Genomic DNA, 567,451 nt, shown 5'->3' with positions numbered 1-567,451 from the left:
ACTGCGGGAGGCAGTGGAAGACAGGAGGGCCTGGCATGCACTGGTCCAGGGGGTCACAAAGAGTCTGACACGACTAAACGACTAAACAACAACATTCTTATTCTACCCCTAAGCCCATTTATTACTTCCAGGAATTGTCTATTTCTCTTATATCACAATATTTAGCTAAATATTCTTTAAATTCCTTGCAATCCTCTTGTATCTTCTCTTCTTCCTGGCCGTGGATTCTTCCAGTCAGGTCGGCCAGCTCCAAAAACTCCAACATCTTCATCTGCCATTCTTCTGTTGTTGGTATTTCTTGTGATTTCCAGTTTTTTTGCCTAACCTCCGCAGGAAATTACTGCCCTTTATTCCACTTTGGCCACCTCATGAGAAGAGAAGACCCCCTGGAAAAGACCCTGATGTTGGGAAAGATGGAGGGCGCAAGGAGAAGGGGACGATAGAGGACGAGATGGTGGGACAGTGTTCTCGAAGCGACCAGCAGGAGTTTGACTAAACATCAACAACAAATTCCACGTAGAAGATCTTGCTCTGGGGTAAAGGTGTCTGGTTATCATCTGCCTTTTGTTCCTGCCAGCCAGCCGGGTTCCCCCTCCCTCCCGTGGCTTCAGACATTGATCTGCTAACTCTCTGGCATTCGTCTCCCGACAGCCATCAGCTAATAAACTTTGGTCCGCAGAGTCCAAGGCCGGCCAACACTTCACTTTGGGTAATTTCTCCGAACGGGTCGCCCGGGTGAAGAGCTCTCGCCTCGGCTGCAGCTGGAGAAGGTAAGGGGGAAACTGCCCCGGTATGCCCAGGTGTGCCCACCTCGCCTCTTCCTGCCCCGCACCCTGAGACAGAGGGTGTGACAGGCAGAAATCCAACCGGTGCTGTTTTGCAAAAGCGCAGGCCTGTTGAGTGCCTGTCAGGAATAGGATTGTAAAAGCCGAGGAACCTTAGAGGGCGCTTACTAAGGGGGTTGGTTTGGATGACCCATGGAGCCCTTTGCTATTCTATGAAATATCAGAGCAAGCTTTCTGTTATAAGTGCATCTGACTTGGGAGTTTCCTTCGCGGCGAAGTCTTCCAGAGCTCGTGGAAAGGGATCTGGGATCCCTGTTAGACAACTGCAGTGGAGAGTCTGTTTTTTAAGGATGCAGGTTCGCTTCCATGCTCGCCTGCCCTGCTCCCTTTTGATTTGTAGAGCTGAGCTGCGGCAGCAAAATGTTTCATTTTGCAGAGGCGTTGATGTGGCATCTTGGACGCGCTTAGGCTTTCTGATGGTGGAGTCGAAATGGATTCTGCTTGCGCTTTTGATGTGTGATCTATGGAGCGATTGGATCAAATCTCATCCTGTTTCTTTCCAAAGGTGGTTGCGGGGGGGGGGGATACTGAGGCAGAAGGGGGAAGGGGGGCAAATAATGGGTGAGTGAATGGAAAGATTTGGACAATATAATTGGTGTTCTCTGTCGTCATACCCTCCCCACCGTCTGAAGTTTGGGATCAATATTTTCATCCGGTGTGATATTGATTATGTCGCCCCCTGCTGCCGTCGTTCAAATGAATGCCGCCACGATCATGAAAAGAATTGCATTGGTAAATTTGGCCACGGCAAACGGCAACGCAGAATAATGTTGGTGTTTTTGCAGAACCCAAACTGCAGCAGAATGGAAACACTGCTGTACACAGCAGATTCCGAGAGGAATGGGTGGAAATGAGCCCTTTCACATCCCTAAGGTAAAGGTAAAGGGACCCCTGACCATTAGGTCCAGTCGTGGCCGACTCTGGGGTTGCGGCGCTCATCTCGCTTTACTGGCCGAGGGAGCCGGCATACAGCTTCCAGGTCATGTGGCCAGCATGACAAAACCGCTTCTGGTGAACCAGAGCAGCGCACGGAAACGCCGTTTACCTTCCCACCAGAGCAGTACCTATTTATCTACTTGCACTTTGACGTGCTTTCAAACTGTTAGGTTGGCAAGAGCAGGGACTGAGCAACGGGAGCTCAGCCCGTTGCGGGGATTCGAACCGCTGACCTTCTGATTGGCAAGTCCTAGGCTCTGTGGTTTAACCCACAGCGCCACCCGCGTCCCTTTCACATCAGTAGTAGCGTTCAAAATTCTCCAGGTACCAGGCGTGTTTTGCAACTGGTGGCGGGTCCAGTTGCAACTATGTGGAGATTTGTGTTGGCGGCCAGAGTTGGTGACCACAGTTGAAAAAAACCTCTGTCTTGGTCCATAGTTAATTTGCATTTCCAATGTGTGTGCTTCTCCTTATTGGATTCTGGGACAAGCAAATTGTTCTAAGAGCAAGCTGCATTCAAGCAATGCAGCTGAGATCATAGAACTGCAACGTTGGAAGGGACCTTGAGGGGGAATAGACTTCCGTTATGGCAAGCAAGACCTAGGTTTAAGTGGTGGCGCTGTGGTCTAAACCACTGAGCCTCTTGGGCTTGCCGATTTGAAGGTCGGCGGTTCGAATCCCCGCAATGACGGCTTGAGCTCCCGTTGCTCAGTCCCAGCTCCTGCCAACCTAGCAGTTTGAAAGCATGCCGGCACAAGTAGATAAATAGGTACCACTGCGGCAGGAAGGTAAACGGTGTTTCAGTGCGCTCTGGTTTCCGTCATGGTGTCCCGTTGCACCAGAAGCAGTTTAGTCCTGCTGGCCACATGACCCAGAAAGCCGTCTGCAGACAAACGCCGGCTCCCTCAGTCTGAAAGCGAGATGAGCGCCACAACCCCAGAGTCGCCTTTGACTGGACTTAACTATCCAGGGGTCCTTTACCTTTACCTTTTTTATATATACCTGAGTTTCTGACCTGGCAACAACCCTATTTGAGGACTGCTTAAAAGTCGTGTGAGTCTCACGATCCTAAACAAAACTCAAGGCAACACATTAGGTATGTTCCCCCCCCCCCCACTTAGGCAAGTTTAAAAAATTGAACTCTGTCCTAGGACTAGGGCCAGGGCCTTTTCAGTACTGGCCCCAACTTGGTGGAACTCTGTGTTGTGTCACAAGAGAATAGAGCCCTGCGGGACTTGACATCTTTCTGCAGGGCCTGAAAGACGGAGCTATTCTGCCTGGTCTTTGGTTTGGACTCAGTCTGACCCTTATGTTTCCCGTGGCACTGTGGGTTAAACCACAGAGTCTAAGGCTTGCTGATCAGAAGGTCAGTGGTTCGAATCCCCGCAATGATGGGGTGAGCTCCCGTTGCTCGGTCCCTGCTCCTGCCAACCCAGCAGTTCGAGAGCACGTCAAAGTGCAAGTAGATAAATAGGTACCGCTCTGGCGGGAAGGTAAACGGCGTTTCCGTGCGCTGCTCTGGTTCACCACAGAAGCAGTTTAGTCCTGCTGGCCACATGACCCGGAAGATGTACGCCGGCTCCCTTGGCCAGTAAAGCGAGATGAGCACCGCAACCCCAGAGTCGGTCACGACTGGACCTAATGGTCAGGGGTCCCTTTACCTTTACCTTATTAAAATGAGGTTGCTTTTTAAATTGCATTTTTACCTGTATTTTACCGTAAATTGGGGTTTTGTTTTGTTTTCCCCCTATTATGTTTCTATTGTAATTTTACTGGTTGGGGAGGGTGGGTTATAAATAATAATTATTATTATTCACAAGGCAGGCTTGGCGTTTCGTAACGAGTGTGGCTGGAGAGTTGGAAAACATTCCAAGATTCCGAACTGTTTCGACTGCCCCCGTTTCCCGGGAGAAGCCCGTTTCTCTGCTGCCTCTCTGAGATAGAACAATGGCCTTATTATGTCATGCCTCTTTGGGCCTTTTGACCGATGCTGCAGAAGCAGTTTTGAAATGCACAGGACCACAAATGCTGCCGTCTGCCTCGCCTGGGTTTCTAGATGTGAGATATCTGAGAGGCAAGAGGGTGCGACCTTATGCGGACCATATTTTCGTCTGGCGCAGTGTCGGGTCGTTGTTTTTTGTAGTCAGTTTTTTTGTTTATTAAGCTTTAAAACATTTGCATACGGTATATATTCCATATTCTAACTTCATTATACATTTCTCTTTCACCTTTCTCAATCCCATTTTACTATTATTTTTTAAATTTGCATACCGCCCTATAAAAAACACCAGACACGTCTTTGACATCTGGAGGGAGGGTGCCACCACCAAGAAGGCCCTCTGCCTGGTTCCCTGTAACCTCACTTCTCACAGGGAGGGAAACGCCAAAAGGCCCTCAGAGCTGGACCTCAGTGTCCAGATAGAACGATGGGGGTGGAGACGCTCGTTCAGGTATACTGGACCGAGGCCATTTAGGGCTTTCAAGGTCAGCACCAACACTTTGAATGGTGCTCAGAAACGTACTGGGAGCCAATGTACGGTAGGTCTTTCAAGACCGGTGTTATGTGGTCTCAGCGGCCGCTCCCAGTCCCCAGTCTAGCTGCCGCATTCTGGATTAGTTGTAGTTTCTGGGTCAACTTCAAAAGTAGCCCCACATAGAGCGCATTGCAGTAGTCCAAGCCGGAGATAACCAGAGCATGCACCACTCTGGCGAGACAGTCTGTGGGCAGGGAGGGTCTCATCCTGTGTACCAGATGGAGCAGGTAAACAGCTGCCCTGGACACAGAACTGACCTGTGCCTCCATGGACAGCTGTGAGTCCAAAATATCTCCCAGACTGCGCACCTGGTCCTTCAGGGGCACAGTTGCCCCATTCAGGACCAGGGAGTCCTCCACACCTGCCCATCTCCTGTCCCCCAAAACAGTCTTTCTGTCTTGTCAGGATTCAGCCTCAATCTGTTAGGCGTCATCCATCCTCCAATTTGGAGAGAGTTGGTTCTTGAGGTACCTAAGAAATATTCTTCTGTTTCATATATTATGGTTTCATATATCGCGGTCTCATCTGATTGCGATATTTTTTTCAGATATTCCGAAAAGGGCTTCTGTTCTTCCGTGCGGATCCCTTCGTGTTGTTCTCTTACTTTTGCTGTTCATTCCGCCAGTTCCTCACAGTCCATTTGCTTTAAAATCCATTATTCTACTGTTGGTGTATATCCTCTTCCTTCCAGTTCTGTGCATATAAGATTCTGCTGCTGTTGTTGCATGTGTAAATAAATTAATCATATATTTTTTTGGTGGGGGGGGTGTCTGTCCAGAGCAGTGTTGAATGCCCTAGCCTGCAACAGCCTTCCGGGCATTGGTGTAGCAAGATCAGGTGGTACCCAGGGCGGAAAATTTCCTGTAACCCCCCCCCCCCATAGCTGTCAACTTTTCCCTTTTCCTATTTGGAATAAGGGAATTTCCCTTAAAAAAAGAGGGAAAGTTGACAGCTATGAACCCATAGTAAAAGCTATGGTTTTCCCAGTAGTGATGTATGGAAGTGAAAGCAGGACCATAAAGAAGGCTGATTGCTGGAGAATGGATGCTTTTGAATTCTGGTGCTGGAGGAGACTCTGGAGAGTCCCATGGAGTGCAAGAAGATCCAACCTCTCCATTCTGAAGGAAATCAGCCCTGAGTGCTCACTGGAAGGACAGGTCCTGAAGCTGAGGCTCCAAGACTTTGGCCACCTCATGAGAAGAGAAGACTCCCTGGAAAAGACCCTGATGTTGGGAAAGATGGAGGGCACAAGGAGAAGGGGACGACGGAGGACGAGATGGTTGGACAGTGTTCTCGAAGCTGCCAGCATGAGTTTGACCAAACTGCGGGAGGCAGTGGAAGACAGGAGTGCCTGGCGTGCTCTGGTCCAGGGGGTCACGAAGAGGCGGACACGACTGAACGACTCAACAACAACATGAACCCATCCCCCTGAAATTATTTAAAGAAGGAAAAATAAGATATTTAAAGAGGAGGGGGTCTAAGCCAGTTGTTCCAGGAGATTCTGGGGACTGAACCTGGAACCTGCAAAGCTTGTTGTCTACCACCAAGCTAAAAACAAATCAAGATTCCAGTCCTCATTGTTCTGGGTGGAGGGTTTAATAGGGACCTAGGAAGCTGCCTCGCAGCCCAGTTTGACTCTCCAGGGACTCAAGCAGAGAAGCAGCTTTCCCGGCCGCTCCTGCAGGTTCCTTTTAAGCAGAAATGGAAACGGATTGAACTTGGAACCCTCCCTGTGAAAAACACGTGCTTTGCTGGGCTCAGATCGCAGTGACTTTATAACCAGATCGTTGCTGAGATTAAATGCCCCAGCGACTAGTTCTAAACTGGTAGTGGTTGCTTTTTTTCTCTCCAAAGGTTGACGGTTACAACCCAGACTGATGCAGAAACCCGTTTAGGCAGGGGTAGGCAACCTAAATGGGACGCGGGTGGCGCTGTGGGTCAAACCACAGAGCCTAGGACTTGCCGATCAGAAGGTCGGTGGTTCGAATCCCCGCGATGACAGGGTGAGCTCCTGTCGCTCGGTCCCAGCTCCTGCCCACCTAGCAGTTCGAAAGCACATCAAAGTGCAAGTAGATAAATAGGCACCGCTCCGGCGGGAAGGCAAACGGCATTTCCATGCGCTGCTCTGGTTCGCCAGAAGCGGCTTAGTCATGCTGGCCACATGACACCGGCTCCCTTGGCCAATAAAGCAAGATGAGCGCTGCAACCCCAGAGTCGGCCACAACTGGACCTAATGGTCATGGGTCCCTTTACCTTTAGGCAGCCTAAAGCCCAGGGGCCGGAGGCAGCCCAATCACCTTCTCAGTTCCAGGAATCAGCGTGTTTTTACATGAGTAGAATGTGTCCTCTTATTTAAACTGCATCTCTGGGTTATTTGTGGGGCCTGCCTGTTGCTTTCACATGAGTAGAATGTGTGCTTTTATTTAAAAATGCATCTCTGGGTTATTTGTGGGGCCTAGGAATTCGTTCATTTCTTTCCCCAAAATATAGTCATGGCCACCACATGGTCTGAGGGACGGTGGCCCAGCCCATGGCTGAAAAGCTTTGCTGACACCTGCGTTTAGGAGCAAAGGAGGTTCTCATACCCTCCGACATTTCTCCGATGAAGCTAGGGATGTCTTATTCCATCATCATAATAGTAATAATAATATATATAATTTTTTTAATACCCTGTCCATGTGACTGGTTTGGGTTGCCCCAGCCACTCTGGGAGGCTTTGACCATACAGTGGTACGTCGGGCTACATACACTTCAGGTTACATATGCTTCAGGTTACAGATGAAGCTAACCCAGAAATATTACCTCACGTTAAGAACTTTGCTTCAGGATGAGAACAGAAATCGTGCTCTGGCGGCGCAGCAGCAGCAGGAGACCCCATTACCTAAAGTGGTGCTTCAGGTTAAGAATAGTTTCAGGTTAAGAACAGACCTCTGGAACGAATTAAGTACTTAACCTGAGGTACCACTGTATATATAAACAGAATAAAATATTTTTTAAAAAAAAAAAACCCTTCCCCGTACAGGGTTGCCAGCGGGGGCAGAGGAAGTGGTGTCTTAATGGAATAAATAAATAACTCTGTTGTAGCAGAAGCAACAGGAAGTCCTGTGGTAAAGGTTTATTTTTTTGCTGACCAGTTGCAAAGGCATTATTTATTGAGTCTTTGTCCATCTGTTTGTCTTTCTGAATCACTGCGCATGTCTGGGATGTGGTTAAGAGGGGAACAAACGAGGTCAGAGGCAACTGTCATGCAGAAAATGAAACCGGGCAATGATTTTATGTTATCAGCATTGGCCATTCACAAAGCAGTTGCTGATAAGACAGGGATCCTGGCCTCTGTACGCTTGTAAGCTGAGACAGGCATGCAGAGAGTCCTGGGTTCGATTCCTGCCAGCAGCCCAGCAGCTGCCTGAAACTCCGGAGAGCGGATGCCAGTTTGTGTAGAGCTCAATGAATAATGATAATAAGGTAAAGGGGCCCCTGACCGTTAAGTCCAGTCATGGCCGACTCTGGTGTTGCGGCGCTCATTTTGCTTTACTGGCCGAGGGAGCCAGTGTACAGCTTCCGGGTCATGTGGCCAGCAGGACTAAGCCGCTTCTGGAGAACCAGAACAGCGCACGGAAACGCCGTTTACCTTCCCGCCGGAGTGGTACCTATTTATCTACTTGCACTTTGACGTGCTTTCTGTTGTGTACTGAAGTTCTCACCCTGGGACAGCAGGGGGATACTGTAGATAGTTATGCAAATGAAGGCTCGAAAGTGACATTCTGTGATTGGATAGTTTTAGAAAGTTGCAACAGTTACAATTGTTCTGGAGCTCTATATAAGCAGGCTGACTGAGCTCCTCAGTTAGTTCTGTTCTGGCATCTGTATAAAGAAGAGCTGTTTGAAGAATTGCTGTGTCGTCTGATATGTTCTCCCAAACCTTCGAACTGCTAGGTTGGCAGGAGCAGGGACCGAGCAATGGGAGCTCACCCCGTCATTGTGGGGATTCGAACCGCCGACCTTTTGATCGGCAAGTCCTAAGCTCAATGGTTTAGACCACGGCGCCACCCGCGTCCCATCTGAATAATGAAACTCCTACAATATTCCTACAATTCCTTCATTGCAGGGGATTGCTTGGGGGTACAGCAATTCTATGCTGTTGATGATATATTTATTTATCCCCGTTCTTTCCCCTGACTGGGACTCAAGGCAGCTTTCAGATAAAATAAGAAATTTGTATGCCACCCTATGGCGTTTCCGTTCACTGCTCTGGGTCGGCTTAGTCCTGCTGGCCACATGACCTGGAAGCTGTACGCCGGCTCCCTCGGCCAATAAAGCGAGATGAGCGCTGCAACCCCAGAGTCGGCCATGACTGGACCTAATGGTCAGGGGTGCCTTTACCTTTATGCCACCCTATATCCACAGGTCTCAGCATAAAATCACAAGATAAAAACACGAAATAATGAAAACGAGAACGAGACTGACCCAATAACACCCCCCCCACACACACACACACTTCACATGAACATGTTTAAAAGAAGTATGAGGTGTGAATCGACAAAGGCCTGGTTAAAGAGGAATGTTTTTGCCTGGCCCATAAGGTGTATAATGAAGGCACCAGGTGAACCTCCCTGGGAAGAGCATACCAGAAATGGGGAGCCACTGCAGAGAAGGCCCTGTTCTTGCGTTGCCACCCTCTGGACCTCTCAAGGAGGAGGCACACGAAGAAAGGCCTCGGAAGATGATCTCAGGGTCCGGGTAGGTTCATATGGAGAACCAGGTCCTTGTTGCTGCTTTGGTGGAAAAAAGCAAACCTGCCTTGACTGTTCAATGCTCGGAGGACAAGCAATGGCGGAAGAGGTGTCTGCACCCTGCCGCTGCAGAGGAACGGCGTTTTTGGGAATGTGGCCTGACGTGGCCGAGCAAAGTTTGCGCAGGGATCCGTCCCTTGGCGTGGGCGTCTGAGTTTTGCAATGGCAAGCTGCTGGGGGGGGCACCCAGTGTGCCGTTTGCGAGGTGCGCTCGTCCCATGCGCCGTGGGCACCCAGCCACACGGGGTACAATCCTTGTTTTTAAAGGCCTTGCCAATAGGCCGGGGCTGCGATAAGGGGCTATAAATAACTTGCGTCATGAGAGAGCTTCATGCTCACGGATTCCTGTAGAAGCAACACAGATGGGTTTGCATTCTGTGTCTCTCCGGAAATGAGAGAGGGAGACGTTGGCGGGGGGGGGGGTGCATGGGAGCCAAGAAGCCTTCAGGTGCCAGCGGCCAATGCCAGGGGAGTCAACCTCTACCTCTGCCCCATGGGATCCACTCGCTTTGGTGGCAAAAACCCTGCAGCTTTGGAGAGCCAAAAGACGAACAGTTCTGGCCCTTGTTGTTGTTTAGTCGTTTAGTCATGTCCAACTCTTCGTGATCCCCTGGACCAGAGCACGCCAGGCCCTCCTGTCTTCCACTGCCTCCCGCAGTTTGGTCAAACTCATGCTGGTAGCTTCAAGAACACTGTCCCACCATCTCGTCCTCTGTCGTTCCCTTCTCCTTGCGCCCTCCATCTTTCCCAACATCAGGGTCTTTTCCAGGTAGTCTTCTCTTCTCATGAGGTGGCCAAAGTACTGGAGCCTCAGCTTCAGGATCTGTCCTTCCAGTGAGCACTCAGGGCTGATTTCCTTCAGAATGGAGTGGTGTGATCTTCTTGCAGTCCATGGGACTCTCAAGAGTCTCCTCTAGCACCATAATTCAAAAGCTTCCATTCTTCGGCGATCAGCCTTCATTATGGTCCAGCTCTCACTTCCATACATCACTACTGGGGAAACCAGAGCTTTTACTATACGGACCTTTGTTGGCAAGGTGATGTCTCTGCTTTTTAAGATGCTGTCTAGGTTTGTCATTGCTTTTCTCCAAAGAAGCAGGCATCTTTTAATTTCGTGACTGCTGTCACCATCTGCAGTGAGTTCTGGCCCTAGCGTTGGGCAAAGGGAGACGGCAGCTTCAGTGGACAGATCTTGAAAGGCCCAGAGGGCTGGGTGGGATATTGGTATGAATCAGAGCTGAGGGCCTTGACTCACAAGGTTAATTATAGCTGGAAGAGATTACTGTAATCGGAAATTGAAGCTCTTTGCAGGAAGTCTGACATCTTTTAGCTTGGCTTGCCCGAAAAGAAATAGCCAAACGACCTGAAACCATTCTTAATAAAAGCATAGCAAAGCTGTTGGTCTGAGCTCTGTGACACACTGGGCAATAGATATAGGTCACAATATAGATTCTAACCTCTGGGGAAAACTCTGGAAAAGTGACTTGAAGTTCACAGCATGTTATTCTTTCAAGGAGAACTACTTGAAAATGATTCACAGATGGACTTTAACTCCGAGTAGGCTTGCAAAGGGGGGATGTGGGTGGCGCCGTGGGTTAAACCACAGAGCCTAGGGCTTGCTGATCAGAAGGTCGGTGGTTCAAATCCCCGCAACGGGGTGAGCTCCCATTGTTCGGTCCCAACTCCTGCCAACCTAGCAGTTCAAAAGCACGTCCAAGTGCAAGTAGATAAATAGGTACCACTCTGGTGGGAAGGTAAACGGCGTTTCCATGCGCTGCTCTGGTTCGCCAGAAGTGGCTTAGTCCTGCTGGCCACATGACCCGGAAGCTGTACGCCGGCTCCCTCGGCCAGTAAAGCGAGATGAGCGCCGCAACCCCAGAGTCGGTCACAATTGGACTTAATGGTCAGGGGTCCCTTTACCTTTACCTTTACCTTTAGGCTTGCAAAATGCATAAGACTGAATGAGATAAGCGCTGGAGATGCAAAGACCAAGAAGGAATGTTCTTTCACATGTCATGGACTTTTAAAAGGGTAAAAGAGTATTGGGAAATAATTTATAATGAATTGGGGGGGAAATGTTTTAAAGTACTCCCCCTCCCCCCCCAAAAACACACCACCAGAGTCCTTTCTGTTGGGGATAATTCAGGCTGAAATTCCCAGGTGTCAAAAAAATAATAATGTTTATTTATGTATGCCATTACTGCAGCCCTGGTTTTGTTAGCCCAAAAATGGAAAACGAGTGAGGTCCCAACCAAAGTATTCTGGCAACTTAAGTTGACAGAATATGTGCAGCTTGCAGACTTAACAAATAGAAGAAGAGAACAAGAAGAGAATAAGAGAACATTTAGAGAAGATTAGAAAACATTTATTGAGTATATGGTGGGGGTTGTATACACCTGAAAACATTGGCAGCCTTAAGATAAATTCAACAGTGTAAATAAGTTTTGTAATAATGGAAAACTGAATGGTATAGTTCTTGTAAAATATGCAGAAGTTTATGGTATGAACCATGGAAAGAGAAGAAGTCATTGATACCTTAAGGATGTAAAAATGAGCGTGTTAAGTTGTAGAACAAAATTTAATAAAAAAAATTATATGCATGGGTTTGAGCAGGATGCCGCCAAACCATGGTTTAATAATGAGCAAACCATGGTTTGGTGTCACAAGCGAGCCAGGCCTGTATGTGAAGATTTGACCTTTTTTAAACTGTAAGGTCTTCAGGGCAGAGAGCCCTCCAAACTACCAGGCACATGTAGGGAACATATTTACTGAATGTTCTAAGAATGAGCATAGTTGTGCCCGAACCACTTAAAGGTAAAGGTAAAGGTACCCCTGCCCGTACGGGCCAGTCTTGACAGACTCTAGGGTTGTGCGCTCATCTCACTCTAGAGGCCAGGGGCCAGCGCTGTCCACAGACACTTCCAGGTCACGTGGCCAGCGTGACGAAGCTGCTCTGGCGAACCGGCACCAGAGCAGCACACGGAAACGCCGTTTACCTTCCCACTATAAAGCGGTACCTATTTATCTACTTGCACTTAGCGGTGCTTTCGAACTGCTAGGTGGGCAGGAGCTGGGACCGAACGATGGGAGCTCACCCCGCCGCGGGGATTCGAACCGCCGACCATGCGGTTGGCAAGTCCAAGGTGCTGAGGTTTTACCCACAGCGCCACCTGTGTCCCATACTTATCGCAACCCCTGAGATAAGGGGATTAGAGGATAAAGACCTTCTGTGTTGTTTTTCTGGGAGAGATTCAGTCTGCTTGGACTCCCAAGACGGGAGATTTGGTGAAAAGGAAAAAAGCGTGTGCACACACACACACACACACACACATGGCACACACACTAGTTCCCATCCGGGCAGAAACAAGGCCCTGGTTGTTTCCCAGAGACAATTCCCAGCCTCGCAGCCCTCCCCGCAGCCATGTCCTTTCCAAGAAATCCGGAGATCTGGTGTCAGTACAATCCAGCCCTCTCGCTGAACAGACATTGCCCCGTCCGGATCGTCAGGAGAGACGTGAGCGCAATCGCTCTCCGGTGACATATCAGCAGCTCTTGGTGCAAGATTAGGCGAATGAGGGATCTGGGTTTGTTGTTTTTTTGCTGATTTGCTGTCCAAAGATCAACTCGTGTCCAGGATCAGATAGGGTGGGAGGGGGAAAAGAGGAGCGTTTGGAGTCAAAGGGTGAGGTCTGCCTGGGGAATCCCTGGCTAGCCAAACGAGGTTGCCTCGCTCGAGGACTGCTGACTGGGGAGGGCAGAGGAAATTTATGCGCCACCGTTTGAAGGGACAAGAGGAAGCCCACCAGATCTTTCTTTCTCTCTCTCTCTCTCTCTCTCTCTCTCTCTCTCTCTCTCTCTCTCTCTCTCCAACAAGACCAGGCCCAGAGCCAAAAATGTGTCTGTGTGGAAGGCAGAGAAGCATCCGAAACTGATTGCAAAACGACCAGCAGGAAACAGTGTTCTCGACACTGCGGGAAACCATTCAAGTCCCGTTCACAATCTGCATTTATAACACTACAATACAGCTGTAAATAGCCATCGTGTCTTCCCCCAAAGGATTCTGGGAACTGTGGTGAAATATTCTCGGAGCATAGCTGTCAACGTTTCCCTTTTTTTTAAGGGAAATATCCATATTCCAAATAGGATTCCTCGCGGGAAAAGTTGACAGCTATGGCTTGGAGTCCTGTAGTGATTTCATGCTCTTAATTGCAGCTTGTAAAACAGTGATTTTGTTGCCCCCACAAACCTCAGGCTTTTATATACATTACAGTGGTACCTCAGGTTAAGTACTTAATTCGTTCCGGAGGTCCGTTCTTAACCTGAAACTGTTCTTAACCTGAAGCACCACTTTAGCTAATGGGGCCTCCTGCTGCTGCTGCCGCGCCGTCGGAGCACAATGTTCTCATCCTGAAGCAAAATTCTTAACCTGAAGCACTATTTCTGGGTTAGCAGAGTCTGTAACCTGAAGCGTCTGTAACTTGAGGTACCACTGTATTTACACAATGAGTCCCGTCTGATTGGCTGATTCTGCTTCCCTCCTGGAGCCTGATTGGTCTTCTCCTGCAAGCCAATCAGTTGTTCCATTCTAGGCTCCTACTTGCCTATTGATCTAGAATCCAAGGTTAGTACATAACATGTGGTCTGTTAAAGGGGATGAGAGTTGGCTAGGACTGTCCTATTCCATACCCTCTGAACATTTCTCCGATGAAAATATAGGGACGTCCCATTCCATCATAATGATTTTGCTATTTATACCCCGCCCATCCTACTGGGTTTCCCCAGTCACTCTGGGCAGCTTCCAACATATATAAAAGGTAAAGGGACACCTGACCATTAGGTCCAGTCATGGCCAACTCTGGGGTTGCGGCGCTCATCTCGCTTTATTGGCCGAGGGAGCCGGCGTACAGCTTCTGGGTCATGTGGCCAGCATGACTAAGCTGCTTCTGGTGAACCAGAGCAGCGCACGGAAACGCTGTTTACCTTCCCACCGGAGTGGTACCTATTTATCTACTTGCACTTTGACGTGCTTTTGAACTGCTAGGTTGGCAGGAGCAGGGACCGAGCAACGGGAGCTCACCCCGTCATTGCGGGGATTCGAACCGCCGACCTTCTGTTCAGCAAGTCCTAGGCTCAGTGGTTTAACTCACAGCGCCACCAGCGTCAGAAAGGAGCAAATCAGGAATATTTTAGGGAGCAGGCTAGCAGGCGGGGCCCATGACTTACATCACAGGAGCCTACACACCACAAAATACTGTTGTTGTATGTAGGCTTTATTTTATTTGTTTTTTATCTTATATTTTGGAAATGTACATCCAAGTTTTCTTCCCTTTAAATTTTTGGGGGAAGAGAGTGGGGCCCTAAGATATAGCTTGTTTAGCTTATACGTAAATCCGGTACTGCCCTGAACTCTGCAGTTTGACTGCGGAACCGTCACCCTTGGGAAAATGGTGAACTATCCTTTCTTGCAGGTTTTTAAGCAGAAGTCGGGTGGCCGTCTGGCATGGATGCTTTAGGTGAGATTCCTGCATCTCAAGGGGTTGGAATAGAGGACCTCTGGGGGTCCCATCCAAGTCTACGATTCTTCGATTCCTTTGCCAGCAGGGATAAAGTACTCATGGCGCCGTCAGGGACTGTGAATGCCCCACTAGATTTCTAACAGGGTTCTCAGCTCCTCAATCGGCTACAGTTCCCAGGACTCGCATGGCCAAGAAGCCACGATAAATTAGGCAGCTTTGAAACAAAAACCCATCATACGCTTGTCATGTGAATGCGCTTGCAATCTCACCAGCTGGGGCCGGTTTATGGGGGGGGGAGATAATCTTTATCAGGGACCCTCACATCTTCCTACCATCTGGCTGATAAGTAGGGGATAGGTCTTGGGTTATGATAGGAATTTTATGGTCTTAGATATATGGTAATGTTCGTAAGCGTACCAACCAAGCACGTACATAGATCAGCACAGGAAGACCGACCTGGAACCATTTTGATTCCTAAACTGAGCCAATGTTTTCTCTGCAAGGTCAAAGTGTCTCTTTCCTCACAAATCCTGTCTTAAGGGCACATTTAAGATATGACTAGGGTGTGAGCCTGTGACCTGGCCCAGGAACTAAGTATTTATCATTACAAAAGACTGGCCAGGCTCCCCAGGCAATCCGATCAAGTAACCTGCCAGAAAGGAGATAAACAAGGACAGGAGAAAAACAACATTCAAATTTCTGTTGTAGACCGCCTTTTCTGTGATGTAGGTGTGATGTATCTGGGGGTGGTCTTAGATTACACCCCTTCTGTGATGTATGCATGATGTTTCTGGGGGTGGTCTTGATCTACAGGGTGGCAATTTCAAAAGCCTTTATAAGGCCTTGTGTTCCATTTTTCTGGGTCCTTCCTCTCTCCTGCAAGTGAGGGGAGCACCCTGTTGCAACAGATCAATAAAGGCCAAGCCTACAGGCTGCTGTTTTGCTCCAAGTAATCCTGGTTGGTGTCTTTGTTTTTCGTCCAAGGGAGCCCTCGGATTTTTCCGTTAACAGGGGGGAAAGATAATCTTTATCGGGGACCCTCACGTCTTCCTACCGTCTGGCTGATTAGCAGGAGATAGTTCTTGGGCCATGTAAGATTAAGCAGGGGAGAAAGAGCAGCCCAAGGATATAGATAAGTGCACATTTCTCAACGGAAAGGGGGGGGGGGGAGAGTACGTTTCTTGGAGACTCTGCATCCTGACCGGAGAATGTGCAGATTGCCTGGAGCATGCAGGAAATGCAAGGACAGAGATGAGTTGGCGGAGAGACCCTTTAAGTCTCCCTCTTTTCCAGGGACAGTCCCGGATTCACAGAAGCCATCCCGGTTTCCGATTTGAAAGTCCCTCTTTTCCTTAAAAAGGTAAAGGTAAAGGGACCCCTGACCATTAGGTCCAGTCATGGCCGACTCTGGGGCTGCAGCGCTCATCTCGCTTTATTGGCTGAGGGAGCCGGCGTACAGCTTCCGGGTCATGTGGCCAGCAGGACTAAGCCGCTCCTGGCGAACCAGAGCAGCGCACGGAAACACCGTTTACCTTCCCGCCGGAGTGGTACCTATTTATCTACTTGCGCTTTGACGTGATTTCGAACTGCTAGGTTGGCAGGAGCAGGGACCGAGTAACGGGAGCTCACCCCGTCACTGGGATTCGAACCGCCGACCTTCTGATCGGCAAGTCCTAGGCTCTGTGGTTTAACCCACAGCGTCAACCCCTGGAATAGGACGTCCCTATTTTCCTCGGAGAAATCTCAGGTGGGCTCATGTTTCAGTTGCCTCCCTTTCCCTCTTCCCTGCCCAGAGTGACCACATGGCCCCGCGGCCTTTAGCTAGAAGGAAATATGGGCCTCATTCTGCTAAAGGTTCCCACACCTGCTTTAGGGAGACTTGAGGCTGGATGCGTGCCTTCCCACCTTTACGCCACACCTGTCTGCAGGGCTAACAACCTGCCTGCTAGACTTGGGCAGGCAAGCCTGCAGCTGTTTGTTCGAGGTTGTGGGTTGTTGTGTGCTTTTTGCATTTTGCTGTGTCAAGCGCGAGATGCCGCTCTGAGATTGTGTGCAGTCGCGACGTCAGAACTGCCCAGGGGTGCCAGCAGCGAGCTGGCCTTGCCAACTTGGCACGGGGAGGGTTTGTACAGTATGCTCTTCCAGAATTGGATTACAAAGGAGCTTGTCGGCTAAGTGATCGGCACAGCTGTTCAAAGAATATTAGTTACTGTAAAGGCTTTTTTCTCGATGGCCTAAGAGAACATGGAGAGGGAGCCTTCGCTAGGTGGAAACACAAAGTTGATCGCTAGGCAGCCTCTTGTCCCCCGTGGGATAGAGATCCTTCCAGGGGGGAGAGGCGGAATGAATGCCTTTTGGCCTCTGCTGTTTATTTAAAACTTTGCACTGGTCAAGACGGCCTATTCAAGGCTGATCGCGCAGGACAGTACCAGGGAGCGGGAGCTGGCAGACCGAGGGCGGGGAAATGAAGAGGGAGGGAAGAGCAGGATTTGATCTGGGATCGGACTTCGGGAAAGGCCAGTCCTCTGCAGCTAGGCCTCAGTTATCCCCCTGTGAAATGGGAGCACACCCGGAGAATGACCTGAAAATATTCACAGATGGTATTTAACTCCAAGTAGACTTGCTAAGGGGATGCAGGTGGCGCTGTGCATTAAACCACAGAGCCTAGGACTTGCCGATCAGAAGGTTGGCGGTTCGAATACCCACAATGGGGTGAGCTCCTGTTGCTCGGTCCCTGCTCCTGCCAACCTAGCAGTTCAAAAGCTCGTCAAAGTGCAAGTAGATATGCAGGAAGGTAAATGGTGTTTCCGTGCGCTGCTCTGGTTTGCCAGAAGCGGCTTAGTCCTGCTGGCCACATGACCCGGAAGCTGTGCGCCAGCTCCCTTGGCCAATAAAGTGAGATGAGCGCCGCAACCCCAGAGTCGGCCATGACTGGACCTAACATCAGGGGTCCCTTTACCTTTACCTAGGCTCGCGAAGAACAGGGGTCAGCAAACTTTTTCAGCAGGGCGCCAGTCCACTGTCCCTCAGATCTTGTGGGGGGCCGGACTATATTTTGAAAGAAAAAAATGAACGAATTCCTATGCCCCACATTTTGGACTCACAGCTCTCCATGGAGGTGCAGGTCAATTCTGTGTCCAGGGCAGTTGTCTACCAGCTCCATCTGATACGCAGGATGAGACCGTCCCTGCCCACAGACTGCCTCACCAGAGTGGTGCATGCTGTAGTTATCTCCCGCTTGGACTACTGCAATGCACTCTATGTGGGGCTACCTTTGAAGGTGACCCGGAAACTGCAACTAATCCAGAATGCAGCAGCTAGACTGGGGACTGGGAGTGGAGACCATATAACACGGGTCCTGAAAAACCTCCATTGGCTCCCAGTACGTTTACGAGCACAATTCAAAGTGAGGTCCAGCTCTGAGGGCCTCCTGGCAGTTCCCTCCCTGCGAGAAGCGAGGTTACAGGGGACCAGGCAGAGGGCCTTCTCAGTGGTGGCACCCTCCCATCAGACGTCAAGGAAATAAACAACTATCTGACTTTTAGAAGACATCTGAAGACAGCCCTGTTTAGGGAAGTTTTAATGCTTGATGTTTTAACACTTTATTAGTATTAATAATAATATTCTGTTGGGAGCCACCCAGAGTGGCTTGGGAAACCCAGCCAGATGGGTGTGGGGTATAAATATATTATTATTATTATTATTATTATTATTATTATTATTATTATTATTACTATTATTATTATTTGTCAGCTCCCCACAACCGCCCAACGGGCCACTGTAACTTGGTCAGAGATCCATGCTCAGTCTGCCAAGCATCCATTAACCAGAGAACCACCTACATCAGCATTTCCCAAATTCCTCTCCCACATGGGACTGATTGAAAATTGCTTTGGGCCTTAGGGGACCACTTAGCAAATTCTCTCTGCCTGGTACTGCACGGTGCTGAGTGCTATATGGTTTTTAATTGCATTTCAATTGCTTCTCCTTTCCTCTTCGCCACCTCTGGTCTGTGCAGCTCACCTCGCAGGTGGCTGCAGAGATCTTAGAACAGCCTGCCGTTCCGTCGCAAGACGCAAAAGAAAGAAAAATTAATATAGAAATAATAAGCGATGATGTTTAAGTGGACGGACAAGGGGATGGCATAAACCTCTTTCGTTCTTTAAGGGAAGATGTTGCTGTTATGTAAGGAGCAGGAATCGATAAAATGATAGCTGGTGGATAATGGGAATAGGAAACAAAAGTAAAAAAATCAAAAAGTTCATAATTGAATATAAGGAATGGGATGTGAATTAGAAATGAATATGGTATGTCGAAAGACGCCTGCTTCTTGGGAGAAAAGCAATGACAAACATAGACAGCTTCTTAAAAAGTAGAGACATCACCTTGCCAACAAAGGTCCGTATAGTAAAAGCCTGGCCTGGCGTGCTCTGGTCCAGGGGGTCACCAAGAGTCAGACACGACTAAATGACTCAAACTCAAAAAAGCGCCACCCCTGTTGGTTAGAGCATAATACTGCTGGTAACATCAAGGTTGCAGGTTCGATTCCCATTCTGTGATTCGAAACTCGGTCTCCTCTGTTTTGCAGCACCTTTCTCACGACCAAATCACTTCTGTGACCGAATAACACATAAAAAGGGTGTTTACAGTGTATCTAGTGCAATGCTCTATTTCAAGATAGTTGTCGTATCTCAAGGTATATACACAAAGTATCAAATGGGGTGACAGTAATAATAATGCAACAAAACGACAGCACCACAAACTGGCTTTTAAGTATAAAACCAAATTTACTAGAGTAGTAGCTAGAATAGAGATAGACTTGTAACCATTCAAGCAACAAAGGTGTCACGTGCAAAACAAAGCCTGGAGATACTGTAAACATGGAGTGGATAACATGTACAATTGTATCTTAACTAGGTACATTTGCAATAAATGTTATGCAGACTGGATAAATGAACCGTTCAACAAGTAGCGTAAGTCCAATCACAGAACGGCAACCCCAGCAATGGAAACGGTAGCAGACTGGAGAATGTGAAAAAGTTTCTTTAAGCTGATGAGATGTTATTCAACGGGTCTTGAGTTGGAAACACGAAACCGTATGCATGGATCAATCACAGGAAGGCAAATCAAAGCCACCACCCTGGTGAGAATAACGTGAGTGGGCAAAAGGAGACCTGTTCGAGTGGCGCTGTGGGTTAAACCACAGAGCCTAGGACTTGCCAATCAAAGGTCAGCGGTTCGAATCCCCGCAATGACGGGGTGAGCTCCTGTTGCTCGGTCCCTGCTCCTGCCAACCTAACAGTTTGAAAGCACGTCAAAGTGCAAGTAGATAAATAGGTACTGCTCCGGCGGGAAGGTAAATGGCATTTCCGTGCGCTGCTCTGGTTCGCCAGAAGCGGCTTAGTCCTGCTGGCCACATGACCCGGAAGCTGTACGCCGGCTCCCTCGGCCAATAAAGTGAGATGAGCGCCGCAACCCCAGAGTCGTCCGCAACTGGACCTAATGGTCAGGGGTCCTTCTACCTTTACCATTTACCTCTCCAGATATATTACAAGTTTCGCTACACGCTTCATCAGTCAATGGATTACTGAATAGTATGAAAAGAGAAGACTCCCTGGAAAAGACCCTGATGTTGGGAAAGATGGAGGGCGCAAGGAGAAGGGGACGACAGAGGACGAGATGGTGGGACAGTGTTCTTGAAGCTACCAGCATGAGTTTGACCAAACTGTGGGAGGCAGTGGAAGAGAGGAGTGCCTGGCGCGCTCTGGTCCAGGGGGTCACGAAGAGGCGGACACGACTAAACGACTAAACAACAACAACAGTTCATGTAAAATATTCAGAGATGGGTGGTATGCAGAATGAACCATGGGAGGAGGAGAAGGGAAGTCAATTGATTTAAGGTTGCTTGGATGAATATTTTGAAATGTAAATTAGAAAATAATAATAATAAATATTTAAAAAGAAAGAAAGTTAGGAACACAGAAAGCTGCCTTTTTTAATATTTTGGCAGTGTCACTTCCTGGGCCTGTCTACAGCAGTATTGCCCACACTGACTGTGTCTCTCCCAGACCTACCGGACAATTGTGGAGACTGGATCTGAGACCATTCAGTGATGGCCGTTTGTGTGCGTGTTTTAGATGCCGGACAGGAGAGTCTTAATGTGTCCATAAGCCGTAGATCTTGGCAACAGATTGCTGGGGAGGGTTTAGAATTCCCTCCTGCGGTGCACCAGATTGCCTCTTTGGCCCCTGCCGAAGCCATCCCTCTTCTAAGCAAGCTTCTGCAAAAAATCTTCATCCTATTTGACGGATCTCTCGGATTTGAATTGATTCGATGTACGTGCCATCTTAAAAAGCAGAGACATCACCTTGCCAATAAAGGTCCGTATAGTAAAAGCTCTGGTTATCCCAGTAGTGATGTAGGGAAGTGAGAGCTGGACCATCAAGAAGGCTGGTCACCGAAGAATGGATGCTTTTGAATTCTGGTGCTGGAGGAGACTCTTGAGAGTCCCATGGACTGCAAGAAGATCAAACCTCTCAATTATGAAGGAAATCAGCCCTGGGTGCTCACTGGAAGGACAGATCCTGAAGCTGAGGCTCCAAGACTTTGGCCACCTCATGAGAAGAGAAGACTCCCTGGAAAAGACCCTGATGTTGGGAAAGATGGAGGGCACAAGGAGAAGGGGACGACAGAGGACGAGATGGTGGGACAGTGTTCTCGAAGCTACCAGCATGAGTTTGACCAAACTGCGGGAGGCAGTGGAAGACAGGAGTGCCTGGCATGCTCTGGTCCAGGGGGTCACAAAGAGTCGGACACAACTAAACGACTAAACAACAACATCAACGTGCCGCTGTTGTTGTCAAAACACCGGACCTTCCAGGGTCCAGTTTTGAGACTCGCGTATAAATCCCGAGATTACTGAGCCTCTTAAAAAATATATTAAAAAGGCCACCTGTGTTTTATCCATTGGGATTGTGCAAAAGGAACTCTGCAGATACTCAGATACTATAAGGTTACCAGACGTCCCTGTTTCCCGGGAACAGTCCCCAGATTTACAAATCAGTCCCCATACAAAATCCATTGAAGTTGAAAAGTGTCCCCGGATTCATTGAAAAAAATCTGGTCACCTATGTGATTCTTATTATTCCAGCAACGTTCAGGGCCCAGCCTCAAGTGCCAAGAAGAAATCCTAGGCAACGGAGCTCCCTTAAAAACCCCACTTGCTCTCTAGGTTTCCAGTTACCGTCTGAGAGCCAGTGTGGTGTAGTGGTTAAGAGCGGTGGACTCGTAATCTGGTGAACCGGGTTCGATTCCTCACTCCTCCACATGCAGCTGCTGGGTGACCTTGGGCCAGTCACACTTCTCTGAAGTCTCTCAGCCCCACTCACCTCACCTCAGTGTTTGTTGTGGGGGAGGAAGGGAAAGGAGAATGTTAGACGCTTTGAGACTCCTGAAGGGGAGTGATAAAGTGGGGTATCAAATCCAAACTCTTCTTCTTCTCTTCTCTCTCTGCCTGATCGACCTCACAGGGTTGTTGTGAGGCCGAAATGGGAGACCAACAGATGAAGTGCGGCCTATAAATTTAACATAAATAAAAAAAATTAAAAAGGAACGCCACCTTGAGCTCCTCTGGGGGAACCTGGGATGTGAATAATTAAAACTAAAAATTCTTAATTCCACACCTTCTGGCCTTAAGGTGTCAAGAAAAATCTGTTCTACCATTTCTACTTCTAGTTAAGCATTTTTATTTATTTACTTGACGAGACAGCAGCTGTCCCCACTGGCTACTCCCATGCTTGAGCCTCTCTTAAACAGCCCTACCAAACCCTCTTTTTTATCCATTGGGGAGGGTGAAAGGCACTCTGCACAGGCTCAGAGGCCCTGTTTCATTCCCCACACCTTCCAGGGCCCCAAACTGAGTGCCCAGAATAAATCCCAGGAAACCCTTTAAAAATAAGCAAGCAAACAAACAACAGCAACGCGCACCATCATCTTCGCCATTAGGGCCGGGAGCTCTCTGCACGCGCTCAGAGGCTAGGTCAGCCAGGCGCCCTCCCCCTCGCGGGGACAATCCGACCACATTTTTTATTTTTAATTCATAACAAGCGAGCAAACCAACCAACAACAACAGGGCGCGCGCGCGTTTTTGCACTTGGGGCTGGCCGCGCTCTGCGTGCGCTCAGAGGCACGGCCAGCCAGGCGCCCTCCCCCTCGCGGGGAGAATCCGACCATATTTTTTATTTTTATTTTTATTTAATCACAAGCAAGCAAACCAACCAACAACAAGGCGCGCGCGCGCGTTTTTGCGCATGGGGCTGGCCGCGCTCTGCGTGCGCTCAGAGGCACGGCCAGCCAGGCGCCCTCCCCCTCGCGGGGAGAATCCGACCATATTTTTTATTTTTATTTTTATTTAATCACAAGCAAGCAAACCAACCAACAACAACAAGGGGCGCGCGCGCGTTTTTGCGCATGGGGCTGGCCGCGCTCTGCGCGCGCTCAGAGGCACGGCTGCTCCTGCGCCTTTCCCCGTCGCTCTCGATGATCCACAGGCTCCGCTCCTCCCTCTCGGCGCCGGAGGAGGGGGAAGCGCAGGCGGGAGGGAGGGAAGGAGGGAAAGCGAAGCGAGAGCGCCTCTGCCCGCCTCCTCCGGACTCCTCCTTCCCGGGGCCGCCCCGTCTCCCTCCACCCTGACCCGGAGCTCCGGCGAACTCCGGAGCCGACGGAAGGCGTCTCGGAGAAGCGGCGGAGACGCGCGCGCCGGAGCAGCAGGTCTGGATGCGGGCAGGGAGGGGGCTGGCGGGGGGAGTGGGCTGGGGGGGGGGGAGAGACGGAGGGTCCCCCCTCCCTGGGGAAAAGGGGCAGTGCCCAAGCAGCGCGCTCTGGAAGCGACAGCGCCCCAGGGCTGGGCATCAGCCGGCGTCGGGCGCTCCCTCCCCAAACGCCAGCTGGGCATCAGCGTTGGCACAGCCCACAATGCTGGAAGCAAGGATTCGTGGGGGGGGGGGGTTGGGGGGTTGCGCCGCCGCCGCCTCCCATCTCTCCTCCATGGGCACATCTGGGTAGCGGCGGGAGAAGGGGGCACGGCGATGGGCGCAGCAGACCCGGGCGGGGAAGATTGTCAGAAGTGAGTCAGGAAAAGAAGGAGGGTGGTTTTGGGGGGAGGGCGCCCGGGGGCATGTGAGCCAACCTCAAGGCGCCGAGGTCCCTTGACTCCCCCGGTAAAATATTTGAGGGTGTGGGCTCTACAAAGTTGATGGGCATTGCCATTCAAATAGTGGGCAGGCGCCATGTCTTGTGATTATGCGGGGCACGGCTTACCTGGGCAAACATACACCCCCCCCCCGATATTTTATTCAAGTTGGCACCCCTGCCAGGGGGTGTCTCTTGGCTGGTGGGCAACGCCGGCTCAGTGCCAAAGCTGAACTAGGACGAAGAAGGGACGCTTGTTTTGGTAGAAATTGGGTACCACCCGGTAAGGGGCACCCAGAGGGCATCCAGACAGAGCGGGCAGAAAGCTGGAAGAGACCCCCTCCCACACACAAAGGGCACCAGTGGCATCAGGTGGGCGCTGGTATCTTTGAGGCAAGAGGGAGGGTGTTGGTAGCGAATAGGCCTTATTGTAGGGCGGGCACAGTTTAGGGCGCACTCAGAGAGAGAAAAGGCCCCAATCGAGACTGGGAAGGGGCACCTAGAGGCCATCAGGACCGCCCTACATCCTGGGACATAACGGCTTGTTCTCTGTGTGGGGAAGTTGGCAGTGCCAGAGCCGTGCGCGGAGAGGGAGGGAGGAAGAAGGCAGGCTGGATTTTGCTGTTCCAAGAGACACGGCCTTGTGAGTAGTTGGCAGCTAGTCGGTTCGACAGTGCCCAGTTGGCAGGGTATCTTTTGGGGAGGGCAGGGGCCTGAAGCAGCCCGGCTCAGCCCTGGGGGCGAGGCCAGTGGGCGAAGAGGAGCAGGAGCCCCTAAGCGTGGGGCAGGCTCTCCCCGTTATTCGGCCACGTGGAAGTTGCCAGACAACCGAGGCAGAAGGGATAATAGATGGGCCCAGGATTCGCCTGGCAGTGCGCGGTTTTGGGGGCAAGCTGCAGCAAGGCCAGGGCATGCCCAGCCGTGCCAAAGATACTGCTCTGGGGAAAGGGACACGTGGGTGGTGTTTGTGGGGGCGGGGAGAGCCTCCTCCCCCCCCCAGTTGGCAGGGCTGATTCGCCGGCAGCAACCACAGTCGCCAACTTTCCCTTGCAGCTGGCCTTGCGGTGCCTGGAAAAAGAACTGGTCAAACTGCCAACCGAATAGGCTGCTGCCTGCCTAAGCTGGGCTCTCTTCTCTCTGCCTCATCCCAGTTGGGGGTGTTGCCAACTCTTTTTTGGTGCCTCTTCGGCCCTCCCCCTACGCCTTTAAGAGCTGCCTGTGCTGCAAAAGGAGGGGAAGTGTGTGTGTGTGTGTGTGTGTGTGTGTGTGTCCTTGTTTCCTTTGTAACACATGTGCCACAAAAGGCACAGGAGCAGGGCCAGGAAATGAAGTTGGCAACCCTGTAACGGGGGTTGCCAAACTGTTGAGCTCCGGCGCGCTGTTTCAGTTTTGATTTGTGTTTGTTTGAAAGGTTCTGTTACGGCTTTCAGAAATCGCTGGGTCTCAATTCCTCGCGTTATTGATTATCTTATGTTACTGATTGCATTGGACAATTAGAGCCTATTGGATTATGTGGCTTTCTGACTGTGTTGCCGTACACTTTTAGAAAAGGGGGGCATCATTAGTAGTAAAGGTAAAGGGACCCCTGACCATTAGGTCCAGTCATGGCCGACTCTAGGGTTGCGGCGCTCATCTCGCTTTACTGGCCGAGGGAGCCAGTGTACAGCTTCCGGGTCATGTGGCCAGCAGGACTAAGCCGCTTCTGGCGAACCAGAGCAGCGCACGGAAACGCCGTTTACCTTCCCGCTGGAGTGGTACCTATTTATCTACTTGCACTTTGACGTGCTTTCGAACTGCTAGGTGGGCAGGAGCAGGGATGGAGCAATGGGAGCTCACCCCGTCGCGGGGATTCGAACCGCCGACCTTCTGATCGGCAAGTCCTAGGCTCTGTGGTTTAACCCACAGCACCACTCACATAACTGGCCTTTTCGGCAGGTTGTCTTCGTCCCCCCCCCTTCCTTGCAAGGACTTCGGAGTAGTTTTAAGTTCCTCCCTCGGAACCTGACCTGGATCACAACAGCCCTTTGAGGTAGGCTGAGCACAGATATATAACAAGGGGCCACCAACAAGAAGGCTTGGGGGATTTTTGGCAGGGAAGTGGTGACAGTACAGATGCTTTTAAAATCATGTTGTTGTTTTTTGGAGAGGCCTTTCTCTCTCGTAACACTAGAAGTGAAGCTCAGTGTTGCAAAGATTCAGGACGGACAAACAAAAAAATCCTCCATCATGCAGAGTTAGACTATGGAACTCCCTGCCACAGTAGCCATCAACTGGGGTGGCTTTGAAAGAGGATTGGGCAATTTCAAGGATTGGGCTATTGATGGCTGCTAGCCAGGGCGGCCCTGCTCTGCTTCCAAGGCTGGAGACAGATTTGGAAGGGTCCACAGGGTGTCATCTAGTCCAACCCCCTGCAATGCAGGAATCTTTCACCCAACTCAGAACTCGAACCGAGGACCTTGAGATTGCGAGTCTCGTGCTCTGCCCAGTGAGCTATGGTTCTGAATGCTGGTTGATGGTGGGGATCTTGCACTCAGATCCCGCTTGCCCGCTGCCCATCTTGATTGCCTCTGAGCATCCGCAGAGTGCCTTTTGTCGTCTGCACCGCCACACACCTGGGATTATGAGGAAATCGTGCAGGACATCAGGTAACCTTTCCAGGCAGCCTTGAACCCTCACCTCTCTTCTTTGAGGGGGTGTACGAGGGGTAAGACTAAAACACCTGTCAGTCCCAGAACCACGCTGAATTCTTGGCTTGATTCCTCCACAAGAGATTTAGCTGCTAGAGAGTTTGGCCACTCTCCCTCTGCCCTATACATAGAAATATGGGGAAGATTCACTGATTCCCTTCTGCCGTTTTAAAAAACGACCGCCTCTTCCCATATGAACCTACCCGGACCCTGAGATCATCTTCTGAGGCTCTCCTTCATGTGCCCCCTCCTCGAGAGGTCTGGAGGGTGGCAACATGAGAACGGGGCCTTCTCTGCAGTGGCTCCCTGTTTGTGGGATGCTCTCCCCAGGGAAGTTCGCCTGGCGCCTTCATTACACACCTTTAAGCACCAGGCAAAAGCGTTCCTTTTTAACCAGGCCTTTGGTTGATCTGTTTGACACCCTATACCCTTTTAAAATGTGGCTTTTTTTGGTGTGTGTGTGTTATTGGATTGTTGTCTTTATTCAGATTACCGTATTTTTTGCTCCATAAGACTCACTTTTTCCCTCTTAAAAATTAAGGGGAAATGTGTGTGCGTCTTATAGAGCGAATGCAGGCTGCGCAGCTATCCCAGAAGCCAGAACAGCAAGAGGGATCGCTGCTTTCACTGCGCAGCGATCCCTCTTGCTGTTCTGGCTTCTGAGATTCAGAATATTTTTTTTCTTGTTTTCCTCCTCCAAAAACAAGTGCGTCTTGTGGTCTGGTGCGTCTTATAGAGCAAAAAATACGGTATATATATATATATATATATATATATATATATATATATATATTGTGATCTTTTCTGTGAACTGACCTGAGACCTCCGGGCATAGGCTGGTATATAAACTCTAATAATAATAATAATAATAATAATAATAATAATGCTGCCATTAATTTTTGTTAGGACAGAAGTCAAAGTCCATCCATTAGGACAGCCTTTCTCGACCTGTGGGTCCCCAGATGTTGTTGGACTACAACTCCCATCACCCCTAGCTAGCAAGGCCAGAGCTCAGGGATGATGGGAGTTGTAGTCCGACAACACCTCCCACAGGTTGAGAACCACTGTGTTAGGCTGTATCTGACTAAAACATACGCAGAGCAGACCTTTGATTAACGTGCCGTAGGCTGGGCACATCTAAAGCATGCAAGGACCTCCTGGGAACTGTAGTTTGACCGCCACAGTGCTACAATTCCCAGCACCAAACTTCAGTTACCAGTATTCTTTTTTTTTTTTTAAGGGAAGGGGGCAGAAATGTGCTTTATAGTGTCCGTGCAGCGGTTTGTCAAATACAAACCAGTGTCTGACTGGCAGAACTCATAAGGGTTTCAGCAAAGAGAGTTCCCCTTGTCATCTGCTTATGCCTTATGAGGAACGGTCGAAGGAGCTGGGTACTTTTAGCCCAGAGAGGAGCTAGAATCAAAAAGTGTAGAGAGGGGTCCCCAGCGGTCATCTAGTCCAACCCTCTGCAATGTGAGAATCTCTGCTCAAGCATCCCTGACAGCTGACCACCCAGCTTAAAAACCTCCAAGGAAGGAGAGCCCTTTTAATTTTTTTCCTTTTCCTTTTCCCAAATTTTTTATTAGTTTTCACAATATTATAAACAAACAAGCACAAGGATGGGCACAATGAAGGCTCATCAGAATGCAGATTTGGCAAGAGGTTGTTGTTGTTTAGTCGTTTAGTCGTGTCCGCCTCTTCATGACCCCCTGGACCAGAGCACGCCAGGCACTCCTGTCTTCCACTGCCTCCCGCAGTTTGGTCAAACTCATGCTGGTCGCTTCGAGAACACTGTCCAACCATCTCGTCCTCCGTCGTCCCCTTCTCCTTGTGCCCTCCATCTTCCCCAGCATCAGGGTCTTTTCCAGGGAGTCTTCTCTTCTCATGAGGTGGCCAAAGTCTTGGAGCCTCAGCTTCAGGATCTGTCCTTCCATTGAGCTCTCAGGGCTGAGTTCCTTCCGAATGGAGAGATTGGATCTTCTTGCAGTCCATGGGACTCTCAAGAGTCTCCTCCAGCACCAGAATTCAAAAGCATCCATTCTTCGGCGATCAGCCTTCTTTGTGGTCCAGCTTTCACTTCCATACATCACTACTGGGAAAACCATAGCTTTAACTATACGGACCTTTGTTGGCAAGCTGATGTCTCTGCTTTTTAAGATGCTGTCTAGGTTTGTCATTGCTTTTCTCCCAAGAAGCAGGTGTCTTTTAATTTTGTGGCTGGGTCTTGGATTCGAGTCCCACTCTGGGCAAGAGATTCCTGCATAGAAGCGGGTTAGACTAGATGACTCTAGAGGGCCCTTCCAACTCTACAGTTCTATGATATTGGAACCAGAAAAATGAGAAACGTGGACAGCCCCAAAGTGAGAGATGGGCTGTCAAAGTGCTGCAAAGTGCCAAAGATTTCAGACCTTCCAAATGTCCATATTTTCCAGTGACAGTCCCGGATTTATAGATAATAATAACATTTATTTTCCCCGCACATCAGGCTGGGTTTCCCCAGCCACTGTGGGTGGCTCCCAACAGAATATTAAAAACACGATAAAACGTCAAACATTAAAAGCTTCCCCAAACAGGGCTGCCTTCAGATGTCTTCTAAAAGTCAGATAGTGGTTTATTTCCTTGGCATCTGATGGGAGGGTGTTCTGCAGGGAGGGAGCCACCACCGAGAAGGCCCTCTGCCTGGTTCCCTGTAGCCTCACTTCTCGCAGGGAGGGAACTGCCAGAAGGCCCTCGGAGCTGGACTTCTGTGTCTGGGATGGACAATGGGGGTAGGGAGGCTCCTTCAGGTATACTGGGCTGAGGCCGTTAAGGGCTTTCAATTCCTGTGGTGTCCCCCTTTCCCTTGTGCTTATTTTCCTTAATGGTTCATCCAGCCGTGCCTTCATGTCTAGCAGCCATTGACGGAGTGTGTACTCAGCTCCTTTGCAGGCTTCTCACTGGTGAATCTGGCAGCCCACTACCAGGAGAAGATTCTGGACCTCGTAGATTTTCGTGCTGACCCAGCAGGGTCTTGGGTTCTTATGATCAGTGAATGCTCTGACTCAGAAGAAGAAACTTCCCTATATTCCAGAATCGCAGTCAGTGCATTCTCCCCAGATGACTCACTCTGATTGCACATTTCATATCCTAAACCCCTTCTCGGATTAAAATAGGGATGTCCTATTCCATAACAGATGTGGGTGGCGCTGTGGGTTAAACCACAGAGCCTAGGGCTTGCCAATCAGAAGGTAGGCGGTTCGAATCCCCACAATGACCGGGTGAGCTCCCGATGCTCGGTCCTTGCTCCTGCCCAGCTAGCAGTTCGAAAGCATGCTGGTGCAAGTAGATAAATAGGTCCCGCTCTGGCGGGAAGGTAAACGGCGTTTCCATGCGCTGCTCTGGTTCGCCAGAAGCGGCTTCGTCATGCAGGCCACATGACCCAGAAGCTGTATGCCGGCTCCCTTTACCTTTACCTTTATTCAATAATAATAATAATAATAATAATAATAATAATATTTATACACCCCCTCATCTGACTGAGTTGCCCCAGGCACCCTGAGCAGCTTCCAACCTATATAAAAACTTAAAGGTAAAGGGACCCCTGACCATTAGGTCCAGTCGTGGCCGACTCTGGGGTTGCGGCGCTCATCTCGCTTTATGGCCGAGGGAGCCGGCGTACAGCTTCTGGGTCATGTGGCCAGCAGGACTAAGCCGCATCTGGCGAACCAGAGCAGTGCACGGAAATGCCGTTTACCTTCCCGCCAGAGTGGTGCCTATTTATCTACTTGCACTTTGACGTGCTTTCGAACTGCTAGGTTGGCAGGAGAAGGGACTGAGCAACAGGCGCTCACCCCGTCATTGCGGGGATTCGAACCACCGACCTTCTGATCGGCAAGTCCTAGGCTCTGTGGTTTAACCCACAGGACCACCCGCATCCCTTCCTTTATCTTTATTCTATAATAATAATAATAATAACAACAACAATAATTATACTCCCCTCATCTGACTGGGTTGCCCCAGGTACCCTGGGCAGCTTCCAACATATATAAAAACATAATAAAACATTTATTTATTTTCTTTAAAAACTTCCCCGTACAGGGCTGCCTTCAGGTGTCTTCTAAAGGTTGTATAGTTACATCTCAGGGCTCACCTAACTCCGTACCCTCCCAACATTTCTCTGAGGAAAATAGCGAAAGCAAGACGCTCCTGGATCAAATTAGAAAGTGGGACGGCTTCTGTTAACCCAGGGCTGCCCCTGGAAAATAGGGACCCTTGGAGGATCTGTGGGACTTGATTTGAACTCGCGCCTTCCGGCTTCTTGAACCTTGCAAAGGTGTGGGAGTGTCCACCGTGGTCCCTCGGTAATGCGCGAAGCGCGTGCCCTCTGCGCATGCCCTGAGGCTCCCTCCTCTACACTCCCTCTCTGTGATGTTGCAGGAAGCAGTGGGACTCGTGCCGAAATATAATCCGAGCACTCCCTCTGTCATTACTTCTGCATCTTCTTCCCCGGAACACGTTCCAGCTTGTTGCCCTATTTTCTTTCTAAAAAATGTTTTATTCAGAGGTCCTTTAGATGCGAGAGAACACCGTGTGGTGATGTGCAGATAAACCCACTCCTTCTGTGCCGCTTGCTTCATGTGCTTAAAGCTACAATTTCCCACTGATCTCCGTGGAGCTTATTTCTATGCGCACAAACGACACAGTGTGAAACGCTTCCGCTCCACCCACTAGGCCTCACTGCAGTGCTCGCATGGGGAAATTTCTATTAGCCCGAGGGCTGCTCTTCCTCCTAGGCCTCTTTCCAGCGGCCACATGCTAGCAGCAGGCGGATCAAAAGTGCGAGGAACAACGAACGAAACATTTGTCCTAAAAAAAGGATCCTGGGTTTATCAAGTTCTTTCAGGAGCTCACAACACCTCCGCTGTTTTGAGATGTGTTTCTGCGTTGAGCAAGGCAGTTTTGCATGCTGAGAACAACAACACGAAGAAACTGAGGAGGAGGGTGAATTATAAACGCCAACTCCTCGAAAGATTCCATCAACGGCGTCTCCCAAAAATTTCACGCAGGCGGACAGGCGAACGAATGCCGGAAGAAGCAAAGATCGCTAGTGTGGAAGCGACGCTTCTTCAACATCAACTTCATTGGACCGGTCATGTTGTGCAGATGCCTGACTATTGTCTTCCGAAGCAACTCCTCTATTCCCAATTTAGGAACGGAAAGCGTAATGCTGGTGGCCAACAAAAGAGGTTCAAAGACTCTCTCAAAGCAAGTCTTTAAAAATGAAGTATAAACACCAATAACTGGGAAACACTGGCCTGCGAGCGCTCCAATTGGAGAACAGCCTTTTCCAAAGGTGTCATGGACTTTGAAGATACTCGAACTCAGGACGAGAGGGAGAAATGTGCTAAGAGGAAGGCATGCTTGGCAAACCCTCACCGGGATCAACTCCCTCCCGGAAACCAATGTCCCCACTGTGGAAGGACCTGAGGATCCAGAATCGGCCTCCACAGTCACTTATGGACTCACTGTTAAAACCGTGTTTATGAATGACAATCTTACTCAGCGACGAGGGATTGCCAAAGAGAAGAGATATTTATCCCTTGCCTCATGCTTCTGGGTTGTAGCAATTAAAAATCCACCATTAAAAGCTGATTGCCATCACAGCGACTGGGCACATCTTGTATATCATCGGTGTCGCAAGCCAGAGTTAAGACGCGAAAGAAACCATCTGATTCAGTTTCCCCAGCCACTCTGTCTGGGTGGCTACCAACAGAGATATAAACACAAGGAAACATTAAGCATTACATAAACTATACAGGGCTGCCTTCAGATGTCTTCTAAAGGTTCTGTTTCTATACTGTATAAAATAAAATGAGACCAAATGGAATCAAATCCCCACCTCGCCTTCAAGGGCAGCCCCACATAAATTTCATTGCAGTAGCACAGTTTGGAAGTTGCCTGAGAATGAGTCCTAAAGTGTCTGGAGGTAGTTGGAGGATGGATGGCGGCTAACAGATTGAGGTTGAATCCTGACAAGACAAAAGCACTGTTCTGGGGGGACAGGGGGCGGGCAGGTATGGGGGACTCCCTGGTCCTGAATGGGGTAACCGTATCCCCAAAGGACCAGGTGCGCAGCCTGGGAGTCATTTTGGACTCACAGCTGTCCATGGAGGCGCAGGTCAATTCTGTGTCCAGGGCAGCTCCATCTGGTACACAGGCTGAGACCCTACCTGCCCCCAGACTGTCTGGCCAGAGTGGTGCATGCTGTGGTTATCTCCTGCTTGGACTACTTCAACGCGCTCTCTGTGGGGCTACCTTTGAAGGTGACCCAGAAACTACAACAACCTAGACTGGTCACTGGGAGCGGCCGCCAAGACCTGAAAGACCTACATTGGCTCCCAGGACGTTTCCGAGCACAGTTCAAAGTCTTGGTGCTGACCTTGAAAGCCGTAAACGGTCTCTGCAAAGTATCTCTGAAGGAGCGTCTCCATCCCCATTGTCCAGCCCGGACACTGAGGTCCAGCTCCGAGGACCTTCTGGCGGTTCCCTCCCTGAGAGAAGTGAGGTTACCGGAAGGAGGCAAAGGGCCTTCTCGGTGGTGGTGCCCACCCTGTGTTGATGTCAAGGAAATAAACAACAACCTGACTTTAAAAAAGACATCTGGAGGCAGCCCTGTTTAGGGAAGTTTTTAACATTTAATTTTTTGTTGTGTTTTAATATCTTGTTGGAAACTGCCCAGAGTAGCTGGGGAGACCCAGCCAGATGGGCAGAGTATAAGTAATAACATTATTATTATAATTATTATTAGGGCCGTAGATGGAAGTAAGGACTCCTAAAGCCACACACAGAGGCCACTTAAGCCTCGAGGCCCTGCTCCAACTCCTATTATTCCTTAAAAACAAAGGAACAGCATGGCCAGAGTACCAGACAAAGGACCAGCCGCTGATCTAATATTTAGACAGCGGCGAAAATGTACACAGGATTCCCGGTGCTGTGAGCTGGCCGCTATCAAGCCAGGGGAGTTGCGTACAGAGACGCCACTAGGAAAGGAGAAGGTTTTGTTGTTTATTTCAGTATTATTTCCCACTGGGCAAGATGAGAGGCTGCTTCTCAGTTCCACTTGCTGATAAGGAAACACTTTGGATTCCGGAGAGCTTAGGAGAGGCAAGGGGAGAGGGAAAGGGGGAAAGATAAACAGTGTGCCTTGACATAAACCTCGAGAAATGCATGCCCTCCATCATTTCTCCGTTGAAAATAGGGACATCCTATTTAATAATAGGGACACGGGTGGCGCTGTGGGTTAAACCACAGAGCCTAGGACTTCCCGATCAGAAGATCGGCGGTTCGAATCCCCGCCACGGGGTGAGCTCCCGTTGCTCAGTCCCAGCTCCTGCCAACCTAGCAGTTCGAAAGCACGTCAAAGTGCAAGTAGATATATAGGTACCACTCTGGCGGGAAGGTAAACAGATTTCCGTGCGCTGCTCTGGTTCGCCAGAAGCGGCTTAGTCCTGCTGGCCACATGACCCGGAAGCTGTACGCCGGCTCCCTCGGCCAGTAAAGCGAGATGAGCGCCGCAACCCCAGAGTCGGTCACGACTGGACCTAATGGTCAGGGGTCCCTTTACCTTTTACTATTTAATAATCACAGTCATAATCATAATACCCATATGAGTTCGTTGCCCCTGCCACTCTGGGAAGCATCCAGCATAAATTAAAACATAATAGACCTTTAAAAGCTTCCCTGCGCAGGGCGGCTCTCAGATGTCTTCTAAAGGCTGTAGAGTTCCTTATCTCCTTGGCTCAGGGCTTGCATAACTTCATCCCCTCCAACATTCCTCTGATGAAAATAGAGACGTCCTAAGGAAAAGCAGGACATTCCAGGAGCAAATCAGAAACCGGGACAGCTTTTGTAAACCCGGAACTGTCCCAGGAAAAAAAGCTCACTTGGAGGGTTTGGGTGTGGAGACGCTCCTTCAGGTCTACTGGGCCTAGGCCATTTAGGGCTTTCAAGGTCAGCACCAATGCTTTGAATTGTGCTCGGAAACATACTGGGAGCCAGTGTAGGTCTTTCAAGACCGGTGTTATATGGTCTCGGCGGCCGCTCCCAGTCGCCAGTCTAGCTGCCGCGTTCTGGATTAGTTGTAGTTTCCGGGTCACCTTCAAAGGTAGCCCCACGGAGAGTGCATGGCAGTAGTCCAAGCGGGAGATAACCAGGGCATGGACCACTCTGGCCAGACAGTCTGCGGTCAGGGAGGGTCTCAGCTGAGTTTGGTTGTCCACAATGTCTCTTCCTGGCCTTCCGTGGCCCAACGACGAACGACGTCTTTCACACTAGTAACCCTTCTCTCTCGTGCGTTGCCCTGCAAAGGGATTAGATTCCAGTGTTGTCTTTGGCAAAGGGTTGTCTTTCCTGTCGCTTTCGGCCGCCCAGCTCAAGCCCTGCATCAGCATTCATGCACCCGTCTCCATTTCCATTCCAGAGTTTGGCTCTGCAGGATGTGTGCATGCCCGGGTATGTGCTGTCCTTTCCTGTCGAGGAAGGGAAACCGGGAAAAGAACGCCAATCATGTCTCTCTCTCTCTCTCTCTCTCTCTCTCTCTCTCTCTCTCTCTCTCTCTCTCTCTCTTTCTCCAGCTCCATTCCTTCTCCTCTTCCTCCCACAAGGATGCGAGGATAGGATAGGCCGAGAGGGGGTGGGTCTTGTGTTCTGGGCAGCCCAGGACCTCCAGGCACACTGCCCCGGCTTGTACCCTGGAGACAAGGCACGTTCCACCATCTCTCGAGACAGATGGACAGGGCCCATAGCTGTCAACTGGCCCTTATTTGGCGGGACAGTCCCTTATCCCAGCGCCGTGTCCCGCTGCTGCCCCTTATTGATGATGTCCCTTAAATTTCCCGGGTTTCAAAGGAAGCAGCTCCTCTCCCTCCCTCCCTGCCGGCCAGGGAGGAGGGAGGCTCCAACTGTGTTGCTTGGCTGCGTTGCTCACCCAATAAGGAGTCTGAGAACGACTGGGGGGGTGGAGCTTGCATGCCTTGTGCCGATCAAATCGGCCGCGTTGCCTGGGGACTCGCCTTTGCTCAGCGCTTCCCAGCGGAGAGGTGACGGTGGTTTTCCTTGCTGCATCCCCTTTGCTGGGTTGCTGTGCTGTGGGAACCACCGCTTGAGGCTTCGTTTGGCTGCTGGCTGGGCTTTCTGCCTTTGGCTCAGAGGGGCTCAGAGGTTAAACATACCTGTGCTTGGAAAATCCCTTATTTTGGCTGCTGATCCCTTAGTTTCGAGGCTGCTGGTCCCTTATTTTCAAATCTGTAAATTGACAGCTATGACAGCACCGTCTTAAGCATATACGGCGCCGTGGTGGAAAGATCCCTTTGGCAACTCTTTCCCAGAGTTGTCAACCTTTTTTTTTAGGGCTGGAGGAGGCGGGCAGCGGCTGGAGGGCGGCTCCTCCAGCGGGGAAGAGGTGGAGGTTGGACACGGCACCTCCTGGCTCAGCTGGCCTCTTAGTACCACGGTGGGCATGGCAGGCAGCATGTTGAGCGAGCGAGAACATGTTTGCAACTACCACCAAGCGTTGGCTCGGTTTTTCCCCTTTTAGCCTCCCGCAGAATTTGGCTCCTGCAGGCTAAAAGGGGAAAAACTGAGCCGACGCTCAGAGGGAACGGCGCACGTACCCTCGCTCACTCAGCACGCTCGTTTCGTGTTCCCCGGAGTCTCGCCTGGCGCCCTCCAGAACTTGGCGCCCTGGCACCCCATGCCACTAGCCTCTATGGGTAAGACAGGTGTGCAGATGGATTGCAACAACAAAAACAACTTCTGCCCCGTCGGGAGGTCAACTCTGGTGCTGCTAACACAGCAGTTTGACTTTGCCCTTGGCAGCAAAAAGATGCCAACGGCAACTTCTTGTTGTTGTTTAGTCGTTTAGTCGTGTCCGCCTCTTTGTGACCCCCTGGACCAGAGCACGCCAGGCACTCCTGTCTTCCACTGCCTCCCGCAGTTTGGTCAAACTCATGCTGGTAGCTCCGAGAACACTGTCCCACCATCTCATCCTCTTTCGTCCCCTTCTCCTTCTTTCCCAACATCAGGGTCTTTTCCGGGGAGTCTTCTCTTCTCCTGAGGTGGCCAAAGTATTGGAGCCTCAGCTTCAGGATCTGTCCTTCCAGTGAGCACTCAGGGCTGATTTCCTTCCGAATAGAGAGGTTTGATCTCCTTGCAGTCCATGGGACTCTCAAGAGTCTCCTCCAGCACCAGAATTCAAAAGCATCCATTCTTCGGCGATCAGCCTTCTTTATGGTCCAGCTCTCACTTCCATACATCACTACTGGGGAAACCATAGCTTTAACTATCTGGACCTTTGTTGGCAAGGTGATGTCTGTTTTTAATCTTGCGAACTGGCCCCCTTAGCTCAGCTGGTAGAACTCAAGACTCTTAATCTCTGGCTCGTGGGTTCAAACCCCACGATGGGCAAAAGATTCCTGCATCTCAGGGGTTTGGGCTTGGCGCTTCCAGCTCTAGGATAAATAAAAGAACCTGCGTGAATGAAATCAAACGATGCTCCCTAACATGGAATTTGCCATTCTCACAGCTTCTGCGCATGGCGTCGGGATCTTTCCCCCGAGCAAAAGAATAGGATCCACCTGCAAATTAGAGTTTCCGCACACACATCAATTCTGTTTATGGAGATCCCTTTGATCACACATAAACACAGTGCCCAGACCTTTGCGATGACTGGTTCATATTTTTGCCTTGCTTCCCTTAGGTGCTGGGAGCGTGGTTTCAAAATTCCGTCTGGCCTGGTTGGGCAGCGAAATTAAATATTAAGCATTAAATGGTGATCTTTAAAAGGCTGGTTTCTCTCTGCGTCTCTCGTTCCCCATTAGCAGATCAGGACAATGAGGCCCCCGCAAAGTTAAATTCTAAACTCCTGGCTCAAAATGTTCTTGCCCAGATTTTGCTTGCTTCCCCTTGCAACCTTTTTTTAAAAAAAGAAATGTTCTCATTACTTTGATCCTCAAACTATACAAATTGTTCTCTGAGGGTTATGATAAGGTTAAATCTTAGGACACAGCCTGTAATGGATGGCAGTGAAAACTTTATCCCCAAGTTTCATATCTGTTGAGAGAGAGAGAGAGAGAGGTACATATACCGTATATAGTTTTATATTCCTTATTGGATTATTATTTTTCTAAAAACCACGTAAATACAAGTGCGCGATGTAAGATAAGGGACAAAAAAGAAGAAGAAAAGAAGCAGGACAGTGTAAGAAAACAAAACAGCACAACAGAAAAACTGTATGCATTACCAAAAATAATATTATTGTAGTTCACCAAACCTTAACCTAATAGGGTATTTATAAAAAGGAATTCCAAATACTGTTGACTTTGTGCATGGCAAGTCTGTGATTGCACGCAACTTGTTCGTGTCTAGCGAGTTTGTACGTCTCTTCCGTCGTTAAAGAAAGCCTTATTATTATTAGGTAAAGGTAAAGGGACCCCTGACTATTAGGTCCAGCCGTGGCCGACTCTGGGGTTGCGGCGCTCATCTCGCTTTATTGGCCGAGGGAGCCGGTGTACAGCTTCCGGGTCATGTGGCCAGCATGACTAAGCCGCTTCTGGCGAACCAGAGCAGCGTGCGGAAACGTCGTTTACCTTCCTGCCGGAGCGGTACCTATTTATCTACTTGCACTTTGACGTGCTTTTGAACTGCTAGGTTGGCAGGAGCAGGGACCGAGCAACGGGAGCTCACCCCGTCGTGGGGATTCGAACCACCGACCTTCTGATCGGCAAGCCCTAGGCTCTGTGGTTTAACCCACAGCGTCGTAAGGGCTCAGAGAGTCCCTTCATATTGTCCCTTTGTTAGATTCCATGTCTTGGGCCCGTAGAATTCAAAAGGATTGTTTCCCCCCACAAATTTCAGATGATTCCGTACAGTCTAGTGAATTATTATTATTCTTCCTAACCGCTTGTCGGCGAAACTTTCTGCACAGGAAATCCCCTTTCACACTTAACAGAGACCCGCTTCCGAGCTTCGCTTTTGAGCAGACAGATCTCGTTCTGCAAAAACATCTGTGCCAAGAATGCAAAGTTACATAACTTTTAGAGGAGCTGGAGAAAATGAAGTGGAATGGAGGGTTGGCAGAGTATCAGGGGACAGACAACCAGTGGTCTAAGGGAACAGGATTGGGCCTGGACTGGGGTCTCCTCTGGGTGCAATATGAATGAGCTTTTCTCAGTGAGAAAGTCGCCAAATAAGCCAAGCAGAGGGAGGAAGAGAAGGACGTTGGCAATGCCTGGTTAAGAGGTTTTAAACTGCCCCTTTCGTAGGACCCTAGAATGGTTGAATTGAAACAGGGACCCTCCCAAAGTCATCTGTTTTTTTCAAGTGGTTACATAGAATCACAGAATCATAGAATCATAGAGTTGGAAGAGACCACGAGGGCCATTGAGTCCAACCCCCTGCCAAGCAGGAAAATATCTTTAATATCTTTAATATTACAGTATTTATTAAAATAGTCTTTGAATTTCTTCCAGTCTTCTTGATGTTCCACTTCTTTCTGGTCGCCGATTCTCCCGGTGAGATCAGCCAGCTCCATAAACTCTTATCATCTTCATCTGCCATTCTTCAATTGTTGGTAGTTCTTGTGTTTTCCATTTTTTGGCTAGTAAAACCCGTGCAGCGGTTGTGGCATACAAAAAATACATTTACATCTTTTTTGGGCAATTCAACACCTGTTATTCCAAGGAGAAAGGCCTCTGGTTTCTTCATTGTAAGAATCTTTTGTTGCCCAGTGTGGGACTTGAACCCACGGAGATTTCATAGATGATCCAATTTTAGAGTTGGAACAGACCACAAGGGACATCTGGACCGCTTTGGTTAGAGCGTGGTGCTGATGACGCCAAGGTTGCAGGTTTGATCTCCGTCTGGGGCATTGCTGCACATTCCTGCCTTCCGGGGGGGTTGGACTAGATGATGTCTAGGGTCCCTTCCAACTCCACCGTTCTGTGATTCTACGATTCTCCTTCCAAGCCTTCATTGCAACAATTCTCCCGAGATTCTCGCCGGTCGCCTCAGAGCCAAGCGCTCCCGATTCTCCGTTTGCGATCTGCGTCCGAAATGTTGTTTCTTCCTTTATTGTGTTGCGAAAACGTTTGCCGGCGTCCGAAAGCCAGCTTGCAATTATAATTGTGTTCAATATACGACAGGAGGGGCCGAGAGAGAAAAAAGTCTCTGCCTTCGTTTTGTTTTTCAAAGGGATGGCAATTCTAGGATTCTATAAAAGAAGGTCTCGTTTTTTACATCGTCGTAACTCGGTCCTTGATCTTATAGTGAAACATAGCTATGAGATAGAGCAAACTTTTTCAGCAGGGGGCCGGTCCACTGTCCCTCAGAGCTTGTGGGGGGCCACACTATCTTTTTTTGGGGGGGAAATGAATGAATTCCTATGCCCCACAAATAACCCAGAGATGCAGTTTAAATAAAAGGACACGCTGAAGCATTGATGCTTTTCAATTATGGTGGGGGAGGAGTCTATTGAGAGTCCCATGGACTGCAAGAAGATCAAACCTCTCCATTCTGAAGGAAATCAGCCCTGAGTGCTCACTGGAAGGACAGATCCTGAAGCTGAGGCTCCAAGACTTTGGCCACCTCATGAGAAGAGAAGACTCCCTGGAAAAGACCCTGATGTTGGGAAAGATGGAGGGCCCAAGGAGAAGGAGACGACAGAGGACCAGATGGTGGGACAGTGTTCTGGAAGCTACCAGCATGAGTTTGACCCAACTGCGGGAGGCAGTGGGAGAGAGGAGTGCCTGGCTGCTCTGGTCCAGGGGGTCACAAAGAGGCGGACACGACTAAACGACTCAACAACAACAACAAAAACACGCTGATTCCCAGAGCATCCGTGAGTTGGATTTAGAAGCCGATTGGGCCGGATCCGGCCTTAGTTTGCCTACCCATGAGACAGAGGGACTGAAATTGGCCGGCACCCCCATTATTTCCAATGGATTTACTCCGAGTAGGATTTAGTTGCAGGCAACCACCGCTGTCTTCCATAGGTAGAGGTTTCCTGAGATGCAGATGTAGATTCTGGTTCCGACAGCTTCCTATTCCACCCTTTTGTCGCCACCCTTTTGTCGTTTCCTTCTCCTTGGAAACGTTGTCCGTCTGCCCCGGGTAGGATTAAGCTGTGGCTATTCTTGCACAGCATCTGAAATCCCTCAGAGCTCTTTATCCCCGTTCGCACAGAGAGAGAGAGAGCCTCGGGGACTTAAAGTGCAAGCGGATTGTGTGGCAAAAATAGATTGGGGGGCGGAGGAAAAGCCTCGTCATGCATTTCCGAGGACACCTTCGACTCTGGCGTGCGACAGCATTGCACAGGCGACGCACGGCCTTGTTCACGAGACAAGCCGGGCCGCGTTTATTTTTAAAACGGGAAAGTCAAAAGAGCAGCGGCTGCGTTTCTGAGTTTGCTGCTTGGGCAGCAGGGTTAGAAAATAAATCCCCATCTCCCCCCCCCCTCTTTTAAAGAGAATGCTTTTGGTTCCTCTTTAGATGTGCAAATGTGGTTTGCATTTCCGTCCCCTCCAACATTTCTCTGATGAAAACGGAGATGTCCTATTCCATACCCTCCAGCGTGTCTCAGATGGAAAGAGGGGCGTCCAGTGGGGCATTCTGGGATCAAGTCAGAAACCGGGACCGTCCCTGGAAAATAGAGACAGTTGGAGGGTCTGAATGTTCTTCTTTTATAGGTCGAAAACAGTACTTTGAATTGGGCCCAGAAGATAATCGCTAGCCAGTGAAGTGCTCTCTGCTGGGTTCCCAGTAACCTCGCTTCTCGCAGGGAGGGAAACGCCAGAAGGCCCTCGGAGCTGGACCTCAGTGTCCGGGCTGGAAGATGGGGGTGGAGACGCTCCTTCAGGTACAGTGGTACCTTGGTTTATGAACTCAATCCGTTCCAGAAATCCGTTCTTAAACCAAAGCTTTCTTAAACTAAGGCATGCTTTCCCATAGCAGCGGGGGACACAGTTTACAAATGGAACACACTCAACAGGAAGCGAAACATGTTCTTATTCCAAGGCAAAGCTCACAAACCAAAACACCTGCTTCCAGGTTTGCAGCATTCTTAATCAAGTTTTTCAAAAACTAAGCTGTCCTTAAACCAAGGTATAATAATAATAATAATAATAATAATAATAATAATAATAATATAATAATAATAATAATAATAATTTATTTATACCCTGCCCATCTGGCTGGGTTTCCCCAGCCACTCTGGGCAGCTTCCAACAGAACGCTAAAATACAATAACTTATTAAACATTAAAATTTCCCTAAACAGGGCTGCCTTCAGATGTCTTCTAAAAGTTTGGTAGTTATTTTTCTCTTTGACATCTTGTGGAGGGCGTTCCACAGGGTGGGCGCCACCACTGAGAAGGCCCTCTGCCTGGTTCCCTGTAACTCGGCGAGGGAACTGCCAGAAGGCCCTTGGAGCTGGACCTCAGTGTCCGGGCTGAATGATGGGGGTGGAGACGCTCCTTCAGGTATACTGGACCGAGGCCATTTAGGGCTTCAAAGGTCAGCACCAACACTTTGAATTGTGCTTGGAAACGTACTGGGAGCCAATGTAGGTCTTTCAAGACCGGTGTTATATGGTCTCGGCAGCCGCTCCCAGTCACCAGTCTAGCTGCCGCATTCTGGATTAGTTGTAGTTTCCGGGTCACCTTCAAAGGTAGCCCCGCGTAGAGCGCATTGCAGTAGTCCAAGCAAGAGATAACTAGAGCATGCACCACTCTGGCAAGACAGTCTGCGGTCAGGGAGGGTCTCATCCTGTGTACCAGATGGAGCTGATAAACAGCTGCCACTGTATATTCCAACATTTCCCCGATGAAAATAGGGACGTCCTAAGGAGAAGTGGGCCATTCCGGGATCAAATCAGAAACCAAATGGCTTCTGTAAATCCAGGACTGTCTCTGGAAAATAGGGACACTTAGAAGGTCACTGGCAGCCAGTGCAGTAGGGTCAGGATCCTTGCAAAATGCTCAAACTGTCTTGTCCCAGTGAGCAACTTGGTTTCCGAATTCTACACTGGTTGAAGTTTCTGAACTGTCTTTAGAGACAGTTCTGGGTTGCACTAATCTAACCTTGAGGCTACTAGAGTTCGGGTACAATTGGGCAATAAAACTCCTTGCCAAGTGTGCAAGGGCCCTTCTGTCCGGCCAGCTTGCTGTTTTTGGCACCCCAGAGATATGCAAACATCTTGTGTTCTCTCATGAAAGGAGTGTCTCCACCCCCACTGAGATCCAGCGCCGAGGGCCTTCTGGCAGTTCCCTCCCTGCGAGAAGTGACACTACAGGGAACCAGGCAGAGGGCCTTCTCGGTGGTGGCGCCCTCCCTGTGGAATGCCCTCCCATCAGATGCCAAGGAAATAAACAACTATCTGACTTTTAGAAGACATCTGAAGGCAGCCCTGTTTAGGGAAGTTTTTAATGTTTGATGTTCTATCGTGCTTTTGATATTCTGTTGGGAGCCGCCCAGAGTGGCTGGGGAAACCCAGCCAGATGGGCGAGGTATAAATAATATTTTTTTATTATCATCATCAAAAAGCAAGTGAGAATGGGGATGGGGTGGGGACGGAAGGAGAGAGAAATAGATAAAGGTAAAGGAACCCCTGACCATTAGGTCCAGTCGTGACCGACTCTGGATTTGCGGCGCTCATCTCGCTTTACTGGCCGAGGGAGCCGGCGTACAGCTTCCGGGTCATGTGGCCAGCAGGACTAAGCCGCTTCTGGCGAACCACAGCAGCGCACAGAAACACCGTTTACCTTCCCACCAGAGTGGTACCTATTTATCTACTTGCACTTGGACGTGCTTTCGAACTGCTAGGTTGGCAGGAGCAGGGACTGAGCAACGGGAGCTCGCCCCATCGCGGGGATTCGAACCGCCGACCTTCTGATCAGCAAGCCCTAGGCTCTGTGGTTTAACCCACAGCGCCACCCTGGGGGTGATCACAAGCAGGGTGTCCGAAAGAGGGAGCTAAAACTGGCACAGCAATAAAACCGCCTGCACATCTGCAAAGCTAAGCAGGGTCCGATACGGTTTCAAATTGGATGGGGGCGGGGAGCTGTGCGTTGAGATTCCTGCATTGCAGGGGGTTGGACCAGATGACCACCAGGTGTCCCTTGCGACTCTGCCATGCTGTGATCCTGCAGAAATAGAGAGGGAGGGAGGTAACATGAGAGAAAGGAGAGGAGGAGATGAAAAGGAGAGGTAGATAGAACGTTTGTGCTACCCAACTCTGGCAAATGAACACAGAGGGAATTTGGCCCTTGAAAGAAAATGTGTTGTGGAGCCTGAGATAGGAGTTTATATCCCTAGGGCACACCTGTGGACTTGGAACAGGTCTCCGCAAAAATGTTCCTATACGTACCACCTTGTCCTCATTGTGGTATCTCTCGCCTGCAGGTTTCAGGTGTGCAGCAGCAGACTTAAGATGCTCCCAGGTAACCCTGATTCTGACAAACGGCTTATTAGAAGAAAACACATGAACTTGCATGTTTGGCTGGCGACCCTGTTTGCAGCCGAGCAGAATGCTTTTTGGCATGAGGGGATTTGTTTTCCCCATAGCGGCATTCGCTCAGAGGCAACTGAGCTCCAAGGATGCTCTACCGCTGCTGTGTTATGCAGACAGTTGTTGTTGTTTAGTCGCTTAGTCCTGTCCGCCTCTTTGTGACCCCCTGGACCAGAGCACGCCAGGCACTCCTGTCTTCCACTGCCTCCCGCAGTGCTCACTGGAAGGACAGATCCTGAAGCTGAGGTTCCAAGGCTTTGGCCACCTCATGAGAAGAGAAGACTCCCTGGAAAAGACCCTGATGCTGGGAAAGATGGAGGGCACAAGGAGAAGGAGACGACAGAGGACGAGATGGTGGGACAGTGTTCTCGAAGCTACAAACATGAGTCTGACCAAACTGCGGGAGGCAGTGGAAGACAGAAGTGCCTGGCGTGCTCTGGTCCAGGGGGGTCACGAAGAGTCGGACACGACTAAACGACTCAACAACATCCAATTCATTAATCTGTTGGTTGTTAGCAGGGAGTGGCAATCAGATGGACATAGGTCATCCTTCGTTGTGGTCATGCACGATGGAGATAGCAGCCCGGTGTCTGAACCACGCAACGAGGACTTGCTAATATTCAAGTCTGCAGATTTTGCAAAGCGGTTTTATGGCGCCAGACCCTGCTGGAATCCTGCCTATGTTGCCAACAGAGGCTCAAGAATTTGAGAGCTTGAGATCTGCAGGTTATTGGTGGGTCGTGCTCATCTCAAGAAAAAACACCACCTGCAGGGGACAGGATGCTCTACCGAAACCTTCCTTGCATCTGATCTAGCAAAGCTATTGTCTTACTGTCTAATGAATGATAGCAAAACAGGAGGTCTTGTCTGCGGGCATCTGAGACCAATGGCTGTGCCATTGTGGGAACTGGATGCTGGCCAAAATGGGACCACTGGGCGTCTCCGAGACAGCTCTGAAGTTCTTGCGCGTCACAGTGGGAGAGGAGCTCTTGCCCTCCTGCCTGTGGGGTGTTTTTTCCTGGAGGGACCAGAAAAAACAGGATCCTGGGCTTTTGATGCAGGAGACAGAGCCTCAGGGATCTCCTGAAGTTCCCACCGTCCTGCCAAGAAGACTCAGATGAAACGCTTCTTCTCATTCCACCCAGCATGCCAGGCGACCTCTGCAGAAAGCTGGCAGGCCATCAGAGGAGCATCACGATCTGTATCCCTACCTCCTGGAAGAAGCAGAGGAAGGTGCAAATTATTCGGGACAATCCGAGGCATGTTTTGGAGTCCCAGGAGGAATGCACTAACATTCTTGCAGGCAGGGGGTGTTGCCACAAGGATGTCCGAGGGGCAAACAGCCCCCGCCTGAGAAGTAGAAATAGTCTCTCCCTGCCTCTTACAGTAAAAGGTAAAGGTACCCCTGACCACTGGGACATGGGTGGCGCTGTGGGTTAAACCGCAGAGCCTAGGGCTTGCCGATCAGAAGGTTGGCGGTTCGAGTCCCCGCGACGAGGTGAGCTCCCGTTGCTCGGTCCCTGCTCCTGCCAACCTAGCAGTTCGAAAGCACGTCCAAGTGCAAGTAGATAAATAGGTACCACTCCGGCAGGAAGGTAAACGGCATTTCCGCGCGCTGCTCTGGTTCGCCAGAAGCGGCTTAGTCATGCTGGCCACATGACCCGAAAGCTGTAAGCCGGCTCCCTTGGCCAATAAAGCGAGATGAGTGCCGCAACCCCAGAGTTAGCCACGACTGGACCTAATGGTTAGGGGTAAAGGTAAAGGGACCCCTGACCATTAGGTCCAGTCACGGACGACTCTGGGGTTGCGGCGCTCATCTCGCTTTATTGGCCGAGGGAGCCAGCGTTTGTCTGCAGACAGTTTTTCCAGGTCATGTGGCCAGCAGGACTAAGCCGCTTCTGGAGGACCAGAGCAGCGCACGGAAACGCTGTTCACCTTCCCGCCGGAGCGGTACCTATTTATCTACTTGCACTTTGACGTGCTTTCGAACTGCTAGGTGGGCAGGAGCAGGGACCGAGCAATGGGAGCTCACCCTGTCGCAGGGATTCGAACCGCTGACCTTCTGATTGGCAAGTCCTAGGCCTTGTGGTTTAACCAACAGCGCCACCCACGTCAATAATAATAATAATAATAATAATAATAATAATAATAATAGTTTATTTATACCCCACCCATCTGGTTGGGTTTCCCCAGCCACTCTGGGCAGCTCTCAACAGAATACAGTGGTACCTCAGGTTACATACGCTTCAGGTTACATACACTTCAGGTTACATACGCTTCAGGTTACATACACTTCAGGTTACAGACTCCACTAACCCAGAAATAGTGCTTCAGGTTAAGAACGTTACTTCAGGATAAGAACAGAAATCGTGCTCCGGCGGCGCGGCAGTAGCAGGAGGCCCCATTAGCTAAAGTGGTGCTTCAGGTTAAGAACAGTTTCAGGTTAAGAACGGACCTCCAGAACGAATTAAGTACTTAACCCGAGGTACCACTTTATAAGCTAAACAAGCTATAGCTTAGGGCCCCACTCTCTTGGGGGCCCCAAAAAAAATTAAAGGAAAACCCCCCGGATATATATATCCAAAATGTAAGATAAAAAACAAACACAATAAAACCTAAATACAGCAACAGTGTTCTGTGTTGTGTAGGCTCCTGAGATGTAAGTCATGGGCCCCGCCTGCTAGCTTGCTCCCTAAAATATCACTGGTTTGCTCCTTTCTATATATAGGGTGCCTATATTCTGCATGGACTGGTTATTTGGTTATGTGCAAATGGCTTTAGATACCTATTAAGGGTAAAGGTAAAGGGACCCCTGACCATTAGGTCCAGTCGTGGCCGACTCTGGGGTTGCGGCGCTCATCTCGCTTTACTGGCCGAGGGAGCCGGCCAGTACTTAACCCGAGGTACCACTGTATTAAAAACGATGATGATGATGAAATAGGACAGGCTTTCTCAACCTCAGTCCTCCAGATGTTTTGAGACTGCAATTCCCATCATCCCTGACCCCTGGTCCTTCTAGCTAGGGATCATGGGAATTGTAGGCCAAAAACATCTGGAGGGCCAAGGCTGAGGAAGCCTGGAACAGGACACCAGAGAAATGCAAGAGTCGGCAGATTGCGGGAATAACCCTTCCGTGCCCCCGAAACAGCTGCTGCCAGCCAGTGCTGCGCACACTAGGCGACATGGGCAAAAGCGAGGGGTTGATTTGAGCTGCCTTCCTGCAGAAGCAGCTCCGGTTTGCACGTGGGCTGCCGGGCAGGAAACATCTGCAGGGTGCGAGTGCGAGTTTCGGAACACCAAGGTCTCCTCTCCTTTGAGGTAAGAGACTGGCAGCTGCAATGATCTGTGGCCTTGCAGCAAATTAAAGGAGAGAGAGAATGCAAACCGTGGGTGGAGGCAGCCAAGTTAATCTGATAAAAAGGGATCCTTAAAGGGAAACATCAGCTTAATCTCATTTGTTGCTTTTCCTGCCCTGAGCAGAGGCTGGAAGCTGCATCGGAGGCGTCAGAGGGAGCCGCTTTGGACCTCAAAAGCGGCTTTTGTGCAAGGTCAGAGCTTGGGGGCGGGCTTTGCGGGGGTGGAGGCTCGGCTTGCTTCGTTTCGGAGCAGGACCTCCCTGCCTGAGAGCCAGGGGGCCAGGCGTGCGGCCCTCGCGAAGGTAGCTCATCGAGTGCTTCACCTGCGCGGAGGGTGTCATTCGATTTCAATGGTGCTGTTGGGTTACCTGGGTGAAAGATGGAGAAATTTGAGCAGCAGGTGTGTGTGTGTGTGTGTTTGTGTGTGTGAGAGAGAGAGAGAGGGAGAGAGGGAGAGAGAGAGAGAGAGAGAGAGAGAGAAGGAGAATGTATACACCAGCCAGGTTGGTGTGGCCCCCAGAAAGTTATCCCAAAACAGAACGCGGCCCTCGATGTCCCATTCCTGTTTTTATTATTTTTTAAATTTGTATTATTACTGCTACTGCTACTACAATATGGGACGCAGGTGGCGCTGTGGGTTAAACCACAGAGCCTAGGGCTTGCCGATCAGAAGGTTGGCGGTTCGATCCTCGCAACAGGGTGAGCTCCCGTTGCTCGGTCCCTGCTCCTGCCAACCTAGCAGTTCGAAAGCACATCAAAGTGCAAGTAGATAAATAGGTACCACTCCGGCGGGAAGGTAAACGGTGTTTCCGTGCACTGCTCTGTTTCGCCAGAAGCGGCTTCATCCTGCTGGCCACACGACCCGGAAGCTGTACGCCAGCTCCCTCGGCCAATAAAGCGAGATGAGCGCCACAACCCCAGAGTCGGCCACAACTGGACCTAATGGTCAGGGGTCCCTTTACCTTTACTGCTACTATTTCAAATTAATTAATTTTATAATGAATGATTTTAGAGTGTTGTTTGTGTTGTACTTTTGTACTGTTTTATTGTTGTTAGCCTCCCTAAGCCGGGCTTCAGCTGGGGAGGGTGGGATATAAATAATTTTATTATTATTATTATTATTATTATTATTATTATTATTATTATTATTATTATCATTATTATTTTATTTATTGGCTTTTAACAAACACAATAGAGAAAAACTTCACAAATGTTAACATAAATAAATGACTTTATCCATTGACTTCCCAACCTCTCCTCTCGTGCTTTGCATATTTACCCTTCTCATGTATATTTTAAGCTATTTATCTTAACAACTAACTCCGTTGCTCATATTTCAAGTCCTGCTCACATTTTCGCATCCCGGTAGTAGTTCTTTAAATACCCAGTGACAGGTCTCCAGTCATCAATTATTATTTTGGGGGGCATTTTGGTCTCTAATGTTTGCTGTTAATCTTCCTAGTTCCGTTTACTCCATTGCTCTCAAAAGCCATTTGTTTTAAACCTCTCCTTCTTTTAGCATACAGTGTGTGTGTGTGTTTTAACTCTTTTGGTACGGTGATGATGATGATTATTACCTTGCAGCGAGTCTCAGTTTTGAACCGTTTACTTGTGGATAGAAATGTATCTCACTCTGCGCACGTGATCCCAGCAGTATCGTAGGCAGCGTTGTTCAGTGGTTAGAATAAGCAGGCTTTTGAAAGGTCCTGCCCGCCATCTTGATTCAAAATGGCACCCGAGGGTTGGCTGCTCGCCCTCAGGTGCAGTTGTACAAATCTTGATATCATTATCCAAAATGCACCGCAAGCAAACAACTTTCTAAAATATAGAGTTAGGTACACATGTAGCTTTCGCTCTTTTGTTTTTAATTACCAGTGTTTACTTGCTTTTTTTGTTGTTGTTGAGTCGTTTAGTCATGTCCGACTCTTCGTGACCCCCTGGACCAGAACATGCCAGGCCCTCCTGTCTTCCACTGCCTCCCGCAGTTTGGTCAAACTCATGCTGGTCGCTTCAAGAACACTGTCCCACCATCTCATCCTCCGTCGTCCCCTTCTCCTTGCGCCCTCCATCTTTCCCAACATCAGGGTCTTTTCCAGGGAGTCTTCTCTTCTCATGATGTGGCCAAAGTCTTGGAGCCTCAGCTTCAGGATCTGTCCTTCCAGTGAGTACTCAGGGCTGATTTCCTTTAGAATGGAGAGGTTTGATCTTCTTGCAGTCCATGGGACTCTCAAGAGTCTCCTCCAGCACCAGAATTCAAAAGCATCCATTCTTCAGCGATCAACCTTCTTTATGGTCCAGCTTTCACTTCCATACATCACTACTGGGAAAACCATAGCTTTAACTATACGGACCTTTGTTGGCAAGGTGATGTCTCTGCTTTTTAAGATGCTGTCTAGGTTTGTCATTGCTTTTTTCCCAAGAAGCAGGAGTCTTTTAATTTTGTGGCTGCTGTCACCATCTGCAGTGATCGTGGAACCCAAGAAAGTCAAATCTCTCACGGCCTCCGTTTCTTCCCCTTCTATTTGCTAAGAGGTGATGGGATCAGTGGCTATGATCTTCTATAGATATCTGTTACTAATAAGTGAGTTTGATATGCAGACTCTAAGAAACCACTGGAATGAAGAATTGGACTTTTCAATATTACCAAGACCAGAGTTTCCCAAAACTTGGGTCTCCAGCTTTTTTCGGACTACAACTCCCACCATCCCTTGGGATTGTAGTCCAGGTGGAGGCCCAAGTTTGGGAAACCCTGAGCTACAAAGTGGGAAAGTGTTTTACTAATGGCATCGACGGCTCTTAAACCACAACTTACACAACAGAACATAATATTCAGAATCGATTGGATTCCACTTTGTTTGTAAGAAAAGGACTATCTAATTTAGCTCTTTGCTGGAGATTTAATGAGAATAATGTCATGTTTTGAACATATCTTCTTACAGTGCCCTATTCTCACTAAGCTTTGTGAAAAAGCGCCGGACTATATAAGTACAATTACGCACAAAAAAAGTTAAAATTTTCAGAGGAACAAATACTTTTGAATTATATACCCATGGTATGGACGTTGACAACTAGACAACAGAAATGGATTCTACAAACAGATTGCATGTGGACGCAGAATTTGTCCATGGGGTCACGAAGAGTCAGACATGACAAAACGACAAAACAACAACATTAGGACAATAATATGCCTCATACAGTACGTCTAGATAATAACATATGGAAATGCAACTGGTTATAACTTCTGTATCCTACAAGATCTTTCTTTCGCATTGTATTTTTTGCAAGTTTCCTCTCGATATTCCCCCCATTTCATCACTTTATTTTCTAGAACTGAAATTATTTTAACAAAACAGTGGTAAGGATAAAAATAAGGATGGCTCAATATCACCTTACGGACAAGCCCATCAGTGGTAAAATTGTTCTCTTCAGAATTCTCCTGATTCGCTTGAAAATAAATACCGTATTTTTTGCTCTATAAGACGCACCAGACCACAAGACACACCCAGTTTTTGGAGGAGGAAAACAAGAAAAAAATATATTCCTAATCTCAGAAGCCATAACAGCAAGCAGGATCGCTGCGCAGTGAAAACAGCGATCCCTCTTGCTGTTCTGGCTTCTGGGATAGCTGCGCAGCCTGCATTCGCTCCATAAGATGCACACACACATTTCCCCTTCTTTTTAGGAGGGAAAAAGTGAGTCTTATAGAGCAAAAAATATGGTAAATCCGAGCTGGCCGATGGGCCCAAGCGCCTCTCTGGCGTTTCCCGGGAAATCCTGGGGACCCGGTTGCTATAGAAACGAAACTGTTAGACGACACACATGCACACAAGGCCCTTTGCCTGAAGTTATGGTGGACTCGGGCGCTCTTGGCTCCTGCAAAAGGTCATCTTGCCGTTTGATGAATGCAAAGAGCTATTTAATGCTTCCGAGCGGTTGGGGGGGGCACAGAAAAGGGGATTTTGTTTCAGCCCAGAGGCCTTTTCTCTCACTGGGCTTAGATTTTGGGAACAGGGGTAACTTTCTGCCAGAAATCGAGTACCGGAGATGGATGCCCTAGCCAGGCAGTTCCGGCACTGGAAAGCTCCATGCAAACCACTTCCAAATTGTAGGCAACCCTGTTTAGGGAAGATTTATGATGTTTTATTGTGTCTTTAAAATAGTGGTACCTTGGTTCTCAAACGCCTTGGTACTCAAAACAACTTGGAACCCAAACACTGAAAACCCGAAAGTAAGTGTTCCGGTTTGCGGACTTTTTTCGGAATCCGAAAGTGCTCCATTTTGAGCGCTACGCTTCCGATTTGAGTGTTACGCTGAGGTCTGTCTGTTTTTGCTATTAATTTTGCGTTTTGGTTTTCGTGGCTCTTTCTTGTTTTGTTTTTGTGACTGCGTTGAAACCCAGTTCAGTTACTGACTGATGGATTGATTGTGTGACTGCAGTACATTGTTTATTGCTTTCGTTTTATGGATGAATGGCCTCGTTAGATAGTACAATTTCATGTTCAATTGCTGCTTTAAGGGCTGTTTTGAAAAGTCTGGAACAGATCAATCCGTTTTGCATGACCTTCTATGGGAAAGCGCACCTTGGTTTTGGAACGCTTTGGTTTTGGAATGGATTAAGTTTGAGAACCAAGGTGCCACTGTAGTCTGTCAGAAGCCACCCAGAGTGGCTGGGGAAACTCAGCCAGATGGGCGGGGTATAAATTTATAATAATAATACCCCACCCATCTGGCTGGGTTTCCCCAGCCACTCTGGGCAGCTTCTAACAAAACACTAAAATACAACAACCCATTAAACATTAAAAGCTTCCCTAATCAGGGCTGCCTTCGGATGTCTTCAAAAAGTTTGGTATTTATTATTATTATTATTATTATTATTATTATTACTGCAGTCAGAGAGAAACGGCTTTGGACAAGCTGAATACCTGGGAGCTCCAGGCAGGAATGGGGGAAAATCCAGATAACAATGTACAAATTCTAGAATTTTAGAGTTAGAAGGGACCCCCTAAGGTCCTCTATCCCAACCCCTTGAGATGCAGGAATCTCAACTAAAGCATCCATAACAGATGGCCGTACAACCTCTACTTAAAAACCTCCAAGGAAGGAGAGACCACCACCTCTCGTGGGAGACTGTTCCACGGCTGGACGTCTCTCACTGTCAGAAAGTTCTTCCTGATATGTAGTTGGAATCTCCGCTCTTGCGACTTGAAGCCATGGGTTTGAGTCCTGCCCTCCCAAGCGGGAGAAAAGAAGCTTGCTCCCTCCTCCATGGGACAGCGCTTGAGATATTTGAAGATGGTTCTCATATCGCCTCTCGGTCTCCTCTTTTCCAGGCTAAACATACCGTATTTTCTGCTCTATATGACTCACTTTTCCCCTCCTAAAAAGTAAGGGGAAATGTGTGTGCGTCTTATGGAGCGAATGCAGGCTGCGCAGCTATCCCAGAAGCCAGAACAGCAAGAGTGATCGCTGCTTTCACTGCACAGCGATCCCTCTTGCTGTTCTGGCTTCTGAGATTCAGAATATTTTTTTTCTTGTTTTCCTCCTCCAAAAACTAGGTGCGTCTTGTGGTCTGGTGCATCTTATAGAGCGAAAAATACGGTACTCAGATCCTTCAACTGTTCCTCATCAGGCTATGAACCTTGCTCATCCTGGTCTCCCTCCTCTGCACACCTTCTAGCTTACCAACATCTTTCTTAAATTGTGGTGCACAGAATTGCACCTAAGAACCAACAGCCAGGCCAAGAAGGCAAATGAGCAAATTTATGAGGCCTTCTGGAGCCTGTAGTTATTCTGTTAAGTATTACTTTAAATATTGTTAATACACCACCCTCAGCCCCAGGGCGGTTCACACAATAAACACACAATAACCTTCTGGGGCTTCTAGGGCCAATTTTCTGCTTCATCTAGAGATTTTGGCGTCCTCTGATTTAATTTGTTTTGTTTTTTTAATAATATTTATTAAGAATTTTTCAATACATTATAAAAAAACAAACAAAATAACATATACTTTTACAATGACCATATTTTCTTCACTTCTTTGGACTTCCTCACATCTCTCGTTCCTGCGTTCCAAGTTTTTCGAGCTTTACCCAGCAATTTATTACCTTGTATCAATTCTTAAATTAAAGTTTCCCAATATTATGTTCCTAATTTCAGATATTTTTACCCAAACCTTAAAAACTTAAACTTTGACTTCATGTTTATCCAAAATTTATCTTATCCAATTTTTCCATTTATCTTCATATTCCCTTTAACTAGTTTAATGGAACCATATTGTTATTAATCTTGCATCTTTCTTAACATTCATACAATTTACAATACTTTTGTAAATAGTCCTTAAATTTCTTCCAGTCCTCCTCCACGGCCTCTTCTCCCAGGTCTCGGATTCTGCCGGTCATTTCTGCCAGTTCCATATAGTCTATCAGTTGCATCTGCCATTCTTCCAGTGTGGGCAAATCTTGAGTTTTCCAGTGCTTGGCGACAAGTATCCTTGCTGCTGTTGTTGCATACATGAAAAATATTCGGTCCTTCTTTAACACCCTCGTCCTCTGATTTAATTTGCGGTCGTTTTATCCTTTGGTGGAGAGTTGCTGCAGGAGCTGCTGCTGTAGCCGGCGTATAAGGCGACCCCCGACTTTTGAGAAGATTTTCCTGAGTTAAAAAGTAGTCTTATATGCCAGAAAATACAGTATATATCTTTTAAAATCATTTGTTGTTGTTTAGTCGTTTAATCGTGTCCGACTCTTCGTGACCCCCTGGACCAGAGCACGCCAGGCACTCCTATCTTCCCGCAGTTTGGTCAAACTCATGCTGGTAGCTTCGAGAAGACTGTCCCACCATCTTGTCCTCCGTCGTCCCCTTCTCCTTGTGCCCTCCATCTTTCCCAGCATCAGGGTCTTTTACAGGGAGTCTTCTCTTCTCATGAGGTGGCCAAAGTCTTGGAGCCTCAGCTTCTGGATCTGTCCTTCCAGTGAGCACTCAGGGCTGATTTCCTTCAGAATGGAGAGGTTTGTTCTTCTTGCAGTCCATGGGACTCTCAAGAGTCTCCTCCAGGACCAGAATTCAAAAGCATCCATTCTTCGGCGATCAGCCTTCTTTATGGTCCAGCTTTCACTTCCATACATCACTACTGGGAAAACCATAGCTTTTACTATACGGACCTTAAAATCATAGAAAAGCCCAAAAACATTTTGGGGGGGTGGGGGAAAGAGATGTTCCTCAAAAAAAAAAAAAAAAAAAAAACCTCAACAACTTTGACAACAACAAAAAAGTGACAGCAACTTTGTCCAGGTTTTCACTAAAGGTGAGAAAGAAATCTGGCTTGCTTTAAGCGAAGATGCACACCAGGAACTTCTGTGATTCATAGCTCAGTCTTGTAGTGAGTAGCCTTTGCCGAGAAGTGGAAACAGATTATAGGAAATATTTGACACATGCCGGTATAAAAACAAGCCTAAAGCTGGCTTGTCTACATGTAGTTAGCTGCGAGTTGCACCCTTTCCCTAGCTAATCGCTGAAGCTTTTGCGAAAGCGTGGAATGTGCAGAAACATTCTAACTACTCAGTGGGGAGTGCTGTTGACGGAGAATTGTTGTTGTTGATTTATCGATTAAGAAATTTAGGTGCTTCCCTTTGGCACCGTAAACAATACAGCGTGAGTGTGTGTATTGTTGAAACCAAGATAAGTGCAGGATTAGCTGTTGACTGCAATGAGTAAGTGGATCCGCCAGTTCTGGAGAGATTATCGCGGAGCTGGTTGCGTATGTGTGGGTTTTTTGGGGGTGGGAAGAGATCAGAGCCTCTGGGCCTTGCTGGTGAATCAGAGATATTCAAGGAGGAACTAATCCTGACGACTGTGCTCTCTGCCCAGTGCTGGATTTACGTTTAATATAAACAGGCTATAACTTAGTGCCCCACTCTCTTGGGGGCCCCCAAAAAAATTAAAGGGGAAAAACCACTGGGTGTACATTTCCAAAACATAAGATAAAAGTACGTTTCTGAGCACAATTCAAAGTGTTGGTGCTGACCTTTCAAGCCCTAAACGGCCTCGGTCCAGTATATCTGAAGGAGCGTCTCCACCCCCATCGTTCTGCTCGGACACTCAGGTCCAGCACCGAGGGCCTTCTGGCAGTTCCCTCGCTGCGAGAGGCCAAGTTACAGGGAACCAGGCAGAGGGCCTTCTCGGTAGTGGCACCCGCCCTGTGGAACGCCCTCCCATCAGATGTCAAAGAGAAGAACAACTACCTGACATTCAGAAGACATCTTAAGGCAGCCCTGTTCAGGGAAGCTTTTAATGTTTGATGTATTACAGTATTTTAATATTTTTCTGGAAGCCGCCCAGAGTGGCTGGGGAAGCCCAGCCAAATGGGCAGGGTATAAATAATAAATTATTATTATTATTATTATTATTATTATTAAAAACAAATAAAACAAAACCCACATACAGCAACAGTGTTTGGTGTTGTGTAGGCTCCTAGGACGCGGGTGGCGCTGTGGGTTAAAGCCTCAGCGCCTAGGGCTTGCCGATCGAAAGGTCGGCGGTTCGAATCCCTGCTGCGGGGTGCGCTCCCGTTGTTCGGTCCCAGCGCCTGCCAACCTAGCAGTTCGAAAGCACCCTCGGGTGCAAGTAGATAAATAGGGACCGCTTTCTAGCGGGAAGGTAAACGGCGTTTCCGTGTGCAGCTCTGGCTCGACAGAGCAGCGATGTTACGCTGGCCACGTGACCCGGAAGTGTCTTCAGACAGCGCTGGCCCCTGGCCTCTTGAGTGAGATGGGTGCACAACCCCAGAGTCTGGCAAGACTGGCCCGTACGGGCAGGGGTACCTTTACCTTTACCTTTAGGCTCCTATGATGTAAGTCATGGGCCCCGCCTGCTCCCTAAAATATCACTGGTTTGCTCCTTTCTATATATAGGGTTCCTGCATTCTGCATGGACTGGTTGCATGGAAACATGAGCCAATGGCTTTAGATACCTATTGTTGTTGAGTCATTTAGTCGTGTCCGACTCTTCGTGAACCCCTGGACCAGAGCACGCCAGGCACTCCTGTCTTCCACTGCCTCCCACAGTTTCGTCAAACTCATGCTGGTAGCTTTGACAACACTGTCCCACCATCTCGTCCTCCGTCGTCCCCTTCTCCTTGCGCCCTCCATCTTTCCCAGCATCAGGGTCTTTTCCAGGGAGTCTTCTCTTCTCATGAGGTGGCCAAAGTCTTGGAGCCTCAGCTTCAGGATCTGTCCTTCCAGTGAGCACTCAGGGCTGATTTCCTTTCAGAATGGATAGGATTCTAACCTTTCCCAAGGGATGCGGGTGGCGCTGTGGGTTAAACCAGAGAGCCTAGGACTTGCCGATCAGAAGGTCGGCGGTTCGAATCCCCGCAATGACGGGGTGAGCTCCCGTTGCTTGGTCCTAGATCCTGCCAACCTAGCAGTTCGAAAGCACCTCAAAGCGCAAGTAGATAAATAGGTACCACTCCGGCGGGAAGGTAAACAGCATTTCCGTGTGCTGCTCTGTTTCACCAGAAGCGGCTTAGTCCTGCTGGCCACATGACCCAGAAGCTGTACGCCGGCTCCCTTGGCCAATAAAGCGAGGTGAGTGCTGCAACCCCAGAGTCAGCCACGACTGGACCTAATGGTCAGGGATCCCTTTACCTTTACCTAACCTTTCCCAGGATTCCAACTGAATATTATATCCAAAATCTAACTCGATGATTCTATGGCAACCTTCTACAGAAGCATATTTTGCTCCTGGCCCCACCCTGGGCATGGGAGAGGTCCCCGATCTAAACGACCCCAACTGGGAAAAGGTTGTTGAAGGAGATGGATTTGGGGGCAGAATTTCTCTCCTGACTCTCCGTCCTTTAGGTTTGCAAACCTCTCCTCCTTCCCAGACAGCGAGTGCGGGCGGCCTTTGCCACCCGCAGGCCTGGAGGACGAGGCTAGAATTTATAGTGGCGAGGGAGCAAAGAGGGAATCTGGCTGGCTGCCCCATGACTCGCTCTCGTTTTCTCGGTGACAAAGGGAAGCTGAAGGGAAGGGAGGGCCAGGCCCACATCTTTGCTGCAAACAGTTTCTAGCACAGAGATCTGTTTCCATGCAAACGGCAAAGGTTCGGGGCAGGTTTCCCAGCCAAACATGTTTGTAAAAGAAAAATCTTTTATTTATTTATTTATTTATAGATAGATGATAGATGATAGATAGATAGATAGATAGATAGATAGATAGATAGATAGATAGATAGATGATAGATGATATATAGATAGATAGATAGATGATAGATAGATAGATAGATAGATAGATGATAGATAGATAGATAGATGATAGATAGATAGATAGATAGATAGATAGATAGATAGATAGATAGATAGATGATAGATAGATGATAGATAGATAGATGATAGATAGATGATAGATAGATGATAGATAGATAGATAGATAGATAGATAGATAGATAGATAGATGATAGATAGATAGATGATAGATAGATGATAGATAGATGATAGATAGATAGATAGATAGATGATAGATAGATAGATAGATAGATAGATAGATAGATAGATAGATAGATAGAGATAGATAGAAAGATAGATGATAGATAGATAGATAGATAGATAGATAGATAGATAGATAGATAGATAGATAGATAGATGATAGATAGATAGATGATAGATAGATGATAGATAGATAGATAGATAGATAGATAGATAGATAGATAGATGATAGATAGATAGATAGATAGATAGATAGATAGATAGATGATAGATAGATAGATGATAGATAGATAGATTGATAGATAGATAGATAGATAGATAGATAGACAGACAGACAGACAGATGATAGATAGATGATAGATAGATGATAGATGATAGATAGATAGATAGATGATAGATAGATAGATAGATAGATAGATAGATAGATAGATAGATGATAGATAGATAGATGATAGATAGATAGATAGATAGATGATAGATAGATAGGATAGATAGATAGATAGATAGATAGATAGATAGATAGATGATAGATAGATGATAGATAGAGATATATTATAGATATATGTGTGTGTGGTCCATACATAAAGATAACAAAGAGGAAAAAGTTGACAATAATAAAGGAAAAAGAATGAAACAGAAAAAAAGAAAAAAGAATATAAAACATACAATACAACAAATCATCACCTGACTAACAATTAATTAATTAAGATCCATCTTCGTAAACATATTGTTTGACTTCCTCAAAGCTCTTCCATCTGAATTTCTTAGTAATTATATATATAGCAGTTTCCTATATCATTGTTTCATAAACCATATCACAGTCATCATCATATTTCCTAACTTTTCTTTTCGTACATTTCCGTATTTATATATTTAATCCCAATTTTAATCCTAGGCCCAATTGATTCTTTCAAGTGATTATAGTGGTACCTCGGGTTACATATGCTTCAGGTTACAAACACTTCAGGTTACAGACTCCGCTAACCCAGAAATAGTGCTTCAGGTTAAGAACTTTGCTTCGGGATGAGAACAGAAATCGTGCTCCGGTGGTGCGGTGGCAGCGGGAGGCCCCATTAGCTAAAGTGGTGCTTCAGGTTAAGAATGGTTTCAGGTTAAGTACGGGCCTCTGGAACGAATTAAGTACTTAACCCGAGGTACCACTGTACATATCTTTAATATTACAATATTTATTCAAATAGTCTTTGAATTTCTTCTGGTCTTCTTGGTGTTCCTCTTCTTTCTGGTCGCAGATTCTCCCAGTGAAAATCCAATTTCTCTCCTCCGGCCTGATTCATTAGATGTGTGCAATGGAACTTTAGCAAGCAGGTGGTTGAGAAATGAAATTATGGGGTGCTCGTGAAATGCAAAGATTATTGTCTGTGATAAATGGAGTTAAATGTATTTCACACAGGCACATACCTCTGGCAATTTAATGGGCTGTTCCCTAACTCATTGTGCATCACACATTTGTATCTCATAGGCCGATCAGGGTAGCCGAACCTCAAGCAGGTTGGGTTGCATTCTCTGAGTCAGCACCTCCTGGTTTGACCCAATATCGTCCTCAAGGATGGGTATCAATGAAGGCTCATCAGAATGGAGCCTTGGCAAGGGGTACGCAAGCACAAACACACAAACATTTATATCAGGGTCTTGGGTTCGAGTCCCGCTCTGGGCAAGAGATTCGGTCCCTTCCAACACTACAGTTCTATGATATTGGAGCCAGAAAAATCGGGAACGTGGACAGCCCCAAAGTGAGAGATGGGCTGTCAAAGTGCTGCAAAGTGCCAAATATTTCAGACCTTCCAAGTGCCCTTATTTTCCACGGACAGTCCTGGATTTACAGATAATAATAATATTTATTTGCCCTGCTCATCTGCCTGGGTTTCCCCAGCCACTGTGGGTGGCTCCCAACAGAATATTAAAAACACGATAAAACGTCAAACGTTAAAAACGTCCCTCAACAGGGCTGCCTTCAGATGTCTTCTAAAAGTCAGGTAATTGTTTATTTCCTTGACATCTGATGGGAGGGCTTTCCACAGGGAGGGAGCCACCACCGAGAAGGCCCTCTGCCTGGTTCCCTGTAACCTTGCTTCTTGCAGGGAGGGAACCGCCAGAAGGCCCTCGGAGCTGGACCTTCATGTCCGGGATGGACGATGGGGGTGGAGATGCTCCTTCAGGTATACTGGGCTCTTTAGGGCTTTCAAGGTCAGCACCGGCACTTTGAATTGTGCTTGGAAACATACTGGGAGCCAATGGAAGTCTTTCAGGACCAGTGTTATATGGTCTTGGCGGCCGCTCCCAGTCTCCAGTCTAGCTGCTGCCCCGGTTTCTGATTTTATCTCAGAATGTCCCGCTTTTCCTTAGGACGTCCTTATTTGCATTGGAGAATTGTTTGGAGCATGTGGAATAAAGGTAAAGGGACCCCTGACCATTAGGTCCAGTCGTGACTGACTCTGGGGTTGCGGTGCACATCTCGCTTTATTGGCCGAGGGAGCCGGCGTAGAGCTTCTGGGTCATGTGGCCAGCAGGACTAAGCCGCTTCTGGTGAACCAGAGCAGCGCACAGAAACGACGTTTACCTTCCCGCTGGAGCAGTACCTATTTATCTACTTGCACTTTGAGGTGCTTTTGAACTGCTAGGTTGGCAGGAGCAGGGACTGAGCAACGGGAGCTCACCCCGTCATTGCGGGGATTCGAACCGCCGACCTTCTGATCGGCAAGTCCTAGGCTCTGTGGTTTAACCTTGCATGTGGAATAGGATGTCCCTATTTTCACCAGGGAAGTGTTGGCAGGAATGTCTCTGCTTTTATCAGGGAACTGTTGGAGGGGATGAAATAGGATGTCCTTATTTTCATCGGAGAAACGTCGGAGGGTGTTTTGATGGCAAGCGGGGAGAAAGGGAAGCAAGTCCTGTCCGCCCATGGCCTTGCGTCAAGCGATGCTCTCTGTCGTGTTCCAAAATAACGCTGGAAATTTGGAGCGAGGCCAGATGCGATGACTCAAGGCTCGGAAATCCAACTCAAAAGGGAGACATGCTGGAAACTTGATCCCTCCCCCATTCATGGAGATCAACCTTCGCTGCGCTTTCGTGGCCCTTCCACCCACCCACTCACCCTTGCTGGCTGAATCACAACCGCAGGGAAAATGTCAGGAGGTTGTGACGAGAAAAACTTTGCTCTCCTGTGGGTGTAATTCCCAAAGAACGGCGCTGCTTAAGAGGAGCCCCACGGACTGTTCTGCATTTTTGCATTTTGTCACTGGGCTGGGCGTTCCCTCTGAATGGAAGCCAAACAGGCTACTGTTGCCTTACATCCTTCTTCTTCTTCAGCGATCCCTTGCAGCCAAGTAAGATTGTCTCCCATAAACACGGTTTTAACAATGAGTCCGTAAGTGACTGTGGAGGCCAATTCTGGATCCACACGTCCTTCCGCAGCGGGGACATAGGTTTCCAGGTGGGAGTTGATCCCGGTGAGGGTTTGCCAGGCGTGCCTTCCTCTTAGCGCGTTTCTCCCTTGCGTCCTGAGTTTGAGCATCTTCAAAGCCCATGACACCTTTGGGAAAGGCTATTCTCCAACTGGAGCGCTCGCAGGCCAGTGTTCCCCAGTTGTCGGTGTTTATACAGTCATACCTCATGTTACGTTTGCTTCAGGTTGCGTCCCGCGGCGACCTGGAAGTACCAGAATGGGTTACTTCTGGGTTTTGCAGACGCTTAAAGTGACGTCACGTGCATGCGCAGAAACGGCAAATCGTGACCCGCACATTCGCCGACGCGGGTTGTGTTCTTCTCATGTTGCGAACGGGCCTCCAGAACAGATCCCGTTCGCAACCAAAGGTACCACTGTACTACATTTTTTTAAGATTTGCCTTGAGAGAGTCTTTAAGCCTCTTTTGTTGACCACCACCATTGCGCTTTCCATTTTTAAGTTCAGAATAGAGTAGCTGCTTTGGAAGACAATAATCAGGCATCTGGACCACATGACCAGTCCAACGAAGTTGATGTTGAAGAATCATCGCTTCGACACTGGTGATCTTTGCTTCTTCCCGTACACTGGCATTAGTTCGCCTGTCTTCCCAAGTGATGTGTTAAAATTTTCGGAGACACCATTGATGGAATCTTTCGACGAGTTGGAGATGGCATTTATAACTGGTCCATGTTTCACAAGCGTGCAGTAAAGTTGGTGGTGCAATAGCTTTGTAACCAAGCATTTTGGTTTCCCTGCGAATGTGCGGCCAACCTCCTTTGTAGAAGCATATGGCTGTCTCCTCATTGCTGGGCTGAGAGGGATGGATCCAAATGTACCTGCTGACAAAACAAAGCAGAATTATCCACTCCACCCATTAGGGCTGGATATTGATATATCTAGCGCTTTTTTTCAGCCGGATCTCACCGGAACTCAGTTCCAGCACAGTTGCCATTCTCAAAGAACAAGGGAAGCGATCATGGTGAGTTCTGGCACCTCTTTTCCCCGAAAAAGATGTCGTCCAAACTGGTTTGAGGTCTGTATCATGACATTGAGTCCATCTCTGCAAATTGTCTGTCTTTTGCAGCTCAGGAAAGCAAACTACAGCCGTACCTTGGTTCGCGAACGTAATCCGTTCCCAGAAGTCCGTTTGACTTCTGAAAATGTTCGAAATCAAGGTTCGGCTTCCGATGGGCTGCAGGAAGTTCTGCCTCCCAAAAACGTTCAGAAACTGGAACACTTTCGGTGTTCGGGAGCCAAAACGTATGAGTAACAAGGCATTCAGGGACGCGGGTGGCGCTCCCGTTGCTCGGTCCCTGCTCCTGCCAACCTAGCAGTTCGAAAGCACGTCAAAGTGCAAGTAGATAAATAGGTACCACTCCGGCGGGAAGGTAAACGGCGTTTCCGTGCGCTGCTCTTGTTCGCCAGAAGCGGCTTAGTCCTGCTGGCCACATGAGCCGGAAGCTGTACGCCGGCTCCCTTGGCCGATAAAGCAAGATGAGCGCCGCAACCCCAGAGTCGGCCACGACTGGACCTAGTGATCAGGGGTCCCTTTACCTTTACCAAGAAGGCATTCAAGAGCCAAGGTTACTGTGTGTGCTGAATTTTTTATTTTTGGTGTGGGGAGTGAAGAGATATTCAGGAGTCTTCCGGGAGCGGAAGTGAATGCAGCCGCCAATCATCCTTTTTACCACCCCATTGATGATAAACAGAAATTTTTACCACCTCGAGGATGATAAACTGAAACAACACGATCTCCGTGTGGGACAGCTGCATATTGCAGGAGGTTGGGTTAAATGATCGCCAGGGTCCCTTTCAATTCTATAATTCTGGGATTCCATGATTCTTTCCCCAAACCTTAATAGCAACCATTCTCCCGAGTGCCTCGTGAGTTGCTGCAGAGCCAAGTTCTCCCGATTCTCTGTTGCAGTCTCCGTATGAAATGTTGTTTGTGGTTTGTTCCTTTGCATTCATTGCGACGTGCATTGCGAACACGTCCTCCGTTGTCTGGACGCCGGCTTGCAATTGTAATTGCATTTAATACCAACAGGTGGGGCCTACAGAAAAGGTTCTCTGCCTTAGTTTTGTTTTCAAAGGAACGGCATTCGAATTTTTAAATGTCCTGTTACAGGAGCTGGGCTTGTATACAAACAGCCTGCGGTTAAGTAACGAACCAAGCTGATTTTGCTATTTCAAATTATCAAGTATGGTTTGGTGTGGAGGAGGTGAAGATAAGGAATACAGTAGCCTTTCCACAAGGCGTTGGAAAGAGAGAGAAAGATGAACGTCTAGACAGAACCAGTTTATCATCCATTGAAGCTGGACTGAGGGATACTTCTCTGAACACAAACCTGAATTTTGCAGTTCTGGATTTCCTGATCTTGTTCCGATGCTGTTAAAAATCTCCATCGTTCCTCACCTTCTCCCGAGGGAGACCGTTCCACTAGTGAATGGCTCTTACCGCCATTCTTAAATCACCAGAAAGTCCCCCCCCCCAACGTTTAGTCGGCTTCTCCTTTCTCGTAACTCGAAGCCCTTGGTTTCGAGAGCAGGAGCAGGAGGAGATGAGCTTGCTCCATCTTCCCAAAATTTGGAACCCTCTCCTGTTGTTGTTGTTTAGTCGCATAGTCCTGTCCGACTCTTCATGACCCCCTGGACCAGAGCACGCCAGGCACTCCTGTCCTCCCGCAGTTTGGTCAAACTCATGCTGGTCTCTTCGAGAACACTGTCCCACCACTCGTCCTCTGTTGTCCCCTTCTCCTTGTGCCCTCCATCTTTCCCAGCATCAGGGTCTTTTCCAGGGAATCTTCTCTTTTCATGAGGTGGCCAAAGTCTTGGAGCCTCAGCTTCAGGATCTGTCCTTCCAGTGAGCACTCAGGGCTGATTTCCTTCCGAATGGAGAGGTTTGATCTTCTTGCAGTCCATGGGACTCTCAAGAGTCTCCTCCAGCACCTGAATTCAAAAGCATCCATTCTTCGGCGATCAGCCTTCTTGATGGTCCAGCTCTCACTTCCATACATCACTACTGGGAAAGTCATAGCTTCAACTATATGGACCTTTGTCTCTACTTTTCAAGATGCTGTCCAGGTTTGTCATTGCTTTTCTCCCAAGGAGCAGGCGTCTTTTAATTTCGTGGCTCCTGTCACCATCTGCAGTGATCATGGAGCCCAAGAAAGTAAAATCTTTCACTGCCTCCATTTCTTCCCCTTCTATTTGCCAGGAGGTGATGGGACCAGTGGCCATGAGCCTCGTTTTTTTGGTGTTGAGCTTCAGACCATATTTTGCACTCTCCTCTTTCGCCCTCATTAAAAGGTTCTTTAATTCCTCCTCACTTTCTGCCATCAAGGTTGTGTCATCTGCATATCTGAGGTTGTTGATATTTCTTCCGGCAATCTTAAGTCCGGCTAGGGATTCATCCAGCCCAGCCTTTCGCATGATGATTTCTGCATATAAGTTAAATAAGCAGGGAGACAATATACAGCCTTGAAACCCTCTCCTAACGTGCCAAACTGTTGTGGTTGTTGTGCATCACCCGACCAAGTTAGCGATTGGAACTCAAGCCTCATAGCTACCACCCCAAATCCCAACCTGGTCCTATTCGCTCCAAAACAGGGTGTGGCAACAGTTTTACAGATATACAGTGGTATCTTGGTTCTCAAATGCCTTGGTTCCTGGAACTAAGTGTTCCGGTTTTCAAACGTTTTTCGGAAACTGAAGGTCCGATGCAGCTGTCAGGTATTGTTTCCGGGGCGCCTGCACCAATCAGAAGCCACGCCTTGGTTTCCGAACATTTCGGAAGTCAAACGGACTTCCGGAACGGATTAAGTTTGGCACTTTTGTTTTTGCTATTTGCTCTGCGTTTTTGAGGGTTTTTCGGTTCTTTTTTTTTTGTGACTGTGTGGAACCCAGTTCAGCTACTGAGTGAGTGAGTGAGTGAGTGAGTGAGTGATTGTGGAAATGGATAAAAGCCCCCTATCCAAACAACGACTATCATCAGTGCAGATAAGAAAAAATAATAACTTTTATTTTCATCATCTACAATACTGTGTTACTTATTTTATAGTACAGTACGTTGTTTACTGCTTTCATTTTATGGATCAATGGCCTCGTTAGATAGTAAAATGCATGTTCAATTGCTGTTTTAGGGCTTGTTTTTAAAAGTCTGGAACGGATTAATCCATTTTGCATTACTTTCTATGGGAAAGCGCGTCTTGGTTTTGGAACGTTTTTGGTTTTGGAACAGATTAAGTTTGAGAACCAAGGTACCACTGTATGTGAAAGTATTGACTTTCAAGTTTCCCAAAGGGGTGGAGATATGCCTTGAAGGCGTTCAGGAAATATAGCTGTATTGTTTTTAACACTCGATTGGAAGCCACCCAGAGTGGCTGGGGAAACTCAGCCAGATGGGCGGGGTATAAATAATAAATTATTATTATAAATTATTATTATATCGGGCTCCTTCTCCCTCTGTAAAGATAAGGAATGACCTTCGTGTCCAAATGGGGAGTTGAACCCTGCTCTCCCAGATCTGACACTCTAACCACTACACCACGCTACCTCGCCACATATTTTCACCATTGTCTCCCTCTCACCTCGTTCTCTCTTTCTTCTCCTGTCGCCAGGATGGTGCTACCAGTGACCGAATGGATTTGGCGCCACGAATATTGGCTCCCTCCGGGGATCACCTGGGAGGACATGAAGGAGACAGAAGAGATCAGCTACCCTCAGCCCCGCCACCTCTTACTGAGCCTTCCCTTGGCCCTTCTGCTTGTGGTGATCCGCTTCTTCTTCGAAAGGTACGTTAAATCGATGCAATCTCTGACCAGCCTCCATGTTCAGGGGTAAAGGTAAAGGGACCCCTGACCATTAGGTCCAGTCGTGGACGACTCTGGGGTTACGGCGCTCATCTCGCTTTATTGGCCGAGGGAGCCGGCGTACAGCTTCTGGGTCATGTGGCCAGCAGGACTAAACCGCTTCTGGCGAACCAGAGCAGCACACAGAAACGCTGTTTACCTTCCCACCGGAGTGGTACCTATTTATCTACTTGCACTTTGACGTGCTTTCGAACTGCTAGGTTGGCAGGAGCTGGGACCGAGCAACGGGAGCTCGTCCCGTCGCGGGGATTCGAACCACCGACCTTCTGATCGGCAAGCCCTAGGCTCTGTGGTTTAACCCACAGCGGCACCTGCGTCCCTTATGTAAAGGGACCTCTGACCATTAGGTCCGGTCGTGGCCGACTCTGGGGTTGCGGCGCTCATCTCGCTTTATTGGCCGAGGGAGCCGGCGTACAGCTTCTGGGTCATGTGGCCAGCAGGACTAAGCTGCTTCTGGCGAACCAGAGCAGCACACGGAAATGCTGTCTGCCTTCCCGCCGGAGCAGTACCTATTTATCTACTTGCACTTTGACGTGCTTTCGAACTGCTAGGTTAGCAGGAGCAGGGACCGAGCAACGGGAGCTCACCCTGTCATTGCGGGGATTCAAACCGCGGACCTTCTGATCAGCAAGTCCGAGGCTGTGTGGTTTAACCCACAGCGGCACCCGCGTCCTGGAACATGGCTGCCTTCAAATATCTATGAAAAATTATATAGTTGTGGAACTCTTTGACGTCTGCAGGGTGGGTGCCACTTCGGAAAATGCCTTCTAGCCTTGCCCCCTGTGGTTTCACCGTATCGTCTACTCCCAAACGACTGCGATGGACTCCCAGTATTAAAAAATACTGACAGCTATCTACCCATTGTCGTTGCCAAGAGTTGTCAAACTTTTTCCGGAGGGAGAGACCAAAGTTGCTCAACATTTTTTTTTGGGGGGGGACCTGTGATTGGCCACAGAAACCCCCGCAATCGACCTGTAGGACATGCCTGGTCTACACGGACTCGCAGCCCCTCTTTCAGAGCATTTGTCGTTTTACTTCTGACGGCCAGCATCAATAATAATAATAAATAATAATAATAATAATAATAATAATAATAATAATAATAATAATAAAAAATTTGAACCTTCCGGGTTCAAAAATCGGGCTCAGGGCAGCTAACAACAAATTTAAAACACTTAATTATAAAAACAGCATAAAATACAGTATAAAAAATAACAATAAAAATCAAAAATCAGTTTAGGGGAAATAAGCATTAGATAATCCCCAGGGCTAGCTGGCTGAATTGGTCCTACTTGGGCCAGTGAGGAGGCCGGGGGAGAATTAGTTGTGGGGTCTCAGAGCGGGTGATCTTCATAAAAGGGGAGGGGGAGGGATGAGAAGGGAAATAAAAGATCAGGCTGAATTCAAATTAAAGGCCAGGCGGAATAGCTCTGTCCTACAGGCCCGACAGAAGGAGGTTAAATCCTGCAGGGCCCTAGTCTCGTGGGACAGAGCATTCCACCAGGTCGGAGCCATCACTGAGAAGGCCCTGGCCCTGGTGGACGATAGTCTGCCTATCAAGGCCTCTGACAGAGCTCCAAAACAGTCCTGCAGGAGTCCCTGTGACGAGCCCTGTTCTGCACGACCCGGTTTTATCTTAAGAAGTTTACAAAAGGTGAAATTCTGGCTTCTGTGGGCATCCGGATTCAAAAGTGAAGTTTCCAGGGACTGAAGAACCTTTGGAGCTGAATTTTGGTTAAGCGCCAGCATTCCTAAACATTCCTGGTCTATGAGGAGTCGTGCCACAACTTGCTGTCAGTGACTTCCACAAAGCACAGATAGCCAAGCATTCCCGAACTGTTTATCTAAAGCGATCCCTTGGAAGCCTGGAGAATTGGGGTACACATTGTTCTGCACCCCAATGAAGCTTACCCAGTCACCCACGCTTGGCACCCAAGGTGATGACTTTCCATGGCGTGTTTAAACCCCAGTTGCAGAGCTGTCTCAGCCAAACTAAGCCTGAAAGCAAAATACAGTGGTACCTCAGGTTACAGACGCTTCAGGTTACAGACGCTTCAGGTTACAGACTCCACTAACCCAGAAATATTACCTCGGGTTAAGAACTTTGCTTCAGGATGAGAACAGAAATCGTGCGGCGGCAGTGGGAGGCCCCATTAGCCAAAGTGGTGCTTCAGGTTAAGAACAGTTTCAGGTTAAGAACAGACCTCCGGAATGAATTAAGTACTTAACCTGAGGTAGAGCAGAGGCATCACCTTGCCAACAAAGGTCCGTATAGTTAAAACTATGGTTTTCCCAGTAGCGATGTATGGAAGTGAGAGCTGGACCATAAAGAAGGATGATCACCGAAGAATGGATGCTTTTGAATTCTGGTGCTGGAGGAGACTCTTGAGAGTCCCATGGACTGCAAGAAGATCAAACCTCTCCATTCTGAAGGAAATAAGCCCTGAGTGCTCACTGGAAGGACAGATCCTGAAGCTGAGACTCCAAGACTTTGGCCACCTCATGAGACGAGAAGACTCCCTAGAAAAGACCCTGATGTTGGGAAAGATGGAGGGCACAAGGAGAAGGGGACGACAGAGGACAAGATGGTGGGACAGTGTTCTCGAAGCTACCAGCATGAGTTTGACCAAACTGCGGGAGGCAGTGGAAGACAGGAGGGCCTGGCGTGATCTGGTCCAGGGGGTCACAAAGAGCAGGAAACAGCTAAACAACAACACCACTGTACTACTAGTAGTAGTAATAATAATAATGGGACGCGGGTGGCGCTGTGGGTAAAACCTCAGTGCCTACGACTTGCTGATCGGAAGGTCGGCGGTTCGAATCCCCGCAGCGGGGTGAGCTCCCGTCGTTCGGTCCCAGCTCCTGCCCACCTAGCAGTTCGAAAGCACTCTTAAGTGCAAGTAGGTAAATAGGGACTGCTTTATGGTGGGAAGGTAAACGGCGTTTCCGTGTGCTGCGCTGGCTCGCCAGCTGCAGCTTCGTCACTCTGGCCACATGACCCGGAGGTGTCTTCGGACAGCGCCGGCTCATGGCCTCTAGAGCAAGCTGAGCACGCAACCCTAGAGTCGGACACGACCGGCCTGTACGGGCAGGGGTACCTTTACCTAGTAATAATAATAATAATAATTTTTATTTATACCCCGCCCTCCCCTGCCAGAGTGGGGCTCAGGGCGGCTAACACCAGTAAAATTACAGTAAAAACATAATGGGGGGGCAATTTAAAATACAGGTTAAAATGCAGTTTAAAATGCAGCCTCATTTTAAAAGTAGCCCATAGATCAAAACCATAACATAAGGGAAACATAAGGGTCAGACTGAGTCCAAACCAAAGGCCAGGCAGAACAGCTCTGTCTTGCAGGCCCTTCGGAAAGATGTCAAGTCCCGCAGGGCCCTGGTCTCTTGTGACAGAGCGTTCCACCAAGTCGGGGCCAGTACTGAAAAGGCCCTGGCCCTAGTTGAGACCAATCTAACCACCAAGGTGTTGTCATTTGTGGACCTTGAGGTCCTCCGCGGGGCATACTAGGAGAGGCAGTCCTGTAGGTAATAATTTTATTATTTATACCCCGCCCATCTGCCCCAGCCGCTCTCAGCAGCTTCCAACACATTTGTTGTTTAGTCGTTTAGTTGTGTCCGACTCTTCGTGACCCCCTGGACCAGAGCACGCCAGGCACTCCTGTCTTCCACTGCCTCCCGCAGTTTGGTCAAACTCATGCTGGTAGCTTCAAGAACACTATCCCACCATCTCCTCCTCCGTCATCCCCTTCTCCTTGCGCCCTCCATCTTTCCCAACATCAGGGTCTTTTCCAGGGAGTCTTCTCTTCTCATGAGGTGGCCAAAGTCTTGGAGCCTCAGCTTCAGGATCTGTCCTCCCAGTGAGCACTCAGGGCTGATTTCCTTCAGAATGGAGAGGTTGGATCTTCTTGCAGTTCATGGGACTCTCAAGAGTCTCCTCCAGCACCAGAATTCAAAAGCATCCAACACATATAAAGCTATCCTAGAAGGTCTAGTTTGGTCAGAATCACGTATACCTTGGTTGATGAACGCCTTAGCAGTTGAACTTTTGGCGCAAACCCGGAAGTGAGTGTTCCGGTTCAGCCAATTAGAAACTGCAATTTGGTTTTCGAATGTTTTGGAAGTCGAATGGACTCCCAGAACGGATTCCATTCGGCTTCCAAGGTATGACTGTACATGACTTCTGCTAAACGAGCCACCATAGCCGCTAGAGGGCCGTGAAAATTTGTGTCCCGGGCTTTTTAGACTCGTTTACCTATTGGTCAAAATAATGAGTTTGACCAAGCTGCGGGAGGCAGTGGAAGACAGGAGTGCCTGGCGTGCTCTGGTCCAGGGGGTCACGAAGAGTCGGACACGGCTGAACAGCTAAACAACAACAACCTATGTATTATCTGATACAAAGGGGCACATAGGTTGCCAGATGTGAAATATGTTGGCATTAAGTTGGCTCTCCTACCCAAATATTCTGCATTAGTTGTCATTTCTGAGTCACCTTCAAAGGTAGCCCCACGTAGAGCGCATTGCAATAGTCCAAGCAGGAGATAACCAGAGCATGTACCACTCTGGCAAGACAGTCTGCGGGCAGGGAGGATCTCATCCTGCGTACCAGATGGAGCTGGTAGACAGCTGCCCTGGATGAGGAATGGACCTGCGCCTCCATGGACAGCTGTGAGTCCAAAATGACTCCCAGGCTGCGCACCTGGTCCTTCAGGGGCACAGTGACCGCATTCAAGACCAGGGAGTCCTCCACGCCCGCCCGCCCCCTGTCCCCCAGAAACAGCACTTTTGTCTTGTCAGGATTCAACCTCAATCTGTTAGCCGCCATCCATCCTCCAGCCGCCTCCAGGCACTCACACAGGACCTTCACCGCCTTCACTGGTTCCGATTTAAAGGAGAGGTAGAGCTGGGTATCATCCGCATACTGATGAACACCCAGCCCAAACCCCCACAGTCCTTACGCATAGATACTAATTAAACACCACAAATCCCTATCGAGGTCACATCAAGGCAGTCTTCTCTCCCAGTTAGAACATACGAGTCCTAATTAAATCCCAATATTACTAAACATTTAATGCCATAGATCAGGCACGTCCAGCTCTCAAGATACTGCGATATACTCCCAGTATATTAAAAAAGGCAGTGTCTACCCAGGGACAGAGAAGGAGCGTGTGTGGGGTGGTGGGTGGAAAGAGTTGTTGATCTTTTTATTGGGGGGGGGGGGGTTTGCAAAACTCCGCTCACCCTAAACTCCAGCGCTGTCAAATTGCACACACGTCTGCCGCCAGCTGCCAGGAAAGAAATCATAGAATCATAGAATCATAGAGTTGGAAGAGACCACAAGAGCCATCGAGTCCAACCCCCTGCCAAGCAGGAAACACCATCAGAGCACTCCTGACATATGGTTGTCAAGCCTCTGCTTAAAGACCTCCAAAGAAGGAGACTCCACCACACTCCTTGGCAGCAAATTCCACTGGCAAACAGCTCTTACTGTCAGGAAGTTCTTCCTAATGTTGAGGTGGAATCTTCTTTCTTGTAGTTTGGATCCATTGCTCCGTGTCCGCTTCTCTGGAGCAGCAGAAAACAACCTTTCTCCCTCCTCTATGTGACATCCTTTTATATATTTGAACATGGCTATCATATCACCCCTTAACCTCCTCTTCTCCAGGTTAAACATGCCCAGCTCCCTTAGCCGTTCCTCATAAGGCATCGTTTCCAGGCCTTTGACCATTTGGGTTTCCCTCCTCTGGACACGTTCAAATGATTGACAACATGCCACGCACCCAAATATAGGTCCCACGATCAACAGCAATCACCCCGGGATCTGCCTGTTGATTGCGGTTGACCGCCTGGACATGTCTGCCAGAGATCTATTACACCTGGGGTCAGCAAATGTTTTCAGCACGGGGCAGTCCACTGTCCCTCAGACCTTGTGGGGGGCCGGACTATACTTTGAAAAGAAAATGAACGAATTCCTATGCCCCACAAATAACCCAGAGATGCATTTTAAATAAAAGGACACATCAGTGGCGTAGCGTGGGTTGTCAGCACTCGGGGCAAGGCAAGTAATTTGCGCCCCCTAACCCGTGGATTTGCGCCCCCTAACCCCCAGATGTTGCGCCCGGTGCGGCCGGTCCCCCCCCTGCACCCCCCACGCTATGCGACTGGGACACATTCTACTCATGTAAAAACACCAGGCAGGCCCCACAAATAACCCAGAGATGCATTTTAAATAAAGGACACATTCTACTCATGTAAAAACATGCTGATTCCTGGACCGTCCGCGGGCCGGATTTAGAAGGCGATTGGGCCGGATCCGGCACCTGGGCCTTAGTTTGCCTAGCCATGTACAGTGGTACCTCAGGTTACAGACACTTCAGGTTACAGACTCCGCTAACCCAGAAATAGTACCTCGGGTTAAGAACTTTGCTTCAGGATGAGAACACAAATCGTGCGGCGGCAGCAGGAGGCCCCATTAGCTAAAGTGGTACCTCAGGTTAAGAACAGTTTCAGGTTAAGAACGGACCTCCAGAACGAATTAAGTTCTTAACCCGAGGTACCACTGCATTACACCGTCTTTTTAAACAGGGAAGATCAGATCACGGGCGGGGCAAGAGTATATTTGTCTCGGGCGTCCATCTTTGCAGAATTTCATTTCTCGGCGCATGAGCTCCTGGCATCTTTGTTTCCCGGAGCAAATCCGCCCTCCTCCCCCAGAAAACCCTTTGCGAGTCCTCGGTGTGACGCATTCTTTCCGTAAAACCCGACAGGCAATAAAAAGATCGGCCTAAAGCCCTATGAAAACCACCTCCAGCAAAAGCCCATAAAATGATTCATTCCCAGCTCCTCCTGGGAAGCAAATGCAACTCGCAACAGAATGGCAGCTTCTGAAAAGGTGCCTCTTTGTGCCACAGCAGTTCTGATTTCTCAGTAAAGCCCCTTTCCATGTAGCATAGAATCATGGAATCGTTGGAAATGTAAAGAAAGGGAAGGTATCTTCTACCGCATGTGGTGGACTTGTAAAGAGGTAAAGGCTTTCTGGGAAATGGTATTCTTGTTGTTGAGTCGTTTAGTCGTGTCCTCCTCTTCGTGACCCCCTGGACCAGAGCACGCCAGGCCCTCCTGTCTTCCACTGCCTCCCACAGTTTGGTCAAACTCATGCTGGTAGCTTCAAGAACAGTGTCCCACCATCTCGTCCTCTGTCGTCCCCTTCTCCTTGTGCCCTCCATCTTCCCCAACATCAGGGTCTTTCCCAGGGAGTCTTCTCTTCTCCTGAGGTGGCCAAAGTCTTGGAGCCTCCGCTTCACGACTTGTCCTTCCAATGAGCACTCAGGGCTGATTTCCTTCAGAATGGAGAGGTTTGATCTTCTTGCAGTCCATGGGACTCTCAAGAGTCTCCTCCAGCACCAGAATTCAAAAGCATCAATTCTTCGGCAATCAGCCTTCTTGATGGAAATGGTATATAATGAGCTAAAGAAAATGTTTAGAGATACTTTTGTTTTGTTTTTTTTAAAAAAAGAGAAGCTTTTTTATTGGGGATGGTGGGTGAGGAGATACAGAGGGAAGATAAAAGACTGTTTTTGTATGTAATAATAATAATAATAATAATAATAATAATTTTTATTTATACCCCACCCTCCCCGGCCAGAGCCGGGCTCAGGGCGGCTAACACCAGTAAAATTACAGTAAAAACATAATAGGGGGGCAATTTAAAACACAGGTTAAAATGCAATTTAAAATGCAGCCTCATTTTAAAAGTAGCCCATAGATCGAAACATAAGGGTCAGACTGAGTCCAAACCAAAGGCCTGGTGGAACAGCTCTGTCTTGCAGGCCCTGCGGAAAGATGTCAAGTCCCGCAAGGCCCTAGTCTCCTGTGACAGAGCCTTCCACCCTGTCGGGGCCAGTACTGAAAAGGCCCTGGCCCTAGTTGAGACCAATCTAACCTCCTTGTGACCTGGGACTTCCAAAATGTTGTCATTTGTGGGCCTTAAGGTCCTCCGCGGGGCATACCAGGAGAGGCGGTCCCGTAGGTACGTGGGTATGCAACAACCGCGGCAAGAATTCTCTTGGCCCAAAAATGCAAACATCAAGAAATAACAGCAAAAGAAGAGGAGCAGATGAGAATGATGGACTTTGCAGAACTGGCAGAGCTGAAGGGGGAAATCCGGAACCAGCACGATCAAGTATTCCAAAAGGACTGGAGCAAATTTACACGATATTAGAAAGGTTGTTGCAAGCAATTAACACCACTAGCGTCTGAAGACTTGTAATTAGAAATTGTCCACCTTTCTATGTTTATTTAAATTTTGAGCCATTTTGTAATGAGTGTGGTTAAAATTGGATAACGTACAAAATGCACCTTTCCAACAAAGGTCCGTATAGTTAAAGCTATGGTTTTCCCAGTAGTGATGTATGGAAGTGAGAGCTGGACCATAAAGAAGGCTGATCGCCGAAGAATGGATGCTTTTGAATTCTGGTGCTGAATTCTGAGAGTCCCATGGACTGCAAGAAGATCCAACCTCTCCATTCTGAAGGAAATCAGCCCTGAGTGCTCACTGGAAGGACAGATCCTGAAGTTGAGGCTCCAATACTTTGGCCACCTCAGGAGAAGAGAAGACAGTGTTCTCGAAGCGACCAGTGGGACAGTGTTCTTGAAGCGACCAGCATGAGTTTGCCCAAACTGCGGGAGGCAGTGGAAGACAGGAGGGCCTGGTGTGCTCTGGTCCAGGGGGTCATGAAGAGGTGGACATGACTAAACAACTAAACAACAACAACAACAATTTATACAAATATGGTGCCAGGGAATCAAACTGAGAAGGGGGGGGGAGGCATACCAAGGACAGAGTTTCTTTATAATGGCCAGATTGTTTTTTTTGCTCTAAGTCCTTCAGACGCTGTCCAATTAGTTTTTTTGCTTTAATAAACCCCATAGTGAGAAGCTGATGTAGGTGGAGTCCGCAGGAGGGGAATTTTTGGCTGCTCGAATTCTTATAGCCAAGAAATGGAAAACACAAGAATTACCAACTGTGGAAGAATGGCAGATGAAAACGATGGAATATATGGAGCTGGCTGACCTTACTGGAAGAATCCGCGACCAATAAGAAGAGGAATACCAAGAAGAGTGGAAGAAATTTAAGGACTATTTGAATGAATACTGTGATATCAAAAATTGGAAATTACTTGAAAGTACCAGATTAGGCCTAGGATTAAATTAAGAGTTAATTAAATACCGTATTTTTTGCTCTATTAGACTCACTTTTTCCCCCCTAAAAAAGTAAGGGGAAATGTGTGTGCGTCTTATGGAGTGAATGCAGGCTGCACAGCTATCCCAGAAGCCAGAACAGCAAGAGGGATTGCTGCTTTCACTGCGCAGCGATCCCTCTTGCTGTTCTGGCTTCTGAGATTCAGAATATTTGTTTTCTTGTTTTCCTCCTCCAAAAACTAGATGCGTCTTTTGGTCTGGTGCGTCTTATAGAGCGAAAAATACGGTAAATAAGATTTAGAACCTAAAGGAAAGTTAAGAAATTTTATTTTAATTGGAATACTGTGTTTTTAAAAAATGATACCAGAAAACTGCTACATTTTAATTACAAGGAAATTCAGATGGGAGGGCTGAGAGGAAGCCCAAAATATGTTTATAAGGTTAGAAGTCCAAATAATTAATTAGTTTGTGTTGTTTCGCTTGTTTAGGTATTTAGGTACCTTGTTTTTATTTTATTTTATTTTTGTTTATATTTGTGATTTGTCTTTTTTCTTTTTCTCTGTTTTTCTTTCGTTGTGATATGTGTTATATCTATAAGAAACTTAATAAAAATTATTATTGTTTAAAAAGGAGAGGAATTTTTGGTGCACAGTTTTAGACTACGCACTTTTATGGGGGTCTTGTGTCACTGAGGGCAGTAGGCCGGGTGGATTTAGATTTAGATGGAACCAATAATTAAGAGTTTTTTTGCCAGGACTGAGCTTCTACAGAGCGAAGACTTGCCCCCAGTCGTAATGTTGCATTTTGGACACAAGGTGGTCACGGGAATAGGATGCTGGACTTACGTTCCTATAGGTAGTTGGGATTGGAACCCAGTTCTCTGCAACCCACGTCTTTCATAGAATCATAGAATCATAGAGTTGGAAGAGACCCTAAGGGCCATCGAGTCCAACCCCCTGCCAAGCAGGAAACACCATCAGAGCACTCCTGACATATGGTTGTCAAGCCTCTGCTTCAAGACCTCCAAAGAAGGAGACTCCACCACACTCCTTGGCAGCAAATTCCACTGTCAAACAGCTCTTACTGTCAGGAAGTTCTTCCTAATGTTTAGGTGGAATCTTCTTTCTTGTAGTTTGGATCCATTGCTCCGTGTCCGCTTCTCTGGAGCAGCAGAAAACAACCTTTCTCCCTCCTCTAGGTGACATCCTTTTATATATTGGAACATGGCTATCATATCACCCCTTAACCTCCTCTTCTCCAGGCTAAACATGCCCAGCTCCCTTAGCCGTTCCTCATAAGGCATCGTTTCCAGGCCTTTGACCATTTTGTCAGTGTCCTTCTTGAACTGTGGTGCCCAGAACTGGACACAGTACTCCAGGTGAGGTCTGACCAGAGCAGAATACAGTGGCACTATTACTTCCCTTGATCTAGATGCTATACTCCTATTGATGCAGCCCAGAATTGCATTGGCTTTTTTAGCTGCCGCGTCACACTGTTGGCTCATGTCAAGTTTGTGGTCAACCAAGACTCCTAGATCCTTTTCACATGTACTGCTCTCATTGCCTCCGAGAATCTGCAGAGTGCCTTTTCTCTTTTGCAACTTGTGGGTGCTGGACTGGATCCAGCCTCCAGCTCACATTTTCATCTTGTAAGCTGCAACAGCCTGCCTTTAGGCATTGCTAAATTGCTTCTCTGTAAGCGCAGCCAGTCCCTCGGGCGGCGGGGTTTAAAGGAAGAGCCAGATGAGTATTTATTGATGAGCTATCTCTATAAAGGCCGGAGAGCATCGCTCTGAGAGATAATTGCTCCATTACAGAGCGGCTGCTTTATAGGCAAAAAGGGTTTCGGGAGCGAGGGATATTGAGAGTTTTCTGGAAACTGCTTTGGGCGTGTGAAAGGGGACAGAATCACAGAGTTGGTAAAAGGTAAAGGGACCCCTGACCATTAGGTCCAGTCATGGCCGACTCTGGGGTTGCAGCGCTCATCTCGCTTTACTGGCCGAGGGAGCCGGCATACAGCTTCCGGGTCATGTGGCCAGCAGGACTAAGCCGCTTCTGGCGAACCAGAGCAGCGCACGGAAACACCGTTTACCTTCCCGCCGGAGTGGTACCTATTTATCTACTTGCACTTTGACGTGCTTTCGAACTGCTAGGTTGGCAGGAGCAGGGATCCAAAGGTCGGCGGTTCGAGTCCCCGCGAAGGGGTGAGCTCCTGTTGCTCTGTCCCAGCTCCTGCCAACCTAGCAGTTTGGAAGCACGTCAAAGCACAAGTAGATAAAACCACTCCGGCGGGAAGGTAAACGGTGTTTCCGTGCGCTCTGGTTTCCATCACGGTGTCCCGTTGCACCAGAAGCAGTTTAGTCCTGCTGGCCACACAACCCGGAAAACAATCTGTTTTTTGTTTTGTTTTTTAAAATAATATTTATTAAGAGTTTAAAGATTACAAAAAGAAGGGAAAAAGTTAAACAAAGCAAAACAATACAATACAATACATGAAAAACAAAAACACTACTAATCTTGACAAAACAGAAACAAAAAACAGAAACAATTAAAAACACATCCAATATTTCCATATCCTATCTTTCATTTACTTGTTTCAACGACCTCCTCACACCTCCCTTTTTTGTGTTCTAGTTCAGTTAGCTATTTCAGCAAATCCTTTCCATCTTTCTCAATTTTTGTCCTATAATTTATCTTAACACAATCTAACCTTACTTTTTTCCCCTTTGGCCCATTAACAATCTATTTTTTACTTAATTCTTTATAACATTTCTGCTAAAGCCATATAACTTCATTCCAGCATCCTTCTAACATTCATTAATTTTACAGTGTTTCTGTTGATAGTCTTTAAATTTTTTCCAATCTTCTTCCACCGACTCTTCTCCCTGGTCTCAGATTCTGCCAGTCATTTCCGCCAGTTCCATGTAGTCCATCAACTTCATCTGCCATTCTTCCCAGGTCGGTAGTTCTTGTGTCTTCCAATGCTTTGCGATAAATATTCTTGCTGCTGTTGTAGCATACATAAAGAAAGTTCTATCCTTCTTTGGCACCAATTGGCTGACCATGCCCAGGAGAAAGGCCTCTAGTTTCTTCAGGAAAGTATATTTAAATACCTTTTTCATTTCATTATAAATCATCTCCCAGAATGTCTTAATCCTTGGGCATGTCCACCAAAGGTGAAAGAATGTACCTTCAGTCTCATTACATTTCCAACATTTATTATCGGGCAAATGGTAAATTTTTGCAAGCTTGACTGGTGTCATGTACCACCTGTAGATCATTATCATTAGATTCTCTCTTAAGGCATTACGTGCCGTAAACTTCATACCTGTGGTCCATAACTGTTCCCAGTCAGCCATCATAATGTTATGTCCAACATCTTGTGCCCATTTAATCATAGCAGATTTCACCGTTTCATCCTGAGTGTTCCATTTCAACAGCAAGTTATACATTCTTGACAAATTTTTAACTTTGGGATCTAACAATTCTGTTTCCAATTTTGATTTTTCCACCTGGAAGCCAAGTTTTTTGTCCAAATTACATGCCTCCATTATTTGGTAGTAATGGAGCTAGTCTCGCACTCTATTTTTTAATTTTTCAAAACTCTGCAGTTTTAATCTGTCTCCCTCTTGTTCCAGAATTTCCCAATATTTCGGCCATTTGGCCTCCATAATGAGTTTTTTCTGAGCCTTCGTTTCCATTGGTGACAACCATCTTGGGGTTTTATTTTCTAACAAGTCCTTATATCTTATCCAGACATTAAACAGTGCTTTTCTGACAATATGGTTTTTAAACGCTTTATGTGCTTTGACCTTATCATACCACAGATATGCATGCCAACCAAATACATTGTTGAAACCTTCTAAGTCCAAGACGATCAGTATTTTCAAGAAGCAGCCATTCTCTCAGCCAGCAAAAAGCAGCTGATTCATAATAAAGTTTAAGGTCTGGCAGGGCAAATCCACCTCTTTCTTTAGCATCAGTTAATATCTTAAATTTTATTCGAGGCTTCTTGCCCTGCCAGACAAATCTGGAGATATCTCTCTGCCACTTCTTGAAACAGTCCATTTTGTCCAAGATTTGCAATGTTTGAAACAAAAATAGCATCCTTGGCAATACGTTCATTTTTATCACAGCAATTCGGCCTAACAGTGATAACTTCAGATTTGTCCATATTTCTAAGTCCTTTTTTACTTCAATCCAACATTTTTAATAGTTATCCTTAAATAGATTCACATTCTTAGCAGTCATGCTAACCCCTAAATATTTCACTTTCTTAACCAGTGTTAATCTTGTCTCCTACCCGGAAAACAATCTGCGGACAAACGCCGGCTCCCTCGGCCTGAAAGCGAGATGAGCGCCACAAACCCCTAGTCGCCTTTGACTGGACTTAACCGTCCAGGGGTCCTTTACCTTTACTTGTGACGACAGCGAGGAAGCCTCGTTCTACCTGTAGTGACTCCAGTAATGTAAAGGGACCCCTGACCACTAGGTCCAGTCATGGCCGACTCCGGGGTTGCAGCGCTCATCTTGCTTTATTGGCCGAGGGAGCCGGTGTACAGCTTCTGGGTCATGTGGCCAGCAGGACTAAGCTACTTCTGGCAAACCAGAGCAGCGCACGGAAATGCCGTTTACCTTCCCGCCAGAGCAGTACCTATTTATCTACTTGCACTTTGACGTGCTTTCGAACTGCTAGGTTGGCAGGAGCAGGGACCGAGCAACGGGAGCTCACCCTGTCATTGTGGGGATTCGAACCGCCGGCCTTCTGATTGGCAAGTCCTAGGCTCTACGGTTTAACCCACAGCGCCACCCGCGTCCCAAGTTAACAAGCAGTGTTTGACCCCAAGTTGCCTTCTGTTCCTTTTCCTGGCATCTTGTGACCAAACCCAGGCAGAGAACAACGCCTGCTAACCTGACTTATTCTCCTCCGTAGGATCGTCGCTGTGCCGCTGAGCAGAAAAATGGGACTGAGGGAGAAAGTACGAAGGAAAGCTCCTCCGAACCCCGTCCTGGAAGCTTTTTACACCACGCAAAGGAAAAGCCCCAAAGAGGTAAGTGGCTGCAGAGGTCTTTGCAACCAGATTCTACTGGTTCCTAGAAGGAGGGCTGTTTTTCTCCTGCCAGATTTGCTATTCTTCAGCCACCAAACAAAGTGGAATGTGAATGTACAACATCAGCACCTCCCCTCCGAAATAGAGAAACAACAATAATAATATTATATTATTTATACCCCGCTCATCTAGCTGGGTTTCCCCTGCCACTCTGGGCAGCTCCCAAGAGAATACTGAAAACACAATAAAACGTCACACATTAAAAACTTCCCTAAACAGGGCTGCCTTCAGATGTCTTCTAAGAGTCAGATAGTTGTTTATTTCCTTGACATCTGAAGGAAGGGCATTCCACAGGGCGGGTGCCACTACCGAGAAGGCCCTCTGCCTGGTTCCCTGTAACCTCACTACTCGCAGGGAGGGAACCGCCAGAAGGCCCTCGGAGCTGGACCTCAGTGTCCGGGCAGAACGATGGAGGTGGAGACGCTCCTTCAGGTCTACTGGGCTGAGGCTGTTTAGGGCTTTCAAGGTCAGCACCAACACTTTGAATGGTGCTCAGAAACATACTGGGAGCCAATGGAGGTCTTTCATGAATGGTGTTATATGATTCTGGCGGCTGCTCCCAGTCCCCAGTCTAGCTGCCGCATTCTGGATTAGTTGTAGTTTCTGGTCCAGTCGTGGCCGACTCTGGGGTTGCGACGCTCATCTCGCTTTACTGGCCGAGGGAGCTGGCGTCCAGCTTCCGGGTCATGTGGCCAGCATGACTAAGTCGCTTCTGGTGATACCAGAGCAGTGCATGGAAATGCCGTTTACCTTCCCGCCGGAGCGGTACCTATTTATCTACTTGCACTGGTGTGCTTTCAAACTGCTAGATTGGCAGGAGCAGGGACGGAACAACGGGCGCTCACCCCATCATTGCGGGGATTCAAACTGCCAATCTTCTGATCGGCAAGTCCTAGGCTCTGTGGTTTAACCCACAGCGCCACCCGCGTCCTTCTATATTAGCCACGTTAGCCATCGGTAATAAACCATAGCTAAAACGTAAAGCAGAGGTGTTGTACCTTTTTGGCCGGGTGGGCCAGATCGCTGTCTGTATCCCCGCTTCCCTCCAGGGGCCGACCTTGATAGGTGGGTGGGATAACACACCTGTCAATCACCTGACCGACAGTCCGCCAAGCCACGCCCACCTGCCAATCACCTGACATCCAACTTTCAAGAGACTTAGATATAACAAAACTGGCGATGATCTGCCAGAGCTGTTGAGCTTTTTTTAGGAAGCAGAAGACGTAGAGTTTTTTAGATTGGGGGGGAGGTGTTTCCTGTGATCTACTGCAATCTACCTGTTCCCCGGCCTCTTTTTCAGGGCGAGCTCGCCGGTCTGGCCAAACAGTGCGACTTACAGCCCAGGCAGGTGGAGCGATGGTTCCGATATCGCCGTAACCAGGACCGGCCTAGCTTGACCAAGAAGTTCTGCGAAGCCAGGTAAGAAACATCAAAACATGCACACGGTTTAAGATATTTCTTTTATAAATATATATATAATTTTATTAGTTTTTTAACATATCATTTTCAACAGTAATTAAGCATAATTTTGCATCTTATACAAAAAATTTTTTTAAAATTTTCCAATCTATTAATATACATTTCTTAATATACAGTGGTACCTCAGGTTACATACGCTTCAGGTTACATACGCTTCAGGTTACAGACTTCGCTAACCCAGAAATAGTGCTTCAGGTTAAGAACTTTGCTTCAGGATGAGAACAGAAATCGTGCTCCGGCGGCGCGGCAGCAGCAGGAGGCCCCATTAGCTAAAGTGGTGCTTCAGGTTAAGAATAGTTTCAGGTTAAGAACGGACCTCTGGAACGAATTAAGTACTTAACCCGAGGTACCACTGTACATACTTCCCCTATTACATTTAAATCTCATAACTAAGATCTCTTATCCTTTTTCTACTTCGTAACGTTTCATATTTTTCTCCTTACAAAACTTCTTGCAGTCCTACTAACGTAATTTGTGGGTGACAATTGCTCTTCAAATCCTTCGTATACTTCTTCCGATCTTCCGCAAATCTCTGGTCCCGGAGGTTTCGAATCCTTCCTGTCATTTTATCCAATTCTGAATAGCCCATTAATTTTATTTGCCATTCTTCTTCCGTCCGGATTTCTTCTTGCTTCCATTTGTGGGCTGGTTTAAGATATTTCACCCAGAAATTGCAATGTTTAAGCTTAAAAGTCTTGGAGACTCTAAAACAGGGTTTCCCAAACTCCAGCTGTTTGGGGGACTACAACTCCCATCATTCCCAGTTAGCAGGACCAGTGCTCAGGGATGGTGGGAATTGTAGTCCAGAAACCCTAGACCCTTGGGTTCACAATTCTAGTTTCTTTGTCTGCATTGGTCAGAGTTGTCAGTTCTGAACCATAATTTCCTTAAAGCAACAACTTCTTAAGTGAAGCTGGAATAAGTGCCATACCTATTTTCCTAGCAATGTCCAAGTGCTTTTTTTACTTCTTCTTATTCTTATTATTATTATTATTTGCTTCTTTCGACCTGATCCTATTATTATAGAACCCTGTTAAGGGCACCCAATAAATAGAGTGTTGTTGCCTTTAGCAAAATCAAGTAGAGCTACATATTTTGACTCCGGTAGGTAACCGTGTTGGTCTGACACAGTCAAAATGTATTTTAATTTTTTTTAAAAAATTGTCCAGTAGCACCTTAGAGACCAACTAAGTTTGTTCTTAAGGGATGCGGGTGTCGCTGTGGGTTAAACCACAGAGCCTAGGACTTGCCAATCAGAAGGTTGGCGGTTCGAATCCCCGCAACGGGGTGAGCTCCCATTGCTCAGTCCCTGCTCCTGCCAACCTAGCAGTTCAAAAGCACGTCAAAGTCCAAGTAGATAAATAGGTACTGCTCTGGCGGGAAGGTAAACGGCGTTTCCGTGCGCTGCTCTGGTTCGCCAGAAGTGGCTTAGTCATGCTGGCCACATGACCCGGAAGCTGTACGCCGGCTCCCTTGGCCAATAAAGGGAGATGAGCGCTGCAACCCCAGAGTTGGCCACGACTGGACCTAATGGTCAGGGGTCCCTTTACCTTTAAGTTTGTTCATGGTATAAGCTTTTGTGTGCATGCACACTTCTTCAGATACATATTTTGACTAAATGTTCTCCTGAACAGTTTGTGCTGCTGCTGCTGCTGCCTCTGTGTGACCCAAGATGCCGGAACATTTTAATTATGGTTTATCTCATCCTTACCAAAAGTAAAATTGCTAACACTGACCTAGAACAGTCTATTACCAATACCCTTTCCTTAAGTGGCATAAACATTTGTCGCTTAAGCAATCGCTTTCAAGTGGACGGCCAAATGCAAGATTAGGAAAAATTCCACTCCCCTCCCTTTAATGTGGGTTTACTTCTAAAGCGGATAATTTTACTTTTGGAGTTTTGATTTCCCATAGACATGATAACAGGGATGTGGGTGGTGCTGTGGTCTAAACCACTGAGCCTCTTGGGCTTGCTGATCAGAAGGTAGGCAGTTCGAATCCCCGCGATGGGGTTAAGAAGAATAATATTATAATAATTTATTATTTATACCCCGCCCATCTGGCTGTGTTTTCCCAGCTACTCTGGGCGGCTTCCAACAAAATATTAAAATGGTGGTGCTGTGGGTTAAACTACAGAGCCTAGGGCTTGCCGATCGGAAGGTTGGCGGTTCGAATCCCCGCAATGAGGTGAGCTCCCATTGCTCAGTCCCTGCTCCTGCCCACCTAGCAGTTTGAAAGCACGTCAAAGTACAAGTAGATAAACAGGTACCGCTCCGGCGGGAAGGTAAACGGCGTTTCCGTGCGCTTCTCTGGTTTCGTCAAAAGCGCTTAGTCCTGCTGGCCACATGACCCAGAAACTGTACGCCAGCTCCCTTGGCCAGTAAAGCGAGATGAGCACCGCAACCCCAGAGTCGGCCACGACTGGACCTAATGGTCAGGGGTCCCTTTACCTTTACCTTTTAAGACATTTTTAGAGCTGATCAGGATGTTAGTGCCAGAGGACTTAAACAGAAATGGAAACAGGAGCATAAGCCCCAAATTTTTCCCTTACTCATCTCAGGTGTAGGACAGATATCAGCCCGGTGAATATGATCAGTATTCACTTTTCGAATCATACAACTGTAGAGTGGAAGGGACCCCAAGGGCCATCTAGTCCAACCCCCTGGAATTCCCCCGATCACAGCTCAAGAGTCCATGACAGATGGACATCCAACCTCTGCTTAAAAACCTCTGAGGAAGGAGAGTCCACCACCTCCCAAGGGAGAACGTTCCCACTGTCAAACTGTTCTTGCTGCCAGAAAGCTCTTCCTGATGTTGAGTCAGAATCTCCCCTCTTGCAACTGGAAGCCATGGGTTCGAGTCCTGCCCTCCGGAGCAGGAGAAAACAAATTGCTCCACTTCACAGCTCTTGAGATCATTTGAAGATGGGTATGTGGGACGCGGGTGGCGCTGTGGGTTAAACCACAGAGCCTAGGACTTCCCGATCAGAAGGTCGGTGGTTTGAATCCCCGCAATGAGAGGGTGAGCTCCCGTTATGCTGGCCACATGACCTGGAAAAACTGTATGTGGACAAACGCCGGCTCCCTCGGCCAGTAAAGTGAGATGAGCGCCGCAACCCCAGAGTCATACACGACTGGACTTAACTGTCAAAGGGACTTTACCTTTATCATATACCGTATTTTTCGCCCTATAGGATGCACTTTTTCCCCTCCAAAAATGAAGGGGAAATCTGGGTGCGTCCTATGGGGTGAATGCAGGCTTTCGCTGAAGCATGGAGAGCAAGAGGGGTCAGTGCGCACCGACCCCTCTCGCTCTCCAGGCTTCAAGAAGCTATCCGCAAGGCTTGGGAGCCCTGAGGAGTTCCCCCAGGGCTGTCTAGGCTGCGGATAGCAGCCTGCCACCTGGCACGCAAAGCGCCCTGAAGCAGAGCGCCCCGCTCGCCGGACAGACATCCGCAGCATGGGGAGCCCTGCAGGAGTTCCCCGCAGGGCTCCCCACACTGCGGATAGCAGCCTGCCACCCGGCGCGCAGGGCGCCCTGAAGTAGAGCGCCCCACGCACCGGGCAGGCATCGGCCAGCCCCACAAGCTCGGCGGACAGCAGGGAGGCACAGCGCTGCCATCCCGCTGTTCCTCGACCTGGTTCGGTTTCTCTGACCTGGTTTTGGGGGGGAAATAAAGGGGGGAAATTCCCTTTATTTCCCCCCCAAAAAACTAGGTGCGTCCTATGGGACGGAGCGTCCTATGGGACGAAAAATACGGTAATCTAGACTCAGCCCTGTGTGTTGTTTTGCTTAGTCCCCGGTGGTTCAATCTAAATTCGCTAAATCAGTTGGCTGTTACAGGGAGCTCAGATAAAAGTTATCCTTCCTGGTTCTTACTCAGGATGGAGATTTGATGGAGACAGCAGCCAGGTTTTTGCAACACGAGGGTTTGCGAACATTATGCAACGTTAACAAAAGTATTAGATGCAAATTTTGCGGAGCGGTTTTATTGCACTCAGCTCTGCTGCAATCTTGTCCGTATGCCAATAGAGGTTTGAGCATAGTACACAAAAGCAGAACTTTATTATCCTTCATATTTCTTCATCTGAATAGAGCACCAAAATGCAGAAGCAACTGAATTATCTAGCAACATCCTAAAGCCTTAAACATCTTTTTGTGTCATCTGCTGTCGACGAAAGCACATGCAACTGATGGCGTATCAAATTTGTTTAATAATTAAATTCATTCAATCTATTAATTGTGTGTTTAATTGTACATATTTGATTACATTTAAATATATTAATTGTGCCTATTCAGTCTCAGTCAATAGCCAAAGGCTGCCGCAGTGTGCACAATAATTGTGCCTATTAAATAATAATAAATATATTGCCAACACTTTAATGTGAGATATGGGCATTTAATTCAGTGTACGGTCTCTGGGTTCTGTGTCAAAGCACCTCTTGCAACCCACTCGGTATAAAAAGTTGAACCGCCCTCATCTAGCATAATAATAATAATATAATAATAATAATAATAATAATAATAATAATAATAAAATAATAATAATAATAATAATAATAATAATAATAATAATAATAATAATAATAATAATTATTATTATTATTATTTATACCCCGCCCAATTGAATGGGTTTCCCCAGCCACTCTGGGCGGCTCCCAACAGAATATTAAAAACACCATGAAACATCAAACATTAAAAACGTCTCTAAGCATGATACGCACTTAGAAATCTGTACAATTAGACCAGGGCGGGATTTATGTTTGATGAGGCCCTGAGCTACTGAAGGTAATGGGGCCAGCTGTCCTTTGTCAACAACAAATTGCCGCTGTTTTTTGTGTCGATTATATGCTATATGGTAATTGATGGACCTAATCGGTATCTCAAGCCATTTGCCATTGTTGCTGTATGTAGGTTTTATTTGTTTTTTATCTTATATTTTGGAAATCTACATCCAGGCTGGTTTTTTCCTTTAATTTTTTTTTGGGGGCCCCCAAGAGAGTGGGGCCCTAAGCTATAGCTTGTTTAGCTTATACCGTATTTTTCGCTCTATAAGACGCACCGGACCACAAGACGCACCTAGTTTTTGGAGGAAGAAAACAAGAAAAAAAATATTCTGAATCTCAGAAGCCAGAACAGCAAGAGGGATCGCTGCACAGTGAAAGCAGCAATCCCTCTTGCTGTTCTGGCTTCTGGGATAGCTGCGCAGCCTGCATTCACTCCATAAGATGCACACACATTTCCCCTTACTTTTTAGGAAGTCTTATAGAGCAAAAAATACGGTACGTAAATCCGGCACTGAATGAGACAAAACGTGTATCTGAATTAGGAATGTGGGTGAAACTCAATTCAATGCACATTCTAAGCCAAACCTTTTTTAATATGCACAATATATGGGCTTGAAACCCTGCCGTCTTACCAAAATTCACGCTTCCCAGAATTTTTGCAGCGCAGATCTCCAGGCAAGTAACCTGCACAAAAGTAATTCTACTAGGAAGAAGTGTGCATAACAACAACGACAACAAAAACCCACAGATTAGCGAAGTTAGCTTATAAAAAATGTGCCCTGTTAGACAAAACCGCTTTGCGGAATATTGGGAGAACTCAAGTTGTATTGTTGTAAACAAAAATTGCCCTTTTCCCTTATGGGGTATCCAAGAGCCCATATAGAGTCCTTACATAGGTTCCCTATTGGTAGGAAAGAATAACAGAGGCCAACCAGAGAATACTGAGAAGCAAAGCAGCTAGTAAGTTTGATCTTTATTGATCTGTTGCAACAGGGTGCTCCCCTCACCCGCAGGAGAGAGGAGGGACCCAGAAAAATGGCGTGCAAGGCCTTATAAAGACTTTTGAAATTGCCACCTTGTAGATCAAGACCACCCCCAGAAACATCATGCATACATCACAGAAGGGGTGTAACCTAAGACCACCCCTCAGATACATCACACCTACATCACAGAAAAGGCAGTCTAAAACAGAAATTTGAATATTGTTTTTCTCCTGTCGTTGTTTATCTCCTGTCTGGCAGGTTACTTGATTGGATTGCCTGGGGAGCCTGGCCAGTCTTTTGTAGTGATAAAGACTTAGTTCCTGGGCCAGGTCACAGGCTCACACCCTGTTCAAACACAGACATACCCTTAAGACAGGATTTGTGAAGGAAAAGACAATGGGGAGGTTTCCCACTTTGACCTTGCAGAGAAAACATTTGATCAGTTTAGGAATCAAAATGGTTCCAGGTTGGTCTTCCTGTGCTGATCTATGTACGTGCTGGGTTGGTACACTTACGAACATTACCATATATCTAAGACCATAAAATTCCTATCACGGTATCCAGTGAAGGGAATCAGTTACCCACTAGGGCAGTGTTTTTCAACCACTGTTCTGCGGCACACTAGTGTGCCGTGAGATGTTGACTGGTGTGCCGTGGGAAAAATTGAAAAATTTGAAAGATTTTTTTAAAAAAAAAAAAATGTCAACTTTTCGCCCACTAGGCGGGCACCAGACTGTGTCCACCCTATTTTCCATCCGTCCTGGGTGGGGATCAGATTGGATGGGATCGGATGAGAGCGGACAGGCGATCCACTCTCATCTGATTCCCCATAGAGAGCAGCGGGGCTCTGACATCTCCCTCTCTGCACACAGTGCGGGGGCGGAGCTGTCATCCGCCGGCTCAGCGGGGATCAGCGGATCGATCCCCGCTGAGCAGAGAACAGTCCGCAACGTTTTTGTTTGCCATTAAAGAAAAAAATATTGAACATTTTCTAATGGTGGTGTGCCTCGTGATTTTTTTCATGAAACAAGTGTGCCTTTGCCCAAAAAAGGTTGAAAAACACTGCACTAGGGGAGAATGGTTATGTAAGCTTTCAGAATATTTAGAATTAGCCAAATTGACAGATATAAGAAGACGAAAACCAAAAAGTGAAGTGAAAAAGGAATGGGAGTGCCTAAATGAATACCTTAAAAGCCAAGGTTCGAGGACAGAAATCTGGCCGAGTCTGGAATAACCTTGTGAAGCGAAAGGAGAAGAAAGAGGGGTTTATATCTAGATGTTAGGATAGAGATGATAAGGAAATCAGGAAGACACAATGAGAGGTAAAGGAGGTGCTGTGGGATTGGTGGAAGTCAATTTTGGTTTTTCTTTTTAGTGTTTATATTATTAACTTGTAAGATAATGGATTTGTTTTGCTGGTTTTTGTGTTTTGTGTATTGTTATTTTTTTTATATTTTCCGTGTCTTTGTTGTGTGGAAAATGCTAATAAAATTTATTATTTATTAAAGCAAACAAACAAGTTGTATCCATTGGACTCTTGTTTGGTGTTCGTCTGACTTAGTCCTTCTCCAAAGTCATAAATTCACAGATCTGCCCTGATTTTTCTTATTCTCTTCCAGCTGGAGGTGCACGTTTTACTACACGTCCTTTTGCACCGGTATGGCAGTCCTTCACGACGTGAGTTGCAACAACAACACTTAATAATAATAATAATAATAATAATAATAATAATAATAATAATTTATTATTTATACCCCGCCTATCTGGCTGAGTTTCCCCAGCCACTCTGGGCGGCTCCCAGTCAAGTGTTAAAAACAAAACAGCACTAAATATTAAAAACTTCTCTAAACAGGGCTGCCTCCAGATGTCTTTGAAAGATGATAGATAGATAGATAGATAGATAGATAGATAGATAGATAGATAGATATAGATAATACTTTATTCGGCTATAAGCCCACAAGGTAAAACCAATCAATAAATAAAATAGCATTTTGCATTCTAAAATATCAACTAAAATATTTCAACGCATAATCTCTTTCACATTACATGCAATCTCTAGATGTACCGTATTGTGGCCTTGAATATAAAGATGGTGCATAGAGTTTACTAGATTTTTAATAGTCATGCAGCATTCCATGAAGTCTTTTATATGAAAGAACTGAATTCAGGAATCTGGCAACCTGTAATGTTCTATAAGAGTCAATGTCCTGGAGTAGATAGGCTAGATGTAATTCAGGTGGTTTAGCAACAGTTTCCAAAATGATTGAACTCAGGATCCTTGATCGGGGAACAATATATAAAGGACAATTAAACAAGATATGATAAAGGGATTCTATTGATTTGTTGTCACATGCGCATAAAACAGAGGTTTTACCGTTAGAAAATCTATTGCTCAGCACATTTGAGGGGAACACATTAAATCTGGCTCTAACAAATGCGAATCTATGCGACGCAACCGATAAGGTAGACAGATATCGAGGTATCTGGGACATAGATGTAATGCCCTGATTTATCGGGGAACATGTACCTCCACCTGTAGTAAGATTTTGTTGCAAATCAACCTCCTGTTTGAAAGATTAGATAGCTACTTATTTCCTTCACATCTGAAGGGAACCTTTTCAGCTTCTCAGCTCCTTATCCAGAAGGGAGGCTGAGGCCCGATGACAAAACTGCAGTCGGACTGCGGTGACCCGCAGACTACACAGAGGCGCTGTGAATGGGCGGCTTTTAAGAAAGAACCGAGGAAAATTTGCGGAATACGTGAAGGAAATTTTGTAAACATCTTAAAACGCCAGCAGATTATTAGAATAATCAGAGCACAGAAAGATTAATAAAATGAAATAAGACAGAAGGCAGAAATCAAAGGCTAAAGGGATATTTCGGATATGCAGTTGAATAGGGGAAATTTTAACGAACCGCGGAAGGCAGGGGAAGGGAAGTCGCGGATAACAAAGTTTTATTAATAATGATGTATTTGCTGTAAAGGGGTGGGGTGGTGCTGTGGGTTAAACCACAGAGCCTAGGACTTGCCGATCAGAAGGTTGCGGTTCGAATCCCCGCGACGGGGTGAGCTCCCGTTGCTCGGTCCCTGCTCCTGCCAACCTAGCAGTTCGAAAGCATGCCAGTGCAAGTAGATAAATAGGTACCACTCCAGCGGGAAAGTAAACGGTGTTTCTGTGCGCTGCTCTGGTTCGCCGGAAGCAGCTTAGTCCTGCTGGCCACATGACCCGGAAGCTGTACGCCGGCTCCCTCGGCCAGTAAAGTGAGATGAGCGCCGCAACCCCAGAGTCAGCCACGACTGGACCTAATGGTCAGGGGTCCCTTTACCTATTTGTTGTAAAATTGAAAACTATAAATGGAATGTGTTGTTTTTTGAAAAATAAATCTACCCCATATGGGGTAGATCCACATTTACGTATTTGTTACTAAGTCAGACTTCGGGAATCCAACTGTGAACTGATGTGAGTCAACTTCTTTTATTGACTTTGAATAAGATTGTGGCGTCTTTGTTCTGTTAAGAGGGGTTCAAGGTAATTTACCAGGAACGTACAATTCAATCTGGGACAGACTGAATTGTATAATAGCGAGAGGCTCACACGAGCCTGCAACCAGCCATCCGCTGAGCATGTAAAAAGGGGAATGTAAACTCTGCTAAGTAAAGGAACTTGCTAGCACAAGTTAGGACGGATAGTAATAAACAATATATCCTTCTCCTGCCACCCTGAACGTTCCCACATCAAGGAACCACTCTAAAGCAATTTACAGTCACAGGGGCAGGCTGCGTCCGGAAAATGCCTATATATATATATATATATATATATATATATATGCTTTCGTAGATTTTCACGGGTACAGGAATGCAGGTTTTGGTGTCCTTGGGTGTCTTCCCGTGTAAAAGTTGGGGTGTCTAGGCGACGTTTCGACGAGGTCTCACTCGTCATCTTCAGGCTGGTGCTTTCGGCTTCTTGTTACTGGAACAGAGCAGGATCTCAGTGTTTGAGTTCCTATAAATACTGTTGAGGGGGTGTGGTGTATAGCCTCCAATGTTCTGGGCAGAGAGGAAGTTCCCAGGCTAGTGTGCCTTTTCTTCTTTTGTTCCTTAATTACTTGAGGGATATCTTGAGTGATTTCTTGAGTGATATCCTGAGTACCACTTAGGTGGGTCATTAGGTGTGGATTAGTTGCTAAAGTCTTTGTGTCTTGACCTCTTGAACTTTGTGAAGAGTTTTTCTGAGAAGATGGCTGTACTGCACTTAGTTGTGCTCTGGCTTGGCTTCGTGTATAGGGGCGAGCTGTGGTTTTGTGGCCTGTGTCAGCCAGATCTGTGTAGGGATTGCAGGGGGGTGCAGCATCCGGAGGTGCCACCATGGTTTGGCTACTGGATGGTGTCTGTAATTTATCTGTGGAGAGGGTCTGGGTTTGGGTCTGGTGTGGTTGATTGGTGATGGCGTTCTGTGTGCCTCTGGATCTGGTGTCAGTTTTTGTGGGGAGGGCTAATTTCCAGATGTCTGGCAAGCGGGATGTGTCGTCACGCTTGTTCATGTTGTGAGGGTGTTTCTCTATCTCGATGGCTTCCATGATTATTCTCTTGTGGTGATGTTCCATGTTAAAGAGCAATTTGGAATCTGCAAAATTAATTTCGTGTCCTGTTTCTTTCATGTGTTGGAAAAGAGAGGAAGTTTTTTCTTCTTTTTTGACGGCATTCTTGTGTTCTGCGATACGTGCATTTATTCGTCTGTTTGTTTGTCCAATGTACGTGGCTGGGCAGACTTTGCAGGGTATTTCATAGACCCCTTGGTTTTCCAACTGGATTTTATCCTTGGGGTTTCTGAGGATATTGGCTATTTTTTGGTTGGTGCAAAAGGCTGTTTTGATATTGTGTTTATGGAGGATTTTGCTAATTTTATCTGTAGTGCCCTTGATATAAGGAAGGAGGGCCATGCCATTGTTTTCTTCTGTGTCTTGGTTTTTGGGGGGTGTTTCTTTTTGGATTAGCTTCGTAACCCTGTTTTGCTGGTATCCATTGGCAATTAGCACATTTGAGAGATTCTGTAACTCAGTTGTCAAGTGGTCTTTGTCAGCCAGGCGTTTGGTTCTGGAGATGAGAGTCTTGGCTACGGAGTTTATTTGTGCAGGGTGGTGGTGTGATTGTGCATGTAAGTAGCGGTTGGTGTGTGTTTTTTTCCGGTAGATAGTGTGTCCTAGGGAGCCATCAGGTTTTTTGTAGATTAGGACGTCAAGGAAGGGAAGTTGGTTGTTGGCTTCTATTTCCATAGTGAATTGTATTTTGGGGTGTAGGCTGTTGAGATGTGTGAGGAAGCTATCCAGTTTTTCCTTCCCGTGTGGCCAAATTACAAAGGTGTCGTCAACATATCTGAGCCAAAGTTTGGGTTTGTGTTCTGACTTGTCTAAAGCATTGGTTTCAAAGTGTTCCATGTACAGGTTTGCGATGACCGGTGAGAGGGGTGATCCCATAGGTGCTCCTTCTATCTGTTTGTATCTTTGTCCATTGTGGATGAAGTACGTGTTGGTTAGGCAGTGGTTGGTCAGGTCCAAGATGTATTCGGGGGGATTGTATTTGTTTTGAATGGCTGTCAAGGCTTCATTAATGGGCACTTGTGTGAAGAGAGATACAACATCGAAGCTCACAAGTAGGTCATTAGGATGTAGGTTTTGCTTCTTTATTGTTTCTATGAACTGGAAGGAGTTTGGAACGTGTGAAGAGATGGATTCTGCATAGGGCTGAAGTTGCTTGGCGAGAAATTTAGCGAGATTTTGTAGAGGTGAGCCTATGGAGCTGACTATTGGTCTGAGTGGTGTTCCTTCTTTGTGTATCTTGGGGAGGCCGTAGAGTTTGGGGCATCTGGATGATTTTTCTCTGGGGATGATTCTTAGCTGGATTTCTTCACTGATAGGAGAGGCTTTTATTTTGGATTTGGTGGTTTTTTCCAGATAGGTGGTGGGATCTGTTTTTATAGGTTGGTAGGTAGGATCTTGGAGTAGATTTGATAGTTTTGCTTGGTAGTCCGATGTGTTCATCACCACAGTGGCATTACCTTTGTCTGCTGGGAGAATGATTATGTTGTTGTCTTTCCTCAGGTTGGTGAGTGCTTTCTGTTCTTCTTTGTGTAAATTGCTTCTGGGTGGTTTGCTGGAGCAGAGGATGTTGGTGACCTGTACCCGTGAAAATCTACGAAAGCAAATATCTCACCTCTACGGGGAGGAAACCTTCCAGCTGACAAGAACCTACGAGAAACTAGAAGTCCGAAGAGCCACCATCTTATGTGATCTCTTGTTCCTACGCAACTGCCGAGACAACAACTTAATTCCCACATGCTTCCAACTTAAATTCCATTCTAAAACCCCAGCTACCGAAAGGATCCTGAAACGAACTGAACTATCCCTAATCAGAAACGAACTACACAAGAAAAGATACCTACTAAACCAAACCAACAAAGATCTGCTCACTCTTCACCTCAAACTCTGTAACAAAATCCACCCTGCACTCTGGGACAAATGCAAACAACTAGCCGTCTGGAGAGCTGAAACGGAGACCTCACATAAGACAGACACACACACCAACAAACTCCACAAACTAGAGAAACGCCAGAAGCCCAGCCACCCTCCACAACAACCCATGAAACAAACAGTACATAACATATCAGACAGGATCCTCACCACAACTGAAACCAAAGTACTCTCCAAAGGTTTCAACTTTGCAGTCGCCCCGAGACGCATCCCCACGGAAAACATCATATGCGGAGTCGAAGCTAGCCTAACCAGAATCAACCCAGATGAAGCCAATAAAATCAGACTTGAAGTCACCAACATCCTCTGCTCCAGCAAACCACCCAGAAGCAATTTACACAAAGAAGAACAGAGAGCACTCACCAACCTGAGGAAAGACAACAACATAATCATTCTCCCAGCAGACAAAGGTAATGCCACTGTGGTGATGAACACATCGGACTACCAAGCAAAACTATCAAATCTACTCCAAGATCCTACCTACCAACCTATAAAAACAGATCCCACCACCTATCTGGAAAAAACCACCAAATCCAAAATAAAAGCCTCTCCTATCAGTGAAGAAATCCAGCTAAGAATCATCCCCAGAGAAAAATCATCCAGATGCCCCAAACTCTACGGCCTCCCCAAGATACACAAAGAAGGAACACCACTCAGACCAATAGTCAGCTCCATAGGCTCACCTCTACAAAATCTCGCTAAATTTCTCGCCAAGCAACTTCAGCCCTATGCAGAATCCATCTCTTCACACGTTCCAAACTCCTTCCAGTTCATAGAAACAATAAAGAAGCAAAACCTACATCCTAATGACCTACTTGTGAGCTTCGATGTTGTATCTCTCTTCACACAAGTGCCCATTAATGAAGCCTTGACAGCCATTCAAAACAAATACAATCCCCCCGAATACATCTTGGACCTGACCAACCACTGCCTAACCAACACGTACTTCATCCACAATGGACAAAGATACAAACAGATAGAAGGAGCACCTATGGGATCACCCCTCTCACCGGTCATCGCAAACCTGTACATGGAACACTTTGAAACCAATGCTTTAGACAAGTCAGAACACAAACCCAAACTTTGGCTCAGATATGTTGACGACACCTTTGTAATTTGGCCACACGGGAAGGAAAAACTGGATAGCTTCCTCACACATCTCAACAGCCTACACCCCAAAATACAATTCACTATGGAAATAGAAGCCAACAACCAACTTCCCTTCCTTGACGTCCTAATCTACAAAAAACCTGATGGCTCCCTAGGACACACTATCTACCGGAAAAAAACACACACCAACCGCTACTTACATGCACAATCACACCACCACCCTGCACAAATAAACTCCGTAGCCAAGACTCTCATCTCCAGAACCAAACGCCTGGCTGACAAAGACCACTTGACAACTGAGTTACAGAATCTCTCAAATGTGCTAATTGCCAATGGATACCAGCAAAACAGGGTTACGAAGCTAATCCAAAAAGAAACACCCCCCAAAAACCAAGACACAGAAGAAAACAATGGCATGGCCCTCCTTCCTTATATCAAGGGCACTACAGATAAAATTAGCAAAATCCTCCATAAACACAATATCAAAACAGCCTTTTGCACCAACCAAAAAATAGCCAATATCCTCAGAAACCCCAAGGATAAAATCCAGTTGGAAAACCAAGGGGTCTATGAAATACCCTGCAAAGTCTGCCCAGCCACGTACATTGGACAAACAAACAGACGAATAAATGCACGTATCGCAGAACACAAGAATGCCGTCAAAAAAGAAGAAAAAACTTCCTCTCTTTTCCAACACATGAAAGAAACAGGACACGAAATTAATTTTGCAGATTCCAAATTGCTCTTTAACATGGAACATCACCACAAGAGAATAATCATGGAAGCCATCGAGATAGAGAAACACCCTCACAACATGAACAAGCGTGACGACACATCCCGCTTGCCAGACATCTGGAAATTAGCCCTCCCCACAAAAACTGACACCAGATCCAGAGGCACACAGAACGCCATCACCAATCAACCACACCAGACCCAAACCCAGACCCTCTCCACAGATAAATTACAGACACCATCCAGTAGCCAAACCATGGTGGCACCTCCGGATGCTGCACCCCCCTGCAATCCCTACACAGATCTGGCTGACACAGGCCACAAAACCACAGCTCGCCCCTATACACGAAGCCAAGCCAGAGCACAACTAAGTGCAGTACAGCCATCTTCTCAGAAAAACTCTTCACAAAGTTCAAGAGGTCAAGACACAAAGACTTTAGCAACTAATCCACACCTAATGACCCACCTAAGTGGTACTCAGGATATCACTCAAGAAATCACTCAAGATATCCCTCAAGTAATTAAGGAACAAAAGAAGAAAAGGCACACTAGCCTGGGAACTTCCTCTCTGCCCAGAACATTGGAGGCTATACACCACACCCCCTCAACAGTATTTACAGGAACTCAAACACTGAGATCCTGCTCTGTTCCAGTAACAAGAAGCCGAAAGCACCAGCCTGAAGATGACGAGTGAGACCTCGTCGAAACGTCGCCTAGACACCCCAACTTTTACACGGGAAGACACCCGAGGACACCAAAACCTGCATATATATATATATATATATATATATACAGTTTAGAGACTACAAAAGAAAGCAAAGGAATTAAACAAAACAATACAAAAACAAAGACACTACATAACACTAACTCTAAAACTAACTCAAAAACAAAGACACTACATAACACTAACTCTAAAACATTGAATTAACAAAACAAAACAAAAACAATTTAAAACACATCCAATAATTTCAATATCTTATCTTTCATTCACTTCTTTCAGCGACCTCCTCACACCTCCCTTTTTGTGTTCCACTTCAATTAACTGTTTCAGCAATTCCTTTCCATCTTCCTCTGTTTTCTGTCCTGTAATTTATCTTAACATGTTCTAACCTTATTTTTTCCCTTTAATACATTAATAATCTATTTGTACTTAGTTCCTTATAACATTTCTACTAAAGCCATATAACTTCATTCCAACATTTTTCTAACATTCATTGATTTTACAGTATTTCTGCAAATAGTATTTAAACTTTTTCCAGTCTTCTTCCACCGATTCTTCTCCCTGGTCTCGGATTCTGCCAGTCATTTCCGCCAGTTCCATATAGTCCATCAACTTCATCTGCCACAGAAAATGCCTTAAGCGGAAGGAGATGTTGTTAAATGACAACTCTCAGAGCTCCTCACACCCCTTGCTCCCCACACCCAGTATCCCAACATCTGGCCCTAAGGTTGTATGTTGCCACCCCTTTTTCTATGGGGCATATGGGACAATAGAGAAATGTGCAATTATTCTTACAGATTTTTGTCTCCTTGCAGAAACCCTGGTTCTGGGACCACCGCGAGTGTTGGGTCAGGTATCCACAGCAGGTAAGCTGCCGAGAAGCTTCCGATAACCTTCTCGAATTAATCGGGATGGAAAAGATCTCTACACATCAGATGAATACTTTCTGCACTAAGAATCTGCTACAAGATTGTCGCAAGAGCGCCTGGGCTAAAGTTGTCTATCGGACACTTCACTCTTGTGGTTTTATCCCCACAACAGCTACTCACTTTGGGTTTTAGTAAAGCAAACAGTCCAATTTGTCAGCGCCTAAATGATAATCATGGACGCGGGTGGCGCTGTGGGTTAAACCACAGAGCCTAGGACTGGCCGATCAGAAGGTCGGCGGTTCGAATCCCCGCGACGGGGTGAGCTCCTGTAGCTCGGTCCCTGCTCCTGCCAACCTAGCAATTCGAAAGCACAGCAAAGTGCAAGTAGATAAATAGGTACCGCTCCGGCGGGAAGGTAAACGGCGTTTCCGCGTACTGCTCTGGTTCCCCAGAAGCGGCTTAGTCATGCTGGCCACATGACCCGGAAGCTGTACGCCAGCTCCCTCGGCCAGTAAAGTGAGATGAGCGCCGCAACCCCAGAGTCGGTCACAACTGGACCTAATGGTCAGGGGTCCCTTTACCTTTACCTTAAATGATAATTGAGCGTCAGAACAACTGGGCCACAATAAGGAATTTTTGCCCATGGCATGACTATTTTCCACCTTCCCATTTCGACTCTCCGGCACCCTATCTGCATAACCTAGCAATTCTAAAACATAGACGGGATTTTACTCTCGCGAGATTGAATGTACTGCCCTCAGCTGGACTTGAGGGGCGATTCCAACAGATTCCACACAAAAAACGCTTCTGTCCCTGTGGAGATGGCAGTACCGAATCGGTGGCGCATGCCCTTCTGGCTTGCCCTCTTTTTAAAGACTTGAGGAATGAGATTATCACCCCTCTTTTATCGTCCATTCCGGGTCGCCAAACCACTGCCACAATGTCCTTTCTCTTGGCAGATCAAGATGAGCAGGTGACAGCAAAGGTGGCAAGGTTTTTAGCTGGGGCAATCAGAATAAGATCCACTATTTGACTATCGATTCAAAACCCTAAAATGCGTTTTATATAATTGACTTTTTATTTCTATTCTTTGTTTATCGTCGTGTTGCTTTACAGGGGTGCCCAAACTTTTTTCAAAGAAGGCCGGATTTGATGAAGTGAACATGTGTGAGGGCCAACCAAAGTTGCTGAAGTTTCAGGATTGAAGTTGTTGAGTTTTTTAGGGTTGAAGGCTGAATTAGGCCCCCAAAACAGACTTTGGACATGCCTGCTTTATTGCACTACTATTTTAATGCTGCATTTTAATCTTGTTTTTAAGTTGTAATAATAATAATAATAATAAATTTTATTTATATCCCGCCCTCCCCAGCCGAAGCCGGGCTCAGAGCGGCTAACAACAGTAAAACGATAAAACATTCTAAAATCATTTCATTATAAAATTAATTCCAATCAAATTAATGGCAACCATTGGGCTAGAGGTTCTGTGACGATTGCCAAAGGAGGGAGTCAGGCTGTGCCCTGGCCAAAGGCCTGGTGGAACAGCTTTTCTAAAGATTTTTTTTAATTTTGTACGTTTTTTTAAAGCTTTTAAAAAGTTTTTTAAAGTTTTTTTAAGTTGTATTCATTCAACTTGTTTTTATTATTGCTTGTGAGCCGCCCTGAGCCCGGCCTTGGCTGGGGAGGGCGGGGTATAAATAAAAATTATTATTATTATTATTATTATTATTATTACTATTACTATTACTAAGAAATGCAAATGGACTGAGATTCCAGACCGGGGCCCTAGGGCAGCCCCACGCAAAGCCCACGGCGGTAATCTAGTCTTGAGATGCGTTTTCAGATTTTCTGGAATAACGTTCCTTCTCTCTCTCCTTCCTACGCCTCTCGTTTTTGGCTCCTCAGCCTCTCCTCCCCTCCATCTTCAGCTACTACATGCTGGAGTTGTCGTTCTATTGCTCGCTGGTCTTCACGCTGCCTTTCGACATCAAGCGAAAAGTGAGTAGAAGCATTGGGGGGGGGCAGTCAATCAAGACCCAAACCAGATAAGAAGTGCCTCTGTCCCTATAAACCGTCCCAGACTCTACATTCATCCTCTGAGTCCCTTCTTTATGGGCCTCGTCCATGAGAGGTCCTGAGGGCGGCAACACGAGAACGGGGCCTTTTCTGCGGTGGCCCCCCGTCTGCAGAACGCTCTCCCCGGGGAAACTCGCCGGGCGCCTTCCTTGCCTGGCTGTAGGCGCCAGGTGAAAACCTTAAGGACTCAAGGGCATCCTGATCAAATTTGCAGATGACACCAAACTGGGAGGGGTGGCTAACACCCCAGAGGACAGGATCACACTTCAAAACGACCTTGACAGATTAGAAAACTGGGCCAAAACAAACAAGATGAATTTTAACAGGGAGAAATGTAAAGTATTGCACTTGGGCAAAAAAAATGAGAGGCACAAATACAAGATGGGTGACACCTGGCTTGAGAGCAGTACATGTGAAAAGGATCTAGGAGTCTTGGTTGACCACAAACTTGACATGAGCCAACAGTGTGACGCGGCAGCTAAAAAAGCCAATGCAATTCTGGGCTGCATCAATAGGAGTATAGCATCTAGATCAAGGGAAGTAATAGTGCCACTGTATTCTGCTCTGGTCAGACCTCACCTGGAGTACTGTGTCCAGTTCTGGGCAGCACAGTTCAAGAAGGACACTGACAAACTGGAAGGTGTCCAGAGGAGGGCAACCAAAATGGTCAAACGCCTGGAAACGATGCCTCATGAGGAACGGCTAAGGGAGCTGGGCATGTTTAGCCTGGAGAAGAGGAGGTTAAGGGGTGATATGATAGCCATGTTCCAATATATAAAAGGATGTCACCTAGAGGAGGGAGAAAGGTTGCTTTCTGCTGCTCCAGAGAAGCGGACACGGAGCAATGGATCCAAACTACAAGAAAGAAGATTCCACCTAAACATTAGGAAGAACTTCCTGACAGTAAGAGCTGTTCGAGAGTGGAATTTGCTGCCAAGGAGTGAGGTGGAGTCTCCTTCTTTGGAGGTCTTGAAGCAGAGGCTTGACAACCATATGTCAGGAGTGCTCTGATGGTGTTTCCTGCTTGGCAGGGGGTTGGACTCGATGGCCCTTGTGGTCTCTTCCAACTCTATGATTCTATTTTATTCTATGATTCCCCCGATGAATACCACATTTACTTGAACACTCGCTTTTTTCTACCTAATTGCCGTATTTTTCGCTCTATAAGACGTACCAGACCACAAGAAGCACCTAGTTTTTGGAGGAGGAAAACAAGAAAAAAAATATTCTGAATCTCAGAAGCCAGAACAGCCAGAGGGATCGCTGCGCAGCGAAAGCAGCAATCCCTCTTGCTGTTCTGGCTTCTGGGATAGCTGCGCAGCCTGCATTCGCTCCATAAGACGCACACACATTTCCCCTTACTTTTTAGGAGGGGAAAAGTGAGTCTTATAGAGCAAAGAATACGGTATGTTTGCGGAAATTAAGGCACGCATTGGCACATTTAAATTCGCCAGCAAATACCTCTGGGTGGGTTTCAAGGTTCTGGAAATTAAGATGCACATTAGATTTGATGGCGCATTAGACTTGAGTCAATAGGGCAGGCATGGCCAAACTTCACCCGCCAGCTGTTTTGGGACTACAATTCCCATCATCCCTGACCACTGGTCCTGTTAGCTAGGGATGATGGGAGTTGTAGTCCCAAAACAGCTGGAGGGCCGAGTTTGGCCATGCCTGAAATAGGGTACAGTGGTGCCCCGCAAGACGAACACCTCGCAAGACGAAAAACCCGCTAGACGAAAGGGTTTTCCATTTTGGAGGCGCTTCGCAAAACGAATTTCCCTATGGGCTTCCTTCGCAAGACGAAAGCCCATAGGGAAATCTCCAGGGACAGCGGGGAAGTGCAGCGCGTCTTCCCCACTGTCCTCAGACCTCCTCCGAAGCCTGGCGATGGGGCGGAGAGCCCTCCTCCCCCAGCCAGGCTTCGGAGGGCTCCTCTGAAGGCTGGCGATGGGGCGGAGAGCCCTCCTCCCCCCGCCAGGCTTCGGAGAAGCCCTCCGAAGCCTGGCGGGGGGAGGAGGGCTCTCCGCCCCATCGCCAGCCTCCTCCGAAGGCTTGCGGTGGGAGGAGGGCTTTCCTCCCCACCGCCAACATTCAGAATGCTGTTCTGAATGTTGGCGGTGGGGAGGAAAAACCCTCCTCCCACCGCAAGCCCCGGAAACAGAGGAGAAGCGCTGCGCGCCTTCCCCTCTGTTCCCGTACCTGTGCTGAAGGCTTGCGGTGGGGAGAAAAGCCCTTCTCCGCACCGCCAGCCTGGCAAGCGGTCTCCATAGGAACGCATTAATTGATTTTTAATGCATTCCTATGGGAAACCGTGCTTCGCAAGACGAAAAACTCGCAAGACGAAAAAACTTGCGGAACGAATTAATTTCGTCTTGCGAGGCACCGCTGTAATATGAGGAGATGAATGAATGAGCAAATTAATTTAATTTGGGTATGCAGAAGATATTGAAAATACATTTAAGGAACCGCAGAAAGAGGGGGAAGGATGTCAACTTTTGAAATGTCAAACTGATGAAATGGATAAACTTATTTTTACTATTCTTATCTTCCGCATTCCCTAATTCATTTAATATGCTCCTTTAAATTAACCGCTTTAAATATATACTCTTGTGAAACTGCAGGTTATTACAACGATTCTGCTAATGTTTTTATCCGTTTGCAATTTATCTGCAAATGCTCAGTAAACCATTTCCATTCATTTATAAAAAGATTTCTTATCTTGATTTCTTATTCTGCCGGTACGTTTCGCCATTTCTGCATATTCAACAAGTTTTTTTATCCATTCTCCCTTTACTGGAAGTTCTTTCCACTTTGGGGCAGGTGTCATTCTTGCCGCTGTAGTAGCATACATGAATAAATTTCTATACAATATAGGTAGTTCTGTCCCTATAATTCTCAAAAGAAAAGCTTTTGTATACGTATATGATGTACATGTACATGTATATATATTTATATATCTATATAGATAAATATAAAGATATATAGATATCTTATATCGGGTTAAGTACTTAATTCGTTCCAGAGGTCCGTTCTTAACCTGAAACTGTTCTTAACCTGAAGCACCACTTTAGCTAATGGGGCCTCCTGCTGCTGTCGCGCCGCTGTTCTCATCCTGAGGCAAAGTTCTTAACCTGAAGCATTATTTCTGGGTTAGCGGAGTCTGTAACCTGAAGCGTATGTAACCTGAAGCGTATGTAACCTGAGGTACCACTGGATACGTTTTTGCCAGTTAGATACCAACGATATATCCATCTCACATCCTCAGCCGTTCTGTTATGTACTGAAGTTCTCACCCTGGGCCAGCAGGGGGATACTGTAGATAGTTATGCAAATAAGGGATCGAAAGTGACGTTCAGTGATTGGATAGCTTTAGAAAGTTGCTACAGTAGCGTTGTACTGGAGCTCTATATAAGCAGGCTGACTGAGCCCTTCAGTTCAGTTCTGTTCTGGCCTGTGAATAAACAAGAGCTGTTTGAAGAATCGCTGTGTCGTCTGATATGTTCACCCACAACTTAACACGATCCATTGCTGTTTCCTCTTCCCCCTCCACTACAGGACTTCAGCGAGCAAATTGTCCACCATGCGGCCACGATTTTCCTCATCAGCTTCTCCTACTGTGCCAACTACATCCGCATTGGGACCCTCGTCATGGTCATTCACGATGCGTCCGACTGCTTCCTGGAGGTAAGCGACGCCGCAGCCCCAAAAGGAGGGAAACCCGGAGGGGCTGGCCTACCCTGGTGGTTTGATGCATCCAGGGCTGTCTTTATCCCCGTGAGAGAGTGAGCTCCCGTTGCTCTGTCCCAGCTCCTGCCAACCTAACAGTTCGAAAGCACACCAGTGCAGGTAGATAAATAGGTACCACTGCGGCAGGAAGGTAAACGGCATTTCTGTGCGCTCTGGTTTCCGTCACAGTGTGCCATTGCATCAGAAGCGGTTTAGTCCTGCTGGCCACATGACCTGGAAAGCTGCCTGTGGACAAATACAGTGGTGCCTCGCAAGACGAAATTAATTCGTTCCGCAAGTTTTTTCTTCTTGCGAGTTTTCGTCTTGCGAAGCACGGTTTCCCATAGGAATGCATTGAAAATCAATTAATGCGTTCCTATGGAGACCGCCTTCAGACCAGGTCCGGGGACAGACTATCCGCAGCTTGGAGGGCCCTGCGGGGAACTCCTGCAGGGCTCCCCAAGCTACAAATGTCTGCCCCGCGCGAGGCAGCCCTGCGGGGAACTCTTCTGAAGGCTGGCGGGGGAGAAGGGCTTTCCTCCCCACCGCCAACATTCAGAATGCTGTTCTGAATGTTGGCGGTGGGGAGGAAAAACCCTCCTCCCACCGCTGCGCGCCTTCTCCTCTATTCCCGGACCTGCCACCGCAAGCCTTCAGGACAGGTCCGGGAACAGAGGAGAAGGCGCGCTGCGCTTCCCCGCTGTCCCCGGAGATTTCCCTATGGGCTTTCGTCTTGCAAAGCAAGCCCATAGGCAAATTCGTCTTGCGAAGCCGCTAAAAATCGGAAAACCCTTTCGTCTTGCGGGTTTTTCGTTTAGCGAGGCATTCGTCTTGCGGGGCACCACTGTACCGGCTCTTTCGGCCTGAAAGTGAGATGAGCGCCGCAACCCCATAGTCGCCTTTGGCTGGACTTAACCATCCAGGGGTCCTTTACCTTTATTTTTACCTTTACCTCTGGGGCTCCCTGGTTTCCACCCACCCCAAAGGACATAAGCCACCATTGCAGTTCACTGTGATCTTTGGAGTTTGCACTGAAAACTCAGAGAAACTTTGCAGTCCGGTCACAAGCTGACCTGTAGTTGCAAAGGAAACCTCACCTGAGCGTTCATTTGTGTCCCTCTGTTGTTTTCCTCCCCCCTCCCATCTCTCCCCGCACCCTTCTCCAGCCCACGAAGATATTCAACTATCTGAAATGGCGTCGTGTGTGTGACATCCTTTTCCTCACTTTCTCTGCTGTTTTCCTTTTCACCCGCCTGGTTATTTTCCCCTACAAGTAAGTAAGACACCTTCAAATATCTCAAGGACTGGAAAATGGTTTTCCCCCTGCTCTGGTGGGTGGGACATGTCTGTTGTTGCTTGGTTATTGTTGTTTTGCACACCGCTTAGAGAGATATATTAAGCAGTATAGAAAGGGACGCGGGTGGCGCTGTGGGTTAAATCACAGAGCCTGGGACTTGCCGATCAGAAGGTCGGCGGTTCGAATCCCCGCAATGACGGGGTGAGCTCCCGTTGCTCGGTCCCTGCTCCCGCCAACCTAGCAGTTTGAAAGCACGTAGATAAATAGGTACCGAACTGGTGGGAAGGTAAACGGCATTTCTGTGCGCTGCTCTGGTTTCACCAGAAACGGCTTAGTCATGACCCAGAAGCTGTACGCTGGCTCCCTTGGCCAGTAAAGCGAGATGAGCGCCGCAACCCCAGAGTCGGTCACGACTGGACCTAATGGTCAGGGGTCCCTTTACCTTTAATCAGTATAGAAATCAACAAATCAGTCGAATAATCTCTATTGACAAGCTGGAATGTGTGCCGAGCACAACCAGGCCTCTAGAAACTAAGCCTTATGAGGAATGATTGAGAAAGTTGCGTACGTTTAGCTCAAGGAAGACGCGATTGAGATATTATATGTGATAGGGATCTGAAGGGCTGTTCTATGGGAGATGGAGCAGTTTCGTTTTCTCCGAAGGGTGGGACCCGAACCAATTTATTTATGTTATACAGTGGTACCTTGGTTCTCAAACTTAATCCGTTCCGGAAGTCCGTTCCAAAACCAAACCTGAAACTGTTCTTAACCTGAAGCACCACTTTAGCTCATGGGGCTTCCCACTGCCGCCAGAGCATGATTTCTGTTCTCATCTTGAAGCAAAGTTCTTAACCTGAAGCACTATGTCTGGGTTAGTGGAGTCTGTAACCTGAAGCGTATGCAACCTGAAGCGTATGTAACCTGAGGTACCGCTGTATTTAAAATGCATCTCTGGGTTATTTGTGGGGCATAGGAATTCGTTCATTATTTTTCTGTCAAAATATAGTCCGGCCCCCCACAGGGTCTGAGGGACAGTGGACCGGCCCCCTGCTGAAAAAGTTTGCTGACCCCTGACTTAGACAATCGATGTGCACATTTTTACGACTCGCTTGTGGTGGAAATTTCTTTTAAACTGTATTGTTGTTCTTTAACTGATGGCAGACTAAAGGAAGGGCTGCTGAATCCTATTGTTGTTATTAATCCCTTCCTCACAGGGTCATCTACAACACGTATTACTACTCAATGGAACTGTACCAGCCTTTCTTTGGCTATTACTTCATGAATGCCCTTCTGATGATTCTCCAACTTCTCCACATCTTCTGGTCTTTCTTAATCATCCACATGGTCTACAAGTTTGTCAAAAGTGGCACGGTAGGGACCGAAATTGGGCGAGGGTCAGTGGGTGGGTGCGACCGTTTGCCTAAGTTAAATTATACAAGTTTCAATGGAATTGTTTATTAATTGTTTTTCATTATCGATGTTCTGCTGTGGGATGTAGCCGACCAAGTTCTACTCAAGAGTAGAAATTCACGGGCCTAAGCTAGCCCGCTATTTTCTATGTGCCTACTCTGAGCAACAGAGGCTGCAACCCTTTATAGCTTAATTACAAGTATAGAATGCGGCAGCTAGACTGGGGACTTGGGAGCGGCTGCCGAGACCACATAACATCGGTCTTGAAAGACCTACATTGGCTCCCAGTACTTTTCCGAGCACAATTCAAAGTGTTGGTGCTGACCTTTAAAGTCCTAAACGGCCTTGGTCCAGTATATCTGAAGGAGTGTCTCCACCCCCATCGTTCTACCCAGACACTGAGGTCCAGCGCCGAGGGCCTTCTGGCGGTTCTCTCCCTGCGAGAAGCCAAGTTACAGGGAACCAGGCAGAGGGCCTTCTCGGTGGTGGCGCCCGCCCTGTGGAACGCCCTCCCACCAGATGTCAAAGAGAAAAACAACTACCAAACTTTTAGAAGACATCTGAAGTCAGCCCTGTTTAGGGAAGCTTTTAATGTTTAATAAGTTATTGTATTTTAATATTCTGTTGAAATATTAAATTTTTTAGATGTCTTCTAAAAGTCTGGTAGTTGTTTTACTCTTTGACATCTGGTGGGAGGGCGTTCCATGGGGCAGGTGCCACCACCAAGAAGGCCCTCTGCCTGGTTCCCTCTAACTTGGCTTCTCACAGCCAGAAGGCCCTCGGAGCTGGACCTAACTGTCCGGGTAGAATGATGGGGGTGGAGACGTTCCTTCAGGGATACAGGACCGAGGCCGTTTAGGGGTTAAAAGTCAGTACCAACACTTTGAATTGTGCTCAGAAACGTACTGGGAGCCAATGTAGGTCTTGCAAGACTGCTGTTATGTGGTCTCGGCGGCCGCTCCCAGTCCCCAGTCAAGCTGCCGCATTCTGGATTAGTTGTAGTTTCTGGGTCACCTTCAATGGTAGCCCCACATAGAGTGCATTGCAGTAGTCCAAGCGAGAGATAACCAGAGCCTATCTCTTTGACATCTGGTGGGAGGGCGTTCCACAGGGAGGGCGCCACCACCGAGAAGGCCCTCTGCCTGGTTCCCTGTAACCTGGCTTCTCGCAGTGAGGGAACCGCCAGAAGGCCCTCGGAGCTGGACCTCAGCGTCCGGGTAGAACGATGGGGTGGAGACACTCCTGACAATGGGAGATTTCTGTGGTGTCCTTGCTGCTTAAAGCATGGGCTGATTTTGTTCAATGGTTCATCCATCCCTGGTCAAGGAGTACCCCTTGCCAGTGCTCCAAATCGAACCGCACGATGGGGGAGAAGGAAAGGGGGAGCCGCCGCCGTTGACCAAAGCTGTTTCTCTCCCGGCAGATGGAGAAGGATCTCCGGAGCGACTCGGACGAAAGCGAGAAGGGCGACGACGAGGCAGCGCAGGTGAAGGAAGCCAAGAGGAATGGCGCCATCCACTCAGAGCCCAGCGGCAGCTGCATCAGCAAGGAGGCCCCGCTGCAACTGAACGGCCGGAGCCCCGCCGCCAACGGGGACGCCAAGACCAGATAACTCGAGCGAGGCGCCATCGACTGCCCAGCCCCTTAACCAACCCTGCCCCTGTGTCCATACCAGCTTGTTTTTCCTCATTGTAGGCCCGCGAGGGCGTGAACATAGCCTTCTAGCTGAATCCTCTGCTCCCTGCAGGAACAAGAAAACAAAAACAAAGGACTGTGCTTCTTTTCGCAATATTATCCTGTGGGCGGCGTCACTCGCCGCGAGGTCTGGCGGGGAGGGGTGACGTTGGGTGGAATGTAAAAGCAGCCTTCCCCCGTTCTATTCAGCCGGTCCTGAGTACAGCTTGGCAAGGCTGCTGGGTGGGCGAGGGACCTATTCGAATCCCACCCAATCGGTTGTTTTCGTTTCCGCCAGCTGGAAAAGCGGGCGGGTTCCACAACAAGGGACCCCAGCTCCTCAATCAAAAGGGGTGGGAGTGGGAGGCGATGACGTCTTCGCGGAAGCTGGGCCGAGCCTCCGTCCCGAGGGCACGCGGAGATGCGTCCTAAGGCGACGCGGGTACCGAGTCCTCGGTCTGCCTGGGGTTTTTTTTTTGCGGTGGGTTGTGGGGTTAGCCAAGAAGGAGGAGGCAAGTCGTTGGTGGGTCTCCGTTGGACAAAGGATGCTGTTGAAGGCCTGTGTTTTGAAGCCGCGCTCCAGGAGAGGGAGCGAGAAGGACACTGCTGTCTCTTTGGGGAGAAGAAACGAGAGGATGAAGGGATTTTGTTGTTGTCGCTGCTGCTGCTGCCGCTGTTGCTTCTTGTGAGCGTATTACGTCTGTGTTGAGCGGACCACTGGCTAATCCCGAGGAAAATGAGCCAGGATTGGACCTCTTCCTGAGCACGGGTTGCGGGGGGGGGAGCACAGGGGAGAGGTGGGGTCCCCATTCCAGTGACCTAGACAGGGAGAAGGTGCACTAAACTGCTGGAACCAATAAACTCATTGCAGATAAGAAAAGCAAAACAAAAAGCAGAAAACTATTTGCCTCCATTTTAATCCACTCGCTCTTGGCGCACCCCCGTCGGAAACACGAATAATAATAATACATTTTTATTTATATCCTGCCCTCCCCAGCTGAAGCCGGGCTCAGGGCGGCTAAAAACAATAAAATAATGCAACCTTCTAAAATCATTTCATTAAAAAATGACTCCAAATCAAATGGATGGCAACCATTGGGCTGGAGTTCTGGGAAGATTGCCAAAGGAGGGAGTCAGGCTGCGCCCTGACCAAAGGCCTGGTGGAACAGCTCTGTCTTGCAGGCCCTGCGGAAAGATGTCAAGTCCCGCAGGGCCCTGGTCTCTTGTGACAGAGCGTTCCACCAGATCGGCGCCACAGCCGAAAAAGCCCTGGCTCTGGTTGAGGCCAGCCTAACCTCACTGTGGCCCGGGATGTTTTTGTTTGAAGACCGTAAGGTCCTCCGTGGGACATACCAGGAGAAGAATCATCTTCCCCTCCGCCCCCTCCTTCCACCATCACCACCACAGTTTCGGCTTGTGCGCTATGAGAAACGCACCCTGCGTGCGCTCAGAGGCGCTCTCGCCGTTCTTAAATGTACCCAGATTGAATCCCAATGGGATCTTTAAAAAGCTGGTTTGGAGAGCTGCCAGAGGATGAGGCGTGTGAGTCTGGCCTGACGACACAGCCCGGCGCAAGGGGTTGGGTTGGGGGTCTTTGCTGCACAATTTCCATGGAAGGTAAGACCGTGAGAAAAGGGGTGGCTGGATTTGGCCAAGAGAAGAGATCCATCTGAGTTTAGGGATGAGGAAGGTGAGATGTTCTTGAGATCCTATTCGGCCCCATCGTCTCTGACCAGTGCTGGCTGATGTTGAAGGTCACAACCATATCTGAAAAGCACCGGGTTCCCCAGCGTACAGTTTCCAAAAGAGGACAACCAAAATAGGAAGCCCTACAGATAGACTGAGATGAAAACAAACAGCCCTTGTCTGTCCCCTACAACTTCATTCATGGGGTAGGAGAACTGAAATATTTATTTTTTCACATCTGGCAATCCATTCAGCCCTTTGGTTTCAGATAGAGTACATGGGTAGATGAGTCTAAAAAACATGAGACACAAATTTTCATGGCTATGGTGTCTTGTTGACCAGAAGTAATGTATTTAGCGTCAACTCTGGAAATATATGCTCGATGCTGACCAAATTGTAAGCTTCCTAGAGGAAAATATACGTCAGGAGGCTTAATGTGGTCAGAATTAAGTACAGTGGTACCTCGGTTCTCAAACTTAATCCTTTCCAGAAGTCCGTTCCAAAACCAAAGCGTTCCAAAACCAAGGCGCGCTTTCCCATTGAAAGTAATGCAAAACGGTTTAATCCATTCCAGACTTTTAAAAACAACCCCTAAAACAGCAATTGAACATGAATTTTACTATCTAATGAGACCATTGATCCATAAAAAGAAAGCAATAATCAGTCAGTCAGTAGATGAACTGGGTTCCACACAGTCACAAAAAGAAAAAGAGCCATAATACATAGCAAAAACAGACAGACCTCAGCATGGCACTCAAACTGGGAGCGTAACATTCAAAACAAAAGCGTAAGACTCAAAACGGAGCACGTTTGGCTTCCAAAAAAAGTTCACAAACCGGAACACTTAACTTCCGGGTTTGCAGTGTTTGGGTTCCAAGTTGTTTGAGTACCAAGGCGTTTGAGAACCAAGGCACCAACTGTAGTCACTTCCAGAGTTAATTCTAAATACATGACTTCTGGTCAGTGTGCTGCCATAACCACAAAAGGGCTGGGAAAATTGAGCCCCAGGTTTCTGAGACTCGTCTACCTATGTACTATCTGAAACCCAGGGTTTGCCAGATGTTAAATACGTTGGCATTGTTTTCAGCTGTCCTTGCCGCTTCATAGATCTCTTTTTTTAAAAAAAACAGCACCGAGGTTCTCTTTACCTTTGGTCAGTAATTGGCATTTCCATAAGCAAAGTTCTGCTGGAATCGGAGTGTCAGGCCAGGATCAACCCCTTCCGTTCATTTCAGTGGGCCTTTTATAGGAGAATGCCCTGGTGGATTGGGCCCCGAAGGAGAGCTGCTCTTGGGATCCTATTCCACTTCCGGGACCAACATATATTGGTGGGGGTTGGGGAGAGACCAGAACAGATTCCAGTAACGAATCTAGGGGCATTCACACACACAAAAGTGCAAGCATCTCATTGCGAGCCGTCAAATTCCACCCGCTCCTGCATGCCAGCAACCCAATATGCTGCGAAGTACTAACTGCTGCTGCATGTTGGCTGTCGGACACCGCTCCATGTCAGGGAGGAGCTACCTGTTAACTCTTGGCGAATGCACGTGTAACCAAACAATGCAAAATATACTGTAACCGGGGACCTGGTCTGGGAGGTTGATTCTAGAATGGGATATAGATGCCATCATGACCTGTCTAGCTGCTTCTGAACAGACTAATATGTGTCTTTCCTCAAAATTACCACTGGGGGGAGCCGCCGATTTTCCATCAAGGCAAGATTAAAGGACTTTTCCCCCCTTCCACCAACAGGACTGTGATGTCGATCTTATTAAAAGTGCATTGATTTAAGAGTCAGCAATGCTTTTTGGGGTTCCCGTTGTGGCATGTGGTGGCTGCTGTGAGAACAGGATTCTGGACAAGATGGGCAGAGTTCTTTCTTTGTTCTCATATTCTGCTTTTATAGATCGGGAGAGAGGCCACGGCCCCAGACACAGAATTATAATTTGCACTTGGGATGCAAGAAGTACAGTTCAAGGTGTGTCTTCCAATGGGCAGTTTCCATTCCAGCTGGTCATTCTTTTTTAAAAAAAAAAAAACTATTATTTAACCTCTAAGCACTATTCACATATATATTTTAAAACATTCTAGGCATGATTAATAATAATAACAATAATTTATTATTTATACCCCACCCATCTGGCTGAGTTTGCCCAGCCACTCTGGGCGGCTTCCGATCAAGTATTAAAAACAATACAGCGTTAAATATTAAAAACTGCCTTCAGATGTCTTTTAAAGAGAAGATAGCTGCTTATTTCCTTCTCATCTGAAGGGAGGGCGTTCCACAGGGCGGGCGCCACCACCGAGAAGGCCCTCTGTCTGGTTCCCTGTAACATCACTTCTTGCAGGGAGGGAACCGCCAGAAGGCCCTCGGCGCTGGATCTCAGTGTCTGGGCTAAACGATGGGGGTGGAGACGCTCCTTCAGGTATACAGGACCAAGGCCATTTAGGGCTTTCAAAGTCAGCACCAACACTTTGAATTGTGCTCGGAAACGTCCTGGGAGCCAATGCAGATCTCTCAGGACTGGTGTTATGTGGTCCCGGCGGCCAGTCCCAGTCACCAGTCTAGCTGCTGCATTCTGGATTAGTTGCAGTTTCCGGATTACCTTCAAAGGTAGCCCCACGTAGAGCGCATGTAGATGATTAAAGCTAGAAACTTTCTTCGATCCGGTGAACCAGACCATCTCCCTTTATTGGCCTTTATTCAACTTGAAACTGGTCCAGAATTTGCACCAACTCTGCTTCTTCAAATCATAAAAGGTTAAAAGGTAAACGACCCCTGGACAGTTAAGTCCAGTCAAAGGCGACTATGGGGTTGCAGCGCTCATCTCGCTTTCAGGCCAAGGGAGCTGGCATTTGTTCGCAGACAGCTTTCTGGGTCATGTGGCCAGCAGGACTAAAACGCTTCTGGTGCAACGGGATACCGTGACGGACACCAGAGCGCACGGAAACGCCGTTTACCTTCCCGCTGCAGTGGTACCTATTTATCTACTTGCACTGGTGTGCTTTCAAACTGCTAGGTTGGCAGGAGCTGGGACAGAGCAACAGGAGCTCACCCCGTCGCGGGGATTCGAACCGCCGACCTTCCGATCGGCAAGCCCAAGAGGCTCAGGTGTTTAGACCACAGCGCCACCCGTGTCTCGTTATGGGATACAGACGCCCATGTCCCATTATTCAAATCATTTGGTGGAATAGATGTGTGCAATCAGCAATACGAATGGCATTGTGCTCCAGAACCCCTTGCAGTGGCTTCATATATATGTTAAACAGACTTGCAAGTTGTGATGGCCCTACGGCAGATGCCAAACTACCTGAGCAGATGAAACCACAGATACAGACTTTGAAGTGAGCTTGGGCAAATTTCTGGAGGAGGCACAGAAGTCTGGACAGATATGAACCATCATTGCAGTGGAACCTCCAGGTTTGAAAGCAAAAATCATAGACAAAGGTTCTGAAATTGCATCCACAAGGTCCTTTAGTATGCATGGATGCAGCTCATAAGGCCCTAGTAAAAAGTAAAGGGACCCCTGACCATTAGGTCCAGTCGTGGCCGACTCTGGGGTTGCGGTGCTCATCTCGCTTTACTGGCCGAGGGAGCCGGCGTACAGCTTCCGGGTCATGTGGCCAGCAGGACTAAGCCGCTTCTGGCGAACCAGAGCAGCGCATGGAAACACCGTTTACCTTCCCGCCGGAGCGGTACCTATTTATCTACTTGCACTTTGACATGCTTTCGAACTGCTAGGTGGGCAGGAGCAGGGACCGAGCAATGGGAGCTCACCCCGTCCGGGGATTCGAACCACCGACCTTCCGATCGGCAAGTCGTAGGCTCCGTGGTTTAACCCACAGCACCACCCGTGTCTCTAAGAGCCCTGGAGATTTGAATAAGCCTGAGACAAAGTTGCTGTTGAGCAGTTCCACTTTTTCTCTGTCACCCAATAACATTTCTCTGTGTTTCCCACAAAGGTAAGATTGTTTGATTTGATTTCCCCACCTTGTTCCAAATCACTCACCCCTTCTTCCTTGGCGGTGGGTGGAACGGTGTCATTTTGTGGCCAAAGCAACTTAGGCCAGCCCTGCTCTAACCACTACACCACCCTGCCCCCAGCCAACCAATGCTTCCTAGTGCTGCAGCCCCCAGCAAATTTACATGAGCCCCCAACTCCCTCCGAAAGGAGCCCCTTCCTCCCGAGCCAAGGAGGATGCTGGGAGCCACTGAAGCGAAGACGCATATCCCCACCACACAGCCAAATTTAAGCCCCATTAAGAATAATTAGAGCCAGGTGTGCCAACTTGAATAAAATATGGGGGGGGCGGAGAGAGAAGGTAAGCCTCGCCCCACAATATTGGATCACATGATGCGGTGCACGCAGACCATTCGAATGGCAGTTCCCATCAACTTTGTTGTTGTTTAGTCGTTTAGTTGTGCCCGCCTCTTCGTGACCCCCTGGACCAGAGCACACCAGGCACTCCTGTCTTCCACTGCCTCCCACAGTTTGGTCAAACTCACGCTGGTAGCTTCAAGAACACTGTCCCACCATCTCATCCTCCGTCGTCCCCTTCTCCTTGTGCCCTCCATCTTTCCCAACATCAGGGTCTTTCCCAGGGAGTCTTCTCTCCTCATGAGGTGGCCAAAGTCTTGGAGCCTCAGCTTCAGGATCTGTCTTTCCAGTGAGCACTCAGGGCTTATTTCCTTCAGAATGGAGAGGTTGGATCTTCTTGCAGTCCATGGGACTCTCAAGAGTCTCCTCCAGCACCAGAATTCAAAAGCATCCATTCTTCGGTGATCATCCTTCTTTATGGTCCAGCTCTCACTTCCATACATCACTACTGGGAAAACCAGAGCTTTTACTATACGGACCTTTGTCGGCAAGGTGATGTCTCTGCTTTTTAAGATGCTGTCTAGGTTTGTCATCGCTTTTCTCCCAAGAAGCAGGCGTCTTTTAATTTCGTGGCTGCTGTCACCATCTGCAGTGATCATGGAGCCCAAGAAAGTCAAACCTCTCACTGCCTCCATTTCTTCCCCTTCTATTTGCCAGGAGGTGATGGGACCAGTGGCCATGATCTTAGGTTTATTTTATGTTGAGCTTCAGACCATATTATCCTTCGTGTTGAAGGGTCTTGAATAACTCAGAGAAGCTATGAGCCATGAGCCATAGAGGGACAGATCATAGTGGAGAGTTTTGACCAAACGTGATCCACCTGGAGCAGGAACCGGCAAGCCAGTCCAGTATCCCTGCCAAGAAAACTCCATGGACAAAGACAACAGGCCATCCACTTTGCCCCCCTAAAAATATTTTATTGGGGGTGTTGAAGGGATGCTTGCCCTAGGAGTTGGCTCCTATAATTAGCGCCCCCTCCCCGCAGCAGAGACATCCTTAAAGGAGCCTTCTAGATTCGCAGAAAGGGATCCGAGACCAGGGAGAAGAGTCGGTGGAGGAAGATTGGAAGAAATTTAAAGATTATTTACAGAAGTATGGTAAGATTAATGAATGTTAGAATGATGTTGGAATGAATTTATGTGATTTTAGCAGAAATGCAACAAAGATTTAAGAAAAATAGACTGTTAATTGCTGAAAGGAGGGAAAGCAAACTTATATTAATACCAAGATAAATTTTCAGGACAAAAACTTGAAAAGAGGGAAAGGATTTGCTGAAATGGATAATTGACTTAGAATACAAAAAAGGGAGGTGTGAGGAGGTCAGGGAAATAAGCCAATGAAAGGACAGTTATGGAAAGATTTGCTGTATCTTTTTTTTATTATTATTATTTTAACGGATTTCAATTCTTTGTTTTTTCCCTTTGATTGTTCTTTTTTGCATTTTATCCTTTCTTGTTTAAAAGGATGTTTTTCTTGATTTCCCTTTTTGTATTCCTAGAAATTTTAATAAATATCTTATATTAAAAAAAATAGATTCGCAGAAAGGGAAGGAACACCCCCAGATTGTAATTTAACCCTTGCAAGCCTCCCAGGCTCTTGCGCTCAGACCCCACCCTCACCCCAGGACCCTCTCTTTGTGTTAACACCCCATGAATGAAGTTAGCTCCCGGGCTCCCAGCCAGAGGGGGAAGGGGCTTTGGAATGCGTTGATAAAGGGCCCCCCCCGCCGCCACTTGGCGTTTGAGAGCAGCGATTGGCTGGTGGGAGAGGGAGGGGCGGAGCCTCTAGGAACAGATGTGCGGGGGGGGGGAGTACGAATCAGTGAAAGTTTGTAGCAGGTTTTTTTAATACAATTTTTTTTCTAGCGGAACCCGGAGAAGCGCGCGCAGACGGGTAAAGAAAATTGGGGAGGGGGCGCCCGTAAAATAGGAGGTAGCGATTTTTTGGAGGGGGGCAGCATGGTGAGGGAAGAGATCTCAAATAATAGGGGATAATCTGGGGGGGGGGAGAGAGATCTGGGGTGCCAGGAGAAGCGGTGCTGGAAAGGAATTCAGGATGGAAACGCAGAGAGCTGCGGGGACTGATTTTTTTTTTGGCTGGGGGGTGTTGCACGGGGGGAGGTGAAGCTCAATAAAGAGGGTGGTGTTTGGTTGCTGAATTCGGGGAGGGCTGTTTGTGGAAGTAAAAACTGGGGTGGGGGTAACATTGTTCTGGAGTGGGGGGGGGCGAAAGTTGGAGAAGGAATTTAATTTGTTTTCTTATGGCTTAAGAGGCCGAGATTTGAGGGGTGGTATGATGGAGACAGGCTGATTGGGGGGGGTGGAGATTTTTTTTGGGGGGGTGCACGCAGAAAAGAGCTGGGCTGGGAAGAGAATAGTGTTGGGGGTCCTTTGAGGTTTGGGGGTTCACCGCTTGAGTCTTGGGGTGTTGGCGTGGGGTTGATTTGGACAGGGGGTGTGAGGGGCAGGCTGGATCTGGGGGTGGCAGAAAATGTGGGTGCTGTTTAGCCCAGATGGGGGCCCAACATGGCTGGGGCGCTGGGGGGGGTTAAAAGCAACGAATCAAACATGGTAGGGTTGTTCTTGGAATGGGGAGTCGGTGACAGATTTGGGGTGGGGTGGGGTTGCAACCCCACTCCCCACTTTTGCTGTACTTTTAAGGCATCAAACAACAAACCCTATTCAACAGGACTTTTTGCCGCTTTTTGGGGGGGGAGTGGCAGAGGCATTTATGCCATAGGTAAAGGTAAAGGGACCCCTGACCGTTAGGTCCAGTCGTGGCCGACTCTGGGGTTGCGGCGCTCATCTCGCTTTATTGGCCGAGGGAGCCGGCATACAGCTTCCAGGTTATGTGGCCAGCAGGAATAAGCCGCTTCTGGCAAACCAGAGCAGTGCACGGAAACGCCGTTTACCTTCCCACCAGAGCGGTATCTATTTATCTACTTGCACTGGTGTGCTTTCGATCTGCTAGGTTGGCAGGAGAAGGGACCGAGCAACAGGTTAGAAATCGATGACGTATGAAATCCCCTTTCAGCGATGTGATTGTTTATAGTGCCTTTGAGCATATACAAAGTGTTGCTGTTCCCTCCCCACTCCCATATCGAAAACTGGAAGCCCAAGGAAAGCTCCCAAGTCAAGGGTGAACCCAGAGGCTTTTTCCGTTTTCAGAAATGGACCATCAAAGCAATGACTTGAGGAATACCAGAAGCCTTGGCCTGCAGCAGGCAGGGATAGCAGTAAAAGAAATGTCACCGAGCATGTGCAGAGCGCAGTTCCCTTTGGTTTCACTACAGGTATGCTCTGGCACGAACGCTCGAGATAAAAGCAATAATAAACAACCCACGAAACTTAAAGACGCAAGGTAAAGGTAAAGGGACCCCTGACCATTAGGTCCAGTGGTGGCTGACTCTGGGGTTGCAGCGCTCATCTCGCTTTACTGGCCGAGGGAGCCGGCGTCCAGCTTCCGGGTCATGTGGCCAGCAGGACTAAGCCGCTTCTGGCGAACCAGAGCTGCGCACGGAAACGGCGATTACCTTGCCGCCGGAGAGGTACCTATTTATCTACTTGCACTTTGACGTGCTTTCGAACTGCTAGGTTGGCAGGAGCAGGGACCAAGCAGCAGGAGCTCACCCTGTCGCGGGGATTCGAACCACTGACCTTCTGATCGGCAAGTCCTAGGCTCTGTGGTTTAACCCACAGCGCCACCCACGTCCCCCATACGAATTCAATAAGTAAAAATAAATAAATAGATTCTGGGGGCGGGGGGGGGTTGAAATGTCAGGAAGCAGTAGCATTGGGGAAGGGGCCAGGCAATTATTCAAGGATGCCAGGTCATGCCTCTGTTGTCTTCTTTCCAGACACCCTCGCCCATTGTTCGCACTCTCTCCCTACCATGGCGACCACAAGGAGCCCTGCCAGCCCCTGTCAGCTGAAGGAGTTTGACAGCGTCCGAGATTCCCTTGCCAATATCATCGGCCAGCTCCGAGACATCGACCCGAGCCACCTCTCTTTCTCGCCATTTCTGGACCTTGACACCCAGATTTCAATGGCGCCCGTCTCGGACAGCCCTGAATCGTCTCTGGAGGAGCTGCATTCTACTGAAACAGAGGAGGAAGGAGGAGAAGAAGAAGAGGAGGAAAAAGAGGAAGAAGGAATGACCTCTCCCAGGCCTCTCCCTGGCCAAGCCTTTCCAGACCCTCTGGGTCAACCCAGGCTCCCTCCTCCACAGGCCCCAGAAGAGAGCGACGTGGGGCAGCCCCCCATGCCTGTGCCTGACACTGTGGCCCCCCGCTTGCCCAAGGAGACGTCCTTTTTGGACTCTGTCCACGTCGTGCCATGCTGCCCCCTTCCTGATCCCGAGCAAAGGTCAGAAGGTGGCCAAACTGGGACCCTCGCACTGACCGGTCGGCCTCCCCATGAACACCAGCCCTGCCTGGAAGCGGGAGACGGCGCCTGCCCGGTTTTGCACCACGGCTCCTCGGGGGAGCTGACCGCCCGCTCGGGGGGCAGCGGGCGTCGCCAGGCCTGCTCCGGCGAGCGCATGAAAGCCGTGGCCTCGGCCTTCGTCGCCCTCCTCCTGGCTCCGTGGTTCCTGTATGGAAGCTACTACTTCCTTCCGCTGCCGGCCCCTGACTGCCCTGATCTTGCCAGCCGGGTCGCCTTGGCTCTTCGCTGCCTGCCGGTTGCTGGGCTGCCTATTCTCCTCGGTAAAAGATGTGTGTTTTGGGGGGTTGGGGGAGCAGCAAACAGAAGGTGCAGGCTCTCCAGCCTCAGTCCAGTATATCTGAAGGAGCGTCTCCACCCCCATCATTCTGCCCGGACACTGAGGTCCAGCACCGAGGGCCTTCTGGCGGTTCCCTCACTGCGAGAAGCCAAGTTACAGGGAACCAGGCAGAGGGCCTTCTCGGTGGTGGCACCCACCCTGTGGAAAACCCTCCCATCAGATATCAAAGAGAACAACAACTGCCAGACTTTTAGAAGACATCTGAAGGCAGCCCTGTTTAGGGAAGCTTTTAATGTTTGATGTATTACAGTATTTTACTATTTTATTGGAAGCCGCCCAGAGTGGCTGGGGAAGCCCTGCCAGATGGGTGAGGTATAAATTATTATTAATATTATTAATATCTCCTAATGTCGCTATTTTGCAGGGACAGTCCCAAGTTTACAGAAGCCGCCACGGTTTCTGATTTGATCCCGGGGACATCCCTATTTTCATCGGGGAAATGTTGGAGGGGAAACTTCCCTAAACAGGGCTGCCTTCAGATGTCTTCTAAAAGTCAGAAAGCTGTTTATCTCCTTGACACCATAATGAGGACAAGGTGGTACTTTTTGCGGAGACCTGTTCCAAGTCCACAGGTGTGCCCTAGAGACATAAGCTCTCATCTCAGGCTCCACAACACGTTGTCTCTCAAGGGCCTAATTCCCTCCGGGTTCATTTGCCAGAGTTGGGTGGCACAACCTTTCTTTCCGCTTCTCCCTTTCATCTCCTCCTCTCCTTTTGCCACCCTTTCTCTCGCGTTACATCCCTCCCTCTCTCTTTTTGCAGGATCTCAGCACGGCAGAGTCCAACCCCCTGCAATGCAGGAATCTCAGCACATGGCTCACACACACACACACACCCTACATCGAATTTGACCCTGCTTAGCTTTACAGATGTGCGAGCGGTTTTATTGCTGTGCCAACTTTAGCTCCCTCTTTTGGACACCCTGCTTTTGATCACCCCCATTTCTCTCTCCTTCCATTACCCCCCCACCCGCATTCTCACTTGCCTTTTGATAATAATAATAGTTTATTATTTATACCCCACCCATCTGGCTGGGTCTCTCCAGCCACTCTGGGCGGCTCCCAACAGAATATGAAAAGCACGATAGAACATCAAACATTAAAAGCTTCCCTAAACAGGGCTGCCTTCAGATGTCTTCTAAAAGTCAGAGAGCTGTTTATTTCCTTGACATCTGGTGGGAGGGTGTTCCACAGGGCGGGAGCCACCACCCAGAAGGCCCTCTGCCTGGTTCCCTGTAACGTGACTTCTTGCAGGGAGGGAACTGCCCTAAACAGGGCTGCCTTCAGATGTCTACTAAAAGTCAGAGAGCTGTTTATTTCCTTGACATCTGATGGGAGGGCGTTCCACAGGGCAGGTGCCACCAGCGAGAAGGCCCTCTGACTGGTTCCCTGTAACCTCGCTTCTCGCAGGGAGGGAACTGCCAGAAGGCCCTCGGCGCTGGACCTCAGTGTCCGGGCTGGACAATGGGGGTGGAGATGCTCCTTCAGTGATACAGGGCCATTTAGGGCTTTCAAGGTCAGTACCAACACTTTGAATTGTGCCCAGAAATGTACACCAGTAATTCTCTAACCCAATGGGTCCCAGTGTGGAGCCAGCGTCGTGTAGTGGTTAAGAGCAGTGGAGTCGTAATCTGGTGAACCGGGTTCGCATCTCCGCTCCTCCACATGCAGCTGCTGGGTGACCTTGGGCTAGTCACACTTCTCTGAAGTCTCTCAGCCCCACTCACCTCACACAGTGGCGTAGCGTGGTGGGTGCAGGGAGGGCCGGCCGCACTGGGTGCAACATCTGGGGGTTAGGGTTAGGGGGCGCAAATCCACGGGTTAGGGGGTGCAAATTACTTGCCGTGCCCCGGGTGCTGACAACCCACGCTACGCCACTGACCTCACAGGGTGTTTGTTGTGGGGGAGGAAGGGAAAGGAGAATGTTAGCCGCTTTGAGACTCCTTCGGGTAGTGATAAAGTGGGAGATCAAATCCAAACTCTTCTTCAATGCATTTGGGGCGGCCGAGATTCTTGTCCACCCCATCACCTTTCTCATCTCTGTTTCCATTAAGGCAGAAAGAGAAAAACCTATTGCAGCCACCTGCTGTTATTTCTGCAAACAGAGGATGTTGTGTGAGTTGCGGGGGCCCAAACGCAGAGATTTCCCCCCCCCCAAGCCGAGCATTCCTGACTTAATGGGACGTTTGGAGGAGCGGACAGAACAATTTGCAAAGTGGGCAGCTTTCAAGCCGCGATTCCTCCGAACGTTGCAAAAAGCAACGTGGGTTATTTATCTTGGAGGCTGAAAGTCCTAGGTTGCAGGCAGCTCTGGCCCTACTCAGAGTAGACCCACTGAAATGAATGGGCGAGGCTGGTTTGTCAAAGCTGCTGGGAGCTGTCCCCTCCGCTATGGAGATGTACCGGTAATTCTCAGAGTGGTTTAACAATCGGACCCTCTCTTTTCCCAGGCAAATTTGGGCATTATAGCTCTGAAGGGGGAATAGAGGTGTCTGGAAACTCTCAGCAGTGTCACCAAATCTTCTATTAAATTAGTAGTAGTAGTAGGGAGCCAGTGTGGTGTAGTGGTTAAGAGCGTTCGACTCGTAATCTGGTGAACCGGGTTCGCTTCCCTGCTCCTCCACCTGCAGCTGCAGGGTGACCTTGGGCCAGTCACACTTCTCTGAAGTCTCTCAGCCCCACTCACCTCACAGAGTGTTTGTTGTGGGGCAGGAAGGGAAAAGGAGAATGTTAGCCACGTTGAGACTCCTGAAGGGGAGTGAAAGGCAGGATATCAAATCCAAACTCTTCTTCTTCTTCTAGTACAGTGGTACCTTGGGTTAAGTACTTAATTCGTTCCAGAGGTCCCTTCTTAACCTGAAACTGTTCTTAACCTGAAGCACCACTTTAGCTAATGGGGCCTCCTGCTGCTGCCACGCTGCCGGAGCACGATTTCTGTTCTCCTCCTGAAGCAAAATTCTTAACCCGAGGTACTATTTCTGGGTTAGCGGAGTCTGTAATTTGAAGCGTATGTAACCTGAAGCATATGTAACCCGAGGTACTACTGTAATAATAATAATAATAATAATAATAGTAGTAGTAGTAGTAGTAGTAGTATTTTGAATTGATATACCGCCCTATACCTGTAGGTCTCAAGGCGAATGCAACATAAAATCACAATATAAAAAGACAAAACGTTTTCATATCTTACATCTATATGCCATCTCGAGGTGTTTCCGTGCACTGCTCTGGTTTCGCCAGAAGCGGCTTAGTCCTGCTGGCCACATGACCTGGAAAAACTGTCTGCGGACAAATGCCGGCTCCCTCAGCCAGTAAAGCGAGATGAGCACCGCAAACCCAGAGTTGTCCGTGACTGGACCTAACGAACAGGGGTCCCTTTACCACCTGTATTTGGGATGCGGGTGGCGCTGTGGGTTAAACCACAGAGCCTAGGACTTGCCGATCAGAAGGTCGGCGGTTCGAATCCCCACCATGGGGTGAGCTCCCATTGCTCAGTCCCTGCTCCTGCCAACCTAGCAGTTCGAAAACACGTCAAAGTGTATGTAACCCGAGGTACCACTGTATAACACGCCATGAACTTTAAATCCCGTTTTCATAACTTCTCCCAAGCTGTAAGTTGTATATTGTACCCAAAGTCTCTCACCCAGTGTATCATTATAGTCTGATATACAGTGGTACCTCAGGTTACAGACGCTTCAGGTTACATACGCTTCAGGTTACAGACTCCGCTAACCCAGAAATAGTGCTTCAGGTTAAGAACTTTGCTTCAGGGTGAGAACAGAAATCGTGCTCTGGTGGCAGCAGGAGGCCCCATTAGCTAAAATGGTGCTTCAGGTTAAGAACAGTTTTAGGTTAAGAACAGACCCCCAGAACGAATTGAGTACTTAACCCAAGGTACCACTGTATTCCCATTGCACTCCGATGCTGCTGAACTGGAAACGGTCTCCAAAAAAAACTGCCCTCCTTTCTCTCCTGGCTGCAGGCATTGTTCTGAAGGCCTTTTCTGCCTTGTGCCTGGACAACGTCGGCCCCCTGGGCACTCGCTCTCGGCCCGTCCTCCTCCACCAGCTTTTTGTCATGGGCTCCGTGGACCAGCTCTCCGTCTTTGCCCTCAACGTGGTGGTGACAGCGACTTTCCTCCCCCAGGAGCACTTGGGTCTCATCCCGATCCTTGTGGGGCTCTTTGCTGTTGGAAGGTGAGGTGCAGGGTCGGGGAATGCGGCCCCTAGGCATCTCTGCCTGGCCCTTGGGACCTTTCTCAAATCTCCAGGCTAGGCAACCTCCGAAAATCCTGCTCTACACTTTTCGTCGAGGGGTTTTGCCCGACAGGAACGTACCTCTCAAACAGATAGCAGCCTGCCCTCTAAAAACAGACCTCATTGTTCCAGAAGCAGTCCTGCCTTCAACACCGGAATAATAATAATGATAATAATAGTAATTTGTTATTTATACCCCACCCATCTGGCTGGGTTTCCCCAGCCACTCTGGGCGGCTTCCAACAAAACACTTCTCGGTGGTGGCGCCCACCCAGTGGAACGCCCTCCCACCAGATGTCAAAGAGAAAAATAACTACCAAATTTTTAGAAGACATCTGAAGGCAGCCCTGTTTAGGGAAGCTTTTAATGTTTAATATGTTATTGTATTTTAGTGTTTTGTTGGAAGCCGCCCAGAGTGGCTGGGGAAACCCAGCCACATTGGCAGGGTATAAATAATATAGTAGTAGTAGTAGTAGTAGTAGTAGTAGTAGTAGTAGTAGTATTAACAACTGGAAGCCGTGCTGGACGTTCGGCTTCCGAAAATCATTTGAAAACCGGAACAATCACTTCCGATTTTCGATCGTTCTGGAGTTGAAACGTTCGAGTTCAGAGGCATTCGGCTTCCATGGTTCCACTGTAAGCAGCTTTGTTTGATTTTGCTAATGGCAACGTGCTGCATTTAACGAATGCCACTAAAGGTAAAGGTAAAGGTAAAGGGACCCCTGACCATTAGGTCCAGTCGTGGCCGACTCTGGGGTTGCGGGGCTCATCTCGCTTTACTGGCCGAGGGAGCCGGCGTCCAGCTTCCGGGTCATGTGGCCAGCAGGACTAAGCCGCTTCTGGCGAGCCAGAGCAGCGCACGGAAATGCCGTTTACCTTCCCACTGGAGCGGTACTTATTTATCTACTTTGTGCTTTCGAACTGCTAGGTTGGCAGGAGCCGGGACTGAGCAACGGGAGCTCACCCCGTCGCAGGGATTCGAACCGCCAACCTTCTAATCGGCAAGTCCTACGCTCTGTGGTTTAACCCACAGCGCCACCTGCGTCCCTAACGAATGCCACTAATTCAGTGCTATTTTTCTAGAAAAAGAGGTGCTGGAACTCACCACGAACGCCTCTGTTGTTCTCTTAGAATAGAGTTCTAGCTGGGGGGGGGGGAGCCCTAAATAGGAACAAACCGGTTCAGTTTATCGAAGTTTGCTGATCTGGTTCAGAAATCTCCGAACTTCTCCTGAAAGGTTCTAAGTGAATTGAACGTGAACAACGTTTGTTTGGGGTTAGGAACCTTAATGACTTCTAGTTATGTTCAAGTTCGTTCTCTTTCTGTCCCTTTGGAGCAAAGTTTCCCAAACTTGGGTCTCCAGATGTTTGGGGACTACAAGGCCCATCATCCCTAGCTAGCAAGACCGGCGGCCGTGGATGATGGGAATTGTAGTCCCCAAGCAACTGGAGAACCAGATTTGGGAAACGCTGATTGAGAATTTCTTCTTTGCTGTGCTTTGCTCCACAGGTGCTGCTACTGGGCATGCCTGCACCTCTGTAGCACATACCGTGGGTTCGGGTTCGGCCTCTCCTTCTTCCCAACAGTCGCCATGAGTATCTACAACCTCTTCTGCCTCTACCACCTGGGCTTGGGGTTCCTGTTCGCAGCCTTGCCCGACGTCCGCAACACATCCGCTCCGACGCTCGAATTGACTATGCCCAAGAGATGAGGGACGAGGCGCCTACAAAACTGTCTCTGCTCCCCCGCCCCCTTCTCAAGCTCCCCATCCCTGCAAAAAAACAGCAACTCTGCAACATGCCTCTAAAATTTCTGGGTCAACTCCAGGAGGACTTAAAAGAGACCAGCCATCTGCTTCGAAACACAGGGTTTGTTTGCAAAATCCCAGTGGCTTTGCAAGAAAGGACTAAATTTGCAGGCAGGGTCAAATGCTCCTCCCTTAAAAAGGCAAATGTTAGCATTTCAGAAGGAAGCTAGGCTGGAGCTCCGCCCCCCCCCGAAATACTGAATTTCCACATGCAGGGGATTTTTTGACGCTTCCTGGTAGTCATACCTCATGTTATGTCCGCTTCATGTTACATTCTTTCAGGTTACGTCCCGTGGTGACCAGAAAAGGTTACTTCCGGGTTTCGCCGCTTGTGCATGCGCAGAAGTGCAAAATGACTTCTTGTGCATGTGCAGATGTGGCGAATCGCAACCCGTGCATGCGCCGCCGCGCTGCCGCTGCAGGTTGCGCTCTTTTCATCTTGCGAACGGGCCTCCGGAACGGATCCCGTTCGCAGCCAGAGGTACCACTGTATACACAACGCACAGGGGTGTCTGCCAACTGAGCGTGGAAAGCTCAGTTGGTGAGAGCGTGGTGGTGATGACGCCAAGGTCACAGGTTCGATTCCCGGGTGGGGCAGCTGTGTATTCCTGCATTGCAAAGGGGTTGGACTAGATTTTCTTCAGGGTCCCTTCCAACTCTACTGTTCTGTGAAATTTCTCTATGCAAAAAGGTTTCTGTGTTGCAAAGGGATTGAATCAGATAAACTTTGGAGGGCACTTTAAAATCTACACTTCTGTGATCCTACCGAACATCTGATGTCGTAAGGGGAAAATGTCTTCCATAAATAAGAACGGATTTAAATCGAGCCTCTGGGGAACGTGCAGAGAGAAGTACTATATTTTTTGCTCTATAAGACTCACTTTTCCCCTCCTAAAAAGTAAGGGGAAATGTGTGTGCGTCTTATGGAGCAAATGCAGGCTGCGCAACTATCCCAGAAGCCAGAACAGCAAGAGGGATTGCTGCTTTCGCTGCGCAGCGATCCTTCTTGCTGTTCTGGCTTCTGAGATTCAGAATATTTTTTTTTTCTTGTTTTCCTCCTCCAAAAACTAAGTGCGTCTTGTGGTCTGGTGCGTCTTATAAAGCGAAAAATACGGTATTTAATTTTCTGCACTCGAATGTCCTGTATTTGTAACGGGTTGGAAATTGGTGACGTATGAAGTCCCCTTTCAGTGATGTGATTGTTCATTGTGCCTTTGAGCATATGCAAAGTGTTGCTGTTCCCTCCCCACTCCCATATCGAAAACTGGAAGCCCAACGGAAGCTCCAAAGTCAAGGGGGAACCCAGAGGCTTTTTCCATTTTCAGAAATGGACTATCAAAGCAAGGACTCAAGGAATACCAGAAGCCTTGGCCTGCAGCAAGCAGGGATAGCAGTAAAAGAAATGTCACCGAGCATGTGCAGAGCGCAGTTCCCTTTGGTAAGCGCTACGAGGTGTGTTCTGGCACAAACCCTCGAGATACAAGCAATAATAAACAACCCGCAAAACTTAAAGACGCAAGGTAAAGGTAAAGGGACCCCTGACCATTAGGTCCAGTCGTGGACGACTCTGGGGTTGCGGCGCTCATCTCGCTTTACTGGCCGAGGGAGCCGGCGTACAGCCTCCGGGTCATGTGGCCAGCAGGACTAAGCCGCTTCTGGCGAACCAGAGCAGCGCATGGAAATGCCGTTTACCTTCCCGCCGGAGTGGTACCTATTTATCTACTTGCACTGGTGTGCTTTCGAACTGCTAGGTTGGCTGGAGCAGGGACCGAGCAACGGGAGCTCACCCCGTTGCGGGGATTCAAACCGCTGACCTTCTGATCGGCAAGTCCTAGGCTCTGTGGTTTAAACCACAGCACCACCCGCGTCCCATTTAAAAACGCAAACTGCAGCCCTAAATCACAAACACACGATACACAGGCTGAGATTGTATTGCATTCAAGAAAAAACAGGGTTTGGTGTTTTTTGGAGTGAGAGTAAAAAAACAAAACAAGGCATCAATGCAGAGCCGGGTTCGAGTCCCCCAGCTTTCGTTTTCACGGGAAAGGTTTCCGCAGCGGCTCCTTTAAATATTCCTCCGTCTGATTCGGGCACAGCGGTTCCGAGCCGGATTCGCCCCGGGCCCCTGCCCCCTTCTGCCCCTTGCCCCTTCGGGATGCCAGGCGGTAAGCCCCGTAGAGGAGGGAGAAGACGACGGGCCCCACAAACATCAGGGCCACTGCAAGTAGGAGCGGAAGGTGCCTGTGCCCCCGGGCGACCTCCCCTCCCCGGGACGTGTAGTACGGGTGCTGGAGACAGCGGTGGGTGGCCTCTTCGAAGCTACTGAAAGGCGGGCAAGCGGTGCAGTTGCTTTCCGCGCCTCCGAGACAGGTGTAGCAGGACGGGTGGCAAGTGGCGCAGGACCGGGCGTTGTGGGGCGTCCCGTCGGGAGCCAGCGAGGGCCGGGAGAGGGCGTAGTATCTGGGGGGGCAGTAGGAGACGCATCGGTGCTGGAGTGCGTAGAAGGGGCCTTGGCATTCTGAGAAGAGAAAGAGAGGGTGAGCAACACAGGAAAGACGCCGGAGGCGGAGAACAACGGTTCCCAAATTTTGTTGGAACGGCTGCAGGGTTCCATAAACTCATTCCCAGGAACACACACCCCCTACCCTGTAAAAACAGCATTGCAGTCGTACCTCGAAAGCCGGACACCTTGCAAGTCGAACATCTCGGCTCCCGAACGCTGCAAACCTGGAAGCGAGCGTTCCGGTTTGCGAACGTTCTTTGGAACCCGGATGTTCCGACGCGGCTTCCGATTGGCTGCAGGAGCTTCCTGCAGCCAATCGGAAGCCGCGCCTTGGTTTCTGAATGTTTTGGAAGTTGGGCTACTGCAATGTGCTCTATGTGGGGCTACCTTTGAAGGTGACCCGGAAACTACAACTAATCCAGAATGCGGCAGCCAGACTGGTGACAGGGAGCGGCGGCCGGGACCATATAACACCGGTCTTGAAAGAACTACATTGACTCCCAGTACGTTTCCGAGCACAATTCAAAGTGTTGGCGCTGACCTTTAAAGCCCTAAACGGCCTCGGTCCAGTATATCTGAAGGAGCGTCTCCTCCCCCATCGTTCTGCCCGGACACTGAGCTCCAGCTCCGAGGGCCTTCTGGCGGTTCCCTCGCTGCGAGAAGCCAAGTTACAGGGAACCAAGCAGAGGGCCTTCTCGGTGGTGGCGCCCCCCCGTGGAACGCCCTCCCACCAGATGTCAAAGAGAAAAGTAACTACCAAACTTTTAGAAGATATCTGAAGGCAGCTCTGTTTAGGGAAGGTTTTAATGTTTAATAGGTTATTGTATTTTAGTGTTTTGTTGGAAGCCGCCCAGAGTGGGCAGGGTATAAATAATAAATTATTATTATTATTATTGTTATTGTTATTGTTATTCTGAAGCACGGCCGCATTCAGAATTGTTGGCATCTGCCCGTCTCGAGAGACAACGGCATGAAAAGCAGCGGGGATTTCACGGCTTGGATTTTACTGTATTATTCATTGCGCATTTGTTCCAAACCCAGGACTCTCGTGGCAAATTTGATGTACCGTATTTTTCGCTCTATAAGACATACTTTTCCCCCTCCTAAAAAGTAAGGGGAAATGTGTGTGCGTCTTATGGAGCGAATGCAGGCGGGAGGCTCTGCTCAGCGCTCCCTTTAAAGAGCTGCCCTTCTCCCTACTTGGAGAAAAGCCCCCAAGAGCCGCACGCATGCTCCGCAAGCTCTTTAAAGGGTGTGTGGCTCTTGGGGGAGCCTTCATCCCGCTGCCCTGAAGAGGCTTCGCGTCGCTATCCCAGAAGGCAGAACAGCAAGAGGCTATCCCAGAAGCCAGATCCCTCTGGTTGTTCTGGCTTCTGGGATTCAGAATATTTCTTTTCTTGTTTTCCTCCTCCAAAAACGAGGTGCGTCTTATGGTCTGGTGCGTCTTATAGAAAAATACGGTACTTGATCCGGCGGCGCCAGCATTCCAAAGTCTGATCGGCGCCTGCACCTACTCGCGCTGCATTTCCCAGCGGGAAAGACATCAACGCACATGACTAGATGGTTCGGACTCCCCCACCTGTCAATCACCTACCAAAATCGGCCTGGGGTGGGGGAGATTAATGGTCCCTCCCACCAAACCAAAAGAGCCCTACCCCCTCCATTTCCCAACAGCCCATTTATTTTGATACTGGGATCCAGTGGCAAGGAGTTCCGCAGGCTCCGCGGCCCACCAGCTGGGGTAAGGAGGGATGGACGCAACTTACCCAGGCATTCTCCATCAGCGCTACGCATAGCACAGCTGCCCACCATCGAGGCTGCGACCGGTCTCGCCCTCATATCTTCCTCTGTGCCGTACAGTTTTAACACAAAGCTGTCGAGGGACCCCGTGTTGTATGCATCACCTTTGTTCTCCAGCAGAAGGGACCAGACGCCCCGCGGATTTTCGTCCCAATAGTGTGTGGACATGAAAGACCAGTCCTTGTACCCCTCGCGGCTGGTGTCGTGAGGCCTGGCGGGCAAAATAGAGAAATCGTGCACGAGCTTAACATGAGCCGACGGTGTGATGCTGCAGCAAAAAAATCTAACGCTCTTCTGGGCTGCATCCACAGAATTACATAGTGTCTAAAACAAGGGTGATAATATTCACTTTATTGGCCGAGGGAGCCGGCGTACAGCTTCCGGGTCATGTGGCCAGCAGGACTAAGCCGCTTCTGGCGAACCAGAGTAACGGAAACACCGTTACACAGGTTGTACAATGACAATAAAGGTATTATTATTAATCCAAGTTGTTCATAAACTAAGCTGTTCTTAAACCAAGATACCACTGCATTGGGAAATGCTTGACTAACTATCTTCTATTTATTTGGGGGAAACTTAAAATGATTAATATCACAACACAGGCTTGAAACTGGTTTCAGGGCAAAATACAGTGGTACCTCGGGTTACATACGCTTCAGGTTACATACGCTTCAGGTTACAGACTCCGCTAACCCAGAAATAGTGCTTCAGGTTAAGAACTTTGCTTCAGGATGAGAACAGAAATCGTGCTTCGGCGGCGCGGCGGCAGCAGGAGGCCCCATTAGCAAAAGTGGTGCTTCAGGTTAAGAACAGTTTCAGGTTAAGAACGGACCTCCGGAACGAATTAAGTACTTAACCCGAGGTACCACTGTACAGCCCATCATGATTTGCGAAATTAGGGCCGGTCAGAAACAGTGAAGCCGACATCACAATATGGACTTCGGGTTGGGATGATGTATCAATATATCGCCCGGCCTTACCTGACAGCCACCAGAATAGATTTGGTCCCCATAGGGCTGGTCAGAGAGATGGCTAGATCTCCTCGGCGGCTGTAGCGGAGGGAGAGCTGGACCTGGACGTGCTCCAGGGATCGGATGCTCTGGTCCTTCCTCTGGCAGGAGGAGGAGGTAACGTTTTTGGCGATGGTGAGTCTTGAACCGAATGGCCTGCCAAAAAGCCAAAGGGGAGGGAGAGGAAGAAGAGGCAGAGTTATTTGCAGTAGGGTTCGAACATGCTCAGCCCCTTTCAAGAGGAGCTATCCTGCGACGGGGTGAGCTCCCGTTGCTCAGTCCCTGCTCCTGCCAACCTAGCAGTTCCAAAGCACGTCAAAGTGCGAGTAGATAAATAGGTACCACTCCGGCGGGAAGGTAAACAGCGTTTCCATGCACTGCTCTGGTTCACCAGAAGCAGCTTAGTCCTGCTGGCCACATGACCCGGAAGCTGTACGCCGGATCCCTCGGCCAATAAAGCGAGATGAGCGCTGCAACCCCAGAGTCGGTCACGACTGGACCTAACGGTCAGGGGTCCCTTTACCTTTTACCTTTGGATTTCGGCCTTACCAAAGCAAACAGTCTAATTTGTCAACGTCTAAAAGATATCGAAGGGAGGCGGGTGGCGCTGTGCTCTAAACCGCAGAGCCTAGGGCTTGCCGATCAGAAGGTCGGCGGTTCGAATCCCCGCAATGATGGGGTGAGCTCCCGTTGCTCAGTCCCTGCTCCTGCCAACCTAGCAGTTCGAAAGCACGTCAAAGTGCAAGTAGATAAATAGGTACCGCTCTGGCGGGAAGCTAAACAGCGTTTCTGTGCACTGCTCTGGTTCGCCAGAAGCAGCTTAGTAGTGCTGGCCACATTACCCAGAAAGTGCCTTTTTTAGCTAGCACATTAGTTGCCAAGCTGCTTGGAGGGTATGTAATAATAATAATAATATAGTGGATGCTCAGGTTGCAAACGTGATCCGTGCGGAAGGCACGTTCGCAACCCGCAGCGCCGTGTCTGCGCACGCGTGGGTCACAATTCGGCACTCCTGTGCATGTGCAAAGTGCGATTTATCGCTTCTGTGCATACGTGAGCAGAGAAACCCAGAAGTAACCCATTCCGGTACTTCTGGGTTCAGCATGGTGTGCAACCGAAGCGTCTGTAACCTGATGTATGACTGTAATAATAATGATAATAATTAATAAGAATAATAATTTATTATTTAAACAGTACAGCATTACATATTAAAAACTTTGCCTTCAGATGTCTTTTAAAGAGAAGATAGCTGCTTATTTCCTTCACATCTGAAGGGAGGGCGTTCCACAGGGCGGGTGCCAACACCGAGAAGGCCCTCTGCCTGGTTCCCTGTAACCTCACTTCTCGCAATGAGGGAACCGCCAGAAGGCCCTCGGAGCTGGACCTCAGTGTCCGGGCTGAACGATGGGGGTGGAGACGCTACTTCAGGGATACCGGGCCGTTTAGGGCTTTCAAGGTCAGCACCAACACTTTGAATTGTGCTTGGAAACGTACTGGGAGCCAATGCAGATCTCTCAGGACTGGTGTTATGTGGTCCCGGCGGCCGCCCCAGTCCCCAGTCTAGCTGCCGCATTCTGGATTAACTGCAGTTTCCGGGTCACCGGAAGGAAAATGACCCTACCAATATCAGAATTATAGTGTTCTACCTTTAAAACCCCACAAGAAAATATTAAAACCACAAAAGAACATCAAACATTAAAAACCTCCCTAAGCAGGGCTGCCTTCAGATGCCTCCTAAAAGTCAGATAGTTGTTTATTTCTTTGACATCTAATGGGAGGGCGTTCCACAGGGCGGGTGCCACCACCAAGAAGGCCCTCTGCCTATTGAGAGCCCGTCTCTTACAATGGTTTGTAGACGATTCTGATGGAGCATTTCCTCTGGGGCCCAGTCGTGTTCCACCTCTTGGCCAGATCCACCAGGCGTCCGGCGTCTAAGAGCCCGTATCCGTAATAGTGACTCACTGAGGGGGGGAGAGAAACAGTGGTGAGATCCTGCTCCCTTGGAGGAATTACAGCAGCGTTTCCCCAATCTTGGACTACAAATCCCATCGTCCCTGACCACTGGCCCTGCTAGCTAGGGAGGATGGGAGTTGTGGTCCCCAAACAGCTGGAGACCTAAGTTTGGGAAATGCTGATTTGGAGATGTATGGAAGTATGGAAGTGAGATCTGGACCACCAAGAAGGCTGATCGCCGAAGAATGGATGCTTCTGAATTCTGGTGCTGGAGGAGACTCTTGAGAGTCCCATGGACTGCAAGAAGATCAAATCTCTCCATCCTTAAGGAAATCAGCCCTGAGTGCTCACTGGAAGGACAGATCCTGAAGCTGAGGCTCCAAGACTTTGGCCACCTCCTGAGAAGAGAAGACTCCCTGGTGTTGGGAAAGATGGAGGGCACAAGGATAAGGGGACGACAGAGGACGAGGTGGTTGGACAGTGTTCTCGAAGCTACAAACATGAGTTTGACCAAACTGCGGGAGGCAGTGGAAGACAGGAGGGCCTGGCGTGCTCTGGTCCAGGGGGTCACGAAGAGGCGGACACGACTAAACAACAAGAGCAACAAAGACAGACCTGCAGCACTCCAGATATGGCAGCCTTCCAGATGTTGCCTCGACCCCAGCTCTCCCCAGCCTCACCTTTGCGCCCTACGCCATTCACAGCCCAATCGTCTGCCTGGAGGTGGGCTGGCCTGGAAGCCCTCACGACGATGTGCTGCATGTCACGCCAGGTCAGGGCTGGGCTACAAAGATGGAGAAGGGAGTGAGAATCATAAGAGTTGCAATGCAGGAATATGCAGGTGGCCTGTATGGAGATCGAGCCCCTGACTTTGGTGTTATCAGCACCAGGCTCTAATCAATAATTGAAAATGAAAATGAAAATAATGAAAATGAAAATGAAAATAATTTATTTATACCCCGCCCATCTGGCTGGGTTTCCCCAGCCACTCTGGGCGGCTTTCCAACAAAACACTAAAATACAATCATCTATTAAACATTAAAAGCTTCCCTAAACAGGGCTGCCTTTAGATGTAGTCTTGTAGTTATTTTTCTCTTTGACATCTGGTGGGAGGGTGTTCCACAGGGTGGGCGCCACCACCGAGAAGGCCCTCTGCCTGGTTCCCTGTAACTTGGCTTCTTGCAGCGAGGGGACTGCCAGAAGGACCTTGGCGCTGGACCTCAGTGTCGAGGCAGAACTATGAAGGTGGAGACGCTCCTTCAGGGATACAGGACCGATGCCGTTTAGGGCTTTAAAGGTCAGCACCAACACTTTGAATTGTGCTCGAAAACATACTGGGAGCCAGTGTAGGTCTTTCAGGACCGGTGTTATATGGTCTCGGCAGCCACTCCCAGTCACCACACTAGCTGCCGCATTCTGGATTAGTTGTAGTTTCCGGGTCACCTTCAAAGGTAGCCCCACATAGAGCGCATGGCAGTAGTCCAAGTGGGAGATAACTAGAGCATGCACCACTCTGGCAAGACAGTCCGCAGGCAGGTAGGGTCTCAGCCTGCGTACCAGAAAGAGCTGGTGGACAGCCAACCTGGTCACAGAATTGACCTGCGCCTCCATGGACAGCTGCGAGTCCAGAATGACTCCCAGGCTGCACACCTGGTCCCTCAGGGGCACAGTTACCCCATTCAGGACCAGGGAGTCCCCCACACCTGCCCGCCTCCTGTTCCCCAGAAACAGTACTACTGTCTTGTCAGGATTCAACCTCAATCTGTTAGCCGCCATCCATCCTCCAACCGCCTCCAGACACTCACGCAGGACCTTCACCGCCTTCACTGGTTCCGATTTGAAAGAGATCAAATCAACTGAGCTGAGAAGTCAGATTTGTGCCCCAGCCCCTCCGGAAGATTTGTGGTGGGGCCCTTGGACCCCAAAGAGGTTAGCCGACTCTCCTCCCTTCTTACTTGGCTTCCAAAGCGAGCGAAATCATGCCGGCCGCGAGAGGGGCGGAAGCAGACGTTCCTGTGTGGCCGCTGGTGCAGGTGTGGCGCAGGTCTGTGGTCACCTGCGAGGGGAAAGAGAATCACCAAAAATAAGATAAGACGTACAGGTTGCACGGATTCCTCAACCAGCCTCCAATCTTCTCCCATTATTATAATAGTTCTAAGGTGCCCAGTGGCGTAGCGTGGGGGGGCGGGGGGGGGGCGGCTGCACCGGGCGCAACATCTGGGGGTTAGGGTTAGGGGGCGCAAATCCATGGGTTAGGGAGCGCAAATCCACAGGTTAGGGGGTGCAAATTACTTGCCTTGCCCCGGGTGCTGACAACCCACGCTACGCCACTGAAGGTGCCGTCAATAAAACAAATGTTTATGGGCAAGGTACATAGACCACAGCTCCGAAATAGTACAGGAGAGCTATTCTGCAATTCTTAATGACCCTCCCCCCATATTTCCTCTACAGAATGAAATATCTTGGGGAAATAATAATAATAATAATAATAATAATAATAATAATAATAATAATAAATTTTATTTATATCCCGCCCTCCCCAGCCGAAGCTGGGCTCAGGGCGGCTAACAACAGTCAAAATAGTTCAACATTGTAAAAACATTCATTATAAAATTAATTAAAATCAAATTAATGGCAACCATCAAGCAAAATCCTGTGCAGGTTGCCAGAGGAGGGGGTCAGGCTGCGCCCTGACCAAAGGCCTGGTGGAACAGGCCTCTCCCAATCGTTCTTTTCATTCCCAAAGGCTTCAAATCCAATCAAAAGGGCATGTTTTGTGTGTGAATAGGGGAGGCCAGAGAACTGGGTTTGAGAACTAAGGTATTTGCCACCTCAATATAACGGCCCAGACTGGCCGGGTTAAGGCAATCGGCAAACATTATCAGGTATCTCGACAAAACAGGAGACAAAAGCCACACTCTCTCACATTTCTGTTGCAGAACGCCTTTTTCTGTGACGCTTGCATGAAGCTTTCAGGTGGTGTTAGAGGAATTCTAAGGTCTCATAGACAGCATCTTCAAAAGCAGAGACATCACCTTGCCGACAAAGGTCCGTATAGTTAAAGCTATGGTTTCCCCAGTAGTGATGTATGGAAGTGAGAGCTGGACCATAAAGAAGGCTGATTGCCGAAGAATTGATGCTTTTGAATTCTGGTGCTGGAGGAGACTCTTGAGAGTCCCATGGACTGCAAGAAGATCAAACCTCTCCATTCTGAAGGAAATCAGCCCTGAGTGCTCACTGGAAGGACAGATCCTGAAGCTGAGGCTCCAAGACTTTGGCCACCTCATGAGAAGAGAAGACTGGAAAAGACCCTGATGTTGGGGAAGATGGAGGGCGCAAGGAGAAGGGGACGACAGAGGACGAGATGGTGGGACAGTGTTCTTGAAGCTACCAGCATGAGTTTGACCAAACTGTGGGAGGCAGTGGAAGACAGGAGGGCCTGACATGCTCTGGTCCAGGAGGTCACGAAGAGGCGGACACGACTAAATGACTCAACAACAACAACAAACGTCTCATATATATAAATCCTCTAACTGTGGTCTTTGGGGTTGGGCCATTTCTCAAGTCCTTATTGTTGTTGTTGTTGTTTTGTTGTTCTTGTGGTTTAATATACTGTGTGTGAGTATGTGTATATCAAATTAAATTTCCACAAATTGCACATAAAATTCCAAGACGTAAGTTTTTCTTTTATATTATTGACTTCCCTCCCCCCCATTTTCTGTGATATTTTCCCTTTCCACTCTTTGCTGTAGACCTTATCTTCCTCCTTTCCTATCCTAACTCTAATACAGCAATCTCTAACTCTCTCTGCTACTCATAGCTCGCATCCTAGAATCATAGAATCATAGAGTTGGAAGAGACCCCAAGGGCCATCGAGTCCAACCCCCTGCCAAGCAGGAAACACCATCAGAGCACTCCTGACATATGGTTGTCAAGCCTCTGCTTAAAGACCTCCAAAGAAGGAGACTCCACCACACTCCTTGGCAGCAAATTCCACCGTCGAACACTGGTCACGAGTTCATCCAATTGGAGAATAGCCTTTACCAAAGGTGTTGTGGGCTTCGAAGACGCTCAAACTCAGGACGTGCTAAGCGGACGGCACACTTGGCAAACCCTCACCGGGATCAACTCCTGCCCGGAAACCTATGTCCCCACTGTAGAAGGACGTGGGGATCCAGAATTGGCCTCCACAGTCACTTACGGACTCATTGTTAAAACCGTGTTCATGGAAGACAATCTTACTCGTGATACGGAAGGTGGGGGCATGTCTTCTTCACCTTCTTCTTCGCTACAATATATCCATTTATTTCCAATTGTCAATGTCAAAAGGGACTAAAATCTATAAAATTCATAGAAAATCAACATGCCAATTTGCTCAATTTCTCTAGGACTCCATGACACCTCCCCTGTCCTCCATAATCCCTCAAGCAAGGTGTCAAGACCCTAATCCTGTCAAATCACTCTGCCAAGCCTTTCCTTCGGGCAATGCCAGTACATGGACCATTGTCTTCTCATCACTCAGGATGTGCTTATCTGCGCATATATCCAGCTCTGCATATTCCCCCCTCCCTCCTCCATATGTTAATCCTGTGTAACCCAACCTCTTCTTAATATATTCATGATGTAACTGGGATGTGTTTTGCACTGTATTCTGGGGCATGGAGGGAAGTTTCAAAAGTTCATGTCACCCCTTTCTCACTGTTCAATCTCGCCTTGAACCTGTTGCGCAATAAACTCGGATCTTCTGCAGCTTGCTCCTGTCTCCGGCTGAGCTCATTTTCCTCCGCAGGGACCCGCGAACTTAGCCCGACGAGCTGGGTGGCAGAGCAGCCTCGCACCCAGATTTTACCGTAACACTCGACTACAAGGGATCGCCAAAGAAGAAGATGTATGTATTCTGAAAACAGCCTTTTTGCCAAACTGCGTGTGTGTGAGATTGGCTGCATGCCCTGCCCGCCCTCCAATTGCCCCCTGTCCCCGTCAAGAGAACCGCGAGCAAAAAGGCATCTCACAATCTGCTTTTCGCCTTTCGCCCCGCTGCTGTAAGTGGTGGTGAGGGTCGAGGCGCAGGCCTCGTTGTACCAGGGCACCCTGCCCCTCTCGGTCGTGCTGCCCACCGACAAGGTGTAGATGCTGTTGGTGTAGCCGTCGCAGTTGCAGTTGTCGCTGCGGAGGCCGCCATTCCCCGAGGCCCAGACGAAGAGAGAGCCCAGCCCCTGGCGGCCCTGAAAACAGAAGGAGAAAATCTGTTGGGGGGATATAATTCCATAAAGCTGCATCATTCTGATGGATCCATTTCCTGCATGTAGATATGCATAGATCAAGGGTTGTCAACCTGGTTCCTACAGCCCAATAGTGGGTGTTTCAGGATTCTAGGGGGGGCGGTAGGGGAACAAGCTGAATCCTCCTTCCATCGAGCACTGGTGGGAGGTAAGGAAATTTTACCATCAAGAAAGATGCATTTGTGGGTGGGTTAAACCACAGAGCCCAGGGCTTGCCAATCAGAAGGTCGGCGGTTCGAATCCCCGTGACAACAGGGTGAGCTCCCGTTGCTCAGTCCCAGCTCCTGCCAACCCAGCAGTTCAAAAGCACATCAAAGTGCAAGTAGATAAATAGGTACCACTCCGGCGGGAAGGTAAACGGCGTTTCCGTGTGCTGCTCTGGTTCGCCAGAAGCGGCTTAGTCATGCTGGCCACATGACCCGGAAGCTGTACACCTGCTCCCTCGGCCAGTAAAGCGAGATGAGCGCCGCAACCCCAGAGTCGGCCACGACTGGACCTAATGGTCAGGGGTCCCTTTACCTTTAAAAGATAAAGGACCCCGGACGGTTAAGTCCAGTCAAAAGCGACTATGGGGTTGTGGTGCTCATCTCGCTTTCAGGCCAAAAGAGCCGGTATTTGTCCACAGACAGCTTTCCGGGTCATGTGGCCAAGCAGGACTAAACTGCTTCTGGCGCAAAGGGACACCGTGACTGAAACCAGAGCACATGGAAACACCGTTTACCTTCCCGCCGGAGCAGTACATATTTATCTACTTGCGCTGGTGTGCTCTTGAAGTGCTAGGTCAACAGGAGCTGGGACAAAGCAACGGGAGCTCACCCCATTGTGGGGATTCGAACCACAGACCTTCTGATCAGCAAGCCCAAGAGGCTATACTTCAGCCCAGCAGCTTGCAGTATTGCAAATGCTGGAAACAATTTGCTGGGGACCGTTTGGGCGGATGCGAAATCTTACATTAATTATGCCCTTGCGGAAGGCTTCCGTGGCCAGAATGCCGGGACCGTCCACTGTTTTCCCATCATCCTCTGGGCCCCAACTAGCACTGTAGATATCAATGTGCTGAGGGTGGAAACTCAAGGACTGAGCCTCGACAATGTCCGTCACGGTGCCATCCAGCATCCTCACCCCTGAGAGGAAGAGGGAAAAAGGATGAGATGCTCTGTCAGTTTTCCCAGGCCGCAGTCTCCATTATTTTATTTATACCCATATGTTTAGTTATTTTCCATACAGTTCAGCATCTTAAAAAACACCGTATTTTTTGCTCTATAAGACGCACCAGAGCATGAGACGCACCTAGTTTTTGGAGGAGGAAAACAAGGGGGGAAAAAATATTCTGAATCTCAGAAGCCAGAACAGCAAGAGGGATCGCTGCGCAGCAAAAGCAGCAATCCCTCTTGCTGTTCTGGCTTCTGGGATAGCTGCGCAGCCTGCATTCGCTCCATAAGACGCACACACATTTCCCCTTACTTTTTAGAAGGGAAAGGGTGAGTCTTATAGAGCAAAAAATACGGTATATCTTAAACCTGAAGCCACAAGAGACAAATTAAACAGAAATATATCCCAAAAAAATTCACGGCTGCTTGTACAAGGAGGTACATTAATACCAAGTTGCTGACACCTATAAATCAATTATGAATTCATTTCCCTCCCTCTCAGCCTCCAGGTTCTCACTCAGCAAACTCTCAGCTCACGCACAAAAGTCTCACAAGAGTGAGTTCCTAGAAACAGCAGGCATCATTCTAGTCCAGGCATCGCCAAACTTGGCCCTCCAGCTGTTTTGGGATTACAGTTCCCATCATCCCTGACCACTGGGTCCTGTTAGCTAGGGATGATGGGAGTTGTAGTCCCAAAACAGCTGGAGGGCCAAGTTTGGCCATGCCTGTTCATCTCTGTCTTTGGGCTTTTTATTTATGGGTGCCAAGGTAGATGGTAGCTCCTCAGGCTGCCCACAGCCGGTCCTGTTCAGCTGGCCTCAACCACACCCAGTTCCTAGGGCAGCAGGTTTGCTGACACAACACAAAAGGAAAATGCGGTGCAGAGGGAGGAGGAAAGCAAGCAGCTTGCTCCTTCTCTGGCCTATGGGCAAGCCCAGGTTGGTCTCCCCTTTCCCATGATGTTCTTCCTACAAGATACTAAATGCAGTCTCCTTGTGTTCCTGGGGCCACCTGGCTTCCTTTTAAGCTCTATAAACCCAGGTAACAGGCCACAAGATCAGAATATCCCCTTTTTGCTCTCAGGTGTCTTTAAATGCTGGCGAATAGGTAACCCGTGTAAGCAGAGTCCAAACATGCAATCTGATGCTGTTTGCAGCACGGGCTACATACAACCCGTACCGTTAAACTGCATTTCACCACACCACAAAAAATAGGGAACTATAATAACAATAATAATAAATTTTATTTATACCCTGCCTTCCTGGTTCAAAAACCGGGCTCAGGGCGGCTAACAACAAATTTAAAAAGGTAAAGGTAAAGGGACCCCTGACCTTTAGGTCCAGTCGTGACCGACTCTGGGGTTGCAGAGCTCATCTTGCTTTACTGGCCGAGGGAGCCGGCGTACAGCTTCCGGGTCATGTGGCCAGCAGGACTAAGCCGCTTCTGGTAAACCAGAGCAGCGCACGGAAACGCCGTTTACCTTCCCGCCGGAGTGGTACCTATTTATCTACTTGCACTTTGACATCCTTTTGAACTGCTAGGTTGGCAGGAGCTGGGACAGAGCAACGGGAGCTCACCCCGTCACAGGGATTCGAACCGCCAACCTTCTGATCAGCAAGTCCTAGGCTCTGTGGTTTAACCCACAGCGCCACCCACGTCCCCAACAACAAATTTAAAACACTTTAAAACACTTAATTATAAAAGCAGCATAAAATACAGTATAAAAACACGAATAACCATAAAATTCAAAAATCAATTAGATAATCCCCAGGGCTAGCTGGCTGAATTGGTCCTACTTGGGCCAGCGAGGAGACCAGGGGAGAATTAGCTGTGGGATCTCAGAGCGGGTGATCTTCATAAAAAGGGAGGGGGAGGGAAGAGAAGGGAAATAAAAGATCAGGCTGAATTCAAATTAAAGGCCAGGCGGAATAGCTCTGTCTTACAGGCCAGATGGAAGGACGTTAAATCCTGCAGGGCCCTGGTCTCATGGGACAGAGCATTCCACCAGGTCAGAGCCATCACTGAGAAGGCCCTGGCCCTGGTGGAGGATAGTCTGACTTCCTTAGGGCCCGGGACCTCTAAACCTGTAGTTTAAGGATGCTGAGAATTGTAGCTGAGAGAGGATTCTTGGAGGTGTGTGGGCTTTGGGTGTACTTTAAAGGTATGGGGTGCATGAAACAAAAAAAAAACCAGTCATATAATCTGGAGTCTTTTGTCCCCTTTCTTGTAGCAGCCTCCTGGGAAGGGAACCTGGGCTGTTTCCTCTTGCAATTCACTCCAAACCCCAAACCCCATTCCTTTCCCCAAATCATCCCCAAAACAAGGGCTCACTCGCCCCCGATCTTTGCCCGGTAAGCGATGCCGGCTCCGCAAACGTCGTTGTTGGCTGTGGCGGCGACCTCCCCAGCGCAGCGAGTCCCGTGCCTGCGATTAAAAGACGCAAACAGCAGTTAAGGACAAGGGAGCAGTCCAGTTCTGTTCCACGTTTAAAGGCGAACCTACCAAAAAACAAAGCAATTAGCAAACCTAAACGCTGCTGTGTTTTAAAATTCGTGCTTCTCTGATTTCTGCAGTATAGTAAAAGTTCTGGTTTTCCCGGTAGTGATGTACGGAAGTGAGAGCTGGACCATGAAGAAGGCTGATCGCCGAAGAATGGATACTTTTGAATTATGGTGCTGGAGGAGACTCTTGAGAGTCCCATGGACTGCAAGAAGATCAAACCTCTCCATTCGGAAGGAAATCAGCCCTGAGTGCTCACTGGAAGGCCAGATCCTGAAGCTGAGGCTCCAGTACTTTGGCCACCTCATGAGAAGAGAAGACTCCCTGGAAAAGACCCGGATGTTGGGAAAGATGGAGGGCAGAAGGAGAAGGGGATGACAGAGGACGAGATGGTGGGACAGTGTTCTCGAAGCTACCAGCATGAGTTTGACCAAACTGCGGGAGGCAGTGGAAGACAGGAGGGCCTGGCGTGCTTTGGTCCAGGGGGTCACGAAGAGTCAGACACAACTAAACGACTAAACAACAACAAGAGTTCTGCAGTGCGTTTCTCCAGACAACGGATGGATCAGAAATACGCACCTATTAGGAGCTGCGCCTGGAAATATTGTGCATAATTTTAAGGGAAATAGCTGCGGAAAACTCATGGGCAGGAGGCGAAATGGCATGCAAACATGTACACTTAGGGAAATTCACACTAAAACGCTGGTGAATTTTCATGGTGACTTTTTAAAAAAAATTAATAAATTGCAAATTGATGGGGAAATGTAGAGTACAGTGGTACCTTGGTTCTCAAATGCCTTGGTTCCCAAATGCCGCAAACCCGGAAGTGTTCCAGTTTTCGAACATTTTTGGGAAGCCAAACGTCCGATGCGGCTGTCGGCTACTGTTTCCGGGGCGCCTGCGCCAATCAGAAGCTGCACCTTGGTTTTCGAACAGTTCAGAAGTCAAACGGACTTCCAGAAATTTGGCGCTTTTGTTTTTTATATTTATCTTGCATTTTTTGTTTCTGAGGTTTTTCCGGTTCATTTGTTTTTGTGACCGTGTGGAAACCAGCTCAGCTACTGATGGATTGATTGTGTGGCTGCAGTACATTGTTTATTGCTTTCATTTTGTGGATCAATGGTCTCATTTGATAGTAAAATTCATGTTCATTTGCTGTTTTAGGGGTTGTTTTTAAAAGTCTGGAACGGATTAATCCGTTTTGCATTACTTTCAATGGGAAAGCGCGCCTTGGTTTTGGAACGCTTTGGTTTTAGAACGGACTTCCGGAACGGATTAAGTTTGAGAACCAAGGTACCACTGTATAACATAAATAGATTGGTTCGGGTCCTACCCTTCGGAGAAAACGAAACTGCTCCATCTCCCATAGAACAGCCCTTCAGATCCCGATCACATATAATATCTCAATCGCGTCTTCCTTGAGCTAAACGTACGCAACTTTCTCAACCATTCCGCATAAGGCTTAGTTTCTAGAGGCCTGGTTGCTCTCGGCACACTTTCCAGCTTGTCAATAGAGATTATTCGACTGATTTGTTGATTTCTATACTGATTAAAGGTAAAGGGACCCCTGACCATTAGGTTTGGCGCTTCTGTTTCTGCTATTAATTTTATGCTTTCGTTTTTGAGGCTTTTGCAGTTCATTGGTTTTTGTGACTGTGTGGAACCCAGTGATTGATTGATTGATTGATTGATTGACTGATTGTGTGACTGCGGACATGGATAAAAGGTCCCCCATCCAAACAATGACAATCATCAGTGCAGGTAAGAAAACAGTAATAATTTTAATTTTTATCATCTACAATACTGTCTTATTTTACAGTACATTACATTGATTATTGCTTTCATTTTATGGATCAATGGTCTCGTCAGATAGTAAAATTCATGCTAAATTGCTGTTTTAGGAGTTGTTTTTAAAAATCTGGAATGGCACGGATTAATCCATTTTGCATTACTTTCTATGGGAAAGCGCGCCTTGGTTTTGGAACGCTTTGGTTTTGGAACGGACTTCCGGAACGGATGAAGTTGGAGAACCAAGGTACCACTGTACTGAATTTAGGATTTCGGAAGAATGTTTGTCAAATAATTCCTCCGTGTTCCTCGGTCCGGTTGCGGCCAGTCCAAGATGGATCGCGCTTGCCAAAACAGATCTGACCATAGTTGTCAACTTACAGTTTTGAAAATAAGGGGCCAGCAGCCTTGAAAATAAGGGATCAGCAGCCAAAATAAGGGATTTTCCGGACACAGGTATGTTCATCTTCTGAGCCCCTCCGAGCCAAAGGCAGAAAGCCCAGCCAGCAGCCAAACGAAGCCTCAAGCAGTGGTTCCCACAGCTCAGCAACCCGGTAAAGGGGATGCAGCCAGGAAAACCACCGTCACCTCTCCGCTGGGAAGCGCTGAGCAAAGGCGAGTCCCCAGGCAACGCGGCCGATTTGATTGGCACAAGGCATGCAACCTCCACCCCCCAGTCGTTCTTAGACTCCTGATTGGGTGAGCAACGCAGCCAAGCAACACGGTTGGAGCCTCCCTCCTCCCTGGCCGGCAGGGAGGGAGGGAGAGGAGCTGCTTCCTTTGAAACCCGGGAAATTTAAGGGACATCATCAATAAGGGACAGCATCAGGACACAGCACTGGGATAAGGGACTTTCCCGCCAAATAAGGAACGGTTGACAGCTATGGATCTGACTCCATGCCACAAGACTCTGGCAGAAGAATAAACTCACCGATTCTCATCCCATGCATTGTATCGAGGTTGCGGGTCAGGGTCGTCGTCATTGAAGTCGTAACTGGCCTCGGGGTCCTAAAAGAAAAAGCCAAGATCAATGAAGCTCCAGTTCCCAAGAAACAAGAAAAAAAAAACAGTTACTAGCAGTCCGGTGAGAGTGGAATATGGATATAAAATTTACAGCATGTTGTGGTTTAAGAGAAAATGATATGAAAATATACATTCTTGGTATCTAACACCGAGTAAATTGGCAAAAATGTATAAATCTAAATACAGTAGTGGTACCTCGGGTTACATACGCTTCAGGTTACATACGCTTCAGGTTACAGACTCCACTAAACCAGAAATAGTGCTTCAGGTTAAGAACTTTGCTTTAGGATAAGAACAGAAATTGTGCTCTGGTGGCGCAGCAGCAGCAGGAGGCCCCATTAGCTAAAGTGGTGCTTCAGGTTAAGAACAGTTTCAGGTTAAGAACAGACCTCCAGAACGAATTAAGTACTTAACCTGAGGTACCACTGTAGAACAAATGTTGGAAATGTAAAAAGAAGGAAGGTTCTTTTTATCACATGTGGTGGCCTTGTAGTAAGGTTAAAGCTGAATGGGGAATGATATACGATGAATTGAAAAGGATGTTCAAAAAAAGTCAGAAGCTTTTCTTTTGCGAATTATAGGGACAGATTGGGGTATAAATTTACTTATGAATGCTGCTACAGCAGCAAGTGTGAATGTCAAAGGATTTTGTTAAATTTGTATCCTACCCTTCGTCCGCAGCTTTCGGGGAGGTTCACAACGAAAAATGCAATATAAAAACAGGAAGCACACGATAAAAATAAGAACAACCCCCCCCCCCCACAAACCAGTAACCCAAACCCACAAAAACATTTAAAAGGGTGTTAATCAGCTCCAAGCCTGGTTGCAAAGCAATGTTTTCGCTTGGCGTATACGGTGTATAATGAAGGCGCCAGGCGAGTCTCCCTGGGGAGAGCATTCCATCATCATCATCATCATCATCATAAATAATTTATTATTTATATCCCACCCATCTGGCTGGCTTTCCCCAGCCACTCTGGGTGGCTTCCAACAGAATATTAAAATACAATAGTCTATTGAATATTAAAAACTTCCCTGAACAGGGCTGCCTTCAGATGCCTTCTAAAAGTGTGGTGGTTGTTTTCCTCTTTGACATCTAGTGGGAGGGCGTTCCACAGGGCGGGCGCCACCACCGAGAAGGCCCTCTGCCTGGTTCCCTGTAACCTCACTTCTCGCAATGAGGGAACCGCCAGAAGGCCCTCGGCGCTGGACCTCAGTGTCCGGGCTGGATGATAGGGGTGGAGACACTCCTTTAGGTCTACAGGGCTGAGGCCGTTTAGGGCTTTAAAGGTCAGCACCAACACTTTGAATTGTGCTCGGAAATGTACAGTGTAGTGGGAGGCAAATGGGGAGCCACCGCAGAGAAGACCCTGTTCTTGTGTTGCTACCCTCTCGTGAAGGAGACACATGAAGAAGAAAGGCCGTTTGTTTATCATTTCAGAAAACATGAATTTAATAATAATAATAATAATAATAATAATAATTTTTATTTATACCCCACCCTCCCCAGCCAAGGCCGGGCTCAGAGCAGCTAACAAGCAATAATAAAAACAAGTTGAATGAATACAACTTAAAAACAAGATTAAAATACAACAATTAAAATACTGAAACATTAAAATATTAAAATGCAGCCTCATCACAGGAGCAGAAAGGAAAAAGAAAAAAGAAAGAGGGGGAGGGAATCAAATTGGCTCCAAGCCAAAGGCCAGGCGGAACAACTCTGTCTTACAGGCTCTGCGGAAAGAAATCAGATCCTGCAGGGCCCTGGTCTCATGAGACAGAGCGTTCCACCAGGCCGGGGCCAGTGTTGAAAAGGCCCTGGCTCTGGTTGAAGCTAATCTAACTTCCTTAGGGCCTGGGACCACTAGGGTGTTGCTATTTATGGACCCTGAGGCTCTCCGTGGGCATACCGGAAGAGGCGGTCCCGTAGGTACCAGGGCCCTAGGCCGTGAAGGGTTTTAAAGGTCAAAACCAGCACCTTAAATCTGGCCCTGTACTCCACCGGGAGCCAGTGCAGCTGGAAAAGCACTGGGTGAATATGCTCCCATGGCAGAGACCCTCTGATGAGCCTCGCTGCAGTATTCTGCACCCGCTGGAGTTTCTGGGAGAGCTTCAAGGGCAGCCCCGCGTAGAGCGAATTACAGTAGTCAAGCCTGGAGGTGACCGTCGCATGGATCACTGTGAGCTGAACTGTGTTTCTCCCCCTCCCTAGACAAGAGACCCCGATTCTACCTACGTAGTTTGCCACGAGGTCAGGGTGGTCTTTCTCAATACCGTCATCCAAGATGCTCACCACAACCCCAGAGCCCGTATAGCCCTGGCTCCAGGCTGAGAGGACGTTAAGGTCCGGAAACACATCGCTGTTCTGAAATGGAAAAGCACAAAAGTCGGCAGGAAACAAGGTTGGCTTTGCTGTTCTGTACAAGAAAGATTTGACTTTCTTGGGCTCCATGATCACTGCAGATGGTGACAGCAGCCACAAAATTAAGAGACGCCTGCTTCTTGGGAGAAAAGCAATGACAAACCTAGACAGCATCTTAAAAAGCAGAGACATCACCTTGCCAACAAAGATATGTATAGTTAAGGTCCATATAGTACGGAAGTGAGAGCTGGACCATCAAGAAGGCTGATCGCCAGAGAATGGATGCTTTTGAATTCTGGTGCTGGAGGAGACTCTTGAGAGTCCCATGGACTGCAAGAAGATCAAATCTCTCCATTCTGAAGGAAATCAGCCCTGAGTCCTCCCTGGAAGGACAGATCCTGAAGCTGAGGCTCCAAGGCTTTGGCCACCTCATGAGAAGAGAAGACTCCCTGGAAAAGACCCTGATGTTGGGAAAGATGGAGGGCACAAGGAGAAGGGGACGACAGAGGACGAGATGGTTGGATAGTGTTCTCGAAGCTACCAGCATGAGTTTGACCAAACTGCAGGAGGCAGTGGAAGATAGAAGTGCCTGGCGTGCTCTGGTCCATGGGGTCACGAAGAGTCGGACACGACTAAACGACTAAGCAACAACAATTGCTCTCTCAACCCATCTTTTCAAAGGAGCAAGGTGGATAAAAATCAATGATTTTTTTAAAAAATCAAAACAATCGGATATTTTTTTAAAATTGAATTTTCTTTATTTAAATCAGATTTTTTAACTTAAATCAGATCTTTAAAATAAAATGCTTTGGGGGGGGGGAATCTTTCCAATGATAGTTTTCTATTTAAGCTACATTATAGTCTAAAGGCTGTAAGTTACATTATACAAGTTACATTACATTAAGTTACATTGTAGTCCAAAGTTAATCAGGAAATAAGGATTTGTTTTAAGTTTTTCCATGTGTGCTAAAACTCAGACTAAGTTTCTTTTTTCAATTTAAACAATTGAAAAAATCATTTCCTTAATAACAATTTGAACAATTTATTTAACGAAAACAGTAACATTATAGCCTATGTATCCATGTTTGTTAACTGATGTGGTTAAACAACATGGATACATATGCTATAATGTTTCTGTTTTCGTTAAATAAATTGTTCAAATTGTTATTAAGGAAACGGTTGCTTTTCTCCTTCCAATAAAGTACAGCAGAAAAGTTGTCCAAACAGTTAACTTATTAAACCTCACAATAATTTCATAATTATCGGTCAATGTATTTCTAACAGTATAACCAAACCAGTCATTTCTAATATAACAGTAAAAACCACTCTGAAAATTTATTATTCCAAAAATGAAACCTTCATCTGGTTGCAAAGAAGGAGTCTTTCTGTAAAACTAAAATGATTTAAATCAAGTCCTTTACTTATTTATATTTTATTTTATTGATTGATTTTATATTCTGCCCTATACCCAGAAGTCTTGGAGCGATTCACAGAAAGGATCACAGTATATAAAATCAAAATCGAAACAATAATAAAAACATTTGCCCCATTTCTCCCAGCAACCTCTCGGGCCAACCCCTGAGCCCGGGGGCAGCAACCTTTTTCAGCAGGGGGACGGTCCACCGTCCCGCAGACCATGTGGTGGGCCGGACTATATTTTTGGAGGGGAAAATGAATGAATTCCTATGCCCGACAAATAACCCAGAGATGCATTTTAAATAAAAGCACACATTCTGCTCATGTAAAAACACCAGGCAGGCCCCACAAACAACCCAGAGATGCATTTTAAATAAAAGCACACATTCTGCTCATGTAAAAACACCAGGCAGGCCCCACAAATAACCCAGAGATAAATTTTAAATAAAAGGACACATTCTACTCATGTAAAAACACCAGGCAGGCCCAGAGGTGCATTTTAAATAAAAGGACACATTCTACTCATGTAAAAACACCAGGCAGGCCCCACAAATAACCCAGAGACGCATTTTAAATAAAAGGACACATTCGACTCATGTAAAAACACGCTGATTCCCGGACCGTCCATGGGCCAGATTGAGAAGGCGACTGGGCCGCATCTGGCCCAGGTTGCCTACCCCTGTCAGAACCTCTCTGAACTCCTTGCATACCCTCCTCCGAATCCTTGCCTGTGCCCCAGGCTGTTTCTGATGACACTCACTATGTACCACTGCTTGTAAAACCACGGATCGGTGGGGACGACTGTGACGGCTCTCTTCGCTCTCCTCTTCACTGTCTGCTGTTCAAACCAGGGGACCTAAAGGCAAAATGACGGGCATTTTAAAAATTGTTTCCCTCCTCGCTCGCCACCCCAGTGATGCCAGTATGATCTTATGGGCTGCCTGTCAAGATTGCATGCAGTGTAGAGTCTATATGAAATTTACTGTTGGCTATACATTAAAAGAGGGACGCGGGTGGCACTGTGGGTTAAACCATAGAGCCTAGGACTTGCCGATCAGAAGGTCGGCGGTTCAAATCCCCGCAATGGGGTGAGCTCCCGTTGTTCGGTCCCTGCTCCTGCCCATCTAGCAGTTCGAAAGCACCTCAAAGTGCAAGTAGATAAATAGGTACCGCTCCGGTGGGAAGGTAAACGGTGTTTCCGTGCGCTGCTCTGGTTCACCAGAAGTGGCTTAGTCATGCTGGCCACATGACCCGGAAGCTGTACGCCGGCTCCCTCGGCCAATAAAGCAAGATGAGCGCCGCACCCCCAGAGACGGCCACAACTGGACCTAATGGTCAGGGGTCCCTTTACCTTTATACATTTAAAGAAAATGATATACAGGTGGTAAAGGAAACCCCTTTTGGACTGTTTGAAGGAAGTATGATAGCAGGATTCGAAATTTAAGCAGCGGAAGGGAAATGGCAACAATTGTAATAGAGGAAATAAGTACGAGATATAAATACAGGCTTAGTTTTTTTTCCCTGCTCTGGAGGGCAGGACTCGAACCCATGGCTTCCAGTTGCAAGAAAGGAGATTCCGACAAAACGTTCGGGAAAATCTTTCTGGCAGTAAGAGCTGTTCGGCAGTGGAAAGGTCTCCCTCGGAAGGTGGTGGGCTCTCCTCCCTTGGAGGTTTTTAAGCAGCGGTTGGATGGCCATCTGGCATGGGTGTTTGGCCAAGATTCCTGCATTGCAGAGGGTTGGCCTAGATGACCTCCAGAGGGTCCCTTCCAACTCTGCAATTCCCTGATTCTACATAATACAGTAGGGGGAAAGGGTGGGAATGAAAACATCACGAAGATAAGGGTGGGAAGTCAAACCATTAAGGGAAATGTGTATTAAAGTTGAAGTTAGTTTGTTAAAATTTCTGAAATTTGCACACACTGCATGCATTGGGAGGCAGTAGTGGATAGAGCCAAGGTAAAAGGAGTTGAGTCTCTCTCTTCCTGCAGCTCAGCTTACCAGAGGCTCTCTCTTCAGACGGATATGCCAGCCCCAGTGTCGAGTCAGTGACCTCTGTGCGATGCCTCTGTGCTTCAGGTGGTAATAAGGCTCCCCCTCAATCACCTGCCAGAACAAAAGGAAGAATCGGGGAGTCTTAGGCTGAGCTTTCCCCTCCTCCTTGGCCAACAGGACTGAAAAAGGCAAGGGGGAAACTTCAGCTCGGAGGAAAAGGAGCATTTTTAAGTTACAGATAGGTAGCCGTGTTGGTCTGCCATAGTCAAAACAAAAAAAATTCCTTCCAGTAGCACCTTAAAGACCAACTAAGTTAGTTCTTGGTATGAGCTTTCGTGTGCATGCACACTTCTTCAGATACACTGAAACAGAAGTCACCAGACCCTTCTATATAGTGAGAAGGTGGGGAGAGGTATTACTCAGAAGGGTGGTGGGAATGGGTGATTGGCAGATAGCTGTGATGAGCCTGTTGACGACTCTTAACGACTGCAATAGGTCTTACAGGAAAAAGCAAGGGGTGAGAAGGTGAAAAATGGCTTTGTCATGTATAATGAGATAAGAATCCAAGGTCTTTGTTCAGACCAGGTCTCTCCATGGTTTTAAGTTTGGTGATAAGTTGCAATTCGGCAGCTTCTCTTTCCAGTCTATTTCTGAAATTCCTTTGTAGTAAAACACAGAAGTTAAGACACAGAAGGAGGGCAGTGGCAAAAGGAAAGACCTATCCCAGGGGTAGGGATGTGGGTGGTGCTGTGAGTTAAACCACAGAGCCTAGGACTTGCTGATCAGAAGGTCGGCGGTTCAAATCCCTGTGACCACGGGGTGAGCTCCCGTTGCTCGGTCCCTGCTCCTGCCAACCTAGCAGTTCAAAAGCACGTCAAAGTGCAAGTAGATAAAAAGGTACTGCTCCGGTGGGAAGGTAAACGGCATTTCCGTGCGCTGCTCTGGTTCACCAGAAGCGGCTTAGTCCTGCTGGCCACATGACCCGGAAGCTGTACGCCGGCTCCCTCGGCCAATAAAGCGAAATGAGCGCTGCAACCCCAGAGTCAGTCACGACTGGACCTAATGGTCAGGGATCCCTTTACCCTTATTATCCCATGGCTAGGCAAATTAAGGCCCAGGGGCCGGATCCAGCCCAATCGCCTTCTCAATCCAGCCCGCAGACGGTCCGGGGATCAGCATGTTTCTACATGTGTGTCCTTTTATTTAAAATGCATCTCTGGGTTATTTGTGGGGCCTGCTTGGTTTTTTTTACATGAGTAGAATGTCCGCTTTTATTTAAAATGCATCTCTGGGTTATTTGTGGGACACAGGAATTTGTTCATTTCGCGCCCAAAAAAATAGTCCGGCCCCCCATAAGGTCTGAGGGACAGTGGACTGGCCCCCTGCTGAAAAAGTTTGCTGACCCCTGGGTTTGAGTGTCAGATTAATACCTGGGGTGCAAGTCCCCACTCAGTCATGAAACTCACTGGGTGGCCTGTCCTTCCTTTCCGGCCTAGGATTGTTGAGAAGATACAATGGGGAGGAAATTTGTGATTTAGACGGAATGAATAAATAAACCTATTTTTGCATGCAAAGACAGGCTCCTGGAGATGTTGTTGGTGCGAGGAAGAATGGGTCGAACAGTCAAGAAGGTGGGTTTTTGTACGAGCTCTGACCCGAAACCCTGACTATTTTGCGGGGACATCTTTGCGGAAAGAAAAAGCACGAGGAAATCCGACACAGATTTAGAGACAGTGGGATGGCGCCTTGTACACCTCTTTCCGGCAATTTCTGCAGCCAAGCTGGTGCCAAACATCTCGCTCTGCTTTCATAGAATCATAGAATCCTAGAGTTGGAAGAGACCCCAAGGGCCATCAAGTCCAACCCCCTGCCAAGCAGGAAACACCATCAGAGCACTCCTGACATATGGTTGTCAAGCCTCTGCTTAAAGACCTCCAAAGAAGGAGACTCCACCACACTCCTGGGCAGCAAATTCCACTGTCAAACAGCTCTTACTGTCAGGAAGTTCTTCCTAATGTTGAGGTGGAATCTTCTTTCTTGTAGTTTGGATCCATTGCTCCGTGTCCGCTTCTCTGGAGCAGCAGAAAACAACCTTTCTCCCTCCTCTATGTGACATCCTTTTATATATTTGAACATGGCTATCATATCACCCCTTAACCTCCTCTTCTCCAGGCTAAACATGCCCAGCTCCCTTAGCCGTTCCTTTGGACCCATCTTTGAGGTCAAAGACGGGGGTCTTGTCGTCTGGGCTGCCCGGGACCTCCAGTCACACAGCCCAAGCTTGCACCCTGGGAAAGTCACTTCGGTGCTGCCAATGCAGCGGTGCTTCACCACCGGAGGCACACTCCATTGTCTCTCAAGACGGACGGACGCCAACAACGGTGCTATGGATTGGTTTTGGGGCACGATTTGGGGGGCGGGATGAAAGACTACCATTTATAACGAAACCTCAAAAATGGAAGGGTATGCCGACTCTTCCGGTATGCCGGAAGAAATATCAACAACCTCAGATATGCAGACGACACAACCTTGATGGTAGAAAGTGAGGAGGAATTAAAGAACCTTTTAATGAGGGTGAAAGAGGAGAGTGCAAAATATGGTCTGAAGCTCAACATCAAAAAAACGAAGATCATGGCCACTCGTCCCATCACCTCCTGGCAAATAGAAGGGGAAGAAATTGAGGCAGAGAGATTTTACTTTCTTGGGCTCCATGATCACTGCAGATGGTGACAGCAGCCACGAAATTAAAAGACGCCTGCTTCTTGGGAGAAAAGCAATGACAAACCTAGACAGCATCTTAAAAAGCAGAGACATCACCTTGCCAACAAAGGTCCGTATAGTTAAAGCTCTGGTTTTCCCAGTAGTGATGTATGGAAGTGAAAGCTGGACCATAAAGAAGGTTGATCGCCAAAGAATGGATGCTTTTGAATTCTGGTGCTGGAGGAGACTCTTGGGAGTCCCATGGACTGCAAGGAGATCAAACCTCTCCATTCTGAAGGAAATCAGCCCTGAGTCCTCACTGGAAGGACAGATCGTGAAGCTGAGGCTCCAAGACTTTGGCCACCTCAGGAGAAGAGAAGACTCCCCGGAAAAGACCCTGATGTTGGGAAAGATGGAGGGCGCAAGGAGAAGGGGACGACAGAGGGCGAGATGGTGGAACAGTGTTTTTGAAACTACCAGCATGAGTCTGACCAAACCGCGGGAGGCAGTGGAAGACGGGAGTGCCTGGCGTGCTCTGGTCCAGGGGGTCACGAAGAGGAGGACACGACTAAACGACTCAACAACAACAACATGACGACTCTGGCAGATGCAGCCCATATTTCTTAGCATTCTCAATAGCCACCCTGTGTTGAATTTTCAACTGGAAGCTCCCTTGGGCATGAACCTATTTCGTTTTGCTCGCATGGCTGAGTCCAGCAATATCTACACACTGATGCTTTAGCTAAGATTCCTGCATTGCAGCGGGTTGGACTAGATGAGCTCTGGGGTGCCTTCAAATTCTACACTTCTGATTCTGTGTGTGTGTGTGTGTTATCACAGAAGAGATGTTAGCTGTTATTATTATGGCATTCCACATAGGTCCAGAGACACTTTGCCCACAACCCTATTCTAAACAAAACACAAAAAGGAATGCATAGCTTTTTTGTTGCTTAAAGGCAACTACACTACCGCAAGACACAACAGCGGCAACTATAATAATAATAATTTATTATTTGTACCCTGCCCATCTGGCTGGGTTTCCCCAGCCACTCTGGGCGGCTTCCACAAAGACCAAAAATACACTAAGATGCCACACATGAAAAACTTCCCTGAACAAATGTATTGAGATGCCGCACCCGGGAGCTATCAGCCGCCAAGACTAAGTGGAAACCCCATACTCAGAAGCAGTCTATCTGTAAGGACCAGACCTAGGTGTGCAGAGCTTTAAGACTGTTCGGTCCGGGTGTGCCAAGTCTTTTGGTGCAGAAGGCACTCCAGATATGCTCAGAGGCCACGCTCAACCCGACCTAGGACAGCAGAGCTTTGGGACGGCTTGTGGGTTGCCGCGATCATGTCAATCAAACCTCCATGTTTGAAAGCAGCCTATCACAAAACCTGGACGCTGCTCCGGGTGGGCATTGGGTCCGGGTGCGCCAAGCCTTTCGGTGCAAAAGCACTCCAGATATGCTCAGAGGACACACTCGACCCAAGCTAGGAGGGCAGATCCTTGGGACTGCCCGTGGGTCGCCCCGATCCCATCAATCCGGCTCAATCAAATCTCCATATTGGGGCAACCAGCAACGGCTGGCACCAAGTCTTCCAGTGCAGAATGCACTCCGCGCGTGCTCAGAGGCCACACTCGACCCGACTCCTTCCAGGGAAAGAAATTGGCCCCATCTTTCCGATCCCTTCTCATCCCTGGAGAAGGGCAGTCAGATGGGTGGGGGACACATTATTATTATCATTATTATTATCATTATTATTATTATTATTATTATTATTATTATTATTATTATTCCCCCCATCCTATTTCACTGGGGAGAAGGATGGCTGCTGCTCTCCTTGCCCAGGTAGATGCAAGCCACCCTCACCTGTCCCAGGTAAAGCATCCCATGCCTGCGCGCCAGGCGCTGGGCCACCTGGGCGCCCGCGGGGACGCGCACCGCCCAGCTGCTCAGGTAGACGCGCGGCCCCGCGACCCCTCGAGAGAACCGGCCCCAGAGGAGCAAGAGGCAGAGCACCAGCCCCGCAGCCACCGCCCGCTTCATGGCTCCCAGGGAAAGGAAGACCTGCCCTCCCAGGTGGCTTTTATAGCGGGGTGCGGCCTAGCACGCCCCGCCGAAGCCTGGGCCTCGATTTTCACTCCACGCCCGCCGCCAGGAGACCAAAGGCGGGCTCGTCAAGCGCCACGTGTTCGGAGGCGCGCGGTCGCCATGGCGACGGGAAGCCGGAACGGGAGGGCGCGGGAACTACGAGTCCCGTGATGCCTTGCGCTCGTTTGCCAAGCGAAAGGAAAGGGGCGGGGGGCGCAGGTTCTGCTGGGAGTTGAAGTTTTTTTTATTTTCTTAAAGCAAGGCGTCCGCCCTATTGTGAATAAGTTGCTTGTTTGCGTTTGTAAACGGTGCAGGTGTGCTTAAAACAGCACACCCACAATCTACTTGGTTTTATCTACGTGCAGTATTTATTGCTTTTTTACATAGATGGCATCAGAATCAGATGCAGCCCAAATATTCATAATAAAACTATAAAGTACCACATTTCCATATTTTTTTAAATGCAAAAAGTGGTTTACAGTCATAAATAGGAGAGAGAAAGCGTGCCTCTGCCCATCTGCAGAGTACCTGGACACTCATCAATGGAGAGAATCACAGAATTATAGAATCTTAAGAGTTGGGAGCCAAGGGTCATCTAGTCTAACCCCCTGCAATGCAGGAATCTCAGCTAATGCATCCATGACTGGGCACCATCTGACCTCTGCTGAAAAACTTTGAAAGAAGGAGAGTCCAGCACCTAGACAAATGGAGACTGGTGCTGGGGGAGGAAGTCTAGCTCCAATATGGTAAAGGGACCCCTGACCATTAGATCCAGTCGTGACCGACTCCTGGGTTGCGGCGCTCATCTCGCTTTATTGGCCGAGGGAGCCGGCGTACAGCTTCCGGGTCATGTGGCCAGCATGACTAAGCCGCTTCTGGTGAACCAGAGCAGCGCACGGAAATGCCGTTTACCTTCCCGCCGGAGTGGTACCTATTGATCTACTTGCACTTTGACGTGCTTTCGAACTGCTAGGCTGGCAGGAGCAGGGACCGAGCAACGGGAGCTCACCCCGTCATTGCGGGGATTCGAACCGCCGACCTTCCGATCGGCAAGTCCTAGGCTCTGTGCTTTAACCCACAGCACCACCTGGAACTACTCCCATATATAAATGTTTTGTTTTTGGCCTTGCCACCCAGAGAAGTGGGTTCATCAACTCCTCCATGGTTGGGTGGGATCCAGGTCAAAACTGGCCTTTTGGTCCTCTTCTCGCCTCCATCAATGATGACGATGGATTTCTGGAATGGAAAGAATGTCCATGGAGGAGCGGCAGCAGGATGGAACTTCTCTTTGAGTTTGACTTTTGCCTGGAAAGCACCCTTGATGAATTCTTCCAACGCTTTTTGGGCATCTCGCTGATACCTCCCAGGCTGATTTCACTGCTCTTTTAGTAAAGGTAAAGGGAGCCCTGACCATTAGGTCCAGTCGTGACCGAATCTGGGGTTGCGGCGCTCATCTCGCTTTATTGGCAGAGGGAGCCGGCGTACAGCTTCCGGGTCATGTGGCCAGCAGGACCAAGCCGCTTCTGGTGAACCAGAGCAGCGCACAGAAACGCCATTTACCTTCCCGCTTGAGTGGTACCTATTTATCTACTTGCACTTTGTGCTTTTGAACTGCTGAAATGACATGCTTTCTTTTTGGGAAGGCTGCAATCTCCGGGAATAGCATCCGCTTTGCACAACTAACGTCTCAGAAACTTCAATTCTCCAGGAACGGCTGAGAGAAACCAAGTCAGATTCCCCCCTCTAAATCAATTGCCTGAACAGAGGTCATTAAAAAATACGAAACATTATTTGGGGACCTGGGCCATGCCCTGTGAGGCCCCGCTCCCCCCAAACCAGCCCCCCAGTGTCCCATAAAGCTAATCCCCTCCCTAGAAGGAACAGCCCTCTGGTCTCATAGAGCCGAAACATTCGCAAACAGCTCCAAAGCCATGCTTTCAGCGAAGGTTTCCCAACAGAATTGGCTCGCGGCTTCTCAAATATGGTGAGGAATTTGTTCCTAGTCCCGGAGGGGAGGTTGTGAAATGATTGTGAGAGTCTTGTTTCCCTCCAGGGAAGGGTTTTTGGGTTGCAGGTTCCCTGGTGATGGGCGAAGGGGGGACGTATGGGATGTAGCAGCAATGACGCCCTCGTGAATCAACATTCCTCGCGACTCCAATGTTTGGACGGGTTCATTCCACACGGATCACCCGGGCCTGTTTTATGGCTTCCGCTGCCTTGTAAATCGCCCGGCCGGCATTTTCAGAACGAAGACTCTGCGGCTTCACGAAAGTTCACCACCGACTGACCCAATAATGGAAGGCGCCGAATCACCGCAAAAATATTTGGATGGGAAAAGGAGGCCCAGATTCCCCAAAAAACACTTGACGTTCCAGCCACTTTGGAGAGGGTGCGATCTGGTTTGCGCCGGGGGTTCTGAAAGGAAGCCTCGCATCAAAGGAAGGGAACATCAGAATCATGCGATTGCAGAGTTGGAAGGGACCCAGGGGTCATCTAGTCCAACCCCCCGCAGTATAATGTTGGTAGGCTCTCCTATCATTCCTGATCATTCTTGACCAATTCAGCCGAGTTTGGTGGGATTTCGGAGGCCAAACACATATGGAGGGGGCCACAGGTGACCCCCTGCCCCCCATCCTGGTCCTAGTTGGACATACAAAATGGCCATGTTTGGAGGCTGATTGGAACCTGCCTCTGGCTGATGTTTTGTGTTCAGACCAGTTGCCAAAAAAGCAAAAGCCAAAGGCTCGTTTGGAGAAGGAGCGAACTCACAAAGAGAGCCTTCCTGGATCAGGCTGAAAGCCCAATTTGAACTCTAGAGGTCCAGCGGCGAGGGCCTTTTGGCGGTTCCCTCACTGCGAGAAGCCAAGTTCCAGGGAACCAGGCAGAGGGCCTTCTCGGTGGTGGCGCCCGCCCTGTGGAACGCCCTCCCACCAGATGTCAAAGAGAACATCAACTACCAGACTTTTAGAAGACATCTGAAGGCAGCCCTGTTTAGGGAAGCTTTTAATGTTTGATGAATTACAGTATTTTGGGAAGCCGCCCACAGTGGCTGGGAAAATTATTATTATTATTATTATTATTATTATTATTATTATTATTACAGTGGTACCTCGGGTTACATACGCTTCAGGTTATATACGCTTCAGGTTACAGACTCCGCTAACCCAGATATAGTGCTTCAGGTTAAGAACTTTGCTTCAGGATGAGAACAGAAATCGTGCGTTGGCGGTGCGGCAGCAGCAGGAGGCCCCATTAGCTAAAGTGGTGCTTCAGGTTAAGAACAGTTTCAGGTTAAGAAGGAACCTCCGGAACGAATTAAGTACTTAACCCGAGGTACCACTGTATTGACCCGTCACTTTGCAAGCCTGAGCTCTGGAGGGTAGGACTCGAACCCACGGCTTCAAGTTACAAGAAAGGAGGTTCCAGCTAAATATGAAGAAGAACTTTCTGGTGGTAAGAGCTGTTTGACAGTGGAACGGTCTCCCTTGGAGGTTTTCCAGCAGAGGTTGGACGGTCATCTGTCCTGGATCCTTGAGCCGAGAGTACGCCTCTGAGACCCAGTAGCTGGAAACCACAGATGGAAATCATAGAACTAGAGTTGCGTGGGACACCCAAGGGTCATTCAGCCCAACCCACGGCAATGCAGGAATCTCGGCTCAAGCACCCACAACAGATGACCATCCGACCTCTGCTGAAAAACCCGCAAGGAAGTCCACAACCTCCCTAGGGAAATGCAACCGTTGCTGCTGTTGCGCTCTGTTCCCGCTATGCAGCTTCCCCAAAATCGGTGTCCAGTTGGGCACTGCCACAGAGGGCAGCAGACCTGGCCTTTGGCCCAACCCCAAGCATCTTTGAGTTATTATAAACCTGTCTGCTCCAAGGAAGAAAAAAAAAGGAAGAAAAACACACACAGCCGACTGTCAAAACCTTTTTCTTTTTTCTTTTTTTGCTTTTCTCTGTTTACAGTACTTCCACGTCATTGGTGACTTAACTTCGCCTCGGGTATAAAGCCAAAGGTCTGGGCCAGCCAAGCACAGCTCGCTGGAGAAATTTGCCACCTCCGAAGTCTCTGACTTCCAACCACGATGCCCGGAGCCTCTCGCCTTGCCACCAGCCTCTGGGTGCTGTTCCTGCAGTCTCTCCTGCCCGGCGTGGTCGACCCGCGACCCCACGGCCCCCAAGACACCCACCCGCAACTGGAGGCTGTCAAACAAAGCATCCTAGAACAGCTTGGGATGGAGAAACCTCCCAGCGTCCGAGGGGCTTTGGGTCAAGGCGGGCTGCAAGAGGCTCACCTGGTCTACCGGCAGATGCTGGCACAACTCAGAGCGAACCAGACCTTGCCAACGGCAGCGAAAACTGTTCATACCCTGAGGGTGAAAGGTAAGCCTTCATTTCATTCATAAAGCTTTTTACACAAAATTTGACATCGTTCAGTTCACTTTCAATCTCATAATTCCTTACGTTTCGATTTCCCAGCTGTGTGTCCCTGTTGTATGACTTTAAAAGCTGCCGTAACTGCCATTTATTTTATACTGCATTATGACTTATATTACTGTCATTTATTTATTCTCCTTCCATTCCCTGCTATTCGAATCCTGATCGTGGTTTCATTTGACTGTCACTTTCTCTCTTTCTCTCTCTCTTTATTTTTAATAATATTTTTATTAAATTTTGAAAAATTTACACAGAAAATTCCAGATGCATTTTAAAAAGAGATTTCTTTTCTATTTTCCGCTTCCGAGACGTTTTCCTTATCCCTTTCCAATTTTGCTGCATCTTCACTCTCTTTTAAAAATCATAACGCGATCGCCTCTCATTCTTTTTGCTGCTCATAGCTCAAAACCCGGTTGCGGATTCTTCCTGTTGTAATTTTTCTTCAAATAATCCGAAAAGGGCTTCCGTTCTTCAAAAAAAATAGATTTTCTGTTAGATTTTCTGTGCAGACTGTGTTCTTGCTAGTCAAATCAAAAGTTAAGATTGCAATGGAAATGCTTTGAAGATTCTATAAACACTGTTCACAAAATAATATGTTGATATGTATAGATTAAGACTATAGAATGTATAAGAAGAATGGTGTGGAAATGAGATATGAAAGAAAATCAGATAAGAAATGCAAGGCAATGATTTAACATAAGAGAAAACAGAAATCAGGGTGAAGGGGAGCCAAGGTTGGGTGATGGGAATGTAACTTTATCTATATTATTTTTTGTGTTTTTCTTTTGTCATGTGTTTCCTTTATATCTTTGTGTTTTGTATCTTTGTGTATTATTGTATTGTGTGTATCAGAAATGCGTAAGAACAAAAAGATTGTGTTCTTGCCAACAAAGAGTTAACATGGCCTACGCTGTGTGATTTATTGCTGGCTCGCTCCTGACGTCTTCCTCTCTTCATTCTCTCCACAGTTAAGCTTCTGGGTCATGGCTTGGCTGCAGGTCCAGGGGTCACCAGCGACCCACTCAGGCCCCTATACGGTCTGGAAGTCTCCAGGACAGCAGCACTCAGCCGAGACCTCCACGTCTTTCGAGCCGAGCTGTCTCTGCCCCAAAAGTTCCCAGACTTCCCCGGCATCTCCCAGCACAACTCAACCAGGTTGGCTCGCGTCAACATCTACAGACTGACCGGTGGGGATGGAGAAACCTCCACGCTCCTGGCCTCCCAGGTGGTCTCAAGGACCACATCCGTCCTCAGCCTCGGAGACGCCGTGGGGCAGTGGCTAGCCGGGCCCGACCCGAGGCTCCATTTGGGTCTGGAGTTTCCCATGGATGTGGCTTCCTCCGTCCTGGAAGGGAGAGAGTGGCTCCCCCTGGACATCGAGACGCAGGGGCGCAGGCAGGTCCGGAAGCGGAGGCAGCTGGACGAGGAGTGCGGCAAAGGTGACACCAAATGCTGCCTCCGTTCGCTCAAGGTTTCATTCGCCGACATCGGGTGGTCCGACTGGGTGCTGGCGCCCAGCAGCTACTCCATGAGGTTCTGCGAGGGCTCGTGCCCCCACAACTACAAGCCGGCCAGCATGCACGCTCAGATCAAGGCCAGGCTCCATAGCCTGTCCGGGGAAACGCCGGCTCCCTGCTGCGTCCCCGCTGCCTACGAACCCATGGTCCTCATGCACTACGCCAGCGACGGGAAGGTGGTGACGCAGCTCTTCGATGACATGATCGTCACACGTTGCCATTGTGCGTAGCAGCCCAGGGAGGGTGGAGAGAGGGGTTCTGCGGGAAGCGGCGTCCTGTCTGTCCGGAGCAAGAGGACAATAGGAACAGCCCAGGCTCAGTGCCAACTCTGGTGCAAAACAGCACTTTTCGGGAGAATATGTGTGTGCTGAACATCGCCTCTTCTTGCCAGTGCATTGCCCAATTGGCAGCTCCTTTTTACTACTAGGTCATTTTTCCTCAAAAGTCTGTCTTAACCCACCAGGGACCTCTTTTATCAAAAGCCCGTCCCAACCCATCAGGGACCTCATTTCCTAAAACACCATCCCAACCAGTCAGGGACCTATTTTCCCGAAAGCCCTTCCCAACCAATCAGGGATCAAGGACCTATCTTATCTAGGTCATCTTTTCTCGAAGGTCTGTCCTAACCAACCAGGGACCTCTTTTATCAAAAGCTCGTCCCAACCCATCAGGGACTTCATTTCCTAAAACACCATCCCAACCAGTCAGGGACCTGTTTTCCCAAAAGCCCTTCCCAACCAATCAGGGATCAAGGACCTATCTTATCTAGGTCATCTTTTCTCGAAAGTCTGCCTAGCCAACCAGGGACTTCTTTTATCAAAAGCCCGCCCCAACCCATCAGGGACCTCATTTCCTAAAAGACCATCGCAACCAGTCAGGGACCTATTTTCCCGAAAGCCCTTCCCAACCAATCAGGGATCAGGGACCTATCTTATCTAGGTCATCTTTTCTCGAAAGTCTGTCCTAGCCAACCAGGGACCACTTTTATCAAAAGCCCATCCCAACCGGGGTCTCTTTTCACAAACCCTGTCCCAACCAAATACCGTATTTTTTGCTCTATAAGACTCACTTTTTCCCTCCTAAGTAAGGGGAAATGTGTGTGCGTCTTATGGAGCGAATGCAGGCTGCGCAGCTATCCCAGAAGCCAGAGCAGCAAGAGGGATTGCTGCTTTCGCTGCGCAGCGATCCCTCTTGCTGTTCTGGCTTCTGAGATTCAGAATCTTTTTTTTCTTGTTTTCCTCCTCCAAAACTAGGTGCGTCTTGTGGTCTGGTGCGTCTTATAGAGCGAAAAATATGGTACCTCTTATCTCAAAAGTCCGTCCCAACCAATCAGGGCTGGTCCACTAAAAACCCAACCAATGGGGGAGCGCAGTGTCAGCGAAACACCATTACAGGTTACAAGCACTTTAATGTAGCAAACAAAGAGCTTTATTTATAAGTGGGTGGTATTAAATGTAGAGGATAACTAGTAATTCTGGGGTTCTTTGAGGGCGTATGTGTCAAAAGCAGGGTCTTGCGGGGTGTGTGAGTGAGAGACGAGTTTTATCATGTCCCCCTGTTCTCTGAACACCTGTCAAAAAACCCCAACCTGTTTTGTGGTTCTAAATGTGTGTGTGTGTGTTTGTTTTTAAAACCCAGTCCTCTTATTTATTGTTAACTTATTCTCGTTTGTGTTGCCAGTGTTTTCGATGTGTAGTTGGTTTGTATTATTTATATAAGATTTATCTGGGTGGGGAGTAATGAAAAGAGCAATAAAAAATTATCCAAATAGGTCTTGTCTATGTTCTTCATTCCAAAGGTAAAGATTAGGGGCTGCAAACAGCCTCTCCACTATCTTGTACCCAACACAAAGAACACCCAACCCAAATCTGTCCCCGAATCCATTGGAGATTTCATCCATGCTTCATCCAGCTGTTCTGAATTCCTTCTCTAAAATCCTGGGGAATCTTGGAAGTTTCATAGAATTGTGGTCCCACCTCTGCAATGTAGGAGCCTTTTGCCCAATGCGGGAATCGAACTCGCAACCTGGAGATTAATAGTCTCACCGTGTACCGACTGAGCTATCTCAGTCAGGAGGACTTACGACCGCCCACACCAGAACGGTTTATTTATTGCGAATCTCTCCCCACTGCAATATCTCAAAGGACTTTCGCGGTGAAAACATCCGGAATAAGGAAACAGTTGGAAACGATTAGTGTTAACGTAAAAGCAATTCCATATACAGTGGTACCTCAGGTCACATACGCTTCAGGTTACATATGCTTCAGGTTACACACTCCGCTAACCCAGAAATAGTGCTTTAGGTTAATAACTTTGCTTCAGGATGAGAACAGAAATCGTGCTCCGGCGGCGCGGCAGCAGCGGGAGGCCCCGTTAGCTAAAGTGGTGCTTCAGGTTAAGAACAGTTTCAGGTTAAGAACGGACCTCCAGAACGAATTAAGTACTTAACCCGAGGTACCACTGTATAAATATATGCATACACTTACGAAGGGAGGGAGGGAGAAACTGGAGTTGACAGATTGGTATACACGAACCAGAAAGCAGTCTGTGGACGAACGCCGGCTCCCTCGGCCTGAAAGCGAGATGAGCGCCGCAACCCCTGAGTCGCCTTGGTCTGGACTTAACCGTCCAGGAGTCCTTTACCTTTACCTTTACCCCGAGTAAGACCATTGATCCATCCAGCCAGGTTTTTTGCTCCTCTGGATAGCAGTGGTTCTGTTTTCCTACACATATTTTCATTTTGGAGGCCATGACTTCGAACCCTGGGACATTCTGCTTTCAAAGCTTTCCCCAATAATTGCCTGTTGCCTTAAGGGTCCCTCATCATGGTAATTACTGGGTCTGGTTTGAAGAGGGGCGTGGGAAGCCGCATTAAACCAACTCAGCCCATTGGTCCATCTCACTTAGTAAAGGTAAAGGGACCCCTGACCATTAGGTCCAGTCGTGGCCGACTCTGGGGTTGCAGCGCTCATCTCGCTTTATTGGCCGAGGGAGCCGGCATACAGCTTCCGGGTCATGTGGCCAGCAGGACTAAGCCACTTCTGCAGCACACAGAAACGCCGTTTACCTTCCCGCCGGAGTGGTACCTATTTATCTACTTGCACTTTGACATGCTTTCGAACTGCTAGGTGGGCAGGAGCAGGGACCGAGCAACGGGAGCTCACCCCATCGCCGGGATTCGAACCGCTGACCTTCTGATCGGCAAGTCCTAGGCTCTGTGGTTTAACCCACAGCACCACCCGCGTCCCTCCATCTCACTTAGTATACTACTACTACTACTACCAATAATACCGTATATTATTATTATTTATACCCCGCCCATCTGGCTGGGTTTCCCCAGCCACTCTGGACGTCTTCCAACCGAATATTAAAAACAATACAGCGTCAGACATTAAAAACTTCCCTAAACAGGGGTTGCCTTCAGATGTCTTCTGAAAGTCAGGTAGTTGTTTATTTCCTTGACATCTGATGGGAGGGCGTTCCACAGGGCGGGTGCCACCACCGAGAAGACCCTCTGCCTGGTTCCCTGTAGCTTCACTTCTCGCAGTGAGGGAACCGCCAGAAGGCCCTCAGCGCTGGACCTCAGTGTCTGGGCTGGACGATGGGGGTGGAGGCGCTCCTTCAGGTATACTGAGCTGAGCTGGCGGCTCTCTGAGGTTTCAATGGCAAGGATTGAACTTGCTGCTGAGCTACTCACCTTCCTCTGCAATATACGGTGTTAGACCTCAAGGTGATGAATAAAGGGAGCGTATTGCCAAGGGAAATGTGCTGGTTGGGTTTCCATGCCTTGCCCTTTCTTATAATAAATAATAATAATAATAATTTATACCCTCCCTCCCCTTTTGCAGCCTTGAGACTCTTTCGCAGAATAGTTTCCAGGCACCTTTGACCATATGTTGTGGACATGAAAGGTAATTATTATTATTATTATTATTATTATTATTATTATTATTATTTATACCCCGCCCTCCCCGGCCAGAGCTGTTCTCAGGGAGGCTAACACCAGTAAAATTACAGTAAAAACATAATGGGGGGGGGGAGTAACCAATTTAAAATACAGGCTAAAATGCAATTTAAAATGCAGCCTCATTTTAAAAGTAGCCCATAGATCAAAACCGTAAGGGGAGGGAAACATAAGGGTCAGACCGAGTCCAAACCAAAGGCCAGGCGGAACAGCTCTGTCTTGCGGGCCCTACGGAAAGATGTCAAGTCCCGCAGGGCCCTGGTCTCTTGTGACAGAGCGTTCCACCAAGTCGGGGCCAGTACTGAAAAGGCCCTGGCCCTAGCGGAGACCCTCTACACCCCTCTGCCCCTAGTTCATGCTTGCCCAAACGCTTCTCCCGGCCCGACCTCTGGAAATCTGGGTGCCTTTTCCCCCTGGGCCAACCTCCCTCTGCTGGCCGGGAGGAATAGCAGCGTCAACATTGCAGCGGGGAGGGGTTGGTCTAGATGACCCTTGGGTTCCCTTCCAGCAATACGGTTCCAAGTTCATTTGCTCATCCTCTGCAGAGGGTTCTCCGAAGCGTTTGCCTCGTTGACGGCCTTGGAATAAGCTCTCTGTGTCTCTCCCCGGCCTTGAAGCTATCAGCGATGGGCATAAAATCTGGGCTCCCAGCCAACCTAGCAAAGAAGCTGCAGTCTGCCGGAATGCCAGCCCTGAAGGCAAGGCAAACGGCCTCATCCTGCACCTTTCCCCCTCCGTTTTCCTTTCTGGAGCTGAGTTGCCAGGCTGTTACGAGGAACCAGGGATCGCTCAATTTCTCCCCATCTCACTTAGCAATTGCACACACAAAAATTCTCATTTTAGTTTATCTCTTATTTGTTGCGTTGTACACCCCACTTTCCCCACACACACTCCGAAGTAGCTTGAATTTGCTGTACGTGGTTCTTCCCCATTTAATCCGTCCGACACAACGACCTTGCAAGGTAGGCCGACGAAACAAAAAGGGAAACGAAATGAGCAGCGCCCTGTGTTGGAGAGATGGAGGGATGGCGTCTGATTCCTCCTGGAGCAGCTAAGGGGCGAAGATTAATGTGGGTTCGAGACCCACATTGGGTGAAAGATCTGTGCGTTGGAGGGGGTCCCTTTGAACTCTGCAATTCTAGCTAGACTGGAGACTGGGTGTGGTCACCAAGACCATATAACACCAGTCCTGAAAGAACTACATTGGCTCCCAGTGCGTTTCCGAGCACAATTCAAAGTGTTGGTGATGACCTTGAAAGCCCTAAACGGCCCGGTATCCCTGAAGTAGCGTCTCCACCCCCATCGTTCAGCCCGGACACTGAGGTCCAGCTCCGAGGGCCTTCTGGCGGTTCCCTCCCTGCGAGAAGTGAGGTTACAGGGAACCAGGCAGACGGCCATCTCGGTGGTGGCGCCCGCCCTGTGGAACGCCCTCCCATCAGATGTCAAGGCAATAAACAACTACTGTATTTTTTGCTCTATAAGACTCACTTTTCCCCTCCTAAAAAGTATGGGGAAATGTGTGTGCGTCTTATGGAGCGAATGCAGGCTGCACAGCTATCCCAGAAGCCAGAACAGCAAGAGGGATTGCTGCTTTCACTGCGCAGTGATCCCTCTTGCTGTTCTGGCTTCTGAGATTCAGAATATTTTTTTTCTTGTTTTCCTCCTCCAAAAACTAAGTGCGCCTTGTGGTCTGGTGCGTCTTATAGAGCGAAAAATATGGTATTTTACTTTTAAAAGACAACTGAAGGCGGCCCTGTTTAGGGAAGTTTTTAATGTCTGACGCTGTATTGTTTTTAATATTCAGTTGGAAGCCGCCCAAAGTGGCTGGGGAAACCCAGCCAGATGGGCGGGGTATAAATAATAAATTATTATTATAGTATATGGTTCTAAGTCTGTGGTTATAGCACATGGCTATTCCCCAAGGAGCTTGAGATGGCATACATAGTTCTTCCTCCTTCTCATCCCTCTCTCTCTCACTCTCTCTCTCTCTCTCTCTCTCTCTCTCTCTCTCTCTCATTTTATCTTCTTTTTTTGTTAACTGTTTTCAGGGTGTTGTGTTTGTGTCTTTTTTGCACACTCAAGCAGTGTATACATTTGCGAAATAAATAAATATCCGCATCTCTGTTGCCCAACCTCATCTCTGAGACCCCCTCAGATACCAGAACTGGCTCCCTCTGGCCCAGGATTTATGGTCTGTGCTGTTTTCTCCGAATCTGGATTGTTGGAATCGTAGAACAGAATAGTAGAACCACAAGAGTTAAAAGGGACCCACTCGGTCATCTAGTCCAACCCCGGCAATGAAGGTTCGCAGGACAGATCATGGCACATTTTGTGACTTGTCGCTTTGACCCACCCGCTATCCTTTCTTTCTCTCTCTTTTTTTTAAATTAATTTTTATTCAAATTTCCAATAACCATTCCATTTATAATTAAACATCCAATTTAACTTATACATCCTTTTAGACTTCCATCAGCGTATCTGACAATTTTCATATTTATCACAACTTCTCACATTTCCTAAATTTATGTTGCACTTTAACGATCCTTATTTTATCTTCTCTTTTGAGCGACATTCCTATCTATTCTTTTCACAGAGCTTCTTGAAATCCAACAAGCGTTATTTCCTGATCACACACAGTTTTAATATACTCTGTAAATGTATTCCAGTCCTCGGTGAATCTCTGATCGTGTTGGTTTCGAATTTTCCCCGTTAATTTGCCCATTTCTGCATATTCCATCAGTTTCGTTCTCCATTCTTCCCTCGTTGGCATTTCTTCCTGTTTCCATTTTTGGGCCAACAAAATTCTGGCTGCTGTTACTGCATATCTAAATAACTTCACATCTTTCTTTTCAACATCGTTCCCTAATATGCCTAGTAACAATGCTTCTGGTTTCTTAACAAAGGTATATCCCAACATTTTTTTCATCTCATTATAAATCATTTCCCAAAAGCATTTCACTTTTTTACATTCCCACCACCGCTATCCTTTCTTTCTTGACAGAGCTCCACAGCCGCACCCAATCCTGTGATGGCAAATGTGATCCCCGGGGATGGGATGGCGCCCAGTCTGATGATGTCTGGCTTTTTCCAGATAACGCTTGCGGGGTCTCGGATCTGAGCCAGCAAGGCTTTGCTCTGTGTGTGTTTTTAATATAACATCAAACAGATAAATCATGAAATATTCAACCCTATCCCAAAAGCCAGTACAGTGGTACCTCGGGTTACATACGCCTCAGGTTACATACGCTTCAGGTTCCAGACTCCGCTAACCCAGAAATAGTACCTTGGGTTAAGAACTTTGCTTCAGTAACCGGGAAAATTAGATACACTAAAGACCAAAAGTTCATCGAGGACTGGGGAAAATTGGTTGATTATCTGAAGAATATCTGGGAGATGAACACAACGTTAGTGGGTTTCCAAGAGGCACTGTAAAAAGACAAACAAGTATTGTTTAAGGAAAATAAGGGGACTAAGGAGCAACAATGACAATATTAAAAAGAGGGAATGCGTTACAAAGATAGAAAAATGGATGACTTGCAAAGACGCTGAGGGAAGTCCAAAACAGACACAATTTGTTGAATTTGGGTTTAAATGTATAATTGCTGGAAAATTAATAAAAATTTATTTTTTTAAAAAAAAGAACTTTGCTTCAGGATGAGAACAGAAATCGTGCTCTGGCGGCACGGCAGCAGCAGGAGACCCCATTAGCGAAAGTGGTGCTTCAGGTTAAGAACAGTTTCAGGTTAAGAACGGACCTCCGGAATGAATTAAGTACTCAACCCGAGGTACCACTGTATTTGGGCAATACAGTGGACACTCGGGTTGTGAACGTGATTCTTGCAGGATGCAAGTTCGCAACCCGCAGCGTTCGCAACCCACAGCGGCGCATCTGTGCACACATGAGTTGCGATTCGGTGCTTCTGCGCATGAGCAAAGCGCGATTTAGCACTTCTGCGCATGCGCGGCCGCCGAAACCTGGAAGTAACCTGTTCCGGTACTTCTGGGTTTCGGTGGTCCCTAACCCGAAAAAACGCAACCTGAACCGTCTGTAACCCGAGGTATGACTGTACAAACAAATTAGCAACCGAATATTGCAAGGTTTTGGTCTTTTTTTTAAAAAAAAAGATATTTATTAAAGTTTCACAAATTATATAAAAACAAAACAATAATACAAACAAAACATAAACAAAGAACAAGTATAATTTCAATCCCTTATTTTCTTAAACTTACTTCCCCGACCTCCTCATACCTCCCCTTTCTGTATTCCAATTTCTAATTATTGATTCAGCAAATCCTCTCCCTTAGTTTTCAATTAATTTTAACCTTTCTTTTCTTTTTACATAAACATTTCAGCTGAAAACCGCTTAATTTCTAAACCAACGTCATTCTAACATTCATTAATTTTGCAATGTTTCCTAAAATAGTCCTTGAATTTCTTCCAATCTTCTTCCGCCGTCTCTCTTCCCTGGTCTCGGATTCTGCCAGTCATTTCTGCCAGTCCCATATAGTCTATCACCTTCATCTGCCATTCTTCCCGGGTGGGTAGATCTTGTGTCTTCCAATACTTTGCGATGAGAATTCTTGCTGCTGTTGTAGCATACATAAAGAATGTTCTATCCTTCTTTGGCACCAATTGGCCGACCATGCCCAGGAGAAAGGCCTCTGGTTTCTTCAGGAAGGTATATTTAAATACCTTTTTCATTTCATTATATATCATTTCCCAGAAAGCCTTAATCCTTGGGCACGTCCACCAAAGGTGAAAGAATGTACCTTCATTTTCTTTACATTTCCAACATTTATTGTCAGACAAGTAGTAAATTTGTGCAAGCTTGACTGGGGTCATGTACCACCTATAAATCATTTTCATAATATTCTCTCTTAGGGCATTACATGCTGTAAATTTGATACCGGTGGTCCACAACTGTTCCCAGTCAGCAAACATTATGTTATGACCAATATCTTGAGCCCACTTGATCATAGCTGATTTTACTGTTTCATCCTGCGTATTCCATTTCAACAGCAAGTTATACATTCTTGATAATATTTTAGCATTGGGTTCTAACAGTTCAGTTTCCAATTTTTATTTTTCCACCTGGAAGCCAATTTTCCTGTCCAATTTGTACACCTCCATTATTTGATAATAATGGAGCCAGTCTCGCACTTTGTCTTTTAATTTCTCAAAACTCTGCAAATTCAGTTTATCCCCTTCTTGTTCCAGGTTTTGGTCTTATATATGACCTTGGCAACTCAAGTAGGAATTGCCACTCAGCGGAAAACAGACCAGAATCCGACGCTGGGCACTTGGTATATGAATATGAAGGAATATGAAGGAATATGAAGAAAATGACATATAATTTGAGATTTGGCTGAGGACTAGAATCTTCAGACGCGCTTTATTTCGTACACAACACAGCAGAGGCATCATTCTCAAGGCCACCTATGCCTGGCAAATCTGGAATTGAACTTGATAATCAGATAACGGCGATAGTCTTGGACTTTGTTATTTTAACCTCGGTGCAATGGGGACTCCCACAGTGTTTTATAGTTTTGTTTTCCACCTTCTATTGTCCATCTGTTGTCGCAACGGTTCCTCTCTGCAAAATGAATTTTAAAAACAAAACAAAACACCTTTGCCAAAAAAACAGAACTCCTATTTATATAAAATCGCTAGACAGTGAGCCGGAAAGTTTCACAATGTGAGGGGAGACCTCCTCTCGTTTTCATTTTTACCCATGGATGTAATAAAAACTGCCCATCAGTTGAGAAAATGTCTGGTTTCGATGACACCTTTGACCGGACCGTGGCTTGGCTCAGCACAACAATGGCAAGAGGAGAACCAAAATACAGTGGTTCCTCAGGTTACATACGCTTCAGGTTACAGCCTCTGCTAACCCAGAAATAGTACCTCGGGTTAAGAACTTTGCTTCAGGATGAGAAGAGAAATCATGTTCCGGCATAGCGGGGGCAGCAGGAGGCCCCATTAGCTAAAGTGGTGCTTCAGGTCAAGAACAGTTTCAGGTTAGGAATGGACCTCCGGAACGAATTAAGTACTTAACCCGAGGTACCACTGTATCCCATATCTCCCCTCTTACAACAATACAAACACAACATGCAGGCTAATAGTTAGTAGAGAATATATAATAGGATAATGATATCATTCAAATTACCTTTATCATTCAAATTGTAGGAATAAGCCAATCTCCCCTGGTTTCCTATCTCCCCTAGACACCTGACCATTAGGTCCAGTCGTGACAGACTCTGGGGTTGCGGCGCTCATCTTGCTTTATTGGCTGAGGGAGCCAGCGTACAGCTTCCAGGTCATGTGGCCAGCAGGACTAAGCCGCTTCTGGCGAACCAGAGCAGCGCATGGAAACGCCGTTTACCTTCCCGCCAGAGTGGTACCTATTTATCTACTTGCACTTTGACGTGCTCTCAAACTGCTAGGTTGGCAGGAGCAGGGACCGAGCAACGGGAGCTCACCCCGTTGCTGCGGGGATTCGAACCACCAACCTTCTGATCGGCAAGTCCTAGGCGCTGTGGTTTAACCCACAGTGCCACCCATGTCCCCTACTGCAGCCCAATTGTTTGCCTGTGTGTTTTGTGTGTGCATATATCACGCAATGTACAGTGGTACCTCGGGTTACATACGCTTCAGGTTACATACGCTTCAGGTTACACACTCCGCTATCCCAGAAATAGTGCTTCAGGTTAAGAACTTTGCCTCAGGATGAGAACAGAAATCGTGTTCCTAAGTGGTGCTTCAGGTTAAGAACAGTTTCAGGTTAAGAACAGACCTCCAGAAAGAATTAAGTTCTTAACCCAAGGTACCACTGAAATTCAAAACTCAACTTGTTTAAAGGAGGGAAGGTGTTTTTTTCAGGTATGGTAATAAAGGCATCTTTTAAGTCAGGCTTTATCAACCAGTGAAATGGAAATTTCCAGTTGCTTAACCAGTTTTCTGGCTTCCTCAAAGTGCAACTGAGGAGGTTTCTGGTCTTCGAAGAACCTCTCCAAGGTTATCAGTCGCTTGACGTTGAAAAATTCCTCAGGTAAATGTTTCTGCTTTGGCTGTTGAGGTAGAAGCTGCCACAGTTCCCTAACACAGAGGTTCAAGCCAGGTTCAAACGCTTTGTGTTTTATGTTGCAAAACAGCACCGTGGTCTTGGGACCAAAAGTGGCGTACAAATTTAATTCGCAAACAAACAATCGCTGGCTCCGACGAGCAGCTCCTCTAGACCAGCACCTTGTTCTCGCAATAGCCAGCTGAGGGGAAACTTTGGCCACCTGCCTCCATATGGACTGGGAACTTGAGTGCACCAAAACACTGCCAGTCACCAGGGCTCGGCGTGGGATGATCTCCAGAGGTGATCCCTGATCCCTTCCAGCTAAACATCCCAGCTGGCTGTTTCACTGAGTCAGAGATCAAGGAGCATCTTCAGAAATGCCACCTTTGGCCTTGTCCTACTGAGCCCCACTCAGCTTCCGGGCACAATTTTCTTGCTTGCTGAGCTCAAGGGGTCAGGAAACCTGAGGTTAGGAGGAAGGTTCAGGGAAAGGAAAGGTGTTTTTGCAAGAGTGAACCTGGGGAAGGATGGAGACGCGTGGGAACTGTTTATGATAAGGCGACTAGCAAGGGCAGCAGTCAGCAAACTTACGGCGCCTCGGGCCAGTGTTTCCAGTGCCGATCGCGCGGTGGGCCAGAGGGCGGGGGAGCGCGTGCCCATACGCGTGCACACACACTATTCCGGCACACTTCTGGGTTGGAGGAGCACTGGAAATAGCTTGTGAGCATGTGCGCGGGCCTGCTCCGACCCAGATGTGCACCGGAAATAAGCTTTTGTTATTGCTTAGTCCAGTGGCGTAGCTTGGGTTGTCAGCATCCGGGGCAAGGCAAGTAATTTGCGCCCCCTAACCCGTGGATTTGAGCCCCCTAACCCCCAGATGTTGCGCCCGGTGCGGCCAGCCCCCCTGCACCCCCCACGCTACGCCACTGGTTTAGTTGTTTAGTCATGTCCGACTCCATAGACCAGAGCACGCCAGGCCCTCCTGTCTTCCACTGCCTCCCACAGTTTGGTCAAACTCATGCTGGTAGCTTCGAGAACACTGTCCCACCATCTCATCCTCTGTCGTCCCCTTCTCCTTGTGCCCTCCATCTTTCCCAGCATCAGGGTCTTTTCCAGGGAGTCTTCTCTTCTCATGAGGTGGCCAAGCTTCAGGATCTGTCCTTCCAGTGAGCACTCAGGGCTCATTTCCTTCAGAATGGAGAGGTTTGATCTTCTTGCAGTCCATGGGACTCTCAAGAGTCTCCTCCAGCACCAGAATTCAGAAGCATCAATTCTTCGGGTTAAACCACAGAGCTTAGGACTTGCCAATCAGAAGGTCGGCGGTTTGAATCCCCGCGACGGGTTGAGCTCCCGTTGCTCAGTCCCTGCTCCTGCCCACCTAGCAGTTCAAAAGCACGTCCAAGTGCAAGTAGATAAACAGGTACCACTCCGGCAGGGAGGTAAACGGCGTTTCCGTGCGCTGCTCTGGTTCGCCAGAAGCGGCTTAGTCCTGCTGGCCACATGACCCAGAAGCTGTATGCCGGCTCCCTCGGCCAGTAAAGCGAGATGAGCGCCACAACCCCAGAGTCGTCCACAACTGGACCTAATGGTCAGGGGTCCCTTTACCTTTACCTTTAACACTCCAAAATTGCAATTTTCGGGTTTACTTCCTAAGATCCAGAACAAATAACTGCCACCAGAGTTCACCCCCAGAAGCACACTCCGTTGTCTCTCAAGACAAACAGATGTCAAGAAAATATACTATGAGCTGGACTAATGTAATACTCAAGCCCATACGTTGCAAGTAGTTGATAAATTAAACTTCCGAACAACAAGGTCTGTATCCCATGTTAGAGCAGACATGTGGAACTGGATTAAAATTAAATCTCTTTAGCTGAAATTTCTGCATGGCAGGGGTTGGCTAGATGAACCCTGGGGTCCCTTCGAACTCTACAGTTTTTGTTTTTTTAATTCCTGGAAATGGCTCGCCTGGATCTATTTAGTTCAACAGTTTTTCTAGGGAGAATTATTTCTGAAACCCTGAGCGGCAGGTCGACACCTCCACCAAAATGGGCCGGCTCACGTGCTTCGAATTGACTCTGGCTGACCAACTGCAGCTTAGGCGACGCAAGTGTCGCAGGAGACCCCCCCCCAATCATTCAGTTTGTACAAACTTCACACACACTACATACGCTACGCTTCTGTTATAAATGGTGACAGAGTGGTGCAGAGCTAACAACTTGCTCATAAATACAAGGAAGACAAAGGAGCTTGTGGTGGACTTCAGGAGACAGAAGAGCAATGTCCAGCCACTTTTGATTGATGGGGTCTGTGTGGAAAGGGTAACAACGTTCAGATTTTTGGGTATTGAATTACAAGAGGATCTGTCCTGGAGTGTCAACACAAGGGGGCTTGTGAAGAAGGCACAGCAGAGACTGTACTTTTTGAGAATCCTAAGGAAAGACCATCTTCCGCAGAAACTGCTGCTTGCCTTCTATCACTGTGCCATTGAGAGCATGCTCACTTATGGCTTATGTGTGTGGTACGGAAGCTGTACTACCCAGGACAGGATGGGGTTGTGCAGAGTTGTTAAGGCAGCAGAGAGCATTGTTGGCTGCCCACTCTCCACCTTAGAGCAGATTTATGCCACAAGTTGCCATAGGAAGGCACTGGACAGAGTAAAAGATCCATCGCATCCTGGTCACTGTCTCTTCGAGCTCCTGCCGTCGGGACGGAGATACAGGACGATGAAGGCAAGAACAAGCCGACTTAAGAACAGCTTCTTCTCCAGAGCGATCTCGGCCCTGAATGGGAAGCCTGGACTTTGAAAGTCATCTAATCTTCCTTGCTGTATGATACTATATTGTTTTAATTAGTGTTTCTATAGTTGTTTTGATTTTGTGTGGAGTGCCCTACCTGGGTGGATGGAGCAGCCAAGTAATTTCGTGGTCCCCAAGAGGGGCAATGACAATAAAGATGATATTATTATTATTATTATTATTATTATTATTATTATTATTATTATTATTATTATTATTAAATTCATAGAAAATCAACCATACATCGGATTTGCACTGTTCCACTTTTATTTTACTCCATGAAGGAAGGACTACAAAATGGGGAAGGCTTGATACAGGCCAGCCATAATCCGTGAGCATCCCAGTACATACACAGGAGTCCTGCCCAGTTGCTATGCCAACCCTGATGGTCCTAGACAGAAGACAATCAAGATCACAAAGAACTTGCGTATGGGAGTGGATTCAGCACAGACTGGAACAAAGGACAATAATCATCTCTTCCCTCTGGGGGCAGGAAACTGCAAACTCCCCTCTGTCACGTGGAAAGTACTCATGGGGAAGGGGAAAAGGGGAACCAGCCAGGTGACAGGACACTCAGGTTACCACCACAACCCCTCCCTCAATCCCTCCTTTCTGTGATGTATGTATGATGTTTCTGGGGGTGGTCTTGATCTACAGGGTGGCAATTTCAAAAGTCTTTATAAGGTCTTGCACACCATTTTTCTGGGTCCCTCCTCTCTCCTGCAGGTGAGGGGAGCACCCTGTTGCAACAGTTCAATAAAAGCCAAGCCTACAGGCTGCTGTTTTGCTCCAAGTTATCCTGGTTGGTGTCTTTGTTTTTGTCCAAGGGAGCCCTCGGATTTTTCCGTTAACACAAGCTACTGGTCCATATGGAGGCCCAAACAATCTCCTCCCTCCGTGGGGCGGGGAGGGACAAAGCAGGGGTCAAGACTTGGGTCAGAGAGTTGTGAAAAAGGAAGGCACCCCAGAGGTTTCCAGGAGGGGCGAGACGGCCTCTTCAAGGAAGGCCTGAGCACGTTCCGAAAACAGAAGGTGAAAGGTGGAGTTTATCAGCCGTGGGAAAATGCCTGTTCTCAATGGCCATTTCCTTTATGTACAGTGGTACCTCGGGTTACAGGGGTGGTGCTGTGGTCTAAACCACAGAGCCTAGGGCTTGCCGATCAGAAGGTTGGCAGTTCGAATCCCCGCAACGGGGTGAGCTCCCGTTGCTCAGTTCCTTCTCCTGCCAACCTAGCAGTTCGAAAGCACGTCAAAGCGCAAGTAGATAAATAGGTACCACTCCGGCAGGAAGGTAAACGGCATTTCCATGCGCTGCTCTGGTTCGCCAGAAGCGGCTTAGTCCTGCTGGCCACATGACCCGGAAGCTGTACGCCAGCTCCCTCGGCCAATAAAGAGAGATGAGCGTCGCAACCCCAGAGTCGGTCATGACCGGACCTTATGGTCAGGGGTACCTTTACCTTTTTACCTCAGCGTACAGACACTTCAGGTTACAGACGCTTCAGGTTACAGACTCTGCTAACCCAGAAATAGTACCTCGGGTTAACAACTTTGCTTCAGGATGAGAACAGAAATTGCACGGTGGCAGCAGCGGGAGGCCCCATTAGCTAAAGTGGTGCTTCAGGTTAAGAACAGTTTCAGGTTAAAAACGGACCTCCAGAACAAATTAAGTTCTTAACCCAAGGTACCACTGTATTTGCAGCACTACCTTGGTTCTCAAACTTAATCCGTTCTGGAAATCTGCTCCAAAACCAAAGTGTTCCAAAACCAAGGCGCGCCTTCCTGTAGAAAGTAACGCAAAATGGATTAATGACATGCTGGTGGGCACGTGAGACCCTATAGCTGCATCATCCCAAGAGAGATGGTGGCAGAAGTGGGATCTCCTCCACCAACAGACCAGCAGCGGGAAAATGGGCCTCTCCTACGGATTTAGTTGGCCCTTCTTTGCCAAACAATAAATCAGAATCCTAGTCCTCATGAACCCGATTTAAATCGCAACATAGGAAGAGACTGGCCTACCTTGCACGGACTGGCAGCAGCGGCCTGACCCAGAGATGCTATCTCGGGGTGGTCTGCCTGTCTGCAAAAGCAGCTGCTCTAACCACTGAGCCACACAGCCCTGCCTTTCCGAGGGGTCTCGGAAAAAAACGGACCCTCCGAACCCATTGCCCCGCTTTTGTTTTTCTCCAAACCGCTCAAGGGAGGGGGAAGAATGCCCTCTGCCCCACCTGCAAGAAATTATAAGGTTCAGCAGGGCAGAGATGGCTGGAGGGTGTTTCTGCAGAAACAAACACCCTGTAGGCACCCTGGATTTCTAGGAACTGAGCCTGCGATGGGAAGATAAATAGGGTCCGTGTCTGACTGCTTCTCATATTTGAGGAAGGGTTGGAATGTTGCCTCTGGCAGGCCAGGTGAGAGACACCTGTTGTGTGAGCCCCGCCGCACACACCCTATTCTTCAGGTGCCATTCCGCCGAGTCTTGTTTTGACCATGTGCATTTGACGGTGAGAGAGAGCATTCCTGCTTCGTTTTATTATGAGAAAAACACTGCTCCCTTTCCCTTATGGAGTATCTAAGAGCCCGTGTAAGGGACGCGGGTGGCGCTGTGGGTTAAACCACAGAGCCTAGGGCTTGCCAATCAGAAGGTCGGTGGTTCGAATCCCCGCGACTGGGTGAGCTCCCGTTGCTCGGTCCCTGCTCCTGCCAACCTAGAAGTTCGAAATCACCTCAAGGTGCAAGTAGATAAATAGGTACCACTCCGGCGGGTAGGTAAACGGCGTTTCCGTGCGCTGCTCTGGTTCGCCAGAAGCGGCTCAGTCATGCTGGCCACATTACCCGGAAGCTGTACGCCAGCTCCCTCGGCCAATAAAGCGAGATGAGTGCTGCAACCCCAGAGTCGGTCACGACTGGACCTAATGGTCAGGGGTCCCTTTACCTTTAAGAGCCCATCTAGAGTCCTTAAGTAGGTTTTCTATCAGTAGGAGAAAATAGATGTCTTTTAAAGATAGGATAGCTGCTTATTTCCTTGACATCTAAAGGGAGGGTGTTCCACAGGGTGGGCGCCACCACCGAGAAGGCCCTCTGCCTGGTTCCCTGTAACCTCACTTCTCGCAATGAGGGAACCGCCAGAAGGTCCTCGGTGCTGGAGCTCAGTGTCCAGATAGAACGATGGCGGTGGAGACGCTCCTTCAGGTATACAGGACCAAGGCCATTTAGGGCTTTAAAGGACAGCACCAACACGTTGAATTGTGCTCGGAAACGTACTGGGAGCCAATGCAGATCTCTCAGGACCGGTGTTATATGGTCCTGGCGGCCACACCCAGTCACCAGTCTAGCTGCCGCATTCTGGATTAGTTGTAGTTTCCGGGTCACCTTCAAAGGTAGCCCCACGTAGAGCGCATTGCAGTAGTCCAAGCGGGAGATAACTAGAGCATGCACCACTCTGGCAAGACAGTCCGCCGGCAGATAGGGTCTCAGCCTGCGTACCAGATGGAGCTGGGAGACAGCCGCCCTGGACACAGAATTGACCTGTGCCTCCATGGACAGCTGTGAGTCCAAAATGACTCCCAGGCTGCGCACCTGGTCCTTCAGGGACACAGTTACCCCATTCAGGACCAGGGAATCCTCCGCACCTGTCCCCCCAAAAACAGTACTTCTGTCTTGTCAAAGGTCAGAAAAAGGGAGCAGCCGCCGAACCAGGGTGTTGCTTGAGCTCTGAACTGCTTTGAACTCCTGGTGCTGTCAGGCGAGACCTATAGCCCAGTAAATAAAGTGTGATTGTCGTGTGATTTGCTATGTCTCACTTTCCCGATGCTTTGATGCAATTTCCTGTCCAGGTTTTCTTCACTTTATACTCCCGTGCGATCAGGATCCCCCCAGCGTGGCTGGGAATCCTGACGATTTTATGGCAAGTGATGAAAGGAGGCAGAGAGAGAATGAGGGTGTTTCGTACCTTTGAGTCATAACTTGTGTTGCAAAGAGAGTGGTAAAGGTAAAGGTAAAGGGACCCCTGACCATTAGGTCCAGTCGTGGCCGACTCTGGGGTTGTGGTGCTCATCTCGCTTTATTGGCCGAGGGAGCCGGCGTACAGCTTCTGGGTCATGTGGCCAGCAGGACTAAGCCGCTTCTGGTGAACCAGAGCAGCGCACGGAAACACCGTTTACCTTCCCGCTGGAGTGGTACCTATTTATCTACTTGCACTGGCGTGCTTTCGAACTGCTAGGTTGGCAGGAGCAGGGACCGAGCAACGGGAGCTTACCCCATCTCAGGGATTCAAACCGCCGACCTTCTGATCGGCAAGTCCTAAGCTCTGTGGTTTAACCCACAGGGCCACCCGTGTCCCTAAAAGAGAGTGAGAAAGAAAGAAAGATCCTGGAACAGCTGACCTCTTGCAAAGGCTTCCTGCTTAGCAGCTCATCTCTTGCAAAGTGCAACCCAGCCTGCAGAACTGTTGTCAGGAGTGTGGGATTTCTCATCTTTCGCTTTATTTATTTATTTTTTAAAAAATAATCTTTATCCGTTTAAATTACACACTTATGCAAAGAATTCACAATCTCATACTGCAAAAAGAAAACTAAAGAAAAAAGAATTAAGAAGAAAATGCAGAAAAAAGAAAGAAAATAAAGCAAATTTACGTACGTAAAAAATCACTTAATCTTCCTAATTAATACTTAATTAAACACTTAAATAAAAAACGACAAAACGAGCCTTCCAATCATTCTCGTTGTACTGTTTGTACTGTCATTTTCTTTGCTTTAAGCTCCCCAAGTTTTGCAGGGACATCAGAGTTGTCGGGCAGGAGAATTTTGCTGGGCAAGCAACACAGAGCTGCTTCGGTTGGCCTCCGTTTGTCTCGACAGACAATGGAGTACACCTCCGAGGTTGAAGTCAAACCCACCCCCAAAATTGGCCTAAATTTACAGCCTTTTGCATGAGAAACAGGTCCCTCAAGTCTTTTAGGTCCCTAGTAAGAAAAACTGGACCATAAAGAAGGCTGGTGGCCGAAGAATGGATGCTTTTGAATTCTGGTGCTGGAGGAGACTCTTGAGAGTCCCATGGAGTGCAAGAAGATCAAACCTCTCCATTCGGAAGGAAATCAGCCCTGAGTGCTCACTGGAAGGACAGATCCTGGAGCTGAGGCTCCAAGACTTTGGCCACCTCATGAGAAGAGAAGACTCCCTGGAAAAGATCCTGATCCTGGGAAAGATGGAGGGCGCAAGGAGAAGGGGACGACAGAGGACAAGATGGTGGGACAGTGTTCTCGAAGCTACCAGCATGAGTTTGACCAAACTGCGGGAGGCAGTGGAAGACAGGAGTGCCTGGCGTGCTCTGGTCCAGGGGGTCACGAAGAGTCGGACACCACTAAACGACTAAACAACAACAACAATAAAAACACATCATTGGGGAACAGTGGTGTTTTTTTTGTGTGTGTGTGTGTGTGTGTGTGCTTCTTTTGCAGAGCTCATGAGCATCGATACAATACGATACGATAATCTTTATTGTCATTGTCCCATACAGAACAACGGAATTGAAAAAATCTACATCAGACATTCAAAAACCAACAAGCCTGCTATCCCAGCCTGGTTAATCCCCTAAAAACTCTGATACCTCATAATTAAATATACCCCCATAAAGAGTACCTTACACTGCGTTTAAAACCAAAATCGCATTTGGATAGAAACTGTTTCTCAGGCGGCTAGTCCTAGTCTTTATAACCCTGGACCTTCTTCCAGAAGCTGAAAGAGATCATTTCCGGGGTGCGCACTGTCCTGCGCTATCTTCGCAGCTTTCTTATGGCACCTGGAAGTGTAGATTTGATCCAAGGTGGGAAGAGTGCACCCAATTATTCTCTCCGCAGTCTTTATAACCCTGGACAGCATTGTTTTTTCCCTGACTTTGCGGCTCCCAAACCACACACACAGACCATAAGTTAATACACTCTCCACAGTACAATGGTAAAATGCCACCAACAGGTCCTTTGAGAGATTATTTTTTCCCGGAAAATATAACCTCTGCTGTGCTCTCTTCATCGGGTCTTTGTTGTTTTCTCCCCAGGTTAGGTCGTCTCTCAACTCCATTCCCAGAAATCGAAACACCGAGACCTGTTCCACGCACTTCCTCTCAATAACAATGCCCATGCGCATGGGAAGGCTGCCCCCGCGGGCCAAAGAGGGGAACTGCGCACACAGGACGCAAACCAACGGATTCAAGAAGGAACCCCGATTTAAGCGATTTAAGCATTAGAAAGCACTTCCTGGTGGTTGTGGGCTCTTTCCTTGGAGGTTTTTTTTTTAAAAAAAGAGGTTCCATGGCCAACTGTCAGGGAACCCTGCATTGCAAGGGGTGGACTAGAGGACTCTTGGGACCCCTTACAACTCTGCCATTCCAAGGTTCTGTTTAAAGGTGGAAAGAAAGAAAGAAAGAAAGAAAGAAAGAAAGAAAGAAAGAAAGGGAGGAGAGGGGGGAAGGAGGGAGAAGGAAGTAAGGTGGGAGAGAGGGAGGGAGGAGGAAGGAAGGGCAGGGAGGGGAGGGGGAGGGAGGGAGGGAGGGAGGGAGGGAGGGAGGGAGGGAGGGAGGAAGGAAGGAAGGAAGGAGGGAGGGAGGGAGGAAGGGGGAGGGAAGGGGAGGGAAGGAAGGAAGGAAGGAAGGAAGGAAGGAAGGAAGGAAGGAAGGAAGGAAGGAAGGAAGGAAGGAAAAGTAAGATGAGAAAGGAGGGAGGGGAAGGAAGGAAGGAAGGAAGGAAGGAAGGAAGGAAGGAAGGAAGGAAGGAAGGAAGGAAGGAAGGAAGGAGGGAGGGAGGGAGGGAGGGAGGAAGGAAGGAAGGGGGAGGGAGGGAGGGAAGGAAGGAAGGAAGGAAAAGTAAGATGAGAAAGGAGGGAGGGGGAAGGAAGGAAGGAAGGAAGGAAGGAAGGAAGGAAGGAAGGAAGGAAGGAGGGAGGGAGGGAGGGAGGGAGGGAAGGAAGGAAGAAGGGAGGGAGGGAGGGAAGGAAGGAAGGAAGGAAGGAAGGAAGGAAGGAAGGAAGGAAGGAAGGAAGGAAGGAAGAAAGGAAAAGTAAGATGAGAAAGGAGGGAGGGAGAGAGGGAGGGAGGGGAAGGAAGGAAGGAAGGAAGGAAGGAAGGAAGGAAGGAAGGAAGGAAGGAAGGAAGGAAGGGAGGGAGGGAGGGGAGGGGTGGGGGAGGGGAGGGGAGGGGGAGGGAGGGAGGGAGGAGTTGGGGGGGCGTGTTCCACCAGAGGAGCATTGAATACACCAGTTGCCATAAAACCATCAGATGCAATGGGGTGGGGAGCCAGCCGGTGTGGTGTTTATGTGGGTCACTGATCAGGAACAATATAAATGTCTTCCTCAGCATTTCCCGGAGAGGGTCCCCCGCTGTAGTTGTAATACAGATCCTGAGTGTTGGCATAGACGGGCTGGTCATCGTGGGGGACGTCCGGATCAGGGGCTCCGGGGCTCATCCTGTGGACGAAAGGAAGAAATTAAAGGAATTGGGTTTTTTGTGTGTTTTTTGTGCCTCCCTCCCTGAGCCACCGCCTTCCTTTCTTCTACTTCAAGTGTTTGTTTGTTTGTTGTTAAATGAATTGCAAGGCCATATGCTGCAAAGCGAGTCCAAACTTCCCTTGGCTCCCAAATTTCCCTTGGCTCCCGAGCAAGCGAAGGAGCCATGGGAAAGACAAGGGGGTCCATGGGAAACTGAAATTCTGCAAAGGAGTTGGCAGCAATTTCTGGGACGGCGTTTCTCCAAAGTGTGCTTGGGGGGCCATATCTGTGATCCTACACAAATTTGGAGTCCCTAAGGGACCCCTGACCATTAGGTCCAGTAATGACCGACTCTGGGGTTGCGGCGCTCATCTCACTTTATTGGCCGAGGGAGCCAGTGTACAGCGTACAGTCATGTGGCCGGCATGACTAAGCCGCTTCTGGTGAACCAGAACAGCGCACGTAAGCGCCGTTTACCTTCCCGCCGGAGCGGTACTGATTTATCTACTTGCACTTTGACGTGCTTTCGAACTGCTACATTGGCAGGAGCAGGGACCGAGCAACGGGAGCTCACCCCGTCTCGGGGATTCGAACCGCCGACCTTCTGATCAGCAAGTCCTAGGCTCTGTGGTTTATTAAAAACTTCCCTGAACAGCCTTCAGATGTCTTTTAAAGAGAAGATAGCTGCTTATTTCCTTCACATCTGAAGGGAGGGCATTCCACAGGGTGGGCACCACTACTGAGAAGGCCCTCTGTCTGGTTCCCTGTAACCTGACTTCTTAAAATCAGGGAACCACCAGAAGGCCCTTGGCGCTGGATCTCAGTGTCTGGGCTGGACAATGGAGGTGGGGACGCTCCTTCATGGATATAGGACCGAGGCCGTTTAGAGGTTTGAAGGTCAGTGCCAACACTTTGAATTGTGCTCGGAAATGTAATGGGAGCCAATGCAGATCTCTCAAGACCAGAGTTAAGTGGTCCCGGCGGCCACTCCCAGTCCCCAGTCTAGCTGCCGCATTCTGGATTAATTGCAGTTTCCCGGTCACGTTCAAAGGTAGCCCCACGTAGAGTGCATGGCAGTAGTCCAAGCGGGAGATAACTAGAGCATGCACCACTCTGGCAAGACAGTCTGTGGGCAGGGAAGGTCTCAGCCTGAAAGTCTTTTCGTAGTGGTCAGGCTGAGCTGCAACTGAAACGGGCTTGATTTTGGTGTTGCTGCTGAAATTTGAGGCAACTTGCTTGAACCCAGTGCCTTCTGCATGCCAGGCAAGTATTCCTCCCCTGAGCTGCAGCCCCTCCCAGTTTCCTTGGAACAAGCTGTTGCGTCGCACCCTGTGGATTTGCACACACACCCAACCCCCCCCCACACACACACATCTATTCCTGTCAGCTCAGAGCGAGCATATTGCCCCATCGGAAATTAGCTAAGAGTGTGAGCTGTCTTGGGATGGGCGTGTGACTCTCCCGCCACCTTTGGAATGGGTGCGCACAAACGCCCGGCTCGCAAGATCCTGACTCAAAATCCAAGAGTCTCTGTGACTCAGCAACAATTGGAATTGCTAGCCGTGGAAGAGAAAAATTACCGTATTTTTAGCTCTATAAGACTCACTTTTTCCCTCCTAAAAAGGAAGGGGAAATGTGTGTGCGTCTTATGGAGCGAATGAAGGCTGCGCAGCTATCCCAGAAGCCAGAACAGCAAGAGGGATTGCTGCTTTCACTGCGCAGCGATCCCTCTTGCTGTTCTGGCTTCTGAGATTCAGAATATTTTTTTTTCTTGTTTTCCTCCTCCAAAAACTAGGTGTGTCTTGTGGTCTGGTGCGTCTTATAGAGTGAAAAATATGGTGCTCTCTGCCGCCACAATGGACGCCCCTCGGTTTGTTCTGTTGGGGGCAGGGACAGGGGTCGGATCCACTGCTTTTTCCAGACCGAGTTTATTTCCCCATGGCCACTTCTGACACCACCAAATTACGCAACGCACAGCCTGGGGTGACCTCCTAGCCCCACCCAAAACGGACAGCCGTTCAACATCTCTGTGACTTTCCCTCCCAATATATTCCTCTATAAGCAGTTTCACTTTCGATTTATTTCTCTCATTTCCCCAATCCCTCAGAGTTTCTACTGCAATTTTCAAAAAATAAGAAACGAAAATTCACCAAATTCAACTATTGTACACGAACAGTTCTGCTAGCAGGTACACGTTTTCACAATTTCCTCTAATGGGCTGCGTGATATTTTCAGGGATATATGCATTTTGCTTGCTCTCCCCACAATATATGCTATTTTGGGGGGCCTGCTGGTGGGTTGGGGAGCTCACATCGCAAAATTCGGGTGCAAATTCTGAAAGCGGGGAATCTAAAAAGAGACCCGCTGGATCCGGCATCCTAGTCCTCACAGATGCCCTAAATGAGGAGCCCCACGAGGATGTGGGAGCCACTGACTTCTCCCTCTCTTGTTCTCTGCCACTCTAAGGTAGACTGCCTCTGTCCACGGAGACTCCGTTGCGCCTGCTTCTTGGGAGAAAAGCAATGACAAACCTAGACAGCTTTTTAAAAAGCAGAGACATCACCTTGCCAACAAAGGTACGTATAGTTCAAGCTCTGGTTTTCCCAGTGGTGATGTATGGAAGTGAGAGCTGGACCATAAAGAAGGCTGATTGCCGAAGAATGGATGCTTTTGAATTCTGGTGCTGGAGGAGACTCTTGAGAGTCCCATGGACTGCAAAAAGATCAGACCTCTCCATTCTGAAGGAAATCAGCCCTGAGTGCTGACTGGAAGGACAGATCCTGAAGCTGAGGCTCCAAGACTTTAATAATAATAATAATATTATAATAATTTATTATTTATACCCCAGCCACTCTGGGCGGCTTTCTAAAAAATATTAAAATACTGTAATACATCAAACATTAAAAGCTTCCCTAAACAGGGCTACCTTCAGATGTCTTCTAAAAGTTTGGTAGTTGTTTTTCTCTTTGACATCTGGTGGGAGGGCATTCCGCAGGGCGGGCACCACCACCGAAAAGGCCCTCTGCCTGGTTCCCTGCAACCTCACTTCTCGCAGGTAGGGAACTGCCAGAAGACCTTCAGCGCTGGACCTCAGTGTCTGGGCTGAACCATGGAGGTGGAGACGCTCCTTCAGGTCTACTGGGCCGTTTAGGGCTTTAAAGGTCAGCACCAACACTTTGAATTGTGCTCGGAAACGTACTTTGGCCACCTCATGAGAAAGACCCTGATGTTGGGAAAGATGGAGGGCACAAGGAGAAGGGGACGACAGAGGACGAGATGGTGGGACATTGTTCTTGAAGCTACCAGCATGAGTTTGACCAAATTGCGGGAGGCAGTGGAAGACAGGAGGGCCTGGCGTACTCTGGTCCAGGGGGACACGAAAAGTCAGACACGACTAAACGACTAAACAACAACAACAAAATGAAAGTAATGAGAGCCCTACAAGGAGCTGGATGAGCCCCAAGGGGGCTCATCACAGCTCAGAATCCTGTCCTCACAGTCCCCAACAAGATGGCTCTTTTAAGATCCCCATGTACCAACTATCAAAGAATGGCAGATGAAGACGATGGACTATATGGAACTTGCCAAACTGACCAGGAGACTCCGAGAAGAGACGGTAGAAGATGATTGGAAGAAGTTTAAAGAATATTTGAAGGGGGGAAAATGTTTATATTTAAATCTTAAAATAGCTTTGGAAGCGGATATGGGCTGTAGGGTTTGAAGAGAGTGTTTTTTAAAATAGTATTATTTGTAAGGGATAATATTAAGGGATTTTAATGGTAAAAGTAAGCGTGATTAAAAAATGGTTAAAAATTATGATACAATGGTACCTCGGGTTAAGTACTTAATTCGTTCCGGAGGTCTGTTCTTAACCTGAAACTGTTCTTAACCTGAAGCACCACTTTAGCTAATGGGGCCTCCTGCTGCCGCCACCGCGTGATTTCTGTTCTCATCCTGAAGCAAAGTTCTTAATCCGAGGTACTATTTCTGGATTAGCGGAGTCTGTAACCTGAAGCGTCTGTAACCCGAGGTACCACTGTATATGTAAACTGCTAAAGATAAGGTAAAATGAAAATCAGATTGGGGGGGCTTGGGGAAGCTCACTTAACAATGTTTAGAAAAAGGAAGGGTAAGACAAGAATTTGTTTGCATTGTATGTTTTTCTGTTTGTGTTGTTTATTAGTGTTATAAAATGAATTTAAAAATTTGGAAAAGAAAAGACAAGACCCACATGCCATCAGCAGCTGAGGAACTGTGGCTAGGAACCGTGGAGAGCCTTGATCCTTCGTGCATGTGGTCTGATCCTTTTTAAAAGCTCTCCGAGTTGCCGGGCGTCCCTGGTTCCTGTGGCGGTGAGTTCCGCCGCTCTGCGACGCACTGTGCAAAGAAGACAGCTGCCATTTTTTTTGCTACTTGCTTTCAGGAGACAGCTGCCTTCTGCTTCTCCGCAAACGGAGCACAAAGAAGATCCCTGCCGCTCATTTAAAAACCACAGGCGAAATCTCGTTTCTGCCTCAGCTTCTTCTGCAAAGCCAGCTCCTCCGCAGGCGCCGCAGCCCAAATTGCTGATAGTCAGCATTTTAAGAGAGTTTGCATTTGGGTTTTTCTCTTCGGTTGACCTCTGGGCTGGAGGGAAGTGTTTTGGAGGAAGAATGGACTTCCTGCTTCGGAGCTAAGGTCTGCTGACACCTCTCTTCCACTTTCTAAATCAGGTTCTCGCAAAACTTGGCCCTCCAGCTGTATTCGGACTACAGTTCCCATCATCCCTGATCACTGGTCCTGCTAGCTAGGGGTGATGGGAGTTGTAGTCCCATCAAAAGCTGGAGACCCAAGTTTGGAAAACTGAACCTATGGGCGAGTTTGCAAGCCGTGTTTTGACTGGAATGGAGAAGTTCCTGGGAAGTGAGTCAAGACAAAACCAGGGAGGTTGCGGGAGACAGTTCCCTAGGACACTGCCCCCCCCGATTCGAACCCCCCAGATGTGACCTTGGGGGCCTCCCAGGTGGAAACTTTGTTGTTGTTTAGTCGTTTAGTCATGTCCGCCTCTTCGTGACCCCACGGACCAGAGCACGCCAGGCACTCCTGTCTTCCGCTGCCTCCCGCAGTTTGGTCAGACTCATGTTTGTGGCTTCAAGAACACTGTCCCACCATCTCGTCCTCTGTCGTCCCCTTCTCCTTGCGCCCTCCATCTTTCCCAACATCAGGGCCTTTTCCAGGGAGTCTTCTCTTCTCATGAGGTGGCCAAAGTATTGGAGCCTCAGCTTCAGGATCTTTCCTTCCAGTGAGCACTCAGGGCTGATTTCCTTCAGAATGGAGAGGTTTGATCTTCTTGCAGTCCATTGGACTCTCAAGAGTCTCCTCCAGCACCAGAATTCAAAAGCATCAATTCTTGGGCGATCAGCCTTCTTGATGGTCCAGCTCTCACTTCCATACATCACTATTGGGAAAACCATAGCTTGAACTATACAGACATTTGTCAGCAAGGTGATATCTCTGCTTTTTAAGGTGCTGTCCAGGTTTGTCATTGCTTTTCTCCCAAGAAGCAGGCGTCTTTTAATTTCGTGACTTCTGTCACCACCTGCAGTGATCATGGAGCCCAAGAAAGTAAAATCTCTCACTGCCTCCATTTCTTCCCCTTCTAGACTCATATTAAAAACGCTGCGAAAATGCTTTTTTAAAAAAAGTTTAAAAAATATCTTGAATTTGCCATTAAGCCCTCCATCGCCATCTGTTTTCTCTTTTTATGTGACGTTTGCAAAATTGAAACATTCAGCAATAAATTAACTTATTTTTTGAAATCGCTTTCATTCGGTTTTTCAAATAAAAATTTATAACAATACCAGATGCGCATCCGTATAGAGAGATTTCTCTAAATCTCGAGACCCTTCCACGGGTCTTTTCAACTGCATATTATTTCATAATTTATGTTTTGTACCTGTCTGTATTATCCAAAGTGGTTGTTACATTACAGTCATACCTTGGGATGAATACGCTTCAAGATAAGTGCTTTTGGGTTGCGCTCCGTGGCGACCCGGAAGTAACGGAGTGCGTTACTTCTGGGTTTCGCCGCTCGCGCATGCGCAGATGGTAAAAATGATGTCACACACATGCGCGGAAAATCGCGAACTGCGCATGCACAGACGCGCTGTTGCATCTTACGTTCTGTTCAGGAAGCGAACAGGGCTCCAAAACGGATCCTATTTGCATCCCAAGGTACCACTGTACAAGAAATGTTAAAATCCTGCTAATGTTTTATTGGTGTTTTGCAAATTTGACCTGTTGCAGGACCTTACCCAGACCTTAGAAGAGCATAAGCAGAGTTCCAGAAAACAATCAGTTGCAGGCATGACGGACGAAGCAGAAACAAGACGCTGCTACTAGTAACTTGGTTACTTAAAGTAAACAAGTTGGGATTTTTAACTACATGCCATTCTGTGCATGCTTCACACAGAGTCAATTATCCCAACATGTTTTTCATCAGCAGCGGTCTCCTAAATAAATAAATGAATAAATAAATAATTTATTCTTTATACCCCGCCCATCTGGCTGGGTTTCCCCAGCCACTCTGGGCGACTTCCAACAAAACACTAAAATACAATAACCTATTAAACATTAAAAGCTTCCCTAAACAGGGCTGCCTTCAGATGTCTTCTGAAAGTTTGGTAGTTATTTTTCTCTTTGACATCTGGTGGGAGGGCGTTCCACAGGGCGGGTGCCACCACCGAGAAGGCCCTCTGCCTGGTTCCCTGTTACTTGGCTTCTCGCAATGAGGGAACCGCCAGAAGGCCCTCGGAGCTGGACCTCAGTGCCCAGGCTGAACGATGGGGGTGGAGACGCTCCTTCAGGGATACTGGACCGAGGCAATTTAGGACTTTCAAGGTCCGCACCAACACTTTGAATTGTGCTTGGAAATGTCCTGGGAGCCAATGTAGGTCTTTCAAGACCGGTGTTATATGGTCTCGGCGGCCACTCCCTGTCACCAGTCTACCTGCCGCATTCTGGATTAGTTGTAGTTTCTGGGTCACCTTCAAAGGTAGCCCCACGTAGAGCACATTGCAGTAGTCCAAGCGAGAGATAACCAGAGCATGCACCACTCTGGCGAGTATATACCATATTGTTTGCTCTATAAGATGCACCAGACCACAAGACACACCTAGTTTTTGGAGTAGGAAAACAAGAAAAAAATATTCTGAATCTCAGAAGCCAGAACAGCAAGAGGGATCGCTGCGCAGTGAAAGCAGAGATCCCTCTTGCTGGTCTGGCTTCTGGGATAGCTGCACAGCCTGCATTCACTCCATAAGACGCACACACATTTCCCCTTACTTTTTAGGAGGAGGAAAGTGAGACTTATAGAGCAAAAAAATACAGTATATAAAGATTGCCCCATTCTTCCTTACAGTTTTAAGGAACGAAGAAGGCAAAAATAAAACCATTTTTTAAAAGAAAAAGCTTACCTGCTTGTCGACGGCTTGCTGGCTCGCCGCTTGCCTTGCCTGGTTCCGGCCCCGTGGTCGATGTTTTCGTAGTTGGCGTGGCAGCCATGGACCCCTTCGCCCTGCGGGCCAGCGTGGCTGATGTACCGCGGCTGCCCGTGGACCCCCTCGGACGCAGAGGAGTCCCTCTTGTTGTGGCTGATGGCAGCCGCCCCCTTCCTCCGGATCAGGAAATAAACGAGTCCGGCGAGGAGGACCACAGCTAAGATGGGCACCACGATGGCGGCATAGAGTGAACCGGGCATGCCTTGGCACTGCTGGGCGTGGAAGTCGCTCAGGTTACGGGCCCGGCCTTCCGAGGTGAAGCACTGGCAGTTGGTGTCGGCGGAGCAGTTTTGGCAATAGAACAGGATGCTCTCGGACACAGGGCACTGGCAATCCACGGCGAGTTTCTCCAGGCAGCCGTGGAACGCCCCGGTTGGCACCCAGCGGAGAGGGTTCTTCTCCAGCCACAGCTCTTGCAGCCCGGACGCATTGGCGAAGAACTGGGGGGCTAGTTCCTGCAGGCTGATGTTCGACAGGCGGAGCTTTCTCACCTTGGCGGCGCGGCTCAGGAAACCGTCCGGCAAGTATCGGAGGTCGTTCCCGGACAAGTCCAGCTCTTTCACCCGGGGCCCCAAAGTGGCGTCGTCAGGGATTTCAGGGATTCCGCAGCTGGCGAGTGCCAGCGTATCCGCAGAGTCCTGGAAGAACCGGGCCAGATTCTCCGGGGGGTGGGTTTGGTTGGGCAAAGGGCACTTGGGGTACGCGGGCCGGGCGAGGAGGCAGAAGATGGCGGTCACCAGGAGGCGCCACATCCTGCGGAGACACAATTTGGAAAGGGGGAGGGGGCCAGGGTGAATGTGGGGAAGGGAAGGTTGGCAGGGGTCCCGTTGGCAGTGAAGACCCCTTCCCATCGTTCCCTGGTCAGGCCCAAGTGTGGAGCCAATTTGGGTCAGTTCCCACTTCACACATCTTAGCTGCGTCATGGAGTTGTGGCGCTGCAAGCAACCACAAGAGTCATCTAGACTGATACCGTGTTTTTCGCTCCATAAGACACACCTCGTTTTTAGAGAAGGAAAACAAGAAAACAAATATTCTGAACAAAACAGTGGATGTATGATTTTTGTGGTTCACGCTGTGGCCACAGACGTGGTTTGATGGTGAGTTTGGAGTAGCCCAATGCAAAAATCCTGAGGATCCGTGTGGATCCGTGCTTTGTAACCACGTTTTTTGCGCCATTGCGGCCCCACGAAACAGTGGGTGCGTGGTTTTTTGTGTGCAGGCTGTAGCCATGGACATGCTATGTGATCGGATGGTGAATTTGGGGTGACCCAATGCAAAAATCCTGAGGATCCATGGGCTTTTAGCTCCCTCAGGTTACATACCCTTCAGGTTACATATGCTTCAGGTTACAAACTCCGCTAACCCAGAAATAGTGCTTCAAGTTAAGAACTTTGCTTCAGGATGAGAACAGAAATCGTGCTCCGGTGGCGCGGCAGCAGCGGGAGGCCCCATTAGCTAAAGTGGTGCTTCAGGTTAAGAACAGTTTCAGGTTAAGTACAGACCTCTGGAACGAATTAAGTACTTAACGTGAAGTACCACTGTATTGAAAGATTTTCAGCAGAAGGTAACTGAAACCGTCCACAGAACCGTACGGAACAACCTTACATTTACAGAGTAAAATATCCTCTTGAATTGTATGCCCAGCACGAGGAACCTTACGAAAAGGACAATACAAATGGACTCTCTGTGTCTTTAACCCAGGCATAGGCAACCTTCAGCCCTCCGGATGTTTCGGGACTACAACTCCCATGATCCCTAGCTAACAGGACCGGTGGTCAAGGATGATGGGAATTGTAGTCCCAAAACATCTGGAGGGCCGGCAAATTTTCAGAGCTAGCCGACCTAACCGGAAGAGTCCGCGACCAGAAGGAGGAGGAGTATCAGGAAGAATGGACAAAATTTAATGATTATTTAGTTAAACATGTAAAATTAAATTAACTGGAAACAGCTTGCGGGTATTTAATTGGCTTAGGATTTTATATAAGTTAAGTGATGAATCAATATGTTTAATTTTAAAATTAAAGGATATAAAGATGTTAATGTTCAAATCAAGGGAACTTTGATTTGGAAAACCGTTAAAAGGAAGTGTGTGGAAATTCAACCAAGGGGAAGCGAGGAAGTCACTTAACAATGTTCATAAGTGTAATTTTAAGAAGGTTATGATCTATGCCTGTTTGTGTATCTGTTTGTTTTGTTTATAATTTTGTGAAAATTAATTAAAAAATTAAAAAACCCAAAACATCTGGAGGGTCAAAGGTTGCCCATGGCTGCCTTAAGCACGGCAAAAAAGGCTGATCCTGTTGAATTGGGAAAATAAAAATGCGGCTCCCTTCTACGACTGGATCAAAAACTCACAACATATGAACAACATATAAAGTAAAGGTAAAGGGACCCCTGACCATTAGGTCCAGTCGTGACCGACTCTGGGGTTGCGGCGCTCATCTCGCTTTACTGGCCGAGGGAGCCGGCGTACAGCTTCCGGGTCATGTGGCCAGCAGGACTAAGCCGCTTCTGGCGAACCAGAGCAGCGCACGGAAACGCCGTTTACCTTCCCGCTGGAGTGGTACCTATTTATCTACTTGCACTTTGATGTGCTTTCGAACTGCTAGGTGGGCAGGAACAGGGACCGAGCAATGGGAGCTCACCCCGTCGTGGGGATTCGAACCGCCGACCTTCTGATCGGCAAGTCCTGGGCTCTGTGGTTTAACCCACAGCGCTACCCGTGTCCCTGAACAACATATAAACATGGATAAATTCAATGATACTTGGAATCCATTCTTACAAAGGCTGTAATAGGTTAACATCTGGTGAAGTGCAATTAACAACCTTGTAAAATAAATAATAATAATAATAATAATAATAATAATAATAATAATAATAATAATAATAAACAACTCCCAGAAGCCTTGGGAGATGTGTTTTGCAATGATAGGAGAGCATGACATTTGCTGCCTGCGATGAGGACCTGTTACAGGAAGGTGTATCTCATACTCTTAAGGCAGCGGTGGGTGCTGGATTTGGCCCCTAAACTCCTCTCCCCGGCCCTTGAATCTCTCTCCAGGCTACGCCCATCCCAGGCGCTGCGGAAACCCCATGAGAGTTGCTACCGGTCAGTGTGGACAAGACTGATAAGGCAGCGTCCTCCGTTTGCACCAGCGCGAAGTAAGAGTGCCTTGGTCAGACCACACCTGGAATACTGTGTCCAGTTCTGGGCGCCCCATTTTAAGAAGGGTACAGACAAACAGGAAAGCGTGCAGAGGAGGGCGGCCAAGGGTCTGGGAAACAAGCCTGATGAGGAACGGTTGAAGGAGCTAGGTATATTTCGCCCGGGAAAGAGAAAACATGAAAGCCCTTTTCAAATATCTCAAGGGCTGTCTCACGGAAAAAGGAGCAAGCTTGTTTGCCCCTGCTCTGGAGGGCAGGACTCGAACCCACGGCTTCAAGTCACTAAAGAGGAGAATCCGACTCAGGTGGTGGACTCTCCTTCCTCGCAGGTTTTTAGGCAGTCTGCCACGGATGCTTTAAACTGAGATAACTGCCCTGCAGCAAGCTGGAGTACGATTCTATGATTCTGTGGTTATTTGGGTTCATGAGGACTAGGGCCTTGGGACGCCTTCCCGGGAAGGATCACAGCTCATCCTTTGCACGTGGGAAGTCCTGGGTTCGAATCCTGACACCTCTAGGTCCCGGCTGGCGGTGCCCATCCACCGCCGCCGAGCTGGGAAACCCGGGAGAGCAGTTGCCGGTCCGTGCCGACAACACTGACCCAAATGGCCTGACCCAGGAGCTCACATGTTGACAGTTTCAGCACTGACCCAACCCCCACCTCCCTCCAGGGCAGAGAGGCCCTCAATTCTGTGCTTAGCGCCCCCTCAACAAACCCCGAAAACACCCCAGCCCTACCTGTTTCTTGCAGAGATCTCGGACGTCTGCCTTCTGCCTCGGGACTCTTGACATCGCTTGTGGGGAGGGAAAAAGGAGAAGCTCAACTTCCCTCTTTGGGGGGGGGGCGGAGGCAAGAGAGGAAATAGTAGCAGAAAGGAAAGCTTGCTCTGGGGAAACCTTGCCTTGCTCAACCCGACAAGAGAGGCAGTGTTCAGACGCCCTACAAGAATTGGGGGGTTTCGGTTTCGGGGGTTCTGAGCCCAAGGGGCCAGGATGGGAGGTGGTGGTCCAAGAGGTGGAGGCTGTTCAATAGAGGGGAGGAGCTCAGGTGGAGTATTTTAAATTGTAAAACAGTATACACACACACACACACACACACACAATATACCGTATTTTTCGCTCTATAAGACGCCCCAGACCACAAGACGCACCTGGTTTTTGGAGGAGGAAAACAAGAAGAAAAATATTCTGAATCTCAGAAGACAGAACAGCAAGAGGGATCGCTGCGCAGTGAAAGCAGCGATCCCTCTTGCTGTTCTGGCTTCTGGGATAGCTGCACAGCCTGCATTCGCTCCATAAGACGCACACACATTTCCCCTTACTTTTCAGGAGGGGAAAAGTGAGTCTTATAGAGCAAAAAATACAGTATATACACACGAGCGCAAAATATGGTCTGAAGCTCAACATAAAAAAAAACTAAGATCATGGCCACTGGGCCCATTCACCTCCTGGCAAATAGAAGGGGAAGAAATGGAGGCAGTGAGCGATTTTACTTTCTTGGGCTCCATGATCACTGCAGATGGTGACAGCAGCCACGAAATTAAAAGACGCCTGCTTCTTGGGAGAAAAGCAATGACAAACCTAGACAGCATCTTAAAAAGCAGAGATATCACCTTGCTGACAAATGTCCGTATAGTTAAAGCTCTGGTTTTCCAAGTAGTGATGTATGGAAGTGAGAGCTGGACCATAAAGAAGGCTGATCGCCAAAGAATGGATGCTTTTGAATTCTCGTGCTGGAGGAGACTCTTGAGAGTCCCATGGACTGCAAGAAGATCACACGTATCCATTCTGAAGGAAATCAGCCCTGAGTGCTCACAGGAAGGACAGATCCTGAAGCTGAGGCTCCAATATTTGGCCACCTCATGAGAAGAGAAGACTCCCTGGAAAAGACCCTGATGTTGGGAAAGATGGAGGGCACAAGGAGAAGGGGACGACGGAGGACAAGATGGTGGGACAGTGTTCTCGAAGCTACCAGCATGAGTTTGACCAAACTGCGGGAGGCAGTGGAAGAAAGGAGTGCCTGGCGTGCTCTGGTCCATGGGGTCATGAAGAGGCGGACACCACTAAACGACTAAACAACAACAACAACAACATATATATATAAAAGAGATGGCATAAAGGAGGTTTTGCACATTGGTTCCAGGGATCAGGGAACTGTTTTCTTTGTTTCGATCCAAGCTGTTGTAAAGAAAAATTTCCCTTTTCCCTTATGGGGTATCCAAGAGCCCATATAGAGTCCTTACATGGGTTCCCTATTGGTAGGAGAAGATAACAGAGGCCAACCAGAGAATATTGAGAAGCAAAGCAGCTATTAAGCCTGATCTGTATTAAAGCTGTTACAACAGGGTGCTCCCCTCACACACAGGAAAGGAGGAGGAACCCAGAAAAATGGCAAGCAAGGCCTTATAAAGACTTTTGAAATTGCCACCCTGTGGATCAAGACCACCCCCAGAAACATCATACCTACATCACAGAAGGGGTGTAACCTAAGACCACCCCTCAGATACATCACACCTACATCACAGAAAAGGCGGTCTAAACAGAAATTTGAATGTTGTTTTTCTCCTGTCCTTGTTTATCTCCTGTCTGGCAGGTTACTTGATTGGATTGCCTGGGTAGCCTGGCCAGTCTTTTGTAATGATAAATACTTAGTTCCTGGGCCAGGTCACAGGCTCACACCCTAGTCCAGTGTTTCCCAACCGGTGTTCCGCGGCACACTAGTGTGCCGCGAGCCGTTGCCTGGTGTGCCGTGGGAGGGAGGCGGGCGAGTCCGGCGGCGAGAGGCGGGGCGGCGGCGGCGAGCACACGCGGGGCGGCGAGCGAGCTCCCTCCCAAATCCCATCGCCTCTCGGCGCTGGTGTTGGCAAGTCTTGCGCACCGGGGGATCTCCCCCCGGGAGCGCAAGGCTTGCGGGCGGCAGCTGGCAGCGCGGAGCACGGGGCGCCCTTCGGAGGGCTCCGCGTGCTTCGGGCAACAGGCTGCCGCCCCAAGCCTCGCGCGCCCAGCGGGAGCTCCTGCCGGGCGCGCAAGGCTTGCAGACACTCGCCCGAAGCACGGGGCACCCTCCGGAGGGCTCCCTGTGCTTCGGGCAACAGATGCCACCCCAAGCCTCGCGCGCCTGGCGGGAGCTCCTGCCGGGCGCGCAAGGCTTGCAGACACTCGCCGAAGCACGGGGCACCCTCCGGAGGGCTCCGCGTGCTTCGGGCAACAGGCTGCTGCCCCAAGCCTCGCGCGCCTGGCGGGAGCTCCTGCCGGGCGCGCAAGGCTTGCAGACACTCGCCCGAAGCACAGGGAGCCCTCCAGAGGGCTCCCTGTGCTTCGGGCAACAGGCTGCCGCCCCAAGCCTTGCGCGCCTGGCGGGAGCTCCTGCCGGGCGCGCAAGGCTTGCAGACACTCGCCCGAAGCACGGGGAGCCCTCCGGAGGGCTCCCTGTGCTTCGGGCAACAGGCTGCCGCCCCAAACCTTGCGCGCCTGGCAGGAGCTCCTGCCGGGCGCGCAAGGCTTGCAGACACTCGCCGGAAGCACGGGGAGCCCTCCGGAGGGCTCCCTGTGCTTCGGGCAACAGGCTGCCGCCCCAAGCCTTGCGCGCCTGGCAGGAGCTCCTGCCGGGCGCGCAAGGCTTGCAGACACTCGCCGAAGCACGGGGCACCCTCCGGAGGGCTCCCTGTGCTTCGGGCAACAGGCTGCCGCCCCAAGCCTTGCGCGCCTGGCGGGAGCTCCTGCCGGGCGCGCAAGGCTTGCAGACACTCGCCCGAAGCACGGGGAGCCCTCCGGAGGGCTCCCTGTGCTTCGGGCAACAGGCTGCCGCCCCAAGCCTTGCGCGCCTGGCAGGAGCTCCTGCCGGGTGCGCAGGGTTGCAGACACTCGCCCGAAGCACGGGGCACCCTCCGGAGGGCTCCCTGTGCTTCGGGCAACAGATGCCACCCCAAGCCTCGCGCGCCTGGCGGGAGCTCCTGCCGGGCGCGCAAGGCTTGCAGACACTCGCCGAAGCACGGGGCACCCTCCGGAGGGCTCCGCGTGCTTCGGGCAACAGGCTGCTGCCCCAAGCCTCGCGCGCCTGGCAGGAGCTCCTGCCGGGCGCGCAAGGCTTGCAGACACTCGCCCGAAGCACGGGGCACCCTCCGGAGGGCTCCCTGTGCTTCGGGCAACAGTCTGCCGCCCCAAGCCTTGCGCGCCTGGCGGGAGCTCCTGCCGGGCGCGCAAGGCTTGCAGACACTCGCCCGAAGCACGGGGAGCCCTCCAGAGGGCTCCCTGTGCTTCGGGCAACAGGCTGCCGCCCCAAGCCTTGCGCGCCTGCCGGGAGCTCCTGCCGGGCGTGCAAGGCTTGCAGACACTCGCCCGAAGCACGGGGAGCCCTCCGGAGGGCTCCCTGTGCTTCGGGCAACAGGCTGCCGCCCCAAGCCTTGCGCGCTGGGCGGGAGCTCCTGCCGGGCGCGCAAGGCTTGCGGACAGCTTCCTGAAGCCTGGAGAGCGAGAGGGGTCGGTACGCACCGATGCCTCTTGCTCTCCAGGCTTCAGAGAAAGCCTGCATTCGCCCCATAGGACGCACACACATTTCCCCTTTATTTTTGGAGGGGAAAACTGCGTCCTATGGGGCGAAAAATACGGTACTTTCTTTGTGTTTATTTGATGCCTATTAAAGAGAGTTACTTTATATATAGTCAATATAGGCACAGAGTTAATTTTTTAAACATTTTCTAATGGTGGTGTGCCTCGAGATTTTTTTCATGAAACAAGTGTGCCTTTGCCCAAAAAAGGTTGGGAAACACTGCCCTAGTCATATCTTGAATGTGCCCTTAAGACAGGATTTGTGAGGAAAGAGACAATGGGGAGGTTTCCCACTTTGACCTTGCAGAGAAAACATTTGCTCAGTTTAGGAATCAAAATGGTTCCAGGTTGGTCCTCCTGTGCTGATCTATGTACAGTGGTACCTCGGGTTAAGTACTCAATTCGTTCCAGAGGTCTGTTCTTAACCTGAAACTGTTCTTAACCTGAAGCACCACTTTAGCTAATGGGGCCTCCCGCTGCCGCCGCGCTGCCGCAGCCCAATTTCTGTTCTCATCCTGAAGCAAAGTTCTTAACCTGAAGCACTATTTCTGGGTTAGTGGAGTCTGTAACCTGAAGCGTATGTAAGCCGAGGTACCACTGTACGTGCTTGGCTGGTACACTTAGGAACATTACCATATGTATCTAAGACCTCAAAATTCCTATCACAAAGCGGAGGCCATTTGGAACCAATATGGCAGACTGGGTCAACCGGAACAGATTTTAACCGCTGGTTTCAAAATTGTGTGGGTTTTTTTACTTCTTCTTCAAATTCCTAAGAATCGGGGGGCACTTTCTGCATTGCCAAGGACAGGACGAAATTGCTCTTGGGATCCCTTCGAACTCTACAATTCTGTGGGAGAGTTTGTGAGAAAGTGAATGAGGGAAAAGCTTGATATTGTGGCCGCGATGTCTCCCGTAGCTATTTATATTTATTTGTCGTATCTCCCTTTCTTTCAGCATTTAACCATTGGAGTTGCGTTCCTCTTTTGCAAACCTTCTGAGTTTTGCTTTTGGTTTGACCACATTCTTCTGAGGCAGAACACAGGAAAGGTTACTTCCTTTTATGGGGACACCCCCTCACCCCACCCCCCACCCCCGTTCTCGGAAAGCTCTGGCGAAAAATAACAGATCATCAGCTACAGCTGAAGCTCGTATCAGAGCTCTCCGAAACGGTCTCAGAAGCCTGTCCTCATTTTACCACTTGCCAAAGCCATTCGCAGCTAAAGGAGACTCTAGGCTTTCGGTTTCGAGAGCTGAGTTGGAGAAAGCTTCTGTTTCTACGCTGTGTCCTTTGAACCAGTGCTGGATTTATGTATAAGCTAAACAAGCTATAGCTTAAGTAAAGGTAAAGGTACCCCTGCCCGTACGGGCCAGTCTTGACAGACTCTGGGGTTGTGCGCCCATCTCACTTAAGAGGCCAGGGGCCAGCGCTGTCCGGAGACACTTCCGGGTCACGTGGCCAGCGTGATATCGCTGCTCTGGCGAGCCAGAGCCGCACACGGAAACGCCGTTTACCTTCCCGCTGGTAAGCGGTCCCTATTTATCTACTTGCACCCGGAGGTGCTTTCGAACTGCTAGGTTTGCAGGCGCTGGGACCGAGCAGCGGGAGCGCACCCCGCCGCAGGGATTCGAACCGCCAACCTTTCAATCGGCAAGTCCTAGGCGCTGAGGCTTTAACCCACAGCGCCACCTGCGTCCCTAAGCTATAGCTTAGGACCCCCAAAAAGGAGAAAAAAACTGGATGTACATTTCCAAAATATAAGACAAAAAACAAATAAAATAAAAGTGACATGCAGCAACAGTGTTTTGTGTTGTGTAGGCTCCTCTGATGTAGGTCATGGGCCCCGCCTGCTCGCCTGCTCCCTAAAATATCACTGGTTTGCTCCTTTCTATATGTAGGGTGCCTACATTCTGCATGGACTGGTTGCAGGGCAACATGTGCAAATGGCTTGAGATACCTATTAGGTCCATAAATTACCATATAGCATATATTCAACACAAAAAACAGCGGCAATTTGTCGCTGACAAAGGACAGTCGGACATATAATGGGCCCCATTACCTTCAGTAGCTTAAAGGTAAAGGTACCCCTGACCATTAGGTCCAGTCGTGGCCGACTCTGGGGTTGCGGTGCTCACCTCGCTTTATTGGCCGAGGGAGCCGGCGTACAGCTTCCGGGTCGTGTGGCCAGCAGGACTAAGCCGCTTCTGGCGAACCAGAGCAGTGCACGGAAACGCCGTTTACCTTCCCGCCGAAGCGGTACCTATTTATCTACTTGCACTTTGACGTGCTTTCGAACTGCTAGGTTGGCAGGAGCAGGGACCAAGCAATGGGAGCTCACCCCGTCATTGCGGGGATTCGAACCGCCGACCTTCTGATCAGCAAGACCTAGGCTCTGTGGTTTAACCCACAGCGCCACCCGCGTCCCTAATAATCAATGTACTGTACTATAAAATAAATAACACAGTATGTTTCACAGGCTGCGAAAGAAGGGCTTTGCACCTTTATACAATATGCATGTGTGCTTGGGCCTAGGGTCTTTAGCCTCACCATCCCCACTACTGATTCCCTGTTGCTACTCAGCTTCAAAAAAATAAAGTGTCCCCTGATTCATTGAAAAAAATCTGGTAACCATAATCTAGGGGGTCTTGGTAGACCACAAGCTCAACTGTGAGTCAACAGCGTGATGCAGCAGCAAAAAAGGCTAATGCTATTCTAGGCTGTGTCCACAGAAGTCTAGGGAAGTCATAGTCCTGTTGTCTTCTGCTTTGGTCAGACCACAACCTGGAGTTCCGTGTTCAGTTCTGGGCCCCACAATTTAAGAAGGATGTTGACAAGCTGGAACATGCATTGTTGTTGCTTAGTTGTTTAGTCATGTCCGCCTCTTCGTGACCCCATGGACCAGAGCACGCCAGGCCCTCCTGTCTTCCACTCCCTCCCGCAGTTTGGTCAAACTCATGCTGGTAGCTTCGAGAACACTGTCCCACCATCTCATCCTCTGTCGCCCCCTTCTCCTTGCGCCCTCCATCTTTCCCAACATCAGGGTCTTTTCTAGGCAGACTTCTCTTCTCATGAGGTGGCCAAAGTCTGGGAGCCTCAGCTTCAGGATCTGTCCTTCCAGTGAGCGGAACATGCATAGAGGAAGGCAACCAAAATGATCAAACCAAGCCGTATGAAGAGCGGTTGAAGGAGCTGGGTCGTCTAGCCTGGAAAAGCAGAGACTGAGAGGAGATATGAGAGGAGCCCAAGGATTAAGGCTTTCTGGGAGATGATCTATAATGAAATGAAAAAGGTATTTAAATATACCTTTCTGAAGAAACCAGAGGCCTTTCTCCTGGGCATGGTCGGCCAATTGGTGTCAAAGAAGGACAGAATTTTCTTTATGTATGCTACAACAGCAGCAAGAATACTTATTGCAAAGTACTGGAAGACACAAGATCTACCTACCCGGGAAGAATGGCAGATGAAGGTGATGAACTACATGGAACTGGCGGAAATGACTGGCAGAATCCGAGACCAGGGAGAAGAGTCGGTGGAGGAAGATTGGAAGAAATTTAAAGACTATTTACAGAAACATCGCAAAATTAATGAATGTTAGAATGATGTTGGAATGAATTTATCTGATTTCAGCAGAATTGTTACAAAGATTTAGGAAAAAACAGACTGCTAATTGGGGAAAGGAGGGAAAGTAAAGATGTTAATATCAAGATAAATTACAGGACAAAAATGTGAAAAGAGGGAAAGGATTTGCTGAAATGGATAATTGACCTAGAATACAAGAAAGGGAGGTGCGAGGAGGTCAGGGAACTAAGCTAATGAAAGATAAGTAATGGGAAGATTTGTTGTATTTTTTCTTGTTTTTTCTTAATGGATTTTAATTCTCTGTTCTTTCTTTTTCATTTTCATTTTTTCTTTTTTGTATTCTATTTTATTTTTGTTTAAAATGATGTTTTTTGTTTTCTCCTTCTGTACCTCTAAATTTTTTAATAAATATCTTTTTTTAAAAAAAGAGAGAGATATGAGAGGCATCTTCCTATATCTCAAGGGCTGTCACACAGGCTTGTTTTCTCCTGCTCTGGAGGGCAGGACTTGAACCCGTGGCTTCCAAGTTACAAGAGACTAAACATCAGCAATAACTTCTCTGATGTTAAGAGCTGTGGTGGTCTCTCTTTCTTTGGATGTTTATAAGTAGAGGTTGGACGGCCATCCGTCATAGATGATTTAAGCTGAGATTCCTGCATGGCGGGGGGGTAAGGCTGGATGACCTCTGGGGTGCCCTCGAACTCTGCAATTGTACAGTTCTAGAATGAAAACCTTTCCCCATCCATCGCTAGCACTGGGACGCCACCTGGTGGCCTTTGCCAAACATGCAACCATCAGCCACAGTTGGGTTTGTCTCCATCCATCTAGTGCTATGTGGTTTTTATTCCCAGGTCTATGAATATAGCAGGGCTGCACCTCAGAACACCTGCTTTGCATGCAGAAGGGTGAAATGCCTGTCATCTCTATGTAGCGCTGGGAAAGACTCTGCCTGAACTCCTCCACAGCTGCTGCTATTCAGTATAGCCAGTATAGCCATGCCTGAGGTTAAAGGTAAAGGGACCTCTGACCATTAGGTCAAGTCGTGACCGACTCTGGGGTTGCGGCGCTCATCTCGCTTTACTGGCCAAGGGAGCCGGCGTACAGCTTCCAGGTCATGTGGCCAGCAGGACTAAGACGCTTCTGGAGAACCAGAGCAGCGCACGGAGGTGCTGTTTACAATCCCGCCGGAGTGGTACCTATTTATCTACTTGCACTTTGATGTGCTTTCGAACTGCTAGGTTGGCAGGAGCAGGGACCGAGCATCGGGAGCTCACCCCGTCGCGGGGATTCGAACCGCCGACCTTCTAATCGGCAAGTCCTAGGCTCTATGGTTTAACCCACAGCACCACCCACTGGTGGACTAATAATAATAATAATGATGATGTTATTACTTATACCCCGCCCATCTGACTGGGCCTCCCTAGTCACTCTGGGCAGCTTCCAACAGGATATTAAAAACAAAATAAAAGCTCAAACTTCCCTAAACAGGGCTGCCTTCAGATGTCTTTTAAAAGTCAGATAGTTGTTTATTTCCTTGACATCTGCTGGGAGGGCGTTCCACAGGGTGGGCCCACCACCGAGAAGGCCCTCTGCCTGGTTCCCTGTAACCTTACTTCTCGCAGGGAGGGAACCGCCAGAAGACCATCGGAGCTGGACCTCAGTGTCCAGGCTGGACAATGGGGGTGGAGACGCTTCTTCAGATATACTGGGCTGAGGCTTTCAAGGTTAGCACCTTTAAATTGTGCTCGGAAACATACTAGCCTTGATGTTATTTATGTATGCTACTACAGTGGCAAGAATGTTACTCGCCCCAGAGTGGAAAAAAGAAAAAGTCCCAGTAAACGAAAAAACGGATACAAAAACCTTATGGAATATGCAGAAATGGTGAAACTTTTTATAAAAGAATGGAAACTGTTTACTGAATATTTACAGATTAACTGTAAACAGATGAGAACACTGGCAGGGCTATTGTAACAGCCTGCAGTTTCATAAGAGAATATATTTAATGTAGACGAATAAATGAGCAAATTAAGCGAATTCGGAATATGCAGAAGATATTAAAAATAAATTTAGGGAAATGCAGAAAGGAAAGAGGGGGAAGGAAGTCAAGTTTTGATACGTCAAAATGATGGTAAATTTAGTGAGATGTATAAACCTGAAGAGCATATTTATTTATTTTTTAAAAGAAATTTGTGGGCGCCCTTCATGGGGAATTTTGTGGGTGCTTGGGTACCCAGGGCTGCAGGGGAGTTGGCACCTACACATGTCAGGATCAGGGCCGGATTTCGGTTTGATGAGGCCCAAAGCTACTGAAGGCAATGGGGCCCTTTATATGTCCAGCTGTCCTTTGTCAACAACAAATTGTCACTGTTTTTGTGTTGAATATATGCTATATGGTAATTTTTGGAACTAATAGGGATCTCAAGCCATTTGCACATAACAAAATATGTATTTTATCAAAGTAATGGTTGAACTGTAATACAGTTAAGAAGTATATTAATAGTGAAATACAATTAAGAAGTATATTAATAGTGAAACACCATATTTTTCCATGTATAAGACTAGGTTCCCCCCCCAAAAAATAATGTCAAAAAATAAGGGGCATCTTATACACGGACACATCTAGCCCCGTTTTCTTAAATCTTAATCCCCCCAAATAGGGGGTGTCTTATACATGGTGGTGTCTTATAGACGGAGAAATATGGTAATTATTAAGCTCTAACTTAAAATGTTTTTTTATTCATAACAAACTTAATAACGCAGACACATTGGCATTTGGCAATAACAAAAGTTCCTTTAGAAACACATTGCACAAAGACTCATAATCTAGTCTCTAGAAACTTGCCATAACATGAAATAACAATAGGTGTAAATACAGAACGCAAACGGCTAATAATTATAAGTCGTTTTATTAGCATGAAATTAAGTGTCATAACCTGTACAATGCAATTGCAGTTAATACAATGCATTTTTTAAATTTAATATCAATACTGCATAACCATAAGGGATGCGGGTGGCGCTGTGGGTTAAACCGCAGAGCCTAGGACTTGCTGAACAGAAGATTGGCGGTTCAAATCCCCATGACTGGGTGAGCTCCCGTTGCTCGGTCCCTGCTCCTTTCAACCTAGCAGTTTGAAAGCACGTCAAAGTGCAAGTAGATAAATAGGTACCACTCCGGCGGGAAGGTAAACGGCGTTTCCATGCGCTGCTCTGCTTCGCCAGAAGCAGCTTAGTCATGCTGGCCACATGATCCGGAAGCTGTACGCCGGCTCCCTTGGCCAGTAAAGCGAGATGAGCACTGCAACCCCAGAGTCGGCCACGACTGGACCGAATGGTCAGGGGTCCCTTTACCTTTACCTTTACTGTATCACCATAGTAGTCCACTGATGGGTGGGGCCCGTGACTTACATCATCGGAGCCTACACAACACAAAACACTGTTGCTGTATGTAGGTTTCATTTTATTCTTTTTTTATCTTATGTATTTTGGAAATGTACATCCAGTTGTTGTCGTTTTCCCTCCTTTAATTTTTTAATCCTCCCCCCCCCCCGATTTTATTTTTGAGTTGTCTGTTTACTCTAGAGTTGTTTGTTGTAAAGAATGTATATTATGTGAATCAAATAATAAAGGATGATAAAAGCAAAATAAAACAAGTATTGTACTTACTTTTAATCTTTGTATGTAACTGGGTCCTTGCCAGATATTTCCATATAGCTTCCCAAATTATTTCCTCAAACAATCAATGAATCCCAATGTTTGATTTGATATTGGAGCTGTCTGTTTACTTTGGACTTGTTGTAAGGAATGTATATTGTGTGAATCAAATAATAAAGGATGATAAGGGCAAAAAAGAAAAGGAAAAGTATCGTATTTTTAATCTTTGTATGCAATGCGGTCCTTGCCGTATATTTCCATATAGCTTCCCAATTTATTTCCCCATACAATCAATAAATCCCAATGTTATTTGTGTGTAATTTTTTTTAGGGGCGAGCTATAGCTTGTTTAGCTTACAGATATATTTTCATATACCTTCCCAATTTATTTCCCCATACAGTCAATGAATCCCAATGTTATTTGTGCGTAATTTTTTTTAGGGGCGAGCTACAGCTTGTTTAGCTTACAGATATATTTTCATATACCTTCCCAATTTATTTCCCCATACAATCAATGAATCCCAATGTTATTTGTGTATAATTTTTTTTTTAGGGGCGAGCTGTAGCTTGTTTGGATGACACGTAAACCCGGCGCCGCAGGTCAGGATACGCAAGCATCCTTTTTTTACCTGGCGACGGAAGGGACACGCGTCTCCAAAAACGCGCGCGCGCGCCCCACTCCTTTCCGACGGCGCCGTTGCCCTTTTAAGAGCGCGCGCGTTGCAGTCGAAGAGGGAGGGTGCTTCTTCCTCGGAAGAGCCACTGGAAAAAAAGAGGGCTTTTTTTTTAAGGGGGGTGGGGGGAGAGAGAAAAGCAAAGGCAAGGAGGGAGGGAGGGTCTCCAGCAGCCCGCCCGGAGGAGCCATCACCGCGGTGGCGTCGAGCCTGGCGCGCCCGCCGCTTCCTGGAGCCGAGGAGCCTTGAGGGCGCCATGCGGCGATGCTCCCCGGGGTGGCGGCCCCGATCCTGCCTCTAGCCGCAGGTGCGACCCCCCTCCCTCCCTCCAGAGACGCCGGAGAGACCCCCCCCTCCAGCAGCCAGCCATGTACGCCAAAGGGAAAGGCTCCGGCGTACCTTCCGACGGACAGGCGCGAGAGAAGTGAGTTGGAAACCCCCTCCCTCCTTCCCTCCCCCCCCAAAAAAACACGACCACCCCGACAAGACCCCTTTCTTTGGAAATCTAGAGACCCCCCCCAAAAAAAAATCAGCTCAGTGCCTTTCAGCCTAAACCCTACCCCCCCACACACAAAAATATGAAAGCATTCCTAAAACTTCCAAGGTGGAGTTTCGCCTCCCCAAAATAGCCCCCCTTGGAAATCTGGGGGTCTTCCCCCCCCCATATCAACTCCACTCACCTCCCCCCATCAGAGAAAAACCCACTCCTGAAACTTCCTCGCTTTTCAGACGGTGGAACCCTTTACCAAATATCAGTTTCCCAAATATCAATTTACCTAAAATTTGGGCACCCCCGTCTCCCCCCAAAATCAGCCCGGTTTCACTCACTGCAAATGCACTCCCGAAACTTCCCAGAGGGAGTTTTATCAGGCAGCGGGACCCCCTCCCCAAAAATACACCCCCCCGAAACATCAATTTCCTTTGGAGATTTGGGGAGCCCGTTTCCCAAAATCAGCCCAACTCCTTGCTGCAAACTTCCTGTGTCGACTGTCCCATGCAGAGGACCCCCCCCCCATGAATCAGAAGCAGGCTTGAGGGGTGTTTCAAAGCTGGGGGGTGTCCTGACCTGCCTCCCCACCCCTTTATTTCCCTAGCAATTCATGGGCTCTGTCAAAAGGAAAATTAGTTTTTGGGGGGTTAGCTATCGGTTTGTGTGTGGTTTCATGGATAGGGCCACAACAGAGAAGGGGACTTTGGAGTTGGGGGGGGCAGAGAGGGTCTGAAAGTATTTCGTGGGGGGAGGTGAAAAGAGGGCGTGGGGCAGAGTGTGTCCCCCCCCCAAAAAAAAATATGGATGTGCACTGGACCTTAGAGGGTGTTGTCAAGTTGACATGACCTGCTCATAACTTGCTTCCCCCCCAAATGTTTGGCAGACCTGGTGGACAGTTCTGGGGGGGGCATGCAGGAACATTTGGGGGGGCTGCATCCAGCCACATCCAGCAGCCATCCTGGGCAATTATTTATTTTTTGGGGAGAGGATGAGGCTCTGAACAAGGGCTAATGGCAAATTGATTAGAGCACAAGTCTTCGTCCCCAATTCCCTGCCCCCCCAAAAAAAAATTCAGCCCCAAAGGCGGAGCTCTGAGCAATGGTGACGGCTAAGAATCAAGCCCCCAGGCACAGACGCAGTCTACCTGCGGCTTACCAGGCACTGAGCCGTAGATTGGCCATCCACACATACGGAGTTTAGGATCTGAGATTCGGATTAAAATGTCTGTGCATTGCATATTTATATTGTTTTTTTTGGGGGGGTGTTATAGAATCGTAAAATTGTAGAACTGTAAGAGACCCCGGGAATCCTCTAGCCTACTTTGAGAGAAGACATCTGAAGGCAGCCCTGTTTAGGGAAGCTTTTAATGTTTGACAGACTATTGTATTTTAATATTTTGTTGGAAGCCTCCCAGAGTGGCTGGGGAAACCCAGCCAGATGGGCAGGGTATAAATAATAAATTATTTATCTATATTATTATTATTATTATTATTATTATTATTATTATTATTATTTATAACCCCCTCCGATGAAGCCCGTCTCTAACCAGCTGAGCTACTATCCAGTTGTTGTTTATTTTGCTGTAACAATTTTTAGTTTCGTTTCGCTCCAGAGTTTGCCGAAATGGTTATTTTATTTTATTTTCCGGGGGAAAGCGTATATTGTTATTACCCTTTATCCGAGATGCCTAGCTTTGCAGGGTTAGAAGTCCAGAAGTCATTCAGTCCAGCCCAAAGCTGTCAAGGTTTCCCTTTTTTAAAGGGAAATTCCCTTATTCCAAATAGGATTCCTCGCAAGAAAAGGGGAAAGTTGACCGCTATGGTCCAGCCTCCTGCAATGCGAGAATTACAACTCGTCCCGCGTTAAGTTTTTTCTCCCACAAAACGGCCTATAAATTTATTAAATAGGCGCTGTGGGTTAAACCACAGAGCCTAGGACTTGCCGATCAGAAGGTCGGCGGTTCGAATCCCCACAATGACGGGGTGAGCTCCCGTTGCTCGGTCCCTGCTCCTGCCAATCTAGCAATTTGAAAGCACGTCAAAGTGCAAGTAAATAAATAGGTACCCCTCCAGCGGGAAGGTAAACGGTGTTTCCATGCGCTGCTCTGGTTCGCCAGAAGCAGCTTAGTCCTGCTGGCCACATGACCCGGAAGCTGTACACCGGCTCCCTTGGCCAATAAAGCGAGATGAGTGCCGCAGCCCCAGAGTCAGCCATGACTGGACTTAATGGTCAGGGGTCCCTTTACCTTTACCCTACTGATCACATGTGGCATTAGACGTCTCTGCACGCCAGGTGATTTGCCCCGATCCAACAGAACCATCTAAAACTCTACAGAGCCTTGGGGGGGGGGGAGTCTCAGTTAAACCCCCCAGGCACAGTGAAGGGAGTTTGTGGTCTTGCCTGGACCCCCAACTCCCGCCATCGCTGACCATTGGCCATGCTGGCTCACTGGGAATTCGAGGTACCCAACACCCAGAGAGGATAGCAGGCATAGGAAGATCACTGGGGTAGGATCAGGCCCAAAGGGGCAGGTCCAGTCCGGTTGCCCCCATGTCCAAACAGCTGCCCCCCATAGGGGAATCGACTCTCCCCACAGAGGCGGACTTTGGTAATATTCTGCCATGAGCGAGGATGAAATATGGCACCCCAAAAATATATATATACAGCTATATTCATACAGGGGACGCGGGTGGCGCTGTGGATTAAACCACAGATTCTAGGACTTGCCGATCAGAAGGTCGGCGGTTCGAATCCCCGCAATGACGGGGTGAGCTCCCGTTGCTCGGTCCCTGCTCCTGCCGACCTAGCAGTTTCAAAGCACGTCAAAGTGCAGGTAGATAAGTAGGTACCGCTCCGGCGGGAAGGTAAACGGTGTTTCCGTGCGATGCTCTGGTTCGCCAGAAGCGGCTTAGTCCTGCTGGCCACATGACCCGGAAGCTGTACGCCGTCTCCCTTGGCCAGTAAAGTGAGATGAGCGCTGCAACCCCAGAGTTGGCCACGACTGGACCTAATGGTCAGGGGTCCCTTTACGTTTATCTATATTCATACAGGTACCTAATGAGAAGATTCATGAATGCACCAAAATGAATGACAGTGGTACCTTGGTTCTCAAATGCCTTGGTTCTCAAACAACTTGGAACCCAAACAGGGCAAACATGGAAGTAAATGTTCCACTTTGCGAACTTTTTTCGGAAGCTGAACGTGCTCCCTTTTGAGTGTCACCCTTCCGATTTGAGTGTTACGCTGAGGTCTTGTCTGTTTTTGATATTTATTTTTACGTTTTTGTCGTCATGGCTCTTTTGCTACTGCATGGAACCCAGTTCAGCTACTGATGGATGGGTTGTGTGACTGCAGTACGTTGTTTATCGATTTCGTTTTGTGGATCGACGGTCTCATTCAATAGTGAAATTCACGTGAAATTGCTGTTTGAAGGGTTGTTTTTAAAAGTCTGGAACGGATTAATCCATTCTGCATTGCTTTCTGTGGGAAAGCAGCGCACCTTGGTTTTGGAATGCTTTGGTTTTGGAGTGGAATTTCCGGAACGAATTAAGTTTGAGAACCAAGGGACCATTGTATTGTGAAAATAGGAAATATATGCTTGTGCTGGTGCTGCTACTGTTGTTGTTGCTGTTGTTGTTATGCTAAAAGGTAAAGGGACCCCTGACCATTAGGTCCAGTCGTGGCCCACTCTGGGGTTGCGGCGCTCATCTCGCTTTACTGGCCGAGGGAGCCAGCGTACAGCTTCCGGGTCATGTGGCCAGCAGGACTAAGCCGCTTCTGGCGAACCAGAGCAATGCACGGAAATGCCGTTTACCTTCCCGCCGGAGCAGGACCTATTTATCTACTTGCACTTGGACGTGCTTTCGAACTGCTAGGTTGGCAGGAGCAGGGACCGAGCAACGGGAGCTCACCCCGTGATTGCGGGGATTCGAACCGCCAACCTTCTGATCGGCAAGCCCTAGGCTCTGTGGTTTAACCTTTACTGCTCGGCACCCAGTTCAGGGAAAGCGCCAAAATTCGGCGCTGCTCCCGGCTTGTGATTCCCGGCGATTGATATTATCCAGAAGAGTTTACTGCCTCCGACAGGGGAGCGTAGAGCATCGCCGTCACAGCCCGTAGCTGTTGCCCCTGTTCTTAAGACCCTTTTTCCCCTCTCAGGAGAGAATGCCTCTTTTCGAAATAGCATCTCTTTGCACCAACGCTAACCATCGGTCCTGCTGGCTGGCTGGGAGCCCAGCAGTATTTGAAAGGGGCCAGATAGGGTCCTCATCCCCGCACAAAGGATTTGCTGGGAATAGGTAGAAAGGGGGCTTTGGGGAGGGGGAGCATAATAGAATCAGAAACCATAGAATTGTAGGGGACCTTGGCGGTCATCTAGACCAACCCCCTGAAATGACTGGGGATCGAACCTGCAACCTCAGTGTTTTCGGCACCCTGCTCTCACCGACTGAGCTATCCAGGCCTGGCAGGCCCTTGACTGATGCCTCTCACCCCTCCAGGTTGGCGTTGTACGTTTATGAATACCTTCTACACATCGGGGCGCAGAAATCAGCGCAGACCTTCCTCTCAGAGGTGAGGACATAGGGGTCTGGAAGACGGGAAGGGGGGAGGACCCATAACCTGCAAAAAAATATGTACCTGTTTATTTTATTTTGGGGAGACGGAGGAAGCAAATACCGTATTTTTCGCTCTATAGGATGCACTTCCCCCCTCCAATTTTTTTTATAATTTTTTTTTTATTCAAAATTATAACAAGACATATTATCCAAAAACATATCATCCCCCCCCCATTTTTCCTCCCTCCCCCCGACTTCCCTCAGTTCTTTGGTTTCTCTAAGAATGCTGTTTTCTGCATGTTACACAGTTGTATAGATCCTCAAACTATTTAGCTGATTATTATCAATAAAAACTTTGTGAACGTTTATTCGAAACCTGCCAAAGAGTCCAGTTCGCTTTGTTGCGTCTTTAGATACTTTGTAAAGGGTTCCCATTCATCCTTAAAGTCACAGTTATCCTTTTCCCGTAGCTTGTATGTCAGTTTTGCCAGTTCTGCATAGTCCATCAATTTTTCTTGCCATGATTCTTTAGTTGGGGTTTCTTCAGTCTTCCATCCTTGTGCTACCAGAACTCTCGCGGCCATTGTGGCATACATGAAGATGTTTTTCAACTTTTTTGGCAGGTCTTTCCCTACGATCCCCAACAAAAATGCCTCAGGTTTTTTAACAAATGTTAAATGGAACATTTTCTTCAATTCGTTGTATATCATTTCCCTTAATTTTTTAATTACAATCCCACCACATATGATAAAATGTCCCCCCCCCCTCCAAAAATGAAGGGGAAATGTGTGTGCGTCTTATGGAGCGAATGCAGGCTCCTTGGCTTCAGCGATAGCAACGCGAAGCCTCCGAAGCGCAGAGGGAGAGCTCCTCCCGCGCTCCGGAGGCTACGCGTTGCTTTTGCTGAAACCTGGAGAGCGAGAGGGGTCGGTGCGCACTGACCCCCCTCACTCTCCAGGCCTCAGGGATAGCCGCCTGAAGCCTCCGGAGCACAGCGGGAGAACAAGACTCTTCTGGCTTCAGTAAAAGGAACCTGAAGCCTCCGGAGCGCAGCGGGAACTTGCGCTGCGCTGCGAAGGCTTCAGGGATAGCCGCTGCGCTCCGGAGGCTTCCGGTTCCTTTTGCTGAAGCTGGGAGAGCAAGACTCTGGCTTCAGCAGAGAGGGAGAGCTGTGCAACGCCCCTTCCGCTAAGCGGGAGGAGAAACGGAAGGGGCTCCTTTTCTCCTGCCGCTTCGCTGAAGGGGCGCTGAGCAGAGAGGGGGAGAATTACTGTATTTTTTGCTCTATAAAACTCACTTTTTCCCTCCTAAAAAGTAAGGGGAAATGTGTGGGCGTCTTATGGAGCGAATGCAGGCTGTGCAGCTATCCCAGAAGCCAGAACAGCAAGAGGGATTGCTGCTTTCACTGCGTAGTGATCCCTCTTGCTGTGCTGGCTTCTGAGATTCAGAATATATTTTTTTCTTGCTTTCCTCCTCCAAAAACTAGGTGCGTCTTGTGGTCTGGTGCATCTTATAGAGCGAAAAATACGGTATTTTTTTCTTGTTCTCCCCCTCTAAAACAAGGTGCGTCCTATGGTTGGTTGCATCCTATAGAGCGAAAAATACGATAATTCACTGAACGCAGGCAAAATGCAGGCAGGGAGAGTCTCTCCCTGCTCTGCACAGTACCGCAGACACGGACTGGCAGCAGCAGTCCTTCCCAGCCCATGCCTGGAGACGTTCTGCACGCCCAGCAGCTGCTGTTAGCTGTGAAGCAACGGCACACAGCCTCTAAAAATAAATTTTCAAGTCTCCTGCTCCCAGGAAAGAGCTGGGTTTTTTAATAGCGGGCGCCAAGGAGTGACATTCTGCAATCCAAGCAGGTGTTCTGCCCCCAACACACATCTGTGTCGTCGTTGTCGTCCCAACCTTCGGGGCATCCTTCCCTTTGCATTCTCCCCTAGAAGTTTCCCCAACTTGGGGTACCAAACCACTTTCCCTCCAGCCTGTCTTAACTGAGTTGTGGGGTGTGTGTTTTTGGGCCAGATCCGGTGGGAAAAAAACATCACGCTCGGGGAACCGCCCGGATTTCTGCATGCCTGGTGGTGGTGAGTACGTTTCACGTCCTTCTCGAAAGGGTGGGGTGGGGCTGGGGGCCTGGAGCTGTCCAGGGAGGGTGTGTGTGTGAGAGAGAGAGAGAGAGAGACTACTCTGAGGTAGACTGTCTCTGTCCATGGAGACTCCATTTAGGAATCGACAACATCTTAAAAAGCAGAGACATCACCTTGCCAACAAAGGTGAGGAAAGTTCAAGCTGTGGTTTTCCCGGTAGTGATGTACGAAAGTGGGAGCTGGACCATAAAGAAGGCTGATCGCCGAAGAATTGATGCTTTTGAATTCTGGTGTTGGAGGACACTCTTGAGAGTCCCATGGACTGCAAGAAGATCAAACATGTCCATTCTGAAGGAAATCAGCCCTGAGTGCTCACTGGAAGGACAGATCCTGAAGCTGAGGCTCCAAGACTTTGGCCACCTCATGAGAAGAGAAGACTCCCTGGAAAAGACCCTGATGTTGGGAAAGATGGAGGGTGCAAGGAGAAGGGGACGACGGAGGACGAGATGGTTGGACAGTGTTCTCGAAGCTGCCAGCATGAGTTTGACCAAACTGCGGGAGGCAGTGGAATACAGGAGTGCCTGGCATGCTCAGGTCCAGGGCTGATTTCCTTCAGAATGGAGAGGTTTGATCTTCTTGCAGTCCATGGGACTCTCAAGAGTCTCCTCCAGCACCAGAATTCAAAAGCATCCATTCTTCAGCGATCAGCCTTCTTGATGGTCCAGCTCTCACTTCCATACATCACTACTGGGAAAACCATAGCTTTAACTATACGGACCTTTGTTGGCAAGGTGATGTCTCTGCTTTTTAAGATGCTGTCCAGGTTTGTCATTGCTTTTCTCCCAAGAAGCAGGCGTCTTTTAATTTCGTGGCTGCTGTCACCATCTGCAGTGATCATGGAGCCCAAGAAAGTAAAATCTCTCACTGCCTCCATTTCTTCCCCTTCTATTTGCCAGGAGGTGATGGGACCAGTGGCCATGATCTTTGTTTTTTTGATGTTGAGCTTCAGACCATATTTTGTGCTCTCCTCTTTCACCCTCCTTAAAAGGTTCTTTAATTCCTCCTCCCTTTCTGCCATCAAGGTTGTGTCATCTGCATATCTGAGGTTGTTGATATTTCTTCCGGCAATTTTATTTCCAGCTAGGGATTCATCCAGCCCAGCCTTTCGCATGATGAATTCTAATAAAAGATGGCTAATCGGTTTCAATAATATTTATTTCTTGGATTACATTCGCCATCCACCTTCAGGGACCTCCACCCATTCCTTATGTTATCTTAACGACAACCATACGAGGTAGGTTGGGCTGAGAGTGAGTTGCTGGGCACCCCAGCATCACCCAATGGGAACTTCGTGTCCCATTGTGGCAGGATTTGAACCCTGAACCCTCCCAGATCCTGGCCTGACACTCTGACCCCTTCACCAATTCCAGCCTGGAAATAATTAACTTGATGGCGCTGCTATACTAAATTTTGCACCGCCCTGTCGACGCGATGCCTGCATCACCGGGGTTGAGCTAGATCAGTGGCGTAGCGTAGGTTGTCAGCACCCGGGGCAAGGCAAGTAATTTGCGCCCCCTAACCCATGGATTTGCGCCCCCTAACCCTAACCCCCAGATGTTGCGCCCGGTGTGGCTGGTCCCCCCTGCACCCCCCACGCTACGCCACTGAGCTAGATGTCCGCTGGGGGGCCCATCTCTCTGCAATTATGTGATTCTAGGCAGTTGTGAGGTCCAGCTTCCTGGTGAGCTGCGGATTTAATAATAATAATAATAATAATAATAATAATAATAATAATAATAATAATAATAAATTTTATTTATACCCCGCCGTCCCCAGCCATGACCGGACCCAGGGCGGCTAACACCAGGTATAAAAACAATTGATTAAAATACAACTTAAAAACGAGATTAAAACGCAACATTAAAACACAGCCTCATTTCAGGGGGCAGAAATTTTTTAAAGAACTTGGCGTTGGAAAGTATATTAAATAGGAACCCAGAAATTTGGTGACCCCTCCAAACTTCTGCCAAAGTTTTTGTACCAGGGAGGGGGGGCTTGTTTTGTATAGCCCCCCATACAAACCATGTGATCGATTCATCAAGCCGGGGTTTGCCGTTAACACCCGAAAACCCAAGGGACGAAACGAGTTCAAAACTTTGGCACAAGTTTTTTTTGCAGGGGGGGGGAGATCCCAGATTTGGGGGGGTCCTATTTAATAAAGCTAAGTATAGTTCCCCCCCCCCTTTCCCTTCGGCTTCTGGCTTCAGGCAGAACTGGAATGTGTTCAAAACCTCCTCCACTCTCCCTCCGCTTCCTCGTTCTCCCCCCCCCAAAAAAAACCCCCGGAAATATCCCCTCCCTGCCCTCTACACAATCTGGCTGCCTTGCTTCTCCACACATGGATATAATTTGGAACGGAGGGAGAAAACTGCCTCGTTTTTTCAGTGGGGTGTGTGTGCAGAGGAGAATCGAGGGGCTGAGACCTCAACTGATAAGTGTGCACCCTTTTTGTCTCCCCCCAAATTTCTCCTTCAAATGGCACCACATTTTTTTTCCTGGGGGGGGGAGACGAATGGGGTTTGCTCGGAATCATCTATTTTTGTGTGTGCGTGGAATCCTTCCTGGCAGCACCCCAACGCTCTAGTCAAGGGTCAAATATTTCCTTGCTTTCTCATTCTCTCCATCGTTTTTTCTGTGTCTCTGCCACCCCCCCTCCCAATTCTTTCTTTTTCTCGGTTTTCTTTTTATCAGTGGCTACTCGCCACAATGGCTATGCTCCCCCTTCGTCTGCCAGAGGCAGCATGGGTTCTTCAATGAACGCCAACGCCGAGCGGGGAGAGCCGTTTGCGCTGCCGAATGACAGCGTGACGACAGCCTTACGTTTCTATTTCTATAGCAAGATGCATATAGCACATTTTATATACCGTATTTTTCGCTCTATAAGACGCACCAGACCACAAGACGCACCTAGTTTTTGGAGGAGGAAAACAAGAAAAAAAAATTATGAATCTCAGAAGCCAGAACAGCAAGAGGGATCGCTGCGCAGTGAAAGCAGCAACCCCTCTTGCTGTTCTGGCTTCTGGGATAGCTGCGCAGCCTGCATTCACTCCATAAGACGCACACACATTTCCCCTTACTTTTTAGGAGGGGAAAAGTGAGTCTTATAGAGCAAAAAATACGGTATATACAGTAGTACCTCGGGTTAAGTACTTAATTCGTTCTAGAGGTCCGTACTTAACCTGAAACTGTTCTTAACCTGAAGCACCACTTTAGCTAATGGGGCCTCCTGCTGCCGCCATGCCGCCGGAGCAGGATTTCTGTTCTCATTCTGAAGCAAAGTTCTTAACCCAAGGTATTATTTCTGGGTTAGTGGAGTGTGTAACCTGAAGCGTATGTAATCTGAAGCATATGTAACCCGAGGTACCACTGTATACACACACAGAGAGAGTAGTACCTTGGGTTACATACGCTTCAGTTACATACGCTTCAGGTTACAGACTCCGCTAACCCAGAAATAGTGCTTCAGGGTAAGAACTTTGCTTCAGGATGAGAACAAAAATCGTGGTGGGGCGGCAGCAGGAGGCCCCATTAGCTAAAGTGGTGCTTCAGGTTAAGAACAGTTTCAGGTTAAGTACGGACCTCCAGAACGAATTAAGTACTTAACCCGAGGTACCACTGTACACACACACACACACACACACAGGGGACGCTCGGGTTGCGAACGTGATCCGTGCAGGAAGCACGTTTGCAATGTGCTGTGTGTGCGCACGCACAGGTCATCGTGTGCGCACGCACGATGTAGCGCTTTTGCGCATGCGCAAGCACCAAAACCTGCAGCCAATTGGAATCCGCGGAACGTTTGGCTTCCAAAAATATTTCGCAAACCGGAACTGTCACTTCTGGGTTTGCGGCGTTCGGGAGCCAAAACGTTCGGGAACTAAGCTGTTCGAAAACCAAGGTACGGCTGTAAACAACTAACTAACTAACACTTCACTCCAAAATAAATTATTTAATTTGGTTTGTGTCCCCCCACTCTGGATGACCCACAAACAAGCCGGTCCCTTTTCCATTTGTAGAATCATCGAGTCCCATCTCTCAATTCCCCAAATATTATTGCTCCCAGTGGATTACCCCCTACCATTCCAGGGGCCTAATCCGGACCGCCGGTCGATTTAATCCGGTCCCTGTGGCAGTATATGTCCTGGGGTAAAATCCTTTAAAAAGCTCAAGAATTTTGGGGCAAAATAGTGAAAAAAGCTCAAGAACTTCAATCCTAAAAAAGCTCAGCAGCTGTGGTCAGCCCTCACTTCATCAAATCTGGCCCTCTTTGGAAAAAAGTTTGGGCACCCCTGCTGTGTCTTTGCATTCCCTCAGTCCCCTCTAGATAAGATCACACTAAATCAATTGTTTCCCCCCAATAAAAATAAAAATTCATTATCCCAGAAAGTTTGGTGGACATTGGAAAAGGGTGGGGTTTTCTGCGCCCCATGGGCTCAGCCCTAGTTGGTCCTCAGGATCCCTTCCAATTCTATGGGTCGCTGAGACCGCCTGCAGGAGCGTCGTTCGGCGTTCCCCGAGTTAGCGAAGCCCATTCAACCTCGTCCTGCGGAACTCTCTGCCACTAGAGATGCAGCAGGGGGGGTTCCTGTTTTAACTTCCCGGTGACGCCATCCGAAAACTTGTCTATTCTGGCGGGTCTGTGCGGGCAATTAAGACAATGTCATCATTAAGGTTAATTAAGATTAATTAATTAATTAAGATTGACGTCTGGGTTGTTTTTTTTTTTAAAGGAAACTTTATAAGAAGTTTTTCTTTTAAAGAGGGTGGATTTAAATCACTAGTCAGTGATATTCGATTTAAATCATATATATTTTTACAGAAAGACTCATTCTTGCTGGTATAATCTTAATATTTACAAACAGAGGGAGGTTTCATTTTTGGAATAATAAATTTTCAGAGTCGTTCTGACAGTTCTATAAAAAATGACTGATTTGGTTATACTATTAGGAATACATAGACAGATAATCATGAAATTACCGTGAGTTTTAATAAGTTAACTGTTTACATTTGGGCAACTTTTCTGCTGTACTTCATTGGAAGGAGAAAAATAATAACAATTTAAACAATTTATTTTGCTAAAGCAGCAACATAATAGCATATGTATCCATGCTAAAACTCAGTCTAAGGTGTTTTTTTTTTTAAAAAAAAAAGTTGAACCACATCAGTTAATAGAGTTTTAGCACACATGAAAAACTTAAAACAAATCCTTGTTTCCTAATGTAACTTAAATAGAAAATCTTTAGAAAGATTTTTCCTCCAAAAGGATTTTATTTTAAAAATCCAATTTAAATCAAAACAATCAATTTATTTTTTTATAAAATCATCAATTTTTATGCACCCTGCTTTTAAAGTTATTTCGTTTTAGAATGTATATAAAGCAGTTGTAGCAGCCACTTTGGCCCTTTGCTAGATGGCCAAATTAGTCTTTTTTTTCCTTCCAAAAATTTTATTGATTTTTCAGAATTTTAACAAACACACATAAATCATAACTAAACTTGGTCCAATCTTAGTAACATTAACATTAAATGACTCCCTCAAATTCCCTTGACTGAAAATCCTCTTAACATCTTTATCTCTTTTCGTCTTAGCTTTAAACATGTTGTTCTATAATTTCACAGATTTAAATCCTTAGCCTATCTATTATTTTGCAGTGTTTCTATTTAATTTATCTTAGCATATTTGGATAAATAGTCTTTGAGTCTTTGAATTTCTTCCATTCTTCCTCCTTCTGGTCGCGGATTCTTCCGGTCAGGTCGGCTAGCTCCGAAAAGTCCATCAACTTCATCTGCCATTCCTCCACTGTTGGTACTTCTTGTGTTTTCCAATTCTTGGCTAATAAAATTTGAGCTGCAGTTGTGGCATACAAAAACAATCTAACATTTTTGGGGGCAATTCCAAATCTGTTAATCCAAGGCCTCTGGTTTCTTAACAAATGTGTATTTCAACATTTTTTTCAATTCATTATAAATCTTCTCCCAAAAGTCTTTCACTTTGGGACAAGTCCACCACATATGATAAAAGGTACCTTCCTTTCCTATACATTTCCAGCATAGATTATCACTGTTGTGCTTTGCTAATTTTACAGGGTTTAAGTACCATCTATACATCATTTTCATAATGTTTTCCTTTAACACCGTACATGGCAGTGAACCTGACCCCTTTCCCCCACAACCTTTCCCAATCTTCAAACAGTATATTATGTCCCATATCTTTTCCCCCAAGGTGGTCAAATTAGTCTTGATCTGGTCTAAGACAGAGCTACGTATCTTAATTCTTTTTTTAAAAAAAGATATTTATTAAAGTTTCAAAGGTTATACAGAAAAAACAATAATAAAAACAAAACACAAACACAAAAAATACCAAATATAAAAAAATACAAAACTAAAAACTATTTAAAAACAAGTAAAATTTCATCCCCTTATTTTCTTATAACTTACTTCCCCGACCTCCTCATACCTCCTCTTTTTGTATTCCAATTTCTAATTATTAATTCAGCAAATCCTCTCCCTTAGTTTTCATTTAATTTTCAACCTTTCTTTTCTTTTTACTTAATCATTACAGCTGAAAACCACTTAATTTCTAAACCAACATCTTTCTAACCTTCATTAATTTTGCAATATTTCCCAAGATTGTCCTTGAATTTCTTCCAACCTTCTTCCACCGTCTCTTCTCCCTGGTCTCGGATTCTGCCAGTCATTTCTGCCAGTCCCATATAGTCTATCACCTTCATCTGCCATTCTTCCAAAGTGGGTAGATCTTGTGTCTTCCAGTACTTTGCGATGAGTATTCTTGCTGCCGTATCTTAATTCTGTCCGCCCCCCCCCCCGTCTCTCCGCAGTGTCTTCTGGGACCTGTACTGTGCTGCGCCCGACCGGAGGGAGACATGCGAGCACTCGAGCGAAGCCAAGACCTTCCACGATTACGTGAGTATGCACACTTGCTGTCTCAAAGGCATGGCATGCGAGGAAGGTGCGAGGAGGAGGGAGGAGGAAAGAAGAAGAAGAAAAAAGCAAGGCCAGGGACCTATTCTTTTTGCTATAACATTCAGCAGGGAGCAGTTTTGGGGAGGTGTATGTTTAACCCCCCAATAATAATGATTTTGTCAATTGAGAACCTCCCAGATGTATCTGACTACAACTCCTCATCTGGCGCTCCCTAAAACATCTGCTGGGCGCCAAGTTAGCAAATACTCCACAGCTATAATACTCCCGACCTGGCCACAGTGATCCATGCGACGGTCACCTCCAGGCTTGACTACTGTAATTCGCTCTTCGCGGGGCTGCCCTTGAAGCTGTCCCAGAAACTCCAGCGGGTACAGAATGCTGCAGTGAGGCTCCTCACAGGGTCTCTGCCATGGGAGCATATTCACCCAGTGCTTTTCCAGCTGCATTGGCTCCCGGTGGAGTACAAGGTCAGATTTAAGGTGCTGCTTTTGACCTTTAAAGCCCTTCACGGCCTAGGACCCTCGTACCTACGGGACCGCCTCTCCTGGTATGCCCCACGGAGAGCCTCAAGGTCCATAAATAGCAACACCCTAGTGGTCCCAGGCCCTAAGGAAGTTAGATTAGCCTCAACCAGAGGCAGGGCCTTTTCAGCACTGGCTCCGGCCTGGTGAAACGCTCTGTCTCATGAGACCAGGGCCGTGCAGGATCTGATTTCTTTCCGCAGGGCCTGTAAGACAGAGTTGTTCCGCCTGGCTTTTGGCTTGGAGCCAATTTGATTCCCTCCCCCTCTTTCTTTTTTCTTTTCCTTCTCCTCCTGCGATGAGGCATTTTAAGGAGGCATTTTAATATTTTAATGCTTCAATATTTTAATGTTGTATTTTAATTTTGTTTTAAGTTGTAATCATTCAACTTGTTTTTATTATTGCTTGTTAGTCGCCCTGAGCCCAGCCTTGGCTGGGGAGGGCGGGGTATAAATAAAAATTGTTGTTGTTGTTGTTGTTGTTGTTGTTAGCTATGAGACATAGCAGTCATTTTTCTGTTTTTGCATTCCAAGCGCCTATTTTGCCCAAGCCTGTGCAGGCAATTAAGAATGGTGTTTCCTGCTTGGCAGGGGGTTGGACTCGATGGCCCTTGTGGTCTCTTCCAACTCTAGGATTCTATGATTTTAAGAAGAGACCCTCCCGCAACGGTTAATTAGCATCCCTTTTTAATTTTCTTACAGTTTTTAATTTTATTTATTTATTTGTTTGTTTGTTGTTGTTCTATTTCGCTGCTGTAACCCCCCCAAAAAAAATATGACGCGGCGATATACAAATCAGATGGTTATAAAACCACAGGGTGGGGGGTGGGATTTGAAAGACTGTTTTAAAATCGGGGTGGAGGGGAATGTGTCAGCCTCGAAAACCAACAACGAGGAAAGACACATTGACAGGGGAAATTAAAATTGCCTGTAATTGGGGGGGGGGCGCGGGTGGAGCGAAGGATAGGTAGAAAAGAATTCAGTGTTCTTTGGTCGACTCTCTCTGTTTTCCGAGAGGGAGCTCTGTGAGGCTGCTTCTGTAGGTGGCTGCCATCTCTACACCTCTCGCTGAGCATCCTTCCCTGCCGGTTTCCATGGAAACCGCATCCTCTCTGGACCACCTTTCCTCCAGCACACACACACACACACAGACCCACAGCCCCCGGCTCTGCCTGCCTCCCCCCTTCTCTCTCTCTCTCTCTCTCTCTCTCTCTCTCTCTCTCTCTCTCTCTTTGCTGGGGGGCCAGCGAGACTTAAGATGTTGGGTGAACGTAGAATCGTAGCCTCGGAAGGGACCCTGGCGGTCTTCTAGTCCAACACGCGGCAAGGCAAAAAGATGCAGCTGTTGGATCCAGCCAGATGCCCGTGGGAAACCAGGGAGCAGGATATGAGTGCGAGAGCAACTCTCCGTTCCTGGAGGTTCCCAGCACCTGGAGTTCAGAAGCTTCGCTGCCTCCAGTTCTGGAATAGCGGGCATAGCCATTCTGGCTAATTAGCCATCAATAGCCCTCTGCCCCTTCCTTGAATCTGTACAGTCCTCGTTTGAAGCCATCCAAATTCATAGCCATCGCTGCCTCAAGTGGCAGGGAGTTCCATAGTTGAACTCTGCGACACCTAAAGAAGCCCAGCCGCTCAAGGCATGTGGAGCATTGGATTCATAATAATAATAAGAAGAAGAATATATTATTTGTACCCTGCCCATCTGGCTGGGTTTCCCCAGCCACTCTGGGCAGCTTCCAACAAAGATTAAAAATACATTAAAATGTCACACATTAAAAACTTCCCTAATCAGGGCTGCCTTCAGATGTCTTCTAAACGCCAGGTAGTTGTTTATCTCTTTGACATCTGATGGGAGGGAGTTCCACAGGGTGGGCGCCGCCACCGAGAAGGCCCTTTGCCTGGTTCCCTGTAGCTTTGCTTCTTGCAATGAGGGAACCGCCAGAAGGCCCTCGGCGCTGGACTTCAGCGTCTGGGCTGGACAATTGGGATGGAGACGCTCCTTCGGGGACACTGGGCCATTTAGGGCTTTAAAGGTCAACACCAACACTTTGAATTGTGCTCGGAAACATACTGGGAGCCAATGTAGGTCTTTCAAGGCGGGTGTTATGTGGTCCCGGCGGCCGCTCCCAGTCACCAGTCTAGCTGCAACATTCTGGATTAGTTGTAGTTTCCAGGTCACCTTCAAAGGGAGCCCCACGGAGAGTGCATGGCAGTAGTCCAAGCGGGAGATAACTAGAGCATGCACCACTCTGGCCAGACAGTCTGTGGGCAGGGTGGGTCTCATCCTGCATATCAGGGGCGCTGTTTGAAACGGGGTGTTTGTGGGTGGGTGATGAAGTTTCTCAGCCCGTTCCCCAACTCTGCACCGCAACAGAGAGTCTGGATAGTGGTTGTTGCCGGAGGGGGTGGGATTAAATCTTGGAACCACACTTTCCAATGGTTCCCCATATCTTCAGTGGGGTACAAGAGTGTTGTTCGGGTGGGGCAGATGGAAACAGGAGTCCTGAGCCTTCTCTGAGTGCGCTGGAGGAAATGGAACGGGATCCCGGTTGTGAGGGGTCCGCCTTGATTGTTTCGTGTGGCTGCAGCACCTGCCCTTTGGAACTCTCTGCCTCTTGAAATCAGGCACGCAACTTCACGGTCCTCCTTTTGGTGCCTGCTAAAAGCATTCTTAGGGACGCAGGTGGCGCTGTGGGTTAAACCACAGAGCCTAGGACTTTCCGATCAGAAGGTCGGTGGTTCGAATCCCCGCAATGACGGGGTGAGCTCCTGTTGCTCGGTCCCTGCTCCTGCCAACCTAGCAGTTCGAAAGCACGTCAAAGTGCAAGTAGATAAATAGGTACCACTCCGGCAGTAAGGTAAACGGCGTTTCCGTGCGCTGCTCTGGTTCGCCAGAAGCAGCTTAGTCCTGCTGGCCACATGACCCGGAAGCTGTACACCGGCTCCCTCGGCCAATAAAGCGAGATGAGCGCTGCAACCCCAGAGTCGGCCACAACTGGACCTAATGGTCAGGGGCCCCTTTACCTTTAAAAGCATTCTTGTTCAGACAGGCTTGGAAAACTCTGTGCAAGTTCTAATGTGCTTTTTAGTCTGTTATTTCAACTTTTTTTTAAAGCCTCAATTTGCTGCTGTTGATTTTTCTTTGGGTACAATTGTACTGTTTCATTTTTATTTTTTTGTTAGCTGTTTTCAAGGTGTTTTGTTTGTGTGTGTGTGTTTTTGCACACAAGAGCAGTGTATACGTTTGCGAAATAAATAAATACAGTGGTACCTCAGGTTACATACGTTTCAGGTTACAGACTCCGCTAACCCAGAAATAGTGCTTCAGGTTAAGAACTTTGCTTCAGGATGAGAACAGAAATTGTGCTCCGGTGGCACGGCGGCGGCAGCAGGAGGCCCCATTAGCTGAAGTGGTGCTTCAGGTTAAGAACAGTTTCAGGTTAAGACCAGACCTCTGGAACGAATTAAGTACTTAACCCGAGGTACCACTGTAGCAGCATCTCTGTCGCTCACTCTCATCTCTGGGACCCCCCTCAGATACCAGAACTAGCTCCGTCTGGCCTGGGATTTATGTTCCGTGTTGCTTTCTCCGAATCTGGTTTATTGGAATTGTAGAAAAGAATAGTAGACTCACAAGAGTTAAAAGGGACCCGGTGGGGTCATCTAGTCCAACCTGCTTGCTGCTTTGACCCACCCGCTTTACTCTCTTTCTCGACAGAGCTCCACGGCCGCCCCCAGTCCTGTAATGGCGAATGTGGCGCCCGGCGATGGAATGGCGCCCAGTCCAATGATGTCTGGGTTTTTCCAGGTAAGGCTTGCGGGGTCTCAAGTCTGAGGCAGCAAAGCTCCTTTTTCTTTCTCTTTATAATAATAATAATAATAAATTTTTAATTATATCCCGCCCTCCCCAGCTGAAGCCGGGCTCAGGGCGGCTAACAACAATACAGCATTCTAAAATCATTTCATTATAAAATTAATTCAAATCAAATTGATGGCAACCATTGGGCTAGAAGTTCTGTGAGGATTGCCCAAGGAAGGGGGTCAAGCTGTGCCCTGGCCAAAGGCCTGGTGGATCTTGCAGGCCCTGCGGAAAGATGTCAAGTCCCGCAGGGCCCTAGTCTCTTGCGACAGAGCGTTCCACCAGATCGGAGCCACAGCCGAAAAGGCCCTGGCTCTGGTTGAGGCCAGCCTAACCTCCCTGTGGCCTGGGACCTCCAAAATGTTTTTGTTTGAAGATTGTAAGTTCCTCTGTGGGACATACCAGGAGAGGCGGTCCCGTAGGATTTTCTCTCCTGGAATGGAACCTCCAGCTGCAGGAGCAGTCTACATCAGACCTCGGCCCGACAGGGAGAACGCTGTGAATTAGATGGTGCCTTGCTTGTGGAATTTCCTGGGGTGGGGGGGGAAGGTGGGGGTCATATGTAAATTATGTGGGGAGGGGGATGGCCAGGGTGGGGGGAACAGGAGAGGGAAATCCGGAGGAAAGAGAGAAGCTCTTATCTTCCCTGGTGTGTGTGAACCAACAGCTCCCCCTAGCGGAATCCCAGTCGACTACTGGGATTCATAAACGTTGCTGCCTCTGACCGCAGAAGCCAAGCGAAGCCAATCAATGATAGCCATTGATCACTCTCTACTGTTCCCATCAATTTGGCCGGCCCTCTTTTGAAGCCATCCGGTTTGGCGGCCGTCCCTGTCTCTTGTGGGAGAGAGTTCCACAGGCTTTGCGCTGCTGGAAGAAGTCCTGTCTTTTCCCCCTTCGCAAATCTTGATGGTCAGCTTTGGCGGTCTGAGAGAGGGAGGGAAAAAACCTTCATTTCCCCGTGCCGTGCATTGTTTTACAAACTTAAATTTTTCAAGTCCCAAACCGGGGTCAGCAAACTTTTTCAGCAGGGGGCCGGTCCACTGGCCCTCAGACCTTGTGGGGGGCCGGACTATATTGGGGGGGAATGAACGAATCCCTATGCCCCACAAATAACCCAGAGATGCATTTTAAATAAAAGCACACATTCTACTCATGTAAAAATGTGCTGATTCCCAGACCATCCGCGGGCCGGATTGAGAAGGCGATTGGGCCGGATCCGGCCCCTGTCCGTTAGTTTGCCTACCCCTGCTCCCAAACCCTGCAACCTTCCCTCATAATAGACCTCCATCTCTTGGTTTTATCACTCAGATCATGCTTTTCCTGAACATTTTCCAACCCTACAATATCCTTTTTTAGCTAAGGCGACCAGAGCACTCCCAATTCCAGCCACACCATCAATTTGTCTAACGTTATTACAGCACCAGCAGCTTTTATTTTCAGTTCCTTCCCAATTGGTTTTTTTATAGAATATTTATTAAGTTTTTTAAAGTATTACAATAAAAAATGAAAAAGAAAAGAAAGAAATAACAAAAAAGTAGTTAAAAGTACACAGATTTTCCATTGCTAATTTTCCTTTAGCTGATTTCCCGGACCTCCTCATACCTCCCTTTTTTGTATTCCACTTCAAATTGTTGGTTCAGCAAATCCTTACCATTAGATTTTTACCTGTTTATAACCCTTTTTTCATATTCTCTTAAAGCATTACAGCTGGAAACCACTTAATTCCTATCCAGCATCATTTTACAATATTTCTGGGGATAGACTTTAAATTTCATCCAATCTTCTTCCACCGACTCTTCTCCCTGGTCTCGGATTCTGCCAGTCATTTCTGCCAGTCCCATATAGTCCATTACCTTCGTCTGCCATTCTCAGTTCCTTCCCAATTGATCCCTCCTGGACTTTCTGATCACTGTACCCCAACCTTCCTCCCAAGTTGGGGGGCACCTTCCATTTTGGCTCATGAGCTGTGGGAAAATGGCATTTTTGGGGGGTGAGGATGGGAGGCTGGAGCCATGGTCTAGGGCCTTCTCCCCCGTAACTCTTGTTTCTTTTTCCCTCCGTGTCCCACAAGGGACCCCCAGGCTCCCAGCCGCCCCCCCAGGGCTCCCCACACCACCCCAGTGCCGCGATGATGGGGCTGCAATGTCAGGTGAGACTACAGAGCCATTCTGCAGTGACATTTCTGCGTTCTCACTCTATAAAGATTCCACCATTGTAGGGGGCTGGACTGGATGGCCTTTGGGGGGTCCCCTTCCCACTCGACGATTCGACCTCGCTTGCAAATCCTCCCCCCTTTTTTTGTAACACTGGGGGTTGACCCATGGAATAATAATAATAATAATAATTTATTATTTATACCCCGCCCATCTGGCTGAGTTTCCCCAGCCACTCTGGGCGGCTCCCAGTCAAGTGTTAAAAACAGTACAGCGTTCAATATTAAAAGCTTCCCTGAACAGGGCTGCCTTCAGATGTCTTTTAAAGATAGGATAGCTGCTTATTTCCTTCACATCTGATGGGAGGGTGTTCCATAGGGTGGGTGTCACCACCGAGAAGGCCCTCTGTCTGGTTCCCTGTAACCTCATTTCTCGCAAGGAGGGAACCGCCAGAAGGCCCTCGGCGCTGGACCTCAGTGTCTGGGCAGAACGATGGGGGTGGAGACGCTCCTTCAGGTATACTGGACCGAGGCCGTTTAGGGCTTTAAAGGTCAGCGCCAACACTTTGAATTGTGCTCAGAAACGTACTGGGGGCCAATGCAGATCTCTCAGGACTGGTGTTATGTGGTCCCGGCGGCCGCTCCCAGTCCCCAGTCTAGCTGCCACATTCCGGATTAATTGCAGTTTCTGGGTTGCCTTCAAAGGTAGCCCCACGTAGAGCGCATTGCAGTAGTCCAAGCAGGAGATAACTAGAGCATGCAGCACTCTGGCAAGACAGTCCGCGGGCAGGTAGGAATTGCAGAATTGTCCAACCTCCTGCATTGCAGGAATTTCCTCCGTGAAAGATAGAGGCGTTGGAGATGGTTTTAGGGTAGGGGCTGCTGAAATTTGAAAGCCCCTAGCCCACCACTGGGGGTGTATGTGTGCTTGCAATTTTTTAAAGTTTGGAGGGGGCTGTTCTTCTGCCCCACACTCTTGCCAGGGACTGCTTGGCTCTCACTTGTGGGGTGCCTCAGGGTTCTGTCCTCTCCCCCATGCTTTTCAACATCTACATGCAGCCGCTGGGAGAGATCCTCAGGGGGTTTGGACTGGGTGTCCATCAATATGCGGATGATACCCAGCTCTACCTCTCTTTCAAATCAGAACCCGTGAAGGCGGTGAAGGTCCTGTGTGAGTGTCTGGAGGCGGTGGGAGGATGGATGGCAGCTAACAGATTGAGGTTGAATCCTGACAAGACTGAAGGACTGTTTTGGGGGGACAGGAGGCGGGCAGGTGTGGGGGACTCCCTGGTCCTGAATGGGGTAACTGTGCCCCTGAAGGACCAGGTGTGCAGCCTGGGAGTCTTTTTGGACTCACCACTGCCCATGGAGGCGCAGGTCAGTTCTGTGTCCAGGGCAGCTGTCTACCAGCTCCATCTGGTACGCAGGATGAGACCCTACCTGCCCACAGACTGTCTCGCCAGAGTGGTGCATGCTCTAGTTATCTCTCGCTTGGACTACTGCAATGCGCTCTACGTGGAGCTGCCTTTGAAGGTGACCCGGAAACTACAACTAATCCAGAATGCGGCATCTAGACTGGGAGTGGCCACTGGGACCATATAACACCAGTCCTCAAAGACCTGAAAGATCAGTAGCCAAGCTGGGTTCCGCACAGTCTCAAAAACAAAAGCCACAAAAATAAAAACGCAAAATAAATAGCAAAAACAGACAGACTTCAGCAAGCACTCAAATCGGAAGCGTTGCACTCAAAACGGAGCACGTTCAGCTTCCGAAAAAGGTTCGCAAACTGGAACTCTTACTTTCGGGTTTGCAGCGTTCGGGTTGCAAGTTGTTCGAGAACTAAGCTGTTCGGAAACCAAGGGACCACTGTATAGAAGCAGGAGAGGGAGTGGCAGAGAGGAGCCTGGCTGGCCAAAAGTCACAGCTGTCTCCCGCACTTGCTGTGACGAACTCCCCTCCTCCTCTTATCTCCCAAGAACCAGGAGAGGTGTGAAAAGGGCGTAGGAGAGGTTGGCTGCCCTCAGGCACAGTCTCCTATCGCTTGGCGAAAACCCTGGAGAGGAGGGGACTAAAGACTGCTGCGGGGAGGTGGGAAGCTTCGATTTCGGCAACTTGCTTCTCACGGAAGAATAGCTGCTTTGCTCATTAGGCCTGGCACTCGGCCAAGTCTGTGCAGATCGCGTTTTTTGCTAAGGGAGAGCTAACTCCAGTGTGATTTACGGCCGACTTGCTCTTTGACTCTCTCTGTGTTTCCCGCAGCCGTTCATGTCTCCACGCTTCCCGGCCGGACTGCGGCCTTTGCTGCGGGTGCCAAGCCAGGTGAGACCACCCACCAAATGACACCCACCCAGTCCGTAGGGTTGTTGTTGTTGTTTAGTCCTGTCCGCCTCTTTGTGACCCCCTGAACCAGAGCCCGCCAGGCACTCCTGTCTTCCACTGCCTCCCACAGTTTGGTCAAACTCATGCTGGTAGCTTTGAGAACACTGTCCCACCATCCCGTCCTCCGTCGTCCCCTTCTCCTTGCGCCCTCCATCTTTCCCAACATCAGGGTCTTTTCCAGGGAGTCTTCTCTTCTCATGAGGTGGCCAAAGTCTTGGAGCCTCAGCTTCAGGATCTGTCCTTCCAGTGAGCACTCAGGGCTGGTTTCCTTCAGAATGGAGATGTTTGATCTTCTTGCAGTCCATGGGACTCTCAAGAGTCTCCTCCAGCACCAGAATTCAAAAGCATCCATTCTTCGGCCATCTGCGAAACCTTTCCTTCGGGTAGTGGCGGAAACGATCTCCCTGGCCAATGGCGCTGTGGATTTCTTTTAACACAGCAACCCCGGGGTTGTCTTCGACAGAGAGGCAGTGCGGTTTAGTGGTTAGAGTGTCGGCCTAGGATCCGGGAGACACCAGGGTTCAAAACACACACCCCCAATTTGGCCAGGAAGCTGACTTGGAGACCAGTCATTGTCTCTCAGCTTAGCCTACCTTGCAAGACTGTTGTTGGAATTCAGTGAAAGGGAGCAATTTCTTGGAAGTTATTATTATTAATATTAATAATAATTTATTATTTATACGCAGCCCATCTGGCTGAGTTTCCCCAGCCACTCTGGGCAGCTCCCAATCAAGTGTTAAAAACAGTACAGCATTAAAAGTTAAAATATTAAAAACTTCCCTAAACTTTCATTATGTCTACTCTGAGTAGGACTAGCATTGGAATACCACCACCCTCGTTTCGCTGAAGCCTGGAGAGCGAGAGGTGTCGGTGCACACTGCTTGCGGATAGCAGCTTCCCCCGCGCCTGGGGGGAATTATTTTTTTTTCTTCCCCCCCCAAAAAAAAAACTAGGTGCGCCCTATGGGCCGGTGGGCCCTATAGGGTGGAAAAATATGGTAATTAAAAAAAACACATCCAGAGGAAAGCTATATGGTTAAGCTCTTACTTGCTGTGATGGCTTTTCTACTTCCCTGGACAATTTTTTGTGCAAAAGTAAATAAAATGTGAAAAAAATTAAAAACATATAAAACATTTTTTTAAAAAACCCAAACAAAACCAAGATTAATTAAGACCCATGTCGACTTTCAACATGGTGTTGCCTAAACAAAGATGTTTCAAGCAGACGCCAAAAGGAAAACAGCAACGGCCTGGGGTCAAGTGGCAGGGAGTTCCAAAGTTAAAGACAGGTTGATGTGCTCAGATTCATTGCTCTTGCATTTCCTCCAACAGCCACCGGGGGGTGTGCCTGGACCCCAGCCTCCCATGTCCAGCGCGATGGACCCCGGGTCATGGGTGCAAGGTGAGTTGTGGGGTCGGGGGGCGACAAGGTTCGCCTGGCAAATGGGTGGGGGGGCTGTGGAGGAAGCTGGTTTTTGTCCCCGAGTCGGGCTCAGTGAAGTTGGTTTCCCCGTCTCCAACTTCCTGGGGGGTGGCGGCATTCCAGGGGTCTGCACGAAAGATCCTTCACAGAAGAAGTTTGCCTTCTGCGTGCCAAGCAAGATTCAGGGCCCTCACTGCAAAAACAGACCCAATATTTATTAAAGGTAAAGGAACCCCTGACCATTAGGTCCAGTCGTGACCGACTCTGGGGTTGCGGCGCTCATCTCGCTTTATTGGCCGAGGGAGCCGGCGTTCAGCTTCCAGGTCATGTGGCCAGCAGGACTAAGCCGCTTGTGGCGAACCAGAGCAGCGCACGGAAACGCCGTTTACCTTCCCGCCAGAGTGGTACCTGTTTATCTACTTGCACTTTGACATACACAGAGCCTACTTATCACCAAACTTAAAACCATGGAGAAACCTGGCCTAAACAAAGACATTGGATTCTTATCTCATTATACATGACAAAGCCACTTTTCACCTTCTCACCCCTTTCTTCTTCCTGTAATACCTATTGCAGTCGTTAAGAGTCGTCAACAGGCTCATCACAGCTGTCTGCCAATCACCCATTCCCACCACCCTTCTGAGTAATACCCCTCCCCACCTTCTCACTATATAGAAGGGTCTGGTGACTTCTGTTTCAGTGTATCTGAAGAAGTGTGCATGCACACGGAAGCTCATACCAAGAACTAACTTAGTTGGTCTTTAAGGTGCTACTGGAAGGAATTTTTTTCGTTTTGACTATGGCAGACCAACACGGCTACCTATCTGTCCCGTTGCTCGGTCCCTGCTCCTGCCAACCTAGCAGTTCAAAAGCACACCAGCATAAGTAGATAAATAGGTACCACTCTGGCGGGAAGGTAAACAGCGTTTCCGTGCGCTGCTCTGGTTCGCCACAAGCGGCTTAGTCCTGCTGGCCACATGACCTGGAAGCTGTACGCCGGCTCCCTCGGCCAGTATAGCGAGATGAGCGCCGCAACCTCAGAGTCGCCCACGACTGGACCTAACAGTCAGGGGTCCCTTTACCTTTACCTCGGGTTACAGACACTTCGGGTCACGCGATTTCGGGTTGTGCACCGCACCGAACCCAGAAGTACTGGAACAGGTTATTTCCGGGTTTTGGAGCTTGGACATGCACAGAAGCACTAAATTGTGCTTTGCACATGCGCAGAAGCTCCGGGTCGCAACCTGCGCATGTGCAGATGCAGCGCTGCAGGTTGCGGGCGCTGCGTTTTGCAGACATGCATCCTGCACGGATCACGTCCGCAACCTGAGCACCCGCTGTACTGTTAAAATAGAAAGGGGTCAAACCATCACAGGAGGTGTTGGAATTTTGGGAGGTTGGATAGTTACAATGGACTGGTCTCCGAGGTGTGGGGTGAACAATTTTATTCTTGTTTATCTATGATAATTACATTGTTGAAATAAAATAACAATAACAACAATAAAAATAGAAAAAAATACCGAAAAAAATCAAGCTTACGGATCTCATGAGGTTAGCAAGCCGGTTCTATGTCACTGCCTTAAGCGTGTTCTTGTTCTTTCTCTTCTCTTCTGCTCACCAGGGCACCCCTCCGTGGGTCCAATGCAGCGCATGAGCCCCCCACGTGGCCTGACAGGGATGGCCCCACAGGTGAGCGCCCCCAAAGTGACGCCCGGGGTCACCAAATGCCCAGAATTCGCATTGAGGTTCCTGGGTCTCTTTGAAGGTGTTGCTGACTGGTTGGGTGCTAGGAACCAGCTGGGTGATCCCCAAGGGAAGGAGGCTCAGAGCCCAGGGATTGGTGGTGAGACGATGACGAGTGGTTACAGGGAGAAGACTGGGAGGAGGAGGTGTCAGAAGCTGGAGAGGCAACAGGGCTTAGTGAGCGGGGAGAGTCTGTGCCAGAGAGCAGTTCAGAACTGGAGGCTGAAGCAGCAGAGGAGGGTGGCCTAGGGAACAGAGATGAAGAGTCCCGGGTGTCTTCTGCTGCAACCAGCTGCTCTCCCTTCTGGTTCTCCCAGAACCAGGAGCATAGCTGTCAACTTACAGATTTGAAAATAAGGGACCAGCAGCCTCGAAAATAAGGGATCAGCAGTCAAAATAAGGGATTTTGGCTTAGCTTATACAGAAATCCGCCACTCATGGAGCCATGCTGCTTTGGCTGCCACTGACGGCAGAGGGTTGGACTAGATGATCCTAAGGGTCTACAACTCCGACAGACAAAACTGATGAATGACGTCGAGATGTCAAAGCTTACAGGCAGAATTAGAAACCAGGAAGAGGACCTCTTTAATAAAGAATGGGGAAAGTTTATCATTTAGTTGAAAAGCTATTGTCAAGAGTTACATACATTGGTAGGACGGGCAGAAAACTTGTAGTAAAAACTTGAACTACGGGTGGACAAATGATTTATAAAAATAGAGTTATGAAAGGGGTGCAGAGGGGGAAATCACTACATTAAGGTGCTGCACTGGTTGGAGGGGATGCTAAGCAGCACGTCGGGGCTGCCGTCCTCCTGGCGCGAGGAGTTCCATCGGCCCTTCCCTGCCCAAGAGAGAGGGAGGGAGGGAGAGAGACTCTCACCCATGCCACCCGCGAGCCCAGCATGAGGCGGTTGCGGCACCGCGGTGGCCGCTGAAGCGCGCCCTTCTGCGTCCCTCCCCATCCCCTTCTCTTCCTCCTCCCTCAGGCCCCCTCCTCAGCCTCCGCCACCGCCTCCGGCTTCCCCTGGCAGCGGGGTGGAAGTCTCGCAAGAGAGGGACTGCCCGCCCGCCCACCGCCACCCGTCTCCTCACGACGCTCCCCTGAGGAGGAAAAGGGAGACGGAGACGCGGCAGCTCATGCGCGCGCTCTCTCTCACGGCGGAGGACCCCTAGCCGCTGCTGCCCTCCCGAGCCGGGCGAGCATGAAACCCGGGAAATTTAAGGGACACCATCAATAAGGGATAGCAGCGGGAAACGGCACTGGGATAAGGGAGTTTCCCGCCAAATAAGGGACGGTTGACAGCTATGACCAGGAGAGGCATGAAAAGGGCGTAGAGGGGGTTGGTTTTCTGGAGGCATAGTCTCCGATTGCTTGAGGAAAGACCCAGGAGAGGAGGAGATTTAGGCCAGGGGTCAGCAAACTTTTTCAGCAGGGGGCTGGTCCATCGTCCCTCAGACCTTGTTGAGGGCCAGACTATATTTTGAGGGGGCAAATGAACGAATTCCTATGCCCCACAAGCAACCCAGAGATGCATTTTAAATCAAAGGACACATTCTACTCATGTAAAAACACACTGATTCCTGGACCGTCCGCAGGCCGGATTTAGGAAGCGATTGGGCTGGATCAGGCCCCAGGGCCTTAGTTTGCCTACCCATGATTTAGGCAGTTGTCATGGACTGGTTAGATGCAGAAGAGGAAACCAGCTAGGGAACCCCCAGGGGAAGAAGGCTCAGAGCCCAGGGTGGAAGGGTGGAAGAATGATGAGCGGTCAGAAAGAGAAGAGGGAGCAGACTGGGAGGAGCAGTCAGAAGTGTTTTGCTTCCTGCTGCAACCAGCCGCCCTTCCTTCTGGTCTCCCAGAACAAGTAGAGGCATGAAAAAGGCGGAGGACAGGTTGGCCGCACGCCGGCGCAGTCTCAGATTGCTGCATGTGACCTCAGAAACTAGTGATATTTTGATAGGTCTTCTTTCTTCCTTAAACACTCATTATCCCCCACCTTGGGCGCAATATTTTAAGGGACACAGGTGGCGCTGTGGGTTAAACCACAGAGCCTAGGACTTGCCAATCAGAAGGTCGGCGGTTCGAATCCCCACGACGGGGTGAGCGCCCGTTGCTCGGTCCCTGCTCTTGCCAACCTAGCAGGTCCAAAGCACCTCAAAGTGCAAGTAGATAAATAGGTACCACTCCGGCAGGAAGGTAAACGGCGTTCCCATGTGCTGCTCTGGTTCGCCAGAAGCGGCTTCGTCCTGCTGGCCACATGACCCAGAAGCTGTACGCCGGCTCCCTCGGCCAATAAAGCGAGATGAGCGCCGCAACCCCAGAGTCGGCCATTACTGGACCTATTGGTCAGGGGTCCCTTTACCTTTATGTCCTCTTAGTTTTGCAGTCAATTTCAGCATAGTCCCATCAGTTTCGTAAGCCGTTCCTCCTCCGTTGGTAACCTTTCCGCTTCTGTGCGTAGAAAGTTCTGGCTGCTGTTGTCCCGTACATAAATAAACTCCCAGAACCTCTGTCCAAATTATTCCTAGTAAAAAGGCTTCGGGTATTGGGGGTGGGGATTGCCCATTTAAACACCCTTTTCCATTCATTATATATCATTTCCGGAAAGCCCTTCGCCTTGTCATAGGAACACACCTCTTTTCTTACCCTCCAGAGTTACGGTGCCGTGATGAGACCCCCACATGGATCCTTTGCAGGTCCTGGCATGCCGGCGATGAGCACGTGAGAAACCCCCGGGTTGCTTTCCTTTTTGGGGAGGGGGTAGACAGCTGGAAACTGGAAGCTCCTGCAGCCAGTCGGAAGCCCTGGCGGACATTCGGGTTCCAAATAATGTTTGCAAACCGGAACACTCACTTCCGGGTTTGCGGCGTTCGAGAACCAAAACGTCCCGAGTTCCAAGACTGTATAATAAATACCGTATTTTTTGCTCTATAAGACTAACCTTTTCCCTCCTAAAAAATAAGGGGAAATGTGTGTATGTCTTATGGCGCGAATGCAGGCTGCGCAGCTATCCCAGAAGCCAGAACAGCAAGAGGGATTGCTGCTTTCGCTGCGCAGCGATCCCTCTTGCTGTTCTGGCTTTTGAGATTCAGAATATTTTTTTTCTTGTTTTCCTCCTCCAAAAACTAGGTGCGTCTTGTGGTCTGGTGCGTCTTATAGAGCGAAACATACGGTAAATGTTCAGGCTGGCATTGCAACAGTCGCTCGAGTCTCAGGTGGCCTGGCATGCCTTCCATCAGCTTTGGTTGGTGGCCCAGCTACGCCCCTATCTGGACAGGGATAGCCTAACTACTGTCGTCTAAGCTCTGGTAACCTCAAGGTTAGATTACTGCAATGCGTTCTACGTAGGGCTGCCTCTGAAGACTGTTCAGAAAGTTCAGCCGGTGCAGAATTCAGCGGCCAGCTCACTCACCGGGTGGCAAGATGGTTTGAGCACATTGCACTGATCCCGGTCCAACTGCACTGGCTAGCAATTAGTTTCTGGGCCCAATTCAAAGTGCTGGTTCTGACCTATAAAGCTTTAAATGACTCAGAACAGCAATACCTCCAGGACCGTCTCTTTCCTTTCTAACCAGGCTTTTAGTTGGTCTGATTGACATCCTATGCCCTTTTAAAATGTGGGGTTTTTTTGTACGGAGGGGGCTGTTGGGTTGTTTTTATTTTTATTATATGGGACGCGGGTGGCGCAGTGGGTTAAACCACAGAGCCTAGGACTTGCCGATCAGAAGGTCGGCGGTTCGAATCCCCACAATGACGGGGTGAGCTCCCGTTGCTCGGTCCCTGCTCCTGCCCACCTAGCAGCTTGAAAGCACGTCAAAGTGCAAGTAGATCAATAGGTACCGCTCCGGCGAGAAGGTAAACGGTGTTTCTGTGCGCTGCTCTGTTCGCCAGAAGCGGCTTAGTCCTGCTGGCCACATGACCCTATTTTTATTATGTATTTTGTGGTTTTATATCCTGGTTTTATTCTGTGAACTGCCCTGAGACCCCTCGGTATAGGGCAGTATAGAAATTCAATAAATCATCCAAGCAACTTCTTATATTTGATCCGATCTATTCTATTCAAAGGCGTTTCCCTTCGCTGCTCTGGTTCGCCAGAAGCGGCTTAGTCCTGCTGGCCACATGACCCGGAAGTTGTACGCCGGCTCCCTCGGCCAGTAAAGCGAGATGAGGGCCGCAACCCCAGAGTCGGCCACGACTGGACCTAATGGTCAGCGGTCCCTTTACCTTTATTCTATTCAAAGCGGCTCACAGACGACAATAGAACATCGCAATGCAGCCTAAATGCAGGGTCGAATGCTCTGAACAAGCCCAGAAACAGTCAAAAGGTGCTTCTGAAAAATGGCTAAAATGATCAATGGAATATGTCAATGTATATATTCTCTCTCTCTTTTCTTTTTTGCAGAGGTCCTGGTGTGCGAAGCCCCTGGCCAAATATGAATGCAAATTCGGTAACTTTGAAAAAAACATTAAAAACCCACCCCTGCCATAAAATTCTGAACTGCAGAATCCGTCCACTCTACTTGAACCCCACTTCCTAAGACCTCACCAATGTGATTTCTCCTTACAGAGAAAGGCTTGTTTATATGTTAAACTGAGCCCTCATGCGTGCTCTCTCCATGGACATGTATATGGGAGTTTGCGAGAAAACTGTACCCTAGCTAGATGCACAAATATAGGGCAGGGGACACCTGGCTTGCCAGCAGTATATGTGAAAAGGATGTAAGGGGTCTTGGTGGACCACAAACTTAACATGAGCCCGAAGTGTGATGCAGCAGCAAAAAAGGTGAATGCTATTCTAGGCTGCATTCACAGAAGTCTAGTGTCTAGAATCAGGTCAGAAAACTTTTTCAGCAGGGGGCCGGTCCACTGTCCCTCAGACCTTGAGGGGGGCGGATTATATTTTAGAAAAAAAATAATAATGAATGAATTCCTATGCCCCACAAATAACCCAGAGATGCCTTTTAAATAAAAGCACACATTCTACTCATGTGGAAACACCAGGCAGGCCCCACAAATAACCCAGAGATGCATTTTAAATAAAAGGGCACATTCTACTCATGTAAAAACATGCTGATCTGCGGGCCGGATTTAGAAGGCGATTGGGTCAGATCCAGCCCCCAGGGCCTTAGTTTCCCTATCCATGGTCTAGATCGGGGTAGGCAAACTAAGGCCCGGGGGCCGGATCCAGCCCAATCGCCTTCTCCATCCGGCCCACAGAAGGTCTGGGAATCAATATGAGTAGAATGTGTCCTTTTATTTAAACTGCACCTCTGGGTTATTTGTGGGGCCTGCCTGGTGTTTTTACATGAGTAGAATGTGTGCTTTTATTTAAAATGCATCTCTTGAGTTATTTGTGGGGCAGTATAGTCCAGCCCACCACAACGTCTGAGGGACGGTGGACCGGCCCACGGCTGAAAAAGGTTGCTGACCCCTGGGGAAGTCATAGTTCCACTCTATTCTGCCTTGGTCAGACCACACCTGGAATACTGTGTCCAGTTCTGGGCACCACAATTTAAGAAGGATATTGACAAGCTGGAAGGTGTCAATAAGAGGGCAACCAAGCCTGATGAGGAACAGTTGAAGGAGCTGGGAATGTTTAAGCCTGGAACAGAGGAGACTGAGAGGAGATAGGAGAGCCATCTTCAAATATCTAAAGGGAGATGGAGCGATCTTATTTTCTGTTGCACCAGAGGGCAGGATAAGCAATGGGTTCCGTGCCTGAACTCCTATTACAGTGGTACCTCGGGTTACATACGCTTCAGGTTACAGACTCCGCTATCCCAGAGATAGTACCTCAGGTTAAGAACTTTGCTTCAGGATGAGAACAGAAATCGTGCTCTGGCAGCAGCAGGAGGCCCCATCAGCTAAAGTGGTGCTTCAGGTTAAGAACAGTTTCAGGTTAAGAACGGACCTCCGGAACGAATTAAGTACTTAACCCGAGGTACCACTGTACATCCCTCTCTGTCTGGTTTCTTTCAGGTCCCGTACTCCTCCTCGTCTCCAGGCAGCTATGGGGTGAGTTTCCCGTGGGGTGGCGTGAGAATCTGGGGGCGCTGAGACCCCCCGTGCAAGGGGTGTTCGAGTTTCGGTGCAGGGCGAGTCTGTGTGGGCAGATCTCATGAAAACACTTCAGGGTTTTGGTGGGAATGTAAGAAAGTGAAAGACTTCTGGGGGAAAAATATATATAATGAATAGAAGAAGATTCTAAAATATACATTTATAAAGGAAACCAGAAGTCTTTCTGTTAGGGATATTAGGAAACGAGATAAAAAGAAAAGATTGTAAATTTTTTCAATATGTAGTAACAGCAGCAAGAGTGTTACTGGCCCAGAAATGGAAACAGCAAGAAATATCGACTGTGGAAGAATGGAGAATGAAGTTGTTGGACTATGCGGAGCTGGACAAATTGACAGGAAAGATTAGATACTTAAGAGACCAAAAGTTCATCGAGGACTGGGGGAAATTTGTGGAATATCTGGAACATATAAGTGAGGGACAGATAACGCTAATGGGGTTTAAAGAAGCACTGTGAAAGACTAAGAAATATTGTCTAAAGGGAATAGAAAGAAAGATATAAACAATGTCAATACAAAATTAAGAAATGCGTAACTTAAATTATAACTACGGATGATTTACGGATAAGCTGGAGGAAGTCCTGAAAAGGAATATATTGTGAAATTTTGATGTGAAATTAATATGTTTTTTTTTGTTTGTTTTTTCTTTTGATGTAAATTAATAAAAATTCATTTTTTTTAAAAAAAGAAAACACTTCAGGGTTTCTATTTATCTTGTAGACCCAGCCGAACGCCACCGTCCTGTCTCTCTCGGCTTCGCCACAGGGCCCCCCTGGAGGTGGAGGGCCCCCTGGCACCCCACTCCTGCCCAGCCCTGGAGGTGAGTGCTTTTTACACAGTCCAGAAGGAAAGTGATCGGTTCTCAGTTACAGTAGTTTTCGGTCTATAAGACGCACCAGACCACAAGACGCACCTAGTTTTTGGAGGAGGAAAACAAGAAAAAAAAAATTCTGAATCTCAGAAGCCAGAACAGCAAGAGGGATCGCTGCACAGTGAAAGTAGCAATCCCTCTTGCTGTTCTGGCTTCTGGAATAGCCGTGCAGCCTGCATTCGCTCCATAAGACGCACACACATTTCCCCTTACTTTTTAGGAGGGAAAAAGGGAGTCTTATAGAGCAAAAAAATACAATAATTTACTTCTTGTCAGTACAGTCGTACCTCGGAAGTCGAACGGAATCCGTTCCGGCAGTCCGTTTGACTTCCAAAACATTCAGAAACTGAGGCGCGGCTTCCGATTGGCTGCAGGAAACTCCTGCAGCCAATCGGAAGCCCCATCAGATGTTCAGGTTCCTTTTTTGGGGGGGGGGGTGAAAAAATTCTTTATTGAAATTCACTAATGTTATTACAGATTTAACTTCACACACACGCACACACGTATATATTCTTAAATTAGTTTAACTTAGAATGTTAATTTGACCTTCTAATTCCACTTAGATATCAGCTAAGCTAAAATCATATAAGGTAAAGGTAAAGGAGCGCCTGACCATTAGGTCCAGTCGGGGCCGACTCTGGGGTTGCAAATCCCTGCAACGGGGTGAGCTCCCGTTGCTCGGTCCCTGCTCCTGCCAACCTAGCAGTTCGAAAGCACGTCAAGTGCAAGTAGATAAATAGGTACCATTCCGGCGGGAAGGTAAACAGCGTTTCCGTGCGCTGCTCTGGTTCGCCAGAAGCGGCTTAGTCATGCTGGCTGGAAGCTGTACGCCAGCTCCCTCGGCCAGTAAAGCGAGATGAGCGCCGCAACTCCAGGGTCGGCCACGACTGGACCTAATGGTCAGGGGTCCCTTTACCTTTACCTTACCCTTTGAGAATTGCAGTCGAGTTTAAGAGACTTCCGCCCGAGCCCAACGGGGTCTCATCTCCCTCCCTTCTCTTCCCAGACTCCACCAACTCCAGCGAAAGCATGTACCTGATGAATCCCATTGGACCCCCCGGAAGTCGGCTCAGCGTAAGTACCTATCGAACAAAAGTTCAGTATGGCTTGGGCCCAGGCTGTTCACATATGAACACCTACCTGGGTGCTGAAATCCCTTTGTAACGGTCCGGTCTACAGGCGATCGAAGTCCCGGCTGAGGACGTCGGGACTGGGGGCAAGATGGCGGGGTGGGAGCAGGAACGAGAGTCCAGAAGCCAGGGGTCCGAGGGTCGAGGAGCAAGGAGTCACGAAGCCAGGGGTCTGAGGGTCGAGGAGCAAGGAGTCACGAAGCCAGGGGTCCGAGGGTCGAGGAGCAAGGAGTCACGAAGTCAAGGGTCCGAGGGTCGAGAAGCAAGGAGTCACGAAGTCAAGGGTCCGAGGGTCGAGGAGCAAGGAGTCACGAAGTCAGGGGTCCGAGGGTCGAGGAGCAAGGAGTCACGAAGTCAAGGGTCTGAGGATCAAGAAGCAAGGAGTCACTTTAGCTAATAGGGCCTCCTGTTGCTGCCACGCAGCAGACGCTTCAGGTTACAGACTCCGCTAACCCAGAAACATTACCTCAGGTTAAAAACTTTGCTTCAGGATGAGAACAGAAATCGTGCTCCGGCAGTGCGGCAGCAGCAGGAGGCCCCATTAGCTAAAGTGGTGCTTCAGGTTAAGAACAGTTTCAGGTTAAGAACGGACCTCCAGAACGAATTAAGTACTTAACGTGAGGTACCACTGTAGTTGCGGTTCCTGCGTCCCTTCCAACACTTCAGTTCTTTGATGCTATGAAAACCGAGGCACAGATGAAAACCGGCTTTTCATTGCTGGTTCTCAATGTATTCCAACAATTGCCTTTGAGTATTCTTGATTGGACCAATTTGCAGGAACATGTGGGGTCGTAACGGGAACCCCAAAGGTCATCCAGACCAACCCCGGACTGGTTCGCAGCTACATTTTAGAAAGAAATGTTTAACTCTTTCTCCACCCCCACCCACCCAACTTCTCCCACCCCACACACCCTGTCCCCCTCCCTGCCACCCCCCCCATTTTTAGTTCTCCATGGGGCTGAGCCCCGAAGGCGCGATGCCCGGAATGAACGCGATGGAGCCGCAACACATGAATGGATCCTTAGGTTGGTTTAAGAATCGCCTGTCCTGCTCGCGGATTCTTCATGGTCTAGCGTTTGTTCTAGTAATCCCGCTTACAAAAAAAGAGGAAACCCACCCCCCCAAAAAAACCAACCAGTCCTCATTAGAGTCTCCTATTATAGCTGTTAAGCTTTGCCGATTCAACATAGTCCGTAGGTTCCTCCGTAAGTACAAAATCTGAATAGTTTCCCATCTCTCCAATTACGATTCCATCCGGAGAGGCAGAGATGGAGGTGGGGGTCTTGCCTATGGGGCAGACCTTTGGCCACTGTGAGAATCGGGTGCTGATGGCCCATCAAATCTCTTCTCACAGTTCCTAGGACCTTTGACGTGTCACAAGTCATTTTGGACTCACAGCTGTCCATGGAGGCGCAGGTCGATTCTGTGTCCAGGGCAGCTGTTTATCAGCTCCACCTCGTACGCAGGATGAGACCCTCCCTGCTTGTGGACTGTCTGGCGAGAGTGGTGCATGCTCTGGTTATCTCCCGCTTGGACTACTGCCATGCACTCTCCGTGGGGCTACCTTTGAAGGTGACCCGGAAACTACAACTAATCCAAAATTCGGCAGCTAGACTGGGGACTTGGAGTGGAGACCATATAACACCAGTCTTGAAAGACTTACATTAGCTCCCAAGACATTTCCAGACACAATTCAAAGTGTTGGTGCTGACCTTGAAAGCCCTAAACGGCCCAGTATTCCTGAAGGAGCGTCTCCACCCCCATCGTTCTGCCCGGACACTCAAGTCCAGCTCCGAGGGTCTTCTGGCGGTTCCCTCCCTGCGAGAAGCGAGGTTGCAGGGAACCAGGCAGAGGGCCTTCTCGGTGGTGGCACCCGCCCTGTGGAACACCCTCCCATCAGATGTCAAGGAAATAAACAACTATCTGACTTTCAGAAGACATCTGAGGCCAGCCCTGTTTAGGGAAGTTTTTAATGACTGATCTTTTATCGTGTTTTTAATATTCTGTTGGGAGCCGCCCAGAGTGACGGGGTAAACCCAGCCAGATGGTTGGGGATATAAATAAATTATTATTATTATTATTATTATTATTATTATTATTATTATTATTAACCCCCAAGCCCCTTCCAACAGGGTCTGGAACGAGGTCAAATGTTTCATTCCAACTGCCTCCTTGTTTTATCCACAGGTCCTGGTGAAATGGAACCCATGTCGAAGGTGAGATTTTGCATGGTGCTGCCCTGGGGGAGGGGAGGGCAGGAGGGCCTAGTGGTTAGGGTCTGTTTAATTGGAGGGGGGTACTGTCGGGGAATTGTCTCAACCGGGAGGGGCCTCCAAGGGCGATTCTGCTCTGCATGCAAAACATCCCCTAGGACGTTTCTTTATTTAAATCAGTCCTGAGGACCAGAAACTTGCTTTATTTTTAAGGGCAGGGGCATAGCACTTGGGCCTGCCGATCAGAAGGTCGGCGGTTCGAATCCCCGTGACGGGGTGAGCTGCCATTGCTCGGTCCCTGCTCCTGCCCACCTAGCAGTTCGAAAGCACATCAAAGTGCAAGTAGATAAATAGGTACCACTCTGGCGGGAAGGTAAACGGCGTTTCCGTGCGCTGCTCTGGTTCGCCAGAAGCGGCTTAGTCCTGCTGGCCACATGACCCGGAAGCTGTACGCCGGCTCCCTCGGCCAGTAAAGCGAGATGAGCATCGCAACCCCAGAGTCGGCCAGGACTGGACCTAACGGTCAGGGGTCCCTTTACCTTTTTAGCCCTACATATCCGGAACGGAGTCCCTAAGATGGCTGGACGGCACCCTATACGCTTCCTTCCAGCAACTCCTGCAGCCCAGCCAAACGTCTTGCTCTGCTTTCCTTCAGACCCCCATCTTTGAGGCCGAGACGGGGGTCTTGTCATCTTGGCAGCCCAAGACCTCCAGACCCACTCCCCGGGGGGAGGTCACTTCAGTGCTGCTAACGCAGCAATCTGGCTTCACCCCCGGAGGCGCACTCCATTGTCCGTCCAGGCAGGTCAATGCCAGCATCCTAAGGGCTAGAAACTTGAATCTTCAAAGCAACAAATTGTTGAGGTTTCCCCTGGGAGCTGGGTTCTGCTGGGTGAGGTAGCTCCGTCAGTCAAGCACGAGACCCTTGACCTCCGGATCGTGGATCCGAGCCCCATAACGGGTGGAAGATTCCAGCATTGCGGGGGGCTGGACTAGATGGTTCTTATGGCCCCTTCTATGTATGGGATGAGGGTGGCGATGTGGGTTAAACCACAGAGCCTAGGACTCGCCGATCAGAAAGTCGGGGGTTCGAATCCCCGCGACGGGGTGAGCTCTCGTTGCTTGGTCCCTGCTCCTGCCCACCTAGCAGTTCAAAAGCACGTCAAAGTGCAAGTAGATAAATAGGTACCACTCTGGCGGGAAGGTAAACAGCGTTTCTCTGCACTGCTCTGGTTCGCCAGAAGCGCCTTAGTCCTGCTGGCCACATGACCCGGAAGCTGTACGCCGGCTCCCTCGGCCAATAAAGCGAGATGAGCGCCGCAACCCCAGAGTCGTCCGCGACCGGACCTAACGGTCAGGGGTCCCTTTACAATTTTACGATGAACGGAATTAAGTGTCTCTCCACCCCCCTTTTCTCATTCCCGGTTCCCAAGGCTTCTCCCAGCAGCCTGCCGCCTTTGAGCAACCCTCCTGGCACGCCGCGGAACGACGGCGAGATGGGCGCCGGATTCGTCAACCCGTTCCAGAGCGAAAGCGCCAGGTCCTGCGTCGAGCGACGCCCGCGGCGGGGGCGAGGTTCCCGCGGGTCCCGGGGTCCGCGTGGGGGCCGGGGCGCCCCGTGGCCAGGCAGGACCGGACCGGCCACTCCCAATGCCGACGACACCATCTCGTACTGGAAACAGGGGCAGCTGTCCGAGTTGTGACCCCGGGGGGCAGCTGCCCCCCCTTTTCTCTCGCTATGGACCGACGCCACTGGTCCCCAAACACTCCAGTGACATTTCCCTAGCATCCGCCTCCTTTGATACGACCTGGACTGACCGCCGTGGGGACAAGACAGGGAGGTCCTTTAAAAGAAGAATAATATAATAAACTCTTCCCCATCCCGTCTGCCTATCCCAACTCGGAACTGCTGATCCAAACAGATTTATAGATCGACTTTGGTCGCCCTGACGCTCTCCATGGGGGACTTACAATGGGGCAGGCTGGACTCCCTTGTTCTCCCCACCTCCCGGCTTTTTTCGGACATCACAGCCCCTCAAAGACACCAGGAGCACCCGGGGTTCTTGGGGGTGGCGCTGGGCAACCCTCCAAAAAAAATGCTGCAGAGTGGGATTGTCTTTCGGGGAGAGGGGCGGCGTAGGGGCTGGATTCTGTATTGGGGACTTGAGTTGGGGGCACGTTTTGTAAGTGGGGCGGAAGAGGGGCAGCGCTTGTGGGGGGCAGGCTCGAGGGAACCCTGCTTTTGCACCTCCCTCTAGTGTTTTCTCCTGGCACCCTCAAACTCGGACCGCCTCCCCGATGGAAGATGAGAGGGTTTCGTGCATATCGAAATATGGCCTGCTGTGCAGAGGCGCAATTCGCATCCGTGGCCCTGCCCACTTTTGCCTCCAGCCCCCAGAGGGGGGGGGGAGTAGCCTCTGGTCAAGAAACCCACGCCAAACCCCGATTTAATACTGGTTCAGTGCCGGCCTTGCTTCTTTTAAATGTTTGTGGTTTTTGGTTTTGCAAGACGATTTGTTGTTGGTGTGGGGGAATCCCCACATTTTCCCTTTCCCTCTCTTCTCAACCCACCCCCCAAAAGAATCTTGGATTATTTTTTTAAAGCTGGCTTGAAATTCCTGTAGCGGCCAGCAGGGCGGCGCTCTTTTGCAGGGTTTTTTATTTACCTCCCTGCGTCCCAATTTATTAAAACTCCCACCCGTTTCTGTCAGCCAAGAGCAGCGATCATCAACCTCGATTCCTCCACCCTGCAAAGATGTCATTGGACTACAAATCCCATCAGCGCCAGTGGCCAGGAATGATGGGAGTTGTGGTCCAGCTGCATCTGGGGATGCCCCCCCAAAATATTTTTTTTGAAGAATGCTGGACTAGAGGAGCGGTAGTTGTGGGCCTTTAAGAAAAGGGGGTGTGTCCACAGAAACGGTTGCTCCGCCCACATTTAGCCTTTGGCTCCGCCCCAGAACTGGCATGAGGTCGCTCAGAGGCTGGAAAAATCATTCCTTTCCCTTCCTATATAAATCCCCAGTGGCATTATTACTATTTTTTAATGCACGTTCGCTGCCACTAAGTTGCTCCTAAACTTTTGATAAAAGGTGATTTCGTGGTCCCTTCCAGATCGACGATTCTGTATGCAAAACGGGGGAAACCTGCCAGATTACCCGCTCTCCCCTTCCGTTTAAACTTTATATTTTTAAAAACATTCTGGTTTTGCTACGGAACCTCATGCAATTTGTAAAAAGAATTGAATTCAGAACGGGTGGTGGGGAACGAGAGAAAGATTCGCCCGGGCCGGTTGACGTTACCTTATTATTAATTATTATTATTGCAAGGAGGGGTATCTTTGGGATGGGGTAGAAATTCCTTGCCTCGCCCCCGCCCAAAACCTGGGTGGTTTCTTTCGACGTTGTAAATAGAACTTACCGTTTTTTGGAAAGCCGCTGCAGTTTTTTAAAAAAAGTCGCCGACAAGGAGGGAAAAAATAATAGAAAACCTTGCATCAATAAATGTTAACTTGGATTTTTTAAAGAAAAAACAATGGAGGGGAATTGTGTGTGTTCTTTTCGCAAAGCAAGAGTTACAGAGTTGGTAAGGGAACACCAGCGGTCATCTAGTCCACCCCCCCAAATCCAGGATTGATGTTTCATTTAGATGCATTTTGGGGGGGTTCCCACCGGATTCCCGTCCCCCAAACAGCACCCCTCCAGATTCCCCACACCCAATTTCCCTGGGTGCTCACATGCAGACAATCGGGCCCGCAGTCCTGGTCCTAGCAGGTAAGAGAGGGCTACTCGCCCTTTTACGTTTAGTTTTGTAGCAGCTGGCAAGTTCAAAGGGGGAAGCTTTTTTCCCCACCTGCCACAAACACGCTGTGGCCTTACTGGAAAGAGAAGCTGCTGAATTGCAACTTATTACCAAACTTAAAACCATGGAGAGACCTGGTCTGAACAAAGACATTGGATTCTTATCTCATTATACATGACAAAGCCATTTTTCACCTTCTCACCCCTTGCTTTTTCCTGTAAGACCTATTGCAGTCGTTAAGAGTCGTCAACAGGCTCATCACAGCTATCTGCCTATCACCCATTCCCACCACCCTTCTGAGTAATACCCCTCCCCACCTTCTCACTATATAGAAGGGTCTGGTGACTTCTGTTTCAGTGTATCTGAAGAAGTGTGCATGCACACGAAAGCTCATACCAAGAACTAACTTAGTTAGGAGGAGTCCCCGCCTCCAGGGCTGACTGAGCCAGGACAGGGGCTTGAACCTGAAGGGTCCTCACCTGTGCTGGATCCTCAGGTGAGTCTGCTCTGGCTCCGGAGGTGATGGAGGACCCATTGCCTGCAGGTGCTCCACTCTCAGCCCCGTCAGAGGAAGCTGAGGTTGCCTCTGGGTCCGGTAACCCTCCAGCCTCTCCTGAGCGGGAAGGTAAACGGCGTTTCCGTGCGCTGCTCTGGTTCGCCAGAAGCGGCTTAGTCATGCTGGCCACATGACCCGGAAGCTGTACACCGGCTCCCTTGGCCAATAAAGCGAGATGAGCGCCGCAACCCCAGAGTTGGCCACGACTGGACCTAATGGTCAGGGGTCCCCTTTACCCTATTATTATTATTCCAGCAAACCCTTCACACAAAAACTACCAGAATGACTCTTAGCTAAGTCTTTATTGTTTCGAACTAAAAAACAGACATCCCGAAACACCCGCAGATTCTGAATTTTTGTTGAAGAGAGAAGAATCATTCCCACTGCCCCCCACAAAAAAACTAACCAAGCCATGTGGCCTGGCCACGATTCGGTGTGCCAGCCTAGTTTTGCAAACCGAGGAGGTGGCTTGCGGGAGGCTGGTGCCCGTTGCTCTCTGCTGACCGCACAAATCCGTTCACGTGGGGGGCAGCCTTCTTGGGGGCGGCCGGCCATGCCGCCGGGGGTTCAGGCGTCGGGGGGGCCTGCTTGGCGCAGGGCCACGTCCTCCGGGTCTTGTGCTCCAACTGCATGTGGTTCTGTGGGGGGAGGCCCACGCAGGCTCTGTAGGGCGAGAAAAAGCAGAGTTACGCACTCGGAGCATCTTCCGTGCAAGGAGAGATAAATGAAAGATGTATCCCCCTAATCCTGAACTAGTTTACAGTGGTACCTTGGTTCTCAAACTTAATCCGTTCCAGACGTCCGTTCCAAAACCAAGGTGTGCTTTCCCACAGAAAGCAATGCAAAATCCTCATAGAACTCTAGCCCAATGGTTGCCATTAATTTGATTTTGAATTGATTTTAGAATGCTGTGTTACTTTTATTGTTGTCAGCCGCTCTGAGCCCGGCTTCGGCTGGGGAGGACGGGATATAAATAAAATTATTATTATTATTATTATTACTACTACTACTACTACTACAGTGGTACCTCGAGTTACATACGCTTCAGGTTACAGACTCCGCTAACCCAGATATAGTGCTTCAGGTTAAGAACTTTGCTTCAGGATAAGAACAGAAATTGTGCTTTGGAGGTACGGCAGCAGCAGGAGGCCCCATTAGCTAAAGTGGTGCTTCAGGTTAAGAACAGTTTCAGGTTAAGAACGGACCTCTGGAACAAATTAAGTACTTAACCCGAGGTACCACTGTATAATAATAATAATAATAATAATAATAATAATAATAATAATGGAAAGGCGATGGCAAACCTAGGCAGCATATTAAAAAGCAGAGACATCACCTTGCCAACAAAGGTCCATATAGTTAAAGCCATGGTTTTCCCAGTAGTGATGTATGGAAGTGAGAGCTGGACCATAAAGAAGGCTGATCGCCGAAGAATGGATGCTTTTGAATTCTGGTGCTGGAGGAGACTCTTGAGAGTCCCATGGACTGCAAGAAGATCAAACCTCTCCATTCTGAAGGAAATCAGCCCTGAGTGCTCACTGGAAGGACAGATCGTGAAGCTGAGGCTCCAATACTTTGGCCGCCTCATGAGAAGAGAAGACTCCCTGGAAAAGACCCTGATGTTGGGAAAGATGGAGGGCACAAGGAGAAGGGGACGACAGAGGATGAGATGGTTGGATGGTGTTCATGATGTTACCAGCATGAGTTTGACCAAACTGCGGGAGGCAGTGGAAGACAGGAGTGCCTGGCGTGCTCTGGTCCAGGGGGCCACGAAGAGTCGGACATGACTAAATGACTCAACAACAACAAATTGGACACCGCAGACCAGAGAGCAATACAGTTCAGTATTGCCTTACCCTGACTGGCAGCATCTCCCTAGTGCCAGGATCAGACCCTATTTTCCATCTGTCTGTCTCAAAAGAGGGAGGCAGAATTGTAGAGACCTCACCCCACAGGGTTACCATGGAGACCCCAATCAATGAGGGTTTCGCTAGGCCCAGGGTTGCCATGGTTACTGGTGCAACTCATCCCTTTGGAGGGGGATGAGAGTGTTAAAAGATACAGGGAGGAGGTTTCCATGGTTACCAGAGCATCGCCAAAACGGGCAGACCTTTACAGGGAAGTTTTTTTAACGGTTGAGGTTCTGTTGCGTTTTCAGTATTTTGTCGGCAGTCGCTCAGAGTGGCTTGGGGAAACCCTGTCAGATGGGTGGTATATAAATATAATATTTGGGAGGTTTATTTATTTTAAAGGTCCAGATTTGGGGCTGGTTTGCACCTGGAGTAATAGCCTCAGACACACCCAAGGGGTTTGGGGGGCTAAGCCCCCGGAAGATGTGTTTGGAAGGAAGGAAAAGGAATCATAGAATCCTAGAGTTGGAAGAGACCACCAGGGCCATCGAGTCCAACCCCCTGCCAAGCAGGAAACACCATCAGAGCACTCCTGACATATGGTTGTCAAGCCTCTGCTTCAAGACCTCCAAAGAAGGAGACTCCACCACACTCCTTGGCAGCAAATTCCACTGTCAAACAGCTCTTACTGTCAGGAAGTTCTTCCTAATGTTTAGGTGGAATCTTCTTTCTTGTAGTTTGGATCCATTGCTCCGTGTCCGCTTCTCTGGAGCAGCAGAAAACAACCTTTCTCCCTCCTCTTTGTGACATCCTTTTATATATTTGAACATGGCTATCATGTCACCCCTTAACCTCCTCTTCTCCAGGCTAAACATGCCCAGCTCCCTTAGCCGTTCCTCATAAGGCATCGTTTCCAGGCCTTTGACCAGGAATTATGAGGCCTTTGTGATACTGAAACTGGGTCTCTGTTCTAAAGCTTAGTATGGGCTATTCTGTTAGCACTGCCTCAGTGATGTGGACTCTTAGGCCTGGGTGGCCCTGTATATTCGTTTTCCAAGCTTTAAAAATAATAACAATTAGTTTATTACATATATAAAAGGCTTCACGGTGGAGGACTCAAAGGAGAGGTCAGTAACAATATGTTTAAAGCTGGAAAAGGATCTCAAAATGGCAAATTGCGTGTGTGTGTGCTTTGAAACACAACAAAACGTTTTTGGGAGGGGGCAAATACAAACCATGGTCCACAGTATATGTGTGTGTGTGTGTTTATGTGCACAAATGCACACACTTCCATTGGCAGCTACGCAGACTGCAGCGTGACGACACGCTTATGTTTATATGTATATAGGAAGATAGCTAGCTTGCTATGGTTACTTAAAGCCATGTCCTGATACACTAGACCAAACCGTGTCCCTCTCAGAGCAAACCCCCTGACAATGAACGGATCCAGGTTAGTTATGCCTGCTCAGTTTGGTGGGTCTCCTCAGAAGGAGGACCAAGGCTAGGTACCACCCAGTTTCCTGCGATTACCTGAACAGGTTCTCGATGGCGGCCCTTTGGCGAAAGAAAGCGTTGACCACCGGCGCTCCTTCAGGAACGAGGGGAGCCTTGCAGAGGAAACCCAGGAGGGACAAGATGCTGTGAAGCGGCTCAGGCTCCGAGTCGCCCTCGACGGTCACTCGGATCCGTTCGCAGAGCTCAGTCAGGATCACCAAATCCAAGATTATAGGGCTGGCCAGTAAGGAATCCTACAGAGATGGGAGCAGCATGTTGTTCCAAACCGTCCCCCTCGGACGCGATAATTCGCACCTGTCTCCCCAGCTTGAAAATAGCCACTCATTATCTCCCCCCCCCCAATATTTTATTACTTTGACAAAATAAGGTAAAGGTAAAGGGACCCCTGACCATTAGGTCCAGTCCTGACCGACTCGGCGCTCATCTCGCTTTATTGGCCGAGGGAGCCAGCGTACAGCTTCCGGGTCATGTGGCCAGCAGGACTAAGCCACTTCTGGTGAACCAGAGCAGCGCATGGAAATGCCGTTTACCTTCCCACTGAAGTGGTACCTATTTATCTACTTGCACTTTTGAGGTGCTTTCGAACTGCTAGGTTGGCAGGAGCTGGGACAGAGCAACGGGAGCTCACCCCGTCGTAGGGATTCGAACCGCCGACCTTCTGATCAGCAAGCCCTAGGCTCTGTGGTTTAACCCACAGCGCCACCCGGGTCCCTATTTTGACAAAAGTAATAATCATAAATAAAGACCATTCCATTGTAACTATCCAACCTCCCAAAATTTCAACACCTCTTGCAATGGTTTGACCCCTTTCCGTTTTAACAGTACAAATTCCACAAACACCTTCCACATCTCCTCGAAATCATTTCCCCTGTGTATTTCCCGCCTTGCCTTAACGCAGCCTTTCTCAGCCTGTGGGTCCCCAGATGTTGTTGAACTACAACTCCCATCACCCCTAGCTACCAGGCCGTAGCTCAGGGAGGATGGGAGTTGTAGTCCAACAACATCTGGGCACCCACAGGTTGAGAAAGGCTGCCTTAACCGCACATGTTATCATCAATACTATATCCTACACCTCTATATATATACCAATCCTCCCTGCTATTTTGCTTGCCCCTTCCACTTCCTAGATATAATACCGTATTTTTTGCTCTATAAGACTCACTTTTTCCCTCCTAAAAAGAAGGGGAAATGTGTGTGTGCGTCTTATGGAGCGAATGCAGGCTGCGCAGCTATCCCAGAAGCCGGAACAGCAAGAGGGATTGCTGCTTTCGCTGCGCAGCGATCCCTCTTGCTGTTCTGCCTTCTGAGATTCAGAATGGTTTTTTCCTTGTTTCCCTCCTCCAAAAAATAGGTGCGTCTTGTGGTCTGGGGCGCCTTATAGAGCGAAAAATACGGTGATTCGTGCAGCTGTCGATAAAATCTGCGAGCAAGTCCTTCATAGCCTGTGAAGCTTAGCCGCTCATTTTCTAGCTCTCTTTGTCCAAATGGGGACTTGAGAGTAGGGAACAACACTCCCCACTTCCTCATTCGCTCCCGGCGCCATTCCTCACACACCTCGCAGACGTTGTGAATGACTATGGTGCTCGTGCCGCCCATTGCAATCTCAGAGGTATATTCATCCAGAGCCCGCTTGCTGTCGCCAACGTAGGGAACATATTTGATCACCACCTGTCCGGGGAGAGGAGGGGAATAGGCGCTGGTGAGGAAACACGGGAAACAATCATGGTTCTAAATGGGGCAACTGTGCCCCTGAAGGACCAGGTGTGCGCAGCCTGGGAGTCATTTTGGACTCACAGCTGTCCATGGAGGCACAGGTTAACTCTGTGTCCAGGGCGGCTGTCTCCCAGCTCCATCTGGTACGCAGGATGAGACCCTACCTGCCCGCAGACTGTCTGGCCAAAGTGGTGCATGCTCTAGTTATCTCCCGCTTGGACTACTGCAATGCGCTCTACGTGGGGCTACCTTTGAAGGTGACCCGGAAACTGCAACTAATCCAGAATGCGGCTGCCAGACTGGTGACTGGAAGTGACTGCCAGACTGGTGACTGGTGACTGGAAGTGGCTGCCAGGACCACATAACACCGGTCCTGAGAGATCTGCATTGGCTCCCAGTACGTTTCTGAGCACAATTCAAAGTGTTGGTGCTGACCTTGAAAGCCCTAAACGGCCCAGTATCCTCACAGGAGCATCTCCACCTCCATCGTTCAGCCTGGACACTGAGATCCAGCTCCGAGGGCCTTCTGGCAGTTCCCTCATTGCGAGAAGTGAGGTTACAGGGAACCAGGCAGAGGGACTTCTCGGTGGTGGCACCCGCCCTGTGTAACGCCCTCCCTTCAGATGTGAAGGAAATAAGCAGCTATCCTATCTTTAAAAGACAACTGAAGGCAGCCCTGTTTAGGGAAGTTTTTTAATATTTAAGGCTGTATTGTTTTTAACACTCGATTGGGAGCCGCCCAGAGAGGCTGGGGAAACTCAGCCAGATGGGCGGGGTATAAATAATAATAATTATTATTATTTTCCTTGCAGCATCCAGGGAAGCCTTGCCCTAGCCTGGTACAGGAAGGCACAGGGCAAATGTTGACCTCCGCCCTACTCACACAATGGTCTGGACGCTCGCCGGGCCCGTAGAGGATGGGATTAGACTGCACCATGTCGTCCACGACGTTGCTCTTTGAAATCTCCTTGGAGCGAAACTGAGCAGGGGCAGAGAGGTTCTTCCCGTCGTTGTTGCCAAGGTGGTTGTAGCTGACGATGGAGACGGGCTGGAACCCAAGAGAGAGATGGGGGCATCAATGAGAGGGTTGGCATAGGGGACTCCCTGGTCCCAAATGGGGTGACTGTGCCCCTGAAGGACCACGTGCGCCGCCTAGAGGTCATTTTGAACTCACAGCTGTCCGTGGAGGCGCAGGTTCATTCTGCGTCCACCAGCTCCATCGGAGACCCTCCCTGCCTGCGCATGGTCTCGCCACAGCGGTCCATGCCCTGGTTATCTCCCGCTTGGACTACTGCCATGCGCTCCACGTGGGGCTCACTTTGAAGGCGACTCGGAAACGGCAGCTAATCCAGACTTGTGACTGGGAACATATAGCACCAGTCCTAAAAGACCTTCACTGGCTCCTAGTATGGTACACAGGCTGAGACCCTCCCTGCCCGCAGACTGTCTCGCCAGAGTGGTGCATGCTCTGGTTCTCTCTCGCTTGGACTACTGCAATGCGCTCTATGTTGGGCTACCTTTGAAGGTGACCCAGAAACTACAACTAATCCAAAATGCGGCAGCTAGACTGGGGACTGGGTGCAGCGGCCGAGACCACATAACACCAGTCTTGAAAGACCTACACTGGCTCCCAGTACGTTTTTGAGTACAATTCAAAGTGTTGGTGCTGACCTTTAAAGCTCTAAACGGCCTCGGTCCAGAATACCTGAAGGAGCATCTCCACCCCCATCGTTCTGCCCGGACACTGAGATCCAGCTCCAAGGGCCTTCTGGCGGTTCCCTCATTGCGAGAAGTGAGGTTACAGGGAACCAGGCAGAGGGCCTTCTCGGTGGTGGCGCCCGCCCTGTGGAACGCCCTCCCGGCAGATGTCAAGGAAATAAACAACTATCTGACTTTTAGGAGACATCTGAAGGCAGCCCTGTTTGGGGAATTTTTTAACCACTGATGTTTTATCACATTTTTAATATTTTGCTGGCATCCGCCCAGAGTGACTAGGTCAGTCCGCTGGGTGGCATTTAAATGATAAAATCATTACTATTCGTATTACTAAAACCACACAAAGTTGCTAGGCCTCAGGAAACAGCTCGATTAAATAGCAAAGTGGGACTGTTGCAGAGCAGACACCTAACAGCTACCTTCTCCTGGTTCGAGAGTCCGGTTTGGAACCAGTTGAGCCAGTTTGGCTGCCCCAGGGGTCAAGCTAGGGGTCAGCAGAGACTGCTATGGACAGATCTGGCTATTGCTCTTGTTTCTGTATCAAGAGTCACTTCTGGGCAACGTTTTTGGGGCTACACGCCAGCGATAGGGGGGTCCAGAGGCAATAGCAGCGGGAGCAAGGGATGGTTTCGACATTTCCTTAGGACCTTATTATTATTATTTACAAATGAGAAAACATACATATTTACAACAAAATAAAATACAAAGGAAAAAGAAAATATATATAACCAAAGGGAAAAAATTAGAGAATACTTTCCCTCTTTTCATATTTACAGTTATTTATACCTCTATAAAATGCTGTTCATAATAAAGGAGTGAAATGAAAGGAAAGATATTGGGGGGGGGGGAATTAAAAAATAATAAAGAAAAAATAAAGAAGTAAAAGAAAAGAATCATAGGTGAAAATTTTTAAAAGTAGATAAGCATTCACTATACATAGCCGTTTCCCATCAATATTTATATTCAATTGCATAATTTCATCTTGCGCTTATCTACCTTAAAAAGTGTTGTTTTTAAAAGACTTCCATCGTTTGCCTCACGCGTTTTTTATAATCCGTTCGTTCTTCATACTTTCCCTTTGGATTTCCTTCATGTCTCACTTTGTGTTTTTTATATTACGCACAAGATTCTTCTAAACACAACCAGGTTTTTGTAGTCAAGCCCTGGTTTTGTAAATACCGTATTTTTTGCTCTATAAGACTCACTTTTCCCTTCCTAAAAAGTAAGGGGAAATGTGTGTGCGTCTTATGGAGCGAATGCAGGCTGCGCAGCTATCCCAGAAGCCAGAACAGCAAGAGGGATTGCTGCTTTCACTGCGCAGCGATCCCTCTTGCTGTTCTGAGATCCGGAATATTTTTTTTCTTGTTTTCCTCCTCCAAAAACTAGGTGCGTCTTGTGGTCTGGTGCGTCTTGTAGAGCGAAAAATACGGTAATCATTTAAGAACTCCCATTGCTTCAAAACCATGGTTTTGGATTTCCTCCTTATTATATCCGTCGGTTTTGCTAGTTCCAGGTACAGTGGTACCTCGCAAGACGAAAAGAATCCGTTCCGCGAGTCTCTTCGTCTTGCGGTTTTTCGTCTTGCAAAGCAAGCCCATTAGCAACTTAGCGGATTAGCGCTATTAGCGGTTTAGCGGGCCTAGCGGATCAGCTGATAAGCGGCTTAGTGGCTTAGCGGATCAGCTGTTAAGCGGCTTAGCGGATCAGCTGATAAGCGGCTTAGCGGATCAGCTGTTAAGCGGCTTAGCGGATCAGCTGTTAAGCGGCTTAGCGGATCAGCTGTTAAGCGGCTTAGCGGATCAGCTGTTAAGCGGCTTAGCGGCTTGGGGAAAAGGGGGGGAGGGGAAAAACCCCGCAGGAACTCGCAAGACATTTTCGTCTTGCGAAGCAAGCCCATAGGAAATTCGTTTTGCGAAGCACCTCCAAAACGGAAAACCCTTTCGTCTAGCGGGTTTTCCGTCTTGCGAGGCGTTCGTCTTGCGGGGCACTACTGTACACGCAACGTTTCCCCTATTGGAAAGAAGACAGCATCCCAACAAAAAGAGAATGGTTGGGGGAGTTTTCTTAGGACCTTTTGGGTTAAGCGGCTCACCTTAATCCCAGAGCTGATGAGGAAATCCACCAGGACCGACTTCAGCTTCGTCTGACCAGACTTGAAGTCATCGCCGGCGATGAAGACGCGGCGTTGGACCGCCAGTTGGACGACCCCCGGCAGAAAGGTGTTCTGGGGGGAGCCGTTGATGTAGCTGCACCCCTCCAAGATGCTGGCGATGGCAAAGAGGGTGGAGGGGGAGACGTCCAGGCCGCACTGGACCCCCAAAAAAGCAAGAGAAAAAGGGGGGTTTGATGGGCGGCAAGGCAGAAGATGTCTTGGGGGCACCTCTCCCACCCAGGCACGCCCCCCCAACCACAAAAACTCACTGGGGAGGGCCTCTAGATCCCAACTCTCGGCGGCCAGCAAGATCCCTCACTCTCAATCAAAGGGTTGTGGGTTCGAGTCTCAGGTTGGGCAAAAAATTCCTGTATTGCAGGGGGTTGGGCTAAATGACCCTAGATCCCCTCTCCCTAAAACCATACACCCCAGGGACTAGGAACTTGCTGGGTTGTGTCCTGCAGCGACACATTTGGGTTTTTGCAAGCATCCCTGTTATATGAGAGTCGGGAGAGTGTTTCTCTTTAGCAGGGGTCGGCAAGGCTTACGAGGCATGGGCCAGATCAGTCCTACGGAGATCCTCCGTGGGCCGGGCCGGCGCAGGGAGACATTGGAAATCGCGTCTGCGCATGCCGAAAATCGCACCTGCACAGAAGCGATTTTCGGCATCTGGGCATGCGCAGAAGCAATTTCCGGTGGCACAGACATGTGCAGGCACGATTTCCAGAGCCGCGGAAGAGAGTCCCTGCGCTGCACCAGTTTAGCGCAGCGCGTCGCGACTCGCCAAGCAGACGGCTCAGTTGGGGGCGGCTCGTGGACCGGTTAGAAGGCCTCCGTGGGTTGCATCTTAGGTTGGCAACCCCTGCTCTTTAGAAAAGACCTTCCCTCTCCTTAGAGGGAAAAAATCCTCAGATCAGGGAAGGCGAGCGCCTGTGGCCCTTTTGAGGTTGCAGGACTCGCACTCGCATGAGTCCCCCCGTCAGAGATGATGATGGCAAGAGCCGTGGAAGCCTGGGTTCTGCATGGCCTGGAGGGCCACAGATATGTCCCCCCAACCACAATTTGGAGAAATGCCGTCCCAAAAATGGCTGCCAACTCCTTTGCAGAACTTAGTTTCCCATGGACCCCTTTACCTTTCCCATGGCTCCTTCGCTTTCTCGGGAGCCAAGGGAAGTTTGGGAGCCAAGGGAAGTTTGAACTCGCTTTGCAGAAAAAGGACCCTGCAATTCATTTAAAAACAAACCAACCAACAATTGAAGTAGAAGGCTCAGGAAAAGAGGCGCTACAGATTAAAGAGGAGGAAGGCGAAGGGAGGTATTTGGGCAACTGACCTCGATGGCTTGGAGCAAGTTGTCGGCTGTGTCATTCACACCGGGCTGGGCATCGCAAAAGCACTCCGTGTTTGCCGTCCAGAGCACAATCACTTTGTCTACCCCGCTGGAATTCTTGAAGTCCCGGATATCTTGTCGGATCTGGGCCATCTAAGTAAAGAGCAGGAGATTGACCAGGCATGCTACAATGTCATTTCCCAACCCAAAATGGCGAACGAATCCCTGGGATGCCTTGAGGAGCCAGCTAAGTCCATCTAGCTGCTGCCCACACTGACTGGCAGCCACAACTTGCTGGGATTTCAGGCAAGGGGATGGATCCAGTGGTACTTCTGAACCCGAAGAGATCACATCCAAAGCAGATGATCCATTACTGCCCTATGGGACCGTTCCTTTTTTAAGGAATCTAAGCATTTAAGGTCCCCGTCCCTAATTTGTGGGTTGCCATCTGAGTAGATTTCACTTTGATTCCGATTTCATTTTAGGATGTATTTTAATTGATTGCTTGATTTTATGGTAAGATGTTATATATCTGATGTTAGCCGCTCTGAGCCCAGTTTTGGCCGGGGAGGGCGGGGCATAAATAAATTTATTATTATTATTATTATTACAAAACCTACGATCGCAGTTCTCATGGTTTTGAATAAAAGGGGTCGTTTTAAGTAGGAATATAGGAAAAAATGCCTCCTACAGACCAAAGGTCCACATAGGCCAATATTGTATACACTGGCTGGCAGCAGCTATCCAGGGTTTCTGACAAGGGAGTTTTCCCCAGGAGCATTATGGGATGTTGAACAGCTGAGCTGCGGTTCCTCCCTTAGAAACTAAGACAAGTCTTCAAGCTTCTGAATAAACGACTGGTTTAAAATCTGAGAACGTTGCTTTAGGCCAAGTCAAACCCTGTTTGGTAAACACGGATTGGCGGCGTTTCTCTCCCAGGTGACGCTGCAGGAATTGAACCCAGGACATTGTAATAAACCCAAGCTTTGCAGAGCTATCCTGCGCACAGAACAGCCCAGGAGGTCTGGATCCATCACGAGGGGCAATGCCAGCAGCTGGGAGCCCCGCACCCGCTGGTCGCAAGCGCCCACCTGCTCCGCTATGGTTCCCGTCAGGACGTTGTCGGCTCTCTCCTCCTGGTTGTCCGCGATAAACTTGGGGATGTAAATGGAGGCCCTTGGCTTCAGGTTCTCCATGTAGGGGCGCAGCTGCTCTTGCAGCGCCCAGTCGAGGACTTGCGCCCGGTGCATGGCGTCCGCCAGGTTCAATGAAGAGATGTCCCAGCCTAGCGGGAGGAAAAAGGGCAAGGCGGTCACACGAATAGACACACTGTGAATATACTGGACCCCCAATACCTTGGAGCTATCTAAGGCAGGGGTCATGGGACGCGGGTGGCGCTGTGGGTTAAACCACAGAGCCTAGGACTTGCTGATCAGAAGGTCGGCGGTTCGAATCCCTGCAATGACGGGGTGAGCTCCCGTTGCTCAGTCCCTGCTCCTGCCAACCTAGCAGTTCGAAAGCACGTCAAAGCGCAAGTAGATAAATAGGTACCGCTCCAGTGGGAAGGTAAAGGCGTTTCCGTGCGCTGCTCTGGTTCACCAGAAGCGGCTCAGTCCTGCTGGCCACATGACCCGGAAGCTGTACGCCGGCTCCCTCGGCCAATAAAGCGAGATGAGCGCCACAACCCCATAGTCAGTCACGACTGGACCTAATGGTCAGGGGTCCCTTTACCCTTTACCTTTAATTTATCTGTAAATAACATTTAAGCAATTTCTGCCCAGATGCCGTTTCCGACGGCCAAATCCTGGCTACGTCCGGGGAGATTTGAACCCAGCACTTACCGTCAAAGACGATATCATTGGGGTGTACCATTGGAAGAATATCCCGGAAAGGGATGTAGACGTCGCCGGTTGGCCCGCTGCCCAGACAAACGGTGGAAGCTTGCAAGAGAGATCCATAATAATTTGCATGCTAGGAGAGAGAAAGGAAGGAGACCTATTAGAAACGTCGAGATCTCGGCTCAGAGCTTCAGCCTACAACCTTCCCGATTCAGGGAGGGTACCCAGCAAAGTTCCAGAAAGACATCTACTTCTGCTTCATTGACTATGCAAAAGCCTTTGACTGTGTCGACCACAGCAAACTCTGGCAAGTTCTTAAAGAAATGGGAGTGCCTGATCACCTCGTCTGTCTCCTGAGAAATCTCTATGTGGGACAAGAAGCTACAGTCAGAATTGGAAATGGAACAACTGAAGGGTTCAAAATTGGGAAAGGAGTACGACGAGGCTATATAGTGTTTCCCAGCTTATTTAACTTCTATGCAGAATTCATCATGTGAAAGGCTGGGCTGGATGAATCCCTAGTCGGAATTAAGATTGACAGAAGAAATATCAACAACCTCAGATATGCAGATGACACAACATTGATTGCAGAAAGTGAGTAGGAATTAAAGAACCTTTTAATGAGGGTGAAAGAGGAGAGTGCAAAATATGGTCTGAAGCTCAACATCAAAAAAACGAAGATCATGGCCACTGGTCCCATCACCTCCTGGCAAATAGAAGGGGGAGAAATGGAGGCAGTGAGAGATTTTACTTTCTTGGGCTCCATGATCACTGCAGATGGTGACAGCAGTCACAAAATTAAAAGACGTCTGCTTCTTGGGAGGAAAGCAATGACAAACCTGGACAGCATCTTAAAAAGCAGATACATCACCTTGCCAACAAAGGTCCGTATAGTTAAAGCTATGGTTTTCCCAGTAGTGATGTAGGGAAGTGTGAGGTGGTCCCCAGATTTACAAATTAGTTAGGTAACAGGTAAAGCTCCCTGTTCAGCAGCAGTCTACCTTAGAATGTTAGCTGCCAGAGAGCCAAAAATAAAAAAAATGGTGGAGATTCCTGCATTGCAGGAAGGGAGGTTATGACCCTTGGGGTAAGGTTACCAGACATCCCCGGATTTACAAATCAGTTCCCTGACAAAGTTGGAAGTTGAAGTGTCCCTGGATTCATTGAAAAAAATCTGGTAACCTTAGAGACTCTCTGCCTCTCCCTCTCCACTTGTGATCTTCCCAGAGGTTATCTTGATCAGGTGCGAGGAAACTTTGAAGAAGAAGAAGAGTTTGGATTTGATATCCCGCTTTATCACTACCCTAAGGAGTCTCAAAGCGGCTAACAATCTCCTTTCCCTTCCTCCCCCACAACAAACACTCTGTGAGGTGAGTGGGGCTGAGAGACTTCAGAGAGGTGTGACCGGCCCAAGGTCACCCAGCAGCTGCAGGTGGAGGAGCGGGGAATCGAACCCGGTTCACCAGATTACGAGTCCTGCTCTTAACCACTACACCACACTGGCTCTGGAGCTTTCCTTCCTAGGCGTTAAACTGGTTGGGGAACCTTTGGCCCTCCAGTATGGCTGAACTACAACTCCCATCATCCCTAGTTCAGCCATACTGGAGAGTCAAAGGTTCCCCAACCAGTTTAATGCCTAGGAAGGAAAGCTCCACTCGTTCATATGCTATATTTCTGGTCAAGGGCAGTTATCAACTCTTCCATTTGTATAGTAAGTTCTCAGAATGTATTTTGTATAGCCAACTAGATCTGTATTTGATTGCATTTGATTCCTTTGCTGTGGCTGAGGCAAATAAAGATTTTATCTACTGTCTTTTTTGCTCTATAAGACTCACTTTTTCCCTCCTAAAAAGTAAAGGGAAATGTGTGTGCGTCTTATGGAGCGAATGCAGGCTGCGCAGCTATCCCAGAAGCCAGAACAGCAAGAGGGATTGCTGCTTTCACTGCGCAGAGATCCCTCTTGCTGTTCTGGCTTCTGAGATTCAGAATATTTTTTTTCTTGTTTTCTTCCTTCAAAAACTAGATCATCATGTCCAGTGAAGGATTTCACTCTCTGGGCATGCTATAGGCCCTAGCCACTAACCTCTTGAAAAGAAATTACTGAAAGATGAAATCCACTTACACACAGTTGGGGACTGTAGATTTAATTAAAACAGGGATGGAAGTTCATCAGAATCTCATGGGTTGTGGAGAATTGTGATTTTTTAAAAAACTGTACTTTGTTCCACTGGCAGCAGTTTTAATAAAGGTTGTTGTTATAAAAAAAACTAAAAAAAAACTAGGTGCGTCTTATAGAGCGAAAAATACCAAAATGCTAGTCAGACCTGGCCCCAAACGAAACTTCCCTCGCTCTCGTTTTTAGCCCTTGTGCCAAGGAACTCGTTCCCACATAAAGCCCAATAGCGGCCCCCAGTTACACTTGCCTTCCGTCCCGTCTTGGTCATCCAGGAAAGGCCCAGCCGATTGGCTAAGACAGCAGCCGTCACCGTGGAGCCATTGTTCCCGCCCCAGCCGACGAGCATCACGCCCAGCTTGGGGACACGCCTCTCTGTGCGGAAAACGACATCGGTGGAAGATGGCTTCACCTGCGGGAGTGACAATGCAGAAGAACGTCAGGACAGATCCTGAAGCTGAGGCTCCAAGACTTTGGCCACCTCGTGAGAAGAGAAGACTCCCTGGAAAAGACCCTGATGTTGGGAAAGATGGAGGGCACAAGGAGAAGGGGAAGACGGAGGACGAGATGGTGGGACAATGTCAGGGCCGTCTTAAGCATACCTGGCGCCGTGGTGCAAAGATCCCTCTGCCCCCCACCCGTTTCCCAGAGTTGTCAACTTGTTGACCTTTTCCCAAGCCTCTGAGGGGATCGCTCTACTCCCGCGAAGACTTGGGAGGGAAGCTGCATGCCCGCCAGCCATATACAGTGGTACCTCAGGTTACGTACGCTTCAGGTTACAGACTCTGCTAACCCAGAAATAGTCCCTCGGGTTAAGAACTTTGCTTCAGGATGAGAACAGAAATCGTGCTCCGGCGGTGCGGCAGCAGCAGGAGGCCCCATTAGCTAAAGTGGTGCTTCAGGTTAAGAACAGTTTCAGGTTAAGAACGGACCCCTGGAACAAATTAAGTACTTAACCCGAAGTACCACTGTAAAATAATAATAATAATAATAATAATAATAATAATAATAATAATAATAGATTAATACATTCCAGACGTTTAAAAACAACCCCTAAACAGCAATTTAACATGCATTTTACTATCTAACGAGACCATTGATCCATAAAATGAAAGCAATAAATGTACTGCAGTCACACAATCAATTGGTAGCTGAACAGTTCCGCGCAGTCCCAAAACCAAAACGAAAAAAGCCACAAAAACACAAAATAAATAGCAAAAACAGACAGACCTCACCGTAACGGACCTCCGGAATGAATTAAGTACTTAACCAGAGGTATCACTGTACCTCTGTACACTGCCAGATAGTTCGAATTGGTGTGGACCAGTTTAAGGAACATCTGATGCCCCGCTCACCTCTACTCCTTCATTCAACTCACCCATCTTGAGGTCCCCCCTCCATTCCCCATTTTATACCATACCTTGGTCACCCCATTTTCCTGGCAGACTTGAGCTGTGGGGTAGCTGTATCTGGCCTCAATGAAATCTGGGGTGTAGTTGACGTCCGGGCTCTCCACCACAAACGGGGATGTCATGATGTTTGTTCTGGGGGAGAAAGAGGGCGGAATTAAATAGCTGGCAGCCGCTTCAATCTCCCTAAGGGACACTTTGCTCTGCCTTCTGCGGAAGCAGAGAGTGAGAGATGCGTCTCTCTGTGCGAGTTCCTGTTCTGGATGGATGGATGGAGGAAGGAAAAGGGCAGAGGCGTTCCTGCAGAGTCTCCTCCTGCAGAGTCTCCGTGCCGGAAAAAGGGGGAGTGAAAGGGCAAGGAGCCAATCCCAGCGCTCAGAAGGCGGGAGAAGCCTGAACAGAGACTCATACAGAGGCATGGCAGGGGGAGAGGAACGGGATTATGGCGTTAAGACAGGAAAAATAAATCTTGGAGAAACATGGGGAGGAAAACAGAGTGGAAAGGGGTCTGGGGCGGACCCAGGTGTCCGAGAAACATCCCCCCCCCAAACTCCAGACTGCCAGTTGAGATCACTGGCCCACCCACCCTAAGTGGTTTTAACCCATTTAAACATTGCATTTTTACATTGTTGTAAGAAATAACCACTGTCCAATTATTAACTAAGTGGCAACGCTGGGGGGAGGGGACCCGGGTGTCCGACACCCCCCCCCCTTCTTCATCCGATCTAGACAATTTAGGAGAAAAAGAAAAGGCGGTCTTTGAAACCTGGAGGAAGGCCCCCTCAAGCTCCCCGGGGATGCAGCCCCTCCCTTTCCAAAGCAGGAGGGGAAAGGGACCCAGGCGTCCGGGGGTCGAGGGAGGGAGGGAGGGAGAGGGAGAGAGAGAAGACAGACCCAGGCGTCCTGGAGGAAGAGGTGGAGGCAGTGGCGTAGCGTGGGGGGTGCAGAGGGGCTGGCCGCACCGGGCGCAACATCTGGGGGTTAGGGTTAGGGTGCGCAAATCCACGGGTTTAGGGGGCGCAAATCCACGGGTTAGGGGGCGCAAATTACTTGCCTTGCCCCGGGTGCTGACAACCCACGCTACGCCTCTGGGTGGAGGGAGGGAGGGAGATAAAGAGGACCCAGGCGTCCTGGAGGGAGGACCTATGCGTCTGGGAAGGAGGGAAGGAGGAAGGGAGGGGGGACCCAGGCGTCCTGGAGGAACGGAGGTGGAGAGGGGTGGGGGAGAGGAAAAGGAAGAGGAAGAGGACCCAGGCGTCCTGGAGGAACAGAGGTGGAGGGAGGGAGGGAGATGAAAAGGACCCAGGTGTCCTGGAAGGAGGGAGGGACGGAGGGAGAGACGGAGGGAGAGGACGAGAGGACCCAGGCGTCCTGGAGGAACAGAGGTGGGAGTGGGGGAGAGAGAAAGAGAGAGAGAGAGAAAGAGAGAGAAAGAAAGAAAGAAAGAGGGAAGGAGGAAGGAAGGGGAAGAGAGAGGAAGAGGACCCAGGCGTCCTGGAAGAACAGAGGTGGGAGGAGGAGAGAGAGAGAGAGAGAGAGAGAGAGAGAGAGAGAGAGAGAGAGAGAGAGAGAGAGAGAGAGAGAGAGAGAGAGAGAGAAGAGGACCCAGGCGTCCTGGAAAAGGTAAAGCGGGCGTCTTGGAGACGCCAACGGGGTCCCCGGCGTCCAACCCCCCTCTTCCAAGCCCAAACCTTCCCCCCACCAACCACCCGGGCCATCTTCGGAGGGAGAGGGGCTCCAGCAAGGACAAAGGGCTGCGGTGTTGGGGTGACGCATCTCCCAGCCCCGAGCCCGGGCGCACCTGACCGAAGCTCCTCCGCTCTGCGCAATGCGCTCAGCCTCCTGCCGGCGGCGCCTTAATTCTTTCCCGGGACCCGCCTATCCCTCTTCCCCCCCCCCCCCACTCGCGGCTCCGCCCCCTCTGGAAAAATTTTCCATCCACTCCGTGCCCAAGACACCCCCCCCTCACCCCCGCCAGCCACGTGCTCCAAGGGGGCCCCCTATTTGGGTAGAGGAGCTGTTGCCACTGAACCCTTTGGCATTGAAATGGAGACCCCCCCATTCTTCTCCAGGAAGGTTCTGCATTGCGGGGGTTAGCCTTCCTCCCTTGTGGCCTTTTTTTGGGTGGGGGGCGTTAGGAAATCTTGACCTCATTGTTACTACTTTTTTTGACGGGGTAGCATTCAAACGTTTTCAGATTTCCTGGAGCATTTTCATGAATGAAAGTGCCCCCCCCGCCCCGGAACCGCTCATGGGGGGGGGGAATTTGCTTGCATCATCTAACCGCCATCCTTCCACTGAGGGAGGCAGCATCTCCAGATTGTAGAGTTGGGAGGGGTCCCCAAAGGTCATCCAGTCTGACCCCCCACAAGGCAGGAATTGTCGCCTCGTTCCAGCTGCCACCATCGTCTCTAACCATTGGCCCTGCTGGCTGCAGGGACCTGGCAGTCCTGTGATGTGATTCCTGCGCTGCAAGATGGTTGGGCTAGATGACTCTTTCTTTTTTTAAATTTATTTATTTGGTTTTTTCAAATTACAGTTTTACAATCACGTACCCGACACACAACATAAAGACGAAGATTCCATAGAATCTCCTCGACTTCCCTCTTCTCCTTTGTGGGGCCTGTTATCAATCATTTCCTCCTGCATCTTTTATAAGGTCAAGGTAAAGGGACCCCTGACCATTAGGTCCAGTCGCGGCCGACTCTGGGGTTGCAGCAATCATCTCGCTTTATTGGCGGAGGGAGCCGGCGTCCAGCTTCCGGGTCATGTGGCCAGCAGGACTAAGCCGTTTCTGGCGAACCAGAGCAGTGCACGGAAACACCGTTTACCTTCCCGCTGGAGTGGTACCTATTTATCTACTTGCACTTTGACGTGCTTTCGAACTGCTAGGTGGGCAGGAGCAGGGACCGAGCAACGGGAGCTCACCCTGTCGCGGGGATTCGAACCACCGACCTTCTGATCGGCAAGTCCTAGGCTCTGTGGTTTAACCCACAGCGCCACCCGTGTGCCTTTTATAATACAGTATTTTATAGTACAATCCAAATCTTTCACATCTACATTTGTTGCAGGAATTTATGTGTAGGTGGGGGGGGGCGGTTTGGCCCTCCAGCAGATATCATGCACATGCAGCCCACTACCAAAATCAGCATAATCGCTTTTGTGACTTTTGTGATTTCTCCCCACAAAACACCCCATCACAGTTTCTTCCTGTCTATTCAAAGGGCCTCTGCTGCACGATACCAAATGTAACAATTCTCTGATAAATGTATCTACGTACTGCCTCACTGAGAAAACTTCAGAAATTCATATAGACATAGTTACAGGTAGGTAGCCGTGTTTGTCTGCCGTAGTCGAAACAAATCAAAATAAATAAGATTAAATTTTAAAATTCCTTCCAGTAGCACCTTAGAGACCAACTAAGTTAGTTATTGGCATGAGCTTTCGTGTGCATGCACACTTCTTCAGATACACTGAAACAGAAGTCACCAGACCTTTATATATAGTGAGAGGGTGGGGAAAGGTGTTACTCAGAAGGGTGGTGGGAATGGGTGATTGGCTGATAGGTGTGGTAATTAATGACTGCAATTGGTCTTACAGGAAAAAGCAAGGGGTGAGATGGCTAAAAACAGCTTTATCATGTATAACGAGATAAGAATCCAATGTCTCTATTCAGACCAGGTCTCTCCACGGTTTTAAGTCTGGTAAGGTAAAGGGACCCCTGACCATTAGGTCCAGTCGTGGCCGACTCTGGGGTTGCGGCGCTCATCTCGCTTTATTGGCCGAGGGAGCCGGCGTACAGCTTCCGGGTCATGTGGCCAGCAGGACTAAGCCACTTCTGGCGAACCAGAGCAGCGCACGGAAATGCCATTTACATTCCCGCTGGAGTGGTACCTATGGAGCAGGGACGGAGCAACAGGAGCTCACCCCGTCATTGCGGGGATTCGAACCGCCAACCTTCCGATCGGCAAGCCCTAGGCTCTGTGGTTTAACCCACAGCGCCACCCGCATCCCTACCCTATATATAGAAAGGAGCAAACCAGTGATATTTTAGGGAGCAGGCGGGGCCCATGACTTACACCATAGGGGCCAACACAACACAAAACACTGTTGCTGTATGTCGGTTTTGTTTTTTATTTTATATTTTTTTCCTTTAATTTTTTGGGGGGACCCCCAAGAGCTTGGGGCCCTAAGCTATAGCTTGTTTATCTTATACGTAAATTTGGCCCTGGGCCCAAGGTCTCCCAGTGAGTAATGAGGGTGTACGGTTTCTCTCACCCATCTACGCCCCCCATAGATGTCAACTTTTCCCTTTTCTTGCGAGGAATCCTATTCGGAATAAGGGAATTTCCCTTAAAAAAAGGAAAACGTTGACAGCTACGACCAACCCCCCCTTCTCTTTCGACATCCTGTCCTGTCCTTCAGAAATATAGCTGTCCCTTATCAGTGACCCTCTCCTCTCCCCCTATAATTTCCCCACGTAATTCTCACCAGCGAAAGCACATTTTCCCACGGGGTGGGGGTGTTTGTGGGAGGGTAGAGAAATAGTTTCCTCTCCTCTCTTCCCCCACAAGCTGGACTCCGCCAGGCCTCCCGCGATGGCACGCTTGTTTGAATATTAGGACAAAATGATCCTTTCCCCCCCTGCTCTGGAATCTCCCAAGCTCAGCATGTTTTGGGGAAACAAATGTAGCGCTTCTTTTGTCCTCTCTAGGGCTCGGTGATGCCAAGCGGGTACATTTCCACTGGCTTGCGGCGGCGCCCGCACCACGGCAGCCTTGAGGGCTGACCGTTTGGCCCCACGCCACCTAGAGAGGTGGCAGTGCCAAACCGCCCCCCCCACTGCGGTCAGATCTTTCTGGAATAGGGGCACCGAGCCAGCAGCTCGCCTCACCCAACTGCCAATTCCTTTTGGGTCTTGTTTTCCTGAGGGTAGGACTCGAACCCACGGCTTCAGGTTTCGAGAAAGGAGGTTCCGGCTAAATTGTCCGGAAGAGCCTTCTGACAGCAAGAGCTGTTTGACTCTCCTTAAAGCAGTGGTTGGGTGGCCATATGCTCAAGCTGAGATTCGTGCATTGCAGGGGGTGGGGTTGGACTAGATGACCGCTGGGGTACCCTTCCATCTCTATGATTCCACGATTTCATCAATAGTAATAAATTAATAATATTTGTTTTATTTATACCCCGCCCTTCCCGGTTCAAAAACCAGGCTCAGGGCGGCTAGCGACAAATTTAAAACACTTAATTGCAAAAGCAGCATAAAATACAGCATAAAAACATGAGTAACGATAAAATTCAAAAATCAATTTAGGGGAAATAAGCATTAGATAATCCCCAGGGCTAGCTGGCTGAATTGGTCCTACTTGGGCCAGCAAGGAGGCCAGGGGAAAATTAGCTGTGGGGTCTCAGAGGGGATGATCTTTATAAAAGGGGAGGGGGAGGGAGGAGAAGGGAAATAAAAGATCAGGCTGAATTCAAATTAAAGGCCAGGCGGAATAGCTCTGTCTTACAGGCCCGACGGAAGAAGGTTAAATCCTGCAGGGCCCTGGTCTCATGGCACAGAGCATTCCACCAGGTCGGAGCCATCACTGAGAAGGCCCTGGCCCTGGTGGAGGATAGTCTAACTTCCTTAGGGCTCGGGACCTCTAAACTATGGTTATGAAGAGAGGTTGCAGCGTTTTCAGCTTGGAGGAAAGACACAGGCAGAGGCCCTCAGGATGGAAGTTTGTAAAACTGGGCATGGCATGGGAGAAAGCGGATGGAAAAAATTATCCTTCTCTCTCTCTCCTAACGTGATAAGTCCTGGATACCCCATTAAGTTCATCGTTTTAAAATTATTATTTTTTAATTATTTATTTGGGTTTTTTTTTCAAATTACCTCAGGTTAATTTGTTCCGGAGGTCCGTTCTTAACCTGAAACTGTTCTTAACCTGAAGCACCACTTTAGCTAATGGGGCCTCCCGCTGCCGCCGCGCCGCCGGAGCACAATTTCTGTTCTCATCCTGAAGCAAAGTTCTTAACCCGAGGTACTATTTCTGGGTTAGCGGAGTCTGTAACCTGAAGCGTCTGTAACCTGAAGCGTCTGTAACCCGAGGTACCACTGTATAGTTTTACAATCACATATCCAACATGCAACATAAAGATGAAAATTCCATGGAATCTCCTGGACTTCCCTCGTCCCCTTTGTGGGGTCCTGTTGTCAATCATTTCCTCTTGCATTTTATATAGTAATCCAAATCTTTTGCCTCTCCATTATATCCAAAATTCACCATTAAACTACAGTGGTTCCTGTTGTGTTGCAAAAATGCTTCTGAATTGCTGGAAACAACGGGGGAGTTGCTCTTGTGTTCGAATCCTGCTTCCAGGATGCTGGACCCGATTGAACAGGCCCTTCTTAGGTTGGGATTTCAAATCTCGACAGCCCCGAGAAATGCGGCGAGGGGAAATCTATCGCTGTGCATACGCAGCGCGTTTAAAGCACATGTTCTGCCTCTGCAAAGGATCCTGGGAAATGTAGTTTGTTGAGGGTGCTGGGAATTGCAGCACCCAGGTTTCTTTGTGTGGGGGAATGGGCCTTTACTGCCAGTGTTACAAGGTGCAAAAAAATAAATCCCTTTCTGAGGTCCATGTTTTTCTTTGTGGGCTGGCAAAAATGCCAAATCTCATATTTCTTTGTTTGTTTTGTTTTGGAAAGCATGATTCTAGCCCTCAAGAAAAATTAGTAACAGTAAAGGGACCCCTGACCATTAGGTCCAGTCGTGGCCGACTCTGAGGTTGTGGCGCTCATCTCGCTTTACTGGCCAAGGGAGCCGGCGTACAGCTTCCGGGTCATGTGGCCAGCAGGACTAAGCCGCTTCTGGCGAACCAGAGCAGCACACGGAAACGCCGTTTACCTTCCCGCTGGAGCGGTACCTGTTTATCTACTTGCACTTTGAGGTGCTTTTGAACTGCTACGTGGGCAGGAGCTGGGACTGAGCAACGGGAGCTCACCCCGTTGCAGGGATTCAAACCACCAACCTTCTGATCAGCAAGCCCTAGGCTCTGTGTTTTAACCCACAGCGCCACCCTTTCAAGAAAAATAGATGACCCTTTATCACTGGGTTTTTCTGTGCAATTCTTTAATTGATCCTGTTGCACTAATGGATTTGATTGGCAACTGCCTGGTTTTCTTCGCTTTCTTTTAGGAAAGGGCTTTTAATAGCGCTGCGAGGTTCATATTCTCTGCAGTCATAATCTGTAGATTTGGGTTGTTGTTGTAGCATTTTTCCTATTATTTGTTAGTGACTATAAGCAGAGATATCACCTTGCCAACAAAGGTCCGTATAGTTAAAGCTATGGTTTTCCCAGTAGTGATGTATGGAAGTGAGAGCTGGACCATCAAGAAGGCTTATCACCAAAGAATGGATGCTTTTGAATTCTGGTGCTGGAGGAGACTCTTGAGAGTCCCATGGACTGCAAGAAGATCCAACCTCTCCATTCTTCAGGAAATCAGCCCTGAGTACTCACTAGAAGGACAGATCCTGAAGCTGAGGCTCCAAGACTTTGGCCACCTCAGGAGAAGAGAAGACTCCCTGGAAAAGACCCTGATGCTGGGAAAGATAGAGGGCACAAGGAGAAGGGGACGACAGATGACGAGATGGTGGGACAGTGTTCTCGAAGCTACCAACATGAGTTTGGCCAAACTGCGGGAGGCAGTGGAAGACAGGAGTGCCTGGCGTGCTCTGGTCCAGGGGCTCACGAAGAGTCGGACACGACTAAACAACAAAATATTTTTTGGCTTTCTCCACTTGATTTGTAATTTTATCTGAGACCTATTATTGGGGGGGGAAAGGTGAGATTGCAAAGGGATATGATAAAGAATAATAGCCGGGGTCTCGTTTCGTTTTTGCAAACCGCTCGGAGGGCTGGCCTAAAAAACACATCGGTTAAAACACCCCATCGGCATGCAAAGCAGGGGTGCCAGGTTGCTCCCGTACAAAAGGGGGCCAGCGTGGAATCTCGCTGCCCAGATAATGAGAGTCACAAGAGCTCCTGCGTGCCAGTAGTTTTCCACTGGGAAGACTGAATCTCATCTTTTGGGCTCGGCAGGGAAGCGGAAGCCTCTGGGAATAAAAGGAGGCCTGATGGATTGGAGGGAGTCAGAAGAACAAGACAGACCCATTCAACTTTCTCATTTTGGGCCATTCCCAAAATAACTCTTGCAGCAAAAGAGCTGCAAGCTGCCTTGCTCAGAAGTCATACGGGCCTCTTAAAAAATAAAACCGCCTTTGCTTTAGCATCCTGCACACAGAGAGTTCCAGCATGTTTAAATATTCAGGGGGCTGCACCCGTCTCAAGAGCAAGGATCCAGGGACAACGCAGAGCAGGGACACCCACTGCCATGTGGAAATTTCCATCTCTGCCACCGTCAGGCCTGGCCTGGCGAGGAGGAGACATAAACAGATCCTCATTTTCCCCAACTTTAAATTCAGTTCCGTTTTCAAGATTTTGGAAAGCCTGCACGAAGATTCGCTGGTGGTTTCCCCCCTGAACATTTCTAACAATGCATACGTTCGCAAAGCAATTTCCCCTACTGTTACTTTTAGCAAATATTTGCATTATTACGGTATTATAATCACCACCACCACCACCTGAGTGACCGATTCTACAAGGTGTGACTGGAAAGATCGATGAACGGTCACAGAAATCGGACGGCGAGAAAACATAAAATCGGCATCGGAAACCCACGAAATGCTCACAATTGTGTACGGAGATGAAGTCGTAACTCGAAAGACAGTGTATATGAGTGGTTTAAGTGTTTCTGTGAAGGGTGGCAAACCTTCAAGGAATAGGCAAACTTCAGAATAGGAACAAAAAGCAGACCCAACCCATCCAGATTCCAGCATTGTAGGGAAGTTGGTCTTGATGTCCCTTGGGAGCCCTTCCAATTTGACAAGATGGGACCAGAAAGTTCAGCGGTCACAGAAATCGGACACCGAGAACATACCACCTTGTTGTTGTTTAGTCGTGTCCGCCTCTTCGTGACCCCCTGGACTGGAGCAGGCCAGGCACTCCTGTCTTCCACTGCTTCCCGCAGTTTGGTCAAACTCATGCTGGTAGCTTCGAGAACACTGTCCCACCATCTCGTCCTCTGTCGTCCCCTTCTCCTTGTGCCCTCCATCTTTCCCAACATCAGGGTCTTTTCCAGGGAGTCTTCTCTTCTCATGAGGTGGCCAAAGCCTTGGAGCCTCAGCTTCAGGATCTGTCCTTCCAGTGAGCACTCTGGGCTGATTTCCTTCAGAATGGAGAGGTTTGTAGAAGTGGGATACAAAAGGGAGGTGTGAGGTCGAGGAAACAAGGGAATGAAGGATAGAGCATGGAAAAGGAGGGATGTTTTTAAATTGTTTTTGTTTTGCTTTATTTATGTGTCTAGTTTAATGGGTTTAGGTTGGGTTTTGTATTGTTTATGTATTGTATTGTATTGTATTGTTTTTGGGTTTTTTCCTCTTTTGTTTTTTCCCTCTTTTGTCTTTCTTCTTTTTTTGTAACCTTTAAAAGAAATAAATATTATTTTTTTAAAAAAAACAGAATAGAGAGGTTTGATCTTCTTGCAGTCCATGGGACTCTCAAGAGTCTCCTCCAGCACCAGAATTCAAAAGCATCCATTCTTCGGCGATCAGCCTTCTTTATGGTCCAGCTCTCACTACTGGGAAAACCAGAGCTTTTACTATACGGACCTTTGTTGGCAAGGTGATGTCTCTGCTTTATAGATGCTATCTAGGTTTGTCATCGCTTTTCTCCCAAGAAGCAGGCGTCGTTTAATTTCGTGGCTGCTGTCACCATCTGCAGTGATCATGGAGCCTGCACCTTACAGTCCTTCAAGGTAGGTCCCCTCTGATACAACACACCGTTGACAACGTTCGTAGAACTGTTGGAAACTTCTGGAGAAGTCCTCTTTCCGTGCTGCTTCCAGTTCCCTCGTCGCAGCGGCTTGGACGTGTGAAATGTTGGGGAAATCTGTGCCCTTTCAGTCCAGATCTCAGCTCTGGAAACAGAAAGAAATCCAGTTACTCCAGATCAGGAGAATACGGAGGGTGGGACAACTCAGGAACGATTTCGCGCAGAATATGCAATTCTTCCGCCATCATTCGGACGGACAAACGCCGATCCCACATCAATAACTCGCGGACTCTGTTGACATTTGCTGCTGTTCTGCTCGCCACCGGTCTGCCAAACTGAGGGTCATCTTCGATGGTTTTCCGCCCTTCACACTGTCTTTCGAATTATGGCTTCATCTCTGTACACAACTGTGAGCATTTCGTGGGTTTCCAATGCTGATTGTACGTTCAAATATTTCTCGTGGTCCGATTTCTGTGACCATTCACTGAATTTTCAGGTCGCACCCTGTAGAATTTTATGAATAGCACATACTCCCCCCCAGATCCATTAAAAAAGGCCACAGAATGTCCATCAGCCATGCACCCGATTTAAGAGGAATGTTTTTGCCGGGTATGTAATGACTGGTGCCCGTTTTGAACCTTTTCAATATCCATTTTGAGGCGAGGAGACCAGAACGCTGCATGGGACACATTTCTTCGCAAGACGGTACTTTACACAAGGCCCTCAGCTGCCGAGTGTAGTAGGGAACTGGGTCTGGAAGTGGGGGAGAAATTTTCGGTTATCCTGGCCCCACCTTGGGCCTCAGCCCAGGCTCTGACTGGCAGACCAGCTTGAGTGGTAAAGAAGAGTCGTGGAAGATGCAAAACACTATACAATGTTATTATAAAGACAGAGCTCCAAAGGCAGACATGTTTTCATACAATGACTTTATTATGTGTTGCAAAAAGAAAGAGAGAAATATTCGGTTTTATATTGGTTTTTCCCCCTCCTGTGTACAAAAAATGGAGAGATACCAGCTTTTTTATTTTAAAAAAGGCAAGCGGAGAAAGGACTTTAAGCTGCTTTTAAATGGCGAGTTTGGCAACGTGGGGGAGAAAAACCCTTTTGTGTATGTGTTTGGGTGTATAAACGCACAAACACGCATATATAACTGTAAACGACTTCATGGTTTAAGGTATTTTTATCCATTGTACTGTTATTACAAAGGAGGGGAAAAAACCCATCGCATTATGGAATAAGTTAAGATCATGTTCAAATTAGCTTAAGGGGTTTTGGCGACACCTCCCCCCCCCCTCCGCCAGGCCCAAGCGTAAAGTTTTGCCCAAATCAACCACGGAACCAGGAACAGAAAAATAAAAAGAGGGCGTTTGAGAAAAGAAACTCCCGTGCTCCCGTCAAAACACACGGTCTCGGAAAAAGAAGCAGCAAAAAACCAAAATCTCACAGTATTCCCCCCCCCTTTCTCCTTTTGGATAGTCATTAAATATCTATTTCCAAATTCTACAAATTCCCAGAATATGTATATATATATTTATATATATATACACGCATACACGCAAGTTGTGTAATGTACACAATATATCTTTGTATCCAACTCTCGTTTGCAAAAATATTATCTATAGAGCAGGTTTGTCATATAAAGAAGAGGTCCATTTTTTTGTCTCTTTCTCTTGTCTACAGTCTCCCTCCTCCAAAAATAATAATTATAATTATTCATCCCCCTCCCCTCTTCCCGCGGCCCTCCCCAATATTATTAGAAGTTCTGAGCGATAAATCCTCATTGCATTAACTCGGGATCCACCTGATTTCTGCGGCCTCGGCTCTTTGTCACTAAATCAACCTCGGTCAATAGATTTGGCGGCGACGGTGGTTTCGGGAATGAATTGACCCAACGGTGAGGGGAGGGAAGATACCCCCCTAAAACAGCTCGAGATTTCCGAGTCGCAAAAAGCTGGTCGTCAGAAAGAGAGAGCACGATCCCAGAAAAACACTAAACCAGCTTTCCTGTTGATGATGGGAAACTCTCTGCGCGCCCAGGACTTTGGACAACCGTCCCGGATCCCTCTCCTCCCGACTCCTAGGAAGGCCCGTCGCGAGAGGCTGGTGTTGTGCCCGAGAAGATGGGGACGCTGCCCTCCCTTTGCCTGATGAGGCCTTTTCGGCCAAAAAGGTAAAGGGACCCCTGACCATTAGGTCCAGTCGTTGCCGACTCTGGGGTTGCGGCGCTCATCTCGCTTTATTGGCTGAGGGAGCCGGCGTACAGCTTCCGGGTCACGTGGCCAGCAGGACTAAGCTGCTTCTGGCGAACCAGAGCAGAGCACGGAAACGCCGTTTACCTTCCCACCGGAGTGGTACCTATTTATCTACTTGCACTTGGACGTGCTTTTGAACTGCTAGGTGGGCAGGAGCAGGGACCGAGCAACGGGAGCTCACCCCGTCATTGCGGGGATTCGAACCGCCGACCTTGTGATCGGCAAGTCCTAGGCTCTGTGGTTTAACCCACAGCGCCACCCGTGACCCTTTTTGGCCAAAGCCGAAGGCAAAAAAAAATCATACCCCAATCTGCACTGCACGTACCCGAATAATCTGCACCGAATAGGAACATCCTTTTTTGCAAGAGGCTGTTTTCAGTTACCAACAGACCCATAGTTCCTGAGAGGTGGAAAAGTTTGGAAAAGGAGTGGAAGACTGGGGAGAGGCCGTTCTTGAGGGAGCTGGCAGGGACGGGCACCCAACTTGGAGGGCAAGTATTGTCGTTGTGCTTTGGCTCTCCTGCCTGAAACCAACCCTCCGGTTTCCCCTCTGCTTTCAAAATTATTATTGTTCTGTGCTGTGTGCACGAGTTGAAAGGAAAGAACGGGGGGTTCCTATGGCAATTCTGCGCCCCCTTTCCAAAGCGCCCCCATGCCTTTTAACACGCGCATGGTCTGCTCGCCCCGCCGTTTCTCGGGCTCCTGGAGGGGCCCAAAAGCTGCCAACAATGAAAAGCAGGGCTCGCGAATTCTCCCATAAATGAGAACGGTAAAAGAATGTGCAAAAATTTAGACCCGTTGGGAATCGACAAAACCAGGCTGCGTTTCAAGGAAACCCTGGGAAGAGCAAAGCAAAGGCCTGTTGTCTCTTCTGGGGTGTTCACTGGGCCTTTGGGGGAAAGGGGGAGGTGTGCCAGGCCAGATTCTGCCCAAAGCAAGACCCAGCAGTGCTGGGGTCATCGTCCCACAAGCTCTCCCCGGCAACCTCGTCCCAGAAACATATTGAGGGAACCCTCCCCCCCCCACACTGATTGATCTACACCAACGATGGCCAAACTTGGCCCTCCAGCTGTTTTGGGACTACAGCTCCCATCATCCCTAGCTAACAGTGTACAGTGGTACCTCGGGTTAAGTACTTAATTCGTTCCGGAGGTCCGTACTTAACCTGAAACTGTTCTTAACCTGAAGCACCACTTTAGCTAATGGGGCCTCCTGCTGCCGCCGCGCCACCAGAGCATGATTTCTGTTCTCATCCTGAAGCAAAGGTCTTAACCTGAAGCACAATTTTCTGGGTTAGCAGAGTCTGTAACCTGAAGCATATGTAACCTGAAGTACCACTGTATTTTTGGTCTTTGTTGGAAACTGCCCAGAGTGGCTGGGGAAACCCCGCCAGATGGGTGGGGTACAAATAATAAATTACTACTACTACTACTATTATTATTATTATTATTATTATTATTATTATTATTATTATTATACCAGGGATGATGGGAACTATAGTCCCAAAACAGCTGGAGGGCCAAGTTTGGCCATTGCTTATCTACACAGTTCTTGGTTTCCTGTAAGTCATGGAGGGGCCAATGTGAAAAACAGTCTCTCTCTCTCTCGTTTTTTTGAGTAGATATCCGAAAAATAAGCAAACTTCTCCTTTCTTTCACTGTCTTCTTTAATATCCGGGAAGAGAATTGCTTATATAAAATGGGGACCGGGCCCCTTGTACCTTCCCCCCCCCACTGCCCCCCCAAAACTCCGGGGTTTGTACAGCAAAAGCGATGGGTCGTCTCTCACGCGGGGGTGCGAATCGCACGCTGATCCTTGTCGTGCCGCAGAGATCTCTCAAACATTTTCCTCCTCCTCCTGCTGCTCCTCTTCCCTGTTCTGGAAGCTGTTCACAGGTCTGCAATCACCGCCAGCGGAACCGGAGGGTGGTGGGCTCTCTGCAAAAACTTTCACCGTCCCCCCACCCCTCTCAGTGCCAAGACTGGAACTGCAGTTGGTCGTATTCGGCTATCAGTTTTTTGATGTGGGCGAGTTTGTTGTGCAGGTATTCGCAGCGGTTTTTCTCCTGGCTGTAGTTTGGGTTCGTCTGCAAGGAAGGAGGGAGAGAGAGAGATGGAAAGGGAAAAGAAATTTATTATTATTACAATTATAATTCTACAGTCATACCTCAGGTTACAGGGGACGCGGGTGGCGCTGTGGGTTAAACCACAGAGCCTAGGGCTTGCTGATCAGAAAGTCGGCGGTTCGAATCCCCTGAACTCCCGTTGCTCGGTCCCTGCTCCTGCCCACCTAGCAGTTCGAAAGCACGTCAAAGTGCAAGTAGATAAATAGGTACTGCTCTGGCGGGAAGGTAAACGGCGTTTCCGTGCGCTGGTCTGGTTCGTCAGAAGCTGCTTAGTCCTGCTGGCCACATGACCCGGAAGCTGTACGGTGGCTCCCTCGGCCAGTAAAGCGAGATGAGCGCCGCAACCCCAGAGTCGGTCACGACTGGACCTAATGGTCAGGGGTCCCTTTAGCTTTAGCATAGTCCAACCCCTCTCACTGCAATGCAGGAATCTCCACCATTTTAAAAATTTTTTGCTCTCTGGCAACTGACATTCTAAGGTAGACTGCTGCTGAACAGGGAGCTTTACTTATTAGCCACCATTCCTTTGCCCCGCCCTGATGACTGCCCGGCGTTTCTGTCCTACAACTTCCAACCGCTTGTGGAAGCTGCTGTTTCAAACATCTGGGAGCAACTAAGGCTGGAAGGAAAGGCTGTTCTGACACCCTACTTTCTCCAAGAGCCTGCCATGAATCCCAGTTTATTGCCTCAGTTGCTAAAGGTTGAGCTTCTCACATGCACAGCAGGGGAAAACTTGCTTTGCTGTGACAAGGGCGGGGTACGAACTGCGGACGCCCGATTTTCCTTCTTTCTTCTTCCCTCCTCCTGCCTTTTTCCTTGCGTGTCATTTCTAAGGTGGGCGGGGGCGCAAGGACTGTCTCATTTAAAAACTGACTGCATGTGGCCCTAAGGAAGTTAAGATTGGCTTCAACCAGAGCCAAGGCCTTTTCAGCACTGGCCCCGGCCTGGTGGAACGCTCTGCCTCATGAGACCAGGGCCTTGCAGGATCTGATTTCTTTCCGCAGGGCCTGTAAGACAGAGTTGTTCCACCTGGCCTTTGGCTTGGAGCCAGTTTGATTCCCTCCCTCCCCCTCTTTCTTTTTTCTTTTCCTTCTCCTCCTGCGATGAGGCTACATTTTAATATTTTAATGCTTCAATGTTTTAATGTTGTATTTTAATTTTGTTTTTAAGTTGTAATCATTCAACTTGTTTTTATTATTGCTTGCAAGCTGCTCTGAGCCCGGCCTTGGCTGGGGAGGGCGGAGTATAAATAAAAATTATTATTATTATTATGTAAGCCTCTCTCTTTTTTGGCGCAACCGCTTTATAGAAATAAGCAAGCAAGACTCACTTTTTTGATTTTCCGGTACTCTTGCAGAATCTGATCGTGGATAGACTGCAAAAGAATGGACATACCATGTGTTAAACAACAACAGCAACAAACGGCAAAGCAAGGCCAATAAAGGTTTGAAAATCAAGCTGGCAGCATCTTAATGAGATTTAGGCACTGATCTGAGATCAAGCCTTCTTAGGACAAACGATTTCTGGTTTTTAGACCCTCCACATCAGATGATCCAATTTTCCTACTCCCTTTTCTCTAAACCAGTACAGTGGTGCCTTGGTTCTCAAACGCCTTGGTGCTCAAACAAATTGGAACCCAAACACTGCAAACCCGGAAGCAAGTGTTCTGGTTTGTGAACTTTTATCATAAGCCGAATGTGCTCCGTTTTGAGTGCCACAGTTGAGTGTTACACTGAGGTCTGTCTGTTTTTGCAATTTATTTTGCCTTGTTTTTGCGGCTCTTTTTTGTTTCGTTTTTGTGACTGTGTGGAACCCAGTTCAGCTACTGATTGATTGATTGTGCGACTGCAGTACATTGCTTATTGCTTTCATTTTATAGATCAATGGTCTCGTTAGATAGTAAAATTCATGCGAAACTGCTGTATTAGGGGTTGTTCTTAAAAGTCTGGAACGGATGAGTCGGTTTTGCATTACTTTCTATGGGGAAGCGCGCCTTGGTTTTGGAACGCTTTGGTTTTGGAGCAGACTTCCATGACGGATTAAGTTTGAGAACCAAGGTACCACTGTATTTCCCAAACCTGAGTCTCTCAAATGTTTTGGGACTACAATTCCCATCATCCCTGACCACTGCTAGATCTAGGGATGATGGGAGCTGTAGTCCAAAAACATCTGGAGACCCAAGTTTGGAAAACTCTGCTCTATAGTATATTGTTGCTCTGTTTTACATTTTATGCTGTTTTAACTGTAAGGAGATTGTATGTTTTTAGAGGACCTTGTGGTCAGGACCAGATCAACACCGTATTTTTCACTCTATAAGACGCACCAGACCACAAGACGCACCTAGTTTTTGGAGGAGGAAAACAAGGAAAAAAATATTCTGAATCTCAGAAGCCAGAACAGCAAGAGGGATCGCTGTGCAGTGAAAGCAGCAATCCCTCTTGCTGTTCTGGCTTCTGGGATAGCTGCGCAGCCTGCACTCGCTCCGTAAGACGCACACACATTTCCCCTTCCTTTTTAGGAGGGAAAAAGGGAGTCTTATAGAGCAAAAAATACGGTACCTTTAGAGGCCCTAAACCAGGCATAGGCAAACTCCGCCCCTCCCTCCAGATGTTTGGGACTACAACTCCCATCATCCCTGACCACTGCTCCTGTTAGCTAGGGATGATGGGAATTGTAGTCCTAGGCTGACACCAGCCCACCTTGTACTCCTCAGTGCCCTGGAGGAGCTGCCTGAGCTGCGAGTCCAACTGCATGAACCGCCGCGTCACCCTCTCGATCCGGGCGTGAAGGTCGCGGTACTCGCTGTACTCCGCGTTGAAGTCGTTCTTGTAGCTCTGCCGCTGCTCAGACGAGGAGATGGGGCCGTATTTGCTGCGAGAAAATTAAGGAGGGAAATGAAGGACAAAAAACAACAACCCCAGGCATGCATTGCCCCTTGGTGACCAGAAAATAAAAATATTAAAATTTATACCCCGCCCTTCCCAGTTCAAAAACCAGGCTCAGGGCGGCTAACAAGGGGTTTGCCAACACTTACATAAAATAGTCTTGAGTTTCGGACGTCGACGTGGGATCGCTGGCGCTGTTGCACGTCCCGTTTAAACCTGGAGAACAGGGAAGGGAGAAGGAGACGAGAAAATCAGTCCTAAGGAGAGCTCCTGGCCCCACGTCACCAAAGATGCCTCTCCAAACAGAGGCATTCTGCTTTAAAGGCAGATCTGGACTGCTTTCACACACTAGAGTTTCTGGGTGTTCCCGGAAAAATCCGAGGGCTCCCTTGGACAAAAACAAAGACACCAACCAGGATAACTTGGAGCAAAACAGCAGCCTGTAGGCTTGGCCTTTATTGATCTGTTGCAACAGGGTGCTCCCCTCACTTGCAGGAGAGAAGAAGACACAGAAAAATGGTGTGCAAGACCATATAAAGACTTTTGAAACTGCCACCCTGTAGATCAAGACCACCCCCAGAAACATCACGCATACATCACAGAAAGGAGGGGTTGAGGGAGGAGTTGGTGGTAACCTGAGTGTCCTGTCACCTGGCTGGTTCCCTCTTTCCCCCTCCCCATGAGTACTTTCCAGGTGACAGAGGGGAGTTGGCAGTTTCCTGCCCCCAGAGGGAAGATCTGATCATTGTCCTTTGTTTCAGTCCATGCTGAATCCACTCCCATATGCAAGTTCTTTGTGATCTTGATGGTCTTCTGTCTGGGACCATCAGGGTTGGCATAGCAACTGGGCAGGGCTCCTGTGGATGTGCTGGTATGCTCAAGGGATTATGGCTGCCCTGTATCAAACCTTCCCCATTTTGTAGTCCTTCCTTCATGGAGTAAAATAAAAGTGGAACAGTGCAAATCCAATGTATGGTTGATTTTCTATGAATTTATAACAGAAGTGTAGCGTATGTAGTGTGTGAGTGTGTGTGAAGTTTGTACAAACTGAATGATTGGGGGGTGTTTCCTACTACATGGGTACAGTCATACCTCGGGTTTAAGTTGCTTCAGATTGAGCACTATCCGGTTGTGCTCCACGGCGACCCAGAAGTAACGGAACACGTTACTTCCGGGTTTTGCTGCTTGCGCATGCGCAGACGGTCAAAATGACGTCACATGCATGTGCGGAAGCGGTGAATCGTGAGCCGCGGGCGCGGGTTGTGTTCGCTTCAGGGTGCAAATGGGGCTCCAAAACTGATCCCGTTCGTATCCAGAGGTACCGCTGTATTCGTGTTGACCTTGACCACCACCTAGTGGCCACACCAAGGGAAAAGCACCTAGCCACAGGGAAAGCCGAAGAACAAAAAATTGGGACTTTCCGGGTTTAGAGCCGTGGTTCTCAAAAAGGGTGCGGCAAGTTTCACAGGAAGGAGAATTAGAGAAACATTTTGGCGTTTCAGTTGTGGTGGAGCACTGCAATGGTATCAAAATACCATATACAGAATGTGCATAGATCTCTGTATTTTTTTCTGGATGTCCTGTGATCCTGTTACAAAGCAGTTGCGCCAAGCACTCCTAGGACTTGTTTCTTTCCATTTTCCAATTTTAAAAAATCAGTGAAGGGCAAGCCATTTTTTATCCCGAATGTGTGGCTCGGAGAATTTTTTTTTTCCAGAACCGCTGATCTAAGGGAACTTTGCATTTCTCCCTCCCCCAATACATTTTTATTGGATTTCCATACAATTTAACAAATTCACTTTCCATGCAATATTCCCCCAGCATTTTGACTTCCCATCTGTGATGTTTTTCTGTCCCAATCCTTTACCTACTGCCTTAAATGTAACACAGCGGTACCTTGGTTTTCGAACATATTCCGTTTGACTTCCGAAACGTTTGAAACCCAAAGCTTTTACTTCTGGAAAACTCAGTACAGAAGCCGGGTGGCATATTCGACTTCCGAAAAGCGTTCGAAAACCGAAGCAGTTGCTTCCGGTTTTTCGGCATTCAAAAGCTGAAATGTTTAACTTCCAAGACGTTCAAAAACTGAAGGGCCACTGCACTTATTTCGGTAACAGATGTGATAGGAATTTTATGGTCTTAGATATATGGTAATGTTCATAAGCGTAGCAACCAAGCACGTACATAGATCAGCACAGGAAGGCCAACCTGGAACCATTTTTGATTCCTAAACCAAGTAAATGTTTTCTCTGCAAGGTCAAAGGAAAATGGAAATGCCTCCCAATCATCTTTTCCTTCACAAATCCTGTCTTAAGGTCACATTTAAGATGTGTGAGCCTGTGACCTGGCCAGGAACTAAGTATTTATCACTACAAAAGACTGGCCAGGCTCCCCAGGCAATCCAATCAAGTAACCTGCCAGACAGGAGATAAACAATCACTGGAAAAAAGCAATATTCAAATTTCTGTTTTAGACCGCCTTTTCTGTGATGTAGGTGTGATGTATCTGAGGGGTGGTCTGAGGTTACACCCCTTCTGTGATGTATGCATGATGTTTCTGGGGGTGGTCTTGATCTACAGGGTGGCAATTTCAAAAGACTTTATAAGGCCTTGCGCGCCATTTTTCTGGGTTCCTTCTCCTTTCCTGCGTGTGGGGAGTGAGGACCCTGTTGCAACAGATCAATAAAGATCAAGTTTACTAGCCGCTTTGCTTCTCAATATTCTCTGGTTGGCCTCTGTTATTCTCTCCTACCAACAGGGAACCTATGTAAGGATTCTATATGGCCTCTTGGATACCCCATAAGGGAAAAGGGCAATTTTTGTTTACAACAGAGATACCCTACATTCCGTTTCTCATTCTCACTCCTCTGCTTACATTTCCAGCTCTGCCTGCGATTTCAACCGACTATAACATTTCCCCAGATAGCCTGAAAAGCATCTCCACTCTCCCGCAAACCTGCCACCTTTTCGGTCTTTTTCTTTTTGCCGCCCGTTTCGCCGTCTCCATATAGGGAACGTCACGTTTCTGGCACTTTTGCTGTGATTATAATAACCCGCGTGCGACCCAGAGAAACCCGCAAGCCCCCCAAAATCCCCGCCCAGCACCGCCGAACCCACCTGCCGTGTCCTGCGACGAAGGCGCCGTAGTCTTTGAGCTGCGTTTCCTGAGGCTGCAGTTCGGTTTCTCCCGGGGCTCCGACTCCTGCTCGGCCCCTCTCCTCTCCCTCTCCTTCTTTAACCTCTTCTTGCTCCGTTTGCTGACTTGGACAGAGTCCGTCACCGGCTGGAGGGGGACCTCCGCCGTTGCCGCCGCCAGCCTCTCGGCGGGATCTGGAGCCTCGAAGTTGGGGCCGCCGTGCCCCAGGTCGTTGCTGACGTCGGCGAGGGGGTTGTGGGGCCTGGGGAGCTCCAGGGCCGGCAAGAGGTTACTGGAGGCGACCGCCTCCGGGGGTGGCGCTAGGGGGGCTTCCCTGCCGTTGGCCGAGCGCAGTTTTCCGTTGAGTGTGGGCTGAGTCCTTTGGGCAAAGTGGGAGATGCGGGGTTTTTTGTTGGACAGAGGGTCGGTGAAATCCGTGGGCTGGGGTCGTTTCTAGGGTGGAGGGAAGAAGATCGGAAAGTGTTAAGGCAGGCTTTCCCCCAAACGTGGGGACGTTTTTGGACTACATTTCCCATCATCCCTTGCCCTGCTAGCTCAGGATGATGGGATTTGTAGTCCAAAGAGACCAAATTTTGGGAAACTACGGGTTAGAGCAGTGGTTCCCAACCTTTTTTATTTTTTTGGCCGTGGTCAGGGTCTGGGAACCCTGACCATTAGGTCCAGTCGTGACCGACTCTGGGGCTGCGGCGCTCATCTCGCTTTATTGGCCAAGGGAGCCGGTGTACAGCTTCTGGGTTGTGTGGCCAGCATGACTAAGCCGCTCCTGGTGGACCAGAGCAGCGCACGGAAACGCCATTTACCTTCCCGCCGGAGTGGTACCTATTTATCTACTTGCACTTTGACGTGCTTTCGAACTGCTAGGTTGGGCAGGAGCTGAGACCGAGCAACGGGAGCTCACCCCGTCACAGGGATTCGAACCGCTGACCTTCTGATTGGCAAGTCGTAGGCTCTGTGGTTTAACCCACAGCGCCACCCGCGTCCCACCCCACAGGGTTAGAGGATGGCAAGTAACCAGGAAGGAACCGCCAGTTTGGTTTAGATGGAAATGATAAATATCACTAAGAAAACGATTGTTCCGTCACCAAAAAATAACGTTGCGGAGTATTTTTTGATGATACGGACTTAGATACATTATATACGGACTTTTGATGATACGGACTTAGATACAGCAGAAGGATTGGTATTCCCTATGATGCCAACAACAATAATTTATTTATACACCTTGCCCATGTGGCTGGGTTTCCCCAGCCACTCTGGGTCGCTCCCAACAGAATATTAAAAACACGATAGCTCGAAGGACCACGGAAACTCCGGAGGGAAAATCCCATGCTGGCCGCCCTTGAACAGCCAACTGGAAGCCGTGTTGGACGTTCGGCTTCCGAAAGAACGTTCGAAAACCGGAACACTCGCTTCCGGTTTCCGATCGTTCGGGAGCCAGAACGTTCGGCTCCCAAGGCGTTTGGGAGCTCAGGTATGGCTGTAATCATCATCATCATCATCATCTATCTTTATTACGGTCCAGAGACCCAACAAATCGTGACAAAGCCATACACAATTCAGCCAGCCTACCTCCAGGTTAAACAAGCATTTTGTTCAGAATATAGGGACCATTGGTTCTTGCAACCATTTGCCACGGCTAATGTTCTAGCGTTTGTCCGGTCTTCCGATAGGAACCTGACATCCTCTGATTTTCCCGGGAAAGGTACCAGCAAGGGTAGTATCAGGTCAGCCCTGGCTTGCTCATATTTTGCACAGTGTAACAAAATATGTTTTATGGAATCGATGTCTTGAGCACACGAGCAAGAAAATAAAGAATAATAATAATAGTATTTTTTAAAAAAACAGGAGGGCCCCTGTTAGCCACAAACTTCACAGCAAGCGGGAAAATTCCCTTTTCCCGAACATTGAGGATGCCACCAGGCTGCCTGGGAGCAGAAAACCTCACCAAGCCATACCCCTGCGATGGGGGCTCATTGTGGGAATTTTCCAATGTTATCCTGATGACAGTGAAGAGATTGAGGATAAAACAGCAGCAAAACCCCACACCCACTGATGAAGGTTCTGGTTCTGAATCTGAAACCGAATCAGATGGTTCAGAGGATTTCAAGAGTGCTACGGCCTCTGAATGCTCTGGTTGAGAATTGGGGAACCACTGTTCACTATAGGCCACTTTTCTCCTAAGAAAGAAGAGGAGTGTGTTGAAGACTTACCGTATTTTTTGCGCCATAACACTCACTTTTTTCCTCCTAGAAAGTAAGGGGAAATGTCTGGAGGGAATGCCTACGGGTGGCGGGGGGGATCTGCTGCAGTCGTGAGCAGAGGATCCATGGTTCCCCTTCCTTCCCTCCTCTGTGGCTCGCTTTGAAACAGCAAAGCGGGAGAAGAGCCGCTGAGTGGGGAGGGGAGAGGGACAGAGAGCCTGCTTGCTTTAAAGGAGCAAAGCGGGAGAGGAGAGGAGCCGCTTACATGAGTATAAGCGGCTCCTGTCTGGTTGGCTCCTTTAAAGCAAGCAGGCTCTCTGTCCCTCTCTCCTCCCCACTCAGCTTGCTAAATAGCATTATTAGCAGCATCCTTCTCCACACACCCCACGCGTGCTCCTTGTCCCTTGAGTGCTTTTCCTTCCCTCCCCACTTAAAACGTGGTTACAAAGCACGGATCCACATGGATCCTCAGGATTTTTGCATTGAGCTACTCCAAACTCACTTACAGATAGGTAGCCGTGTTGGTCTGCCATAGTCAAAACAAAAAAAATTCCTTCCAGTAGCACCTTAAAGACCAACTAAGTTAGTTCTTGGTATGAGCTTTCGTGTGCATGCACACTTCTTCAGATACACTGAAACAGAAGTTTCCAGACCCTTCTATATAGTGAGAAGGTGGGGAGGGGTATTACTCAGAAGGGTGGTGGGAATGGGTGATGGGCAGATAGCTGTGATACCAAGAACTAACTTAGTTGGTCTTTAAGGTGCTACTGGAAGGAATTTTTTTTGTCCAAACTCACTGTCAGAGTTTGTGTTATAGAGCGAAAAATACGGTACGTCTAATTCGCAGGTCTGAAAGAGCCACAAAAGGTAGACCTCCAAAGAGATTTGCTGATGAATTTGCTAAAGCAGCAAGCAGCTATGACTGCTGTTAATAGCGCCAAGAAGGTATTTGAACCTTCAAGTTTCCAAGAGATCCAGGGTTTGGATTCGAAGGAGGCTGAGCCATGGCTAACTGCTATGTATACCCAATTTAGGTTGTACTCATAACCTACCTGGGGCGGAGAGCAGGAGGAGATGTTTGCGTTGTCTTTTGGTGATGCTGGAGCCGGCGCCTCTGGGGGGCAGCTGGTGTTCTGCGGTTGACAGAGTTTCCTGGGGGCAGGGAAGGGGGAGCAGAGAACAACAACAACAAAATGAAAAGGTGTTTGTTATGTTAAACCACGCCAAGTCTTCTTCTTCTTCTTCTTTTTTGCGTAAAAGGGACCAACGGGTGTAATCAAGGATGGTAAAGGTAAAGGGACCCCTGACCATTAGGTCCAGTTGTGGCCGACTCTGGGGTTGCGGCGCTCATCTCGCTTTATTGGCCGAGGGAGCCGGCGTACAGCTTCCGGGTCATGTGGCCAGCAGGACTAAGCCACTTCTGGCGAACCAGAGCAGCGCACGGAAACGCCGTTTACCTTCCTGCCAGAGTGGTACCTATTCATCTACTTGCACTTTGAGGTGCTTTCGAACTGCTAGGTTGGCAGGAGCAGGGACAGAGCAATGGGAGCTCACCCCGTCACGGGGATTCGAACCGCCGACCTTCTGATCAGCAAATCCTAGGCTCTGTGGTTTAACCCACAGCGCCACCCGTGTCCCCTAAGGATGAGAGGCAAGCAAATGTTATTTAAAATATGCCCAGGGAAGGCTTCTCAACCCAATAACCTGGACTGTGGCATTCCAAGGCTTGGCATGTTGCCCTTCCTAACCAAGGGTGCCAACTTAAATATTTTTTGGTGCTATTTGTGCTTCAAATATCGGGCTTTAAAATATCAACTAAGGCCAGAAGCAGCAGCAGCAAGTGTCTCGGGCATACAAAAACTTATGGGAATAGAAGTCGTCAGGATCCAAGCATTAATCCATTTTTTAAAAAAAACAACTTTTCAATATAGCTGTATCTCAGAAGTCGAACGGAATCTGTTCCGGAAGTCCATTCGGCTTCCAAAATGTTCAGAAACCAAAGCGCAGTTCAGAAACCAAAGGGAAGCTCCTGCAGCCAATCGGAAGCCGCGTCGGATGTTCAGGTTCCAAAGAACGTTCGCAAACCAGAAGACTCACTTCCGGGTTTGCGGCGTTTGGGAGCCAAAACGTTCGACTCACAAGGCGTTCGGCATCCGAGGTACGACTGTATGAGAAATTAGTTCGAATTTATGCCACAGAGACCACGCATGTATTCCCTCCTGTGCTGCTCGATTATCGTTCAGCAGTATCCTGTATGCCTTTTAACGGCCATTGTGGCAACTAATCCTATTATTATTATTATTATTATTATTATTATTATTATTTTAAAACAACCTTATTTGTCTTTATTTCTCTTTCCTGAAACCAGCTTGTTAGCAACACCCAATAAAATAATTGAGTCTCCAAAGGCATCACTGGGCTTCAACCTTTTCTGTTATAATGCAAAAGGGGGGGTCAATGGGTTATCTCTATTGCAGTTATTTCCCCCCCCCAGACCCAGCTAAGGTAAAACAAAAACAAAAACGCACTCCCCCCTCCTCCCCCCACCCCCTGTTTTGAACAGTTTCCATGGTCCGTAAACCCAGTTGGCTCGCGGAGGAGACGAGGTTGGTTTAATGGGAGTCTGAAAAACGGCGAGAGTTTTCTTTGGCAAGGGACGAGGTCCCTGGAGGCTCTCTCTCTCTCTCTCTCTCTCTCTCTGTGTGTGTGTGTGTGTGTGCGCGCGCATTGGGAAGGCCAGGGCGCCAAATTTTAATTGAAATGGAAAATTACAAGTTTGCAAACGGGCCTACACATACACACAGACACACAATCGTGCCACGGAGGTGTGCACCGTATTTTTCGCTCTATAAGACTCCCCAGACCACAAGACGCACCTAGTTTTTGGAGGAGGAAAACAAGAAAAAAAATATTCTGAATCTCAGAAGCCAGAAGAGCAAGAGGGATCGCTGCGCAGTGAAAGCAGCAATCCCTCTTGCTGTTCTGGCTTCTGTGATAGCTGCGCAGCCTGCATTCGCTCCATAAGACGCACACACATTTCCCCTTACTTTTTAGGAGGGGAAAAGTGAGTCTTATAGAGCAAAAAATGCGGTGGCTGTGCCGCTGTTTCCCAAGGAGGAGGAGGATGAAGCAGTTACGTCTCTCGCCAACCCCCCCCCCCCGGGCACGTATATCCTGGCATCTAGATGAGCAACAGCCTAAAAATAACCACTGGCAAGGATCCGGCCGCCTAAGCAGAGAAAACTGAGCCCACCAGGTTAGAAGCGAGGGCTGGCTTCCCGTTTCTTAAAAGATCTGCACCCAGGAAGACCATATCCTTGCGCCTGCAACAGCTGGGCGGGGGAGCTGTGTTTTCTTATCCAAACTAACACGATTCCTCCTATTTTTCATTGGCATCCCCACGGGAGCCATTCCCCCATGGAAAAAGGCGGCGGCAGTGTGTGGGACTTTCTAGCTTAGGGAGAAGGCAAGGAAGAGGCGGTGTGGTCTGCAAAATTTCGCGTGGCACGGAGAAAGGGCATGCAGAGAAAGTCTTCCTCCCTCTCTCCTAACGCTGGAATTTGCGGGCATCAAATGGAGCAGATGGATGGGAGATTCAGGGAAGACAAAAGGATGTCCTTCATGAATTTGGGGGGGGGGGAGAGAGAGAGAGAGCTGGGGAGAAAGGAGGAGGCAGCAGTAAGCTTCTGAGCACAATTCAAAGTGTTGGTGCTGACCTTGAAAGCCCTAAACGGCCTCGGCCCAGTATACCTGAAGGTGCATCTCCACTGAGCACAACTTTGTAACCGAATTACCGTTTTAAGCCTGCCTGTTGTGTGTTACACTTCCAACAAGTACTCCGAGTAACTTGTTATTTTCACCTTTGACGAGACGGTTTGTGTGGTGACATGGTCCATGCTCTGGTTATCTCCCGCTTGGGCTACTGCAATGCGCTCTCCATGGGGCTGCCTTTGAAGGTGACCCAGAAACTACAACTAATCCAGAACGCGGCAGCCAGACTGGGAGCAGCCACTGAGAATCTTGAAAGATCTTGGCTCCCAGTACATTTCTGAGCACAATTCAAAGTGCTGGTGCTGATATTCAAAGCCCGAAACTGTCTCGGTCCAGTATAGCTGAAGGAGGGTCTCCACCCCCATTGTCCAGCCCGGACACTGAGGTCCAGCTCCGAGGGCCTTCTGGCAGATCCCTCCCTGCAAGGTTACAGGGAACCAGGCAGAGGGCCTTCTCGGTGGTGGCACCCACCCTGTGGAACGCCCTCCCATCAGACGTCGAGGAAATAAGCAGCTATCTTCTCTTTAAAAGACATCTGAAGGCAGCCCTGCTTAGGGAGGTTTTTAATGTTTGATGTTTTATCGTTTATTATTATTATTATTAGGAAACAGGGAGCAGGCAGGGATTGAACCTGGAAACTTATGCATGTGGGACAGACGCTCTGTGTCACGCGGCTGACCCCCAACAACATTTAGGAAGGACCCAGACCTTCCCTGCCCCTATTCTGTGATACTAAAGTTAAAAAAAGGTAAAGGGTCCCTGGACAGTTAAGGTGGCTCTGGGGTTGCGGCGCTCATCTCGCTTTCAGGCCAAGGGAGCCGGCGTTTGTCCTCAGACAGCTTTCCGGGTCATGTGGCCGGCAGGACGAAACCGCTTCTGGCGCAACGGGACACCGTGACGGAAACCAGAGCGCACGGAAATGCCGTTTGCCTTCCCGCCGGAGCGGTACCTATTTATCTACTTGCGCTGGTGTGCTTTCGAACGGCTAGGTTGGCAGGAGCTGGGGCAGAGCAACGGGAGCTCGGTCTGTCGCGGGGATTCGAACCGCCGACCTTCCGATCGGCAAGCCCAGGAGGCTGAAGGGTTTAGACTGCAGCGCCACCCGAGTCCCCTTCTGTGATACTAACACCCAGGGACGCTTAACCCAAGGGGAAATGCCCCCCGCTACAGCCCTTACCGGAACAGGATCCTCTTCAGCAACGGCTGGTCTCCTTCCAAGTATCCTGGCCAGTCCCTCTGCACCTCTTTGTAAAGGTAATCCTTCAGGGTGAAGGTGCTGTCTTTGGCGTTCATGTTTGCAACCTGGAAGAGGGAGGGAGAGGACAGGGAAGGGTTTATTTATCAATCCCTAAACACAGAATCCGTATAGTTAAAGCTCTGGTTTTCCCAGTAGTGATGTAGGGAAGTGAGAGCTGGACCATCAAGAAGGCTGATCGCTGAAGAATGGATGCTTTTGAATTCTGGTGCTCGAGGAGACTCTTGAGAGTCCCATGGACTGCAAGAAGATCCAACCTCTCCATTCGGAAGGAAATCAGCCCTGAGTGCTCACGGGAAGGACAGATCCTGAAGCTGAGGCTCCAAGACTTTGGCCACCTTACGAGAAGAGAAAAGGCCCTGATGTTGGGAAAGATGGAGGGCACAAGGAGAAGGGGGCGACGGAGGACGAGATGGTGGGACAGTGTTTTCGAGGTTACCAGCATGAATTTGACCAAACTGCGGGAAGTAGTGGAGGACAGAGGTGCCTGGCATGCTCTGGTCCATGGGGTCATGAAGAGTCGGACACGACTAAACGACTAAACAACAACAACACACACAGAATCCAAGAGTTGGGAGGGACCACGAGAGTCTAGGGCGGACTGGCAGGTGAAAATATTGGACTACGCAGAGACTAACCGGGAAAATCAGAAACCAGGAGGATCAAAACCTCAATAAGAGACAAATCTGCATTATACTTGGAAGGCCACTGCAAACACTTGAACTCTTGGGCAGGTTTTAAATAACTCCTGCAAGGACTTTGGATACAACGGAGGATTGTAAATTAGATGGACTTATAATATGCAGTTTTTTAGAAAGCTACTTAAAGAACGCACGGAGGAGGGAGGTCTTGAGATTCGGAAGAAACTTGTGAAATTTTTATTGTTTGTGATTGTGAGGATGAACGAATTTGTAAACTCAAATAAAAACTACTGTCTTTTTTGCTCTATAAGACTCCCTTTTTCCCTCCTAAAAAGTAAGGGGAAATGTGTGTGCATCTTATGGAGCGAATGCAAGCTGCGCAGCTATCCCAGAAGCCAGAACAGCAGGAGGGATCGCTGCTTTCACTGCGCAGCGATCCCTCTTGCTGTTCTGGCTTCTGAGATTCAGAATATTTTTTTTCTTGTTTTTCTCCTCCAAAAACTAGGTGCGTCTTATAGAGCGAAAAATACGGTATTTCAAAAAAAAAAAAAAGGAGGAGGAGGAGGAGGAATAATAAAGGTGCATGGTCCCACACCCACGACTTCTATGGAGAATCAGACCGCGCACTGACCCACCTGCTGTAGCAGCCCGTCGAGAGAGTCCTTATCTTGCGCCGTGAGGCCGTCCTTCTGCAGCCGCAAGAACAACTCCGGTTTCTTGTAGGGCTTGAGGGCCAGCAGATGCAGGACGCGGTCTCTGAAGGGCCGCTGGGAGACGGCGCTGTTGCCTTTCTTGATGGCGCTGGCCAGGTTGACGGGCGTCGGGCGGATCCGTGAGGGGACGGCGTCCGAAGCCACCGGGGCCGGTTTTCGCACCTTGACCGTCTTGCCTAAGCGAGAGGAAAAAGAAAATGTTAGGGTCCGTGCTGTTTTTTTGGGGGGAGAAAGGGTGGGGATATGGAAAAATGGATATACAGCGGTACCTCGGTTCTCAAACTTTGAAAAACCACCCTTAAAACAGCTATTGAACATGAACTTTACTATCAAACGAGACCAGTGGTCCATAAAATGAAAGTAATAAATAATGTACTGCAGTCGCACAATCTATCAATCAATCAGTAGCTGAACTGGATTCCACGCAGTCCCCAAAACAAAACAAAAAGAGCCGCAAAAATGCAAAATAAACAGCAAAAACAGACAGAACTCAGCATAACACTCAAAACAGAGAATGTTCGGCTTCGGGGAAAAGTTCGCAAACCACCACCCTTACTTCTAGGTCTGCAGTGTTTGGGTTCCAAGTTGTTTGAGCACCAAGGCGTTTGAGAACCAAGGTAACACTGTATCGACTTTGGGCCAACCAAGAGATGAGGAAGACGGATTCTTCCGTGTTTACGTCTCTAAGCGACAAATGCCACCAGTCCGACGCAGCCCAATGGCCATGCCTCGGTTTTCGGTGGCGTCTTAGAAGCCGGACGTTTTGGTTCCCAAACGTCGAAAACACGGAAGTAAATGCTTCCGTTTTCAAATGCGCCTCAGAAGTTGAACGGCTTCCGGTGGGTGTACACATTATTCCTCCAATGCCCTGTTTTTCTGCAGACCGCCCTTTGCGCCTTGGTTTATGACCGTTTCGGAAGTGGAACGGTCTTTCCGGAATGGATTACGTCCAAAAAACGGGGCACTGCTGTAGCTGCAGCTACCACTCCTTATAAGGGCTCCCAAGACAACAGAGATATTGGAACAACTGGACTGATCTTTCAAAAGCGAAAAAGCAGTGGTCGCTTTCTATATATGTGTTAGCAACAGGCAAGCTGGATGTGCAGACTCTTAAGAAAACGACTGATTGGCAAAGCGTTCTGGCCATTTGGTACTGTTAAGAGAGAAATCTGAGGGCTCCCTTGGACAAAAAACAAGGACACCAGCCAGGAATACCAGAGCAAAACAGCAGCTAGTAGGCTTGGTCTTTATTCAAGACGGTCACAACAGGACTCCCACTTGCGACAAGGTGGAACAAGATGGAAGCCCCAAACAAAAGAGAACCCAAACTTTTATTAGCTGCTAAACCCCATGTTGGGACGCAGGTGGCGCTGTGGGTTAAAGCCTCAGTGCCTAGGGCTTGCCAATCGAAAGGTCGGCGGTTCGAATCCCTGCGGCGGGGTGCACTCCCGCTGCTCGGTTCCAGCGCCTGCCAACCTAGCAGTTCGAAAGCACCTCCGGGTGTAAGTAGATAAATAGGGACCGCTTACCAGCGGGAAGGTAAACGGCGTTTCCGTGTGTGGCTCTGGCTCGCCAGAGCAGCGATGTCACGCTGGCCACGTGACCCGGAAGTGTCTCCGGACAGCGCTGGCCCCTGGCCTCTTAAGTGAGATGGGCGCACAACCCCAGAGTCTGTCAAGACTGGCCCGTACGGGCAGGGGTACCTTTACCTTTACCTAATCGCCATGTTAAAGGTACCCCTGCCCGTAGGGGCCAGTCATGTCCGACTCCAGGGTTGTGCGCCCATCTCACTTAAGAGGCCGGGGGCCAGCGCTGTCCGGAGACACTTCCAGGTCACGTGGCCAGCGTGACGAAGCTGCTCTGGCGAGCCAGCACCAGCGCAGCACACGGAAACGCCGTTTACCTTCCCGCTATAACGTGGTACCTATTTATCTACTTGCACTTAGGGGTGCTTTCGAACTGCTAGGTGAGCAGGAGCTGGGACCGAATGACGGGAGCTCACCCCGCCGCGGGGATTCGAACCGCCGACCATTCAATCGGCAAGCCTTAGGCACTGAGGTTTTACCCACAGCGCCACCTGCGTCCAATCCCCATGTTACACCCCCCAAACTACATCACTCATACATCACGGTTACATCATGAAAGGGGAGGTCTGGTGGCCGTAATCTGAGCATCCTGGACCCTGCCCCATGGTTCTCCTTGCCCTCCACCAAACACCCATCAAGTGAAACAAAAGAGATCTTTACATTTCCCTGTTTTCCAGCCAAGTTAATTACACCCTTTTGTCTTCATCTGGGTTTGTTATTTCTGGAATGGCTACCTGTCTGGCACTCAGGTAATAGGAGGCCAGGGATTATCACTCAGGCAGAGGGGCTGCTGGGGAGCTGAGCTCACATGTCTATATGAATTTCTGAAGTTTTCCTAGTGAGCCAGTACATAGATGCATTGATCAGTGAATTCTTAAATTTGGTATCGTGCAGCAGAGGCCCTTTGAATAGATAAGAAGAAACTGTGATGAAGTGTTTTGTGGGGACAAATCACAAAAGTCACAAAAGCGATTGTGATGGTTTTGGTAGTGGGCTGCATGTGCGTGATATCTGCTGGAGGGGCAACCCCCCAACCTATACATAAATTCCTGCAACAGTACCAATGGCTTTATACAACAGAACGTAATATTCTGAGTTTATTGGACAACACTTCTATCATTTGGACTGTGATAGGAATTTTATGGTCTTAGATGGTAATGTTCATAAGTGTACCAACCAAGCACGTACATAGATCAGCACAGGAACCATTTTGATTCCTAAACTGAGTAAATGTTTTCTCTGCAAGGTCAAAGTGGGAAACCTCCCCATTGTCTCTTTCCTTACAAATCCTGTCTTAAGGGCACATTTAAGATATGACTAGGGTGTAAGCCTGTGACCTGGCCCAGGAACTAAGTATTTATCATTACAAAAGACTGGCCAGGCTACCCAGGCAATCCAATCAAGTAACCTGCCAGACAGGAGAAAAACAAGGACAGGAGAAAAACAATATTCAAATTTCTGTTTAGACCGCCTTTTCTGTGATGTAGGTGTGATGTATCTGAGGGGTGGTCTGAGGTTACACCCCTTCTGTGATGTAGGTATGATGTTTCTGGGGGTGGTCTTGATCTACAGGGTGGCAATTTCAAAAGTCTTTATAAGGTACTGCATGCCATTTTTCTGGGTTCCTCCTTCCTCCTCCTTCTCCTGCGTGTGGGGAGTGAGGTCCCTGTTGCAACAGATCAATAAAGATCAGGCTTACTAGCTGCTTTGCTTCTCAATATTCTCTGGTTGGCTTCTGTTATTTTCTCCTACCAATAGGGAACCTATGTAAGGACTCTATATGGGCTCTTGGATACCCCATAAGGGAAAAGGGCAATTTTTGTTTACAACAGGACAGAAAATGATGCTGGCCTGTGGTAGCCCCGAAAGACACCCCCTAACGGCCTAACCCAAGTCACTAAAGGCTGCCAGTTTGGGCAGGCACCACTGAGCCAGACAGGCCACAGGATCTGACGCGGCAGAATGCAGCTTCCTTTTTTCTTAGGAACCTAAATCAGATAGGAGGCCAGAATGGGGCTGATCGCGTTCCGAGATGAAGTCGCTTCCTGTTCCTGGCTCGCCTCAATTTCCTATTCTAAAAACAAACGCACAGCGAAAACCCTTGCCTTCCTAGAATACAGGCAAAGCTTGCAGGGTCAAAGCTGCTCTCTGTTTTTATTTTATTTTGTACAGAGGCTGGACGTTAAGAGGAGCTTTGCCCAAACAACAGCAGCACCCCAATGTTTTAGGAAAGAAAGTTCACTATGTGGTGGGAATCATAGAATTGTATCCCTATGATAGGAATTTTGAGGTCTTAGATACATAGTAAATGTTCATAAGTGTACCAACCAAGCGCGTACATGCATCGGCACAGGAAGACCGACCTGGAACCATTTTTTATTCCCAAACTGACCAAATGTTTTCCATGCAAGGTCAAAGGAAAATGGAAAAGCCTCCCCATTGTCTTTTCCTTCACAAACCCTGTCTTAAGGGCACGTTTAAGATATGAATAGGGTGTGAGCCTGTGGCCTGGCTCAGGAACGAAGTATTTATCATTACAAAAAACTTGCCAGGTTCCCCAGGCAATCCAATCAAGTGAGCATTAACAGGTAACCTGGCAGACAAGAGGTAAACAAAGCACTCAGATTTCTGCTGTAGACCGCCCTTTCTGTGATGTAGGTATGATGTATCTGGGGGTGGTCTTGGACTCCAGGGAGGGAATTTTAAATGTCTATATAAGGATAGGCACACTTTTGTTCTGGGTTCCTCCTCCCTCCTGCGTGTGGTGAGTGAGGACCCTGTTGCAACAGATCAATAAAGATCAGGCTTACTAGCTGCTTTGCTTCTCAATATTCTCTGGTTGGCCTCTGTTATTTTCCCCTACCAATAGAGAACCTACGTAAGGACTCTATACGGGCTCTTGGATACCCCATAAGGGGAAAGGACAATTTTTGTTTACAGCACCCCCCAACCCGAGGGCCATCTAATCAAACACCTGGGAATCAGAGTGGATAAAAATCAATGATTTTTTAAATTGAAATTGGATTTTCTTTATTTAAATCCAATTTTTAAAAAATTTAAATCCGATTTTTGTTTGTTTTTTACTTAAATCAGATTTTTAAAATAAAATGCTTTTGGAGGAAGAATCTTTCTAAGGATTTTCTGTTTAAGTTACATTACAGTCCACAGGCTATTCATCAGGAAAAAAGGATTTGTTTTAAGTTTTTCATGTGTGCTAAAACTCAAAGCTTTGTTTAAAAAAAAAAATGTTTAACCACATCCGTTAACAAACATAGATACATATGCTACAATGTTATTATTTTAGTTAAATAAATTGTTATTAAGGAAATGATTATTTTTCTCCTTCCAACAGCAGAAAAGTTGTCCAAATATAAACAGTTGACTTGTTAAACCTCACAATAATTTCATAATTATCTGTCTATGTAATTCAGTAATCAGTAATTTTCAATGTAACTGTTAAAAAACTACTCTGAAAAATTATTATTCCGAGAATGAAACCTTCCTCTGGTTGTAAATATTAAGATTCTACCAGCAAGAATGAGTCTTTTTGTAAAAAAAAAAAGTCTTACTGACTAGTGACTGAAATCATGATTTAAATCAATTTGATTTAAATCAAATCCACCCTGCTGGCAATGCAGGGACGTTTTGCCCAATGTGGGATCCCAACCTGTGACCCTGAGATTAAAACTCATGCATGGATAGGCAAACTAAGGTGCAGGGGCCGGATCCGTCCCAATCACCTTCTCAATCCAGCCCGTGGACGGTCCGGGAATCAGCATGCTTTTACATGAGTAGAATGTGTCTTTTGATTTAAAGTGCATCTCTGGGTTATTTGTGGGGTTGCCTGGTGTTTTTACATGAGTAGAATGTGTGCTTTTATTTAAAATGCATCTCTGGGTTTTTGTGGGGCATAGGAATTCATTCTCCCCCCCCCCCCAAAAAAAAAATACATTCCGGCCGCCCACAAGATCCGAGGAACAGTGGACCGGCCCCCTGCTGAAAAAGTTTGCTGATACCTGCTACCGACTGAGCTATCACAGAGACAACCCCAAGGGCATTCATGTAAATTGGTGCAATATTTTGGGGGTTTGATTTTGGACAGAAACAATCAGCTGTAGGAAAGAAACTGCTGTTTCCTGTCCAAAATTAACATCAGCGAATGCGTTTGGGTTATGCCAATGCAGACATATTGTCAAAAGAACTGTTTTATGTACGACGTTGGCGGCTCAAGAATTCGTTGCAACTCGATGGAAAACAGCCCCAAAATCTGACACCGGGTGTACCGCTCACCCTGAGATATAGCTATAACAGAGAAAATCATGCATCATTTGAGATTGCAACGACGGACTCCACACACCTTCTCATGCAATTTGCTATTCCTTTGTAACTTACATTTGTCGTTTTCAAGACAACACTTGTCACAAGCTAAGCAAATCTGAATTTATACTTGCCATTCAGATAAGCACTGATATTCTTTATTTGCGCTTTCTTATTCTAATCCCTATTCTAAGCTAGACAGCATCTTAAAAAGTAGAGACATCATCTTGCCAACAAAGGTCCGCATAGTAAAAGCTATGGTTTTCCCAGTAGTGATGTATGGAAGTGAGAGCTGGACCATCAAGAAGGCTGATCGCCAAAGAATTGATGCTTTTGAATTATGGTGCTGGAGGAGACTCTTGAGAGTCCCATGGACTGCAAGAAGATCAAACCTCTCCATTCGGAAGGAAATCAGCCCTGAGTGCTCACTGGAAGGACAGATCCTGAAGCTGAGGCGCCAAGACTTTGGCCACCTCATGAGAAGAGAAGACTCCCTGGAAAAGACCCTGAAGTTGGGAAAGATGGAGAGCCCAAGGAGAAGGGGACGACAGAGGACGAGATGGTGGGACAGTGTTCTCGAAGCTACCAGCATGAGTTTGACCAAAGTGCGGGAGGCAGTGGAAGACAGGAGTGCCTGGCGTGCTCTGGTCCAGGGGGTCACAAGGAGTCGGACACGTCTAAACGACTAAACAACAAATTCTAACCCCTGTGCAACTGGACTCAAGTCTACAGTACATGCCTGGTTTTATAGCCTTGTCTTAAAAAATAAATTCATTGTTCGTCACAGCTGTTCTCTCTCTGACGCAGAGAACCTTTGCTACAGAAGGCTGTGTTTAGGAGGAGATTCACGCCTGGCCGACACCCGTCCAACAACCACCTAATTTGCGCTGGAGGAAAATTTCCCAGAGGAAATGAAACTTTGCCCCCGAGAAAAGTTCCGAAGCTTTTCGTTTTGGCAGCTGCAGGAGAGGCCTGTCGCCTTTTACTGCTTGCCGATAAGCCTTCCCGCCCCCTCCTGATGGGGGAAAAAAACCCCTTGCGTTGTTCTTCCCAGCACACAGGAAAACACACACTTCCTGCCATTACTTGCTCCTGCAAGAGTTGGGCTGGCAACGCACACCAAAACGATGAGTCAGGGATAACTCAGCAATCTGCAATCTGCTCCTGTTTACAGACACGGACTCCCCCGGAGGAAGGGCGAGAGATGCAGGCCAAGCACTGTCAACTCAGAGAGTCTGAAATGGGCTCCCTCCTGATCACTAATAATAATAATAATAATAATAATAATAATAATAATAATTTATTATTTATGCCCTGCCCATCTGGCTGGGTTTCCCCAGCCACTCTGGGAGGCTCACAACAGACTATTTAAACCAAGATAAAACACCAAACATTAAAAACTTCCCTAGGTAAAGGGACCCCTGACCATTAGGTCCAGTCACGGCTGACTCTGGGGTTGCGGCGCTCATCTCGCTTTATTGGCCGAGGGAGCCGGCGTACAGCTTCCGGGTCATGTGGCCAGCAGGACTAAGCCGCTTCTGGCGAACCAGAGCAGCGCATGGAAATGCAGTTTACCTTCCCGCTGGAGCGGTACCTATTTATCTAATTGCACTTTGACGTGCTTTCGAACTGCTAGGTTGGCAGGAAAAACTTCCTTAGGGCTGGGCAATATCTGGTTTCCAACTTTGTGATATATCAGCAGCTAAACATCGCGATATACTGATATATCACAATGTCTGGAACAAGGCTGGAGCTATGTCGAAGGATGGGCTGGCTTCACGGTTCTCCCTGCACTGAGATTTTTGCACAGCACACACAAATATGATTTGCAATATAAAGGTAAAGGGGACCCCTGACCATGAGGTCCAGTCGTGACCGACTCTGGGGTTGCGGTGCTCATCTTGCTTTATTAGCTGAGGGAGCCGGCGTACAGCTTCCGGGTCGTGTGGCCAGCAGGACGAAGCAGCTTCTGGTGAACCAGAGCAGCGCACGGAAACGCTGTTTACCTTCCCACCGGAGCGGTACCTATTTATCTACTTGCACATTGACGTGCTTTCGAACTGCTAGGTGGGCAGGAGCAGGGACCGAGCAACGGCAGCTCACCCCGTCATTGCAGGGATTCAAACTGCCGACCTTCTGATGGGCAAGTCCTAGGCTCTGTGGTTTAACCCACAATATACTGCCAGGATAAAAATCATGAAACCGGTATCACGATACAGACTTCAAACTGACTTGAATGATGCATCGACCGGCACTGCCCCTGACACACATCGCTATCGGCAATATATTGACGGGTCAAAAATGTTCAGATCAATACAGTTGCACCTTGGAAGTCGAACGGAATCCGTTTCGGAAGTCTGTTCAACTTCCAAAATGTTCAGAAACCAAAGCTCTGCTCCCCTGGAAGGCTGCTTGCAAGAGAATGCGGGTTTCGAAACAGCTTCCCGGCCAGAGACGTTCGTGGTCCTCCCCTGCTGCAAAGATTGACCGTACGCAACGCTGTCGCTGCTCACCGACATAGCGGCCCCCGGGCTTGATGACGATGGCCCCCCGGCTCCGCGTCTCCTCCTCCACCAGCGCCATGCTCTGCTTCGCCTTCTGGTAGGAGTCGTCGGTGGCACAAACGGTGATTTTGTCCTGGATGGTGCCAAGGCAGTCCAACTGGATGTTCCCATTGCTGCTGGAGGGTAAGCAGAGGCAGAAATGAAAAGCATAAAGGAACCGGAGTCTTTCGGGAAGAAGAAGCTGCCTGGTCATCGCACCTAAAGCGCAGGTCACCACCCCACCTCAGGTCAGAGACAGTGTTGCATAGTGGTTAGAGTGCCTGGGAGAAACATAGGTTAAAATCTCTGCCCGCCTCAGTTTCTTCGCCTTCCTCTAAAAGTCTCCCGGTTTGCTGGCTTTCTAGGCTATGCGGCCCTTGGGACCTCCCTGTGTGGCCCTCAGTGCTGTCCGCAGGATAATAATAATAATAATAATAATAATAATAATTTATTACTTTTTCCTGCCCATCTGGCTAGGTTTCCCCAACCACTCTTGGTGGCTCCCAATAGGAGAGTAAAAACACAATACAGCAGCTCCCAAAAACACGATAAAACACGATAACACATCATCTATTAGAAACTTCCATAAACAGGGCTGCCTTCAGATGTCTTCTAAAAGTCAGACAGTTATTTGCTTGACATCTGACGGGAGGGTATTCCACAGGGCAGGTGCCACTACCAAGAAGGCCCTCTGCCTGGTTCCCTGTAACCTCACTTCTCGCAGGGAGGGAACCGCCAGAAGGCCCTTGGAGCTGGACCTCCGTGTCCAGGCTGGACGATGGGGGTGGAGACGCTCCTTCAGGGATACTGGGCTGTTTAGGGCTTTCAAGGTCAGCACCAACACTTTAAATTGTGCTCGGAAACGTACTGGGAGCCAATGTAGGTCTTTCAAGACCGGTGTTACGTGGTCTCGGCAGCCGCTCCCAGTCACCAGTCTAGCTGCCGCGTTCTGGATTAGTTGTAGTTTCCGGGTCACCTTCAAAGGTAGCCCCACGTAGAGCACATTGCAGTAGTCCAAGCGGGAGATAACCAGAGCATGGACTTCTCTGGCCAGACACTCTACTTGTGTGGATCGGGGGACAAAGAGGGGTTCCTGAGCATGTGCAGAAACGAGCCTAATGTGCAAAGGTAGTGTTTGCACCCAGCGCCCTGCGCACTCCCCCCTCTGGGTCCGCTGGCCGAAGGGGGAAGGCTCCCACCCCGGAGTCGAACGTGTCGCAAATTGCCCTATCGGCGTCAGGAAGTTTTCAGGGGCGTTCTGCTCCCATTTGAAAATCTGCGGAAAACCCACATTGCCGGTCGTGGGAGATGCAGGGATCGGGGCCTGGACTCACCTGGAGACATACTGCTGGACGCAGTCAAAACTCCCCTGGGGACTATCCTTCCCGATGTTGGAGAGGTAAAACGAGAACGTCTGGGCTCCTGCTGCTCCGTCTGGCCGAGGTATCGAGATGTGCTGGGTTGTTTTTTTTTCCAAAAGAAAATAAGATTAGAAGATGTACACGTGAAGCCTTAGCCAGCGGGTCACAGAATAAAGGAACAGGAGATTTGGAAGGGGCACCCAGGGCTTACCAATCCAACCCACTGCAACGCAGGAATCCCGCCTGAAGATCTGGCGGTCCCAACCTCTGTGTGATGGCCTGGGAATCCGATTCAGAGGCTGAACCGGAGGAATCCCAGCCTGCACAGGAGTCCCCGCCTCCAGGGCCGGCTGAACTGGGGCAGGGCCTTGATTCTGAAGCGCCTGCACCTGTGCTGGATCCTCAGGAGCAGGCACCAGGTGATTCCACTCTGGCTCCAGAGGTGCTTGAGGACTCAGTGCCTGCAGGTGAGTCTCCCCCTGGGTCCAGTAACCCTTCAGCCTCTCCTGAACTGCAGAGGCTCAGGGCAGAGAGGCGAAGGGAACTGGTTTCTCCCGGGAGGAGTGCTCGCCTTAAGGCCAGGTGAGGCGGGTCTCCTGGGGGCCGGGACCGCCCCTGGCCTCAGAGAAGAGAAAGGCCAGTCAGCCCGGTCCCAGGTTGCAGAGGCAACGTCATTATTGAGTACCTGTTCCTGCCCGGACCCAGACCTGACCCTCCAGTGTTCCTGTCCCCGCCCGGCTTCCTGCTTCGGACCTCGCCCCGCTCCTTGTGAACTGTTTCCAGGCTAGTGACCCAGGACTGAACCTTGACTACACCAACGGTAACCTTCCCCCCGGGACCAGCACACTCTGTTCAAAAACCTCCAATCTATTATTATTATTATTATTGTGTGTTAAATTTGTAAAGGAAACGGGTGTCCCATGCAAAGCCTCCGCCCCAGTTCCCAGCTTAAGGGCGGAAGTGGACCTTGCAGAGGGGTGCTCAGAAACCATTCTGAATGACAGAGAGATGTCAGGTGCTATCAGCGGCTCTCACAAAGCGAAACAGGGAAAGAGAAAAGGCTCAGTTTCCAACAAACCAGCCCCAAGAATAGAATAACGGCCGTTTCCAGTTTCTTACTGAAAACTCATATCTGAACTACCTTTTTTTTTTTACGGGGGCTCCTACGAGATTTGGCCCGGATTCTGAACCTCCTAACTAAAATCCCATTGTCCCGACTCAGCGCCGGAGAGGCCATTATGATTAAAGAGAGAGCGCAAAGCAGATTTTTATTTACATTTAGCCACAGGCCTTCGACTTACCCCTTGGCTTCCTTCGAACTGAATCGACGGCTTCAGTGCCACTGAGTCCTGTAAAGAGAGGAACAGAGAGAGAAGAAAAATTAATGTGGGGACATTACGGAGACTCTTGCGACAGCTGGAATCAGACCCGAAGGGCAGCTAGATGCCCCATAGGGTAGGGTTACCAGACACCCCCATTTCCCGGGGACAGTCCCTGGATTTGCAGATTTCTCCCTGGACAAATTCCATCCCCGGATTTCATATAATGTCCCCGGGAACTGTGGCAGTCCCAGCAGCCGAGAGCTAGCCTGGTACCACAGTTGGCTCTGGCTAGCTTCAGGAGTTGCCCGCTAACTCTGGAAAGTTAGCCTTGACGTTTTCATCCCCCCCAACGGTTTTGATTTGAGTTTCCATTGAAATGAGGCTGTATTTTAATATTTTAATATATTTTAATCTTGTTTTTAAGTTGTATTTCAATCAATTTGTTTTTACATCGGGTGTTAGCCGCCCTGAGTCCAGTCTTGGCTGGGGAGGGCAGGGTGTAAATAAAATTTATTACGGTGGTACCTCGGGTTACGTACGCTTCAGGTTACATACGCTTCAGGTTACAGACTCCGCTAACCCAGGAATAGTAGCTCGGGTTAAGAACTTTGCTTCAGGATGAGAACAGAAACCGTGCTCCAGTGGCGCGGGAGCAGCAGGAGGCCCCATTAGCTAAAGTGGTGCTTCAGGTTAAGAAGAGATTCAGGTTAAGAACGGACCTCTGGAACGAATTAAGTACTTAACCCAAGGTACCACTGTAGTAGTAGTATTATTATTATTATTATTATTATTATTATTATTATTATTATTACCATGGTGCCCACCACTTTGCCTTGCTGGAAGTCCCCATATGATGTGCTGCACACAAGACACATCATATGGGGATTCTGAGTATGGGTTGAAGACACAGCCATGGGTGCCGGCGCCGGGTGAAAACTGCATGGGGCATTGAGTTCGGTGCACCACTACAACATGGCCCTCAGCTCGCCGTGGGCACCGCTGCCCAAGGCCATCGGCTTGGGCTCTGGGTGGTGCTTGGGCAGCTGTTGCTGCAGCTCCGCCATTGCGCTCCTCGACTTGCAAGCGGCAGCTCAGCTAGTTGGCCACCTCGTCGCTGGCCGTCACGGCCGAGAGGCGAGCAGGAGACGAGCTGATCCGGCCGAAGGTCGCCTCCTCCTGCGCGCTCGCCACCTGCTCTGCCCTGGACTCGCTGACTGGGCGCGCCACAGCGCAGACGGGCAGCCGCTGGGCGTTGCCTGCACAGGAGATGCCCAGACAGACGGGCAGGGCAGCAGCAGGAGGAGGAGGGGGTTCTGCTAACGTTTAAGGTAAAGGGACCCCTGACCATTAGGTCCAGTTGCGGACGACTCTGGGGTTGCGGCGCTCATCTCGCTTTATTGGCCGAGGGCTGGGCAATATCAGCTAAACATTGCGATATACCGATATATCACAATGTCTGGAACAAGGCTGGAGCTATGTTGAGGGATGGGCTGGCTTCACGGTTCTCCCCGCACTGTGATTTTTGCATAGCACACACAAATATGATTTGCAATATAATGGTAAAGGGACCCCTGACCATTAGGTCCAGTCGTGGCCGACTATGGGGTTGCGGCGCTCATCTCGCTTTATTGGCCGAGGGAGCCGGCGTACAGCTTCCGGGTCATGTGGCCAGCATGACGAAGCTGCTTCTGGTGAACCAGAGCAGCGCACGGAAACGCCATTTACCTTCCCGCCGGAGCGGGACCTATTTATCTACTTGTACTTTGATGTGCTTTCAAATTGCTAGGTTGGCAGGAGCAGGAACCGAGCAACAGGAGCTCACCCCGTCGTTGCGGGGATTCGAACTGCCGAACTTCAGATCAGAAAGTCCTAGGCTCTGTGGTTTAACCCACAGCGCCACCCGCGTTCCTGTGGGTTAACTAACGCTTACTCCTGAGTAGGGGATCGCAGTGCAAGGAGGGAGGGAGGGGGCAGCACGGCGAGCGCTCCAAGAAAGGCCGGGACCCAGAGGAAGACCGCGCAACAGAGGAGACCACAGAAGAGAAGATATTACTTCTTTATTTTCTTTAATAACTTCTTTCGGGGATCGTGTCCCCGATTTCATTGAAATAAATCTGGTAACCTTACCACAGGGAAGCCCCACAAGCAGGAGGCGAGAGCGACAGATTCCTCCCGCTCTCCTCCTCCTCCTCCTCTGCCATTCTAAGGTAGAGTCCTCTGTCCATGGAGGCTCCATTTAGGAACCTTGATAAGAGGAGAACAGGTAGCAGCCGCATCAGGCCGAAATCTGCCCTTACCGTGGCCAACAAGTTGACCCAAGAGAACCTGAGCACAACAGAAGCGACTCTTCCCCGATTACGGCAGTGGTTCAGGCCCTGCTTTCCGGAACGGCAGAAAACAGATTTTTTCCCCACCTCCCACGTGGTGGCCCTTGAAGGATTTGGAGGCAGCTACCCACTCCCCTCTAACCATAATAATAATAATAATAATAATAAATTTTATTTATATCCCGCCCTCCCCAGCCGAAGCCGGGCTCAGGGCGGCTTTGACCTGCGGTTACCTTCGGCTACCACCCTGCGGTTTTATTTTGCCCTATATCTGCCCTGCCGTTGCAGAAGGTTGCCATCCTGCCAGGGTGCTGCGCAGGTGCGCGGGCGCAGGAAGTGGGTGGTCTTGTTCAGTACCGAGAGTTCATACGAATCTCTTGTTTTCACTTAATAATAGCGTCGCCGTTTCTAGTTTCTAGAACCTTGAAAGTTTGCCGGCGCCGCCTGGGAAACCTCAGAATCAGCGTGCGGCTCCTGGCCGGCCCAGGCCAGTTTTCCACCCTGTCCAACGTCCCAACCAGCCAGATGCAGAAGCGATGGCAAGAGGGGAAGTCCAGCCCCTGCCAAGCAGCTGGTATTTAGAGATAAGACTCCCTCCGTGGGTTGGGGTTCCGCAGTGGCCTCCGTGAACTCATCCCACGATGAGCAGAAGTGGAAGAAGTTCATTTAAATAATAATAAAAGCCAGGCACTCTTTTGAGAGTGCAGAACGCAGGATTGAAGCACATACAACTGATGGGCAAGGGCTTTGATCCTGCGTGGTCGCTCTCTCTCCTACTGGCCAGCTTTGGGCAAGTGGGCAGGACTTGACACCAGAAGCTGGCCTGTGCAGACACGGCAGCGGGGAGATAAAGATCTGACCCATCTGGCCAAATCCAAAAAACACACACACAAAAACCAACACCCCGATCGATCGCGCAATTCAACCCACAATGTATTGATCAGGGGTTGGAAAACTTTTTCAGCAGGGGGCCGGTTCACTGTCCCTCAGACCTTGTGGGGGGCCGGGGGGGAATGAACAAATTTCTATGCCCCACAAATAACCCAGAGATGCATTTTAAATCAAAGCACACATTCTGCTCATGTAAAAACACCAGGCAGGCCCCACAAGCAACCCAGAGGTGCATTTTAAATCAAAGGACACATTCTACTCATGTAAAAACACCAGGCAGGCCCCACAAACAACCCAGAGATGCATTTTAAATCAAAGGACACATTCTACTCCTGTAAAAACACGCTGATTCCCGGACCGTCCGCAGGGCAGATTTAGTAGACGATTGGGCCGGATCTGGCCCCCAGGCCTTAAGTTTGCCTAGCCATAGTTTTGATGAATCAATACGCTCCCGCAAAGCACCCCTGGATTGGATTTTGAGGTTCCCCAGGCACTTTGAGCACACTTTTGAGCTTCTCTTCACCTCCTTAGGAGCTTGAGGTCTGCTCCTTATCATCATCACGGCCCGCTAATAAAAACCAGTAGTTTGCAAATGCCAGAGATTAAGTGCCCGGCTTTGCATTGCCATTGTCCTCTGTCCCCCCCCCCCGCATGCAAGTGTTTATTTGTGTGTACACACTCATCTTAAAAGGACAGCATTTTAAAAAGCAGAGACATCACCTTGCCAACAAAGGTCCGTACAGTTAAAGCTATGGTTTTCCCAGTAGTGATGTATGGAAGTGAGAGCTGGACCATAAAGAAGGCTGATGGCCGAAGAATGGATGTTTTGAATTCTGGTGCTGGAGGAGACTCTTGAGAGTCCCATGGACTGCAAGAAGATCTAACCTCTCCATTCGGAAGGAAATCAGCCCTGAGTGCTCACTGGAAGGACAGATCCTGAAGCTGAGGCTCCAAGACTTTGGCCACCTCATGAGAAGAGAAGACTCCCTGGAAAAGACCCTGATGTTGGGAAAGATGGAGAGCCCAAGGAGAAGGGGACGACAGAGGACGAGATGGTAGGACAGCTACAAACATGAGTTTGACCAAACTGCGGGAGGCAGTGGAAGACAGGAGTGCCTGGCGTGCTCTGGTCGATGGGGTCACGAAGAGTCGGACACGACTGAACAACTAAACAACAACAACACACTCAAAGTTGTGCCATGCTTTTTTGCAGCTGATGGAGAAAACTCAAGAGATGGGGCAGTGGCAAAAATCACTTTGGGGTATGTGTTTGTGCCTCTCGGGGTGGGGGCTGCGGGCATTTTAATGCCCCCCCGCCAACCTGATAGACTTATTATTTCCTCTCCTCCCTTAGGAAGGGCATCTAATCTCTCTCTCTCTCTCTCTCTCTCTCTCTCTTTGCCAACTTCCCCTTCTGCAGAGGGAAAAAGTCCCTGGCTTCCAACCAGGAGAGATTTTTTAAAATTAAAAAAATCCCCCCCCGTTCTATTCTTATTCTGCCTTTTGGTTTCCAATAAGCAGAAGCTTCCGGGGTCCCTGTATTCAGACTTATTTCTATATATATATAAAAAAAGACGCTTTTTTTCCAGCAAAGGTTTCGAAACAGAAAGTTGGCAGGAAGGAGGAAGGCAGATGAGAACCGAGAAGCTAAGATATGGGGGGATCTGAAACACACATTGGGAACTTTCCTTATGACAGGGTTGGTTGTGGCCTGATGCCTCCGGGCATTCGAGCAGAGAGGTTTGCAAAACTTTTTGCAGATAACGAAGTTTGGTTTCTCCCTCCGAAACATCCCACACAGAACCTATTCCTGCAAATGAAGCAATTTTCTCTTCTGAACCAATAACCAACACTTTATTGCTGACTTCTTTTTTTAAAAAATCCTTGATGTATTTTTTATGAGAGCGCAACTTACAGATACGCAAACAGACACATAAATAAGGGGCATGCATAAGAAAACAGAAAGCTGCTTTGTACAAAGACAGACCCAGGGGTAGACAACCTAAGTTCGCTTCTGGCAATACCAGAGCAGTGCACAGAAACGCCATTTACCTTCCCGCCGGAGCTGTACCTATTTATCTACTTGCACTGGCGTGCTTTCAAACTGCTAGGTGGGCAGGAGCAGGGACAGAGCAACAGGAGCTCACCCCTTTGCAGGGATTCGAACCGCCGACCTTTTCGTTGGCAAGTCCAAGAGGCTCAGTGGTTTAGACTACAGTCTTTTAAAAAAATCTGTTTTGTTTTCTTTTCTTTCACCCTGCTTTTTATTGTCTTATTTACGCTACTCTTTATCTCTTTCTTGTTTGGATTAGATTGGTTTTTATTGTATCTTTATGGTGAAAACTTTCAATAAAAATATTTTTGAAAGAAATAACAATAATAATAAACTTCACTGCAAAAAGAAAAGGTACCTAGAAATTCTGCTGTGGCGACTGCAACCTAGGTTTCCGGTGCTGTTTGTTGATTAGCTGATATATCTGAGTTCATAATAATAATAATTTATTATTTATACCCAGCCACTCTGGGAGGCTTCAAACAAAACACTAAAATACAATAACCTATTAAACATTAAAAGCTTCCCTGAACAGGGCAGCCTTCAGATGTCTTCTAAACGTTTGGTAGTTATTTTTCTCTTTGACATCTGGTGGGAGGGTGTTCCACAGGGAGGGAGCCACCACCAAGAAGGCCCTCTGCCTGGTTCCCTATAACTTGGCTTCTCGCAGTGAGGGAACCGCCAGAAGGCCCTCAGCGCTGGACCTCAGTGTCCGGGCAGAACGATGGAGGCCATCCTTACAACAACCTTGCAAGGTAGATGAACTGACCGGCTGTCTGTCTCTCTCTCTCTCTCTCTCTCTCTCTCTCTCTCTCTCTCTCTCTCTGTCTCTCTTTTTCTGCCATACCTGAACAACGCCACTGAAGACTGAATCTGAGACCTTCTAAATGCAAAGCAGTTGCTCTACCACATACCCACCCAAGGCAGGCTCATAAACCGTTTTGTCTTGTGGACTAGCCACTTCCGCAGACTTATTTCCGATTGCCAGGTCTACAGGACGCCATGCTGGCAGGGGCACCCGACTGCCACCGCCCCATCCAATGTCCTGAGGGCTCTGCCAGCTCTAAAGGGACTTGGGGGTTCTCTCTGCTTGGATTCCCCCCGCCCCACCCCACAAGACACTTTGGTAGACCTGGGAACAAGACTGGAGCCTGTTCCCCCATGACATCAGCGTACGGTTTTATCTCTCCGCCTAAGGCGGAACGACGGGGCGGCGCTTTTAAAAGGCTGTCCCTGCAGGGAGGTTGGTTTCCTATGGTTTCCACAACTCTCTCTTGCTCCCCCAAGAGAGATGCACTGCTGCAGGCGCAGAAAAGCTGGAGAGGCGGGCGGAGGGGGGAAACAAGACACCCTTCTCTGCCCCTCCTTGCAAAACGATTGCACGGTCCCTGGAGGTTCTATGCCCCTGCGCTGAATTTGCACCCATGAGGACTACCGGCTTCTTCAAAAGCTAAGGAGCCTGCGGAAATAACCTCTTTCTATGCCTCCCCCTGCCCCGCCACAGCAAAACCAGCTGATGAGCTCCGGCAACCCGGCGCCAGGTTGGGAGTTGTAGTACGAAACTTATGGAAGGCGCAAGATTGCCGGAAACGGTTTTATGTTAGGATACGGGCAGCATCCTATACACTGGGCCAAGGGATCTTAAGAACGTGGAAACAGACCCCTCCACCCCACCCTTACAGGACCTGGCAAGTGTTAGAAACTTAGATATATAAACTTGGTGCCAAATGGCTCATTGGATCAGGGTTACAGTTCCCAAAACAGAATGCCCAGGTGTCATTTTTGGGCAAGTCTGATTTTCCAAATGATGGACTGGCTGTGGTTGGTTCTCAGTTAAACGTCTGGCTAGTTCAGAGGACTGGTCCCATCACCTCCTCGCAAATAGAAGGGGAAGAAATGGAGGCAGTGAGATATTTTACTTTCTTGGGCTCCATGATCACTGCAGATGGTGACAGCAGTCACGAAATTAAAAGACGCCTGCTTCTTGGGAGGAAAGCAATGACAAACCTAGACAGCATCTTAAAAAGCAGAGACATCACCTTGCCAACAAAGGTCCGTATAATAAAAGCTATGGTTTTCCCAGCAGTGATGTATGGAAGTGAGAGCTAGACCATAAAGAAGGCTGATCACCAAAGAATGGATGCTTTTGAATTCTGGTGCTGGAGGAGACTCTTGAGAGTCCCATGGACTGCAAGAAGATCAAACCTCTCCATTCTGAAGGAAATCAGACCTGAGTGCTCATGGAAGGACAGATCCTGAAGCCGAGGCTCCAAGACTTTGGCCACCTCATGAGAAGAGAAGACTCCCTGGAAAAGACCCTGATGTTGGGAAAGATGGAGGGCACAAGGAGAAGGGTGACAGAGGACGAGATGGTGGGACGGTGTTCTTGAAGCTACCAGCATGAGTTTGACCAAACTGTGGGAGGCAGTGGAAGACAAGAGTGCCTGGCGTGCTCTGGTCCAGGGGTTCACGAAGAGTCGGACACGACTAAACAACAGTTCAGAGAACAACCTTGAGCTAGGTCAAGAGCTTTGAGAGCGACCGTTTTGTTTTCCTTGTGGACTAGTAACTTGCGCACTAGGGTTGTGAGGCGGAACAGGCCCTCTTCCCTCTCCCCGTGCGCTTCCAAGGTGCTGCTGATGCCACAAGGTGGAGAAGGAAGGAAGGAAGGAAGGAAGGAAGGAAGGAAGGAAGGAAGGAAGGAAGGAAGGAAGGAAGGAAGGAAGGAAGGAAAAGAGACAGTATCAGGAAGGAAAAAATGAGTCCTTACGAAGCTGGGAGAAGGCGCAGGTCTCTCCCTGCCTCCCACCAGCTCTAATGAGAGAAAGAGAGACTCGAAAACTCCAAGCGGCTTTGCGGGGTGTGCCAAGGGAAGAACCCAAAGGAAAGCAAGCTTGGCTGGGGTCAGATGGCAAGCCGAGAGCTCACAGCTAATAGGCGCCGGGGCGGTAATTAGCAGGGGGGTGGTACCTCCCCATGCAGACACTGCTGGAAAAATAAGACCCATGGAAACTGCTCTGAGATCCCTTTGCCCTCGCCCAACCTGAAGATCCTGCCAGAAATACATACATAGTGTTATTAATTTCTAATACCTAGCAATTGCAATAGAGAGAAAAATACAAATGCAAAACTCAACAATCCCCGGCGGATCAATCCAGTTAAGTTTTCCAAATGGACTACGCCGAAATGTCTGAAACTTGCAGGAAGAACTAGAAACCAGGAAATATCAATTCTTTTAATAAAGAACAGGGGAAGTAGACAATGTATTCGATAAATCCTTGCAAACGACTAAATTCATTAGCAGCAGGACTGATTTGGAACTCGCAGCCAAAATTTACGTCTAGCGATATTAAGGGATTTATTCATCACTGGAATTAGAAAGGAGATGTAGCGTGGAAATTGGAACGCAAGGAAGCACAGAAAGGGGGAGGGAAGTCAAAGGCTGTATTTGCGTTTTTTGAAAACTGGATGTTTGCAAAAGTGACAGTTTTGGTAGCTTGCCAGGAAAGTTAGCAGGAAAGTGTTTTCACAAAAGGATAGCCCATTTCAACAAAACAGTCTACGCATTGTTCGTATTATGCAATGGATATCTCTTCGATAATTTTTCTTATAACAGCAGGAGACCGTACATTCTGTTTCCAACGAGAGATACACAGAGGTCCCTTTCCGATTCGGAGCTGCTACTAAAATAAAATTAATTAGTTTTTTTTAACTAAAGTCAGATTGCTCTTCTTAAAAAATAGTTAACAATCTCAAACTTTGGTACGTTGCACATGTTGATATTAAAGGTTATTCCGGTGAGCACTGTCTGCCAGAAGGGCTTTATATGTTCACGTTTTATTGATGGATTGATGGATTGATTGAATTTATATACAGCCCTATACCCCCAAGGCTTTCAGGGCAGTTCCACCACATGTGAAATAATGTACCTATAACTATTGAAGCCTCTGCAGAACAGCGGTGGGATAGTTTTATCAACACAGGTACACCGTAATGGTGTCAAATGCCATCAGCGTAGTAACTTAAACATATTTCTTTGTATCCGAGTTGATACCAAACCACCTAAGGCTCTGCGTGCGAAAGATGGCAATTCTCGAAACCACCCAGGCGCCCGTCTGGTTGCCAGAGATAGTTTAAGTAAGCAATAGCCCGAACAAAAGCTTTTTAGACTGCTGGTTCTTAGAAGCAAGGGTGAAAGCAGAGTTCAAAACTCAACATGCACTTTTTGCACCCGGTGTCTCCAAAATCTGGAGGTACATGCCTGGGGATACTTGGACCTGTTTTCACACTCTCAAACCCCATCCTGTAAGAATTCCATCCATTCTATTTTCTCAGCACCATCAGAAAGAATTTCAGGAACCAAAAAGTCGTACTGGAAAATACGCCTTTCAAGCAACCTGGCCCAAGAATGGCAACTAAGCCATTCCATTTTGGCGACTCTTAACCCTGGTGAACATGGGTGGCGCTGTGGGTTAAACCACAGAGCCTAGGGCTTGCCGATCAGAAGGTCGGTGGTTCGAATCCCCGCAATGACAGGGTGAGCTCCTGTTGCTCGGTCCCAGCTCCTGCCAACCTAGCAGTTCGAAAGGACATCAAATTGCAAGTAGATAAATAGGTACCACTCTGGCGGGAAGGTAAACGGTGTTTCCGTGCACTGCTCTGGTTTGCCAGAAGCGGCTTAGTCCTGCTGGCCACATGACCCAGAAGCTGTACGCCGGCTCCCTCAGCCAATAAAGCGAGATGAGCGCCGCAACCCCAGAGTCGGCCACGACTGGACCTAATGGTCAGGAGTCCCTTTACCTTTACAAAGCCCTTAACAGCTTGGGACCAGTTTGCTTGCAAATATCGCCTTACCATAAACACCCTCTCAACTGCTCTGAGGTTCCGCATAATGTTCCCTCCACAATGGTAATAAATACAGTGTGCATTTTAGTGTGACGAAGCCCTTACTCTTTTCAGCACCTGCCAAAAAGCATTTTTCATTTAAGCAAGCCTGCCCTGACATGCAGAATTCAGGTGTTGGGTTTAATCTGCTTTTACATTTATGGCTTATTTTATCTTTCAAGTGTTTTTAAGGAGTTGTTTCTGCTGATCGCTTCATTGTTTTGTTCTCTGTGAACTGCCCTGAGCTTTTCTTCCCCTGTTCTCTCTTTACAACCAAACGGTGCGTACATTTTTATAAAATACGGGCACATGTACAGAGTAAACCGTGCGTCTGAATACAGAACGCACGCTGTCCGGCTGCAAGACTAGGCCGCGGGGAGGGTTTTATACTGACTCTCTCTGCGTGGCACATTAAACCTAGGCTGCGGGCACCACAATGGAATGTCTGTTCACCAAGGGGTTGGAATAGATGACCCATGGGGTCCCATTCCAATACTACAATCTCATCACTCAACTGCAGCTCGCTCTTGCAGAAATTCACTTGTCCCAGTATGCAAGAAGGGAAAAACACACAGTGGAAATGGAAATAAATCAGAAGGTCGGCGGTTCGAATCCCAGCAACAGGGTGAGCTCCCGTTGCTCAGTCCCTGCTCCTGCCAACCTAGCAGTTCGAAAGGACATCAAATTGCAAGTAGATAAATAGGTACCACTCTGGCGGGAAGGTAAACGGTGTTTCCGTGCCCTGCTCTGGTTCGCCAGAAGTGGCTTAGTCCTGCTGGCCACATGACCCGGAAGCTGTACGCCGGCTCCCTCGGCCAATAAAGCGAGATGAGCGCCGCAACCCCAGAGTCGGTCACGACTGGACCTAACGGTCAGGGGTCCCTTTACCTTTACCGGCCACTTCCCCGATGTCTCCTCCACTATCTGGAGACGCATGCCTGGGGATTCTTAGATCTTGGCTGTTTTCACACACCGGCAACACATCCTGCAGAATTCTACCCGTAAAATATATCAGCACAATGGATTTCAGGAACCAAGTTGTATGGAGAAATACGGTGGTACCTCGGGTTAAGTACTTAATGTGTTCCAGAGGTCCGTTCTTAACCTGAAACTGTTCTTAACCTGAAGCACCACTTTAGCTAATGGGGCCTCCTGCTGCCGCCGAAGCACGATTTCTGTTCTTATCCTGAAGCAAAGTTCTTAACCTGAAGCACTATTTCTGGGTCAGCGGAGTCTGTAACCTGAAGCGTATGCAACCTGAAGCGTCTGTAACCCGAGGCACCACTGTATTTTAAAAATCAGATTAAAATAAAATAAAAAATCCAATTAGATTAAAATAAAATAAAAAAAACCCGATGGCCTGCAATACACACTGCCGGCCTTCCCGCTTATGAAAGTCTCCGGGAAGGCTTGGAAACCAGAAACCCACTTCCTTGCTCAACTTTCTCCCCCCCCTCCCTGTTTGTTATTACAAGGCTCAGCTGTGAAAGCCAGGTTGTTATTGCAGGATTTGCACAGACAGAGTTGCAGCCCAGCGCTTCGGGCTAATTCCGAGAAAGAGACTGCGAAAGAACGAGGCGGAACACGCACACACACACACACACATGCATACACAAGACACAAACCTACACACGGCAAGAACCCCCAAGCTCAACAACTGCCCAATCAGGGTGGATATAAATCAATGATTAAAAAAAAAAATCAAGATTTTAAAAAATTTTAATCAGATTTTTTTATTTTATTTTAACCGGATTTTTAAAATACAGTGGTACCTCGGGTTACATACGCTTCAGGTTACAGACTCCGCCGACCCAGAAATAGTGCTTCAGGTTAAGAACTTTGCTTCAGGGTGAGAACAGAAATCGTGCTCTGGTGGCGCGGCAGCAGCGGGAGGCCCCATTAGCTAAAGTGGTGCTTCTGGTTAAGAACCGTTTCAGGTTAAGTACGGACTTCCGGAACGAATTAAGTACTTAACCCGAGGTACCACTGTAAAATGCTTTTGGAGGGAAAATCTTTCTAAAGATAGTTTTCTATTTAAGTTACATTACAGTCCAAGCTTCCTCAAGCTCGGCCTTCCAGATGTTTTGAGACTACAATTCCCATCATCCCTGACCACTGGTCCTGCTAGCTAAGGATCATGGGAGTTGTAGGACAAAAACATCTGGAGGGCCGAGAGTGAGGAAGACTATTATGGTCCAAAGCATGGGTAGGCAAACTACGGCCCAGGGGCCGGATCCAGCCCAATCGCCTTCTAATTCCAGCCCGCGGACGGTCCGGGAATCAGCCTGTTTTACACGAGTAGAATGTGTCCTTTTATTTAAAATGCATCTCTGGGTTATTTGTGGGGCATAGGAATTCGTTCATTCCCCCCCCCCCCAAAAAAAATATAGTCCGACCCCCCACAAGATCTGAGGGACAGTGGACTGGCCCCCTGCTGAAAAAGTTTGCTGACCCCTGGTCCAAAGGCTATCATCAGGAAATAAGGATTTGTTTTAAGTTTTTCATGTGTGCTAAAACTCAGCCTAAGTTTGGTTTTTTTTAAACTCCTTTAACCACACCAGTTAGCAAACATGGTATACATATATGCTATATTGTTACTGTTTTAGTTAAATAAGTTGTTCAAATTGTTACTAAGGTAATGGTTATTTTTCTCCTGCCAATAAAGCACAGCAGAAAAGTTGCCCAAATGTAAACAGTTGACTTGTTAAACCTCACAATAATTTCATAATTTTCTGTCTATGTATTTCTGAGGGTATAAACAAATCAGCAATTTTTGATATAACTGTAAAAAATGCTCTGAAAATTTGCTGTTCCGAAAATGAAACCTCCATCTGGTTGTAAATATTAAGATTATACCAGCAAGAATGAGTCTTTCTGTAAAAAAAAGAGATTTAAATTGAGTCTTACTGACTAGTGATTTAAATCGATTTTATTTAAACCAAATCCACCCTGTGCCCAATGCAAAAAAAAAGAAAGGAAAGGAAAAAGGAGGGAGATCTGGACAGGCTATATATATCCCTTATAAAAAGCATGGAGGGCTTAATTACAGGTGAAACTCGAAAAATTAGAATATCGTGAGAAAGTTCCTTGATTTCAGTAATTCAACATAAAAGGTGAAACTAATATATGAGATCGACTCGTGACATGCAAAGCGAGATATGTCAAGCCTTGATTTGTGACAATTGTGATAATCATGGCGTACAGCTGGTGAAAACCCCAAATTAACCATCTCAGAAAATTAGAATATTCAAGGAAATCAGCAAAACAAGGATTGCAAAGCGAGCAAGATTGGACCTCGGAGAAGTAGAAGCACATCTCGCTTTGCGTGTCACGAGTCGATCTCATATATTAGTTTCACCATTCAAGTTGAATTCCTGAAATCAATGAACTTTTCCACGATATTCTAATTTTTCGAGTTTCACCTGTATGACCAAGCAACACATTTTTTTTGTGTTGCATGCGATTCCATAGGAACGAGCTTTTTTGGTTTTCCTATGAGGCAGGTGCCTAGTCCAACAATAAAAGGTTCCCGAGAGATGCTTCCCAGGACAGGTTGAAACCTTACCTGGGCATTTTAAGCCTCTCCATTGGTCCCGCTGAGGTGTGCTGCGTGCATGCAAGGCAGTGAGGGGCAATGGTTAGAGTGCTGGACTCCAGGAGAGGTCAGGGTGTGACCTAAGTGGGGATTCAGCCCCTGACTGCATGCACACAGTACACAAAGTGCGCCTGGCGCCTGGCTAATTTCAAACACGGGCAAAGTCACCCATGTCAGGGGCCAACGCCACAACATCAACGCCCCTAGTGCAACAGGGTGTCAGAAGTGGATTAAGAATTTTGCTAAAAGGTAAAGGTAAAGGGACCCCTGACCATTAGGTCCAGTCGTGACCAACTCTGGGGTTGCAGCACTCATCTCGCTTTATTGGCCGAGGGAGCCGGCGTTCAGCTTCCAGGTCATGTGGCCAGCAGGACTAAGCCGCTTCTGATGAACCAGAGCAGCGCACGGAAACGCCGTTTACCTTCCCGCTGGAGTGGTACCTATTTATCTACTTGCACTTGGACGTGCTTTCGAACTGCTAGGTTGGCAGGAGCAGGGACCGAACAACGGGAGCTCACCCCATCATTGCGGGGATTCGAACCACTGACCTTCTGATGGGCAAGTCCTAGGCTCCGTGGTTCAACCCACAGCGCCTCCCGCTTCCCTTCAAGAGTTTTGCTATAGGGCTGCTAAACACAACTGGCGGGACAAACGCAGCTGACCGAACCACTTTCCAAGAAGCCCTTAAAAGCCAAGCCTTCTCACTGCTCCCCGAAATAAAATTTAAGTAGCTTACAACCCGACCTACCCAAAATATCCGCATCTTTCGCTTACCCCTCTTCCAACCACCACCTGCAATGTGTGCGCAGGGAGAGGAAGGGAAAGATAACACAACAGCCTTCTGATTTGCTGCTGAATCCCATAGCAACTGTATTTGTTTCAGAGGTAAATTTCACAGGCAATAATTCCAAAGAGCTTCGGGGAGAAAGGCTCAGGTTCCGACTGGATTGGAGGGGCTCTTTTGGAGGTTAGGGAGGGAGGCTCAGAGTTCCTGAAATGCAAGACCCAACCTTCCCTTCTACTAAGACTTAGTGTTCATATTCTGGTACCCCAACTCCACACTGACTGCTGAAATCCACAAATACAGGCCAATGGTCCACCCAGGCCTCACATCCTGATCTCACAGTGGCCAACCAGATCTCCCAATGGGAAACCCACGAGCAGGATTCGAACACAAGAACATATTATGATGGCTGACTGGGAACAGTTATGGACCACAGGTATGAAGTAATGCCTTAAGAGAAAATATAATGAAAATGATCTACAGGTGGTACATGACACCAGTCAAGCTTGCAAAGATTTATGAATTTGCCCGATAATAAATGTTGGAAATGCAAAGAGACTGAAGGTACATTCTTTCACCTTTGGTGGACATGCCCAAGGATTAAGGCTTTCTGGGAGATGATCTGCAATGAAATGAAAAAGGTATTTAAATATACCTTTCTGAAGAAACCAGAGCCCTTTCTCCTGGGCATGGTCGGCCAATTGGTGTCAAAGAAGGATAGAACTTTCTTTATGTATGCTACAACAGCAGCAAGGATACTTATCGCAAAGTATTGGAAGACACAAGATCTACCCACCCGGGAAGAATGGCAGATGAAGGTGATGGACTACATGGAACTGGCGGAAATGACTAGCAGAATCCGAGACCAGGGAGAAGAGTCGGTGGAGGAAGATTGGAAGAAATTTAAAATGTGGTTTTAGCAGAAATGTTATAAAGGTTTAGAAAAAAACAGACTGTTAATTGGTGAAAGGAGGGAAAGTAAAGTTACATTATATTAAGATAAATTACAGGACAAAAATTGGAAAAGATGGAAAGGATTTGCTGAAATAGCTAACCGAACTAGAATACAAAAAAGGGAGGTGTGAGGAGGTCAAGGAAACAAGCAAATGAAAGATAAGTTATGGGAAGATTTGCTGTGTTTAATTGTTTGTATTTTTCTGTTTTTCTCTTTTCTTTTACTTATTGTGATGTGTTGTTTTGCTTTTGTTTAATATGGTGTTTTTACTTTTGTTTTTTGTAACCCTTAAAACCTTAATAAATATCACTTTTAAAAAACAAAAGGATTTGAACGCGAGAACAGTCTCCCCTCCCGCAGCTTCCAGTGACTGGTATTCAGAAACACTGCTGCCAAAGTTTGAAACTCAAAGCTATATCATCATCAATCTTTATTACAGTCCAGAGACCCAACAAATCATTACAAAGCAATACACAATTCAGACAGCCTACCTCCAGGTTAAACAAGCACTTTGTTCAGAATATAGGGATCATTGGTTCTTGCAAACCACCGATAAAAACTTTGCCACTGCTAATGTTCTAGCGTTTGTCCGGTCTACCAGTAGGAACCTGACATAGTGAGCCTCTGATTTTCCCGGGAAAGGTACCAGCTAGGGTAGTATCAGTTCAGCCCTGGCTTGCTCGTATTTTGCACAGTGCAACAAAATATGTTTTATGGAATCGATGTCTTGAGCACACGAGCAAAGTCTGTCCTGGTAGGGAACTCCTCTCAACCTGCCAGCCAACACTGCAGAAGGAAAGACGTTTAGTCTGGCTTTGGTGAAAAGCCTTCGGTAGTTTGGTACCGTCAGGTTTGTAATGTAAGGTGTTAACTTAAAGACATACCCAAAGATATATAAGCTAGGCGCCCAATGGCTCCTGAGAGCCAGGTTTCCGTCGCCAAAGCGAAATGTCGATCTGGGGCAAGACGGCCTTGTTTTTCAAATGACAGACTGACCATGACTGATTATCAGTTAAATATCTGGTTAGTTTTATAGGTCGACACCAGCACTTTGAATTGGGCCCAGAAATGAACCGGCAGCCCATGATCGGTGCAATGTGCTCAAACCGTCTTGCCGCCCAGCGAGCGACCCGGCTGCTGAATTCTGCCCCGGCTGAAGTTTCCGAACCGTCTACGTAGAACGCATTGCGGCAATCTAACCTTGAGGTTAGCAGAGCATAGACAACAGTAGTTAGGCTATCCCTGTCCAGATACGGGCGTAGCAACTGGGCCACCTGACCATTAGGTCCTGTTGTGGCCAACTCTGGGGTTGTGGCGCTCATCTCGCTTTACTGGCCGAGGGAGCCGGCGTCCAGCTTCCGGGACATGTGGCCAGCAGGACTAAGCCGCTTCTGGTGATCCAGAGCAGCGCACGGAAACGCCGTTTACCTTCCCGCTGGAGCGGTACCTATTTATCTACTTGCGCTTTGACGTGCTTTCGAACTGCTAGGTTGGCAGGAGCAGGGACCGAGCAACGGGAGCTCACCCCGTCATTGCGGGGATTCGAACCGCCGACCTTCTGATCGGCAAGTCCTAGGCGCTGTGGTTTAACCCACAGGGCCACCCGCGTCCCTTATGCACACATATGAATTTCATGCACACATCCTTATTCCCTCCCGACAGTGCTGGAAGGGGTCTGAAAGTAACTGGAGGTGAAAACTGGTCACAGTTCCAGTCACCTTGCACCTGCTCGCCTATGGCGACATAGCAATCGGCGGGCGAAGAGAAGGAAAAGTTGTGTCACTCTTCAGCTGACGGTGAGTAGTAATTAACTAACAGGTGTGGGAGAGGGTGTGAGCAGGAAGTGCTTCTTTTCTTCTTCTTTTACTGTGGACTAGTAACTTAACGCGGGTGGCGCTGTGGTTTAAACCACAGAGCCTAGGACTTGCCGATCAGAAGGTCAGGGGTTCAAATCCCCACAACGGGGTGAGCTCCCATTGTTCGGTCCCTGCTCCTGCCAACCTAGCTGTTCAAAAGCACGTCAAAGCGCAAGTAGATCAATAGGTACCACTCCGGCGGGAAGGTAAACGGCGTTTCTGTGCACTGCTCTGGCGTTTCTGTGCACTGCCGCAACCCCAGAGTCGGCCACGACTGGGCCTAACGGTCAGGGGTCCCTTTACCTTTACCTAGTAACTTAAGAGGAGCAAATTTGCAAAGCAGGGTGAGAGGTATGGGTTTTTGCTTGTTTGTTATTTAAAAATACAGGGCAGACCACATGTTTTGCACGCAGAGAGCTCCTGGTTCAATCCTGGCAATGCCCGTGGAAAAATATGAGATGGCAATTTGCACCTCAGAGAGCCGTCAGAAGAGCTGACGGGGGCCTGACCTCATATTCCTGCACTGGAAGAACTAAATGACCCTCGCGGTCAGTTCCAACACAACAATTCCATGACTCCGGCAAGGAAAACACTCCAGAGAAATTCACTGGATGTCCCTGAGTTCTAGCGTTAGGACAGAGGGAGGGAAATAATCTCGACTCAGTTTCTTTATGCCATGCGTTATTTTATACGCTCCCATCTTTCAGTTTTCTCTAAACTGGAAATACAAACAACAACAACCCACAAATGTTGTAGCTTGTAAGTCTGCTCCCCATCCCCTTGGTGGGTTATTATTATTTATTGAATTTATATCCTGCCCTATGCCTGCAGGTCCCAGGGACGTTCACAGCGCCGCCTTTCCCCGAACCCGGCTTGAACCCAGGAGCTTCTGCACACAGAAAGACTGCTGAGCTGTGACTTAGGGCACTCGTATCTACGGGACTGCCTCTCCTGGTCTGCCCCGCAGAGGAGGTCCACGAATAACCATAGTTTAGAGGTCCCGGGCCCTAAGGAAGTCAGACTATCATCCACCAGGGCCAGGGCCTTCTCAGTGATGGCTCCGACCTGGTTGAATGCTCTGTCCCACGAGACTAGGGCCCTGCAGGATTTAACCTCCTTTCATCGGGCCTGTAAGACAGAGCTATTCCGCCTGGCCTTTAATTTGAATCCAGCCTGATCTTTCATTTCCCTTCCCCTCCCCTTTTATGAAGATCATAAGACCCCACAGCTAATTCTCCCCTGGCCTCCTTGCTGGCCCAAGTAGGACCAATTCAGCCAGCTAGCCCTGGGGATTATCTAATGCTTATTTCCCCAAATGGATTTTTTATTGTTATTCATGTTTTTATATTGTATTTTATGCCGCTTTTATAATTGTTTCAGATTTGTTATTAGCCGCCCTGAGTTTTTGAACCGGGAAGGGCAGGGGTATAAATAAAAAATCATTTTTATTATTATGATGAGCTGAGATCTTTCCTTCTTTCTCTCTCTCTCTCTCTCAAAGCAAGATCGGGTGCCGGAATTTCCTAACCAGATCTCCTCTCCGCCCAGCTGCTAGTCATCCTGGGATGGCCGTCCCCAGGAAAAGAGGCCCAGCTGGGTGTATGTGGGCCAACTCACTTTGGAGTGTCACAACCAACCCAGCTGTTGTGACGTTGTCAGCGGGCCTTGGGTTGCAACAGGCTTTTCGGCCTGAGGGAATGTGGTCGACTGGCGAGGGTGCTGCGCTCCGGACCTGTGGGAGACCAGGGTTCGAGTCCCTGCACTCGGACAGGGTAGCTCCCTGGCCACTCGCTCTCCCTGACTCGCAGGCTTGTTGTTAGCCAGGCACCAGGCGCGTTTTGCAACGGGCACGGGTCCGATTGAGACCGCATGTTCATATAAGAGCTCGGCTGCTGGATCCGACCCAAAGGAGGCCTACCTAAGCCCAGCCTCCTGTCCTCACAGTGCTCCAAAGACAAACCCTTAAGTAGGAGGTGGCAGCAGTAGCTTTCTACTGTTAGAAATTAGCCGGGCGCCAAGGCGCGTTTTGCGACTGGAGCAGGTCCACTTGCGACTACGTGGGGATCTCTGGGTGCCAAGGCTGGCGGCTGACATCTCCATCAAGCTGGTCCCTCCAGCTTTCTTAAGCAGGTCAGCAGAAGGGCTTATTTGTTGGGCTGATCTCCCACCCTTTTCTCCGTGGTTCAGCCCCCTCCTCGGTTCATCCCTGCAACGAACCTCCGAGGTAGATCAAGAGGTTGTGACTGACTCCAAGGTCACCCAGTGAGCTTCACAGTGAGAGTGTGGATTTCCAACAGAGCCTCCATGGACAGAGCCAGTCTACCTCGGTGGCGAACAAGAGCAGGAGAAGGCTGCTCTTGAATCCTGGCAGTGGGCTTCCCACTGCAGGCATCGTGGTGGGCCACTGCGAAGACAGGAAGGGTGCTGGGCTAGATTCCTCAAACCCGACTCCACAAACCTCAGGAGCAAGGGTGTGGATTCGAGACCCTGCAGAATCTGTGTGCTATTGGGCCAGTGGGGCCAGAGGTTTGCGAGGTTATAAAGTCCCTTCCATGAACTCGGGTGGCGCTGTGGGTTAAACCACAGAGCCTAGGACTTGCCAATCAGAAGGTCGGAGGTTCGAATCCCCGCAATGATGGGGTGAGCTCCCGTTGCTCGGTCCCTGCTCCTGCCAACCTAGCAGTTCAAAAGCACCTCAAAGTGCAAGTAGATAAATAGGTACCGCTCTGGCGGGAAGGTAAATGGTGTTTCCGTGCCCTGCTCTGGTTCGCCAGAAGCGGCTTAGTCCTGCTGGCCACAGGACCCGGAAGCTGTACGCCGGCTCCCTCGGCCAATAAAGCAAGATGAGCGCCGCAACCCCAGAGTCGGTCACGACTGGACCTAATGGTCAGGGGTCCCTTTACCTTTACCTTTTAAAGTCCCTTCCAGCGTTAGAAACTCAGAAAAAATCTAGGTTACGGTCACTACCACAGACGCCTGTTTGCCAGGGGGTTGGGTAAAATAACAAATGCCGCTTTTTGAGCTATTTTAGCTGATTTTTGCCCAGACGCTACTTTCGGCTGCAGTATTCCGGGTATGTCCGGGAAATTCTGGACGTACGGCAACCCTATTTTGCAATAATTCGCTAGCAATAAGGAGAAACACACACAGTGGAAATAGAAACAGCACTAAAAATGGACTAAGGAAGACGTTTTTTAACTGTGCTCGCCACGCGGTCGCAAACGGACCCCTCGCCAGTAGCAAAGAGCGCCTGGCTCCTGGCTAATTTCTAACACTGGAGTCGCTGGACAGTGCTGATGGCCAAGCAACAATCTGGCTCCCCCAGCCACCCAGGGGGGCTCAAAACAGGCTGAGAACAGCAGAATGACCCCATTTCCTTGGTTCTGCACCCACTCGTTCAATACACACCTGCGATTTCATTTTAAGGTTTGTGCGCCGCCGGTGGTGGGATCCCACACTTGTCCCCGTTATGAAAACGGGTCTGTTCGTTCTACATGCATCCCACCCAACCCGCTGAAAAATAAACCGCACGGGCCAAAAAGTCACGTTCCGGGGTTGCAGAGCAAAGCAGCCTTCTGCAACCTCGCACTGCCTTCTCTTGCAGCTGATAAACACTCATTAGCAAGCAATTGCTGTAAAGAAGAAGAAGAAGAAGAAGAAGAAGAAGAAGAAGAAGAAGAAGAAGAAGAAGAAGAAGAAGAAGAAGGCATGCCATCCAGTGTGTAATTAGCACAAACCCTCCTCCTGCCCTCGGCTGAGGCCCTCGCCATGTAACCAACACCCTACGTTAAAAATAGAGTCCGGGACGCAGTCCCAAATTGCCCTCACCGGAGGCTGAGGTTGCCAACGATAAACAGGTTTGCCTCTCCTGGTTCCTGCCGGCCCGTCTCGGAGGGAGGGAAGGCAAGCAGGCAGGCAGCCTATGGATCGGGCAAGGGGAAATGTGCCCTTTAAAAAGGAAGAAAAAAACCCAGAATATTAGATTTTTCAGGAGTCCCTGCTGAGCGGAAACTTTTTATTTCTCGCTGAAAAAACTTGAGCCCGTCTTAAGAGGCCAGGGAGTGTTTCAAAACATTCGCACAGTTGCCGAGCCGCCGCAATAGCACATCCGGAGGGTTGTTTGGCAACCCTCCAGGAAATCCAGAGTTGGGCGACCTCCTGGTGACGGAGATCCCAACAAGCCAGACTCGCCCCGTCCTTCGCCCCACGACGCAAGCAAGAGACAAGCCCTCCCTCCTCCGCCTTTGAAGTCAGTTCAGAGGTGGCGCCCTAGGTTGAGCACAAACACTCAGACTGAAGCAGCTGGGTGCCAAGGGTTTTCGCCAGGGGGGTGGGAAGGGGACTGGCTGCCCCCGCCGCCCTGAGAAAGCCTGGAAAGCAAGCCCCAAACGGGCCTCAACCTGTCGCACAGCTTGGGGGTAGGGGCTGGGGGTCAAAAAGGCAGGATGCAAGCTTCTGGGCTACACAGGACTCTCAGGCTGGAGGTGGGATAGAGAGATTAGGTGGGTGGAGAGCTGGGTTCTGTAACTGATGCAGAGTATGGACTTCCTCTCTCTGTTCTCTTTAAAACTCCAGATTTTGGGGGGGGGGGGGAGAGAAATATGGGGCAAGAACCTGCTGGTTGTGTTCCACTATCCAGCCGAAGAGTCCTGTGTGACACGGAGGCCCGCAATACAACATAGCCAAGGACATAAAGCTCTAAGCTTCCCCCTAAGCATGGGGCACCCCACACAGAGCAGCCGAGCCCCTCATTTCCCAAGCCTAGCCCCACATGTCAAAGAAAGCGGGGTTCCACCCCCCCCCCCGCTTAGCAGGAAGATTGAGGGGTCCAGCGAGCACGCACCCCGATTTTCCTGCCACCGAGAAACGGGTCTCTTCGTGCGGGTTACTCAATTGATGCCGCAATTTGCAGCGAACGATGGATTAAAAGTAAAGAGCTCTGGGGTTTGGGAAAAAACACTTATTTCTTAAAAGCTGTCGGAGGGGTCAGTCGTTAAAAAACACCTCTGAAAGACTCTCCCCTTTCCAAATTGACCCACTCTTTGATTGACATGGCATTCTTGGGGGGGGCGGAGGTTTGAGCACTGGGGTTTTTTTGGGAGGGGGGCATTAAACCTCCTTTAAACTCCCCTCCCCACATATAAGGGATTCTCCATAAATTTGAGGGGCCTGTCTTTAGTCGGAACACCACTCAGCTGTTGTTATTCTTATTCTTATTCTTATTATTAGGGGGGGGGTATTGATTTAAAACCTCCACCTTAAGTCTTTCCAGTACAATACTTACTAGTGGGCTTCTCTCATTCAGAAGGCAGACTTTTTTTGGGTGGGGGGGGGGGGCGGGAAGAGGGAGAAAGCACAAATAGACACTCAAAACTTGCCAATGCTAGACCTGTTTTCTTGGAGAAAGAGCCACAGAACTCTGTGGGGGTTACTTTGGAGTCGGCAAATCAGGCCCATAACTCACCACCCAAACTGGTATATTTAAAGTGGGGGGGGGGTATGTCCAGTCTATGGCTCACCCTCCCAATTTTCTGCTGGGACATGGGGGGGTGCAGTTTGCAAATCTGCCTTTCCACATCATGCTCTTAATATTACACAGCTCCCCTATGAAAATGGGGAGGGGGATTCCCTTCTTTTTCCAGGTGCCCATTTTTTGGAACTGGGGGGGGGGATCTTTAGAGACAGGTGCTTAGTGGGGTGGGGGCAGTTCTGTCTCTGTTTCCTTAGTCCTGTAACAGTCACATCCCGCCCCCAAGTCACCCCCATTCATAATTATAAAAACATGGATCTGCTTGTATTCAGGCCTCTTTCGTTGTGTATGGTGGGGGGGCTTCTCAAAATAGTAGCTTTTTTTTTAATGAGGGGGGGTTCTGTCTTTCCTCATTTCACCACACCCCAAGGACACACCTCCTCCTCCCCCCTCTCCCCAAACTCTCCTCCATCAGCTTCCTCCTTTTCCAGGTTACTTTTTCCAGAGGTGGGTGGGGGGTAGGGAGAACAAGAAATCACACTACAAAATGGCCCTTTTGGGGAAGGGGAGAAAGAGGGACCCCCAATTCATTCAACATCCCCCCTCCCAAGCAATTATGAAAGGGAGGGGGGTGTTTATTCACGCTTATTCAGACTAATTTTGGAAGAGCCGACAGAAGGAGGGGGACAAAATCCACTTTTTTGTGGTGGGGGGGAAGGATCTGTCTCCCGAATCCCGTAACCACCCCCTCCAACCCAGCCCTTAATATATTTGAGGGGGGGTCCATCTCATTCAGTGTACAGGATCTTGTGCCTACATGGTTTGAGGGGGGGAGCCACTTCTCATCTTCCTTCCCCCCCCATATTTATGAAATAAAGGAGGGCTACCACCTCTGACGACCCTATTTAAAAAGGGGGGGTTTCACTGTCCCCTCCCTATCTAAACAATGAGGGGGACCCCCTTTTCCTCATTATACTTCTCTCTTTTCCACCCCCTTATTATAAGAAAAGGGGAATTTATTGATGGGGGGGGGGTCTCTCTTCCCCACTTTTCCCATACTAATAAGGGACTGAGTCCTCTCTTGCCTGTTCCTAAGGGGGGGGCTGACCCCCTTTCCTTCCTCTGTTATAAGAGGGGGGTCTCCATAGGTGATAAGAGTCCTCCCTCCGTAAATATATAGGGGTGTCTGTCCCCAGATCCTTCTCTAAGGTGGGGAGGGTTTTCCTCCCCTCCTCCCCCCATTACAATGCCCCCCACTCTACTGATAGGGGGGGCTCCTTTCCTCTCCCCTACTTCAATGAGGGGGAAGGCTACTAACTAGTGACAAACTGGGGGTCCCCTTCTCTATCAATGGGGGGGTCCCCCACTATACATGAAGCGAGGTCCTCCTTTCCTATTATTGAGGACTGTGTGTGCGGGGGGGGGGTGTCCCATTTTCAATGAGGGGGAAGGCTACTCTCTACTGACGAAACGGGACCCCCCCTCTTCCCTTCCCTCTATACATGACGTGGGGGGGGTCCTCCTCTCCTATCAATATGTGTGGAGGGGGGTCCATCTTCCCTCTCCCCCAATTATGATGAGGAAGGGGACTCTGTCTATTAAAAAGGGGGCCTTTTGTAAAAAAAGGAGGTGCTCCTCTCTAGTGACAAAGTCGGGGTCCCCCTTTCCTTCCCTACCTTAATAGGGGTCCCCCACTATACATGAGGCAGGGGTCCTCGTATCCTGTTAATGAGGAGTGTTTTTGGAGAGGGGATCCCCACTTCCCTCTCCCCCAAATTATAATGAGGAAGGGGGGGACTGTCTATTTCAAAAAGGGGGTTCTCTTTTTTAAAAAGAGGTGCTCCCCATATTAATGAGGAGGGGGTGGCCTTTTCCTCCCCTGTCCATTATAATGACACGAGGAGAGGGAGAGTGTGTGGTGGGGGGCACTCTATTTAAATAGGGGGGTCCTCTTTTTAAAAAGGGGGTGCTCCCCACATTAATAAGGGGGTGGCCTTTTCCTCCACCGTCCTTTATAATGACAAGGGGAGAGGGAGAGTGTGGGGGGCTCTATTTAAAAAGGGGGTCCTCTTTTTAAAAAGGGGGTGCTCCCCACATTAATAAGGGGGTGGCCTTTTCCTCCACCGTCCATTATAATGACAAGGGGAGAGGGAGAGTGTGGGGGGCTCTATTTAAAAAGGGGGTCCTCTTTTTAAAAAGGGGGTGCTCCCCATATTAATGAGGAGGGGGTGGCCTTTTCCTCCCCCGTCCATTATAATGACAAGAGGAGAGGGAGTGTGTGTGATGGGGGGTCCTCTTTTTAAATAGGGGGGTCCTCTTTTTAAATAGGGGGTCCTCTTTTTAAATAGGGGGGTCCTCTTTTTAAATAGGGGGTCCTCTTTTTAAATAGGGGGGTCCTCTTTTTAAATAGGGGGTCCTCTTTTTAAATAGGGGGTGCTCCCCACATTAATAAGGGGGTGGCCTTTTCCTCCACCGTCCTTTATAATGACAAGGGGAGAGGGAGAGTGTGGGGGGGCTCTATTTAAAAAGGGGGTCCTCTTTTTAAAAAGGGGGTGCTCCCCATATTAATGAGGAGGGGGTGGCCTTTTCCTCCCCCGTCCATTATAATGACACGAGGAGAGGGAGTGTGTGTGATGGGGGGGTCCTCTTTTTAAATAGGGGGGTCCTCTTTTTAAATAGGGGGGTCCTCTTTTTAAATTGGGGGGTCCTCTTTTTAAATAGGGGGGTCCTCTTTTTAAATAGGGGGTCCTCTTTTTAAATAGGGGGTGCTCCCCACATTAATAAGGGGGTGGCCTTTTCCTCCACCGTCCTTTATAATGACAAGGGGAGAGGGAGAGTGTGGGGGGGCTCTATTTAAAAAGGGGGTCCTCTTTTTAAAAAGGGGGTGCTCCCCATATTAATGAGGAGGGGGTGGCCTTTTCCTCCCCCGTCCATTATAATGACACGAGGAGAGGGAGTGTGTGTGATGGGGGGGTCCTCTTTTTAAATAGGGGGGTCCTCTTTTTAAATAGGGGGGTCCTCTTTTTAAATAGGGGGGTCCTCTTTTTAAATAGGGGGTCCTCTTTTTAAAAAGGGGGTGCTCCCCACATTAATAAGGGGGTGGCCTTTTCCTCCCCCGTCCATTATAATGACATGAGGAGAGGGAGAGTGTGGGGGGGCTCTATTTAAAAAGGGGGTCCTCTTTTTAAAAAGGGGGTGCTCCCCATATTAATGAGGAGGGGGTGGCCTTTTCCTCCCCCGTCCTTTATAATGACAAGGGGAGAGGGAGAGTGTGGGGGGGCTCTATTTAAAAAGGGGGTCCTCTTTTTAAAAAGGGGGTGCTCCCCATATTAATGAGGAGGGGGTGGCCTTTTCCTCCCCCGTCCATTATAATGACACGAGGAGAGGGAGTGTGTGTGATGGGGGGGTCCTCTTTTTAAATAGGGGGGTCCTCTTTTTAAATAGGGGGGTCCTCTTTTTAAATAGGGGGGTCCTCTTTTTAAATAGGGGGGTCCTCTTTTTAAATAGGGGGGTCCTCTTTTTAAATAGGGGGTCCTCTTTTTAAATAGGGGGGTCCTCTTTTTAAATAGGGGGTCCTCTTTTTAAATAGGGGGGTCCTCTTTTTAAATAGGGGGTCCTCTTTTTAAAAAGGGGGTGCTCCCCACATTAATAAGGGGCTGGCCTTTTCCTCCACCGTCCTTTATAATGACACGAGGAGAGGGAGAGTGGGGGGGCTCTATTTAAATAGGGGGGTCCTCTGTTTTTTTAAAAAGGGGGTGCTCCCCATATTAATGAGGGGGGTGGCCCTTTCCTCCCCCGTCCTTTATAATGACACGAGGAGAGGGAGAGTGTGTGGTGGTGGGGGGGTCCCCTATATATGGGGGGGTCCGCGCCTCCCCTCCCCCCTCACAGAAGCCCCGCCCCCTCCCCCTCCCCTTCCCCCCCCCGCGACCACCCACCTTGCGCCCCTGGTAGGCCTCGAAGGCGCGCAGGGCCGAGTCGGTGAGCTTGACGTGGAAGACGGAGACGCGGGTGCCGCGGCCGAGCCGCCCGCACGACAGCGCGTAGCCCCCCTCCGCCAGCGCCGCCATCTTGGGAACCTCCGCCGAGGGAGGAGGAGGCGGCGGCGGCGGCGGCGGAGGCACAGGCGCCCGGCCACGCCCCCTCATGCCTAGATTATGCGGCGCCGCGTGCCACGCCTCCCACGCCCTCCGCCTGACCCTCCGACGCTCGCTCCGCCCCCGTGGCGTCATCGCGCTGCCGCGAAGCACGCCGGGAAACGTAGTCCCCACCTGTTCTCCCCCCCCTCTCTATCCCACACTGGATTAAACTAAGGGAGGGGAGGGTATGCTGTCTTCTACAACAACGACAACGACCATGATCAATAATAATAATCAATCAATAATGATTATGATAAATAACTGCATTTATACCGCACCTTTTGCTCTCTGAGGACCTCAAAGGGGTCAACAAATACTGTAAGGAATATATACAGCATAGCTGTCAACATACAGATTTGAAAATAAGGGAGCAGCAGCCTTGAAAATAAGGGGATCAGCAGCCAAAATAAGGGATCAACAATTACTTTGATAAAATACATATTTTGTTGCGTGCAAATGGTTTTAGATACCTATTAGGTCCATCAATGACCATATCAGGGACGCGGACTTATAAAAAATATTGGGGGGGCCCGGGAAAGCTCATGAATAATAAATAAGCTCATGAATATGCAAATAAAGTGGCGCCGCCTCCTCGTGAGCGAATAGGGGAGAGCGTGCTGCGCCTATTAATCAGCTCCAAAGGAAATTGGGTGGAGCTTTTGCTCGGGAGGGAGGGCAGGAGGCATGCAGCCCGCCCCTCCCTGTGCATTTTGGGCTGGGGGAGGGGCGGCGATGGCGCTCTGCTGGAGGGGCGCCGGAGATTATTGGGGGGCGGAGCCCCCCCAAACGAATTTTTGAGGGGGCTCGGGCCCCCTCAAGCCCCATGGAGTCGGCGCCTATGGACCATATAGCATATATTCAACACAAAAAAGCAACAATTTGTTGTTGACAAAGCACAGCTGGACATAGAAAAGGCCCCATTACCTTCAGTAGTTTATTTAAGGGACATGATCAATAAGGGACAGCAGCGGGACATGGCGCTGGGATAAGGGACTGTCCCGCCAAATAAGGGACGCTTGACAGCTATGATATACATATATATACAGTAGATATGTGTGTGCATGCACACACATACTATAATGTATATAATATATAAAGGAAAACATATACATAATAATATGCACTGTACTGTATATATAAAGGAGGATACACAGACACACACACAAAGGTATATTTGTTGTTGTTGTTTAGCCGTGTCCGACTCTTCTAAACATTAATAACCAGTCGAATCCATTCATTCCAAAGGGCCTTTTTTCCCCCTATGACTAACGTTGGATGCAGGTAATAAATAAATCAGATTTGATTAACAAGTTAATTTGGCATAAACAGCTATATAAATTATGGGACGTACATTTTGCATCATGTTGTGTTATTTATCAGTCTGTGTGTGTGTGTACGTATATAATATGTGTGTGTGTGTGTCAACGCAGTCCTTTTTATTGTTTCTTTCTTTTTAAAATACGGACTTATATTTCTAAATGATGGGTTTTTTTTCTAGTTAAGCTCTAAACAAAGAGTAAGCATGGTGAAATTAATGGACTTACGTTAGCCGTGCCGAGTGATTTTCAATGGGTCTACTCTGGTTATGTACTTGGATGCAACAACCGCCCCCAATTTATATTTCATGTGGTTATAAACTCTATTTGTATGTTGTGCAATTCTTTTATTTATTAATTTTTATATTATTTATTTATTTGTTATATTTCAGTCTATATTGATGAATCACACGGTTGTACTTATGCGTTTAGTGGCATTTATATGCCTTAACAAAGTTTTATATAGAAAGCTAATTTCTCAAGAAGAGCTGGAGAAGGACTACCTGTACGGCAACTCGAGAGGGCCAAAAAGCCTCTTTTCGGTTCGCTTTGGCGCGCAGTGCGCAAGCGCCTTGCCGCAAAGCACGCTGGGAAGTGTTGTTTTTCACTCTGGATAACAGCGTCGCTATTACAATTTTTCCAAATAATTACATAATTCTTGCTATCCATAGCAGCCTAATGTGTGTATCTCTCGAAATAAGGCATAATAAAATAAAATAAATAAATAAATAAATAAAGCGCGCAAAGGATGCTGGGTAATTCTCTCTCCCCGCCTCCTTGTTGCTAGGCGCGTCACAGGCCAAACTCATAATACTGTGGCTGCGGGGGGCGGGGCCATTCAAATGACGCCTACGTATTGCGTCACGAGGAGGCGGGGCCACGGTGTTTTTCCTTCTTCCCGACCTCTCCGACGTCAGCGAGACGCCGCCCTCTATTGGTCGAAGCCGAGAAGCGCGCCTCCGCAAAAAAAAAAAACTACGCGCACCGCCTCTTCCGGTCGAATCTTTCGATTTTGATTGGCTAACGTCACGGGCCAAAGGAGCGCTTCCGTTTCTGGAGAGAGAGGACAAGGCGAGGGACGAGGATAACATGGTCAGCTTGGCAGGAGGCAGGTAAGGGCTCGGCCGGAGCAGTAGCAGAGAGGGGGAGGCCTGGATTGTGCTGGGAGCCTCTGAGCATGCACAGAGTGATTGAAGCTTCTGCGCATGCGCAGAATTGCCCCTGGTGGTTGAAGCCACTGAGCATGCACAGAGTGCACCTTATCTATTAAAGCCATGTGGCAAGACGTGGTGTTCCCTGTGCAGGGCCTTTTCCTTCCACTTCCAGAGTGCGAATATGCACCAGAGCATACACAGAATACCTGTGAACATAATAATAATAATAATAATAATAATAATAATAATAATAATAATTTATTTTTACCCCGCCCTCCCCAGCCAAGACCGGGCTCAGGGCGGCTAACAACCAATAATAAAAACAAGTGGATAAAAATACAATTTAAAAGATTAAGATACAACATTAAAACATTAGGGTGCAGCCTCTTCACAGGAGGAGAAAGGAAAAAGAAAGATGGGGAGGGAATCAAACTGATTCTAAGCCAAAGGCCAGGTGGAACAACTCTGTCTTATGGGCAAGTGTTTCCTTCCCCCTGCAGACAGTGTACTTTCTGAGCATGTACAGAGCGCATTTGTTGCCTGGAGAGGAGAGGTCTAAGCCTTTCTACTGAGACCTGAACGTCCTCATCAAAATTTACACAGTGGTACCTCTGGTTGTGAACGGGATCCATTCCGGAGCCCTGTTCGCAACATGAGCAGAACGCAACCCGTCTATGCGCAGGTCGCGACTCGGCGCTTCTGCGCATGACGTCATTTTGAGCGCATGTGCGAGCGGCGAAACCTGGAAGTAAGCCTTTCCGGTACTTCCTGGTCGCCGCGGGACGCAACCTGAAAAGATTTAACCTGAAGCAAACGTAACAAGAGGTATACGCTTATAAAAATATAAAACTCAACACACACAAAACCAGAAATGTCTGTCGTAAACAAACGAAGCAAAAAGTTCTCTTTTCTTTCTCCCCCAACTCCACCCCCAGATCCCTCAACCTCATGCAGAGGATTTCGGCTGCTGTGCTTTACCGGCGAGGGATCAGTTCCCTTTTCTCCATGTCGCTGTCTTCAGAGCCAGCAGCTGCCTGCCGGAGTTTCCCTCAGCTGGTGACGCCATGGGGCTGCCAACAGATCCGGACGAAAGCCCGCGGCAATGAGTACCAACCCTCAAACCTCAAGAGGAAACACAAACACGGCTGGATCAAGCGCATCCGCACTCGCAGCGGCATCGAGGTGATCCTCCGACGGATGTTGAAAGGCAGGAAATCTTTGACCCATTAAAAAAACACCCCCTGCATCAAAAGCTTCAAACCGGTTCATTTTGCTGTAATGCGCTAAAGAGCCTTGCACACCACAAACTGGAACAGAAAGTCTCCCATTTCTGCAATGTATGTGGGGGTCCTTGCTTGGATTGCAAGCCAAGGATTTTTCTATGGAGATTTGTCAACTGAATCGAAACTTTCGCAAGTGTCATTGCCGTACAGGAATCAAGATTTATTTCTGCAAAGCAAATAAATTGTTGTTGTTGTTTAGTCGTGTCCGCCTCTTCCTGACCCCCTGGACCAGAGCACGCCAGGCACTCCTGTCTTCCACTGCCTCCCGCAGTTTGGTCAAGCTCATGCTGGTAGCTTCGAGAACACTGTCCCACCATCTCGTCCTCTGTCGTCCCCTTCTCCTTGTGCCCTCCATCTTTCCCAACATCAGGGTCTTTTCTAGGGAGTCTTCTCTTCTGAGGTGGCCAAAGTCTTGGAGCCTCAGCTTCAGGATCTGTCCTTCCAGTGAGCACTCAGGGCTGATTTCCTTCAGAATAATAATAATTTGTTATTTATACCCCGCCCATCTGGCGGGGTCACCCCAGCCACTCTGGGCGGCTTCCAACAAAACACTAAAATACAATAACCTATTAAACATTAAAAGCTTCCCTAAACAGGGCTGCCTTTAGATGTCTTCTAAAAGTTTGGTATTTTTCTCTTTGACATCTGGTGGGAGGGCATTCCACAGGGCGGGCGCCACTACCGAGAAGGCCCTCTGCCTGGTTCCCTGTAACTTGGCTTCTCGGAGCAAGGGAACCGCCAGAGGGCCCTCGGCATTGGACCTCAGTGTCCGGGCAGAACGATGGAGGTGAAGACGCTCCTTCAGGTATACTGGACCGAGGCTGAGGGAATGGATCACTTTGATCTTCTTGCAGTCCATGGGACTCTCAAGAGTCTCCTCCAGCACCAGAATTCAAAAGCATCCATTCTTCGGCGATCAGCCTTCTTGATGGTCCAGCTCTCACTTCCATACATCACTACGTACTGGGAAAACCGGCAAGCCACTCCAGTATCCCTGCCAAGAAAACTCCATGGACAAAGACAACAGGCATATAGGAACATAGGAAGGTGAAAACAAAAAAAATTCCTTCCAGTGGCACCTTAAAGACCAACTAAGTTAGTTCTTGGTATGAGCTTTCGTGTGCATGCACACTTCTTCAGATACACAGATACACGTGTATCTGAAGAAGTGTGCATGCACACGAAAGCTCATACCAAGAACTAACTTAGTTGGTCTTTAAGGTGCTACTGGAAGGAATTTTTTTTGTTTTGACTATGGCAGACCAACACGGCTACCTATCTGTAATAGGAAGGTGATTTATGCAGAAACCCTCCAGCCCCACGCCATTGCGCCTCCATGCCTGGATAAATTCCCCAGCGCCTTCCAGATTCCTGCCTAGGCAGCCTCTTCCGCAGGCAGGAACCCGTCAGGTGCAGCTGCCTCCTGCAGCCCCGCCCTGCCCGCCGACTCTTGCAGCCGCAGCCCCTTTAAAAACCCAGGCCTCTTGGAGAAACTCCATTTCCCGGCATGCCCTCCCGGAAGCCCCGCCCACCCACATCCGGCCTTCCCTCCCTCTGACTCGCCTTCCCTTTTCCGCGGCGGCGAGAGCGAAAGGGCGGCGCGCGAGGGAGGGAGGGAGGAGGGGCGTGGCCCTCGGAGCGGCAGCCGCGCGGGCCAATGGCGACGCCGCTTCCGCCTCGGGGCAGCCAATGGGCGCCGGCGGAGGGCGTGGCCTCGCTGTGGGAGGGGGGGCCGGCGAGGCGGCGGCGGCCGGAGGGGGGGCGAGAAGTTGCTGAGGAGGCGCCTGGAGGGGGAAGATGGTAGGTGGGCGGCCGCCCGCCCCGCGCAGGCCCCTCCCCCGGGGGAAGGAGCCCCCCCAACGGGTGGGGGGCCTCCTTGGGGGGCGGGGCGGAGGGTGGGGGGCTCATTGAGGGGGGGAGGGGAGCCTCCATTGGGTGGGGGGGTCCCATTGGGGGAGGTGGGGCAGGGGGTTCTGGAAAGGGGCCTGGGGGGCATGGTGATTATTATTGGGGGGGTTGTGCATAGGCTGCAAAGGGGGGAGGCCTGGGTCTCTGTTTTTGTGTGGGGGGGAGAATGTGCTTTTAGGGGGAGGCACTGAGGCTGGGGGAGTGTCCAGTGAGGCTGGGGGGCTCCTGTGCACAGGCTTGCAAGGGGGGAGGCCTGGGTCTCTTTGGGGGGGATGTGCTTTTAGGGGGAGGCACTGAGGATGGGGGGTGTCCAATGAGGCTGGGGGGGGTCCTGTGCACAGGCTTGCAAGGGGGGGAGGCCTGGCTCTCTGTTTTTTTGTGGGGGGGAGAATGTGCTTTTAGGGGGAGGCTTCTGAGGCTGGGGGGTGTCCAATGAGGCTGGGGGGTCCTGTGCACAGGCTTGCAAGGGGGGGAGGCCTGGCTCTCTGTTTTTTTGTGGGGGGGAGAATGTGCTTTTAGGGGGAGGCTTCTGAGGCTGGGGGGTGTCCAATGAGGCTGGGGGGTCCTGTGCACAGGCTTGCAAGGGGGGGAGGCCTGGCTCTCTGTTTTTTTTGGGGGGGGAGAATGTGCTTTTAGGGGGAGGCACTGAGGATGGGGGGTGTCCAGTGAGGCTGGGGGGGGTCCTGTGCACAGGCTTGCAAGGGGGGGAGACCTGGGTCTCTGTTTTTTTTTGGGGGGGTGGAGAATGTGCTTTTAGGGGGCAGCACTGAGGCTGGGGGGTGTCCAATGAGGCTGGGGGGGGTCCTGTGCACAGGCTTGCAAGGGGGGAGGCCTGGGTCTCTGTTTTTGTGTGGGGGGGAGAATGTGCTTTTAGGGGGAGGCACTGAGGCTGGGGGGGTGTCCAGTGAGGCTGGGGGGCTCCTGTGCACAGGCTTGCAAGGGGGGAGGCCTGGGTCTCTTTGGGGGGGATGTGCTTTTAGGGGGAGGCACTGAGGATGGGGGGTGTCTAGTGAGGCAGGGGGGGTCCTGTGCACAGGCTTGCAAGGGGGGGAGGCCTGGGTCTCTGTTTTTTTGGGGGGGGGAGAATGTGCTTTTAGGGGGAGGCACTGAGGCTGGGGGGGTGTCCAGTGAGGCTGGGGGGGGGTCCTGTGCACAGGCTTGCAAGGGGGGGAGGCCTGGGTCTCTTTGGGGGGGATGTGCTTTTAGGGGGAGGCACTGAGGCTGGGGGGTGCCCAGTGAGGCTAGGGGGGGGGTCCTGTGCACAGGCTTGCAAGGGGGGGGGAGGCCTGGGTCTCTGTTTTTTGGGGGGGTGGAGAATGTGCTTTTAGGGGGAGGCACTGAGGATGGGGGGAGTCCAATGAGGCTGGGGGGGTCCTGTCCACAGGCTTGCAAGGGGGGCGGCCTGGCTCTCTGTTTTTTTTGGGGGGGGGAGAATGTGCTTTTAGGGGGCAGCACTGAAGATGGGGGGGAGTCCAATGAAGCTGGGGGGGTACTGTCCACAGGCTTGCAAGGGGGGCGGCCTGGCTCTCTGTTTTTTTTTTGGGGGGGGAGAATGTGCTTTTAGGGGGAGGCACTGAGGATGGGGGGTGGCCAGTGAGGCAGGGGGGTCCTGTGCACAGGCTTCCAAGGTGGGGCAGGGGGCTCTGGAAAGGGGCCTGGGGGTGATTATTATTTGGGGGGCTGTGCACAGGTTTGCAAGGGGAGGAGGCCTGGGTCTCTGGTTTTTTTGCGGGGGTGGATGTGCTTTAGGGGGCAGCACAGAGTGTGGGGGGGTTCAGTGGGGTTGGGGTGCTGTGCATTACAAACTGGTGGGGCTAAGCGGGGGGGGGGTCTCATCTGTGGGGTGGGGAGGCAGACTGGGGTCTGGGGTGCTTTCAGGTCGGCGGCAGGGAGGGGAACCTGATGAGGTAAAGAGGGGGCCATTGGGGTGGTCCTTGTTTCTGCCTCCAAACCACCCCCCCAATGAATGGGGGAGCTGTTTGGGAGCTTTATGGAGCTTCTCCCCCCCCCATCCCATCCCATCCCCCTTCCATCAGGGAGGGGCTTTCCTAGACTGGCGCTGGCCCTGTTGGGTTGCTGTGTGAAGAAAGCCGGGGTGGGGGTTAGGGGGTGTCTTAATGAGCTTATAGGGCAGGAGGTGCAAATTTTGGGGGACAGGAAAAGCACCCATCAGTGAGGCTGGGATGACTAGGGAAGACCCCAGACTTGCATGTGGGGTGTCTGGAAAATGTTGCTTTTAGGATTTGCTCTCAGAAAGGTTTGGGGTTTGCTGTCGGCATGGGGGGGGCAAAGGGATTCGGGGCGACCGTTGAGTAGGTTTCCTGCTGGGGGTGTTGGCTTTGCTCAGAGAGCAAGCTTTGTTGTCAGGGTTCCAGGCATTTTATGCAATCAATTCTCCGTGCTTACAACAGCCCTAAAAGGTAGGCTAGGTTGAGAGAGGCAGCAGATGACCGCAAAGTCGCCGCAGTGAGCTTTGTGTTGCTGAGTGGGGATTTGAACCCAGGTCTCTGCCAGGCCGCAGCCTGACACCCAAACCGTTGTGTCACACTTTTTGTTGTTGGTCTGGACGGTTTCTGTGCCACAAGAATATAAGGGTAGCGGATTCTGCGTTGGGGTGAGTCGGCTGCCTGTCTCAGGGGTGCTTATAGGTTGTGGTGAGATCATAGAAGAAATCACAGAATCATAGATTTGGAAGGGACCCTGACGCCCTTGGCGTTATTAGCACTCTAATAACCTTGGCGTTATTAGCACTGCACTCTAACCAACTAAGCCGCCCTGAGCCCAGTCTTGGCTGGGGAGGGCGGGGTATAAATAAAAATTATTATTATTATTATAATTATTATTATTATTATGCTACCCAACGGATTGCAGATGTAGCAATGTGAGTCTAGGGCTTTATGTAAGGCATCTTCCTATTTTGGCTATATTTGGAACCACAAAGACTAGTAACTTACTGTTTAGGGGCAACATATATATATATAATGAGAGGGATGCGGGTGGCGCTGTGGGTTAAACCACAGAGCCTAGGACTTGCCGATCAGAAGGTCGGCGGTTCGAATCCCCGCAATGACGGGGTGAGCTCCCGTTGCTCGGTCCCTGCTCCTGCCAACCTAGCAGTTCAAAAGCACGTCAAAGTGCAAGTAGATAAATAGGTACCACTCCGGCGGGAAGGGAAACAGCGTTTCCATGCGCTGCTCTGGTTTGCCAGAAGCGGCTTAGTCCTGCTGGCCACATGACCCAGAAGCTGTACGCCGGCTCCCTCGGCCAGTAAAGCGAGATGAGCGCTGCAACCCCAGAGTCAGCCACGACTGGACCTAATTGTCAGGGGTCCCTTTACCTTTACCTATAGATATAATGATAATAAAAATACGTTGCTAAAATTAAGGGTTTTTTGCAGGAGGGGAGGGATCAAGTTTCTAGTCCTTAAGGGCTGCGAAGGGTCAGGCAGCTTCCTGAATTTGTGGCACGCTGAATGGAGCTGATGAGAGCAAGAGAAAAGCAAAGGGGGAGCGTCCGCCCCAAAAGATGCTTGCTGCTTAAAAGCCTGTCTGTGGTTTCACTTTCCTTTCTGTTTTGCTTCATTCCAGGCCGATTTTCTGAAAGGGTTGCCTGTCTACAATAAAAGCAATTTCAGCCGTTTCCACGCAGATTCTGTATGTAAAGCATCGGTGAGTACCAACTCTTGGCTTGAGATCCAACAAAGAGTCGCACTTGAGGTCCTTTCAGAGAGTCTTTTCGAGGGTTGAGGGTCCTGGTTATTTCAGGGTTTTTTGGGGGGCTGAACCCAGAATTGATCTCCCACCAAGACACTCCATTTGTGCACGATTTCATAGAATTGTAGTATTGTCAAGTTGGAAGGGATTCTGTGGATCTTCTAGTCCAACCCCTTGCAGTGCAGGAATCTCAACTAATACAAATGACAATTAATACAAATAATTTATTATTTATACCCCGGCCCATCTGGCTGGGCTTCCCCAGCCACTCTGGGCGGCTCCCCCCAAAAATATGAAAATACTGTAGTACATCAAACGTTAAAAGCTTCCCTAAAGAGGACTGCCTTCAGATGTCTTCTAAAAGTCTGGTAGTTATTCTCTTTGACATCTGGTGGGAGGGCGTTCCACAGGGAGGGTGCCACTACCGAGAAGGCCCTCTGCCTGGTTCCCTGTAACTTGGCTTCTCGCAGGGAGGGAACCGCCAGAAGGCCCTCGGCGCTGGACTTCAGTGTCCGGGCAGAACGATAGGGGTGGAGACCATCCAACCTTTGTTTAGAAATCCGCATCTAGAGTCCCCCATCTCCTGAGGGAGTGAGTTCCACTGGTGAACAGCTCTTACCCTCAGAAATTTCTTCCTGGTGTTTAGTCGGAATCTCCTTCCTTTCAACATGAATCTATTGGTTTGGGTCCTCCACTCCGACGCGGCAGAAAACAATCTTGCTCTGTCGTTTGTGTGGTAGTACTTTAGATATTCTGGAGACTCTTGAATGGATGCTTTTGAATTCTGGTGCTGGAGGAGACTCTTGAGAGTCCCATGGACTGCAAGAAGATCAAACCTCTTCATTCAGAAGAAAATCAGCCCTGAGTGCTCACCGGAAGGACAGATCCTGAAGCCGAGGCTCCAAGACTTTGGCCACCTCATATGAAGAGAAGACTCCCTGGAAAAGACCCTGATGCTGGGAAAGATGGAGGGCACAAGGAGAAGGGGACAACAGAGGACGAGATGGTGGGACTGTGTTCTCGAAGCTGCTAATATGAGTTTGACCAAACTGCGGGAGGCAGTGGAAGACAGGAGGGCCTGGCGTGCTCTGGTCCAGGGGGTCACGAAGTGGCGGACACGACTCTGGGTTTTTGAAGAGGGACAACATTTCTCTGCAGGAACCTCCCCTGTTCTCCAAGAATTCGCAAAATTTATAGACAGAGGCTCTGAGATTGCACCCGCAAGATCCTCGAAATCATTTAAAGTCGCTAGGTCTTTCCTTATCACCTCTTTTCCTCTTTTGGGTTGCAGCTCCCTCCTTACATCATTTATTCTAGGCACTGCTTTCCTTTTGGTTGAAGGCAGAGGCAAAACAATGGATTATAAATCAATGGATTGTGCTATCTGTCTGTAGGAATTGGGCAGCCGAGGGGAACGAACAAAAATGGAATATCCGTATTATAAGCAGGTCCTTTTTTAAAAAAAGCAGCAACACAAATGGCTTTCAAATCTGCAACCATGTTCTCAGAAATTACGGGCAAAGTCTGACCTCACAGTTCATCTGTGCCTTCATGTTTATGTGTGTAAAAACTGAGTGTGCATCGGCTTAATATTTTTAAAATGCAGAAACTTGGGTCCTGTTCTATTCTCCTGTTAGAATCAGCCCTTTATTCAGAATCATGAGGACTAGCGTCTTACAGTCTTGGCGAGATTGTCTCTCTCCCAGAGCGCAGACCCGCAGCCTCTTGAGATCCGCTTGCAAGAGCGGCGTGTTTCCCCGTCAGAAAACCCTGGCATTTTCCTGCCGGATTAGAAGGAGCGTCTACAGGAAGGTGTCTAGGAGAAACATATCCTAGCAAAGTACCGTATTTTTTGCTCTATAAGACTCACTTTTCCCCTCCTAAAAGTAAGGGGAAATGTGTGTGCGTCTTATGGAGTGAATGCAGGCTGCACAGCTATCCCAGAAGCCAGAACAGCAAGAGGGATTGCTGCTTTCACTGCGCAGCGATCCCTCTTGCTGTTCTGGCTTCTGAGATTCAGAATATGTTTTTTCTTGTTTTCCTCCTCCAAATACTAGGTGCGCCTTGTGGTCTGGTGCGTCTTATAGAGCGAAAAATACGGCACAGCTTTCAAGCTGTCTGCAAGCTCCCGTTCCCTCGAGAAACAGGCCTGTGTGGTTTTTAGTGGCAAAGTGGGGTGAAATCTTTGAAAATCACAAGCAAAGTAAATAAGCCTGTCGTCAGAAAAAGCATTAATGAAACTGCAGTCTATCCTCCCTTCTAGGATTCATGAGATGTGGTTTTTGAGCTCTTCGTAGCATGCTACCCTGCTGCTGCGAGCTCTCGGGGGAGGCAGAATTATGTGATTACCGTATTTTTTGCTCTATTAAGACTCACTTTTTCCCTTCTAAAAAGTGAGGGGAAATGTGTGTGCGTCTTATGGAGCGAATGCAGGCTGCACAGCTATTCCAGAAGCGATCCCTCTTGCTCTTCTGGCTTCTGAGATTCAGAATATTCTTTTTCTTCTTTTCCTCCTCCAAAAACTAGGTGCGTCTTGTGGTCTGGTGCGTCTTATAGAGCGAAAAATACAGTAATTTGTAATTTGTCGGTTTTTCTACCACTTCGGATAGTACTGCTGGTTATGTTATTGTTAATATCTGGTTGCTTTGGGGGTACTTATCATATCTGACTCCATTTTTTAGTTATGACAACCAACTGTTTTTATCTCTCGCCAGATTAATTTTTAGCGACTTTCCACATTTTTAACAAACCCATAACAAATTTTATACAACTGTTTCCAAAAAAATGACTTACTGCCCCCTTCTTAGATGTTTCCAGAATTACCCCTTATTGCTGCTTATAATTTCATAGCGATCTCATTTGCTAACTCCTCCTCGTACGTTAGTTAACATTCCCAATATTGTGAGGACTACTACTCCATTTATCGATCCGCATTAAACCATTCATTATCATTTCTGAAATTTAACCAGCTGGTATCGATTGGTAGCTTAAGATGAATTCAAATGATTGAAAAACTAACTTCCTTGGATCGATGACATTTTGAAACAAGTCTGTCCTGGTTTTCTTTTCCTGCTTTTTTTTTTTTCTGTTGCGCATCGAGGCTCCTTTGGAGAAAGGAGAATGCAAACTAGAGCAATAATAGCACTGTGAGGATCGTATCCCATACTAGCCATACTCAGGAGTAAACCTGTTGGAATTAAGGAGCGTGGCTAACTTGGGCCTGTCGATTTCAGCAGGTCTTTCCTAACCAGAGAGATTGGTTACAGCCCTGATTTTGGGATCTTTGGACTTAGAATAATAACAATGATATTATTATTAGTAGTAGTAGTAGTAGTTAATATTATTAGTATTATTATTACCCCGCCTGTCAGGGAACTGCCATCGGAGCCAGAGGCGGAGGGAAGGCTCCAGAGGGATGCCGGAGAGGGTCCCAGTAGGGAGAGAGGCAGCCCATCTTCTGGGGAAGGAAATCAGCGTAGCACCAGTGGAGAAGGGGGCAGAAGGGGGAATCGGCGAGGGGGCTCCAGGACTCCACGCCGGAGACCAGCGGGGAGAGCACGGGTCCTCCGCTGCCCACACCCTCCCTGCGCAGAAGACTTCCGCGCAGGGAGAGTAGGAGGAGACTAGGCGTCAAAGAACTTCTTTGCTGGAAGAAGTTCAAGAAACGTCCACTGACGGATTCTGCCAGCAATTGAGACAGCCACGGGTGAGTGGCTGTCCGGACAGAAAGGGTTCAACCAGGTAACCTAGCCAGGAGTGGCGACAACTTACGCACAAGCAACCCCTAGAAACATTACACCGCCCATCTGGCTGGGTTTCCCCAACCACTCTGGGCGGCTCCCAACAGAATATTAAAAACACAATAAAAGGTCAAACATTAAAAACTTCCCTAAACAGGACTGCCTTCAGATGTCTTCAAGAAGTCAGATAGTTTATTTCCTTGACCTCTGATGGGAGGGTGTTCCACAGGGAAGGCACTCTGCCTGGTTCCCTGTAACCTCACTTCTCGCAGGGAGGGAACCACCAGAAGGCCCTCGGAGCTGGATCTTAGTGTCCGGGCTGGACGATGGGGGTGGAGACGCTCCTTCAGATCTACTGAGGTGAGGCTGTTAAGGGCTTTCAAGGTCAGCACCAAGACTGTGAATTGTGCTCAGAAACGTACTGGGAGCCAATGTAGGTCTTTCAGGACCGGTGTTATATGGTCTCGAAGGCCACTCCCAGTCCCCAGTCTAGCTGCCGTATTCTGGATTAATTGTCGTTTCCAGATCACCTTCAAAGGTAGCCCTGTGTAGAGCGCATGGCAGTAGTCCAAGCGGGAGATAACCAGAGCATGCACCACTCTGTCGAGACAGTCTGCACGCAGGGAGGGTCTCATCCTGCATACCAGGTGGAGCTGATAGACAGCCGCCCTGGACACAGAATTGACCTGCGCCTCCCTGGACAGCTGTGAGTCCAAAACGACTCCCAGGCTGCGCACCTTGTCCTTCAGGGGCACAGTTACCCCAGGGACCTTTTATTTTTTAACCTGTAATCTCTTTGCAGGCAGAGGTTTGTGTATAGTTTTGTTTTTGCCCTTGTGGGCAAGTATCTTCAAGGAGAACCAAGTTACCGGGACATTGTGGGTAATCAGCAAGATGATGGTTGAACTTCAAAGATCTCTCTCTCACGCAAAAAAATCTCATTCTCTCCTTCTTTTTCAATTTACAGAACAGAAGGCCATCAGTATATCTCCCAACGAGGGAATATCCGTCAGAACAAAGTAAGCACTGGCTTTTTCGCTCCTCCTCTTTTCTTGAGCTTTCCACTTGGGAAATATCTGTGGCCCTCCGGATATTGCTGGGCACCCCCTTCCACCATCGCCCTTGACCATTGGTCATGCTGGCCATCGTGGTTGCTGGGAGATGGGGTCCAGGAACAACGCCGGCAGGGACACAGGCAGTGTAAAAGAGAACTGGGCAATGCAATTTTTGAGAAGGCTGCGAGCGCTTGCCTCGCTGCTCGATCACCTGAGATCACCTGCAGGAACACCACCGGTCGTTCCCCGAGCCGGTAAGGTTCATTTGGCTATAATAAACTGAGCCTATGGAACTCACTGCCACAAGGTCCTGCGGGCAGCTTCTCAGCTAGCGCCTGCTGTAAACTTTCCATTTCTGTTAGCCTTATGCAGGCAGCAAAGTATATCTTTCCGCAATAGTTACCTGATCGTAACTTTCTGCATGGCTTTTATTATGTGGTTTATTGTCGCAAGCCAGTTGTGAATAATAGAGGCGTATATAAATGTCTTTATAAATAGATTTTAAAAACTGCACATCCTTCCCCATATATTCTTCTTTGGCGATCCCTCGTAGCCGAGTAAGATTGTCTTCCATGAAAATGCTTTTAACAGTGAGTCCGTAAGTGCTTGTGGAGGCCAATTCTGGATCCACACATCCTTCCACAGTAGGGACATTTGTTTCCCGGTGGGAGTTGATCCCGGTGAGGGTTTGCCAAGCGTGCCTTCCTCTTAGCACGCTTCTCCTTTGCGTCCTGAGTTCGAGTGTCTTCAAAGCCCAGGACACCTTTGGGAAAGGCTGTTCTCCAACTGGAGCGCTCGCAGGCCAGTGTTTCCTAGTTGTCGGTGTTTATACCACATTTTAAGAGATTTGCCTTGAGAGAGTCTTTAAGCCTATTTAGTCGTCCTCCATCATTACGCTTTCCATTTTTAAGTTCGGAATAGAGGAGTTGCTTTGGAAGATGATAATTAGGCATCCACACAACATGACCAATGACTGGTCATGTTCTTGATGTTGAAGAATCATTGCTTCAACACCAGTGATCTTTGCTTCTTCCAGTACACTGGCCCTAGTTCTCCTGTCTTCCCAAGTGATGTGTAAAACTATACGGCCATTTAAAGCAAAGAAATTTATTGTGATAATGTCCTTTATCTCCCCCCTTCCCCGGTTCCCTCTTCCAACAGTTATAGTAACAGAAAAGACGAACATACTTCTGCGTTACCTACATCAGCAGTGGGACAAAAAGGTACGGAACGTGCTCTGCTAGCAATTTGCGCAATCTTGTCTAATTTCAAAAGCATCCCCCGGCAAGGGAGGGAGGCCTTCAAACTTTCTTTCAGGTCCCCTGCAAGGTGGGTGGTAGGAGAAGGCTACAGCGCCTCTTTTCGTACACTGGCCTTACGCTCCTGGAACACATCTGTTCTGTTTGGGGCTTTTGCTAAAGTTGCTCATCTTTCCATAAGCCTTATGAGAATTTTATCTCTGTTGGTTCTGAATTGATCTCTGTATGTGGGCGGTCGTTTTTTCTGCTCTCTTTATATTCTGCTCTCTTTATATTACAATTCTTTTGTACGTACCGTTGTTTTAAAAGCAATTGATTCTATATATACAGTGGTACCTCGGAAGTCGAACGGAATCCATTCCGGAAAGCCGCCCGACTTCCGAAAACGTCCGAAAATGAAGGCGCGGCTTCCGATTGGCTGCAGGAAGCTCCTGCAGCCAATCGGAAGCCACGCCGGACGTTCAGGTTCCAAAGAACGTTCGCAAACCGGAACACTCACGTCCAGCTTTGTGGCATTCGGGAGCCAAAACGTTTGACTCACAAGGCGTTTGAGATCCAAGGTACAACTGTATATATAAACAGTTGAATTCTTACATGACAAAGTGCTCTGGGAAGCTCTCCGCAAACAAAATCAATGATAATAATAATGAATTATGCGCCTAAGCCCCAAAACACGCACGCAACCCTTTGAAATTGTATCCAGTTGTGTTACACCCCAAGTAAAGGTAAAGGGACCCTGACCATTAGGTCCAGTCGTGACCGACTCTGGGGTTGCAGCGTTCATCTCGCTTTATTGGCCAAGGGAGCCGACGTACAGCTTCCGGGTCATGTGGCCAGCAGGACTAAGCCGCTTCTGGCAAACCAGAGCAGTGCAGGGAAACACCATTTACCTTCCCGCCAGAGTGGTACCTATTTATCTATTTGCACTCTGACGTGCTTTCGAACTGCTAGGTTGGCAGGAGCAGGGTCCGAGCAACGGGAGCTCACCCCGTTATGGGGATTCGAACCACCGACCTTCTGATCGGCAAGCCCTAGGCTCTGTGGTTTAACCCACAGCGCCACCCGCGTCCCTGTTACACGCAGAGGAGACCCACTGAAACCAACCCGAGTCTCTTGTGTCCATCCATTTTGGTGGGTCCCTTACATTCGCCTCCCGTCAAAGCAAACAGACCCCTCCCGGTTCATTTCTTTGGGTCGACCCCTAAGGATGTTGGAGGACGTACTTTGCCAATTTAACTTGCCTCTTTGCCGTTCTTGTTTGTGGGGGAACCGCCTCGTTCCTTTACTTCGGGGGGGGCGAAAACCTGTGTACGAATCGCTCTGAACCCGATCAGCGATCAATCTCACCCTGGTTTCTCTTATCTACCCTCCATCTCTCTACTCTTCTTGCTCCCATCAGAACGCAGCGAAGAAAAGAGACCCCGAACAGGTGGAAATAGAAGGCGAGAATTCAGCTCCACCCCGGAAAATCGCCCGGACGGACAGCCAGGATATGAATGAGGACACTTAAAAACTAAAACAAACTTTTTTTTTTTGCTTGTCTTCTGTGTTAAAATTTACAGGGGCTTCCTGTGTGGTATTTTTTTTGTGGTGGGGGGGGGGGAGAGTGTCTGTTGACCATGTATGCACACCAACACACACATTTCCACAATCAGCTTGCCTTTCTTCCTCTTCCGGTCCACCCTTCACTATGCAGCCACTTCAGATCTGTAGCAGCCAATGTATTTATTTCTGTTTATTTGTGTGTGTGTTGGCGAAAGCGGGGGCGAAAGAGGCATGGCGGGGGGGGGGTGTCGTGCGGCAGAAGAGAGAGAGAGGTTTCTTCTTCCATTTTTTCTCTCCATTATTATTTATGTGCCCTCTCGCTCTCTCTGTTGCAACAAGTCGGGAATACAAAATGATGTTTAAACTGTGATCCATTCCCTTTCTGTTTGGGGGAAAAGGCAAAAAAAAAGACACACACCCCCCCACACACTTTTGCGGCTAATCTCTCTCTCCCCCCCCCCAAAAAAAATATCTTTGTACTAACGTGAACTGTATCCGGGCTGAAACACCCCCCTGACTTGTTTGTGGAATCAAACCTTCCATCTGTACAATTACTGGTGTGCGTAAAAGAGGGGGTGTGGTTTTCAAATTCTTCCTTTGCACCTCCTAATCTAAGTGTGATCTGAGGCGAGGAGGCCGTATCCTGACCTCCCTCTCCCCTTTCATTTCGATGTTTTCGTTTTCTGGAAAAGCTTTGTTTTTTTTAATTAAAAAAAATATCGCCGACGGTCCTTCTTCGATGGATTCTCTTCACCAGACGTGTCGTGTCCTCTTTAGCTGATAACTGCTGTATTGTTTTTATTTTTATTATTAAAAAAAAACACACCCATCTTTAGCTTTCTGTTCTGGGGAGTTTTGTTAGCATGTCAGCCGTAGGTTGTGAAGAGGAAAGGAAAACATTTCTGCTTGTCACCGACCCCTTTCTCCCTCCATCCCCTGACCCACCCCCGGCAAATCTCTCTCTCTCTCTCTCTCAGATCACTCTATGAATGGACCAGTTCTGTGCAACTTTTGCAGTAGAATAAAGAAGGATCTTTCTCACCAATTTGGCTGGGTTTATTACGGGGTTCTGCGCCGTGAGCTGTGCCGGGTTGACTCCCGATTTAGCAGGAAACCCGTTGAGAGCCAGCATGGTGTAGTGGTTAAGAGCGGTGGACTCGTAATCTGGTGAACCGGGTTCGCTTCCCCGCTCCTCCACATGCATCTGCTGGGTGACTTTGGGCTAGTCACACTTCTTTGAAGTCTCTCAGCCCCACTCACTTCACAGAGTGTTTGTTATGCGGGAGGAAGGGAAAGGAGAATGTTAGCCGCTTTGAGACTCCTTAGGGTAGTGATAAAGTGGGATATCAAATCCAAACTCCTCCTCCTCTTCTGAACTGAACAGACCTGCATTAAGTAAAAGCCGTCCTTTTCAATGGCTGCTGTATCATACAGAGTTGCGAGAGACCCCCCAAGGGCCTTGCAGTCCAAACATAAAAAGGTAAAGGGACCCCTGACCGTTAGGTCCAGTCGTGGCCGACTCTGGTGTTGCAGCGCTCATCTCGCTCTATAGGCCGAGGGAGCCGGCGTACAGCTTCCAGGTCATGTAGCCAGCATGACTGAGCCGCTTCTGGCAAACCAGAGCAGCGCACGGAAACGCCGTTTACCTTCCCGCCGGAGTGGTACCTATTTATCTACTTGCACTTTGACGTGCTTTCGAACTGCTAGGTTGGCAGGAGCAGGGACCGAGCAACAGGAGCTCACCCCGTCGCGGGGATTTAAACCGCCGACCTTCTGATCAGCAAGTCTAGGCTTTGTGGTTTAACCCACAGTGCCACCCGCATCCCAAGTCCAACCATACCTGTCAACTATTTCCCTTTTCTTGCAAGGAATCCTATTCGGAATAAGGGAATTTCCTTGTAAAAAAGGGAAACGTTGACAGCTGAGTCCAACCCTCCTAGAGTGCAGGAACCACACCATGGAATCTAACCCAACAGTTCCGCTAGACGTTTAGCTGTGCAATGGGACATTTCCTCCCAGGCACCCCATAAATCTGCTCCAGGTTGGGGGACACCCCCCCCCCCGGGACTCGATTTAGAGGTCATGCGGGAATGAGGAGAAGGGCTGGGCGATACCCGGTTTTCGACATCATGATACATCGCTAGCTAAACATCGCAATATACTGGTATATCCCAATGTCTGGTACAGTGGTATCTTGGTTCTCAAAACACCTTGCTTCCCAAACTCTGGAAACCCGGAAGTAAGCATTCCGGTTTTCGAACGTTTTTCGGAAGCTGGATGTCCAATACAGCTGTTGGCTATTGTTTCTGTGGGCGCCTGCACCAATCAAAAGCCGCGCCTTGGTTTTTGAACATTAAATCAAACGGACTTCTGGAATGCATTAAGTTTGGTGCATTTGTTTTTGCTATTTATTTCGCGGTTTTGTTTTTGAGGCTTTTTCAGTTCATTCGTTTTTGTGACTGTGCGGAACCCAGTTCAGCTACTGATTGATTGTTTGTGCGATTGCGGAAATGGATAAAAGCCCCTCATCTAAACAATGACTATCATCAGTGCAAGTAAGAATTTTTTTTAACCATCTACTACACTGTCTTATTTATTTTATAGTACAGTACATTGATTATTGCTCTCATTTTATGGATCAGTAGTCTCTTTAGATAGTAAAATTCATGTTAAATTGCCATTTTAGGGGTTGTTTGCAAGAGTCTGGAACGGTTTAATCCACTTTGCATTACTTTCTATGGGAAAGCATGCCTTGGTTTCGGAACGCTTTGGTTCTGGAACGGACTTCCAGAACGGATCAAGTTTGAGAACCAAGGTACCACTGTAAAAGGATGGAGCTATGTCATGGCGTTGACTGGCGTCACGGTTTACCCCCACCATTGTGATTTTGGCATACTCCCATTTGTTTCTTAAAACTTCTTTCAAATCCAAGAGTTTGGGAGAAGGGACCCTGTGTATCTTCTACCTACGGAGAAGGGATCGCTTGTGAGGTGCGTGTAATAATTCCTCCCCGGGGGTCTCGCTCCCCTCTTGTTGAAATATATCTTTTTTTTATTGCATTTCTGCTGATATTACAAAAATATGACAAAAAAATAACTTAAAAGAAATTGAAAACCCGCCCACACACTTTTCTTTTGTTTCCTTCCTTTGTCCGAGAGGCCAAAAATAAATTAAAACGCAGCAAGTTAATAAATAATACTACTACTACTCCCCCCTTTTTCTCGTCCCGCTCCGACGACAACCACAAACCCCCTCCCCACAATTCTTTCGGCTTGGAAGAGTAAGACATTGAAACAGATGCTTGTATAAATTGATCGCAGGGATCTGTGTTCGGGCTTTGCAATGGCTGGGGTGGGATGCTGGGTTTTTGGGGGGGTTTACAAACTCTGCATTCTCACCACCACCTCCCTGTCACCTTCAAAGATCCCTGTTGCATCAGAGAGGCACTCCCCCAAATCCCCCCCCCCACCAGGTTTGAAGCTTTGGTAAGCTGACATCATGAAGGTTGATGAATTAATGGGCCACCATTGAAGCACCTTCTACAATAAAGGCAATGCGAAGGCAGCGTCTATAACCTGTTGCAAGTGCTCGCTTTTTCTACAGTGGGTTCAGAGCTCGCCCACTTTGGCTAAATTGTGTCCTGCTCTCGGGGGAGACAACGATGGGGTTCAGGGGACTGCAGTCCACCCTTCCTTTAACTCCTAGCTGGACCCTCGTCCCAGCGCCGTGGCAGCGGGTGTCAAGAAGGAGTCTTGGTTGACCACAAACTTGACATGAGCCAACAGTGTGACGCGGCAGCTAAAAAAGCCAATGCAATGCTGGGCTGCATCAATAGGAATATAGCATCTAGATCAAGGGAAGTAATAGTGCCACTGTATTCTGCTCTGGTCAGACCTCACCTGGAGTACTGTGTCCAGTTCTGGGCACCACAGTTCAAGGAGGACACTGACAAACTGGAACATGTCCAGAGGAGGGCAACCAAAATGGTCAAAGGCCTGGAAACGATGCCTTATGAGGAACGGCTAAGGGAGCTGGGCATGTTTAGCCTGGAGAAGAGGAGGTTAAGGGGTGATATGATAGCCATGTTCAAATATATAAAAGGATGTCACATAGAGGAGGGAGAAAGGTTGTTTTCTGCTGCTCCAGAGAAGCGGACACGGAGCAATGGTTCCAAACTACAAGAAAGAAGATTCCACCTAAACATTAGGAAGAACTTCCTGACAGTAAGAGCTGTTTGACAGTGGAATTTGCTGCCAAGGAGTGTGGCGGAGTCTCCTTCTTTGGAGGTCTTTAAGCAGAGGCTTGACAACCATATGTCAGGAGTGCTCTGATGGTGTTTCCTGCTTGGCAGGGGGTTGGACTCGATGGCCCTTGTGGTCTCTTCCAACTCTATGATTCTATGATTCTAAGAACCTCACAAGCCTTTCTCGCACTGATGCATACCGTATTTTTCGCTCTATAAGACGCACCAGACCACAAGACGCACCTAGTTTTTGGAGGAGGAAAACAAGGAAAGAAATATTCTGAATCTCAGAAGCCAGAACAGCAAGAGGGATCGCTGTGCAGTGAAAGCAGCAATCCCTCTTGCTGTTCTGGCTTCTGGGATAGCTGCCCAGCCTGCATTCGCTCCGTAAGACGCACACACATTTCCCCTTACTTTTTAGGAGGGAAAAAGCGAGTCTTATGGAGCAAAAAATACGGCAATCTGCAAGAAATCCGTAAGGGTCGTCGGCCCCCATTCCCACCTGCTAACGTCGCGTTATTGCTGTTCCCGAAAAGAAAGGGAAAAAAGCTCCTTGCCCGTTGCAAAAAAATAAAAATAACATAGCGCATCCGCTGCAGAAGAACGATATAAGCAAATGCAGTCCATTCTTTTGTGCGCCATGGCTGATGTTTTTCAGAGAGCGGTTTGCAGATGAAGACATGTGGGTACCGCTCTTCCTTGCCTCACCAGCCCAAAGGGTCGGCGACAGAAGCGGCCGCCATGTCTTTAAGATCCTCGCAGCACATGGCTGCATTCAATGGCTTTTTTTAGCAAGGGGGGGAATTGCACTATTGGGCAACGGTGCGTCGAATCCAGCGAAGTCGTGGGAAACACAGAAAGAGATCTGGAGAGCGGGGCGATTTCTTTCCCTTATTTTTCTTTCTGCAAAGCGGCCCTCCCCGTAAGTCAGGTGGCGAATGGGGGGGGGGGAGAAACAAAAGATGCCGTTTCCTTGGAATCTGACCTGAGATTCTGTCTCTTGGCTTGCGGCGTAATCCATTTGGGGGGGCCACGACGGACGGAGGGGGAAGGTGGCCCTAACTGCATCCCTTCTAAGTGAGCGAAGCACTAACCGCAGCGTTTTGCAGCTGGGAGTCGGTGCGTGTGATGGCGATGCGATTTCGAAACAGCTGGAGCAGGGAGACCTGTGTACTCTTTAAGTAGCTGTGGTTGGGCGCAAAGGGCTGGGGGTTTTCCCCTCCGTAGGACATAGAGTTTCGCGACTGTAGGGAAAGAAGGGGGACAGAAACCAACCCCACACAAAGCCTTGCCCATTTCCCCAAGTGGCTAAAAGTTTTACCTGTGACTACCTCTCTAACCTACAGTGACCGATTTCCCAGCTTGCGCCAAATTAAAAACGGCAGAATACCTGCAATTGATTGTGAATTTCCCCCCCCCCCCGCCCCGAAAAAAAAATCTGGCCTAAACTCTCCCTGCTTCTATCCTATTCACACAGCAAATTAAGAAAAGGCAGCGGCAGGTGGGTGTTTAAATTCCATCCTTGGCATAGCTACTGCAGGCTGAAGTCCTTATTGCAATAATTTTGTCCTTTTTTGAGAGAGAGAAAGCACGCACCGGTCTCTTTCACGTGTTGCAAAGGCGAGGCGAGGTCTCCTCGGCCTTTGTTTCCCCTGCCACTGAAAATTATAAAAAAATAAATAAAAAATCATGGATTTTCCAGAACCATCCCTTCTCGCCCCCACCCACCCCCAGTCTGCTTTTTTACGAGCACCGTCAGGAAAAGCAAAAACAAAAAATAATCCCCTTGTTTTCATTTTGTTTAGTGCAAGATATGTTGACCATGCATGGACATTGCTTCAAAACAGTGTCTCGTCTTCTCTCAACCGCTTCCTGGTACTTCAAATTCCACCTCTGTTCTTTAAGCAGAAAAAGGGAAGGGGGCTTGTTCTGTTTTACTGGGCTGATTTTACCGGCGGGGAGAGGTGAGAGGCAAATAGGAGATTAAAAAAGGTAAAGGGACCCCTGACCGTTAGGTCCAGTCGCGGCCGACTCTGGGGTTGCAGCGCTCATCTCGCTTTACTGGCCGAGGGAACCGGCGTACAGCTTCCGGGTCATGTGGCCAGCAGGACTAAGCCGCTTCCGGCGAACCAGAGCAGCGCATGGAAACGCCGTTTACCTTCCCACCGGAGTGGTACCTATTTATCTACTTGCACTTTGACGTGCTTTTGAACTGCTAGGTGGGCAGGAGCAGGGACCGAGCAACAGGAGCTCACCCCGTCATTGCGGGGATTCGAACCGCCGACCTTCTGATCAGCAAGTCCTAGGCTCTGTGGTTTAACCCACAGCGCCACCCGCGTCCCTCAAATAGGAGATTATTCATCTCTAATTCAAGAGCCCGCAAGGGTTACGATGAGGACTAGCGACATGGCTGGTTTTGCAGACACCCTGTTCTGAAATCACTGGAATAAAATTTGGCCAATGCAACATGAAGCAAAGCTGAGGCTATGAATTCGCTCCTCTTTCCAGATTTTCAAACGCAGCCTTTGAGGGGAGGTACTTAGAACAACCTCTCTGTTTTAAGGCAGTGATTTACTTTGCCAAATACAATATACTGTTTGCTGTTAGAGCGAGGTGGGGGAAAGAAACACAGACCCGAGATTTAACATTACCCATCATTCCTCATGTTGAGTGGAGGGATTTGAGGAGCAAATCTGAGCTGAGGTTTCACATCCTGTAAAAATCTGCCTCAGGAAGGATGTAGAGTAGCTGCAAGACTAAGAAGTGGGGCTCAACAGCCCCTCAAAACACAAAGGGGGGTGGGTTACCTGGAAGGAAGGGACACAATCCGACAGGACTCTTGAGAGTCAGGACAGACCTTGTTCTCCTCATAGAATTCCCCCAAACTCACTGTTTGTGGGCTCCCCTCCCTAGCCTAAAATAGAGGGTTGCTTGAGACCCCACAGATTTTTGCCCACAGAGGGGGGGTGGAAGGGGGTCCTCTCCTCCAAAATGCAACAAAAAGCCCTTCAGAGAGACTGCAGGAACAGCTCTGATAAGGGAACTGATGGAGTTGGGGAGGAAGCCATGTGGCGCCAGTCAACGACCGCACCCCAAAAATCTGCAGACATCCCCTCCATTTTGAGGTTCTTCTGCCTCTGGCGGTCCTGAGTTGGACCGTGCCTCAAACGCGTCGGCCGCCAGCGGTAGCCGAAACCGGGTACCAAACGTGACCCATCCGGAACATCAGAGATATTGGGGGAAGGGGAACCTTTCACCTCTCCTTTTCAGGTTGCGACCTCAGCAAGCTGCCAAATCGAATCTCCCCTGACTCCCCCAAGTGCCACCACCGTGGCCAAATGGTGGACCCGCTGGAAGCCCCTCGCCTGCCCCAAATCTGCTTGAAGAACCGACCGGCGACCTAATTCCTCCTTTCTCTCCCTCTCTGTCCTCTCTCTCTCCCCAGCCCTCGCCTGGAGGTAGGGGGACGGTTAGAGTTTGTGCCCCGGACCCTCGTCCTCCGCCGCCGTTCGGATCTCCGGTTCCTCCTCGGCCTCATCGTCCACCAGCCCGTTGAGGTGCGATCTCTGAGCTGCGGGTTTCTCGTCCGCCGAAGTCCCGGGCCGTGGCTGCTGCTGTTGCGGAAGAGGGGCTGCGCCGTTCCCCCCTTCCGACTTGCTGAAGTTGAACAGTTTGCTTGGGTTGAAAGGCTTGGTGGGCGACTGGACCTTCTCGGTGGTGGCCTCCCGCTTGGTCTCCGGGGATTTGAGGAACTTGAAGCTGAGGAAGCCGGGCAGTTTGTTGTCGGTGCCGGTGGGGGATTGGGGGGAGCGCGCCCCCGACGTGCTGCCGCCGCCCCCCGCGCCACCGGACAGGAATTTTCCCTGCAAGGGGATGATTTGCTTCAGTTTCATAACGTTGTTGGTGGCCAGCAGGGAGCTGGGCCTTTTGGGCTTCTCCGAGCCGTGGCCTGAGCCCCCCGGCCCCTTCCCTTTGGGCTGGCTCTTCTCGTGGCCGGTCTCGGGACCCCCTCCGTCCGACTTGCCCTCCTCCCGGCCGCTCTCCCGCTCCTTGCGGGCGTGGTATTCGGCATGGCGCTGGCGTTCCTCCTCCTCTCGCTTGCGGCGCTGCTGCTGCTGGAAGTGATGCTGTGCCTGGCGTTCGTGTTTCTGCGGAAGGAACAACACAGGGTCATGTTTCGTGTTTTTAATTCACATAATTCAGGGGCATGGGTGGCGCTGCGGGTTAAACCACAGAGCCTATGACTTGCCGATCAGAAGGTCGGTGGTTCGAATCCCCGCAATGACGGGGTGAGCTCCCATTGCTCTGTCCCTGCTCCTGCCCACCTAGCAATTTGAAAGCACATCAAAGTGCAAGTAGATAAATAGGCACCGCTCTGGCGGGAAGGTGTGTGCAAAACCAGGCATGTTGCTAATCCTCATCATAAACTCTTGCGGGCTCTTGAATTAGAGATGAATTATCTCCTATCTGAGGGACGCGGGTGGTCCTGTGGGTTAGACCACAGAGCCTAGGACTTGCCGGTCAGAAGGTCGGCGGTTCGAATCCCCGCGATGGGGTGAGCTCCCGTTGCTCGGTCCCTGCACCTGCCAACCTAGCAGTTCGAAACCACGTCAAAGTGCAAGCAGATAAATAGGTACTGCTCCAGCGGGAAGGTGAACGGTGTTTTCGTGCGCTGCTCTGGTTTGCCAGAAGCGGCTTAGTCCTGCTGGCCACATGACACGGAAGGTCGGCCAGTAAAGCGAGTTGAGCGCCACAACCCCAGAGTTGGCCACGACTGGACCTATTGGTCAGAGGTACCCTTACCTTTACCTAATATACATTCTTTACAACAAACAATTACAAAATAAGCAGACAACTCCAAAATAAAATCATATGTAACAAAACCGTAAGTCTCATGTTTACACTGGTCTCCTCTCTGATACCTTTACTTAATATTTCTTGCCGCTTTCTGCTTTACTTATAGAATCTTTATAGAAATTTTAATCTCTTAAATACTAAACCAATCTTTAACAATTTCAATTAATCCCTTCCAATCCCTCCCCCGCAACCCAGCAGTTCCCTCTAACCGCGTGAGATACTAGAATGATTAGAATGCAGAACCAAATTTCTTGAATTCGCGGCGATGGCAAAATTAACAGCATCAATTAGAGGAATGCCCTCCCATCAGATGTCAAGGGAATAAGCAACTATCTGACTTTTAGAAGACATCTGAAGGCAGCCCTGTTTAGGGAAGTTTTTAGTGTTTGATGTTTTATTGTGTTTTTAATATTCTCTTGGGAGCCACCAGAGTGGCTGGGGAAACCCAGCCAGATGGGTGGGGTATAAATAGTAAAATATTATTATTGTTGTTCTTGTTGTTTCTCTTTTTCGGAGGGGAGGTGTTTAACCTAAATGCAGAGCATGCGCCACTCTGGCCAGACAGTCTGCGGGCAGGGAGGGTCTCATCCTGCGTACCAGATGGAGCTGGTAGACAGGCGCCCTGGATACAGAATTGACCTGTGCCTCCATGGATGGCGGTGAGTCCAAAATGAGCCCCAGGCTGCACACCTGGTCCTTTAGGGGCACAGTTGCCCCATTCAGGACCAGGAGGGAGTCCTCCACACCTGTCCGCCTCCTGTCCCCCCAAAACAGTACTTCTGTTTGTCAGTATTCTGAGTTTACCCTTGCAGCACATTCAAAGCCATCCCCGGGGTCAAAAGAGCTTGTTCCTGAGTAACCGCGTGTGACTGGGCCAGACTCACCTTAAAAGCCTCTCGCCGCTGGTACTCCAGTTTTGCCATTTCCTCCGCCACCCAGCCGGGGATGTCCGGGATAGCCACTTGGATGACGTACTTGAGCAGGAAGGCAAAATGCTATGGGGAGAAAACAGTGGGGTGAGAAGGGCTGAGGTCTACAGCTCCCTGGGCATAAGACATCGCCATTGCTGCTATTGTCTTGCTTTCCAACACCTCCCCATGCGAAACCATGGTTTGCCGGAGTCTTGCGAACCATGGCTTTTTAGAACCATCGTTTGCTGCATAGCTGTCAACTTACAGATTTGAAAATAAGGGGCCGGCAGCCTCGGAAATAAGGGACCAGCAGCCAAAATAAGGGATTTTCCAGGCACAGGTATGTTCAACTTCTGAGCCCCTCCGAGCCAAAGGCAGAAAGCCCAGCCAGCAGCCAAGCAAAGGCTAAAGTGGTGGTTCCCACAGCGCAGCAACCCGGCAAAGGGGATGCAGCAAGGAAAACCACCGTCACCTCTCCGCTGGGAAGCGCTGAGCAAAGGCGATTTGATCGGCACAAGGCATGCAAGCTCCACCCCCCAGTCGTTCTTAGACTCCTTATTTCGTGAGCAACGCAGCCAAGCAACACAGTTGGAGCCTCCCTCCTCCCTGGCTGGCAGGGAGGGAGGGAGAGGAGCTGCTTCCTTTGAAACCCGGGAAATTTAAGGGACATCATCAATAAGGACAGCAGCGGGACACAGCACTGGGATAAGGGACTTTCCCACCAAATAAGGGACGGTTGACAGCTATGGTTGACAGCTATGGTCCAGGACCTCTTCTGAAGGCCGGCGGGGGGCAAAAGTCTTTGCTCCCCCCTGCCTGCCTTCAAAAGCCCTCCGGGACAGCGGAGAAACGCGCTGCGTTTCTCCACCCTCCCGGGAGGGCAGGCGGGGGGGGAGCAAAGACTTTTGCCCCCCGCCTGCCTTCAAAAGCCGTTCGGAGGCTTTTAAATCGCCCCGGGACAGTTCCGGGGTGATTTAAAAGCCCCCGGGAAGGCTGGCAGGGGGGACAAAGACTTTTGCCCCCCGCCCGCCTTCGGAAGAGGTCCCGGACCTCTTCTGAAGGCTTGCGGGGGGCAAAAGTCTTTGCTCCCCCCTGCCTGCCTTCCCGGGAGAGCGGAGAAACGCAGCGCTGCGTTTCTCCGCTCTCCCGGGAAGGCAGGCGGGGGGAAGCAAAGACCTTCGCCCCCCGCCGGCCTTCAGAAGTGGTCGGGGGACAGACTGTCCCCAGACCTGGTCTGAAGGCGGTTTCCATAGGAACACATTACTTGATTTTTAATGCATTCCTATGGGAAACCGTGCTTCGCAAGACGAAAAACTCGCAAGATGAAAAGACTTGCGGAACGAATTAATTTCGTCTTGCGAGGCACCACTGTATTTCAGCTTGGGATAGCGGTCCGAAGGGGGATAACCGAGTTGGGTATGTGTGTGTACGGCAGAAAAGGGTTTACCTCCAGCACCACCACGGATATGATGGCCCCCTCTGGGCTGAGCCAGGGGAAGAGGCGTTGAAGTTGCCCACACTGACCGATCAAGTAGCAGTTCACCACGATGGCTAGGACACCCATGGCTTCCATCACCTTCTGCAGAAGGGAAAAGAAGGACATTTTTTTCTAAAAGAGACTAGCAATTTTTGGCAGAACCCCTGCTGGTTACCAGAACAGCTACGTAGCTAAGAACTTGCTGCTGAGATTGCTTATTTCCTCCTCCCAACCAACCCGTTTTCCTTTTGTGTCGTGGCTTCGTAAGAGTTATAAACCTGAAGTCAGGGACTGTTTCGTTTGTGGGGATTTTTATTGTTATTATTTTAATTTATACCCCACCCATCTGGCTGGGCCTCCCCAGCCACTCTGGGCGGCTCCCAACAGGATATTAAAAACACGATAAAAAATATGACATTAAAAACTTCCCTAAACAGGGCTGCCTTCAGATGTCTTCCAAAAGTCAGGTAGCTGTTTATTTCCTTGGCATCTGGTGGGAGGGCTTTCCACAGGGAGGGAGCCACCACCGAGAAGGCCCTCTGCCTGGTTCCTTGTAACCTCACTTCTCTCAGGGAGGGAACCGCCAGAAGGCGCTCAGAGCTGGACCTCTGTGTCCGGGCTGGACGATGGGGGTGGAGACGCTCCTTCAGGTCTACGGGGCCGAGGCCCATGAACAGTATCGGAAGGAAGTTAAAGCATGAATTCTAAGCAATTCACCTTTTTTTTAGAAAAATGGTTTTATAAAACTTTGGCCAGTGTGGAAGAAGGGGATAGAGAGAGAGGGAGGGAGGGAGGGAGAGAGAGAGAGATCACCAATAATACTGGAAGTCAGGGTCATCCGTTGTAACGGACTTGCCTGGAGATTTGGGACAGACGGAACGAACAACTTGCTCCATGGAAGAAGAATAAATTTACAGAAACTGCTGCCTCAGGACACAGCCTTGGGTTCGGCAGGTGAATGCGAAGTCACAGGGAGTGAGGTGAGGCCCTAATGGATGGCTATGACAGTTAAATGGAGCCTCCAGGTATAGAGGCCATCTGGCGCTGTGGGTTAAACCACAGAGCCTAGGACTTGCCGATCAGAAGGTTGGCGGTTCGAATCCCCGCGATGACGGGGTGAGCTCCCGTTGCTCGGCCCCTGCTCCTGCCAACCTAGCAGTTCGAAAGCACGTCAAGTGCAAGTAGATAAATAGGTACCACTCTGGCGGGAAGGTAAACGGCGTTTCCATGCGCTGCTCTGGTTCGCTTAGTCCTGCTGGCCACATGACCCGGAAGCTGTACGCCGGCTCCCTCGGCCAGTAAAGCGAGATGAGCGCCGCAACCCCAGAGTCGGCCACGACTGGACCTAATGGTCAGGGGTCCCTTTACCTTTACCTTACCTGCCACTCCCCGATGCTTTCCACCCGCTGGCCAAAGGGACGTTGGAGGCCTGTGCAGAGCTTGAAGGCATCGCTCCGTATCTCAATGATGTTGTTGATCAGGGCGCATGTGGCGGCCAGAGGGAAGGCGGACGAGAAGAGGACCACATAGCCAAACTGGATGAACATCTCCTGGTAGTCTTGGAAAGTGTCCTGGATCGGGGGGGGGGAGAAAGAGAAATGGGGGGGGGTGTATGAGAGAGAGAGAGAGAGAGAGAGAGAGAGAGAGAGAGAGAGAGAGAGAGAGAGAGAGAGAAAGAAAGGGAGGGGATTTGTTTGCAAGAGAGAATAACAATAATGTTATAACCGTATTTTTCGCTCTATAGGCCGCACCTTGTTTTAGAGGGAGAGAACAAGGGGGAAAAATTCTCCCCTTCTCTGCTCAGCGCCCCTTCAGCGAAGCGGCAGGAGAAACGGAGCCCCTTCCGTTTCTCCTCCCGCTTAGCTAAAGGGGCGCTGCGCAGCTCTCCCTCTCTGCTGAAGCCAGGAGAGTCTTGCTCTCCTGGCTTCAGCAAAAGGAACCCGAAGCCTTCGGAGTGAAGTAGGAGTTCCTGCTGCGCTCCGGAGGCTTCAGGCGGCTATCCCTGAAGCCTGGAGAGCGAGAGGGGTCAGTGGCTTCCTGTGTGGTATTTTTTTTGTGGTGGGGGGGGGGGAGAGTGTCTGTTGACCATGTATGCACACCAACACACACATTTCCACAATCAGCTTGCCTTTCTTCCTCTTCCGGTCCACCCTTCACTATGCAGCCACTTCAGATCTGTAGCAGCCAATGTATTTATTTCTGTTTATTTGTGTGTGTGTTGGCGAAAGCGGGGGCGAAAGAGGCATGGCGGGGGGGGGGTGTCGTGCGGCAGAAGAGAGAGAGAGGTTTCTTCTTCCATTTTTTCTCTCCATTATTATTTATGTGCCCTCTCGCTCTCTCTGTTGCAACAAGTCGGGAATACAAAATGATGTTTAAACTGTGATCCATTCCCTTTCTGTTTGGGGGAAAAGGCAAAAAAAAAGACACACACCCCCCCACACACTTTTGCGGCTAATCTCTCTCTCCCCCCCCCCCAAAAAAATATCTTTGTACTAACGTGAACTGTATCCGGGCTGAAACACCCCCCTGACTTGTTTGTGGAATCAAACCTTCCATCTGTACAATTACTGGTGTGCGTAAAAGAGGGGGTGTGGTTTTCAAATTCTTCCTTTGCACCTCCTAATCTAAGTGTGATCTGAGGCGAGGAGGCCGTATCCTGACCTCCCTCTCCCCTTTCATTTCGATGTTTTCGTTTTCTGGAAAAGCTTTGTTTTTTTTAATTAAAAAAAATATCGCCGACGGTCCTTCTTCGATGGATTCTCTTCACCAGACGTGTCGTGTCCTCTTTAGCTGATAACTGCTGTATTGTTTTTATTTTTATTATTAAAAAAAAACACACCCATCTTTAGCTTTCTGTTCTGGGGAGTTTTGTTAGCATGTCAGCCGTAGGTTGTGAAGAGGAAAGGAAAACATTTCTGCTTGTCACCGACCCCTTTCTCCCTCCATCCCCTGACCCACCCCCGGCAAATCTCTCTCTCTCTCTCTCTCAGATCACTCTATGAATGGACCAGTTCTGTGCAACTTTTGCAGTAGAATAAAGAAGGATCTTTCTCACCAATTTGGCTGGGTTTATTACGGGGTTCTGCGCCGTGAGCTGTGCCGGGTTGACTCCCGATTTAGCAGGAAACCCGTTGAGAGCCAGCATGGTGTAGTGGTTAAGAGCGGTGGACTCGTAATCTGGTGAACCGGGTTCGCTTCCCCGCTCCTCCACATGCATCTGCTGGGTGACTTTGGGCTAGTCACACTTCTTTGAAGTCTCTCAGCCCCACTCACTTCACAGAGTGTTTGTTATGCGGGAGGAAGGGAAAGGAGAATGTTAGCCGCTTTGAGACTCCTTAGGGTAGTGATAAAGTGGGATATCAAATCCAAACTCCTCCTCCTCTTCTGAACTGAACAGACCTGCATTAAGTAAAAGCCGTCCTTTTCAATGGCTGCTGTATCATACAGAGTTGCGAGAGACCCCCCAAGGGCCTTGCAGTCCAAACATAAAAAGGTAAAGGGACCCCTGACCGTTAGGTCCAGTCGTGGCCGACTCTGGTGTTGCAGCGCTCATCTCGCTCTATAGGCCGAGGGAGCCGGCGTACAGCTTCCGGGTCATGTAGCCAGCATGACTGAGCCGCTTCTGGCAAACCAGAGCAGCGCACGGAAACGCCGTTTACCTTCCCGCCGGAGTGGTACCTATTTATCTACTTGCACTTTGACGTGCTTTCGAACTGCTAGGTTGGCAGGAGCAGGGACCGAGCAACAGGAGCTCACCCCGTCGCGGGGATTTAAACCGCCGACCTTCTGATCAGCAAGTCTAGGCTTTGTGGTTTAACCCACAGTGCCACCCGCATCCCAAGTCCAACCATACCTGTCAACTATTTCCCTTTTCTTGCAAGGAATCCTATTCGGAATAAGGGAATTTCCTTGTAAAAAAGGGAAACGTTGACAGCTGAGTCCAACCCTCCTAGAGTGCAGGAACCACACCATGGAATCTAACCCAACAGTTCCGCTAGACGTTTAGCTGTGCAATGGGACATTTCCTCCCAGGCACCCCATAAATCTGCTCCAGGTTGGGGGACACCCCCCCCCGGGACTCGATTTAGAGGTCATGCGGGAATGAGGAGAAGGGCTGGGCGATACCCGGTTTTCGACATCATGATACATCGCTAGCTAAACATCGCAATATACTGGTATATCCCAATGTCTGGTACAGTGGTATCTTGGTTCTCAAAACACCTTGCTTCCCAAACTCTGGAAACCCGGAAGTAAGCATTCCGGTTTTCGAACGTTTTTCGGAAGCTGGATGTCCAATACAGCTGTTGGCTATTGTTTCTGTGGGCGCCTGCACCAATCAAAAGCCGCGCCTTGGTTTTTGAACATTAAATCAAACGGACTTCTGGAATGCATTAAGTTTGGTGCATTTGTTTTTGCTATTTATTTCGCGGTTTTGTTTTTGAGGCTTTTTCAGTTCATTCGTTTTTGTGACTGTGCGGAACCCAGTTCAGCTACTGATTGATTGTTTGTGCGATTGCGGAAATGGATAAAAGCCCCTCATCTAAACAATGACTATCATCAGTGCAAGTAAGAATTTTTTTTAACCATCTACTACACTGTCTTATTTATTTTATAGTACAGTACATTGATTATTGCTCTCATTTTATGGATCAGTAGTCTCTTTAGATAGTAAAATTCATGTTAAATTGCCATTTTAGGGGTTGTTTGCAAGAGTCTGGAACGGTTTAATCCACTTTGCATTACTTTCTATGGGAAAGCATGCCTTGGTTTCGGAACGCTTTGGTTCTGGAACGGACTTCCAGAACGGATCAAGTTTGAGAACCAAGGTACCACTGTAAAAGGATGGAGCTATGTCATGGCGTTGACTGGCGTCACGGTTTACCCCCACCATTGTGATTTTGGCATACTCCCATTTGTTTCTTAAAACTTCTTTCAAATCCAAGAGTTTGGGAGAAGGGACCCTGTGTATCTTCTACCTACGGAGAAGGGATCGCTTGTGAGGTGCGTGTAATAATTCCTCCCCGGGGGTCTCGCTCCCCTCTTGTTGAAATATATCTTTTTTTTATTGCATTTCTGCTGATATTACAAAAATATGACAAAAAAATAACTTAAAAGAAATTGAAAACCCGCCCACACACTTTTCTTTTGTTTCCTTCCTTTGTCCGAGAGGCCAAAAATAAATTAAAACGCAGCAAGTTAATAAATAATACTACTACTACTCCCCCCTTTTTCTCGTCCCGCTCCGACGACAACCACAAACCCCCTCCCCACAATTCTTTCGGCTTGGAAGAGTAAGACATTGAAACAGATGCTTGTATAAATTGATCGCAGGGATCTGTGTTCGGGCTTTGCAATGGCTGGGGTGGGATGCTGGGTTTTTGGGGGGGTTTACAAACTCTGCATTCTCACCACCACCTCCCTGTCACCTTCAAAGATCCCTGTTGCATCAGAGAGGCACTCCCCCAAATCCCCCCCCCACCAGGTTTGAAGCTTTGGTAAGCTGACATCATGAAGGTTGATGAATTAATGGGCCACCATTGAAGCACCTTCTACAATAAAGGCAATGCGAAGGCAGCGTCTATAACCTGTTGCAAGTGCTCGCTTTTTCTACAGTGGGTTCAGAGCTCGCCCACTTTGGCTAAATTGTGTCCTGCTCTCGGGGGAGACAACGATGGGGTTCAGGGGACTGCAGTCCACCCTTCCTTTAACTCCTAGCTGGACCCTCGTCCCAGCGCCGTGGCAGCGGGTGTCAAGAAGGAGTCTTGGTTGACCACAAACTTGACATGAGCCAACAGTGTGACGCGGCAGCTAAAAAAGCCAATGCAATGCTGGGCTGCATCAATAGGAATATAGCATCTAGATCAAGGGAAGTAATAGTGCCACTGTATTCTGCTCTGGTCAGACCTCACCTGGAGTACTGTGTCCAGTTCTGGGCACCACAGTTCAAGGAGGACACTGACAAACTGGAACATGTCCAGAGGAGGGCAACCAAAATGGTCAAAGGCCTGGAAACGATGCCTTATGAGGAACGGCTAAGGGAGCTGGGCATGTTTAGCCTGGAGAAGAGGAGGTTAAGGGGTGATATGATAGCCATGTTCAAATATATAAAAGGATGTCACATAGAGGAGGGAGAAAGGTTGTTTTCTGCTGCTCCAGAGAAGCGGACACGGAGCAATGGTTCCAAACTACAAGAAAGAAGATTCCACCTAAACATTAGGAAGAACTTCCTGACAGTAAGAGCTGTTTGACAGTGGAATTTGCTGCCAAGGAGTGTGGCGGAGTCTCCTTCTTTGGAGGTCTTTAAGCAGAGGCTTGACAACCATATGTCAGGAGTGCTCTGATGGTGTTTCCTGCTTGGCAGGGGGTTGGACTCGATGGCCCTTGTGGTCTCTTCCAACTCTATGATTCTATGATTCTAAGAACCTCACAAGCCTTTCTCGCACTGATGCATACCGTATTTTTCGCTCTATAAGACGCACCAGACCACAAGACGCACCTAGTTTTTGGAGGAGGAAAACAAGGAAAGAAATATTCTGAATCTCAGAAGCCAGAACAGCAAGAGGGATCGCTGTGCAGTGAAAGCAGCAATCCCTCTTGCTGTTCTGGCTTCTGGGATAGCTGCCCAGCCTGCATTCGCTCCGTAAGACGCACACACATTTCCCCTTACTTTTTAGGAGGGAAAAAGCGAGTCTTATGGAGCAAAAAATACGGCAATCTGCAAGAAATCCGTAAGGGTCGTCGGCCCCCATTCCCACCTGCTAACGTCGCGTTATTGCTGTTCCCGAAAAGAAAGGGAAAAAAGCTCCTTGCCCGTTGCAAAAAAATAAAAATAACATAGCGCATCCGCCGCAGAAGAACGATATAAGCAAATGCAGTCCATTCTTTTGTGCGCCATGGCTGATGTTTTTCAGAGAGCGGTTTGCAGATGAAGACATGTGGGTACCGCTCTTCCTTGCCTCACCAGCCCAAAGGGTCGGCGACAGAAGCGGCCGCCATGTCTTTAAGATCCTCGCAGCACATGGCTGCATTCAATGGCTTTTTTTAGCAAGGGGGGGAATTGCACTATTGGGCAACGGTGCGTCGAATCCAGCGAAGTCGTGGGAAACACAGAAAGAGATCTGGAGAGCGGGGCGATTTCTTTCCCTTATTTTTCTTTCTGCAAAGCGGCCCTCCCCGTAAGTCAGGTGGCGAATGGGGGGGGGGAGAGAAACAAAAGATGCCGTTTCCTCGGAATCTGACCTGAGATTCTGTCTCTTGGCTTGCGGCGTAATCCATTTGGGGGGGCCACGACGGACGGAGGGGGAAGGTGGCCCTAACTGCATCCCTTCTAAGTGAGCGAAGCACTAACCGCAGCGTTTTGCAGCTGGGAGTCGGTGCGTGTGATGGCGATGCGATTTCGAAACAGCTGGAGCAGGGAGACCTGTGTACTCTTTAAGTAGCTGTGGTTGGGCGCAAAGGGCTGGGGGTTTCCCCCTCCGTAGGACATAGAGTTTCGCGACTGTAGGGAAAGAAGGGGGACAGAAACCAACCCCACACAAAGCCTTGCCCATTTCCCCAAGTGGCTAAAAGTTTTACCTGTGACTACCTCTCTAACCTACAGTGACCGATTTCCCAGCTTGCGCCAAATTAAAAACGGCAGAATACCTGCAATTGATTGTGAATTTCCCCCCCCCCCGCCCCGAAAAAAAAATCTGGCCTAAACTCTCCCTGCTTCTATCCTATTCACACAGCAAATTAAGAAAAGGCAGCGGCAGGTGGGTGTTTAAATTCCATCCTTGGCATAGCTACTGCAGGCTGAAGTCCTTATTGCAATAATTTTGTCCTTTTTTGAGAGAGAGAAAGCACGCACCGGTCTCTTTCACGTGTTGCAAAGGCGAGGCGAGGTCTCCTCGGCCTTTGTTTCCCCTGCCACTGAAAATTATAAAAAAATAAATAAAAAATCATGGATTTTCCAGAACCATCCCTTCTCGCCCCCACCCACCCCCAGTCTGCTTTTTTACGAGCACCGTCAGGAAAAGCAAAAACAAAAAATAATCCCCTTGTTTTCATTTTGTTTAGTGCAAGATATGTTGACCATGCATGGACATTGCTTCAAAACAGTGTCTCGTCTTCTCTCAACCGCTTCCTGGTACTTCAAATTCCACCTCTGTTCTTTAAGCAGAAAAAGGGAAGGGGGCTTGTTCTGTTTTACTGGGCTGATTTTACCGGCGGGGAGAGGTGAGAGGCAAATAGGAGATTAAAAAAGGTAAAGGGACCCCTGACCGTTAGGTCCAGTCGCGGCCGACTCTGGGGTTGCAGCGCTCATCTCGCTTTACTGGCCGAGGGAACCGGCGTACAGCTTCCGGGTCATGTGGCCAGCAGGACTAAGCCGCTTCCGGCGAACCAGAGCAGCGCATGGAAACGCCGTTTACCTTCCCACCGGAGTGGTACCTATTTATCTACTTGCACTTTGACGTGCTTTTGAACTGCTAGGTGGGCAGGAGCAGGGACCGAGCAACAGGAGCTCACCCCGTCATTGCGGGGATTCGAACCGCCGACCTTCTGATCAGCAAGTCCTAGGCTCTGTGGTTTAACCCACAGCGCCACCCGCGTCCCTCAAATAGGAGATTATTCATCTCTAATTCAAGAGCCCGCAAGGGTTACGATGAGGACTAGCGACATGGCTGGTTTTGCAGACACCCTGTTCTGAAATCACTGGAATAAAATTTGGCCAATGCAACATGAAGCAAAGCTGAGGCTATGAATTCGCTCCTCTTTCCAGATTTTCAAACGCAGCCTTTGAGGGGAGGTACTTAGAACAACCTCTCTGTTTTAAGGCAGTGATTTACTTTGCCAAATACAATATACTGTTTGCTGTTAGAGCGAGGTGGGGGAAAGAAACACAGACCCGAGATTTAACATTACCCATCATTCCTCATGTTGAGTGGAGGGATTTGAGGAGCAAATCTGAGCTGAGGTTTCACATCCTGTAAAAATCTGCCTCAGGAAGGATGTAGAGTAGCTGCAAGACTAAGAAGTGGGGCTCAACAGCCCCTCAAAACACAAAGGGGGGTGGGTTACCTGGAAGGAAGGGACACAATCCGACAGGACTCTTGAGAGTCAGGACAGACCTTGTTCTCCTCATAGAATTCCCCCAAACTCACTGTTTGTGGGCTCCCCTCCCTAGCCTAAAATAGAGGGTTGCTTGAGACCCCACAGATTTTTGCCCACAGAGGGGGGGTGGAAGGGGGTCCTCTCCTCCAAAATGCAACAAAAAGCCCTTCAGAGAGACTGCAGGAACAGCTCTGATAAGGGAACTGATGGAGTTGGGGAGGAAGCCATGTGGCGCCAGTCAACGACCGCACCCCAAAAATCTGCAGACATCCCCTCCATTTTGAGGTTCTTCTGCCTCTGGCGGTCCTGAGTTGGACCGTGCCTCAAACGCGTCGGCCGCCAGCGGTAGCCGAAACCGGGTACCAAACGTGACCCATCCGGAACATCAGAGATATTGGGGGAAGGGGAACCTTTCACCTCTCCTTTTCAGGTTGCGACCTCAGCAAGCTGCCAAATCGAATCTCCCCTGACTCCCCCAAGTGCCACCACCGTGGCCAAATGGTGGACCCGCTGGAAGCCCCTCGCCTGCCCCAAATCTGCTTGAAGAACCGACCGGCGACCTAATTCCTCCTTTCTCTCCCTCTCTGTCCTCTCTCTCTCCCCAGCCCTCGCCTGGAGGTAGGGGGACGGTTAGAGTTTGTGCCCCGGACCCTCGTCCTCCGCCGCCGTTCGGATCTCCGGTTCCTCCTCGGCCTCATCGTCCACCAGCCCGTTGAGGTGCGATCTCTGAGCTGCGGGTTTCTCGTCCGCCGAAGTCCCGGGCCGTGGCTGCTGCTGTTGCGGAAGAGGGGCTGCGCCGTTCCCCCCTTCCGACTTGCTGAAGTTGAACAGTTTGCTTGGGTTGAAAGGCTTGGTGGGCGACTGGACCTTCTCGGTGGTGGCCTCCCGCTTGGTCTCCGGGGATTTGAGGAACTTGAAGCTGAGGAAGCCGGGCAGTTTGTTGTCGGTGCCGGTGGGGGATTGGGGGGAGCGCGCCCCCGACGTGCTGCCGCCGCCCCCCGCGCCACCGGACAGGAATTTTCCCTGCAAGGGGATGATTTGCTTCAGTTTCATAACGTTGTTGGTGGCCAGCAGGGAGCTGGGCCTTTTGGGCTTCTCCGAGCCGTGGCCTGAGCCCCCCGGCCCCTTCCCTTTGGGCTGGCTCTTCTCGTGGCCGGTCTCGGGACCCCCTCCGTCCGACTTGCCCTCCTCCCGGCCGCTCTCCCGCTCCTTGCGGGCGTGGTATTCGGCATGGCGCTGGCGTTCCTCCTCCTCTCGCTTGCGGCGCTGCTGCTGCTGGAAGTGATGCTGTGCCTGGCGTTCGTGTTTCTGCGGAAGGAACAACACAGGGTCATGTTTCGTGTTTTTAATTCACATAATTCAGGGGCATGGGTGGCGCTGCGGGTTAAACCACAGAGCCTATGACTTGCCGATCAGAAGGTCGGTGGTTCGAATCCCCGCAATGACGGGGTGAGCTCCCATTGCTCTGTCCCTGCTCCTGCCCACCTAGCAATTTGAAAGCACATCAAAGTGCAAGTAGATAAATAGGCACCGCTCTGGCGGGAAGGTGTGTGCAAAACCAGGCATGTTGCTAATCCTCATCATAAACTCTTGCGGGCTCTTGAATTAGAGATGAATTATCTCCTATCTGAGGGACGCGGGTGGTCCTGTGGGTTAGACCACAGAGCCTAGGACTTGCCGGTCAGAAGGTCGGCGGTTCGAATCCCCGCGATGGGGTGAGCTCCCGTTGCTCGGTCCCTGCACCTGCCAACCTAGCAGTTCGAAACCACGTCAAAGTGCAAGCAGATAAATAGGTACTGCTCCAGCGGGAAGGTGAACGGTGTTTTCGTGCGCTGCTCTGGTTTGCCAGAAGCGGCTTAGTCCTGCTGGCCACATGACACGGAAGGTCGGCCAGTAAAGCGAGTTGAGCGCCACAACCCCAGAGTTGGCCACGACTGGACCTATTGGTCAGAGGTACCCTTACCTTTACCTAATATACATTCTTTACAACAAACAATTACAAAATAAGCAGACAACTCCAAAATAAAATCATATGTAACAAAACCGTAAGTCTCATGTTTACACTGGTCTCCTCTCTGATACCTTTACTTAATATTTCTTGCCGCTTTCTGCTTTACTTATAGAATCTTTATAGAAATTTTAATCTCTTAAATACTAAACCGATCTTTAACAATTTCAATTAATCCCTTCCAATCCCTCCCCCGCAACCCAGCAGTTCCCTCTAACCGCGTGAGATACTAGAATGATTAGAATGCAGAACCAAATTTCTTGAATTCGCGGCGATGGCAAAATTAACAGCATCAATTAGAGGAATGCCCTCCCATCAGATGTCAAGGGAATAAGCAACTATCTGACTTTTAGAAGACATCTGAAGGCAGCCCTGTTTAGGGAAGTTTTTAGTGTTTGATGTTTTATTGTGTTTTTAATATTCTCTTGGGAGCCACCAGAGTGGCTGGGGAAACCCAGCCAGATGGGTGGGGTATAAATAGTAAAATATTATTATTGTTGTTCTTGTTGTTTCTCTTTTTCGGAGGGGAGGTGTTTAACCTAAATGCAGAGCATGCGCCACTCTGGCCAGACAGTCTGCGGGCAGGGAGGGTCTCATCCTGCGTACCAGATGGAGCTGGTAGACAGGCGCCCTGGATACAGAATTGACCTGTGCCTCCATGGATGGCGGTGAGTCCAAAATGAGCCCCAGGCTGCACACCTGGTCCTTTAGGGGCACAGTTGCCCCATTCAGGACCAGGAGGGAGTCCTCCACACCTGTCCGCCTCCTGTCCCCCCAAAACAGTACTTCTGTTTGTCAGTATTCTGAGTTTACCCTTGCAGCACATTCAAAGCCATCCCCGGGGTCAAAAGAGCTTGTTCCTGAGTAACCGCGTGTGACTGGGCCAGACTCACCTTAAAAGCCTCTCGCCGCTGGTACTCCAGTTTTGCCATTTCCTCCGCCACCCAGCCGGGGATGTCCGGGATAGCCACTTGGATGACGTACTTGAGCAGGAGGGCAAAATGCTATGGGGAGAAAACAGTGGGGTGAGAAGGGCTGAGGTCTACAGCTCCCTGGGCATAAGACATCGCCATTGCTGCTATTGTCTTGCTTTCCAACACCTCCCCATGCGAAACCATGGTTTGCCGGAGTCTTGCGAACCATGGCTTTTTAGAACCATCGTTTGCTGCATAGCTGTCAACTTACAGATTTGAAAATAAGGGGCCGGCAGCCTCGGAAATAAGGGACCAGCAGCCAAAATAAGGGATTTTCCAGGCACAGGTATGTTCAACTTCTGAGCCCCTCCGAGCCAAAGGCAGAAAGCCCAGCCAGCAGCCAAGCAAAGGCTAAAGTGGTGGTTCCCACAGCGCAGCAACCCGGCAAAGGGGATGCAGCAAGGAAAACCACCGTCACCTCTCCGCTGGGAAGCGCTGAGCAAAGGCGATTTGATCGGCACAAGGCATGCAAGCTCCACCCCCCAGTCGTTCTTAGACTCCTTATTTCGTGAGCAACGCAGCCAAGCAACACAGTTGGAGCCTCCCTCCTCCCTGGCTGGCAGGGAGGGAGGGAGAGGAGCTGCTTCCTTTGAAACCCGGGAAATTTAAGGGACATCATCAATAAGGACAGCAGCGGGACACAGCACTGGGATAAGGGACTTTCCCACCAAATAAGGGACGGTTGACAGCTATGGTTGACAGCTATGGTCCAGGACCTCTTCTGAAGGCCGGCGGGGGGCAAAAGTCTTTGCTCCCCCCTGCCTGCCTTCAAAAGCCCTCCGGGACAGCGGAGAAACGCGCTGCGTTTCTCCACCCTCCCGGGAGGGCAGGCGGGGGGGGAGCAAAGACTTTTGCCCCCCGCCTGCCTTCAAAAGCCGTTCGGAGGCTTTTAAATCGCCCCGGGACAGTTCCGGGGTGATTTAAAAGCCCCCGGGAAGGCTGGCAGGGGGGACAAAGACTTTTGCCCCCCGCCCGCCTTCGGAAGAGGTCCCGGACCTCTTCTGAAGGCTGGCGGGGGGCAAAAGTCTTTGCTCCCCCCTGCCTGCCTTCCCGGGAGAGCGGAGAAACGCAGCGCTGCGTTTCTCCGCTCTCCCGGGAAGGCAGGCGGGGGGAAGCAAAGACCTTCGCCCCCCGCCGGCCTTCAGAAGTGGTCGGGGGACAGACTGTCCCCAGACCTGGTCTGAAGGCGGTTTCCATAGGAACACATTACTTGATTTTTAATGCATTCCTATGGGAAACCGTGCTTCGCAAGACGAAAAACTCGCAAGATGAAAAGACTTGCGGAACGAATTAATTTCGTCTTGCGAGGCACCACTGTATTTCAGCTTGGGATAGCGGTCCGAAGGGGGATAACCGAGTTGGGTATGTGTGTGTACGGCAGAAAAGGGTTTACCTCCAGCACCACCACGGATATGATGGCCCCCTCTGGGCTGAGCCAGGGGAAGAGGCGTTGAAGTTGCCCACACTGACCGATCAAGTAGCAGTTCACCACGATGGCTAGGACACCCATGGCTTCCATCACCTTCTGCAGAAGGGAAAAGAAGGACATTTTTTTCTAAAAGAGACTAGCAATTTTTGGCAGAACCCCTGCTGGTTACCAGAACAGCTACGTAGCTAAGAACTTGCTGCTGAGATTGCTTATTTCCTCCTCCCAACCAACCCGTTTTCCTTTTGTGTCGTGGCTTCGTAAGAGTTATAAACCTGAAGTCAGGGACTGTTTCGTTTGTGGGGATTTTTATTGTTATTATTTTAATTTATACCCCACCCATCTGGCTGGGCCTCCCCAGCCACTCTGGGCGGCTCCCAACAGGATATTAAAAACACGATAAAAAATATGACATTAAAAACTTCCCTAAACAGGGCTGCCTTCAGATGTCTTCCAAAAGTCAGGTAGCTGTTTATTTCCTTGGCATCTGGTGGGAGGGCTTTCCACAGGGAGGGAGCCACCACCGAGAAGGCCCTCTGCCTGGTTCCTTGTAACCTCACTTCTCTCAGGGAGGGAACCGCCAGAAGGCGCTCAGAGCTGGACCTCTGTGTCCGGGCTGGACGATGGGGGTGGAGACGCTCCTTCAGGTCTACGGGGCCGAGGCCCATGAACAGTATCGGAAGGAAGTTAAAGCATGAATTCTAAGCAATTCACCTTTTTTTTAGAAAAATGGTTTTATAAAACTTTGGCCAGTGTGGAAGAAGGGGATAGAGAGAGAGGGAGGGAGGGAGGGAGAGAGAGAGAGATCACCAATAATACTGGAAGTCAGGGTCATCCGTTGTAACGGACTTGCCTGGAGATTTGGGACAGACGGAACGAACAACTTGCTCCATGGAAGAAGAATAAATTTACAGAAACTGCTGCCTCAGGACACAGCCTTGGGTTCGGCAGGTGAATGCGAAGTCACAGGGAGTGAGGTGAGGCCCTAATGGATGGCTATGACAGTTAAATGGAGCCTCCAGGTATAGAGGCCATCTGGCGCTGTGGGTTAAACCACAGAGCCTAGGACTTGCCGATCAGAAGGTTGGCGGTTCGAATCCCCGCGATGACGGGGTGAGCTCCCGTTGCTCGGCCCCTGCTCCTGCCAACCTAGCAGTTCGAAAGCACGTCAAGTGCAAGTAGATAAATAGGTACCACTCTGGCGGGAAGGTAAACGGCGTTTCCATGCGCTGCTCTGGTTCGCTTAGTCCTGCTGGCCACATGACCCGGAAGCTGTACGCCGGCTCCCTCGGCCAGTAAAGCGAGATGAGCGCCGCAACCCCAGAGTCGGCCACGACTGGACCTAATGGTCAGGGGTCCCTTTACCTTTACCTTACCTGCCACTCCCCGATGCTTTCCACCCGCTGGCCAAAGGGACGTTGGAGGCCTGTGCAGAGCTTGAAGGCATCGCTCCGTATCTCAATGATGTTGTTGATCAGGGCGCATGTGGCGGCCAGAGGGAAGGCGGACGAGAAGAGGACCACATAGCCAAACTGGATGAACATCTCCTGGTAGTCTTGGAAAGTGTCCTGGATCGGGGGGGGGGAGAAAGAGAAATGGGGGGGGGGTGTATGAGAGAGAGAGAGAGAGAGAGAGAGAGAGAGAGAGAAAGAAAGGGAGGGGATTTGTTTGCAAGAGAGAATAACAATAATGTTATAACCGTATTTTTCGCTCTATAGGCCGCACCTTGTTTTAGAGGGAGAGAACAAGGGGGAAAAATTCTCCCCTTCTCTGCTCAGCGCCCCTTCAGCGAAGCGGCAGGAGAAACGGAGCCCCTTCCGTTTCTCCTCCCGCTTAGCTAAAGGGGCGCTGCGCAGCTCTCCCTCTCTGCTGAAGCCAGGAGAGTCTTGCTCTCCTGGCTTCAGCAAAAGGAACCCGAAGCCTTCGGAGTGAAGTAGGAGTTCCTGCTGCGCTCCGGAGGCTTCAGGCGGCTATCCCTGAAGCCTGGAGAGCGAGAGGGGTCAGTGCGCACTGACCCCTCTCGCTCTCCAGGCTTCAGCGAAAGCAACGTGTAGCCTCCGGAGCGTGGAGGGAGCTCTCCCTCTGCGCTTCGGAGGCTTCGCGTTGCTATCTCTGAAGCCAAGGAGCCTGCATTCGCTCCATAGGACGCACACACATTTCCCCTTAATTTTTGGAGGGGGGAAAGTGCATCCTATAGAGCGAAAAATACAGTACATTGATGATGACTCCTTCGTTTCAACCGGCCTCGTCCAAGGAGGACACAGCTGGATATGTTATAATACAGTCATACCTTGGGTTACAGCCGCTTCAGGTTGCGTTTTTTCTGGTTATGGACCGCCGAAACCCAAAAGTACTGGAACAGGTTACTTCTGGGTTTTGGCGGTTGCGCATCCACAGAGGCGCTAAATCGCACTTTGCGCATAAGCACCGAATCGTAATCCGCGCGTGCGCAGACGGCCCCCTGCTGAAAAAGTTTGCTGACCCCTGTTCTTGCCTGAGACGACTGGGTTATTATCTCTCGTTCATTCCTGAGGTCCCCAGCCGCTTTTCTGTCCCATAGCTGTCAACTTACAGATTTGAAAATAAGGGACCAGCAGCCTTGAAAATAAGGGACCAGCAGCCAAAATAAGGGATTTTAGTCAACCAGCTGAAATACGAAGTTAAAAGGGACCAGATAATTTGGGAGAGCAGTTTTTAGCTCCTCGTTTTCCAGAGGTTGCAGCTCCTGACACCAGCTGAAACACTGCAATTAAATAATTACAAGCAGCAACCAACTAAGTCCGAGCTATGAAGATGCTGTTGCAGTTCTGTATCTTTTCTCTCGTGCTCCATCTGCAGCTCTCAGTTCCATCAGGTGGGGCGGGAGGAAGGGGGGGAATAGCGCCCGAAGTAAACCCGCAGATCAGACCATGTATGCTAGTCTACCACTACAAATCTATGGGAGAAGCGCTTGCGGTCCTTCCCTTGTAGCCCTTGGAACACCTGCCCGCGCCTCCGCCTCCTCCTCTTCTTCCTCTCTCTGAACTGTTTTCTCTATGGTTGCCCTCGCTCTCCTCTCAAGGCTCCTCAGTCCCGGCGGGAAGGGGCTCCCAGGGGCCAAGGCTGGTGAGAGGAGGCCGGAGGGGGGCGGGACGGGCAGCCAAGCAACACAGTTGGAGCCTCCCTGGCCGGCACGGAGGGAGGGAGAGGAGCTGCTTCCTTTGAAACCCGGGAAATTTAAGGGACATCATCAAGAGGGGACAGCAGCGGGACACAGCGCTGGGATAGGGGACTTTCCCGCCAAATAAGGGACGGTTGACAGCTATGCCCTGTCCGTCCCCCCGTGCTTCACCCCGATGTGCCTTCCTTTCCTCTTCCTCCTCTGTGCTGCCCCAAATGCCGGTTTGCTCACCTCGTATTTCTTCATGCAGCTCTCTACCTCGGCCTGGGCCAGCTGGGCGGCGAAGACCTCCTCCGGCGGGTCGATCCAGGAGCTCCTGCTGGGCTTCCGCCCTTCCTCTCCCTCCTCGCCTTCCTCGCCCTCTTCCAGGGGGTTCCTGGCGACGCGTGGCCTCCGTGCCCTCATGGTCACCGCCGGCTCCTTGGCTTCCGGCGCTCCCCGCAGGGGGCTCCCGGAGGCCCCGTCGCTCTCGTCGTCGTCCTCGCACAGCTCAAAGACGGAGGCCGGGTCCATGCCTTTCTCCACCATGGTGGGGCTGCCTTCCTCCAGGAAGCTGGCCCCTTCCTCCAGACCCGGGTCGCCAGCCTTGCGGTCGGCCTTCTCGATGAAGCTCACCTTCTTCAACTTCAGCCCGCAGTCAATGATGCTCTCGTCCTCCGAGTCGGAGTCTTTCCTCTCCTCGTCCTCTTCCTCGGGGACGCCGCAGCCGCCGTTGAGGCATTTCTTCTCCCCGCGGGGAGCCCCCTCCGGACCCTCGGCCGCCTCCGGGCCGTGGCCGGCCGGGGGGTCCCCGCCATGCCGGGGGGCCCGGTGGTGGGCTCCGCGGGGCCTGGCCGGGGCACACTTCTGGGCCAGCAGGCGAAGAATAGTCTGAGCCGCCTCTCGGAGGTTCTGTGCGCTCAGGTCCCCACGCTTGAATTTGCTGTAGAGGTGCGGCTGAGAGACCTCCTTCACGTTCTGCAGAAACTGGCGGGTGATGAGGAGAGTCGCCAGCATCTGTTGGGAGGGACGTGAGGAGAAGAAGAAGGCTGGTCAGCGAAAGGACAACCTCGAGAACGTCCTTCCTTGGGTGGCCACCAGACCCGGATGCTTGAGCTGAGATTTCTGCAGGGGTGTGTGGATTCGATGACCCCCAGGGGGTCCTTTCCAATGCTATAATTCTAACTTAAGAGGAGCCCTGTAGCGGGAGCTGGGCCAAGCCCAAGGAGGCCCACCAAGCCTAGACTCCTGTCTTCATAAGCGGCCAAGCAGACCCCCCCAAAAAAGGGAAGTCCCTAGAAAGCTACAGCCTTCTCCCACTTTTGTTCTAAGGTAGACTGGCCATGTCCATGGAGGCTCAATTTAGGAATAATGAGAAGAGCCCCGAGGCAGCTGAGCTGGGCCAGAGGGGGCCCAATACGTCCAGCCTCCTGGTGAACCAGGATATGAGAGCTACAGCCTTCTCCCACTCCTGTTCTAAGGTAAACTGGCTATGTCCATGGGGGCTCTATTTAGGAACCGTAAGAAGAGCCCCTAGGCAGCTGAGTTGGGCCTACCTAAATCCAACCAAATGAACCAACCCCATCCTCCCAATGGGAACCCTAAAATTAAGAAGGGAACGCACAAACATCCTCTCTCTCCTCGCTTGTGATACCTTGCGACTATTTGGAGATATTAACTCCCTCCAAGAAGGGATGCGGGTGGCGCTGTGGGTTAAACCACAGAGCCTAGGACTTGCCGATCAGAAGGTCGGCGGTTCGAATCCCCGCAATGACGGGGTGAGCTCCCGTTGCTCGGTCCCTGCTCCTGCCCACCTAGCAGTTCGAAAGCATGTCAAAGTGCAAGTAGATAAATAGGTACCACTCCAGCGGGAAGGGAAACGGCGTTTCCGTGCGCTGCTCTGGTTCGCCAGAAGCGGCTCAGTCCTGCTGGCCACATGACCCGGCAGCTGTACGCCGGCTCCCTTGGTTGGTAAAGCGAGATGAGCGCCGCAACCCCAGAGTCGGCCACGACTGGACCTAATGGTCAGGCGTCCCTTTACCTTTACTCCCTCCAAACCGTCCAGGTTTGGGAGCATTGCTGCCGCCTTTGAGAGCAAGCTGTAAGCTGCCTCCTAGATAGGGGAACGGATGCCCATGTCTCCCTCGTGCGAGACGTTGTCGGGGTCTCGAACGGCACGACCCTTGACCCTTGGGCCCTAGGTACGTTCCCGTAACAGCACAGGCCAACCAATATGAGATTAAAAATCAGGTCTTTCTCCCAGGCTCCCCACTCCATCCCTCTGCCTTTTCCACTCCCCCCAAGACCCCAGCCCAGCGCTCCTACTTTGGGGACAGCCAGCTGCCAACAGAAGCTCAACAGGCCCTTAAAGGAGATGAGGCAGAGGTGGAATTGGAGAATGACGGTGGGAAGGAGGGCGTCTCTGAGCTGACGCACGAGGCTTTGGAAGAGGGAAAAGATGAGCAGGAGCTGAGGAAGGCGGAGGGCCGACAGACGGACAGAGGGAGAGAGAGACACACACAGAGAGAGAAAATGCAAAATCAAAACCGAACCAAAAAACGATGCAACGGAACGAGAAGATGAAGGGTTCGAAGTGGCGGGCGACCCATATTGGATGCGTCAGCTGGGTTCTTTAAGAGGCTGATGGAAGCCCGTCAGGTTCACGTACCAGAGGGAGGATTGCGCCAGGCAGAGGTAGACTGCCCCTGTCCATGGAGGCTCCATTTAGGAATCGAAAATGAAGGAATGGGTTTCTGTGCGGTCAGTTTGAACCTGACCCAAAATCCCCATTTTCCTCCTCCAAGTGAGCATTTCTAAAATGCATTAACTTGAGCTTTTCAAGCTCAGGAAGCTTGAACTTGAATCGATGTATAAACAGAAAACCAAGCTGTATAAACAAGTGCTCAAAGCCCTCTCCCTTATCAGTCTGTGACGGCAATGAGTGGCCTTGGCTGTTCCAGTGGAGCAGTGGGTCTTATCTTACATCTGACCACACTCTGACGCACAGACTGAGTCCGGGAACAGCGCCAGGAGAGTTGGTGACCTTCTTACCCCAAGATAAGAGTGCCGGAACAGGAATACCCTTATATGGTCCAGAGTACAGGAAAAGGAACACACTTTTATGGTTAAGAGTACCAAAGCAGGAACATCTGTGATGTCAACCCGCTTGTATACAAGCTGACGTGGCTGGATTCCTGGGGAAGGGGGGAGAGGGTGCCTGGAGGATATACATACTGCATGAAATTTCTCATTTCTTTGGACTTGCTGTGGACTGACCACGCAAGTGCCTTCTGCTATCCGGATAGCAGAAGAAATGAGAAACCCATTCCTTCGAAAGAAACCAAGGCATGTTCTGCAGCCGGATCGGCCCAAAGGGGAGCCATCTAAGGCCGGATTCTGATCCTCACAGTCACCTAGATGCTTCCCCCCAAAGGGAAGCCCCCCCCCCCGAGCAGGGCCTGAGAACAACGGCAGCAATTTCCCCCCCTTGTGGTTTCCCAAGCAACTGATGTCGGGGAAACGGAGCAGTGACTGGAGGACATCTCTACTGTGGCTAGTAGCCCATTGATAGCACCCCCCTCTATGCATTTTCCTGGACCCCCCAAAGTGGGTTTCTGGTGTCATCATTGCCTCTGCGAAGCTGGCATCCGCCGGGGAGCGAGTGGAAAGCTGGAACGCTCTTATTGCAGCTCATGGCGGAGGAACAGCGATTAAAGCAGGAATTGGCGGATGCTAAGGGGATGTGCGTGGCGCTGTGGGTTAAACCACAGAGCCTGGGGCTTGCCGATCAGAAGGTCGGCGGTTCGAGTCCCCGCGACGGGGTGAGCTCCCGTTGCTCGGTCCCTGCTCCTGCCCACCTAGAAGTTCAAAAGCACGTCAAAGTACAAGTAGATAAATAGGTACCACTCCGGCGGGAAGGTAAACGGCGTTTCCATGCGCTGCTCTGGTTCGCTAGAAGGGGCCTAGTCCTGCTGGCCACATGACCCGGAAGCTGTACGCTGGCTCCCTCGGCCAATAAAGCGAGATGAGCGCCGCAACCCCAGAGTCGGCCACGACTGGACCTAATGGTCAGGGGACCCTTTACCTTGAGGGGATGGGAAGAAATTTGGTTCCGCTTGCACAACCCACCTGGGTTCCCTCTTCTAGAAACAAGGCATGGACCGAAATGCCGCAATTGTTCAAAATTGTCACTTTTCTGAATTTTGCAATTTGGTTCTCCAACGGGGGTGTGGAGTCAGGGGGGAGTGTTCATTAAAAATGCATATATCTGTGCAAATCACACACAGAAATTTGCTCTGTTAGGCAAACGGGCTTGCGAGTGCTTGGGCCAAATCGCGGAATACGGGAATGCAAGTATTAGGGTTAGCTTTTGTGATGACTTTTAAAAATACCGTATTGTTTGCTCTATAAGACTGACTTTTTCCCTCCTAAAAAGTAAGGGGAAATGTGTGTGCGTCTTATGGAGCGAATGCAGGCTGCGCAGCTATCTCAGAAGCCAGAACAGCAAGAGGGATTGCTGCTTTCACTGCGCAGCGATCCCTCTTGCTGTTCTGGCTTCTGAGACTCAGAATATTTTGTTTCTTGTTTTCCTCCTCCAAAAACTAGGTGTGTCTTGTGGACTGGGGCGTTTTACACAGCGAAAAATGCGGTACTTGATTCACAGACTGAAATGGGAAGATGGAAGATGGAATCCAGAAGGAGGGAAGTGAGGGAAGCCAGAGAAACTGAAATGGGGGGGTTCCCACCCTCTTCCCCGGTCCTCACAGCTTCGGGCACTGTGACCTAATAATAATAATAATAATAACAATAACAATAATTTTATTATTTATACCCCACGAATCCCGTACCTCCTTGAGGCGGTCCATGTCTTTGAGGTAGAATCCGATGTAGAAAAGACTTAGGTATGAATTTACAAACTGAAACTAGAGAAAAAGAGAGAGGGGTGATGTTATATATATATATATTTACTGCGCTGCGCTCCCCAACTCCTGGGGCCTGTCCCCGGTTAACCTAACTTGGGAAGGCTACATTAAGTGTGGGATATTTATTTTATTTTTTAAAAATAATTTTTATTGAATGGTTTTATGTTACAAAAAACAATACAGCCATACTACCACTAAATATAATTGAGAAATAAAAATTACATACATCGATATTTAGTTTGTTATTTGTTATTTACCGTCTTATTTCCTCCAAAACATTGCATACAACAACACACATATGTGCAGACACCCACACACTCACACAAAATGATAATAATGAAAGTAAATATTTTTTTCCTTTTTAGCTTCCAAAATTTTTTCTTCAACTTTGACTTCCTGTCAAGCCCCTTTGCATATATTTTATCTTACATTTGAATGTACACAAAACAATAAACCTTTCTCTATAATTTTTATAATACATTCTCAAAACATAATAAATCCTTAACTGTTATCCACCTCCTTTTAGTTCCTTTATCACTCGAATGCTAGCATGGAGTCAAAACTATTATTGTATTTTTGAACATATCTTCTATAACCATCCCGCTTTTCCGCAAATTTTTGCTTTGAGTTTCCTCTGAGTTTACTAGTCAATTGAGCCGAATAAGTGTGGGGTATTTAAAAGGCACATTTCCTGTAAACTTGCTAGAGAGGAGTCTCTGAGAGACACTTCTGTTATGCCCTGACAGGCATAACTATAGATTCTCCAAACTTCCCTAAACAAGGCAGCCTTCAAATGTCTTCTAAAAGTCAGATAGTTGTTTATTTCCTTGACATCTGGCGGGAGGGCATTCCACAGGACGGGTGCCACCACCGACAAGGCCCTCTACCTGGTTCCCTGTAACCTCGCTTCTCGCAGGGAGGGAACCGCCAGAAGGCCCTCGGGAGATGGACCCCGGTGTCCGGGCAGAATGATGGGGGTGGAGATGCTCCTTCAGGGATACAGGGCTGAGGCTGTTTAAGGCTCTCAAGGTCAGCACCAACACTTTGAATTGTGCTCAGAAATGTACTGCTGCCTCCTCCTTTCTCCCTTGCTCTCTCTCTCCCCCAGCCTGCTGTCCAACAGGTGAAGTAGGACAACGCAGCCCACTTCTAGCTGCCCCCCGCACCAGCGAGGAAGCCAGCCAGGTTACAGCCGGTTAGCAAAGGCGCCTTTTGCTGTCTCGACAAACTGTCAAGCCCACTAGGCTGTTGGGGCTCCCCAGACTGCTGTCCAACAGGTGAAGTAGGACAACACAGCCCACTTCTAGCTGTACACACCACCAGTGGGGAAGCCAAGCAGGTTATCGCAGGCTCTTGTTCCTGTCTTGACAGGAACCCACTAGTTTGACGCACCGGACTTGGACCATCAGGTCCACTGAGGCCAGTAATGTCAACACTGGGTGGCAGCAGCAGCCCTCCAGGTTCCCGGGGACTGAACCTGGTACGTTCTGCATGCAAATCAGTGGCTCCCTCCACCGTTCCCATGTGGCAGCCCAACCGTTGCACCCGGGGAGCCCAAACTCACCAAGACCATTTTGATGATGAGGTGTTTTTCGTAGGCACTCTGCAAGCGGTAATTTTCTGCAAGGAGAGGGAAATGTCATGTTTAGGATGTCTATCTCAAATAAAGACGGAAGAAAGGAAGGACGGAAGGAAGGGGTGGAAAGAGAGGGAGGGAGGGAAGAAGGAAATAAGGAAGGAAATAAGGAAGGAAGGGGGGAAGGGGAAAGAAAAAAGGAAGGAAGGAAGGAAGGAAGGAGGGAAGAAAGAAAGAAAGAAAGAAAGAAAGAAAGAAAGAAAGAAAGAAAGAAAGAAAGAAAGAAAGAAAGAGGGAGGAAGAGAGAGGGGGAAACAGAGAGGGAGGGAAGGGAGGGAGGGAGGGAGGGAAGGAAGGAAGGAAGGAGGGAAGGATGGAAGGAGGGAGGGAAGGAGAGAGAGAGAAAGAAAGAAAGAAAGAAAGAAAGAAAGAAAGAAAGAAAGAAAGAAAGAAAGAAAGAAAGAAAGAAAGAAAGAAAGAAAGAGAGAGAGAGAGAGAGAGAGAGGGAAGGAAGGAAGGAAGGAAGGAAGGAAGGAAGGAAGGAAGGAAGGAAGGAAGGAAGGAAGGAAGGAAGGAAGGAAGGAAGGAAGGAAGGAAGGAGGGAGGGAGGGAGGGAGGGAGGGAGGGAAGGAAGGAAGGAAGGAAGAAAGGGGAAAGAAAAAGGGAAGGAAGGAAGGAAGGAAGGAAGGAAGGAAGGAAGGAAGGAAGGAAGGAAGGAAGGCAGATCCCGCAAAGAATTCACCCATGTCGTTCAGCCAGTAGGCGATCTTCTTGTAGACTTCGTCACAGGCGGTGACGATAACGGCCAGCACAATTTTTGGCAGGAAACGCACGATGCGTGGCAGCTCCTTAATGCTCAGCACAAATTCCTGGCGAGGGAAGAGAGAAAGTGGGGGTCTGCGCAGGGAGGCAACGAGGAGGGTCCCCCCCCGAAAAACTTGCTGCTCGGAAATGCCTTTAAAAACCAATACCGTGCGCATAAGTGGCACCTCTAGATACAAACTTTTTGGGGTACTTATGAACCCCCGGAACGAGTTAAGTTCGTACCCGGAGGGTCCACTGTGTATGGCAAATAAATAAGCTGAGAGATTTGTCCAGAGAATGGTGGGAGTGTAAAAAGGTGAAAGGCTTCTGGGAGATGATATATGATGAATTAAAAAAAATGTTGAAATATACTTTTATTAAAAAACCAGAGGTAGGTATTGTTGGAAATGATATAAATAGGAAATATTGTAAGCTCTTTTTATATGCAGTAACGGCAGCAAGAATATTATTGGCCCAAAAATGGAAGCAAGAAGAATTACCAACAATGGAAGAATGGAGAATGGAATTAATGGACTATGCAGAACTTGATAAATTAACAGGAAGGATCCGAAACTGGCGGGACCAGAAGTTTACCAAGGACTGGAGTAAATTTACGCATTATTTGAAAAGTATATGCGATGATCAGACAACGTTTGTAGGTTTGCAAGAAGCTCTGTGAAGAATTAATAGCAGAAATTTTGTAAAAATGAAAAAAGAGAGAGGATATGTTTCTAATTAAGGCAATATTAATTAGGGAATGGGTAAAAAGTGAATAAGACGGAGGATTATCAGAGGAGCTGATGGAAGTCCAGTAAGAATGTACTGGTGATAAAAAAGAGAGAGAGAGAGAGAGAGAGAGAGAGATTTGTCCAGAGAAACCGAAATGGATCCAGTTACTTCTTGTAAAAATAAGAAGAAAGCAACAGATAGGTTTAATTAATGATGATGATGACGACAAACCCTTAATCTGTCTCTACGCAGCAACTTCCTCCCGCGAAAACCTCCTCCCCTCCGAAAACGCCCGGCCTTCCCCGCTCACCTGTAGCTCGAAGCAGCCCAGCATGGCGAGGAAGACGAAGGAGAGGCAGAAGAGGCAGACTGGGAGGCTGACCAGGCACTGGAAGAGCAGCCGCTTCCAGGGCGGGTAGTAGAACTCCTCCGAGTTGGTGACAGGGCTCACGCGCTTCACCCCCTGCGGGCGGGGAGAGGGGTCAGCAAGGTGGCGGCCGCAGAGAGCTGCCTGCCCGGAGGAGCGAGGGAAGATTGTGGGCCCGCTTGCAGCAGGGCGAGCTCAGGCCCCTGGGGGGCGGATGCGGCCCCCGGAACCTTTATATCTGCCCCTGGGGGTCTCTTTAGGAACCTCGGGAGAAGAGGAGTGAGTGAATGTGGCCCCCGAAACCTTTCTATCTGGCCCTGGAGGGTCTCTTTAGGAACCTCAGGAGCAGATGGTTGAATGTGGCCCCCAGAGCCTTTCTATCTGGCCCTGGAGGGCCCCCTTAGCAGACTCAGGAGCAGAGGGGTGATTGCGGCCCCTGGAGCCTTTCTACCTGGCCCTTGAGGGTCTCCCTAGGAACCTCAGGAGCAGAGGGGTGATTGCGGCGCCCAGAGCCTTTCTATCTGGCCCTTGAGGGTCTCTTTAGGAACCTCAGGAGCAGGGGGGTGAATGTGGCCCCCGAAGCCTTTCTATCTGGCCCTTGAGGGTCTCCCTAGGAACCTCAGGAGCAGAGGGGTGATTGCGGCGCCCAGAGCCTTTCTATCTGGCCCTTGAGGGTCTCCTTAGGAACCTCAGGAGCAGAGGGGTGATTACGGCCCCTTTCCATCTGGCCCTCGGCAGACTCCTTAGGCCACACCCTCTCTCTTAAGGGAGGGAGGGGGGTGGTCTGGGCTTCCCCACAACATTCTCTCCCCTGCCCCAGTTCCCAGGGCTGGATCCGGTGCTGCCACTGACCCGGAACTGCGGCCGCGGCTCCTCGATGGACTCCGCCGGCGTGTCCAGGGTACCCCATTTGTAGGCGAACTCGGCCCCCCGCCGCTTCCACTCCTCCAGGAACAGGGTGGACCAGATGACGTTGAAGATGGCGAAGATCACACAGCAGACGTCCCGGCTGGTCTGGTGGGGGAATAAAGGTAAAGGTAAAGGGACCCCTGACCATTAAGTCCAGTCGTGGCCGACTCTGAGGTTGCGGCGCTCATCTCGCTTTACTGGCCGAGGGAGCCGGCGTACAGCTTCTGGGTCATGTGGCCAGCATGACTAAGCCACTTCTGGAGAACCAGAGCAGCGCACGGAAACGCCATTTACCTTCCCACCGGAGTGGTACCTATTTATCTACTTGCGCTTTGACATGCTTTTGAACTGCTAGGTTGGCAGGAGCAGGGACCGAGCAACGGGAGCTCACCCCGTCGCGGGGATTCGAACCGCTGACCTTCTGATTGGCAAGCCCTAAGCTCTGTGGTTTAGACCACAGCGCCACCCGCGTCCCTAATGATTAGTAGTTTGCATCAAATATTTACACCTATTAGTATTTCATGTTATAACAAGATTCTTGAGACTAGATTATGAGTCTTTGTGAACCATGTTTCGAAAGGAACATTTATTCTTGCCAAACACCAATGTGTTTGCATCATTAAATTTGCTATGAATACGAAAAACATTTTAAGTTAGAGCTTAATAATTATTCCACTATTCACATCCTTCTTCTTCATTGTATTTCAGTTCAACAATTACTTTGATAAAATACATATTTTGCCATGTGCAAATGGCTTTCGATACCTATTAGGTCCAGAAATTACCATATGTAGTCCCAGATGTTTTCGGGACTACAACTCCCATCATCCCTAGCTAACAGGACCAGAGATCAGGGATGATGGGAACTGTAGTCCCAAAACATCTGGAGGGCCGAGTTTGCCTGCCATATAGCATATATTCAACACAAAAACACAGCGGCAATTTGTTGTTGACAAAGGACAGCTGGACATATAAAAGGCCCCATTCCCTGCAATAGCAGAGGGCCGCATCAAACTGAAATCTGGCCCTGCCTCCCTTGTTATTTTACTCTCTCTTCCCCTCCCCTGTTCTATAGGTAACCCGTCCTCACCTGATCGTTCTCCGTGAAGGTGTAGAGAAGGGAGCCGAAGACGGCCGGGTAAACCATGGCCGACGTATAGAAGCCCAGCCAGGCGAAATACATGGCGATTTTCACGCCAAAGTAGTCACAGATATCATCTGGGGGTGGCAAGATGAAGGAAATAAGAACATAGCTGGAGCAAAGTTAATTCAGCACCCTGTTCTATTATCACAGACCAGTTCCAGCCCACATACAATATCAAGGAAGTCATAAAACACAATAGGGATACATTTGAATTTGCAATTGGGAATAACAGGGACAATACAGATATAGCAACAGTTAAAAATATATATGAATTAAAACTTAGATTTAGAAGATGCAATCCTGCGTGAGGAATGGGAAAGCCTACACCCTCCAGATATTATTATTTCTATTATTATTATTATTATTATTATTATTATTATTATTATTATTCTGCCCATCCTGTTCTTTTATTTTGAAGATGCCTTCTTGCCTGAGGAAATGTACCACCTCTCTTTTTGCTCAGGAATGGGGAAGGCTATATCCTCCAGACAGCAACAACAACATAATAACAATAATAATTTATTATTTATACCCCACCCATCTGGCTGGGTTTCCCCAGCAACTCTGGGCGGCTTCCAACAGAACACTAAAATGCAATAATAACCTATTAAACATTAAAAGCTTCCCTAAGCAGGGCTGCCTTCAGATGTCTTCTAAAAGTTTGGTAGTTGTTTTTCTCTTTGACATCTGGTGGGAGGGCGTTCCACAGGGCGGGCGCCACCACCGAGAAGGCCCTCTGCCTGGTTCCCTGTAACTTGGCCTCTCGCAGTGAGGGAACTGCCAGTAGGCCCTCGGTGCTGGACCTCAGTGTCCGGGCAGAACGATGGGGGTGGAGACGCTCCTTCAGGTATAACAATTTTTGTTGTTGTTGTTGTTGTTAATATACTGCCCACCATGTTCTCTTATTTCAAAGATGCATTCCTAGATGAGGAAGGGAACACACCTCTCTTTTTGCTCAGGAATGGAGAAGGCTGTACCCTCAAGATATCATTCTTATTCTTATTCTTATTATCAGTGCTTTTTTCCTTTATTTTGACTCAAGAAAACAACCATTTTCTAGTTCAAATGGGGGAAAATAAATACAGCAAATGGAGAAAAGTACAAAGATTAACAAAATTGTTTAGGGGTAAAAGCTTACCCCTCTGTACACCCCAGGAAAAAAGCACTGGGTATTATTTCTATTATTATCATTACTATTATTATACCACCCTTCATCAAAAGAACTCAGGATAAAAACACAAGATAAAAACACAAGTAAGTAGTTAAAAACAACAAAACAACTCCCCCCAAAAAACAAAATACCGTATTTTTCGCTCTATAAGACGCACCAGACCACAAGACGCACCTAGTTTTTGGAGGAGGAAAACAAGAAAGAAAATATTCTGAATCTCAGAAGCCAGAACAGCAAGAGGGATCGCTGCGCAGTGAAAGCAGCAATCCCTCTTGCTGTTCTGGCTTCTGGGATAGCTGCGCAGCCTGCATTCGCTCTATAAGTCGCACACACATTTCCCTATACTTTTTAGGAGGGGAAAAGTGAGTCTTATAGAGCAAAAAATACGGTACATTTGAAAAGCTGTAGAATATCAATCAGCCAAAGGTCTGGTTGAAGAACGTTTTTGCCTGGCACCTAAAGGTGTAAAAGGTAAAAGGTAAAGGACCCCTGGATTCTTAAGTCCAGTCAAAGGCGACTATGGGGTTGTGGCGCTCATCTCACTTTCAGGTCGAGGGAGCCGGCGTTTGTCCACAGACAGCTTTCCGCGTCCTGTGGCCGGCAGAACTAAACCGCTTCTGGTGCAACAGGACACCGTGTCAAAAACCAGAGCGCATGGAAACACCGTTTACCTTCCCACCGCAGTGGTACCTCTTTATCTACTTGCACTTGTGTGCTTTCGAACTGCTAGGTTGGCAGGAGCTGGGACAGAGGAACAGGAGCTCGGTCTGTCGCAGGGATTCGAACCGCCGACCTTCTGATCGGCAAGCCCAAGAGGCTCAGTGGTTTATTAGACCACAGAGCCACCCGCATCCTGAGAGAAGGGGGAGAACGTCTCTCCTTAGATCAGGGACAGGGAGGGGAACCTGCGCCCCCCCCCAAGTGATCTTGGAACAGGAGGGAGACAGGGAAGGATGGAATTGCATACCCAAAGGTTGCGGTTCGCAAATGGCTTGGACCCACGATTTCATCAGCCGGTTGAGGATCCGTTGCTCGTGGATGGGGAAGACCTGCTGGAGAATGCCGCGGGCAGCCAATTCGGGAACTGCGGAGAAAAGAAAGGGGGCGCAGGAGTTGAGCGGTGCACGGGTGCCACAGATTTCCCCCTTCGACCCTGGATGCCCCAACAGCAGCTACCAAAGCTCCAGTCCTTTGCAATTTAAAAGTTTAAAAACAGACCTACTTTGCCCTGTCGGACCCCAAGAGTGGAATGAGCTTTTGGGGTGGGTGGGTGGGCAGGCAGGCCAAGCCCCCTCCTCAGAAGTGGTACCTCCCCCAGAAAATGTCTGCCAAATGGATGAACTAGTAGCCTCGAAGAAGAAGAAGAAGAAGAAGAAGAAGAAGAAGAAGAAGAAGAAGAAGAAGAAGAGTAGTAGTAGTAGTAGTAGTTTGGATTTGATATCCCGCCTTTCACTCCCTTTAAGGAGTCTCAAAGCGGCTAACATTCTCCTTTCCCTTCCTCCCCCACAACAAACCCTCTGTGAGGTGAGTGGGGCTGAGAGACTTCAGCGAAGTGTGACTAGCCCAAGGTCACCCAGCAGCTGCATGTGGAGGAGCGGAGACTCGAACCCGGTTCTCCAGATTACCAGACTACCACTCTTAACCACTACACCACACTGGCTCTGGCAGAAGGACAACAATGGCCAAGTTATGTTTCCTTCTTCCGGTTGGGCTCCTAGCTGGTTGGTGTTTACTGACTTTAAACTGAGCTTTATTTCTTGGTTGGTTATTTTATGTAATGTGAAGGTAAAGGGACCCCTGACCATTAGGTCCTGTCGTGGCCGACTCTGGGGTTGCGGTGCTCATCTCGCTTTATTGGCCGAGGGAGCCAGCGTACAGCTTCTGGGTCATGTGGCCAGCAGGACTAAGCCGCTTCTGGCGAACCAGAGCAGCGCACGGAAACGCCGTTTACTTTCCTGCTGGAGTGGTTCCTATTTATCTACTTGCACTTGGACGTGCTTTCGAACTGCTAGGTTGGCAGGAGCAGTGACCGAGCAACGGGAGCTCACCCCATCATTGCGGGTATTTGAACCGCCGACCTTCTGATCGGCAAGCCCTAGGCTCTGTGGTTTAACCCACAGCGCCACCCGCGTCCCTTTTATGTAATGTAGAGACAGATAGATATATAACTCTCCTCACTGTGGTTCCCAGAGTAACGTAAAGCAAAATCTCAGAGCTAAAGTTAGACGAAATACATGGTGCCAATATCACAATATATGTTTCATTTGGAAATTTACGTGCGATTGAAACTTTTTTTAATACAGTGGAACATTGCTTCTTGAACTTAATCCATTCTGGAAGCCTTTTTGACTGCCGAAACTGTTCGGAAACCAAGGCGCGGCTTCTGATTGGCTGGAGGAGCGTCAGACGTTCGGCTTCCGAAAAACGTTCGCAAACTGGAACACTTACTTCCGGGTTTGCAGCATTTGGGAGCCAATTTGTTTGACAACTAAGCTGTTCCAGAACCAAAATACCACTGTATTCCCTGTTATGGAGATGGTCATGATTTGGAGAGGGGCGGCAAAGTAAAGGATAAAAGCATCTAAATTTGGGGATATCAAACCTGCCCCCCGCCCGCTGGAGTTAACAAATTTGTAATGGCTCCCCTTTCAGAAAAGGGGGGTGGATTTGGCCCAGGAATTCTGCCTGCTGTATCCTACTCAATTCCTCCCTTACTTTTTAAAAGGTGCACACATGACGGAATATTCCAGGGTTTTGTGGCTCTTTAAAACGCCGCTGAATTTCAAAAGCAAAATGGGAAACTCCAAAATTCAGAAGACCCAGCAAAGGATTCTGTTTGGTTGCTCGGACAGCGCACTGTTATGTACTGAAGTTCTCACCCTGGGCCAGCAGGGGGATACTATAGATAGTTATGCAAATGAAGGATCGAAAGTGACGTTCAGTGATTGGATAGTTTTAGAAGGTTGTTACAGTAACGTTGTACTGGAGCTCTATATGAGCAGGCTGACTGAACCCTTCAGCTCAGTTCTGTCCTGGCCTGTGAATAAACTAGAGCTGTTTGAAGAATCACTGTGTCGTCTGATATGTTTACCCACAACTTAACACGCACAAATCTCAGTTCAGCTCTTCCTTCAGACAGACAGACAGACACCACTCAATTTCAAATTTCAAAAGCAAAATTGGAAACGATCCGAAATTCAGAAGAGTCAGCAAAGGATTCTCTTTGGTTGTTCTGACGGTACACAAATCTCAGTCCAGCTCTTCAGGCAGACAGACAGACGCCGCTCCACATGCCCCGCCTTCTGGCCCCAATCCCCACTCACCGATTGGCTGGCCTTCCAGGAAGTGGATGTTGTGCAGAGCCTCGCCCTGTTTGGCCCGCAAGTTCTCCAGCCAATACCTGATGATGCTCTGACGTTCCTAAAAGAGGGGAGGGGGAAAGCAGTGAATGGACCAACCGGGGTCACCAGCCCATAGCTGTCAACTTACAGATTTGAAAATAAGGGACCAGCAGCCTTGAAAATAAGGGACCAGCAGCCAAAATAAGGGATTTTCAGAGCACAGCTATGTTCAACTTCTGAGCCCCTCCCAGCCAAAAGCAGAAAGCCCAGCCAGCAGGCAAACAGAGCCTCAAGCAGTGGTCCCCACAGCGCAGCAACCCGGCAAAGGGGATGCAGCAAGGGAAACCACCGTCACCTCTCCGCTGGGAAGCGCTGAGCAAAGGCGAGTCCCCAGGCAACGCGGCCGATTTGATTGGCACAAGGCATGCAAGCTCCACCCCCCAGTCATTCTCGGACTCCTTATTGGGTGAGCAACGCAGCCAAGCAACACAGTCGGAGCCTCCCTCCTCCCTGGCCAGCAGGGAGGGAGGGAGAGGAGCTGCTTCCTTTGAAACCCGGGAAATTTAAGGGACATCATCAATAAGGGACAGCAGCGGGACACAGCGCTGGGATAGGGGACTTTCCCGCCAAATAAGGGACAGTTGACAGCTATGGGCTAACAGGACCAGTGGTCAGGGATGATAGGAACTGTAGTCCCAAACATCCCCCTGCATGTCCACTCTAGGAAAACAAGGATTGTTGCATTTGACTGCCATCTATGTATCACATCCCACACAACCTAGTCCTGCGGGCAGCACCCACCTGAGAAGTGAAAAAATAAAGTTCGTTTTCGATGTTCTCGTAGATGTAATCCTCCTCGCAGGAGAAGCTCCGCATCCCGCCTCCGAACTCCGCTTTCACTGGCTTCCGCAAGCCGATCTCATCCGCCCCCCGGAGCAAACTGCCGAGAAGAACGGGGGTGGAGAAAGGAGACTAAGAGGGGCAGGAAGTCTGCACGTGCTCTGAAGCCCAAGCAGCTAAAGCGGCGACTAGACAAACCTATCAGCTATTGCAGCTTTTGGTCCGCAAAGCAATATTTTCCTCCTTTTTTAATTCCCCAGCTGTGCCGAATGCACCCTTAACTTCACAATAGCAACATTTATTTCCTGTCAAAGTTATTTTCCCCTTCAAAGGGTTTTTGCTGTGCATTATCCCCACCAGAAGTTGCCAATAGAAGATGTTGCAGCCCGTTGACGACTTAATATTCTCTAACCTAATTTCAGGGTTTCACCCCTGCTAGCTACGGCGACGATCTTGAGTCAAAGTCTATTTGTTGTTGTTTGCAACCATCCTTGGGCCTTTCAGCCAAAAAAAGGAGATAAAAGATATTCTATTCACACTTTTGAGGAATACAGTGGTGCCCCGCAAGACGAATGCCTCGCAAGACGAAAAACCCGCAAGACGAAAGGGTTTTTCGGTTTTTGCGACGCTTCGCTAGACGATTTTTCCTATGGGCTTGCATCGCAAGACGAAAGCCCATAGGGAAATCTCGGGGACCTTTTTTAAAATGCTGGCGGTGGGGAGCAAAGCCTTCCCCCCCCCCTCCGGACTTCAGAAGAGGTCCAGGAAGGCCGGCGGGGGCGAAAGGCTTTGCTCCCCACCGCCAGCATTTTAAAAGCGGTCCGGGATAGCAGGGAAGCGCTTCCCGCTATCCCGGACGGCTTTTGAAGGCAGGCAGGGGGGGCAAAGACTTTTGCCCCCCCTGCCTGCCTAACTGGGGGCTTTTAAATCGCCCCGGGACTGTCCGGGGCGATTTAAAAGCCCCCGGACGGCTTTTGAAGCCTCCCCCCGCCGCCCGGCTTCGGGGCATCGTCCCGATGCCGGGCGGTGGGGCAGGAACGCCTCCCCCCGCCGCCCGGCATCGGAACGATGTCCCGAAGCCCGGCGGCGGGGCAGGAAAGCCTCCCCCCGCCGCCAGGCATCGGAACGATGTCCTGAAGCTGGGCGGCGGGGCGGGAAAGCCTCCCCCCGCCGCCCGGCTTCGGGGCAGGAACGCCTCCCCCAGCCGCCCGGCTTCGGGGCATCGTCCCGATGGCGGGCGGTGGGGCAGGAACGCCTCCCCCAGCCGCCCGGCTTCGGGGCATCGTCCCGATGCCGGGCGGTGGGGCAGGAACGCCTCGTCCCGAAGCCGGGCGGCCGGGCGGGAAAGCCTCCCCCCGCCGCCCGGCTTCGGGGCATCGTCCCGATGCCGGGCGGCGGGGCAGGAACGCCTCCCCCAGCCGCCCGGCTTCGGGGCATCGTCCCGATGCCGGGCGGTGGGGCAGGAACGCCTCCCCCCGCCGCCAGGCATCGGAACGATGTCCCGAAGCCGGGCGGCCGGGCGGGAAAGCCTCTCCCGCCGCCCGGCTTCAGAACGATGTCCCGAAGCCGGGCGGCCGGGCGGGAAAGCCTCGTCCCGAAGCCCGGCGGCGGGGCGGGAAAGCCTTTGTCCCCCCTGCCTGCCTTCCCAGGGGCTTTTAAATCGCCCCGGACAGCGGAGAAGTCCTCCGCTGTCCCGGGCGATTTTAAAATGCCGCCCGCCAGAAGAGGTCGGGGGAAGGCGGTTTCCATAGGAACGCATTAATTGATTTTCAATGCATTCCTATGGAAAACCGTGCATCGCAAGACGAAAAACTCGCAAGACGAAGAGACTTGCGGAACGAATTAATTTCGTCTTGCGAGGCACCACTGTACAGTGGTACCTCAGGGTACATACGCTTCAGGTTACATACGCTTCAGGCTTACTAGCTGCTTTGCTTCTCAATACAGTGGTACCTCGGGTTACATACACTTCAGGTTACATACGCTTCAGGTTACAGACTCCGCTAACCCAGAAACAGTGCTTCAGGTTAAGAACTTTGCTTCAGGATGAGAACAGAAATCGTGCTCCGGTGGCGCGGCGGCAGCAGGAGGCCCCATTAGCTAAAGTGGTGCTTCAGGTTAAGAACAGTTTCAGGTTAAGTACGGACCTCCGGAATGAATTAAGTACTTAACCCGAGGTACCACTGTACGCAAAGATACACCATTAAACTACAGCGATGACCAATTTATATATAATATACCTCAAGACACAGACCTGCACAAATAAGTTTCTATATTACACTGCCGATCAGACTTGAGCAAAATGAGCTTGCTTCGACTTTTGATCTTGATTTAAAGCAACAGACGATGGATTTGCTCAGGACAGAATAAAAAATACTATTTATTTTTTTAAGAGAAGGAAAGGCTGTCTACACTTTTCACGTCCATTCAAAAAGCTCCATGCATCTCTGATAGCATGTTTAGGTAGGCGTGGGAAAAGTTCTAGCCCATATCCAGTGGAGACAATAGACTTGGAGGCCGCATCCTGAATTCTCTGATCCCCAAGCAGTGGTACCTGGGAAGTCGAACAGAATCCGTTCCAGAACTCCGTTCGACTTCCAAAACGTTTGAAAACCAAGGCGCGGCTTCCGATTGGCTGCCAGAAGCTCCAATCGGAAGCCCCGTCGGACGTTCGGGTTCCAAAGGACGTTCGCAAACCGGAACACTCGCTTCTGGGTTTGCGGCGTTCGGGAGCCGAAACGTTCGACTCGCAAGGCGTTCGGGATCCGAGGCGCGACTGGAATTCCTTATAATTCTGACATGGTTTTAAAAGGCAGGGAAAGAAGGGTTGTCCGGCGAGGAAGAAAGACCCTTCCCGCTGGCCCACCGTACGCCCACATGCCCAAAATCTGCCGCCCTCCGGAGATGAGACCTGCCTTTCGTAAGTCGCTGTGACGAAGAAGGCGTACACCCGGGTGTGCTTGTGGTGCCGTATCTGAATGATGAGCTCCGGGATACCAAGGCGGATGTGGTTCAGCAGCCACAGAAGCGTGTGGTCGTCGGTCGTGTCTGGAGAGGCATTTGGAAAAGGAAGAGCGAGAAGAAGAAGAAGAAGAGAGAGAAGTTATCAATATGCGGATGATACCCAGCTCTACCTCTCTTTCAAATCATAACCAGTGAAGGCGGTGAAGGTCCTGTGTGAGTGTCTGGAGGCGGTTGGAGGATGGGTGGCGGCTAATGGATTGAGGTTGAATCCTGACAAGACAGAAGTACTGTTTTGGGGGGACAGGGGGCAGGCGGGTGTGGGGGACTCCCTTGTCCTGAATGGGGTGACTGTGCCCCTGAAGGACCAGGTGCGCAGCCTGGGAGTCATTCTGGACTCACCGCTGTCCATGGAGGTCAATTCTGTATCCAGGGCAGCTGTTTATCAGCTCCATCTCGTATGCAGGATGAGACCCTCCCTGCCTGCAGACTGTCTGGCCAGAGTGGTGCATGCTCTAGTTATCTCCCGCTTGGACTACTGCAATGTGCTCTACGTGGGGCTGCCTTTGAAGGTGACCTGGAAACTGCAATTAATCCAGAATGTGGCAGCTAGACTGGTGACTGGGAGCGGCTGCCAAGACCACATAACACCGGTCTTGAAAGACCTACATTGGCTCCCAGTACGTTTCCAATCACAATTCAAAGTGTTGGTGCTGACCTTGAAAGCCCTAAACGGGCTTGGTCCAGTATCCCTGAAGGAGCGTCTCCACCCCCATCGTTCTGCCCGGACACTGAGGTCCAGCTCCGAGGGCCTTCTGGCGGTTCCCTCATTGCAAGAAGTGAGGTTACAGAGAACCAGACAGAGGGCCTTCTCGGTAGTGGCGCCCGCCCTGTGGAACGCCCTCCCACCAGATGTCAAAGAGAACAACAACTACCAGACTTTTAGAAGACATCTGAAGGCAGCCCTGTTTAGGGAAGCTTTTAATGTTTGATACATTACAGTATTTTAATATTTCTTGGAAGCCGCCCAGAGTGTCTGGGGAAGCCCAGCCAGATGGGTGGGGTATAAATAATAAATTATTATTATTATCCCTCTGAAACAGAGCTATAAGGGGGGAAATTGCATGCAGTTTGAGATTTCGATGAGGACTAGAACCTCCAGGCACTTTTAACATGACTTGGCATTGCTTTAACACATGTTTGATGTTTTATTATGTGTTTAACATTCTGCTGGAAGCCGCCCAGAGTAGCTGGGGAGGCCCGGCCAGATCGGGTATACTGTATTTTTCGCTCTGTAAGATGCACCAGACCATAAGACTGGTTTTTGGAGGAGGAAAACAAGGAAAAAAATATTCTGAATCTCAGAAGCCAGAACAGCAAGAGGGATCGCTGTGCAGTGAAAGCAGCAATCCCTCTTGCTGTTCTGGCTTCTGGGATAGCTGCGCAGCCTGCATTCGCTCCGTAAGACGCACACACATTTCCCCTTACTTTCTAGGAGGGAAAAAGTGAGTCTTATAGAGCAAAAAATACGGTAAGTAATAAATTATTATTGTTGTTGTTATTATTGTTGTTGTTGTTGTTTTTATTATTATTATTATTATTATTATTATTATTATTTACAGTGGAAGCACCGTTTTAAGAACCCAAGCCTGAAAAATCTGTAACCAGACTTGATCGCGGACTTTTTTTTTCTTGCATAAGAAGCTCCCACGGTGCGCATTATACGTGCCTGCTTCGTAGTTTACTTTTCCTCTTTTTGCACTTTCACGTGTCGTTACGCTCTCTCTGTTTATGTACGTTACGAAACGAAACGAATTAAAAACAAATAAATCGGGCGAGTGACGCAATTGCCAGGTTCCCTCGGGGGACCTTCCTGATCAAAATGGGGGGGGGGGGGTGTGTCACACTGGAAGGCTTAAGAAGAGAAGCTCATATCTCTCTCTCTCTCTCTCCTTTTCCTCCATACTACATTATGGTCTGGCCTCTCGCCCAGCCTGGTGTCTGATTACAAGAGATCGAGCCTGAAACCAACACGCAGCGATCTTCGTTTCGGTGCCCAAAATTAAGGGATGGGGAGGCAAGGGAGCCACCAACTGCCAGGGCCTTGGCAAAGTCGGCTTTTCTCAGCACGCAGAACTGATCTGGAAGCTTCTACACCTGCCCGTTTTCCTTTGCGGCTCTGCAGGTAGACAGTGCCTGGATGTGGAGGCTCCAGTCCCTAGCTGTCCATCCCGTACTATTCTCTGGGTTTGCTGTGGGGGGTGGAAGGACCGTAGGGTAAAGACCCCTGGATGGCTAAGTCCAGTCAAAGGCGACTACGGGGTTGCGGCGCTCATCTCGCTTTCAGGCCGAGGGAGCTGGCGTTTGTCCACAGACAGCTTTCTGGGTCATGTGGCCGGCAGGACTAAACCGCTTCTGGCGCAACGGGACACCGTGATAGAAAACAGAGCGCAGGGGAATGCTGTTTACCTTCCCGCCAGAGTGGTACCTCTTTATCTACTTGCGCTGGTGTGTTTTCGAACTGCTAGGGACCACATAAAACCGGTCCTGAGAGATCTGCATTGGCTCCCAGTACATTTCCGAGCACAATTCAAAGTGTTGGTGCTGACCTTTAAAGCCCTAAACGGCCTCGGTCCTGTATACCTGAAGGAGCGTCTCCACCCCCATTGTTCTACCCGGACACTGAGGTCCAGCTCCGAGGGCCTTCTGGTGGTTCTGTCATTGCGAGAAGTAAGGTTACAGGGAACCAGACAGAAGGCCTTCTCGGTGGTGGCGCCCGCCCTGTGGAACGCCCTCCCTTCAGATGTGAAGGAAATAAGCAGCTATCTTCTCTTTAGAAGATATCTGAAGGCCGACCTGTTTAGGGAAGTTTTAAATATTTAATGCTGTATTGTTTTTAACACTTGATTGGAAGTGGCCGGGAAAACTCAGCCAGATGGGCGGGGTATCAGTAATAAATTATTATTAAATTATTACTAGATGGCAGGAGCTGGGACGGAGCAACGGGAGCTCACTCCGTCGCGGGGACTCGAACCGCCAACCTTCCGATCAGCAAGCCCAAGACGCTCTGTGGTTTAGACCACAGCGCCACCCGATCCTCTGCCTGCAACCCTGGACGGCCGCTGCTGCCAGCCCGGTTGGCTAAGCTGAGCTAGTTGGAGCAGAGTTCTGACTTGGCAACAGTCAGCCTGCTATGTCCCTCTGTTTTGAACCAAAGAACTGAAACTGCCGAATTTGGCAAAACGCACCTGGCAGGGTCATCAGGACATCGCAGTTTTCCGTAGGCACCGTTTTCATCCACGATTTGTGAGACATGATGTAACGGCCAACCTGCAGCAGCCTCTTCCCGAAGAGCTTATCTGTGGGGTGAAGAAGAGCAAGGATGAGCCAGTTAAAACATCCCGCCTTTCAAGAGCGGTGCAGTACGACGGCTAAGGGAGTACCACAGTTCAAGAAGGACACTGACAAACTGGAATGTGTCCAGAGGAGGGCAACCAAAATGGTCAAAGGCCTGGAAACGATGCCTTATGAGGAACAGCTAAGGGAGCTGGGCATGTTTAGCCTGGAGAAGAGGAGGTTAAGGGGGGATATGATAGCCATGTTCAAATATAGAAAAGGATGTCACATAGAGGGAGAAAGGTTGTTTTCTGCTGCTCCAGAGAAGCGGACACGGAGCAATGGATCCAAACTACAAGAAAGAAGATTCCACCGAAACATTAGGAAGAACTTCCTGACAGTAAGAGCTGTTTGACAGTGGAATTTGCTGCCAAGGAGTGTGGTGGAGTCTCCTTCTTTGGAGGTCTTGAAGCAGAGGCTTGACAACCATATGTCAGGAGTGCTCTGATGGTGTTTCCTGCTTGGCAGGGGGTTGGACTCGATGGCCCTTGGGGTCTCTTCCAACTCTATGATTCTATGATTCTAAGATGTAATATATATATATATATAAGCATATAGAATTATAAAACGTACCACACAATTTATCACAGATACAATCTTACTGGACTTCCATCAGCACCTCTGATAATCCTCTGTCTTAATCACTTCTTACGCATTTCTTAACTTAATATTGCCTTTACATCTTTTAACATATCATCTCTCCTTTTCCGTTTTTTCAATATTTCCCCTAATACTCCTCACAGAACTTCTTGCAATCCTACAAACGTCGTCCGATCATCACAAATACTTTTCAAATAGTCCGTAAATTTACTCCAGTCTTCGGTAAACCTCTGGTCCCGCCGGTTTCGGATCCTTCCTGTTAGTTTGTCAAGTTCTGCATAGTCCATTAATTTCATCCTCCATTCTTTCATCGTTGGTAATTCTTCTTACTTACATTTTTGGGCCAATAGTATTCTTGCTGCTGCTACTGCATATGAGAAAAGCTTACATTCCTTTCTATTTATATAATTTCCAACAATACCCAAAAGAAATGCTTCTGGTTTCTTTATAAATGTATATTTCAACATTTCCCCCCCAACTCATTATATATCATCTCCCAAAAGCATTTCACCTTTTTACATTCCCACCACATGTGATAAAATGTTCCCTCTTTTTCCTTACATTTCCAACATTGGTTACTAACTTTATACATTTTGGCTAAGTTAACCGGTGTTATATACCATCTATACATTGCATCTTCATCTCCGTTGGGTTGCCAACTTATCAGAAAGCAAAGCTAGGCATGCTCCTCCTGCGCCTTTAAAAGCTAGTCTGGCTCACAGCGATGTCACTGACAAAGTTGTCCCAAACCCATACAAATATATATATGAATTTCATTTATAAAAACGAAAGAGTGAGACAGGAAAAGAAAGAAAAATATACAGGTGTGTATATTCTTATTATCCTAATACACATAATGAATTGCCAATAAACTAATATGTCTGCTTAAACTCCTTCCAGTTATCGTTGCATTTTTCCAAAGAAAGTCTGCATCTATAAGCAGTCCGTTCATGTTGCCAATATCTCCACGTTGTTGAGCCATAGATTAAGGGGGATCATATCTCTATTCTTCCAATTTATCAGTCCTTTGGGTGGTTCCCAACAGATTAAAAACAGAATAACAAATCAAACATTAAAAACTTCCCTAAAGAGGACTGCCTTCAGATGTCTTCTAAAAGTTTGGTAGTTATTTTTCTTTTTGACATCTGGCGGGAGGGCATTCCACAGGGCGGGCGCCATCACCGAGAAGGCCCTCTGCCTGGTTCCCTGTAACTTCACTTTTCGCAGGGAGGGAACCACCAGAAGGCCCTCGGAGCTGGACCTCAGTGTCCGGGCTGAATGATGGGGGTGGAGATGCTCCTTCAGGTATACTGGGCTGAGGCTGTTTAGGGCTTTAAAGGTCAGCACCAACACTTTTAATTGTGCTCAGAAATGTCCTGGGAGCTAATGTAGGTCTTTCAAGACTGGTGTTATATGGTCTCGGCAGCCGCTCCCAGTCACCAGTCTAGCTGCCACATTATGGATTAATTGCAGTTTCCGGGTCACCTTCAAAGGTAGCCCCACGGAGAGTGCATTGCAGTAGTCCAAGCGGGAGATAACCAGAGCATGCATCACTCTGGCGAGACCGTCCATGGGCATAGAGGGTCTCATCCTGTGTGCCAGATGGAGCTGCCCTGGACACAGAATTGACCTGCGCCTCCATGGACAGCGGTGAGTCCAAAATGCGCACCTGGGCTTTTCTGGTGTCCAATTATGAAATAAACAGATCTGTGTCTGCACGGCATCATGTTCTGAATGAATGATGCTAAACCTATTAATAGTCCATCAGGCTAACTCTGAGAAATAAGCTTCTGTTTACATTGATGAGGTCCTGTTTTAAGATTAATTTAAAAAGAGTGCATTTGGATGACAGTGAGGGTTGGGCCCCGTTCCTCGTTCAGCCAGGCCCCCTCGCGTTTTGACCCAGCTGGACACCTGACCGTCGACCGTGTTTTGAGAGAGGTCAGTTGCCAGCTTAAAATACCCACTGGGAGATCTGGGTTTCTCGCTCCTCTGGCAAAGGAGCTACGGACATTTCTCTTGCAGGTGCAAGAGTGTGGCCTTGACGCAGGAGGAGGACCCGGCATGAGAGGTTCAGGGCAGCAAAAAAAAAACCATGGCACCGAATAATCTTTCGCGTGGAAGACGGAGCGAGCTTGTTTTCTGCCGAATTCAGGTTACAGCACAGGGGATTCCAACTGAACTTTCTGAAAGCAAGAGCTGTTCAACAGTGGAACAGTCTCCCTCGGGAGGTGGTGGACTCCCCTTCCTCGGAGGTTTTGAAGCAGAGGTTGGAGGGCCACCTGTCCTGGAGGCTTTAGCTGAGATTCCTACATTGCAGAGGGTTGGACTCGATGACCCCTGGAGGTCCCTTACAACTCTACATTTCTGCGATTTTATGATTAAAGCTCATAAACTCCACAAACATACACAGAGAGAGAGTCCCTTCAGATTGGAGGATTTGGGGGTGAGAGGCGTCGAGTTCCACCCAACATTTTGGGAGGAGCTCATTCTGTGTGCATGATGTCACATGTGTGACATCACGTGCGTCGGGAAATGGCCATGAGGATCGAAGAGGCCTGGAGAGGCCTGCCACTGCCACAGGGAGGCCCAGATTAATAATAATAACAATAATAATAATTGTTTATTATTTATAGCCCGCCCATCTGGCTGGGTTTCCCCAGCCACTCTGGGGAGCTCCCAAACACAATAAAACATCAAACATTAAAAACTTCCCTAAGCAGGGCTGCCTTCAGATGACTTCTAAAAGTCTGATAGTTGTTTATTTCCTTGACATCTGATGGGAGGGAGTTCCACAGGGCGGGTGCCACTACCGAGAAGGCCCTCTGCCTGGTTCCCTGCAACCTCACTTCTCGCAGGGAGGGAACCGTCAGAAGACCCTCGGAGCTGGACCTCAGTGTCCGGGCTGGAAGATGGAAGATGGGAGGGCATTCCACAGGACAGGCATCACCACCGAGAAGGCCCTCTGAGCCCATCCTTGCATACCAGGGGAGGGGAGTAGGCGCCTATGTCAGGGGTCTACTGCAACATGTCACTGATGTAACAATTGTGCATTCGCTGGTGGGGTTTACCCTTCCCTTTCGATGCGTCGTTCCACTCCAGCCGCCTTTCTACACTGCTTCCCAAGTGTTATTGCATCAACGCCACCTGGGAGGGGGCACTTCCGCAGAACGAAAGCGGCAGAAAATAAACAAATAACCGGAACTTTGATGATGTGAAAAGTTCCAGCCTTTTCAGCAGGAAATTTGGCGACATGCACAGGTAGGGAAACCCCTGCCCAGAAACTTCTGAAGTCTTGAAAACAAGATGCTTAACCACCCTGCTGCCGTTCTGAGCACAAATAATCACAAATGTGCCAGAAAGCACCTCTGGAGTCCCTCCACCAATACTTCTCTCCTTTGCAAGGTTGCCAAACCTCCCCTCAAGGGCAGTGTTCCTGCGCTTTCAATGGCCACCCTGGCAGCCAAAATCCAGCAGGTATGGCTTTCCGTCCCGCAGTCCACCTCGTGTCCAGCTCATTTGCAATCCTGACCCTCCACGCAGCTGCACAGCACAGGGACAAAGGCGGCAACGTTCAGAAACAGGTAACCCCGAAAAGCCATCAGAATGAAAACCAGCGACACAATGATAAGAACAGAAAAAACGCTCCCCTGTTGCTCTGCAGCCGGAACGAAAGGTTCGCAGCGTGAGCCGACAGCTGCTAATTTTTTACGGCAGGCCTAAAACTCGGCGCCTGCAAGCTCCCTGGTTTGTCTCATCTCTGAAGGATGTTGCTGTGCGAACAACTTGCCCCACAGCAACTCGATCAAAGAAGTCACTTACCTGGTTGCTGAAAGATGCCAGTATGTTCCCCACGCCAGCGCCTTCCGCTGGGAAAACAGTGGAAAGGGGGAGAGAAAGGAGGGGAAGGAGCAGGGATGCTAAACGCTACCCGTCTCTATGGCAACTGCCTCCGGTGATGGAGTTCCCACCAGAACGGATGCACGGGGCCAGGCGGTCTCCTTTGTTCTGTTTCCTACCCGTTCCGCTTCTCCCGAGCAACATAAAGTCCAAAATTAAGTGGCAAGAACAAGGCTTGGCTATTTTGTACGTCCGTCTGTGTAGAAATACTCACAGGTCCAAAGGGCATTCAGTTTTGCCACATATTCGTATGATTCATAAGAGCCCGGCAGCTGGATCTGGCCCAGAGGAGGCCTATCTAGAGGGACGCGGGTGGCGCTGTGGGTTAAACCACAGAGCCTAAGACTTGACGATCAGAAGGTCGGCAGTTCGAATCCCCGCAATGACGGGGTGAGCTCCCGTTGCTCGGTCCCTGCTCCTGCCCACCTAGCAGTTCGAAAGCACGAAGTGCAAGTAGATAAATAGGTACTGCTCTGCCGGGAAGGTAAACAGCGTTTCCGTCCGCTGCTCTGGTTCTCCAGAAGCGGCTTAGTCCTGCTGGCCACATGACCCGGAAGCTGAATGCCGGCTCCTTCGGCCAGTAAAGCGAGATGAGCACCGTGACCCCAAAGTCAGCCACGACTGGACCTAACGGTCAAGGGTCCCTTTACCTTTACCTTTACTACTACTACTACTATTATAAAACAATTTATTTTGCAAACAAACAAACATTCATCACTCACCTAAAAAGAAACACAGATAATACAAATACAAATAATAGAAATAATAACGCATATGATAAAGGAAAAACAAAAAAGAAAGGAAAGAAAGAAAAAGGAAATATTAATAGACTTCCCTCCTCCAATACTCATTATCCCTTAATGTTCTTTTTTACATTGCATCTTACACATCTCTTCTTTAATATTCTTGGAATATTATTATTTCCTAGGTCTGCTTTACAAACTTAGTCTATACACACCAACGTGTTCTCCTTAGAACAGTGTTTACTATTATTACCATTATTATTATTATTATTATTACTCTTCCCACTTGTGATTTCCAGAAATGGTTATTAGAGACATTTACTGCCTCCAACGCGGTGTTAGAAACCTTCTAGGCATCACGGATACCTTGCGCCACACAAAAAATATCCGGCCGGACTGGAATGGGTGGCAGGCTGGCAGGAAAAGGGTGTGGACGGCCAGAGGCTTTGGTTCAAAGCCAAGGGGGTGCAAAGAGCACGGCTGCCTTCGGATCGGGCCTCGCAGAGCGATAACAAGCAAAGGTTCATGTCCAGAGGAGGGCAACCAAAATGGTCAAAGGCCTGGAAACGATGCCTTATGAGGAACGGCTAAGGGAGCTGGGCATGTTTAGCCTGGAGAAGAGGAGGTTCAGGGGTGATATGATAGCCATGTTCAAATATATCAAAGGATGTCACATAGAGGAGGGAGAAAGGTTGTTTTCTGCTGCTCCAGAGAAGCGGACACGGAGCCATGGATCCAAACTACAAGAAAGAAGATTCCACCTAAACATTAGGAAGAACTTCCTGACAGTAAGAGCTGTTTGACAGCGGAATTTGCTGCCAAGGAGTGTGGTGGAGTCTCCTTCTTTGGAGGTCTTTAAGCAGAGGCTTGACAACCATATGTCAGGAGTGCTCTGATGGTGTTTCCTGCTTGGCAGGGGGTTGGACTCGATGGCCCTTGGGGTCTCTTCCAGCTCTATGATTCTATGATTTGCCGCCCTAAGTAGGGGAATAATGGGGTCAGGGAGTTCCCTGGGGCCAGAGCCACCTCCCTCTCGAAAGCTCTGCGCCGACCAAAATTAATTCTAGCTTTCCATCCGCTTCGTTAAGGGCTTAGCAAGATTTGGGGCATGCCCGTCCCCACCCTCGCTTGCAGGCACAAATTTGCATAAATCCTACATATATGCTCATTTATATGCAGAGACGGAGGTTCAGGCTTCCAAGCGTCGTGCGGAAGGAAGACCTGACGGCTCCTCCTGCCCCATGGTGCCCACAGAAAAATCCTATTGTAGATCCTTCACCCCAAATCCGTTCCCCGTCAGTCCTTTGGCCCCCAAAAGCCCCCGCTCAGTTCCACACGGCCCTCAGTCATCTGTAGAAAAAGAGTGGCTGGAGCAACCCAGCCAGAAGGGGTATATATATATATTATTTTTATTTTTATTTTATTATTATTATTATTATTACAGTGGTACCTCGGGTTAAGAACTTAATTCATTCTGGAGGTCTGTTCTTAACCTGAAACTGTTCTTAACCTGAAGCACCACTTTAGCTAATGGGGCCTCCAGCTGCTCCGTGCAATTTCTGTTCTCATCCTGAAGCAAAGTTCTGAACCCGGAGTACTATTTCTGGCTTAGCGGAGTCTGTAACCTGAAGCGTATGCAACCTGAGGTACCACTGTATTGTTGTTGTTGTAACTGTTGCAGACGGCTCTGGGGTTGCGGTGCTCATCTCGCTTTACTGTCCGAGAGAGCTGGCGTTTGTCCGCAGACAGTTTTTCCGGGTCATGTGGCCAGCATGACTAAGCCGCTTCTGGCGAACCAGAGCAGCGCACGGAAATGCCGTTTACATTCCCGCCGGAGCAGTACCTATTTATCTACTTGCACTTTGCTGTGCTTTCGAACTGCTAGGTGGGCAGGAGCAGGGACCGAGCAACGGGAGCTCATCCCGTCTTGGGGATTCGAACCGCCGACCTTCCGATCAGCAAACCCTAGGCTCTGTGGTTTAGACCACAGCGCCACCCGCGTCCCATGTACTGTTTTATTCATTTTATAGTACAGCACATTGATTATTGCTTTCATTTTATGGATCAATGGTCTCGTTAGATAGTAAAACCCATGTTAAATTGCCATTTTAGGAGTTGTTTTTAAAAGTCTGGAACGGATTAATCTGTTTTGCATTACTTTCATGGGAAAGTGAACCTTGGTTTTGGAACGCTTTGGTTTTGTAACAGACTGCCTCCTTCCAGATGTTCCCGTACTGCAGTTCCCATCGTCTCTGACCACTGGCCATGCTGGCTACTGGAACTGATGAGAGTTTAAGTCTTGCACGGTTCCCAGCTCCATCCTTTCTGGGATGGTTAAGAAGTGAGCTGTGAATCTGGTCCTTTTTCGCAGGCTTCAACAAATCCAGTTTTCTTCTGGGGTATGTGGACGGGCTCGTAACTCGTCCTACGCACCAGGCTGAATCGGTTTCAGGATTTGGCATCCCCTGCTAAGCTGGGGAGGTTCTGGAGAAGGACGTTGAAAGCTGCCCTCAGCCTCCCAAAAAAAACCCTACTCATCCAGAATGGATCAGAGCCTTGACAAAGGAGGTCTCTCTTCACCCATCACAGTCATCTGGGTCCTGTTTGGGTGGGAATAAAGACTGCTTCTCTCAGAGCAAGGAAAGAAACAGTCCGGGCATTGTGGCTGCTCAGGGACAGCCTTGGCATGGGAATAGAGGGGGCAGAGGCTGGCATTGCTGGGAAAATATATGTACATGATAGATGCACACTGGCAGGCAGCAGCCTAGGCTTAGAGGAGGGCGTTGATCACAGTGCAGAGGAGACAGAAAAACACAGGACATACTGTATTTTTCGCTCTATAAGACACACCAGACCACAAGACGCACCTAGTTTTTGGCGGAGGAAAACAAGGAAAAAAATATTCTGAATCCCAGAAGCCAGAACAGCAAGAGGGATCGCTGCGCAGCAAAAGCAGCAATTCCTGTTCTGGCTTCTGGGATAGCTGGGCAGCCTGCATTCGCTCCATAAGACGCACACACATTTCCCCCTATTTTTTAGGAGGGGAAAAGTGAGTCTTATAGAGCAAAAAATATGGTAGTTGGGGCTGGGGCAGCAACAGCTTGGCTTTCCGATGAATGTTTGATGCGGTGAAGATCTATGATATTGCAGACTCTCTTCAGCACTCGGAATCAGCACAGTTCCAGCGATGTTGAATCAGGAAGACTATGCCCTGTGTTTTCTTGTTGCCCGTACGTCCGGAAACATCTGCAAAGTGTATCCTGTTCCCTGACTTAGTTCCGATTAAATCAGCCCCTGGGACAAAGAGGTCTGCTTTTCCTTTCTAACACCTCGGCTCCGGATAAACTTCTTGTCGCTAACCAAAAACGGCCGACAAGAACCCAAACGCCTTTTGCAAAGCTTGCAACTGTTTCTTCCCACAGAGTCCGGCGCTATGTGCATTTTGCTCAGCAGAAAAGTCCTGCTGAATCCGATGGGACTTACTCCCAAGTAAGTGCACACAGGACCGCGGCATCAATTAACCGGCAGAGGGGATTTAAAACCCAAACAAAAACCTGTTGCCTGGTAGTTTGTGATGGCCTAGCAGCTGAGGTCCTTGCCAACAAAGGTCCATATAGTTAAAGCTATGGTTTTCCCGTTAGTGATGTATGGAAGTGAGAGCTGGACCATAAAGAAGGCTGATCGCCGGAGAATGGATGCTTTTGAATTATGGTGCTGGAGGAGACTCTTGAGAGTCCCATGGACTGCAAGAAGATCAAACCTCTCCATTCTGAAGGAAATCAGCCCTGAGTGCTCACTGGAAGGACAGATCCTGAAGCTGAGGCTCCAATACTTTGGCCACCTCAGGAGAAGAGTCCCTGGAAAAGACCCTGATGCTGGCACAAGGAGAAGGGGACGACAGAGGATGAGATGGTGGGACAGTGTTCTCGAAGCTACCAGCATGGGTTTGACCAAACTGGGAGGCAGTGGAAGACAGGAGTGCCTGGCGTACTCTGGTCCAGGGGTCATGAAGAGTCGGACACGACTGAATGACTAAACAACAAAGCAGTTGAGGTATTGCAAAGCGTTTCGGTTTGGCACACCAGATTTCCTGCAATCAAATTTTTCCCCTCCAAATTGCTGCAATAATTCTTATTTTTATTTTTGCAACTGTTTTGGCAAGTGATCTGACTGAATGGAGGTATATCTGGCATCTGATCTCATTTATCTCACACACTTAATAATGTTTGGCACTGCTGGGTTTTCACCAGAGTTAAGTAAAGGTAAAGGGACCCCTGACCATTAGGTCCAGTCGTGGCCGACTCTGGGGTTGCGGCGCTCATCTTGCTTTATTGGCCGAGGGAGCCGGCGTACAGCGTCCGGGTCATGTGGCCAGCAGGACTAAGCCGCTTCTGGTGAACCAGAGCAGCGCACGGAAACGCCGTTTACCTTCCCGCCGGAGTGGTACCTATTTATCTACTTGCACTTTGCATAGATAAAGTGCATATATAGATATATTATTATTATTGTTATTATTATTATTATTATTATTACTACTACTACTATTACCTCGGGTTACATATGCTTCAAGTTACATACGCTTCAGGTTACAGACTCCGCTAACCCAGAAATAGTACCTCGGGTTAAGAACTTTGCTTCAGGATGAGAACAGAAATTGTGCTCCGGCGGCTCAGCAGCAGCGGGAGGCCCCATTAGCTAAAGTGGTGCTTCAGGTTAAGAACAGTTTCAGGTTAAGAACGGACCTCCGGAACAAATTAAGTACTTAACCTGAGGTACCACTTTATTCTTATTCTTCTTGTTGTTGTTGTTGTCGTCACTGTCGCAGACGACTCTGGGGTTGCGGCGCTCATCTTGCTTTACTGGCTGAGGGAGCTGGCATTTGTCCACAGACAGTTTTTCTGGGTCATGTGGCCAGAATGACTAAGCCGCTTCTGGCGAACCAGAGCAGTGCACAGAAACACCGTTTACCTTCCCGCTGGAGTGGTGCCTATTTATCTACTTGCACTTTGACGTGCTTTCGAACTGCTAGGTTGGCAGGAGCAGGGACCGAGCAACGGGAACTCACCCCGTCGCAGGGAATCGAACCTCTGACCTTCTGATCAGCAAGTCCTAGGCTCTGTGGTTTAACTCACAGCACCACCCGCGTCCCACTCACCAGAGTTAGCAGGAAGCAAAACTGGGCAGGCTTCTCTTCAAAACAGAATAGGCCCAACTGAATCAGCCTCGGAAAGTTATTGCATTCCTTGGACAGGAGCTCCTAACAAACCTGACCTAACGTAAGGACATAAGGAGAACCAGAAGTATTTTTACTTGGCATTGTAGGAGATGATGTTAATAGACAGGATCGCAAGTTGTGACAGCAGCAAGAATATTATTGGCACAAAAATGGAAACAAGAAGAATTACCAATGAAAGAAGAACGGCAGGTGAAATGGATGGACTATGCAGAATTAGATAAATTCACAGGAAGGATTTGAAACCTGCGGGACCAGAGATTCTTGGAAGACTGGAGTAAATATACGAACTATTTGAAAAGGAACGGTAATGAGCAGATCACGCTAGTAGGATTGCAGAAAGTTCTGTAAGGAGGACTATTTGAAATATTGCAAGAAAGACTTTGAGAAGAAATGTTAGTTAATGATAATAAAGAGTAATAGAGAAATTAAGAAATGCAGAATAAGTGATAAAGAACGAAAAATCATCAGAGGTGTTGACGGAAGTCTAAAATATTGTATAAGATAAGAAGTTATGTTCTATGATTGTTGGAAATGATATGTATATGTTTAACTTGCTCTGTGTGAAGATGTCTTTCCTTTAAGCCAGGGGCTGGCAAACTACGGCCTGGGGTCCGGATGCGGCCAACCAGGCTCGTAAATCTGGTCCGCGGACCCTGCTGCCCACTCAGTCAGTCCCTGTGGTGAGCTAAACCGGCGCGGCGCGGCGTTTCCTTGAACAGAAGCTGCGGACACATTGCTGTGCGGGGACTGACTTCTGTGATGCTGGCACAGCTTCAGATTGGCTGCAAGAAGCTCCTGCAGCCAATCCGAGGCCTTTTCGCCCGTGTGCTGAGGTAAACCCGGCGTGGCCATAGACAGAGAGGTTGGTGAATGGGCAGCGGGTCTGGTCCATGCCAGAATGTGGCAGCTAGACTGGTGACTGGAAGCGGCCGCCGAGACCACATAAAAAGACCTACATTGGCTCCCAGTACGTTTCCGAGCACAATTCAAAGTGTTGGTGCTGACCTTTAAAGCCCTCGGTCCAGTATACCTGAAGGAGCGTCTCCACCCCCATCGTTCTGCCCGGAAACTGAGGTCCAGCTCCGAGGGCCTTCTGGCGGTTCCCTCATTGCGAGAAGCCAAGTTACAGGGAACCAGGCAGAGGGCCTTCTCGGTGGTGGCGCCTGCCCTGTGGAACGCCCTCTCACCAGATGTCAAAGAGAAAAACAACTACCAGACTTTTAGAAGATGTCTGAAGGCAAGGGAAGCTCTTAACAGACTACTGTATTATAATACTTTGTTGGAAGCTGCCCAGAGCGGCTGGGGAAACCCAGCCAGATGGGCGGGGTATAAATAAATTATTATTAATTATTATTATTATTATTATTATTATTATTATTATTATTACCCGGAGCTTGGCACACCTGCTGGCCCTGTGCCTGGTGCCCACCTCGACACTGCTGCAGGTGGCAAGCTTGGCGGTGCTCCATGTGCGCGGCCTGCCCGCCGACCTGGCCTTGGGCGACGGGCCGCAGCGCATGGTACGCGCCGCCTGGGAGCTCTGCGGGGATGGGCCAATGAAGCCGCCGCTGCTCGCCAACAAAGCCAGTGAGCAGGCAGCGCCGAGACATGCTCCTGAGCGCATGCAGAGTACGTTCCTCCTCCAGGCCCGGAGGCAGGGTATTTATATTTTCCAAAATATAGTCTGGCACCCACAAGGTTCTGAGGGACAGTGGACCGGCCTGCTGCTGAAAAGGTTTGTTGATCCCTGCTTTAAGCTGTCCCGAATCTTCCAACAAGCTGCACTGGGAATAATTCTCCATTCCCAGAAGGCCCAAGACATAAGAGCAAGGGGGAGGGGGCGGCAGAATAATACACCTCCAAGGTGGACCTCTGCGGCATGCCATGGCACCAAGATGCCCTGCTTTAATCCATAGCTCGGGAACCTCCCCCCCACCCCTACCCCACAACCGTGTACTGGGGCAGTTGTGTTCATTAGCAAAAGGTGGGTGTTCCAGGGGTCTTGAGCCTCAGGTCCCTAGCAGGCCTGCCCTGTTCCCCCTGAGCTCTTTCTGCCGGTTCTGCAGGCATCCCTCCCCAGATTCCCCCTTTCTAACCTTGGGAAGGCTGAATTAAGGTCACCTTTGCTGCAGAATCAAAAAGCTGTCGCTCATTCAGACAACTGGGGTGGTTTGGCAGGTTGGTGGTGGAAGAGAAAGCTCCGTCAGACTCAGGGCTGCCAGCTTGGCCTCACAACTGCGGGTGCCATCATGCAGCATGCATGACCCTGGCCCAGATATTTGTGGGTGCCCGGCTCCTTTGCAGGGGGAATTTGTGGGTGCTCAGGCACCCAGGGAGCTGGCACCTATGGATAGACTTCTATCTGTCCCATGGAGATATTTGCACCCATTGTCGGGACCAAACTGGTCAAGGAATCTCCAGCTGTTAAGCGCATCCGAACTGCCTGCGGTGAAGGCGAGGGACTCTCTTCTGGAGACGCCTGAGTTTATTTATTTTATTAAAAAAATGTAAATAAATCCCAGGCCATTGAGGGCAGAACAATCCTCCCGGACCTACGAACCGTGCCGAAAAGCGTCAAGGCGCAACGCCTCGGTGTACCCAAAAGGGTCCAGTATGGAGAACCTGGTTGGTCCGGTCGAAAGGCCTTCGGCGTTTGGATTTGCGCTCCCTCTGTCCTTCGGCACCGCGGCAGACCACGGCCCTCGGCCTCCTCCTCGCCCGCAGCTCAAGCGACACGTGCTCCCTCCGAGCCCTTCGGACGCCTCCCCGGCGGTGCCATCCCGAGGAGCGCATCTGCAGTGGACCGCAGCGCCGGGGCTGCTTCTCCCGCTCTGGTGTGCCCGCGGCGGCAATTCCGCACTCCTCCTCCGCAGGAGCGTACGGCGGAGGAGAATTTCTGAATGGGCTGAGCATCCCCCGCTCTCCCCCCCGCCGGCACGTTGTGGAAGGATGACATCAGGCGGAGAGAGAGAGAGAGAGAGAGAGAGAGAGAGAGAGAGAGAGAGAGAGAGAGAGAGAGAGAGAGAGAGAGCGCGGACCGAAACGGTGTGGGGTCCAAGCGTGCGTAAAAATACGCACCGGTGGAAAGAAGGACCCCCTTCCGAAACAGCTTCCGGAGACCCTCTTGCCGAAAACCCGTGGCTGGCCATTGCACAACAAAAGGCTGGGGCGAGGGTCTTCCTCCCTCGACAGCGGAAGGGGCTTAACGATTCCAGACAATAGCTCGACGCCCAAGAGATGCGCTTTCCCGGGTACCACGGATGCTCCGCGTCGCTCCTTTCGCGCCGGACGACCCACCTTCCCCCATCCCGGGTTTAGCCGGGTCCAAAGGTTCGGTTTCCCCCAACTTTGGCAAAGTCTGCTGGGCACCCCCGAAAATCCGGCCTCATCTCTCTTCTACCACCCCCCAGACCCTTGCACCACTGTTGTTTCCCCCACCCTCCCAAGGGATAGCGCCACGGAGGTGGCCCAAACCTCGCCAAATACTCACCCAGGACCCCGGTGGCAGCTGGCCCGGACGCCTCGCCATCTGTGGCGCCCCTCTTGTGGCGCTCGCTGTCCTGGGAGCCCGGCGCCGCTCCTGCCCCGCTCTCTGGCATCGCGACTGAGCTCAAGGTTGAGGGCTGGACCGCAAAGACAGCATTGCAGAGGCCGGGATGCAGGCTTCCCCGCTAGCCAAGAAACCCCGGGCTGCTGCTCTCACAATAGCCAGCGCGGCGGCGGCTGCAGCGGGAGCGCAGGACGGCCGACTACCTGCCGCATCCGAAGCGCCATCCGAGCTGGCAGGAGAGGGGTGCAAAGACCCGAGGCAGGTGCGCAAAGGAGGGGTCTCTCTCTCTCTCTTTTCCCGGGCCAGGTGAGCCCCTGCCGGAGAGCAGCGCCGAAAGGTGCCTCCGAGCGAGCGAGGAGACAGCCAGCCAGAAGGAGGGACAAAGGAGAGGGTGGGGGGAGCTGTTAAGTTAAAAGGCAAGGAGCTTTTAATAGTCTGGTTGGCCTGCGTCTCCTCAGCGCCATCTGCCAGCAGCCGGCGAGGGATCAATTTCCTCCCTCCTTCAAGATTCTGAGACTTGAGAGCTAGCAGATAAGTCAGAATCATCGGACTGTGGCGTTGGAAGGGAACTCGAACCCACGACTCTTGAGAGATAATAATAATAAATTTTATTATACCCTCCCCAGCCAAGACCGGGCTCAGGGAGGCTGGCACCAGGTATAAAAACAATTGATTGAAATACAACTTAAAAACAAGATTAAATGCAGCCTCATTTCAGCAGAAACTCAAATCGAAAACTTTTTGGGGAATGAAAACGTCAAGTCTTCACCAAGGCCAAATATCCAGACTGGTCCTGCGTGGGCCAGAAAAAAGCCAGGGAAGTCCCCAAAGAGGAGTTCCATCGCAAAAGGAGAAAGGGAAAAGGAAAGAGGGGGAGGGGATCAAGTTGATTCCAAGCCAAAGGGCAGGCAGAGTCTCCTATGCTCCACTGACGTGGAGCCATCTCAGTTAAAAAATTTATACCCAGTTAGAATGAAGCAAGGGCTGGGGGTGGACTTGAATAAAATATTATGGGGGTAGCAGGTAATCTCTGACACCCCACATAATCAATCACAAGATGCGAGACAAGCACAACATTCGAATGGCAATGCCCATTAACTTTAGATAAAGGTAAAGGGACCCCTGACCATTAGGTCCAGTCGTGGCCGACTCTGGGGTTGCAGAGCTCATCTCGCTTTACTGGCCAAGGGAGCCGACGTTCAGCTTCCGGGTCATGTGGCCAGCAGGACTAAGCCGCTTCTGGCGAACCAGAGCAGCGCACGGAAACGCCGTTTACCTTCCTGCCGGAGTGGTACCTATTTATCTACTTGCACTTTGACGTGCTTTTGAACTGCTAGGTTGGCAGGAGCAGGGACCGAGCAACGGGAGCTCACCCAGTCGTGGGGATTCGAACTGCCGACCTTCTGATCGGCAAGCCCTAGGCTCTGTGGTTTAACCCACAGCACCACCAGCATCCCCTTTTAACTTTAGGGGGCTCAAATATTTCATTGTGGTTGGGGGCTGAAGGGACCTCGGCCCCTAGGAGTTGGCTCCTATGGAATGAAGTGTATGGAAGGAGGCGGGTGGAATTCTCCAATAACTTATCCTATATACCCAAAATACATTGTTTGATTTAATTTCCCACCCCCCACATTCCTAGTGAAGGATATGGCAGGATTTTTAGCAGAGACAAAGCAAAACAGAAACACCGTATTTATATCCTGCTTTCCTGCAAAGGCACCCCAAAAGCGCTTACAATAAAACAAGTGGTTTGTTTGTTTTTAACGCATGTGCACAGAATTTTTTTATAAAAAACTCAGTTGAACCCAGCAAATCAATGAAACAGTGTGAGTTCACCAGCAGGGCAGGAAAGGACATTGTTATGTACTGAAGTTCTCACCCTGGGCCAGCAGGGGGATACTGTAGATAGTTATGCAAATGAAGGATCGAAAGTGATTGGATAGTTTGTATGCAAATGAAGGATCGAAAGTGACGTTCAGTGATTGGATAGTTTTAGAAAGTTGCTACAGTTACGTTGTACTGGAGCTCTATATAAGCAGGCTGACTGAATCCTTCAGTTCAGTTCTGTTCTGTTCTGGCCTCGGAATAAACAAGAGCTGTTTGAAGAATCGCTGTGTCGTCTGATATGTTCACCCACAACTTAACAGACATCTCATTTTGGCCATCTGGCTCCTGAGAGATAAGATCGCGCCTAAATATGGAGGCTTGGCTTGCCTAGGACTCTACTCTCTGCGGTGTTTATTTGACAAATTGTCATCGCCACAATAATAATCTTCCTTTTTTATATTAAAAAAAAGGCCACCACAATTCCAAGACACCCTCTCTCTTGAATTTACTGCCCAACTGGTTTGCCCATGGGATGCAGCATCTAGACTGGTGACTGGGAGTGGCCGCTGGGACCATATAACACCAGTCCTGAGAGATCTGCATTGGCTCCCAGTACGTTTCCAAGCACAATTCAAAGTGTTGGTGCTTGAAAGCCCTAAACGGCCTTGGTCCTGTATACCTGAAGGAGCATCTCCACCCCCATCGTTCTGCCCGGACACTGAGGTCCAGCGCCGAGGGCCTTCTGGCAGTTCCCTCATTGCGAGAAGCCAAGTTACAGGGAACCAGGCAGAGGGCCTTCTCGGTGGTGGCACCCGCCCTGTGGAACGCCCTCCCTACAGTTGTGAAGGAAATAAGCAGCTATCCTATCTTTAAAAGACATCTGAAGGCAGCCCTGTTTAGGGAAGTTTTTAATATTTAATGCCGTATTGTTTTGAACACTTGATTGGAAGCCGCCCAGAGTTGCTGGGGAAACTCAGCCAGATGGGCGGGGTATAAATAATATATTATTATTATTATTATTATTATTATTATTATTATTATTATTATCATCATCATCATCATCATCATCATCATCAACCTTGGTATTTATGGGACAAGGAGAAAGGGTTTCTCTTAGAATCACAGAATCGTGGGCTTGAAAAAGAACCCAAGAACCATCTATGCAATAAAGGAATCACAGCTAAATAATCCCTCTTGTTAGATATTGTTGTGATATTTGGCCCTCCGGGAGTTAGAACTCCAAAATAGCTTCGGAGGCTGTTTCTGCTCTTCCAAGTGGGTCTTTCCCCTTCCCCACTTCGTCTCACTGCTTCTTTTTGCTGAAATCGCCTTAAAAACCTTCCCAGATTTCTCTTTTCTCCGGGGTTGTTTTCCTGTCTTGACCTCAGACGTCTCCTTGGGTCCCCCAAAGGTCAGGCTGTTATTTCTAGAGACAGGGACCCGAGATGGGTTTAAAAATACCAGCAAGGTAACTTGACCTGGGGTGTACAAGGTCCCTTTGCTGAGGTTGAATTTAAGGCCTGTAATGTGTTTGGGTTCAGTGTATGCATGTGTGAAGTGTCATTTTTGGACAACATCACCATTTGCAAGGGACCGGCTTCCTTGTGGGTAGGGGAGCACTTTTTGGGGATATTGTTTAAAGCTCCAGATCATTCCGCAAACTTGAATTTACCAGCACCGTGTAGCATTTAGGTGGGCTTCCTTTAAAAAAACGAGTGTGGGGCTGAGCATTCTGAAAATCTGCACATACACACATTTTTTTTTTATAGGGACTCATGAAATCTGCAAATTAGAAAGCTACATAAATGCATAAGGATTGGGGAATCTTTAAAGAATATTTAGAAAACTATGGAATAAAAGGAAACATCTTGGCAGAATTAGACTGATCCCTGTATTGTATAAATATAAGTTCGTAGGGAGGTAAAAAGAAACTATATAAGAAATATCTAACTGTGCGGTATAAAGCAATGGATAGATAGAGTACAGTGAGATTAATTGGAAGTCAGTTTTAAATTTCTTCTCTATAAGTTTTATAATTGTGTTCAGTATCAGGAGTATATAGGATGATAATTGTATTAATCTTCTTGTATCTTATAGTGTGGTGGTTTGTTTGATTTTTCTGTTATTTGTTTGTTTACTTGTACCGTATGTACATAAAGATATATTTTTTAAAAAGATGTATCATTGTTTTTAAGGCCGTCCAATGACAACATGCAGAGTGCCTTTATTCCAAACAATGATTAAGCAGTAAATACAGTTTTTCTTGGTGGAAACAGAGCTAGGTTTAAATGGCTGGCCTCCCATTTTCAGAATTCACTGTGTGCGCGCACACACACACACACAATCCAGAGATATCGCTGGTTAAGGACATCAGCTGCAGCAGAGCATAAAGGGACCCAGCCAGTCTAGTGTCCTGTTCTCACGGTGGCCAGGCAGATGACCCAACAGAAAACCCACAGCGGTTCTCCCCCATTCGTGATCCGCAGCAAGAATTCAGAGGTGCCCTTGTCCCCAACCTTAGCTGGATGTCTCTATGGAAAACAAAGCAATCCTCCTTCTCCACAAATCGGCCCAATCCGCTTTAAAGCAGGTTCCTCTTCTGGTCCGATTCCTGGACCAGGCCAAAGGGAGCACCCAACTAGTCCATGTGATAGGAATTTTATGGTCTTAGATATGGAAGTGAGAGCTGGACCATAAAGAAGGCAGATCACCGAAGAATTGATGCTTTTGAATTATGGTGCTGGAGGAGACTCTGGAGAGTCCCATGGACTGCAAGAAGACCAAACCTATCCATTCTTAAGGAAATCAGCCCTGAGTGCTCACTGGAAGGACAGGTCGTGAAGCTGAGGCTCCAATACTTTGGCCACCTCATGAGAAGAGAAGACTCCCTGGAAAAAACCCTGATGTTGGGAAAGATGGAGGGCACAAGGAGAAGGGGAGAAGATGATTGGACAGTGTTCTTGAAGCTACAAACATGAGGGAGGCAGTTGAAGACAGGAGTGTCTGGCATGCTCTGGTCCAGGGGGTCACAAAGAGGCGGACATGATTAAACGACTAAACAACAACAACAATGTTCATAACCGCACATACATAGATCAACACAGGAAGGCCAACCTGGAACCATTTTGATTCCTAAACTGAGCAAATCTTTTCTCTGCAAGGTCAAACTGGAAAAGTCTCCCCATTGTCTCTTTCCTCACAAATCCTGTCTTAAGGGCACATTTAAGATATGAATAGGGTGTGAGCCTGTAACCTGGCCCAGGAACTAAGTATTTTACCACTACAAAAGAATGGCCAGGCTCCCCAGGCAATCCAATCAAGTAACTTGCCAGACAGGAGATAAACTGTGACAGGAGAAAAACAACATTTAAATTTCTGTGATGTAGGTGGGATGTATCTGAGGGGTGGTCTTAGGTTACACCCCTTCTGTGATGTATGCATAATGTTTCTGGCGGTGGTCTTGATCTAGAGGATGGGAATTTCAAAACTCTTTATAAGCCTTTGCACAGCAATTTTGGGGGTCCTCTTCCTCTCCTGTGTGTGAGGGGAGCACCCTGTTGCAACAGATCAATAAAGATCAAGCTTACTAGCTGCTTTGCTTCTCAATATTCTCTGTTTGGCCTCTGTTATTTTCTCCTACCAATAGGGAACCTATGTAAGGACTCTATATGGGCTCTTGGATACCCCATAAGGGAAAGGGGCATATTTTTTATTTACAACATCCAGCACCCCCTTCTCAAGGTTGGCCGATGTTAGGTACTGAGTTGACTAGGACCCAGAATGCAGCAGTCTGACTGGTCCACAGAAGCCACCCAATCCAGCTCCAGGTGGAAGTGAATCCGCAACCTGATTGGCCTACAGGAGAATCCCAGAATTAGCCAATCATGTGGGGACCATTGTGTAAATACTGCGGTACCTCGGGTTAAGTACTTAATTCGTTCTGGAGGTCCGTTCTTAACCTGAAACTGTTCTTAACCTGAAGCACCACTTTAGCTAATGGGGCCTCTTGCTGCAGCCACACAATTTCTGTTCTCATCCTGAAGCAAAGTTCTTAACCCAAGGTAATAGTCTGTAACCAGAAGCGTATGTAACCCGAGGTATTGAGGTATTGAGAAGCAAAGCAGCTAGTAAGCCTGATCTTTATTAAACTGTTGCAACAGGGTCCCCTGCTCACCCCACGCAGGGAGGGAGGAGAGGAATCCAGAACATTGTTGTGCAAGCTCTTATATATACTTTTGAAACTGCCCACCCTGTAGCCCAAGACCACCACCCAAAACATCATGCATACATCACAGAAAGAGGTGGTCCCTGGCTGAAATTGGAGTGTGTTACGTCTCTCCTGTCTGCCAGGATACCTGACAATGGCTTATCTGATTGCCTTTTCTGGGTAGCCGGGCCATTCCTTGGAGATGGTAAATACTTAATTCCTGAATCTCTTTGTTGAGAGTGCACTCAGCTTAACAGATACTTGCCAGGCTGTATTTGCAAAGGGAAGTGTAAGCCCCTATGGGCCAAAGACAATTGGAAAGCTTTTCCTATTTCCTTCCTCCTTACAGAGAAACATTTGAGGTCCATTTAGGAGAGTCAAAACAGCTTCAGAATTGTTGGCGCTGTGGGTTAAACCACAGAGCCCGGCGGTTCGAATCCCCGCCAGGGGGTGAGCTCCTGTTGCTCGGTCCCTGCTCCTGCCAACCTAGCAGTTCGAAAGCACGTGAAAGTGCAAGTAGATAAATACCGTATTTTTCGCCCTATAGGGTGCACCGGCCCATAGGGCGCACGTAGTTTTTTTTGGGGGGGGGGAGAAAAAAAATATATTCCCCCCCGAGCTTCCCACGACCCCAGCCCCCAGAACAGGTTGCTATCCGCAAGCCTTGGGAGCCCTGCGGGAACTCCCAGTGGGCTTCCCAGGCTTGCAGATATCTGCCCAAAGCCCGGGGCGTGCTGCTCAGCGCGCCCCAGGCTTTGGGATGCACGCTGCTATCCGCAAACCTAGGGAGCCCGCAGAAACTCCTGCGGGGTTCCCAAGGCTTGTGGAGAGCTGCCTGAAGCCTGCATTCGCCCCATAGGGCGCACACACATTTCCCCTTCATTTTTGGAGGGGGAAAATTGTGTCCTATAGGGCGAAAAATACGGTAGGTACCACTCCAGCGGGAATGAAAACGGTGTTTCCTTGCGCTACTCTGGTTCGCCAGAAGCGGCTTAGTCCTGCTGGCCACATGACCTGGAAGCTGTACACCGGCTCCCTTGGCCAATAAAGCGAGATGAGCGCCGCAACCCCAGAGTCGGCCATGACTGGACCTAACGGTCAGGGGTCCCTTTACTTTTACCTTACTATTTCAGACATGTGGTTTGTATACTTATGTATGTGTTTGCCTTGTACATTTAGGAAGATATATATATATATATATCCATGTACAGTGGTACCTCGCAAGACGAATGCCTCGTAAGACGAAAAACTTGCAAGACGAAAGAGTTTTTCGTTTTTTGAGTTGCTTCTCAAGACGAATTTCCCTATGGGCTTGCTTCGCAAGACGAAAACGTCTTGCGAGTTTGTTTCCTTTTTCTTAAAACCGTTAATACCCAGGGTGCATTGCTTGAAGAGGTGCAGTTGCGACTTGACTTCGAGGAGCAACTGGTAGCACGCGGTGTGGTAGCCTTTTTTGAGGTTTTTGAAGACTTTGGTGATCTGTGCTTCGCAAGACGAAAAATTCGCAAGACGGAAAAACTCGCAGAACGAATTAATTTCGTCTTGCGAGGTACCACTGTATGTGTATATATGTATATGTATATATATATATATATACGGTACTTATAAATATATGTATATTTATGTATATGTATATATAGATATATAAATTTTTATAAAGACCTTAGAATTCCTATAAAACTAGGGTAAAACTTTTTTGCAATCTTCCCCATGCCCGCCCACAGACCAAGATGGAGGACAAAACAGATGGGAGCCCCCACCAACCCTTCCAGACCCTCCTCGACCCTCACAGCGCCCTGTGGATAAGGAGGAGACCCAGGAGGAGTCCTGTGCAACGGTGTTTGCAACACACAGAGAGAACCATGCAGCCCTGCAAAAACCCAGCGCCAGGGCGAGATCCCAAATAAAATGTTATGTTTCACAGACAAGCGCTGTCATGCGGGAGGGCGGGTTTGCGGCGAGGAGAAGCCCGTTGGGTTTTCTCTCTTCTTCTTTTTTTGCATAAAGGAGGCAGGAGACGCCGAGAGGGAGGGGGAAAGATTGCAGGTTGCTCGCTTTGCAATCCGGCGACAGGCCAGGTCGTAATGGATCACTCAGTGATTATTCCCAAAAAGGCTCCCCCACCCCGGAGCAGCAAGGACGTGACGTCACCCCAGGGTTCAGCTGGGTGCACGCACCTTCCCTTTCGGGAGATGCAATGCAGGCGAGGGCTCGTTTCGCAAGGGAGGCAAGCGTGCACCTGAGCATACGCAGAGTGCATTTTCCCCCACGGTCCTTCACAGAGCAGCAAGCGAGCTATAGGGCCGGGAAGGTGTCCATTATTTTGCTGCTCTTGGGTTAAAGGTGCTGAGGACCCCAAGAAAACCCATCGCCCTCCTTATTATTATTATTATTATTAATCGAGTTTATATAGCCAAGCATTTGCAAGCCTTTACAAAACCATCAGCCAAATAATAATAATAATAATAATAATAATAATAATAATTTATCGAGTTTATATAGGCAAGTGTTTGCAAACCTTTACAAAACCACCAGCCAAATTATTATTATTATTATTATTATTATTATTATTATTATTATTATTATTATTATTATTTATCGAGTTTAGATAGGCAAGCGTTTGCAAACCTTTACAAAACCATCAGCCAAATAATAATAATAATAATAATAATAATGTATCGAGTTTATATAGGCAAGCGTTTGCAAACCTTTACAAAACCATCAGCCAAATAATAATAATAATAATAATAATAATAATTTATCGAGTTTAGATAGGCAAGCGTTTGCAAACCTTTACAAAACCATCAGCCAAATTATTATTATTATTATTATTATTATTATTATTATTATTATTATTATTATTTATCGAGTTTAGATAGGCAAGCGTTTGCAAACCTTTACAAAACCATCAGCCAAATAATAATAATTTATCGAGTTTAGATAGGCAAGCGTTTGCAAACCTTTACAAAACCATCAGCCAAATAATAATAATAATAATAATGTATCGAGTTTATATAGGCAAGCGTTTGCAAACCTTTACAAAACCATCAGCCAAATAATAATAATAATAATAATAATAATAATAATATTTATCGAGTTTAGATAGGCAAGCGTTTGCAAACCTTTACAAAAACATCCGCCAAATAATAATAATAGAAGAAAAAGATGCTCAAATGGCAGATATTGAAGTTTCCACCATTATCTCGCTTAGGGATCAGTCGCCGCTTGGAAAGGAAAACTTTAACCAAGCTTCAAAGCCGTGCAATTTTAAACCTAAAGTCTCTGCGGCGGCAGCAATAGCAGGGAAAAAAAAGGCTCGAGGCCCCGCCCCTCTCGCTAAGCCCCTCCCTCCTTCCCTCTCCGTTCCATTCCCCCCGCCCCTTTCCCGCATCCACCAATCGCGTCGCAGAAGGGCGCACCCACGCCGCCCGCAGTTTGAAGCCGAAAGCGTGCGTCACTGCCGTGCTGGCAAAGGGAGCTTGCAAAAGGCTGCGCTCATTCATGCAATAGGTTGCGCGCAGGATGGAGCCTGGGAAGGGGGCAAGCGTGCTTGTGGGAGGCGGGGCTTTGCACCAGTGACTTGCTGGAGGGTCATGTGGAGTGCCTTGCAGGGGGGGCTGTGGTTTGCGAGGAATCCTGGCACCTCCAAGGTGTTCTGCAGGTAAGGTGGCTGTGGGTGGGTGCAGTGGCGTAGCGTGGGGGGTGCAGGGGGGGCCGGCCGCAACATCTGGGGGTTAGGGTTAGGGGGCGCAAATCCACGGGTTAGGGGGTGCAAATTACTTGCCTTGCCCCGGGTGCTGACAACCCACGTTACGCCACTGGGTGGGTGTGCGCGCAGAAAGTAGCTTTCTCCAGGCGCAGCAATTGCCAGTGGTTGCGTTTCCTTGTTGTTGTTGAGTCGTTTAGTCGTGTCGGCCTCTTTATGACCCCCTGGACCAGAGGACGCCAGGCCCTCCTGTCCTCCACTGCCTCCCGCAGTTTGGTCAAACTCATGCTGGTAGCTTCGAGAACACTGTCCCACCATCTCGTCCTCTGTCGTCCCCTTCTCCTTGTGCCCTCAATCTTTCCCAGCATCAGGGTCTTTTCCAGGGAGTCTTCTCTTCTCATGAGGTGGCCAAAGTCTTGGAGCCCCAGCTTCAGGATCTGCATTCCCTAACCCCCTGTTATAAGAAAAACTGCTCCTTTTCCCTTATGGGGTACCCAAGAGCCCATATAGAGTCCTTTTGTAGGTTCTCTATCGGTAGGAGAAAAATGTTGTTGTTGTTTAGTTGTGTCCAACTCTTTGTGACCCCCTGGACCAGAGCACGCCAGGCACTCCTGTCTTCCACTGCCTCCCACAGTTTGGTCAAACTCATGCTGGTAGCTTCGAGAACACTGTCCCACCATCTCGTCCTCCGTTGTCCCCTTCTCCTTGCACCCTCCATCTTTCCCAACATCAGGGTCTTTTCCAGGGAGTCTTCTCTTCTCATGAGGTGGCCAAAGTCTTGGAGCCTCAGCTTCAGGATCTGTCCTTCCAGTGAGCACTCAGGGCTGATTTCCTTCAGAATGGAGAGGTTGGATCTTCTTGCACTCCATGGGACTCTCCAGAGTCTCCTCCAGCACCAGAATTCAACCCCCTGTTATAAGAAAAACTGCTCCTTTTCCCTTATGTGGTACCCAAGAGCCCTTATAGAGTCCTTATGTAGGTTCTCTATCGGTAGAAGAAAAATAACAGAGGCCAACCAGAGAATATTGAGAAGCAAAGCAGCGAGTGACCCTGATCTTTATTAAACTGTTGCAACAGGGCGCTCACTGCCACACACACCACGCTCTAAATGACTGAGCTATCCAGCTGAAGAATGCTTTAAGACCGGCTGTGAAGGTAAAGGTACCCCTGACCATTAGGTCCAGTCGTGGCCGACTCAGAGGTTGCGGCGCTCATCTCGCTTTACTGGCTGAGGGAGCCGGCATACAGCTTTTGGGTCATGTGGCCAGCATGACTAAGCCGCTTCTGGCGAACCAGAGCAGCGCACGGAAACACCGTTTACCTTCCCGCCAGAGTGGTACCTATTTATCTACTTGCACTTTGAGGTGCTTTCGAACTGCTAGGTTGGCAGGAGCAGGGACCGAGCAACGGGAGCTCACCCTGTCGCGGGGATTCAAACCGCCGACCTTCTGATCAGCAAGCCCTAGGCTCTGTGGTTTAACCCACAGCACCACCCGCGTCCCTTAATACAGTCTTAGAATGTTGCAAACTATTAACTTCTTTGAGTTGGTTTTCAGAATCGTAAAACTGCTTTATAATGTTTGGCATTTGGTTTTTGAGTTCTATTACCTATTTGCCACCCCATGGCTTCTTTAGGAGGAAGGCCAAGGTATGAATTCAGTAAAAATTTGTTGCCGAATGTTGCCTTGTTGTTTATTTTAAAGTTCTTGTTACTTTTTGTATTGGATCAGGCTGTTACTGTTCATGTTTGATGTTTTTATACGTGTTGGAGGCCGCCCAGAGTGGCTGGGGCAGCCCAGCCGGATGGGTGGGATATGTATGTATGTATGTATGTAGTGACGTGGGTGGTGCTGTGGGTTAAACCACAGAGCCTAGGACTTGCCGATCAGAAGGTTGGCGGTTCGAATCCCCGCGATGACGGGGTGAGCTCCCGTTGCTCGGCCCCTGCTCCTGCCAACCTAGCCGTTCGAAAGCACGTCAAAGTGCAAGTAGATAAATAGGTACCACTCCAGTGGGAAGGTAAACAGCATTTCTGTGCACTGCTCTGGTTTGCCAGAAGCGGCTTAGTCCTGCTGGCCACGTGACCTGGAAGCTGTACGCCGGCTCCCTCGGCCAATAAAGCGAGATGAGCGCTGCAACCCCAGAGTCAGTCAAGACTGGACCTAATGGTCAGGGGTCTCTTTACCTTTATGTATGTATGTATGAATAAATAAATAAATAAATAAAATTGATTAAATATGCCTTTTTAAGAGGAGCAGAGAAATCCATGGCGGAAAAGACGCTCCAGCTGCAATGGATGTCTCTACTGTTATAGGCAGTAAATGTTTCTGGATACCAGTTGCTGAAAATCACAACTGGGGGAGAGTTGCTGCTCTTGCACTCAGGTCCAGCTGGTGGGCTTCTCCTGGTACTGTAAGAACAGGAGGCTGGACTAGATGGGCTCCCTTTGCCCCCATCCAGCTGTTACTTGACAGTTCTGACACTTGCCAACCATCTCACTTTGTCCCATTTACTTCCACCGCAGGACGTGTTGCCGAGCCGCGAAGAGGGACACCATCTTTGCGCTGTCTTCGGGCCACGGGAAATGCGGGGTGGCCGTGATTCGAACCAGCGGTCCGGCCAGCGGCATGGCCCTGGTCCGCCTGACGAGGGGGGAGGTGCCTCCTCCAAGAGTCGCCACGCTGCGGCGGATCTGCGACCCCCGGTCTGCCGAAACCCTGGACCGTGGCCTCGTCTTGTGGTTCCCAGGTGAGCAAATCTGGGCACCTGCGCTTGGAGCATCTCCACCCCCATCATTCTGCCCGGACGCTGAGGTCCAGCGCTGAGGGCCTTCTGGCGGTTCCCTCATTGCGAGAAGCAAAGCTACAGGGAACCAGGCAGAGGGCCTTCTCGGTGGTGGCGCCCGCCCTGTGGAACGCCCTTCCAGCAGATGTCAAAGCGATAAACAACTACCTGACATTCAGAAGACATCTTAAGGCAGCCCTGTTCAGGGAAGTTTTTAACGTGTGATATTTTACTGTATTTTTGGTTTTTATGGAAGCCGCCCGGAGTGGCTGGGGAGGCCCAGCCAGATGTGCGGGGTATAAATAATAAATTATTATTATTATTGAATGTATCTGTGAGGGTGAGGGGAAAGACTCCATCAGGCAAGGCCTCCTTCCACCTGCCTTGCCCTACCCTCCAGTCTCTGCTTCTCAATGTTTATTGTATTGTTTTATGTACTGTGGCTTGCCACAGTTTTATTGATTATAGTTTAGATATTATTGTAACTGTTGAGTGGATTTCTGTTTAACTTTTATATGTTGATACTGTTATTTTAGGGACGTGGGTGGCGCTGTGGGTTAAACCACAGAGCCTAGGACTTGCCGATCAGAAGGTAGGCGGTTTGAATCCACGCAATGACAGGGTGAGCTCCCGTTGCTCGGTCCCTGCTCCTGCCAACCTAGCAGTTCGAAAGCACGTCAAAGTGCAAGTAGATAAATAGGTACCACTTCAGCGGGAAGGTGAATGGCATTTCCATGTGCTGCTCTGGTTCGCCATTTGTGCTGCTCTGGACGCCGTGACGGAAACCAGAGCACACAGAAACACCGTTTTCCTTCCCGCCACAGTGGTACCTATTTATCTACTTGCCCTGGTGTGCTTTCGAACTGCTAGGTTGGCAGGAGCTGGGTCGGAGCAACGGGAGCTCACAGATAGATAAAGACTAAAGGCCTGGTTATAGAGGGATGTGTTTGCTCGGCACCTAAAGATATGCAATGAAGGCTTCAGGAAAGAGCATTTCACATGCGGGGAGCCACCATAGGAAAGGCGCTGTTCTCGTGTTCCCACCCTCTGGACGTCTCATGGAGGAGAGAGACAAAGAAGGGCCGCGGAGAATGATTGCAAGGTCCGCTTAAAAGTGTATTACATAGCTTTGATGGCTCATAGCACCGCTCTCTTTTTGGAGTGATACCATAAAATTATGTATCAATGGAACGATAATTTAATGAAGAATGTAATGCAGCAAAGTTTGTTCAGGTATCTGTATTCTGTCAAAAGCTATAGCCAAATAACCAGAAAAGGAAGCACAACTTGTTAAGGTTGATATGCAGTAGCTTTTCTTCATTTGAATGTAGCCAGTCAGGTGTTAGGTACAGGTAAAGGTACCCCTGACCATTAGGTCCAGTCGTGGCCGACTCTGGGGTTGCTGCGCTCATCTCGCTTTACTGGCCGAGGGAGCCGACGTTCAGCTTCCGGGTCATGTGGCCAGCAGGACTAAGCCGCTTCTGGTGAACCAGAGCAGCGCACGGAAACGCCGTTTACCTTCCCGCTGGAGCTGTACCTATTTATCTACTTGCACTGGCGTGCTTTCGAACTGCTAGGTTGGCAGGAGCAGGGACCGAGCAATGGGAGCTCACCCCGTTGCGGGGATTCGAACCGCCGACCTTCTGATCGGCAAGCCCTAGGCTTTGTGGTTTAACCCACAGCGCCATCCGCGCCCCATAAATTCTATCAAAAGCTATAGCCAAATAATCAGAAAAAGGAGGCACAACTTGCTTAAGGTTGATAGGCAGTAGTTTTCCTTTATTTGAAAGTAGCCAGTGAGCATGAGATTTTAGAGAGTCAATCAGGTGTTATGAGCCATCAAACCTCAGAAACGCACTTTTCCCAAAAGGTTTCCCCAATTTTGGCCACTGGCGTAGACGGGCTCCTGACATGGGCTTCTTAGCTTCTTATGACGACGCTTTGCAATTCTTTGCATCCTCTCTGCCCGGGGCGGCAATTATAGTAATCATTGTTTAAAGTTCTGCCCTGCCTTTTCCTCTCATGGGGCACTTCGGGGCAGCAGGCGTCAAAGGACTAATGAATCCCAAGCGCAGTGTTCTTGTTGTTTTTCAGGGCCGGGCAGTTTCACGGGTGAAGACAGCGCAGAGTTCCATGTCCACGGAGGGCCGGCTGTGGTGAGCGGTGTCTTGAAGGCTTTGGGTGTGTCTTCCTTCCTGTGTTCCAGGCTGACTTTGTTAGGCTGGGTAGCTTGGGCTGAAGGACCCTGTTTTGAAGACCTCTTCTCTTGTTGATTTTTGTAAAAAAAAAAAGTTAAATTAATTTTGTTAATTAAGTTAAATTAATTTTGTTTTCACAATTGAAAACAAAAATTGGCCCACATTTCTACCGGATCTAGATTTATACAAATGTTGTTGTTTAGTCGTTTAGTTGTGTCCGACTCTTCGTGACCCCCTGGACCAGAGCACGCCAGGCCCTCCTGTCTTCCACTGCCTCCCGCAGTTTGGTCAAACTCATGCTGGTCGCTTCGAGAACACTGTCCCACCATCTCGTCCTCTGTCGTCCCCTTCTCCTTGTGCCCTCCATCTTTCTCAACATCAGGGTCTTTTCCAGGGAGTCTTCTCTTCTCATGAGGTGGCCAAAGTATTGGAGCCTCAGCTTCACGACCTGTCCTTCCAGTGAGCACTCAGGGCTGATTTCATTCAGAATGGAGAGGTTTGATCTTCTTGCAGTCCATGGGACTCTCAAGAGTCTCCTCCAGCACCAGAATTCAAAAGCTTCAGTTCTTCAGCGATCAGCCTTCTTTATGGTCCAGCTCTCACTTCCATACATCACTACTGGGAAAACCAGAGCTTTTACTATACGGATCTTTGTTGGCAAGGTGATGTCTCTACTTTTTAAGATGCTGTCTAGGTTTGTCATTGCTTTTCTCCCAAGAAGCAGGCGTCTTTCAATTTTGTGGCTGCTGTCACCATCTGCTGTGATCATGGAGCCCAAGAAAGTCAAATCTCTCACTGCCTCCATTTCTTCCCCTTCTATTTGCCAGGAGGTGGTGGGACCAGTGGCCGTTTATACAAATACATTACCACAAATCTTCTCTTTGATATTCTTTGAATCGCTAGACTTCCCTCCATATCCTCTTCTGGTTCCTTTATATATGATTCAAATTCTTCTGCATTTCCATACTTATACAGTGGTACCTCCGGTTGCGGACGGGATCTGTTCTGGAGCTCCAGTCGGATCCTGGGGTTTCCGCAATTGGAGGTGCCTGTTCTGTGCGCGGTGCGGTGTGGTAGAGTGCTTCTGCGCATGTGTGCGTGGCAAAACCAGGGAAAATACTTCCAGGTTTGCCGTCTGTGTATCCCGAAGTATACGTAACCGGAGGTGAACGTAAGTATAGGTACTTTTCCAATTATTATTTCCAGTATTTTCTCTCATTGATTTTCTACTGGTTGCAATCATTAACTCAAAATCCTGCCAATGTATCAAACCTGTTTGCAGTATTTCTGCACATAAACAGTAAACGATTCCCACTCTTTCTTAAACTTCTCGTTGTTATAGTCTCTGAGCTTTGGCCGTTAATTTCTGCATAGTCCATTTGCTTGATTTGCCATTTTTCTTTCGTCAATATCTTTTCTTCCTTCCATCTTTGGGATAACCATATCCGGGCGGCTGTTGTTGCAAACATAAATATTTTCTTCTGTTCTTCAGGGAGTTTTCAATGTCTAAAACTCCTGGTAGAGAACAAGGATCTAGAGATCACGCTAAGGGTGGCCAAATTCTGTGCGACTGCCATGAAACTTAGGGAACAAGCTGTACTACCAAAATTATTAAGGTTTTAAATGACAATTTTAAGTTATATTTTAGTGATCAAGATTTAATATATATTTTTAACTGCCACTACAGTGGTACCTCGGGTTACATACGCTTCAGGTTACAGAATCCGCTAACCCAGTTATAGTGCTTCAGGTTAAGAACTTTGCTTCAGGATGAGAACAGAAATTGTGCTCTGGCGGCGCGGCGGCAGCAGGAGGCCCCATTAGCTAAAGTGGTGCTTCAGGTTAAGAACAGTTTCAGGTGAAGTACGGACCTCCGGAACGAATTAAGTACTTAACCCAAGGTACCACTGTATATCTGAATTGTCTGTGTTATACCCAGTTGCAATTCAATGTATTCCTATTGTGTTTTATGATTTTCCTGATATTGTAAGTGAGCCGGAACTGGTCTGTGACCGTAATAATAAAATTCATTCTCATTCATTAATTCTTCAGGGAGTTCAGTTCCTATCAATCCTAGTAAGAAAGCTTTTGGTGTGTTTTTTTTTAGCAAAGGTTACTTTAAACTGTTTCTGCAGTTTGTTATAGATCGTTTCCCAGAAGCTTTTATTAGGAAGGCCTCTTCTCTTGGTTCCAGGCTGCCTCCCTCTCCTGCGCCTTGCCGAACCCGGGGAGTTCACCAAACGCGCCTTCCAGAACGGCAAGCTGGACTTGACCGCAGCGGAAGGCCTAGGGGACTTGATTCATGCCGAGACGGAAAGCCAGCGCCGGCAGGCTCTCCGCCAGATGGAAGGGGACTTGGGGCGCCTCTACCGGCGTTGGAGCAACACCCTCACAAAGGCAAGGGAATTGGGGTCACTTACTGGGTGGAATTGGGGCCATTTACTGGGACGCGGGTGGCGCTGTGGTCTAAACCACAGAGCCTAGGACTTGCCAATCAGAAGGTCGGTGGTTCGAATCCACGCAATGACAGGGTGAGCTCCCGTTGCTCGGTCCCTGCTCCTGCCAACCTAGCAGTTCGAAAGCACGTCAAAGTGCAAGTAGATAAATAGGTACCACTCCGGCGGGAAGGTAAACGACGTTTCCGTGCGCTGCTCTGGTTCGCCAGAAGCGGCTTAGTCCTGCTGGCCACATACCTGGAAGCTGTACGCCGGCTCCCTTGGCCAGTAACAGTGGCATAGCGTGGGTTGTCAGCACCAGTGGTGTAGCGTGGGGGGTGCAGGGGGGCCCGGCTGCACCGGGCACAACATCTGGGGGTTAGGGTTAGGGGGCGCAAATCCACGGGTTAGGGAGTGCAAATTACTTGCCTTGCCCCGGGTGCTGACAATCCACGCTACGCCACTGGTCAGCACCCGGGGCAAGGCAAGTAATTTGCGCCCCCTAACCTGTGGATTTGCGCCCCCTAACCCGTGGATTTGTGCCCCCTGACCCTAACCCCCAGATGTTGCGGCCGGCCCCTCCTGCACCCCCCACGCTACGCCACTGGCCAGTAAAGTGAGATGAGTGCTGCAACCCCAGAGTGGTTTTGACTGGACCTAACGGTCAGGGCTCCCTTTACCTTTTTACATAATTACTCTCTCCTCTCTGACCAATAAAAGGAGCTGCTTACCTTTTTTTGTTGCTGCAGGCCTTGGCCCACCTTGAAGCCTACATTGACTTCAGCGAAGACGACAACATTGAGGAGGGGGTCCTTGCTCAAGGTAAGCCTGCCATGGGGGAGACCCCACTTAGAACCCTTCCTCCCACGCCCAAATAAATGTTGACCTCTCAACGGTTTGGCCCCAACGGCAGCGGCAAAAGCGCAGCTACATTCGCAAGGATGCCACCCTGCATTTACAATAAAAGGATGGACAATTAATGAGTTGCTGCGCCATCAAAGATAACAGATTTGGACAACATCCCGGAATCAGACGAAGCTGAGTTGATAAAAAGGCAGGTGGAAAGACTTTATATTAAGAAAGCTATATTCAGTGGATTAAAGTACAGTGGTACCTCAGGTTATGTACTTAATTCGTTCAGGAGGTCCGTTCTTAACCTGAAACTGTTCTTAACCTGAAGCACCACTTTAGCTGATGGGGCCTCCTGCTACCGCTGTGTGATTTCTGTTCTCATCCTGAAGCAAAGTTCTTAACCCGAGGTACTATTTCTGGGTTGGCGGAGTCTGTAACCTGAGGTCTATGTAACCCAAGGTACCACTGTATATGGTGTTTGATATGAATGAGAATCCTGGACCCAGAGACAAAAAAATTACCAAGCGTTAAAATCGAGATGTGGAAAATATGGAAACAACAAAGAGAAGCAGGACTAAGATGCGGAACTATGCTCCAGAGATCCAGACCGTGGGGAGCCCCAAAAAATTAATAAATACAATTTGGGCTATAATTTGATCTTTTTTATTTTAGTCTTTTGGTGGGACATGGGTGGCGCTGTGGGTTAAACCACAGAGCCTAGGACTTGCCGATCAGAAGGTCGGCGGTTCGAATCCCCACAACAACGTGAGCTCCCGTTGCTTGGTCCCTGCTCCTGCCAACCTAGCAGTTCGAAAGCACGTCAAAGTGCAAGTAGATCAATAGGTACCACTCCGACGGGAAGGTAAACGGCGTTTCCGTGCGTTCCTCTGGTTCGCCAGAAGCGGCTTAGTTCTGCTGGCCACATGACCTGGAAGCTGTACGCCGGCTCCCTCGGCCAATAAAGCGACATGAGCGCTGCAACCCCAGAGTCGTCCGCGAACGGACCTAATGATCAGGGGTCCCTTTACCTTTAATATCGAGATGTGGAAAATACGGAAACAACAAAGAGAAGCAGAACTAAGATGTGGAGATATGCTCCAGATATCCTGACCCAAGAAATTTATAAATACAATTCGTACTATAATTTGATCTTTTTTTATTTTATTATTTTATTTTTTTAATTAAAGTATTATGATTGGATATTTAATTGGATATTTTTTATTGGAAAATCAATAAAATAAAATGTGAAAGGCGCTAGTCCTCATGACTGGGGGAAGGAAGGAAAAGCATTGGAAAGCCAGGAAGGGAAGTTTTTTGGGGGGGAATGTGCAGTTTTGAGACAATAGCCATAATCGGAGAGGCTCTGTCTTTTATTTCTTCCTTCCGACTTCTTCACAGTGGAAGAGGCCGTTGAGGCGTTGGAGAAGGAGATGCAGGAGCACTTGCAAGATGGCCGCCGCGGCGAGAGGCTGAGGGATGGAGTCCATGTGGTGATCGCAGGGCCCACCAATGCTGGGAAAAGCAGCCTCCTCAACCACCTATGTGAGCAGGATGGACATTGGGTGGTGGCGGGAGTTCTTTGGGCATGGCATGAATGGGGAAAAAAAGTTGGGGCTCCTCAATTATATTCTGCTGTTTTGTACCTTTGCCGTCCTGGGCTCCTTTGTGCTATAGATCATTATGCTAATTGCTGGTTCTCTGGATGGATTAATTATAATTATAATCCTCTGCTCCCTCTTCATACGGTTGCTTTTGCCAACACCGTAAATGCCTCTGAAGAACACCAGTGGCTGAGAATCGCAAGTGGAGGGAAGTTCAGTGGGACGTGGGTGGCGCTGTGGTCTAAACCACCAAGCCTCTTGGGCTTGCCGATCAGAAGGTTGGCGGTTCGATTCTCCGCGACGGAGTGAGCTCCCGTTGCTCCGTCCCAGCTCCTGCCAACCTAGCTATTCCAAAGCACACCGGGGCAAGTAGATTAATAGGTACCATTGCGGCGGGAAGGTAAACGGCATTTCCATGCGCTCTGGTTTCCGTCACAGTGTCCCGTTGTGCCAGAAGCTTTTTAGTCCTGCTGGCTACATGACCCGGAAAGCTGTCTGTGGGCAAACGCCGGCTCCCTCAGCCTAAAAGCGAGATGAGCGCCGCAACCCCATAGTCACCTTTGACTGGACTTAACCGTCCAGGGGTCCTTTACCTTTTACCTTTTTTACTCAGGTTCTGTTTGGGGGCTTCCTATAATTAGGGGCATCTTGTTGGCCGCTGTGAAGACTGGACGGGCCGCTGGACTGGACGGGCCACCTTTGGCCTGATCCAGTGTGGCCCGAAAGCCAGTGTGGTGTAGTGGTTAAGAGCTGTGGACTTGTAATCTGGTGAACCGGGTTCGCTTCCCCGCTCCTCCACCTGCAGCTGCTGAGTGACCTTGGGCCAGTCACACTTCTCTGAAGTCTCTCAGCCCCACTCACCTCACAGAGTGCTTGTTGTGGGGGAGGAAGGGAAAGGAGAATGTTAGCCGCTTTGAGACTCCTTTGGGTAGTGATAAAGCAGGATATCAAATCCAAACTCCTCTTCTTATTCATCCAGCTGCAGTGTTCTTCCCACCTTCTGAGTATCGGTGATTGCCTCTAAAGTCTACCTTCCCTCCCTAATTCAACTGTGGTCCTCCCTCAGGTCAGAAGCCGGCAGCCATTGTTTCCCCCATAGCGGGGACCACACGGGATGTGGTGGAGGCGGCGCTGAACATCGGCGGTTTCCCTGTGGTGCTGAGCGACACGGCAGGGCTGCGGGACACCAGTGATGCAGTTGAGATGGAGGGAGTGAACAGGGCTCGGCAAAGGTGAGTGGGAAGAGGCAGCGGCGGCGGCAGCAGCAGCAGTTGTTGTAGTCGTTTAGTCATGTCCGACTCTTCGTGACCCCATGGACCGGAGCACACCAGGCACTCCTGTCTTCCACTGCCTCCCGCAGTTTGGTCAAACTCATGCTGGTAGCTTCAAGAACACTGTCCCACCATCTCATCCTCCGTCGTCCCCTTCTCCTTGCGCCCTCCATCTTTCCCAACATCAGGGTCTTTCCCAGGGAGTCTTCTCTTATACAGAGTCGAATTGTCTGCCCTCACTGGCAGTGGCTCTCCAGAGCTTCAGAATGTGGAGACGTGTTTGTGGATTGGGATCAGCTGCTCTACCCTTGAGCTCTTGCAAATTTCGAAGCGACCATTGCTGTCTGCTCTCGTCAGCTTGGACACATAGCTACCAATAATTGGGAATAAGAGGGATTGTTGCCTGCAGGAGAACAGCAAAGCAATGTTTGGGACGTGGGTGGCGCTGTGGGTTAAACCACAGAGCCTAGGATTTGCCAATCAGAAGGTAGGCAGTTTGAATCCCCGCAATGACGGGGTGAGCTCCCGTTGCTCGGTCCCTGCTCCTGCCAACCTAGCAGTTCGAAAGCACGGCAAAGTGCAAGTAGATAAATAGGTACCACTCCAGCGGGAAGGTAAACGGTGTTTCCTGCAGCCAATCGGAAGTCATGGAAGCCCCGTCAGACGTTCGGCTTCCAAAAATAGTTTGCAAACCAGAACAGCCACTTCCATTTTGCGGAGTTTGGGAGCTCAAACGTTCGACTTGCAAGGCATTCAGTATCCAAGGTATGGCTGTATTGTAAAACATGTTGAGCCATGGCGTCAAAGTTCACAGGCAGAAGAGCTCCAGAGGAAATCTTGGGAAATAGCTGTAGTGCCTCTCAAACTTGGGTCTCCAGCCGTTGGACTACAACTCCCAACATCCCTGACCACTGGTCCTGCTAGATAGCAATGGTGGGAGTTGTAGTTCAACGACTGGTGGAGACCATAGTTCAGGAAACACTGAGCTAAGGCTTTTATCATCATCAACCTTTATTACAGTCCAGAGACACGACAGATCGTTACAAAGCAATACACAATTCATACAGCCCACCTCCAGGTTAAACAAGCATTTATGTCTGGCATAATGGGGACCTGCCAAAGCTAGATGGCTTTCAGGCAAAATTTCTACGATCTCTGCTGCAGATACCCAACTGTGTCCCCAACTCCATACTTCTGTTAGAAGGTGGTGAATGCCCTAAAACATTGGCTCAGGATTTCAGTGTTTGATCTAGGGAAGGGTTTGTACCAACATGTGACCAATGAGGAATTTGTCAGCAAATGGCAGAAAAGCCACCTCTATTGGTCTGTCACCCCCCCCCCCAACTTTATTACCTGGGTTATGAAGGCGCCCTAAAGATGTTAAAGCAAAGATTATGGGATAATGCACACAGTGACTTGCAATCTTGATCACACACAGTCTGTAGTCCGCTGGCAGTAGGAGTACAATATGGGCATGTCTTTAAGTTGACATCTTACATTAAAAACCTGACAGTACCAAATTATCGAAGGCTTTTCACCAAAGCCAGACTAAACGTCTTTCCTTCTGCAGTGTTGGCTGGCAGGTTGAGAGGAGTTCCCTACCAGGACAGATTTTGCTCGTGTGCTCAAGACATCGATTCCGTAAAACATACTGTATTTTTCGCTCTATAAGACGCACCGGACCACAAGACGCACCTAGTTTTTGGAGGAGGAAAACAAGAAAAAAGATATTCTAAATCTCAGAAGTCAGAACAGCAAGAGGGATCGCTGCGCAGTGAAAGCAGCAATCCCTCTTGCTGTTCTGGCTTCTGGGATAGCCGCGCAGCCTGCATTCGCTCCATAAGACGCACACACATTTCCCCTTCTTTTTAGGAGGGGAAAACTGAGTCTTATAGAGCGAAAAATACGGTATTTTCTTGCACGGAGCTTTTAACTGGCTCTCTGTTCCCTGCAGGGTGGCGGTTGCTGACCTCGTTCTTGCCATCCTGGATGCAGCAGAAGTGGCCCAGAAGCCTAATCAACTGGTCCCTGCCTTGCTGGACATCCTGCCGCCGGACGATCTGAAAGGGACCCGGCCATACTTGCTGGTTCTGAACAAGATGGACCTGCTTGGCGACAAGGAACGGGCGGATCTGCTGGCGAACTTTGCCGACTCGGACCTGGCACCGGCCTGCTTTCTTTCTTGCAAAACGGGAGAAGGGATCTCTACCTTCCTGAGCGTGTTGGGGAAGCAGCTGGCTGACATGTGAGAACCCGGGAGGGAAGGAGCCATGAGGGGTGGGCTGGGCTGGGCTGGGCTTGCCCCTCTTGCCTGCAACTCTGGAGAGCTGCAGTCGGTCAGTGTTGGCAACACTGAACTAAGTAGACCAGTGCTTTTGACTGGGTTTAAAGGGAGAGGTCCAGTCGTGGAAGCCTACTTAACAATGTTTGGAAAATAAGGATATGACAAGAATTTGTTTGTATTGTTTGTCTTTTCTGTTTGTGTTTTTTATATAAAACGAATAATTTTTTTTGAAATAAATAAACCCAGTCAAGGGACGCAGGTGGCGCTGTGGATTAAACCACAGAGCCTAGGAGTTGCTGATCAGAAGGTTGGTGGTTCGAATCCCCGCGGTGACGGGGTGAGCTCCCGTTGCTCGGTCCCTGCTCCTGCCAATCTAGCAGTTTGAAAGCACGTCAAAGTGCAAGTAGATCAATAGGTACCGCTCCAGCGGGAAGGTAAACGGTGTTTCCGTGCGCTGTTCTGGTTCGCCAGAAGCGGCTTCATCATGCTGGCCACATGACCCGGAGGCTGTACGCCGGCTCCCTCGGCCAATAAAGCGAGATGAGCGCCGCAACCCCAGAGTCGGCCACGACTGGACATAATGGTCAGGGGTCCCTTTACCTTTTAAGGCAGCTTCCTGGGTTTGCAGTTCCCCCTATACAGTGGTACATCGGGTTAAGTACTTAATTCGTTCCAGAAGTCCGTACGTAACCTGAAACTGTTCTTAACCTGAAGCACCACTTTAGCTAATGGGGCCTCCTGCTGCTGCTGCGCTACCAGAGCACGATTTCTGTTCTCATCCTGAAGCAAAGTTCTTAACCTGAAGCACTATTTCTGGGTTAGCGGAGTCTGTAACCTGAAGCCTCTGTAACCTGAGTTATCACTGTACATATAAAGCCTTTTACCTAACCACAGTAAATGTCTCTTCTTGCCCTCCAGGTGCGGCGACCCTCTCGCAGGCTCCCCCAGCCCCACGCAAGCTCGCCACCAGCTCAGCTTAGCCAAATGCCTAGAGGCCCTAGGGCGCTTTGGCCACTACCGGGCCGTGGATCTTGCTCTGGCCGCGGAGGAATTGCGGCAAGCCCGGCGACTGCTGGGACGTCTGACGGGACAGGTGGGGTCTGAAGAGATCCTGGAGCTCATCTTCAGGGATTTTTGCATCGGCAAGTGATGGAGTGACGCGACGGGGTGAGCTCCCGTCGCTCGGTCCCTTCTCCTGCCAACCTAGCAGTTCGAAAGCACACCAGTGCAAGTAGATAAATAGGTACCACTCCGGTGGGAAGGTAAACAGCGTTTCCGTGCACTGCTCTGGTTCACCAGAAGCGGCTTAGTCCTGCTGGCCACATGACCCGGAAGCTATACGCCAGCTCCCTCGGCCAATAAAGCGAGATGAACGCCGCAGCCCCAGAGTCGGCCACCACTGGACCTAATGGTCAGGGGTCCCTTTACCCTTTACCTTTAAGTGATGGAAGCAAACAGAGAGCATCTTATCCCACCTTTCGGAGGCGGGTGCAACTGGAGCATGGCGCTATCTCGCACTTGGGGGTGGTTCTGCGGTTCGAAGTATATTTTGGCCGGGGCAAAGGGACCTTGAGACTCTTTTTCTTAAAAAATAATTTTTTATTGGAAATTTTATTTACAACATAACACAAACCCCCCACCCCCCAACAAAGAAATCCACCCCCTCAGACACAAACATAACAAACAACAAGCATAATATACAGCAATACAAACAACCAAATAAAAGACTTCCTTTATCCTGTTTCTGGCATCCTTATTTACTTCTTATAAGCTGTTTCCTTTATGAATAATTATTAAGATTCTTCTAATTATAACTTAAATATCCACAAAGCCTCCTGCAGACATTAATCGAAACAAGTCCAGGTATGTATTTTAGGGCACTGTTTTGTGAAGTATTATCTGCATTTCCCCCATGCTTTTTGAAATTCTTGTCTCGTATGATCTCTAATTGCCTCTGTTAATCCAGCCAGTTCAATATACTCTTTAACAGTTTGTCTTGCCATTGCATTTTTGTTGGCACAATTACTTTTTTTCCAGTTTATAGCAGTTAGGATCCTTGCCGCTCCTGCAGCATAGAGGAATATTTTCTGATCTTCTCTTCCTATACCTGCGTCCGTTATCCCTAGCAGAAAAGCTTCTGTATTTTTTTAATAAAGTTATACTTAAACATTTTTTTAAGCTCGTCATATACTATGTTCCAGAAGCTTTTTGATTTTTGCACAGGTCCACCGAACATGTATAAGTGTCCCCTCTGTTTTACCACACCTCTAACAGAGATTTGTTTTTGTCTTCTACATATTTTTTTTTTATATAATTTTTATTAGGTTTATAATATACAAAATTCAAATTCCAAATACATGTTTCCATAAATCTAGTGGACTCCCCCCATCTTCCGGACACTGCATTCTCTGTAAAACCAAAACCTCAGCAATTTGTTGACTTATTTTAAACATAATAATATATCTTCCATTTTATCGTGATATCTGGTCTCTAAACATTTCAATCCGAATCCATTAATTTTTAGTTTCAACACAATAAAATTATTTCATTACACCACTTCTGTCTTGTTGTGCCTTATTTACCAATTCAAAGATTTACCGATACTGAAGCTATAATTTCCTAGAGAGAAGCATTTTTTAACATTCATACAACTTATAATGCTTTTTCAAATAGTCCTTAAATTTTTCCCAATCTTCCTCCGTTTCTTCTTCTCCCGAGTCTCGAATTCTGCCAGTCATTTCAGCCAGTTCCATATAATCCATCAGCTGCGTCTGCCATTCTTCCAGTGTGGGTAGATTTTGTGTCTTCCAGTGCTTTGCCATCAAGATCCTTGCTGCTGTAGTAGCGTACATAAAGAAAGTTCTATCTTTCTTAGCCACCCTCTGGTCTACCATGCCCAGGAGGAAGGCCTCCGGTTTCTTGGGTAAGGTGAGTCTAAGCACCTTTTTTAGTTCATTATGTATCATCTCCCAGAAGGCCTTCACCTTCGGGCAGGTCCACCAGAGGTGTAGAAATGTCCCTTCCTCCTCTTTACATTTCCAACATTTATTATCAGACAGGTGATATATCTTTGCAAGCTTGACTGGGGTCATGTACCACCGGTATGTCATTTTCATAATATTTTCCTTCAGGGCACTACATGCCGTGAATTTCATTCCGGTGTTCCATAACCTTTCCCAGTCTTCAAACATAATGTTGTGCCCCAAGTCCTGCGCCCACTTTATCATGGAGGATTTAACAATCTCATCCTGTGTATTCCACTTAAGCAGCAAGTTGTACATTCTCGAAATTAACTTAGATTTTGGCTCAAGCAACTCTGTCTCTAGTTTCGATTTTTCCTCCTGGAAACCCACTTTTTTGTCCGCTTTAAAAACTTCCTGGATTTGAGCATAATGCAACCAATCTCGCACCTTGTTTTTTAACTTTTCCATACTCTGCAACCTCCATTTATCTCCAATTTTTTTCAATTATTTCCCAATATTTAGGCCAATGGGCCTCCATATTGAGTCTTTTACGTGCTTTGGCCTCCATCGGTGAGAGCCACCTCGGAGTTTTACTCTCCAATAAGTCTTTATATTTTGACCAGACCGTAAAAATTGCCCTTCTGACAATATGGTTTTTGAACGATTTATGAACTTTAACCTTGTCGTACCACAAATATGCATGCCACCCAAAAGCATTATCAAATCCCTCCAGGTCGAGGACATCGGTGTTCTCCAACAAAATCCAATCCTTCAACCAGCAGAGGGCTGCAGATTCATAATATAACTTCAAGTCCGGCAGGGCAAACCCCCCTCTTTCTTTCGCATCTGTTAGTATTTTAAACTTTATTCGGGGCTTTTTGCCCTGCCAGACAAATTTAGATATATCCCTCTGCCATTTTCCAAAACATTCCACCTTATCCACGATCTGGAGGGCCTGAAACAAAAATAGCATTTTCGGCAAAACATTCATCTTTATAGCAGCTATTCTGCCCAACAAGGAAAGTTTCAGTCTTGACCATGTTTCCAAGTCTCTTTTGATCTCTGACCAACATTTCTCATAATTGTCCTTAAACAAATTCAAATTTTTGGAGGTCAGGTGCACCCCTAAGTACTTTACTTTTTTAACCACATTTAGTTCTGTTTCTTTTCTGAACTCCTCTATTTCAGTAGTTGTCAAGTTTTTTGCTAAAACTTTAGTTTTTTGTTTATTCAGCTTGAATCCCGCCACCCGACCAAAGTCAGAAATTAATTCTAACGCTCTTTTAGTACTAGAGGCTGGCTCCTGTAATGTCTTCTACATTTTAGCTATTTTTGTCTTCTACATTTTAGCTATTTTGGTAGGTGTTCAGTACCATCTATAAAACATCTTGATTAGATTTTGGGATCTTGAGACTCTTGTCAATGGATGGGATAGTGACAGAGCTGTCCTGCCAGGGGGCAGGATTTTGCAGAGGGAAAGCAATGTTTGGGGCAGAGCACTGATGTTCCAATTTTTGAACCCATCAGTTGTTCCATTTCCAATTCTGACTGTAGCTTCTTGTCCCACATAGAGATTTCTCAGGAGACAGATGAGGTGATCAGGCACTCCCATTTCTTTAAGAACTTGCCATAGTTTGCTGTGGTCGACACAGTCAAAGGCTTTTGCATAGTCAATGAAGCAGAAGTAGATGTCTTTCTGGAACTCTCTAGCTTTCTCCATAATCCAGAGCATGTTTGCAATTTGGTCTTATATGCAGAATTCATCACGTGAAAGGCTGGGCTGGATGAATCCCTAGCCGGAATTAAGATTGCCGGAAGAAATATCAACAACCTCAGATATGCAGATGACACAACATTGATGGCAGAAAGTGAGGAGGAATTAAAGAACCTTTTAATGAGGGTGGAAGAGGAGAGTGCAAAATATGGTTTGAAGCTCAACATCAAAAAAACGAAGATCATGGCCACTGGGCCCATCACCTCTTGGCAAATAGAAGGGGAAGAAATGGAGGCAGTGAGAGATTTTACTTTCTTGGGCTCCATGATCACTGCAGGTGGTGACAGAAGTCACAAAATTAAAAGATTCCTCCTTCTTGGGAGAAAAGTGATGACAAACCTAAACAGCATCTTAAAAAGAGACATCCATATAGTTGGTCCATATAGTTCAAGCTATGGTTTTCCCAGTAGAGATGTATGGAAGTGAGAGCTGGACCATAAAGAAGGCTGATTGCCGGAGAATGGATGCTTTTGAATTATGGTGCTGGAGGAGACTCTGGAGAGTCCCATGGACTGCAAGAAGATCCAACCTCTCCATTCGGAAGGAAATCAGCCCTGAGTGCTCACTGGAAGGACAGGTCCTGAAGCTGAGGCTCCAAGACTTTGGCCACATCAGGAGAAGAGAAGACTCCCTGGAAAAGACCCTGATATTGGGAAAGATGGAGGCACAAGGAGAAGGGGGCGACAGAGGACGAGGTGGTGGGACAGTGTTCTCGAAGCTGCCAGCATGAGTTTGACCAAACTGCGGGAGGCAGTGGAAGACAGGAGTGCCTGGCGTGCTCCGGTCCAGGGGGTCACAAAGAGGCGGACACGACTAAACGACTAAATAACAACTGATGTTCCAGATTTCATACATTTAAAAGACTTTAAAAGGCTCGTTAAAATAGTGTTTATGCATTTTATGCTGGGCAGGAAACAGGATGATGTTTTAACAAAATAGTTACGAGAAGTTCTATATTGAGGCAGATGTTTATTTTGAGAACTGAGATTTATGTCTGACGACGGATTTATATATATTTATTTTCTACCCCTCCACATAAGAGGCAGTGCCTTATCATAGCTTTTCAGCTGAAGCAAATTACAGATGATGGTTGACTGTTCTCTTTTCAAGTTTGAGAAACGGCTTTTGAAATGTTGTTATCAGTGTTGAAAATGTTTTCACACACACATTTCACTAAAAACTTGCAACATTGTTGCATATTGTGCCTGAAAATTATGTTTTATTTGGCTTCAACTGGAGTGGGGAAAGGTGCAGCGGGGAAAACACTGCAAAAGGATATCATAGGACTTAGTAATTTTTCTGCCCATCTTGACTAAATAAGATCCCTGCATTTTGCTGCCAAAAAGAATGAGCCTTTTTCTCATGCAGTCTTAAAAGCATCCAATTTCCCCCAGAATAAAAGGCTAATCTACATTGTTCGCTGAAATAAAATATTTTTATTTTTCACCTTTGTTGCATATTGGGAGAACTGGGCCAAAACGAACAAGATGAATTTCAATAGCCGCAAATGTTACGTTCCACATTTTACCTCACCATTTTATGGAGGGGGGGGGGTTATTAAAAGAGGGGAAATGGCAAACAAAAATATTAAAAGGTTATCCCAGAATGAGCAGAATGCCTTTCCCATTTGAAAGACATTTTTTTAAAAAAAAAGGTTTTAATAAATTTCACCTCACGATTTTAAGGAGGGGAGTTATTGAAAGAGGGAAAATGACAAAACAAAATTACTAAAAGGTGACACATCCTATCTTGGAATGAACAGAATGAAAGGTACTTTTTTTTTTTTAAAAAAAAGAGGATTTCAGACATTTTACCTCACCAATTTAAGGAAGGGGGTTATTTAAAGAAGGGAAACGAGTCCTGTTTGGTGCAACACTTTCAAATATACTTAAAAATAAAAAAAAAATGGATGTGCCATCTCTACATCATTGGTTCACTATTATGATTGTTTATTTTTTTTTGTAGTGATGTCTTTATCTCACTTAAACTGGACTGGACATATGATTCTCAATTTGAATATTCAACCTCCTTAATCTACCCACAACTCTGGCATTCTCCTGAGGGGAAAAGCCATATTCCCTCAGAATTATCTCTCTCTCCTCAGAGCACGGAGGCCGGGACTTTGGGAGACCTGTGTTCTGATTGGCTCTCTGCCTCTGACGCAGTCTCCCATTGGCTCTGAGGGGTGCTCCTCTCAGAAAGCTTATATATTACAGTGGACGGTCGGGTTGCGGACGTGATTCGTGCGGGATGCACATTTGCAACCCGCATCTGTGCACACTTGGGTTGCGATTCGGTGCTTCTGCGCATGCACAAAGTGCAATTTAGCGTTTCTGCGCATGCGCGGCCGCCGAAACCCAGAAGTAACCCGTTCAGGTGCTTCTTGGTTTTGGTGGTCCACAACCCGAAAAAAACACGCAAACTGAAGCGTCTGTAACACGAGGTATGAGTGTGAAAGGATCAAAGATTTTTGGGATATCATTTATAACAAGTTAAAGAAAATGTTTAAGATCCCATTCCTTAAAAAACCTGAGGCGTTTCTATTAGGACTTATGACAGTAAAAATTAAAAAGACGTTTAGCTGCATCAACTGCAGCAAGGATTCTAATAGCAAGAAATCGGAAGAGCGAAAGCATCCCTTCAAAGATCGAGTGGCAAGCCAAATTAATTGAGTATTTACAATTAGCAAGGAGAAGGGGAGCAGTGAGAGGAAACTCAACACAAGAAGTTCATAAGGAATGGATAATAATTAAGGAATATCTCAAAGGCTACTGTCACAATAAAAGCTTCCTGGCAGATACATACAGAATGAGCCATGCAATATAAAATATTTGTTGGAAAATGTCAAATTAAGTCATAGAAAAAAAACTTTATGTAACTGTAAATAGTAGTTTAATTGCAAATCAGTACAATGGGCTTAGTCGGACATTTCTTCACTGATTCGCACATCAGATAGAATTATGTTCTTTTTCTATTCACACGCTCATCTCTTTTTCTTCTCTCTCCTTTTTATTCTGTTCTTTTATCTATTTTTTTAAAAGATATTTATTGAAATTTCAAAAATTATATAAGAACAAAACAATAATACAAACAAAACACAAACAAAAACAAGTATAATTTCAGTCCCTTAATTTCTTCCCCGACCTCCTCATACCTCCCCTTTCTGTATTCCAGTTTCTAATTATTAATTCAGCAAATCCTCTCCCTTATTTTTCATTTGATTTTTAGCCTTTCTTTTCTTTTTACTTAATCATTACAGCTGAAAACCGCTTAATTTCTAAACCAACGTCATTCTAACATTCATTGATTTTGCAATGTTTCCTAAAATAATCCTTAAATTTCTTCCAATCTTCTTCCGCCGTCTCTTTTTCCTGGTCTCGGATTCTGCCAGTCATTTCTGCCAGTCCCATATAGTCCATCACCTTCATCTGCCATTCTTCCCGGGTGGGTAGATCTTGTGTCTTCCAATACTTTGCGATGAGAATTCTTGCTGCTGTTGTAGCATACATAAAGAATGTTCTATCCTTCTTTGGCAGCAATTGGCCGACAATACCCAAGAGAAAGCCCTCTGGTTTCTTCAGGAAGGTATATTTAAATACCTTTTTCATTTCATTATATGCCATTTCCCAGAAAGCCTTAATCTTTGGGCATGTCCACCAGAGGTGAAAGAATGTACCTTCAGTTTCTTTACATTTCCAGCATTTATTATCAGGCAAGTGGTAAATTTTTGCAAGCTTGACTGGGGTCATGTACCACCTATAAATCATTTTCATAATATTTTCTTTTAAGGCATTACATGCCGTAAATTTCATACTGGTGGTCCACAACTGTTCCCAGTCAGCAAACATAATGTTCTTTTATCTATTTATACTCTTTACAATCTCTACAATTCATTGAATGTAGTCGGTATTGTACGTATGTATTTTAAGGTTTTTCTTGTTCAACAAAATTTAATAATATATATATATGTTTCAGTATCTGTACCAACATCTGACCAATGAAGAATTTGTCAGCAAATGGCAGAAAACCATGGGTAAAAAAGCCACTTCTATTGGTCTGTCTTCCCCCCAAGTGTATTACCTGAGTTATGAAGGCGCCCAAAAGGTTTTAAAGCAAAGATTATGGGACAATGCACACAGTGACTTGCGATCTCGGTCACACGCAGTCTGTAGTCTGCTGGCAGCAGGAGTTCAATATGGGTATGTCTTTGAGTTAACATCTTACATCAAAAACCTGACAGTACCTAAGTATCGAAGGCTTTTCACCAAAGCCAGACTAAACGTCTTTCCTTCTGCAGTGTTGGCTGGCAGGTTGAGAGGAGTTCCCTACCAGGACAGACTTTGCTCGTGTGCTCAAGACATCGATTCCATAAATCATATTTTGTTGCACTGTGCAAAATATGAGCAAGCCAGGGCTGAACTGATACTACCCTAGCTGGTACCTTTCCCGGGAAAATCAGAGGCTCACTATGTCAGGTTCCTACTGGAAGACCGGACAAAAGCCAGAACGTTAGCAGTGGCAAAGTTTTTATCGGTGGTTGCAAGAACAAATGAGCCCTATATTCTGAACAAAATGCTTGATGAACCTTGAGGTAGGCTGTATGAATTGTGTATTGATTTGTAATGATTTGTTGGGTCTCTGGACCGTAATAAAGATACACACACACACACACACACACACACATATATATATGTTCAAAATTGTGGGATGTCTTATACATGGATACAATCTCCCCCCATTTTCTCAGTTTGAAGTCTTATACATGGGGGCGTGTTATACACAGAAAAATATGGTAATTTTGCATGAGTGCTAGTTAGTGCATGAATGAGTTACGACCATAGAGTTGTATTCCTAGACTCAGGCCACACCCCCTCACCTCTGATAAGGGAGAAAGTAGAGCTTTTTCTCTGCCTTTCTCTCTGCACCATGTAACTGGCCAAGAATGATGTGCTCAGACTGGATGCTTCAAACTATATTCTGTATTTTATACCCAAGAATATCCCATGTGTGTTCTTCTTTGCTGCTGCGTGGAATGAGAACGTGCTGTGTGCATGCATCCAGGAAGAAGTCTCTGAAAAGGAATACTCTATAGTAAAAAAATTCTATCGTTGGTTCCATTTGTATTTATAATTTCAGGAGACTGTTGTAGGAGAAAATGGTATTTGAAAACAATCTGTTAAAAAAATCAGTGAAAATTTGATCAACAGATCAGAGGAATTCAGATTGAAAAATAATATTTAATAGACTTAGTTTTCTGCATTTATTTTCTTCGTTAGATGATCTCTGCTGTTTTGCTGGGGCCTTAGTTTTCTGCATTTATTTTCTTCGTTAGATGATCTCTGCTGTTTTGCTGGGGCCTCAGAAGAATAATGAAGCATTTGTGGGGCTACGATGCAGCCCAGGAGACCAACCCCGGAGGCCAAGATGGAGAAGATCTCCACAGCCACCATGAACTTCTCCTTCGTACTCAGGTAAGTTGGAATAAAGGAGACCCAGACACTGCAAAAGACCTCATTAAAGCTGTCAGGCAATTTCCTAGCTAGGAAAGCCACTGTGAAGCTGATGAGAGCCAGGAGACCCATGTAACCCAAAACAGTGTTAAACATGGTCTCTGAACCTTCATTACATTCCACTACAATCGCTCCAACAGAGGAATAAAAGTCCACGTTTAGGAATGGAGGACAGTTTCCTAGCCAAACTGCACAGATAATAGCTTGTGTCAGAGGACAGGCCAGGACAATTAAGTTCATCAGTTGCTTCTTCAACCATAGCTGTCAACTTACAGATTTGAAAATAAGGGACCAGGAGCCTCGAAAATAACGGATCAGCCAGCCAAAATAAGGGATTTTAGTCAACCAGCAGCCAAACGAAGCCTCAAGTGGTGGTTCCCATAGCGCAGCAACCCGGCAAAGGGGATGCAGCAAGGAAAACCACCATCACCTCTCCGCTGGGAAGCGCTGAGCAAAGGCGATTTGATCGGCACAAGGCATGCAAGCTCCACCCCCCAGTCGTTCTTAGACTCCTTATTGGGTGAGCAACGCAGCCAAGCAACACAGCTGGAGCCTCCCTCCTCCCTGGCCGGCAGGGAGGGAGGGAGAAGAGCTGCTTCCTTTGAAACTCGGGAAATTTAAGGGACATCATCAATAAGGGACAGCAGCGGGACACAGCACTGGGATAAGGGACTGTCCCACCAAATAAGGGACGCTTGACAGCTATGTCTTCAACAGTTTTTGTGGCATGTTTCCTGGCTTGGTAGTCATGAAGGCCAGAACTGTTGGGATGCGTCCGGGGAGACGGGGGCATTTGGGAGGTCACCAGCTGGCGGCAGCCACCGGCCGGCAGCCGGGTGAACTCCTGTTCTTGGAACAGCATCAATCAGTGACTCAAGCCTCAGAAGCGTCCAGAAGCTAAAGCACGCAAGCCAGCAGAGATAAGAACTCTTTGCAATGGAAGTGGTGGACAGAGACATGAGTAAGCATTATTTACAGGCGTTTATTCAGCATAATAAAAGGTAAAGGTAAAGGGACTCCTGACCATTAGGTCCAGTTGTGGCTGACTCTGGGGTTGCGGCGCTCATCTCGCTTTATTGGCCAAGGGAGCCAGCGTACAGCTTCCGGGTCATGTGGCCAGCAGGACTAAGCCGCTTCTGGCGAACCAGAGCAGCGCACGGAAACGCCATTTACCTTCCGCCGGAGCGGTACCTATTTATCTACTTGCACTGGCGTGCTTTCGAACTGCTAGGTTGGCAGGAGCAGGGACCGAGCAATGGGAGCTCACCCCGTCACGGGGATCCGAACCACCAACCTTCTGATCGGCAAGTCCTATGCTCTGTGGTTTAACCCACAGTGCCACCCGGGTCCCTATTTATTCAGCATAGCTCAGGAACAAAGGAAGAAACATGTCGGCTTCCCTTTGTGTTCAGCAAAACAGCAGCAAAGCAAAAGCAATATACAAATGGAAGTTCCCAGCAAGCCTGTGCTGGAAGTAAACAGGCATGTGACACACTACAGTCATGCCTGTTCCTTTTAAGGTGGAACGGAACTATATCCTAACAAGAACCACCGTAACAGCTTTTGCCAAGATGGAAGAAATAGCAACTGAGAAGGTGATGCCATAAGCCTTGAATTCTTGACCGGGAAGAAGGTGGGATATATGTCTATTAAAGGTAAAGGGACCCCTGATCATTAGGTCCAGTCGTGGCCGACTCTGGGGTTGCGGCACTCATCTCGCTTTATTGGCCGAGGGAGCCGGCGTACAGCCTCCCGGTCATGTGGCCAGCATGATGAAGCCGCTTCTGGCGAACCAGAGCAGCGCACGGAAACATCGTTTACCTTCCCACTGGAGTGGTACCTATTGATCTACTTGCACTTTGATGTGCTTTCAAACTGCTAGGCTGGCAGGAGCAGGGACAGAGTAACGGGAGCTCACTCCGTCGCAGGGATTCGAACCGCCGACCTTCTGATCGGCAAGTCCTAGGCTCTGTCGTTTAACCCACAGACCACCCGCGTCCCTCATATGTATATTACTAATATATAAAACTACGCCATCAAGCTGGGTGTGTGGGACAGCATCTCCCGTTTTCTTCAGCAAGTGGTATTCAGTCATCCACTGTCTCTTGCATACTGAGCATAACCCTATTAAAATACTGACCATCATCATACCTCACGGCATTGTGTTCCAGATGTTTTGGACTACAAGTCCCATCAGCCCCATCCAGCATGCCCAGTGGTCAGGGACGAAAGAAGCTGGAGTCTAGGAACTTTTGGAAAGCACCATGTTACAACACAAAAAAGCCATCAGCATGATGATCTAGCACCGAGGGCCTTCTGGCAGTTCCCTCACTGCAAGAAGCCAAGTTACAGGGAACCAGGCAGAGGGCCTGTGGAATGCCCTCCCACCAGATGTCAAAGAGAACAACAACTACCAGACTTTTAGAAGACATCTGAAGGCAGTCCTCTTTAGGGAAGCTTTTAATGTTTAAGAGACTACTTTGTTGGAAGCCGCCCAGAGTGGCCGGGGAAACCCAGCTAAATTATTATTATTAGCATCCCAAGGCTAGGGACAACAGTATCATAGGCCCCAAGAACAGCACCCCACAGTGAAATTTGGAAACTATTCCAGTGTCCTGCTGTGAACACTTACTTGTAATCCTGTTCCAGAGGAGGTCATGAAAATTTAAGATTTCCAAATCTCTTCGAGCTTTAAAAGGGCACCAATAGTGATGTCTCCAGGTCTGTACAGTGGTACCTCAGGTTTCATACGCTTCAGGTTACATACGCTTCAGGTTACAGACTCAGCTAACCCAGAAATAGTGCTTCAGGTTAAGAACTTTGCTTCAGGATGAGAACAGAAATAGTGCTCTGGTGGCAGCAGGAGGCCCCATTAGCTAAAGTGGTGCTTCAGATTAAGAACAGTTTCAGGTTAAGTACGGACCTCCGGAACGAATTAAGTGCTTAACCTGAGGTACCTCTGTAATAGGCTTTCTGGAGCTCAAAAGGCCTGGTCAAGAGGAACATATCCCTCTGTGAAATTTCAGCTGCCTGAGGCGGAAGCCAAAAGAGCAACAACAGAGCCACATCATTGGCAGAATGAAAGGAAGGAACTTGTCCTTGCATGCCAGCAACAAAACTGGGTACAGAGCCCAGAAAGAAGCTAACTATACAGGTTCTATCTGGGGCTATGGAGCAGCGCAGGGAGAGATGGTCAGACAACAAGGTGCTTGTTCCGCATCCCAGCCGCACCTGGAACGCCTCACATTGCATCATTCTCACAAACATGTTTTGCTCTTTGTTATTGACACGGTGGGAGGAAATCCACAGAGGTTTAGCAAGAATTACTGTCATTCTGATCATTCTACAGGAGAAAAATAACCACAGCTTTGAAGCTCTGGACTCACTTTGACATTCAAAGAGGAAAGTCTTAAGTTTGCGTCATTCTCTACTTGTTTGTGGTTAGTTGGACTCAGGGGATCGGCCTTATTTGCCAGGTCCTGGTCTACAGTTGATGTGGAGCTGAGCAGCAATCTCCAACCCAGGGTCTGATTGTGGCAAACTTAGTTAACTCTGGCTGGTAATGAATTCAGTCCCCCGAGGCTGCCCCATAGGCAGGAGAGGTTTCTGCAAGTTCGGAAGCTTTGCCAACTGGACCTTTGGATATATGGTGGAGGGGAAAAACAACCCATATCCCCCTGTGGTGTAATTAACACAGACGTTATTCTTCACACAGGAAATTTAGCCTGGGAGAACTCAACCTTGGCTTTGTTGTTGTTGTTTAGTCGTTTAGTTGCGTCCAACTCTTCATGACCCCATGGACCAGAGCACGCCAGGCACTTCTGTCTTCCACTGCCTCCTGCAGTTTGGTCAATCTCATGCTGGCAGCTTCGAGAACACTGTCCCACCATCTCGTCCTCCGTCGTCCCCTTCTCCTTGTGCCCTCCATCTTTCCCAACATCAGGGTCTTTTCCAGGGAGTCTTCTCTTCTCATGAGGTGGCCAAAGTCTTGGAGCCTCAGCTTCAGGATCTGTCCTTCCAGTGAGCACTCAGGGCTGATTTCCTTCAGAATGGATAGTTTTTGATCTTCTTGCAGTCCATGGTACTCTCAAGAGTCTCCTCCAGCACCATAATTCAAAAGCATCCATTCTTCGGCGATCAGCCTTCTTTATGGTCCAGCTCTCACTTCCATACATCACTACTGGGAAAACCACAGCTTTTACGATACGGACTTTTGTTGGCAAGGTGATGTATCTACTTTTTAAGATGCTGTCTAGGTTTGTCACTGCTTTTCTCCCAAGAAGCAGGTGTCTTTTGATTTCGTGGCTGCTGTCACCATCTGCAGTGATCATGGAGTCCAAGAAAGTAAAATCTCTCACTGCCTCCATTTCTTCCCCTTCTATTTGCCAGGAGGTGATGGGACCAGTAGCCATGATCTTCTAGCAAAAGTCCAAAACCACAGTTCTGTTTCTTTCAGGGTAGCCAGACCTAACAGCAGGCTTAGCTACAGCTTCCCAGGACTATTTAACATCAACAGATCTCACCAAATTCCTCTATGGTTTGCATCTCTGATGTCAACTCCAGCTTCTGTTTCATTCCAAGTCTGTGACTATGGAAGAAGCAATGCCTCTTAGGGTGTTAATGCTATGAGCCCCTCCATCACAGACCATGCGTAAATAAGCCATATATCCCAAAGACACCACAATCTCTGATATCCCTTATTCCAAGGAAACTGGACCCTGGGGCAACCACATGGAATCTCACACCACTCAGAGAGTGGGGTGGCATGCAACAATATGTATGTTGCTTCAGAATGGAAGAAGCAGGTTTCTCCTTCTACCCCACTCCCCAAACAAACCACAGCATCTATCAAATAATAACAGCTACCTATATCAGGTTCTATGGGACATGGGTGGCGCTGTGGGTTAAACCACAGAGCCTAGGGCTTGCTGATCAGAAGGTCGGTGGTTTGAATCCCCGCGACGGGGTGAGCTTGGTCCCTGCTCCTGCCAACCTAGCAGTTCGAAAGCACGTCAATTGCAAGTAGATAAATAGGTACCGCTCCGGTGGGAAACTAAACAGTGTTTCCGTGCCCTGCCCTGGTTCGCCAGAAGTGGCTTAGTCATGCTGGCCACATGACCCTGAAGTTGTCTGTGGACAAACGCCGGCTCCCTCGGCCTATAGAGCGAGATGAGTGCCGCAACCCCAGAGTCATCTGCGACTGGACCTAATGGTCAGGGGTACCTTTATATCAGGTTCTAAGAGTAATGGCTGTTCCCCAGGTCCCCCCCCCATACATTTGATTTCCTTACATTAGGAAGGAACAAAAGATCACTGGTTTTGATAGACTGGTAGTGCAAAGATAACACTATGTCTGTTCCTCTTAAGTACCATGTAAGAATTAATATTCTGCATTATTAACACTGTGAAATATCAGCCCCCCCAAAGGGCACTGTGGTCTTATTATTTATTGTCCTCATTAAATGATCTCCGCTGTTGAGATGGGGTCTCAGAAGAATGATGTAGCATTTGGGGAGAAAGATGCAGCCCAAAAGACCAGCTCCAGAGGCCAAGATGCAGAAGATCTCCACAGCCACCATGAACTTCCCCCTTTATAAAAAGGTACAGGTAAAGGACCCCTGACAGTTAAGTCCAGTCACAGACAACTCAGGGGTTGTGGCGCTCATCTCGCTTTACTGGCGGAGGGAGCTTCTGGGTCATGTGGCTAGCATGACTAAGCCGCTTCTGGCGAACCAGAGCAGCCCACGGAAACGCCGTTTACCTTCCCACCGGAGCAGTACCTATTTATCTACTTGCACTTTTGACGTGCTTTCGAACTGCTAGGTTGGCAGGAGCAGGGACCAAGCAACGGGAGCTCACCCCGTCGCGGGGATTCGAACCACCGACCTTCTGATCAACATGCCCAAGAGGCTTGGTGGTTTAGACCACAGCGCCACCTGCATCCCTTTGTACTCGGGGACAAAGGAGACCCAGACTCTTTCAAAGACCAGCATACTGAAGATGATAAACTTGGCCTCCCTGAAGCCGTTGGACAACTTCCTAGACAGGAAAACCACTGTGAAGCTGTTGGAAAAGCCAGGAAACCCTTGTAAACACAAGACAGAGTAAAACACAGTCACCGAAACTTTGCCACATTCCACAACCACCTCTCCAGCGAAAGGTGGAAAGTCCAAGTCTGGGAATAGAAGGGATGCTGCTAGCCACACAGTCATGCCAGTTATGTCTCCTTGAGAGTTTTCTAGCCACATTTCCTAGCATGGTAGCCATGAAGGCCAGACCCATGGTGACAGTTTTTGCCAGTATGGATGATATGGTAACCAGGCATCTGCACAACATGACCAGTCCAGCGAAGTTGATGTTGAAGAATCCTTGCTTCGACACTGGTGATCTTTGCTTCTTCCAGTACACTGGCATTAGTTTGTCCGTCATCCCAAGTGTTGTGTAAAATTTTTCGGAGGCACTGTTAATGGAATCTTTCAAGGAGTTGGAGATGGCGTTTATAAGTGGTTCATGTTTCATAAGCATACAATAGGTTTGGTAGTACAATAGCTTTGTAAACAAGCATTTGGTTTCCCTGCAAATGTCCTGGTCCTCAAACACTCTGCACTTCAATCGGGAGAAAGCTGCACTCACAGAGCTCAGATGATGCTGGATTTCAGCATCAGTGTCGGGCCTTGTGGAAAGATAACTGCCCAGGTAGGAGAAGTGATTGACACTTTCCAACGTTAGACCACTGAGTTGGATTTGTGGCGCTGCAGATGGGTTGTTTTGTGCCTGTTGATGCAGCACTTTGGTTTTTTGGACGTTGAGCGGCAGGCCAAATTTTCGTAAGCTTCTGCAAAGATATTTAGGATGGTTTAGAGGTCATCCTCTGAGTTAACATTCCCAGAGTCAGCCCTAAATACATTACTTCTTGTAAATGAGCCAACATAGCCAGTAGAGGGCTGTGAAAATTTCTGTCTCAGAAACCCTTCTACCCATGTACACTCTGAAACCAAAGGGGCGCATTGGTTTGTTTATTGTTTAGTCGTTTCTGACTCTTCATGACCCCCTGGACCAGAGCAGCCAGGCCCTCCTGTCTTCCACTGCCTCCCGCAGTTTGGTCAAACTCATCCTGGTAGCTTCGCGAACACTATCCAAACATCTCGTCCTCTGTCGTCCCCTTCTCCTTGTGCCCTCCATCTTTCCCAACATCAGGGTCTTTTCCAGGGAGTCTTCTCTTCTCATGAGGTGGCCAAAGTCTTGGAGCCTCAGCTTCAGGATCTGTCCTTCCAGTGAGCACTCAGGGCTGATTTCCTTCAGAATGGATAGGTTTGATCTTCTTGCAGTCCATGGTACTCTCAAGAGTCTCCTCCAACACCAGAATTCAAAAGCATCAATTCTTCGGCTATCAGCCTTCTTTATGGTCCAGCTCTCACTTCCATACATCACTACTGGGAAAACCATAGCTTTTACTATACGGACCTTTGTTGGCAATGTGATGTTTCTACTTTTTAAGATGCTGTCTAGGTTTGATCTAGCAGGCTCTTCTCTAAAATCTGTACCGCCATGCATCCCAAAAGCAACATTGAGACTGGAGGCAAGTCTCCCTTCAGTAGAAGTATGGACTTGGCAAAGAACTTGGCAAAGAACTTCTGGCTCCGCCTAAACTCAAATCCGCCCGGTTTACTATCCCTAGTACTTCAAGACTCCCATTAAAGTGCTTGGCTTAAAACCATCTATCAAAAACTTCACTCTTGTGACCTATCCCCACAACACCTACTCACTATGGGCCCTACTAAAGCAAACAGTCTAACTGGTCAACATCTAAAAGATATCGAGCATCAGAACAACTTGGCCACTATAAGGAAATTCTGCCCTTGGTAAGTTCATTTTCCACCTCTCCATTTTGATTCTCTGGCTCCATATCTGCACAAACTTATTATCCCAAAATATAGACGTGCTTTTACACTTGCAAGACTGGGTGTTTTGCCGTCTGCGGTCAATTCCAAAAGATCCCGCCTGAGAAACGTCTTTGCCCCTGTGGAGATGGTAGCACCGAAACAGCGGCACACATCCTCCTTTCTTGTACTCTCTACAAAGACCTGAGGAACGAGATCATCACCCCACCCATACTAACCATCCCAGGGCGCTCAACCACTGCCACAATGCCCTTTCTTCTATCAGATCAAAAGGAGCAGATAACAGCAAAGGTTGCTAGGTTCATAGCAGGGGCAATCAGAATAAGGGCCACTAACTGATGGCTGATTCAGGACTTTGAATTGTGCTCTTATATCAGATTCCCTTTTCTGCAATACTGTAATGTTTTACTGTTGCTATGGCCATTGGCTAATGTGAATAAAGTTTTATCTTATTCTCTAAAATCTAATATACCGTAGACTAGAACAGGTACCTTGGGGGAACACTATAGCACTCGTGGGTGCTGGATTGGTGACTCCTGATCTAGCCTGCAATGATTATGAATTACTAGGCCATATCACCAACAAAGGTCCGTATCGTAAAAGCTCTGGTTTTCCCAGTAGTGATGTATGGAAATGAAAGCTGGACCATAAAGAAGGCTGATCACCGAAGAATGGATGCTTTTGAATTCTGGTGCTGGAGGAGACTCTTGAGAGTCCCATGGACTGCAAGAAGATCAAACCTCTCCATTCTGAAGGAAATCAGCCCTGAGTGCTCACTGGAAGGACAGATCCTGAAGCTGAGGCTCCAAGACTTTGGCCACCTCATGAGAAGAGAAGACTCCCTGGCAAAGACCCTGATGTTGGGAAAGATGGAGGGCAGAAGGAGAAGGGGACGACAGAGGATGAGATGGTGGGACAGTGTTCTCGAGTTTGACCCAACTGTGGGAGGCAGTGGAAGACAGAAGTGCCTGGCGTGCTCTGGTCCATGGGGTCACGAAGAGTTGGACGCAACTAAACGACTAAACAACAACAGGCCATATCACATTATCTTCACCAACCCACCTGAGCTAGCCAACTTTTGGCACCGTCCTGGGTGCCATCTTAGATTTCAGTTCCACACAGAAACAACTTTGGACTCTTGACAGGCCAAACTTCCGTGGGTGACACAAACATGTTTTTCTCCGCTTGTGTCGAGAAGGGAATCCGGCACTATGTCATTAATTTTTTCTCCTATGGAGTAATAAGAACAATGGGGGATTTTTTGCTTCTGAACCCTTCCCCGCCCAAAGCACCTTGGGATATCTACTCGCCAAGTAAACAGCAAAGTCTGAACAAAACAGCCTTGTTATAAATACACCCTGAACCTTTCCAATTGGGAATGCGATGGAGAAGGGGGCGACTTGATGTGTGGCTGTTTTGTCTGCGTCTCGGCTTTGTGATGAATCTGTTTCTAAGCTAGGAGGAGAGGTCTCTTCATGTCAGTGATGTTAATTTGGCTGCTGCTGCTGCTGCTGTTTTGGCTTCTGCCTCAGGTAACCAGCATGGGCTCCAAGAGCAAGTGCCTCTTGACCAGGCCTTTCCGACACCAGGAAGACTATTACAAGCCAGGAGACCTGATTGTGGGGGGGAATCTACCCCTCATCAGCGCTGTCGACTTGATGAAGTCCTTCTACATTCCTCCCCAAGACCAGGAATACTGCTCTGACCAGTAAGTGTCCTCAGGAAAGTTCTGGGTTGCCCTGGCTTCAGTGATCTGCATCAAGGGGGATGCTGACATCTGGAATTCCCTGGTTCAGATTTTTTTTATCCTGAATTATCTGAAATTACAACTTTTTAAAATTATATTTTTTCTTCATTTTCAAATACAAATTTATATAACCAAATCTCATTTTATCACGTTTCCCATTTTTGACTTCCCTCAGTTTCTCTGCCAATCTTCCATTTAATTTATATTGTAAGGGCATTTCTAAACTTAATATTGCCTTTAAAACTGTCCTCCCCCCTCTTGTTCCCTTTTTTACAATATCCCTCAGTTCTTCACAGAACCTCTTGGAAACCTACAAGCTTTATCTGTTCATCACATAAACTTTTCAAATAATCTGTAAACCTTCCCCAGTCCTCGATAAACTTATAATCTCGCTGATATCGAATCTTCCCTGTTAATTTGTCCAATTCTGCATAGTCAGTCAATTTCAATCTCCATTCTTCCACCGCCCTGGTTCGGATTTTGAACCTGTGCCCCTCATAATGGTTTACTTTAGCCCATGTTTTCTTTTAATCATAATTTAAAAAAATTGATTTTCATACCATTTTCAAATAATTTCACCTGCCACTCCATTTTAGTTGGTATTTCCTCTCCTTCCCACCATTTAGCTATTAACATTCTCGCAGCAGTAGTTGCATGCATAAATACCTTTCTGGAATCTTTTGGAACATCTGCAGCTACGATGCCTAAGAGAAAGGCTTCGGTTAAAAGTTAATTTGGACTTTTTTTTAGCTCGTTATAAATTATTTCCCGAAACTTTTTTCATCTTGTTACATTTCTACCACATGTGGGTACATTGTTCCCTCAATTATTATTATTATTATTAAATGTTTTATTTAGGCATACTTACAAACAAAATAATAAAATACACACCTAACCACAAAATTAACCGAAAAAGTAAGAACAAAAGGAACATAAAATACCACACCCATGTGACTTCCCTCCACCAGTTCTTGTCATCTTTAAATCATTTAAATTTAAATTGCATATCATTTATCACTGTAATTACTTCTTTTATGGTACTATTATAATATAACATCAGGTCATCGTTATAAGCTTAGTCTTAGACTTAGTTCTCTCAGATTCTTTACATCAACAAAGAGCTGGTTTTATACATTTTCGCCAGCTTGCTAGGTGTAATATAAATATAATGTAAAGCATTTTCATGTAGTTTTCTTTTAAAGCGTAGCAAGCCATAAACGTCAGGTCCTTTCTCCAAAGTCTTTCCCAAGACGCCATCTGTATGTTATAACCAAAATCTCTGGTCCTGGGCTGCTTTCCAATCTATCACTGATTTTCCAGACCACAAGGAAAGAGGGTGGAGGAAGACCAGATAAGGAATGATAGGCTAAGGTTGTGGGGATTTGATGGAGGAGTCGGGGAGAGATGCTCAGGGCTTGCTGATGTTTTGTCAGATCAGAATAAAGTATAAACAGAGCTATTTCCTCCCTTTGGGCTCAATCACAAGTCCTGATACAAAGGTAAAGGGACCCCTGACCATTAGGTGCAGTCGTGACCGACTCTGGGGTTGCAGCGCTCATCTTGCTTTATTGGCCGAGGGAGCCGGTGTACAGCTTCCGGGTCATGTGGCCAGCAGGACTAAGCCGCTTCTGAAGAAGAAGAAGAAGAGTTTGGATTTGATATCCCGCCTTTCACTCCCTTTAAGGAGTCTCAAAGCGACTAACATTCTCCTTTCCCTTCCTCCCCCACAACAAACACTCTGTGGGGTGAGTGGGGCTGAGAGACTTCAAAGAAGTGTAAGAGGGGAAAGGAACCAGAGCAGCTCACGGAAACGCCGTTTACCTTCCCGCTGGAGTGGTACCTATTTATCTACTTGCACTCTGACATGCTTTTGAACTGCTAGGTTGGCAGGAGCAGGGACCAAGCAACGGAAGCTCACCCCATCATCATGGGTATTCAAACTGCCAACCTTCTGATTGGCAAGTCCTAGACTCTGTGGTTTAACCCACAGCGCCACCCTATATATAGAAAGGAGCAAACCAGTGATATTTTAGGGAGCAGGCTAGCAGGTGGGGCCCATGGCTTACATCACAGGAGCCTACACAACACAAAACACCGTTGCTGTGTGTAGGTTTTGTTTTATTTGGTTTTTTTCTTATATTTTGGAAATGTACATCCAGTGGTGTTTTTTTCCCTTTAATTTTTTGGGGGCCCCCAAGAGAGCAGGGCCCTAAGCTATAGCTTGTTTAGCTTATACGTAAATCCAGCACTGGCAACTTGGAGGGTATGCCCAGCAATGCAGTATGAAGTAGGCAAACAAAGAGGAGTCCCGAAGCCCGTTTGAGGTGCTTTCGAACTGCTAGGTTGGCAGGAGCAGGGACCGAGCAACGGGAGCTCACCCCGTTGCGGGGATTCGAACCGCCGGCCTTCTGATCGGCAAGTCCTAGGCTCTGTGGTTTAACCCACAGCGCCACCCACGTCCCACTCTGATACAAAAGAGACATCCAAATCCATACTGTAAAAACGTTGGGTGCCTCCCCCCTTCTCTGCCAAGCAGTGGCAAGAGCCCATGGGGTCCCAGGCACTCAACCAGGGTCTGTGGTCCTTCGGAGAATTGAGACATGGCGGAGACTGTCGTAGCTTTAAGGAATATGTTTTATTCACCTATTTTTTATATTTCCATTGGGTGGCTGTTTCAAGTAGGGTGTTGTTGAATGTTTCTGAAGGGAGGAACTTGATTCTGCCCCTGAATTAATGGGCTGTTTGGGGTTTGGAAGGCGCTGTCACTGCGAGAAGAGGGATGAGATTTATTGTCATCTACTCATCATCCGAGTGACGCGGGTGGCGCTGTGGATTAAACCACAGAGCCTAGGACTTGCTGATCGGAAGGTCAGTGGTTCGAATCCCCGCGACGTGGTGAGCTCCCGTTGCTTGGTCCCTGCTCCTGCCAACCTGCAAGTAGATCAATAGGTACTGCTCTGGCGGGAAGGTAAATACCGTTTCCGTGTGCTGCTCTGGTTCGCCAGAAGCGGCTTAGTCCTGCTGGCCACATGACCCGGAAGCTGTACGCCGGCTCCCTCGGCCAGTAAAGCGAGATGAGCGCCGCAACCCCAGAGTCGACCACGACCGGACCTAATGATCAGGGGTCCCTTTACTTTTACCTTACTCATAATTCATTATGTGGGTTGCGCATGGACACACACACACCTCCACTTCCCCCGATTGCAGGGATATGCCGGTGCCCAAGAACTACCAGCACATCCTGGCCCTGGTGTTTGCCATCGATGAACTCAACGAGGATCCGGCGCTTCTTTCCAACATCACACTGGGCTTCCGTATATACGATGACAAAGAGAACGTGAGAAGAATCTTTCAGGACAGCCTGTCTCAGCTCTCCACACGGGGGAAACTGGTGCCTAATTATAAGTGTGATCGGCAGGACAAGCTGGTGTCCGTCATTGGGAGTCTCGACATCAAAGCGTCAAGGCAGATGGCAACCGTCTTGGGCACCCACAAGATCCCACAGGTAAGGAGATTAATCTGGGCTAGATGGAAGTGATCTGGAGAGCTCGGTGGCATTGCTGCAATGTATAATAACAAAAATAATATAATTTGTACCACACCCATCTTTATTATATTATTATTATTAATAATAATAAAGTGATAAAACATCAAACATTAAAAACTTCCCTAAACAGGGCTGCCTTCAGATGTCTTCTAAAAGTCATATAGTTGTTTACTTCCTTGACATCTGACGGGAGGGCGTTCCACAGGGCGGGCGCCACCACCGAGAAGGCCCTCTGCCTGGTTCCCTATAACCTCAGTTCACACAGGGAGGGAACGGCCAGAAGGCCCTCGGAGCTGAACCTCAGTGTTCAGGCTGAACGATGGAGGTGGAGATGCTCCTTCAGGTATACTGGGCCAAGGCTGTTTAGGGCTTTAAAGGTCAGCACCAACACTTTGAATGATGCTCAGAATATGCTTTCGTTGGAGTATGTAAACCTGATGGCAGGAGCTTCCTGCAGCTAATCAGAAGCCGCGCTTTTGAACATTTTGGAAGTTGAATGGATTTCCGGAACAGATTTCGTTCGACTTCCGAGGTACGACTGTATTCCCAAAGCTCAAGAAAACTTAACCCCTCACTTTGTCAGCCCACATAAATCCTTATTTGTGAATCAATGATCCGTACATACAAGTCATCTCTCCTGCTATTTTTCACACACAAATGACTGACTGGTTTTAACAAACACGAACTCCTCTCCACTAAGCGTTCCATTCCTCCCAAAACACACAGTGTGTGTGTGTGTGTGTGTGTGTGTGTGTGTGTGTGTGTGTGTGTGATAAAAGGTAAAGGTAAAGGGACCCCTGACCATTAGGTCCAGTCATGACTGACTCTGGGGTTGCAGCGCTCATCTTGCTTTATTGGCCAAGGGAGCCGGTGTACAGCTTCCGGGTCATGTGGCCAGCATGACTGAGCCACTTCTGGCGAACCAGAGCAGCGCACGGAAATGCCGTTTACCTTCCCGCCAACGTGGTACCTATTTATCTACTTTCACTTGACGTGCTTTTGAACTGCTAGGTGGGCATGAGCAGGGACCAAGCAACGGGAGCTCACCCCGTCATCGCGGGGATTCAAGCCGCCGACCTTCTGATCGGCAAGTCCTAGGCTTTGTGGTTTAACCCACAGTGCCACCCGCATCAAGCAAACTTTTAAAATAAAGCTCTTCTTTCCTTCAGCTCGGTTATGGTTTGTTGAACCCTATTTGGGGAGGACAAAGTTCCTTTCCTTCTTTCTACCGGATTGACCCTAACGAAGCCTCGCAGTACGTAGGCTTAACCAAGCTCCTCCTCCATTTCCACTGGAATTGGATCGGGGTCTTTGCTCCAGATGATGAGAGGGGCCAAAATTTCATCCAGACCCTGCGGCCCATGCTTGCAGAAAACAACATCTGCGTCGAGTTTTTTAAAACGATTCCTCGGGATGACTTGATGCGTGATGCCATTTACTTTGATGACCCGCCTGTTTATCGCTGGGAAGCCGAAGTGGCGATTGTCTTCGGCGACAACGTTCTCATCGAGCAAATAACAGGCCGCTTCTACGCCCACAAGAAAGAGACTTACGAGTCGAATTGGAACGTTTGGACAATTTGGATCCTGACTTCCCACTGGGAGTTTTCTGCGATGGGAGTCCCCTTCCACTGGCGGTCTCTAAGGTTATTAAGTGGTGCGCTGTCCTTCAGAGCTCACGCAGGAGATGTGCCGGGCTTTGGAGATTTCCTCGGGTCCTTGGATCCAAAGCAGCCCCGGGGGGACGTATTCCTCCGCGACTGGTGGGAAGGTGCGTTTTACTGCGAATTTGTCATAACGGACCGGTTTCCTCCAGAGGAGCTGAAAAACTGTACCGGGGACGAGAAGGTGGACGACTTGCCCCCGATCTTGTTCGAAAGGAGAATGACAGGCCGCAGCTACGGGGTGTATAACGCCGCCTATTCTGTAGCACATGCATTGCATGTTTTGCACTCGGCAGGGACAAAACGGAACGCGGCGTGGGGTCGCAAGAAGCTTCTGGATCTCCAGCCATGGCAGGTAACAGAATCTCTCTGACTTCAGTGCCAGATTTACGCATAAGCTAAACAAGCTATAGCTTTGGGGAGCACTCTCTTAGGGGCCCCCACAAAATTTAACAACAACAATCTTTATTATGGTCCAGAGACCCAACAAGTCATTACAAAGCAATACACAATTCAGACAGCCTACCTCCAGGTTAAACAAGCATTTTGTTCAGAATATAGGGATCATTGGTTCTTGCAATCACCGATAAAAACTTTGCCACTGCTAATGTTCTAGCGTTTGTCCGGTCTTCCAGTAGGAACCTGACATAGCGAGCCTCTGATTTTCCCGGGAAAGGTACCAGGAAGGGTAATATCAGTTCAGCCCTGGCTTGCTCATATTTTGCACAGTGCAACAAAATATGTTTTATGGAATCGATGTCTTGAGCACACGAGCAAAGTCTGTCCTGGTAGGGAACTCCTCTCAACAAAATTTAAAGGGGGGAAAAACTGGATGTACATTTCCAAAATATAAGATAAAAAACGAATAAAATAAAACCTACACACAGCAACAGTGTTTTGTGTTGTGTAGGCTCCCATGTTGTGGTATGGAGTAGCTCCTTATGTTTCAGGTCTCTTGCATCTGGAATCAGCCCACCCATTATCTTAGTATGTCTGCCATTTCAGATCCACGCGACTTTAAGGAACATCCGCTTTAACAACAGCGCTGGAGATGAAATATCTCTTATCGAAGACAGTGAGAGATCGGTTGACTGGGATATCCTGAACTGGATCTTTTTCCCGAATGGGTCTTCAGCGAAAGTGGAAGTTGGAAGGGTGGGGCTTGCGGCCCCCCCAGGCCAAGAATTCACCATTAACTCAGATGCAATTGTGTGGGGTGCCGAGGTGGGTAGCAGGCAAATATTCTTGGGGTCATGGAGAAACAGAGAATCCTTAAGCGCAGTCCCTTTGGAAATGGAAGACTGGGGCATATTAAAAGCTTCATCAATAATTTGGTCGGTTCCATGCATAGCTCTGGTGGCAGTGACCCAGTAGTGCTTTATTCAGCTAAGCAGAATCAACAATCAATAATTTGGTCCTGGATAAATTAACATTTTAACTGAGCCTCTACCTTTTCGATAAGAGTATTTCTTTTACCCCTGATTCAATGAACCATTTTCATCACAAGGGAAACTTCTTTTGAGTGCTTCTAAAACCTCTTCAGTAGTCTTCTTTGGCAATCACTCGTAGCCGAGTAAGATTTTCTTCCATTAAGACGGTTTTAACAGTGAGTCCGTAAGTGACTTTGGAAGCTAATTCTGGATCCACGCGTCCTTCCACAGTAGGGACATTGATTCCCGGGCGGGAGTTGATCCTGGTGAGGGTTTGCCAAATGTGCCTTCCTCTTAACACGTTTGTCCCTTTTGTCCTGAGTTCGAGCATCTTCAAAGCCCACAGCACCTTTGGTAAAGGCTGTTCTCCAATTGGAGCACTCGCAGGCCAGTGTTCCCCAGTTTTTAGTGCTTATACTACTTTTTTTTACATTTGCCCAAAGAGAGTCTTTGAACCAATTTTGTTGAGCGGCGGCATTACGCTTCCCATTTTTAAGTTCAGAATAGAGTAGTTTGCTTTGGGAGGGACGTGGGTGGTGCTGTGGGTTAAACCACAGAGCCTAGGACTTGCCGATCAGAAGGTTGGCGGTTCGAATCCCTGCAATGACGGGGTGAGCTCCCATTGCTCTGTCCCTGCTCCTGCCAACCTAGCAGTTCGCAAGCACGTCAAAGTGCAAGTAGATAAATAGGTACCGCTCCGGCGCGAAGGTAAATGGCGTTTCCATACGCTGCTCTGGTTCTCCAGAAGCGGCTTAGTCCTGCTGGCCACATGAGCCGGAAGCTGTACGCCGGCTCCCTCGGCCAGTAAAGCGCGATGAGCGCCACAACCCCAGATTCAGCCACGACTGAACCTAATGGTCAGGGGTCCCTTTACCCCTTTACCTTACTAGTTTGCTCTGGAAGATGATAACCAGGCATCCGCACAACACGGCCGGTCCAACGAAGCTGATTTGTATTAGACAAATATTGATGCTGTTGTAGAAGGTTAGGAGAGCAAATGCAGTATAATTCAGGAAAACCAATCGACTGTCCCTTTTATCCTGTTTAGACAAACCGTTTTGCCAGATGTGTGGAGAGGTGCCCTCCAGGGCACAGCATAAAAGTGAAAGAGGGGAAGCCTGTTTGCTGCTATGGGTGTGTCCGCTGTCCAGAGGGGACCTTCTCTAACCAGACAGGTAGCTCATTCCCCCCCATTTTTTTTTTATTAAAGATTTTCTTGTTTTACAGAAGTATGTGTAATGTCTCTCGTATTCCATGTAACATTTTTACAAATCAGTTTCATTTGTTGAGACATTAGGGGGGGGAGTTGGGGGGGGTCGGGTGGCGATGTTTCTATTTTGCTCAATGTATGTAGGGTTTGGTGTCAGCGTCGCTCCTGCTGTTCACTTGTGTTCCTTTGGTGGTGAGAGAGGTTGGGGTTGGCCTAGGGTGTGGCTGTTCATTTGTGGTTGGCTGTGGTGATCTTTGTTTTCGTGTGTGAGTGGGGTGGGTGGGTGTTTTGGATCAGGTTAGCCATATTGATTTGTATGCTGTTGGTGGATTCTTGTCATTGTCTTGTTGGGCTGTGTATGTGATAAAGGGGAGCCATACTGGGGTGAAGGCATCTTCTTCTGTTTGTCCCCATGTCAGTTTAAATTTATGGGTTAATTTTTCGAGTAGGGCAGTTTCCCATACTATTTGGTACCATTGGTCCATGCTTACTCCTGACAGGTCTCTCCAGTGTCAGGTAGCGTCTATTTTGAGGATGGAAACCCAGTTTTGCTTGCAGGACTTGACAGGTGGAAGAAAGTGAGGGCAGGAGGCCTCAAGGGTGGGGGATACGAGGGGAAGGTCACAGACAAAGAGCAGGGTCCACCGTTTCCCCTGGGGATGAGATTACATTTGGGCTTTCGAACCCAGGCTGTTTTGAAGAACGTGCTGGAATGGACAAGATTATGGATGAACAGAACACCTGTGGTTTTACTTGTTCACAAAGATATCACAAGTTTCTGGTAGAAACATAGGAGCCTACTCCTAGGAGCCGAGGGGTCTTCACCGTATTTCTCCGTGTATAAGATGCCCCCTATTTTGGGGGGTTCAAAGTGTGGTGTAGTGGTTAAGAGTGGTAGACTCATAATCTGGTGAACCGGGTTCGATTCTCCGCTCCTCCACATGCAGCTGCTGGGTGACCTTGGGCCAGTCACACTTCTCTGAAGTCTCTCAGCCCCACTCACCTCACAGAGTGTTTGTTGTGGGGGAGGAAGGGAAAGGAGGATGTTAGCCGCTTTGAGACTCCTTCGGGTAGTGATAAAGTGAGATATCAAATCCAAAATGGGGAGAAATTGTCCAGAGTTGTTGAGCTGCCGATAGCACGCGTCACAGAAGCATAAAACCCTCTGCCCAGTCGCCACCAGCAGCCACCAATAGCTCGCCCAATCCCACAGCCAATCAACAGCAGACCTTGCCCGGACACTAATTAACAGCATCATCGCCGCTGATAATCTGCTACTCGCGACAGCAACCAATCCCCCATTCCCACTCTGCACTATCCATGTATAAGACAACCCCCAATTTTTGAGATTATTTTATCAGGGGAAAAAAAACCCTCATCATATACACAGAAAATTACAGTATTTGGGCACTCCCAAAGTTGAGGGCACAAGGAGAAGGGGACGACAGAGGACGAGATGGTGGGACAGTGTTCTCGAAGCTACCAGCATGAGTTTGACCAAACTGTGGGAGGCAGTGGAAGACAGGAGGGCCTGGTGTGCTCTGGTCCAGGGGGTCACGAAGAGTCGGAAACGACTAAATGACTAAACAACAACAAAGTTGATGGGCATGGCCATTCAAATGGTGTGTGCGTGCCGAATCATGTGATCACTATTGTGGGGCGGGGTTTACCTGAGCCCCCCCATATTTTATTCAGATTGGCACCCCTGGGTAGAAATGTTCTATTAAAAGAGCAGCAGTATTCAAATATTTAATAATTTTTATGCACAAGCTTCTCTTATACGATATCTGTTGAATTCTGCCTCATCTTTCAAATTAGCTTTGATTAATACATTATTCTTTTAAGAACGTATTCTCAAATTCATTACTTCTGGCATTGCACCTGAAACTTCCTCAGGCTCAGAAATGTGATCATGTATGGTGACTGGCTCTAATAATAATAATAATAATAATAATAATAATAATAATAATAATAAATTAATACCCCACCCATCTGGCTAAGACAACAGCAAGTGTGGTGTAGTGGTTAAGAGCGGTGGACTCGTAATCTGGTGAACCGGGTTCGCTTCCCTGCTCCTCCACCTGCAGCTGCTGGGTGACTTTGGGCTAGTCACACTTCTCTGAAGTCTCTCAGCCCCACTCACCTCACAGAGTGTTTGTTGTGGGGGAGGAAGGGAAAGGAGAATGTTAGCCGCTTTGAGACTCCCTAGGGTAGTGATAAAGTGGGATATCAAATCCAAACTCTTCTTCACCTTATTCCAAAAACAGTGTCTGTTGCCATCACAGTTCTTCTGTCCCACAATAATAATAAATTGCCAAGGGGTCATCTCAGTTACCAAGGTTTCTTTTATCCTTCTTCAGTTATACACCCAATTTTGCAATCTTCTTTGCAAACGTTCAGCCTTAAGTTTTTGGAATGCAACATCATTTTTTTAATGTGTGTTAAAGCAAACGTGCCTATGTTCCACTAAATTGTATGCTCCATTGATTTCTAATAGGTTGACTCCTTGATAAGTGGGGAGGATTGCCACTTAATCTGATTTTGAATATACCATACTTTTCTGTGTGTTAGACGAGGGTTTTTTAAACTCCAAAATAAAGTAAGAAGTGTGGGGGGATGTCCTCTTATACATGGGCAGTGCAGAGGGGGGGACGGGCAATTGGTTGCATCCACGAGCAAGATCTAGCGATTGGGTGGGTGAATGGTGTCTGATGCAACGGCCGCTTTGGATTGGCTGCCGCTTTGTCAAATGGGCGGGTTATCTGCAGATGTGGCGAGGGCTGCTTTGGATTGGCTGCCGCTTTGTCAAATGGGCGGGTTATCTGCAGATGTGGCGAGGGCTGCTTTGGATTGGCTGCCGCTTTGTCAAATGGGCGGGTTATCTGCAGATGTGGCAAGGGCTGCTTTGGATTGGCTGCCGCTTTGTCAATTTGCCTTCTGTCACTTGTGATTGTTAGCGTTTGTCAGTAGGGTGAGTGATTTTTGGTTCATCATTCCCTCCCTCCCCCAGAAAAGCTCAACAACTCAGTGCCATTTCCCCCCATTTTCTTAAATTTGAACAATACACATGGGGGCATTTTATAGACGGAAAGTACAGTAAATTGTTTCATCACTGTGAGTTTATTTGTATGCAGCCTTTCCATGATCGAACCATGTTCAACTCATGATGATGAAACAGATTATATGCAGGAAAACAAATCACAGCAACATCTCAAGCTTATGCACCGTCACCAAACAGAGCACAACTGTAACAAAAAGTCACAGTAATATCCATACAGGGGAAACAAACACATCATGTAAATAAACACTAAAACAAGGCCCAACAATAAAATACAAAACTGCTTTTCCAGTTTTCAACGCTTGGTATTTCATTTTTCATCTTTAAAAAGAACCCACAGTGTATAAAAATCATAAAATCACCAAATGAGAAACAAGGATGATTGATACCAGCCCAGAAATTTGGTTCGGGTCTGAAAAGACTTGATTTTTTTTTTAATGCAGTGGGAAATTGTACTTTTGGCCCCACATAACGAGGTGGAAGAAGGATCCCTCAATCCCTCTGTGACCTGAACTGGTCAAAACAATAATTTATTTTGTCATGCCTGAGATACAGTGGTACCTCTGGTTAAGTACTTAATTCATTCCGGAGGTCTGTTCTTAACCTGAAACTGTTCTTAACCTGAAGCACCACTTTAGCTAACGGGGCCTCCGGCTGCCGCCACGCGATTTCTGTTCTCATCCTGAAGCAAAGTTCTTAACCCGAGGTACTATTTCTGGGTTAGCGGAGTCTGTAACCTGAAGCGTATGTAACCTGAAGCGTATGTAACCTGAGGTACCACTGTACTTAAAATGGTGGCTTGTTTGTTCCAGATGCAGCTCAGTGTGTCCAATGCCCAGACGATCAGCACCCAAACGAGAAACGAAACCAGTGCGTTTCCAAGAAAATCAACTTCCTTGCCTATCATGAGATCCTGGGCTTTGTTTTGGTTTTCCTTGCCTTTTTCTTCTCCCTGCTCACATCTTTAGTCTTGGCAACCTTCATTAAACACCGAGACACACCCATTGTCAGAGCCAACAACCGGGACCTCACCTACGTCCTTCTCGTCTCCCTTCTGCTCTGCTTCCTCTGTTCCTTCCTCTTCATCGGCCGACCCGGAAAGGTCACCTGCCTTCTCCGACAAACGGCTTTCGGCATCGTCTTCTCTGCTGCCGTTTCTTCCATCTTGGCAAAAACCGTCACCGTGGTCCTGGCCTTCATGGCCACCAAGCCAGGAAACATGGCCAGGAAACTGCTGGATAGACAGCTGACCAACTACATCGTCTTGACCAGCCCCCTGGTCCAAGTTGTTATCTGCGCGGTGTGGCTAGGAACCTCCCCTCCGTTCCCAGACTTGGACTTTCATTCCCTGGTTGGAGAGATTGTAGTGGAATGCAACGAAGGCTCTGTCGCCATGTTTTATTCTGTCCTAGGTTACATGGCCTTCCTGGCCCTCATCAGCTTCACGGTGGCTTTCCTAGCTAGGAAGTTGCCCGACAGCTTTAACGAGGCCAAATTTATCACCTTCAGCATGCTGGTCTTTTGCAGTGTTTGGGTCTCCTTTGTCCCAACATACCTGAGCACCAAGGGGAAGTTGATGGTGGCTGTGGAGATCTTCTCCATCTTGGCCTCCGGGGCTGGTCTCCTCGGCTGCATCTTTCTCCCCAAATGTTACATTATTATCCTGAGGCCCCATCTCAACAGCAGAGATAATCTAATTAGGAAAAGTCTGTCCAGTTGATATTAGAGCACAATATACAGGGGGACAGGTTTTAGAGCCCGTGCTTGGGGCCAAGACATTATGAGCTTTCATTCCATAGTATGTACTGTGCAACGTATATCTGTATCTTGCTTCTCCAGCAAGTTCGATTTTGTGTATACTTTCCTCCCTTTTCTCCTTTTATATTTGCCATAGTCCTGTCAGGTAAAGGGACCCCTGACCATTAGGTCCAGTCGTGACCGACTCTGGGGTTGCGGCATTCATCTCGCTTTACTGGCGGAGGGAGCCGGCGTACAGCTTCTGGGTCATGTGGCCAGCATGACTAAGCCGCTTCTGGCGAACCAAAGCAGCGCACGGAAACGCCATTTGCCTTCCCGCCAGAGCGGGACCTATTTATTTACGTGCACTTTGATGTGCTTTCGAGCTGCTAGGTTGGCAGGAGCTGGGACCGAGCAACGGGAGCTCACCCTGTCACAGGGATTCGAACCACCAACCTTCTGATTGGCAAGCCTAGGCTCTGTGGTTTAACCCACAGCGCCACACACACCCTGTCCGGTAGGGTTGGCTAAATTAATACAGATGGTAGGTGGATTGAGGGACAAGGGGTGGGTAGGTGTGGGGGACTCCCTGGTCCTGAATGGAGTAACTGTGCCCGCCCCTGAAGGACCAGGTGTGCAGCTTGGGAGTCATTTTGGACTCACAGCTGTCCATGGAGGCGCAGGTCAGTTCTGTGTCCAGGGTGGCTCCTTCTGGTACACAGACCGAGGCCCTCCCTGCCTGCTCCCTGTCTCACCAGAGTGGTGCATGCTCTTGTTATCTCCAGCTTGGACTACTGCAATGCGCTCTACGTGGGTCTACCTTTGAAGGTGACTTGAAAACTACAATTGATCCAGAATGCAGCTACCAGACTGGTGACTGGGAGCGGCTGCCGGGACCATATAACACCAGTTCTGAAAGGCCCACACTGGCTCCCAGTATGTTTCTAAGCACAATTCAAAGTGCTGGTGCTGACCTTTCAAGTCCTAAATGGCTTCAACCCCGTATACCTGAAAGAGCATCTCCACCTGCATTGCTCAACCCGGATACTGAGGTCCAGCTTCGAGGGCCTTCTAGTGGTTTCCTCTATGCAAGAAGTGAGGTTATAGGGAACCAAGCAGAGGGCTTTCTCGGTGGTGGTGCCTGTCCTGTGGAACGCCCTCCCACCAGATGTCAAGGAAATAAACAACTACATGACTTTTAGAAGACATACAGGTTAGAAGCTTTTAATATGTGCTATTTTGCTGTGGTTTTATAATTTGCTCTAAGCTACCCAGGGTGGCACAGGATGTGGGTGGCACTGTGGCCTAAACCACAGAGCCTAGGGCTTGCCAATCAGAAGGTTGGCGGTTCGAATCCCTGTGACGGGGTGAGCGCCTGTTGCTCGGTCCCTGCTCCTGCCAACCTAGCAGTTTGAAAGCCCGTCAAAGTGGAAGTAGATAAATAGGTACCGCTCCGGCGGGAAGGTAAACTCCCCCCCCCCCCAGGATTATGAGGAACCAGTTCTTTGGCTGATTGGTATCTGGTGCCCTTTTAAATGTGTTGTGGAAGGAGGGGATTACTTGCTTGTTTTTGTTCCTATTATTATTATTATGCATTTTATGTTGTCATCCGCCCCTGAGATCTACAGGTATTCATGAAATGCAAATTTAATTAATAATACTAATAATACTAACAAACATTAATGAGTGCTCTTTGGGTTCCGTCAGTCAACCAGTTACAAATCCACCTAACAGTTACCTCGTCCAGCACACATTTTACCAGCTTCACTCTCCTTTCAATTCTTTGCTTCGCCAGAGGTTGTGCCAGCCTCTTGCCGTCACCCAGGAAGGAAAGAGTCTCAAAATCACGAAAAGGAAAGACCCGATAAGTGGAACGGGCTCAGCAATTCGTGGGAAATGAACAAAGCAAGACGACAGAAGTTGGCTGACGATTTGTCGCGGGTGCTTTAGTTGAGATTCCTGAATTTGGGGGGTCCCTTCTAATTCTATGGACTCCTCCCAGCATTTCATTTCATTATTGCAACGCAACACACACACACACCCCTGAACAACGGCACTTGTGATATTCGACCCCCCCCCCCGGCGTTTTCACGACATTTTTGGAGAGAGCCAAGGAAAAAAGTACAAGATTAATGCTCAGCCATTTTGCTTTACTGGATAATATACGTTTGAGAGAATGCAACAGAGCAAGGGGCTGATTCCAGTTTTCACCCTCCCTCCCAACTTCTTTTCCTCTCCCCGTTTGGCTATCCTTGCCCCCTTAGGCATATAGCCAACCAAAGTGGACTTGGGGCAGATCCACTGAAATCATACAATACTGTGCATAGAGATCTCAAGCATTATACTGCTTTAGTCAAAACAAAAAAAATTCCTTCCAGTAGCACCTTAAAGACCAACAAAGTTAGTTCTTGGTATGAGCTTTCGTGTGCATGCACACTTCTTCAGATACACGAAAGCTCATACCAAGAACTAACTTAGTTGGTCTTTAAGGTACTACTGGAAGGAATTTTTTTTGTTTTGACTATGGCAGACCAACACGGCTACCTATCTATACTGCTTTAGACAGCCATGGTGGCTTCCTCCCATAAGAATCTTGGGAGCTGTAGTTTTCTCCCACATAGAACTACCGTATTTTTTGCTCTATAAGACTCACTTTTTCCCTCCTAAAAAGTAAGGGGAAACGTGTGTACGTCTTATGGAGCGAATGCAGGCTGCGCAGTTATCCCAGAAGCCAGAACAGCAAGAGGGATTGCTGCTTTCGCTGCGCAGTGATCCCTCTTGCTGTTCTGGCTTCTGAGATTCAGAATATTATTTTTATTGTTTTCCTCCTCCAAAAACTAGGTGCGTCTTGTGGTCTGGTGCATCTTATAGAGCAAAAAATACGGGTACGCTTCCCAGAATTCTTGGAGTGGAGAAATGGGTCGACTGTTCAACCTCTCTGGGAATCGCCGCAAATCACATAAATGCACTTGCGAATGGGCCCACTTCCTTCAATAGGTTGCAGGTGGGTGGGATTGCAGAACGAAAGGCGTACAGGTTATTAAGCATGCAGAAGGTTTTTTTTTAATATATTGAGCAAAGAGTGCCCGTTGCTTCTTCTCTTCAGGATTCCATGGTTTTCTTGATCCAGGGAAGGAAATGGGCGACGCGAGCGTAGACTCCAGGAGGGTACGAGTTACCAAACGAGACGATTCCATGTACCACGCCTTTGCACACCATGGGGCCTCCGGAATCACCCTGGGGGGAGAAAAGCAAACATCGTCATTGCTACAAGCTCCTCAAATGGCACCATTCAATTGCAAAGATCTGGACCTCTGGCTCCAATTAGAATCAGTGCATCTGAGAGTTAGAGGGAAGTTCTCTAGTCCAGCTCAGTGTGGACCCTCCAAGTGTCTCTATTTTCCAGGGACGTCCCTGATTTAGAGATGCCATCCTGGTTTCTGATTTGATCCCTGAATGCCCCACTTTTCCTTAGGACGCACCTGAAGGAGCGTCTCCATCCCCATCGTTCTGCCCAGACACTGAGGTCCAGCTCCGAGGGCCTTCTGGCGGTTCCCTCACTGAGAGAAGTGAAGTTACAGGGAACCAGGCAGAGGGCCTTCTCGGTGGTGGCACCCGCCCTGTGGAACGCCCTCCCGTCAGATGTCAAGGAAATAAACAACTGTCTGACTTTAAGAAGACATCTGAAGGCAGCCCCCGTTTAGGGAAGTTTTGGATGTGTGATCTTTTATCGTGTTTTTAATATTCTGTTGGGAGCCAACCAGAGTGGCTGGGCAAACCCAGCCAGATGGGTGAGCTATAAATATTACCGTATTTTTCGCTCTATAAGACGCACCAGACCACAAGACGCACCTAGTTTTTGGAGGAGGAAAACAAGAAAAAAAATATTCTGAATCTCAGAAGCCAGAACAGCAAGAGGGATCGCTGCACAGTGAAAGCAGCAATCCCTCTTGCTGTTCTGGCTTCTGTGATAGCTGCGCAGCCTGCATTCGCTCCATAAGATGCACACACATTTCCCCTTACTTTTTAGGAGGGGAAAAGTGAGTCTTATAGAGCAAAAAATACGGTAAGTTTTTGTTGTTGCTGCTGCTGTTGTTGTTACTATTATGTTACTGGTCTGACTCCCAAGGGTGGTTCAGAACTTTCCCATGGTTCCTGAGCATTGGCTGATGGGAACTGGAGTCCAAACGGAGGGTGTGGGGGCCACAGATTCCTCCATCCCTGACCTCCCCCTCACCTGGCTTGTATCCCGAAGCTCATTGTGGCTGCCGGCACAGATCATCGCATCGTTGAGCTGCGGGTAGACCTTCATGCACTTCCTGCGGCTGTAAATGGTGACGTTGGTTTCAAACAGCCTCTCCGTGTCCTGGTTGTCGTCAATCAGGCCCCACCCTGCCAGGCTGCAGGGTGTCCCCTCAGGGAGGTCGCTGCTAGATTTGGGCAGGGGAATCATCTGGACGTATTTGTTCAGAGTAGCCTTGTGGACCAGCTGCAGGAAGGAATCGAGAGATGCGGGAGGGTTATCCAACCTCCCTTTGCAATCTGAAATCACTAAAATGTCCAGGAAAATCCGAAGGGATGGTCAATCTACGTCAGTAATGTCGATTCCTTTTCTTTTTGAGATTTTGCAAAATCTCAACAACGTTGCCAAAAAACAACAACCGACAACTTTTGTGTCTGAAATATGGCAACCCTAACATAAATGTAAAGAGTGTGGTCTGAGGACAATGCCAAGGACCAAAGCCTGAATGGGCACATTTGAACCCTGGGCTCAATGCACAACACTCCAGATACAGATCTCCACTGCTTCTGCCACCTGTAAGCTTCTGAATTTGTATTTCTTAAAGAGAGAGGAAAAGGAGGGAAGTCCCTTTAATACGTCACTTCCTCAATTTTGAAGTTGAAGCATCTTGGTGAAACTTCTGAAGGAATGGGTTTCTGTGCAGTCAGTCTGAAACGGGGCCCAAAATCCACATTTTTCCTCCTCCAAGGGAGCATTTCTAAAATGCATTAACTTGAGCTCTTGAGTCAATGTATAAACAGAAAGCCAGCTGTATAAACAAGTGCTCAAAGCCCTCTCCTTTATCAATCCATGACGGCAATGGATGGCCTTGCCAGTTCCGTGGAGCAGGGATGGCACATCTGAGTCTTATCTTACACCCTGACCACAAAAAGACGCACAGACCTTGTCAGGTCTGACAAGAGACCCGGGAACGTTGCCAGGAGTGTTCTTAGAGTTGGTGACGTCCTGCTCCAAGATAAGAGTATAGGAACAGGAGCAACCTTTTATGGTAAAGAGTACCGAAACAGGAATATCTGTTTATGGATGTCAACTTGCGTGTATGAGCTGATGTGATTGGATTCCTGGGGAAGGGGGGAGAGGGTGCCTGGAGGATATATATACTGCATGAAATTTCTCATTTCTTTGGACTTGCTGTGAACTGACCACACTAGCGCCTTCTGCTATCCGGAGAGCAGAATAAACTCTTTCTCTGAATCAACCTCGGTATCATTTGACTTCCTTTCTCCCTCCCGGGAGCAACACAGATCCCACCAGTTGGTAAAGTCTAAGAAGGCTACACTCCCACTTTAGTTGCCCACACCATGGTGCTAGTCCCTGGTGAGGGTCAGTTCTCCCACAAGCCACAGTGAAGCTGCTACACCAGGCAGCGGCATTTGAGCACCATGTTGTATTCATTATACTGCACAGGTAGGGGGGATAGTAAGGTAAAGGGACCCCTGACCATTGGTCCAGTCGTGACCGACTCTGGGGTTGCAGTGCTCATATCACTTTATTGGCCGAGGGAGCCGGTGTACAGCTTCCGGGTCACGTGGCCAGCAGGACTAAGCCGCTTCTGGCAAACCAGAGCAGTGCACAGAAACGCTGTTTACCTTCCCGCCAGAGTGGTATCTATTTATCTACTTGCACTTTGACGTGCTTTTGAACTGCTAGGTTGGCAGGAGCAGGGACCAAGCAACGCGAGCTCAACCCTGTCACGGGGATTCGAACCGCCGACCTTCTGATCAGCAAGTCCTAGGCTCTGTGGTTTAACCCACAGAGCCACCCGTGTCCCTAGGGGGGATAGGAAGAGTTTTTTAACCCCTTCCTCCTTGAGGTCCCTGCCTTTTTTTGTTTAATTGTTATTTTATTTATGAATTTCAGATTTATCCACCAAGGCCCCTGGCTTTGAGGGTGCTGAGAAAGGGAGAGGGAGCCTGGAGCAACTTGCCTTGAGCAGAAGGATATCGTTTGAAACCGTTACACGATCATATTCCGGGTGCATGTGGTATGACTCAACGCCGATCACCTGTTGAGTGTTCTCAATGGCAGAGCGGTCGTGTGCCCCCAAAACCACGGTCATCTCGCTGGAAAACAAGGGCACCAGTGTGCATTGGCAAGGGTTAGTGAACCGTGAATCTATCCTCAGCTATCATTCTCTCTTGGTGACAGACAGGATGGGGGAATCTGTCCATTTCCCCAGTCTTAAATTCAGTTCTTCAGATTTCTACACCAGTTTGCCTAATAGGTTGGTAATGAACTAAGAAGGCATCTCTGCTGCTTTGTCCCGGAGGTGTTTAACTTTAGGTCACGTGGGAAAGGTATTCAGCTGCAAATCTCCATTTGGAGGGAGTTGGTCTTTGTTCTCAAGCACCGTGGAAGAAAGCATGTGTCCTAATGTTTTCTCTCCACGAGAGAACAGCTTTGGCTGGAATGGAGCCTGTGAGAGCTTTGTTTACAGCTCTGGCTGAAGTTATTTAATGTTTCTAAGATGCTGAACCTATGCCTCGACAAGCATATGATTTCACACGACTATTCGGATGTAACATTAATTGTTTTGGGTCTGTTTTGCAACGAGTTCTGCTAGCAAAGCTTTGAAACTGCATTTTTGGAGGGGAAATTTTGGATTCCCTAAGTGCCAGGTTTTATCCATCCTATTGCTTCCATATGTGCAATATTGACAACTGCAGTTCTGCTTGCAAAGAGCAGGTGGTTGCAGCAGCGGGGAGAAGGGAGAGAGAGGGAGAGACTTCACCTTGCAAAGCTCATTCGCTTCCGCATTTTTCACTTCCCCAGCTGGCTACAAAGGCATTGCCAGCACCTGTACAAAAGACCAGCTTCCGCCCATTAGCTTGGACCCTGGCAACCACTAGGGAATAGTGAGACGTACCTCATGCAGTGTGCAGCCGTCATTACCCACTGGGGGTCCACCAGGAACCCGCCACAGCCATAGCCCTCGCCCATTTTGAGGGCTGCCATGTAGGGTCTGGAGTGGGGTACTGCTTCCTGGCCTCCGACGATCTGGCTCCGCAAATGTGCTGCAAAAATAAAAATAAAAATCACGAGGTTGAATCCTGACAAGACGGAAGTACTGTTTTGTGGGGACAGGTGGCAGGCGGGTGTGGGGGATTCCCTGGTCCTGAATGGGGTAACTGTGCCCTTTAAGGACCAGGTGTGCAGCCTGGGAGTCATTCTGGACTCACAGCTGTCCATGGAGGCGCAGGTCAATTCTGTGTCCAGGGCGGCTGTCTACCAGCTCCACCTGGTACGCAGGCTGAGACCCACCCTTCCCGCAGACTGTCTGGCCAGAGTGGTGCATGCTCTGGTTATCTCCCGCTTGGACTACTGCAATGCGCTCTACGTGGGGCTACCTTTGAAGGTGACCCGGAAACTACAACTAATCCAGAATGTGGCAGCTAGACTGGTGACTGGGAGTGGCCGCCAGGACCACATAACACCGGTTCTGAGAGATCTGCATCGGCTCCCAGGACGTTTCCGAGCACAATTCAAAGTGTTGGTGCTGACCTTTAAAGCCCTAAATGGCCTTGGTCCAGTATCCCTGAAGGAGCGTCTCCACCTCCATCGTTCTGCCTGGACACTGAGGTCCAGCTCCGAGGGCCTTCTGGTGGTTCCCTCCCTGCCAGAAGCCAAGTTACAGGGAACCAGGCAGAGGGCCTTCTCGGTGGTGGCGCCTGCCCTATGGAACGCCCTCCTACCAGATGTCAAAGAGAACAACAACTACCAGACTTTTAGAAGACATCTGAAGGCAGCCCTGTTTAGGGAAGCTTTTAATGTTTAACAGACCACTGTATTTTAATACTTTGTTGGAAGCCGCCCAGGGTGGCTGGGGAGACCCAGCCAGATGGGCAGGGTATGAATAAATTATTATTATTATTATTATTATTATTATTATTATTATTATTATCCTGTTGCTTAGATGGAATCTCCTTTCTTATAACTTGAAGCCATTGGCAGGAACCTTTTGCCCAACGTGGGGCTCGAACCCAAGACCTTGAGATTAAGAGTCTCGTGTTCTGCAAACTGAGCTATACCAGAGATCAGTTCGCCAAGAGTGCTCCCCCTCCTTGCTGCCTTATGAGGTGCACCCATACAAAGTTGGAGAACATTTACCGTATTTTCCGCTCTATAAGACGCACCAGACCATAAGACGCACCTAGTTTTTGGAGGAGGAAAACAAGAAAAAAAATATTCTGAATCCCAGAAGCCAGAACAGCAAGAGGAATCGCTACGCAGCGAAAGCAGCAATCCCTCTTGCTGTTCTGGCTTCTGGGATAGCTGCGCAGCCTTCATTCGCTCCATAAGATGCACACACATTTCCCCTTACTTTTTAGGAGGGGAAAAAGGGAGTCTTATAGAGCAAAAAATACGGTATTTGCCACCCCTTTTAAAGGGCTGACTCCAAGTAATTTCTGCTCAGAGCAGACTCATTGAAATAAATGGATCTTAGCCACGCTCGTACATTTCAATAGGTCCACTTGTAAACCCTGAGAGGCATTCAGCTAAGTCCTACTCTGGGTAGACCCATTGCAAATAATCTCAGTTGAGGATTCCCCCTTCCAGATCTACGATTCTAGTCACGCCTATTCATTTGAATGGGTCTGCTCTAGGACTCAGGTTGGATACAAACATATGTTTATGTATGTTCTCTGGCTGTGCAAATTTGGCACTCTCTTCTCTTGCACACAGGGACATGGGTGGCGCTGGGGGTTAAACCACAGAGCCTAGGACTTGCCGATCGGATGGTCGGCGGTTTGAATCCCCGTGACGGGGTGAGCTCCCGTTGCTCGGTCCCTGCTCTTGCCAACCTAGCAGTTTGAAAGCACGTCAAAGTGCAAGTAGATAAATAGGTACCACTTTGGCGGGAAGGTAAACGGCATTTCCGTGGGCTGCTCTGGTTCGCCAGAAGCGGCTTAGTCCTGCTGGCCACATGACCCAGAAGCTGTACGCTGGCTCCCTCGGCCAATAAAGCAAGATGAGCGCCGCAACCCCAGAGTTGGCCACGACTGGACCTAATGGTCAGGGGTCCCTTTACCTCTCTTTCACACAGCTGGTGCCGTTCTGGCGATATAAAAATGAACGGCACTCGCACCCTGAACATCTCAAAGGGAAAGAATTGAGACTGGCTTAACCTGAAAGGGAGCAGCAGAAAACAGCTCATGAAAGGCGGTCCTTTGTTTTTTGTTTAACTCACCTGTTTGGGCCCATGACAAGGACAGGAGTAGAAGTAGGAGAGGCCGACCGAATCTCAACATCTTGACGTTCTGCTACGTTCAAGGTACGGAACTGCCTGGCACTTAACTGTCCAGCCCCTCAAACTCACATCTTTTATTAGCGTTGGACTACACCTCCCCCAAGAAGAAACGGAGGCGTGAAATTCTGATAGTGGCGGTCCCAAACAAGCTTAAGCAAGCTAAAACGGCAATCAGATAGTGAGGCGGTTGGAGGGTGGGTGGCAGCTAACAGATTGAGATTGAATCCTGACAAGACAGAAGTAATGTTTTGGGGGGACAGGAGGCGGGCAGGTGTGGAGGATTCCCTGGTCCTGAATGGGGTAACCGTATCCCTGAAGAACCAGGTGCTCAGCCTGGGAGTCATTTTGGACTCACAGCTGTCCATGGAGGCGCAGGTCAGTTCTGTGTCCAGGGCAGCTCCATCTGGTACGCAGGATGAGACCCTCCCTGCCCGCAGACTGTCTGGCCAGAGTGGTCCATGCTCTGGTTACCTCCTGCTTGGACTCCTGCAATGCGCTCTACATTGGGTTACCTTTGAAGGTGACTTGGAAATGACAACTAATCCAGAATGTGGCTACCAGACTGGTGACTGGGAGCAGCTGCCGTGACCATATAACACCGGTCCTGAAAGGCCTACATTAGCTCCCAGTACGTTTCCAAGCACAATTCAAAGGGTTGGTACTGACCTTTCAAGCCCTAAATGGCCTCCGCCCAGTATACCTGAAGGAGCATCTCCACCCCCATCTTCCAGCCTGGACACTGAGGTCCAGCTCCAAGGGCCTTCTGGCAGTTCCCTCACTGTGAGGTTACAGGGAACCAGGCAGAGGGCCTTCTCGGTGGTGGCGCCCGCCCTGTGGAACACCCTCCCATCAGATGTCAAGGAAATAAGAAACTACCTGACTTTTAGAAGACATCTGAAGGCAGCCCTGTTTTAAATGTTTTATCATATTTTTTTAATATTCTGTTGGAAACAGCCCAGAGTGGCTGGGGAAACCCAGCCAGATGGGAGGGGTATAAATAATAAATGTATCATCATCATCATCACCATATGATTGGATTCTGCTGGGGTTCAGGAAGCTGCCATGCAGTGTGCCCAAACTGTGAAATGCCCAACTAAGGATCATGAAGAGGTGTGCATGCACGCGAAAGCTTATACTCAGAACAAACTTCTTGTTTGTTGTTGTCGTTTAGTTGTTTAGTCGTGGCCGACTCTTCGTGACCCCCTGGACAAGAGCACGCCAGGCCCTCCTGTCTTCCACTGCCTCCTGCAGTTTGGTCAAACTCATGCTGGTCGCTTCGAGAACACTGTCCCACCATCTCGTCCTCCGTCGTCCCCTTCTTCTTGCGCCCTCCATCTTTCCCAACATCAGGGTCTTTTCCAGGGAGTCTTCTCTTCTCATGAGGTGGCCAAAGTCTTGGAGCCTCAGCTTCAGGATCTGTCCTTCCAGTGAGCTCTCAGGGCTGATTTCATTCAGAATGGAGAGGTTGGATCTTCTTGCAGTCCATGGGACTCTCAAGAGTCTCCTCCAGCACCAGAATTCAAAAGCATCCATTCTTCTGTGATCAGCCTTCTTTATGGTCCAGCTTTCACTTCCATACATCACTATTGGGGAAACCAGCGCTTTGACTATATGGACCTTTGTTGGCAAGGTGATGTCTCTACTTTTTAAGATGCTGTCTAGGTTGGTTGGTGTTGGTGTTCTGAAATCTCAATAAAAAGCATTGGTGGGGGGGGGACTGTTAATTTGACCGCTCCACTCAGCCTGGCATTGCCCGCTCTGGAGCAGCTGCCAAGATATCGAGTCCACCTGCCCAGCCCACGCCTTCCACCCTTACCTAGACTCTGTGATGTCTTTGGCATTGCCCTGGCAGATGTCTTCCAGCTGGACATAAACTGAGCAGTTGACTTTCGACCAATCGGAATTGCAGACCGCCAGGAAGTTGGGCCGCTTTTACTATACGGAACAAACTTAGTTGGTCTCTAAGGTGCTCCTGGACAGTTTTTTAATTTATATATATTGATTGCGTCAGACCAACATGGCTACCTACCTGAATCTAGAATCACTTTTGTTGGTTCTCTTACTATTCGCTAGCTGTGTTTCTTTGGTGGTGAGAAAGGTTGGTGGTGGCTTAGGGTGTGGTTGGTTGTCTTTGGCTGGCTGTAGGGAGATTTGTTTCTCTGTGTGAGCGGGGTTCGTGTGTGTATTGTTTAATCAGGTTAGCCAGATTGATTCTCAAGCTGTCGGCGGGTTCTTGTCGCTCACTCAGCGCTTAGTTAAAAGTATGGAACTCGCTCCAAACGAGATTGTGGTGGTTGTCAACTTTGGATGGCTTTGAAAAGAGGTTGAGCCACAACGTCCGTGGTTCCAACCTCCACAATCGGAGGTGAAATACTCTCAGAGTCGAGAGCAGATTTCATGCTCTTTATTCAGCTCATAGTGGTGAGGAGGAATGAAAGTCCCCCCAAAGTATCTGCCTTATATACATTATTTACACAATGGGCCACACGTGATTGGCTAATTCCAGGATTCACCTGTAGGCCAATCAGGTTGTGGATTCACTTCCACCTGGAGCTGGATTGGGTGGCTCCTGTGGACCAATCAGACTGCTGCATTCTGGACCCTATTGTTCTAGGACCAATCCGACTGCTGCATTCTGGACCCTATTGTTCTAGGACCAATCCGACTGCTGCATTCTGAATGCTATTGTTCTAGGACCAATCCGACTGCTGCATTCTGAATCCTATTGTTCTAGGACCAATCCGACTGCTGCATTCTGGATCCTATTGTTCTAGGACCAATCAGACTGCTGCATTCTGGACCCTATTGTTCTAGGACCAATCAGACTGCTGCATTCTGGACCCTATTGTTCTGGGGCCAATCAGACTGCTGCATTCTGGACCCTATTGTTCTAGGACCAATCAGACTGCTGCATTCTGAATCCTATTGTTCTAGGACCAATCAGACTGCTGCATTCTGGATCCTATTCAACTCAGTACATAACAGGAGGCCATCCCACTTCTGAAATCACAGAGGAGGAGACTTGCTCTTTTATTCGAATCCTGTTTGTGGGTTCCCCACTGCTGGAACTTCTGGTTGGCCATTGTCCGGATAGGTTGCTGGGCCAGATGGGACGCATTTGGCCTAATCCAGCCCCTGGGCTCATCTTATCATGTACCTCCCCTTTCTAAGAACTCTCTGATCGCTTAGTGGCCTTCCAGTAGGAGATGACCTTAATTGTAGCAGAGGGAGGCAAAGGAGGTCCTTCTGTCAGATGACTGCTCAAACTGAACAATGGAGATAATGCCATGAGCTGCTTGATAAACGACAAGGGGCTGGTGATTAGCTTTTAGCTGGCATTATCTGCCATTTTCCACGCAGAACTGGTGGTTAAAAGTCTGTTATACTTCGGTCAGATTAAATGATGGAGTGATCTGTGCTGGGCAGAGAGAGAAGAGATCTTTGCTGAATCAATAGGGTGCCCTGAAGTCTCCCACAGAACTGCTTTTGTTACCTGGTTTTTCCTGCTAGCGAGAAGGACGGGCAGAGACCCTAAACGGGCTTCGGGACTCCTCTTTGTATGCCTACTTCATACTGCATTGCTGGGCATACCCTCCAAGTTGCCAGTGCAGGATTTACGTATAAGCTAAACAAGCTATAGCTTACGGCCCTGCTCTCTTGGGGGCCCCAAAAAAATTAAAGGGAAAAAAAACACTGGATGTACATTTCCAAAATATAAGAAAAAAACAAATAAAACACAACCTACACACAGCAACAGTGTTTTGTGTTGTGTAGGCTCCTGTGATGTAAGCCATGGGCCCCACCTGCTAGCCTGTGCCCTAAAATATCACTGGTTTGCTCCTTTCTATATATAGGGTGGTGCTGTGGGTTAAACCACAGAGCCTAGGACTTGCCGATCAGAAAGTTGGCAGTTCGAATACCCGCGATGACGGGGTGAGCTCCCGTTGCTAGATCCCAGCTCCTGCCCACCTAGCAGTTCGAAAGCACGTCAAAGTGCAAGTAGATAAATAGGTACCGCTCCGGCGGGAAGCTAAACGGCGTTTCCGTGCGCTGCTCTGGTTCGCCAGAAGCGGCTTAGTCATGCTGGCCACATGACCCAGAAGCTGTACGCCGGCTCCCTCGGCCAGTAAAGCGAGATGAGCGCCGCAACCCCAGAGTCGGCCATGACTGGAGCTAATGGTCAGGCGTCCCTTTACCTTTACCTTTACCCTTTAAAAATGTGGCTATTTTATGGGGAGGTGATATTGGGTCGTTGTTTTTATTCTGATTATATATGTTGTGAGCTTTTCTGTGAACCTCTCTGAGACCGCCAGTTATAGGGCAATATATAAATTCAAACAACAACAACAACAACAAGGCAGAAGGTCCCAGGTTCAGTTCCCAGCTTTTCCACTTTAAAAAGTGGAGAGGGATGTTTGCAACCATGCTGCATGGTTTAAGACTGCTTTTCAGAAAAACCAGCTACACAAAGCTTGGCCTACCGCTTTGACTACTGCAACGCGCTCTACGTGGGGCTACCTTTGAAGGTGACCCAGAAACTGCAGAATGCGGCAGCTAGACTGGTGACTGGGAGTGGCCACCGGGACCACATAACACTGGTCCTGAGAGATCTGCATTGGCTCCCAGTACGTTTCCAAGCACAATTCAAAGTGTTGGTGCTGACCTTTAAAGGCCTAAACGGCCTCGTTCCTGTATACCTGAAGGAGCGTCTCCACCCCCATCGTTCTGCCCGGACACTGAGATCCAGCTCCAAGGACCTTCTGGTGGTTCCCTCATTACGAGAAGTGAGGTTACAGGGAACCAGACAGAGGGCCTTCTTGGTGGTGGCGCCCACCCTGTGGAACGCCCTCTCTTCAGATGTGAAGGAAATAAGTATCTATCCTATCTTTAGAAGACATCTGAAGGCAGCCCTATTCAGGGAAGTTTTTAATATTTAACGCTGTATTGTTTTTAATACTTGATTGGGAGCCACCCAGAGTGGCAGGGGAAACTCAGCCAGATGGGCGGGGTATAAATTGTTGTTTAGTTGTGTCCGACTCTTCGTGACCCCATGGACCAGAGCACGCCAGGCACTCCTGTCTTTCACTGCCTTCCGCAGTTTGGTCAGACTGATGTTGGTAGCTTCGAGAACACTGTCCAACCATCTCGTCCTCTGTCGTCCCCTTCTCCTTGTGCCCTCCATCTTTACCAGCATCAGGGTCTTTTCCAGGGAGTCTTCTCTTCTCTTGGAGCCTCAGCTTCAGTATCTGTCCTTCCAGTGAGCACTCAGGGCTGATTTCCTTCAGAATAGATAGGTTTGGTCTTCTTGCAGTCCATGGGACTCTCAAGAGTCTCCTCCAGCACCATAATTCAAAAGCATCAATTCTTCGGCGATCTTTATGGTCCAGCTCTCACTTCCATACATCACTACTGGGAAAACCATGGCTTTAACTATACGAACCTTTGTCGGCAAGGTGATATCTCTGCTTTTTAAGATGCTGTCTAGGTTTGTCATTGCTTTTCTCCTAAGAAGCAGGCGTCTTTTAATTTCGTGGCTGCTGTCACCATCTGCAGTGATCATGGAGCCCAAGAAAGTAAAATCTCTCACTGCCTCCATTTCTTCCCCTTCTATTTCCCAGAAGGTGATGGGACCACTTATACGGGGTATAAATAATATATTATTATTATTATTATTATTATTAAGCAGATTTGCTTGAGGGCTGTTATCATTCCCCCTTTCTCCCCTGCACATCCTTCTGTCTTTTAGTCTATTCCCTTACATTTCTTTCTAGGGAGTATGGGGTGTTAGGAGAGGGTGTTATGCTCCTTCTGGAACAGTTTCTCTGTTTGGCACAATTCTCAGCGGCGGTTGGGGACCTGCCAAGATCACACCACACGCGTCATCTCACTATCTGATTGCCGTTTTAAGAAAGGAAGAAGAATCAAATGCACAGTGATTGTTGTTTTTTAATAATAATTTTTTAAAAAGTCTTCGCGATGGACAATTAAACACCAGGCGTCTCTCTCCCCTTGGCAAACAAAGCATCCATTTGAGATTATTCCACCATCCTCTTTTTCTCCTGCTCCTTCCCTTTTTGTTGGCCCAACCAGATGAGTCAAAGGAACTCGTGAGCTCATTTGGACTACTGTACTGTATTTTTCGCTCTATAAGACGCACCTAGTTTTTGGAGGAGGAAAACAAGAAAAAAAATATATTCTGAATCTCAGAAGCCAGAACAGCAAGAGGCATCGCTGCACAGCGAAAGCAGCAATCCCTCTTGCTGTTCTGGCTTCTGGGATAGCTGCGCAGCCTGCATTCACTCCATAAGACGCTCCATAAGACGCACACACATTTCCCCTTACTTTTTAGGAGGGAAAAAGTGAGTCTTATAGAGCAAAAAATACGGTAAGTGTTCTGGCCAAGGCAGTGCAAAACCCTTCTGTTTCCTATTTGCTTAGGATCTGGGAGACGTTTAACGTCCGCCATCAAAAATGCCCCGTTCATTCCCAAGACAGAAGTGTAAGCAGCTGCAAGGAAACCACCCCTCCCCAGGTTTGCAGAAGTCGTTTTTGGTGCTGCAATCCATCTGTCTCGAGAGACAACGGAACGCACCTCCTCTCTGGGCTGCAAGCCTGGGCAGTGTGTCTGGAGGCCCTGGGCTGCCCCTAGGGGGCCCTGGGACTCCTCATGAGGAAGCTGGTCCTGGAAGAAGAACTGTGAGGGGAGAGACTCCATCAGGCAAGGCCTCTTTCCACCTGCCTTGCTCCACGCTCTAGTCTCTGCTTCTCAATTTGTATTGTATTATTTTATGCACTGTGGCTGTTATGTACTGAGTTGAATAGGATCCAAAAGTCAGCAGTCTGATTGGTCCTAGAACAATAGGGTTCAGAATGCAGCAGTCTGATTGGCCCTAGAACAATAGGATCCAGAATGAAGCAGTCTGATTGGTCCTAGAACAATAGGATTCAGAATGCAGCAGTCGGATTGGTCCACAGGAGCCACCCAATCCAGCTCCAGGTGGAAGTGAATCCGCAACCTGATTGGCCTACAGGTGAATCCTGGAATTAGCCAATTACGTGGGACCCACTGTGTAAATAATGTATATAAAGCAGACATTCTGGGGTAACTTCCATTCCTCCTCACCACTATGAGCTGAAGAAAGAGCATGAAATCCACTCTCGACATCCTAGTATATTTCAGTGGCTTGCCGTTGTTTCATTGATTGTAGTTTAGAAATTATTAATGTAACTGTTGAGTGGATTTCTGTTTCTTTTATATTTCTTTTATATGTTGTTATTATTATTTAATACTATCCTAAAGATTGTTGAATGTTACTGTTTTGATGTAGATTGCCTATTTAAAGTTATGTTTTATTATCACACTTTTGTATTGCATTAGATTAGATGCACATTTTTTGTTTCTTCAGCGTGTAAACCGCCTTGAGCATTGTAAGATAGAAAGACGGTATACAAATTAAAAAACAAAAATGAAATGAGACGACAAGACCCCGCCTCTCAGCCTTGAAGATGGGCGTCCAAAGGAAAGCAGAACAAGCAGTGGCGTAGCGTGGGTTGTCAGCACCCGGGGCAAGGCAAGTAATTTGCGCCCCCTAACCCGTGGATTTGCTCCCCCTAATCCTACCCCCCAGATGTTGCGCCCGGTGCAGCCGGCCCCCCCACACCCCGCAAACACAAAGTAGTCCAGTCAAATGCGACTATGGGGTTGTGGCACTCATCTCGCTTTCAGGCCGAGGGAGCCGGTGTTGGTCCACAAACAGCATTTTTCCGGGTCATGTGGCCAGCAGGACTAAACCGCTTCTGGCGCAACGGGACACCGTGACGGAAACCAGAGCGCACGGAAATGCCGTTTACCTTCCTGCTACAGTGATACCTATTTATCTACTTGCGCTGGCATGCTTTCAAACTGCTAGGTTGGCAGGAGCTGGGACAGAGCAACGAGAGCTCGCTCCATTGTGGGGATTTGAACCGCCGACCTTCTGATCAGCAAGCCCAAGGGGCTCAGTGGTTTAGACCACAGTGCCACCCGCAAGAACCTTGAGCCTGGCTTGGTAGTGTATGAGCACCCAGTGCAAGCTTTTGAGCACGACTTCTGTCCCCATCAACGGCCACACACAGCAGAGTTTGAAGAAGAAGAGTTTAGATTTGATATCCCACTTTATCACTACCCTAAGGAGTCTCAATGCGGCTAACAATCTCCTTTCCCTTCCTCCCCCACAACAAACACTCTGTGAGGTGAGTGAGGTTGAGAGACTTCAGAGAAGTGTGACTGGCCCAAGGTCACCCAGCAGCTGCAGGTGGAGGAGCGGGAAAGCGAACCCGGTTCACCAGATTACGAGTCCACCGCTCTTAACCACTACACCAAACTGGCTCACACACAACAGTTTGCACCAGCCAGGTCTCTCCCCGAAGCCCTGCTACAAATGGAGGAGAAATCTAATTCTGTGTGTATTTTAATATTGCTTGCAAAAAGGTGTATGTGAGTAAAAAAAAGATTCATACCAAAAAATGTCTTTATTGAGGAGAAATTTTCACTAAGACGCTGGCAGGAGGATCACAGGAGGATCTGGGAAAATAAACGCAGCGTGCACCGCAAATTGCTGTGGAAACGTGAAGAAGTGAAATTAAGATTCAGGGGAAAATATAGACCCGATTCAACAGATTTGTCCAGGTTGCAAGAAGAAAAGGGCACTCTTTCTGCACATGCCGGCTTCTGCTCCCCCATGATCCCCCCCCCCAAAAAAAGGTAGGAAGAAAACCATATACTGCCTCAGATTCTGTCACTTTACTCGTGCAATTTTCTGGGCTGGTGGGGCTGCAAACAGGTCATTTCTGGAGCAGATAACACGGAAACGAGAGCTAAACCTCCACCGTGTTCCACTAGATTTCTGGAAGCGGTTTTATGTTGTGCGAAAGCTCGAATATGATGCAGAAATAAGCAGGGGAACGGAACAAACGGCTTTGTGAACGCTGTCTTAGGAAGTTAGCTGGAATCCAGGCCTTGGACTTAGGTACACTGATGCTTTGTTTTGTTTTCAGCGTTATAACATTGTGGCACCAGATGGCGCTGTAGAGTCCGATCCTCTGGCAATTTTCCCATTATGAGCTTTACAACGCGTTCTCCTGAAATGTACAGATCCAGCCCTAGGCAACCACATACTGTCCGTGGACTGGAAGGAACAGCCAATACTGTCCGCTGGGACGAGTTCCGGACATGGGACCAGGAAGCAGATACCGAAGATTTCTGCTCCGGTTTCTCTTTTCATCAGGGTGGCATAGCTGTCAACTTACAGATTTGAAAATAAGGGACCAGCAGCCCTGGAAATAAGGGATCAGCAGCCAAAATAAGGGATTTTTGGAGCACAGGTATGTTCAACTTCTGAGCCCCTCCGAGCCAAAGGCAGAAAGCCCAGCCAGCAGCCAAACGAAGCCTCAAGCGGTGGTTCCCACAGCGCAGCAACCCGGCAAAGGGGATGCAGCAAGGAAAACCACCGTCACCTCTCCGCTGGGAAGCGCTGAGCAAAGGCAAGTCCCCAAGCAACACGGCCGATTTGATCAGCACAAGGCATGGAAGCTCCACCCCCCAGTCGTTCTCAGACTCCTTATTGGGTGAGCAACGCAGCCAAGCAACACGGTTGGAGCATCCCTCCTCCCTGGCCGGCAGGGAGGGAGGGAGAGGAGCTGCTTCCTTTGAAACCCGGGAAATTTAAGGGACATCATCAATATGGGACAGCAGTGGGACATGGCGCTGGGATAAGGGACTGTCCCGCCAAATAAGGGACGCTTGACAGCTATGCAGGGTGGCCAAAGAGCACAGGGTTTTGAAATCCCTTTTGAATGGAGCGGGTCTCACCCTGCAATAGCCAGGTCTGCCCCCCCCACACCTTTGGGATTCCCAAGGGGTGATGCTGCTGGACAGATCTCGGTGCCCACCAGCGTTTTAAAACAGGCCTTTAGAGCCGCCGGTTTTGCATTCCATGTGCCAGGCCTCCTCTAAGGCAAACGGGTGGAGTCATTGGGATCCTTTAGAAGTGTCCGCAAGACCCTTCTAGACCAGGTTGAACTCATCAAGGTAGGCGGCCAGGACCGCGTCCTTAATGTCCTCGAAAACCGTGCCAATGTTCTGCGTGTCCGTGGCACAGGTGAAGTGGAAGTAAAGGATCCGTGGCCTGTGGACGTCGCCAGAAGGACCCCCTCCGAAGTCGCCGCCAGGGACCAAGAACTTCCTGAAGATGTCCATGTACATTTCAAGGATGAACTGCTTGGCCGCGTGAGCGTCTCGCTTGGGGCCTGGAAAAATACAAGGAGATAGCCTTCAGGTGTGCCAGCACTAGGGGGCAGTGCTGCTGTCAGCCCCCTCAATATTCCTTAGCAGGGGACTCAGCCTTGCTCAATATTGAGGGGGCAAAGGAGGCCGAACCTCTGAGCAGCGGCAGCTAGACTGGTGACTGGGAGCGGCCGCTGAGACCATATAACACCGGTCTTGAAAGACCTACACTGGCTCCCAGTACGTTTCCGAGCACAATTCAAAGTGTTGGTGCTGACCTTTAAAGCCCTAAATGGCCTCGGTCCAGTATACCTGAAGGAGCGTCTCCACCTCCATCGTTTTGCCCGGACACTGAGGTCCAGCGCCGAGGGCCTTCTGGCAGTTCCCTCCCTGCGAGAAGCCAAGTAACAGGGAACCAGGCAGAGGGCCTTTTCGGTGGTGGCACCCGCCCTGTGGAACGCCCTCCCTTCAGATGTCAAGGAAGTAAACAACTATATGACTTTTAGAAGACACCTGAAGGCAGCCCTGTTTAGGGAAGCTTTTAATGTTTAATAGGTTATTGTATTTTAGTGTTTTGTTGGAAGCCACCCAGAGTGGCTGGGGGGACTCAGCCAGATGGGCAGGGTATAAATAATAAATTATTATTATTATTATTATTACTATTATTATTATTATTATCTCAGTGTCAATGGCAGGCTCCTCCAGAGCATGAGAGAGACATGCAACGTCACAGGCGTGCAAAAGATAAAGGTACCCCTGGACGGTTAAGAAGCGACTAGAGGGTTAGCTTTCAGGCCAAGGGAGCCAGCATTTGTCCACAGACAGCTTTCCAGGCCATCTGGCCAGCAAGACTAAACCACCTCTGGCACAACGGGACACTGTAACAGAAACAAGAGTGCACGGAAACGCCGTTTACCTTCCCGCCACAGCGGTACCTATTTATCTACTTGCACTGGCATGCTTTCAGATTGCTAGGTTGGCAGGAGCTGGGACAGAGCAATGGGAGAGCTCACCCAGTGTGTTTCACGGCTAGGTCAGGATTTGAATCTTAATTTCCCAGACCCATAACTGATGCTCGAGAATGCTGGGTTCTGCACTAGTTGGCTGGAGGGAGGGGAAAGTATTACCTGGGAAACTTGGGAAATAAGCAGCCAGGTCAGAGCTCAGGATCTTCTCCTCCAGGATGTCCACCTTGTTGAGGAAAAGGATGATGGAAGTATTCCAGAACCACGGAAGCTCCAGGATGGTTCTGAAGAGGTCAAGACTCTCCCTCATCCGGTTCTAACTCGTGGAAGTGGAGGAAGAAGGGAAAAGGAAGAACTTAGGAACACTTGCAAGGAATCGGGCCTCTCGCTCAGTCGTGCCTTCACTGCCCAGAAGATTCAGAGAAAACGAGTCTTCCCTACCCAGAGATGCCCAGGGCTGAACCTCAGACCTTCTGCCCGCTAAGCAAAGCCTCTACCATTCCCCCCTCAAAGTGAAGCTAAGAGCCTAGTCCTCATTGTTTTGAATGAAAGGCTGTATTCAGTGGACTGCGTTTGCCTGAGCTTGAGTCTAGACTAAGGATTCTGAGCCCCTGTGTTCTGATTCGATACATGACGTCCAATCACAGAACATTCCAGGATTCGGGCCTCTGCCATTGGCCTTTGAGCTCTGAGCCGTGATTCGCAGGTTGGAAGTTTAGACAGCCAATCACGTTGGGAGTGGGAGTGGCCCAGGCTTTCAGGTATGTATATACCGTATTTTTCACTCTATAACACGCACCAGACCATAACACGCACATAGTTTTTAGAGGAGGAAAACAAGAAAAAAAAATATTCTAAACAAAATAGTGGATATATGATTTTTGTGGTTCATGCTGTGGCCACAGGCATGTGATCTGACAGTGAGTTTGGAGTAGCCCAATGCAAAAATCCTGAGGATCCATGTGGATCCATGCTTTGTAACCACAGAGGAGAGAAGGAAGGGGAACCATGGATCCTCTGCAGCAGATCCCCCCGCCACCCGCAGGCATTCGCTCCATAACACACACAGATATTTCCTCTTACTTTCTAGGAGGTAAAAAGTGAGTGTTATGGTGCTCTGCCCCTGTTTCCCAGTTATGTAGTGCAATAAAGGTTCTTGCTGTTATCGCTATCGGGTTTCAGCCAGGGGCACAATTCCCAGCCCTACCTGAAGATGCCAAGCCTGAGACCTGCTATTGAGCTACGGTCTCTTCTTTAAGAAATAAAAATAAAACAATATTCCAGTCCTTGTGACTCTGAAGGGCTTGTTTGAACAGGAATGGGCGGCTAGGGTTGCCATATTCTGAAGAGCAAAAAAAGAGGACGCTGTCACCAGGGCCGGATTTAGGTTTGATGAGGCCCTCAGCTACTGAAGGTAATGGGGCCCTTTATGTGTCCAGCTGTCCTTGGTCAACAACAAATTGTCGCTGTTTTTTGTGTTGAATATATGCTATATGGTCATTTATGGACCTCATAGGTATCTCAAGCCATTTGCACATGTTGCCCTGCAACCAGTCCATGCAGAATGTAGGCACCCTATATATAGAAAGGAGCAAACCAGTGATATTTTAGGGAGCAGGCTAGCAGGCGGGGCCCATGACCTACATCCTAGGATCCTACACAACACAAAACACTGTTGCTGCGTGTAGGTTTTATTTCATTTGTTTTTTAATCTTATATTTTGGGTATGTACATCCAGCTTTTTTCCCCTTTAATTTTTTTGGGGGCCCCCAAGAGAGTGGGGCCCTAAGCTGTAGCTTGTTTAGCTTATACCGTATTTTTCGCCCTATAGGATGCACTTTTCCCCCTCCAAAAATTAAGGGGAAGGTTAAAGGTAAAGGGACCCCTGACCATTAGGTCCAGTCATGACCGACTCTGGGGTTGCGGCGCTCATCTCACTTTATTGGCCGAGGGAGCCGGCGTACAGCTTCCGGGTCATGTAGCCAGCAGGACTAAGCCGCTTCTGGCAAACCAGAGCAGCACACGGAAATACCGTTTACCTTCCTGCCAGAGCAGTACCTATTTATCTACTTGCACTTTGATGTGCTTTTGAACTGCCAGGTTGGCAGGAGCAGGGACCGGGCAACGGGAGCTCACCCTGTTGCGGGGATTCGAACCGCCAACCTTCTGATCGGCAAGCCCTAGGCTCTGTGGTTTAACCCACAGCGCCACATATGGGCATAAAACCTAATGCTTGGAGGCCCTGGCCAGTTTTTAAACCTGGACAGAGTGGGATCTCGATCTGGCCAGACAGCAGTTTTCCCAACTTTGGCCTTGGAGGAAAGTAGGAGAGTAGGCAGCAGTGAGGTAGGTTGGATCTGCCAGGAGTTGCGATGCCTCACCTGAAAATTACAGTATTTTTTGCTCTATAAGACTCACTTTTTTCCTCCTAAAAAGTAAGGGGAAATGTGTGTGCGTCTTATGGAGCGAATGCAGGCTGCGCAGCTATCCCAGAAGCCAGAACAGCAAGAGGGATTGCTGCTTTCACTGCTGTCCTGGCTTCTGAGATTCAGAATATTTTTTTCTTGTTTTCCTCCTCCAAAAACTAGGTGCACCTTGTGGTCTGGTGCGTCTTATAGAGCGAAAAATACGGTAAACTGCGAAACTCCCTGCTGCAGGAGGCAAAACTGCAGGACTCCCTCCCTTGGCCTGCTCTTCTTGTGATCTTAAAACACACACACACACAGAGAGAGAAATGTACATGCATTTTTTTAAAAAAATTCCCCCTCCTTACTTCGCTTGTGTTCTCCTCCAGAGATTGGTCATATTCACTGAGAGAAGCCAAGTAGATCAGGGCAATCACGTTCTCGAAACAGTGGATCCATTTACGGCGCTCCGATCTCTGCCCGCCTACATCAACGATCCTGCACAGGAAGAGAGATTATGTTTTTTGGCTTCTGGGTGGCTACAGATACTCACCTCCTGGGTTTAAGGTAACCTCCACCCCTGCTCTAATGAAACCAATGTAGATGTTGCCCCCCCAAAAAAAAGGTGTAAAAAAGGGGGGGATTCGAACTGTCGACCTTCTGACCGGCAAGCCCTAGGCTCTGTGGTTTAAATGAGTATTTAAAATTAAGGTGTCAAAAAAGGTTTTTCATCGTCCATATAGTTAAAGCTATGGTTTTCCCAGTAGTGATGTATGGAAGTGAGAGCTGGACCATCAAGAAGGCTGATGGCCGAAGAATGGATGCTTTTGAATTCTGGTGCTGGAGGAGACTCTGGAGAGTCCCATGGACCGCAAGAAGATCAAACCGATCCATTTTGAAGGAAATCAGCCCTGAGTGCTCCCTGGAAGGACAGATCCTGAAGCTGAGGCTCCAAGACTTTGGTCACCTCATGAGAAGAGAAGACTCCCTGGAAAAGACCCTGATGTTGGGAAAGATGGAGGGCACAAGGAGAAGGGGATGACAGAGGACGAGATGGTGGGACAGTGTTCTCGAAGATACCAGCATGAGTTTGACCAAACTGCGGGAGGCAGTGGAAGACAGGAGGGCCTGGCGTGCTCTGGTCCAGGGGGTCACGAAGAGGCGGACATAGCAAAACAACAAAACTGCGGCCCGTGATTTGTTAGCCTGAAAACAAGCGAGGTCCCAAGCAAAGAAGAACAGCAACTTAAGCGGACAGAATATGCACAACTCACAGACTTAGAATAAGAGAACAAGAAGGACATGCCTTTAGAGAAGATTGGAAAACATTTATTGAATATACTGGGCGGTGGGAATTGTGTGCACCTGAGAACGTTGGAAACATTAAGATAAATTCAACAGTGTAAATAAGTTTTGATGGCTGCAGTAATTCGAATACTGAATGGTATAGTTTATGTAAAATATGCAGGGATTTATGATATGCAAAATGAACCATGGAAAGAGAAGAAGGGAAGTCTTAATGGTAAAGGGACCCCCTGACCGTTAAGCCCAGTTGCGGATAACTCTGGGGTTGCAGCGCTCATCTTGCTTTAGTGGCTGAGGGAGCCGGTGTTTGTCCGCAGACAGCTTCTGGGTCATGTGGCCAGCATGACTAAGCCGCTTCTGGCGAACCAGAGCAGCGCACGGAAATGCCGTTTACCTTCCCGCCAGAGTGGTACCTATTTATCTACTTGCACTTTGGCATGCTTTCGAACGGCTAGGTTGGCAGGAGCAGGGACCAAGCAGCGGGAGCTCACCCCGTCATTGCGGGGATTCAAACCGCTGACCTTCTGATCAGCAAGCCCTAGGCTCTGTGGTTTAAATGAGTAGATTGTAAAATAATTTAATAAAAATTACACACACACACAAGTATATATGAAGTTGTACCCAACTAAGGTTATTCTCGTGGTGGAGGCGGCATCCGATGAAGTTGTATAATCTTAGAAGGGGGCCATGAGATAGGGCTAGGTTGTGACCATCACAAAGGGACTTTGCCCTTCTGAATTTGCCACTACTCTCATTTCAGCAGAGATCAACTACGGAGGCTTTGAGACCGATCGGCATCTCTCACCTGGTTTAGCCGGCCAGTCGAAGCCATCATGGCTGCATGGCTTCAGATCCCGCTCCCAGTTTTGCTCACCTGAGCCTCACCTTCTGCACCGAAAAGCAGTACTCGTTGATGCCCGTTGTCGGCACCCGCGTCCGCAGGATGTCCTGGGGGCTCGGCACGTACCCTGCCGCTGCAATGCGGTCCAGGTTGGACAAGAAGCTGCAAAGGCACGTTAAGGATAGTTGTTTAAATTGTACATGGAAATGGGAAGATAACTTACTAAAGAAAGAGGAGGCTTCGCCCTGCCAGATTTGAAATTATATTACGAAGCATCTTGCCTCTGTTGGTTGAAGGAATGGATGAAATTAGAAAATACTGAATTGCTGGATTTAGGAGGTTATGATAACAGATTTGGGTGGCACACAAAATTATGGTATAATAAGACAAAAGTCCATAAAGGATTTGGAAGTCATATATTTCGAAGATTTCTAATAGAAACCTGGGATAGGTATAAAAACCTATTGGAACGAAAAACACCACATTGGTTATCTCCATTAGAAATGATGAGTGTAAAAAAAGGTCAATATGAGTGGGAAATGGATAACATATGGGAAATTAATATATATGGAAGGAAGTAAATGGAAACTGAAACAATTTGAAGAAATTAAAGAATATGTTAATGATTGGTTACATTATCGCCAGGTCAACGAAATGTTTAAACAAGACTCTAAAGAAAAAGGATTTGATGAAAGTGGATCAAAGTTTGAATTAGAGATATTAAATAATGATGCAAAATTTTTGTCTAAAATGTATAAATTGCTGCTTGAATGGCATTTGAAGGACAAAGAGGTTAAGTCAGTTATTATTCACTGGGCCAAAGATTTTGGGTATAATATACAGCTGAGTGATTGGGTGAAATTATGGAAGGAAGGTTTAAAGTTTACTGCATGCAATGCCCTAAAAGAAAATGTGATGAAAATGATGTATAGATGGTATATTACACCTGTCAAGTTAGCGAAAATGTATAAAATCAGTAATAAATGTTGGAAATGTAAAGAAAAAGAGGGAAGATTTTATCACATGTGGTGGGAATGTAAAAAGGTGAAATGCTTCTGGGAGATGATATATAATGAGTTGAAAAAAGTGTTGAAATATACATTTATAAAGAAACCAGAAGCATTTTTATTGGGCATTGTGGGGAGTGATATAAATAGAAAGGAATGTAAGCTCTTTTTATATGCAGTAACAGCAGCAAGAATATTACTGGCCCAAAATGGAAGCAAGAAGAATTGCAGAATGGAGGATGAAATTAATGGACTATGCAGAACTGGATAAACGTAACAGGAAGGATTCGAAACCGGCGAGACCAGAAATTCACGGAAGAATGGAGTAAATTTACGGACTATTTGAAAAGTAATTGTGAAGAACAGACGACGTTTGTAGGGTTGCAAGAAGTTTTGTGAGGAGTATTATTAGAAGTATTGTAAAAATGGACAAGGGGTAGGAAGATTTGTTAAGAGATGTAAAGGCAATATAAAGTTAAGAAATGCATAAGAAGTGGTTAAAATGGTGGATCATCAGAGGTGCTGATGGAAGTCTAAAAAGATTGTATAAGTGAAAAGTTTTGTGGTACATTTTATAATTTATATGTTAAAATTATTAAAAAATATTATATAGAAAAAAGGAAATGGGAAGATAACTTTGTAATGTGTCTGAATGTGTCCTGCGTAGCGTGGTGCGCCTGTCAAAGTTAAGCAAGAGCTGCAGAGACCCTAACAGTTAATGATTAAATAAAAAAATTAAGAAATTGTCCAGTAGCACCTTAGAGACCAACTAAGTTTGTTCTCGGTATAGGTAGGTAGCCGTGTTAGTCTGGCGTAGTCGAAACAAAATTAAAAAATTCCTTCTAGTAGCACCTTAAAGGTAAAGGGACCCCTGACCATTAGGTCCAGTCATGGCTGACTCTGGGGTTGCAGCGCTCATCTCACTTTATTGGCCGAGGGAGCCAGCGTACAGCTTCCGGGTCATGTGGCCAGCAGGACTAAGCCGCTTCTGGCGAACCAGAGCAGCGCACGGAAATGCCATTTACCTTCCCGCTGGAGCGGTATCTATTTATCTACTTGCACTTTGATGTGGTTTCGAACTGCTAGGTTGGCAGGAGCAGGGACCGAGCAATGGGAGCTCACCCTGTCAGCAAGTCCTAGGCTCTGTGGTTTAACCCACAGTGCTAACGATGTTGGTTAGAGTATGAGACTCTAAATCTTAAGGTTGTGGGTTCAAGTTTCACGTTGGGTTAAACCACAGAGCCTAGGACTTGCCAATCAGAAGGTCGGCGGTTCGAATCCCCGCGACGGGGTGAGCTCCCGTTGCTCGGTCCCTGCTCCTGCCAACCTAGCAGTTCAAAAGCATGTCAAAGTGCAAGTAGATAAATAGGTACCGCTCCGGCGGGAAGGTAAACAGCGTTCTGTGCGCTGCTCTGGTTCACTGGCCACATGACCCGGAAGCTGTACCCTGGTTCCCTCGGCCAGTAAAGCGAGATGAGCGTCGCAAGCCCAGAGTCGGCCACGACTGGACCTAATGGTCAGGGGTCCCTTTACCTTTACCTTACTCTAACCAACTGAGGGCTTTTGATAGTGCTGCACAGGTTGTGGTTGTTTACTAGATTTCATAGATTTTCTGTTGTTTAAATTCCACTACATTTTGATTACTTTTTAACTACTATCGTTGATTTGTTTTTAAGCTTTCTGTGTTTCTGTATCTGCTTGCTTCGATTCTTGTAAGCCTGATTGAATCGTAGAATTGTAGAGTTGGAAATGGACTCCAAGGATCATCTAAGGAGTCCTGGTTCTGGAAGAAAGGCAGTTCGGTAATTCCAGTGGATCTGCTCTAAACAGAACTTAGTTGCAAGCAGCCCAAATGCGTCTACTCTGAGTAGGATAAGAGTGGGTGCAACCCACCACCCGGAAACCCGACAGATTTGCCCGTCCTTAAGCGGCAAACGCAAATGCGCTCACTAGAAAGTGGAATCCAACAAATGGTACTCGCTTCGCCTCCGGTAGCAGGTTCGGATCCCGCCATCTCTCCACAGGCTTTTGATCATCCTTGCATGGCGCGCATCCATCTCCTTCATTTTGTAAGTATCCACAGCCATCAGCAGCTGAGCATTTTGCTAGAAGCAGAGAGAATAACGTAATTTAATATTGTTGTTGTTACAGCGGTACCTTGGTTCAAGAACAGCTTAGTTTAACTTGCATTAAGAACGCTGCAAACCCGGAAGGAGGTGTTTTGGTTTGTGAGCTTTGCCTTGGAATCAGAACATGTTGGACGTGTTCCATTTGTAAACTGAATCCCCCACTGCTATCGGAAAGCATGCCTTGGTTTAAGAATGCTTTGGTTTAAGAACGGACTTCCGGAACGGATTCAGTTCGTAAACCAAGGCAGCACTATATTTATTTTGATTCGACCGTAACACGTTTGTTAATGAAGGAATGTCCTTCTGGGCAGCTTCTGGTAAGAGAAAAGCAATTACTTCTTTTATCTCTTACATCGTATGGAGACGCAAATGGTGCTGTGGTCTAAACCACCGAGCCTCTTGGGCTTGCCGATCGGAAGGTTGGCGGTTCGAATCCCCACGATGGGGTGAACTCCCATTGCTCTGTCCCAGCTCCTGCCAACCTAGCAGTTCAAAAGCACGCCAGCGCAAGTAGAGAAATAGGTACCACTGCGGCAGGAAGGTAAACGGCGTTTCCGTGCGTTCTGGTTTCCATCACGGTGTCCCATTGCGCCAGAAGCAGTTTAGTCCTGCTGGCCACATGACCCAGAAAGCTGTCTGTGGACAAACGCCGGCTCCCTTGGCCTGAAAGCGAGATGAGCGCCGCAACCCCATAGTCACCTTTGACTGGACTTAACCATCCAGGGGTCCCTTACCTTTCAGCACCCGTGTTATATGGTCTCAGTGGCTGCTCCCAGTCACCAGTCTGGTAGCCACATTCTGGATTAGTTGTCATTTCCAAGTCACCTTCAACGGTAGCCCCACATAGAGCGCATGGCAGTAGTCCAAGCGGGAGATAACCAGAGCATGCATCACCCTGGCGAGACAGTCCATGGGCAGGGAGGGTCTCATCCTGCGTACCAGATGGAGCTGCCCTGGACACAGAATTGACCTGTGCCTCCATGGACAGCTGTAAGTCCAAAATTACCCCCCGGCTGTGCACCTGGTCCTTCAGAGGCACCGTTGCCCCATTCAGGACCAGGGTGTACCCCATACCTGTCTCTCCCCTGTCCCCCCAAAACAGTACTTCAGTCATGTCAGGATTCAACCTCAATGCTTTGGTCTCACCCCCGTGGGTTCCTCTTCCCATGCCGTTGGACTACTCACCACATTCTCCGACTGGGCATAGGATATCTGGAGAACCTCCATAGCCTTGACCATAGCCTGGATGGACATAAAGATGTTCTGGTAAACCACCTTGGCAAATTCTTTGCGGTCTTCCTCCGTATAGCCCAAGCCATGGATTATTCTCATCTGTTTGATGAAGGTGCTTTTCCCACTCTCTCCAGTACCTAAAAGAAATCCCAGAGCTCTTAATTTTTTCCTTCATTTCATTTCATTACACACACACACACCAGTTGTTTGTTTTTCTTTTTAAAAAACTCCTCAAAGCGGGGTATGAAAACCAGGGTCTGATGTACCGGTGGTATTTGACTCCTACTAAGGTAGCATAAGAGGACGCAGGTGGTGCTGTGGGTTAAACCACAGAGCCTAGGACTTGCCGATCAGAAGGTCGGCAGTTCGAATCCCCGCAACGGTCCCATTGCTCGGTCCCAGCTCCTGCCAACCTAGCAGTTCGAAAGCACGTCAAAGTGCAAGTGGATAAATAGGTACCACTCTGGTGGGAAGGTAAACGGCATTTCCGTGCGCTGCTCTGGTTCGCCAGAAGTGGCTTAGTCCTGCTGGCCACATGACCCGGAAGCTGTACGCCGGCTCCCTCGGCCAGTAAAGCGAGATGAGCGCCACAACCCCAGAGTTGGCCACGACTGGACCTAAGGGTCAGGGGTCCCTTTACCTTTACTAACAATCCACGGCTCCAGCCCTTCCCAGATTTAAAGCTGGCAGTCATATTGCCTCTTAATCGTCTCTCCTTTCAGGCTAAAGGACGCCCAAATCACTCACAGTTTCCTGTGAGGACTTAAGACTCCAGGACGGTGACTGATTCCAAACTAATGCACGGATCAGAAAAGTAATAGATTTTTAAAATTAGAGATAGTATCGGTACTGTGTTGGCAAACTGCAGGAAGCAGTGGAAGACAGGAGTGCCTGGTTTGCTCTGGTCCAGGGGGTCACGAAGAGTCAGACACGACTAAACGACTAAATGACAACAATCGGTACTGTTTATATGCCCTTCAATCCAGGGTCCCAGGGCAAGGTACAGCAATTAAAACATACGGTATATCACACACCAGCAGATCTACTCAGGACAGAGTAGTGGTTAGAATGTCAGACTAGGACCTGGGAAGATAAGTAAAGGACCACTGGACAGTTATGTCCAGTCAAAGGCGACTATGGGGTTGCGGCGCTCATCTCGCTTTCAGGCTGAGGGAGCTGGCGTTTGTCCACAGACAGCTTTCCGGGTCATGTGGCCAGCAGGACTAAACCACTTCTGGCGCAACGGGACACCGTGACGGAAACCAGAGCGCACGGAAACACTGTTTACCTTCCCACCGCAGTGGTACCTATTTATCTACTTGCACTTGGACGTGCTTTCGAACTGCTAGGTTGGCAGGAGCAGGGACTGAGCAACGGGAGCTCACTCAGTCGTAGGGATTTGAACAACTGACCTTCTGATCGGCAAGCCCAGGAGGCTCAGGCCTGGGAGACCAGGGTTCAAGTCGCCTCCACTTGGTTATGAAGCTCACTGAGTGTGACACCGGAGGCCAACCGCTGCCTCTCAGCCTAATCTACCTCGCAGGGTTGTTGATGGGATTAAATGAGGAGGGAGAGAACCATGGATGCCAAGCTCTTTGGAGAAAACAGTAGGGTATAACTGGAATAGATCCACATCTTAAGTTACATTAAGTTACATTAAAGGGACCCCTGACCATTAGGTCCAGTCGTGGCCAACTCTGGGGTTGCGGCGCTCATCTCGCTTTACTGGCCGAGGGAGCCGGCGTCCAGCTTCCGGGTCATGGGGCCAGCAGGACTAAGCCGCTTCTGGCGAACCAGAGCAGCGCACGGAAACGCCGTTTACCTTCCCGACGGAGCGGTACCTATTTATCTACTTGCACTGGTGTGCTTTCGAACTGCTAGGTTGGCAGGAGCAGGGACCAAGCAACGGGAGCTCACCCCGTCGTTGCGGGGATTCGAACCGCTAACCTTCTGATTGGCAAGTCCTAGGCTCTGTGGTTTAACCCACAGCGCCACCCTCAAGTTACATTACAAGGTCGATAAGAGAGCTTTAGGGGCTCGTGGGGAACAATTATCCATGGGGCACAATTGAGAAAGCTAGGAAAGAGTAGGAAGGGAGAGTATTATTTCTTGCTAGTATGGTAGGCGCTGGAGGAGACTCTTGAGAGTCCCATGGACTGCAAGAAGACCAAACCTATCCATTCTGAAGGAAATCAGCCCTGAGTGCTCACTGGAAGGACAGATCCTGAAGCTGAGGCTCCAAGACTTTGGCCACCTCATGAGAAGAGAAGACTCCCTGGAAAAGACCCTGATGTTGGGAAAGATGGAGGGCACAAGGAGAAGGGGACGACGGAGGACGAGATGGTGGGACAGTGTTCTTGAAGCTACCAGCATGAGCTTGACTGTGGGAGGCAGTGGAAGACAGGAGTGCCTGGCGTGCTCTGGTCCAGGGGGTCACGAAGAGTCGGGCACGACTAAACGACTAAACAAACAAACAAAAAAGTACGGAAGGCTAGATCATGCTCCAAGCCCATCACTCAAGCCTCAAGCCTCTCCCCAACCTAGCATGCAGCTCCTTGTCCGAGGGGCAGTTACTCACCGAGCAAAAGCAACTTCAGCTCCCACCGATCTCTCTTCTTTTGCTCCTGAAGAAGCCGGTTGATTTCTTTATCTATGGCGACGGCGTTTTTCTCCTCCTCAGAGAGAAAGCAGATGCACCAGACCATCGTGGCGGGACGTGAGATGGGGTCCCCCCTTACCAATCTCGGACCAGACGGAAAAGACCCCACCCCGATGAAAAGCATGCACACCACTAATTTTTTTTGAAGTGCAGGAGGTTTGGTAAGAAAAATGTCCACGGTCCAAGCCCTCCTCCCTAAGGAGGAGGGACCCAGGAAGAGATGGTGCGAGATCAAGTTACAGCAGGACAGGGAATTCAGAGGCTTGATCACAGAAGCCTTCCAGGATCCCCAGCTGGCAAGGTGAGGGATCTCGTGGGAATTTTATGATCCAAGAGGTTGCCCATGGAGAAGGAAGGCAAACACTTGGGCTGAGGTCAGACACGCAAGCAGCTATATGGAACGGTTCGCGAAAGTTTCCCCTGCCATTTGTAGGAGCTGTGCCCAACCGCCGTAAACTCCATTCCACTCATTGGAACGGCTCAGCATCCACCTTCCAGCGATCGCAAGGTGACCCAGGACCTTTTAAAAGCAAGGTGTTGATTGTCCTCTTCAGGCCGGGCTCCCCATCTTTCAGATAAGAGAAAAGGATTTTAAAAAGGAAGGAAGTTAGTCCCAGTTCACTTGTGTTTCTTCACAATCACCTCCACCTACACCCATAGTTTTTTCCATCAAGCAAAGTGGTTGATTGGGTTTTTTTTAATAATCTTTATTTAATTATAAAATTCATATCCTGCCTTTCTTCCCAAAGGAGCCCAGGGCAGCAGACAACCAGAGATAGAACAGTACAAACATCTTAAAAATAATTTCAGTGCAGGTACAGACATCATCACAACAACAACAACAACTTATTATTTATACCCCGCCATTTAGCTGGGTTTCCCCAGCCATTCTGGGAGGCTCCCAACAGAATATTAAAAACATGTTTACACATCAAACATTAAAAGCTTCCCTAAAAAGGGCTGCCTTCAGATATCTTCTAAAAGTTATATTGTTGTTTAATTCCTTGAGAACTGGTGGGAGGGCGTTCCACAGAGCGGGCACCACCACCGAGAAGGGCCTCTGCCTGGTTCCCTGTAACCTCACGTCTCTCAGGGAGGGAACCACCAGAAGGCCCTCGGAGCTGGACCTCAGTGTCCGGGCAGAACGATGGGGGTGGAGATGCTCCTTCAGGTATACTGGGTCGAGGCTGTTTAGGGCTTTAAAGGTCAGCACCAACACTTTGAATGGTGCTCGGAAACGTCCTGGGAGCCAACGTAGGTCTTTCAGGACCGGTGTTATGTGGTCCCGGCGGCCGCTCCCAGTCACCAGTCTAGCTGCCGCATTCTGGATTAGTTGCAGTTTCTGGGTCACCTTCAAAGGTAGCCCCACGTAGAGCGCATTGCAGTAGTCCAAGCGGGAGATAACCAGAGCATGCACCACTCTGGTGAGACAGACTGTGGGCAGGAAGGTCTCATCCTGCGTACCAGATGGAGCTGGGAGACAGCCGCCCTGGACACAGAGTTGACCTGCGCCTCCATGGACAGCGGTGAGTCCAAAATGACTCCCAGGCTGCGCACCTCGTCCTTCAGGGGCACAGTTATCCAATTCGGGACCAGGGAGTCCTCCACACCTGACCGCCTCCCGTCCCCCAAAACAGTACTTCTGTCTTGTCTGGAGAAGATCTCAGCTTAGAAAGCTTGTTGGAAGAGGAAGGTCTTTGGCAGGGGCCGAAAAAACAAGAGAGATGGCGCCTGACTTAAATTCAAGGGGAATGGAGTTCCAAAGGTGCCTACCACAATAAGGAGAGGCCAGTGGGTCGGGCCAATAGCCCATTGAGTCCTACGTCCTGTTCTCACAGTAAGAAGCCAGATGTCGCTTCTGGTGGACTCTCAAGCAAGACCTAAGTGCAAGAAGAGCAACTCTCTCCCTTCCTGAAGCTTCTGGCAACTGGTATTTGGAAACGTTTCATGAAAGACCAGCTTCCTACAATGCATGCAAGGCACTTCCTGATATGGTGGCACCTGCAAGGTGCCCTTACCTGCAGATTGAGTGGGTTTATAAGGGGTGAGACCACCTTTCAGGTAAACTGGCTCCATGGTGTTTGGGGGTTTTCTACGTCAAAACCAAGGGACGTGGGTGGCGCTGTGGTCTAAACCACTGAACCTCTTGGGCTTGCCAATCAGAAGGTCGGCTGTTCGAATCCCCGCAATGGAGTGAGCTCCCGTTGCTCTGTCCCTGCTCCTGCCCACCTAGCAGTTCGAAAGCACGCCAGCGCAAGTAGATAAATAGGTACCACTCCGGTGGGAAGGTAAACAGTGTTTCCGTGCGCTCTGGTTTCCGTCACGGTGTCCCATTGCGCCAGAAGTGGTTTAGTCCTGCTGGCCACATGACCCGGAAAGCTGTCTGTGGACAAACACCGGCTCCCTCAGCCGGAAAGCAAGATGAGCGCCGCAACCCCAGAGTTGTGTGGGACTGGACCTAACGGTCAGGGGTACCTTTACCTTTACATCAAAACCAGTGCCTTGAACTTAGCCCAGTAGCTAATTTGCATGGAATTGGAAGAAGGCCAGCGATCTGGTTCATTGACTGGTTAACCGCACAAGTTCCGGCTGGTTAATCTACAAAGTTGTGGTTGATTGATCTTACCCATTCAATTTGCATGCAAGTAAAAGCTGCTTTTCCGAAGGAAGAAAGATCCCTGAGATTAACTGCAGGAGCTTCACTGGCTGTTCCCCAAGTTGGTGAGGCTCATGGAATCATAGAGTTGGAAGAGACCCAAAGGTCACCCAGCCCAACCCCCTGCAATGCTCATTTAACAACAACAAACAGAGCCTTCCGTGTCAAGGGCCCAGTCCTGTGGAACACTCTGCCACTAGATATCGCATTTTAGATATTGCCTGCCTGGAACTTCCCCATTCCGTCAGGCCTACTAATTTTGACGTGGTTTTTATTGTATGGTTTTATGTAAGATTGTTACAAACCACTCTTCTTGTTGTTTACGAACGGCAATATATAGCTATTTTTTTATAGGTCAGTAAAATGAAAGAAACGGAGTCGGGGTCGAGGCAAAGGGAGCGGCGTGATTTGGGCTGTAAGCAGCAGCAAACAGGTCACAAAAGAGAAGCCGAGAGGCTGTGGTTCGTTCGTATGCTAGTCTGAAAACAGTGGAAGGAATGGAATGTGACTTTGTGCCATTCCGATAAACATTGCAGGGAACCGAACAATGGAAGATAGTAACGAACTCTCCCAGCACTAAAACGGGGAACTAAAACAGGGGTCAGCAAACATTTTCAGCAGGGGGCCGGTCCACTGTCCCTCAGAGCTTGTGGGGGGCCGGACTATATTTTGGAAAGAAAAAATAATGAACGAATGCCCCACAAATAACCCAGAGATGCATTTTAAGTAAAGGGACACATTCTACTTATGTAAAAACACGTTGATTCCCGGACTGTCCACAGGCTGGATTGAGAAGGCGATTGGGCCGGATCTGGCCCCCGGGCCTTAGTTTGCCTACTCATGGTCTAGATGAACGCTCAGCTGAGCATTTGTGACCATTCGTGTTAAAAATGCAGCAATGGAAAAATTTCTGTGGTGCTCCCTTCCTTTAATGTACATGCTTATTATTTGAGTTGTTATGCACACCATTTTTGAGCTGGAGACCTGCATTGTGAACTTCAGCCAAACAGCAAGTTCAAAAAGGGCATTTTGATTCGTGGGCCGGATTGAGAAGGCGATTGGGCCGGATCCTTAGTTGCCCACCCAGGAACTAAAATGTATATGCAAACTGGATTTTAAATTTATAAGATGCAGCAGAGGTGCCGTTTGTAAGGAGGGAAAAGAGGGCAGCTGGAAGAATAGTTTAACTGCAAGTGAAAGATCACAACCAGACACTAAATAAACGATTCGGCTATGGGAGGCAAATGATTGGCAGGAGCTGGAAACCTGATTTTAAGGCGTCGTATTAAAGTGATTCGGTTCGTTCTGTAATGATTTGGAAAATATCATTTAAAAAAATAAATATTAAAAGGGAAGTGGGGAGGAAGTTCAAGGCTGTATTGTGGTTACGCCACACCTTCTGAAACAATACGCAAAACGAAAACACACCCATTGTCACAGCCATTGTCGGGATTTTGCAATACCGTTCTCCAAACAAGCAATAATAATAATAATAATAATTTATTATTTGTACCCCGCCCATCTGGCTGGGTTTCCCCAGCCACTCTGGGCGGCTTCCAACAAAGATGAAAGATACACTAAAATGTCACATATTAAAAACTTCCCTGAACAGGGCTGCTTTCAGATGTCTTCTGAATGTCAGGTAGATGTTTATCGCTTTGACATCTGATGGGAGGGTGTTCCACAGGGCGGGTGCCACTACCGAGAAGGCCCTCTGCCTGGTTCCCTGTAACTTGGCCTCTCGCAGTGAGGGAACCGCCAGAAGGCCCTCGGAGCTGGACCTCAGTGTCCGGGCAGAACCATGGGGGAGGAGACACTCCTTCAGATATATACCAGTCTAGCTGCCGCATTCTGGATTAGTTGTAATTTCCGGGTCACCTTCAAAGGTAACCCCACGTAGAGCGCGTTGCAGTAGTCCAAGCGGGAGATAACTAGAGCACGCACCACTCTGGCGAGACAGTCCGCAGGCAGATAGGGTCTCAGCCTACGTACCAGATGGAGCTGGTAAACAGCTGCCCTGGACACAGATTTGACCTGTGCCTCCATGGACAGCTGTGAGTCCAAAATGACTCCCAGGCTGCGCACCTGGTCCTTCAGGGGCACAGTGACCACATTCAGGACCAGGGAGTCCCCCACACCTGCCCGCCTCCTGTCCCCCAGAAACAGTACTTCTGTCTTGTCAGGATTCAACCTCAATCTGTTAGCCGCCATCCATCCTCCAACCGCTTCCACACACTCACACAGGACCTTCACCGCCTTCACTGGTTCTGATTTAAAAGAGAGGTAGAGCTGGGTATCATCTGCAAAGTGAATATATTAGGGTGAAATGCACATTTGATGCAAATTGCATACCAAAAAAAAAAGCATTCTACAAAGGGGAAATTGCTTTGCAAAAACATGCTTTTGGGCAAAACTGCATATTTTAGGAGGGATATAAGGAGATGGCTTACCCGGAGTCAGAACTTTGGTCTTGCCTGCACTGACTGCCAGAAGCTCTCCAGGGTTTCAGACAGGAGTCTTTCTCACTCCTGGTTGGAGATGCGGGGGTTCAAACCTTCTGCACTCAAAGAACATGTCCTGTCCCTGAGCTACGCTCCCTCCCCGTTTCAAGAAGGAGAAATCAGCTCTTCAAACACTGCCGAATTTTCACGAGGACTTAAAAAGGCCAACGGGGTGAAACTGATGCAGGAATGCAGAGAGCTGAATTTTAAGATTTGGAAAAGGAGGAACTGAGAGTGGCAGGTCCACCTGCACCCAGGCAAGAAACACGCCCCTGAAACAATTCTGGTTTTTGTTTCGTAGGCATGGCCACTGGTCCCATAACCTCCTGGCAAATAGAAGGGGAAGAAATGGAGGCAGTGAGAGATTTTACTTTCTTGGGCTCCATGATCACTGCAGATGGTGACAGCAGTCACAAAATTAAAAGACGCCTGCTTCTTGGGAGAAAAGCGATGACAAACCTAGACAGCATCTTAAAAAATAGAGACATCACCTTGCCAACAAAGGTCCGTATAGTTAAAGCTATGGTTCCCCCAGTAGTGATGTATGGAAGTGAGAGCTGGACCATAAAGAAGGCTGATCGCCGAAGAATGGATGCTTTTCAATTCTGGTGCTGGAGGAGACTCTTGAGAGTCCCATGGACTGCAAGAAGTTCAAACGCATCCATTCTTAAGGAAATCAGCCCTGAGTGCTCACTGGAAGGACAGATCCTGAAGCTGAGGCTCCAAGACTTTGGCCACCTCATGAGAAGAGAAGACTCCCTGGAAAAGACCCTGATGTTGGGAAAGATGGAGGGGACAACAGAGGACGAGATGGTTGGACAGTGTTCTCGAAGCTACCAGCATGAGCTTGATCAAACTGCGGGAGGCAGTGGAAGACAGGAGGGCCTGGCGTGCTCTGGTCCAGGGGGTCACGAAGAGTCGGACACGACTAAATGACTCAACAACAACAACAGGCAGGGACTGTTTTCGCACCTGTGCTCCAAACAGCACCTGATCTATCTGCAAAAAAAGGTCCACACACAGAACACAGAACATCAGGGTCAGTAAGGTAGAGGACAGACAAGAGGAAGAGGACATCAGAAAGGGGACTACCTAAATTATCTTCCCGAAATGCCGCAACACGGACCTGGAGAGGAGAGGCCTGCCAACTGCTTTCTCTGCCCCAAAAGAACCGAGAAGGTTGTAAGGGGAACTTTCCCTTCTGGTAAGTCTCCTCCTAGCGAGGAGGCCTCATCCTGTTTGCTCACCGCCCCAACTGAGATGTACCAATCCACAAAACTTCCCCCCTAGTTCTCGCTCGCAAAAGGCAAACAGAAATTGCACTTTCGCTGGCCCTGGGCTTGGTTTGTTTTTGAAAATGTGGTGGGGAAGGAGTTCCCCTTCCTCTTTCGGTACCTTACGAAACCTCCGCCGCCTGCTGTACGTTTGAATTTCCGCAACTCCCCATCTGCATAAGGAACAAGGGGGGTGGCATTGATTTTATTTCCCTATGGCGTGCGTGATATATTGCAAATGATGGTTAAATTGAAAGCAGCCCAGGTAGAAGGGAAATAAAGCTCATTGCACGCACACACCTCAAAAAAAGCTTTAAAAACACTCAAGTCGTATCCAATTGACCTACTCAGCCCTTCAGATACCAAGCCTGATGAGGAACAGTTGAAGGAGCTGGGCTTGTTTAGCTTGGTAAAGAGGGAATTGAGAGGAGACATTGATGATAGATTAGTAATTCTGTATTGTAACTGATAAGTGTAAACTGTTTACAGGGGTACCTCAGGTTACATATGCTTCAGGTTACATACGCTTCAGGTTACAGACTCCGCTAACCGGGAAATAGTGCTTTAGGTTAAGAACTTTGCTTCAGGATGAGAACAGAAATCGTGTGGGGGCAGCGGGAGGCCCCATTAGCTAAAGTGGTGCTTCAGGTTAAGAACAGTTTCAGGTTAAGAACGGACCTCCGGAACGAATTAAGTACTTAACCTGAGGTACCCCTGTATTTGCTGATGTGGGTTAAACCATAGAGCCTAGGGCTTGCCGATCAGAAGGTCAGCGGTTCGAATCACTGCGACGGGGTGAGCTCCCATTTCTCGGTCCCTGCTCCTGCCCACCTAGCAGTTCAAAAGCACGTCAAAGTGCAAGTAGATAAATAGGTACCGCTCCGGCGGCAAGGTAAACGGCATTTCCGTGTGCGGCTCTGGTTCGCCAGAAGTGGCTTAGTCCTGCTGGCCACATGACCCGGAAGTTGTACGCCGGCTCCCTCGGCCAATAAAGCGAGATGAGCGCCACAACCCCAGAGTCGGTCACGACTGGACCTAATGGTCAGGGGTCCCTTTACCTTTACTTTAATTTTACTGTTTACTATGGGATTCTACTGAATTATTGAATATTACTTAATTTGCTAGAAGCTGTTTATTTTAAAGTTATTGTGACTTTTTATATTGGTTTAGATTTTTATTATTAATGTTTGATGTTTCATTGCTATTTTTATATGTGTTGGAAGCTGCCCAGAGTGACGATGGCAGGTGGGTGGTGTAATATTATTATTATTATTATTAATAATAATAATAATAATAATAATAATAATTGCCATCTTCATCGGACTATGCTTTTATTCTTCTGCTCTGGAGGGTCCGACCCGAAGCAGTGACTTCAAGTTACAAGAACGGAGATTCTGACTAAACATCAGGAAGAGCTTTCTGGCAGCAAAGGTAAAAAGGTAAAGGACCCCTGGATGGTTAAGTCCAGTCAAAGGCGACTATGGGGTTGCGGCGCTCATCTCGCTTTCAGGGAGCCAGCGTTTGTCCACAGACAGCTTTCTGGGTCATGTGGCCAGCAGGACTAAACCGCTTCTGGTGCAACAGGACACCATGACAGAAACCAGAGCGCATGGAAACGCCATTTACCTTCCCGCTGCAGCGGTACCTATTTACCTATTTATGTCCCCACTGTGGAAGGACGTGTGGACCCAGAATTGGCCTCCACAGTCACTTACTGACTCATTGTTAAAACCATGTTTATGGAAGACAATCTTACTCAGCTACGAGGGATCGCCAAAGAAGACGATGACCTATTTATCTACTTGCGCTGGTGTGCTTTCAAACTGCTAGGTTGGTAGGAGCTGGGACAGAGCAACAGGAGCTCACCCCGTCGCGGGGATTCAAACCGCCGACCTTCTGATGTGGCAGTAGGAGCTGTTTGACGGTGGAACGGACTCTGCTTAAAAACCTCCACGGAAGGTGGTGGCCTCTCCTTCCTTGGAGGTTTTTAAGCAGAGGTTGGATGGCCACTTGTCATGGATGCCTTGGCTGTGATTCCTGCATCGCAGGGCGTTGGACTAGATGACCGTTGGGGTCCCTTCCAAATCCAGAGTTCTACGGTTCCGTGTAGGATTGGGAATGTCTGTTGTCTGAAACCCGGAGGAGCTGCTGCCAGTGTCGGTGGCCCAAGGATTCCGACATCTACGTTCCTAACCCACCACAGCCAAGTCAGATGTCTTTGGAGAGGCTTTTGCTCTGCTGGCTTGACACAGAAACAGAGAAGTGTCAAGCGATCTGGGATGGGGAGAGCAAACCCTTTCCACACAAGGCGTTGAACTTGAGCATTTTCACCTCTTGCCAGGAAACTGACAAAGCCCTCCCTGCAAAAAAAACCCAGCCATCTCGCGCCCAGGAAACACAACCAGCCAGCAAGCAGCGGCACCAAGATAAATATTAGTATTGCAAAGGACATGAAGGAACCAGAGTCCTTGGGCGTGCTTGTCTTCTCTGCACCCAGGCTGTTTATAAGAAGTTCCAAATGTTTAGAGGATTTGCGTTCCTGGTTAAGAGTACAGAGCGGGGAAAGGAAGAAGGGGCAAAATACAGAGTCGTCCATCACTCCCCGAAAGCGCAGCGAAAACACACAGCGTTCAGACCACCCACCTTTTTTGCAACTTACACTTGGGTGAAGAAGAGAGTTTCCTTTCGTCTGGTTCTGAAAATTCTCGCTTGGCCAGTTTCATCAGGCCGGACTGTGGCCAATCCACTCTACGCCATTCATAATTTTTATAAAACCTCTGTTGTGAAAGCACATTTCAAACATCCTGCTTTGGCTAAGCCATTTGTCTCCAGCCGTTACGGACCCCCCCTTTTTTTTACTTGTCTGTAACATGGGGCCTGTTTTTATTTTACCGTATATGTCCCTGATCATTTCTCTCATCCCCTTTGAAAGAAAGGAAGTCTTCTGCAGTGGTAAAACACAGCCCTCGTGAAAACAGGGCTCTGTCCCAACTATTCAACTTCAGGGCTAGATTGCAGCAGCAGCAGGAGACAATTTGCAAGGCTTCCCTAGCACTTGGTCTGGAAAATTTGCAGCCAAGTGCAAAATTTAGAGAAAAGGCGAGTTAAGAGTCGAAATGATACGAGGTTTATAGGATGCCTGGCATGGACAAAGTGAATAATAATAATAATAATAATAATAATAATAATAATAATAATAATGTTGTTGTTGTTGTTGTTTAGTCGTTTAGTCGTGTCCGACTCTTCGTGACCCCATGGACCAGAGAACGCCAGGCACCTCTGTCCTCCACTGCCTCCCGCAGTTTGGTCAAACTCATGCTGGTAACCTCGAAAACACTATCCAACCATCTCGTCCTCTGTCCTCCCCTTCTCCTTGTGCCCTCCATCTTTCCCAACATCAGGGTCTTCTCCAGGGAGTCTTCTCTTCTCATGAGGTGGCCAAAGTACTGGAGCCTCAGCTTCACAATCTGTCCTTCCAGTGAGCACTCAGGGCTGATTTCCTTCAGTATGGAGAGGTTTGATCTTCTTGCAGTCCATGGGACTCTCAAGAGTCTCCTCCAGCACCAGAATTCAAAAGCATCAATTCTTCGGCGATCAGCCTTCTTTATGGTCCAGCTCTCACTTCCATACATCACTACTGGGAAAACCATAGCTTTAACTATACGAACCTTTGTTGGCAAGGTGATGTCTCTACTTCTCATAATATAATAATAATAATAATAATAATAATAATAATAATAATAATAATAATAATAATAATAATAATTTATTATTTATACCCTGTCCATCTGGCTGAGTTTCCCCAGCCACTCTGGGCAGCTCCCAATTGAGTGTTTAAAACAATACAGCATTATTAAAAACTTCCCTAAACAGGGCTGCCTTCAGATGTCTTTTGAAAACAGGATAGCTGCTTATTTCCTTGACATCTGACGGGAGGGCATTCCACATGGCAGGTGCCACTACCAAGAAGGCCCTCTGCCCGGTTCCTTGTAACCACACTTCTCGCAGGGAGGGAACCGCCAGAAGGCCCTCGGAGCTGGACCTCAGTGTCCGGGCAGAACGATGGGGGTGGAGACGCTCCTTCAGATATACAGGACCGAGGCCGTTTAGGGCTTTCAAGGTCAGCACCAACACTTTGAATTGTGCCTAGAAATGTACTGGGAGCCAATGTAGGTGTTATGTGGTCTTGGCGGCTGCTCCCATTCCCCCGTCTAGCTGCCACATTCTGGATTAATTGCAGTTTCTGGGTCACCTTCAAAGGTAGCCCCACATAGAGAGCATTGCAGGAGTCCAAGCGGGAGATAACCAGAGCATGCACCACTCTGGCGAGACAGTCTGCAGGCAGGGAGGGTCTCAGGTCTTTCTAGAACTCGTGGAACGTTGGAAGTTTTGGGGCAGATGAAAGGACGGACTTCTTGGCTCTCCGGGTAGCTCAGTTGGTAAGAGCACGAGACTCTTAATCTCAGGGTCCTGGGTTTGAGCCCCTCGTTGGGTGAATTTCCTGCCTTGCCAGGAGGCTGGACTAGACGGCCCTCGTGGTCCCTACAGTTCTAAGATTAAAACTATGGAACTCACTCCTCCAGGAGGCAGTGATGGCTTGGATCAAAATGTGGCTTTCGAAGATGATGGGGCAAATTCAGGGGGGAGAAGGGTGTCAGTGGTTACTAGTTGGAGGCAGCAACGGTCCTGAATACCAGTTGCTGGAAATTGCAGGAGAGTGAGTTGCTCTCGAGCCCATCCGTTCCCATGGGCATCTGGTTGGCCACTGTGGGATCAGGACGCCGGACGATGATGGGAGACCGGCGTGATCCACAAGGCTAGTCTTATATTCTTGTAACGCTTTTGCCTAGAGAGCTGCTCTATGCCTCACCAGTGTCTCAAGTGACAAGAAAAAGAAATTGCTGCTCCTTAGTGACATCTGGTGGCTTGTCAGAAACTAGGCCTTTATAAAGAAGGAAAAGACAACTCAAATGTATGTGAATTAGACACTTTAGACCATGGGTAGGCAATCTAAGGCCCTGGGGGCTGGATCTGACCCAATCGCCTTCTCAATCCGGCCCGCAGATCAGCATGTTTTTACATGAGTAGAATGTGTCCTTTTATTTAAAATGCACCCCTGGGTTATTTGTGGGGCCTGCCTGATGTTTTTACATGAGTAGAATGTGTGCTTTTATTTAAAATGCATCTCTGGGTTATTTGTGGGGCATAGAAATTCGTTCATTCCTTTTTCCAAAATATAGTCCAGCCCCCTCCACAAGGTCTGAGGGACAGTGGACCACCCCCCTGCTGAAAAAGTTTGCCGACCCCTGCTTTAGACCAACCCCACCCTGTCAGTCTTTGTCAACCTGGCACCCTCCAAATATTTTGGGTTATCAGTCCCCAGGAAGCACAGATATAGGATGCTGGGGGCTGGCAGGTGGGGAATTGTACAGTGGTACCTTGGGTTAAATACTTAATTTGTTCCAGAGGTGTGTTCTTAACCTGAAACTGTTCTTAACCTGAAGTACCAGTTTCGTTAATGGGGCCTCCTGCTGCTGCTGCGCCGCCGGAGGACGATTTCTGTTCTCATCCTGAAGCAAAGTTCTTAACCTGAAGCACTATTTCTGGGTTAGCGGAGTTTGTAACCTGAAGCGTATGTAACCTGAGGTACCACTGTACTCCCAAACATCTGGAATGGTTGCAGGCCTGAGAAAATACAAAAATATTCAAGAAACACTAAGATCGGTAGTACAGGTTTAAGTGCTCTGATGTGCAACAAAGCCAACAGCTTTGAAAGCAGGCCGTGAAGAGTTTGGCATCTAGATCCTGCTCTGCCCGTAGAGATCTCTCTCCTCCACACACCCAATGGGGGCGGGGACCCATTACCAACGCCCCCTCTGGCACCAGCCTTTTTTGCTTCCCCCGATTGGGAGAGGAGACAGCCACTCAGCTCTCCCTACCACGCTGATGGGTCGGGGCGAATGGTTCGCAGGTTGGCTTGCAAATAGGATGGAGGTGGCAGAAGAAGGAACTGTTCTAGTGTCACGAGAGAGATCCGTATTCCATCTAAAGGCATCCTTTTTACCCATTTCGAAAACGGGAATCTCAGATCCCTCGCAGAAACTTTTATCGTCATGATTTTAGAATACTGAAATAACACCTAGCGCCCAGGGGTTAGTTCTTGGCAGCTGGCTAAATAATTCCCGCCCTCCGAACCACAGAAAATGGAGTTCCTTTGCATGGATTTACAAGGAAGGAGATTTTTTGCTCTATAAGACTCACTTTCCCCCTCCTAAAAAGTAAGGGGAAATGTGTGTGCACCTCGTAATATAACTTGAAGGTGGCGCTGTGGGTTAAACCACAGAGCCTAGGACTTGCCGATCAGAAGGTCGGTGGTTTGAATCCCCGTCACGGGGTGAGCTCCCGTTGCTCAGTCCCTGCTCCTGCCAACCTAGCATTTTGAAAGCACGCCAGTGCAAGTAGATAGGTACCACTGCGGTGGGAAGGTAAACAGTGTTTCCGTGCGCTCTGGTTTCCGTCACGGTGTCCCATTGCGCCAGAAGTGGTTAATCCTGCTGGCCACATGACCCGGAAAGCTGTCTGTGGACAAACGCCGGCTCCCTCAGCCTGAAAGCGAGATGAGTGCCGCAACCCCATAGTCGCCTTTGACTGGACTTAACCGTCCAGGGGTCCTTTACTAAGGTCCTTTACTTCTCTTCCCAGGTCCTAGTTTGACATTCTAACCACTACTCTGTCCTGAGTAGATCTGCTGGTGTGTGATATACCATTTTTTTTGCTCTATAAGACTCCCTTTTCCCCTCCCAAAAAGTAAGGGGAAATGTGTGTGCGTCTTATGGAGTGAATGCAGACTGCACAGCTATCCCAGAAGCCAGAACAGCAAAAGGGATTGCTGCTTTCGCTGCTCAGCGATCCCTCTTGCTGTTCTGGCTTCTGAGATTCAGAATATTTTTTTCTTGTTTTCCTCCTCCAAAAACTAGGTGCGTCTTGTGGTCTGGTGCGCCTTGTAGAGCGAAAAATACGGTGAACATTAGGAAGAACTTTCCAAAGGCAAAAGCTGTTCGATAGTGGGACTCCTTTGAAGGTGGTAAACTCTCCTTCCTTAGATGTTTTTAAGCAGAGGTTGGGTGGCCCATCTGTCAGGGGTTCTTTTACCTGGGATTCCTGCTTTGCAGATTGCTGGACCTGATGACTGGCAGATCCCTTCCAACTCATAGAGTAACAAACTCAGGGCTAGTGATATTCATGGACTTGTATACCCTAGGGGACATAATTGCTGGAAGTTTTGTTACCCCGTCCCCCTGCCCAAACTCTATTGAAAAAGGGGAGAAAACAGGCTGAGAAGTATGTTAGGTGTTTTTTTTTTTTTTGTAAGGAACAGATTTTATTCCAATTTCAAACAATTTTTATTTCAGGAGAAAGATATGAAAATCGATTTCCATCAGGTACTTCTAAACAACGAGGGTCAGCACCCAGCAGACGAGAGAAACTGATGGGTTTCCGGGAAGGCCCCAATCCTGCCTCACAGACTGGACAGAAATAAAGAGAGAGAGACAAGGACGGGGGGCCAAAAAAATTGATCCCGGGCCACATGATTCAGAATCCCTTCCCACCCCCCTGCCCCCCCTCACGCGTTAAACATCACATGCAATTTTCAAAATGACGAAAAGGTTCCCCCACCCTCCCTTTTAAAAACAGCATTTTATATATATATATATAGTAGTTTTCGTTCTCTTTAAATAGGATGTTTAAATGTTTCTTCTTTTTTAAATCAGGATCTCTTATAATATACAAGTATAACCAAATAATTTTTCACCACACTTGTAAGAGAGTCTCTGGTAACTAAAGGGGGGGGGGGGAAGAAAAGTATGGGGCATTGGCACAAACCATAAACGCTTAAAAAAAATTTACACACACGCACACACACACACACACACATACATACAGAGTACTGAGTTACAGACTTGAACCTCTGTTGGACTCAAAACCACCTTTTCGCTTTCAGTGAAGCGTAGTACAAATTAATGGCCAGAAGTAGGGGGAAAGCATTTGTTTTTAAAAGTAGTTATAAAAAGCAAAACAGAAACAGTGTGCAGGGGATGAACTAAACATGCAAATGAAGGCAATGAACAAACAAATAATTCTTTGCTTCCGGGAAGGGAAAGGGAAGACACGGCGGAAGTGGGAAGGAGAGGGGTTCTTTGCCGGAGGGGCTGATCACAAGGAAATGGAATGATGGCGGGTGTGTATTTTTGACAATCCTCTTCCTAAAAGGAGGTGAAGGGGTTTGAGAGCAGGCGCCTCTTCAGTAGGGCTTGGGTTTTTTTTCCGTTTAAAGTGCACTGTGATCAGAACTTGGTCAACAGGTTGCTCCTTCATCTCGGTTTTTTTTTTTTTCCTTTTTCTTTTTCGAGTTTCTCCACCACCACCACACGCGAGAACCCCCAGGTCCTTGGCCCCTGGCACATCTGAAACCCCAAACCAGCTCCCGTCGGGTGGGCTGGGGAAAGAGGGACGACGTTGTGGGATGGCTTTGGCACATCGAGAGCAAGCGATGACCGGGTTCGAGGGAAGGCTCGCCCGTTGCAAAAGCTGGTCCGTAAAAGGAGGCTTCGCAACAGCACCCGAGTGGAGGTGGGCAGGTGTCGCTCGCAAGAACCAACATCGCCTTCACGACGAGCGCGAATCCCGCTCCGTCCTCGAATCTGCGGCATCAATGGTCGCCCAACGGACGTTTCTCTGCAGAAGGCCACCACCGTCCGACAAGCCAAGCCGGATTCAGGTAGGGAGCGCCCCCCCCCCCCAAAAGAGTCAATACGAGAGACACTAAGCTCCAGAAACTGGCTTCCCGGCTCCTAGATTTCTCAGGTACACACGTCCAATGCCTGCAGCGGACGTTGCAGATCGAGGTGTGTGCGACGGCGAGAGGAAAGCCATGGCACATTTGCAAATACAAAACTTCCCCTTGCAGAAGAGTTGGCAAGATGTCAAAAACTGACACGGTCGTCCTGGCCTAAGCAGGAAGGCCCTCCCCTCCCTCACCGTTGTCACTCCCCACCCCCCAAAAAACCCCACACACATTTAGACAAAATCAGGAATGTTATTCTAGAAAGCAGAGGCTGCCATGCCTTTCTTCGACTCAACAGGACCTCTCAGCGTGCGTAGGATTCCTCCTCCTCCTCCGTCTCCCAAGTGAAGAACTTATTGGGCTCGTGGTGCTGGGTGTGCGAGAGAAGCCAGGAATCCCCTTCCCCAAAACCAAAAGCAACGAAAGAAGAAATACGGCTCATTTCTGCTTTCTTCTGTAGTGTTTGGTGACGTGGAGCAGACCCAGAAAAACCTGGAGGCAGCACTTTCCGCCTCAACCCACCCCCCTAAAAAAAAACTGGAATGCTGCAGGTATCCACGTGCAATCAGGGGTTTTATAGTAGTGTCGAGAGAAAAAATGCAAAAAGAAGTTTACCTAGTGTTGCCCTAAGCGACGTTTAAAAGCACATTTGACACTCCCTTTGCTGGCCCAACCTGGCCGTTGGGAAATACGTAGAAGTCTCAGGCTGTCCTCCGTAGCGTCTGAGAAATTGGCTGTGAGCGCTCCTGAAGCCACATTAGTGTTTGTTTCTACTTCTTCGCATCCAGAGGGCGCAGCTTAAAAAGCTCCCCTTGCCCTCTCGGAAACGTCCCTTGCTCCAGCCCCGTGGCGATTCTCCTTCTGGCGAAGAATTTCTCATCGGGGTTGGCTGTGTGGTTTGTGTTTTGTTTTTTTTTGGCACCGTCTCCTGCTGGCTTCACAAAAGCAGGCTTTGCAGAACACGTTTTGGCACAAGAGTCCAGGAGCGGAACCTCTTCCTCTTGCCCCGCTTTGAAAAGCTGAAACCGCTGTCTCGGCCAAAGCAGATTCGCCAGTTCCGACGCTGGCCTGCCGCCGCTGCAGGTGGGCTTCCCACCCCCCAGAATAAATACCTGTGCAACTGCTTCCGGTGGAACAAAGCTTTTGGAAGTTTAAGGGGCGCGGGAGGTTAAGTAGTAGCTACCACTCACACTAGCCCTGGCAAATGAGGCGGCAATCGGTTGCAGAGAGCTTCCGACTCTTTTCCTAGAACCTTCCAAGATAAAAGCAGCAGCCTCTGCAAGCCACAAAACCTAGTGGATCCTTCCTCGTTTGGATTAACCCTGAAGGATCGACACATTTTTTTTTGGGGGGGGGGGTGTCTTACAAAAGCCAAGCGGTTGTTGGCATGATGCACACACTCATACGGGCGAGAGAGAGGATCCAGGAGAATGAATCAGAACCTCAGATCTCTCTCACAGCCCAATTCAGGCTCCGCTCCCCCGCCATGCGAAACACGCAGAGTCCTCACGCCAGGCGAGGAGACTCCCTACGGTGAGCTTGCTTTTCTCTTAAAAAGATAATACAGCAACAACAACGTTCAGGCACTTTCCCTCCCCCGCCCCCCGCAGGCTCGTTAGCTATTGCTCGGTTTGTAAGTCTATGAACAACAACAAAAGTATGGCGTTATGATGTAGCAAACTATATATAGTACAATAATTTAAAAAATAATAATCACAGTCTCAATATAACTTTCATAATTGATAAGGAAGGGAAGAGAATCTATACTAAGGTGGTACAAAAAAAAAAGAAAAAGAGAGGAAGGAAAAGAGATAGCTTGGGGTTTTTTTGCACTACTGTTAAAAGAGACAAAAGCTCCTGTTCTTCCCAAGGTGTCATCCAGGTATCCCCAAGTCCTTTTTGGGCAGGAGACGCCAAAGTTCCCCGGCAGAAAAGCAAAGCTGCTCCAGGGGATTGTACGGCACGCGAGGCGAAGGAGCACCCAGTATCTTCCACGGCCAAGCGAGAGAGAGCTTGCCAGGCCTTGGCCAAAATGCCTGCGGACTCCCATCTTATCGCTGGAACAGAAAGGAACAGTAAGAATTGGCTAACGCGGAAGGACAGAGTCCGAAAAGGAAGGCTCGCCTTGGGCGGTCGACCAGAAAGCGGGAAATTAACAAAGTGCGAGAGAGAGAGAGAGTGGAAACGTGTCCCCTGTTGGTTTTCTTAAACTGTGAAATAAAAGCACATTTTTTTTAAAAAAAAAATCATCATCATCATCAGCTATTCTGTGGAGCAGACAGAGACTCCATGATGACAGGTGAGCAAACGAAACGAAACGAAAATAACCCCAAAGACCTTGAGACTCCACAGATCAATTTGCAATCATTACATCATTAAAAATCAAGATTCTTTTCCCCCCTGTACAATTTTGTTTTGCTTTGTTTAAATTCACGGGGTTCTCTCGTCTTTTAACTTTCTTCACAACAAAAGGTCTCCCGAGGATACCTGGGGAGGGGGGGCGGGGTGGGGTGGGGCGGGTGGGTGGGGCATTGGAAGAAGAGGGCAGGCAAATGAAGGTCAGACTAGGTTATATTCCTTCAAGTTGAGCTGGAGGATGGTGTCCTTGACGGCCGCAAAGACAAACCGAATGTTTTCCGTATCTGTGGCACATGTGAAGTGAGAGTAGATGATTTTGTCGCTGTCGGGGTTTAGATCCACAAACATCTTGAGGATGAACTCCCGAGCCGCCTGGGCGTCTCTCTGGGGGCCTGAGGAGAGACAGAAAACATGGGATGGGGTTGACATACCAACCACCCAGGAGTGGCAGGCGAAGAATATGCAGAACTTGCCAAATTGTCAGGGAGGATCCGGGACCAGGAGATGCCCACAATTCAACCTGGGGCCTTCTACCTCCGGAAAACTACCACAAGCCAGTCTTTTTGGAGGCCTTAAAAGGTAAAGGTAAAGGGACCCCTGACCATTAGGTCCAGTCGTGACCGACTCTGGGGTTGCGGCGCTCATCTCGCTTTATTGGCCGAGGGAGCCGGCGTACAGCTTCCGGGTCATGTGGCCAGCAGGACTAAGCCACTTCTGGCGAACCAGAGCAGCGCACAGAAACGCCGTTTACCTTCCCACCAGAGCAGTACCTATTTATCTACTTGCACTTTGACGTGCTTTTGAACTGCTAGGTTGGCAGGAGCAGGGACCGAGCAACGGGAGCTCACCCCGTCGTGGGGATTCGAACCGCCGACCTTCTGATGGGCAAGTCCTAGGCTCTGTGGTTTAACCCACAGTGCCACCCGCATTTTGGAGGCCTTAGAAAGACCTATTTGTTTGTTCCAAGGGGCTTATATCTGAATTCCCTCTCTCTCAAGTGGTGTTGCAGTTTATGGGATTGTGTAAATTGTTTCTATGGTCGTTGCACGACTTCCTTGTTGCTGCTACTTATTAATGTCACGTGCGTGCTGAAGCGTGGTGGCTTCTCTCCCTGTGGAACGCCCTCCCTTCAGATGTCAAGGAGATAAAGAATTATGCACCTTTTAGAAGACCTCTGAAGGCAGCCCTGTACCGGGAGGTTTTTAACGGCTGGATGTTTTTAGATTTGCCGTGAGCCAACCAGCGTGTCTGGGGAAACCCAGCCAGATGGGCAGGGTATAAATAATAAAAACCAAGGAGGCTACGTACTGTCTGAAACCAAAGGGGCGCAGTGGTTGCGATGTGATATATATTGGCATTATTTCCAGTTCTCCTTCCCCACTGTAATACCATCTAGATCAGCGGTTCTCGACCTGTGGGTCCCGATGTTGTTGGACTACAACTCCCATCATCCCTGAGCTCCAGCCTTGCTAGTTAGGGCTGATGGGAGTTGTAGTTCCACAACATCTGGGGACCCACAGGTTGAGAAAGGCAGGTCTAGATGTTTTGGACCACAGCTCCCTAACCAGCACTGGCCGGGACAGATGGGAGCTGTGACTCAAACCCCTGAATCAGAGTTGGACACCCAAGGATGATCCAGTCCAACCCCCTGCAGTGCAGGAATTGCAACTGAAGCAGATGGCCGTCCAACCTCTGCTTGAAAACCTCCAAGGAAGGAGAGTCCACAACCTCCCGAGGGAATCTCTTCCACTGCTGAATGTCTCATGCTGTCAGAAAGCTCTTCCTGATGTTTAAGTCAGAATCTATTTTCTTGCAACTTCAAGTCTGTTTCAGAGAGACTGATAAGAGCAGGGTGGTGCTGTTGTTTTTTAAAACTCAATTGTTTCTTACCATCAAACTCTGGGAAATAATCCACGAGATGAGAGTACATTATCTTGTCTTCCAACAGATCCTTCTTGTTGAGGAAAAGGATGACGGAGGAGTTCTGGAACCAGGGATAGGTGATGATGGTCCTGAAAAGGGCTTTGCTCTCCTCCATACGGTTCTGCCGGGGGGAAAAGAGGGATTTGAGGTGTCACGGTTGCAACAAGGTAAGAGATGACATGCATCAACAGTGGGGTGTGTGTGTGTTTTGTTAAAGCAGTAGGAGAATAGGCATACTTTTACGCCAGGCCCTCAGATATGGGCCACTGGTACCACCAGGACAATGAAGAAACAAGGACTGAGTACAAAGATCTTGCCCAAAATCATATTAAAACCTTATCTGCCTTAACGTGGCAAACAGGAGATAGCCAATGCCCAGCTGCTCGCCTTTTCTGTTATCGCCACATTTTCACCTCCTGTGCCCCCGGATTTCACCTGTAACTACTTTCAAACTACAGTGGTACCTCGGGTTAAGTACTTAATTCGTTCCAGAGGTCCGTTCTTAACCTGAAACTATTCTTAACCTGAAGCACCACTTGAGCTAATGGGGCCTCCCACTGCTGCCGCTGCACAATTTCTGTTCTCATCCTGAAGCAAAGTTCTTAACTTGAAGCACTATTTCTGGGTTAGCGGAGTCTGTAACCTGAAGCGTATGTAACCTGAGGTACCACTGTATGCCAGTAACGTTTAGCAAATAAGGAGTCGTGCAATCTCACGCTGGCCAACCCGCAGGTCAGGGAAGGGTTGCCAGTGGCCCCCCAAATGTTGCAAGACTACAATTCCCATCATTCCTGACCCCTCTAGGCTGCTGGGGATTGCTAACATCCCAAGGGCCATGCTTTCCCACCCCTGCCCTAGTTAATTGAGAGAGAAAGAAAGAGAAAAGACAGCTTTGTGGGGTTCCTGGAAAATTTCAAATTGGAAAACGTGTGCAGTATTTCAATTAATTTTTTTTCCAGTTTGCATCATAAAATTTACCAACGGGATCGAAATGAGTCCATTTATTTTACCTGCATTTAGTCAATGAAATGAAGAGCTTTGAAACCACCAAGCTTACCTAACAGAGTATCTGCAATTGGCACCCGTTCCTTTTGACAGATGAAAACTTAAGGAACGGAAGATTTTCCACCCCACACGATGGGTAAGACATATTTTTATTGTCACCCTCCCGACCCCTGCAAAACGTTCCTTCTCTGGGGTGACGTACAGTAAAGCTGAATCGCAAATTAGAAACATGAGATTCAAATAATCTGGTCCAAATACAGATTTGGAAATCCAGGACCAGCAGAGAGAGCTAAAACAACCTTGGTAAAGGGCTAACAACTGCCGCAGAAAGCGGAGAGTGCTATTTATTTCTCAGATTTAGGCCCTGCGATACAACCAAACCTGCCAAGGCAGCTAAGTATGCCAGCAAGGTTTCAAGAAGCAAACTCCCCCACCCCCAAACGCAGACTCCTTCCACCTCACCCTGCTCTCTATCAGGGGAACGATTTTAGAAAGCATGCTAAATTTGGAAGGAACAGTAGCCCCATTTCCTCTGACCCAGGCGAAATCTAGTTTCCCCCAAGGGTGCGCATAATTTCATCCAGTTTCTGACAGTCTGCAGACGAGTCTACGGGATACTAGAGGGAGTGGGGAGGAAGGAGGGAAAGAAAGAACCAACTCAAAAGCGCTGCCGGGCACATTTCAGCAGGTTCCAGAGACACACCAACAGGAACCTGGTGCAAAAGAGCGTCTTGGCAGGGGAGTAGAGTCCAGGAACAGCATGCACACTCAGACTAACAATTTCCTTTCAGTACAAGAACTGAGGACACAGTCCTTTCACACTCCTGGGTCCTTCTCCTCTCGCCCTTGCTCCCACGGCTTTCTTCATTTCATCAGTCCAACCGAGAGGAGGCCGGGACAGCTTTTTGTTCCCGCTATTGCTAAGCACAGCTGGGAGTCAAGAACCCCTGCAGTTATTCTGCAGATCACCCAGCAGTGGATGGGGTGGGTAGCTGGCGCTACCAGCGGCTTCTACTGACCCCCAACTCGAGAACAATGGGCGTACAGAAGAGCGGGCAACTGTGCCACGTGATCCCCCTTTCAAAAACACCCCGCAATTTAAAAATTCCTTTTAACAGGGATGCAGGGGGAGACTCCCTGGAAAAGACCCTGATGTTGGGAAAGATGGAGGGCACAAGAAGGGGACGAGATGGTGGGACAGTGTTCTCGAAGCTACAAACATGAGTCTGACCAAACTGCGGGAGGCAGTGGAAGACAGAAGTGCCTGGCGTGCTCTGGTCCAGGGAGTCACGAAGAGGCGGACACGACTAAACGACCAAACAACAACAACAAGGGGAGATGGAGGCTTCCTGCCACAGTTACATCTAGGCCACTGCGGTGTATGCTGTTCTGATAGAGCAGTCCATCAGCAGTCAGGTTTTCTTCACTCCCAAAGTCTTTAAAGGTAAAGGGACCCCTGACCATTAGGTCCAGTCGTGACCCACCCTGGGGTTGTGGCACTTATCTTGCTTTATTGGCCAAGGGAGCTGGCGTACAGCTTCCGGGTCATGTGGCCAGCAGGACTAAGCCGCTTCTGGAGAACCAGAGCAGCGCACAGAAACGCCGTTTACCTTTCTGCTGGAGTGGTACCTATTGATCTACTTGCACTTTGACGTGCTTTTGAACTGCTAGGCTGGCAGGAGCAGGGACCGAGCAATGGGAGCTCACCCCGTCACGGGGATTTGAACTGCCCACCTTCTGATCGGCAAGTCCTAGGCTCTGTGGTTTAGACCACAGCACCACCCGGGTCCCCCAAAGTCAAATTGAATAAGAAACTAAAAAGCCTACTGTGATGCGTTAGGAAAGCTCTGCTAGGTTACCTTTACTAAGTAGGATTACCTGCGACTTGCAGATCTGTTCACATGGACATTGACCTCGGTTTTGTCCTCATCAATATACCCACCAATACCAGCCGGGTTTCACCCCAATTTTTTTTTCCAATATAAGGAAAAGGAAACTTTTAAGCAGTGCGAGAAAACCAAGGCAGAAACAATTGGTGTTAGGCAAGCGCCAGAAGGGCTCGAGCCATGCCTGGCTGCCAAAGCTGTGTTACGAGTATGTACACAGGGCTGGGTCCCTCACCCTTTCATGTGCAAGGAGCGTGTACGGCAAGGCTGGGGGGGGGAGAGAGGGAAGAGCCACCGACAGTTTGCCGAGACTTCTGCCTTAGAGAAATCCTGGACCCTTGGAGCTTAACACGAATGCAGGGAAAGGCTTTCCTGCCCCTCCTGTGGGGCACAGATGGTCAAGTCGGGAGGCCCAGTGGCCACCCCTGGCCCACACCCAATGTTTTATTACTGCTCGCGCCTCTCCCTGCACAGATGGGAAATGAGCCGTCGTCGCTGCTGCTCCTAGCACAAAATGAGAGGTTGCCGCAGACATCTGGCACCACGGAGAACTCCGAGGTGCCCTTTCATTTTGGACGGGAGGGGCGCCATTTTCGGTCTGGAGGAACCACTGGCCAAGCAAGAGCACGCCACCCTCTTCAGCACCCCCTCTTTGCAAGTTTTGAGCGACATGTATAGTATTTTGGGGGGTGGGGGGTGGGAAGATGACTCCTCCCTGGAGAATACATTCAGAGCTGGCACACAGACACCCCCCCCTCTCCCTCAAGCAGATCAGTTTCCGAAATGTCTAGCCACCCAGGGTGAGGAATTTGGCTTACTGCTACTTTAGGCTGTTGGGAAACAGACAAGTCCTGGCCCACAGCACACCAGTGGCTGACAACCCCGGACATTATATAAACAGTTCCAGAATCTGCACATGCACCTTTCTGCCGCTGCTGGGACCACCCAACGGCCACACACCGCCCCTTGCATGCTACGAGGGGTTGTGCTTACCTCATTATCAGACTCCACCAGAACTTGGTCATATTCACTAAGAGCTACTAGGAACATGATGGAGGTTACGTTTTCAAAGCAGTGTATCCATTTCCTCCGTTCTGACCTCTGACCCCCAACATCCACCATTCTGAAAGGGAGAAAAAGGGCAGGTCTTCTTTAACACACACACAATCACACAGAGAGATTTCCAGTCCATTAAGTTAAGAAAGCAATACGGCATTTTATACTTGCTTTTGGGTTGGAGGGAAGAGAGAAAAGACTGAGCATGAACAAGTCTGAGGTTTGTTTGCTCCCCCCCCCCTTTGGAAGACATCTCCCCTACCCCTCAGGGGCCAAACTGGACATGTGGGCACGAGGAACAATGCCCGACAAAATCATGACATCAAGTGATGCTCGTCAGGACTTCAATGCACCACACAGGGTTTCTGAGGAGCGCTGAACAGTGCTCTGAAGCACCGCTGATCAGCAGGGCTCGACCTCACTGCCTACCAGCTGGAGGGCAGTGGCTTCAAGCCTGTTTTCTGCAGGAATAGGTTCTCCATGAAGAGAACTGTCATGGGCACTTCCCAGTACCTGCCCTCTGGAACTCCCTGCCTATTGACACCAGGAACTTCCACTGCACTCTTTTTCAGTGCCTGCTAAGTACATTTTTGTTTAAACAAGCCTACCCAGATGTTGTGGAGCGTTATCATCTGTTTTCAGTTTGGTTTTGAACTGTTCAAAAGTCTTAAATTATCATCCATTTATCGTATTAACAATTTTATTGTATTGGCAAACCGCTTTGAGGTTCTATACAAATCAAGTGGTAAAATCAAGAGGTGTATAAATTTTAGGAAACTAACTAGCACCCCATTAACCACAGGCAACAGAGACTATCGGTATTAGAGGTCAGGGAAAAGCCTAGACCAGAACTTTCCAAACTGTGTGTTGTGGCATGCTACTGCGTCAGTTAGGTGTGTTGCGCAAATGTTCCCTGTGCTGGAAAGGGTTTAGTTCAACCTCTGCTTTGCTAGTACAGTGGTACCTCGGGTTACATACGCTTCAGGTTACATACTCTGCTAACCCAGAAATAGTGCTTCAGGTTAAGAACTTTGCTTCAGGATAAGAACAGAAATCGGGCTCCGGCGGCGCAGCAGCAGCAGGAGGCCCCATTAGCTAAAGTGGTGCTTCAGGTTAAGAACAGTTTCAGGTTAAGAACGGACCTCCGGAACGAATTAAGTACTTAACCCGAGGTACCACTGTAAAACCTAAGCACTGTGTCACGAAATGATGCATGTCTAAAAAGCGTGTCTCCAACAGGAAAAGTTTGGAAAGCTCTGGCCTAGAAAAAGAGGCTTCAATCGATTGGGGGGACGACGACCAACAGTTGCTGTCCACCTGATATCAGGAGGAAGGGCATTCCACATGTTAAGAGCTGGTTTCAGAGGCAGGCGTGTCTCGGAATACCAGTGGGGACTCAGTGCTTGCAGGCTTCCGACTGCAGCATCTGGATCTTCAAACAGATGGGTCTTTGGCCTCACCCAGCTGCAGGGCTTTTCCTATGTCCTTGGGACTGTACCGCTACAGATGGGTTGTGGCGGTGGCTCAGTGTCTGTGGACAGCCTTCAAAGACGCAGCGCGGTCTCTTCACGGGGGAAAAACCTCTCCTGCCTTTGCTCCTGCCAACAGGATGACTTGTTGACTTGGAAGAGGGAAGCGGCAGCTGTGTGACCGACTTTCCAGAAGCCCGCTAACTCAATGCCTTAACTGAGCTGGGCTTTCATTTTAAATGGAAGCAGCTTTTTTTGGGGGGGGGGGGGAGTATGTGAAACGCAAAAAAGCTCTGAGGAAAGAAAGAAAAAGAAAAAAGCCACTGGAAGTTACCTGAAGATAATGTTCTCTAAGTCAAAGGGGTATTCTATGATCCCAGTTGTCGGGACTCTGACCCGCAGGACGTCTTGCTGGGTGGGGAGGTACCCTGGCAGGGCGATACGATCCACGTCGGTAAGGTAGCTGCAAGGAGGACGTGCAGGGGGAAAAGGAGGGAGGGGGAAAGATGAAGGTGACCTGAGCTTGCTTGCCATGTGTAGCGCTCCTGCCCCAAGAGCTACTGCATTTTGAGTATGGAACCTCAATTATTCCACTCCTGGGGGTGTTTTTTCCCCCCAGGGGGGAGGAAGAGCTGCATGCAAAATCCTCAGGAATCCTGTTCAGCCCTTGATATTCAACAAAGCCCGCCCCCCGCTTTTCCAACATTACCTTGCCTCTAATAGTATTACATTTCTAAGTGTGCAGAGCCGTCTTCCTTCTCATGGGTCCTAATGCTCCCAGGACTCTTAAGAGTCTACCCTTGCCAGCCCAAAGGAACACTTTTCTAAGCCCCTGGTCCACCACTCCTTAGAGCAGATTTGCGGGGAAGGAAGAACGAGCCACAAAGGAAGGAAGCCAAAGGCTAAGGAAACAGTTCAGAGCCCTCCCTCCTGCCCGGGGGGGGGGGTGGTCCATAATTCTGAATTAAATTCTCCTATTAAGCTGGCACCACCATTCTTCCTTCTGACTGTGAAGAGCAAAACGGTGGCACAGCACCTCACCCCATTTTATTACGCCTTGGCTGGATGGGGCAAGCAGCCAAGGTGCAGGTTTCTGAGGATGCTCACGTTAACCTCTGCTTATAATCGTGGGGGGTGGGAAGGCTCTGGAAGACTAAACTGAGCTGCCAGCCCCCCCTCTTCCACCGGATCAAGTGTTGGGCAGGAGGCAGATTTGGAGCAATAAGCGTTTCTGAGCAATACTGCACTACTCCCATAAAGTTTCGTTCTCCAGTTTCCATGGGCATCTTCCCCACAAACTTAAAACTATTAGACGCTGCATCTTCTACAACACTATTGCATCTATATCTAAACATCAACACCACAATTCCAGGCCACCTTCCTCTAATGTTTACCGCCCTGGAGAAGACTACAAAGCAACTAAGCGGCTTGTTACTTCCAGATTATTCCCACTACCTGAGATTTCCACCTTGCAGCTTCGCCATTCTGAAAGCTCAGGGAGGGCAGGACCGAAAAGAAAATACTCATTAAACTTCATTTATAGCATGTGTCTAAAGAGACTGCAAGGTAACTAACAGTGCAAAATCAATTAAAGCCACAGCAAATGGATTTCTAAAGTCCACCCCCCGCCCCCCACAACCAGCAGCAAGAACTACAACCTCCAACCCTTCCTCCTTGGAGCAGTTTGACGGCAACAACTAAAACACGAAGTTACTTTCTTCCCTCCTGGCCCCCATCCACCCCCCAACAACTGTCAGAGGCACAATTTCATTTAGGGAGGGGAGCCCAGAGACCCAAAACGCCGCCGCATAGCAGCAACCGTGCCGAGAGCCGTACAGAGAGGACGGCGAGCCCTTACTATTTAGCAGAGTCGGAGAGCTGGTATTCTCGCCGCCGGTCGTAACACTCCTGGATTCCCGGGTCGTTCCACAACGTCTTAATTGCACTTATGTAGGGCTGCTCAAAGGACGAGACCTTTTCTACGTCCACTTCCCGGATCAGGAGCGCGTTGGCCTGCAGCGTGGCGCAGAGGAGAAAGCAAGAGGGGCTTAAAAGAGGCTGACCCGGAGGACCCTCCTCCCCGCCTAGCGTGTATCCCATTCCAACCCCCCCCCCACCTTCCCTTACTGCTCCTTAGCTGGAGTCCCGGCTGCTACAAATCCATTCCGGCATTCCCTGCACAAAGCAAGTACCGTATTTTTTGCTCTATAAGACTCACTTTTCCCCTCCTAAAAAGTAAGGGGAAATGTGTGTGCGTCTTATGGAGTGAATGCAGGCTGCGCAGCTATCCCAGAAGCCAGAACAGCAAGAGGGATTGCTGCTTTCGCTGCGCAGCGATCCCTCTTGCTGTTCTGGCTTCTGGGATTCAGAATATTTTTTTTCTTGTTTTCCTCCTCCAAAAACTAGGTGTGTCTTGTGATCTGGCGCGTCTTATAGAGCGAAAAATACGGTAAATGTATACATACCATCTTTTTAACAAGACCACAGCTTTGGGATTTTTTTTTTTTTTAATGAAGAGCAGTATGTACTGTATTTACTCAAGTCTAATATGCGCCCTAATTTTTGCAATGTACCGTATTTTTTGATCCATAAGACTCACTTTTCCCCTCCTAAAAAGTAAGGGGAAATGTGTGAGCGTCTTATGGAGTGAATGCAGGCTGCGCAGCTATCCCAGAAGCCAGAACAGCAAGAGGGATTGCTGCTTTCGCTGTGCAGAGATCCCTCTTGTTGTTCTGGCTTCTGAGATTCAGCATTTTTTTTTTCTTGTTTTCCTCCTCCAAAAACTAGGTGCATCTTGTGGTCTGGTGCGTCTTATAGAGTGAAAAATACGGAAGTTTGGCCATAAAAAAGGGGGTGCGTGAATTAGACACTACGAGCAAATAACTCCCAGCCCTACTGACCTCTCTCCTTTGACCAATAGGCTGGCGTGCCGCTGCACTGCTCAGTTCTGCCAGCCCCCTGCAGCCTCAGCGTAGCTTGCCTGCCCGCCCACTGGTGCCCTTAAAAAGGCAAGGTGCTTGGCTGTGTTTGAGGGAGACGCCTGAGCTTGGGCAGCCTGAGAGCGCCAGCCATGAAACTAGTAAAACAGGAGGCAAGCTCTCCCTGCAAGACAGCCAGTCTGGAGGTTGCACCTGGCCTGGGAGCAGCCAATCTGCACCTGGAAGTACTGTACAGTACAGTGGTCCCTCGCAAGACAAAATGAATCCGTTCCGCGATTCTCTTCGTCTAGCGGTTTTTTCGTCTTGCGAAGCAAGCCCATTGACAGCTTAGCGGATTAGCGCTATTAGCGGTCTAGCGGCTTTTAGCGATCAGCTGTTAAGCGGCTTATCAGCGGATCAGCTGTTAAGCGGCTTAGGAAAAGGGGGGGAAAGCGGAAAAAAACCGCGGGAACTCGCAAGATTTTTTCGTCTTGCGAAGCAACCCCATAGGGAAATTCGTTTTGCGAAGCGCCTCCAAAACGGAAAACCCTTTCGTCTAGCGGGTTTTCCGTCTTGCGAGGCGTTCGTCTTGCGGGGCACCACTGTATTTGAGTGTAATGCACACCCTGACCATCGCAACGTAATTTGGCAAAAAGAGAGAGGTGTGCATTAGACTCGAGTAAATACAGGTACAGCAAATATTCATTAATTGAATTGCTACGTCAACAACAACACTGTTGCCAGGAAAGCCTTCAACCGTGCCCCTGACCACCCCACTGTGCTGTGTTTGTGCCCCACCAGGCACAGGGTAAAGGAGACTGGTGAGAGACAGGGGTTCTAATCCCCTCAGTCATGGAGCTTAGTGGGTGTGGCCAATGTCTCTCAGACTAACCTACCTCACAGGGCTGTTGTGGAGAAATGGAGAGAGGGAGAACCATACATACCACCTTGAGCTCCTTGGGGGAAAGGTAGGATATAAATGTTAATAATAATAGGTAAAAAGGTAAAGGACCCCTGGACGGTTAAGTTCAGTAAAAAGCAACTATGGGGTTGTGGCGCTCATCCCACTTTCAGGCTGAGGGAGCCAGCGTTTGTCCATAGACTGCTTTCCGGGTCACGTGACCAGCAGGACTAAACTGCTTCTGGTGCAACGGGACACTGTGACAGAAACCAGAGTGCACGGAAATGCCTACCTTCCAGCCGCAGCGGTACCTATTTATCCACTTGCACTGGTGTGCTTTTGAACTGCTAGGTTGGCAGGAGCTGGGACAGAACAAGAGGAGCTCACCCCTGTCGTGGGGATTCGATCCACCGACCTTCCGATCAGCAAGCCCAAGAGGCTCAGTGGTTTAGACCACAGCGCCACCTGTGTCCCTGTTAATAATATAGTCAAACCTTGGTTCCCAAACGCCTCCATTTTGGAATGTTTCGGCTCCCGAATGCCGAAGACCCAGAAGTAAATGTCCCGGTTTTCAAATGTTTTCCAGAAGCCGAACATCTGATGTGGCTTCTACTTGAGTGCAGGAAGTTCCTGCAGCCAACTGGAAGCCACGGCTCGGTTGTCAAACATTTTGGAAGCCGAACGGGCTTCCGGAACGGATTACGTTTGACAACAAAGGTTTGACTGTAATAACAACAACAACAACAACAACAACAATAAGCGCACACAGCGCTTGAACTATTCTGGTTGCTACAGGTGTGATGCAGGTCCCTGAACATTCGATACCCCAGGGGGGGTTGATGCAAGCCCTTCAGGGAATCCTGAACAGCATGCATGCCACTACAGACAACCAATGACGAGACAACAGGGGTGGAGGCTGTATATAGGCTGGGATGCAGGAATAGGAGCTGCATCGGTTCACCTTGTTCTGTTCATACTTGTACAGGATCTTCAAGGTCTCCATGGCCCTGATCATCGACTGCATGGCAGTGAAGATGTTCTGGTAGACCAGCTTGGTGAAGCCCTTCTTGTCCTCCTCGGAGTAGCCCGAGCCATGGATTATCCGCATCTGTTTAATGAACGTGCTCTTCCCGCTCTCTCCCGTGCCTGGAGAGTAAATAGGTGGGGCGGGGTGAAAGGGACACAAGAAGACGACAAGGCAGTCAGCGTGGGAGCATCACAAAGGGAGCAGAGCCAGAGCTGCTTTATGACTGACAGCAAGCAGTTTGCTTCCATATTCAACTTCTAGCAACGCCTCACTGCATATTACTTTTTTGGGGGGGGGGGGGAATATTAAACTGCTGCCGCTTTGTTCCCCCAGCCTGTGAAGAGGAGGAGCTGCTATCCCATCTCTCGCTCCTTCTCCTTGACGAAAGGAACATTTTATGGAGGAGAAAAGCTGAATTTTATTCCTAAATCAGACCGTTACCATGGTGAACCTAGTGTGTGTATGTGTGTGTCTATGCGTGTGTGTGTGTGTCTATGTGTGTGTGTGTATGTGTGTCTACGCGTGTGATGGGGGGAAAGCATTTTGCACACATAAGTAGCATAATAGCTAAGGGTTTTTTTGCGGGGGGGGGGGAGAGGAGTCAAGCACGGCCTGTGAAAGTGGTTCTGAGGCCTGGTATGGTTGTTCTGACTATGACTTGGGTTGGATCACCATCTTTCCACTGCACAGGCAGGCACAAAGGAAGGCTGACAGCCAATTAAACCATTTTAATCTTCTGGGTTTTGAGCACCCCACCTTAAAAAAACAAGAGCTAGAAGGAGAACACACTTCCAATTTGCGTCTGAAAACGGCTTCATCTTCAGAAGGAAGGGGGGCTAAAAACTGTGCTCATTGTAACCTGTAGACTGGCTGCTGTCGTCAAATAAGAGGCCAGCTTTTTAAAGATTTCCATGCCCTATTACAGTTACAAGCCACAACCAGGTACTTTGTTAACCCAAAAAGAGCTGGTGTAACCTACTGGCTTAAGAATGTAAAGTGGGAAGTCCACTATTATAATCTTATCTCAAGGTATTTGTTTAGAAAGGCAGTTGTGGGATGTGAGAAGAGAAAGATTTTTAAAGATCAAGATCAGGCCACCACCAAGTGGCTGGAGAGGCAGAATTCTGAGTCTTTGTGGCACAGCCTGGTGCTTAAAAAAATGACTTTTGCTCAAATGCTGGGATTGAGGCTTCAATTTAAAGTGAGGGGGGTGGAGAGGGAGAACCCCAGCTTTTGTTGTTGCAGGGGGGGAGATGGCATCCTGGCAGGCAATTACTAAAAATAAAACCTTACACTCACCCACCTTAATAGGCCTAGGAGACTAGTCATCTACAATAAATCCTTGCCTCTTCCTTGTCAGATCACTCAAAAATGGCTTTTTCAAGCTTTTGAACTGGGTGCTTTCAGTTTTCTTACGGGCAAAGCGTTCAGCATCTCTTCCCATCCACCCCTACAAAATCCCAGGCTTGAAATCTTAGCTTCCCTCTCCTCCTAGTTCTCTGATTCAATCTGTCACCAAGTGGCCAAACATAGGCTAGAAGTTTCTACATGTTAGAGCAGTTCTGGATCAAACCACAGGCCCACCCAGTCAAACACAGTGACTAACCAGAGATTAACCCTAAGGGAAGCCCACAAGCCTGAGGACACTAGTGCAACACACACACACACACACACACACACACACAAAACTCCCCTCCCTACCCATCTAAGAAAACAAGAGGCACAACGCAACTCAAAGCACTTAATTGCAGCTGCATCCTCACCAAAAACTCCTGAGGCAGCTCAGAATGTTTAAGAACCAGAGCAACCAAAAGTCACCTGCCTAAGAGTTAACAGAGACATCTTTACTAAAATGGCAAAATTCTGAAGAATATTTTGAGTTAGCCGTTATCAAAATCACAAAGCAATCTGCATGAAAAAGCCATTTCTGTCTACAGTGGGGGCTGAAAAAATACTTACAAATCTAATTAGCCAGAATCAAAACTTTACGAGACAATATCTTCTCTGTCACCCCTTTAACCCACTTCCCTCCCCAGAGAGTCACCCTTGCATAAACTGAATAATCTGAAGCAATTACTAGGCCACAATGTCAAATTTTCAAGCTCATGGGTTCAGAGTAGTTCTAAAGAGGGATTTGCTCCCCGACCTCCAGCCCACGTGGACTACATGCAGAGAGGAAGCCTTCCCACATTGAGCCTGGCATGGTGGTTTTCCTGGATCCGAAAAACCTGCACCAACAAAGCTCTGAAATTCATGGAATGGCTTGGGACCCAGGCTCCTAAATAAAGCACCTTCCCCATCTGAGACGCTACGATCAGCAGGTGAGCCACCTTGCAGGTGATGCCACCACTGTGGGCTGCCTGGTTGGCAAGGCCTTCTCTGTGGCACCTCCCAGTTTGTTGAATGCCCTTAGACTTTCAAGAGGAATTTAAAAACATTCCTCTTTATGAAGGCATTCAGTGGCTACAAGGTACTGTTCCTGGCAACCTTGGCTGAGATAATGCGATCGCTAAACTGTTTTTAGAATGCACTGATATTGTGAGAGCTGGACCATAAAGAAGGCTGATGGCCGAAGAATGGATGCTTTTGAATTCTGGCGCTGGAGGAGACTCTTGAGAGTCCCATGGACTGCAAGAATATCAAACCTCTCTATTCTGAAGGAAATCAGCCCTGAGTGCTCACTGGAAGGACAGATCCTGAAGCTGAGGCTCCAAGACTTTGGCCACCTCATGAGAAGAGAAGACTCCCTGGAAAAGACCCTGATGTTGGGAAAGATTGGGGGCACAAGGAGAAGGGGACGACAGAGGACGAGATGGTGGGACAGTGTTCTCGAAGAGACCAACATGAATTTGACCAAACTGCGGGAGGCAGTGGAAGACAGGAGTGCCTGGCATGCTCTGGTCCATGGGGTCACGAAGAGTCGGACATGACTAAACAATTGCCAACATGGACTCCTTTGGGAGGAAGGGCGGAATATAACTTGCCTAAATTAATAACAGGGCAAACACAAAAAGGGAGTTTCTTTTATTTTTGTCTCAGACTCCCACAAATATTGTGTGGATTGGGGCAGGATAGGGGGGCGGGAGCTGCATGCCACGGGAGCAAGCCTTGCAGCCCTTCTCTACAGGAGTTAATATATGCAGAGGGCTTGAGCCAACAGGAAATCTATGAGCCACCTTAAACTGGCGTTCACCACCACTCTGTATAACCAACAGTAACGTGCGGTTGAACATTTTATATATTTTTTCCACTGCTTGTTTTCCCACAGAAAAATCAGTTTCTTATGTTCATTAGCAACAGCGGATGGATGTCGATTACAAATAAAATATGAAGCAAACTTGGCAGCTCGCAACTTTGTTGCTTCGTTTACTAAACACAAAGAAAACAAACGTGTTAAATTGGGTCATTCTAGGGCACTGGGACATCTCCCTTCACAAACTGGGAAATTTCCCCCGCCGCTCGATTACCCAACTCGAATCGCCCTAAGTTGCACAGGGGAAATTTTCCCAATTCAGAAATTTCTGGAAAGTCGACACCACTGGCCACTGGTTTCAATTGCTGGAAGACAAACGCTGTTCCTAAAGTTCAGGCCTCAGAAAGGAGTTGGGAGCCTTCTTCAGGCACAGATGGAAACAGCCTTGTGATTGGCAGCCAGTTACGAGCTCCCTGACTTGCCCAGGCCTGGTATATCAATAGTAGGAGGAGCCTGGCCTTCTATTCTCCTCTGGTCAACCGAGAAACACCCTCCTGCCTGCATGAAGCAAGTTGTCTGCAAAGATCCTGGATTAGACAAAATCCACTCCAAGTTATGGCTGCCAGCTGACTTCCCCTCTGGAAAACAGAGCCAGCAACTCACGGATATGTTTCCGTGAGTTCAGAAATTCTCCTCCTGCACGTATGGGGAGTTCTGACAAACGTTTCCAAAAAATACCCCACCTCTCTTCCGATGAAGCAATTATTTCCCATATTTCTCATACCCAGAATACCATTTATTTAATGGGAAGGGGGGAGGGGGGAGAGCAGAACCTGAAATGCACGTTTATAGAGTTTTCTCAAGTTGCTCGCAGAACAACCAGCCAGGCTTTATCTTTGCAAATTCAGGGCAGTCCCAATTAATATTGCCCATTCTGTCCTCCACAACTGCCCAGCCAGGGCACAAGAATTGCATGTTTATCACAGCGGTAGTGGGTCTTCAGGGAGACTGCAACAGAGGAACGCCAGTATATCATGATCTGCTTATCTACTGGCAGAGAGGCCTATAATCATAGAATTGTAGAGTTGGAAGGGACCACAAAGGTCATCTGTTCCAACCTCCCACAATGCAGGAATCTTTTGCCTAATATGGGCCTGGAACCCATAATCCTGAGATTATGGTAGTCTTGTGCTCTACTCACTGAGCTATCCCTGCTCCAAACACACACACACACACACACACACAGCAGTGTCCTAGAGACAGGCGATGTGGGTTTTCCAGAAAATGTTTTCCACTGCCTAATACAGATCAATATCTGATCTTGCCTGTTTATTTGGCTGTTATTTAGCAAACAAAGCAAAAAAGAAAAGAAAAGAAAAAGGATGCCGTGTTCATTTTGATTACGGAAGGAAGTAAAAAGAGCAATGAAATTCCCATGAAAAATACAAGGGAAAGAAGAGGTGTGGTTTAAATTATGGACAAATTCAGAGATTCACTTGGAAATTCTCTCAATAATAATAATAATAATAATAATAATAATAATAATAATCCCATCTGGCTGGGTTTCCCCATTAGAATATTTGTAGATAATTTAAGGCATGGCACCTGGACTGCCTATACTTCTAGGTGGCTGCTATTTTTAAAATGGAGGCACTGAACACAGGTGAGACGATAAACTCTGTACATTGTTTCATGCACCACTTTTAAAACTCTCTCTCTCGGGATAAAATTTGACAGGTAATGAATCCCTGCATATAACTTCTCATGCAGTGTCAAGGGGCAACCACCTAGGTTGAGCTGAGGTGACCAGTGGAGGACAGACAGGGTGACTGCTCCATCCTTTGTCCATTTGGTTGCAATTCTAACTAGCCCACCAGCCTCTCAGTAGACTAGTGACAAGGCTGTGAGAACGTATAAATTCCAACTGCCAGGTCTGACCAATACCTGTTACAGATTCACAATTTTATGCAATAATTGAATGAAATACCGTGTTTCGAAAGAAAGGAAGATTTTTAGCGATAACAAAAGAAGATTTCCTGCGGAAAATCCTCTACCCAACATCACTGAAGTGGCTTCATTTCTCAAGGAATATTCCTGTCCCTCTACATTCTAAAACTTCCAACACTAAGGCAGCCTCAGGGGTTGGGGAAGCGGCTGGCAACACAGAGGCCAAGGACTGCTTAGAGGCTGCAGAATGACCCAACAGCCAAGACTCAAAAGGAAGTGCAGAAGAAGAAGAGTTTGGATTTGATATCCCGCTTTATCACTACCCGAAGGAGTCTCAAAGCGGCTAACATTCTCCTTTCCCTTCCTCCCCCATAGCAAACACTCTGTGAGGTGAGTGGGGCTGAGAGACTTCAGCGAAGTGTGACTGGCCCAGGGTCACCCAGCAGCTGCAGGTGGAGGAGCGGAGACGCGAACCTGGTTCCCCAGATTACAAGTCTACCGCTCTTAACTACTACACCACACTGGCTCTCCAACTGGGGAACTAACCGGGCACAGTCTAGATGTTCTGGACGATTCCCCTCACCCATGGGGTGTTGATGAACAGATCAAACCACATCCTGCACACACTTCCCTAGGTCACCCCAGATGAGCAACAGAAGCAGGAAAGAGATATAAGTGAACTAGAAGCAAATAAAATGGGGGTTCCCCCCTCTCAATGCACAGTTTGTAGTTGAGTGCTCCAGTGGGGTGTGCCAATCCTCCATAAGGACATCCACGTGGACCACTGCTCTGCATGTGGTGAGTCAAGGCCTGATCTAAGGTGGGTTGGAGCAGCAGTACCACCACTGTACAGCTCTATGGTGTAAAATTAAAAAGTGTATCTCCAGGTGCATGTTTGATCAAAAGGTGGCCTGAAAAGGTTGAAGACCACTGCCCTAAACGATGCTAGTACCAATGTAACAAAGCCTGTGCTTTAGAAGAAGGGTCAGCAACCTTTTTCAGCTGTGGGCCGGTCCACCATCCCTCAGACCATGTGGTGGGCCGGACTATATTTTGGGAAAAAATAATGAACGAATTCCTATGCCCCACAAATAACTCAGAGGTGCATTTTAAATAAAAGCACACATTCTGCTCATGTAAAAACACCAGGCAGGCCCCACAAATAACCCAGAGATGCAATTTAAATAAAAGGACACATTCTACTCATGTAAAAACATGCTGATTCCCGGACCGTCCGCAGGCCGGATTGAGAAGGCGATTGGGCCACATCCGCCCCCCCGGGCCTTAGATTGCCTACCCCTGCTTTAGAGCAAGCTCTGGGCGGCAATGGCCCACCTAAGACAATACTTTTACCTGCTCAGATTGCTTTGTACTCAATCTTCCCCGCTAAAATCTTTCAAGTTAGCAATGGTGGTGGGGTGGAAGCAGTGGCGTAGCATGGGTTGTCAGCACCCGGGGCAAGGCAAGTAATTTGCGCCCCCTAACCCGTGGATTTGCGCCCCCTAACCCTAACCCCCAGATGTTGCGCCCGGTGCCGCCGGCCCCCCTGCACCCCCCACGCTACGCCACTGGGTGGAAGGTTTCCTGGTGTTTTATTTTCCTGAGGAAACATTTTTATTTCCTAAGTTCATTAGCAACCATGAATGGATGCCAAATGCAAATATAATATTAAGCAGGTTAAAATAACAAAAAAACCAAACAAAACAAAACAAAAACACACACAACACTGTTACTGAAATAAACATGCCAAATTGAATCACACTCTCTAGGTAATCAGAAAAATTTCCAATGCAGATTACCCTAACCTGCATCACAAAATTTCTCAGAAAATTTCCACAAAACTCATACCCCTGCAAGCCAACATACATGAAAACTGCTAACCTCCAAAAAATGTTTAATAGCCAGCTTCTGCATGTCCACTACAAAGGTTTGTAGCCTGAAAGGGTCAGTTTTTGTAGAGTTTCTATATGTGGACACCTGGATGGGTTTCTCATTTGCCCAGGTGGCTGTGGAAGAAGTATAACATTAACCCCAAGTCTCAAAAGCTACACATCGCAGTGTGATTCAGGATAACAGCCAGACACTCCTCCAAACTAGCAACTGCCAACCCTTTAAATATCTATATACCCCCTAAAAATAAATCCCATATAGAAAAGATAATACTGTAATGGGGACATTACCAAGAAGAGAGGAACACATCATGACTTCTGAACAGCCAATGGCAAAAAATAAAATAAATTTCTTTGAAATAGCTGCTATTGTGGGGGCCGGAATATCCCAGTAAAATAACTTTTGATTGCCAATGGCTACCAGCTACAAGAAACACCCTGCTACCCGCTTGGGGACTAGATTCTGGGGCGGGAGGGGGGGACACTTTTGAAAGTTGGCATGTAACCAAGAAGAGATGTCAGAGTTTCCTGCTTCATAAGATTAACACCCTTTTCCCGCCAGCAGGTATAGTTGCAAGCAGAGCACAAGGAAACCTGAAGCTTTGAATTCTCAGTTTTCATACCAATGTATTTCTGAAAACGAGAGGGAGTGCAAAAACATCTGAGTGTATAAATAATGGCACCCTTTCTTTTTTTTTAAATAACCTGGACAAAAGCTTGTGATTTTCCAGCCATAGTTGAGGCACCCAGGACCACATAAAGAAAATGACAGGTCAGTTGTAGACCAATCTCATGTTGGAAAGGCAGCATCTATAGTTCAAAAACCTGACTGCCAGAGCCTTATTGAGCTCCCAATACTTAGGTAGCTCAATGGATTCAAATTAGCTCCGCACTCTCTAAATGCATCCAAACACAGTTTGATCCCCAGAATTTCCTAGTTTGGGAGAGTGGTGTGGTACTAATCGGACAGTACAGCACAATTTTATTAGAAACTTTGCTTTGAGGGTCAAAGGTATCTTTGTAACGCATCCAGACCAAAGTTCCCCCAAATTTCTTATTAAGGCTATTCAGCCTGAAGATTGTGAAGCGCTGGAACATTTATGATTTTAATTTGCGTCACAGCAAAACTCCCAACGCTAGTTACTGCCAGGACTAAGTTATGAAAATCAACGTAAAAATAAGATTGTGCCCATGGACTGAGCCAAGTTATGACAACTATCCCCTGCACATTTATATGGGTTTAAGGAGACGGAGTACCTGGATACAAATCACTTAACTTTAGAAGTTAAGCAGGGGCCCCCATTTTATTTTACCAGATTGTTTGAGTCCAACAGCATCGGGAGTACACCATACCGGCTCCCTCTGAGCTAGAGGATCAGAGGCAAGGCTACCACAAACTGCTTCCCTCGAAGGGCTATTTCAGGTTTAAAAATGGCTTGAGCGTAAAGCTGAGAGAAGGATTACAACTTTGTGACTCTAGAAAGCAAGCCCAGAAGAGGTCTACATCTCAGACAGCCACATTTCAACCAGTCCCTCGCTCCTCAGGGTCATATTTAGAGGCCAAAGAACTCTCAACTGGGAGGAGAGAATCGCCGCCTTGAAACCAAGAGACACTCGAGAGAAACGCTATGCTAGTTTAACCATATTCATAACTGCTTTCAGTCTGGGTTGGCACCTAGAGCTCAAAACCAACTCCTTAATTATTTTATTTTTGCTGCGGCTTAAGAACGTTAAGGTTGTTTCTCTCTCTCATCGGAAGAGACATGTTAATGTGTTACACTACATTTGGGAGGGGGGGCAGTAGGAGCAGAAAGTGGATGGGGGGTGGCAGAAGGAATATTCTACAAGAGGTGAGCATTTACAGGGCTGGTAGCCCGGAAAGGTGTGGGTTGCAGAGGTGGCACTGCTAAACACCTGGCACACAGGGAGGTAGGGCAGACACAAAGTGAGAGAGCCTCTTGGAGCATATAGTACAGGCTGAAAGTTGAGGTATGAGATCGCTATGTGCCCAAAGAGGATGGGAAGATGTCAAAAAGGAAGAAGAGAGTCGTCAGTAAGGCTGGAAATGGAAGGGGGGGGGGGAGAGAGAAGAAATATTCATGCCTGGGATTCTATGCCTTAGGGAGGAAGGCAAACATTCCGCACACACAGATGGAGGCAATTATGGGAAGGGGGGGTTAGCAGGAAGGCGGATATCAGGAAGAAGAGCCACCATGGCAGTCTTTTGGCTAGGAAGCAGGATATAAATCCTAGGGAAAAATTCTGAAGAGACGTGATGAAAAGGGCCAAGAATGAAGTTGTTTGAGAGAGTGTGGTGTTCTTAACTGAGGCGGGGCCCTTACTTTCGATTCTATTTTGTGTTTTTTAAAATAATAATAATCATAAAATGCAGCAATTCTGAGAAGGAAAGGAAGTCAGCTGTCAGGAAAGGGAGCCTCAACGAGAGTCTCATTGGCTAGGGAGTGGAATATAAATCCCAGGAAGAGCTGCATTATATAATAGAACCGACTGCTTCTTACAGTGTGCTCCTTAAGTCAGTAAGACTCACAAAGGGGCTTGCATTTTCTGACAGCAGAACCCTCCACCATGACAGTTCAACTTTCAGCGCTCTGGCTACCCCTCTGATAATTATTTTTGTTCCCGAAACTTCTATATCCTGCTTCGAAACAACCAGCAGTCTCCACCCCTATGAAGGGCGGCCCCAACCTCCCCCACTTCTTAGGTGACATCCAACCAAGTCGTACTCTGAACGGAACTACTAAATCAACGGGACTTCAGCGATGCAAGGCCACCGATTTCAATGCGTATGCTGTGACTGTGAAATTACATTAGGTACCAACCCTTACTCCATGCACACATGCTCAAAATGGAATGGGGTCAAGATGTTGCGGGACAACGACTACCTGCTCTCTGCCTGCGCTGGCTGAGGTGGATTGCAGGTGGAGTTCACCTACATCTGGAGAGCCACAGGTAGCACTGGGGTTCAAACAGGTCAGTTTACCCCACCAGCCACTTTTATCTTACCCCCAACTGACACCCAGTGCTCTGTGGCTCCTGAAGCCACCGATCTTGCTCATGAAGGAGAGGTGGGAGGTCCATGATAGGGATGAAGGGAGCAAGAGCTTTGGGGAGAAATAAAAAAAGCTAAGGAGTGTCATTTAAATAAATCTAAGAAAGTTAATTCCTACTGTCAATAATTCTGTCGTTAATAAAATGCTGATGTAGAATGCTAACCGAGGACGACTGGGAATTAGATGCTATGGGGTGGAGAGGGAACTAAGAGTTTGGATTTGATATCCCGCCTTTCACTCCCTTTAAGGAGTCTCAAAGCGGCTAACATTCTCCTTTCCCTTCCTCCCCCACAACAAACACTCTGTGAGGTGAGTGGGGCTGAGAGACTTCAGAGAAGTGTGACTGGCCCAAGGTCACCCAGCAGCTGCAGGTGGAGGAGTGGAGACGCGAACCCGGTTCCCCAGATTACGGGACTACCGTTCTTAACCACTACACCACACTGGCTCTCTATCGGGAAGAGAAAGAGAAGCGGTAGGGGGAGAGCAGTATTCAAAATTAGCCAGTATTCAAAATTCACTTGCCACCAAGTGAAACTGCCTGGGCACAAAGATGGCGCCTGAAATCTCCAAAATATCCCTGGGGATCATTGGATCTTGACTGTTTTCAAACACTCATACCCCATCCTGTTGAATTCTATCAGATATTTTATCTGCATAATCAGAACAAATTTCAGGAACCAAAATGCTTTTTCTGGGCAGCCTGAGCAGGAGAAGTGAACGACGTTATAAGTAATTGTTGTCGCTTGTCTTCACTCCCCACCCCGCACCCCAATGCCCTGCTCACAGTTGTGTAGAATATTCATGCGTTATGAATGGTCCAAGTCACCATTAAGAAAAGGAGGTAGGAAAGGTAGGAATAGGCCAATATATATGTGGACAGTCCCTGAATAAAGTGATTTTTCTTCAAGTTCTCCAAGCTCAAGGCTGTCCTCTGGACTAGCCAGATGTTTAACTGATAATCAATCACAGCCAGTCCATCATTTGACAAGTAAGACTTTAGAGCCGCCTTGCCCCAAATGGCAACTAGACATTCCGTTTTCGCAATTGTAACCTTAGTTTAAGGAGACATTTGGCACCTAGCTTATATATATCTGAGTTTCTAACAATGGATGAGAGACTCCAATAAAGCCCACCTGTTACTCTGCATGTGGTGAGAAGACCCCAGAAGAGGGATATGAGTAGGTGCACTTGGGTGGTTGATTTACTCTTGAGAAGATGGGGGACAAATTCCTGGTTTCCTCCTAACCTACCTCACAACATTATTGTGAGGATAAAAAAACGAGGGAGGGAGAAAGGTGGAAGGACAAAAGCCACAGACACCACCTTAAGCTCTGAGGGGATAATGTACATAAATGAGTAAATAAATTTAAATCTACTAGGAAGATTAGAAGGCAGGCTTATGTTTGGTTTCTTACTGAGGAGGCAATATAGAAGGAAAGTTATTTGTGTGTAAACAGTAGAAGAGATTCTGCCACATTCTCTTTCGACCTGACCTGCTCCACTGGGCTGTGGTTATGCTAAAAATAAGGGAGAAGGAAAGATTGGAAGAGACTAAAGGGGCATACACATTTAAGCATAGAAAGAGAAGGCGATTCTTATGTTTAGTTTGTCTTTAAAGGATTGATATGGAGAGGAAGTTCTTAGTTGGAAAAAAAAATCTGCCTCTCTCTTTGTACCTGACAAGGTTGTTGCATTGATAAAAAAAAACAGCAGGAAGAGAAATATACCACACCCTGAGTTCCTCAGAAGAAAAAGCAGGGAGATGAAGTTTGAGACTGTAAGGCCCCATTTAAGGCACTAAGAGCTGTTAAGATTTACTTATTCCCCACAGCTACAATTCCCAGAGTTTCCTAGAAAGAGGGATTTACTGTTACACAACTCTGGAAATTGTAGCTCCGTGAAGGGAATACAGAGTCTCAGCACCTTTAACAAATTACAGTTCTCGTGATTCTTTTGGGGAAGTCATGACGGTTTAAAGTGGTAGGATAGAGCCTAATACTGTATATATAGGTTGCCATGTTGCACACATCTGTAAATGTATGTGCATAACATTATAGGGACAAATAAGCAGCAATGTATATTTTGTATACCCGTTCTGAAATTTTCTACAATCAAGCAGTACATTAATTTTTTAAAAAATAAAATATACATAGCTAAGCAACTGCAGTTGTATTACACACATAAAATAAACATCTATACACATTCTTGTGTATTATGTTTGAGTGTATGCACATAAACATACAGGGTGATGCCCATAACAGAATTGTAACAGAACAGACCCACTGAAATTAATGGATCTAGGTTACGGTAGTCATGTCTATATACTCAAAGCAGAACTTAGGCGGACACAACTGAAAGTTAAAGGCACACAGGGATAAACCTAGATGAAAGTCAACGAGGAAATGAAACAGGGATGCATGCACTTACAACATGAGTTGCATCCAACAAGATACTAATCAAAGCAGATCCACTGCAATTAATAATGGACCTCAGAAGAACTTAACATTTCAGAAAGGATCGACTACGGGTGTGTTTTAAGTTTGTGTTTTAAAAATAGTAACAACAGGTTATATTTATGCCCTTTTATAAGAGTAGAACCACTGGTATCAATGGGCCTTAAACTCATTTAATTTAAATGGGCCTACTCAGAGTGCGAGTAATGTTGGATACAACCTATACTGAAAACTGAAAACCAAGGATGCTACTCTGGGGCTAAAAGAATGCTGTATCAACTGAAATTAATAGGTTGCATTCAACTAAGTTCTACTCAGAGTAGATCTGTTGACGTCAATGGACCCAAGTCAGTAATGCACTTGAATTCTAAGTGATGCTAAGACATCTCAGGTTGAATCCAACTAAGTTCTGCTCAAGAGTGAACCCACTGAAAATCAAAGGCCCCAGGTAAATCATAGATATTTCACAGAGACACAAGTAAATTTCAGTGAGTTTACTAAGGATACAATCCAGAATCATAGAATCATAGAGTTGGAAGAGACCACAAGGGCCATCGAGTCCAACCCCCTGCCAAGCAGGAAACGCCATCAGAGCACTCCTGACATATGGTTGTCAAGCCTCTGCTTAAAGACTTCCAAAGGAGGAGACTCCACCACACTCCTGGGCAGCAAATTCCACTGTCAAACAGCTAATACTAAGGATGCAAACCCACTGCAGTTAATTGGTTGAACCAAACTTGCATCCTTACTCAGAGCAGACCACTGAAGTCAATGGACCCAAGTTAGCAGAGTCATTTATCTCCAATTAGTCTATTCAAATCAAGGCTAACATTGGACACAACCCATTAACTTCAATAGGCCACCATTCTTAGCATCCGTTTATGGGCTGTATCCAACTTTAGTAACAACAAATCCATTAAAAATTATTTACATTACACAAAATGCACAATGATTTCTCCAGCGGATCTACTCTTGAGCAGAACTTAATGCCAAGACATTATGGGTTGACTCTGAAGATCTATTAGAATGAAATGGGCACAACTGACTTGTGATATCTTGACAGCTGGGCCTACTCACGAGTGAAACTTCGGCTTCAACCCAGGGATGCCTTCGCATGAAGACATTAAGAGAGTGGACTCATTGGAATAAATGTACATGGTTTCCTTAAGACACATTGAGGGGTTTTTCTGGCGAGTCTACTCTTAAAACTTAGTTCGGATTCAACCTAGAGAGAGAGATGTTCTAATGTATTGCTTTTAATGCATCTCAGTGGGGTTTTTTGGTTGGTTGTGAGTTGATCTAGGTTGTCCTGGCCAAGATAAAGTGAACAACAATTTAATAAATAATAATAAATATATGTATATGTATATAGCTATGTGTGCCTGTGTATGTGTATCTATAGGTATGTGTGTACACGGATGTATACAGATGTATACGTTCAGTCACTCTATGCACATATAGAATCTTAAAGAATTAGAAGGGACCCCAAGGGCCATCTAGTCCAACCCCCTGCAACGTGTGAATCTCCACTAAAGCATCCACGGCAGATAGCTAACAAACGATGTTGAAGATGATGCCAAAGACTATTCATGTGCCCTTTTCTTCATCGGACCTAGAGCAGCGGCTTTTAATTTATTTTGTTCAATAACTCGTCTAATGAATTGTGATTATGCAGCAATTATTTTGTTCAATATATACATACACATGTGTGTGCGTGCACATATTAAAAGGTTTTTAAAAAAGGCAAATGACCCCTGGGTGGTTAAGTCCAGTCAAAGGTGACTATGGGGATGCGGCAGTCCCCATGAGATACCACACGGGGGACGGGTGTTGCAGTTGCATCTATGGGGTAGCTCAGACTCGGGGCCATGGGTTCAAGCCCTGCGTTGGGCGAAAAACACACATTCCTACATTGGGGTGGGGTTGAATTAGATGATCCCCCTTGGTTCCCCCCAACACTAGATTCTATGATTTTAGTTTAGATAGAAAGATTTGTGTGTGTATATACCTATACACCCGAGGACACCAAAACCTGCATACCTATAGCTATATATCTACACACATACCCACACACACACATATATTTGGTTTATATGTGTGTGTGTGTGTACATGTTTGTGTGTATGTGTACATGTTTGTGTGTGTGTGTGTGTGTGTGTGTGTGTGTGCTAGCAGAGGGCCTTCTCGGTGGTGGCTCCCTCCCTGTGGAACGCCCTCCCATCAGATGTCAAGGAAACAAACAACTATCTGACTTTTAGAAGACATCTGAAGGCTATGCTGTATCGGGATTTTTTATTTAATGTTTAACCACCCTTATGTGTTGTAAGCCACCCAGAGTGGCTGGGGAAACCCAACCAGATGGGTAAGGTATCAATAATAAAAATATTATTATTAATTATATATACATGTGTACATATTTCTGTGTGTACATATATGTGTGTGTGTGTGTATGCATGTGTATGTATGTGTATATGTGTGTGTGTGTGTGTGTATATATGTATGAGTGGGCGGGGTGGGGGAAGGCATACATATATGTGTGTGTGTATACATTTTCTGTGTGTACATACATATATAAGTGTGTGTGTGTGTGTGTATATATATTTTTTTGAGTGTGTACATATTTATGCATGCACATATCTCTGTCTATATGTATTGGCGGGGGGAGGGATATATATGTGTGTGCTTACATTTTCGTGTGTTTTTACATATATATTACATGTGTGAATCCATCTTTTTGTGTATACTTTTTTCTGTATACTGTACACTATATATACAAGCATGGGTGGGGTGGGCGAGGCATATTTATACCTGTATATGTATGTATCTGTGTGTATACATTGTGTTTGTGTGTACACACGGATATATATATATGTGTGTGTGTGTGTGTGTATATATATGTTTTGTGCGTGTATGTATATATAAGCATAGGGGGTGGGCAAGGCACATCTATACCTATATCTGTATCTGTGTGTATACATTCTCTCTCTCTGTGTGTGTGTGTGTGTGTGTGTACACACATAGATGTATCTATATATTAGTTTTTTGCGTGCATGTATATATAAGCATGGGGAGTGGGCAAGGCAAGGCAGACATTCAAAGGAGGCCCCGTAGAGGGGTTTTTGTTTCGGTTCAGTTCCTAACGGGCAGCGATATGTATCTCTGTGTATACATTGTGTGTGTACACATGCATATATGTATATATATTAGTTTTGCGCGTGTTTGTACAGTGGTACCTCAGGTTAAGAACTTAATTCGTTCCGCAGGTCCGTTCTTAAGCTGAAACTGTTCTTAACCTGAAGCACCGCTTTAGCTAATGGGGCCTCCTGCTCCCGCCACACCACGATTTCTGTTCTCATCCTGAAGCAAAGTTCTTAACCTCAAGCACTATTTCTGGGTTAGCAGAGTGTGTAACCTGAAGCGTATCTAACCTGAGGTACCACTGTATATGTGTGTGTGTGTGTGTGTGTTTGTGTGTGTGTATATATAAGATTTATCCGTGTATGTATGTATATATAAGCATGGGGGGTGGGCAAGGCTTATCTATACCTATATCTGTATGTATACATTCTTTGTGTGTCTGTGTGTGTGTGTTTACACATGCATATCTGTATCTATATATTAGTTTTGTGCCTGTATGTATATCTAAGCATGGGGGGTCGGCATGGCATATCTGTACCTATATCTGTATGTATACATCTGTATGTGTGTGTGTGTACACATGCATACATGTATACATATTAGTTTTGTGCGTGTGTATGTATGTGTGTGTGTGTGTGTATATATATATATATATATATATATATATATATATATATATGCCTATATATGCGGATACACACACACACACACACATATATATAAGCATGGGTGGTTCCTAATGGGCTGCGATATGTATCTGTGTGTATACACTGTGTGTGTGTGTGTGTGTGTGTGTGTGTGTACACATGCATATATGTATATGTATATATATATTAGTTTTGTGCGTGTATGTATATATAAGCATGGCAGTGGGCAAGGCATATCTGTACCTATATCTGTATGTATACATCTCTCTCTCTCTCTCTCTCTCTGTGTGTATACACATGCATATATGTATACATATTAGTTTTGTGAGTGTGTGTGTGTATATATATATATATATATATATATGCGTACACACACACACACACACACATTTATATATATATATATGCATGGGCGGTTCCTAACGGGCCGCGATATGTATCTGTGTGTATACAGTGTGTGTGTACACATGCATATATGTGTACACACACACACACACACATATATATATATATATATATATATATATATATATATATATATATATATATTAGTTTTGTCCGTGTGTGTATATGTATATAATATATAAGCATGGGGGCGCATTCAAAGAAGGCCCCGTGGAGGCTTTTATTATTCCGTTTCGGTTCCTAACGGGCCGCGATATGTATCTGTGTGTATACACTGTGTGTGTCCACATGCATATATGTATGTATGTGTGTGTGTATATATATATATATATATATATATTAGTTTTGTGCGTCTGTGTGTGTATATATAATATATAAGCATGGGGGCACATTCAAAGAAGGCCCCGTGGAGGCGTTTATTATTCCGTTTCGGTTCCTAACGGGCCGCGATATGTATCTGTGTGTATACAGTGTGTGTGTCCACATGCATATATGTATATGTGTGTGTATATATATATATATATATATATATATATATATATATATATATGCAGGTTTTGGTGTCCTCGGGTGTCTTCCCGTGTAAAAGTTGGGGTGTCTAGGCGACGTTTCGACGAGGTCTCACTCGTCATCTTCAGGCTGGTGCTTTCGGCTTCTTGTTACTGGAACAGAGCAGGATCTCAGTGTTTGAGTTCCTATAAATACTGTTGAGGGGGTGTGGTGTATAATATATATACATATTAGTTTTGTGCGTCTGTGTGTGTATATATATAATATAAGCATGGGGGCACATTCAAAGGAGGCCCCGTGGAGGCTTTTATTATTCCGTTCCGGTTCCCAACGGGGATCTATTGGGGTGGGGGGTGGGGGGATGTCGGTATGGGGAGCCCCCTCCCCTCCCCCCCCACTTGGGAGGGTGTGTTATGTGTCTCCGCGCGCGCCCCTCCCCCTCCGCCCCTCTTCCCCCCCTCAGGACTGACCGAGCAAGAGGAGCTTGAGCTCCCGCCGGGCGTCGCGCTTGTCCCTCCGCAGCTGCTTCTCGATCTCGGCGTTGATGCGCTTCGACTCCTTCACCTCGTCGCTGAGGCAACAGGCCATCATGGACTCCAGCGTCATGGCTGCCGCCCACCCGCCCACCGGCGGCGGCGGCGAACGGGAGGGAGAGGAGGCGGCGGCGGCGGCGAAGGCCTGGCTCCGTCAGCTCGCTATTTTGACCGGGGCGGTTCGGTGTGGTTTCTCTCCCCCCCCTCCGCCGCCGCCACCTCCTTCCTTCCTTCCTCCCCTCCTCCTCCTCCTCCTCAGCCCCAGCCGCCGCCGACCTAACTTGACGCGCCTCAACCCAACCTCAGCAACAAGCCGAGCGACGGGCGCCGCGGCCAATAGGAACGCCGCGCGGCGCCGCCTGGGAACGCCCGATTGGACGCGCGCTTCGGCTCTGGCCTTCCCACCCACATCTCTCTCCTCGGGAGCCAATCGCCGCGCGAGCCCCCTCAGGCGAGAGGCGGGCCGCCGAGGCGAAGCGATTGGCCGAGCGGCCGCGCCCCGGCCAATGAGGTAATGGCGGAGGAGGGGCGGAGAAGGGTTGGGTTGTTGTTTTTTTTTTTTCCACGCCGACGTGCGTTGAAGGTTGGAAGGAAGGCCCCGCCCCTTTTTATTTTTCAAAGCAAGGTTGGTTGGTTGGTTAGATAAGAGATTTGGGAGGGGGAAGGAAGCGAGGAATGGTTGGGGCGAGCGGGCCGGAGAGATGTGCGCATGCGCGCTAGCGGGCAGGGCCGCGTTGAGTTATGGGTCGCTGGAGGACTGAACGAGGAAATAGAGAGGGAAAGCCTAGAGAGGTGCAGGTTTTTTAGAAAAAACTTTTTTTTTTTCAAAAAACCGTTTGTTTGAAAAAATTATGGTGGAAGCTTAAACTCAGGGCAGTGGGAAGATTATCTGCCTCTGGAATCGCCTCATTATAGATTGGGCCTCAAGCATGGGAAGAGTATTGAGTTAAATGTGTTCCTGAGCATGTGCAGAGTATTTTCCCCTCCTCACTTCTGAATTTTGGGAACCCCTCCCTTTCCCCCCATTTTTTTCAATTTTTTTTTTGGTTTTCACACACACACACACACATATATGTATATATAAAAAAATTTTATTAACTGGCCAATCACATCAAATTAAATCACATCACATAAATTCCGAATTACAAAGCCAAATTTTGAATTTTGTTGGGGGGACCCATACTTCAAGATCCAAAAGGGGATTCAAATCATCTTCCTGTTACTGCGTTAATGTCCAAATCAGTCCCAATCAGTCCAAACAGAGTTCATAATTCTATCCAGTCTTATCTTGCTGTTTCCACATCATATATTGTTCATATAATTTCTCTTTTTTCTTTATGATCTCTTCTGATAGTCTCCTTAAGCCGATAAACACAAATATAATAATCCTGTGTGAATTTCCCGTTCTTCCAATCCAAGTCCAGATGGTTTCCATATATCATCTCCTTCGTAGATAACATCGCTCTTTCCATCATAATTTTACGAAGTTGTCGCTCTTAAGTCCCACTGAGGAGTTTAATCCACGATATATAAACAGCTTTGTTTCTCTCTTTCTCCTCCCAGACTCAAGACCTCCGACAGAGCTTTTCACAAAATTACAAACAAACAAATATATAAAACAAACAAACATAAATCATAATCTTATTAAAAATTACACTTATTAACATTGTTAAGTGACTTCCTCGCTTCCCCTTGGTTGAATTTCATTGCATGTCCTTTTAACGGTTTTCCAAATCACAGTTTAACTTGAACATTTGCATCCTTAGATCAGTGTTTCCCAACCTTTTTTGGGCCAAGGCACACTTTTTTCATGAAAAAAATCTCGAGGCACACCACCATTAGAAAATGTTTAAAAAATTAACTCTGTGCCTATATTGACTATATATAAAGTAACTCTCTTTAATAGGAATCAAATAAACACAAAGAAAGTATTTTATAATTACATTATTATGAAATAGTAAGTAAACAGAAATATGAAAAATTATAAAATACTTTATTCAGTGCGCAACCTGGGCCTGTTTGGCTGAACACAAAGCTGATATTCTGGCTGGAATCAAAGAAAGACACACACGTAGCTCTTCGTCAACAGCTCTCAGTCTCTCTCTGTATTTAGTTTTTATAGCAATCATGCTTGAAAAGCTCAACTCACAGAGATATGTACTGGAAAATGGGAGCAATGGCAAAATAGCTTTGTTTGCCAGAAGGGGGAACTCCTTGGCAGTTTCCAACCAAAAACTGTCCAAAGGTAGATCAGCAAATCTCAGCTTGAAACCACGATTTTGGTTAGGTGCTTGTAAAACTAGCTTGTAAAAAAGGCTTAGGTGCTTGTAAAACTAAATTCCTCCAAACTTTTGACAGCACCGAATCTCAAACTTGGAAAAGGCAAGAACAGCAGAGCCAATCAGAGAGCAGTTGGCAAGGCTGTCATGAGAGAGAGAGAGAGAAACCCTCTTAAGTACTTGACTTCAGAGGAACTCTTGTACTGTCTTCCAGAGTAGAACTGCCGGATTCACTTCTTGGTGCACAAAACACGCACGCAGCAGGAATGCTATTTCTACTTCTACAACCTCCTTGCCACCTTTTGATTTAAAAGAGCAGCAACACTTGGCTGAGAGAAGACAACTTTCAGCTTTGATTTCTGCTTGCTCACTCACTTCCTCCTGCCCCCCCCCCCGCTCCAAATGCTGTCTGCCAAAAGTCACTCGCCACCCAAATCTCTCCATGCTCCTGAATGCACTCAGTCCTTCATTTCTAGGGAGGAAAAAAACTAAATAATAATAATTTATTATTTGTACCCCACCCATCTGGCTCGGTTTCCCCGGCCACTCTGGGCGGCTTGCAACAAAACACTAAAATACAATAACCTATTAAACATGAAAAGCTTCCCTAAGCAGGGCTGCCTTCAGATGTCTTCTGAAAGTTTGGTAGTTATTTTTCTCTTTGACATCTGGTGGGAAGGCCGCCTGCGAGGTCTTGCCCTTGCACCCTGCGCAAGACCCACCTCGCCACCTATGAACAACCACGAAAAACCCCCGACTAAGTGCAAGGTGCATTTATTTTCCTTGGTGCCGCCAAGACATTCCCGGAGAGAAACTGGCGCCGTAACCACAGCAGCCCCTTTTTGCTCCCACCTCTTGGGAAAATCTAAATTTGACTCCTGCCGCCCCCAAACAACCGAGAAGCGGCATGGGCTCGAGTTCGCGTGAGAAGAAGAAACACTCTGCACGTGCCCAGAGGCACTCCGCTTTTCTTTCTGAGCCCGCCGCGATGCACTCTGTACATGCTCGCGGGCGCGCCTGCCTGTCTTTCCAGCCCCCGCAGGGCCCCCCCGGCTCACCTGAGGCCCCGCCGCGCTTCTGCTGCCTGCGGTGGTCGCTCTCGTAGAAGCCGAGCGTCTCGGCGGTGCGCTGCTGCTGCTGCTTCCCGGGGCCGGGCGACGGCGGGCTGGAGGCGGGCAGCGCGGAGCGAGCCGGGGACGGCTGAGGGGAGCGGCACTCGCCGCCCGTGAAGCTGCTCCGCCGCTGCTGCCCGGAGCCCGGCAGGAGCAGGGAGAGCTCCGGGGGGCCGCCGCCGCCGCCCCCCCACCGCCCGCCTTCCCCGCTCCCGGCGGAGGCGGCATCGGCGACGCCCGCCATCTTCACGTGAGCGGCAGCCACAAACTCCGCTCCGCGCGACAAGGAGCACACCAGACGGGCCCACCTCTCCAGCGCGCGCGAGCGGCGAGCGGTCCTGGCGGCCATCTTGACGGAGGGAGGAGGGGCGTTGCCATAGCAACCGCCCCCGCGCGGCCTGCTGCTGCTTCTCCTCCTCCTGTCGCCCAGCCCGAAGCCTCACAGCGACGACGCGGAGGGCGGGCGGGAGCGAAGGGAAGCGGGCCCAGCCTCCTCTGGCAGAGTTTCAGCCCGAATAACACCACCACCGCCGCCGCCCCGCCTCTCGCCACCCGACTCGCCCGCCTCCCTCCCACGGCACACTAGGCAACCTCTCGCGGCACACTAGTGTGCCGCGGAACACCGGTTGGGAAACACTGCCTTAGATCTTTTCATTTTGAAATTAAGCATATTAATTCATCACTTAACTTAAATAAAATCCTAAGCCAATTAAGTATCTGCCAGCTGTTTCCAGTTAATTTGACTTAACATATTTAACTAAATAATCATTAAATTTAATCCAATCTTCCTGATACTCCTCCTCCTTCTGGTTGCGGACTCTTCCGGTGAGGTCGGCTGGCTCCAAAAAATCCATCATCTTCACCTGCCATTCTTCCACTGTTGGTAATTCTTGCGCTTTCCACGTTTTCGCTAGTAAAATTTGAGCAGCAGTTGTAGCATTTTTATTGTGGACAATATGTAGCCCCCCCCCCAAAAAAACACCCCATTATACGTGAAACATCCTTGCTTTTCAAGGAAGAAAAAGAAAGAAGGAAGAAAAAGAAAGAAGTGAAGGAACTGGCTGACTAACCGAACCCAAAGGGTGCTCATCAATGGTTCCTCTTCATCCTGGAGAAGAGTGACTGGTGGGGTGCCACAGGGTTCTGTCTTGGGCCCGGTCTTATTCAACATCTTTATCAATGACTTGGATGATGGACTCAAGGGCATCCTCATCAAATTTGCAGATGACACCAAACTGGGAGGGGTGGCTAACACCCCAGAGGACAGGATCACACTTCAAAACGACCTTGACAGATTAGAGAACTGGGCCAGAACAAACAAGATGAATTTTAACAGGGAGAAATGTAAAGTATTGCACTTGGGCAAAAAAAATGAGAGGCACAAATACAAGATGGGTGACACCTGGCTTGAGAGCAGTACATGTGAAAAGGATCTAGGAGTCTTGGTCGACCACAAACTTGACATGAGCCAACAGTGTGACGCGGCAGCTAAAAAAGCCAATGCAATTCTGGGCTGCATCAATAGGAGTATAGCGTCTAGATCAAGGGAAGTAATAGTGCCACTGTATTCTGCTCTGGTCAGACCTCACCTGGAGTACTGTGTCCAGTTCTGGGCACCACAGTTCAAGAAGGACACTGACAAACTGGAACGTGTCCAGAGGAGGGCAACCAAAATGGTCACAGGCCTGGAAACGTTGCCTTATGAGGAACGGCTAAGGGAGCTGGGCATGTTTAGCCTGGAGAAGAGGAGGTTAAGGAGTGATATGATAGCCATGTTCAAATATATAAAAGGATCTCACATAGAGGAGGGAGAAAGGTTGTTTTCTGCTGCTCCAGAGAAGCGGACACGGAGCAATGGATCCAAACTACAAGAAAGAAGATTCCACCTCAACATTAGGAAGAACTTTCTGACAGTAAGAGCTGTTCGACAGTGGAATTTGCTGCCAAGGAGTGTGGTGGAGTCTCCTCCTTTGGAGGTCTTGAAGCAGAGGCTTGACAACCATATGTCAGGAGTGCTCTGATGGTGTTTCCTGCTTGGCAGGGGGTTGGACTCGATGGCCCTTGTGGTCTCTAACAACTCTATGATTCACTTTGCCAACAAAGGTCCGTATAGTTCAAGCTCTGGTTTTCCCAGTAGTGATGTATGGAAGTGAGAGCTGGACCATAAAGAAGGCTGATCGCCGAAGAATGGATGCTTTTGAATTCTGGTGCTGGAGGAGACTCTTGAGAGTCCCATGGACTGCGAGAAGATCAAACCTCTCCATTCTGAAGGAAATCAGCCCTGAGTGCTCCCTGGAAGGACAGATCCTGAAGCTGAAGCTCCAAGACTTTGGCCACCAGTGCTTTTTCGTGCAGTGCATAGTTACGCTATGGAACTCACTGCCACTGCTAGCCCTGTCTATCTGTTTATGCCAGTCTCGTCTATTTATTTATTTATTTCATAAAATTTATACACTGCTTTATTGGAGGGGGAAACAACTCTGAAAGAAAACACAGGGAAACCAGGAGAAAATTACAGCCGCACTTTAAGACATACAAAAGCTAAAATGCCAAAACAGATTAAAATCACGTCAACTCTCTAAGCACATGTTTAAACAACAATGTTTTTGGCAGGCACTGCTGGAGTGGTACCTATTTATCTACTTGCACTTTTGCATGCTTTCGAACTGGTTGGCAGGAGCAGGGACCGAGCAACAGGAGCTCACCCCGTCGCAGGGATTTCAACCGCCAACCTTCTGACCGGCAAGCCTTAGGCTCTGTGGTTTAACCCACAGCTCCACCCGCGTCCCATGTTTTTATAAACGAACCTAATTTAGTCATGGCCATTAACATCAATGGGTCCACTCTGACGTGGTGGATTTGTATTTTGCCCGTCAACGTGAACATTTCTAGGGTGTTGCATAACCATTGCTTTCTACAGGAACTTGTGGAAGTCGTAAGCCAAAACATCTGCAGGGCGTTAAATTTGCAGCAGGCTGGTTGGAGCCGTTGCTCTGGCTAAGCAAAGGCCGAAATCCAACACTTCTGTATTTTGGATCCCATCACTTCAGCTTCCCGATCTTATGTACTGAGTTGAATAGGATCCAAAATGCAGCAGTCTGATTGGTCCTAGAACAATAGGATCCAAAATGCAGCAGTCTGATTGGTCCTAGAACAATAGGATCCAAAATGCAGCAGTCTGATTGGTCCTAGAACAATAGGATTCTGAATGCAGCAGTCTGATTGGTCCTAGAACAATAGGGTCAAAAATGCAGCAGTCTGATTGGTCCTAGAACAATAGGATCCAGAATGCAGCAGTCTGATTGGTCCTAGAACAATGCAGCAGTCTGATTGGTCTGCAGGAGCCACCCAATCCAGCTCCAGAGGGAAGTGAATCTACAACCTGATTGGCTTACAGGAGAATTACAGAATTAGCCAATCACGTGCAACCCATTGTGTAAATAATGTAGATTCATTCCTCCTCACCACTATGAGCTGAATAAAGAGCATGAAATCCACTCTCGACTCTGAGTATATTTCACCGATGAAGCAAAACCCCATTCTTCCACCTGCTCCTTCTTGCGTGGACTTTGTGCAGCCTTGAACAGTGCAGCATAGCCAGCTGTAAAGCAACCCTAACGACCCTATTATCTTTAAATTTTGAGTGAGAGAACTCGGCCCGAGTACGTTCTCGTTTTCTCTATCGCTCTGGAAAAGGCGCCAACCCTCCCAGGTTGGCACTAGGAATTGCTCTCCTACTTATCTCTCACGTGCAGTTTGGATTCCAAAGCTCACGCCAGATAATTCAGGACCTTGAACTCCCATGAGATAGACATATCCTCCCTTCGCCTTGACTGTGAGAAGAACCCTAAAACCCCCATTTTTAAATCCCAGTCTAATTTGGGGAGATTTATTACGCTGTGTTTTAAGGGTTGTGTCATCTCCTCCCGGTTGATGAGGTACACTTCTGAATTCCATTTGCTAAGGAATTCCAAGTGATGAGATTACTATTATTATTATTATTATTATTATTAAGGATTTACAGGTGCATAGTGGTCCCGAGTCTTCCTCTTCTGACTTAAAACAGCATTATTATTACTTTTTTTAAAAGGAGGACTGAGTGCTTTGCATGTGCAAAAGTGATTTTTTTTAGACAATAGTACCTTTTCTTTTATACGCGGGTGGCACTGTGGGTTAAACCACAGAGCCTAGGACTTGCCGATCAGAAGGTCGGCGGTTCGAACCCTGCGACGGGGTGAGCTCCCGTTGCTCTGTCCCTGCTCCTGCCCACCTAGCAGTTCCAAAGTATGTCAAAGTGCAAGTATATAAATAGGTACCGCTCCGGCGGGAAGGTAAACGGTGTTTCTGTGCGCTGCTCTGGTTCACCAGAAGCGGCTTAGTCATGCTGGCCACATGACCTGGAAGCTGTACGCTGGTTCCCTTGGCCAGTAAAGCGAGATGAGCGCCGCAACCCCAGAGTTGGCCATGACTGGACCTAATGGTCAGGGGTCCCTTTACCTTTACCTTTTCTTTTAAAAGCACGTCTCACAGAAAAAGCGATATAATTGCAGTTGTTGTGTCCCCCTTTCTCATCAGCAGAGGTCACTGTTGCACTTTGGATGATCTTTCTGGTCAGTTTAGCATCTTTTCCCCCCAGAAGAATTTCAATTCAGAACAGTCCTTTTTAGGCAGCCCTTATAAGGTCCTTAGCTCCACCCAGGTGGCCTTCCCAGGAGCATATCGGCATTGGTTTTCTGGACTTCCAGGATGAAATACCCTCAGACCGAAGCATCCTCTGCACATCTTGGGGTCCAGAGGTGACAATTGCTGGGCTCATTGTTAGCCAAAGGAAGCCAAATCTCATCACCTGACTCGCCTCAGGCTCCAGACCTGCAAAGGAACTTCTACTGTACTTTTGGGTGGTGGGTACTTAAGACATGTTTGTCTATGCTAATCTTATACCTGAGTCTTTCCCCGCCATGTCTGCTTATGCTAATCTGGTACCAAGGACTCGTCTGGACATGTTTGCCAAGGTTAACCCCTCCCCTTTTGTGACATGTCAGTGAGGTAGCAATGATGCTGTACGAACTGTATTCTGGGATGTGGTGGGAAAGTTTTAAAAGTCTTTGTCACCCCATCCTCGGGGTTCAAATTTGCTCTTTGAACCTATTGCGCAATAAACTTTGGTCTACAGCTATTTGCTCCAGTTGGCTGGACTCCTTCCTTTATTCCGCAGGGACCCGCGGGCTCTGCCCGACGAGCTGGGTGACTGAGCAGCCTCACACCTAGATTTTTCCGTAACACCTTCTTTCGTTGAGGACCTTGCATGAGTTGCATCGTAACTCTAATTGGTTACCAATCGGTTGCGTTACATGGGATTGTAATTGTGGAAAGAAGTACGCCAAGGGTCATAGTTCAGGGATGTCCTACAGGTCGACCACAATCTACTAGTCAATACACGGAGGTTTTGGTAGATCACAGTCGATCACTGGCTCCTCCATCCGGCCCCAGCCCCTTGCTCCACCCTCTAAATCGTGATACCAGAAGACGTAGCTCTTGCAGCAAGGCTGACTGTTTTATTAGAAGAAGAGTTTGGATTTGATATCCCACTTTATCACTACCCGAAGGAGTCTCAAAGCGGCTAACCTTCTCCTTTCCCTTCCTCCCCCAGAACAAACACTCTGTGAGGTGTGTGAGGCTGAGAGACTTCAGAGAAGTGTTTATACAGCAGCAAGAATATTATTGGCCCAAAAATGGAAGCAAGAAGAGTTACCGACGATTGAAGAATGGAGGATGAAGTTGATGGACTATGCAGAATTAGATAAACTAACAGGAAGGATACGAAACCGGCGGGACTAGAAATTCACGGAAGACTGGAGTAAATTTACGGACTATTTGAAAAGTAGTTGTGAAGAACAGACGACGTTTGTAGGGTTGCAAGAAGTTTTATGAGGAGTATTATTAGAAGTATTGTAAAAATGGACAAGGGGGAGGATGATTCGTTAAGAGATGTAAAGACAATATAAAGTTAAGAAATGCGTAAGAAGTGGTTAAAACGGTGGATCATCAGAGGTGCTGATGGAAGTCTAAAAAGATTCTATAAGTGATAAGTTTTGTGGTACATTTTATAATTTATATGTTAAAATTAATAAAAAATATTATTAAAAAGAAAGAGAGAGACTTCAGAGAAGTGTGACTAGCCCAAGGTCACCCAGCAGCTGCATGTGGAGGAGCGGGGAAGCGAACCCGGTTCACCAGATTACGAGTCCACCGCTCTTAACCACTACACCACGCTGGCTCTATATCAACAACTTTGACCTGAAACCGCCCCCCCCCCAAGAATTGGTAGATCACTGCCAGATTTTAATTGTGTGAGTAATCGCAGTCTCTTGGAAGTTGGCCGTCCCTGATCTAGTCCTACCCTCTGCAATGCCGGAACCGCAGGTAAAAAAATAAACATCGTATTTTTCGCTCCATAAGACGCACCAGACCACAAGACACACCTAGTTTTTGGAGGAGGAAAACAAGGAAAAAAATATTCTGAATCTCAGAAGCCAGAACAGCAAGAATAATCACTGCGCAGTGAAAGCAGCAATCCCTCTTGCTGTTCTGGCTTCTGGGATAGCTGCGCAGCCTGCATTCGCTCCATAAGACGCACACGCATTTCCCCTTAGTTTTTAGGAGGGAAAAAGTGAGTCTTATAGAGCAAAAAATACAGTAACTGACTAAGCTGTATAACCAAGGCAGTGGCCAGTCCCCAGTGTGGACCCCAGGACTTCGCCAGCTTGCAGCTTGCGCTTGTAACTGCTAAAAGGAGAGAGGGGGAATATTTTGCTCTTCTTCCCTATCCCTCTGTTTTCATTAGCAACAACTGGAACCGCACACAGAAAAAAACCATTGCACTTTCCTGTCAAGAGTGAAAAATGCTCTTTGCATCTCAGGCGGTAAATGGGTGATAATTACAGCTTAATCAGCCTGCAATGCAAATATTCTAGAGGAGGGGAGAGGGGAGGGAGGTTTCCTGCCACACAAGATGTATGGAGTTTAATTATTTCAAGTCACTGATAAGAGAGGAGGGTGGTGGGAATGATTTGTGGGTATGTTCTTTCTCAGCTATAACCAACCTGCCTGCCTTCCCAGCCCCCCAATCTTCGCCTCTTAACTGTTGGCTTCATCAGAAACATGCCCCCCCAAAACTCACACTTTATTAGCTCTCAAAACACAGCGAAGTGGGCAATTTTAAATGAGAGGCACCGGTGGGTTAGATTCCCTCTGTCTCCCTCCCTTCGTCCTAAATAGCGGTGGCCAAAGAAGGCCCTTATTTATTTTGCCGTCTATAATAATAAAATGCTACTTAAGCGGTGAGGCTTTTTTTATTAGCGCTAAGCATCGTGGAGTATTTTACGGGCAATTATTAATTAATTAAGCTTTGGAGGCAAATGGGAGGGGGAAGGGAGAGGAAGGAGGAAAGCTCATGGAAGAACTGATCTCTGCTGCCCCGTGTTAGATGATGGCGGAACGTGAATTGCGAGGACGGCAGCTTATTTGTTTTGTGAATTCTAAGTGGTTTACAGTACAGTAAAAGTAAAGGGACCCCTGACCATTAGGTCCAGTCGTGGCCGACTCTGGGGCTGCGGCGCTCATCTCGCTTTATTGGCTGAGGGAGCCGGTGTACAGCTTCCGGGTCATGTGGCCAGCAGGACTAAGCCACTTCTGGTGAACCAGAGCAGCGCACGGAAATGCAGTTTACTTTCCCGCCAGAGCGGTACCTATTTATCTACTTGCACTTTGACGTGCTTTCAAACTGCTAGGTGGGCAGGAGCAGGGACCGAGCAATGGCAGCTCACCCCGTCATTGCGGGGATTCGATCCGCCGACCTTCTGATCGGCAAGTCCTAGGCTCTGTGGTTTAACCCACAGCGCCACCCGTGTCCCTTAGAGTACAATAGAAAACAAATAGAAAGGGCCCGCATATATCACAAAGTTGAAACATTTGCATGTTTAAAAAATAAGTATCTGTTTATAGAGAAGACAGTGGCACAGTGCACCTGTAGCAGCAAAACTGGATGTCTTCATCAACCCCACCTGCAACTAAAGCATGTCCTCATGTAGTGGTCTCTCCAGCCATAGAAGGCTGTAATTCTACAATACCGGGATGTAAAGTTGGGACGCGGGTGGCGCTGTGGGTTAAACTACAGAGCCTAGGACTTGCCAATCAGAAGGTCAGCAGTTCGAATCCCCGCGATGGGGTGAGCTCCCGTTGCTCGGTCCCTGCTCCTGCCAACCTAGCAGTTCGAAAGCACTTTGCCTAGAGCAAAGTTGGCAGATCTTGCTCGTGGCAGATAGCTTGGGGTGTCACATTGCACATTGGCCCTGGAGGGCTGAGAAGGCTGGTTGTCTCCCACTTGGACTACTTCCATGCGCTCTATGTGGGGCTACCTTTGAGGGTGACTTGGAAACTACAACTAATCCAGAATGCGGCAGCTAGACTGGGGACTGGGAGCGGCCGCCAAGACCATATAACGCCCGTCCTGAAAGACCTACGTTGGCTCCCAGTACATTTCCAAGCACAATTCAAAGTGTTGGTGCTGACCTTAACAGCCACCTGGCACTGGGAAAGAAGCAGAGCCTCAAAGCCCAGGCCAGCGTCCCTATTTACCCCTGAGGAAGGTGGGAGGGTATGTCGTCTCCTGAGACAGATGGATGCCAACAAGTCCCAGTGCAAGAAGCCAGCACTGAAACAGGCCAAATCTCTGATTTGGGGAGAGAGGCTTTGGTGGTGGAGCTCCAGAATTGCATGCAGACGAGTAGCCAGATTGGTGGGGATCTCATTAAAAGCTCCTGATCTCAAACCCTCCCCTCCCCACAAATCCACAACTAGGGAGGAATCTGTCCATGGGGGTGTCTCCCAGTTTCTCATCACCCCTCTCTTCAGTTCAATACACCACACATACACATCAGCTTGCAATTCAAAAAGCCACATTTGTGTGGACACATTAGCAGTTTATTGTGAATTACTCTTGAGATACAGAGTTGCATGCAAGTTTGCCAAACTGGCGCGTCTTTGCAAAGCGATTCCCCCAAAATACGGCATTTGGGGCATGGTCCTTTCGCTGCTACGCACACTGATGGACACACCTCATCCCAGTATCTGCATTTTGGTGCACTAGACTTGCCTGGAGAGCCAAGTTGCAAAATTCAGAGGAGGGCGAATTTGAAAGGATGGCTGCGTTTCGGATCTTATTCCAGAAAGTGTGAATGTTACCTTTGAGCTGAATTTAATCTCCCCTCTGTTCCTCTGGTATGTCACCCCAACCATTAGCCTGGAGGAGTTTGGCATGTGAAATGGAAAACTGGCAACTTTTAAGGCTCACCCCTTTTTAATGCAAACAAGGGTGGAAACCTGGGGGCAAAAGGGTGAGAGGGATTTTCGTCAAGGGGACGGGAGGCAGTGAAGGCACTTGCGCAAACACCATCCTGGTTGAAACATCTGATAGATCTTCCTTTTTCGCCGCCATCGAGGGTGTGTGTGTGTGTGTGTGTGTGTGTTGTTGCAGAATGCAAGCCAAGCAGGTTATCAGCAAGCTAAAGCATTAGAAAAAAAGAAGCCACAACATTCACAATTTCATGGTTTTCTTGATCCATGAAAGGTAATGGCCAACGCGAGTGTAAACTGCTGGAGGGCAGGGATTGCCATACGAGACGATTCCTTCTGCCACGCCATCGCACACCAAGGGGCCACCCGAATCGCCCTGTGGAGAGGAGAGAGAGAACAAAGATGGCAGCTGGGGGAAGGTTTGGATCCACGTTGTGGCAAACTCTGGAGCTTGAACCAGGGCAAACGGCCAGGTTTCTGTTGGTTGGATCTGTCAATTCTGAGTGGAGATCCTTGTGAACATTTCCCTTATACAGTGGTAACTTGGGTTAAGTACTTAATTCGTTCTGGAGGTCCGTTCTTAACCTGAAACTGTTCTTAACCTGAAGCACCACTTTAGCTAATGGGGCCTCCTGCTGCTGCCGTGCCGCCAGAGCACCATTTCTGTTTTCATCCTAAAGCAAAGTTCTTAACCTGAAGGACTATTTCTGGGTTAGCGGATTCTGTAACCTGAAGCGTCTGTAACCTGAGATTGTATGAAGCCGCTGGGTTGGTCAGGCCAGGTGTAAGTAGACGGGCATCTGCCCATGTAAAGGTAAAGGTAAAGGGACCCCTGACCATTAGGTCCAGTCGTGGACGACTCTGGGGTTGTGGCGCTCATCTCGCTTTACTGGCCGAGGGAGCCGGCGTACAGCTTCTGGGTCATGTGGCCAGCAGGACTAAGCAGCTTCTGGAGAACCAGAGCAGCACACAGAAACGCTGTTGACTGGTACCTACCCACCGGAATGGTACCTATTTATCTACTTGCACTTTGATGTGCTTTCGAACTGCTAGGTTGGCAGGAGCAGGGACCGAGCAACGGGAGCTCACCCCGTCGGAGCCCTTAGTAGGATACAAGCCCATGTCCATTTTCCTGGAGAAGCGAATGATCCCTCAGAAGGGTGGGAAGGCGTACAGCTCCGCCCCCCATTCCTGTCCCTTGCTGCTTCTGCTGCCCCTCACCTTGAAAACAGTCTCCGGCTCATCGGGTATCCCGGCACAGACCTTCCCATCATTGAGATCAGGATACAACTCGCTGCACTGACTACGGTCATAGATGGCAACATTGGTCTCATAGAGTGTTTTTGGTGCCCAGTCTTTGTAAACCCGGCCCCATCCTGCCACACTGCAGGGAGTCCCATCAGAGAGGTTACGGTCGAATTTGGGCAAGCGCAGGATCTGGACTTTTTCATTCAGAGTAGCCTTGGAATTCAGCTGCGGAAAGGAGAGATGGGAGAGAGCTCATTGGTTCAGTGTTGCTCGAGGAAGCCCTTGGGGGAATCTGGTGCCTCTAAAATGGGGAACTTTGGGCAAATGGGACATTTGGCCCCCCCAATGCCAGGGTAAACTGCACAATGTCTACTTCATTATGCTACACACATTGGGAGGGAGGAAGACACTTGACCCCTTCTGCCTTCATGATCACTGACCTCGGGGGGAAGATAGAAGGAGAGATTGCTTGGAGCAAGTTACCTTGAGCAGACGGATATCGTTTGAGGTGGTGTTCTTGTCATATTCAGGGTGTGGGTAGTTAGCCTCAATGCTGAACACTTGGTGAGAGGGTTCTTTAATGGAGATTTTATGTACCCCCAAGATGACTCTATAGTTGCTGGAAAGAGAGCATCAGTTAGTGTCAGAGATGCCAGGACTCAACCCCCCCCCCCGGCCCCCGTGCAAAAGACCAGGCTCCCTCCATACAACCAGCTGTGCACCTTGATGGTTAGGTGGTCATCTATCATGGGTGCTTTAGCTGACCAGATGACCCTTGCAGTCCCTTCCAACTGTACAGTTCTCTGATTCCATGACCATCCCTGCTAAAAATCAAGGAGGGATTAGTGAGACTTACCGATTGCAGTGCGCAGCCGTCATTACCCACTGGGGCGCCACCAGGAATCCACCACAGATATAGCCTTCAGGATCCCCCAAGAAAGCCATGTAGGGTCTGGAGTGGGGCCTGGCTTCGTGGCCCCCAACAATCTGACTCCGCAATGGATCTGCAAGAACCGTATGCAGAGATCAGCTCCCCCTCCTCCTTGCATGCTCTGGGCTGTGTTCCACACTTCCAAAGTTATTGGGGTGGCAAAAGGAACGGGTCACCATTGCAATGAGCTTACTATTCATTTTCCTAGCAAGGAAGTTAGAGAAGCGAAAGAGACCTCCTTCGTTCCATTAGCTCAGGATTCTCCTGCAAGGACTGCCAAAAGCGGCTCCCAAGGAGATGAGACCTGGGTCCCTCCAACCTGGATATGCTGTTGCGGATTGAAATCGGGACTTTGGCAATGCAAAGCAGCTTCTCTTCCACTGAGCTAGCTGCAGCCCCTCCCCAAGGAAAAAGCAAGGAGCATAACGCAGAGCAGAATCATAGGATCACAAAAGCCAGTCCAATCCCCACTCAGCATCATTTACCTTGGTGGGTGACTAAACCCTGTTAGTAGATCCCCCAGCCTTAGTCTCAGCCCTGTATTGATTCAGCACAGATTCCCCTCTTATCACGCCCAGCTCAGATTTCAGTCTGTGCCCTGATAGAACAGGAAGCCTCCAGGAACTGTTGTGGCCTGAAATCTGCTTAGAAAAATGAAGATAATATTGCAAACTCTAAACTCACATCAGCACAAGACTATGGCTACCATGTTACCTCCAGGGCTACGGTCTTCCCCTAGTGTTCACCCCAAAATCTTGCTTTCATCATCCCGAAGATAGCACCCCCAGTTTTCCCTTCTGAGATGAGCCACGGAATGATCTCCTTTAGTTTTGGAAAACCGGTGGCTTGGAAAAAATCAGGGAGGGAAGGAAGAATCAGGCAATGGATGGGAATCCTGGTTTGTTGGGGAATCCAGTGGATTCACTGGAGGCAAAGGCAATGAGTGTGGATTGGATTTGCCCCCCAGCAATGGCAGAATCACCTCAGTTCCCTGTGCTGATTCCTGCCTCTGGTTCACGGATGGTGCCATCACAGCAACACTAGCAAAGGACACCCACACCCTGAATGTAGGAAAAATCCCTTGCAGATGACCACAGTGCCTGGAGACAGACAGTCAAGTTGTGACCAGAGAGGGAAGGACGGCTGGGAGGAGGATTTCAGGGAGAAGAAACCCCATGGTGCATCATCTGCCATGGTGCTTTTACTCACCTGTTTGGGCCGAGGAGAAGGACAGCAGCAGTAGCAGAAGAGCTTGGCGGAGTCTCCACATCTTGATGCTTGCCAAGGAGGGAGATGCCTGGCACTCAACTCTTCAGCCCCTTGACCCCGTGGCTTTTATGTCCTCCAGCCTCTGGATTCCACCTTCCCCAGGAAGGCACAGTCTAGACTTGAGATCCGATAGGCAAGCTTATCGTTTCTCGTTGGCCACGTGGCTGATCCCACCACGAACGGCAATCAGATAGATGGGGAGACCGGAAAAAATGAGAAACGGAGTGATCCCAGATTTGGAGACATTTTAGGCAAAGGTTTATGAAATCAGAGTAATGAAGACAATGTATTCATTAAAGCAAAATCAGAGACCAGCTTTTGGAAATCTCAAGTGGCTGTTACTATTATAATATGATGATTACGATTATTTTATTGGATTTGTAGACTTCCTTTCTTTCCAACAGGACAGTGGATTCCTAACGGTTTCGGTGGCCGCTTGGTTGAAAGGAGCAAAGAGACTTCCCACTCTTCACTAAATTACTTGCTAGGAAAACCATTTGTAACCTCAACTGCGGTGGATTCCTCACAGCGCCCCAGTGGGTAATGACGGCTGTGCGCTGTAATCGGTCAAGCACTTAGTTTCTAGACCCTTGATCATCTTTGTTGCCCTCCTCTTCAGACCTTCCAGCGCATCAGAATGCTGCCCACAATTGGACGCAGTATTCCAAGTCTGGTCTGACTAACGCAGAATTGAGGGGTACTGTGACTTTCCTTGATCTCGACATTTGACTTCTGTTGACGCAGCCTAGAATAGCATTAACTTTCTTTGAGGCAGCATCGCACTGTTGACTCACGTTCAGATTGTGGCCCACCAAGACCCCTAGATCTTTTTCACATGTACAGTGGTACCTCAGGTTTCAAACAGTCCTGTTTACAAACGATTCGGGTTAAGAATTCTGCAAACCTGGAAGTAGTTGCTCCGGTTTGCAAACTTTGCTCTGGAATAAGAATGCTTTCCGCTGCCAGGGGGAGGGCTCTGGTTGTGGCAAGGCCTATGGGAAAGTGTGCCTTGGTTTAAGAACGTTTTGGGTTAAGAACGGACTTCTGGAACGAATTAAATTCGTAACCCAAGGTACCATTGTACCGCTAGTAAACCAGGTGTCCCCGATCCTATATTTGTGCATCTGAATCCAGACTCTCATCAATCCTTGATATTTAAGAAGACCACCTGAATTCAAAGCAGAACCACCAACATTTCGGGTCTTTCAATCCAAAAACTACCAAAAGCTGCTCCCAAGGAAATGAGATCTAGGTCTCCTCAACCTGGATATGCTGTTGCAGATTGAAATTGGGACCTTGTGAAATGCAAAGCACCTGCTCTCCTGAGAGCCAGTGTGGTGTAGTGGTTAAGAGCAGTAGTCTCGTAATCTGGGGAACCGGGTTCGCGTCTCCGCTCCTCCACCTGCAGCTGCTGGGTGACCTTGGGCCAGTCACACTTCTCTGAAGTCTCTCAGCCCCACTCACCTCACAGAGTGTTTGTTGTGGGGGAGGAAGGGAAAGGAGAACGTTAGCCGCTTGGAGACTCCTTCGGGTAGTGATAAAGCGGGATATCAAATCCAAACTCTTCTTCTTCTTGCCGATCAGAAGGTTGGCAGTTCAAATCTCCGCGTTGCTCGATCCCTGCTCCTGCCAAACTAGCAGTTCGAAAGCACGTCAAAGTGCAAGTAGATAAATAGGTCCCGCTTCGGCGGGAAGGGTAAACGGTGTTTCCGTGCGCTGCTCTGGTTCGCCAGAAGTGGCTTAGTCCTGCTGGCCACATGACCCGGAAGATGTACGCCGACTCTCTCGGCCAGTAAAGCGAGATGAGCAACCCAAAGTCGGCCACCACTGGACCTAATGGTCAGGGGTCCCTTAACCTTTCCATTTATGACCATCACTGTTAAAAATAAGGGAGGGATTCATGATACCAGTGTGGTGTAGTGGTTAAGAGCAGTAGACTCGTAATCTGGGGATCTGGGTTTGCGTCTCCGCTCCTCCACATGCAGCTGCTGGGTGACCTTGCTGGGTCACACTTCTCTGAAGTCTCTCAGCCCCACTCACCTCACAGAGTGTTTGTTGTGGGGGAGGAAGGGAAAGGAGAATGTTAGCCGCTTTAAGACTCCTTTGGGTAGTGATAAAGCGGGATATCAAATCCAAACTCTTCTTCTTCTCTTCTGAGCTGCAGCTCTTTCCCAAGGAAAAAGCAAGGAGAGTAAAGTAAAGCAGAATAATAGGAACACAGAATCTGTCCCAACCTCCACTCAGTGTTATTTAGGTGGGTGGGTGACTAAACCCTGTTAGGAAATCCTCCAGCCTTATAAAAATCTCACATCAGCACAAGGCTATGGCCCCCATGATACCTACAGAGCTATGTTCTTCCCCTAGTAAAGGTAAAGGGACCCCTGACCATTAGGTCCAGTCGTAGAAGACTCTGGGGTTGTGGCGCTCATCTCGCTTTCCTGGCTGAGGAAGCCGGCATCCAGCTTCCGGGTCATGTGGCCAGCAGGACTAAGCCGCTTCTGGTGAACCAGAGAAGGGCACCACTTCTCCCCAGAGCAGTACCTATTGATCTACTTGCACTTTGACGTGGTTTTGAACTGCTAGGTTGGCAGGAGCAGGGACCAAACAACGGGAGCTCACCCCGTCGCGGGGATTTGAACCGCCGACCTTCTGATCGGCAAGTCCTGGGCTCTGTGGTTTAACCCACGGCGCCACCCGCGTCCCATTCTTCCCCTAGTGTTCACCCCCAAATCTAGCTTTCACCAGCTACTCTGTTCCTGAAGGTACAATCCCCAATTTCCCCTTCCAAAATGAGCCATTGAATGACCCCCATGAATTTGTCCACTTCTTTTGTTTTGCAAAAACAGTGGCTTGGAATAAATCAGGAAACTGAAAGAGAATGAATGGGAATCCTGGTTCGCTGGGGAATCCAGTGGATTCACAAGCGGCAAAGGGAATGACTCTGGATTGCATTTGCCACCCAGCAATGGCAGATCATCTCAGTTCCCTGTGCTGATTCCTGCCTCTGGTTCACAGACGGTGCCATTATGGGTACACTAGGCAAGGGCACCTACACCCTGAATATAGGAAACATCCCTTGCAGACGACCGCAGTGCCTGGAGTGAGACTTGAGATCTGATAGGCAGGCTTATCGTTTCTCTCGGTCCACGTGGCTGATCCCACCACGAACGGCAATCTGATAGTCAGATGGGGAGACTGGAAAAAATGAGAAATGGAGTGATCTCGGAATTGGAGACTTTTTAAGCAAAGGTTTATGAAACCAGAGTAATGAAGACAATGCATTATTAAAACCAGAGACTAGCTTTGGAAATCTCAAGCGGCTGTTACTATTATAATATTATGATTACGATTATTTTATTGGATTTGTATGTCGTTGTTCTTTAGTCGTTTAGTCGTGTCTGACTCTGCGTGACCCCCTGGACCAGAGCACGCCAGGCCCTCCTGTCTTCCACTGCCTCCCACACTTTGGTCTAACTCATCTTTCCCAACATCAGGGTCTTTTCCAGGGAGTCTTCTCTTCTCATGAGGTGGCCAAAGTACTGGAGCCTCAGCTTCAGGATCTGTCCTTCCAGGGAGCACTCAGGGCTGATTTCCTTCAGAATGGAGAGGTTTGATCTTCTTGCAGTCCATGGGACTCTCAAGAGTCTCCTCCAGCACCAGAATTCAAAAGCATCCATTCTTCGGCGATCAGCCTTCTTGATGGTCCAGCTCTCACTTCCATACATCACTACTGGGAAAACCATAGCTTTTACTATATGGACCTTTGGATTTGTACACTGCCTTTCTTTCCAACAGGACAGTGGATTCCTAACACTTTCTCTGGCCGCTTGATTGAAAGGAGCAAAGGGAACCACCATCACCTCAGGTCTTTTAATGAGTTTCCAAACAGACTGGGAAATCTCTTTGCCTCTTTCATGCCCTCATGCCTCAGCTGTGGCACGGAGGTGGCTTGCCCCAATGTTTTGTGTCTTGTCTGATTATTTTCCTTTTATTTTGGGGTGTGTTTGGGAGGGTGTGTGTCTGGGCGCCTGGCCACGCAACCGTATAACTCATGGACATGTGACAAAGATTAATATGGGGAGACTTGGAGCGAGTTCCAGAGTTCACCTATGCACTGCATGAAGAAGGCGTCTCTGCTTTGTGCTGAATCTTCCCACATTCCTCCTTGCCAGTCGCAATGGGCATCATCCATCACTGACCATGCCCTTTTCTAACTAGAGCAATTGAACCAAAGATCTTCTGCATGCAAAGCTGGGGTTCTGCCACCAAACTAACAGCTCTCTCCTCATATCAGAGATTTGGCCTGTTCCACTGGTGGCTGGACCATAAAGAAGACTGATCGCCAAAGAATGGATGCTTTTGAATTCTGGTGCTGGAGGAGACTCTGGAGAGTCCCATGGACTGCAAGAAGATCAAACCTCTCCATTCTGAAGGAAATCAGCCCTGAGTGCTCACTGGAAGGACAGATCCTGAAGCTGAAGCTCCAAGACTTTGGCCACCTCATGAGAAGAGAAAACTCCCTGGAAAAGACCCTGATGCTGGGAAAGATGGAGGGCACAAGGAGAAGGGGACGACGGAGGATGAGATGGTGGGACAGTGTTCTCGAAGCTACCAGCATGAGTTTGACCAAACTGCGGGAAGCAGTGGAAGACAGGAGGGTCTGGCGTGCTCTGGTCCAGGGGTCACGAAGAGGAGGACACGACTAAACAACTAAACAACAACACAGCAATAACTGGTGGCTGCTGTCCTTTGCGACGGGTGGGAGAGAAATCAGGGAGCCCAGCAGTGGTGCCACATCCAAGCTCAGGCAGAGAGGCAGCTCATCCCAGTTTCCTCCCCATCCTTCTCCCTGCTGAGTTCCACAAGGGCCTACACAAGTGCTACAAGCACAGCAAGGGAGCAAACACTTCACAAAGTTGTGACCGCCACCATCCCATTTGTCCTTCCGCTCTCCAGATGTTGTTCTCCTCCAGCTTCCATGAGCCCCAGCGAGAGAGGGGCAGCCTTTCCAATCCCAGGTTTCCAGGCCCAATTCAAGGTGCTCAAACGCTCATGACTTATAGAATCGTAGATCTGGAAAGGACCCTGCAGATCATCGAGTCCCCTGCAAGGCAACTGCCCCATACCGGGTTCAAAGATGCAAATTTGGCTTTGTCAGCACCACATAGCGCAGGCCTTTCGGATGAAAACATCTCAGGCTGAACCTCATGACCGGCAGGGAGGGAGGGAGAGGAGCTGCTTCCTTTGAAACCCGGGAAATTTAAGAGACATCATCAATAACGGACAGCAGCGGGACACAGCGCTGGGATAAGGGAGTTTCCCACCAAATAAGGGACAGTTGACAGCTATGCGGGAGACCGGTGATCGTCCGGAGTCGACTGGGGGCCTCCGTCTCCCTGGCAGTACCCCAACATCCCCAACACGGTTGTTCCCATGCCTGAGTGGCGTGGGGTGAAGTGGCTGCCAGCCTGCCATAGTGGCAGGGATGGCCATGGTGTGCCCCTTGGAGCTTAGATCTGCCATCTCTTCTACAGCCCCTGGCCCAGTGTTGCCTCGGCAATGGCCTTTTAGCAAATAGGAGATCTTCCTTCTTCCCTAGCTGGGAGAAGTGCCATTGTGTGGGTCAGCTTAGGGACCAGAAATCTCTTGGGCTGGTTCTGCAGAATCACCTGGTTGGTGACTTTGTGAGCAGGATGATGTTTGAGGTAGACCATTGGCCTGACCAACTTGCACTGTCTAATGTTCATACACCTTTCCAAACCAACCACAAAAAGAGGGTTGGGGGGCAGGTTCTGAATCTAGGCTCTCAACAATCCTTGGCATTTAAGACCATATGAATTCAGCACAGAACCACCAGCACCTCCAGCCTTTTAATCAGTTCCCAAGCAGACTGGAAAATCTCTTAGCAGTCATAGAAACCACTAGGAATCCAGTGTCCTGTCGGAAAGAAAGGCAGTACAG

General features: G+C 48.6%; 19 protein-coding genes and 1 long non-coding RNA gene across 30 annotated transcripts; 9 read left to right on the top strand and 11 right to left on the bottom strand.

The window, feature by feature from the left end:
* Positions 1-664: 664 nt before the first annotated feature.
* CERS4 (ceramide synthase 4) lies at positions 665-108,823 on the top strand. 3 transcript variants are annotated; one of them, XM_081895748.1, is made up of 11 exons: positions 665-770; positions 65,960-66,133; positions 80,357-80,474; positions 81,835-81,953; positions 89,403-89,460; positions 97,690-97,740; positions 99,646-99,738; positions 103,372-103,500; positions 104,709-104,815; positions 106,054-106,210; positions 107,673-108,823. In XM_081895748.1, the coding sequence occupies exons 2-11, from the start codon at positions 65,961-65,963 to the stop codon at positions 107,859-107,861; spliced, it is 1,194 nt and encodes a 397-aa protein (XP_081751874.1). In that variant the 5' UTR covers positions 665-770; position 65,960; the 3' UTR covers positions 107,862-108,823. The 3 variants fall into 3 exon arrangements, with proteins under 3 accessions (XP_081751874.1, XP_081751873.1, XP_081751872.1); XM_081895747.1 differs by lacking the exon at positions 665-770 and adding an exon at positions 23,245-23,393; XM_081895746.1 differs by lacking the exon at positions 665-770 and adding an exon at positions 47,430-47,586.
* LOC309361037 lies at positions 64,819-111,400 on the top strand. Its single transcript, XR_014164321.1, has 2 exons — positions 64,819-65,611; positions 110,533-111,400. It is a non-coding gene; the product is annotated as an uncharacterized lncRNA (long non-coding RNA).
* On the bottom strand, positions 90,410-94,680 carry LOC309361060 (uncharacterized protein; the record flags this gene model as incomplete). The annotated part of the gene is made up of 3 exons (XM_081896013.1): positions 94,574-94,680; positions 91,935-93,905; positions 90,410-90,507 (listed from the first exon to the last, which is right to left on the bottom strand). The coding sequence occupies exons 2-3, from the start codon at positions 93,820-93,822 to the stop codon at positions 90,410-90,412; spliced, it is 1,986 nt and encodes a 661-aa protein (XP_081752139.1). The 5' UTR covers positions 93,823-93,905; positions 94,574-94,680.
* A 4,428-nt stretch (positions 111,401-115,828) lies between the features above and the next one.
* LOC309360812 (uncharacterized protein) lies at positions 115,829-125,147 on the top strand. Of its 2 annotated transcripts, XM_081895719.1 has the most exons (4): positions 115,829-115,881; positions 117,845-118,693; positions 122,752-122,965; positions 124,535-125,147. In XM_081895719.1, exons 2-4 carry the CDS (start codon positions 117,880-117,882, stop codon positions 124,734-124,736), a joined length of 1,230 nt encoding a protein of 409 aa, XP_081751845.1. In that variant the 5' UTR covers positions 115,829-115,881; positions 117,845-117,879; the 3' UTR covers positions 124,737-125,147. The 2 variants fall into 2 exon arrangements, with proteins under 2 accessions (XP_081751845.1, XP_081751844.1); XM_081895718.1 differs by lacking the exon at positions 115,829-115,881 and having other exon boundaries at positions 117,783-118,693.
* Positions 125,148-126,747: 1,600 nt separating this feature from the next.
* On the bottom strand, positions 126,748-154,539 carry PCSK4 (proprotein convertase subtilisin/kexin type 4). The gene is made up of 14 exons (XM_081896004.1): positions 154,186-154,539; positions 149,621-149,725; positions 148,380-148,475; positions 146,078-146,206; positions 143,750-143,826; positions 140,867-140,955; positions 138,332-138,504; positions 137,111-137,323; positions 134,054-134,154; positions 132,779-132,882; positions 131,989-132,106; positions 130,116-130,301; positions 129,102-129,346; positions 126,748-127,350 (listed from the first exon to the last, which is right to left on the bottom strand). Exons 1-14 carry the CDS (start codon positions 154,360-154,362, stop codon positions 126,869-126,871), a joined length of 2,295 nt encoding a protein of 764 aa, XP_081752130.1. The 5' UTR covers positions 154,363-154,539; the 3' UTR covers positions 126,748-126,868.
* GDF15 (growth differentiation factor 15) lies at positions 154,003-161,400 on the top strand. Its single transcript, XM_081895787.1, has 3 exons — positions 154,003-154,034; positions 158,374-158,790; positions 159,813-161,400. Exons 2-3 carry the CDS (start codon positions 158,493-158,495, stop codon positions 160,589-160,591), a joined length of 1,077 nt encoding a protein of 358 aa, XP_081751913.1. The 5' UTR covers positions 154,003-154,034; positions 158,374-158,492; the 3' UTR covers positions 160,592-161,400.
* A 19,964-nt stretch (positions 161,401-181,364) lies between these two features.
* Positions 181,365-193,195, bottom strand: LRRC25 (leucine rich repeat containing 25). The gene is made up of 3 exons (XM_081895816.1): positions 193,104-193,195; positions 189,117-189,953; positions 181,365-181,641 (listed from the first exon to the last, which is right to left on the bottom strand). Exons 2-3 carry the CDS (start codon positions 189,950-189,952, stop codon positions 181,497-181,499), a joined length of 981 nt encoding a protein of 326 aa, XP_081751942.1. The 5' UTR covers position 189,953; positions 193,104-193,195; the 3' UTR covers positions 181,365-181,496.
* An 11,765-nt stretch (positions 193,196-204,960) lies between these two features.
* SSBP4 (single stranded DNA binding protein 4) lies at positions 204,961-244,861 on the top strand. The gene is made up of 17 exons (XM_081895702.1): positions 204,961-205,244; positions 209,810-209,882; positions 211,892-211,953; positions 218,855-218,939; positions 223,199-223,288; positions 225,414-225,491; positions 227,754-227,813; positions 229,205-229,274; positions 230,917-230,984; positions 233,692-233,759; positions 235,441-235,486; positions 237,018-237,053; positions 237,833-237,932; positions 238,990-239,057; positions 240,060-240,138; positions 241,301-241,329; positions 242,760-244,861. The coding sequence occupies exons 1-17, from the start codon at positions 205,189-205,191 to the stop codon at positions 243,027-243,029; spliced, it is 1,338 nt and encodes a 445-aa protein (XP_081751828.1). The 5' UTR covers positions 204,961-205,188; the 3' UTR covers positions 243,030-244,861.
* A 1,109-nt stretch (positions 244,862-245,970) lies between these two features.
* ISYNA1 (inositol-3-phosphate synthase 1) lies at positions 245,971-263,266 on the bottom strand. Its single transcript, XM_081895639.1, has 11 exons — positions 263,179-263,266; positions 261,389-261,512; positions 260,219-260,380; positions 257,799-257,928; positions 257,049-257,242; positions 255,961-256,110; positions 254,570-254,785; positions 251,645-251,809; positions 250,603-250,716; positions 249,064-249,281; positions 245,971-246,346 (listed from the first exon to the last, which is right to left on the bottom strand). Exons 2-11 carry the CDS (start codon positions 261,500-261,502, stop codon positions 246,127-246,129), a joined length of 1,683 nt encoding a protein of 560 aa, XP_081751765.1. The 5' UTR covers positions 261,503-261,512; positions 263,179-263,266; the 3' UTR covers positions 245,971-246,126.
* An 11,890-nt stretch (positions 263,267-275,156) lies between these two features.
* Positions 275,157-328,316, bottom strand: ELL (elongation factor for RNA polymerase II). Of its 2 annotated transcripts, none has more exons than XM_081895591.1 (12): positions 328,138-328,316; positions 301,364-301,411; positions 300,036-300,157; positions 298,672-298,838; positions 290,178-290,431; positions 288,824-288,948; positions 284,928-285,027; positions 281,635-282,106; positions 278,668-278,734; positions 278,333-278,504; positions 276,964-277,008; positions 275,157-275,594 (listed from the first exon to the last, which is right to left on the bottom strand). In XM_081895591.1, the coding sequence occupies exons 1-12, from the start codon at positions 328,267-328,269 to the stop codon at positions 275,478-275,480; spliced, it is 1,821 nt and encodes a 606-aa protein (XP_081751717.1). In that variant the 5' UTR covers positions 328,270-328,316; the 3' UTR covers positions 275,157-275,477. The 2 variants fall into 2 exon arrangements, with proteins under 2 accessions (XP_081751717.1, XP_081751718.1); XM_081895592.1 differs by having other exon boundaries at positions 298,672-298,835; positions 328,138-328,314.
* Positions 328,317-330,654: 2,338 nt separating this feature from the next.
* MRPL34 (mitochondrial ribosomal protein L34) lies at positions 330,655-332,292 on the top strand. The gene is made up of 2 exons (XM_081895327.1): positions 330,655-330,766; positions 331,744-332,292. Exons 1-2 carry the CDS (start codon positions 330,744-330,746, stop codon positions 332,036-332,038), a joined length of 318 nt encoding a protein of 105 aa, XP_081751453.1. The 5' UTR covers positions 330,655-330,743; the 3' UTR covers positions 332,039-332,292.
* A 1,525-nt stretch (positions 332,293-333,817) lies between these two features.
* On the top strand, positions 333,818-359,857 carry DDA1 (DET1 and DDB1 associated 1). Of its 2 annotated transcripts, XR_014164268.1 has the most exons (7): positions 333,818-333,891; positions 337,587-337,667; positions 342,420-342,471; positions 343,669-343,730; positions 345,166-345,337; positions 345,374-345,405; positions 358,877-359,857. XR_014164268.1 is itself a non-coding variant. In XM_081895982.1 (5 exons), the coding sequence occupies exons 1-5, from the start codon at positions 333,889-333,891 to the stop codon at positions 345,274-345,276; spliced, it is 309 nt and encodes a 102-aa protein (XP_081752108.1). In that variant the 5' UTR covers positions 333,818-333,888; the 3' UTR covers positions 345,277-346,356. The 2 variants fall into 2 exon arrangements, 1 of the variants encoding a protein (XP_081752108.1); XM_081895982.1 differs by lacking the exon at positions 358,877-359,857 and having other exon boundaries at positions 345,166-346,356.
* On the bottom strand, positions 351,341-358,381 carry LOC309360847 (anoctamin-8-like). Its single transcript, XM_081895783.1, has 4 exons — positions 358,179-358,381; positions 356,770-356,901; positions 355,296-355,406; positions 351,341-353,702 (listed from the first exon to the last, which is right to left on the bottom strand). Exons 1-4 carry the CDS (start codon positions 358,344-358,346, stop codon positions 353,025-353,027), a joined length of 1,089 nt encoding a protein of 362 aa, XP_081751909.1. The 5' UTR covers positions 358,347-358,381; the 3' UTR covers positions 351,341-353,024.
* Positions 359,858-364,838: 4,981 nt separating the features above from the next.
* Positions 364,839-409,972, bottom strand: ANO8 (anoctamin 8). 2 transcript variants are annotated; one of them, XM_081895445.1, is made up of 18 exons: positions 409,569-409,972; positions 395,452-395,562; positions 392,158-392,290; positions 389,204-389,342; positions 388,385-388,481; positions 386,029-386,145; positions 383,837-383,964; positions 382,690-382,851; positions 381,781-381,933; positions 380,680-380,806; positions 379,926-379,981; positions 378,287-378,361; positions 375,765-375,908; positions 373,692-374,456; positions 371,677-371,868; positions 370,268-370,399; positions 368,794-368,904; positions 364,839-367,200 (listed from the first exon to the last, which is right to left on the bottom strand). In XM_081895445.1, the coding sequence occupies exons 1-18, from the start codon at positions 409,675-409,677 to the stop codon at positions 366,523-366,525; spliced, it is 3,429 nt and encodes a 1,142-aa protein (XP_081751571.1). In that variant the 5' UTR covers positions 409,678-409,972; the 3' UTR covers positions 364,839-366,522. The 2 variants fall into 2 exon arrangements, with proteins under 2 accessions (XP_081751571.1, XP_081751570.1); XM_081895444.1 differs by lacking the exons at positions 375,765-375,908; positions 392,158-392,290; positions 395,452-395,562; positions 409,569-409,972 and having other exon boundaries at positions 389,204-389,731.
* Positions 409,973-419,098: 9,126 nt separating this feature from the next.
* On the top strand, positions 419,099-434,602 carry GTPBP3 (GTP binding protein 3, mitochondrial). The gene is made up of 9 exons (XM_081895668.1): positions 419,099-419,323; positions 421,893-422,116; positions 424,247-424,333; positions 426,545-426,747; positions 427,535-427,607; positions 429,036-429,179; positions 430,305-430,470; positions 432,464-432,754; positions 433,712-434,602. The coding sequence occupies exons 1-9, from the start codon at positions 419,256-419,258 to the stop codon at positions 433,941-433,943; spliced, it is 1,488 nt and encodes a 495-aa protein (XP_081751794.1). The 5' UTR covers positions 419,099-419,255; the 3' UTR covers positions 433,944-434,602.
* An 8,269-nt stretch (positions 434,603-442,871) lies between these two features.
* LOC309360750 (vomeronasal type-2 receptor 26-like) lies at positions 442,872-465,334 on the top strand. Of its 4 annotated transcripts, XM_081895582.1 has the most exons (6): positions 442,872-443,001; positions 452,474-452,649; positions 455,896-456,193; positions 458,904-459,122; positions 460,377-460,503; positions 464,409-465,334. In XM_081895582.1, the coding sequence occupies exons 1-6, from the start codon at positions 442,900-442,902 to the stop codon at positions 465,314-465,316; spliced, it is 1,830 nt and encodes a 609-aa protein (XP_081751708.1). In that variant the 5' UTR covers positions 442,872-442,899; the 3' UTR covers positions 465,317-465,334. The 4 variants fall into 4 exon arrangements, with proteins under 4 accessions (XP_081751708.1, XP_081751709.1, XP_081751710.1 ...); XM_081895583.1 differs by lacking the exon at positions 452,474-452,649; XM_081895584.1 differs by lacking the exon at positions 458,904-459,122.
* A 2,922-nt stretch (positions 465,335-468,256) lies between these two features.
* On the bottom strand, positions 468,257-474,985 carry LOC309360911 (cathepsin G-like). Its single transcript, XM_081895895.1, has 5 exons — positions 474,825-474,985; positions 472,503-472,650; positions 471,564-471,699; positions 469,571-469,822; positions 468,257-468,570 (listed from the first exon to the last, which is right to left on the bottom strand). Exons 1-5 carry the CDS (start codon positions 474,883-474,885, stop codon positions 468,436-468,438), a joined length of 732 nt encoding a protein of 243 aa, XP_081752021.1. The 5' UTR covers positions 474,886-474,985; the 3' UTR covers positions 468,257-468,435.
* Positions 474,986-483,383: 8,398 nt separating this feature from the next.
* Positions 483,384-504,024, bottom strand: LOC309360827 (guanine nucleotide-binding protein subunit alpha-15-like). Of its 2 annotated transcripts, XM_081895744.1 has the most exons (8): positions 503,939-504,024; positions 497,612-498,238; positions 494,986-495,170; positions 493,622-493,776; positions 490,698-490,826; positions 488,887-489,016; positions 486,276-486,429; positions 483,384-485,171 (listed from the first exon to the last, which is right to left on the bottom strand). In XM_081895744.1, the coding sequence occupies exons 2-8, from the start codon at positions 497,814-497,816 to the stop codon at positions 484,930-484,932; spliced, it is 1,200 nt and encodes a 399-aa protein (XP_081751870.1). In that variant the 5' UTR covers positions 497,817-498,238; positions 503,939-504,024; the 3' UTR covers positions 483,384-484,929. The 2 variants fall into 2 exon arrangements, with proteins under 2 accessions (XP_081751870.1, XP_081751871.1); XM_081895745.1 differs by lacking the exon at positions 503,939-504,024 and having other exon boundaries at positions 497,612-498,260.
* A 7,478-nt stretch (positions 504,025-511,502) lies between these two features.
* LOC309360849 (guanine nucleotide-binding protein subunit alpha-11) lies at positions 511,503-545,451 on the bottom strand. The gene is made up of 7 exons (XM_081895785.1): positions 545,235-545,451; positions 527,446-527,630; positions 524,524-524,678; positions 523,000-523,128; positions 521,134-521,263; positions 517,217-517,370; positions 511,503-515,718 (listed from the first exon to the last, which is right to left on the bottom strand). Exons 1-7 carry the CDS (start codon positions 545,368-545,370, stop codon positions 515,528-515,530), a joined length of 1,080 nt encoding a protein of 359 aa, XP_081751911.1. The 5' UTR covers positions 545,371-545,451; the 3' UTR covers positions 511,503-515,527.
* A 12,806-nt stretch (positions 545,452-558,257) lies between these two features.
* On the bottom strand, positions 558,258-561,513 carry LOC309360912 (granzyme B(G,H)-like). Its single transcript, XM_081895896.1, has 5 exons — positions 561,431-561,513; positions 560,147-560,294; positions 559,774-559,909; positions 559,264-559,515; positions 558,258-558,418 (listed from the first exon to the last, which is right to left on the bottom strand). Exons 1-5 carry the CDS (start codon positions 561,489-561,491, stop codon positions 558,284-558,286), a joined length of 732 nt encoding a protein of 243 aa, XP_081752022.1. The 5' UTR covers positions 561,492-561,513; the 3' UTR covers positions 558,258-558,283.
* Positions 561,514-567,451: the final 5,938 nt, after the last annotated feature.

Source organism: Podarcis melisellensis (assembly GCF_964234715.1).
Source record: "Podarcis melisellensis genome assembly, chromosome: 18".
NCBI classification, from domain to species: Eukaryota; Metazoa; Chordata; class Lepidosauria; order Squamata; family Lacertidae; genus Podarcis; species Podarcis melisellensis.
The sequence above is the reverse complement of the archived record's forward strand: the minus strand, read 5'-3'. Positions and strand labels throughout refer to the sequence as shown.

Coding starts and splice junctions, on each gene's coding strand:
- DDA1 (XM_081895982.1), top strand. Junction 337,668..342,419: donor ATTCTGTATGTAAAGCATCG/GTGAGTACCAAC, acceptor TTCAATTTACAG/AACAGAAGGCCATCAGTATA. Junction 342,472..343,668: donor GGAATATCCGTCAGAACAAA/GTAAGCACTGGC, acceptor CTCTTCCAACAG/TTATAGTAACAGAAAAGACG.
- ANO8 (XM_081895445.1), bottom strand. CDS start 409,677: ATGCCAGAGAGCGGGGCAGGAGCGGCGCCGGGCTCCCAGGACAGCGAG. Junction 375,909..378,286: donor ACATGGACCGCCTCAAGGAG/GTACGGGATTCG, acceptor CGCCTTCCTCAG/CTCCTGCTCATCTTTTCCCT. Junction 368,905..370,267: donor TATCCGTGGTGGTGCTGGAG/GTAAACCCTTTT, acceptor TTCTCCCCATAG/CATTTTGCCCTCCTGCTCAA.
- LOC309360911 (XM_081895895.1), bottom strand. CDS start 474,885: ATGTTGAGATTCGGTCGGCCTCTCCTACTTCTACTCCTGTCCTTGTCA. Junction 472,651..474,824: donor CTTGTCATGGGCCCAAACAG/GTGAGTTAAACA, acceptor TTATTTTTGCAG/CACATTTGCGGAGCCAGATC. Junction 469,823..471,563: donor ACGATATCCTTCTGCTCAAG/GCAAGTTGCTCC, acceptor TCCTTCCTGCAG/CTGGTCCACAAGGCTACTCT.
- ISYNA1 (XM_081895639.1), bottom strand. CDS start 261,502: ATGACATCCCCGTTTGTGGTGGAGAGCCCGGACGTCAACTACACCCCA. Junction 257,929..260,218: donor TGACCAAGACGGGACGGAAG/GCAAGTGTAACT, acceptor TCTCTCTCCTAG/CATGCAAATTATTATGGATC. Junction 254,786..255,960: donor ACTTGCTCCAAGCCATCGAG/GTCAGTTGCCCA, acceptor TTGGGGGTCCAG/TGCGGCCTGGACGTCTCCCC.
- LOC309360912 (XM_081895896.1), bottom strand. CDS start 561,491: ATGTGGAGACTCCGCCAAGCTCTTCTGCTACTGCTGCTGTCCTTCTCC. Junction 559,516..559,773: donor ACGATATCCGTCTGCTCAAG/GTAACTTGCTCC, acceptor TCCTTTCCGCAG/CTGAATTCCAAGGCTACTCT. Junction 558,419..559,263: donor AGCCGGAGACTGTTTTCAAG/GTGAGGGGCAGC, acceptor TCCTCTCCACAG/GGCGATTCGGGTGGCCCCTT.
- LRRC25 (XM_081895816.1), bottom strand. CDS start 189,952: ATGTGGCGCCTCCTGGTGACCGCCATCTTCTGCCTCCTCGCCCGGCCC. Junction 181,642..189,116: donor AGCAAGCCGTCGACAAGCAG/GTAAGCTTTTTC, acceptor TTTCGTCCACAG/GATGAGCCCCGGAGCCCCTG.
- LOC309360827 (XM_081895744.1), bottom strand. CDS start 497,816: ATGCTTTTCATCGGGGTGGGGTCTTTTCCGTCTGGTCCGAGATTGGTA. Junction 495,171..497,611: donor GCTGAAGTTGCTTTTGCTCG/GTGAGTAACTGC, acceptor GATTTCTTTTAG/GTACTGGAGAGAGTGGGAAA. Junction 486,430..488,886: donor TGGAGGAGAACACAAGCGAA/GTAAGGAGGGGG, acceptor TCCACGAGTTAG/AACCGGATGAGGGAGAGTCT.
- LOC309360847 (XM_081895783.1), bottom strand. CDS start 358,346: ATGTTCATCCAGTTTGGCTATGTGGTCCTCTTCTCGTCCGCCTTCCCT. Junction 355,407..356,769: donor TATCCGTGGTGGTGCTGGAG/GTAAACCCTTTT, acceptor TTCTCCCCATAG/CATTTTGCCTTCCTGCTCAA. Junction 353,703..355,295: donor AGCGGCGAGAGGCTTTTAAG/GTGAGTCTGGCC, acceptor TTCCTTCCGCAG/AAACACGAACGCCAGGCACA.
- SSBP4 (XM_081895702.1), top strand. CDS start 205,189: ATGTACGCCAAAGGGAAAGGCTCCGGCGTACCTTCCGACGGACAGGCG. Junction 211,954..218,854: donor TTTCTGCATGCCTGGTGGTG/GTGAGTACGTTT, acceptor GTCTCTCCGCAG/TGTCTTCTGGGACCTGTACT. Junction 227,814..229,204: donor TGCTGCGGGTGCCAAGCCAG/GTGAGACCACCC, acceptor TTCCTCCAACAG/CCACCGGGGGGTGTGCCTGG.
- GTPBP3 (XM_081895668.1), top strand. CDS start 419,256: ATGTGGAGTGCCTTGCAGGGGGGGCTGTGGTTTGCGAGGAATCCTGGC. Junction 430,471..432,463: donor GTGAACAGGGCTCGGCAAAG/GTGAGTGGGAAG, acceptor TGTTCCCTGCAG/GGTGGCGGTTGCTGACCTCG. Junction 432,755..433,711: donor GGGAAGCAGCTGGCTGACAT/GTGAGAACCCGG, acceptor CTTGCCCTCCAG/GTGCGGCGACCCTCTCGCAG.
- GDF15 (XM_081895787.1), top strand. CDS start 158,493: ATGCCCGGAGCCTCTCGCCTTGCCACCAGCCTCTGGGTGCTGTTCCTG. Junction 158,791..159,812: donor TCATACCCTGAGGGTGAAAG/GTAAGCCTTCAT, acceptor TTCTCTCCACAG/TTAAGCTTCTGGGTCATGGC.
- LOC309360812 (XM_081895718.1), top strand. CDS start 117,811: ATGCCAGGTCATGCCTCTGTTGTCTTCTTTCCAGACACCCTCGCCCAT. Junction 118,694..122,751: donor TGGGCTGCCTATTCTCCTCG/GTAAAAGATGTG, acceptor TCCTGGCTGCAG/GCATTGTTCTGAAGGCCTTT. Junction 122,966..124,534: donor GGGCTCTTTGCTGTTGGAAG/GTGAGGTGCAGG, acceptor TTTGCTCCACAG/GTGCTGCTACTGGGCATGCC.
- MRPL34 (XM_081895327.1), top strand. CDS start 330,744: ATGGTCAGCTTGGCAGGAGGCAG. Junction 330,767..331,743: donor GTCAGCTTGGCAGGAGGCAG/GTAAGGGCTCGG, acceptor CTCCACCCCCAG/ATCCCTCAACCTCATGCAGA.
- PCSK4 (XM_081896004.1), bottom strand. CDS start 154,362: ATGAAGCGGGCGGTGGCTGCGGGGCTGGTGCTCTGCCTCTTGCTCCTC. Junction 148,476..149,620: donor GTCTGAAGAGAGAGCCTCTG/GTAAGCTGAGCT, acceptor TTTTGCCTTTAG/GTCCCCTGGTTTGAACAGCA. Junction 129,347..130,115: donor TCTATTCTGGTGGCTGTCAG/GTAAGGCCGGGC, acceptor TTTGCCCGCCAG/GCCTCACGACACCAGCCGCG.
- LOC309360849 (XM_081895785.1), bottom strand. CDS start 545,370: ATGACGCTGGAGTCCATGATGGCCTGTTGCCTCAGCGACGAGGTGAAG. Junction 521,264..522,999: donor TTAGAGAACATTATCTTCAG/GTAACTTCCAGT, acceptor TCTCCCTTTCAG/AATGGTGGATGTTGGGGGTC. Junction 517,371..521,133: donor TGGTGGAGTCTGATAATGAG/GTAAGCACAACC, acceptor TCCCCCCGGCAG/AACCGTATGGAGGAGAGCAA.
- ELL (XM_081895591.1), bottom strand. CDS start 328,269: ATGGCGGCGCTGGCGGAGGGGGGCTACGCGCTGTCGTGCGGGCGGCTC. Junction 301,412..328,137: donor AGGCCTACCAGGGGCGCAAG/GTGGGTGGTCGC, acceptor CTCTCTTTACAG/GACTCAGTGGCACTGAAGCC. Junction 277,009..278,332: donor AGGGCACTGAGGAGTACAAG/GTGGGCTGGTGT, acceptor ATTCTTTTGCAG/TCTATCCACGATCAGATTCT.
- CERS4 (XM_081895748.1), top strand. CDS start 65,961: ATGGTGCTACCAGTGACCGAATGGATTTGGCGCCACGAATATTGGCTC. Junction 89,461..97,689: donor GTATGGCAGTCCTTCACGAC/GTGAGTTGCAAC, acceptor GTCTCCTTGCAG/AAACCCTGGTTCTGGGACCA. Junction 103,501..104,708: donor CGTCCGACTGCTTCCTGGAG/GTAAGCGACGCC, acceptor ACCCTTCTCCAG/CCCACGAAGATATTCAACTA.
- LOC309360750 (XM_081895581.1), top strand. CDS start 457,597: ATGCTTGCAGAAAACAACATCTGCGTCGAGTTTTTTAAAACGATTCCT. Junction 458,254..458,903: donor TGGATCTCCAGCCATGGCAG/GTAACAGAATCT, acceptor CTGCCATTTCAG/ATCCACGCGACTTTAAGGAA. Junction 460,504..464,408: donor GACCTTCTCTAACCAGACAG/GTAGCTCATTCC, acceptor TGTTTGTTCCAG/ATGCAGCTCAGTGTGTCCAA.